General features: G+C 40.8%; 1 protein-coding gene across 14 annotated transcripts; it reads left to right on the top strand.

The window, feature by feature from the left end:
* Window positions 1-17,162: 17,162 nt before the first annotated feature.
* PTPRT (protein tyrosine phosphatase receptor type T) lies at window positions 17,163-486,402 on the top strand. 14 transcript variants are annotated; one of them, XM_068912396.1, is made up of 34 exons: window positions 17,166-17,354; window positions 144,836-144,961; window positions 193,897-194,168; window positions 198,729-198,810; window positions 202,932-203,047; window positions 205,404-205,578; window positions 255,280-255,573; window positions 331,225-331,521; window positions 334,364-334,473; window positions 367,902-368,103; window positions 371,594-371,696; window positions 391,720-391,993; window positions 401,036-401,072; window positions 415,637-415,772; window positions 422,780-422,809; window positions 430,162-430,209; window positions 432,452-432,600; window positions 439,030-439,107; window positions 439,306-439,341; window positions 448,389-448,576; window positions 454,470-454,557; window positions 462,861-462,937; window positions 463,895-463,931; window positions 465,069-465,166; window positions 467,000-467,116; window positions 468,507-468,661; window positions 471,397-471,532; window positions 472,570-472,719; window positions 475,728-475,901; window positions 479,598-479,729; window positions 482,236-482,361; window positions 483,781-483,944; window positions 484,552-484,687; window positions 485,387-486,397. In XM_068912396.1, exons 1-34 carry the CDS (start codon window positions 17,285-17,287, stop codon window positions 485,438-485,440), a joined length of 4,467 nt encoding a protein of 1,488 aa, XP_068768497.1. In that variant the 5' UTR covers window positions 17,166-17,284; the 3' UTR covers window positions 485,441-486,397. The 14 variants fall into 14 exon arrangements, with proteins under 14 accessions (XP_068768500.1, XP_068768502.1, XP_068768507.1 ...); XM_068912395.1 differs by having other exon boundaries at window positions 465,069-465,190; window positions 485,387-486,291; XM_068912399.1 differs by lacking the exon at window positions 439,030-439,107 and having other exon boundaries at window positions 17,163-17,354.
* The last annotated feature ends 90,314 nt before the right edge of the window (window positions 486,403-576,716 follow it).

Consider the following 576,716-nt stretch of genomic DNA (forward strand, 5'->3'; position numbering starts at 1 on the left):
TGTGCAAGATGAAAATGTATATACATAACAGCGCTGGTCTCTTGCAGAGCACAGGAGGTAAAGAATATTAAAAAAAAATGAGTGATGGGTATGAAGATAGTTGAAGGCAGAGGATACGCTATATTACTCAGACCTCCACAGATGGCAGAAGAGAATAAGATGTATTTATAATTTTACCTGTGCCTTGTTCTTCTTTTCACACTTGCGATTTCCACACCTACTTCTTTCCTGCAGGTTCATTTTGTATTCTAAAGTTTCTCCCTAGCACGAATTGTTTCATCTGCAGGGCTTCTGCCCGTGCTTGCGACTGTCAGTGCTTTCATAGACTCTGGCTTCAAGCCAAGTCTCAGCCCTTGCAATTCACGAGTGATGCTCCACTACTTTCTGAGCCTAAGAGGGGAGGGTTGTCCCTTTTTTGGTAAACAATGTCTAAAAGTAAGTAAAATATTTCTGCTATTCCCATCAATCTAAAAATGGTTCTCTTTCAGTCATAGCCTGTAATGTAGATTATTAAACTCAATAACCTGCATTCAACTAAAATTATCCAAAAAGCGCAGTCCAGGCCTGAAGTGAACTTCTATAGATAATCCATCCTATTTGCTGGAGGTATGTTTCAAGAAACCTTTGGACATTGTTTTTTGTCTTTATTACGTTAAGAAGCTCTTCAGCAGATGTTATTTTATCCTTAAGGACATACCTGTCATCAAGTCCCTTTTAACCTTTTTGGTAAAATAAAATTGAGCGCGCTCTCATTATCACAGTAAGACTTTCTCCTCCATCCTTCACACAATTCTAACTTTTTCCGTACCATCTCATTCTAATCAGATGTTGAAAAACTGGAGGACATCGGTTTTGTTTTCACCATTCCAGTAACACACTCTGCTCTGCCATGTGCACTGGTGAAAGCAGCTTCTGACTTCTACTTGCTGTTCCTTTGTTTCATATATCCTAACAAGACTTAAAGCTCTAAACTTGCACAGAGAATTAATGTTTTCTTACTGCTTAGTATGACCCGTAAATCCCTTGTGCCTGCTCCCATACTATCTAGAAAGCACGTTAGTACTTGTATAACACTTAGCACCAAGCTGTATTAAAATATTTTTTGTTGGAGTGGATATTTATGTGTCAAAAAGACTTCTGGACTGCTTTACGTGACAGGCTTGGCTTCCTCATTGTCACTTACCATTTCTCCAAGTGTTAGTCTTCCATGTGTTTAGCTCTAGCCCAGATTATTGATTAAACCTGATGCTGTTTGATATGCTTGTTGTCTATTGCTGGAGAACTCCACTGTAAACATACCTATTTGATTACAGTGCCTGAAGGACAACTGTGGCTGGGGAGCAACTGGCTTCCCATTGCTTACTCTAATTATTATGCTTTCCTCATCTTACGGTATCAGTTTTGTAGTAGCTACAACATGTATCATAAAATCAAACACCTTAAAACATTAAATCGCATCTATCAAGGTCAACTTTATAAATGAGAATTGACCCCGATTTCTCTAAGTTTCTGTCCTGTAACTTGCTCTCAGTCAAATACTCAGGTCCGTTTTCCCTTTATTTTGCCTGCGACACTGATGCAGAGCTAATCAGTTAAGCAGAGTCATTTCATTTATCCTTTCTTGGATATTGGTCTAATACTATGTTTTCAAAGTTGTCTTAAAATTAGTACTCGGGGTCAAACATGATCCAGGAGAACTATTTGAGGAGTTTGTGGTGCAAGTTACTGTAGTGTTTTGTTATCCTTTGAGTTGTTCCTTGATTATGTTAAATATTGAAGTATTAAATACCTCATCTTTCTCAAGTGATATAAATATTTCCTACTGTTCCTTTCTAAACTAAACCAGAAATGTTTACTAAACTTTTCTCTATTATGTGAAAGGGATAAAATTTAACAATGGGCCTATGCCAATGATAGAATCTTGTTATAATTTAGAACAGCAACTCATAGCCCTTTTGCCATGGATTTACCAGCTATTCTTCGTTTTACAATTTCTAACATATATTGACCTCCCTCTTCCTTTCTTCTTAAAAAAAAAAAAAAAAAAAAAAGCAAACAGTTATAAATGAACTTCTGTTCGTGCCTCTCTCTCTCAAGTTTGGTCTTTTTTGGTTGTTATTGAGGCAGGATGGGTTTCTAGTCTCAAGTTCCCTATTTCTTGATGGGAGGGATGTTGGTCCCATGTCACCATGTCAGAGAGAATGATAATGAAACTACTCAGCTGGGAAGGTAAGAAGAAAATTGTTGAGTGTAGCTGGAACGCTGTATACAATGGACCTATGGTGTGTCATAAGCCAAGTGTTATCTAGGTATTAAATTCAAATAGCGGATACTGCTCTAAATATTACTTTAGAGCAAGTAAACTTTTTAGAAACCCTAATATCACCTAAGGGGATTCATTTCAACTTCTGTTGGGATTTAGTAGAAACATAATACCACACAGTTGACTGTTTTTTAAACTCCCAGCCTAATTTCAAAATTGTAACAATCCACTCTTGCAAATTGTTGCTTTTTGGTGTTAACAGTCAATTGTATACCATTTAACCAAATGGAGTGCAAAGCCTGCCTACATTTTATTAGGGCAAGTTGGGGCTGGATCACACTCTAGGCTTGATGTTTATGCACTTCCCAGTTGCAGGGTCTCTGGGGTTAAGGAGGGGGAGTGGGGAGGGGTGGAGGCAAGGGATGCTGGATGTTGTGGAGGACCAAAGTTGTGCCCCCTTGTGCTCATTCAGAGCACTTCATGCATGTTTACATTCAGAAGGGATGCAGCCAGTTAGCTGAGTGAACTGAATTTTGTGAACTTTGGTTTGTGCTATGGATGTGCCCTCAAGTTCAGAGGAAGCCTGGTCTGTTTATCTGGAGAGGGACATAAACCCCAAGACTTCTGCCTTCTATGAACTGTTTTGCAACTACTGCTGCACAACGTGGAATGAGAAAGTTGATCTTTTGGCCTTAAAGTTAGACAAGCCAAATGATTCCCCTGTCATGCAAGGAAGGGAAAGTCTGAATGTCACTACCTAGTATTCTAGTTAATCATAGCCTTCTGGGAAGGCTTTGAGATTGTGTAATGAGGGGCGCAATACTAAGTGAAAGCATTGGACCAGAGAACTAGCAGGCTTTTTATCTGGGATTTTTTTTCCCCCTCTTCCCAGTGGCAGCTCTGTTAAGAGGACTAAAAAGAAGGAATCCCTTTCTGCTGGCCAAGGCAGTGAAGTATAGGTGAAGCATTTCCTCACTGGAAGCCATTTGTATGTGTATTACAATTAGTTAGCAAAACGTTCCCATCTGAGAGTTCTCTGATTATATGGATTTCGGATGTTGTGCTTTTACAGTTTCACTTGTCGAGGTATTGCTTTTACTGCAGACTTAACAAGTTTATTTTTGGCTCCAGCAGAAAGCAATTACTGCAGCTACCAAAATACTGAGTACTGAACTAGAATATTCAGCTTCAGAATTTCTGGCCCCTTTTTTTTTTTTTCCCCCCCCTCCCCTCGGCATAGCAGGACTTGATGGTGTTATACCACGCTGAACTTGACTTGAGGTGTTTGATTTAAAAACAAAATAATAAGAATAAAAAGAAGTTTTTGAGGCCTAACGCATGATTTTATTTTAAAGCTTAGTTTCACTACAACTAGGTCTCGTTTTCACTTCCTGGGTGTGAGAGTTAGTGGTGGGCCTACTCCTTTTAGATCAAAGGCGAAGTGAACTCTAAACTGGGAATGCCATTTTCTATTTAGGTGTCCAGGTTGTATTCGGTCTCGTATTCCCTGAAATCAATGGCAATGCTCCTATTAGCTTCCTGGGCACGCAGCCCTTGGTGGTTTCAACTGCAGAGTAGCCTACGGCTACTTACAGGAATAGAAATAGTGACAAACACTAGATGAATTCTGAAATCTTTCTGCAAACTTTAACTTGTAGCAGCATTCATGAAGAGTTCTTACCTCTGCTTAGCTCCTTTGTGTGACTATCGTTTCATGAGAAGTATTCATGAGATTTTTATTGTTTCATGAGATATTTAAAATAGGTATGCTTATTTCAGCAAGCCTGCCTGAAAGAAACAGCTGTTTTGAAGAAATTCTTGCAAATTTTTGGCATCCTGGGTTGTTACACAGTCTGATTCTGTCAACTGCTGGTGCGGCTGCACTGGATGATCTGTGTGGGTGGGAGCCAGCCAGCCACCAAGAGACAAACTCCGAGCATCAAACGCTTGCAACAAGCTGCTCTCAGAAAGTTGTGGGACTATTACCGACACTCATTGTCTTATGAAATTAGCCAAACATGTGGACAGTCCATCTGCTTGTGGCTGGTTTATTCAGAAATAATTAAAACACTACTATGTGTTTTCTGTTTACTGAAAGTTTGGCTTTGGAAAGGAAATAATTGTGATTGTTTGCCATGTTTTCAATCCTTGTTTTTATCTGACCACTGTGGGCCAAAAGGGTACTGGTAACACTGTAATAATTGCAGTTTTTAAATCCCAGTTGTGCTATACACCTCCTTGGTGTACTGGGAGAACTTGACCTCTGTCTGCTTTCCATCTGTAAAATGGAGATAACGGTACTACTCTACTCGGCAGGCTTATTATGAGAGTAGGTGTAGGAATGTATATAAAAGGATGTTAGCTGAAAAAGAAGCTTAAAAAAAGTGTAGGTAAGCCTATATGTCATGAACACAACTAAGGGAGAATTTGCATGCTTTGTTTAAGAGGGGGAGTATGATAGCCGTACAGTCTGGTAGCAGGAGGTCTGAAGAAGAGATTAGCTGCTTTTACGGAGAACTCTATAAATTCTCTTTTTTTATTAAGTGGGTAAGGCTGATGCTTTTGGGTGCAGATATCCTTGCCACGTTCCCAGCGGGGGACTGATTCTTCACATATCTCTCTGAGTGCACAGCCACTTAGTAACTTTGTAGGCTAAAATCTTTTCTCCCATCAAAAGCTTAGAGGTTTTACTCTTTAAAGGCTCTGCATAAGTGAGCTGCAAATATCACTAGTAGCTCTGATTGAAGTCACATTCCTGCTGCTAATTACACAGGCTTTTTGCTAAAGGTAGTAAATAGAAATCATTCATGTGCCCTTAGAGGCCTCCAAATCATTCAGTATTCACGGTAAATATATCGGGGAGCTTCATAAGAGAATCATTTTAAAACAAAGCCCGGTCAGCTGTTTAATAATTTACTGATAGTGATAGCAAGGAGAATATCTAATAACTAGCAAGATTGGCTTTTAAATAGAAAATAAATTAGTGTTCGAGGAGGGTTTTTTTCGAAGTATCATCATTACTATTAGAGAAACGTTTGGTTATTGTGTCAGTTCTTGATTGCTTTACAAGCACTTACAAAGGCAAAGACACTTTATTTCATTATTCAGGTAGCTGCAAAGCTAAATTCATTTGTTATGCTTATCTGAACTAGGCAGCTGAAGTTCAGCCTCAAAATATAACAGCCTTTGGACCTGTAACAGTTGTTTCTGTTCATCTAAACAGCTTTAAATGGGCTCTGTTGAGGGGTGGTGTGGTCAAAGCAGGAAGCGAAGTTAAACTAGGGATCAGCAAAGGAGAGGGCAGGTGGCGTTTTTAGGCTTCCAGCAGTTCCCCTGTCTCTAGCACCTTAGTGGCATGAAGAGAGAAGCTATTTCTTTGTTTTCAAAACTAATAAAGTAACAGAAGATGGACTGGAGAGTAAATCGGGGACAATTTTTTTTTTTAAACCTCTTAAGATTATGGGTACTGCTATGTGATCCTAGGTTCCTTTGTCTTCTGCTAACGACTGGTATGGTCCACACAGGACATAAGCGTTCAGTGCTGCAGCACTGAGAGCAAAATGTGGCCTTAATGAGCACTGATGAACGCTTGGTACGCCTTCTAAAGGGGTTAAGTGGGTTATTTTGGTTTTTTGAGGGGCCAAAGGCTGGGATGAGGGGGAAGAAATGCTTCTTACTTTTGCTTTTTAAGTACTTGCTAAAGGTTCATGGCTACCTGTGGTGCTATAGTAAAATCCTAATAAAAATATTTTATAACATTATGTCCGCTTACAAATATCTGTACCGATTCTATCTCAAGAGCTTCAAGCGATCCATTAAAAATGGGGTCTCTAGGGTTCTGCAAGTCTTTTAGATGGTGCTTTTTGCAAGTGTCGATGCTGCTTTTGAATGAGTACCTAATGGATGTGATCCTGTAGTTATTCCATGGCATCCTTACAGAATCGATGTTTAGCATGCTGTACGGAAGGAAAGGTTTAGTTCTCCTGAGAAGATTCAAGGTGTCTTCCTCGCATGTGTTCAAATCCCCTATGTACAAGAATCTCATAAGAATAAGTGAACAATTTATGATTAATGTGAGCTAATACATGTCGTCGTAAACTCAATATCACTGTACTAGGTTTAGAATAATTTATCCTTTTTACTAAGTTCTAGACCTTTCTTTACTCTTCCTAGACAACTTTTCACGTCTACTCCTTTACTTGCATGCTGTTTCCAGGTAATCGAGGTAGTGACAAAGACACTTGCCTTTACACCTGCTAAATGGAAAAACCTGCTGAAGGCTTGCATGCTTGAGGATGCTAAAGGTTTGCTGCTACTCTACTCTGTTCGGGCAAACCTTGGCTTTATAATTTTGGCTAGTTGTAACTATGAAAAGCATTCTTCGTTGGCCTCTATTTTGTACCTCTATTGCTGATTAACTCAAATGGCCTTTACCGGTATTCTGTTTTTAACTGAACTGGGCAGTTGAACGACTGCTTAACTGGGAATTTGTGAAATGCACCATCTGTAATCCTAACTTTCATATGAGGTTTTTGGAATTTGCTTATTTCGTGGGGACAGAGTGAAATAGTGAAAGAACCAGCTGTAATTTGTCATACTGTTTTTTTGATGTATGAGAGACAGGGAAATGATTTGCAGATACACTAGCTACAGTTAAAACTATCATAATTGCTAATTCTTTCTTTCTAGCATTAAAAATCGGGGGAAGATTAGAAGAAAAAAATCCCACTGAAATAGAATTTGCATCAAGATAACTGAAAATATACATGTACAATGAAGATTAATAATTCTTTTAACAATCAAGTTATGAACAGGTTTGCTACTGGGAGTTTGGTATGATGTGATAAGCCAAATATTCTTGTGGTTATGCTTCATGTTTCTGCTTGAGCTTCTCTGGCTTCTTAATAAGCTTTGGCTGCAAAAGCATATAATAATATACTTACTAATCAATTACTTGGCTTGTAAGGAGGAGCTGTTTGATTAGCTTTATTGGCGCAGCACAGTGTGATTTAGTGTTCGTGTTAGCAATCCTAAGTAAAAGGGGAAACTGGAGAAAGTGTTAGTTCTGCTACCCTATTATCTTCTGCCACGTCTTGTAGAGTAATTATTAATCATGTTTATTATGGTTGTTTCTGATGGTCCCATCATACTAGGCATTGTGTACACAGAGTTTCTGTGCTCGGGATGCTTCTCTTTCAAGGGAAGGTACGTGACAAGGTGTAACATACACATCAAGATCAAAATTATCCCATTCAGGTGCTCTTGTTTTCACCAGCTCTCAAGTTATCATAGGGCATCAAGGCTCTCAATTGAGTTGCTTCAGTTGGGACAAGCCCAGCAAGAGTGAACTGTATGATGGCAGGAATGATCATGTTGGATCTATTGTTTAATTTTTATGGATTTGCATGAGATTTAAAAAAAAAAAAAAAAGGAAGACAGGGCAGGGGCAAGTGTATTGCAACAGCGTAGGAGAGCAAAGGTTGAGAGAAGTTAAGGTAGAGAAACTGAGGGAGGAAGTGACAGCTGACCAGCCAGTTAGCACAGGGCTGGAAAAAATCTGATTGAAATTCTAGAAGGTCTTTCAAGTATTCAGAGTTTTTCATAGTTCCCATTCCTCTTTCCTGAGGTACCTCTCAGCTGGCTCTTTTCTCTTTGCACAATTGGGTACTTATGGTCTCTAACACCTGAGTAGCTGAGCATGGTAAATTTTCACATATTTATAATCAGAATGTACTTTGGTACAGGGATCCTATTTTTAGATGAGAAGCTGGAGCACAAAGCCTAGGTTGACTGAAATGCCTAACTTCTAAACTGCTGAGTTGGCCTTCTCGGTGCCTCCCTTTCAAGCCTCTCTGACACCACAAAGTGGGAGATGTGTGCCTTGAGTTGTGCTGTAGAACAAAATTTAATAAAACTTGTACTTAATCAAATTTGTATTTGCCGTGACTGTGATTTCTAATCTTTATGTTCAAGAAATCCTGCTGGGGTTTGGTTGTTTTAGTTTGAGGGCAATGCAGCTCTTTGGGAGGGTCTGGCTGTTGGGTCAGGGTCCTAAGGTTAGGTCTCGGCTAGACTAAGCCTTTGGGAGCCCTCATTTCGGAGGGTTTATGGTTATGCAATTTCTGTTTGAGATTCTTGGCATAATAAGTGAGATCTAAGAAAGACCAGATCTACAAGCTCTGACTTTGGCCATGAGCAAAATGCATTGGGTTTCCATCTGCCATATCCGAGGTGCCACTGGCGGGCAGACCAGAGAGTGTTGCTCCTGTATGAGAAACGCTGTGAAGGAATGGCTTAGCTAATGGAGAGGAAAAACAAATTCTAGAAGGAGTCTTATCTGTATTTATATCTTCATCTAAATATACATAACCACACTCTCTTATCAGAGGACTTCCTCCACATCCTGAATTGCTTGTAAATGGGCATGGGCTGTTTTAGAGAAAGCCATGATGATAGTGATTTGAAACTAGAGGAGGACAGAAAATAACTGCTGTTAGAGGAGGACAGAAAATAACTGTTGTATACACAGCAGCTCACAGTACAATAAAGTTGAGTAATTTAATTACTGCCCATAACTCTTGTCGTTATACCAGCTGATAATCAAGCCACATGCTTCAGGGCATAAACTGATCACTTGAGGGGCTTCCAGAAGTCTCTTCCCCTGTGTATGTCATGGCAAATCACCTATCATACATGGTGGTGATACATCACCTGTCTCTCCCTCTTCCCCTCTCCCCCCTGCAAAAGTGGCAAAGGGCAAATACTCAATTAGGTGGGAAAAAAAAATGGTGTTTGATCCAGAGATAATGGAGTCACTCTTGCTCTATCATTTACCTCTGTTACAACAGTAGCTAAGCTCTGCCATTGCATATAGGGGTAAAAAAGCTCTCAAAAGAGAAGTTGCATGTGAACTTCTTTTTCTGTATGATCCCTTTTCTTTCCTTTTTTTTTTTTATTTACACAACCCCAAAGTACCTTGATCACAAATGCTTAGAAATCTTCATTAACAGAGGGCTCTCATTAGCAGACTGCTCCAGAAACTGAGCTGGAGTCCTTTGTAACTAGAATGTAACCGTTTGGCTTCCCTTCCTTATGTCTGACAAATTCAGTGTAGATTTCCATGGATAGGTATCTTCAGAAATACACAGCAGTTTGATGTCACTTTTGGATGTTTCTCTGATGTCTCCTACCTCCATCACAGAATCGGTGAGCTGTCTGAAGGCAGATAGCAACAAGCTTGCATCCCTTACCTGGAAGAGCTGTCCCTGTTTTTTGAGGTTAATGGAAAGGTAACCGATTCCCAGTTTATTGACAGCATCTCCTGGAAAATTATGTAGAACCTTGCAGAATTATGTAGCCACCTGCAGTTAATGCACATAAATGCTTGAAAAGTTCCCATTTCATAGCGTTCGTGCAGGAAAATGTTATATCAAGTGTGACTCGCACAGAGGTTTTTAGTGCGATCAGTGACCCCTGTTAAGGATGAAAGCTTGGGAGTAGCCATATACATCTGAGGAGCACATCACAATATAAAACAGCAATTAAAACCAAGTAGAACGTGGACTGTACCTGTTAAGTGTTTTGGAAGCAGCTCAGAATAATGGAATTATTAGAAAAATACTTTTCCCTTATTTTCGTGTCTCTTTTCTTTACTTTGGAAATAAGTTCTCGTTAGTTTGAGCTTACCATAACGAGAAGTAGTACATTTATAGAGTTGGTCAGTTCACTGTTTCGGTCTTGATTTTTGGTTACTCCCCAGGCTGATTCTGCTACGGCAGAATGAGGTAGGGTCTCCAGCTTTATGCAACTTCAAAAATATTGGACGCATTCCAGCTACTGGATCCGTTCCTAGTCACAATGCAGCAAGCGCTGTAAGCCTGGCACAACACATTGGTCGAAGGATGGCACGTGGGGCTGTCAGAGCAGTGTTCAGGCATCCTACAAGTCTGCTAGTGCTTTGCAGGGGATCGTTTTTTTGCATTTTTTCCCTTAAAATGAACACCCCAAGGCCACGAAGAATCTAAAAACTCAGTGTTTTATCATAACCCAGAGCAAAGTAACAAGCTTCATAGAGTAGTGAAAACTGACCTGGGAAACACTGAACAAAGCTAACAGGTTGGGGTGAGCAAATCTCTCCTGCCCTGAGCAACCTTTCAGGGTGAGTCTTGTGTCTCAGCTTTGCTCTTGGCAAACACTACAGTGGCTTTCTGCACCTATTGCAGCACCTGTCCTGGGCCCTCAGGGAAAGCCCCTTTCTCCTTATTCCTGCTAAGGCCTGGCCATGTTTCTGCTCCCTGCTCTTCTGCAGCACCCAACTCTGCTGCTGTTGCAAGCTTCTTTTTGGCTGGGTGCAACTTCTCTGTCCCTGTCTTCCCAGCCTGTATGAAAGGAGCTGTCTCCAGTGACCATGCTCAGGCGTTTTCCCAAAGGAACGTCTCCTCTCTTAGCAGAGGGTTTCATCCGACCCAGACTGCAGCGGGCGCACAAGGCAACCAGGTGCTGCCTTCTCTGCTGCTCAGGCTTTTAAAAGAAGCATAACGTAGACAGGCAAAACAGATAGTGGGTGGCACTGTCTTCCCAATTTCATTAATTTTTATCTGTAAGTTGTTGAGCTACAACCCTGAAAATGGATCGCATTTTATTTGCAAAGACGCTTATCAGAGTACACCTGTGCTTTAACTCTGACTCCTCCTCGTTATGTGGGAACACCAAGAGGTTAAGATCCAAATCGGCTGCTAATGGAGAGGGACCATTGGATTGCTCAGCATTTTGAGACTTCCTCGGGCTGTTGCTGGCTTGCTGTACCTTTCTGTTTGTTTGTGTCTACCTCCAGTGTTAATATATTGCTTGTCGGTGATACGGCATTGTCAAAATAAACTGCCCGATGCAGGCTTTCCTGGCGCCTCCCGCAAAGTGTCATTGTGTTAGTATAAAGGCGAACTTGTATTTCTGAATAATTGATAGTTGGTAGTTAATTTTTTCCCTTCAGAAAGGAAGGCACTTATTAATGAGGGTGATGCATAAGAGATCAATGCCGATGTCTGACATCGATTAATGTTTTCGTCTTGTAACCGGATTAAAAAAGACAGCTGGTATCTGTATTTATGGACATAGTTATCTGCAGATGCGCTGATAACTTGGTGGGAGTGAAAACCAGACAAGGTACCGCTCAAAGGGTGCAGGCAGCTGGGCAGAGGTCTTCTCTCTGGTGATATTCACTGAGCTTACTATGAACTTTTTAGTATTTAAGATGCCATGCAGCTGTGTTGGTGGGGGCTTTTGCAGGGGGATGGAGGGGAGCATATGTACGTACACATATACACGTGTAAAAACAGGTGAGCCCATACGAGGAATTGGAGATAAAGTTTTGTTTTCAATAATAGAAACTGAAATCAGGAAAACGGATGGATGTTGTAAGCGATATCAGGAGAACAGCAGAAGGTGTCAAGCTCCCCCTTCTCACCCTCGACCCCCACAACAAAAACTTAACAGATCACGTCCTAGACAAAATTTGCAGTGCACAATGCAAGGAAGTGGAAACAGGGCTTCTGTGCCCTTAGCTGTAGGGGAGAAAAAAGTCGTCTCCTGCACTGGATCAGACTGATCTGATTGTGTATCCATATTTCTGAAAGAAAGATGAAATCTTTTTATACAGTGATCAGGCATGCAACACTATAAACGTGGGACAAAGTTCCTTCTGTGCTTTTAGAAATTTGCCTATATGCAGAAATTTGAGTTCCGAGTGTATTTTGGTGTTCTCGTACCCTGCCGAAGAAGCATGTAGAACGGCAAAAAGACATTTTCTTATCCTAAAAAGAAACACGTGGGCCACGGTGTATCCCCCTTTTTTAGGGAGAAGAAGCAGGTTGTGTGTTGGCTGGGCAGCCATAGACCAGCCGGCGCCTATGTGCTGGCTTACAGCTGGAGGTAGGAGACTGCAAGGGGCATGATGACTGCGAGGGGCCTCCTCTATGTTTATATTCTAACTTGAGAGCGGGCTTGGCTATTCAGAGATTTTTTTTTTATTTGAAATATTTCAAAAACATGAGTATTAATTCAAATCCATGCACTGATTTTTTTTTTTTTTTGGATGGTTTTCTTGAAGTTAAATACAGTTAGTGTCATAGCATGACAGTCCCTTCAGTTGTTCGGCACTTTGTTTTCCGGGGGCTAACTAAATCATTTCTGGGTGAATAAAACTAGGGATTAAATCTGCTTCTCTTCTTATCTGACATGCTGAGGGAACAGTTCTGTGGAGTCAAGAAGCCTCAAGCGACAGGCTCAGGAGAACTTCAGAACTTATGTTAATGTTTCCACTTGAGACCTTGCTTGAGACATTAGTAATAGCAAAATAAGCTATGATAACGTACCCTAGGATGGCATCAGACTTAACATTCATCTTTTGCGACTTTTATAAAATAATGATGTGTAGCATGTACTAGCCTAGACCAAAAAAAAAAATTTAGCAAGACCATACATGCGTGTATGCACACGCACGCACTTACCTTATAGCGTTGCGTGGTTTTTGATGGTTAGGGTCAGAATTTTTGGAACACGACCGGTCCACGTTTTGCTTGGTGGTTTATCATTGAACCAAAATCATGGCCCCGTTTAAATTTCAGGGGCTCCCTTAGCTGTAAACAAGTTATACTGATGATACATTTGTGTATTTTGAAATGATACATTCCTGGAGCATAGTATCTTGTTGCTGCTGCTCTTCATTTCCAGTTATGCAACTTTTTATTGTTGGATTTCATCCCAACACTATACATCCAGTCCTCAAAGGTGTTGTCCTCTTAAAGACTATTTCAATCCTCTTCTGCATTGACAGTTTCTATTGACTTTGTGTCATCAGTGTATTTCATTAGAACACAGAACTGGCAGTATTAATGTAAAAATTAATCTTTAACAAGACTGTAAAAGACTCCACTGCTAACCTCGCAAACCTGTGACCTCAGCTTGCAGCCCTACCTATTATTGCCTTTCTCTTCCAGGACAGTTTTGGCTGCTGCTGTTTTCTATACTAATACTTATTGTTCTATGTGTTGTTTTAAGGATGTTTTACTAAAATCTTGATGGATGTGATCTGATCGCACTACTTTTATTAGCAAACTTTACTGTTTAAAAAAAAAAAAAGCAAGGGATCTTCTAATCTCCACTTTAAAAAATCCGTATTACATTTTACCCTATTTTCTGTTTCACTCTACATCTTTAAATATTCCTTCATAGCTTTTCTTCCACCAAAGGTCTTGTACGCTGTTGAAGACAAGTAAGTCCAGAGCTGCTCGTACCACTCTTCCCCTTGTTCAGTATGGATGCTGTGCTTGTTATTCTGCAATTAGATATTAGTCATTCAGTGTTGTTATTAACAAAAAAAAACAACTGAAACATTCACTCTGGGATTTTCTGTGATTATACCTGCATAATCTTAGAGTTTACGCTATCCTCACCACAGTCATCCCACATCTTCTACTGTTCTTTGTTTTCCTCTCAGGAGAAAGTGGTTTTGTGTTCTGGCTATCCTTTATAAGGCTTAGTTTAGTCTGATGCAGTTTAGTCTACTGTATGGATGGCCTCATACTTTTGGATGTCTAAAGCATACTTGTCTCTTATGATCCATCCTTCTGGATTCTTGTTAGACTGCTTATTTCTAACCTCTTTTTGTTTATCTCTTTAGAGGTAAAGGTCCTCTCTTCCAACCTGATTCACTTTACTTAGGATACAGATTTTTCACACCTTTCACTGGCAGAAGCATTAAGCTTCTCTTCTATCCCCTCTCTAAGCTCCTTGGTCCAGATGACCTCAGTAAGTCACTTAATTTATCAGCTTTTGTCATTCTGAGCACAAGTTACAGATGTACTTTTGCTTTCCCTGTTATTTAGCTTGAATGAAAACAACTGGTGGTCACTTGATTTGGGGCTGTTTTTAGAACTTGCTGTTCCGTAATGTTTTCTTCATTTCTTACCTGCACCACCTCTGTGGCTCAAGTCCCTCTGTTTTGTTGTCCAAGCACGTTGCATTGCTAACAAACCTGGCAGAACTTTCTTACTGCGCCTAATGCACTAGCTGCATCCTTTCTACTACTCAGCAGACTGCTTGGATAGGGACGTTTTCTGTCTCCTTGCTGTTCTGCTTTTCTGCTCACGGCTTTCCCTTTACCTGTAATTGTATCCTTATTTACACAATTGTCCTTTTACTCTGCTGAAGCTAGTTTTAAGTCATAATTTTTGAAGTTGTTCTAACACCTAAAGTAAGGGCCGTATTTCACTGGTTGGAGGTTTTCTGGAGGATTTTGGGGTGGGAGATTTGGTTTTACACAAAAAGGCAGACCTCCTCTGACACTTGGCTCTGGTTTTGGATGCTGAATACTCCTGGAACTCAAATGTCTGTTGGCTTTTAAATAATGGTAATTACTTTTAAAAAACCCATTTTCAGGATGCTATACTAATTATTGATTGAGAAGTTGTTCATATAGCTTGAGAGGTGCATTGGGGGGAGAATTTGGAAAAGGACACTATTTAGGGACAGCTTCAATTAATATAGGCATTGTACTGTATTCTGTATATGCAGGCTACTGTGAAAAAGATCCTATCTGTGTTTTTGCTGCTATCTGTTTCTCAGTTTAATTTGTGCGTAAAGATCTGGTCACAGCATGGAAATCTCATCCCTGTGAGCAAAGTGTGCATGCGAATCCCTCACGTGTGGAACTGCTAGAGCTGCCCTGGTATATAGCTACACCTGGGGGAAGAGGAGTTAGTCCTCACCCTTTTGCAGGCAGGATAAACAAAGCATTTTGCAGAGTGGGCTCTTCCTTTGAAAGAGGAAATTCATCCCTCTGAAAGTTTTTTGCCGGGTTTCCAAAAGGGAGATTATACTGATGGAAGTAGTGTTTTGCAATTAAGCAAGAACTTGAAAATGTGGAATACGGGTCCCGCCCCTTGCTTTGCTCTGGGCTTCCTGGGTTATCTGAGCAGGGGGCCACCAGTTGCCACCTTTTCTTCCAGGCAGCCTAATTCTCCGGGAAAGTGGGTATCAGCAGCACATGGGGAAGTTCTCTTCACTGGTCGAAGCTTGGCTGGCAGGTAAGCACGCTCCCTTGACCTGACAAGGGTTGGGATGTTGAATTTTATTTCCATGAGGTCTTCAAAATGTTGAACTGGAGACTTGGGGGCTTAAAACATGAGCCTCCTTACCCAAGTAACTCCACAGCTGGCTTGAGTCTCCTCTACCCCACTGAGCGTGAGCCCGTTAGAGGGGCTGCAGCATACATGCTTTACCAGACCACTGTGTTTGCACGCAAATACCCTCGATTTCCAGCTATTTGTCCTCTCCCTAATGTCCTCAAGCGGCACTCTCAGGGCACAGGCACGTTCTCCCTTTGTGCCTTGCAGCGGCCCCGGAGCACCCTGCTTCCCTTCCCTGCCAAAGGCGTCCTCAATAGAGGCAGAAATTTCTCTGTCTGTCAGGATGGGCTGGAAGGCCTCCAAAGCCCTCAGTAAAATCCTCCTTCGTGCTTAGTGTGTGACTTCCAGTCTTTTGAACTCCACATTCTGTATTATTGTGTTAAATGCAAAGTAGCAGTTGTAAACGTGATTTTGTGTTAATGACAGAGAACCTCTTGCTCTGATTTCAGACAGGGCCAAAAAAAAAAAAAAAAAGGCAAAGGAGGACACAACTGCTCTTTCTGGTGAAGAACCTGTGTGGTTGGTCCAAAGTCGACTGGCTCCGTTTTGAATCTGGTGAAATGACACATCTTCCTCCCAAAAAGTGGCTTGCAAGTGGAGGAGACTGGGGTAGGAGGAGGTTACTACTGGTGCAACACTACCCCCTACGGGCTGTGCTCGCACTGGCACATCCCCTTGCCTTCTGCGGGTGTAATCCTCTAAAAGAGCTCGGTAAGAATAAGGAGAAAATAGGTTCAGCGTGGGAGAAGAGGGAGAATTAAAAAGAGCCAGAGGAAGCATGAAAAGGGGGAGGAGAGGAGATTAAGTTACACGAACAGCCAGTATTAAATTAATGAGAAAACAATGTTAAACCTGAAGTACTGTTAGTAGAAGCATACCTAGGTACCACTCGATTTTTTTTTTTTTTTGGAAAGTTAACTTACTGTCAAAATAATATCCTGTTGTGTTGATGATTACACAGGCGCTTCGTTCTGGGCGAGATGGTCATCGTTTGCCTTTTCCTGGGCAAATCTAAGCTCAGATGGCTGCTCGATATCGATGTGTCTGCTCGTTTTGTACTTCTACTTATGCAAGGAATGTTTATTTTGTGAAGAAGCGGCCTATGGAAAGCAATTTTGAGAAATTCGTTCAAGATTGTGCCTTTGCCTGTGTATAAAGCCTGCGAGTGCAGCAGTATATGCTGTGGTTGGGTTCTTAGCACTTATTCGCTTCACTTTGGGGAGAGTTAATGAAGAAAATTACTATTTTCAGCTGAAAATGCCTGAGCTGCTCCTAACAGCCCCTCTAATAATGGACCCCCCTGAAACCTGCAGTTCCTCACACGTCTAGCTCTAGCAGAGGGTCGCTTCTTCCCTTCCCATCTCCGTGCTGCTCCTAGCCACGATCCCAGCTCTTTGGTGAATGCGATATCCTGCATTTACTCTCCATCCCCGCTGGAACCAGGGCATGAGCAGGAAGGCTAGATTTGCTGGCGCGATGCTGGAGCGCTAGGAGATTTTTTGTGCGTGCGCAGCTGGGCTCGAAGAGGGATTTAAAAAAAAAAAAAACAACCCTGAGAAAGGCTCTTAATTCGGGGCGGGGGGTGGGAATCCTCTGTCTCTGCCTGCCCTGCCGCGGCGGGGGCTGGCGCTGGCGCTGGAGCGGGCGCGGCCGGCGCTGGCTGGCGGGAGCCTCCCGCCCCTGCCTCCCGCCGCTCCCCCTCGCCTCCTGGCAGCGCTTCGGCGGCTCCGCCGAGCAGCACCGCGGCTCCGGCTCCCGGGGCCGCCGATGCGGCGGGGAGCTGCGGGGAGGCAGCGGCTCCGCGGCAGCGGCCAGGGCAGGTGAACTCCGCGGGAGGATGCCCGGCGTCGCCGCGATCGTCTTGCTCTGGCAGCTGTTGCCGAAAGCGGACGGTCAGGGCTTCGCAGGTGAGTGCGCCCTATCCGCCGCCGGCGTCCCCGACAGGCTGCCCGGCTCCGGGCTGCCCGCTCCCGCAGCCCCCTGCCCGCTCCCGGAGCCCCCTCCCTGCCTCCGGACTCCCGGAGCCCCCTGGCCGGCTCTGGGCTGCCCGTTCCCGGCCGCCCCCTGCCCGCTCCCGGAGCCCCCTGGCCGGCTCTGGGCTGCCCGCACCCCGCTGCCGGCTGGGGCTCCCCAGGGAGGTTCTCCCCCCACCCTCCGCCAGCGCCGGGCGAGCCCCGGGACACTCAGCTTTTTGGCAGGCTGGACTCTTCTCTGCCCTCTTCCTTCCTCCAGCCTTCCCCGCTCTCCTCGGCCTTGTACGGAGCTTTTAAAATTTATTTATTTATTTTTTGTTTCTTTACTGAAAGACCTGGAGCGGGCAGGGATGAGAGATCTCTCGGAAGCCCGGTGGTTGGCAAGGGAAAGAGCAGTCTTATTAAAAGTCCTTTTCAAAAGCGACGCCTGCGTGTTATCGCACTCCCGGCAATACCTCGGTGCTAGCAGTGCGTTTGGAAAGGTTTTGGCCGTGTTTGCTCAGCTCCGCGGGAGATCGTATTGTGTAAGAGCAGTATCAGTATTTCGGACTGAGGAGGCCAGCTCCTTGAAAAGTTGTGTACGGTGGAGGATGACAGCGTCGGGCTCGCTCGTGGATTCAACACACTTGAGTCCTTTTTATAGCGAGCAGTTGCTCCGAGCCCAAGGCAGGAGTTAGCATCTGAAGGACCGGCCGCTTCAGGAGGAGTCGCTGCCTTCCTCCTCGAGTCGGGCAAGGGCTTTTGGAGCTGTTTTTAGAAGTTCAGCGGCAGTTTTTTCTCCCGTTCCTCTCGCATCCCATGGCTCGAGTAACTTTCTCTGGGGGGGCTTAGACACTTGGACCGAGTCCTGTCCAGTTGTCGGTATCTCTGTCGCTCCGAGGTCAGGGAATATTTTGTCCCGTGGTATGTGCATGTTAATAGCAGCCCTCTATTTTTTCCCCTTCTGCAAGTTCTTTTAGGCATAGTTGGAGTTTCTTCAAGATGATAGGTGCCTAGAGAGCTAGTATGCTTCTCTTGTGCCATTTTTTTAGGTAAATCAAAAGTACATGTGGTTTTGTTTTCTCTCAGATCTTTTAACGTGGAATTAATTTTCTCCCTCTACAGTTTTTCTTTAAAAAAAAAAAAAAAAGGGAGGGGGCACAATTCTACCTTCCTTCTCTCCTGACTTCGTGTCTCTCTGGCCTTCTAATGTTTTTTTTAACAAAAAATGTTTCTCATCTGCATACTTAAGATGAATAAACAAAATTTTACTGCGCAGCATTGCTTTCGTAGGGGTGAATCTCAGTTCTTGAGACTTGTGCTTCATACGCAAGCCTCCAGCATGCCTAAGCTTAGTTTATCTTGCACGCTGGCAGATTTTTCCTTGTTAAGACTGAGAGCTCAGATGACTTTTATCTCGCTTCTTTAAAGAAATATTGCGCAGTGCTGAGCAGGCAGGCAGAGTATTATGTATACCTTTTAAATAATATCTTCAATGCAGTATGGCTTAAAAGATAATTTAACGTGCGAAGGGCCAGAAAGGCACAAGAGACCGCACTCAGCACTGTGAAGTAGATATTGAGATCAAGTCAAGGCTGTTCGACAAAACCGTGGCATCTTGTTTACATTGCTAGGCAACTGCACATATTCACAGTTTTATTAGAAACACAGGGAAATCTAACCCAGTTAAGCAGCTTCTTCACTGAGTAAGCAATATGCGGAGCTATTTTTTGTTTCTCTCTTTTGCGAATGTGTTTCATGTTCTGTACAGTTGTCATGCCCATCGAGATTAGATCCTTGGCTTTTGATGAATCATCTAGCCAGATACTTAAGGGGGGGGGGGTGGGAAAGCTGTGCAAGATTGCAAACTTCAAGGGGCAGAAAGCAGTTGTATTTGAGGAAAATAGTAACATAAAATGAGCTAAACCCACCTAAACTGGCAAATGGCTAAGTCCTGTTTTCAGAAAGCTATGAAATATTTGGTGTTCATTGCCCGTTCAATGGGAATAGCAATCGGGAGGTTTCTCGGTCATTAATATGATCCGCTTTTAGTGCGTTCTTTGCCGTTCAAAACAAGAGCAGCTTATTTTGATAAATGTTTTCTGAGCTGCTTCCATGAATGACCTTATGGTATAAGGTTCCTCCTCTTGGATTTTAAATTTGGAGTCAAGTGTAATGGTCAGTATCCAGTTCACGCAGCTGATGCCTTTACGGTAAAAAGAAAAGTTGTTCAGACACACTTCACCCCTGACGTTTCTGTGAAGTTTGGGGGAGATTTCGGGTAAGGCCATCAGTGCATTTTCACATCTTCCATCAGGTGGTGCTGTCTCCACAACTATTAGGATGCAAATCTCCCTTCTCTCTCTTTGACTGAATTATTTTCTCAAAGCCTAATGTGTTTATTCAGCAGCCTTTTGTTAAACGTCCTGAAAAACCGTTGTGCGAGAAGTTGGCTGGGTTTTTGGCTTCGATTTGTTTTGTTACATGACAATCGGGGCAAAAAGTAGGAAAGGCACAAGCCAGGGCAAAGCAAAATTCCTACCTGGCTTGCGTAGTTTCTTCTTTGTGTTGTTCACTATATGTGAAATTAGAAATACTACAAAACCATAAATGAGTGCCAACGGTTTCTTACTGAAACATCCAATTTGCATTGAGGGAGGGGGTTTTCTTACACAATTTGTGTTGCTCCAACTCTTTTCCCTAGCAATTATTTTTAGTTACATGCCGTCTCCGGATTTATTTACGAATGGAGATTTGCTTTTGAGGGTCTAAACTTTCTGTTAGCTTTAGGCTCAGCTACCAATTAAATTCCTCTACTTTCCCATACGATAGACAAAAGTAACATCAGGTAATTCTAGGAACTGCTGATTCTTTCCAGGATTTCAGAAATTAAGGAAACTTGCCTCAGGGGGAAATATTTTCCCTGTGTGTGTGTGATTTCCCCCTTCCCACCCCACCCCGAATGTGCTGAATATTCTTGCAGTTGCTGGGCTCTTTGCTACAATCCTTTTTTATCGACACATAGTAGAGGACAGAGATTAAAGTCCTCTGCAGCTGTGCAAAAACATTTAGGAGAGAGTAGGACAGTGGCTTTACACTGGGGCTGCTCACCTGAACATACCGACCAGATTAGTTTGATGCCTTTTTTTACCCGCCTCTGATGGCAATGTTGATCACGTATAACTTTTCCGCCCGCCACTGGTTCACTCTGGTAGAGCTCCTGAACATTTGGACGTACAGCTGTTGGCTTTCAAACACTGATGCTATGTCGTAAAGCTGAGGCAACTGATGGTTTATCACACGTGGGTTGTAGGAGAAGAGGGAAGATTAAAGGGGAACAAGTGAGCAAACGGAAAGAAATTTGGTGGTGAGGGGGAATTAATTCATTTACTAGGAGTTCATTTACTTGCGGATTTTGCTGTCAGTAAATTGGCAATGAAAAATGGATCTTTCCGAGTAAGCTCCTCAGCGTGGCCATCGTTAACGGTGCAGCCATTTAACTCAATAATCACTTTTTGCTCCCTCTGGGGAACCGTTAGCAGTACAGTTCGACTTTATTTTCTTTCCTGGCTGCTTTGATTTGTTTTCTAACAAATGAACAATTAATATTAAAAAGACATTGTTGTGAAAGTGTCCATTTCAATAGCTGCAGCGAAAGGTCACTGCGTGTATAAAGGTATTTCTGAAACTCCAAGTTGTCGTCCTCTTTTACAAATGCAGAGCCCTCTCTATTATTGTTGTTATTTTTTCACGTCTATGCTTATGAAAGCCTCTCGGCACTGCTTTGCTTGCTTAATTGTACTTTTTTAGAGTCTACATTACGCTCTATGGGCAGGCCCACTTGCTGCAGCTTTCAATAATATTATGGGAACGATTTGGGACATTTACTATAGAATATTACAGTGTTTTCTTTTTTTAAAGAAGGCACCACAATCTGTTACTATGGAAACCTGTACAGTGCTAAAGATGTAGGTCTGAGGCTTTGTGAACCTCTTTTAAAAATATATATATATATAAAAATATGTATGTATGTATATGGACATGGGTTGTTTCTTACAGGAACAATTATTTTTGTATATAAGAATCTAGTTAAACGGAGAGAAGAAAAATCGATCTGTTCAGTGTTGCACTGACAATCCTTCTGAATAACATTCAGCACAGAAGGATCAGTGTGTCTGATTCTCTGGATGCGCGTGTGGGTTTTTCTGTTTGTTGTTTTTTTTAAGCTCGTTATTTATCATAATAGTTGTTTTAGGATTCTGGTAATTTTGATGATAATTTTATAAATGAGGGAAACCAATACGTAGTGGCAGGCATTGTTCTTTGCTTCAATGGGAAGTGCTCAGCATGAAATGGAGAGGTGTGCAACAACAGCACCCAAGCTTAAACATTTTGGCAATGAGCAAATTTATTTGAGTTTGATTTAACATGACACACCTTAAAAAAAAAAAAAAAAGATGGGGGTGGGAGCAAAGAGATGTCTTAAATCCAACCATCAAATGTGACTGAAGTGCGCTATGGGTCTGCTCTCTTGTGTGAGCAGTAAGAGCAATAACGCTTACCTCTTTGTACCATAGAAATACTGAAGCCTAATTAACCTTCATAAAAACTCTTACGATGTTTGGGTGAAGAGGAGCGGGAGTATCTGTGTATGTATCTTTATATAAAACATATGGCTTTCGGAGAGACACATTTCTTACTTTTTTTTTATGAAAACTGCCTCAGTCTGTTTCTAAAGTGTCTCATAATGCATAGATAAAATGCATAACGAAGCTTCAAGACTGTGCATGTAGGTATATTCACAGACAAGGCTTTACTTGCAGAGAATTTGAAGAACAGCATCATATAGAGGTCACTTGCTGTTTTAAAATGACCGAAGTTGTAGTCCAGATTTCCTACTGCAATATAAGTATCCTGACGTACGTCCCCTGCTGCCCCAGGACCTGAGGGCTCCGTTCCCATAAAGAACAGCTCCTAGACGGACGTTTCTTGGCTTTGCGTTGTCATTCTTGAGAAGAATACGGTGTGCTGAACATTTCACAGAGCAGTGTTACTTGGCTCATTTAAGCTGGTGTATTTGGCCAAGAGTGCTTTTTTTAGTTTAGGGCTTTTTTTCCCTAGTCAAGCTCACATTTCCTTGTTTTCTAATTCTTCTTCTGATGGTGTGCTCCCCGTTTCTGCTGGCTAGAGCTACTTGGGTATAACTTCCTTTTGCTGCTACTTGCTTCCCTGGGGAAGTCCTTATCCATCCCTTTACTGAACCTCTACCTTTACAGCCCTATGTCGCTTGCATCAGTCTCTTTAATGCTGCTCACCTTCGATGCCCTGCTCTTTCCCAAGCAAACCCAAGAACACAGAGAAAAGGACTCCCATACACACCCTAAAGCCGACACCAGTGAATGGCATGGAGGCCACCAGGAAGGACTTTTTACAACCTGACCCTATCTTTCTATTTACTCATTACATAACGAGCACTAGAAGTGGTTGCGTATTACTGCAAACTCTAAAGATCGTATGTCTTCACGGTAGGAGAGACAATCACTGTCTTAATCAGGCTATATGTCATTTAATCAGGCCCACTTGTTTTTTAACACCTGATAAATACACCCCATCTATCATATCACGGTTCAGAAACGTCAGATGCTTTGCAAGCTGGATGTCAGCGATGTGCACAGCCTAGAAGAGAAATTGTGAGAAGTCGGTTAAAGAAATTAAGTACTTTGGAGGAAAGAAATATTTTAAGTGTTGTTTGTCACAGGTAATTAATGATGACATAATTCTGGAAAGTGTGACTATACCTGCCTGAGAACAAGGCCCAGGAAATAGGGCAGCAGGAAACCTCAGGAAGAGCAAGCTTACTTGGTGCTTGGTCTCCTCTGCCTTTTGTGTTTTCTTTTAACTGGTACTTGTAAATCAGTCCAAAGCCAGCCTCTTGATTTCTGCTTTCCTCTCTATCTCTCTGGGCCTACAGGCTTGGGAATTCAAGTGAACTCAGTGACTTCTGCTGCAGTTTGAAGCGGCGCAGCATATGAGGTTAAAGAACGATAGTGTTTCTCATGAATTTTAGGAGGACGGAGCCCGGCTCTTGATGTTTTGAGTTCATCTCACAACAAGGCTGTGGGGTTTGACGGCTGATGATGTTGTGTGGGCACAGATCAGTGCTGCAGGCTGAGCAGCTCACAGTTATGCAAACATCTTTATTCAGCTAGGCCATCGCCTTCATACTGGAAGCACTCGAAGTATCTCGTGTCTCATAATTTCTTCTGTTGTTAGCGCAAGTGTCTTCGGACTCAACGGAACAGAGGAAACATGGGACTTACCATGGTCTCTTCTCATGTACACCCTCGTCATGATCTCGGCTGCATTCCCAGAGAGTGATTGTGTGTTAAACCTCTGGGAAGCAGCTCTTGGCTGCGAGTTGATGATTCTGTGCTTGTGAAGTTGCACATTAGGCAAAGGAGGACTATTTAGCTATTTGCTCTCTGTAAGGTTGCAAAGAACAACGTTATCAAGAGCATTATGACTTAATGCAGGGCTTATCCATTTTTTGTTTTTTTGTGTTGGGGATCAATCATTCTATTACTGAATTTGAAGAAAATATTACTACTGATTTGAACAGGAGGAGGCCTTTGTGCTAAACTATTCCTGGAATTTTATGCTTTTGATGACTTTGATACTGCTGAATTTGTCACTCTCACTGAAATGACCTATATCTTTGTGCACGTGCGTCTTCATTCCCTTAGTATCAACTCAAAGGTCACTTCCTCAGTAAAGCAGGGAGAAGCTTCACAAATAGAAAGGCCTAGATAGGCAAATACAGCGATTGTGTGCCGAGTGCTTTCATGTTCTTTTTGCTCCTTTTTAAGGAGAAGGCACTGAGTTGAGAATGGAATCAGTCGCATACCGTTTTGTTTATTGAGGCAATAATAAAGACAGACTGATGGCAGAAGTGTCTCCTGGAGAAAGTATGTGTGGCTGTGAGCACCTAATGGAAGTAGGAAGAAAGGGTATTAAAGGAACTTCACTGCTATTGGATTGGTCTCCCTTTTCCTTTAGCAACACACCTGTTGGAATCCCAGCAGTATTTGCTGTGTAAGCAGAGGAGTACCTTTGTCAGCAAGGTGAAGTTACTGTCCTTGATGGTTCATTTGTCCCGGACCGAGATTTCCTATTAATGGGCAATGTTTGGTCTGTGCTAACAGATCAAAACTTATTTTGCATTTCTGTATGTGAATTAAGTGTCCTAATAGAGATAGTTGTTGATGAAACTTGAGGGGGGGAATAAAGTCAGGCATTTCCACCACAATTAGGGTTTTGCTTGTTTGTCTGTTTATGGGAGGTTGGAGGTGTATCGCTGAAAGGCACTTTAAAAAAAATGCATGTTAAGGTAGTAGGTTGTGTATGTATAACTCCACACTTGACTTTGCTGGGGTGGTGTCAAGAATTTTTACTTTGTTCCATCTCTCTCCATTCCTAAGAACTGAAAAGCACCGATATAAACCTTCATGGGTTATTCCTACTGTTTTCTTGATAGGCGGTTGTGAACTTGTAACGATATCAAGTCATCTCCTCTAGCGAGCATCATCTTTAAGAGAAACTCCCTTCTTTTTCTCCCTGTTTGTTTATTATTTATGAAACCTTGTGTGGTTACTTTATTGTTTAATAACTTGGAATATCCAAAAAGTCAACTGTGCTAAATGCTTCAGAGACACAAAAGACTCACTTTGGCACTCTGAAGAACATTTACATCTATTTACAAAGGGAATGACATAGCAGCAGAGCAGTAAGGGTGCTGGCTGACAGGACAACGTCATATTTGGGAGTGGAAGGAGTGGTCATGAAGAAGGTGATGGGAAGCAGTATGATGAGACTAAGGCACTGGGAAAAGGAAGGGAGGAAGCATGAAAAGAAACCTGAAAGGTTAGATGAGCCTGACAGCATAAAACGCTGAGAACGCAGACATAAGATAAAACTTGCAAGTTGGTTCCTGTTCTGAGGCTCGCTGATGGGTGTCGCTGCCATTGCCTCTGTTTCTTCCCTTTCTGCGAGTTAGTTGACACCCCAGATTATTGCTAGATAGCTTGCTACTGTCAGTTTTGGTTCACAGGTCAAAGCATGGGCTACAGCACCTGGCTTTTATTGTCTGTCTTCAATTGCACTGTTTTATTTTCTTAACTGGTTAAGCATATCTTTTTGCAAACCAGGCTGAGACAAATACTCTCAAGTTACTAATAACCAATTCCAGGTATGCTTAGAAAAGTATGTGAACCTATTGGTTAAATTTACTAATCTTAAACTATTTTAAAAGTCTAAAACGTGACAGAATCGACTTTCCCTCACTGTTACTGTTGTTCAGCTGATATTTCGGGGATCTTTCGGTGAATGCTCCTGTGTTTATGCTACAGTTGCGTGCTGTTTTTTTCAGTAGTGAAAAAGAATAAACATGTGAATGGCAAAGACTTTGATATATTTGCCCTCTGAAATACACTATTATCCAATTACGATTTGTCCCCAAGTAGGTCACTGTGATAGCAGCTCTGTCTGAGTACCTGCGCGCATCGTTCTGCTCTGTTCGGAGGTCAGCGCCAGGCAGCCCAGATGCGACTGCACAGCTTTGTGCTGCAGCCAAATGAAATTAAATGTCGCAAAGGTATTATATCCATCAGCGAGCTAAAGCCAACTGCTCTTCTTTCCTTCTCCCTCCGTCTCTTTCAAAAGAATTTTTTTGAAGTTAAACATTGGTTCGAGGAAGACCTTTTTGTTTCGTTGTTGGCTCTGACTAAATAGGGCATAATCTTCTGATAAATTAGCATTTCGGATCAGTGACTTCCAGCTGTCTGGACTCATGTGTTCTGGCTGTTCAGTGCTGACACTGACTCACTCCCTTCAGGGGGAGAGGAGCTCGTGGAGACACCCTAGAGCGCTCTGCTTGGCTCCAGCCTGCAAGAGAAAGGACGGTAGGCAGCGATGGTTGCTTTTGCTTGCCAGAGATCCAGACTTTTTAATGTTACCCCTGCAAACACACACGTGCATATAGCTGCTGTCAGGGATGCTGCTGTGACTATTTGGGTGCTGCTTAGTTTAATTGGACCCAATATTTAGTTTCTGTTGAAGATAAGCTTTCATTAAATTAGGGCCAGTTGAAAAGTTTCCACAAATCAGATCTGAAAATCGATTCACAAGAAAACAGTCATTCTTAAACAAGCAGTTCTTCTGCAGTTCTTGAAACCCAAACGTTCCCGTGTGAACTAAAAAAAAAAATCCATATAATCTAGTACAAAGTAAGACTTCCTACAAGACTTATTCAAACCTATTACGTGTACTTTTTAAAGGAATTTCTTCTGCTGCAAAAACAGTGGTCGAAGCAATCTTCCAGCTTCCTGCAAAATACTTTGCAAATTGCAAAAAAGAATTTCCACTTTATTTGACTTTCCTTAAGATAACTTACAAAAAAAAAGATTCTCCTTTACAGAAAGATATTAGGTTAGTGAAGCAGATTACCTTACTTTAGATTAGATGCCCCAACTCCTGCCTAACACTTATACAAAACATGGTGTATTTTGGGGATCCTGGGGTGCTAAGTGCTGTAAAAAGATACCAGACTGGAAGGAAGTGCAACACTAGAAGATAACCGAACCTGAGCAAGACTGAATTTTGTTTTCGTTAATCTGAGGCACTAAAATAGCATAAAGAAAGCTTTTTGTTTTGTGGCATCTAAGGATCCATATGATATGATTCTTCCTTGTGTATTTAATTAATAACATGGCAAAATCCCTGTGTTAAAGGGATTTATTTTTCATTCGCTTGTTTTTGAACAGGCTCCCCTGCACCCCAGGCTCTCCAGCCCCTGCACACATCTCTCAGCCTGTTCATAGAGTTCCCATTCTCTCCCTCAGTTCACATTTTATAAACTCTTGTTAGTTTTCTACCGGGTTTCTTTGTTAGCAATAGTCTCCTAGATACACACCGAATATATTTTTATGTGCAAAAAAAAAAAAAAAAAAGAGGGGAGGAGATATGGTATATGGATTAACAGATATGACCACGTGGTAGAAATAATCAGAGAAGTGGAAAGCTCGGAAATAAACAACCGTGCTGTCCCTCTTGGCACAGGATAACCCTGGAGACTGCCAAAGCCAGAGCCCGCAAAAATAAGAAAGTATAATTAATTGTCCTTAAGTGAACCTACCAAACAAAAGCAACCCTTTTAAAGTAATGTCTTGACTTTACATTTTTTTTCATTGTACTGCATTTCTGTGTACTGAAATTTTTAATGTTCTGTAATGTGCTTATTTACATTTCTGTGCCTGTTTAGTCTTAAGAATTAGCATGCTGAGTATAGATGCATTGAAGTCTGTTTTAGTTTTGTACTTTGATGTTTTTTAAGTAAAGATAACAAAATTAATTCTCGGACGTTTTCAGAAAGAGCATTTAGGAACAAAGTTTTGGTGGTGTTTAAAGGTCTCTCAGCATCTTCTGTAAATCATCCCTCTGGCTCTTTTTTAAAGGCTTCCTCTTTTTCCTTCCAAAGGTTCCTATGATTGTGTTGATGTAAAGTCCATAGTTCTTACAGCAAGGTAACAAAAAACTACTATCTCCCAATTCTCCCCTCCCAGGTCTGTGTTGATGAGCCTCTATTGCAAACCACATACTGAATAAATAAGAAAAAAAAAAGTTTTATTGAGGAAAAGTACTACATTTCCTTGTGTCATTTGGTTCATTCCCAGTGGTTACTGTCTTCATGGTGACTTGGGAGAGGTTTGGAGCCTGGAACATGCAGAAAGCAACAGAAGCATCAATACGTGATACAAATTTGGAGTATACCCTGCTGGCCAAGGGTAATTTCACTTGAAAATTTCCATGAAGGAAGGATACAAAATGTGCACCTGGGTTATATGGTATATGACACTTCACCCATAACCCACCTTCTCTTAGTATAGGAGATGGCAGAAGGATTACTTGTTAGGATCAGATATTAGATATAGCCTTCACTGAAGTTTAGGGAAAAATTAATACTGTATTTGCAAGTTATTCTTAGTGATGGAAAACGTTAAAGAATTGCAAAGAGGGGAGAAACACTGTCAAGGCAACAGAGGTGAGACTCACGGGCAGAAGTTCAGTCCCCACTTGGTGGAAGTTTGCAGTTTTGCACTGTCGCAACATAAGTGTGGAGTAAACGGATGAAAAATTATTTATGGTGGATGGGAGAAATTCAGGAATGATTGAAACTGAGATTTTCAGAGGACTGACGGTCAACAGCTTATTAACATAAAGAGAAGCAAGTAAGCTTTTTTTAAACTACACACACAGGAGGTGAAATAATAATGTCTTTAGTATATGTCTGGGTTGTTTTACTTTGTTTCATTTTTCCCTGTGCCTACAAAACTGCCCTCAGCCCTGAGCACCTTCTAACTCTTTTGAGAGTGAGAAATTAAAGTCTCAAGAGTACCTAAAAGCAGCCAGCGGTTTCTTCACTTACAAGCGAAGATTTTTAAGACCTAAATATACGTAGCTTCTGGAGCTATAACTGCGAATTGAGGTGGAGAGAACCCTTCAGAGGAAAGGAGGAGGAAGAGAGGAGAGTTATTTACTCTGCACCCATGATAGAGTGCGATTTAAAGAAGAGAATAATTTGCTTTGAGCACTAGGAAAATCTTTCTGCAGATCTATGAAGCTGTGGAATTGTCTCCCAAAGGATATGGTGAAAACCCTGTTGCCTGAGTCGTTTACATGGAGCCAGGACTAAATAATCAGCTGCTTTCTGGAGAGAACCCTTCTTTGCACCCTGAAAGAGAAGGGGGGGAAAACATCCCAAAAATAAAAAAAACACAACAACAAAAAAACCAAAACAAATTGAATAATCCACTATGTTTTTCTTTTTCCTCTAAGTTTCTAACTTATTAATAAAGAGTGAAAGGAGGAGGAGGAGGTATAGCAAGAAAAAAGAGCATGTCGTATTTAGCATACATTAATGTGTGTTGCCAGCACTTCCACTTATTGCGTCTCAGCTGTTTTTAATTTACCTGGTACAATATGTGCAGTGGAAAGTGTTTCTGTTGACAACGCAGGGCTTTGGATCAGGACCACAGGCGGTTCACTCTTGCTGCGCGTATGCTGCGTTTGCTTGCACGCTCTCAGACAGGGCTAAGAGCCTGACTGCAGTTCCCAAACTGAGCATTTGAAAGATATGAATTGCCAAAATGCAGAGCGCTTGCACAGCCTTCATGCTGTCCCTTCAGCAGCTGAAACTGTGTGATTTGTGGAAGACGTTAAAAGGTGTACAAGGTGCAAGTTTGGGGGAGAGAGCAGGAATGTTTCCATGGTTGAGCACGTGATGCCTTTTTTCTGCATCAAACTTCCTAAAGACTTTGACTTGTTTAAATGAAGCTGGTGGTGGTGGTGGTCATTAGCTGTTACCCCAGCGCCGGCTGATCTGTGGCCCTGAATTTAACATGGGAAAAGTGCTAAGTAGTCAGAGCTGCAGGTGAACTCAGTGGAGCTCTGTCCCTCAGGTGTGAAGGTGATGGGGATTCCTGAGGACCCTGCAAAATCCTGAGCCATTCAAGGGGGGAACGTCCAGTTCGGGGGCATCTTACCTTAATCTCTTTCCTTGTTCACAGTCTCTAAGACAGGGAATAGTTCGACACAGCGCTGCGAGACAGTGTGGTGAGTGCGTGCACTGGTGAATGTTTGGGAAGGAATAGAAATTCTACAGCTACCGAGAAATCCAAGAGGAAATTAATAATTCTCTCTGTGGAGATCAGTTTGCATAGTGTGCAGTAAATAATGCATGGGGCCACAGAGCTAACAATGAGAATAAAACAAAATGTTGAATAGCTGCTCATTCAGTAAGTACCATCCGTCTTTTGCACAGAATGACAAAAAGGTCCCGTGGCAGAAAAGAATATGTGATCGTGTAATTAAAAAAAAAAAGTTATATCCATAAGAGAGTTAATAAAAGGTTTTGTGGATGACCTTCTGCTGGGGCAATTAATACCTTTGGGAAAGCTTGATTTTATTATTATTAATAATTTATTCTTTGTTGTTAATTTTACTTGGAGATAGGGCAAGCCATCACCAGCGAGAGCTTGGATGATAGTTTGGGGCTTCTCTTTCGGATTGCACAGAGGCACTGGCAGGGGCATTGTCTGCTGTTTCACAATCATGAGCTAGTCTGCGTAATTGCCCCCTGCTTCAGGCTCTGACTTTCTTTTTTTGCATGATATCCCCACAGAATCTATAAAGTGGGCAAGCAAGGAGAAGTTTGGATGCTTGGGCAGGGTGAGCTGTGCAAACGGCTGTGCAGCCCTCCACAGTCGCCTCAGGGAGGATCGTATTGCGGCTCAGACTTGACCTGCAAGCAGACAGTTGGACTGTAATGAATTGGGATATGGGGTTTTAGGACTGTTTATTATTTAGAATTGTGTTTGCTGCACGATGCCTCGTGGTGTGATCATCTTATGTTTCTTGTTTGTATCAAAATCAGCATCGTATTTGCAATTAAGGTCATCCAGTGCTTTGTTGGCTTTAACTGAAACAGTAGAAAGCTGGGTGGGGAAACCAGTTCTATTGCAGTTAAACCGAGTAATCGATTATTCTAATTCCATTAAAGAAAAAAGGCAGCAAGAAAATAGGTTGTGTTATTTATCAGTCAATTTTCAGCAGCTCATGTCCTTTGAAAATTAACTTCAAATCTATTCCTTTTTGTTGTTGTTCTGAGTATTTAAATTATTTCAATGTTCAGAAGGACAAATAATGAGTTTCTTCAAAAATTTCTCATTTTTCTTCATACCCTTAGGCTTCCAATTAATTTTCCTCATTCTGCTCTTTTATTTTCTCTTAGAAGCTATATACAGTGGCAGTCGTTCCTCCTGTGGCCAGTGTGTTTCATGTAATGCCCACCAGTGCCATTACGTTATGTTCTAGGAAATTATTGTGCCACAGCAGCAAGTGTATGTGGCTCATAACATATGCCTAATAAATATGCAGATCAGTTGCTGTTCTAAGGCCATAAAGGTGTATGGATTTATATAGAAATCCTCTTTAAAATCCCCTCTTCACTACAACAGCCTTCTGCTAAGAAGGGAAAAAAGGCAAGAAAAAAAGTAATTAAAACGATTTTGCTAAGTTTTTTTTTTTTTCCCCGGGAGAGAGGGTTTTTTTGTCTTTTTATTTTTAAAGATTCCTTTACCCTAAAAACTAAATGTCATGTTGGATAGATGCAAGACTTCTAAGAATACTAAGACTTCTAAGACTGCTTAAGAATATCTTCTTGTTCCCAGTCCACTGTGACCGACTCAGGCCTGCCAGCTAGCGCTGCATGTTAAAGCACCTTTAGCTAGGAATGCCCACCATGGTGGTGTGGAAGACATTTATGATAGGTCAACGAGAGCCTGGGGGGAAGTATGGTGGGATTAATACACTCACTTTTTATTGCTTGTAGATCTAGATTCAACTGTCATCTGATTCACGAAGGAAATAAAGGCTGTGATTTTCAGGATGTTTGCATCAGAATATTGACTTTGCGAATGGCATCTCTTTCTGAACAATTAACAATTGGGGAATTCAGGACAAAGCAGGAGCCTGGAAACTTAAAATGGCTGTTTATTGATAATCTATATCCATAGGATACGGAGTAATGCAATAACACAAAGTAACGTAAGCAGGAATCACGTACTCAGGCTGGTATTTATATAGGACTTGACCTTGACTCCTTCTCCTCCCTTCCTTCCATTTCAATGTATTAAAAGGAAAAAGAAAGTAAATACAGATGGATAATTATTTGGTGTATTGAATACTGTTCCTCAGGATGCCTATCTTTTTAGATAATCACTTTGATTCCAAAGAGATTAAGGAGGAAGAAAATGTTTACATTGCCATTTTATAGCAAGGCAAATCAAGTACGAGAACGTTATCTGTAATATATGTAAGATTACACAAGGGAAATGATTTAAAGAAAATATATTCGAGGATGAAAATGAATCAAGGGCTTCCCCTCCCCCAGTCTTTTATGATACTTCACTGTTAATTAATCTTTTAGAAGTAAGTATATTACAACCCTCTGTGCTCCTAATATTCTGGGAAAATCAGAGAGTTGTGACTCAGCACTTGCGTTCTGTATTCTTACAGGCGCAAACGCAACCTTGCCCCTTTTAGCTAGCTTTAGGTTTCCTTGATGACAAAGCAGCCTACTGAATGTTGTATTTAAATTATGCAGACAGTGAGAAGCGTGCTCCCTTCGTGTTACTTTTTATACCTGCAGGAATTTCTGCATTGTGAGAGATCTCCCTTCAGGTAGGGAGGGAATAGATGGACATTTTGTATTGCTTAGATCAGGGATTTGGGAGTTGAAGGCACAGGTCTTCTCTTCCAGGCTTTGTCCCTGTCGTGTTTTATTACCTTGGGCAAGTTAATTTTTCCATATCTCAATTAAGCCTATTGTAAATATCATATATGTTTCTTCTCTATATCGCAGGGGCCTGGGAAAGCTAAATTAGCATTTGTCAAATACTTTGAGATCTTTTGATGAGAGGCAATATACGAGTGCAGCATGTTTTCAGATTGGTTCCCTCTGCATCCGCCAATATTATCAAATGGTAAATTCTCTAGATGGTGTGATAAGGTCTTGAGAGACATCCCTGAGCATGCAGGGAATGAAATCAGTAGAGCTACTCTTTCTACCTGCAGCAAGTTTTTCTTATGACCCCAAAGTGGTGCACAGTGCTTCGATGTGGAAAGGGATAGCTCTACTAATCAGTATGCCTGTTGAAGCAGGGACGAGAAACAGTGTGTTCTGGTGGTCCCATCACTGTTTGTAAAGGCTGTCAGAGCTGGTGCACGGAAGCGAGCGTGCTTCTGGAATTTGTTTTAGAGTGTGCCAGCTTTGTATCTTAGGCCCCTTTGTCTTGTTGCTTTTCATAGCTAAAGTAGAGGAGGTTAGGGTTAGGGATGAAATTGTGTTCTCATTGCAGAGCCTTGTTTGCAAGATAGGTGAGATCTGAGGGTGTTGGGAGGAGGACATTGTAGCAATCTTTGGGGAGCTCGTTTGAGTTAGGAACTGCACGCAACTGCTTTAACTGAAGAAAAGTAAGAGATGCACTGGAGGAAGTGAAGTTCTTACTCTCCCAGAAATGAATTTTTGTACTTCCTATAAACATGTTAGGCAAAAGCAATTCCTTGAAGTGGGACCCTGAGCTGAGTGCGTGCACATATATGCATGTGGTCCTTTTCTCCTTGCAGCTGGTCATATTCTTGTTATAAAGAGCCTCAGGGTGGCTTGCGTACTAGGCTAGTGCCTGAATGAGCAGTGGAGTAAAGAGTTATGCTGCGTTTGGAAGGTTAATGCATGGGAATGTCTCTGTCATAAATGGATTCTGGAACTTGCCTTGTTGGAGGGTGCTTTGTGGCCGGTGACAGATGCCTCGAGGCAGGGCAGACATTGATTTCCATGGGGTTGACAAGTATTTTAAGAAAGACAGTGTGATAGTAAATATACAAATACTGGGAAGTGAAAGAGGTTTGTTTTTCATCTGAGAGGTTGTTAAAAATTGATTTTGAGGTGAGACCATTTTTTTTATTTGTGACTGATTTATGTCTATGTGGCAGTAGAGAAAAAGGTTAATGCATTTCTTCCGGGCGTTGGGGGCACTTATAATGGACCGAGGTCATTCTTTTCTATTTTGTCATAAAATAACAGAAGTTTATGTGAATTGTAAAGCACAATGTTACTCGGGTATTTTCTTATTTTTAATTCCTTGGTAAATGAAGTGTTTAATCTGACTTCTGAACCTCTTTTCTCCCCAAATTACTGAGAAGTAGCTCCTCTTATCTTCATCACCTAAGTATTATGTGGAACGGTGAAGTTGTGTCTGGTTAAAAGTGGCTTAAAGTGGTACTTTCCACTTTCTTGATCCATAATTGTTCAAATATACATAGAGATCTGGGCAAGTTTTAGATTCTGATATCAATGCTCTTTAATGTAATCACAGAATTGTTGAATTTGGAAGGGACCTCTGGGCATGCGCCAGTCCAACCCCTCTGCTCAAAGCAGAGCCAGCTGGATCAAGCTGCTCAGGATTGTGTCCAGTTGGGCTTTGAATATCTCTAAGGATGGAGACTCCTTGTTGTGTCTGCGCATTCTGTCCCAGGGTGTGACCACTTCCACAGAAGAAAAGGATGTATGGTTGGTTGGTTTTTTGTTTGCTTGCTTTTGTTTTTATGTTTTTAATGGAATTTCTTGTGTTTCAATTTGTGCCCGCTTTGTCTCGTCATTTCACTGGATGCTACTGAGAAAAGTCTGGCTCTGTCTTCTTTATTCCCTCCCATTGGGTAATTATAGTCAGTGATAAGATCTGTCCAGAGCTGCCTCTTCTCAAGGCGAAACCATTTCAGTCCTCTCCACCTCTCCTCATATGTCAGATGCTCCAGTCCCTTAATCATCTTTGCAGCCCTTTCTTGGACTCACACCAGCATGTGCATGTCTTGTTTCGTTATGCTGATGTCTGTGTGTGCATAGACATGAACAGTCTAACTTCTTGTGCGGATCAGTTAATGCAATACTTCTCGGATCTACGTAGGAGGGGGGTGGGGGGGTGTACATATATATATATATGTATGTATGTATGTATATGCATGTGTGTATACATACATCTATGTATGGTCTTTTTCTTTTTCCCCTTTTTTTTTTTTTTTCTTCTTGAACTGTATTTGGAGGCACTGACACGCAGGGCAGGATTTCCCAGGTGGTCCTCGTCTGGTTAAATTTCAATTTGTGTATTTCATCAAATATTTGGCTTTGCTGAATGAGTTGGCATATTATGTTAGCTCATCCTGATATATTGTCTCAGTACTGTCCATTTGGTACAGAAAGGTAATAATCGGTGTGTCAGGGGTTATTATATAGTCATCTGAGGAAAAGCACACCAATTCTTTTTTTTTTTTTTGAGAGAATATACAAGAAGGGAGAAGCGTTTGTTGGTGAAATACTAGCATTTCTAGAATGTTCTCTTTCGGAGACTGAGGCAGATATTTTAAGAGAGTTTGAACAATTTGACTCTTTTGGAAACCGGACAATTTTCTGACACTTGAACCTCCTGGAAATCTGGAGGTAGCCCTGCTGTCCAGGTGGCTTGGCTTCATAGAATCAAGTTTGTTTTCTGACTTGCAGAACTCGAGCACACTCCAAAGTCAATAGTTTCTTCTCTGTTGTGTGTTATTTTGAATGACTTGGGGCTGTTTGTGGTTTAACTTCTTTACTAAACTCTTTATTGGGAGTGCTGCTACAAGGTAGTGTAGTTTATTTGAAACCCCAAGAAAGACTGTAGGAAAATCCTTCCTGTGCCAGTATTGTGTTTTTTTTTTTTTTTTGCATTTGTTCATGTCCTAGAAATAGTGTAACAGTCTCTGTAGGAAAAGAGAGAGCGCTTTTTCATTGTGAAATTTAGACTTGTCTATAGAAAACTCTTTGTGGAAGTAGACTCCTCTTCGATTCTGTATACGGGCCATCTGTCCAATTTCATCTCAGCTTTAGCTGGCCTCTGGATATTCATTTTTATATGTTCGTGTGTGGCTCCTGTTATAGAATTGATCGTACTGCTGCTCTGCATGCTTGGACCAATCTTATTAGATTTAGATTTGAAAAATGATGATTTTTTGATTACCTGCTTGCAATAGTCTGCATCAAAAATATTTAGTAGCATTTTAAATCTGGGCATTACATGGAGTAAGCTAAAGCTTTTGAGGGCAGGACAAGCACCTGTGTCTGCTCTGAGCTCCTGCTATTTTAAGGAAAGGTGTAGGTCTTTATATAGGTTTATACACATAACACAAGATGAGTAGTCTCTTTCTCTCCTGCCAAAATCTGAAAGAACTCCCAGATTATGATCAATCTTGATTGGATTTGATTGATTGTCAAGGCTGTACAGGCTCTTGGCTATGGAGAGGCTTTGGTTAGTATCCAAGTGCTCATAAGGCCAAAGCAATCATCACACCAGAGCCAGCCTCAACAGTGTCTTTAAAATCTTCACTGTGTCAGTGGACAGGAGTCTTCTCAGGCAATGGATATACTCCAGTCATAATGTCCCTCCCATCTTCTGCTCAAAGCTGGAACGCTCCACATCTTTTCCCCCAAACTTGAGAACTTTGTACCATTCTGTTTGGTCAGAACACATCTGCTGCACTGGTAGGAGAAGTGATCTTACCTAGTATAACAAGTATCTATAAATATATACATAGATTGTTCCTTCCATGGGGCCCATTATGCATCTGTCTTGGGGAGGAGGTAACCCTTTAATACAGGACTACAGGGATGGGTAGCAGACCTCCTGCCTCAAAATTCACTTGCTTTTACAGCACTGATCTTTTGCCGACTCACACAACTGAGCCTGCTGGCACTTGGAGCTGACTGAAAGGTGGATAGCCTGCTCAGTACCGTCTTGAAAACAAGGGAACAGACCATGCTGAGAGGCAAGTTATTGAGCTCAGCAGAGCACTAGCATAGCTGTAGCACTTCGTTTGATGCATGAACGGAGTAAACTCTCTTTGGTTTGGGTCACAGACCAAGTGAGTTTCCTTCTGTATGACAAAAATCAGAGCTATCTATGTACTGTTATTCTTGCATTAAATTACTGGTAATATTGACCATTATTCTAGATTAGGAGCAGCAAAAGAGAAGGGCAATAGCAAAGAAATACAAGTTTTAAAGTACAAAATAACTTGAGAAGCTCAGGAGGAGGAAGGGATGAAAAGAAAAAGATAGAAAAAGCTGAGAGAGGTGCTGAGCTGAGGTCCTATGCATTGTGAGGAGTCGCATGCCTCTTCATCAGAGCATCCCAGGCCATGCTCTGCTTTGTGCGCTTTATTGAAGGACCTGTTACCAGCTACACTGGTGTAAGAAATGGTGGAGGGACTTGGGCTCTTGTGAGTTAGTTTGCTTGGTGACTTACTTTTGCAAAGATGATTTAAGAGTTCCTCCTGCAAAGATTTATGCTGCAAGAAGCATTTGTATAGCCTTGAAAGACAACTCCTTTCTGCAGTGGAAGACTAGGCGGACCAGTGCTGAGGCAGTGTCTCCTCTGAATGAGTTTTGAAAGCTGTCCTGGTTTTATACCTTCTGTTTTGAGTGTTGTGTTTGGGTGGGAGGTAGATGCCAGTCTCACTGATAAATGGCCTGAGTCTGAATTACTTTGTATGGCCTGAGTCTGAATTACTTTGTATGGCCTGAGTCTGAATTACTTTGTATGGCCTGAGTCTGAATTACTTTGTATGGCCTGAGTCTGAATTACTTTGTAAAGCCACTTCAGAGAATCCTTAGATCTGATGGCTGGTAAGAGGAAGGAGGCAGAAGGGAAATTGGGAGGTTGTTTTAAAAAAAAAAAAAGAGAGAGAGAGGGAGGAATGGGAATGGGGGGGGAAACAGAATGTGAGGGCTGTATAGGACTGGATAACTGTGAATGGGTAATTTATGATCCTGCTATTTCCTCTGATTCTGGGCATGCTGAGTTATTATTTGGAAATAAAATAATAATTATTTAGAACAAGCCAAGTTCCCCTAGCCTGGGCTCTTGGAGCATGTGCTCCAGCCCCGACCATCCTGATGGCCCTCCGCTGGATTCACCTCCCACAGAAGGCATTCCCTCCCTTGGCAGAAGCTGTGGTCTCCATCCTAGTTAAGACTCAAAAGACGCTCTTAGCCGACCCTATCAGATGGATCCTCTCTCTTACTTGTAGCCCTTGTTCCTCAGAGGGTCCTGTGGCCATCAAAGCCAAAGCTCTGCCTGTGGCATCAGCCATGCAGCCAGGCATTAAATACAACCTCAACTGCTATTTCTGCCCAGTAGGATGCTGAAATCTCATTATGACTGTATTCTTGAAAGCTAAATGCCAAGGAAGACTTGTGATAGCGGGCAGTTACTAAAGGCTGTAGTTTGTTGTCTTGTAAGTCGGAGTACCGGAGTTCCAGTTGCAAAACTCCTTTTTAAGATATCTTTTTGTCTTTTTAATGAGGAGTCCAGAGATGCATTGCCTTGTTTAATGTCTCTATTATTATAATTTCCTATCACCGAATTTAATCGAGTCTATATCAGAAACTAACTGTTAAATAAGTGCATCCTTTGTTTTTTTATCTACTCTAAAGGGTCTTAAATCCACAGCTGTTCAGGGACTCTTGGACAGAACCATATTCCCTTAGATATGTGGTTATGTTCACAATTTGATTGATAAACTGGAGATTTTTTTTGGAGGGAATAGGAAGATAGTGAAAAAATCCAACAGTTTTCACTATATTCTTGGAGCATTGCTTAATTTTTCTGTTTGAAGTTTTCAGTGTTGTATCATATGAAGTAGAAAACAAAACCGAGTTTGGTTTATCGATAAGAAAAGCCAACATCAAATAAATACTTGCTGAAGAGCTTTCTTTAGCAGAGAATGTGAAATCTTTTTTTTTTCTTTCCAGTTCAAAACAAAATGTTACTTTGCTTTGAGCAACTAAAATCTATTGTTTTTTTTGACTGGGAGGTATTAAAGCAAGGAAGTTCACATCAGTTTCTAAACTGATTTATTTATGTTAGCATCCCTTTGCCTTGCGCATATAGCTGACTACTTTTTTCAGCAGCCTCCTCCAAATCTCTTTTAAAATGTCTGTGTTTAAATGTCGAAACGCACAGACTGTTGCTTGTCAGCATTACAAGCGGGTGTCTGTTTGCATAGGCACAATTATTTCCAGATTTGATAGTAAGATATGTGCTTTTGTGAGGCCTCCACCAGTTTTGGGAATCTGATGAAAACTATACGAAAGTAACTCAGTTTTGTCATGTTTCTCTGCTCCACAATCCCCCGTGTATCTTCTACTCTTGTGAAAAATACTAAGTTGTAAATTCTGTCACAAATCAGAGGTTGAGTCAAACGATGTTCTTTGAGTTGAAGGATATTAATCCGCACCAAAACTCTCCACACAAATTGGTGATCCTTGCTGAGAAAACAAAGCTGGGAATAACTCTACTGCCTCCAAGCCAAGTGCAACTATTTTCTCTCTTAATTCCTCAAATAAACTATTTGAACAGTTTTTTTCATTTGCAAGTTGTAAAACTTAAGATAATGTAGCTGCTTGTGATTCAAACAGTATGTATTTCTTTTCTTCCCCCCCCCCCCCCCCCCCCCCATCCAGGATATTCTATATCTCTGTTATTTTGGAGCTACACATAAGCACACACTCTTGAACGTTTGCAAATGTATACGTTTGTGCATATGGTCCAATGCAGATCTGATATTTGCTTTTTCTGGAGTAAAGAGAAGGGGATAGAGGCTTCTAGGTAGGTCTTCAGGGAGATTTTTTAATTCTAATGAAGTTGGAAAGTTCATTGAAGAGCCCACGAGCAAGCTCAATGATTCTATTTTGAATTCCTTTTAACTATTGAAGGTGAACTACAGTGCTAAAGAAGAGGCTGGTGAAAGATTGTGATTTTAAATATATGGGCCAAAGTGTCTTTTCAGGTATGATAATTGATTGTAAAGGGAGAAAGATGCTTAAGAGGCTTAGGGGAGAGTTGGTGGGTTAATTTTTAGATTGAAAACCTTTGTTTCTGGTCTATCTCACTTTCACTGACGCTTGCGGATCAAATGTAACCAGCAACATTTTGGATATGGAGCCATAGAGAGGAGACATGAAGGCATTCTTTGGATTTATTTAAAGGTCTGTGTATTCATGACTGAACAGCTGTGTTCAAGGGTCTGATTCAAAGCCCTTCGAAGTCTGTGGAAGAGCTCCAAGTCCACTTGAATGGTTGTGGGTCAGCTCCAACGCTACTTGCAGCTTTGTCAAAACAGAGGAATTCTGGCAATTTTTAAGCTATTTTTCTTCTTGTGATCTTCTGTTGTGAGCCTGATATCTCTGTTTGCAGACCTTAGGATTATTATCCAACAGTTCAGCTGATAGACCGAGCACTTCTAGGAGGTGAAGGTTCTTAGCTCAAGTCCCAGCAGGGACCGAGGCCTTACGCTGTTCTGATTGCGAGTCCTCACGTTCTGTCAATATTTAGTTCTTACCTTTTTCATCTGTTGGAATATTGCCCTTCTCAGAAAAGCAAACATTTGCTCTTCCCTCGTTTCAATATTGGGCTGTGAGAGAAAGGTTGTGATTACCGCTTCCTAGTAAGCGCCTAAAATATATCTAACTATGCTTTTGGATTCACTCTATTCCAATACTATGTTCTAAATGCCAACTTCTTTTTCTGCTTGGATTGCTGAAAAGAATATAGATGTGTGCAACTACTCTGTAATATATGCAAATAGATGCCCTGACTAACTATGAGTTTGGGAGTAGCTTGACCTGGTATTAAAAGGTTCAATCATACGTGTAAAATGATGCATGTGCTTACACTTTTGCTGAGTGTAAAACTTACCTAGCATTACAGCATCAAGTTTGGACTAATGCCCAAAAATCAAAATGGTCAATACTTATTGCCAGCTACTGTGTCAAAGAACCAGTTATCCTACCCTATTTCTACCTCTCTGTGCATATGTCAATAAATAATTACTCAGCCATGATCCTAATCAACCCTCTCTCAGATTAAATGGAGGAGTCCTGAAAGCTTCTAAACTGTAAATGCTTTTACTAATTTGCATTTATTTTGATCTGTTAAAATACTTATTGAGGGCTTAAGGTGTTTGACTGTACTTAAAATATACTATAGAATATCACGCATGGGCAGATCAAAATTGGCACAGAAATATCCATGCGCCACGCAAACTGTAATAATGCTAGGAACGTGGCTCAGTAGTGAATAGTGAGATGCAAGTAACTAACTGGGTTTCTCTGTTCTCTTTTGGAACTGTGCAACTGCGAAAGTTGTACACAGTGACTTTGGAGCTGCTCTGGTTAGATTTATAATAAGCTGTTCTGCATGCAAATTATCCATCTTCAAGACAAAGCCAAGGTTAAAAGAGTTACTTTATAATCAATGAATATATAGTTGGTAGTAGACAGATCTGTTGAGGAGTGGTTTTTCAGGATTGCGGGGGTGTTTTTAATGGTTGGCTGTGAAGCCAGCATGTTCCCTGCATAGCTTGTAGATTCCCCAGCCCACAAACATGCTGTGCTTGAAAATAACAATCACCTCACACTTTGATCCATATCAGAACTACAACTGGCAGCATTAAATTAATTCTTGGGTCCTGGAAAGGAGAGCAGCTGTGGCCACATGACTTCAAAATGTAGGGGGTACTTGTTTCTCCATACATCTGCCCTGTACCACAGGACAAAGGCAGTTGTAGAGAAAACTGTGGTGGTGATAACATAGTTTCTCTAGGGTCTCCTTGCATTGTTATTGGTTTCACCATTGCTTTAAATCCCATGTTGCGAGGCCGAGTATTGTGAGCTTCAACTTTCTGACATCATCTTTTTCTTTGAACTTTCAAGAGCAGACATCCTTTTATTTAGGAGTTAACGTGCGGATGCTGGAGGAATGTTAAATGTAAATGTATGACTGCAGATGGCATCCTCAGATTTTTAAGCCTGTGAATTCAAGCTGCTGCTGAGATGGTTTTGAATTGTCTCCCAAAAAGGAGAAGCTGCTGCTGTATAAATTGGACCTTGTAACAAAAGATTGCCCTTTGTTTTAGGGGAACAGATTGCTCTTTTTGGAAATGACAGCATTTCACACTGAAAAAAGAACAAGCTCTCACAGTTAGACAGGTGCAAGGTGCCTAGACTGTGACCGAGTTTTTGTCCTACTGCTTTGCCTACCTGATTTCAGCCATGTCCAATTTTATTCCTAATCACTCATTTTATCTGTAATGATTCTGCACTTCCAAGAATTTTCCGTACGCAATTTTCTATCAAACAAAAAAAATTATGTACTTTATTATTGACTCTCTCTGAAAATTTCAATCTAAATAGTAATGTTTTATTGGTTTGCACTTGGTTTTTCAGTTGGATGTGGCGTTCTTTTCAGTCCTTGCTCTAAGTTGTCGCTGTGTAGCTTTAGCAACCCCCCAGTTTCTGGCACGTCTGCATTTTAGTACAGCATAAATTAGTTATAACATTATCTCTTTTTGTAAACCCTTTGTTGAGGAGAACATAAATATTAAATATAAAACTATGATGTCTGGATTTGATCACATCTTGAATCTAGTAAATTACTTTGTGCTCTACCAAAACCTCAGCTGTTAATGTTTATTTTGGTGATAAATTTCCCCAGCGTTTATATAAATGCTTTCATATAAATCAATTATTTAAGGTTATTTAGTACAACATTTGGAAAAGAGAAAAAATATATAAATGCAAGTTTTATACTTCAGGAGACTTTAGCTAATACCATTGGATCTGTGCTGTGTTGTGAGAGAGATCACTTGCTCCAATACAGAGTTGTGCTTAGACTTAGATCTCAATTTTACGGTAGTTTGGCTGTTATAAGGATCAGCTGGCTTGACTTAAGAGGAAGCGAGCTCAGGGCATAAATCCAGGATCTGGACTGTGATGGATATCTGCGTTAATGGGGATATGGGTCTTAGTTCTATCTTAGTTCTATTTGATTCAGTGGTCCAGTATTAACACCAAAATGTTCCACCTCCTTGAAGAGTGCTGTTCTTTTTGCTCACCAGCCTCAGAGATTATTCTTGATAAGAAGGGGACTATTGCTGGCCACTACTGGTTGGTCGCTTGCAAAGGAAATGAAGTTGTTGCTGAGCTTTCTTGCCTTCTCGTTTGAAGGCGTAGTGGGGATGTTTCATAATACGGATTTTGCAGACTGTCTGGGGCAATGCCTTGCTGTGCCCCTATGTTTAGCTTGCCATATTATCTGTGGTGATGAATGAAAAGCAGCAATTGTTACTTGTTTTGCTTAGGCTTTCAGAGCAACAGTGTGATGAGTCCTCCCAGACTGTGGTTGTGCTACATATCTTTTGCATGTGGCAGAAAATCTTAAGTTTTATACAAAGAAAGTAACTTTTTTGATAGGATTTTTTTTCCCAAAAATCCTATTTGTGCTGCTTCCTCTCAGTGTCCCTTTTTAGGACTTCCCTATTGCTCATTTTTCTTGAATGTGGCCTTTTTTTCATCCACAAACCCTGTCTGTAGTAGAATCTGAGAACTTTAGAGGGTTATTTGAGCATTTCCATATTTAGCTTTAAATGAGCTGTAAGACGTTTTGATTTTATGTATTATGCATGAATGTGTGTGATCTAGAGCTTCTCAGCTGCATTAAACTATGTGGCAAAGGTACTGTTTAAGTATTGTGCCCATACACAGTCAATCCAGTGCACTTGTGATTACTTTAGACTTACTGCTCGTGTACCCCACATCGCAGGTCACGAGACACCTGCCTGCTCTTTTACGAAGCTGTGTAACATCAGCTTCCATAAAATTTGCACTACTGCAGGGAATTAGTGACAATTTTGGAACTGACCACAAACGCACCTAGCATCATTGTGCAGTTAAGGCACAGTTAAATTCAATCAAGGGAAAAAAAGAATATATTTCTGTTATATGCTCTTGTAAAGAGAATTGTTTTCTGTGTCTGAAGTCTGAAAACGGGTATAAAAGTTTGGCTTCATCACAGTGCGCAGTTCTTTCCCCTCTTGTAGAGGGGATGTATAAGAGCACAGATGTCATGTGACATACGTTAATTCCTGAATATACCAAGAACCACTGAGAACCCTTTTAGTTACTGTGGTAAAGTGACACAGCAGTATAAGGTTGTGTGTGTCTTTTTTTTTTTTTTTTTTTTTTTTTTTTTTAAGAGAGAGAGAGAGAGAAATCCTTTCTAGTCCCAAAGAATAGTTTAGTTGTTCAGAAGGCGCTGTTTTCATATTAAGATTGTCTTTGGTTAAACAAGATGTGCAGATAGCTCTTAGAGCTCTGTGTCCGTGATTCATGAGAGCATGAAGCATATCCATATATAGTCCTTCAGATCCTGAATTTTGCAAACCAACGGCCACGTTTGAGATAGAGTTGATAAGCAGCTCTATGAGCTTGGGGAAGTCTTGCGAGCTGCAGTAAATTAGACCAATCTAAACAGGCAGAGGTTACACTAGCAATGATTCATCTGTGTGTAAGAAGGTATGTGTCCAGAGGGTGATGCACAAAGTATTCAAGAGGTTTGGCTCTTACTACTTTGGTGGCAAGTTAATAGCATCTGTCTGTATGTTAAACAAAGAAAATTGCATGATCTGAACATTGTTTGTGCCGAGGGAAACTCGATGATGCTGTAGGTACTATGATAAATAGAAAAAAAGATATGAATGGATCAATAATTTCAGTTCTTCTGATCCAGGCAGAGGCACAGCATTGATTTGTAAAATAAGAATATGGATGCAGCTGTTAAAATACGCTCTGTGTAAACATATTATCTAATAAAGTAATGTGAAATGCCCTCGGCCTCAATCAAAAGCAAATAGTAAATCATCAAACAGTAGCCTACATCCCTGCCGAAGCAGGAGGCTGTGAAGCATGCAAACGAACGCTGGAGCCATGCAAAATGAGCCCTCTCTGAGGGAGAAAAAAGAAACCCAGAGATGTCTTTCATCAATCAGAAAGATGAACAGTCCGTGCTCTGTGCTGTGGTGTTGTCCTGCATGATGCCATCTAAGAATCGGATGTGAGAGGGGATCACAGGGAAGCAAAAAGCAACGTCTGATTTGTTTTCTAACTGTGGACATCTCAAGAACTTTAGTAATCAAATTCAGAGAACTTTTGAAAACTACTCCAATATCTAAAGTTTGGAAAACTCAGCTTGCTCTCCTGATGTTTCCAATGCATCCTTCTTTCTTATCAAGAGACACACACAGGCAGAAGAGCTGTTTTCACAGCTTCAGGTTAGCCACTGAAGCGTATGACAGTACTTGAGATAACTCCAGAAGAAGCCAGAGAACCCAGTACTATTGTAGTCCTCCTTCAATTTGAGACGAGAAGAAGCTGATGGAGGAAAGAGAATTTAACTGAAATTCATTGATGTGCCAAAAATATTTTCTTAAGTTCTTAGCTTGATTCAGCTTGTAGCCTAGGTGCTATGTCCTTTGCTAGCCTCAGCTCCTTAAACAGCTAACTGTTATGCGGGAGGTAGTTGCGTTCTGATTCCCTTCTTAGTAGCGCGTAAAGTGGGAAATCTAGCAAAATTGCAGGCATTTGGACCTTACCTATTTCTGCAAATGTAGCACACCTGGGATCTGGATGGAAACAATTCTAATTGAATGTTGTTAGTGTAAGAAAGTTGTATTATTAAAAACAAAAAAAATCCTATCTCCTGTAGCATTTCTTCAGTGCGCTTTCTTCACATTCTGAACTTCTGGTACTTCAGTCACTGTTATGTTCCCAAGACAGCCTATCAGTCTCAGCATGCCACAGGTTATGCTATTTCAGGTCTGGGCATTTATTAAGCTAAACTGAAAGTGTGGGGGTGTGGTACGGGTTAACATCTACAAAGGTTAGTTAGGAACTGCTTTTACAGACTTCCTGCTGTGTATACGTGATCGAAATGGGGTATCTGGGACCTACATGATACAGCATACCCACAGAATTGCTCAGAATTAGATCCTGATTTATGGGTTTTCTGACAGTTTTCATTTCAGGTAGACAACAGCAGTTAATTATTAGGAATTGTATTAATTTATCGTGATCGTGATGTGCACTGTTAAGATTTTGTCTCCCTTTCATTTGAAGGGGTTGCTGGAAGTGGTACTCTTGTCTTCCTAAATGCTCCTTTGCATTTTCAATTGAGTATTTTCTTCGCTTTCTTTAGAGAAAATGTATAATATTAGTGAGAACTAAAAGCTACAAGTTTCTAATCTGAAACATCTTTGGTACAGCAGTGGACAGAATGACTATTCTTTAAAGGACAGACTTCTGGAACTCCTTTATTCTCCATGAGAAAAGATGGGAGGTGAATCTAAGCAGGTAGTGACTGTTAGCATGTGCATTACACAGATGTATGTTCTGTATGTTTGTTTAAAAAAAAAAATTAAAAAACAAACTTTTAATACCTCCAGATGGTCAAATCATCTGACCATAAAATCCTTCTTGCCCACCTACATGAGACTGATCCATATTTAGTTTTACATTTACATATAAGATGAGCATTGTTGTTATGATTATTGCTTAGGCCATCTTGGGCCACTGTATAGATTTGCATGCCTAGACTGGTGAAACTTTGTCATGTTTTGCAAAGGTGGTAAGTGGCCAACTTCTGCAATCTTTACAAAGAAAAAAAAAATCTGTGTGAAGTCAAAGTGGAACTTATTGGAACAGAGATTGTACCTGAGAATTTGGACCCCTCTGCGCTCATTTTAATATGACGGGAAAAATATACCAGAATAGCCAGTGCTCCAAAAAACACTTCTGAATAAGCAGTTTGCAGTTAGATGACCTTGCCTTGTATCTAAATGATTAAGTTATCAGAGATGACATTGTAGAGAGATAAAGTGTAATAAAAATGTTATTGAATTAAAAAGCAAGCAAGATCCAGCCCATGCGATTCTATAAGTATCTTATTATGAAAGGCTCAGAGATGTTTCTCTTAGCAAATTTAAAATAATCATTAGAATCCTTCAGCAGATTGCTCTTAATTGGATTGAGAATTAAACAGCTTTGTATGAGTGCAAAGTTAATTAATAGCTCATTACTTTTTTAATAAGGCAAATTCATTTGGAAACGAAAGAGATGCCACGGAGTTTACCATGGATTTGATACGAGATTGGGAATTTTATTCATTATTTTTGTGGGAGAAAGCATTTATAATTAAGTCACAAAAGCTGGTCAGTGTCAGGGGAAGTGGGAAGGAGTAGAATTGAAGATTTCCAAATCTTCAAAGGGCACAAGCCCCTGAGATCCCTCGGTGTGCCTTGTGCTGTTATGGAGTAGCTCACACTCCCTCCTTAATTCCCCATTACTTCCAGAGAGCTCAATGCTCTAGAAGCATAAGGCACTGCAGAGTAATAATGTGAGACTAAAAGGCTTGGGAATGATGTAGGTTAAACACTTGAAATACAGGATACTTTTTCAGAATTACCTACTGCATATTGAAACAAATTCTTTCCTCCTTTCCTTGGCAGGTATTTTACCTTTCCTGACCTTTTGAACACAACTAGCTCATTCTCTCCATTGCTTTCTTCTTTCTCATCTACGTCTTCTGTCTGCTTCCATCTGCAGAGGCACGCTTGCCTTTATGACTCTTCCTAGTCCATTAAACTGCCTATATATGTATGTATCTCTCAGACCTAGAATCTGCCATATTAGCTTCATACCAGCGGATGGTTTGGGGAGGAGGAGCTGCACCTCAATTCTCATTTTGTCTCTGATCGCTTTTTTTTTTTTTTTTTTTTTTAAGGCCTTGTAAGTTATACGAAGAAAATGTAATGTGCTCATGATCCTGAAGGAGGTTTGGAGAACGGCCAGTCTGGCACTTGTTACTGAATTTTGGAAATTTGAGAGGCTATCTTTACCATGCAGTGGATCTTGAAATTGGTGCAGGAGCCAGTTCTTGACATGTTATTGTGCACTGTGCTCTTAGGACAGGCTGGTTAATTGAGCAAGATGTCAAATTATGCCAAGTGAAATTACTTGTGAGACTCTAAACTATTTTTGTCAACACTGTTACCTTTACTGATATATATTTTCTTTCACGTTCTACTTTTTCTTCTCTGGTTGTAATTAGCAAAGCCAGTTTTTAGTCATTGAAATATTATTCACACTTTATATCATTCATTAAACCTGCTCATTTTTAAAATCCATCTTTGTTCCCTTTTTTGCCTCATGAGATCAGGATGCAATCACCATCTGCTTTTCTCAGCTCCTCCCCCCCCCCCCCCCCTTTTTTTTCCTTCTATAAAATACAACCAACATAAAACTTAGCCAAGTGAAAACTCTATTACAATGGTTATAAACGAACCTCTATTGCTTCTTGATACCTTGGAGAGGAAGGAAATCCCCCTGTGTTGTCTTGCTGCAGCTGGCCCTCCTGGCTCGTGCTGAACAGGTTGAAAGCGCACAGCAAGACCAGGCGGTTAGTTAACAAGTTGTTTTTACAAGTAATAACTGAACATGAACGAAGATTGTGAGCAGTCTCGGATGAGCTGATCCTTATGATCTTTGAGTACTTTATATTTTGGATTCAAAGCTAACAGGAATGGGAGAAGACTTCCTAATCGTTTTTCTTGATGGCCCACATAAAGATTAGCAGTAGGATTTGTTTCTGAGAAGACTAGCTCATTACTTTTATAACTTCTTGACCTATGGCTTTTAGGAAGAGTTAGGAGACTTGAGATGTGAATTAAAAAAAAAAAAAAAGGTGATGGTGCCAAAACTGAAAACTGGGAGGCCTAACCTAATATCCTTAAGTGATGTTACAACTGCAGATAAGAGGCCAGCGTTAGTATTAGGTATTTTTAGAGTAAGAAAAAGGAAAGGAACTTAAATATTGAGAAGCAGTTTGGTTCCTGAATGAAATCAAGCTTCACTAAAATCCCTATGTTAACCAGTGTATCAGTTGAGGAGTTCCATAAACTAATATCTGACCACAGTCTTTTGACTAAACTTTGTAATACTAGAGACTCATTGTACTATGGATATGCCTCATAGATGGATCCATCTGTGAACTGACCTCAAGGTCTCCACTGATTAGTCATTTGTACTTTGACATCTCTGATCCTTAAAAAGCTTTCAGAGAGAACACTTAAAATTTAGCACCTCCCCCAATCTATTTATTACTTACTTTTTGGGATGCATATAGAGACCACTGGATTAGAATTGCAGCTGAGGATTTCCAATACCGTTATCAGAAACAAACAAAATACCCAAGCCCCATAAGACTCCTTTAGAAATAATAAGGTCAGAACAAATGCTGGAAATAAGGAGCTGATCAGCTATTTCTAAGCTGCTCAATGGATCAATATAATGGGATCAGTATAATGGCAACAGGACTGGGGGTTTTGGTGTTCGTATTGGGATTCCATCAGCCTTTGCTCAATCATAGTTTAACTCTCCATGGGAAATGTCACATTACAGCCAGTAGAGCTGTGCTAAATCTTGACATGATAATCTGCAGGACTGTAATTGCCATCTAATGCAGTTCCTTTTTTTTTTTTTTTTTTTTTTTAAACCCATTAACAAGTTGTTTTACTCCAGTAGTAGAGAGAAATGATAGTTCAAAGATCTGAGATGCACCTTCAGGTATGATTGTCCAATTAGAGCAGGAACAAGCCGAGGGGTTGCATCTTGGGATACAAAAGGCGCATGCATCCGTGATTAGTGCTTTAGGCAATGGCAGTGCAAGCACCGAGAAGCTGGTTAATGCAGTTCTTATTGCTTAAGAAAAGATGCTAACGGAGTATCAGGATCATTTACAGGCTCTGTGAGACATCACAACCGGGCTTCTGCTGAACAATTTTTTTTTTTTTTGGCAAGGTCTTTTAAAATAAGCTGGAGACCAACCAGTCGTCTTGATTCAGAGGTTTTATTCCAAGTTTCAGTAAAGGAGTGGATTAAAATAAAAATGCTTGCATTTTTGTGATACTGCAAACAAAATCACTGAATGTTTTAATGTATGGAAGCAGTGGCCTTAAAGAACCAGGAAATTTGCCCAAGATAAGAAAATTATTTTTAAGTGAAAATCCATGACAGCTGTTGAATTCTGAAGCTATTTCTTATCACTTTTTACTTCTGACGAGGGTTAAAGATAGCAGTCTTTGTCTTAACCACTATGTCCTTAGAGAATGTATTGTGAACAAAAGGGCCAGAAGGGTGAATATTTTCTCTCCCTCTCTGTCTTCCTCCATAGTGATGAGTGGATCCTATATGTGATTTGGCTTAGGTATCATAGACCTTCCCAGATTTTGGCTGTTTTGCACTGATGTAGTTTAGAGGAGAACTCTGTTACTATAACTGCTCTTTGGGCCACCTCCAGTGCATGCTGCATCCTGGCTGCTTTTCAGGGTGCCTCTATCAGTGGGCTGGAAGTGGGGTTTGGAAAGCAGAAAGCTGCAGATTTCATCTGTTTGCGGCTTCTTAGGATGTTACTTCTGCTGCTGCTCTGGGGAGGTGATCTTCTGTCAAAAATCAGCAGCATGGTAGCAGGTCTCAGTGTTTTCCCTAATAACGTGGTAGATTCCAGTTCCTTACTGAACTGATGTTTTCCAGGCTTGACTTGCAAACTGCAGACGCCACGTGCAGCTCCTTAGCTGTTCTCTTGTTGCCATCAGGCGGTTGCAGCCTGCTGGTTAATCTGTCCATGTGCTTGCTGAAGGGCTCTTTTCAGCTCAGCAGGGCAGGAGGTATTTAGGTAGGATCAGCTGTGGAATGATCACCTTTAACCAAGTCAGGTGTGTGAAGGGGGGGTGCTTGTTGGGGGGAATAGTATTTCTGCCTACTTCCCCCTGTTGTCCTCCTGGTAAATTAGCCCCTAGTTTGGAGGGAAGGAGGCTAGGGGGCTGACTAAAAGTAGCTAGCTGTGAAAAGAGCTCGGAAGGGAGGGATTAAATGCCATTTCCCAGGTGTGGGGTTGCAAGAACATCCTGGGATATGAGGGAGAGCACTGAGGCAGTCAGTGAGCTGCCAGTGGGACCTGTCCAGTGTGTGTGAGACGCTGGGAGAAAGTGGGCCCTGGGGCAGCCTCAGTTTGGGGAGATATTGCTGGTGTCAACAGCAGGTTTCCGGTTAAAAAAAAAAAAAAAAAAAAATTGTGTGCCTCTGGATCTTGAAGAGAGAAGTTTGAGAACTTCTGCTTTGAATATATTGACAGGAATAGAGGAAAAGTGAGAGCTCTCTTGCTTGCAGGCTCATGCATGCGGTGCTCGCCATGTTGCTGAGCTCACCCCTGCTCCTCCAGGTTGCTTTCTGCACACCTGCATGTGACCTGTGCTTGGTTTCATTCTCCTCACTGAGACCTGTGATAGAAGACAGTAGAGGTAGCAGGCTGGCTTTTGCTTGGATAAGAGTTAATTGTGTGTGATCATCAGGAGCAGTGAAAGTTAGACATACAGGTGTGAAACAGTCTGCTCCTGTGAATTGTCTTTGGCGGAACAGTCTGTGATTAAAATCTGGGTTGCCATCCAAATCAATCTCTCAGTCTAGGGTCAAAAAGAGCCTTTCCTTGATGACACGTTTAAAGAACTGGAGAACACCCACATAAATAAAACATGTTGTTTTCAATCTTAGGTGTAGAGCATCCAGTAGTTGCTCTAGGAACAGGATTTCTGTTTGTTTGAAGATTTATGAGTGTTTTTTTATTTTCATTTTCCTGTGGTTTGTGACTATTGAAAAATGTTAAGGTGACAATAAATTGGATTTACCTTTTTCACTCCTCAGCTTCTTGATTGAAACTTCTACTAATTTTAGTAGAGACTTCATCTGTGCATGCTCTCTGGAGAACTTGAATTGCAAGTGTTATTGTAAACTAAAATATTGATTATCCTACAAGCAAGTAAATGGAAAGTGAAATATCTAGCATTTCTAACAAGGTTATAGAAGAAACAGGCAGAGTCTTTTTTTTTCTTTTAAGCTGCTGTTATTTTTGTAACATTTTTAATATACGTGGAAACTGAGTTGTGCATGTAAAATGCATTTTGCATTGGTGTGCCGATTGCAATACTGCTTTTATTTACTTTTGTTGTGGAAAATCAAATTCTCTTCAAATGTTTTTCAAGAGAAATTGATAACAAATTTGTGATATGTTTCTCTGTGCCCAAAGCAAATGTCTTTTAAGGTGATGAATAGCTGGAAAGATGAAATTTTCACCTTCTGCAGACTGTTTTCCACCACTTACCTCTAGATGCATATAAATCTTACAGTATATTTTCCCTTCCAGTATTGCTCTGAGATGTCTCAGGTTTTTATCTGGTATCTTCATTATGTTTTAGTAATGTTCGAGAGCCTCTGCGTTTTATATCAGTGAACATAGCCAGAAGATGGGCTTGGTCACTGGTTTTCTTAGGCATTAGTGCTGTCTGCTCTGTATTTCTGTTTTCTTTTTTCACAAAATGCCAGATTTCATTCATCTTAAGACATCTGAATCTATATAATGAAATAATAAGGCCTATAAAGCCCTTTTTGCACATCCACACACCTCAGATTTCTGCTAATATTGTAACGTATGTGGTCCATCCTAAGGTGATACGCTGGTTGCAAGTCTGTGTCTTTAGTTATTATCTCTAGGGAGATACAGATGGCATTGGATGGCAGTTTAACTTGGCTGTAGTTTTGGTTACTTTGTATCAGTGATTGATGTTTTGAGTGCATTTCACTTCCTACAACACATTTTTACTTTTTTTTTTTTTAAAGCAACAGCTTAAATAAGATAAAGAATTCTAAGTAGTGACGGATAATGATAACAAATGAAAGTGGCATTCAATGTGAATTAGAAAACAGAGGTTCAAAAGCATAAATGACTTTTCTGTGTTATACCGGCCTCATAGCCAAAGTGAAGTCGAATCTGTAGAGGTGATAAATGTTTGAAAATTGTCTCATAGCTCTTTCTGTGGAGTCTGCTGAGACTTCTATATATTTGATTGTGTAGGCAGATAGATCACAGAGGAGTACCTATTATTAGCTGCAGTGATCTTTTTTTTTTTTTTTTTTTTTTTTTTAAGCCGCTGATGGTATTGCTAGTAAAGGTACGGTTTGTCCAAATCTCTTCTAGCTGCCTTCTTCCCATTATTGTTGTGCAAGCAACCACAAATACTGCACAGTGTCCAGATATGACAGGCTGCTTCCGACACTCGCTGTAAATCCCATCATACATACTGTTTCCAGGCTCAAGCCACAAGGCGAAATGTAGGGCAAGGCAGAGGAACGGCATAGAGTCAGGAAGTTAAATGAATACTTCCTGAGATCTCTTTTAGGTTTCTGTAAAACCCCCTTCTAAAGGGGTCAAATAACGCGACTGTTGCTTTCAAAGAGAATGATGCTGTGGAGGAAGAGAAACATTTTGCCTCATGTAAATACTTAAGTTTGAATAGGCACTAGCTTAAGCATTCTAAAAACAATTTATCTAATTGTTTATAAGGCATAATTTTGTTTATTTCAAGTGTGATTTTTTTTGTGGTTGTATCTTTTATTTACCTCAAAATATCACAAATTTTCTTAGTATTTAAAGAAAGCGTTGGGTTTTTGTCGGAGTCGGGTAATGCTGTGCTTGCTTGGTCAAGAGGCTTAGTTTATTTCTCTTACCTATTCATTAGCTAAGCCTATTTTTAAATATGGGGCTTTAAAGAAGAAGATATAGCACTGGTCTCACACCTGTAACTTTGGACTGCAAACTCTGGCTAGGCCAAATGCTAAAATCAATGTGACCTTCCTAGCTGTGTTCCTGCACAGCTGATGTGCCTGAAGCCTGAGCTGCAGAGCTGCTCTTATTTCTGAAGAGGAAGATGGGGTGAGTGTAACTAGTTTAATGCTCCTTAGACACTTCTGCACTCGCAAGTCCATCACTGGGCTGCCCTCAGATGGCAACAACTTTCAGCAACTGCTTGGCTGTGCTGGATGTCTGCTTTTAGTCTTGGAGGTGAAAGGCTCTGTATGTTCTTGCTAATATTCTGACACTAGTCGTGAGAATGCTCTTTTTGTTTTGAAAAATCTGTATGTCAAAGACTTGTGCTTGTAGGTGAATGCGTGTATGTTTTTTTAAATTTTCTTCATGCTTTTAAATCAAGTAACAGTGGGTTTGAAGGAGGAGGGGTTGGTGTATTTCAGAGAGGTATGGAGGCACAGACGGAAGGCAGGTCCTTTAAAGCTATATCCAGAGCCAAGTGACAATAGAATCCAGATAAAGAATTAGATTAAAATTACCCTGTTTCTTGAGTTCACGTCTCCTGTGCCTCAGGATTTTAGGTGGTGTGTGGTCCTTGTGATGTGGCTTTTGGAGGACTGGAAAGGTGTTGAGGTCCCGAGTTGGCTGGCCCTGCGAACTAAAGTCTGTACAAAGACAGTGTCTTTTCTGATGCTTGTAATTGCCACTGGCATATGTGGTCTCCAGCAGGTACGGAGACAGATTCTGGGGAGAATTCTAGGTGGAAACGAACTTTATTTGCGTGCTTTCAGAGTCATCCCTCAGTGCTGCACTGTGTCTGCTCAGCTGTTCAGCTGAGCCCTGCTTCTGTTCAGTTTTGGAATGTAAACCATGCAGTAAAAGGAAACAGCTGTGATATGTAGATACTTCATATGGAACAGCTGTTGGGGTTTTTTTTTATTATTTTGCTGGACTGGGTGGCATTGGTGATTAATGGATTAGAGACATACTGCACTGAAATGGAGATGGTTCAAATGGTTTTAAGTTTTGCACCCTTACAGATTAGGAAGTCGGGAGAGATGGGTGCTCCTGTTTGTAAGCATGTCAGGGGAAATACCCGGCTTTTACGTGATAGCTTACAAGGAACGTGCACAACTAAGCAGTTACTTCCGAAAAATAAGGGTCTGCACTGGAAATAAAAGCACAAAGCAAATGATGTTGCCCAAACCATGTAGGGTTACCAGTCCTTTCCTGTTTTAATGCATTACCCCAAAATGTTTGCTATCTTCTTTAAGAAGCCTTTCTGCCTTTCAGTTGCACAGTCTTTTGCCTCTGTGTGTGTGTGGTGGGAACGGGGGGAGGATTTTTCGGTTCGGTTTGGTGTTCGTGTTTTTAGATGCATTTAGCTGTTCAAAGCTGAGAATAAAACAGATGCTGATTTATCCCATCTGGAAGGGGAGCTGCCTGCCTCCTCCTTCTCCCACATTGAACTCCCTGCAGTGCTGTCTCTGCCTGACTGAACATGTCCATTCATACCTATTTAGCACTACTGACAAGATAGCTAACCTGCGTTTGATGGATTTTTGGCACTCCCCCCACTACAGCATCTTATTTCTTCTCTATTGAAGCCTTTGACGATTTAAAGAGTTGATCTACCTCTTCTGTCCATGTGGAGCAACTTTATTGCAATTCAGAGCAGGCACAGCTGATGCTGTCTGCATTTTTATAAATGAGAACTATGGTGCCAAATGTCACAAATAAGTCAGTTGATATAAGGCATGGGAGGCTGCCATGGGTAGTATTGGATGGCAGCATCTTACAGAAACACTATTTGTTCAATAATAGCAGGTTTGATCAGCTTATAGACTTTTTATAGCTTATAGATCAGCTTTTTTTTTTTTTTTTTTTTTAACAGGCTGTCTTGGAAATACTGCTGCTGGTATGAATCCTCTTGTGTTAGATTTGTAGCTATTCTGGGGAGGGACAGGAATCTTTTGCAGTGACTTTTCTGCCAGCTATGATCTTGCTGTGAACCCCCCCCCAAATGCCTCATGTGCTGAGTGCCAGTGATCACCAAGAGGAGGAGCTGCCCATGCCAGCAGCAGGTGTAGCAGAAGTGAGACCTGTGAGCTGAGCAGGACCTCCAGAAGGAAGGCCCTGCCTGCCTGGTGTGGGTGTTTTGGGGAGAATAGGTCAGAATAGATGGACTGGATCCCATGTCTCAGCTGCTCCGGGGGCAAGCTCACTCACTTTCACACCATAACCTTTTAATTATTCTCAGGAACAACCCAACGTTTCTGTGAGAAGAAACATCACTTTGGTTGCTACTGTGGACGATTCAGCAGGGGCCTTCTGCTGAATAGACATGTAATGCTCTCTCCAAAATGCCCTCTACTGCTTTTATTTGCTTTTGGTAAAAGGATCATAAACACATTTAATAGAAAATGTTGGCTGGTGACTGCAAAAAATTAAAAAAAAAAATCTAATTTAAGTATGCTACTTATGTTTCCCCTTCTATTTCAGTCTTCGAAAAAATGAAATTCATGAAGTTTATTGGCCTGTAGTTCTAAAGCATCAATAATATTTCACTTGGCAGGCAAAATCAAGGGTTGGTATATGTGTATGTTTGAGCGTGTGTGTGCATGGCGAATAGAAGGAAATGCAATCTCCAGGTTATCAAGCTGTTCTACAGTGTTCTTCTGAACTGCAGAAATGCTTTGGAATATTTATGCCTCTCCTGGGTCCTATTTCCACGAAAATTAAATGTATATTTTATAGGATAGGAAATATATTGTATTTCTTTCTGATAATAAACAAAACAAATATGACTTTTTTTTTTCTTACTGGATGCTTTTGGACTTCTTTCAGCTGTTGCATCTCTTAATTATGTTTTCCTCTTGATTTTTGACACTGCCACCCCTGCGACATTTCTTGAGTTCATTACCTTTGTTCTTTTCCAGTGCATCATGTGAGCTGGATACTCCTGCTCAAATTCCTCATCAGAGCAATTCCTCCAGCTGTGGAAGGGCATATAACTACCTAGGACCTTCCTACCAAGGAAACATATGATTTACGGGGTAGACATGGCAGAAAGCTGGTTTTATTCCTCCCTCCCCCCCCCCCCCCCCAAATAAATTGGTACAGCAAAATACAAAGAATCTGTAGTTCCCACAGACTTCACTGGAAAGCAAAGAACGTATTGCACTGCAACACCAAGCTCTTACGCATCTGTCATGTATTTTTGCCTCCTAGGCTCTTCTTCAGGCTGTGTAAATCTTGTCTCTGTGTGTGAAAGTTTTGTTTAGTGATACGAGGCTAAACTGTGGGCCAGAGTACTCTTCCCTTTTCTTCACACTCTTTGCCTAATCTTGGATGCTGAGGTACCTTGGAGCCATCATATGTTCCTGCAGAGGCCCTCTGTGTGTTCAGACACCTGCATATCTTAAAATCTGAGCTGTGGTTCTTGTGATTTATTTACAGGTATAAAATCAGAATAGAAGTTCTTTCATATCCAGGGATCCAGACAAATAAATAAAAAGACTTGATGTGCCCAGATGCTGTGGTCATGGGAGGGACTATATAATTAGCAAACTTACTGTTTGTAAGCACCTATACAGCAGATAGAACAGATACTCCCTATCCCAGGAAGTATCCAGTCATAGACGTGGTCCTGTAGGAGGATTAGGATTTGGAAATTTTGATGATGATATCTCTGACTTTTACCCATGTAAAAGACTTAAACCAGGCTATAAGGAGGAGGAGTGGTATGGAATAAGCCAGTCTAAATGTGTCGTCTTTAACCGCTGCAGGTCTTGTCAGGTATATGACCATAAGAAGCAACTTCACTGCTCTGGAAGTGACGGATGCATGAGTGCATGAAAGGAGTGCTCAGGAACAATGCTCTTCTCTTTTTTATTGTATTTGACATAAAATAGCCTTTTATGAATCTAGAAAGCATACAGAAATAAGTTTCTTGTTAGTTTAAACTCAAATCATCTTTACCTCCTATTTTCAAGACTCTTATCTGTCACTTGAAGGTATGGGGAGAGGGGAATTATTTTCTATTAGGCTACTGTTTGGTGGGTGCTGGGGGAGGAACTCTAGATCTGGGTTCGTGAATATGGTTGTGGCCGCCTACATTCTGCTATATACGTAGGGATGCCTGCCTTATTTTATAAAGCGAAAGTGAGAGAGCCCTGTCCTTTGCTTAAGAACAGAAAGCTACTGTCAATTAAATCGGGGAATATCGTATACTGGTCTGCTAGCTGTGCTGTGGAATAAGCTTTAAGAGTTCTTTCTGTACCCAGGAGCACGCTCACCTCATTGTGGATGGCTTTTCCAGTTGCCTCAGTATCCTTTCTTTCAAGGTATTGTTCTTTACAGATGCTGAGATTGAAATCGAAACAACAACACCAAAAAAAAAAAAACCTGGAGTGTTCCTTAGTGAAACACAAGAGCAGTTGAGCTTGGCCTGCTGGCCCTGAAGTCCATTTGTAATACCTAGGTATTACTGTGTTTGTTGTGGTAATGCTAGTGGGGAAATTGGGATGAGCCTCTGTAAGATGAGGTAAGCTGGCTTTAGGTAAACCTTGTATCAGGAAGTTTACCTGCTGTCTGATATAACATTAAACTACCACCAGGCCTTAAAGGACTATTCTGGGAACGGGGGGCCTCTACTTCTGTCTTAGTTCAGTTTTTCTATGAATATTGTTCAAATTCCTTTCTTCCTAAGAGACCCTAATTATTTTTAGAAATTGATCAATATGTTTGCACTTCTTTTGCCACGGAAGTGCTGCATCTACCCAGAGAGTGAAATATGGCTCTTCCTTTGTCGATGTAGAGCTACTCTGCTTTTGTGTTTGTCCCCACTGGTTTTGGGCTCAAAAACCAGCTTTGGATTGTGAACCTTTCTTCCGATGTCGAATGGTATTGTGCTAGCAATCCTAATTAGAAGTGCCATGATCCACAGTTAAGAGTTGAGCAGGTAAATAAGACAAACAAACGTGCAAGTGCCAATACAATTGAAACGGCAGAGGAATGTATCAGGGATAGTCTGCAAAGGTCAAAGCGGAAATCTGCAAGGGCATTAGGGAAAACTATCACTCTTAAAATTTGCAGTAGGGGTTTTCTCAATGACCACAGGCAGTCAGGACCTCTGCTGTGTCTTTCATCCATTTTTAATTCGTTGTTCCTTACTGATGATGTCTGCCTCTTGCAACCTTTTTTCTAACACGCTTCATCCCAGCAGCTGTAGTGGCTGAACTGACTCTTCTGTGTTCTCAGATGTCCCAGGGCTGCTCTTGCATAGATGATGTTCTTGTGCGGCCTCGTGAGCTGCATGGCCCCTGGCCCCTATTTAGTTGTCAGTATGGGTGAGGTGGATACAAGTTCTGGAATTAAGTCCTAATTAAGTTTCTGGACACGAACTGCTTCGCAAACTCCACTTAGAGGATTTGTCTAATTGACTGAAGAAATAGTTTGAAGTGGAAGAACGTTTCTTTCCATTAATGTTGAAATGAACTGCAAATTACAGAACTTTGAAGCCTCCATATTTCCTTAAGATAAAAGCTTTTTAAAATAGGGGAATTGAACTTTGTTTTAAATCAGAAACAGATGCGTTTATATGTGGTGGTGGGCAGGGGGCTTGTGTAATTTTCTGCATGAATAATCTGAAAGCTGCTGATGACTAGTGAAGATGGGCTTTAATATTTCCAAGTCTCAGACTTGGGAATATATAGGGATTTTTCTTTTTCTTTCTTTTTTTTTTTTTTTTCTCTTTTTCTTTTTATAGAATGGGGACTAATGGGAAGCAGGAAAAATTCCCTGGACTTAGCAAATGTCTAGGCATCTGAGCTGACTCTAGTGCAGATCTGTTCCCTTTTGCAGTTGTGGATATCCACTATGATAAAAATCTACTCTGCTGCCAAAGTTAGGGTGTTTGGGCACTGGTGAATCAAAAGGTACAGAGATACGTATTCCTTTTGGTATGGAATATCCTGATGCATAGCAGGCTACTGACCTCACCATGGACAGGAATGGGCAGGACTACCAGGTGAATATCTGTTTTCCCTGCTGACTCATTTCAGGAACATGCAAAATCTCTGAAAGTTATGTGAGCTGTGCAGTTAATTTATGGTCTAGACATTTGGTTAAATTACTGTGTGTCAGCTGAGCTATGGTAGCTGACTCATAGTAGATTCAAGATAAAGTGATGCCTCTCTCACAGTAGATAGTTAAGCTATGTCATATGAGCTCGTGTTTGTAGTAAGCTGAGAGTGTTCATATGCATGATTACTGTGTGCCAGCCAGGCAAGCCCACAGCCACTAGAAATAATGTGGATGATTCTTTCCTTTTGTCTTTTCCAAATCTTTCCCCTACTAATCTAGATTAATACAAAATCAGGAAAATGCCAGCGAATATTAGTACTAGCTCTTCTGCTTTTGGGGATACTGCTATGTCGACTTTGCAGTAACGATATAGACATGAGTAAAAGGCAGAGGTCTAAACCTTGCATGTTTTTACCTACTTTTTTTCTTTTATTTTCTTAGGATTCTGCCATTACACACAGCTGGCTACGTGTGCTGTATAGTGCATATATCCCATAATACAGTTAGCCATTATTAGGCAAGAACAGAAATATTTCACTCGATGGGTTGTCTTGTTAAAATTATGTGAATATATTATCCTACATATTTAACAATAATGGACCTTATGCTTTCACTACACTAGCTATAACAAAGAGGGGAAAAAAACTGGGGAGAGGCTTTGGATCAAGGGAACTGTATAAACATACATGCGCTTGCAATGTATAGGTTTATATAAAAAAGAAGGGGGTGAGTATATTGAGCAGGTAATTTGTTTTATAGAAGTATAATTTAAACTGGTCTTAAGCTGTACATACTCTTCTCTTACATTTCTTACATTCTGCACTGACAAGAACTGTGAGACAGTTTTATCATTAGGAAGTTGTCAGATGTTTCATCCCTGTGCAGAACTAAATCTTGTGTGCAGAGCTTTTTTTTTTTTGCTTTTTTTTTTTTTTTAACTCTTGAGGACTAGAATACCAAGGTTGATTACAACAGTTGAGCAGTAAGACCTTTAAACAGAAAATCAAGCAGAATATGCACGTTTGTGGCAGAGGAGGATGCTAGAGATGGCCTCTTGGATAAGAGAAACATCTTTCAAGAGCATCCACAGTCGTTAACTCATTTGATGACAGAGATCCAGGAATGTGCAGGTATATCTCTCACCCGCAGCTTGCAACATGCCATTCTTCGTTATTCCTCCTCTCAGCTAGGAGTGGAAAAGGTAATGGTGCTTCAGTTTAAGCAATTGGCACAAATGAACAATGGTAGGTGGGTGCCAGTCCTATCAACTTTGAATGATGCAAGAAGAGAAGCCATCAGAACAGGCTTACTTGTGCTTCATGACTGCACAGCGATGGAATGAATCTTGAAAAAGGCCACAAAAACTACTACTATTTTACCAGCTTCTGATGAGCCTTTCCTTTTTGATCTAGACTATATACAGAGCATTTTAGGTTTAAATACTATCCTCCTGTGAAGGATACTTAAGATCTGCTCTGTATCACTCTTAAATCTCCAAAGGATGCAATACATTAATATGATTCACTCCCTCCCCCGTTATCCCTTACAGTAAGTGTTTGTTCTAATAATATCTTTTTTATTGTTTTTCCTTCAGCTGTTCTGCAGTCATTATATTCCTGTGCAGAGCTATATATATAAGAAACACAGTCTTTACTTACAGCTAACGTGGATATCTTCAGGGGATATAAATATCATGGCCCTTTTCATGGAAAGGGTAACAGATGGCACCTAGCACACACATGCTTTGATTTTTACAAGCTGTTTTGACACTATCTCAGAAAAAAAGTTTAGCATGCAGCCATTCTCGCTATTCTCAGCAGCCAAAAGTCTTGAGTGATCTGACCTTCAGTGAACAATGTCAGCACGGTGAGCAAAGATGATGGGGAAATCTTTGCACGTGCCTGTGCTCTATGGAGAGAGGATGCCCTCAGAGTTTTGGTTCTCAGATGTAAAAAGCTGATGGATACTCACAACTACATCAGCTCGCCCATATCCTTAGAACAAAGATGAAAGACGCTTCCTAGGGAGAACAATGATGCAATATTTACTCAGAAGAGAGAGAGACGGATAAAAGGAGATGCTTTGTTCTTTTCCTACGCTGTATGATGCTGCTTCCTCTTGAAGAATGTTAAAGGAAACTAGTTGCTCAAAACAAGCCGAAAGAAAAAAAGGTAATAGGATTTGACTTCCATGAGGATTATCTAGCTCTATAGCATTGCATCTCCTTTTTAATTATAGAGAAATGATTCCTGGCTTGCATTAATTTAATATAGAGCTATACTATGTGAGCTTAATTTAAACTATCACTCATCTTTCACTTTGAATCTTTCAAGCTATTGCAGTTCTCCAACTTGGAGACTTAGCTTTTTGATAATAGTCTAAGTCTATATATCTAATACATTTTTTCTGGATTTTTTTTCCCAGTTGTGGCACAAAAATGAGCCCAGAACATGCGGTGGTCTGAGAGAAGGACGTTATTGGCTCTTATCTGGAGTGCATAAACTGCATGGGAGCATTGCAGGCAAACTTGTCAAACTGAATAGACCCCAGAATCATAAACTGGGACCCACAGACGGCATTCACTCAACTTTGGACATTGTAGCAGTGCATTACGAGTATCCTGTAATGCTTGTAGCTTTGCGTTCTGGACTTTCTATTAGAATTTCTATTAATGCTGCCTGCCCTTCCATCTGTGGTCAGGGATGGACGGCCAAATTTTCCCATCATATGAGCTGTGTATGGAAATCCTTGTAGGCCTGGCGTTTGTAAGATACTTGATCTGTATTTTAGAGTGATGAGGAAAGGAAAATCCAGGAGCCAGTAGAAGGCAGCTATGGCTCACATATGGAAACGTGCCTCAACACTCTGGGATGGGGCTGAAGTAGATGTGCAGCTGAGATCCACAGTGGTGTTGGACTCAGCCCTTGTCATTGTCAGAGACTCGGAATATCCATCAGCTATGTCAGATGCCATAGCTCTGGTACTGAGACCTTCACTTGAAGGCTTTTATGCAGTTCACGCAGCTCCAAAGCTTGGCCATCCAACTGCAAAATAACGTATAGGTGATGTCCTAGATAAAAATCAGTTTTCTTTCTGTATAACGTCCTCAGTTCATTCATCCATCAAGAAGAAACAGATATAATAACAGCTCTAAATGCCCTTAAGAGTCTTGTCCTAGTTCCTGTGCAGTCACACACATCTCATATTTTCCATTAAGGCCGTTAAGGAAAAGCCTAAATGATAAATCTGTGGAGATAACTGATGGGAAATGATATTGATTGTTCTTTTGGAGTGTTAACTTTTTATATGAAAGGCCTGTGTGTAAGTGGCTCATATTTGGGTGGTTTATTTATTTGTTTTAAATGCATGCTCTGTTATAGGGCCTTAGTGATGCTTGGAGTGATGACGGGTGGTGCGGGGAGTAGGTAGGAGCTTCTTTTAATTTAAATTCTATATTTCTGAGGAATAGCGGATGATTTCTCATTCCTGAGTGTGTTATTTCTATCTTATAAGTTATTTCAGTTTAAGGGCTTTTTCTAACTATATGGGGATAACTGTTAGCATTCCTTATTTCAGCCTTTTATGTCTATGGAAGGAATATTATGCTGATGAATGTCACACAGATGCAGATGTACTTGCACAGACAAAGCTGTGATATCTATCCATACAGCATAATTGTGATATATAGATTGCGCTGATACAGCTACAATTTTTCTCATATTGTTGTGTCTTTTGCTTAGCAGTGATAGCGGCAGGGTAGAGCCAAGGGAAGCTAGTCTCCCTGCGTGGAATTTAGCCTTTGTTTGCCATAGCCCTCAGTGTATGTAACTGTGGTGTGCAGGAGAACTGTAAATGCTGGTAATAGGGCTGTAATGCTAAACTTTTGTTTTACTTATTTGTCAATCACTGAAAACAGAGCATGTTATGCATTTAAAAAAACACCAGATCCCCCTAGCCAGGGTTTTCCAGCTATCACAAAGTCAGCTTACGTTGTCGTTTCCAGCCACTCTCAGGAGCAGTGGATATGTACCTGATGAAAACAAGCAGCTAAGAATCTGACCTCAAATCTGGCTTGCTTACAACAGCACTGATAAGTGAATTCAGGTGCAGCTACTGGGTTACTCTTACTGCCTCTTCTGAGTATCTGTCAGCTGGTTAGATAGGTGTTACCTTCCTCTAAATTCATGTTCAGCAGCCTTGAGCTACTTTAGATGTGACCACAAAATCAGTAGTAAATGATCCTTCACTATCTTTTTGAAACTGTCAATGTTAGCAGAAAATCCCTGAATAAGGGTTTTGTCAGCCCTTTATTGGATAGCTTTCTAAACTGTTCAAGAAAACATTGTCCTATTGCAGAGTTAGATAAAATTTATATAACTGTCTTGGGATATAAATACAAAGTCTACTTTCAGTTGAAAAAAAAAAATTACAAAGTTTCGATCTGTCATAGACTGCCAGAAAGAGAAGATTTTTCTTACTGGAACTGTTGAAAAGAGATTGAGTCATGCTTTTGTCTCCTTGAAATGTCACCTTTAAAGAAATGTTGTCATACAACACAGGATGATGTAATGTGCTGTATAGCCGCTATTATATTGAAAAGTCGGGTTTTTTTGTAATCTCAAATGTTCATCTGGAACAAACATGGTGAGACTGGAAGAAAAGCCATTACAGAGAAGAAATAGTCAAGGCTGTTCTGGGTAGGCTGAGGATGTTATCTCAGTTTCAGGCATGAAAATGTCTGAAGTGCTGACTTAGTATGGGAGAAGTCACAATATTTGGTATACAGTTTTTGAGTTTTTGTCCTTCAAACCTTTACTCATTTCACCAAGAGTTTTTGTGAAAGTGCAGACTGATGTTATTACACTCGGCATCCTGAACTCTAAGGTTTCTGAAAAAAGAAATTTTATTTTCAAGTGTACAACTTCTTTTTCTTTAATAAAGCAGGCTTTTGATACTGTCAGATCTTTACGGTAGGTACCATTATGTGCTTGCACAGTGAGTAGAGGGGAATATGACACTGTAGCCTTTTCTCAGCTACCGCAATATAAGTGGTAGTAATAAATAACACCCTCCCCCCTCCACTAGATTATTTCAAAGAAAAAAAAAAATCAGTCCAGTCTCATGATTTCTGATACACTTGACCTCTGTAGTAGCAGTTTAAGGGTGCTCATATCTCAAAGTATAAGAAAAAGCTGAAACTCAGAGATTAGTTTATTCCACTGTACATGAGCAGTCAGGATGAGTCCTCAGGATTTATGTTCACAGTAGGCCTAGGTTTCTAAGATGCTGTTCTCTCACCTCATAGAGAAGATATCGTAATTTGTTCTCTGTGCTGGAGTAACTCGTAGTTCTAGGTGCAGTGGCGCAGATAGCTGAGGGAGGTGGGAGGGAATGCAACATGAAACCGTAGATATCCATAACATATATGTTTGTGTGCATGTGTGTCTCTCAGTCTTTGTTCATTTACAAAAAAAAAAACCCGTTTGTGTAAAGACAGAATAAGTTTCTGGGTAACTCATCAGTGAATGCTGAACACTAAAAAATGGAAATAGAAAGATGCAACTATCTTCAAATCTAGCACTTTGAACCCAGGAAATTTAAGTGAAAGTTTCCCTTGAAAGAGAGTCCAGACATGATGGTACTATGGTTTTAAGTGCTACACTGTAATATTTAGTCTGCAATTGTTTTTTCTCAATGGCAAGTCTTGCATCAGTATAAAGTGGGATGCGAGTGAGAATGAGAGACCTAGTGTTTCTTTACTGCGATGCCTGGACAGTCGCACTGTGTTTGCAGCTTCTGTCAGTGAATGCCTAGATTGTTGCAGAGGAATGCTGGCAGTCTGCAGCTCCTGGTGGGAGGGTGGCACCGGAAGCTCTCCTGGCTTTCTTATAGCGGTGAGAAAATCCTGGTGAACTACATTCAGTTCCATGCGCACAGCTGTAGGTTAATAGAAGTGCTTCATCCTCTGCCCCAGAGTTTCCAAGAGTGAAGCTTCCACGTGCTATCATTCCCTTTTAAGTGTATGTACCCACTCTGATTAGATGTAGCTTTTTATATTAACAAGTTTTAATTGTACATTGTATTCTCTTATGGCCATTTGGCAGGAACTCACTTCCTTTTCTCTTGCTTTAGAACATCGTAACCTTGCTTTTCATATATATCTAATATGAAAAAAATCTTTCTTTTATTTGAAACTGTAAACATAAAGTAATTATAGTTTTTCCCCCCCCCAATGGATTTGTGATGTTATATTACTTGTATTCTGTTTAAGATGTGAGTTAATTATTAAAAAAAAAAATTCAAAAACTAAAACTTGCCCCCACCCCTAAAAGCTTTTTTAAAAATGGCTCTATCTAGAGCAAGTACAGTGGTACTGCCTTTCCCATGCAGTATACATAGCCACATATCTACATGATCTGTGTAACTGCAAAATAGATGAGTTACTCAAAGGGGATTTTCTGCTTCAGAAACACAGGCTTACCTTGTGTGCTAACAAAGAGCGTGACTCTGGTGATTGCTAGTCATTTGAATTTTATTTGGCTTCTTTGCTTAACTGTAGTCACTGAAAGTGTCATACAGTGTTAAAAATCATATGCTAATTGATACTTCTGTGTCTGCAAAGGAGTAGAAGTTTTATCTCCCTTTGTAGCAGCAGAAGTGTTTCAGTTCATTTCTGTGGAAAAATATGGAAAAGAAGAAAAGGGAAATACATGTATAGTATGCTGAGGAGGGACAGAGAAAAGGCAGGAAGCTCTGAAAGCAAAGAAAGATTGCAGGGAGAGCAGAAAGCAAAATCAAAAAGATATCCTCCGAAAACTCGGAAGTTAGCAGAGGAATATGCAATTATGCTTTTACAGATCTATTGTGTTTCTTGATGGACTGAAGTTCGAGAATTACTGAGAAAGGAAGATGTAGGTGATATTTTCAGCTGACTTGTGCAGTCAATCGTTTCTTTTACATCCAGCCAGGTTTTGGAGCCTTAAGAGAGCTGTGCAAAAGGAATTCATAGCTGAGCCTTGAGCCTATGGATGGTTAATTTCATATCCTTTTAAACTTGAACTTTAAAATTGAAACAGACCATAATAATTCTGCGATTGGGCTCTGCAGAGTTTATAGCCAAAGTAACTTAATGACGTAGTCTTTCTCTGCTTCCCTACCACTGCCCTCATTCTCAGAACATTACAGCTGCCTGTTTTGATTTTATTTCAAAATCAAAGACATCCATATCAGAAGACAGTATGAAGTCTCTGTAATAAACAACCACTAATGGACAGCATAAAGTCACTTTCTTTAGTAAGAAAAGTCAAGGTCTGTAGCAACCTTGTGATAAAAGCAAATCTAGCATCAGCTATTCAATTTAGCATCAGCCAGCAAATCAGAAATGGGTAACAAAAAGGTGACTACCTCGGCCAAAGAACGTGGAAGCAAAAGAATAAATTGCAAACATTATGAGTTGTCATGTTTGCAAGAATGTGACGACCTTCATTTCCCCTGTGGACTGCTTATGGTAGAGCAGCATGGTTTTGTCCTTAGTTTACTGTGGGAAGTGATGCTTTCCAAAAATAACCGCAGAGCTGTGGCAGGAGTCATTTCTGGTAGACGACCAAGATGGAGGAGGAAAAATAAATGAAAGAAGGTTTCTTTCTTTTTTTTTTTTTTTTTCTTTTTTTACAGAGTTACCCAACAGAGAGCATTATTGGGTGCTGGTTTTTTTCAGATAGGTTAACATAGCTCATGGGTGAAATATTGGTTTGAGTGGAAGTAAATACTTCTGAACGCCTTCCTGTCTTAGGGGGATTCATAAAGAGATTTCTGCACTCTAACCAGGTTGTTAACGTTCAGTGCGTCCTGACCCATCAAAGGGCTTTGTGTGTCTCAGCGTATCTTGTTGGAAAGCAAAGCCAGCCTGAGGAAAGCTCAACGGGGAAGCTCTTCAAAAAAGGTGAATGCAACCCTTTGGTCAGTCTGTCGCAAAGGACACGAGAAGAGAAGAGCTGAAGAACAGAAACTAGGACTTGCGTTTCCACCCTGGCTCCCTCCCCAGAGGTGCTGTCACAAGAGGATAAGCCTGGAATACTAATGATCTCTCCTTAATTTTTCATTTTTTATTTTTTTAATAATTGGGTTATCTACCATTTATCAGTGAGGAAACGGGGGTTGCAGCCGCCTGTGCGGCGGGGGGCCGCACCCAGCCGGGACCGGCCGCAGCCGGTTCGGCCGGCTCCGAGGCCACGCGTCATCGCACGCCCAAGCGTCGACCAATGGGCGGAGGCCACCTGGCGCTGCCGCTCAGGCCTATTGAAGAGCGAGCTGGGGCGAGGCCGCCACAGGCCGCGGGGGGAGGCGTGAGGCTGGCGGAGGCGTCCGCCGCCCGGCGGGGCACGGCTAGAGGGGCCGTGAGGGAGCCGCGAGAAGCGGGAGGGAAGCGGATAGGAAGGAAGGAGCGGCAGAAGGCAGGCGTTAGGCACTGACGCCGACCTCCTGCGCCGCAGGAGCTGGGAGAGGCCGGGCGTGAGGCGGGGAGAGGAGGGAAGCAGCGCCTGGCAGGCGCCATGCTGGGGCTGAGGTGGGGCGAGGGAGATGTTTCCCAAAGTGTTTGTTTCATTGGTTGTTTTGGTTTTCCTCAATACCTGAGCCGGTAATTAAAAGTTCACTTTAACTAGTAGTAAATGAAATCAAGTAAAATTCCCCAAGCCCAGGCTGTTTTGCCTGCTACAGCTAGACAAGCTTAAAAGCTTTTTAGAGCATGACTTTGTTTAAGAACCTGGAATTTTCTTCCAATTTTTGTTTCCATGTTTAAGACCTGAATTGACTTTTTTTTTTTTTTTGAATGCTTTATGTTATAGAGCTCAAGAAGCAGCAATTGCTGGACATTAAGGCTGCAGGACACGTTAGATCAGGGAAGGGCTGTATGTACTGTCTTTCTTTGAAGTCTATCCTCTATCATTGTTTCCTGCCAGCAGTATCACGCTGTATATTTAAATAAAAAAGAAGTGGGGGAGGAAGGAGACAGTGACACCAGCTCCCTATAAGCAAGTAAAATAACTGATGAGCTTCCAAAGTTTTTGAAAATATGGCTAAGCTTTTGGATTAGTCATAAGTCTGTTTTCTGTCCTCATCTAGGAAGGCAAGAGACTGGATCACAGCATGGAATCAGTAACTTGCAAGAGCAGCAGAACTTTGAAACCTGGATTTAAAGGGTTTTCACATGGGTAGATTGTTTGCTATTTAATAGTGTTAGTGTTTACGATCACTCCTGAGCAGGAGATGGGGAAAAGCAATTTGGTCCCTTCTGTTATTTAAGGGCCTGTTTTCACATATTTTTATAAAACTTAAATATCTTTGTTGACAAACTAGGATGAAATCATCCAACAATTTCAGAGACTGCTGGAGAAGGGAGGATTGACAGACAAGCATACAATCAGCATTGTTGCACAGGTCTGATTCATCAGAATCCAGGCGAAAATTATATCAGCCCAAAGTGATAGCTAAGACTTGCTTCTCAGGAAGACTTTGATTTTTAAGTGAGCGCAAGAGCGAAGTAACACTTCGATCGCTACTTCTCATAGAATGTGAGATGTGTATGCATTTTAAATGACACCTTGTTAACACATATTCTAGTGTTTTATACTCTTTTACACCCACAGATTTATGCATATACTCCTTTCAAAATTCATTCTTCGGGCAGGCTTGTTGCTCTATCTTGCTTTATTAGTGTTATAAGATTTCCTAGTTAAATTGGAAGAGATAGTTTAGCACTTTCTGTTTGAGAACTGGAAAGAGATACCCAAGTATAGCTTGGCTGCTGTGTCTGTTTCACTAAAGCACATAAGCAGAAATACCCATTAAACAGGGGAGCCCATCTGATATGGAGAAGATGGCAGTGTGTGTTACAAAAGCAACTTGATAATGTAGAAAGGCTGGTCTTTTGTTGTCACTGTGTTGGTTTGGAGAATGCCTATTGTGGATCTTTTCCCACATTATTTTTCAGTATCTCACTTTATAAGAAGTTTTTTAGTGAGGAGGGAGTGGACAAAGAGTTATAACATTTGGTTTTATTGAAACAGCTTCTTGAACAATGCTGCAACAGGTTGTGCTCCTGGGGTAGGTTTTTTCTGCAGATGTAAGACAGTGGCACACAACTTTCTGACGACAAATGTTTAGCTTATGATGACTTTGGAGCAGGGAATTGGGAGGATATCTAAGAATAAATTTATGTTCTTTCAGGATAGAAAAAAGGAGGCTGTAGTCCTTACATATTGGAGTTTTTTGTGAATGGCATTTCTAGGACTGATGAACAGAAGTGTATTCAGTTGTCTTTCCAAGCTGTAAGGAAGTCGTGTGTGCCATGCAGAAAAAGGGCAGGAGGATAGACTAAAAGACTTTAAAGAGCTTTCATATTTTTAATGCCAAATACATTTATTATGTTTATTACCTTTGTTTGTCAAATGGTAACCACTGTAAAAGTTCTTTTAACAAGCATTTACAGCACAGCACTGAGTTCTTCAGAGCTTCAATGTCTTGTGCAGCACCTATAACAAAGAGACTCAGTAAATTACAGTGAAAGGAGTATATGCTATCAAGATGGATACAATCATGATTATTTAAACAGGTAATAACTTTGGCTAAGTGTAATGCTAACTTTTTTTAAGGCTACTCTAGAGAATATTCTGTAAAGTAACTTGCCACTTCTATAAAATAAAAAGATGATGGTCAGTTAGTTTGTTTCTGCTTCGTACTCAGATTTGCAATACTGCTGAAGACTGTTTTTGCCTTAAATAACCTTGTGGGTTTTCTTGTCCTCATTTATTCTATATTTCCAATTAAGCTGCATGTTGTCAAAAAAGAAAGTTACATTTCTTCCTTTCTTCCTGAAAAAGAAATGCCTTTTTGAGTTGAACAAGATCCCCAGTGGAAAGCTCATGCAGCCTTTACTAAGACAAAATTGCAACCATTTTTGTGGGAAGATCCAGAATCTACTCCAGAGTAAGAAATATGAGACTGGGCCCGAAGGAGCCAGTCACAGGTGACAATAAAGACTTAATTTGAATATTTTAGTGTTATTTCATTGGTCTGGAAATCCATGTGCAGAACATTTTAAAAATGAGGAAGAGAAAGAAAATGGATTATTTGAGCTTGATTTAACCTTTGGGAATAGTTTCACTGAAGAAAGTGCAGCTGCATCAATGGAGCCTAGTATCAAGTGGAGTTGTTGTTAGCTTATTCTCATAATCTAGGTTTCCCTTTCTTAGGAGATCATGAAGAAGCAATGGTCTTGCACTGTAAGGACAAACAAAAGGGTCAGCCTTATGCCCTGGGCCTGTGCTAGCCCTTCGGTATGATGCTACTGTGCATTATTTCATGATCACAGCTCATTCCTTTTTGCTCAATCTGCCAATTGCATTGCAACTCTGGGAGCTCAGGAATCACCAGAACTCTTGAAATGGCTTTGTTGCTGATTCATTTTCACCTGCTTCATCTGTCAAGGAACTAATTGTTAGTCTATGTGGTGGAGGAGGACCTTGTGTGGGTCAGGGTTGGAATGCCTCAGAGGTGGGGAGGGGAAAGGATAAAAGACAAAAACTAAATTTAGAGTTATGCAAGATCTGATCAGAAACACATTGCTATTTTCTGCTGGAAGGATATAGTATGCTTAAATTAATTAGAATTTTAGTACTAGGTTGTGATACATTAATATTCTCCTCCTAGTGCAGAGCTGCTTTGTTTCCCAGGGCATGGGGTATTTCCTGGACTGAAGCTGTAGCTGTTTATAAATATCCATGAATGGGAAAGCCAGTAAGTCATCTCTTGTAAGGAAGTAGAAAAATGGCTCTTTTTGGGGCAACTTCTGAGTTGGGGTTTTGCTGCCTGAGATAGGGGAAGGTGAGATTGAATCGTACTATGTGAATAAGAAGGGGAAAATCTACTCCTTGTATTAATGACTATTGCACAGAATACCTTCTCATTAGTACTTTTTTGTCTGTCTTGATCTCTCTGTAGCTAGGGCACGATGATGTACTGGTCTCACTGTTACTGCCTGTAAACAGACGTACTTGGTACTATGTGGAGCTAGGCCTATGTGGAGCACAGGAGAGAGCTCTTCTTCTGAGTTAACTGAAATAGCCAGTGATTATGTGTGCCTCATCACTTGAGTATCCAGTTTCTGTGACTTTTGAGGCTCTTGCCTCTAACTAGAAGTTTTTGGGAATGTCGGGTCACTGGAAAGCAGGGGTTGTTGTTTGAGGATGTTACTCAACGGTTAGCAGGCGCTTTTCAAAAGCGTGGTTCAAAGAGATATAACAAGGAGAATGCGTTTCCACAGTCATGTGACTTTCTTTTTGTGTTACTTTTTGAATGCCTTCAAGAGTGTGACAGTGAATATCTTTTTAAATATAGGTAGCATGTACCTTGTGAGTTATATAATACTATGAAACATCTATATTCAGAGGAAAAACTAATTACTGCACACAATACTTACTAGGGCACTTTCGTGATAATTACAGTATCACTGAAGAGTAAATATATCAGTCTTCAGCTGACAATATAATTAATAACACCTATTGAATGGTTTGAGTGCTCTACTTAGTTATTGTTAAAAGAATGTTTCTTTCTTTCTTTCTTTCTTTCTTTTTTCTTTCTCCTGGTGGTGCTGAGCAGCCGTAGCTCCTCGCTGCTGCAACTGGAAGTCTCCTCCATGCCCCTGGAAATTGGGCCAGTGGAGACTACATTTCCTGTATTTTCCCTTGATTGATGAGCTGTTAAATTCAGGGAGTTGGGATTAAAGCAAAGTCTTCCCCCCCCAACTCCCTGCTCAGTCTGAGAGACAGAAAGACAGAGAAACACAGAACACAAATTTCTAACACCCTACATGCTTTTTCTAGATCTGTGAAACTCTGAAGCTCTGGTAGTACTAATTAATACTATTAAGATTATATTTTTAACATTAGGTCTAAAATAATAGTCAATGGTACTGGAAAGTATATTAATAAAAGTATTTGTAGTAATTAAGGAAGAAATGGAGAGTATGTGGGGAGTTCAGACTGGTAGGTTGGAAAGAAATGGAAACTTTAGGCTAAGGGGCTTCTGGCTGTTTGGCATTGATCATCTCCATTGTCACCATTCCTGATTATGGATGAACACATGGCTTGAAGAGCTGTGTGAACATCCCCTGTCTCTTACTCCTTGTGACAGGGGACTACATATACACAGTTGTAGCTGTCTTTGCCTCATTAGCATTTACAAAAAGGCAAATGAACAATGGATTGACTTGTAAGTGTTAAGTAAGAATAGAATAGATTTAATCTTCTTTGTTTACTCAAAAGAATTAGTCATGGATCATTTGCAGTGTGTTTGCTGCTGTGTAAAGACCTGAAGATTGATTCCCACCATTTCTTTGCAGGAAGCATCTCACATAGTTGTATGGTCAAAAATTATCCTCCTGCTGTGGAGAGACGTTGTACTCGGAACTGTCTGGCCTGTAAAATAACAGATGTATCGGCTGAGACGTGTAAGGATGAATGAAATTTTGGTTTTGTGCAAAGCTGACTTAACACTGGTTTCTTTTGTTTCTATTCTTCCCTACTGTTCATGTAATTGGGTGCTCGTTTATCACTAAAGATAAAAATCGAAGAGCTTTTTGGCTGACCGTTTTAAGATTGGCCATCTTGCCAGTCTGTTCTGTTTGTTTTCTAGTAGATGGTTGTAACTGCTTTGCTTATTCTAAGGCTGATCAGCTTGAACGAGTTGTGGCACTTTGCAAATAGGCGTTCAGAAGACACATCTTTTATCTCGTGCAGTTTCCCTTCAGTAAAGGCCAAAGCGTTCATTCCTGCAGCACCATGATCATCACTACCCATTAGGAACATTGCTGTATCTGATGATTGTTCATGTCACCTACCTAGAACGGGCTGCATGATGAATGAGGTGGCATTGTGTGCTAGAATGAAAAAAATCCTCAAGAAAACGGACAGCAGAAATACGTTATTTAGACTGGGCTGATCTCCTCCTTGATACCATGCTGTAGATCTGAATAGCTTAACTTAAGACCATGTAATCTAACCTAAGGAATAAGAGTTTCATATTTCCTTTACATTTTCCTGGGAAGAAATTCTTATAACGGGAGGGTTACGTGGGTTGAGGAGGGGGAATATGATGCTTTAATTTGAATTGAGATGGTTAATAACAAGTAAATTCAGAGACGGTTGTGGTTGCTGCATTTTACTCATCATATTTGCAGTGGGTTCAGGTGTTGCAGCATAACTGATAATGTTGCATGTAAGACTGCATTGTTTGTCAGCAGATGTTTCCTTCTCTCTAGTTCAGAACAAGAGCATTACCATTGAGGGGGAGGGGACAGGGGTGAGAAGGGAGGAGGCTGATGTGACATGAAATGGAAAAAGGTGTAATTTTGCCTTTGGATCTCACACCTTTTTGAAGGAGGGAACACTGATTTGCAGGCTAGTTAAAGACTGGAGATGCTATGTGGCCTTTTCTCATTCCCACACTATAGCACTGTGCTTAGATTAATTTTGAAAACTTCAGTGACTCTGCAGTATCTTATTTTAGTTCTGGAAGCTTTCTTTGTGTTTAAATGAATTTGATCTTCCCTCTTGTTATGACAGAAAGTGAAGAAAAGCAGATCAGCTAGAGGTGACACAGATATTTATCCTTGCTGAATTTTCAAACCAGGTTTCTCTGTTTTGGTATTGCTGATGAATCCACAAACACCGATAAGATGTTTTCACTGGCTGCTTCGGAACAGACAATTTTTGAAGGAAAGGGAGAAAAAAAGGCAGTGGGAGGGAGGCAGGGGAAGCTTAATGGAGTGGTGCTTGTGGCCCATCAACCAATACGTGGCCTTAAAGGAACATTAGGAGAGAGAGAAGTTGCAATGAACGGCAAATCTTTAACTAAAGAACTGTTTTGGAGTTATTAATCCTAATTACTTTATGGTAGAAAGTGCAGTATCTCCAAAGTCAATTTCCCAAAGGAAATCTTAAGCTTAGACTCTTAAAAACTTTCCCCCAAACATATTGTTTCGTAGTGTGTTCAGCCCAACTGTCAATATTTTTGTAATGTTTGAACTGTCTTTCCTTTCCTTTTGAGTTGAAAAAAAAACCTGAGACTTTATTTTGCTGTGAAGTCATTGCCATCTAGGGCTTGTGAAGCTGCTGAGTGCTTGGCTTGGAAAAGGCTTAAGCTTCATCTCCTCTAATAACGTTCAAGGCTTGTGATATATCCTGGGCATGCTATAACGCTGTGTCCATAGAAGAGATGGTTTTGCCAATCTGTAAGGACAGGTGAGCTGTGTTGCAGTAGAAACATGTTAGAAGCTGACTTGCAGTTTTGAGAGTTTAAACAAATGAAACCAAGTATTTTCTTTTAGGCATTACCAAAATGTGGTGTTTTCATTTAAAGTAATATCAAAAGTTTGACAATTTCTGTTTTAGAGGTTAAAAGAAATTCAAATTTTTGCTCTGATATAGGATGAAAAGGAATATTTTGAGTTTCTCCTGGCCCAGAAATCTTGAATTTCATTCAACTTTTGTTATAACCTGGCAAAAACTCCAGTCTTTGATCCTTCTGTTCATTATGGAGAAATATTAACTAGAGAAGAGAATGCTCTTGGTTTATCCAAATGAGAAATGCCTCATTTAATTACTTACTTGGGACAATCTAAATGCTTTCCAGTAGAGACCTGTTTCCTCTTTGAAAATCTAGTGAGACCGGAAAAATTCAGATTACTTTAGTCTTTCACTGGTAGCCTAAGCAAGTATCCACGTCTAGCAGATAGAATACCAGATGGAGAGGGTATGGGTTGTATTTTCAGTTTGTCCTTTGTCGTACAGCTTTTGGGCAAATCCTTTCTACTTTCCTCATTTGCAAAGTGACAATAACAGTACTTAACTCATTGGAACGGTGATGTATTAATCTTTGTTCAGAGATTTGCTTCTATCATAGAAATAGAAAAGACAGTTGTGCACTTCCTTTATGGTGGTGTTTAGAAAGTATTCAACATTGTCTTGATTTTATTCATCCATGTAATGTAGTAGCAATACTCCTGTCAACTTCATCAGAACTGGAATGGACCTGTGCTTGTTTTTCTCTTGATTTTCTCTAGATATATGAGAAAAACTGGTATTTATCAAGTAAAAAGTGGAAATCCTTCAAAATTTCTAATAATTTTACACAATACTAGATTAAAAAAACCACGTTTTTTTGGTAGATTTAGGCAGTAAGTAACAGTAATGTCAGTGTGGGTCAGGAAGACTGCTTTTGGGGCATGTTAGCAGCTGATTTAGTATGCATTGACTGACAGCAATGTTGTGTATCCTGCAGTTATTACAAGGTAAATAAGAAAGCTGATCCAGACAGAACTTCCTCAAAGTCCCTGAGCTAATAACAGTAGTCTGGCAACCTCTGTCAGATATGTACTTGATGAGCTCAGCAGAGAGATAGATATAACTGTAGATACATATAGCTAATGTTGGAACACTCTCTGTTTTACCCTGCCAACATCTTGTGATACACCCATTTAAAAAATGGCTTATTAAAATTTGGGATGAGGCCTTTACTGTGAATGTTGGAAAAAAAAAAAAAGCCAATTAGCCGTGTCTCTCTGAAATGACTGATACGGATCATAAAGGATGTAAATTAAAAGTATGTTGCTATTATTCCTGCAACTGCATCTGCTTTATGTGCAGTATCACTTGGAGTGGGATAGACAGACTTTTGCCTTTTAAATTCAAAGTTGCAGTTTTGATTCTAGGCTCGGTTGGTAACCTCTGAAAGTCATTGTCATCTGACAGCTCTCTAGTGGCCTATGTGGAAATTATTTATTGACTCATATTTTGATTTTAAAAAAAGTGCACCTGTTCAGTGCTATGCTATTCTGTCTTGTATTCTGTTCAGAGTTGACCTGCGATTTTTACCTCTCTTTATATAGATTCCCTGTTTTTTAGAATATGTGTTCCAGCTTACTTTTCTTGTATCCCTGTTACTACAGATGGATAGATATGTCAAGAGGCAGACACATTATGCTGTTTTAACCTCTTGGAAGTATATGTCTAGGGTTGCCTTATGTCCCTGATATGCATCAGGTTAAAGTTTATTATAGCTCTGGCCAGGGAGTTTCAGATGACTTCTGTTGTTGCTGTTTTCCATCTGAGGAAGGCGTTTCTGCTTGTGTATGGAAAGCTAATGTAGACAAGCGGCCATGTTGTAACAGCTAGCAGAAATCAGTCATAGTGGACCATAGCCTGGATGAGCCGTCTAGCCTGTATGTTTAGCTCAGTTGTGGTTTGAAGTTGAAATATATTGACAATGCACCACAGGAAGTTTCTTACTGCAATTTTCAGTTTGTAACTTACTTAATGAATTCCTTGTGAGAAGACTAGGCCAGTCACTGCTGTTCAGAGCTCACAGAAGTTGCTGTAAACTCTCCTCCTGAAGAGAAGAGCATGATACAATGTTGGACTGCCTTGAGAGCACCGTAATGTGCTGAATTCTCCACTGTGCTCTGTCGCTAGCTGCTGTAATGAAATCAAAGCTTTAGCTATAGTGGAGTGCCTGCTCTATACTCTAGGTACAGTTCTGAGAATTTCCCTTTTAAAAGCCAATGTGGCTGGGCTTTATAAAATCCATAAACTTGTGTGAAATGTCTAGAAGCTTTAGAGATGTGAGGAGGCAGCAGTGAGCTAAATTTCCAGTCATTAGACCTCAGCTTTCCTGAGAGAAAGTCTCCCTAAACAAAAGTTGTTTGATAAAGATGTCCATGGCTCTGATGTTCCCACTGCTGCTTTCAGCCTCATTAATGCATAAAATTCGCTGTTGATTTGGGAAGATGGCACTGAAAATGGAGCTAAAGGAAGAATAAAAGTTGGGTGGATAATATTGAATGCTTCCATACAGATACTTGATGGGAAGATAAGGAATTGGGCATCGAAAGGGATGGGGTGATGATAGGTAGGGAGGAGCTTGGGGTTATGGTGAAGGGGGAGTAGCTATTCATATGTGGAGTCCCCTACATCTTAAAGGCATTTTGAGTCCTTCATTTCCTCTGCTGAATTTGAGACTTAAATGGGAGGAGCTGATTCCTGGAGGGTGTGAGGTCTTTTTCCCTATCTCCCCATGCATTTTTGAATCACAGAGTTGTTGAGGTTGGAAGGCACCTTTAGAGACTGTCTAGTCTAACCACTCTCCTCAAGCAACTACAGCAGGTTGCTCAGGGGTTTGTGCAGTTTTAAATACCTCCAAAGATGAAAATTCTGCAGTCTCTTTGGGAGACCTGTTCCAGTGTATAACTGCATTTACAATAAACCTTTTTTTTCTTATATTTAAACAAGTTCCTGTATTTCAGCTTGTGCTCATTGCCTCTTGCCCTTTCGCTGGGCATCACTGAACTAAGTATGGCTCTGTCTTTTTATTCCCTCCTTCTCAGGTATTTATACACATGGACAAGCCTTCTCTGCCTGAGGCTAAAGAGTTACAGCTCTGTTAAATCTCCCAGTTTTTGGGTACAGGAAGGATCTAAAGAGTGAATGACATACAGTTCCTAGAATGAATTGGTGTATGTGGCCCATGAGAGGAGGAAGAGCACACTGTCCAGGGTGTTTGAGATTAAGAAGACTTAAGCCTGGAATAAGAGTTATATAGGCCATGGAAAGCTGAAGCAAGGAACTCCACTGATACGTGGGAAGGTGGGAGGTGCTGTCCTGTACAGTGAACATTTAGGTCAAGCTTCATGATGAAAATGTACGTCCTCCACTGAGCTGCTACCTGTGATATGCTTTCATTAGCACAGAGCTGTAGATGCCAAGGGGCAAAATGCTGTGTACAAAAGGTGACAGGAAGATCTTGAAAGGCTGGAAGTAGTTTTGTGTATTGTGTGGGAGGTTGGGAAGGAACCAAAAGGCAAGCCATTTTTCCTCCATGACTGTACACTTACTATGGCAAATTTAGAATGTATGGGCCCCATGTGAAGTGTGGACTGCATCTATGACCTTTCAGATGTGATAGACGTCTATTTACCAAATGTTTCAAGCAGAGTTATTAATGCTACTCCTTGCTAACAAAATATGCAGGAACAGGGATCACTGCTGTAACTACAAACCAGAGTGAAAACTGGAAAGAGCTAAGTGACCCTGATTCTTGCAGTAAATGTTTATCTCCCTATTGGAAGAGTGACCAGAAATGTCATTAACATAGAATTAAGGCTCTTCTGTGTTGCTGGAGGTCTTTCAGAATGGGATTTCACTGCCTTTACCTTGGGAGAATGGGAACTGAAAAGTTAAGGTATTTCAAACAGCGGCTTGTGAAGATAAAGACATGCAGAGATACCTGCATGCTAATGGAAGTCAGACTACTACTCCTGTATTCCAGTTCATCTGTATTGCTTGTACCTCGCATACTTGTGCCTTTTTTCTTTTCATGGTTTATAGTCTCTCAAAACTGATTGCAAAATCATTGTCACAGTGTCTCTTCTGACTTCATTGCAAAGGCAGAAATGGAGCTGTTGCACCTGTCACAGGTGCAACATTGAAACTGCTTCTTGGAATAGTCCCTTTAGTGGAACTTTGTGGTGTCTTTATCCCCGTTTGCTTTTCTGTCTAAATCAGGATTTTAACTTAACTGTTGTGAAATTCATAAACTCTCAAGTTTCTTCTTGTTATTGGCTAATTCTTGATCTCTTTGCCTTACTGTTGACATGGGGCTGAAATGAGACTCTCATAGCTCCATAGTGTGTGTATGCTTTTTCCTTTGGTCTAGATTGACCAAACCTCTAATATATGCAGGACCCTTGATCATTTTAAAGCATAATGCATGCCCTGCTCCAATGGTTTGTTCACCAGTCAGTACAATCACCTAATGCATTTAATGCTGCTGTGTTCTTGCAGCTTGTTTCTGGTTATTATTGCCTTATTCCTTAAATCTTTATTTTCTGTCTTGCAGAAGTGCTACATGAACTATGATTTTTTTTTTTCTGGTCAAGTTAGTGGTCAATACAGGAATTGGCATGCCAGCAAACTAAATGTTCGTGTCAGAGAATCACTGTCATGTTTGCTAGATGAAAATATTGAGCCAATTATTTTTAGCGTGAATCAAAGGCTGTTTAAATACTGTAATCACTGTGGTCATAATACTGAAACTCTACTTTAGAAGACAGGAGTGAGACCACTTCCCCCACCCCCCCCAAACGAGCTATTTTCTTTCTGCTTCCCTTCCCTCCTCCCCCTCAATATTATCTGAAGTTTTTGTGAGAATTCATATAAAAATATTGAAATTATATTTTAATCCAAATTTAAGCTCTATCTCTTTGAAAGCACTATGTAAATAAGCTTGAGTATTTTAGACCTGTAACATTACTAGGAGATTTGACTGTATTATCTTGATAACCTTCATAAGCTGTAACTAATGACAGCACAGATGCTCAAAGTGTTTGCACAGTCTTTGTAGGGGGTGGGGAGACAAAATCCAACCAATCTAAAAGAACAAAATTACAGAATCCCAACCTCTAAGTCGCACTATGTAGGTTATTTAAAGAGGAATTGCTAATAATGGAACTGCTTGAAACATTAGGAAGGGAGGGAAAAAAAGAATCTTCAAAAAATCCAATCTTTATTTTTTATTATAAGGAGCACAATAACTTTCTTACATTTCACAGCATATATGAAGTATCTTTGAGAAAGGGATATTCACACTTTCTGTAACTAGAAAGATGGCCAGGATTGCCCTGTGTGAATAACAACGGCAGAGTCATTGCTATCTGCCAGATGTGACCAAACAGCTGGACCTTCTACTCTGCTGCTTTCAGTCTCCCACAGATGTTTTTTTCCCCCTTTACCCTTTCATGGTAGTGTATTTTTGGCTTTTTTAGTGGTGGGTGCTAATCTGTTGCCTCTTAATTTGCCTTTTTTTTTTTTTTCCCCCCGTCTTGGCATTTAGCAGCAGTAGTATAGGTACTAGGAAAGCAATGGGTCTCTGCCAACTTTGATATAGTAGAAGACTGCAGCCATTTTTACGAAGAAAAAGCTTAGAGAATGCCTAAACAGTTTCAGAATAATATGATAACTCCCTCTAAAATCATTTTGAATGTTATTGAAATCCAAAGAGTAGCAATTCAGTTTCTACTGCGTGAAAACATTCATATTTGATACCTGTACAAAAGAAACATTGAAACAGCCCCTTTTGTCTCAGTGCATTCTCCTCTTCATATTTTTCCAGGTATCATTGTAATTATACATTAACCCATGTGCTTCTGGAGCTAGGAACAGCAAAGTCAGCAGTTTCTAACTTTGGTAAAACAGGATTAAAGCTAGAAACACTGCATTTGCCACAGTGGTTTATAGCTGTTGCCCATCGTTTTTCGTTTTTTATTTCTAGCCATGTCCAGTATTTGTTTTTTTAGAGAAAGATAATGCTCCTTCTAACCAATAAGGATGTAATGCTTTGGTAAAATAACAGCTCCTTAACCCTGTTTGATCTGCTTCCTCCAAGAGCAAATCTGAACATTATTCTGTACTTTCCTCTGTATGTACTATGAAAAAAAATTGCCAGAGTAGAATAGTTATAAATGTCAAAAGTGTTAAATGCAACCAGTTATTTCAGCTGATGGATCCGCTTATCCTCTAGGAAGGTATAGCTAGCTCTTTGATATCTAATGAAAGTACTTGCCACTCTCAGTAGTTTTCATCTTCAAAGCACTGTATAAACACTTACTTCATTCATTTACCATCCCTAGTGGTTTTTGTATTAAATTATGTACAAACTTGCACTTACAGGACTAAAAGGCCTTTCGCAGAATTGATGGAAAGTTAAGCTTGCTTTACTTGGCATGGTACTTATGCCAGTGTAGATTTGTCGCTTGCAGGTAATTTACAGGTCCATCTTCCCTGCTGCCTCCTTCCCTCTCCCCCTGCCCCGGGCATTATTTCCAGCCTCTCCTTTTATGCTTGATCATTGTGTAACGCTAAACCTATTCTCACATCAAATAGATGGGATATTCTGGAAAAGGAAGCTTCCTGGCCTGTAAATTGCCAACCAAACCAAGCAGAAGCCGGACCTCAGTCTTCAGAATTTCGCTGCAGATCTCATCTCCAACTTCAGTGTTTTAGGTGACCGCTATCTTTAGTTAGACAATACCAAGGTTTCTGGCTTACGACATGCATATTTGTCATCATGTTGAAGCAATCTAGTGAAAAGCCTTAGGAGTCTGTGACTTAATTCCGGTGGTTCCCTAGTGTAGAGCATATACTTTTTCAGAGGATCTTAGAAGTGAGTGCAAGTCCAGACATTTGTAAAAATGGAGAGGTTTGATTCAGTGAAATCACTGAGGGCTACAGCCTGCCATTAGTGAATTAGGAAGAGCTGAGCCAGGCATCTCCTAATGCTCTCTGCCCCAGCATCAGTGTAGTAAACCACTGTGGTGAATAAGGCTTGCCTCCTTATATTAGTAAGTTAGAGATGAGATGTGTAGTGATTTGTGTCTACAGTTAATGCAGTTAATCATTACATTTAGGGTAGTACCTTCTAGATCTGGCAGAGATGGTGCTGATCAACACTGAGCACAACACTGAACACAACGTAGTTACTTCTCTCTTATGTTTGCCAGCTTCTCTGTTTAAAGTCAACTTTGTTAGCTTTTTCCTAACGCTGAATCTGATCTACCCACAAAATGTTTTTATTGCGCTTCCTAGATTTATTGTTGTCTGCCTTCTCTGAGAGTAACATACAGCTATTGCCCTAAACCAAAGGACATAGGGTTTTGGTTATAGCAGGCTTAAGTCTGGCATGCGCCATACTATGCTAGTACTTAAACACAAGAGTAAGGCTCACTCAGTTAGCAGGAACCCTTGGGGAATGTGTGTGTGTGTTCGTTTGTTTATATTACTGCTGTGTTAATCATCATAGACTGAAATGGTGGTTTCATCCTTTTCGCTAGTGCTGTTGCTCTGTTAGAGTTACTGCCCCTGTGCTGGCAAATGGGAGGATGTTCGTTTCTACCCACTAGCATACTGTGTAGAAAAATATTGAGTGTTGTGGTGTTACCGAATAAATTACAAAGCTGAATAAAGCAGACAAATAAGCTCAGCGTGTTGCAAGTGTAACCGCTTAATTTCAGCCAGTTGTGGAGATTGTAAATAGTAACTCTATTTACATAGAGTCATACCACTGACCAACTTCCAAAGAGTTTATTTTATCTTAAACTAACCGAAGATGCTGAGAATGCTGTTTATCCTCCAACACGTAGAATGTCTTTTTGTGCAGTGTTATCTGCTGTATTTTATAGCTAATGATTTTTGAGGGCTTTTCTCTGCCATAGCTTCTGGTAAATAGATATCTAGAGACACATTAGAGATGGGATTCTATCAAATGAGGTCGTTGGTGGCTAGCAACATTTCAGCCTAGATTTCAGCATAAGCTGACTGTCCAAGAAAGCACCCAGGGTCCTGAATGAGTGCTGAAACCTGTATCATTGCTTCCTCACTACTGTCAGTGCTCAAAGGTAGCATGGTCTGCCAGCTGCCTTGCAAATTCAGCTCCTAATAACACAGATGTACTTTAAATCAACGAAAGAGGGCCAAAGTAGGCGACTTTGAGCTCATGCCTAACAGACGTGCTGCATGATAACGTATACTTTTGCTTTATGGCATTTGACTATCGGTTCGTGTTTCTGTCCTCCTGAAGGTGTTTGGTTTCGTGTATCTGGTAACAAATGCCTTTTAGTGTCTGTTTCCTTGCTACACACTACATATTTTGAATTAGTCATAGGTTTGTTAATAAAAGTTTGACAGAAATTATGTTATTAATCTTTCTTTTGTAAATATCACTGTAAAAGAAGCAAACTTCATGCTCACACGTCCGTTCATTATTATGGTAATTAATTTCAATTTATAACTAATTATGCTCTTCTATATCTAACCTGCCCCTTATTAGCAGTAGCAAATGGGAATCAGCGAGTGTATGAATTGCAGATGCTGGTTTGCATATTGACAGACAAGCTACCTGGCAGCAGCCGCTTTGTAAGGAGGGAGTAGATCTCACAATGAACTGCTGCTATGAGATTGTCACGTTTCCTGCTTCCACAAAATATGATGGCTATGTTGAGCTTTGAATTGCTTTGATATGTGGGGAGGAAGGTGAGAAGTGGGAATGTCTCACAATAATTAAAAGTAACAATATTTAGCAGAGTGAACAGGAATATAAACTGATCCCATGGAGTGAAGAGATGGGAGCAGGAAATACAATAATGCTATGCACAGATGCTCTTTGATCTTGGCTATAATTCAGAGCAGCACAGTCCTGCTGCAGGTGGCATTAGATAAGAGGACGTATTCCCTGGATAGATTTTCCTGGCGCTACGAAGCAATTAGCTTTTGCTTGTTTGTAAAGTGAATATAACCAGGTGTTCTCTCCCTACCCCCTTCCGAAAAAAGTGTGTTTGAGAGAGTCCCATTTCCCGAATGGATTAATTATGGTTTTGTCTCCCTCCTGGATCAATTATAGAATTACTTGTTCCTGGATTTGCTGAGGGGTTTTTTGTTCCTTTTCTCTCCTTTCTTACTGAAAGGTGTACTTGAACTGAAATATCTCTTAATTGAGTGTAAAGCAAAAAGTTCATAAGCTCTGTAACATTAAAATGAGACCCAGATATTAGGATGGTTTTAGTATAAGGGCCAGAAAATTCCTTCTAGGCATACATTGGCATTTTGAAGGTGGGGGAGAAGTGGGGTGAGACGCAAGAGAGACCTTAGGGAAGGAGAGCTGCTCTTCAGAGAGCAGGGACACTGCACATGCTGCTTCAGTGATATACTATTATTTTCCAGCCCATCTCTGTTGCAGCGTAGGAATCTGGGTGCCTGATTTCCTGGCTTATCCTTACCTGTGCTGTATGAGCCTCATAAGAAGTAATCAATGCATGAGGAACTGCAGCTGGGCCAACATTGTAGTGACAGGAATGGAAAGCTGCTTTGTCTTTTGCTTTATAGACTGGGAGGCACAGGCATGACAGTGCTCTTAAAGGTATACCTGTAGCCCTACAAACACAGACTAAAAACCTTACTTTAGTAGGCATTTTCTTGCTTCTGGTCTGCAGATTACTGACACTGAGCCTTGGAGGTAGGTGAGACCTGCCAGTCAGAGGGAGGAGCAGTGTGTTGCTGTCAGGAGATCAGCTTTTATAGCTGGAGGCAAGTAGAATAGCTCTTTCCTGCTGCAGCTATAAAATGCACATTTTAAATAAACCTCCTTTCTCCTGTGAAGAAACGCACAGATAAAAAGATGAGATGGCTCAAGTTGCTTTCTCATCCAGTCATATTTGTGACTTTTTCCTCTCAAAAGAAGATCCAAAGATAGGTTCTGTAGTGTTCCCTGCGGAGTTCTTGAGATCGCGTTTTGAGCCACTGCTTACCCAAGTTCTTACCTCCAGGAATTAGTCTAACAAATCAGCTTTCTCGAGATCCTCAGACATTTTCTGTCTTACACTATAATTGCGCGTGACTGTTTCTCATTAGACAGCAATATTTACCTCTAGGGAACGGGACTTTTCAGCCTAGGATGAATTAAATGAAAACTTTGGCAAATGCTGTTGTCAGGACTGAAATAAATGAGCTGTCTTTGAGCACATGTAACTTCCAACAGCTGGGTATTATGTCACTGGAAGCTGTATGCTATCTGAGGATCTGTTAGAAGCTTTGACAAAACTCTTATCCTTAAATCCCACCCTTTTCCCAAGGAAGAGGAATACAGAGTTCAAGAGCAACGTTGGAGTGTGTTATATGGAGCGCGTTTGCTTTGCACTAGACAGTAGTAGGCAAGGAACCCTGTACATACCAATGCTGCCAGCTTGTCAGATACTATCAGTTGTGTTTTAGGATATATGCTACAGTGATTCTCACTTGGATCCAAATTATTAGCTCATTTATGCGTGAATGCAAGAGGTAAATTCCAGTTTTAATCCTGAAGGACATAGTTCTCTGCTACCTTCAGCTCTGTGGGGGAGGGATGGGAATTCCCCCTTGTCTAGGATTTTGGGGGAAAGAAAAAATATCTTGCTTTGCTCACTGCATGGTGAATTATTTTATTTTATTTTTTATTGCCTTCATAAAACTGTGCTCTAGATCCTAGTTTCTTACCTCTGGGGTCCAAGCACAACAAGTTAATGAATGATTTGAACCCTGGTAACCACTGATCTCTATAAGCTGAGTAAGGGAGGCTGCACCTATCTGTGTTCCTGTAATTCGTGCAGATGAGATAGTAATGGGGAAAGGTGAATAAAGAGAAAGGAGGAAAAGTTGAGTTTGTAGAAGCTAACTGGCTTGGTTTTTCAGAAAAGGGTTTCTGTAATTTTTGACTTTATGTACAAGAATAGGACTTCTAATACAGCTCCTTGTTGTACTTTGCTGCTTGTGACAGTGAGGCAGAATAGTAGTAGCTTCGGGAGAAAAGAGGGTATTTTTCTTCAGATGAGGTGGTAATATGAAGCGTCTGTAGCTCTTAAGAATTTTTTTTGATGGTTTAGTGGTTGTGTTTTCTTTTGTTGGTGGTAGAAGCCTTTCCTTAGGGTTGCTATTTTTCGTCAGAGCAGAAGTAAAAGCAGGTGATGCTATGCTTAGGTCCTTGCTCCTTCAGAATGAATTTGCTTCTACTAGGCTTTGAGCGTATTTGTAAGGAGAAATAGAATAATCTTGGAGTTGCCTGGTGACTGGCTTTAATTTTTTTTGCTGAAACTCTGGACCTGTCCACATGGATCGGTGAAGGATCCGGGTTCCCGTGCTTCACACCTAAGTACTTCCTGCTCCTCTGGCACTTGAACACTTCTGGAAATTTCTAGTGTTAGCATCTTCTGCATTCACTGGTCTGGCAAACAGAATTCAGTGCATTCTTAGAATACAGTAACTTTCTTCAGATATTACCCCAATTCTCATCTTATTCTCTACTGTTCGCTTTTCACTTATCAAACAGTATTTAGATTTTGCCTCATGGACTGAAGATTTCTAAACATAAAATACAGCAGATGGATATTTTACTAGGATGTCAAGTTATTTGGTCTGTGTAGTAGGGAAAGCACCAATGGTCCATGGAAGTAAGTCAGGTGCAAGAATGATTTAGAGCAAAACCGGGTTTCTTGTCCTGCTCCAAGATGTACTGATCAGGTACGCAGCTGCTCAGTGAGGACCCTGAACAGCAAAGCAGCCAGGCTACTGTTGATGGTCTTCCACAGTGTACTCTAGCAGCATATACCACTTTTTTCCAGTGGTCCTCTGAATGGAAGCTTATATGTGGTGCGGAGAACCTCAAATCAATTAGAGTAATTTAGTCTTGGCATAGTTATGAACTAAATCCATTTGGAGATTAGATCTTTTGTCTGTTTAAAAAAAAAAATACTGAAGCTAATGGACCTATGTCAGTTTAGAACAGCTGAGAGAAGGGAGTCCCGTCTTTGAAGAACATGCTAGCTGCTCAAAGAACTGAGCTCATACTTTGCAATGTCTTGTCAAATTTCTGTGAATAGACAGGGTACCACATGCTTCTGATCTATGGAACATGAAGAGTGAGATTCATTTCACTTACTTTTAGATGTGTCTGTTGTAGACAGCTGCATTTGGGTTGAGTTCCTCTCAGCTCTCTTTAGAGCCAGGGGAGGTTGGTAGGTCATAGGTGGTTCTCAGGTATGATTCATCTCACCTAGATACATACATGAGGATGAGATGACATCCAGGATAAAAGTACCAGTCTTTCTTCACACACAGCATAGGTGACTTGTTCCGATATAGGTATCTACATTATAAACATTTAAGTTTTAGATGAATTCCACCTGAAATGCTTTCTATTCCTCCCTGAAGTTGGTAGGATTTCAAAGCATTCAATTTGATGCAAGGGATGTTCAGCATTCACAAAACTGAGTTTCAAATGCCTATGTGAGATGTGAAAGTCCTTTCATGTTTGTCCTAAACTTCTATGGGCAGCAAATGCATTGTGTTCACATATCAGGTGGAAAAGTAATTGATATGAGAGAAGATAAACTATAAGAGCAAGAACAAAAAAAAAATCTTTTGGTCTCTACAAGAAAATGTGGAGATTTAAAGTGAACTACTGTCCAGTGACAACTGAGCATAGCACAACTTAAATGTTGCATATGTCCAGATACCCAGATATTTTCGAAGATCTTACTTTGTTATACTTATTTTAATTCTTTTCTAGGACAAGATAGCTCATTCTTTTCCTCGTGTCTCAGATGGACAGCATCTGGTTTAAATACAAATTAGTCCGAAAACAATCCTCCTCTTCTATTTTTTTTTAAGCTTGGATTTAGCTTTTAGGCTCATTAATATTCACAAACACTGCTCAGTTAAGCTTACTTTGATTTCTGTGTGCTTTGTTAACAGGGATTATAGTGGTGTTTGTATTTGCATACCAGACTTTTAGATTTGTGTAAATTTTGGTTATTACTGTGGAAAAAAGAAATAAAGTTACCTCACTCTGTCCAGTACTTTCTCTAGCTCTTGTACTTCTTAATAGCTTTCTGAGAGTGTTTCTTTCCATATTTATTAGGTGGATTTTTCATCTCTCTTTGAAAGATGTTTGTGAGTCTTTGAACCCCAAAAGACAAGGCGGACTTTATTGTCCCAGGTATGCCTTTGGCACACATTATCAACAAGGGAATATACCCCCTGAATTTTGGAAAGTGAAGGCAGCCTTGAAAGAGTCTCAGAGTTGTTGAATTTTTCATCAATCTGTGACAGTTGTAGGTGTTCATTACCAACCGCAGTTACACTGGCCAAACGAGCTGGAAAGCACTGCAGTACTTTCTAATGATGTTCCAGAGCCAAAGGTCTGCTCCCAGCAAAATGCCTGTATTTGCAGCTAATGGCTGGCTGGCTGCAGAGGCTGTTAAGCATTACAGAAGGATAATCCATACCTTTGTTTTTCTGTTTAATTCTAAATTTGTTTAGTGTTCTGGAAACTACAGTCTGCTATCTATCCTGAGAGAACATATATGCCTCCGTGAACTCCACCGTGCTGGCACTGTGCCTAACTCCGGTAACGCGCTGCAGATCTGCCCTACTGAAGAAGCCAGGATGAGAGCTCCTCAGTCTATGCATACGGTTGTTAGCTGGCGCCCAGTCAGCAGAGCACTTGATTTCTAGAACTCAATTTGATGCTACAAGCTCATTTTAGGTAGACTGCAGAGTAACCGTTGCTGCTGTTGAGTTCACGTTGTTGGGACAGCCTTTTGAAAGGTGAGAAAATTTAATTGCGTGTTTCTTTTTTTTTTTCCTGAGTCACAGCTTAAAGGTAAAAAAAATTTTTTTTTTCCTTTGCTGTTTGTTTGTTTAAGCATGTTTCAGAAGTTTTCCAAGTCAGATTCTGGTATGTAATTTCAGTGCTGTTTTAATGTCTAGCTTTTAGGTTTGTTTCATTTCCATAAGCCAAACCTTCCCTTTTGCCGGGTGCCTTTGGCACCTTGATGCTTTGCTGTTGGTGGGAGGGGCAATTAAAAATGGTGGTGGTTTCCAAGGAACTAGATGGCAGATAACAGTTTGCAACCGAGGCAGAGGCTTTAATTTCCTTGTCTGCCCAGTATTTGGTATGCCTTTCCAGGCTGCTAGATAATGACAGTCGAACTGACTGGGGAAAACTCCAGTTTTCCCATGAAGAAACAGTTTTCCCCTGAAATTGGGTCTTTTGAGAGTGTTGGAGATCAGTGAGATGGAAGGCATGTTATGCTGAGGGTATGGAGTAATGAGCAGGTATGATCTTTGAGGCATAAACTTGCATTTCTAAATCGTCTTACAGGGTTCTTAGACTGTGTTCTTTCTTGCGTCGTAAAGCGGTTTGTTATTTGCTTCCCACTGTCCTATCGACTTGACTTACATAAGTGGCTCATCATGGCATTCATAGTAACTTGCAACCTCTTGTAAAAAAGAACTTTTTAGAACATTCTGCTGTGCCTGTTTGGCAGTGGTTTGCCCATAGAGACCTCCACCTGATGTGTTAATGGCATGGAAAACTTTCTTGGCCCTGGAGGACCTCAGGTTCTGGTTTTTGTCATGTATCTGCCACCATATGCCACTAGGTATGCGACTAACACTAATGCAAGCTTCTTAGAGAGCTACAGAGGAAAACAAGTTCCTGGCCAGAAGCTGTGTTAGTGCACCAAGGCAAAGCTCAAGTTGAGCGATTGTGCTCTGCTTTTCAGCTGGGCTTTTTAGCTTTGGCTTGGTGCAGGTAATTTTGGCAAGCGTGGAACATGGCAGGCGAGAGGGAGACAAACAGGTTAAGTGGCTGTACCATTGACTGAGTGACCAGGGTCCAGTCTGGTGCCCAGGAATGCCTTAGATGAACAGCATGACAGTTCGATGTGTGTAGTTCAGAAGAACTCTGTGAGGAGAGCAGGGGTTTGCTGAGGCGTACTCTCTCTGAAAGCTTTTGATGATTTTCTCAACCCTAGAGCTCTATGCAAGAGCTTGGAGTGAGTATTTCCTTTTCTCTCCTCCTTTTCTCCCTCCCTAAAAACCCTAGAACAACAAACCACAAGTCAAATAAGAGCTTGTACGTTTAGAAACTTTTCATGCAAAGAGATGGCTTTCTTTTCACTGAATGCTTTGAATGCATGCGTGTTGCGCGTTCCTTTTGGCATCTTTGACAGCCTGTCCCCTGTACTCTGTAATTTCATGCATCCCTGTAATTTATCACTCGCACAGTTTTGGCTTATGAGGCAGATATGTGCATCAGAACCTATAAATCAGATAAAATATTATTATGCTTACCTAGTAAGAAGTACCTGTATTTATCTGATGTTATGTTTTCAAAAAGTAGTTCCGGACTTTCTAGAAAAATAAGCACCAAGGTAATTCTCTGGCAGTCAAGCAGCACTTCCTTTTGCATTTGGACCTGACTGGAAATAATTCCAATAATTCAATAGGTATTTCAGACCAGCAGTCTGCCTAGTCCAGTTTTCTTCTACTGAGAATGATTATTGTGGGGTGCATCACACAAGCGTGTGAGAAATGCAGGAGAAAAGTTGTTATAACTCCTAGTGGTGTTTTCTTTACCTCCACTGCAGCTAGAATTTTCTGTGTATTCTAAAGTGCAGGGGGTGAATTTGTCTTTGAACTTCAATAAATAAATAATCTCTGCTGAAATTACAGATTTTCCATTGTCCATGTCAGCATTTAATCCTTTTATTGAATCAGTAGCAGGATGCCGTCTTTGTTCTGATGTATTCCAACTTAATAAACCACGGAAAGTGATGGGGAAGGAATGATAATAGTTTCTGTATCTTTTGGCATTAGGGAATGCTTCATCTGAAGTGTCATTTAACCACCAATCTGGCTTGCCTCAAAAGAGATGAGAAACTTGAAGGTAGCCTTTGATTGTGACTTTAAACAATAGTCTGAGAGAGAGCGAGCAAATAATTCCTTTGTTTATTACATATATGTGCCAGTAAGAACTTAAGTTGCATGGTGGTTCCATATGTGGTTTTGAGTATCTTTCTGTGTTCATGAAAGGTGTATACATAAGTTTTTCTTGCTTCTGTCTATTCAACTGCTTTATAGAGTCAGTTTATAATGAATGTCACTCTAGAGAGTGTTGTAAGTTTGTGCAATAGCCATATAAATGAAGATTGTAGGCTCAGGAAGTGTACTTTGAAAACAGTGTTATCATGTTATCAGCTGTTCTCTCTGATAAACTTCTTCATGAGGATTTACTTTCCTACTCTTAATTTTTTTTATTCCGTAAAATAATTGTCAGTTTTCTCACTGGAATTACAGTTGTACCGTGACATTCCCTCCCCCTCCCCCTTCCCCATGCTGATCCACAGACGCGGACCACTGCGTCTCTGCAGAGCCTCGTTGCATGTGTTTGTGCCACACAGATTTCGCACAGAGTGGATTTTGGGTTTGGGGTTTGCGTATTAAGCAAAATAAACACAGATGCACCAAGTGGTTCTTTTTTTTTTAGTTCAAACCATCAGGACTTGGCGACAGTATTGCTCTAAGAATCATAGTTGGCTTTGTTTTTCATGTTAGAAGGTCTGGCTTCCTGATACCGATTCATTTGGAATTTTGTGTTTTGGTTTTATTTGGATACGCTCCAACAGAGCAGTCTTTAAAAATCAATGATGAAAGATGCAAAACACTTGATCCTGATCATGAACGTGCATGCTTTGTGTAAAGTCTTGGTGATTTTAGAGCAGAGCAATTTAGACACTTAAATGAAGTTTAAAGTTAAATGTAATACTTAAAATACTTAAATCAGTATTATATGAACGATTTAGGATTAAAATAGAGTGAAGAATGTCCATGTGTCATAATTTACAGAATCTTTAGCTCCAAGATAAAGCAAAACTGCCAGAAAAAGAATACCAAAGTGTTGAGACTTAGTCTTAAGGATTAGGAAAATAGGAAGACTTGGCAGATTTCCACAATTTGCTTTGCAGTAAGTGTTGCCTTGAAGACTATTTAGGCTGCCTAAAAACACCCCTCAGATGTGCTTCCTTCTCTTTCGCCATGTGTCTGTAAAAACTGTTAATATATCTTTGCTCAGTAGAGATTAATCATTAAATAATTGACACAGTAATTATAGTTATCATTTTGCTAGGACCTTCTAACCTGATTTCATTGTGTCGTGTGTAAGGGATTTAAAGATTATGTTGTGGTATTTCAGGGTAAAAGAAACGTGTGGTAGTGTGTAGTCCCAGTACTAAGGGATTAAATATTTGAAAATTTGCCACGACAAATAATTTCTTTCTGTTTTAGGTGTGTAAGTTGTGTCATAGCTTCAAGGCACTATTTGCAGCTATAAACTCTGAGCATGTGAATAACTGAACCTGAGGGTTAAGGTGTGTTTGTGCTTCTCTGTGAAGCTTGATGCAACATTGAGGCCTGAGAATTCCACTCTTCAATAATGACATATTCATTTACTATGGCGAAAGGAAAGAAGGAATATTAAAAAAAAAAAAAAAAAAAAGGGACTAATGATACTGTAAGAGTCTGAATAATATTAAGTTGCATAGATGTGTAAACCGTAAAGCTTAGCCCTGTTAAAGATGAGATTGTTTGTTTCCATGCTGAAAGCATGCTGAAATAAAGCGCTGTTTGCTTTTGAGACAACATTAAGTCCCTTTATACCCTTTCTCATTTTAAAAGAGATAAAAACTGCTAAGCAACAGAATATTTTAACTGTATGCTAGCAGGATTTTTTTGATTATGTAGGGAGGTAATTGCAACACCACTTTTTTTTTTTTTGAAAGAACCAACACTAAAGCATGCTTCCAAAGCAAAATAATCTTCCTCCCTCCACCCCCCACGCTTTAATAAATGGTTTCAAAGCATTTGTTGAAATCAACCTGTAATAGTTCTCTCTGTTCAAACCCTGTCATTCATGCTTTTTATATTTTTAACAATTTATAGTTAGTTAATTTTTGTATTTTTAAATTTTACGCCCCTGTGAAAAGGGGTCGGTGTTCCCAGATATTCTTATAAGCACATTCTAGCTCTGCTTATGTGAGTTAGTGTTAAGGAAGCTGGAAAAGCTGGCTAGGTTAGAAATACAAACCTTCAAGGCTGGGTGAATTGGAAATGAGAGTCTTATCTGGAGGGTGGTGAAATCAGGAGCTGTGGGGATTGAAATGGTTAATTTCTTTTTACCTTTTAGCTGAGTAAAGTTGTTATAGTTCAGACTTGAACTGCTGTATAGAAGACTGAACCGATTAACTAGTTTATTGAATCCTTTTTGCTTTCATGCTTAAGCCATAGCAGCCACTATTTTTTGAAACAAAGGGATGGTTCAAACTCAAGCTATGGTTTATCACACCATGGTAAACCATACCACACAATGCTTGTTAAGAACAGTAGTGGTATGTCATCTAAAATAAGACTATTTTTTACATCCTGTGTTTCAGTAGGCTTGAAATCTCAAGCTCTTACCTTAAAAATTGTCTCTCAGTCTACAAGCTCAAAATGTATCTTGTTTCAGAACAAGTGGGCGTCCTTCTTTGGCCTATTGAAGCCCATTACCATCTTAAGGAAAACCTTTTAAAGTGTGTTATGGAACATGTTATTTCAAACCTCTGAGCCCTAGTGTTTCTACGGAATATCAGTCTAGCCTCTAAGCGTACGCGGTTACTTTTTCACTTGTCTGTTTTCGAAAAAAACAGATATTTTCAGCCTTAACGCATTTGTACCTTTCCCTTCCCCACTCCTTTCTTGGCCTTGGAAACACACGTTCTTTGAGCTAGTGAGATTTTACTGCTAGTACCCGCATAGGGATCCACTCTGAAGTAGAAAATAACAACGGAGAGGGAATCTTTCACGAGAATGAAAGGTTTTCCTGAATGTTTATCTTTCTTAATTTACTGCATTGTCTTGATAGTGTATTCACCTTCCCAACCCGACCTTTCCAAAGTACGCTTAACTGCGTTCTGCTCGTAGACCAGCCTCAGAGAGAGTCCTGCAGTAATACTCAACTTCCCCTCAGCCCCTTAACCCCCTGTTGATTCTTTTGGCAACTTTGAACATATTCTTGAGGTTAAGTGCCCTTTTCTACAGGTTTCACCCTTCATTCAAGGATGTATCTCCTCTTACCCCATCTGTTTGCATTATTGTTGCTGCTACTTCAGTGATACAATGGAAGAAGCAGAAACAGCAGCACAGTAGAAGCAAAATTAATGGGTATAGGGTGTTCTTTGTTTAGTCTTGCTCTAGAGATAAACCTCAGCAGGTTAACGTTTGAAGAATATTAGCATATTGTCCATATTAATCCCTGCAGTGGTAATAATTATTCTCAATATTCAGGTTATTGTGTTTCTATCAGTGTCTTCATTAGAATCAGTTTTTTAAGCCTGATTATTAGCTCATGATTATGCAACTCAAAGGTATTTTTTCTTCCCCTTATTCTCCTTTTCCAAAGAATTATTAGACTGTCTCTAGCTCTTTTCCTCTACTGCTTGCCTATTAACTCTGACTGAGCTTCTGTCTTGAATTTTAAAGCTCTTTATCTAAAAAAAATAGACTTCAGTAAATATCTTACTGTATGTGACTTCCTAAACGTAGAGTGGGCACCTTGTTTTTTATTGAAACAGTCTTTCCCAGGATGTTCAGCTTCTCTATTATTTTCAGCAAGACAGTGAATTTATTACTTTTATCCAGTCTGTTGTTTTTAAACCAGGAGGGTTTTTTGTATGGTTAAGGGCAGAATCGCACAAGGACTTTACTCAGCAGATTCTTCTGGTCCTGTTAAGGCATGGAAAGCTCAGAAGTTTGAGGAAATTGCTAGAATAGCCACTGAAACTCAGATTCACAAGGATTAGGGACAGGAGGGACCATCTAGTGCCACCTCTTCTGTGTTCAGGCTACTCCTTTTCACTTACTACCTTTCTTACAGATCCAAGAAACAAATTGTAATCATGACCTTTAAAGCTTAACTATGCTTTGGCAAACACATGTCTTTCAGATAGGTTTCTATCCTTTAAAGCATCAAGATAGGGAGACTACATCCCTTTCCTTTGCATTTTGTCATAGTGGTTAATTGCCCTTATTATTAAAAATGTACACCTTATTTCTAATTTGAAACTGTCTGAAATTCCATAGAACAGCAGCTGCGAATTTGACAGAGCAGTGTTTCATGATCCTTCCCTGAAGTGATCTAATAGTATTCAACATCTGTGAACTGCTGAGATTGCCAAGGTTTTACAAGCCTGCAGTGAGAGGGTTTGCAAATAAAGGACATCCCATTTTTGTACCATTTTCATACATGGTATTCAATTTTTTTTTTTTCTGATCAGTTAACGTCTTGGTGCCCAGGTAAATAAATAGTAGTTGCTGCAGAATATTAGTATTAATGTGCATTTATTGTGTTCTTCATCTTTTATCCCCATTTGCATTCTGACTCAACATTCTCTGTACTGTCCTAGGGGAAAAAAAATATCTTGGACAGAAATAGTAACTAGATTGTTGCAAGCACTTGTTGATCCTAGAACAGTAAAAATTAAAGCATACTTTAGTTTGTGCTGGAACCTCAATCGGGTAAAAATCGCTAGATCTTTTGTTACTCTGAACAAATTTTTTTGTTTCAAGTATGCGTGTGCTGCCTTAGGTTACTTCTCATAAGAGGATTTTGGTTGTACTCAAAGAGCTTGTTATTCTCTAAGGAACATTTTTATTTGGAGGCAGAGTAGAGGATTTGTGCCTGAAGGTTACATATTCTCTCATCTTGGGGTTGTGAGACGCCCCAAAGTGCCTCTGAGGCAAGGCTGTGTGAAGTAGCAGAGCTTCTAGAGGGAAGCATTTTAGTAGTAATGGGATTGTTATCAAAGATGGGAACAGTGTCAGAAATTGTGAGGGGGCGAAATCCATGTCCTAGAGGACTTCTGTCAGTTATGCAACTGCTTGGGAAAAAATGGGGAAGAGTGAAGAAGGAAGTAAGGGGAAACAAGTCAGGTGCCTGGTGTAAAGGCAGAACTGAGCAGGGTGTTTGCAATACTTCGCTGTCTAATACTATGTGTAAACCACTGTGGTGCTTAGTGCTACTTTACTGAAATGTTAAATACCAAGCTATTTTTTGGTGACAGCGCTGATTGTTTTAGAACAATCGGAAAATAAGAAGGGATAATGTTACACTGCAAGCTTATTAGGGCAAGCGCTATACTCTCTCTTGGCTCATTTAAAGACTGTTTGAGGTACTGCAGGCACTTGAGTCTATTTTAACAAGTGCAGTAATTTCCTGGGAAATGAAAATAAGAAAAAGGAAACTTCCTGGTGCCAGAATTTTACTGCTCCGGGAGTACAGTATTTTTACTCCTCTTACAGTTTCTACTTTGAAATTTCTTTTTTCTTTAAGGAAACCTGACTTGAACCTGTGCTATACCGCTTGTTCAGAGTTTTTTAATTTCTGAGCTAAAGTTAGTAGGGTTTGCTAAGTTACCGTGCACAAAGCTGACCCGTGGTGGTTGTCTGAGAGACAGTTTTTGAGAGAATTCTTGAGAGAAATTTTGCATTCTTGAACCCTCCTTTGATGCAGGCTGTGTTAAATCCTATCTGCCGTGGATAGGAGTGCATACAGAGTTGGTCACTCCAGTGCAGTTGATGGGTGCTAAGTTGTCAAGTCATTCTGATCTGAGTATATATCCAAGCTACTTGTCTTCTTGGGAGTTCCCTCTTCTAGTGGGAGAAGAAGAAAACGACCTGGTGACAGGTAGACGTTAGCCTGGGGTCTGAGTATCTGCATTCAGTTCTTTGATGTACCACAGGGTTTTGTGCAAATTGGATAAGGCTTTCAAAGGTACTAAAAACTCAAGAAATGAACAGGAGATTACTGGGAGTTTCAGAAAGGTGTTCAGCAACTAGTTGCCACTGGTTTCGGTAGGAGTTGTGTGTCTGCTGCTTGAAACCTTGCCATTTAATTTCTTACAGCTTTAGGTACATTACTGCCTCTAAAAATGTGTCCTGCGATCTTTGTGCCACAGTTTCCTCTCATGCAATAGGGATAGCAACACTTCTTTATTTCATAATAATAAAAAGTTCTTGTCCTTTGTTTGGAAGTTGAATTTCATATGAAAAACTAAAGGTGTGTCTGCCCTCATCCTGCCTGCGAACCAGCACCCTCCAAGCTATAAAACATGGAGTAGAGGGCATTTCAGAGAAACTCTGCTGATGCAGAGAATATCTAGAGGGAGGGAATGCTCGAATTTATTTCAACTTATTCTGCATCACTGAAATCTCACTGTGCTCGCCAGTGGCTTCACAAGGGATAGGATTAGAGGAATAGTGATTAAGATTATCCTTTCCCTTTAATACTTGTATTATGTTGATAGTGAAAAAGTCAGTATGATTATCTGTATACTGTGAGATTGATTTCTTGTCCTACTAAGATGATGGAGTAGGATTTTGATTTCTATGTAAATACTGTAATGGTCAGACAAACTCAGTATTGGTTTAGAGCTGTGAGGATCTTCATGTAGGCATATGTGTGAGATGAAATCTGTCTGTATTTTGTGTTTATATGATAGATCTGCCTTTGGCCTTCAACAGAAGTATTTCGGTCCATCTCAGTTCTTGATCTTCTGTAGTACTTTCAGAAAGTGAAGTAGTTCATTTTAGATTTGGAAGTGCTATTTTATGGGATACCCGCCCATAATGCATGTAGCCTGAAATCATGTTATATTAAAGTTATCTCTCTCTTTATTTGAAGTTCTATTTTCTCTGGTTTTATTTCTCTGTCAGTCAGACCAACATCCTTCATCTATTTGTCAAGCCAGCATTCTTCATCTATTTGTCAATGGGAGACAGAAAAAAGAATTGTTTGTGTAGCTGGCAGTGACTTGATTGGCACACAAAATACGAATAAACAGGAGCAAATAGGTTTTTTTTCTTTTTGTTTTTTCAAGTCCTAAGCTTTCCTCTCTGGTCTTAAGTAATTCTCAAAATGATGCAGTTTCCTCTTGTAAAGAATACATGCACCATATTTATTAGTCAGCTGCTATGAAAAGCTGTTCCCTAGTGAAATCGTTTAGGACCCGTTGCTACTCCAGGTGTCTGTCTTCCTTATCATCGTAGTTATAGAGACACAGTTGATTTCTTTGACGTCACCTGCATACAAGCTAGAAAAACCTTCTATGGAAAGGAAAAGATGAATGGAAACCGCTACTTAAATTTTACTCCCGTTTATAAGAAATGCTAAGAAAGTATCTTTGGTTTTGGTTGTAGAATGTTATAATTGCTCTTTTTCCTTCAGTTAAAGCTGAAATACCACACGGATCGGCTATGGAGCAGATAGTGGAAACTGGGATAACGCTGTAACATAAGTGGTGAATGGAATAGCGCACAATGGAAATGTTAGCTGGGGTTAAGATTTTCAAAAATATGCTCAGCATTGCCCTAATTCAGCTTCCTTTAGGGTCAGTGGTGAAAGTCTACCTGGTCGCATTTACAACAAAAGCAAGCTAACGAAGAACACTTTGCCAATTCCATGCTGTAAAGGTTGGCCAGTTTAAAATTGCAGCCCTCTTTTTAAAATCTGTCATCTCTAAAGAGCTTGCATTCAACTAGCTCTAGAGTCGCTTGATCTTTAAATTTTAATTTAACGTTTTAATTTCTGGATTTAAATTGGCAAGCAGAATGTAGATTTGCCCTGCTTTTCTCTCTGATTATTTTTCCAGGTAAAATTTGATTCACAATGGAAGATATATCAGTATGCAGTAAAGGTTAACACAGGATAGATTCTTACAGATGAGTGAGGTTTTTTTTTTTTTTTTTTTTGAAGTAGGACTGTATTATAGATAATTTATTTAAGCAGATTTACAGATTAATATATATTTTTTCTGATTCTTGGTTTTCTCTATGTTTTATCAGAGAATGAGTGATGTGAGTTATTTTCATTTGATTGTTACTTTTGATTTGTGCTTATATGTATTTAAACAGAAACTGAAATGCAAATTGTGGGTAAGAGAATGGTCCTTCGGAATAATTAACTGCATCAAAGAGTCTTAAATATACTGACTGTAGAAGAAAATAAGTTGCTAAATGTTTTGCATTTAAAATCGATTTATTAAGCAAAGTATTAATATGAAATTAAACTAGGTAAGTATTAAATTAGATGAGTATTTAATAGGAGCCACATAGATGCCTTTAGTTACTTCTCTTGGACGTGATTTAAAAGGAATGGGGAGGTTGCTTTTTTGGTTTTGCAGTTTGAATAGGGGCAAAAAGCCAAGGAGGAATCCAGAAGCAAACAGGCAGGAGATTCGAGGTTCCTCAGCTAGGGCCAGTCCTCTGAATGGGTAAGTATCTTTATGCTGAACTGAGGAGCTTGTCATGTTCTAAGTCCAAGAGTTATTTTTCTTTCAAAAGCTTTCTTGAATTGGTAATTTTTTCCTAGCAAACCATAAAACCTTCCTAGTCTCCTTCAGAACGTTCTTTAGGATGAATCCACACTTCAAATTACTTACTTAATTCCCACATTTTCACTTTTACTGCCCTCCCGATTGTCACAAAACTGCTTTATCCTAGTGAAATGTGAATATGGAAAACTTTTTTTTTAATAATGCTCTGTATAAGCACAAGATAATTGTGTTTATCTATTTCATGCAAAACCATTTGTATCACCACATTAAGTCTGAGAAGTCAAGCATTTAGAAAATGCAGTATTAAAGCTGCACAGCAGATCTAAATCTCATTTTTAGTGCCACTTCAGAAGTTGGCTCCTGCCATCTGTCCCTTTATCTTATATATTTTTTCCCCCCCCGTGATTTTGGTCAGCCTAACTTCAATAGGTGTTTTTGGTTTCTGCTATTGGAAATCTGTTTCTGCTGCTTTGCCTTTTCCCACATTGCAGAGTAATTTCATAGTGGAGAAAGCAATGATCTCTACAACTAGTTGCTGTCAATCAAGTGGAAACCAACTGAAGGAAGAGTGCCGATTTTCACAGCTAAGGGAGGTCCGTATCTATGAAGCTTCCTGCGTGGTCAGGGTAAAAACTGACAACTTTAGCTTTGGTAGCGCTAGCAAAGAAGTTTCTTTTATTTCAGTGCCTGGAAGGTTGAAAAGTGCCTCTTCACCCTATGTTGTTGATCAGCCTGTTTTTAAGCACTGAGAAATGGGTCTTACTAGCACTTTTCTTTCCAAATATATATTTCTTTCTTAGTTGAAGTTACAGCATTTCCTTCAGTTTGGATAGGTGTGCCGCTTTATTAGACTTTCAAGTAAAATAGAATTCATGTGCTGGTGAATTCAGCTATTGATCAGCAACGAATTTATTTATTTTTTTAAGCACAAGCAGACTTGATGACTGCTACCATCTCATAAATTTTAAGTGAGGCTGCTGAAGTGGATTATTGTACGCTTTGCAATGCTGCATAGAATGCAAGTGTCTAGTTAGATTGGACCCAGTAGACAAATCTGACAGCAATTTCATTAAGTTGGTCTGTATACCGATTAAAAAATAATTTGTAAAGGCAGACAACCACAGTTCTCAGGAACCGCTGTTGATTTGCAAATACAGGTGCCTTCAGGTTTGGAGACGAATGGCTGGCACAGGTGTAGCTGTGTGTCAAAGTGCAGGGAAGTCTTGCCCTATACTTGGCAAGTATGTAGTTAACAACTCAGACTTGCTGCTCTTCCAGAAATCAGTCATAAGGCTTTTTAGTCAGCTCTTTGGTAATTTTCCTAGTCCTTAATAAATGACACAGCTGTCATCTAATGCCAGGATTACGAATATGGACAAGCATCCATCTGTAACAGGTGGTGAAAGTTGTTTTCCCCCTGCCCCCTATTGTGGCAATTCATAGAAGTAAACCTTGCTAGGTGCAGTACAAACAGGGAGCACAGAGGGTCCGTGCCCCACGGTGTTCGCAGTGAATTGGGACTGCATTAGCTTAGAGTGTGAGAGGGCAGAGGCTGTAAGGTAAGGTTATTCTTATCATCAAACATTTGAATGGCAAACCCTATTCTGTGATGAATTACCTTCAGCAAATTATGCTGGGTGATGCTGTGCAAGAATTCTCTAAAAACAGTAATATTGCTATGGACTTGGGAAGACTATGTGTTTTTTGATTTTTTTTTTTTTTTTTCTTTCCTGGGATTGTTTTGTAAAGATGTCCTTTTAACTGCAGGTGCTTGCTTCTTTAGGTTTACTTTCCAGTTTAAGGTTATAATGAAAATTTCAATGCTGCTTGTCCTCCTTGAATGTGTCAGTGCTTGCTGCGTGGGACATAATTTTCACTCGTTGCAAACTTGTCCCTTCCTCCTTAATGTATAGTAAAGCTTCAAATCGTTGCAGTAGCAGGAGGACAGAAAACCAATACAAAAGGAATCTTTATATATCCGGTATCAAAAGATCTCTTCACTGGGGAGGACAGTCTGTTTGTACTGTTATGCACTGTTGTGTTTTTCATAACAGTGACTGTGTGAGTGTAATGTTAGTTCACTGGGTGGGTTTCTTGTTGACCTGTTGTCTAAAGAGAGGTACGCTGTCAGCTGCATCTGCTGTGGTATCGGTGAGAGATGACTAAAATGGCTTGGACAGAAAATTCTGTCCTGTCTACACGCTGTCCTGTTCAGGTCATCCTGATATCCATTCTTTAACCAGTTTGTTTGGTTTTTTTTTCGTAATGAAGTTTGGGGTGCCTAGCCTAACAAGTATATTTGTTTATCAAGAAAAGAACGAGTAACAATGCAACTTTTTTTGTTGTGTTTATTAAGTGTGCTTTCTGTGTTCCTCTGAAAGTTTTTAGATATACTGGCCAATTTAAAGCATTTTAAATTAATTTTAAATTCAGTCAATATGAAAAAGTAGCGTAAATCTTGGAAATAACTGTCAGCACAATTGCTCTGCATTAGTTTCTGGGTGAAGAGAGACTGAAATTTGTGGTCAGCTCCTACAGTGCAATGTTAGGCAGCTTTGTATTCTTTGAGAGCAGCTCCCTGGACAGGCAGTACACGCAGAGCTCCAGCCTGGCCGCTGTGCTGCTGTCTTTGCCTCGCACAGATGTCTCTGGGAACAGGACAAGAGTTGGAGTTATTCCAGTCCTTGGGAGCAGGATGGGCAGCAAAGAATACAAATCCAGTGAAAAGCAGATTTCGTGGGAGCCTCTGCCTGCAGCTTGGTTGACACTACCTTTGCACACCTTTCGCTCCAAAAGCAGTAATGCTTCAAGATTCACAGTACTACAAAAACATCTCTGACAAAGGTGTTTCAGGAACATAGCAGAACTTCTTCTCATGAAATGACCAGCCAAACTCTAAACCCAGCACTATGAAAGAATGACAGCTGCTGAACCAGTGACCAGTTGTGCTGCAGAGCTACGCTTGGTTGTGTTTGCCCAGATCACATCAGCTGAGACTGTAGCTTTTTGCATCCTGTGCTGTCTCAAGGAAAAAGGTGTTAAAGATTGTGAGGAATTGATTCTGTGTTTTTTGGGACTATAGGCAGTAGAGAGATAGAGCGGATAATGCTGCTGGTGTGTTGTTTTAGAAGGAAAAGAGCTTTCCTTCTGTTTATAATGGGCATAGGAGGATTGCTGCTGACAGCATACATTGGAGCCAAATCCTGTCCTGAGATGCATTACAGATGCAGTGCAGATGTAGAGTCACTTAATAAATGAAGACATCTGGATTTGTACTGCTGAAGCAAAACAGAATGTTGTCTTTTGGGTATACTTTCTGTGTATTGAACACATAGCGGCTTAAACATTTTAAGTACTGAAATGTTACGATTTTTTTCCAAGGCAGTCATTTAGTATAAACTAACCAAAAGTGTGGAAGGTGGGAAGTGCTTTTTCATTTGCTTCCAAGGGAGAGAATCCTCTTCCCACCCCCCACCCCCAATGGCCCATGACTGGATTACTGGATTACACAACTGTGAGAAAAGACTTTCTCTAATCGGACTGCATTTTTGTTAATCATACTCTTTGAGTCAAAGGTCTAGGGAGTAAGAGCTCTCTCTGTTGCTGTAGACTGAAATACTGCCTCACGTTTTAGTTTGATCTGATGCATTTAGTTCTCTTTCCATCACGTTTCCTGTTTTCAGAGGTATACAGATAAGTAGAGCAGAGTTTGCATAGTGTTCTTTGTTCTGCTGCTGTTTGATTTATTGGAATCCATAATCATAAATTCTGTACTAAAAATAATGATAAATGTTGACACAGCCTTTTCCTTTTAATTTCCTGCATTTTCCCAGCAATTTCAGCATTAAACCAGTGCCGTGCTAGGCTTGACTTGAATTTTCCACTTGATGTTTTCTAGATTCTGCAAAGCCATGATTTTCCCCCTTTGTATTCTCTACATACCCCACTTTCCAAAGACCCTTTCCTTTATTAGACCTCACTGTGATCTGCCTCCTTGGTTAGGGTGACTGTTTGCCTTCCTGAGGCATAATCAAGATTGCAGTGAGATTCAACTACCAGGAGGTGCTGTTGTTTTCCTAGTGCAGAATCAAGGTGGCTATTTGTACAAGTTTTTAAAGCAGTTTAATCAGAAGTATCATCCTGCACTAAGTAAGTCTTCCTCCATTTAATTGCATGGCTCATTTCTTTGCTATTGGAGAATTGTCCTATTTGTTAGTGCATGCTTTCTAGGTCTGCTCTGTGATATAACTCTCTTGGCCATGTCAGAGTAATTCAGAAGTGTGGTGGCCAGCATGACAGTGCTTCAGCAATAGCAGCACATCTGGCAACTTTTCAGAACTTTAATTCTGTGTGGCGTTCCTCGCGTATTCATGCAGTATTAGGCTGCGAGTCTATTCTTCCTGTGCTCTGTGTGTCTCCTTTCAATTCTCTGGTGTCCTTGCTTTCAAATGGTGTACTGTCTCATTGAGTAGCTCCAATCATTTTAAATGGTTCCATATCAGGATGCTAAGAACAAACTTTTATATTCACTAGAATACTTCATTAAAAATGGTTTGATTAGGCACATCTTGTGTCGTGCGTCCTACCTCATTATCTCAAAGATCAGACATGATAACCCATTGTTTCTTATGTGTCTCAGGCTTACAATAGATTCTCTGCTATTTTCCAAAGTCCAGGTATCCTCCTGGTGATGTGTTGTATGTTTGCTCTGACAGCTAAATCTATTTCTTCCATTTTTATTAAGGAAGTCAGGGATAGTCTTCCCATTCTTTGGTTTTTCTCTACCTTTCTTCCTTTATCTTCTAGATATATGTATCTTTAAAAGTGAAAGGCCAATATAACATGAACTGGTTAACCTGTCATTTCTGTCCTGTTTTGTCATCTGCAACAAGGGTCTTTCACATTAGGAAGCGTAGGAGCTCAGTGCTTTGAGGAAAAACAAAATACCCTTGCATCTTGTAAACTTTCCATGGTGCTGAGATGTCTGGTGGCTTTAAACTGGGTTTTATACATCCAGTATCCTAACTTTGAGCTACTGCTAATCTAGACATATGAAAGACTGATTCGTGGACGATGTTGTCACTTTAGCTTTCTATGACTAGTTATTCTGTGAACGGTGTAAACTTACTGTAGACTCTTTTCAGTAGCTACTGGACCATATTCAGGTGAATACTTATTGACTTCAATAACTTTATAAGGTTCTTTTTCCTTTTTTCCCCTCTTCACCCAGCAAAAATACTGACTGACTTTTTCATTCTATTTTGCCTAAAGCAGAAAAATCTATTAAATGATTCAGTTTGGAAATAGAAGCTTGAACAATAATGTAACCATTTAGAATTGCTTTGATTATCCATATTGCCTTTTTGCAGTTTTGGATAAAACTAAAAAAAAAGAAATTCTAATTCCCATTTATAATGGGAATTTTAATTATTTCTATGTCTTTGGGGCAGTGCTGAATTGGAGATTTTCCTGCTGCGTCACATTAGGGGGGTTGGAGGGGTTGTTCTAAGGGGATGCCTTTCCCCCACATCCTCCTCCTACATTTTTACTCCTAAATAATTTAGATGATCATTCTTTTTTAAATAAGCTTTCCTAGAATTAGGTATTTGTTCTACTTCTGAATACCTTACAAAAATATGTACAAGCAAAGGTGACATTTCCACACTAAATTGCAGCTAACTCTTTCTTGAGTATGGCACTCAAATGACAGAGTGAGGGAGGAAAAGTTAATTTATGAACTTGGCAACAAAGTTTGGAACAGCATTCAAAGTTTAAACATGCAAAATTTGATGATCAAGGGTAAATGTGTTTGGAGCTTGATGCTGTCCACCACTTTTTTGCAAAAGTAGATTTGCAGTTACCTCATGTATGTCTTGTTGGGTAGCGGGTTGCTTGACTCTCATTTTAGTGCGTAGATGATGCCAAAGCTGAAAATGAACTCATGGATATTCTTGAATGCTTTATATCCAAAAGCAGGCTGAAAGGCATGATTAATGTCTGTGCTTTTTCTTCTAAAGTAAAATTTCTGTTATCCTTTTGAAAGACTCAGTATTAATTTGAACTAATCAAGATGAAACTTCTAGCTACAGGAAACTCTAAGACATTTCATGTCTTGTTTGCAGGCGCCAATGCCTTTGCATCCATGTTAACTGGAGATGCTAGCTGTTAAGGCTGGAAAAGGCTGCAGTCACTATGTGGATGCTTTTATATTTGTTGAAGCGTGGCATCAGCTAAAATGAGAGAAATTTTTGCCATATGAATGAAGCTGGCTGCTGTATGGTATATGTAGTCTCTGAAGTCCAGAACTTGGACTGCTTTTTTTTTTTTTTTTTTCCTCCCCTCTTGTGTTTCTCAGCCCGTGTTGGCATGTCTGCAGGTAAATCTGGCTCGGTTAGTTTGTTTGCCTTGTTGGTTATGTTTGAAACCTCACGTGAGTTTGAAACATGATTGTGTTTGAAATGCTTTAGGTTACAGGCCTGAGTCTTTGGGAGTATTAGCGAGAACTACTCTTTTGAAAGCACAGCTTTTCAGAAATGATCCATGTGGTCAAAGATGTGTAGGATTTCTCTGTCTGCTGACATGGGGTTGGGAATCAGGTAACAGGCTTGCAGAGGAATAATAATTTTTCTCCAAGTATTCAGCTGACATTCTGGAGACTGATACTACTTAAAATTTAGAAATCTTAAGCGGCAGTCAGAGCATCTATGACAAAATAATACTGTTCGTGAGGCAGTGAGGAAAAGGAAAGTGTATTCCGTATGGCATTGAATCTGTGTGGAGTGAAAGGAACTGCAGGGCAGTTCTACCACGCTTTTTTGTTGAGCGGATAAGAATCTCTGACAAAGAGAGGGCGGATGTGGAGAAACATTAATGAATAAAATGTCATCTGTGAAAGTTATCATTGTCTTCCTTCTCTCTGTATCAAAGAGCACACGGGAGTGTGTTGGATGGATAGCAACCCTCTTGTTAAGTGAAATAGGGAATGGAGGGTTTGTCCTGGCCTTTTGGATACGTGCTAGAGACAAAAAAGGTTGTGTTATTACCACTAACCAGAGAAGGGCTTGTTATTTTTTTTTTTGCTTTTTGCCCCCGCAAGATTGCACACATCTGTGACTCATATAGGTTAATTCTTTTACCTTTTGCTTTGGGCTTATTATCTTTGGCCTGCATGGGCCTTTTCTTCCATCCTTCTATTCTAAATTACTTATATTAAAAATTCTGTGAATTTGAGAACTCAGAGGAGGCTTTATTTCATAGATATATCCATCCTGTTTATAGTTTGTATTACTCTTATGGTTCTTTCCCTCACTGGAGTCATGGGCATTAGATATAGGCATAAACTAAAGCAATAGGCTATCCTCTCCATCCTGAGCGGATGGGGACCGTTCTTGGTGGATTCTTCAGTGCTGAATTTTAATTAACTTGAGCAATGGGACTTCTAAACTGTTTTTTAAATGGTTTCATGTGAAATATACCTTATTCTCCTTCTTTAACTCTCCAGCTCTTTCATGATACTAGAATAAAAACAAAACGCTATTCTGCACAGAAAACTATCTCCCCAAGGAGATGACGAGAGAACAAAGCTTGACTGACAGATGTTAGTCACAATAGTTAATGCTCTGTTGGCCACAACAGTGATGTGGGCTGGGTAAGAACCCACATACAAGGAAACTGCTGATGCTCCTCTTTGCGTATAGGGATGAGTATCATTGTAATATAATTGATGTCAGTGGAATGCTCCTTGATTTACAGCAGTATAACTGAGTAGAAAAAAATCATGCCCTTGACCACTTTTCAAGTCTGGCAAGCTGAAAACTTTTCTTCTCACTACTGATTGCAGTTGCAGCATTAAAGTAGAATCATGAAGCTTTATTACCCCGTCCTTCTTACTTGCCCCTGCCTTGGGGGTTTCTAGGGACCTGAGAGGGTCCCTTTCATCTGCTAATTGAGGTAAAGAGGGATTCTTTTTCTGCTGACTTCTCTGTTTTTTCTGGCTTAAAAGCTTCTCCTTCAGGCAAAAGTCTGTGCAATGCTCCATTAACACCAAGTGGCAGGGTTTTTATCCCCCTTCACTTGGGAGAAATCACAGAAAAACGGAAATTAGCTTCTGTAAAAATCTGGAAGCGGATGATGACTTTTCATTTTTCATCTAAACATATTATGTATGTTTGAAATTCAGAAGGGAAGTTGATATTTCTTCTTTAAGTTACAGAGCATTTAGTGTAGGAGAAAATATTTGAGAGGACTAAGTTAAACTAATCCTTTAATTTTAGTTGATGTATCACCAGGTCCTCTTAAGTGCCTTTAGAAATCTTCCCTATAATCTTTGGGATTTACATACCTTGCAAAGAATGCATAATGCACTCAATAGTCTCTTCTGGATAAATTATTTTCTTCTGAAATCTTTGCTATTCTGTGAAAGGCTGCTGTACTCAGATGTGCGTGTTTGCTGATAGTGTATAAATACCCTCAAATGTAGAACAACTCAAACTGTGAGATTCGGCTAGTGGGGTGGTTTTTTTTTTTTTTTTTTTTTTGACTATAAGAAAAGTTTGTAAGGACAAATTCACAATATTGAAATGGAACTCGGGCTTTCTTCTCCTTCCTCCCTCCCCCCCTTTTTTTTCTTGATTGAACTGATAATTCAAGGAAACAGCAGAGACTAGGATCTGTTCTCCAAGGTGATGATTAAAATGATGCCAATTTTACTGTGTTTTTTTTTTTAAGGGTGAAAACATTACTGCAACACTCCATAAAATGTCCTGCTATAATTTATAGTAGTTTTTCAGTGGGTAGCTTGAGCCAGCTCCAACCTCAAGACTCACCTGTCTCACCTGAAGGTAGTACAATCCTGTTCAGTCAATGTCGGGAAAGATTTAACCATATACAACCGGATAGTATAAATGTACCTAAATCTGTGTTTAGGAATTGATGCTAGATAATTTATTGGCTAAAATCTGTATGTTTTTCTAGAGATAAGCATCTAGCCCATCTTGCACCTACCTAATGTCTGTGTTTCTGTAACCCTGGACCATCAGCAGTTAGAAAAGAAAATAATTTCTCCTTTCCCGCATGCTGTGTCTTCCAAAGCAAACCCTCCTGCTCTGTTCAGGCAAATGTTTGGTCAAGGATAAGCCTTGCAGTGTGCTATCAGTGCAACAGCGCTTAAGGAGAGTGAATTTTGGACCTTGAGACCTTCCCCAGGGAGTATGTTGCCTTGTGCCCTCGCGTACACATCTGTTTCTCCACGATGCTGTGTCTCAGGGCATTAGTAGAGAAGTCAAGCAATTTTAGCTATCCCTGGGAGATATATGTAGTTTTCCTTTTAGTAGACAAAAATGCTTTGTTTCTTTCCTGAAAACCTTGGGGTATTGCAGACTTTCATTTACAGAAATTAGTTTCTTTACTCAAATTAGTTTAAATCTATGAATTTTGGAGAACTTAAGACAACCATAGCTATTCGTATATAAATAGAGTGACAGTACTGAGTTGAAAGAGGCTGTGTTCAGGACCAGAGAGCAGGTTTTCTGTAGAGTTGTGTGGGGCTGGTCTTTTTCAGACGGAATAATTTAGCAGCACATAACGCATTCATATTCAAAGTGCCTTACAGCTTTCCAAGTTGATCCTTGCCAACCCCCTTTGCAATACTTGAGGAAAGTGAGAACAAGTCTTCCAATGTTATAGGTAGGGAATACGAGTTGCAAAGTGATTTATTTAAAGCCATAAGGAGCATCTGCACCAGAGATGGGATTAGAATCTGACAATTCCTTGGTCTTTGCTTGGACTTCATGAAACCAAGTTCTAGCAGAACAGAGGCTCTGCATCCTGATCTGAAGTTTGTTGCAAATACTATTGTTGATGTCAGTGAATTTTTGGATCAGATGATACAACACATTGTATACATTACTTGTTTTATTTTATGGGTTTTTTTATTTCTATTTCTGAAGATGCATGAGTTATTTACATCTCTCTATAAAGGAATTTTAATATCTAAGGTGGTCTTGGATGTTACTTCAGATCTGACTAGTCATATTAAGAAACAACTTGATTTTGCATTGCTAATTTTGAAAGCTATCTGTGCATTTTCTAGCTATTTTAAATGTCTTAAACGTACCAACCCTATTTATAAAGGAGAAAAATACGTAAGAGAAAAAGTTTGCATGCCAAGCCTGGTGAAGTAGTAATGAAAAAATATATGTAGTTACAACGAGGGTCCCAGTTTCTCATTTTTGTGAAATAGCCTTGGTTTGGAAATGTAAATTGGTGACCTTTTCTAATTTATAACCTTTTACTGTTTAATTAAAAATAAAACAATAAATAAGGAGTGTATAATGTGAATGCTCCGATGTTCTTTGCTATTGTAGTGGCATGAGTTTCGCTGTAACATCAAAGGAGAGATGCCGTATTATTGCAAATGAAAAGGCTGGGGTGTTCTGCAAGTATGAGGAATTCTGGCTAACCACAGAGCTCTGCAGCAGCAGAGACTGCCTTTTGGCTCTGCAAGAAGGGTACCTCTCTGAGGATACTACCTCTATTCTTCCTCTAATACTCTGAGGGGCTTTTTTTTTTTTTTTTTTTGGAGTTCTAGTTTTCAGGAAATTCTCCCTTGATCTTTTGCAACTGGAAAGTATTGGTTAGTCCTTCTCTGTCTTGAGGTGTTCCTGTTAAAGCTACTAAAATTGTCTGTTAGCTCTTTACATTAACTTTGTGAAGCAGTTTCATCAAGGAGGTGAACTCACCATAAAAAATAGGGGTCTGCTGTACATCAATAGGATGCTTTCTCATTTTTCTCCTAAGTGTCTAACAATATCTTTGGAAGATACACGTAGCAATGGGAGACTATCCCTGTGATGAGCACATGTCATTTAAGGCTCTAGTGGTCATGACATCCTTTTCTATTCTCTGGTTACAGTGAAGCAAACTAAACATAAGTAGACACAATAAGAAAAGCAGCCATTGGGACAGGTCACTGAATGAGGTGAGGGTCTGAGAGCGTGCCAGGGAGATGTGTACAAATCAGACCTTGGTCATTCAGTGTTTTTGGCTTCTTTACTGTTAGGTAAAATTAGGGAATAAGCCAGGATGGATATTTTTAATGGGTATTATTGTGTTGGTAGTTGTGTGTGTGTGCTCCCCCCCCCCCCGCCCCCAAGTCTCCTGAATAATTAAAAATCTTCATTTTGGGGTTTTTTCCTTTACTTTTCTCAGGGGAGGTGGAATCTTGTGCATGATACTGGCTTCTGGTTGCTATTGTCTCTTGGCTCTGCATGCAGCCTGTTCTGATCTCACAAGTCTGATTAGGTTGATTTTTCCGTGTAAAGTCCTTCATGATAACACTAATATCTTCATTATCAAGCTGAAGATTTCTAGTTGTCTACCTCAGATTGATATACTTGTATTCATTTGTTCTGCTGTTTGTCTTGCTTGGATCCCATTCTCAGGGTGGGGAGGGGGGTGGAGGGAAGCTTTTTCCTAATATCTGCTTGTCCTACAAGTCGTTTTATGAACCAGTAACTAAGTACCCTCTTCTGCCACGTTCAGTTCTCTTCAGCATTACAGCCTTCCTTCACACCAGCTTCCCTGCTTTTACATCCTCTTGCTTCTCTTGTTTACCAACATCCTCTCTAATTTAGCTCTCTTTTTCAAACCAATTTCTTTTCTGCTTTTTTCCCCCACTGTGCAGTTCCATTGATTAACTAATCCAGAATAAAAATACAGATCAGTGACACTTTTTTTTTTGTTTTGTGTATCTCGCTTACTGTGTGCAACAATCCTTCAGGTGGAGTGCCGCATCTGTGCAATATTTAGTTCTTTGTTAGGTGCTATTCATGGCTCTTGTAAAGTAGGAATAAAGGGACATCCAAGAAATATGAAAGGTAGTGCATTTAAAACTGATAAAAAGAGCACACATTTTACTTGTGCCTTTCTCTGTCTTAAGGCATTTCAGGAAAATAATTTGGAAAGACTTGGAAAAAGATGAGACATTTTACTTGAAAATCCACAGTTAAATTGTGCGGGATGAAGTTCTAGAAAAGATAAAGGCTCCTGCTTTAGGACATCAGCCAAGCTTTCATTGCCTGGGGTTAGGAACTAACTTCTTCCCTGTGAGCCTTGTTACTGCATAAAGATCTTTTGCTGGGTTATACCTTTCTCTGTAGCGAGCTCCTGCTGGAGATTGAGTATTGGACAAGCTGTTCCATTGTTTTAATCTAATATGCTACTCTTACTTTAGTTTACCTAAGTACACTAATTAATTGCTCATAAAGTTGTTCAGGCTTTTCATTAATAGGGAACATGAGTGATTTATAACCTGTGGGAATAATATATCAGATGAACTGTGGAGTTTGGTCTAGCCTCTTTCTGAAAGACTCTCTGTGTGGTTATGCCACTTGCATAGTAAAGAGCTGCTCTGTAGCCATTGATATGCAAGGAGTACTACCCAAAGGGAATTTTTAAAAATAATTATGATGTTTTATCCTTTTCTTCCCCTCTTTCTTCAGTTCTTCTCCTACATGTAGATTCTGATAGAGACATATGCTGCACGCGTCCTCCTTCCCCCCTTCTCAGTGCACTTAGCTTCATTGTTACTGTAGCAAAGGGAGGTTGTTGCTATGAAAAATAAAGTTACTAGATCACAGCGCTCATAAATTTCTTCCTGCTGGTTTCATCTGATATTTAAGGTGGGAGTAGATGACACAAAGCCTTGTGTTGGTTTTACACATGTGGGGGAAACCTAAACAATCAATCCTTCTGTGCTGACAATTGTGTGTGTGTGTATATATATGTATATGTGTATTTTATATATATATATATTTTTTTTCATTTGCTTTACTATGGTATTCCTGTTTCTATGGAAACCAGGGATTTTTGCAGGCTGGCAAAAACTGTTCCAAAGCAAGTACAGGGAAACAGGTGTTAGCCATAGCTCTTAGTTTTGCCTGGGATTCTCTCACTATGGGGTTTTCAGAGAAGGATTTGGCTCAGTTTCCTGAGACAGCCCCTCACATGAGCGAGGCCCCGCTGCTGCGTGAGCTGTGGTCAGTGTGGCAGTGCCGTGTGGCCCGTGAGTGCCAAAGGCTGTTCGAGAGTTATCTGGTAAGGATGTAGGCTGAAAACTGGAACAAGCTAATTAAAACTTCAGGTTCAGAGTATTAAGTAAGGATATAGAAGGGTTCGAGAAGGAACGCTCCATCTTTTGTGCACATAGTTTTGTGCTGTTGGTTATGATATTTTAGGAAGTGACTATTTCTCTTTCATGTTAGTTGAGTCGCTAGGGATGCAAACTCAGTTGCCAATCATCCCGTTACTTTACGTCCTCCAGATTGTTTCATTGGCCCATGCTGTGTCTAATAAGCTGCAGTAATACCCAGCACACACTAACTTCATCTTTGGCTGCTAAGGAGTGTTAAAACTAGTTAGGCCTCATAATTTAAATCCATGTTTTGCTACTGGAATAAACAAAGAGTCCATGTGAGTAAAGTGAGAACAATGCTATTCTACTTTTTTATGTCCTCTGTTACGGAGAGAAAAGAACTGCAAGTTTTTTGTAATAGCAGCTAGTGAGACGTATTGCTGATGATCTCACCAAGGGAAGAGGGGAAGTTTGCCCTGAGCGCGACTTCATCTGCATGTGCAGTGGGTATAACAGTCCTCCCGGCAGAGCTGCACTGACAGCACTGAGATGTGTTGTCAGGTTGTTGTTCTCTTTTGCATCTCCCCTGGTGGTCTTAGCATCGCATCCGTGTCTTGACAGTTGCTTTTACTGGGAGATTGGGCAAAAGGGAACGATTCTTAGCCTCTAAAGTCTGGCCTGTGAACTTGTATCACAAAATGAACTTGTGGTTTCATTAGATTATGCTCACTGGCTGTGTATTAGTATATTGCCCTTATGCCCTTATTGTATATTGCCCTTATGAGGGTAAGGGAGAAGAGGGTTATCTTGTTAAGTTTTTCCCCTTATTTCATTGGCAGCAGTGAACAAAACATAGAATAGAGTCACTAAAGAAGTTATTTTAAAAATAAGATGACAGGCCCTATTTTCTTATTGAGAAAATAAGGTAGAATGAAACAACTAAGAGATTAAAATGAACTGTTTTTCTCCCTGCAGTACATTCAGTAATATAAAGATATAAATTGTAGTATATGAACTGGTGTTTGTAACATCATTCAGGAAGAGGTGGCTGCTTGACGGTGGCACAGACTCGCCTCCTCCTATATGTCATCTAATCTGGTGTGGTTTTGTAAGTGACTGGCAAAATCAAGAAGTCCCCATTCTTAGCTAAGCACTCAGATTTTTAATGTATACCTAAGTCTCTTCAAGGTTGGACTAGGAGTGTCATTGAATATCAGACTTCCAAGCTGTGTCAGGATTGAAAATGCTCTGAACAACCATAATTGGTGAATTTAAACATGTCTGTTTCTGCTCCCAGGTAGATTATGAAGGTACAGAGCCCAACACAGAAAAAATAATTGGAGCTTTAAGGTGCTTGGTAGCATCTTCAGATACGAGTATTCTGCTCTGTTCAGATCTAATTCACAAAAGGACTGTAATTTTAGAGGTCTCAGACTACCCACATGTAAATGTGCTTCCACTGACAAGCATGTATAACTTTTTTCTTAATTCAGTCCCTCTTACATCTCATGGAATGGTTGCTGTTTTGAATAGTTAGTATGTTCTGCAGGTTGCAGTCAGAAAAGTATCTGTCTGCAAATAATCCCTTTAACTTAGTGCATCTATCTATTCACCAAATGCTGTCAAAGCAATATTTATTTCTGCTAGACCTGAAGGGTGCCTTTGGGTGAAGTGGCAGAGGGGAAAACATGGTGCTGGGAATTCAATTCTCTCGAGTAGTGATGATTTGATTATAAACCTTCTGTATGTTCTCACTCTGCCCATGCCATTGTGACAAGGATAAGTACTGATGGGCTGGACATGTTACTTGTCTGAAACAAGCTTTCAGCTAAGTCCCCATGCCGATTGAACAAATTGGGACAGCCTTCTATTTCTTTGTAGTGAGTAGAAAAGAGATGGGTTCAGGTATAGCGCCAGCTACTTACCCTTTTCTTCCAGTCACAAACACAAAGTATGTTCTTTTGCTCCCTGTTCCCCTGCAGAGATTAAGGACCCCAAGAAGTAACTCAGTCTGTATGCTCAGAGTTGCAGGGAGGATTCGGTGCTCTTTTTTGCAGACAAAATCTTGAACTAATTGTGTAATCACTTGTATGATTTAGCTGTCTGTACAGGGAAGTGCTAGGGGTGTTATTTATTAGCATTTATAAACCACTTCCAAAGGTTCAGAAAATTAAAGCTGGAAAGTCAGCTGGTTATTTGGTCTGTCTGCCTCCCAACAGAGGATTAATTGTATTTAGGTTTCACAAGACCAGGCTGTTCTTAAGAAAAAAGAAAATGTCCAATGCTGGAGACTGCAACCTTCCCAGACAAACTGTTCCCATTGCTTAGCTATCATTACTCTTAACTGGGGATTTGTAAACATCTCCTTCCCTTCCACTGGGGTCCCACTATCAGTTATGACAGTGGAAGTTCCCAACTTTGTGCTAGGCTGAATTTTATCTTACTATCTGATGTTGCATTAGTAATTTCTGATTTATTGTTAGGGAACTACTGTATTTAGAATAAATCAGGCTTCTCCGAAATGAACAAATTTCGGAAATGGGGTTTAGAAGTCTCTCTTACGAGGCAGCGTCAAAAGCCCTGCTAGAGTCTAGATATCTAAATTCTGTTCCTCTTTTATCCTTTATCCACAAAGCCTGCTACATAGCTGTAGAAAGAAATTAGATTGATTCTTGACAAATCTGTGTTGGCTGTTACTTGCTTCCTTATCTTCTAAGTGCCTGTAAGTGGTTTGTCTACCAATATGTTCATCACTTTGAGGGGGAATGTAAGTTAAGCCAACTGGCCTATAATTAGTTGGCGCTTTCTTTTTTTAAGATAGGTACTATTTGTGCATCTTCTAGGATCTCATCCATCCTCTAAGTTCTTCAAAGAAAACCTTTAGTAAAACTACTAGTTCTAAGAATTGCATCAGGCCCAGCCAAACTGTAAGCATCTGGTGTCTGTAGATATGCTCAACTCTTTCCCCCCCACCTCCTTTTCCATAGTACAGTGTTTTCTTACTTGCTTCCTTGGTGTTACCTCTTTATCACAGTGCAATGTTTTCTTAATAGCTTGCTTATCCTGTGTTTAATTAGTTTTGTGCACTGGCCTTTCTGATGCTGGTCTTCATATGCTCCTGCTGTATTTTTAAACTCACTCAGGCAAATAGTTTTTTTTTTTTTTTTTTTAAAGAGTTCTTCTTGCACACACGGTCACTAAAGTACTTGTGATTCAGTTTTTTACCAACTGCTATCCATTCTCTGTACTGTGATAGTTGTCTTTAAAAAACTGCAAGCTTTCCAGAGCTGTTGCTACCTTCTGGCAGTTTCACATGGTACGTTACCTACCAATCATCTGAACTGCTTCATGTGCGTCTTTAAAAAACAAAAAAAACAAAAAAAAACAAAAAACCAACAACAGAAAAACCCCACTGTTTTTGATGTTCTCATCCCTGTTTTCCCACAAACTGCAAACTCTATCACTTCATGGTTGCTATCATTCAAGTTGTCCTTGGTTCTCATATTCTCAACCACTTCCACTTCGTTTGGTTGAGTTAAGTCTAAAGATCTTCCTCCTAGTTGCCTTCTCCTTTTGTACCTATATATATGTGTATGTGTGTAAATATATACATATTTTTTAAGCAGTTAGTGACCCCCTATGTTACTTTCCTAACAGACCGATGTTCTTGGCACTGCTGCAGTTATCCAAGTGTCGATCGTGATTCTGTCACGTGGGTTAACAATATTTTTGCAAGTTTGATCTCAGTCAAAATTGAAGAAACTGCAAAAGACTAAGGACAGCGTGTATGTACAAGAAATACAGTCAGAAGAGCTGTGGCAGGCACTGTTTAATCAGGTTTGCCCTCTCCTCCCCTTCTTACCACCGCAGTGGAAATGGTGGGTATTTTCTCCCAAGCTGCAAAGCCTCTGAATGAAGGCAGATACTATCGAGTGCTGAACTTTGGGAAAACCTTCCTCCTGCAATTAAAATCCAACCCCCATTTACCTTGCAAAGAGCATATATCTGAGAAACAAACCTCAAACAGCACAAGCAGGGAGGAGGTTATATGGTATGTCACACTCACGTACAATTTGAAAATAAGAAGGCAGTTTAGCTCCGAGCAGCAACAAGCGAGGCTCAAATGACGGATCAACTTTGCTTGCTATTATCTGGGGCTGGATTTCTGAAAGAGAAGAGAGAGCCTCAACCCAATAGGAATACGAGAGGGAAAATACCGGGGGCCAGTAAATATCTTGCCTTTTCTAGCACTAACACAGGTTTCATTAATAAATATTTCTCTTCTACAGTTTAATTGTTCCAACTGCAGATTAATTTTTTTGGATTCCTTCCAAAAGGATCTTGTTCTTCTGTCTCTGGTGTTCTCCACCTCCTCTCACAGGGGAGAGAGCACCTTATTAGATTTCATGTATCAACCTAGGAACATGGTTTTGGCTGCCACTTTGCAGAACCATTGTGCGAGGGGAGAGGGGGAGATAAATATGAAAACAGTGATATTACAACTTTGAAATGAAGAGAAGAAATGGGAACATGTTACCCTTTTCTAATTAGTGCAGCATCACTTATCTTTCACGTTTCCAGGGGCATACTGTAGCCAGCTAGCTATAGAGAGTATTCAGGGCTTTGAGTTAGGTTAAAGATGAACTTCTTGTTCTCAAGAGCGCAACGTTAGCATGATCACGCAGAAGGGATGGCTGCAGAAAATTTAGCGTTAAATGAAGAATACCTAAAATCTTCTGAATTCACCTCTGTTTTCACCTTTTCTTTCGCACAGTAGTCCTTGCATGCTCTTTGATCCTCTGGTAGCAGAGAAGTCAACCCATTGCTGCTTGTTAGAGAAGTGACATGTTACTGGAATTACAGGAACTCCATTTCAGTTCTTGACTGTCTGAGAAATAATGAACAGTGAGTCGGGGGAAAAGCTGACTAATAAGAGACCTTAAGCAGTGTGGGCAGGTTTTTTAAGCTATGTTATGTACCTTTAATCTTTCTGAAGATTATAGGGTGCCAGGATTTTTTAGAAATTGGCTGGATTGTAAAAACAGAGTGTGGAGATCAGCTGCGAAATGACTACTTTTATCATAACCTCTCAAAGAGCCCTCTCTTTATGCTATTGGGAGATAAGCGTAGGTTGTACCTGGGAAATTATAATAAATGCTAATTGAGTTTAAGAATTACTTTAAAAACTGCTGCTTTTTCTATTTCTGGAGGGGGAAAAAAGGAGGGGGAAGAGAGTAGATTTGTGGCTCCTTTGAATGGCAATTGAACTAATTGACAAAACATTATTAGTCTATGTGTTTAAAAAAAAAAAAAGCTTTGTAATAGATCCCTCTAGTTTACATAAAGCTGCTTTGTTTGGAAACGGCTATGACTGCATGAAAACTTGCTTCACCCGTCTTCATGGTTGAAAAAACAAATAACTCAAGAATGAGGGAAAGATGTCGCCATTCTTTGTCGCTTTCAGCTACTTTCATAATACCGGCTGAGGCGCGTGCTCCCACTGCCTGCAGCAGATAGCAAAAAGCAAACGTGTATCCTGCTGTCACCCAATGTGCACCTGTAGTCTTGGTTACATAGTGAGTGACACTGCTCTGGCATTGGGTTGAGAAGTGATAAGCCTGCAAGTTTGCATCTCTCTAATGGTGGAATTGCACAGTTTTCCTGCTTTTTAATCTGGGCTGCGGGGAACAACTGTGAATATTCTGGCAGCCCAGTTAAGGTTTGATGCCTTTCTCTCCTTTGTATGCAGGATATGTAGACAGCCTTTTAAAAACGGCACTGGAAAGAATAAAAGGTTGACTTACATAGCAGAGGTGATCAAGGATCGAAAAAGTGGCCTGTACACAAATCTACCTGCCTAAAAGTTTACTAGGCAGCAGCCTAGCTGAACTGAGCTGCTTTGTCTCAGCCAGATGTCTTGAACCAGACTTGCCAATGGTGCCCCTTTGCTGCCAGAGAAGCGTTCACTGTTCCTTTCATCTTAAATTCTTGACTGTAAAAACAAATCTTTACTTTGCCAGAACTGTGGTAGATTTACCCTTCCTAATCAGCAACTGAGTCCGTTGTGACTTTGTGGCCCTTTAAGTATTTCATTGGAGGTGTCGTCTTTTCACTTTCTTTTGCTTCCTTTATATTCTAATTAATTGTGATTAAAAAGGAGATACTAGGTGCCACAATGGGGCATTCAAAACGTAGATAATATTAAGTTATTGGAGAATTGGCCTTCATCCTCCATGCTTTCTGATTCTAGAGGGGCATCAGCACCAGGAACTCTCTGCAACATCTTCCCCTTCGATTCTGTGGCTGCCACAGAAGCTGGTTCTGTGTCTGTGCTCTCCTGTCCTGGCCAGAGGAAGGGAAACTGGCTACTGAAGCCTACTTTTTGATGCAAGGAGCAGTACCTAAAATACGTAATGTTCCCTGTGGGCATTTGCAGCTGTCGGGTTAAAAGCAGTGTTTTTCCTTGTGACAATTCTACTCAAAGCATGTGTGTTAAGAACAGCCACTCCTGCTTCCATCCCTGCCTCTTGTCACATGCTGTCCTAAGAGCTCAGCGAGGCTCAAGTTATAGGGGTAAGCAAGAGGCTGAGAAGCAGCATGTGGCTATGTGTTTCCCCACAGGTGAAATGAGCTTTTTTTCCAGCCACGACAGTAGTAAAGGAGAGCATTGCCTCTTGAGCTGCTTGAGAATTCGATGGTTTATATGGACTTATACTGGGACTGGTAACTTTTACTCTAAGCTGCCCTTAACTGACACCTTTATTGCAAACATTGTGTAACTGCCGCTAACCCCTCTGCAGGTCTTGCTTTCCAGTAGCTGTATTGCCTACTAAGATCAGAGTTGGTGCCTGGCTTTGACCTACTTCTGGAACTTGTGGGTATAAATCCTTCCCATAGTATTTATCTCCCCGGAGCAGACTTCAAGTAGAACATCATTACACATAAAACAGCTACTGGAGAAGGGAGAAAATACTGAATAGCAGATATTAATGCATGGTGCAAAGTGCTGTGTGCCACAGATGTTCAGATATTGCGTGTGGCTGGGAGGGACTGAACTTTGCACTTCTAGGCACAGTGGCAGCACAAGTTGGATGAAGGTAGATTAGTTTGTAAAGAATAATACATTCAAACCTACATAGGTAGAGTGGTGACTAAGAAGCAAAAGCTGATGGTATTAGCAAAGGTTAAGGACTCCTGCAAGCTGGGGAAGCTTGTTTGGAGTTTCAAAAGGCCACAGTGTTTTTATGACCTGGGGGAACAAAGAAAGAACCTCTGAATCCAACATCATTAACCAACAGACCAGCTCAGAAGAAGACTAAAACTCCTGGTCACTTCTGAGGAAGAAAGAACTTTAAAACTGTAAGAGGGCTTAAAGCTGCTCCTTTCGAATTTGTGTTAGGTAGAAGTGGGAAGGATATCTGAAATCTTGTGCTAGTAAGAATCACCGTCATTGATCTGTATACAGTGATGTTGTTTGGATATGGTCTTCTTTCTACAGTTACACCTAGTGATCATTAGCAATGTCAATAACTTATTATTTAAGTAGTATCAAAAGTTTTTGCACTTTTGAAACCATGAAGAGCTTAACTATTAAGCGCTATATGTTGCAACTTGCAAGTTCTTTGGTGCACGCAGGTTAGCCCTGCATGATCTTTTCCGTGTTTCTTCTGATAGTTGAAATGTGTTAAGAACTCCCCAAAAATGACAGGAGGAAGTTTCAGTCTTATAGCATGATGAAACAGTTACGTTTTAACTGTTCTCCCAGTGCAAACTGCCATGAAAAACTTAAGTTGTTCGTCAGGTATAGTAAACACTTCCTCTTGATTCATTAGGTTAGAGAGGTTCCTTTTATTGAATTTTTATGTTATTGCAATGGAAATCCTGATCAGACATTTCTGTGACAGGAAAACTACTCATTACACGAAGGAAAGTGTGTGTATATATAAAGAGAGAGGGTATTTTCTTTCAGATCTTGAGGAGAAGATTTCTGTGGTTTGCAGGGGATCTGAAGACAGGGCAGCCTAGTGGAGAAGCAGTTAGGGAGATCTAGTGTTCCAAAACCCTCTCTCTCTGGTCACTTAAAATACTTTCCTATTTTCTTTCCTCCCTATTCATGTGAAGATCATAGAGGCGCGTTCTTCAGGGGCAGTTTTGCTATGAAATTCTAGGAGGATGCATATGCTGTTATTCACAGGACAGTAGAAAAAATGTTTACTATAAACCACAAAAATGGAGCAGAAATGTAGTGCACTCTCAGGATTATAAGCTCTCCAATGGAATTGTTTGCCACAACAGAAAATTTGACATCTGTGCAAATATCTGAATTACAGGATGCAAAGTGCAATTCACACTTGAAAATTCCACACATTTCAAATCTTGAGACAGTGAGAACAATGTCTATATTTTGCGCTTATAGCAAGCATATGGGCAGTCCAGGTAAGTCCACACTAGGACAGGCAGAGAAACTAGGCACTTACGTGATGCGATCTACTTCTGAACAAGTGGAAATAGGTTCTTCCTTACCTCGATGGGTAGTAGCAGGTGATCTATACTCAGAGCCGCTGCTGAAACTTGGCTGATAGTAATATTTTAGCCTGAGATGAGGATAAAATTGATTTTTAGCCTGCGATTCCTGGACTTTGCTTCCATACATAAGTCACCTTTGCTGCAGTTTCCCTGTCCCTTTTTCTTGATACTTTTTGAAACCATATACCAGTTGCAGCCAAATCTCAAATAAGAGTTAATCTTGGGTAAAATTTTGAACAGGGGGCTCTAGATAGGGAAGAGAAAAATTATCTGAAATTTGGCTTTTACCTGTTCTGTTTCACCAAGCTCAGATTAGCTAGCCTGTATTCTGAGGGGGCAGGGAGATACTGTAATTGAGTCACAAAACCAGGCAGATAAAGGTAATATAATAATGTGCAGATGAGGAAGACAACACTGTAGAATGCTTATTTCTGCTGTGTATCAAATCATGTTTTTGGTTGTTAATTTCTGTCGTTGACCTGCTTTAAAAATGCTATGCATTCATTAGGATGCTTTGCTTCAGATTGCTTTATTACTTCTAACAGCCCTTTCGCTTAACTCTTTGAGAAGCCATCTCCTGGTTCAACAGCTACAGGTGCGTGGTTCTGTTTCACGTTTACACATGAAGAAGTGGAAGGTATTTGCTCTGTTTTGGCTTGCAGTTTTACATGGCAAACACTTCCTTGCCAACAAAAGGCTAAGTCTAGCTTTGAAACCATTTTTGTGTTTCCTTTCAAATTAGCTCTATGTAAGTGCTAAGTTGCTCCACAGTAAAAATGTTTGACTTTGTGGAGAGGGTTTGAGCAGATACTTATCCTCAGGAGGACTTTTACACAAGGGCTCCAAAAGGAGTTCATTTTGGTTAGAACACTTCAGGTTGAAATTGCTGGTTGTGAGTGTGTGGAGCTGATAATTTATAACTGAAGGGCTTTTGAAACCTTCCCAAAGGTGACGACCTGGGAAGAGCCTGTCTCTGGCTTCCTGATGAAGCGATGCTTATCTTGAGGTTGCAGTCCTCATTTAAGGTCCTGATCCAGGACTCATCAAAGCTAAGCTTTGGCTGAAGCTTCCATGGCTGCTGTTTCTCTGAAGTCCAGTTGGCTCACCTGAGTATCTGGCCTGGAGAGGGAAGAAAGGGGCAGGGCGGAAGACTGGCAGCTTCTACAACCTGCTTTAGATTGTGCTGTGCTATTCAGTTGCAGTCTTCAACCTGCTGAAGTCAGCGCTAGTGCGGTTAATACCAATTTTTGCACTAGCTTCGTTGAACTGAGGATTAAATGGTAGAAATGGGGAATACTGCTGCAAAAGGATGAGAATTTTTTGCTTCTTCTGGTGAGAGGGGAACAGGTTTTATCTATTTTTGGGAGGATATTTTTTCTTTTGTATCTCTTTCTGTTAGAATGGAGGACAGCTAATACTGCTCTGTTTCTGAGTTACGGCTAAAGAGGTCTCCTCATTCTTTCTGTGTAAGGCTCTGCTATCATTATCTATTTAAATATTCTCTTCTCCCTCCACGCCCCCCAAGTAAAATGCCGTCCAGGGAGTTCTCACTGTACCATGGTCTCGTTAGCCTTTCACCTATGCGTTCTTTGAGTGTGCGTGATTGAAGAGACGTTTAAATGAGTAGAGAAGAGCTCTAGCTTGACAGCCATATGCTTTGGAACGAATCTAGTTGATTAATTTTGCCTTTTTTCTGGAGTTGTCTGCAGATAGATCACAATACTCAGTATTTTTACTTCAAAATATATTTATCTGTTTAGCTAGAAATTGTTGCTGTACATGTATTTCAAAGTTTGTGCTTATTTGCTATCCTAGATTTGTATGCAGTTCATTATTTTCATATTATTTCCCACCTGAATGAAAACCAGCTTAGGCGGTATTGTGGATTCAATTTTTATTGTAAGCATATGTGCATCTGGAAATATATTTTCAGGGAATATTTGTACATTAGAGTTTAACATTTTCTTTTTGTGAAGAATGTGTGCCAGAAATGACTGTATTTAACAGTTCTACACCTGGTATCAGTGCAATTAGAAGCAATATTGCTTCCCAGTTTCAGAAGGAGTCTTTGCTGTTTGCTAACTTGTTGCCATGGTGGCACTAGTTTTGTTTTTGTAAATTTAAACCTTGCCTTCTTAGTCGTTAAGGCCCTGCAAGTACAATATCAGCTGTTTAGAGAGAGTGCAGATTGCTTGAATTCTCATTGTTTAAAGAGGCAAATCTGGAGATGTTGTAAATAGAATTGACAGATACACATTGAAATGGGTTACCAGAAAATTGCTGTAGCCATGCTCAGAGTCAGGAGTTCTCAGCTATTGGCTCCAAGTTGCATTCTTTCTGATGAACTTTTTAGCTTTCTTCAAACAAATAAGGGTAGCAAAAGAAGGTCCTCTCAGAGCAGATAGCTGGCTGCAAGCTCCTCTCCTATTCTGGGAAAGTAATAGGTATTACAGAAGGTGTTTTCTCCATCCCTGCTGTCCTCCTCATTTGAGGAGCTGGACCGTTTGCCTGAGAAAGGGAATCTATTTCATGGAACTAAATATTCTTCTGAAAGTGATGGGGCAAGTGAGAAATATTTGGGAGGAACTGGACCGTGTTGGAATCACAGTAGAGTTAAGTGAATCTGTACACGTGTCTGCCTAAGCCCTCTGGTGACACTTTTAGGCAATTGAATTTTTAACCATAGATGAAGAATGGAGGAGGGTGGATTTGTGTAAATACCTAAAATGAAGAGTGCTAATTTCAGCTTCATCTTAGATGCAGTACCAGCTTTTGCTCCGTGCTGCTGCCTGGTAAGTCTGGAAAGGAAGGTTACTTCGGGTTCTCTTTTTCAAGCACTGCAGGAAGTATAGGTTTCTCCTTCAAGCTACCTACTGGCTGTGCCTCAGGGTCTGTTCAGGTCTCCAAAACCTGAAGATGAGATTTGGTTTGCTGTTTGCAAAACAGGCTAGGAAAAACAGTTGATGATTTCTATGTGTGGTTGTTGTACTGAATGTATAGAAAGCCTGACGTTTTTACTGAGACCTCCTGTCCTATGGAAGGTATTTAAACGGTGTAGTTCGTGTGAAAAAGAAATTAATTTCCCTCAGTCGATTGAAGTTTCTTCTTTTCTTCAGTTTGCGTACATGCAGAATGTTACACAGGGAATAAGAGAGAAATCTGAAGCAACAATTTAAGATTTCCTGAGCTGCTAGGAGTACTTGGCACTTCCAGTAAGTGGCACTTTCTGAAATTGTCAGAGCACTTTTCTAATACTAAGGCTTGCAGCACCTGTTTTATGGATGAGAAAGGAAGGCACAGAAATCTCAAATGACACAAGCATGAGAAAATTCTCTCTTTCCAGGAATTAAGCCTAGCTAATAGGAAATACATGTGGTTTGCCTTGAGATTTAAGAGAAACTTTAGCTCTCTCATGTGAGTATTTATTATATTTTCATTGTTGCTTTCATTTAACTCGTGCGCACCCTCAACATCCGAACCAGCCCTCCCCGTCTCGTGGTATGAGCCTGTGCTTTCCTCATGTTTGTTTTTCATTTACTTGCAGCTGCAGGAGATGAGAATGACAATTTTCTGAATATTGACAAAATCTGCAAGCCTTTCAGGGTAGGGAAACAATACGTTTTGTGACTCTTGAGTTTGGCAAGGCTTCACTGGCTTTAAGCTTTCATGACAGTCACTAAGAATTAGGATTTATATCCACACTTCAATATGTAGCACTTGTAGGGTCACATTTGTAAGTAAAGGATTATTGACAAAAATTCGATATATAAATACTCGGAGCATTCCACAGTATTTATTTACTGTTCGCTGGTTGTTTCCCTGTTGCATCCTTGGTGCTTCATGTGTAAAAATAGGATCTATCTCTTGTCTTTTGCTGGTAATCCTAGTAAATGGAAAAGGAATTCAACCTAGAAAAGGTTAAAATTACAACAGTGTATGCCACCTGTGTGCTAACAGGCTTTTAGTGCCTGCAGAGGCAGTGTGTACTGGGGGGGGGGGGCAGCCTCCCCACCTTGGGCTTTTTCTGTCTGTTTGCAGTCTACCAAGGGTGTCTGCTGCTTGCTAGTCCCTCAGAGGGACACACCGTACAGATACTGTAGCCTGTTCCTTAACCACTGGGAGAGCGGAGAAATTTGTCTGCAGAGTGCATGCTGTACCGCTTTGCTCCGAGAGACGATGACACCTCCTTGTAATGTGTTAACATAGGCTATTTACCTGTGAAGCAGGATTAACATGTACTAAAAGCTCAAGTGATTTGACCAGGACCTTATGAGCCAGAATAAGTAGGCTTGCTGTTTTAAGAGATGGCACATAGCATCGTATTTCAAAATGATGATGCTTTGATTTGTGGAAAGCGTTAGAAAAACAGAGAATTTCTCACTTTCCATATTATTTGGGGAATTTTTCTGTTAGGCCTGGGAGACATTGGCTGTAGCAGTCATCTTCTGTGATGTAAAGCAGAATCATACTTTTCTTCACCTCTGGGGGAGACTGCTGCTGTTGAGTTTGAAAGACAGTTAGTATAAAGTCACTCGTTTTCCTCTAGAATGATCAAATCCTCCTCTGATAAATTCTTAGACTACAAGATCAAGTCATTACTTGAACGCACTATGCATGAGGATACTTCTTGTTAAGCAACAGCTTCCTGTATTCCTGCACCCTGTGAAGGTGGAAGAAATCCTGGCTTACCTAATCGCAGCTGAGATGACGGGAGAGATCTGTCTTCCTGATGGCCGCAGCTTTTGGCTGCGTGCAGTGGCAGGGAAGAGTGCACCAGGTGGGAATGGCTGTTATTATTTCCCCACATAGCTTTCTTTTCCAGATGACGCTACAAGCTGCAGGTGGTGGTGGCATGCAGTAAGCTCCTCTGGAAACTGCAACAAACCAAATGAATGTTTTACTGTCATGCTGTTTCTTTTCCTCCCAGTACCACATGATGGTCTGTCTCCAGAGTGCTTCTTGCTAACACCAGCTGCTGGTTGAAATTTTTATCAGGCCTTTGGTAATTAAAACTTAGGAATCTTTGGATATTTAAGATCTGTAAAAATGAAGTGCCAGATGTTTAGTTGTAGGGTGGGTTAGGGAGAAAAGCGCATAGCAATTGTAAGGGAGCTAATGTTGCATATGGAGCAGAGGATGGCTCCATCTGAGACAGCAATATGAAGCATCTTTAGGAAATTCATATTTCTGTATGTTGTGGTCTCATATAGCTCTAAATCTCTCTATAGTCAGCCAGTCCTTAAACGCACAGAAAAGAAGTCTTTATAGAGTAACTGTGTTCCTAGCAGCTGCTTTGCACTTAAGTCTGCTGAGTAGGGTCAGTGTAAGCTGTTGTGAACAGATGCACATGCAAAAACTTTTTAAGTCTATTCAGATTTTTGAATTAAAATAAAAAATTGCATCTACACGAAAGAATATCGTTGCTGCAACTGTATGTCACAATCCCTGAGGTGACAAAATGCCAAGAGATTGCACAACACTTGCAGAACAACAAATTCAAATTGAGGGCAGCACTTTTGGGTTGTTTGATGGAGTGGGCAATGATGTCTAATATCTTACTCTCCCAGAAAGACGTTCATATTTCCTAACGTTTTTTTTTAAAAGGAATTTTTCAAGGGTATTAAGTAACATTAATCTTATTTCACAAACAGAAGAAGGTAGGGACTTGCAGGAACCCTTGTGCAATGCCGCAGTAAATCCTGGGTTCAGGACCAACATCCTAGCCACTCTACTGTGTGACAGTCATCGGAAGCGGGAATTGTTTTCTTACACAGTTATGAAAAGATCACATGATGGGATTTTTTTATATTTTATTTTTAAAGGATTTGTATCATCTTTTGGCTGGATCAGGATTTTGCTGGTTTGAATGGAAATAAAAGGGAAGAATTTGCACAAAAAAGAGCAAAAAGTTAGCTTTTAGGTCCATGCATGATGCTATATGAGCTGGAATGAAACAGCAGAGTAGGTGGAAAGGAAGTTAATGCTGGTCAGAGCTCTGGGATGCTGTGATATGAGCGTGTAGGGAAGGAGGAAGCTCACACCCTAGTGTATATCTAGCTCTTTAATACCAGTCTTCCTTTTCACAGACCTGGCAGTTTTATCAAGTTGACTCCCTTCTTTCCCCACTCATAGTTGTAATATTTCCACTTGTATTGGAGAAAAATGCAGTTAAACCTTTGCTTTTATTAGGGCATTTGCACAGTGAGAACATCTGTTCGTTTATAGCAGTGACAAAGCCACTGGCTTCAAACTTACTTCAATCTAATTTTTCTCCATTCCTACTTTTATAGTTGACTTCTAAACTGAACCTTCAGCTCTGTAAATTAAATTTATGTTTGCGATTTTCTAGCCTAGCAAAGTCAGTTAAAAGAGGGAGGAAAAAAATAACGCACAGACCTGTTGCTATCAACTCATGACATTAATTCTGTGCAGTGTCTGAAAGAACATAGAAGAAGGTGGAAAGTGCTGCGGAAGGTGAAACCTAATGCTGATGCTGCTGGAGACAGGTGAAAGCAGGGGAGATTCTAGGTAGTGGTCAGTTTGGTATAGCAGGGAGGAAAAAGAGAGACATTACAGTTATTTCAGAAGTAGAAAATCCTTTCACCAATATTAATTCTAATAATATAGAACTCATAATAATAATTAGGAGTTCTAGAAAGTCATATTAAAGTTATTCTTTTTCAGAAAGTACACCATCAGAGTAAAATGCTAGGGACCAGTTCTGCTACCTTTCCATAGTGCTCTGAGTAGTCATCTGAGGAGGTCTTCCTCATCTTCCTTGATTATTCCTTGTCTCTCTGTGCAGTGGGTCCAGCTCCTAATTTCCCTGGGCATTTTATTCATTTCTTTCACTAACTTCCTAGCTCTATGTACCAGGAAGAGTGAGGTTTATGAACAAGTGCAATTTAAAAGTCTTATCAGTATTTAGCAATTTTTCAGAGTTAAGCGAAAAGCTTTAGCACTGTGTTCATTGCAGCATCCTTCTGAACGTCGGATAATTCTATGAACGGGCATAAAAAGTAACACTTTGAGAGCCTTTTTTTTTTTTTTTAAACGTAATTTAAACTGACAAGAAGTATTTACCAAAAACGTTGACTTTGCCGGAAATACTACTTTTCACTTTTTGGCTATTTTTCCCTTTAGGCTTCTTTTCTAAGATAGAATTTGAAGGGGAAATGATTCTGCCGCTGCTGAAGTGGGTAGCCTTGTTAAATGATAGTTCTTCTCCTCAATTTTAATGTAGTTACCCGAGGATGTGTTTGAATTGTCTGTATGTGTCCGTCTCAGGGTTTTATGCTATGAAAGTGTCTCCAACATCATGCACCTTTTCAAGAATTTTTGAACTAAATTGTAAGTGAAAGCTTTATGATCATGAGTGCTAAAAGTTTGCTCGCTCATAAAAGCAAACGCGACATTAGGGTATGCATATGAATACGCTCTGTTGTTTCAGAAAATAAACTGCCACATTTTGCAGTTGTACATCAGTGTCTATTAAGTGTGAGCCAAAAGCTGTATATTCTACAAAGCCGAAGGCTTCTCACCTGCCTTGCTGCTAAGCTGTAGAACAACAGGAGCATCAAGCAAAGTTGTTTGGTACAATAGTTGCCAGAGTGCTTTAGACGAGTTTGAAAAAACCTAGAAATGTGCAAGCGAACCCCCTACAGATGAAAATCTGTGCTTTCTTCTATAGTGTAAATATCATGAGAAAAAGTAGATGAATGGTACACAATCATAGCATTTAATTTATTTGAACAGTATTTTGTACCTCAAAAAAAAAAAAAAAAAAAGGAAAGAAACAATAACCTTTTCTTCAAAAGCAGCATTTATCTTGAAAATGCCTAGTTTCTGTTGTATGGTGAACATTTTGGACCTCAAGGGATAGCGTATCCATTACTGTCTAGTTTTCCAGGAGAGGCAGTACCGAAAGTAGAACATTGCTCTTGTAACCTGTTCTCTGAATAGGTAGATAGACGTGGATGGTGATATTATGAAGTGTGGCAGTTGAGCTTTTTCCAAGCCTTTTGCATTCTTCAGACAGAGCGAGTGTGTGTTACTTGAGTGAGAACAATTTCATGACTGTTTTGAAGAGAAATTAAAATACTTAATGACTTAAATTAGGTAAAATCTGTGTAGATCTAGTGGCAAAAGAAGAGATACAAGTCTTAAGACTTGAAGTTTTCCGAACAAATTTTTTTTTTTTTTTTGAAATCTAGAGCTGTCAGTCAGTGTACAGTGTGCCTCCTTGTGCCATAAGATGGCCAAAGCAGAAGTAATTAAAGCAAACGCTTGGGGCCTGGCATTTAAGAAACCATGGCAAATACCTGCTAGATTGGCTTGCTGGTGGGAGGTCAAAGATGAGGTTGGGTGTACGTCGACAGCTTTTTACTTGTCTAGGAAGTAGTAGGTACTAATTTGTTGGGTCAGCACTCTAAAAGCACTGGTTACAAGATGGTGGTCACAGGATGGTGTTAGTTAAAGCAGTGTTGCAGCGATTCTGAAACCTTCTGTTGTAAAACTTCTTTAAAGAGTATCCTGTGTAAAGATATTAGGAAAATTTGGAAAGATCATGAAGACCAGTCTTGTACCAAATGGTCATAAGATTAGCTCTTTGAAGGATAAATTCAGTTAGCCAGAAGGGAGACAGCCAAAACTGCACAAATACTACAGGCAGTTCCTGGGAGATCTAGGTGGAAACGGTTCAGTCCCAAAAGTCTAGCAGAAAACATGTAACCTAAAAGGGAGGCCAGAGATAACATCAAATGATTTGAACACTATTTTTGGCTGATGTAGCTTCTAAACCATGTTTTATACGCCAACAGCAGGATGGTCTGTATTCCTTCACCTTTCCTCTTACAAGCGTGCCCTTCTTACTAGGGCCTCCTGTAGTGGCCTTCTGGTCAGCCTATAGAAAACCTATAAGCAGGTAAATCAATGCCAGACTAGCAACAAATCTTAGACTAGTATTTAGATTCCTAGCATTAATCCTAAACTCTCAGGTTCCCAGGGCATTGCCAATATAAAGTTCTCATGCATCTAGGGTATCCATTACTGATTCTCCGTGTGGACTTTATCGTGCACGATATATTGCAGATTCCAAAGAAATGAAAGGTTTTAGCACAATAACATGAATTCGTTCAGCTCTTGGCCATCGTGTAGGTCTCCTGGGAGCTATGATAGTACAAGTACATGTAGAGTTGCATATTCAGCCCAGTATAGTTTTTATCTCTGGCAAAATGAAAAAGGGTAAATATCCATTTTGAGAGCAGATTTTGGAAAAAAACTGTGATTGGTATCTTGGTCAAAAAGATTTAAGAATTGTGGAAAGTACTTTATACTCACCCAAAAATGCTGCTGATGAAAGACAGCAATTTTAACAATTCAAAACATAAAAAAAAAATAAAATTATTTATCGTCATCTTATGTGTTTTACATGCCTGTGTTCTGGAGTGTTTCAGGCAGATCATATTCTTTTCTGTGTGACTTCTAAAGAAGCATGATCTAATACAAAAACATTAATAATAATAGAAAGGGTAAAGAATGGGTAGTTCAGTAATCTATTTTATGTATCTTTGGGCAACCTTTTTAACATATCACACATCTGACAGTGGTTAGTATATGTAAGAGTTTAAGAGTTCATGAAGGCCACAAAGCTCATTAGAATCAGGTGAAGTCTTTTTGGTCTAGAAAAATCACACGCTAATAGGCAGAATTAAGTGACCTTTGCAAGAGCCTAGAAATATGCTAAGCTAACTGAAAAAAATGATGCAGTGTGCCAAACAAACTCCCCTGTCAGACATGCTTATTTTCCTGTATGCAAGTCTCTCTTTTGTTGAGAAAATTATAAATTTGTGAATTATGGTAGATAATCCCCCCCCCCCCCCCTTTCCACTGGAGTCTAACAAACGGTTATGAATGTAGAGTGACAGCTCTACCTCTCAAATGTAAATGCAGTGTGCACCGAAATATATGGGAAACATTAATATCTTGCTTTTTCTTTTAATTGATACATCACTGATGAAGTAATAGTAAGTATTTGAAGGTTTACTTATACTAGTATAGCCAAACAATATGCAGCATTTAAGTAATAAGGAAGAAAAGACTGCATTTCTAGACTGAAAGCTTAAGTTCCGTAGGATGTTTCCCTGATGATAAGTCGCTCTCCTCAGTCTTCCTGTTTCAAGAATTTAAGCATAACCAGTTTAGTTAACTTGTGTGGAACTATAATCGAGGTTTCGGAGGGAAGGGTAGTCCAGGGTTAGAAAGGACAATGATAGTGCAGCTTTTGGGGGATTTAGTAACAGCCTTAAATAGGAGTTCAGTTGTTTTGCTGTGCTTTTTCCAGGTCTCTTAAAGCATATTTTAAAGATCATATAGTACCAGGCACCAAAACAAGATGTGTATTTAATGTTTTCAGCTTGGGGCTTGCCTGCTTCCCAGCCAAGCAGGCAATATCTGTCATGCCGAGCCTTCTCGTCCTCTGTCTGCGGGAGGAGTGACCTGTTGTCCACCTTGCACAGAAAACAGATCACAGTAACTAATGTTTGTGTACCTGGCTTTTCACGCTGTAAAGGTAGCACAATAGATGCTACCAGTCCAGATTAGTAATGCAGATGACGAGTAAACTTCCTGAACTTTACACTTAGCATAAATTTAAGGTACCAGAAGCATCAAAGAGGATACGATCATTTTCTTAGATTCACATGTATATATGTAAATATATATATACATATGCAGAAAAATATTATGTATACTTGGATATAAACAAAAATACAAAAAAGTGTATGTGTGTATATACATGTATGTGTATATGTATATATACACACACATAGTCTTTACAGTCTTTTTTTTTTTTAAGCCAGGGTAAGAATCAGCGATATTCATAAACATAAAGCATATCAACAATATTGTGAAATCCTTCCAAGACTCAGCGAGAGGAAAAAGTAAGCTTGCACTAACTCATAAGTACTCTCACTAGTAAGTATAATTTCTAAATCATCTGATGTTTTGTGTAAAAATAGTAACTTCAAATTTGAGAAAAATCAGATGGAAACTTGCTAAAGGAAGAGTTTTAAAGTCAATATGCTCAATCATGTCTTTCTTATCACTTTCCTGTCCCCATTGCGATTACTCCTGCTAACCTGAGAATGCCCTGCCAAGATGATCCCTGAGGACGTAGGGATCTTGTGTTGAGCGCTCTGAAGCATGCCTGGCTATTTTTTTCCTCATTCAGTGTAGATGATGCTAATCAGATAACATAGCTGGATTATCTGTTGATAAATGTTGTAATTTTTATTTGTGGCATGCAGCTTGAACAATAGCATCTTCTCTTAGTCCTTCATGACTTGCTGTCATCTTCGGTACGGTGTTCCCGGTGGCTGCTGTCAGCTCCAAGGAAGGAGAAGGTCATTTTGTAATAGCTCCTATTTTCATTTTCTTGTTTTCAGAGTTGAGCATAATCAAATTCCATGTTCTTGGTAACTCTCCATTAAAGTGTTGTGGCAATTAGCTCTATATACATGAGACGTCTCACCACAAAGGTTGAACTGGGCCTAAATGATTTTGAGAGGAGTGGGATCACTGAAGTGTAACAGTGTTTCAGAAGTTAGTGGTGTGACTAAAAGTCAGGTCAAGTACGTATAGTGAGTCGGCATTCACACTTGCCCTGCATTTAAGTGTGCCCTGCACACTTGCCCGGCACTTGCCCTGCAGATGATTTGTGGAGGCATAACATCTCCTTTTCTTAGAAAAACTAGAGTGGAAAGGGGAAAGATTTCAATAAAACAAAACCTGACCTATATAACTGGTATAAACTTAACATTCAAAGCCAAGTCCTCTCACCTTGATTCTTTCTGTTCTTTATGCTAATAATTTCATAACTGCGAGTTAAATACTGCTTTTCCTGAGTCCACATTAATTGTACTCATAGTTCTGGGAAATTATATTGGTTTTTATCACAGATGAGTGTTTTCGGATGCAGTTAAATTACATCCTTATTCCAGCTGGGACATCCTCCTCAGATTTTTATTCATTATCTAATCTTAAAATAATCTACAATTGCTACAATATAGTCATGTATACCACGTTTGTTTCCCTGTGAGACAGTGCCTTAGAAGAAAAGTGCTGGAGGCTGACAGCCTAGCGAGAAGTCTGTCTTGCCCCGAAGTGGTGAATGTCATTTAAAGCACTTACGCTTCCTGGATAGAGCCCAACAAGCGCTGTCGCTTATATGGGAAAGCTGTATACCATGGTCCCTTTCTGGTCACATGAGTGTCAATTCTGCACATGTGGCGAATCCGATCTCTATACACATAGTACTGCTGTCCCGCGCTTGTTTGGCCTTGTGCTTGGGCAAAAATACCTTCTGTGTTTCTAGCTATCCCTGGGAAAGTAGTAGCCAGAAGCTGTCGGAGCAGCTGAGCTGTGGAAGTCATTGTCGCAAGAGGTTACAGATTTGTGTAGATTCGTGAAAAGGGTGGACAGCTTCCGAGCAAAGAGCAGTCAGTCCATCAGAGGCACAGAGATGCCACCTTTGGTATCAGGATGAGGATTGTTTGAAAGTAGGAAGGTATTTCAGGAAAGATGCACTGTATGCTTGTTCTGCTCTTGGATCTTTTTTAGGCTGTATGTGCTACAGTAGCCTGCCCTTTGGTCCGGCATGCTTCAGTCATTCCTATACTGTTAAGCTGGGTGCGTGAAGTGTCTCCACAGTCCCCGATATGTGCTGGTTAGCTGGTCAGGAGGGAGAACCTAGGGGAGAAAATGAGGGCTGACGTGTGGATAATAAATGGAGGGATGCCCGATTAGTTTGTATTATTCATGTTATTGGTATCCTTTATGCAGTGTGCTGAAGCTTGTACCTGAAAGTTAAAAGTTTTAGGTCTCCTCAGTTTTAGAGAAGGACAATAGGGCAAATACTACATGATAGTAATGCTTTCTTGGTCTTCCTTACATTTTTGGCTGCAACGCCAACACGCAGTTGTTAACTGAAGTATCGATGTAGTTGGCAGTATGGTTATAATTGGATAAGTATATTTAATCCTAATTCAGTTGATCAGAAACTGAATCTAATTTCTGAATTAATACGATCACGATCTTCTGAAGTATCAAGTATTTAATGAATCAGATTCCTGCCTAGACATTTTAAAATTACAATGACCTGTGTAAAATTGTTATTAAAGAACGCTGAGTTTGTTAGAAATTTTATACTTGGCTTTAACTGAATATAAAATTTCTAATGCCTTTTCATGACCGAAAGAAGAACACTTTAAAAAAATAAAAATAAAAAAAAGGTCTGTACCTGAAGATCTGCACCTTCACCTGTGGGCACTGGTCATGCATTACCAATGACAGCATTTTAACGCTGAAGTTTCCTGTACCATTAAATAGCCTGTACAGCTACACTCATAAATGTATTTATAGGTGCAGAAATCAAGTGGAGATGCATCTTATAGGGCTTTATGAGGATGGGGGTAAAGCCGGATCATGCGCCAGGTCTACTCAACACAGAATGTGCCATTCAGCTTCTTACTGTTGAGAGAAATCTTTTAAGCAAAGGCAGTTATATTTTAAATTGCTATTAAGAGCTTATTCCCATAAGTGAATTTCTAGCAAATGAGCTTTTTGTGCATTTGAATTGCACCTATGAGCCCAGGCTATTTCAATATTAGGAGTAACGATATAAAGTTTGTTGATGGAACTTCCAGAGAGTGTTTTATTTTACAGTATTATATCAAAGATGTTACAGTAGCCTCCCAGGCTGCTGTTAGGGCAGTTTAATATTGGCATGTTGTCAATTAAAAATAGTTTCAGACTTTTTTTAAAATCAGGCTTTTAGAATTGGGTTCTTTACTGGGCTGTTCACAGCTGCATCAGGTCTGTTTGTCACAGGATCTGCCTGTGCGAGGTTGGGATGAAAAGCTCAGAGTACCTGGTTTGTGTGTCTCAGCTAATCGAAGATCAAATTATGACTGCTGCTATGGGTTTATATGGCAGACAAGGGTTTCTTATTACAACTTCATCATTCAGTGTCCTGTAAAGTGATTGTATTTAATTTTTTTTTTTTATTCCTTCATATTCTGCCCTTCAAATCTTAGAAGTAAGAAACTCCCCAGCAAAATTCAAACTTGGTGCTATTTTAAAGGAGTAAGAACCAATAAATTCAGGACATCTTTCTTAAGTAATATTTCTGATTTGAACTATAGTATTGTAAGTTTCAATCTCAAACTGGAGATTTGTCCCAGAGATAGGAAGAAGGCCTTGAGTGAGGGAATTAGATGAGGAATTTTTGTGCTATATGTTTGCTACCAATCAAGTACTGTGTAATGTGGAGCGTACAGTCTCAATCTGTTTCGAAATGAAGTGCATAATAACCATAAAAGGTTGAAAATTAGTTCATTCTACAGTTTGGAATTACTTTCTGTAAAATCAAGAACCTGAGCAGACGACGTGGAATAGTTCGCAACCTGTTAATTGCAGATAATCATTTGACCACATCAGCGGATGGAGGCAAGCTACCTTGCGCTGGCTAAGTGGGACTGTCTCAGCGCAGCGTGGCTGATAATCACATTTAGATTACCCACGATTTGTCGCTGGTTGCAGCTGGCTGAGGATGCTCTAAAAGAACACGATGAGCGGAGAGATGGAGTTGAGGAAGCTGTTTCTTTTCAACCGCGTTTACTTGTAAAGACTGAGTAGTGTAACGGAGGTGGGGGAATGGGAAGAAAAGAGAATAGCAGAAACACTTTTGCTTTGTTCTCAACTTTATCGTGCTTTGGGAGACTGACCCTTGACAATTTTATTATTAACTACCAGACAAGACCTCTTTTTTAAATGAAATCTGAGCTCTGTCTTTAGAGATAACTGCATTTGTGTTAATGTTATCCTAACTTTTCTCTCCTCTTAGCCTGCTATTACTCTTTAATTTAGAGTTTAGAACACAGCAGTTTGGGCTCTCCTAAAGGTAGGCTGTAGGTCACATTTTACGTGGAAACTTCATAGCTACAAGTAGACACTTCTGCATGTATGCTTGCATACTGTAGAAGGAAAGTCAGTGAAACCAGAAAAGATATTCTGTGTATTTTCAAGAACTCCTATGTGCTGTTAGGCAGGGATCTATTTATTCTTAGCACGTATTTACTGTATGTTTCATTCTTCAGGCAAAGAATTTACACAGAAGGGTCTGGAGGCTAAAAGTAAGCAAATTTTCCCATCGTTTCCATGTTTACAATATGCTGTAGAAGAGAGCTAGGCTTCTAGTGCTCTCTGTTTGCCCCACTTCTACTCTGATTCTGCAAAGCGTCCTGGACATTACAATGCAAATGGTACATGTAGGAATATCAAGGGAGAAAATGCATATGGAAAATGCAGAACCCCCCCCCCACACACACACACACACCTTTGCAAGGTCTTCTCAGAGCGTAGCCTTTGTCCTGCTGCCTGCAGTCTTGACCCCAGGGTATCTGAAAACAAAACAGCTCATTTACTACTGTCATTTCAGGGATTTGACACAGTAAGTGCCAGAAACAAGTAAGAGCATATTTTGTGAACCTCAGTCTGAGAAATGTACGCGCTTTGAGCCATTATGCTTGTTAGACCTCAATGAAAGTTATTTATACAGCCACCCGCTGGAAATAGCTTCCAGTAACCACATTATTAAATTTTACAAGATACGCCAATTGCAACACTCATTGCAAGTTATTATCATTGTATTAGCCAATTAGAGTTTATTTGCTAATATTCAGTAATGGATATGTCTACTGTTTGAATATCAGAAATATATATAGAAAGATATACAGTTGAGCTGGTACATATTAAGTATGTTCCGTGAAATAGCAGGGATCAGTCTTTGGAGAGCTGCACAGTGCTGGAGTCTTAATTACCTGTGTTCTTCAGAACCAATTTAAACACAAATTGAGTATTACTCACCAAGAATCAACTTGCCACATTAAAGTGGGGATTCTTCATTTCATCTTACTATGAATACAGGAGGAGCCTGTTTCAGGGTTGGAAAGCTATCCAGCTATTTAATGACAAAGATTTGATTAGCTGAAAGTGTTAAAAAAGCAAATGGAATGTTAGTTTAAGAATATTCTATGTTTTCTAAAACCTGTGTTAATTTTACAAGTTCCATTACATTGGCATAGGCAAGTAAGAAAATTCGTCACATAAAGGAAATCTCAATGTGTTTCAGCAGCCTGAAACTGAGTTTGATACGGAAAGTCAGTGTTCTTTGAAAAGGTTTGGGGTATAAACTGGCTTGGTTCTGTAACTGGGAAAAAAATCCAGTGAGATGATGGATTTGTATAGATACTTACATTTTAACAGAGCAATAAAATGCTGATGCTGAGCTATTGAAGCAGTCGCAGCTAAGCACTCAGAAGTGAGAAGATATTCTTGGTATTAGATAAAGGATGTGTTCTGGCAAGTGGAGTTAGATGAGTCACCCTTGATTTGGACATATAAATTTAAATAAATGGCACTTAGAGTTAGTTGTACTCCTAGGATACTTCAAAGTGATTTCGCTGATCCTTGATGGATTATGAGGTGCGGAATTAGTAATGAACGTATGAGCCGGTCTAGGACTCAAATTGAGACATGTTTAGGGAAGCTTTTGCAAAGAGAAACCTAAAATAATGAATTTAGGAATTAAAACTTAGTTTAACCTGACAAATTGAGGAAATACAGCTTTAATACTTTCCCACTATGTAACAGGAGTCTAGATATGATGCCTGTTCTGCAGCAAAGTAGTTCCATGGAAATAGGAGAATAACTGATAAACTTTGGGAGACTCTGTTCCATATTTGGGACCAATAGTGTCTTCAGAGAAGTGCTGGAAGAAAACCCTGCTAGTACTGGGAAGTCAAAGTAGATGTTTTGTAGGCTGTGCTAGATTCTATTCAGCCTGTTCCTTTTGTAGTGTTAAACTAAGCAAAACGTGTTATTAGTGAGGTTCATCATGAAAGAACCTAGATGGCCCCTTCTGCAATCCCAGCAAAATTTTGAATAGAGCAAGATTCCTGTGTAAGGAACGGTTGTATCCATGCGCATGTGTGTGTGTTTTGTGTCTGCATATATGTATGTGGAAACTACGATTGTAAGCTACACAGTTTGTGTGGAAACGGATGTGTAATATGAAACCTGAAAAGGTAGCAATTTCATTGAAATATAAATTTGAAAAAGGCTTCCAAAAAATGTATAGCCTTAGTACAATAGTCTTCCTTAATAGGTTGATAGCACTTGAAAGCATCATGATGCAAAATAGCCAATATCTAGTCTACTTTAGGGTCATTACGGTTTGCAGTTAAAATGAAGGTTTTCTGAGCTGCGCTCAGTTTTTTCAAGGATTAAAAAAGGAGAGGGGAAAAAGAAAAACAACCTAGCAGAGAGATATCTAATCCATATCTGTTTCTAGGCCAGATATTTGTTAGCAATATCACAGTATCTCAGAGAGCTAGCACCCTTCAGACTAAGTAAAACCTTACATCTAAATCTAATAATACTGTGTTTAAAAGTAGCATGGAAAGAAAAGCACATGGAACCATCCCGTGGCAGATACGCTATCCCTGGATGTGAGTTGAGTACTAATATTTCCGGCAGAGAATCAACAAAAGTCATTGTACTTGCAGCAGAACCCAAATCTCATAGAGGGATGTGTTTGAGGCAGAGTAATCATTGATGCTGACCTCTAAACCCCCAAAATGGGGATACCTTGAGAGAAGCACTTCTGTGAGCACCAGAAGTAGTAAGCCTGCTTTTTAGTGGATTCGTGCTTTATGGTTGAGTGACTTAGCTGAATTTATGCTAGGTCTGAATTCAACTCTTAGAGAATTCACGTAAGAAAAAGATGTTACGAACGCTTAAGTTAGAGTTTATACCTTATTATATGCTAGGGAATCTATTCCTCGGTTTCTCCCCAGTGTAGATCCTCTGGTGACTAATGAGGCACAAAACCTGATCAAAGATTTTTCTGCAGCTTGAGTAGTTGTAACATCTTCCTCTTCCTTGTGGAGTCTGAGTATTAATATGCAGTGAACACTCATGGTGCGCTTTGTCTCAATAATGATCTTGCTTTTCTTTTTGCAGACACTTTTCCCCTGGGAAATACAGGAAGGTAAAATAAATAAAATGCTGACGTGTTGACTGAAGTTGGTCAGTTATAATAGCAGCCTGATAACACAATGATGGCAGAAGTGAAAAATGAAATGCCCAATTACAGTTGGTCTTTCTGAAACTTCCCAGCCTGTACTATGCAGATAGCCTAGGCTGTGCAAAACATATTGCTTCTAAGGAGTTACACTTAAAACTAATGACATCCTAAGTGACAAGTACCCTCTTCCACTCCCTTCATACTTGTCCGTCTCTTCAGCATGATGTGTGAGAGCTGAGTTTGTTGGACAGTAGTAATTAGAAATAGATTTGGTCTGTGGAATTTGGATTTACTTTCTGGTTAAACTTAGCATTGTGGGATGCTTGTATATATGTTCCTGATGTCAGTTAATATTTCTGGAAGGAGCAGAAACCCCACTGTCTTTTAAAAATATTTATGCTGTCTTAAAGCTTGTGCTAAGTATCTTCATTTATGTTTGTATTCTCTCCCTTCCACCCCCATAACAATATATGATAAGGTTTCTAATGCTATGTGGGGTATAGAGTCTGAAAAATGAGTTAGAAATGAATTTCTCTACAATAAATACTTCCCACAGTGGAAGTTGTTATCCTAATGAACCAAATGCATCTCTTGCAGCTCTTTAAACATGAGCGTCTTTATAAAAGACAAGAATGAATGATCAGAAACGGTGATGTTCTAGTTTCTGGAGTTTTTATAGTTCACAAGCGCAACCTCTTTATTATAGCATTTGTTTCTTCTTCCCCTCTCTTCATATTTTGTGAGGCTAAAAAAGTCTAAGCTAAAGGACTAAATCTGAGCTCTTTTGAGAGAATTTCAAAAATGATATTCCAGGAAAAAAAATGTTGCAATTATACATGCTTTTATAATTTCCACTTAAAAAAAAAAAAAAAGTGTGTGTTTGTTGGGGGGGAACTAAGTACTTGCAGGCCTTTCTTCTGCAAGAAGCAGCAGTGGGAGGAATGAGATTGTTGCGGTTCTCACTCTCTTCCCCTTCTCCCTCACCTTGGGGATGCTGTAAACGTTTGGCCAAATTATGTCTGATGCTGTGTTGTTTTCTGTGTGTACTAAAAAACACAGGATAAGGAATGAGCTTTCTCACAACAGTATGTTTCTTTATCCCTTTTTAGAAGTATTGTTTTTATGTAGCGAGTCTGTGAGAGTTTGACATTGGATGACTTTATAAAACATTCTACTAATTGGATTTGTTAAAATAAATAAATCAAACGCTAATTGGAACGTGCCCTGCCATTATTTTTGCTTACTGAATTAGATATAATGGCGTGAAGTCCTTTTTATCATATTTGTGCGCTTATTTAAACACCCCCCCGGCACGCACTTCTGCAAATTCAATTACATATTCAAAGGAGGCATTCAATTTATGCAAGGCTGGTTTACATTTAATCTGGGGGCAAGACTCAGTAACTGATGATAGGTCTGCTCAAGATTAATTAGCATCACTCAGATGAGCGGTGGCATTGTTATGAGCCTGCAGTGTAAAACAAGGGATGTTTTATCCTTCCTGTGTGAGCCGTTATTTGCTTCAGGATGACCTTTTTCAGGCAGGGAAGGATTTCTTTCTTGTTTGGGTTTCATTTTGTGAAAAGGAAGGGTCAACACCGCATGCATTATCTGACACTATCAAAGTCCTCATCATTTTCTTTTATTTTGCCCCAGTTAGCAACTCCGGTTTCCACTATTAGTTTTTAGCTGATTGATAGATTCCAAGATTCCCTTCTGCTTCCAAAGATCCTCACCCTTGTTAACAACTAATGAAGACATAGAATCCCCTATTGGTTATTGTGTGAACGTTTTTGTTTTCCTCAAAGCTACTTTGTGAAACTGTAGCTAAATTGTAACATGCAAACCTGGTATCTCAATTCATCGTGCAGTATCTTATCTTTCCCTCTCAATTTGTGGATTATTTTTTTCTGTTTGCTAATGAATAGCCCTGTCCTGCTGCTGAGCAGTTACGTTTCAGTGATGGATGATTATGCGTTAAGAGGGACCTTAACCTTTTTTTCTCTTTACTCCAGCGTATTTAGATGTAGCTCACATTAGGTATCCATATAGATGACGTGTTGTCTTAAGAGATTCCGAGTAATAAGCTTGCACTGACGGTGAAAAGAATACGTTTGCTGGTTTTAGCCTGCCTTCCCGTTTTGGACTTACTATTCCTACTTGAGTGGACACTAAAATCTATTAATGCCTTTGCAGATTAATCTGAAATTCGTTAGTGGAGACAAACTGAATTTCCAAGGATCTTGTTGCTAGATAATTGCATAGCAGACAAAGTGGATCGCACGATGTCACCATGTTAGCACTAAGCGTACCTGTGCAAGGGAAATCGGATTGCTCTTAATTGCACATCATATGTACCTTTATCCTATGTTTCCTTATTGGCTTACTTATGAGCTTACTTTTCTGAACATCTACTTGAAGAAAAGAGCACTTTCGTTTACTGGGACAATGAAATTCCACAGAAAAGGCAGTATGGTATATTTTTTTCCTCAAATTCTTCCCCCTCATACTCCTAGGTTATCTTCCTTAAATCCAGGCTGGAGCTTTCAGTTTGGTCCTATTCAGAGAGGTCCATCTGAGAAGCCTTTATCAGAGCTGATCCCTGTGTGTTTCCCGGCCATGCATGCTGCCGGCCCTGGCAAGTCGCCGAGTTGCAGAGCAGAACAAACTGACCTGTTTTGTTGGAGGCAGTGCGATGGCAGAACTGTCACGGAGACGTGATCCGATTGCGGCAGTGTTGTGATGGTGCAAATGAGCATCGCTTAGCCTACTGGATTTTTATTTCAGGAAATAGCATGGGAAATAAGATCTAACTTGACTCGGAGGCTGGATTTCCAGATAGGAAGAGACATTTGCATTTTTGAAAAGCACAACGGATGGTGAATTCCTGAGCTGAAGTTGGCATGGGATTTTCAAGACAGTGTTTCTGAATGTGGTTCAGTGACCTGCGATTGTAGCTAAAATGTCATGTCTGTCTCTTTCTGCGAAAAAAAAGCTAGGACCTCAGACCACTTGCAGTATATTTGGTTTGTGGATTTGAACAAAGAACACTGTTAAACAAAGTTGGCCAAAATTCTGCAATATTCCTGGTGATGTGATTCATTCCTTGTGCTTTATGAAGTTTTTTCTCCCGTTACATAATATAGTGTATGCTGTATTAGACAATGCTCACAGAAGGATTGCAAGCTTTTCAGCACACAAGGAGTATAGCTTGCATTGGAAGTCTTTACTTTTAATTCTGCTCTCCTTTGACCCACATGGTAGCAAGATGTGGACAGAGGCTTTCTTCTTGTTAAGAGCCAAGATCTAACCTTTCCTTGCTTTCTGTGCAGCCTGTATGCTTGCCTAAACCCTTAAATTTGACCCAACCTTTTTCTCCCTATCCTCATTTCTTGCAAATTCACCTCTCCAAATTCAAATTTTGTTACTTCTGGTAAATTAATCCTTCTGGTTTATTACCTTGTCACTCTGCATTTGCGGGTTCTTCCACTAACTTTTCTTTTTAGAAATGTGGACATCTTGCTGCTACTTTCAAGGCTCTTCACACCTTACCTTTCTGCAAGGTCAATCTTGACTTTCAGACAAGGCACTTTCAAGCTTCCTTAGATAACTTTGTAACAGAAGTTTAACGAGTAGAGCAAATATAAAGGAAAATTATCAAAATTTGTAGATGTAATGAAGCTTCAGAAATGCGTGGAGGTAGCTCTGCTGAGATGAAGATGGCCAAGGTTGTAAGGATCATAAAATCTGCTGTATTCGGATTTATAAAATGTATACAATATATCAAAACTCTATATCAAAACTGAATTGCTATTAATATTTTAGGACAAGCTTCAACTTAAACTTCTCTTCAGTAAAACAGTATTTTTGGGTGTCAGGTACTTTATCCTACAAATCCCTCTAGTAAATACTTGATTAAGTTTAAGAAATAAGTTACTTGCTTTAAGTTTTTTAGAACTTACTGGAAAACTAATTGCAGTTAGAGTACGCATGAAGTCCTTTAATAGAATAAGAATTTAATTAATTATTTGAATTGTTATTTATTAAGGGTTCCATAGGAACTGAGACAAGTTTGGGCTTTCTTGGGGGCTAGAGAATAATAAAATATAAGTGAACACTGAAGAAGGCCTAAATGTCCCCTGTGTTGGGTGACCCTTATTGCAAAAGAGCCACACGTCACTTGTGTTCCAGCTGTTTATTGTGGATGTTCAGACAGTGCAGCCTGTGGGAAGGAGTAAAGAGTCAGGGACATCTCTGTGCATCTAGTTCTCCGATTAGTGTCAAGAGCAATTGGCAGTTTGGCTGGCAAAACAAGTTAATGTAGCCTTGAGCACTACTGAGTCCTTTCAACTCCAGAAGTGTTAGATGTGTCCAGCTGGCTTTGGAGGACTAATATCTATGCAGAAAAGTTATCCTTGCTTCTCCGAGAGAGAAAACCACAGCAGTGCAGAGAGAACGTTGGCATGCTTAAGGTCTGGGCTCAAGGACCCCAGGCTGCCTTTTCTCATGCATTCAGTACTCGAATGGGTTTGGCAGCCCACGTTGGGTGGAGGTGAAGAGGAATGTGCCCGAGGCAACGTCATGAGTACTTGCATAGGACTGATTATTCTACCAGAGGCTAATCCCAACCAACTTGATTTTTATGTGTGAGACAAAGTTTTTAACCTCTGTGCTGTAGTACAAAATTTCATTCCATTGTTCGTGGGTTTCTCTTGATTAACAAATGTTCAGGCAGCTGCAGGTTATTTATGATATTTAACCACTTCCAAGTATGGCAGGAATTGCAGTAGGAAAGATCACTTAGTCAACAGCTTGGGATGCGTGGATTTGCCTTCCCCTTGTTGTTCTCTCATTATAAACGAAAGGTTTCCACTCCAAAGTACTGTAGACCGTAAGGACAAGTTATTGCCACATGAAGCTTCATGTTATTATGTGTGAAAGATGACTGAGAGGAATATAACCCAAGCTTGTGTAATTCAAGGTTTAAAAGTGAAATGTAGTGAAGATTTTGCTGCAAGAACAATGAAACTGTGCTTGTGTGTTTACCACATGGGTTACTTCTTCCTCCTTTTTCGAATATCTGGCTTGAAGTTTTCTGTACTTAAGAACCAGTTACTGAGACCCAAACTGAAATATTTATTCACATGCTCATCATGCCTAACTATGCCTTAAAATTTTAAGGCAATAGACTGAATTAAGCCAACTGATCTAGGGAACAGTAGCATGGAGGGAAGAGAACAAAGGCTTCTAAAGGATTCAAATGGCAAAAGATTCCAAAAAAAAAAATTTTCTGGATAGCTTTCAGGCAATTTCTCCCTGCTGCCTGAAACCTAATATGCTGGAAAATCATTTTATTATCATTATTTCCCCCCTCCCCCCTTTGGAAACTTGAATACAAAATACTGATGTAAATGAACTAACATAATGAGACAGAAATAATTAATAGAAGAATGTATTCATTTTTCTTGTCTTTAGGTGGTTGTTCATTTGATGAGCACTACAGTAACTGTGGATATAGTGTGGCTTTGGGGACCAATGGATTTACTTGGGAGCAGATCAATACCTGGGAAAAGCCAACAATGGATCCTGCTGTTCCAACGGGTAAGTAGGATGCCTCAACAACAGGGCAGAATTTTTAATATGTCACTATTTGTGAGAATCAACTATTAGCTCGTATGAGACAGGGTTTTATTCAGGGCTACGAAACTGAATTTTGTATTCTAAATAACGTGACAACAGAGTTCATAAATGTGAGATTGCTTTTTACAGTATCTATCGCTTGATGTCATTGAGAAATCATTTTATCCCTTGTTCCTATTTTATTTCCACATTCAAGAGAGAGAAGATGATTATTTTAGGTAAAACACGCTAAGGTTTGGCCAGCCTTTGCATGTTTCAGAACTAGGGTCACAGAGCTCTCTTTTTCTGGGGAGACAAGTGCTCAGGAGGTCAGAAAAAGTAAAGCTTTGAGACCTCTGGGAACACTGGACCCTGCAGTTAGCACTGAGCTCTTAATTGATTTGCTTTAAGTCCTAATTCTGAGAAAGATAAGAAAACTTCAAAAGAATTAACTTAGTAACCAATGTCTTAGTATGCTGGGATTTCAGATCCTGGAGTTTTCATATGTAAGAAAAATATTTCCAACAGAGGGAGTTACCAGAATATCTAAGTTGCTAACATGCTAACATTTATTGAGAACATCCATATAATAATCTTCCACAAGATACTTGAAATATTCTCTGGAGAGCTTCTGGTAATGATTGCTTCTGGAAGTTTTGTTTCTCATTGGAAATTAATATTATGCTGTGATATGTTTGGGAATAAATTCTCTGTCCTTACTAATATGCTGTGGAATGCTCTGTTCACATTGAAAAATAACTTGTTTTTTAGAAAGTACACCGTGATTTTCTGAAAATCACAGTTTACCTGCCATCTTTGCCACCTAAAATAAGACAGCAAGCCCTGTTAAAGTGATTTATATAATTGGAAACAGAACTGACCAGTCAGTTAAGATTTTGATTTCAGTTCTAAGAAAGATGGATTTATTTCCAGTTAGTGCATGCCACTCTGATGAGCATGAGCTAAGTCACAGAATCAACATGTATAATGCTCAAGAGGTATTTCTACACCTGTAATTCCTGGGATAAGAGATGTGAAATTGCTAAGTGCCTGTTAAGGACACCATGTATATGTGATAGAGCAGCAACTCCCTGTTGTAGCCATTGGTTGAGAGCCCAGTCTTCACTCCTGTATATTAAAACTGTTAATAGAAAGCTAGCATGCAAGGTACCAGGCTTCACTGTAGTTTCTCCATCAGCAATGGTCAGTTAAGCTTTGTTATTACAGCTTAGATTGGAAACTGTTCAGAGCAGGACCTTTCAAAGTGTGTAACACCTTGCATCACTTGATCTGGCCCTGCTGTCTTAAAGCAAGCTAATTGTGAAAGTTAATAACTACTGTTTTCTGGTCTCAGCTTTATTCATTCCAGATGTGTTGCCTTCTTAATGAGGGCATTTTTGTCCCAGCAGTTCCTTAGCATCCTGCCACCTTTATCGCTTTCACTAGTACACCTTGCTAGGGAGACAAGATAGATCATTTAAGTTAACTTGTCTCAGAATGATCTGAAGGAACAAGAACACGCACGGCTTTGGGGCAAACTGGAAGGCAAGAAATAAATGAAAGGGCTTGTATGGCTTAGACTGGAGGAGTTCAATGTCAACTCTAAATGTTAGTGTAAGCTTCTCTTCAGACACCTGGGGACAATATGAGAGTGTCTTACTGTCCTAAGCTCACTGGAACCATGGAAAAATAACAGAACAGTCTAGCTAGAATGGCATAGTGAAAAACAAATAAACAAACAAGACTGCTCCATTCTGTCGTATCCTGTAGCACTAATAATTAAATACATAGTGGTCACAGAGCAGTTGTGAATTTAATAAAATTGGACATACAATAAGAAATGTAGAAAGTTTTATTGTGTACTTAGAAAGATGCAACAGGTGAAGCTGCCAACCACTTGGAATATGCTGATAAAGAAATACTACCTAAGGAGACTTTAAGGAGTTTGAAGGGAAATGACTCAGTTCCTCATGTTAGCAAGACTATTCATGTAGAGCAAAAGGCAGAATGGTAGATAGAAAGGGGAGGGAAGACTGACCACAGCCAATGTGTACAGATAGCTCCAGTAGCAAGCATATGCTCTCAAAGACTATCTACGTTACACTAAACTTGAAGTAAATTATCGTGTTCAATTAGACTGCCTCAAGCTAGAAGATATGCTAGAGCTATTATTGAGAATCTGTATTGCTGAATAGAATCTTAATGCATTTTATTTGTATTGGTTACTCACTGCAAATCCGTTTGGAAGGATAAAGGATGTTTACTTAAAACTCATCTGGTGGTAAAGCCAGCTGAATAAACTGATGAACAGCACATTCCACCCCTACAAGCAGGGACATCTTTAAAACTAGAGCACAAGACCAACAAGTGATTGACTTTCTATTCCATTTAATTTCTCCATAGCAGCTGAAAGCAGCAGGATGTACATCCACTGAGCTGCAGGGGGTAAGAGGTGGTAGCAAAGAGGTGCTGGTAGACTAACCATCTTCTGGTGGCCAGCCTTAGCCAGGAAAGCTCCTTAGCATTGACGAGAGCAGTGACGAGAGTGGCAGACTCCACAGGGTTTTGAGGAGGTGAGCAGTAATGCAAATATTCTTTGTCAGAATGGTATTTTGGATGGTACATGTCTTTTCTAGCAGGGAATAGAATAAATTACTATGTTGTGGAATCCTGAGTGTAGAAATGGTTCAAAAACAAAACAAAAAAAAGAAGAGTGAGTGGGCATTAGATTGGTTCAATGATACTAAATAAATCTGCAGCGCAACCTGCTGGGAGATGTTGGCAAAAAGCATGGCCTCCCCCACCCTAGTCAGCCTACATTAACATTTCTGTCAGAGCTATTTTCTTCTGTAAATGTGTCGGCTTTCATAAGCACCAGCAGGCCCCTTTGAATTCAACCAAGCCACAGAATTCTGTCCTCCTGAATACTAATGATAATATCTAGCACTTCTTACAGTACTTTTCATCTTTAGATCTCAAAGTGCTCTTCAAAGGAAGTTAGTACCATGAATGAGAGCCTGAGTCTATGGTGCTGTGTAATTGTCTACTGACACGCTGCTGCAAAGGTCTCTGCCCAGGGTCAACTTTCTGTTCTTGATTTTTTTTGAATGAAAATGCCCCAAACAGAGCAATAAAAATGCTCCATTAGCAATGTAAAAGTTTGTAGGTAATTTGTTTTACACAAGATTACTAGCAGATAAACTGTTTTCCATGAATTCTATGATTTATTCCTCAGGGCTGGAAACAATGTTAATTGGGGAATTAATAACTAAAATGTTTGTTCTGAATAAAAACTTCAAAAATCAGAAGGAGATGAAGGGTGAGTAACCAATCTCCTGACTTTGAGACTCTCATTTCATCTCTTTCAAAATAGGAGGAGAGATTATAACAAAACATTCTTTAATAGATGAGTGTTTACCTAAGCCTGAAAATGAGTGTTCTCCAACGTCTAGGCTACCTGTTCCAGTAACTATTTGAGTTACAAAGTTTCTCAGCCTCCATTTTCCCTCTTAAGACTTGATCTCATTATTTTTTGCTCCATCTTTGACCAGGAAGAATAATCAATTGCTACCCTCTTTATAATTTCTTGTATATAGCTGTAGACAGTTAAGTCTTAATTTCTCAGGACTGAACATGACCCAGTCCTTTATCCTTTCTTGAATCACAGTGCCTCATTTCCTTCCCTCTAGCCCATGCCTTCAGTTGTTGCTTTTTCTTGTCATCGTTGGGTATTTGCCCAAAACTGTACTACCAAACATGGATTCAAAATTGCATGACAGCGTTGGCAGGGCAGAAGACTATAATTCTATTGTAGAAATTCAAGCTAAAGCAAACAGGACTTCTCCTGCTCCTCTTACCTTTACAACATGCAGCTTTCATTCCCTTTTTCTGAAAATATTCAGTCTTTATATGCCAGTATTAGATGATATGAGATGGACGTGGTCCTTTAGCTTGTGTGGGATCGCAGAAGATGTTTTACTGGTAGCAAAGTACAAAGGGCCTGAGCATTTCTTTATTTTTAGAGGCAAATACTTGGTTAATGCAACAAGCAAATGTTTTCTTAAGCATTTAGGAAAACCAGCCAGTCAGAACTGGCAGCTTTTTTTTTTTTTTTTTTCCTTTTCCTTCTTCTTTCCTTCCTTCTTCATGTTGCAGCAGTCCAAGAACTGTGGACCTTTCTGCCCTTACAGCAGTTGTACATATTAATATTAAACATTTGCATGTTCAAAGCATTTTACCCGCATTTGCTAATTAACTCCAATAGAGACCTAACCAGGGCTGACTAAATTGGAGTAATTACTTTAATGGTATTAAATATGATCCTGCTCTGAATATCAAGCTATCATGCCACATGTCTCTCTGCAGTAGCGTTCCTCAGTGTTAGATTTATTGTTAACTTCACAGAAAATGTCACTAATAAATAGTTTTATGAGTTGTGTGTGTTTATTTCTATGACCTTTTTCGGTAGTGGACAACTAATATTACACCACTGGCTCTGAAGTCCACTGGCGTGCGTAATGGGTTTATGCTTCCTCTCGTTACAACTGAGCTGAAGGATGTGAACTGTTTTATGTTGCTTCAGAAGACTGTGGTACGTTAGTACCAAATGGATATTAACTGCACTATTACTGTGCTTGAAGCCCTAATGGCAGTTGCAACCTGAGTTCATCCTTCAAAGAAACAGTCAGCGTTTGCTCTGTAGTCTTGGTTATGTGAACTTGGAGAAGGGATCTGTGCTCAATCCTGCTAACGATTGACATTTTGAGATAGTAGTTGGCAAGGTTAAGGCTCAAATGGATTCCAAGTTACTTCCATATCCATACTGCATGGTCTAGTGAAATGAACACAGCTCAAGAGTTGATGAGTGTGTGTAGCTCCTCACTTCAGTGCACTGCAGCACCTCACTGAGAATTTATGGCAGAATTTTTCTTCTCTGTTGTAGCAGAGGTGAGGTCTGGGGACTCTTTCCTTATCTAACTGTTTATCTAACTTATCTATGTTTTTTGGTTCTAGTGGCTGGAGGGCTCTCTGAGCTTCTTGCTGAAAGGAAGAACAGAAGGGTTATCATCGTTAGTGTTGCTTCGTGAACTACCTATTTAGCAGGCAAATGTCATAGGCGTGATGTATGTATGAGTAGCAGATGGCTAAATTCTGCTTGGACTCCACTGAACTGAGTGAAGTTTTATGTTAGTCTAATGGACCAAATGCTTTCCAGAGTCACCTTCCTCTCTGTGGATAGTGACAACATGGAGTTAGTGTGAATGAATGATTACGAAACAGCTGCTCTTGAAGAGAGTGAGTGATAGCCTTCCATCTATGCCCACATTCAACAAGGGCAGGATTCTTTAACTTCATTCAGGAGATTACTGATGTGAAATTAATGTTAGCTTTTACAAAGAACAGCAAACTTCTGTGCACAGGTCAAATATTTGTCATCTTTTTTCCTTCAGGCTGGAATAAATGCCAACAGCAGTTAGAGGCAACATTTATGAATTTGAAAGACAGTGCCATAAAATTAACATTTTATTGTGTCTGAGTGTATTAATTCTTACTTACAAGAAAATACACAAACTTGTTAAAGGAATAAATTAAAACCCGACTGATGAATCATGATCCAATTTTGTCTGAGAGGGAGAAAGAAATTTGGTTCAGCTGCCTCTATTGTTTTTTTCTTAAAAAGAAAAAATATATGTTTTTTTCAGGAGAAATTAGTAAGGATGTGGCAAATATGTTTCTCCTCACTCTTTCACTTCCATAGAGGTAAATAGATTAGTCTGCAGTTAGATAGTGAGCTAATAGTCATTTCTGAGCTTTCAAGTTCTAAGCGGAATGGGATGTCTGGATGCTTCCCAGTGCACTTTGATTTTGGTCTTTACTGTGCAGCTTCATGCTGTATTTGGGTGTTGATTTTTATAGTTGCAATTGTAAATAATTTTTTCCTCTTTTCTAAATTTTATCTCTGATTTACATTAACTTGAGTTTTGGGGGCTTGATCTCTTTCTTTCCCTGTTTTATTTTAGTGGAGGCACATAGGAGTGTTTCAACAGTTGAGAAACTGAAATGTTTTGGCCTATTTACAAATGTAGATTTGGGAGAGATATGTCTTTGCGAGCAACTAGAAAAGACTTTTCCCGCACTGCGTGGCCTTTAATTGTTCTCTCTTATTCTATCCAGTAAGATCCCCCAAAGCCATTATGATAACAGCTGCCAGAAATCCAGCATTTGGATTTAGTTGTCTCACAGAAGAGAGAATTGTCTTTTTTTTTTTTTCTCTATCTCATATCAGATCTGGGCTTTCTGTAACTAAATCATCACGGCATTAGAATACAATCAGCTTCCTCGCACCGGAAGAATCCAGTAATGAAAGCCACAAACAGTTGTTACCTTTTTGCACGGAACTGCTTTCAGAAAGGTAACTTAATGGGGTTAGTCTTAAGGACTATTCATATCGAACATTTGCTTATGGTCTCATGTTCCTGTGTTCTAACACTGAGTAGTACATTTGCTGTGCGATTAGGCCTATTGATTTTAAATAAACTGTATAAATAGTGATGTGCTATTTGACATAAGTGCATGTGAAATAAGAAACCAGTAAGAAACATTAAAAGCTAGGCAGAAGTTAGCCATCTCTTCTGTGATGTAAGATGCAAGATAATGACTGTTAATGAAGTGCATTTAGCCCCGTAGAGGCTTTCTGCTGAAGGGAAATTACATCTTATTTTTTAACATTTTGTCATTCACATTGTGAACGTAAAATATAATTTCTTATCATGCACCAAGGAGGGGGGTCGGCAGAAGCATGTTTCCGTGTAGATTTAGACGGTACTTCGGTACTGAAATCAAACTTGCCGAGGATGCTTAGCCTTTTCTGAACGAGCATGGTATAAAAAAATGTTATAAAAGGAGTCTGAAAGGATGACTTCTAGAAAGACCTCTAATGACTCCGAAGGGATTGGTGTTGGCAGGGAATGCATGTAGTTACTGCACCTCGACGAGTTAAATGGTACGTTTGAACTGTTGTCAGTCTATTTCTGATGCTTTTCTGTGAAAGCTGTCAGAAACGGAGCTGTTTGTGACTGTCAGGACCTTTCCATTACCGCCATTAGTGAGGGCCATAACACTTCCGAAGCACTGCTGTAATGTCAGCCGGCGTTGCGCTGGGAGAACGGACAAGAAAGCTATCGACATAAATGCTCTTCTGTGACGTCGGTGCTGAAGCATGTGAATTTTTCTCAGCACCTGTTGGCTCAAATGGGAACTGAGGACTCTCAGTATCTTAGGACATGTTCTACTTTTTTCCTAATCTGTTAGTTTGAACTCTGTTAGGGCCTGTTATCCAAATGCCAAAGATATTAAAACTTGTTCTTGTTTGAGAGCCGCGTTACGGTGTTATGCAGTCACGCTACTGGAAAAACATTTCTCCTTAAAAACTTCAAAAGCTTCAAGAGTTGGGGGATAGAAGAAAGAGGTTTCTGTTCACATAAGGAACTTGATTCAAGTATCTTCCAAGTAGATTTTTTTTTTTTAAATCATTGCACTAGTTTAAATTCTACTAAAGTAAATAGTGTTGCATTGAAATAAGACAAGCTTTGAGACTAAGATCTTCTGTTTTAACTGCTTATTTTTGTGGAAATTTTCTATAATAAGGGGACAATTTATAGTATAATACTCCTTCACTAATACTAGAGAGTTCACAACAGGAAAAGCAGCATGTTGAAGGAAGAGCAGCAGTAAACAAGATGCATAGGTAGAACAAGAGACTGAGTGTGAGCTGTCTTCCTGGTGAAGAATACTCGTGGAGCTCAAAGGAACAAAGGGAAAGTGGTGACTAAGGTAGGAACAGGTGTTTTAGGGGAAGGGAGAGGTAGACTGACACTGAAGAAATTGATAGGAGTAGGGAACACTGCGGGTCTAGTCAGAGCTGAGACGTTTCTCACAACCCTTCAAGTCTGAATTTTAACTCTACAAATTTTTGAATTTTATAATTTTATTTTTTAAACTGTAAGCTTCTCCATTGGATTCTCCTCTCCCCCCTTCCCTGGAAGGTTGATTAGCAAGCTAGAGATGGAAAACCTAACTGAAAGGAAGGCTAAAAGAGAAATGACCTAAGCAATCTGCATGGGGCAAGATGACGGTTATGAATCAGTAAAGACACATTGAAAGATAATGATTTACAAAAGGAAACACTGAGGAAACAGTAGGCAAAATTAGTCCTCAGAAGTGGTCCAAGAAAGTGAGTGAAGAGAGTCCTCAATAGGTGCTCAAAGCTGAGGCTGACAGAATGCAATAAAGGCAAAAAGTATCATGAAGGTTGCTGCTCAGTCCCTTATGTGATTAGAGCCTTGCCAACTGTGTTGGTATGAATTTTCAGCTTTTCTCAGGTGCTTAACATTGAGTCAGTGCTATGCACTATTTACCCAATACTAATTCTTTATCGTAGTGAAAACAGTTATTCAGTATTCAGTGAAAAAACTGGAAGTCTTTCCATCTTCAAAATAAATGGATGGGGATTCATAACAGGCTGTGGACACAGTCTAGATTTTCAATTACTTCAGTATTTAATTAAAAGGATGCAGGTTGTCTGGATGGAATAGTATGAACAATCTCCGTTCATTGGTTCCACTGAGAATTGTGACTACTTAGAATCCCTGGGAAAAAGCAGGTCATTTCTTATGCTTAGGTAATATTAGCATTTACTATTCCCAGTATCGGATACTTAGTGCATGTGTAATTTGGCACATGAAAAATACTTGCTTTCAATAGGTATATTTTCTGAAAGTTATTTATATATGTACAGAAGAGAAGCTGATAGCAACAATACTCAGATAGTCTCATGGGGGAAATAATGTATGCATCTCCCGCATTAGGCAATCCAACCTCCTCCGTATCATCCACCTCTTTTAGTAGGCAGTGGAAGCTGTTGCGGTTGTATTCCTTTAGGACAGAAGTTGTAATATGACAAATTATCACTTGTTTTCAGCATTGACTAGAAAAATAAATGCAATTATGTTTATGAACGTTGAAAATTAAGAAAGATAAAGCAATTGAATGTGTTGGAGAATCTTTTCAGCTGAAAAGCTGTATTCAGTGAATTCTCCTCAGCTCTTTCTCACTGTCATGTTTCATGGTGTGAATTCTGAATGGAATGAACAGCTGCAGTAAAATCGCACCAGTGAAGCTGCAGGGAATTCACAGGGAACTGAGACATTTCAGGGTCTAACACAAGCCCTATTGGACCCTCATTTACCTTGAGAAATGGTTGATTTTTTTATTAGCATAATCTCTATAAATACAGTTCACACAACCCAGAGGTGTCTGGCCCTTGTTTGTAGTACTTATGCTTGGTACAGCGGGGTAGGACTTGTACAAACAGAACAAAGACCATCTCTGTCACCAGAGGGTTTACATTTCTAGTCATGGGAACAGGCTATTCGTCTGGTCTTCCACTTTGAATTTGCTTACAGTGTGAGCCTGAGGGTAACAAAAGGAACGACAGTGTTAATCTGCGGGATATCACAAGGAAAGCTGGATAGGAAACCTTCAACCTGTAACTCCGACATCGAAGAGCCTCCTTGGTCCATCTAATTCTTCTAAAACAAAAATACCGTTGGCACTAAAGATCTGACCAAATCCCTTTGATCTTTGAAAACACCACCTATTGCTTTGTTATGAATGTTGTCAGAGTCAGGCAGTATTCTTAACTAATTTTATCCTATTTTCCCTTTGTGCCTCTCTTGTGGGCACAGCAGCAGAAGATGTGGGCAGAAAGAAGCTAAAGAACAAACCTAGAGTCAACATAAGCAGTGTGCCCTCTTCAGGATCTTGAAAAAGCAGATCCATTTCTTTCAGTTTATGAACTTTAAGATGCTTTAGAACAAATATTTTATGCACTGAAAGTTTATGCAGTGCCTGTATTTTTTAATTTGCTTTTATACCACATTTATCGCCATAACACCCAAGTTACTAGCACCTTGAGCAGTGTGGTTAACATTTTCACGAGATAATTGTAGATGACACCTCTTCATAAGCTACTCTGTCCCATAAACTCACTTATCTTTTTGCTGTTCAGATTCTTTGAAACCAAAAACTTTTCAAACTTTCCTTTTTGATCCATCCCTCAGTGTGTATGAGAATTCCTTTGTTGTTTTTTCCAACACCATCTTTATCTTTTAATTTGCCCTAGTTGCGCTAGTGAAGATCCAAGTGTGAAGAATCCTGACAATAAAACCCAGCTCACCTTTTCCCTCACTCCTGGCCAAACCAGGGTATAGTCAGGTTGTTTTAAAAAGTGCTGTAAAAGAGACGTCATTGTGCATTCTTGTAGCTTGTTTTACTATTCTGTCTGTCCACAGCAGACAAATGTCTTTCCTTCTTTCAGTTTGATAGGTTTACGTTGTTTAGCAGTTCAGTTATGGGAATATTCAAGGAAGGAATCATAACCAGAAAAAGTGTTTAGCGTAGTTCTCATTAGCTGTTCATCTAGAACAGATTGCCTAGGATGATCTTCTGGAGTGTGTCTAATTGCTGCAGCATGGTAGTTTAATGGGGACACATTTTTATAAGCTTGTTTAAGTGCATCTGTGCCAACTGACCTCGCAGCTTGGTGTGCAGTGATTCAGCTCTAGAAACTAGAGTTTAAATATAGGATCTCATTTGTATGGCCCCTTTTGAACTTCACTCACTGTTATATACTTGTTTGATTTTTATATGGCACCTGGCATCACTGTGGTACTCAAGCTCTTCACCCTCTCTCCCATTCACCACTCTCAGATATTTGTTGTTCTTCAATCTGACTTTCGAGCCTGGACAGTCTTTTCCTCTCCGTTTTTGCCCTTCTGATTTCTTTCCAGGTTTTTCTTATTTAACTTTCCTGTTCCTTATCTTATTTTGTTTAGGAACTAAGTTTTCCTCTTTTCCTCAGATATATTTTTTCCTATCAGCAAACCAAGAGGCTATCAAAACTCGGCAGCTTGTGCTGGAAACCACACCATTCTTGTACTTCTTTTCTGAAGACCTTGTGTCCATTTCTCCCTTGTTTACTCTCGAGACTTGCTGTTGCTCACAGCCTCAAGTCCAATTGGATGTAGATCTGTAAAGCTGTTTTTTCCTTCAGATTGGTACAAAAGCAGGATATGCACACTCTGTTGCAACTCTTAAACTGGTACAGAAAGCATCTCTCCACCTTTTACCCTTTAAGTGAGAAAGAAGATTTCAAAAGCTAATTTGCTTGTTTTCATAGCTTGATCTTAATTCTACAAGGGAGAGATGATGAGCTAAAGTAATTTAATTTTGCTCTTTGAGAAGAAGGGAGATCACTTGGCCAGCTGCTGCTCTGAGCAAACAAGGAGCACGCAGGCTACAAGATTAGCTTTGAATTTCATCAAGTCTCTTGGCAGTATATGCTAATGAGCACGGTTGGGAGATTTCTGAAACTTTTGGCTCTCATTGTGTTAATTAGTGCGCTGCTCTAAACTGGCAAAGCAGGCTGAGCTATAACTTGCTATAAAATAAGTAAGCGCTGTTAAACGCAGGGCTTCCTCTGTCCCTGATGCTTTTGGGCAGGATGGACTGTAGGGATAGGTATTTGGCCTGATTTGTGAAATCACAGGACTTTTGTCTACTTAATTCATTTAAAAAACTTTTAGCATATTTTAGCACTTCAATCTCTTCTCTTCAAGCTCTTCATTTATTAGAAGAAGAAAAAGTATGTGCTTCAATTCTACATTTAACAGGAAGTCTTTTTCTCCCCAAACGTATGAACTTCTAACACATAAGGTAAGAAGCCTCTCAAAGCTTTGAGTGGTCATACCATGTTTCTCTCTATAGTTAATTTGGTTCTTGAGGAGGTATGTCACAACCTAAATTAGTGCCTTGGAACTCTTATACTAACCTTCCTCCAAAGTGGATTCACTGTGCTCTTAAAGTAGGAGTTCTCAGGCGGAGTGAGATTGTCAATCCTTGCTCTCAAGACACAATTTCGTATCAGATGTTTTTAAACAGCTTGCCACCTTTTGCTGTAGGCAGTGCCTTAGAACCTCCAAACCTTCAATTTCTAGAGTTTTTCATCTCTACTTCCATCCCTACTCTGCAGCCCCAACATGAGAGCTGGCTTGTCATGAAATCTAGAGATCTTACAAGAAAATAACGTGTGCAGTGTTGGCCGAGGCATTTTTTAGCCATGTATAATTAAAAAAAAAAAAAAAAAAGGTACATATTTGAAAAATTTGGGAGCTTTTTAGTGCTTTAATGCTTTCTCATTCTTTTCTGAGATTTTCAGGTTAAGCTAGCATCCTTGGAATAAGCAGTCTGCCCTATCTTTTTGCTTGATCATATTCCATGTGGTAGTGGTACAGACTGTGTGTCAGATATGCCTGTCTTCTGAAAAATAAAACCAACCAGGACTTCAGTTACAGCAATGCCGTTCTCCTGTATTCTTAGATCCATAGCAAGAGTTTATGACCATTCCAAGAGAAGAGTCAGTTGTTACAGTGCGTGGGAGATTTCACTGCAGTCCTGTACTGCAGCCTGAGTAGGGCACGGGGTGAGAATCAATCATGCATGATATAACACAGAGTGGACGGCACAGTGTACTGATTAAAGCTGCTTACTCTGATTGTGATTTATGACTGTATCAAACTGAGAACTTCAGTTTATCTCCCTGCATTCTAGACTCTCCTCTGTCTTCATATCCATTTTTGTAAATACTCAGTCTATTAGAGGAAAAAGCTCAACTTTTCTTTCTTTCATCTTTAAGACATTATTTTATCGTAGATACAAGTACGAACGGTCTAAATTACATAACTGCCTTCCTCATCATCTATTGTAAGATCCTGGGAAGCATGGGTCCAGACTACAGCTTCACATCTAACCTGGCCTATTGCTAAACCAGATGTATCGCAGGCCTGCAATTTAGGTTTTAGGTTACATTGCCCCTCTCAGACATCTCCATAAGCAAGGACATCAAAATGTTTAGCTGAAATCTTGGTACTGGTACAATGACAGATCTGCAGTGCTCAGAAATCATCTCGTTTGGATCCAAACACTAATCCATGAGAACTTTTCCAACATAGGTTGGAAAACACTGAGAATAGTTTCAGCTTTCATGTTCTGTCGGCTGCCTCTTCAGCTTTCCGTTTCCTGTTGCAAGGGAGATTTAAGAAACAGATGAATTGTCAACATCGTCCCTCTGAAACATAGATCCATAGCGTTCATAGTAAAGAGAAAGTATTGCATCAAATCATCCTAAGGACTCCATCTAATCTTCATCTTTATGGAGGAAAACAACCCACTAATGTTTCTGAATGCTTCACATGAAATTCTGTGTGTCTTCAAATTAAAATCGATCTAATGATTCTCCCCCGCTACTTTAAGTAAAGGAATGTGGCCAGCACTAGGTTTTCTTAGTCACTGCAGAGCTCTATACTCAATTTTTATTTCTTTATTTTAGCTCTTCAGATATCAAGTCCTCTCGCCTGCTTTTCCAGAATACTTTTTATTGTTCCAAAAGCAGTGGCAATAAGTAATATCTCACTTGATGATAAATATCTATAAAACCTTCTTCAGCTAAGCTCAGAAATGAAATCTGAGAAGGATGCTTCAGGGTCATAAACATACAACGTAATAGCCCATGCAGAATTCAGCCAGCTATGGCAAATTATTTCCACAGCCATGAAAGCTATGCTGTCTTTATGCATGTACTCCCATACATCTGCTTGAACTAGAGAAAGGGATGAAAACCTATCAGCCTCAGAGCCTATTCAATACTTTACTTAATAGGTGTTCTTAGGACATTGATTAAGCCTTTTCGTTCAGTTTATCTACATGTACTCCTGGAAATTCATTGACTGCATAGATGTCTTACTGCTTGAGTTAAGAAAATTTGCTCTTTCCTTTTGCACCTCCATTCACTGTGAAACTTTGGCCACAGCTGAGCCTTCTTGTGCAACTATGATAGAAAAGTAATTTTACAGTAGAATGATTAGTGTTGTAGAGTTTATACCCGAATGTGCAGTTAACTTTTTTTTCTGTCATTATCTCATGCTTCCGCCTGAGATCCAAACACAAATGTACGTTTTTTGGCACTATTTACATTACCACAAATAATAATGTTTCTACAGACTGATTATGTTTTCAAAAATAAATGCATGATCACCCTGGCCTTCAGGTTGTTGTCTCTAATTGAAAGTTTACTACAAAATCTCTGTTATCCAGGACAGTGTAAGTATTTCTGTTGTAATTAATTGCTTTTATCCTAAATTGCTAAGGCAATACACCACAATTGTTGTGGCCACAGTTGCACTGATATGAAAGTGTAATCAAGAAATCCCTCTACACCTATAATAACCTATGCAATCACTTCATGCCTATAAAACTGCTGCCGCACTGAGAGGGTGCAAGTGTTTAGGTACAGAGGTGATAGAATATGTAATTTTATGTAGACGTGTTTAGTGATTAGTTCAGCTCTCTAAGGGACAGAATTTGGCTAATTTTTGGTCAGCTGGACGTGCAGGGCTAACAGTGAATGAGTTTGGTACAGAAGCAAAGAAAATGATTCCAGCTTTAATAAGCCCACAATAAACTAACTTTTTCTTAATCATTTAAACTGCAACTTTACTTCAGCATACTTAGCAATTCAAAGTACTTAGCTTTAAAAATCCTTAAATGAACATTAAAAATTTTTTTTTCGGGATGCTGATGTAACTGCAGTACCAGTCAGTCAATATTACAGTAATCTTACTGAATTTCTGCCAGGAATGTAAATGAGAAGCCATTCTGTTTTAAAAGCTTCAGCTCATATAATTAATTGCATTCATTTTTGAGGTGATATCTTGCTTGTTTGTGGAAAAGTGTAACAGGGAATGGAAAAAAAGAGATTGGAAATTTCATCGGTGATCACAAATGAGACAGTGATTTACTAATTGCCTTTTGCTGTTTCCTGACAGTTTGCATCTCTTACGAGCGGAGCAATCTACCTCAAGTCACTGAAAATATTTGCAGGTGGAAAAATTAGGATAAATATCCTACAAGTAATTGTTTAGTTGTAAATTTGTCCTTTTCTTTCATGGGGACTTAGATTCGTCTCCTGTATTTTGTAGTAAGCACAGCCATTCATGTAGCACAGCCTTGTATTAGAATATGTACTTGAGACTTTATATGAGACTCCCGTAAAACAGAACGTAGTTGAGAGAAAACCTGTGTTGTTGGGTGTGGTGGAATGGAGCCACATCAGCCTCTCTGCTCTTCAGGTTTCAGCTCCTGGAAACACTAAAAAGCAGCGACTAACATCGAACAAAGGGACTCCAGGCTGCTACAGATTCTGCATCTATTCCCCTATTGCTCCCTTACCCAAATGCAGCCCCCCCACAAATTAAATGACCTAACTCTTGCATTCAACCGCTTGATCTTTAGTAGGGCAGCAGCTCACTTAGTAGGATGACTCCTGATTCCTTTATTTCTTTGCTGGCATGGGATTTCGTTGTGCAGTCGGCTCTCCTGGAGACAATATATGATCTGTTCACAGATGTATAGGCTAAGACTGCATAGAAGCATATATTTCATTTGAAAGGAAGGATCCTAGAGCGATAAGGGAAACACTCCTTTTATGAACTTGTATACAGTTTCTCCCTGACACACACTTTTCAGCCCAAGTCTGAACCTGGCTCAAGCTTTACAAGACAAACCTTAAAAAGAAAAAGCTGCTTCAGCATCAGAGAACCATGAGAACATATGTGATAGGACGTTCAGGGACCTTTTTTGAGCTACTTAAACACTGATGCAGAATACATTTGTATTTTTGAGTTATACTTATTATTCTTATATTTAAATGTTATGCATTCCATATCTACAGGATTGCCCAAAATGTGGTTTGGTATGTGCTGCCTACCACCTACGCAGCTTAACGAACAAAGGTTTGTTTTTAGTCCCTGCATCTTCGTTACAGAAGGTGTTCCTTCACACACAAGCTTTGTCTATCTCATGTGATTCAGGATCTGGGAATCCCCCAATTCTACATCAAGACAAGATGGGGCACCCTCAGCAATGTCTACTTCTGGAGGAAAGAAACTGAAAGGAAGCCATGACATCTTCAGCAAATTGTCTGTTGGTGAAGCAGAACTGGGAAATCCTTGACTAGAGGAGCAGAACTGCCAGGCACACGCAAAAGCTTACTGGCAGCATAGCTCCTGAGACCAAATACTTAATAACAATACTTTTAATTATCTGCCCCCTTATTCTGCAGAAGAAATTTAGAAAGTTTCTCAGATGGAAAAATAACAAAAAGCTACAACAAAACACCTTCATCCAGGACTCAGAGTTGCATCGCTTAGACTCTTAACTAGTGTCTTCAGTGTTGAGTGAGAATGAGAAGAGGTTGTGTGGAAAAGCAGTTTTTCCAACTTTTTTCCTTTTTGATCAGTTATACTGAAAGCAAATTCATGTAAACTAAACACAAGCAACTTTTGAGGGTTTTGGCATGGCAAGAGGGCTTTTTAATGCTTCAGCCTTACTAATTAAAAGGGATAAACTTACCTACTAAAAATGTGGGTTGTTTTTCTTATAGGTGCTCAGTTTTCAATGAAGGCAATTAAGTTTGCTACTGGAATGTAGGAGGTCAGAAATTCACTTCTGGATGTTAAGGGACTAGATTAGATTTTATTAATTAAAAGTTAATTTATTGGGAGACATTTAAAGCAGTTCAATTGTGGGTATAGGAAACGACTTTGTAATTGTTTCGCTGTGTATCCCCCATGTCAAAAATTGTCGAGTAAGTTATTAAAAAAAAAAAAAAAAAAAAGAGAGAGGTTGAGAGAAAAAGCCTGCTGACCCTGACTGATACTGGCAGTGAGATGTTCTATAGAGGTTGTTTAGCTATAGTTAAATTGCTCTAATTTCTAGCAGGTAAGCGTTATTATCACACTGTGGTTTTTAAGTGGTCAGAGAAGGAAGCGGGTGAACAGAATGAGAAGTTTCTTGCCCTGGCCATGACTTTTGTGGTTTAGCAGAGTCTTTTATTCTTTAAGACTATTATTTCAACATCTCTCACTGGTTTATAAGAGACTGTTAAAGATGTAGACTGTGAAGAAATGCCAATTAGTTTTATGACTGACTTTAATATCAGATCTTTTCCGTATTATCAGTTCATTGCTCCCCGTCACAATCTTTTAATAGGCAAAAGGATTTTTTGGTTTGAGAGGTGATTTTTCTCTTACAAATGAAGCAAAGCTTACTCTGGAAGCAAAAGGGTAGTGTTTCGGTTTTTAACCTGGTGCTAGTTGCAAAGCACCCTAACTACCCTCTAGTGTTCAATAAATGCTGGACGAGGTGATCCTTTTCCTGAAGACTTTGAAGCATTTATAGTGCTACTCACCAGCTAAGCTTAAGGTCATAAAAACCAGTTATAAAAGTCTGACTTCAAATATAGCAATTTGTTGCAGCTATTTCTTTTTGGTAAAGTCCACCTCCAACTTTATAAGATTGTTACAAATGCCTTTGATCAATAGGAGAAATTCTGAGACCTCAGTATTTTCACGTGTTTCAGAGTGTTTTTCTTACCTTTTTCTGCAGTAGGCTTGTTGCAAAGACTATTTGGAAATTCTTTTATTTTACAAAGCTATTACTGACTTTCATAGGTTGTAAGCCTGGAGCATCAGTTTATGGTTTTCAAGGCATAAATGAGTATTAAAGAAGAAGAAAATAGTATATGTGAAAAGAATCTAGTCTACTATACGTGCAAGTGAAATCACTGCCTGTGTAACGATTGGCCTTCGTCCCAGAGCCCTGGATGTCTTGAGCTGGGAGAGGAGGATATTCAGTTCCGTGGCTGCAACCATGTCGTGTGAGCAGGAGCTGCCACAGAGCTGTAGTCCCTGTTATCTTCCTTCTCCGCACTCTGCTATAGCCTCACTCCAGCGTGTGGCTAACTTGTTAAATTAATCTGTAGGATGAGATTTGTTTGATTCTGTAGAAATGCATATTGAATGAGGATCAAATCATGGAGGCAAAGGATCAGACAAATCTCTGGTGTGTATGGGTTCCTGCAGGCTTTTCCAGATTTCACTCACAAATGGAAAAGGTGTTAGCTTTGTGACCCAAGCAAACCACAGCTTTGGATTCACAAGCTGAGGGAGTCAGAGAGGTGGAGACCCTGCTGATGCCAGCACTAACCCATTTCCGGGGTGCTTAAAAAACATGATAGGAACCTCTAAGAAACATCAGTAGATAAGCAGAAAGTGTCAGAAGCTGAACAGAAAATAAAAGGTTGGACAGTGCATGAAAAAAGATCACAAACTGTATTTGCTGGTTTGCTGAGGCTTAAATCATTTTCCTGTGGCCAATTCCATTTAGGAATAAGTAAATATTTTGTACTGCAGGACTGGTTGTTTTTCTAGTAGAAACACGTTCACAATTTTCTTTCCTGAAATACATATATTTAACTAAAATCAATACAAATCATCAAACAAGCCTAGAAATAACCAGGTGTTAAATGAAGCTGCCCTAGATAACTGTAACCTGTGTGTCGGGTTTCTGTGACTTTGAAATTATCCTGCAATACTTTGCAATCTGCACAATAAAAACATCACTGAGCAATGTTACGTGGCAGCTGACTTAAACAGCAGGTCCACCTAACAACCAAGTGATGTGGTCAAATGTGATTAGTTCTGTGAGAAAGCCTAAGTCTTTTAAGGAACAGCTTTTGCTAAACAGAAAAAAGTCTTTATGTGCAGTGTGTGGATGCTTTTGTGCATGGAGCAGAGAAGGGGTCAGTACCTGGAAGGACGCTGTGGGCAGTGGTTGGATGCTGGCACGTGGACCGAAGCTGGTCTGCCAGCGGTACTTACTAGGCTGCAGCCCTGAAATCCAGCTTCTCAGAGAAGTCAGGCTGTGCCATGGCTCAGCTAAAGGTAGGTCTTAAGGGAAACATCCTCTGTTATGAATTTGCTTTATTGGCCCTTGGTTCCTTTGCTCTTCTTCTTGAGGGAAAATAGAAGCAAGAAGGAATAAAGTGGAATTAGTACTCCTGGTTCTTGCAAATCCTTCTCCCCTCCATTACAAGCTTGTGCGTTACCCCTGTCACATTAAGTGGTGACGTTTGTTTACGAAATCTAGAACCACTTAGGACACCTACTGAACTCTAAATTCAGCACTTGTGTTTTTAATCTAAACAGTTGCTACAAGCATTTAAAGCCCCTGAGCATAGTTGAGTTAATTGTTGTGACTGTCACCCAGTTGTTTTTCTTTCCAGCCCAAATGAGATGTCTCCCCTGAAAATAACAGGAGACTTAGATGCAGGAGGCACAGCTTTCAAATGTTAAACCAGATGGCAATTATCCTGAATTAGTCTCTCATTTGCAATACTCCTATTTTTTGGAGGTCGTTTTTTTGTTTTTTAAAGCACTCATGATTACTGTTGTTTGGTGTTTTAAGGAGTTATTTGCTTTTAACTGGTTGCAAAAGTCACGTACTGTTACTTCTCCATTGGAAAGGCAATAGAATCCTTACCAGGGACGGCATTTGTGTGATGTGAGATTGGGTGGCATAGATATACAGGAGGGACCGGGTTTGTTTCTAATCTGTATGGATCATTAGCCATCCAGTACCTAACAGGAGAATACACGACCTGCTTTCCCATTCAAACAATCTACAGTATTTCTGTCCAAATGCCCCATTTGTTGTATACCATTCCTGTTGGTTTTGGAGCTTTTATTTATTTTTTTAATTGCTTTTAGAGCTGTGACATAGAATACAAGTCAGAAGATGGGAGACCTTCCGCTAGCTTGTTTAATTTATTTAGACTGAAGATGGACTGTGGAGCCTGTAGGCTCTGAAAGTATCTGTCAGAAGGCTTTGATCTCTCTCTCCTTCAGACAGGAGGTACTATTACTCCTAGTAATTTTGAAGACTTAAAACAATCTTACTTTCTTTTTATAGTGTTTTAGAACGAGTCTCTTTCTGAGCAATCAGAGTAATAATATGGATTTTTGAAATGTGAATACCGATTTATGAAATATAAAAATCTGAGGTACTCTTGTGTATTTTCTCCGCAACAAAGGAAGTCAGCTCAACTGGACCAGGAAAGCCTGGAAGAAAGTTGCTGCCTCCACAGTATCGTTCTCCCTTTGCTAGTTGCTCTGTGATCACGCTGGAGTTTGGACTGCAAAGCGAAAAATAAGTGATGAGGATAGTTTCATCCCAACACCTTTAGCACTATTTCCCCCGTTTATGAAACTCATACAGACATTTCCATGTACATTCCTGTTTTACAAGCTCATTTACTTTACTTTTCGTGTCTTGGCACACAACCCCTTAGGAGGTGTTTGGAGTGTAGCGTGATATTGGATGATCTTGATTAGAATCAGTTGGAGGAAACGGGAGTTCCGTTGCACAGATCCAGGCTTGCCGTTTAGATTAGTCTGTACTTTTATGTCTTCTTAAGAAAAGCTTCTGCTATTTCTATATTGATTCCTATAGGTAGACATACTGAGTCTCTTTTTCTGTACAAGGAAACAAGCCCTGAAAATACTGGGCCACATGTCTGGCGAGGGAACACTTACAGTGAGCTTTGGGTTTTATTATTGAAGAAGATGAGCAATGCTCAGCTTCCTTTCAGTTTCTTGCTAAAAGAGAAAAAAATTTATTTGCTAACAAGCAAAGAAAAAAATGTAGCGCTTGAAATAGGAAAACAGTTTGCGTAGTTCACCTGTTCTTGTTCCTTTTGAGGACTAGCAAAATGCTCGTTGGCTAAAGTAACTCGAAGATCAAGCCATAATTTTTGTAGCAACCACTCCAGAGAGAGCTTATTAGCTCTAGGATATGTGTGATCAATCAGGGGTATCAAATATATTTCCTCTTTATCTAGCAAAGTCCACCCAATTTAGCAAAACTTCATACATTTGAAGAAGAAATCTTGCATGAAGGACCTCTTTTCTACCTTCCACCCTTAATTATTTCTCTAAAAGATAAATTCAGAGTTTTCTTCTACTCACTGTGAGGAAGAGGAGGAAAGAAATGGGACTAAGTAAATCCAGCTGATCTATCTATCCCATCTCATCTATCAGGATTTACTTTTTTTGAAAACCTGTGTTCCAGTGCTGAATATGCTTAGTTTTGTTTAATACTTTGGTGCAGTTAGAATTTTTTTCCATCAACTTAAGAATCTCTTAATAGAAATTTGAAGAAATTCTTTCAGGAAGTGCTCAAAAGATTCAGGTACTTAAATCCCTTAATTGTCACAATGATAACTCCTGGGACTGGTCTGTAGAACTTTTTATTGGGATACGAGTGAGAGAAATCTATAGAAAGAGCCTGAAAATACAAACCTAAGGTTTTATAAAAATTATGGTTATGATCAAAGGAAAGAAAAAAAAGAGAAGATCAGAAACTGTCCCAGCTATGAGGTGAAGGCAGTAAATGATTTGAGAGTTCTAGACGCATGTAAGGTAACAAAGTTGTAAAAGCTGAAAAGCAAGGGAATATAAGTAATTTTACAGTGGAAAAAAACAACAGTAATAGAAAAAGGGCTATAGAGGATAAAGCTGATTCCTTTAATGCATTGCTTAGCAGCATTAAAAGCACAGCAAAAAGCAAACAAATTCTGGAATGAATAAGCAGAACTAGTGAAAATTGTAGCTGTATCTACAGGGCTGCTGGGGTCACTGTATTCCGTTGAGCTCACCCTATTACAGAAAGGCTGTTAGAGGGGGGATGAGGGTATAGCAAAGGTCAAACGGGGAATGATCAGGGGTTCTGAGGATCTGAATGCATTAAGGGAGGCTGGAAAAATATAATAGCCTTTAGAAAATAGAGGAGAAGAAAGCAGTTAACAGGGGGCCTCATTGAAGTATAAACATGTTCTGCTGGAAATAAAATGGACAGATGCTACAGGAACATCTGAGCTGGTGATACATTTAACAACGAGGCATTACTAACCAAAAGAGACAGAGGGCTGTGCACGTTAACCAGAATTCAGTAGTATAAAGAGAAATACATCAAATGGAGAGTTTCAAGAAGACCGTAAAGGTAAATACTCCAAGTACTTTTAAAACGTTAGCTAAGCACTAACTTTCAGAGTGTGGGGAAGAAGAGGAAAGCGACATTCACCAACCGCCCCATCAAATATTCCCAGACTTTCTTCATAGTGTAATTTTAAGAAGAAGCTGAGTATGTGATCTAAACTCTTTGATTGAGGTTTCCGTGGCCACTGAGACTGTTAATGAGCATCCAGGCTGAAGACAGGAGAAAGACTCTCAAGTTACACTAAAGAATGACCATTGCTTCAACCTTGCTATTAGACTGGACCTTCCACCCAAAGTTTGTAGCAGTTTTAGAGGTGTAGCTTTTTGTACGTTTTGTTAGTAGAAGCTGTTCTGCAAACAGTTATCTTACTTAAAAAAAGTGCTTCTGCAAATGTAGCTCTAGTAGATGCTACAGATACTGTTTGAACCTTACTCAAAATCTACAGTACTGAGCACTGGGCTTTTATAAGAACAGTATAAACTCCTTCCAAAAGGCCATAGAAGGATTCATTCTCTAGTAGAGCAAAAGTTTCTAGAGAACCATGTTCCTTTCAAGTTAAAATGAACGAGATCAAAACTGAAATGCTATTGCTAGAAGTCAGTTTATGGCTATTCTACTCATCTGTTTCAGCTCTTTGGTGATTATGGGCTCACTGACTTGTCACAGTGCTCCAGTATGTGCTTTAGTGCTGTTGTTTTCCTCAGCCTTCCCAAGCCGCAGAATGTAATCTAGTTTGTTGCTTATGTGTCTGTATTAGGGAAGTACGATGTGTAATGCTGTACTAGTGACTAAATAGTACACAGTAGGGCCAAAGGAAAAGGACCTAAACTATGCTTCTCTATACTCTTCTACACGTTTACTGATTTCAGTATGCATGGTGTCATGTATGCTTCTGTTCTTACCTTCTGTTCTGTGCTTTTTAATTAATTAATTGATTTAGTCATACAGTAAGCATCCATTTAGACTGCAGTCATAATCAAAACCACATGTTCTGTTCATTCTGTTTATCCTTAAATATGCTGCATGGCCAGGCTGTGTATTCTCACTGAACAATGATACCAGAGTCTTTCATGGATTTTTGCTGCTAGTTAGACTAAGAGTCTGCTCATTAGCATGTCTAGATGCTTATTGGTTACCTGTCAAAATTTTCAACACTTCACTTGTACAGATCATGTTTTCCAGGCTGTGATGACATTGCTTTGTCCTGAAGCAATGATATTTGTTTTGGTCAGTAAGAATCAACACACATATCCTGATAAATAGTAGATAGAGCCAAGTCATAGATATAGATTCTTGCATTAGAAAAACTTTCTTTTACAAAATTTTATTTTTATACAAGTACTCTCTATGACCTTGTTCTTTTTTGGACACTAACAATGGGAATATTCCTTCTTTCAGCTGGCTGTCCTTCCTCCCCCATAGTCTATTTTATCTAGTCCCTTTGAAACGAATCAAGTGGCAAGTATTCCATCATTTCTCCTAGGTGACTCTCTCACAGATTGAATTGACCTTGCTCTGAGAAAACATTCTGTGATATCCAGAGTAATGTTTCTTTGTTTGCTTGTATCTCTTTGGAGGATTGATCCACTGTAGGAAGAAATTTTAAATTTCCTCTTTCAGGGGAATTTTTTGTAATAATATTGACAAATATGAAGGATGGATAGCATTATCTAGAGCTGTGCGGTTATCATAAAGTACTTCCACAATCAGTAGCTGTACTGATGCACCTTAGCCCTGACCTGAAGGACGCTCTGCTGTTCACCAGCACAATAACAACGATACAACGTACCTCTCTTCTGAAAGAGATGTTGGCTCGCTGTGCTCCTGCCTACAGTGAAATGAAAGTGCATGCTTTTTCCAAGTATTTTTATTTTTAAAAAGTTTCTCAGTTTGATAGTATCTTTCAGTGGATTTTCATTTCTCCTCCAAAAGTGTATCCTGTGTATTTTTGTGAGGAATAATTTGCAGATTGGTTAACAGTGGTCGGTTTCCTCTTCCCATAGAAGTGTTGTTACCAAAGGTGAAGTTGCTCTTTGAGAAACTCTCAGGCAACAGTGGTCTACTGACTTTGGGCTTTTGATGAGACCCAGGGTGAAAGAATGCATCTTCAGAGTAATTTTTAGGGGAAAAATGGATTGTTCCCTGCCGCAGGGCAGTTTTATCACAAAATTTGTTGATTCTCCATGCCATTTGAGGTCTAATACTGAGGATGAGGTCTGAACTCTCCCCCTCAAGCAAGGGACTGTGCTTGGGGAAATGCTGAAGATGCTTTAGAGGGCCCAGGAATATGATCCTTGCAAATATCAAAGGCAGCATTGTATCCCTTTCTGCTTCACTAGCAGGCCAGATTCTCACATGAGGTTTTCAGTGTATTTCTGTTGGCTTCTTGGAGCCTGGCCAGTTTGCACCAGTTGAGGATTTAATCTTTCTTGAAGGGCATGCCTCTTATCAGCTGCAGTTGTTTTCTCAAGAAAAGAACAGTCATTCTTCCTATTCTGCAACCTGCCTTCCCATTCATGTTGCGTTTCAAAGGTCATGATATCTTAGCACATTCTGAATGTCGCAAAGGATTTGAATAACTACTTCTTCAACACATGGTACATATCATCACTGAACTCTGCTACAACTACTGATAGCTGAAAGCAAACTATATGAAGGAGTGTAGGCAGAAAGTAAGATGGACAAAGTTAAGAATGTGAAATTAGTGAAAAAGCAGGATCAATTAATAAATCCATTTCAAATATTTGGATGAAATAACTTGCTTGCCCAGGAGAAATTACTAGCTTGTGTTCAGTCCATGTCCCACATCTTACATCTTCTGCCTGTTTGTAATGTAGCGTTTTCTGAATTTAATAACTGTGCATGCTTGAGGTAATCTGAATAATGATACTTGTAATCTAAAAGTAATTGTTTTTCTTAGTTAACAGCTAGAAGACAAGGCAAGATAAATTTGCTTGTGGTCAGAGAAGGGCTGTAGAAAACCAGAGAGGGAAAGAACATTTCCTTTCATATCCCCGGGAAACCCTGTCTAAACAAATTATTTACCAAGAGCACATAGATCGAGAGAGTTACTTACTCTTACTAAGTGGTGTTTTGTGGAATTTGTTTCTTTTCATTGTGGTTATTCCTAGCAGTTGAAACAGTCTATTATGCGTGAGTGTACTTTGACTATATGTAAATATATAGGCAATTTCTGCAGAGGACAAATGGAGTAACTAGGAACATACAGGGACTTCTGAACTTCTGTGTAGGCTGTCCTGAATCCTGACTCTTTTACTGGGATTTGGTGGCTCTTCAAGCATGGGAATGTCTTGTGCACCTTTCCTGACCTGTCCTGCTGGAATTGGGGTGCAGAAACCCACCATGGCACACTTAAGGATGGACTTGTACTGCCTGGGTCTGTCTCTCTGCAGCTAGCTGAATGCTTTTTCCTAGTTGGCAAGGAGATTGTTTGGAAAACTTGCCTGTATTGCAAAAAATGAAGAAATACCTCAATTGTCTTGGAATGGCACTGAAACTGCTTGTGGAAGTAAATGAGTAACCTGTAAGAGGGCAGTTCTTTTTCACTTGCAACCTATTCTGCATATCTAGTTGAGAAACTAATACTTTCATTTACTGTGCCACCTGGTTGGTCTCTTGGACTGCATGTGTTCAGTGGAAAAATACTGCATTGTTTGAGGCTTTGCGATCCCATTGAGTACGTTCTGGTGCATCAGCTCACGTAGCAAAGATAACAGTAGGGAGGTAGTGTACTCAGTTTTTATATTCCAGTGAAAATGCTTTTCTTTAACTTGTGATTTTCTATCACTGCAGTCTGAGCAGTGTTCACTTACTCAGTTTTGCACAAGAGGGGGAAATGCAGCGTATGGTTTCTCTTGATCACCTCAGTCATTGACTTCAGCCCGTTGAAGCAGACGGTCAGTGGCTGAATTCCATTTGCAGCAGCAGGAATTAAGACTCTTTAGAGGGTTACAATTTATCACATGCAAATATAACATATCTTGCTTCACTCAAACTGGACTTTCGTAGATTTAATTTAACTATGTTGCCATTGGGAATTTTTTGCTGCTGTTTGGTCTCACTTTATTGGGAATGTGGACTGTAGTTGTTAAAACAGCAAAATTAAAGCTGAATGAAAAAACTGAAGAACAAAATGTTGCATGAGGCGGATATCCCTATATGTTTTTCAGGAATAGGACCTCAGTTGCCAGAGGTGTTGTGTGTGACTTTATAGCTGAAGCTGAAGTCTGTAAACCATGTACAAAGCTGAGAAAAGACATGGTTTAATACAAGATTTAAAGATGTAGACAAGCACAGAGCTGTTTGTCTTGTCCCTAAGCATAAAGACGACCCGTGGTGTTTTAGAAGAAACCACCTTGGATGAATGACATACATAATTATAGTATACTAATCTTTTTCTTGTTCCTCAGCTGTGTTCTCTGCTGAGGTACAGGCTACATCAGTCCTTAAGATTTAAAAAATTATATTTAGAAGCATGTTACAATTTCAATAAATTTTTAAATTATATGTTTGAAAACAGTATCTGCAATACTTGCCAGTGCTTGTTTTCAAACAGCTACCATGGAAAAATTATGTGTGCATGTCCATACTTTATTGTTACTTTGTGAGTTTCAGTGCTGAGAACATAAAAGCTTTTCATGTCACTGAGATGGTGGTGGTGGAGGTACTTGCAGTGTCACCACGCTGTTGTCCAAATCCCCAAGGCTGGGAGGACGTAGCTACTTGTGATTGTCCCCATTGGATGTGTTAGAAATCCAAATACCTGTTTTGATGACTTGCAAATGTGCTGGTATCTAAGCTTAAGTCCAAGCTGTTATTTGTCATTGCAATGATATTGTGTATTAAGAAGGGTTTTTTTTTTTTTTTTTTTTTTTTTGCCCCCTCCCTTAGTTCTTCCAGCAGTGGTGTCAGTGGACATCTTCATATCCAATAAGCAGTAAGAATATGTTTGCTTAGGGAGGGAAGGCAAAGGCCTTAGCACTTAGGACACTTGTGCACCTTTGAATGATGACATGTGTCACATTGGTGCAAAAGGATCAAAACAGAATGAGAAGGTAAAAGAGCAACTGAGCTCAGCAGTATGCTGAGCAGTGTGCTCCTTAAAATAATCTTGACATCAGACACTAAAAAGAGTTGTTGTCAGTATTTCAGACCCAAAATTCCTTGAAATGCATTTACTTCTATGGCGAATGAGAATGTATCTTCCAAATATGAAAGACTAAAAAGCAAAATAAAGCATTAATGTGAGTAATATATCCTTTAATTAAAATTCTTCAGAGGTATAGCTGTTTACATAGTATATTGGGAATGTGGTTGCTGTATCTTTGTTCCCCGTGCATCAGTGGTTATATACTTTTTCCAGACTGGTGCTCTCACTAAGATATATCTGACATAAAGATATATCTGGAAATAAAGTTCTTTTCTCAAATACTGCTCCAGCTCCCAAATCTGCAGTACAGTCAAACTCTGCTTGCATGCTGTGTCTGGCATGCAGGGGTTACAGCCAGTGTACCCTGGGTTGATGATTCTCATATGTTTCTAGGGATGTTCATCTTATTTTTTTGATCATGGCCAAATTAAAGGTAAATTGGAAGTAAGAGAAACATTGGGAAAATATTCATGATGGGAGAGGGTTTGTTTTTTCCTGGGGATGGGAAGTCTATAAATTTGGAGGAATGTCTGTTCTTGAAAATTCCAGTGCCTACCTGAAAACATCTGTGTGATATTTGCTATTTGTTGCAGAAGTAGTTGTTCCTTTCTGATAAAAGGGTCAGTGATCCATGAACAGAAACAATAATTTGTCACTTAAAGACACCTATCATGATGAAGTGAAATGAAGGGCAAATAAGCCATTGATCAAAAAAAATCCTACATATAGGATTCAGACTATTACCAACCCCAAAGAATGCAGAGCTGTCAAACTAGGTTGGTGAATAATTCATAAATAAAAAAGGTCCATGTTACTAGGTGAAGCACTTGTATACAATAGGCTCTGCCCAGCCCCTTCTCACTTTAGCGACTCATAAGCTTATATGGTTGTCTTTTACTTCAAAACAGCCTTTTTTTTTTGTTTTGTTTTGTTTAACTGCATAGCCACATCAAGAATTCAACTGGCATCCATACCCCTCTGCCAAAATTTTGTAAGGAATGGAAATATGATCTGTGATCTTCTGTTCAACAGATGGCCTAACAGGGGAAGAAAGGAATCTCATTGTGCCAGGAGAGCCATTTACATTGGTTTCCCAAGATCTTGCCACCATATGTGCAGCAAAAGAGGAATGCAAAGCATTTGCTATCATATTCATTACAAGGGTCGGCAGAGCAATATAGCATGGAAAGCCAATCTGGCATGGAGAGCTGGTGTGAAGGGCTGGACTTCTAATGCATGAACATTTTTCTGTGGAAGCTTGTTGTCTTTGAGAGATACTTCAGATCAGGGAAGTGCAAGAGTTCCAGTGCCTTATTCATTTGCCAAACATGGGATCACCCTTGCTGAGATTAAATCTTGCAGTGCCTTATAGTTTCCTGTTTGCTTATTTTTACTAAGCAGAAGACTCTGGCCTTGCAGGGCAAGGAAGGCAGCTGGCATCAGAAGGAGGGAACCAGCTGAACTGCTCAGATGGTTGAATCATTTCTGATGTGTTATCACCTGCTTTTTCATTAATGTATTAGAGTTTATTAAAAAGACTTGATTCTTTGAAGCGATTGACACCATTTGTTCCAATCTTATGCCTAGGTCCTTACCTAGCCTGCGTTTTAGCAGGTAAAGTCCTAAGTCTGACCCTTGGTTTTGAAACCCTCTACGTTCTCTGGTAGCATGTCGGCACTGTGGGGAAAGCTTGTTCTTGGATTTTTAATGAGTATGAATGAGTTGCAATTCCTCTTTGAACTGGGTAAACAGTACTGATAAAACATGACAGTACTGAGGGAACTGAGAATTTAGAGTATAGAGACCACTGTGTGTCCGCTAATTTCTGAAGGAATATCTGGGATGCTTTTTCAGCAAGCACAGTTTAGCATGGTCAAACAGGTGATGTAATTAATACTAGGGGTTACTATGAATGAAGATTCAAGGGAGGCATAAAGGCATTCTGGAGCTTTTTTTCTATTTCATTATTCAACGTATGATATGAGAGTATGTGTATTTACCTTCTGTATTACTGGATGCTGCAAATAACACCTAGTTGCCTTGTGAGGCAAAGGCACAAATAAACTCCAAAACAAGGCACAAGACCTGGTATGTTGAGACTGAACTATATCAGCCTTGAAATGCCTTATTTTGAATGTAAATAACAGGACTTGGCTGTTGCTATCCCTAATGACTTATTCATCAAATGGAAGAAAATCTATATGGGCAAAAGCAGATAAACCTGCGTTCTTTCACAAACATATGCATCAGCACATACTTTAGCAAGCACTATAAAAATATGCACCCTTTCCTAAGACTGTCATAAAGGATTAAACTATGTGGCAGGGAGCAGTTCTGACTTTTGAACAATAGCCATGTGTCTTTCCATTAATTAGGAGACAGTGGTGTTCTGTCTCATCTGCTTTTAGTCAGGGAAACTGCATTGATTGGACGCTTCAAGATGGAAGGACAAGTTGTTTTTCTCACAAACTTTTTATATGTGTTTACTTTCTGTCTTGGGACATTTACTGGAGGATAAAGAAAAAAGGCAGGGGGCAAATCCCCAATTAAGAGAGGTATCAGGGCAATGAAACATCAACAAAATGTCTGTAAGTGAATTGTGGAGAAAAGGACATTCTGAATTTTATGGGGTTGGAGGTGGCCTTCAGACCTTTAGCTCATTTAAAACTTGTCTTAGCAACAAATTTTCTGGCAGTGAGTCTTCAAGAAGTAGCAAATCTGCTGTGATTTTCAGTAGCTGAATAGAATTTATTTTTCTTGTGATTTTTTTTTCCCTCCATAATAAGCCTGAAAGCTCTTAAATTTCAAGGTTTATAACTAATTACCGAACCTTAGAAGAGTTTCTGTGTAAGATGTTCTTCTCTAACCGTTGGTGCAAGATTTCTTATATTTTCCTTTTTTTGAGACTATTACAGGTTAGCCGATTTTAAAGAGAAACTAGTGGACTAATTAGTTGCTTATCCAATGCGGTATGTCAATTCCAATGTTTTTTATTGGAACTCAAACCTACAGTCACACACTGGTGAAACCTGAACTACTAGAACTAATTGCAAGTTGACCTTAATATTCACTCAGTCTTAAAAATTGTTCCTAATTATTTACATATATTAGGAAAGCATTGAGTTTTAAAGAGTTGGCAGGAGGTTTGTGTGAAGAGGCACCAATGCGATTTATTTCATTGCTTCTCTCCTGGTCCTCAACTGATAGGAGGCAGAAACGGAGAAGGTTTTTTGCTTGAGGCTAGAAACAAACTGTGGTTTCTTCTGTGGCCGCCTTGGCTATTTTGTCAGTCAAAGGGCTCAGTGAGGTGTTAGTTACCTGCCCAGCAGCTCCGATAGTCACTCAGCCCTGTCCGGGCCCTGCCTGTCCTCCTTTGGATACTCCTGTGTCCTAGTGTGTATCATGCACAGCTGCACCATGCTGAGAAGGGAAAACTTGGATTAGAGGGTTAGCTGTAAGCTGTAGTTCCTTTCTTGATAACCTTAGTTTCGTGTTGGATATGAAGGTAAAATCAGCTCCCTATAATACATTGCTTCAGAAATCTGAGAACTGTGTAATATGCTTTCAGAGTTTGTTTGCATAATTTATGTGATATATAATCTTTGTCAGTGTTCTCCCAGTGTCTTTAATTTTTTTGACCTCTTAGGTCTACTATTCTTTATGCTTCAGTGACCTCCATTGCTAGATGTGCGACCGTGCTTCTGCTAAATTTTTAGAAAGTCTTTATATCCCTGTTATGCCTCTGGCTTGACTGAGGAATATCTTAGATAGCAAAGTACTAAAAACGGCATCTTCAAGAGGTTACTGAGTAATTAAAAATGCAAACTTACTTCAGAGTTGTAAATATGCAGCTTTAGCAAGGCTGTATTTTGTAAACACACACTATAAAAAAGTTTGAGACTTTCGCTGGTACGATTGTGTGGTTGAATACGTGTAATCCTAATATGCAGCAGCTGTACACACTTGCGAATGCAGAAATGAACAACTAACAGGTGCTTTGAAAATTGGTTTAAAGGTGTCTGAAGATTGCGGGGAACATAGATTATGTATTTAGAAAGAATTAGTGTTTTGGTTGCATTGGCATTATTAAAGTTTTTGGTCAGTGTCCTCAGTTTTGAATACTATCACAGCATTGATCAAAAGACTCAGACATCTGTGTTGGGGCTAATGCCTCCAACAACGTGACAGTTTAGCTGTTTCTGACTTTTATTTTACATTTATGAAAAAGAAACCCCAAATATTTCGCAGCTTGGTCGTATCTGGAACGTTGCATACTTCTGGGTATTTGATTTCCAGCATCAGTGGGGATCAAGTAGATTTACTCCCTAGTTTTCAAGCTAGCAGGTGGTTAAACGATCTTTTACACAGATGCATAATAGATTGGAAAGAATAAGTATGCTAATAACCCGGAGAATTCCAGGAAGGTTAAGGATATACACCCTTCAGTGGAAACAAGACTTTCAGAAAGCTGTTTGATAGGCAAACTGTTGCATGCTGAGGCTAAGGCGTCCTGTCACCAGGAAGAAATTACACTCTGCTTTTCCTCCAAATCGTTCCCCTTGATAGAGGCTGCATGAATACAAAACAGAAACTGATCTAAATGGGGGAAATGATCTTACTTCTTGTTTATCTTTTTAAGCACTGTCATGAATACCCTGACTAAAGAAAATCTCAAATTGTTTAAAATCAAACAGCTCTAATACAGGATCCGATATTTTAGGTCCTCAGGATGGGAGCCACAAAGATTTTAGGGGGAAGGGTTACACTTAATCTGTGGTGTCAACAGCACTGTAAAATCAAAATGTCATAAAGATATCTATGTTGAAAATGGAAACCTCGGGCATGTTACCAGCTTTTAGTGAAATACGCTCAGCCTTTGCCATGCCAGGGTGCAATGTGATAGTACGTCATCAGAGCACAAGCTGCAAGTGGTATATGTTCAAAATGGAAAGATGTGTTTTAAATGGACTGCCTGTTGGTTTGGAAATTGGATTCTTCCTTACAGTGTAAGAAGGCAAACTTGCAAAGCAAGCTGTTGAATGGGAGGGCTGCTCAAATTCCCTTCCTCTGGTGACTCACATCATGGTGCTCCACATACCAAAAGTAGTAGAGAAGACTAAATAAATGGAAAAGAGCATTGTTTCCTAACTACAGTTTTTGCATTTATTTCACAATCGGCAGTGGTCCGTCTCAGGGAAATTTTTTCGCTAACCACTGAAAATGGTATGTTTGTAGAACCATTCAGAGCAGAGCATCAACAGGGGCTATGTTTTAAGCTATTAACATTTTTACTGTGCTGCTAGACAAAGTATTTGTTTGAAAGTAGTAAACCCTTACAATTACAATTATGCCTTACAATCCACTGTCAGGAAGGGAATAGCTATGCGTGCAGAACGTCACTGGGCTCTTCATATTTTGTTTCAGTACCTGCTCTTCTCTGAAGTATCGTAGGCCACTGATGCAAATGAGATGCCAAACTAGAAGGATTAGTGACAAAAACAGTATTTAGGTTCTGCATTCCAGTGTATCTCAGTGCTTCATCAAAGCAGTGTAAACGTCATGGTGACTTTTTTTTTCCCCCTTGAGAAATGTTGATAGCTTGAGAAATACTCCAGCAGTCCAAACATATGATACAATGGTTCTTGACAAGTTGATTATCCTGGTAATACATCTGAAAACTTTAATCACTATGAACATGCACTCTCATTTAAGGTAAAAACCAGTGGGTTTGAAGAGGTATCAAAATGATAGAGTATCCCTTGTGAATGACCAACTCATGAGCAAACTGTGCAGGTTATCCCCATCAAGTGTCAATAAAAGCTCCAAAGTAACAGTATCGTTGCATATTTCTCACAAATGATAAGATTATTTCATTCATTGTTTTTCAGAGGTGTAAATTTCCTAATATGTTCTTGGTATTAATCTTCTCCTGTGGATGCAGAGCCGTTTTAGTACCTGTGGACACAGTGCTGACGCTGCCCTAGCCTACGTGGAGGTTCACTGGGAGTGGTCAGTCAAAAAGAAAGTGGCCCTAGAAGGAGGGAAGTCATATAAGATCCATCAGATGTTTTTACTTTTAACGTTGCTACAAGTTTGTTTGTATAACTGCTTTTTCTTTTGACCATGTTGCTAGCTAGCTTTAATAAAGTTAAAGATAAGATTTTTTTTAATAGACCCATTTTACATCATACACAACTGCTGGAGGAAGCAATCTTGCTTGCTAAACATATGGAGATGTTTTCTTGTTTCTCCTGTGATTTCCTCTCTAAGGGTCTGTGGATATATGTAGTCTGCACTCAAGTTTTCCTTCTGAGTTGCTTTTTTTATGCAGAGATGGTTTAGGTTAAAGTAACCTGATGATTCTTGTGCTGTCTTCTGTGAAGAGCAGAAAATACTTTTAAACAGTTATTTGACAAACGCTTTAAAGATTTGTGGGATTTGTCTGCAGTTTTCTGGGTAGTTTTCTTACATGGAGACATTTGAAAGCTTTAATCACTTTAGGGAAGCATCAGCAGACCTGTCTGTACGACATATGCACAGACGCACGTTTTTCAGGAAACTATGTTGAATTACTTTCTTACAAGCTGGGCATCTGTTTAATGCTTAGCTTGATATTCTGAAGACGACAGAAGGAATAAGAGAGTTGGTGACACCAACCAGCATTTCTAATAGCAGTAAAAGTACAATATGAATGTCTTTCTTGCAGCATCTGATGTTGGTAAAGCTAATATACATCGGGAATTACTCCATTAATGTCAATAGATTAAAAACCTTTTTATATCCAGAGCTGGACCCAGGAAACCTTGAGGGAGGAAAAAAAAAATTAAATTCTCTCTACTCCTCCTTCAACTGCTCACTGGAATTCATGAGTGAAAAATTAAATAAAACCCATTGCAGTTTGCCAGAAACTCAACTGGCCATTTAAACTGTGTTTTTAAAATGAATAGGGTGTAGATGCTAGAGTGAGAATCTCAGCCACAAAATCTAGGTCAGAACAACGATGACTCTTGAAGCTGTCTACAACACAAATAGCTCTTGCTCAAATAACAGAATTTGATATATTTAACCAGGAGGAATTGAAATATGAATCCTGGACTAGATCTCTGTAATAGAGATTAATGGGAAAGCTGAAAGCTTAATTGCAGCCACATGCTTGGAAGGTTAGTCTGTTTGCTTGAATTTTATGAAAATTTTAGCTAGCTCAATGTAAATCCTACATAAATTGCCCATTTTTTCGCAGTGCTATGAAGAGCAATTATTTTTCAAAGATGGATAATCCTACTGAGAAAATGCATGTTAATAATTTGGCACTGATCCTGATCATGCTGTGTTCAGGAGAGAGGTTCATTTTTCTACTTTATTTACAACAGGATCAGAACCTGAGAAATCAACTTGAGCATAATTCTAGCTCACTCTACTCGAGATATTTACAACCTGTTTCAACTGCAAACTCTTGGAATAGTAAGGGGGAGCCTTGCCTTTGGAAAAATCTGTTTGTTCCCTTGTTGAATCTATGCTGATACTGAAAACATCACTCATGTTCTGAAAACATGACGGAAGTTCAGTTTACCTCTTGGCCATCTTAAATGCTGTGCTCTAATGGCGTAACACTCCAATCAAGTCTCAGTTCTTTAAGTTGTTCCCAGATGTCTCTCTTAGAATTTTAATGTTTATTCCCATTTAAACAGGGAACATCGCCCAGTATTCATTGTCTAGTAACAATTCGAATGTGTAATCCCCCCAAAACATTTCATACCTGCTTAAATTACAACAATTTTAATAGTAGAAAAAAGTGAATTAAAAGTATGTCAGATCTCCCTTCTACTGAAGTTCATGCTTATCTTGCCACCGGTTGCAGTTGAAGAATCAAGAACGAATGATAGACTACACAGGAAACTACAGTATAATTTGTACTTCAGGCCAAGAGGTGTATTGCACCTTATATATTGGTGCAAGTTCAATGGTTCAACCATTGGTGTGTTGCAGAATCTTTTAAAATAGTTATTCTGTTATGTTTGACAACGTCATTGAAGACTCAATTTACTGACTGGGGGAGACTGCAGGGCAAGTAAGAGTGCACTTTGAAGATAAAAATTGCATTCTACTTACAAAAAAAAGCAAAAAAGCAAAAAAAAAAGAATAATTTGGTACTGTAATATAGACAATTGAAACTGGGATGAAGAGATACTTTCAGAATAAGCTAAGATGAGCTATGAGGTTTATTTAAATCTCCTAGTTGCAGGAACTGAGAACTGATGAGTCAGCTAGAGTACCAGTAACTAGCTGCTGCTTCACTTGGGGAAAACGTGCACTTTAGACGATTTAAATGACTACTTCACACTGGTCTTAATTCTAGAAATTATCATGTCTTTCTATGTCACCTCTATGTCTTTCATGTCACCGTTCTGCAAGGGTGTTAAATGAAGGTGCTGGTGCTGTTAGGCAAATGACCAGTCATGGCTTTGGTTAGAGACAACAAGTCCTTATGATAGTTTGAGGAAATTTTTAAGTGACGCCATTGATTCGCTAATGTTTTTTCACATCTCTTTAATTGGCTACTGAAAAGAGCACTGAGGGTTTTTTCTCTGAAGGAAAGAAAAAGGGATGATCCTAGAAAGCGCAAGATAATGAATATTCTTTGGAGAGGTACAAAATGGTTGAAACAATAAGCAGATGAATCTACCTAGATGAATCCAGTATAAAACACTAATCAGAGCATTTGCAAAGGAAAACTGTAACTTTCTAATATACTGAAAGTACTTCTATGTTAGTATAATAATGGATAAAAACTGGATTTACCAGGGATTTCAAAGCTTCCAAAGTACCTCCTGAGAGTTTATTAAATAAAGTAATCCTCATGGAGGAGCAAAATTCTGTTTAGGATTTGAAGGCTGGCTGAGAGGGAAAATAGTCAGAAGGTTAACAACTGACGGCCCAAATTTCTTTCCTAATAAGTATTAAACTGCATCCTGTAAGAGGACAAGAACAATTAAACAACTAACGTGGCACCAACTGAAAAATTTGCTGAGAGCTATGAGAAACTTGAGACAAACTAGCAGCTGGTGTACTTGCAGTAGTTTAGGGCCTCTGACTTATGTTTCGCTCATGGTTTCCGGTGAACGTTATGAATTCTATGAATTTTGCAAACTAAAATCTGTTTTTGTAAGCTCACTCTGTACTGTCTATCATTTTTAATTCCATCCATTTAACCAAAGTGCCCAGAAACTGCGTGCAGTGCTTATCACATGGTTGTTAAATACTATATTTTATTTAAGTGATCCTCCTAGTTAGGTCAATGTGTTTGTGACTACATAAGCCAGTAATTTTGGGAGGCAGCTGCTAGTTATGTTACCTAGTGGGGAAAAAGGTGAGTTTAGATTGGACCAAGGAAGTCCCCAGGTGGAATATGGAAAGTCTTTTGGAAGTTTCGATCTAAGAAGTGGTATCAGGTCAATCTGTCATTGCCTGTGAAACTCAGAATGTGTGTCCTAGTAAGCAGGAAAAACTCAACTAAAAGATGTGTTAGGAATATTCAGTAGGTTGTGTTAATTTTTTATCAAAATTTAGCATATATATATATATATATATAATGCTATCAATTGCTAAATGAACTGCAGTTTGGGGGTGTTTTTGTGGTGGGTGGGGATCTGTATGTATCTTTGAACAACTTGGTGAAAAATATTTGCTCAAGAGTGCAATTAGGCTCAAAAGCCCCACTGGCCTCTTTAGATATTGATAATTCTGTTGTTACTGAGCATCAAAAAGTCTAAGAATCTAGTCATGATAAAATTTTTCTAAATTTTAGTGCACTAAGTGTACTGAGTATATTTACTTGATTAAAATGCAAGACTGTATCCAGTGGCTTGAAGGCGACATCTTCTAAGCTGGCCAAAGAAAATGCTTTGTTATTGAATACAACTGTCCAGTTATTTGAGTAAAAATATTTGACAGGTTTGAATAACTATCAAGTATTTACCAAGATAATAAGTAGACCTTTGTGTAATGATGAATCCACATTACTAATCCTCAATTACAACTGCATGATTTGTGAAGTTTTTTTTTTTTTATTAAGCACAAATACAATTAATATGAGTTAATCACCAAATTCTTCATGTTACGGAGAAATTTCTTTTGTTTCAGTTAAACTAGTTAGTCATCAAGACTTTTTGCCTTTGTTTGAACGCTAATACTAGCCACTGTTGGCAACAGAGCTGCTTCAAATGAGCAGTTCCTGTTTGGCTTGAAAACCATGCAGTCAGAAATAGAAATGACCATCCTAATAGGACAATACCCCTGAAAAAGAAGATGCTGACATTGACTCCCATGTTAGTGTAATTATAAACAGGAGCCTTCATTGCTGATTTAGAAGAAAAATATTGGTCTAATTTTAGTTCTCATGCTAATAGGCCAAAGATAAATGTCACAACTGTTGAAGAAGTGGGTAGGAATGACTGAAGCTCCTCTCTTCTACGCCAATACGCCTCCACAGTGGCCTGCACTGGCCTCTGTTTTTGCAGTTTTGAGCTGCTCTTTTTGAGAAATTCCTTGCTGTGCCATACGGTGTGGTGGCTTATGAAATGGTGGTCTTAATTATTTTCTGAATTCACTGTGCCAAATACTTGGCTATACAGCAGTAAACCCAAAATAGCAACACTAACTTCGGGAACAACTAATGCTTTCTGTTAAAACTGAGCTCAATAAAGTTGAAAACCTGATTTCAAAACAGCATATTCTGAGTTTAGAGTTTTAGTGCTTATTTTTTAAATGTGCAAATAGGTGACCACACAGTTATGTAAAAACAAACCATTTAAGAAACAGTTATTCTTCAGACATCATTTGCTATAGTTGCCTTTTGGCCTTAAGTTTAATATGCATTTTCTGTCACAAATACAGTTAATAATCCACCACAATTTCCTAGAAGATACTGCAGGTAGAAGATAGATATGGAAGTTTTACATGAGTTACAGGGGCTGCAAACGTAGGCTAGTGACGTAGCTGCATGCCAACTAATAAAACACCTTTTCCAGCTGTCATGTAAAACCTGTAATACTGTGGAAGTTTATCATTAAAAATTATTCAGCCATTTATTGTGAATGATTAAGCAAGCAAAGAGTCCGATATATTGAAAATAAGTCTGTACTTGAACTGCTTGGAGTCCAATATACTTTCTAGTAGAGTGAAAATTTCCCCAGACTGCTTCTGGCAGATGAGCTGTTGACGTTAAGGGTGATTCTAGACTGTCTTCTTGAAAGTCCAGAGTAGTTCAACCTTTAGGTCCAACTAGCTCTGCAATTTAGATTTTATGTAAGTTTTAAACACAAGAGCAAGAGCATAAGCTGTATTTCCTAAGCTTAGCAAGAACAGGAGGCTAGGAATACACAACTTTCTCAGCTGATGATCTAATGTGGTATTTGAGACACAAACTCTGCAGACTGTGATCAGTATCTGAGATCTTTGAGCTATACTAGGGTAGCCAGGTGGTTACAGTAAAACTCGGTGGTCTTAGACTATCCAAACTGAGAAACAAAGTTTGAACTTCATTCTGAACCTTGGGCCATCCAACCACACTCCTCTCACAAAAGAAGCTGCACCCAACAGGTATGAGGTAGCAACCTTGAAAGAGGACAGCGAGGAGAAGTGGAGATTGTAACCTGTATACTTCACTTTTTCAGCTGTGTATGGAGGAGAGAAGGTAGGCAAAAGTGAAAATTCATGATCAGAATTGGAACAGATCAACACAAAATAAAAGTAGAGAACAAAAAGTACTGTGGAAAAGGACCATTGTTAAGCCTTAGTTGAACAACCGTTGTGTCTGGATGATACAGAATAGATAGACTTTGAAGATAATCACGTGTTATTCGTCGTTTCATGTCTGTTGACCATTACCCATATATCAGACATTCATGGGAAACACGGTTTTTAAAACCGAAAAGAAAGTTTAATTCTAATTTTGTGCAAGTCGTGTACGTTTAAGCATATCACAACATGTTTCAGTTGAGTGATTTGATATCAAAAGATCCCAGACCTTTGACATCTGTAATGTCTTGCTGCCTCCTTCTTCCTAGTAGAGTTGATGTTGCTGTAGATGTAGTTAAATGATGCAGTTCTTTAATTGCTTGTAATCACCAGCTTAAATCATGTTTTCCTTGAACCTGTATCTATACGGTTGGAGAGGTTTTTTATTTTTAGCCATGGTATTTTAACAAGATATGGAATTCAATTTTTAAAATAAGTACCGTATTTGGAAACAAATCTATGGGACACACATAATAGCATTTACTTTGTCAGAAAAGTCTTTACTAGCCACTACTTCTGAACTTATTTCTTCTTAGCAATTCCTTGTGAGAGAAATTCTTCAGCATCTATTCGTGTATTATGGTCATTACACAAGTAGTTGTATGTCTTGAACTAAAAAATTTGGTCCGTTTTTTTTTAGATGGTGCATGCAAAGGCTACTTATGGAAATATTGCCGTTTCTCCGAGAGAAAAAAGACATGTGGCAGCAGTTTCATGCCATAGGTTAAACCAGACGAGGCGATAACTCCGCGTTATTCTACTGAATTGAGGGCATTCAGGTGGTACCTATAAAAGTTAGTAGGTTGTGGAACTATGTTTGCAAGAGACTTTGAAAGGAGGCTTGCTAGTGCTCCTGCATCTCATTTCTGTTGGCCCTTTCTTCCAAGGCTCAGCTATAATAAAGCTCTGGCATGCTAAGAACAAGATTTGTGATGCCTTTAAACAAAGATGCTGTGTTGAATTATGACCATTCCCTCTAGTTGGTTTATTTGCTAGTTTAATAACCTAAACTTTAATAAAGCCTACTGTTTACCAAAGCATTAAGATAATGCTTGGTAGGATAGATAGTTGTCAGGCTACTGGAATTGAAAAGCGACAGAAGCTATTCACAATTTTCAGAGTTTAGTGTATGTTTTCACCCAGCTTAAAAGATTAGCACTACCAAGTGATTTATACTATATGTATAAATATAGAATAAGGACAGTCTCAAGGTATACCACAGCAGTGACCTTTGCAGCATTGAGTGCTGGCAGTGAATCCATTAAAAAGTTTTTCACTGCTGAAATTTACAGAATTGTATTTGACTCTACAGCACAATACCATTTTTTGTTTCTCAGCACACATACTCTTATGGCTGTGGCGGTCGCTGTTTTATTAAAGAAACGTTTATGATACGTGTGAAGAAAATTCTATAAATACCTGTGGATCCTAGAGATAAGCATGAGATATGCAGAGTAGTGGCCGGATAGCTATCTTGGAAGCAATGGCTGTCTTGTGAGATTTGATGAATAAGATTTCCACTTTGCAAATCAAAACCGGACTTTGATGAAGGAGAGGAGAAGGTGATTTGACCACTGTTGCTGTTCCAGCAAATACCGATCTCAAATGTTCTTCGACTGGTTTCCAAGGAGAGAAGGGTGGTGCTCTGCAGGACCTTAGTCATGCCCTTTTAGGGATGTAGGTGGAAAGCAAGGCTGCATGTTAACCTTGCCCCACTGAAGTGAGAAGTTTTGTCGTGAGTCTTAACGATGATCTTTGTCATCCCTACCATAATCCAGAACTGTTATATGTGGATGCGCTCGGCAATCTTTTGAACCATGGCCTAGAACAAGCCTTTTAGGTGTCAGAAGTGTAGTAAAGCCTTACTGCTGTGTTCACTGTCTATATAGATGTTAATTAATCTTTAGATGCTGATTCTCCACACTGAACCTAACAGTAGTTTGGGTACAGGTACCCGTATTGAAATATTAGAATTAGTGGTATATTCGAAATCACTCTGGGCTGTAGCTAGGGCTGGAAACCAGCTATGGAGAGAAGGCTCTGGTTTTTTCTGCCTAGTCATTGGTGTAAGATTGCAATCACTTCCTTGCCGGTTGGCTTTCAGCACCAGGATTTCTGCCTCAGTGACCATGCTTATACTAGAAACTGAGATGAGGAGAAGTTCCTCCTGCATTTAAAAATTTCCTCTTGCCTCTGCTGTAGTACTTGAGTACTAGTGCTCTCTGAAGTGCTTGTTCTCGTTATTATTTTTCTAAGAGTTCTACCTTCATATTTGAGTTTAATTTTCTTTGGACTGATGGAAAATAGCCCTGTTTATCGCTGAGAAAACTAGGAAGTCAGAATATGAATCCTATGCATGAGCTTTATATTGCAGATATACCAGTACCTCTCTATTCGATTGTTCTAGGTAAATGCCGTTGAGTAATGTGAACAAGAGCTATACCTACACGTCACATTATAAGAAGAAAAATGCTTTTAACAATAAAACAGATGACTAGTTTCACTTCATGATTTAAATGCTTTTTATTAAGGTTAAAAAAATCATCCCTTTAACATGTAAGTTCCCTTCCCTAGTATGATGGAAAAAAAAAAAGTATTACAGAAGTAAGAAAAATGAGCAAAAACACTTTGGGTAGATTGCTGTATGTATCACTGGTGCAGAATGTCTTATAACCTGGAATGGACCACAAGCTTCTGGACTTTGAATCCTTTCTTTTATGAGACGATCTTTCTGTCAGTAAGAGAGCCGGGGTTTTGAAAATTCGGCCATACCACTGCTTCAGGGCCTCTTGCAGAAACCCATCATCTGCCTTACAGCCCTTTGGCTACTGTAGGCCCTTTTCGGCTTTTGCAGTCACTTGATCTTTTCCCATCTGGGTTTGATAGTTGAAGAGTGTTTGCTGACTTGCATCTGCCAGCATGTAAAGAGTCAGGATGCTAAAACTTTCAAACGTTTATTTTTTCCTTTGGGGTCCAATAGAAGTACTTCTTTCTTCTGTCAAGTGTAGTTCAGTGATTCCCATTTTGGAGGTCTAAACCCTCTGCCTTAGTTGTTACTTACTTCAGGAGTGAATAAAGAGAAGCTAGGGCCACTGCTAGGTTATTGGCATCTTTTAATGTCTGTGCGTCACCATTTGTCACCCCTTGAAAGACATTTGTAAAAGGAGTATAGTTTGGTAATACCTGTGATTTCCTGGTAACAGCGTTTTGGATGCCACTGAAAATGCCTTTCGTCATTTATGGCTCAATCAGTGGCATCAATGAAAAAAACTACAGTTCGCAATTATGAAACTGTGGGAAACCTGGTTTCCCTGTTTCTGAATATTGTGCCTTGTAATTGCTTGGTTTTATTATAAAACGAGAGCTGCAAACATCCCTCTTCCCAAGGACAATGTGGAAGGTACAAACCAGAACCACATTTGCTACACACCTAATATCCCAGGAGAGGTTGGTAAGGTATTTATGCCACAATCCTCACCTTCTTTAAATAATTACAGCAAATATTTGCAGTCACTGAAGTCATACGGGGTAAGTCCTGTTCCCAGAGAAGATTTTTTTACAAAGAAAACATAATTCTTTTCATGGCATAGATTTTCAGAAGAAAAACTCTTTACAAATAAAAAAGATAGTATCTTTAAAAAATGTCTTATTATCTGACAGTCTCCCAAGTGAATGAATTGTCATCATGGAATTTTACTGAATTCAACTTGCAGTTCATATTCATATTTATCTGTGGATCAAGCTCTTTTTATTTCACTGGTAGATTAATTCTATATTGCCCGTATTTGAGAAATAAAACTCACGGGCCTGATTTTGTACAAATATTTGAAAAAGGGATAGCAACTGTGAGACATGCCTTGTTTAATTTTAAGTTTGTGCAAGCAAACTGCTCTCTGGGATATAAAAATGTGAAGCAGGTGGGCAATTATAACTTTTCATAAAGTAAGAATACAAATTAGGTGGCGGCAGCTTAAGCAAGAGCATGGAGATACCTTTTTTTTCTTTTTTCCCAAAGCGATGCGTAATTAAATTGTAGAACCTGTTGACACACAGTATTATTCAAAACCAAAAGATAAAGTAACTCAAAAAAAATCTAGAAGGAAAGAAGGAAGAAGCCGTTTGTGGCTGTTCAATGGAAGGGGTAGCTGCAGCCTTTCACTTTTCAAAATCAAAAAAGCACAGTCAGCCATGAGGTCAGACCAGGTTGCTCTGGGCTTTATCCAGTCGGGTCTTGAAAGGACAGAGACTGCACAAACTTTCTGGGCAATCTGTTCCAATGTTTAACTGTCCTCGCGGCTTTACCTTATATCCAGATTTAGCCTCTCGTTTCGATTTACGCCCTTGGTCTCTAGTCATCCAGCCACAGGCTGCTGTAACGCACATGCTGCTGGCTCGGTCTTCATAATCTCCTCGTAGGCACTGGGGGGCTGCAGTTACGCCCCCCACGGCCTTCCCTTCCTCAGCTGAACAAGCCCTGGTCCCTCAGCCCCCTCACACAGCAAGTGCTCCAGCCTCAAACGCTGAGAAAACAAGCGTTAACTCCTAGTCTTTGCTTCTCACCTGGTGATCTTTTGAGCACCTTGTCTCTTCTACAGCAGCTTGAAGCCTTTAAAGAAAAGCCCTCTCAGATGTCTTTTGGAAATCTTTTATATTGTCTTTGGAAGTCAAATCTAATAACCGAACTTGTTTTACTTGCATTCTTTCTACTTTGTCAAATGAACCCAACAGATTTGTGAGGTATCGTTTCCTTTCGTAAGAGAGTTTTGACTCTTTCCCAGTATTTCACCATGAGTTAGGATTAGGGTCAGTACCAGTCCTTGTATAATGACCTGGAAGTCAGAAGGAGCAGCACAAAGTCCTTTATTTCAGGACGCTTTTACAGAAGGAGAGCTCAAAAAAAATACACACCTACCCTAGTGATTTAAGCAAGCTCACACCTTCTCTAGTAAGCTTCCCAAACACAACTTTTTTATATGTCTTTTAACAAGGCATACAATTATAATATCCTCAGTAAATATTAATGCCATAGAAGCTTAATGCCATAGATAATGTAAAGTTTCTGCACTAAGTATGAAAGATGATGTTTAAGGATAATATAAGAAAAGAGGCCATCTACCTCAACACATCGTTTCCAGCAGTGACAGAGTGACTATTTTCAAAAGAACAAAAGGAGCAGGACACTTTGGAGTGGAATATACCACTTTGGCTGCTGACAGTCGTTCTCGGGATTTTTGATTTTGATTTTTCGAGTTTTGGAAGTCGCATTTTACAGTCAAGCATTTAAACAGAATTCTTTTCAAGTTTACATTCAGTTTTTAATGGTTGCTATAATTTCACATTTAAACAGCACGGTTCTTCAAAGCCAGCAGTGAAACAGCATCAACTGAGGTCTGTCTGGTGATCACGAGGGGTTCTCAGTGGCTCATTTCTTCAGCTGTCATTTGTTAGAACACACTCATGCAATCTTAATGAACAATGTGCAAAGCCATTAAAAACTCAATTACGGCTTTCTTTTTACTGCAGACGTGAGAAAATGCAATCATAAAGTGCTGATGTGTAAACACAATAGCCACCATCTGCTACAGAGTAGCATTTCAGCTCCAAAAAGAGGATATATGTTGCAGATGCATCAATAATAGAAGGCTTATCAAGGCATCATTATGCACCAAGCAGGGGAAAAATTGAAATTTATGGCCAGCTAGAGAGCACTTCATGGTTTAATTCCCCAATTTTCAGTGGTATGTTTAATAACTAGGAGAGAGTGCCATTTTATGTTCCCTGTCGTTTGAACGGATTTTTAAAAATGAATTTATTTACCATCTTCCCTTCCTTCTTGTTTCTAACTGATCTGAACATAACAGGCTTATTTTTGGTTCTTCAGGAAGCTGGCAAAACCAGCAGGATATTAATTAATCTAACCTGTTGATCCAAGAGCACTAAATTAAATTGACCTGGTATTCATTCTGCTTTAACAAGCATATACTTCTGTGTCCAATAAATCTGAAGTCCAGATTTTGCACAACACAGTTAAATTTTCTCCCCCAAGCTCTTTTTTTAGTTCAATGTCTATTTTATGACATTTGAACTTTCACGATGAAGGTAAACAAAACAACAAGGCTAATGATTTTTATTATTATCATTTTTCAAAATCAAATATGTGGTGGTCTAAATAAAAGAGTTTGTTCAAGATAACCTTTTGTTTTGTTCAGATTCCTGCCTGGAGACATTTAAGAGGCTTTCAGTCATGCATTGATCAATAATTTTCGTTTGTAACATGTTCATTCATTCGCTAGTTCTTTATATGGGAGCGGAAAATGTGACAAGTTGTTTGTTGGTGCCAAACCAAATTTTATTTACACATATAGGCCTATAAATTGAGAGTAGGTCTCATCAGCTTCAATTTTGCATTCAATCTAAAGAAGGCTGTCAAAATGTGAATCGCAACACACCAGTTTTTATTAAAGCTAATAAGGAAAAAATACTGAGGTCCTTAAAAGGCTTTTTTGCATTTAATTTTTTCTGGTGAGAACAAGGTTTATGATGTCAGACCTACCACTAAGTGCTGTATCCTGCCCAGACGAGCTTCGCTGTGTATGGGCATTTATAAGAGGACAGCGAAGCCCGTTTGGTGGGTCTTGCTTGTTGATCTCGGAGCATGCAGGGCAGCCTTTTGATGATCCAAGTGCATGAGGGAAGGGATATTCAACTGAGTTCACGCTGGGAAGAGAAAAATGAAAAACTTGTCCAACTGGGTCTATTTTGGAAGCCTGTGTGTAGTGTACAGGGTATAATTTATTAGCAACAACTACATTTTGTAGACAGATATATTCTTGTATCCTTTATCAACTATAAACCTGTACATTTATACCCACTGCTAATGCTGGCTATGTCTTGATGGGCCTGGGAAGACGTTTTTTGGGGAAGCTGCCATATGAAGCCTCTGTGAAAGTAAGGAATATGGTACAGGGCTAGATGATAAACTGATTTAACCAAGGTGTGAGTGCCTTTCTCCACTGGATATGGCACTGTAAGTGGTAATTTCTCAAGTTTTCCTCTGTTGCATAAAATAATACGTCTTACCAGGGTTTAACTGCAGACAGTTAAGTTGTTTTCTCCTGTATCTCTGGGCTTACTATGTTAAAAAAAATCATAAATTTTAAAAAACGATGTATAATCTGAATACGGCAATTAACAAGTTTGTAAGGTTATTCTTTCAGTAAAATAAGACTGTAATGTAATTATTTTGTGAAGTGATGTTTGATGCACAGGTATTTTGTGTGCTCCTGTTGTGTCAGTCACTAGAAGCCAGCTCCTTACTCTTTCTAGATGCTCAGCAGTTGCACAAAAGGCCATTGTCATACCACGAATAGCTTATGATTCATTTTTTTGTGGGTGGCAAAAAATAAGAGTGTAATTATTGCTTTGAACTTTATATAAAGCTGATATTTTTCTCCCAGAAGAAAACTCATTATTTTTATACATGAATCTGTGAAAGTGAAATACTTCCTAACTTTTTCTATCGAGTGTATCACTGAAACACTTGTCTATCCCATTGCAGTTCAAGACCCTATTGTGTTAGACACAGTACAGCTTTGGAGTAACTCTTTAGGGTAAGAGTCCTTTTATAGTCTAAATATAAAAGAGAGATGAAGGACACCCAGAAGCAACGTGACTTGCCCCTGATCCAGTCAACAATGGAGCAGAAACCAATTTTCTTGTGTTTCTACCCACCGTTGCGGTCACTCGGTCAAAAGCCTGTGGATGCACAAAAGCTCTGTTTTTCTTTACTGAGTAATTTAATTGGCTGTGTCTTTGTCCTTGAGCCTGCGATCTGGCAAATGTGCAAGTTATCTTCATCCTATGTTGTATTATTTCTCTAAATGTCATTAAAATGCTGCAGGCAGTGCATTTCGTAGCAATTACTATGCTCACCCATAGGAAAAATCTACTGCTATTACTTAGCATTTATATAGTGCCTTTCCTCCTAGATCTTTAGTAGGAGTGTAGTATCATTTTTGCTTCATTTATGAAGGAAAACAAGGCAAACTACACGTACTGTCAAAGATCATGGAAACGTGTGTCATCTTTAGTCTTAGAAAACAGGCCATCCAGCCTGCTGCCGTAGCCACCGGGCCATGCTGCCTCTTCCAGCCTGTTGGTGGTTGTGCTTTCTGATGATAAGTTATCCTAGGCCGTAGAAACCGAATCTAAATCTCAGTTTCTCAAATTTTAGTTTATTTGGGTGGGTTTTTTTTAAAAAAAAAAGTGTGCATAGAGTACTCTGTTAAAGCTTCTCTCATTTAATTGAAGAAGGGGATTTATGGTTGACTGGGAGCAGAATTAGATCAACAGGCAGTATTTAACTAAATCCTCCCTTTTGGACTTTGATTATTAGAGAGAAATTGGAAAGTTTGGATTCCACTGTTAAGTTTCTCAAAGTGCTTGCTGTTTCTTGATTTGGGGCCATTTTGATTTTCAGCATACCAAGATGAAAGATAGAATTGCCCGAGAGCATCTTGCCTGTAGCTTTTCGTCTTGCTTAGTAAAGCTTGTTCTGCAGCTGTGCTTGCATTGGGCTTGAATTTTCCGAGGTCTCTAGAGTATTTGACTTTTTATGAGAGATTGACTTCCTTCTGCATCCATGCTTCCCAATCCTTTACGAAATGCATATATATCGTATAAACACGGGAAAAAATAGATTTGTATCTGTTGGTACAAATTGAGAATATATGGCTTTTCACTGCACAGAACTGATCAAAAGTTTGATCTGGCTCATCTGAGAGTCTGCTTCGCTACTGCAACATGGAATAGGGAACGTCCATAGGTTAGAAGTGGGGTAAGGCTTTTCAAACTCAGTCTTCTGTGAACTGCAAGAGGGCAGCAGAGAAATACGTTGGTAGCGTGACTTGGCGGCAGCAGCATCAGAACTGACAAATGTCAGGAAGGCTGCATTTGTTTAAAAATTATCATGCCTGGCTACTGACACACAGCTTCCCTTCCCCCACCCCCAACCCTCAGTATTTCCTTCAGCTTTTTCTGTGGGTGTCTGCACACACATAAAGCAGATTCTTTAAACAGAATTGAATCAAATAGCTCTCATAATGTTTTTCCTTATTGCTAACATTTGTCACCTTGATGTATCTGCGAAGAGATGAGTCGAGACACAATGTGCTGCAAAATAACTGCCTGATGAATCCAAACATGAGTTCAACATCCAGTGCTGTGGTTAATACGATGCAAGCTTCAGGGTTAACAAACTCATGAATTGCTTCAATATGTACTTCCCTACCTCAGTTCAGCCTGTCCTTCCCTCCCAGAACTGTAATTGTCTTTATTGCATCGTTTCACGTTGAGATGTTGCTAACAAGTCTCATTCATCTGGCCTCTGCAAATTGAGATTTTGTTAATGCATTGCACCCTTCAGAAGCTTGTGGAGCCAAGATGCAGGGTTAGCAAACGTAGATTGGCATGAGGTAGGTAAGTGCCATGTAGACTCTCACCGGCTGAGGGTTTGGTCTGTTGTTGTAGTCTTCCATTTTGAATGTGCCATTGGGAAAGGAGGTACGTGGTTATGCGCTAGGGGAGCTGTGCTGCTGCTTTAACTGTGGATGTGCTTTTGTTTAGAGTGACTGTTTTATTATAAGGTTATAAAATTAATACAAGCAAAGCAGATTTTTTTTAATTTGATTTTTAAATTACCTAATTATGGCAGCAGTAGTTGGCCTTGAATCTGTTTGTATCTCTACCCTGTAATTTTAATATCCTTTCTTTTTGTTACCTAACCACTAACATAAAATAGCTAGTTTGAGTTCTCCAGACGAATGTTTTGTTTTCTGGCTTTTGAAGAATCGCTTATGTTTCTGACAGAAGTGTTCTTGTTGAAAGAGGCAAACAAAAACCCCTTTTTCTTCTCTTTCCATTTTCCCTTCACTGTCTATAGGCTCCTTCATGATGGTAAACAGCTCTGGACGGGCATCTGGGCAGAAAGCTCATTTGCTTTTGCCTACATTGAAGGAAAATGACACACATTGCATCGACTTCCACTATTACTTATCCAGCAGAGACCGTTCCAGTCCTGGCTCTCTGAATGTCTATGTGAAGGTGAACGGTGGACCACAGGGCAATCCCATATGGAATGTGTCAGGGATTGTTACGGAAGGATGGGTGAAGGCGGAACTTGCCATCAGTACGTTCTGGCCACATTTTTATCAGGTATGAATTTGAAATATTTTTTGCTCTTATCCCTTTGAAAGTTTGCTGAGGTATGAGGTTAGGCTATGGTTAGCAATAGGTATTCTGCAAGTTTAATTCTGATTCCTCCCTCCTTTTTTATGTCAGAGTGAGTTTACATATAAAGTTTACATATAAAGTTTTATAAGAAGAGGTGATTTAGACATCTTTACATGTTTCTTCCTTCTTCACCCTTTTTCTTGGGAACTTATTAGGTCACAGAGTGAAGGACTGCCAGAGTCAAATTACTGGAAAGTTAACACCCATTTATGTCTTGAAGTTGGCACATAAGCAGATTTGTACTGGCACTTTCCATGACACTTTGTAAATGTAAATTTACAAATGACTATGTAGATATTTAACTGGCCTCTCTGCGTAAGCTTTTCTGACCTATTTTTGGACCTTGGTTGATTCCGTGCGAGTGAATGCTTCACATTTGCTCATTCGGCTTTGCATCTGTGCTCCTGCTGCCCATGTAAGGGGCAGAGATACATAAGATACTAACATAAGCTTGTACCATGTTAACAAAATGAGCAGAGTTTTCACCCGATCCTTCTTTTATCTTCCTTCACTTTTTCTTTAATTAATTTTTTTTTAAAGCCTTGCTTGTATTATAGTTTTACTTGTTCTGTTAGGAGATTTTTTTCCCATAAGTTGTTAAAGCAAGTCATTTCCATGGTTTCCAGAGTTTTGCCTTTGCCCAAGTGTAGGAATTAGTCAGATGGGCCCTGTATTGGAAGTCTATTACCTCTGCCAAGATTAATGATCTCTGTAACTTGGGTGTCTTTGCCTGGAGGAAGGATGAATGGAAGTTATGTGAAACTTCAGTTCTGGTGGTGGCAACTTCCGTGATCATGTGCACATGATTCTGTGTTCGTCTTGAGAAAGACCAAGGATACTTGTTTCGTTCTGTGAACTCTTGATTCCTTGAGTAGATACACACACTGACACTCTTTCTTTGATTATAGGGGCTTGAACAAATATATCATGAAAGACTGTTCAAGTACCTAGAATGTGGCTGATAAAAAGTTGTCTATGACAGTACTAAACTTTACAATACCTGTGACCTGGCTTATAATGCAGACTGCAGATGTCGCGGCTGTATCTATACATGTTTGTGTTGTAAGGTGTAACTGTACCGTCATGAAATGGTAAATGAACTTCAGCTGTTAAAGGTCCCTAAAATTTATTTGATTAGGGGTACGATGTCAAAGTGTGTAGCATGTGTGTGACCTCTGACTGACCACACTCACTCAAGAGCCTTCTCATTGGACCTTGCTGCCTGTTGGCAGTACCTGATTGTTTAAAGCTGTGGAGAGATTTGGCATAGTCCAATACAGCTTTTGTATCTGCTACGAGCAGCTAACCCCCAAGTGTTATTTAGAAGGTTGATACAGACAATATCTTTAGTGATGTTTAGGGTTAGCGCAGCTGCCTGAGCCCAAAGGTGTGTGGCGTAACATGAAAGCATGTTACGTATTTGAAAAGCAGTAGATAACACTGGAAAAATAGCCTTTCTCCTAAATAATGAAACCTGTGTCAGGGAAAACATGGAGAATTCTCTTAATGCACCAAACCTGTGCTGTCGCGAGTCACAGCGTGCATCGAAAGTCTGTCGTGAGAAATCTGAAACCGGCTGAGGCTTTGGGAAGTGCTCTGAGCTTTCGAGATGTGACTAGTGCAACGCTAGCCACACAGCCCAATGCCAGAGGTCATGCTTTTAGGCCTGGCACTCCCGCGCAAAGACCGTATGAGTCAAAGAGATCCAAAAGCTCTCTGCTGAGATAAAAACGTGGTGGAGATTTACAACGCCTGTCCTCCAGTTAGTCGTATTTGGATTCCCAACCTGCCTATGTTTTCAGTGTAGCAAACAAAGCCATAATAGTACTTGGAGAAAGTTAGTATGTGTGATTCTGAATTATTGCTTGCCTTGAGGATGAACTTAGTCCCAGAAAGCACCAAGGGCAGCGTTAGTCTGCGGGAAGAGGCCTTTTCATGAGTAGCGAGTAACTTTATTGATCTGTGCCTGAAGAAAACTTGCACCACAACAGATGAGCCGGGCTACTTTGCTAACGCGGATGTTGTTGGTGTACAGCAGCTGAAATGTGAGGTTGTTTATTGGTAAGGAAACATGAAATGGCTTGGTTTTTGCAGTTCCCAGGGGCATTTAAAAATGCTTTTTAAGAGTAAAGCTTTGCATTTTGTCAGCTATATTTTGTTCTGAGAAGTTACTTAAATGTAAAGCACAGTTAAAAGCCTGTATCTCAACCATTATATTACATATCCCACTGAGATTAAAAGGACACTAGAGACATTCAGTGTCAAGTTTGCAGCAGCAGGCCTTGTATATGCCTGGGTTTCTGCCTCTTCCTCTTCGCTGGGTCCCGATTCTCTGTCTCTGGGAAAGCCTTTGTGCTCCCATGCTACTGGCTTTGATAGGGCTGAGATGCTGTACAATATAAAACAGGCTAATTGTGTGGAAGTTTGAACTGGGAAGTAAGGAGAAGATCTGAGTGTAGAGCAGGACAGATGAAAAAAACCACTGTTAAAACAATATTGTATGAATTGAGAGGAATCCTCCACTCTTTTCAGTGGATTCTGCACCGATGTGAAGATTAAATGCATGGGCTTTCTATCACCTGATGCAGTGACTCCAGTGGCTTGGGTTGCATTGCACCCTATTAAAGGCTCTGTACAGGTCAGTAATTAACAGAGGACCATTCTCTATTTAGTGGCGCCTGCTTTTGCCACCTGCTCATAGCTGATGCCAATGTCTCAGAGAGCTTTTTATTCCAAGGGCTGAGACTCCGAGGAAGTCGGCTTGAGGGAAATTGAAGATGGAGTCTAGCATGGCTTAGAACTTCTCATAAACGCTAAAATAAATTTTAGTAACTGTGAAGTTACTATTAGTAATCTTGTGTTTGAAGGAAGCTGCAGTAGTTCCTTAGGTGACCTTCCCAGGAGGTACAATTTGTATCATAAATGACATCTCATCTTACAGAATTAATCATCATTTCCATATTATGGATATACACTGTACTATTTGTCTATACCATCCCTAGAAAACCTAGGAAGGAATTTTCATCACTCAAAGCACTTGTTGATTTTTTTGGATCGTTATTTTCTCTTCTAGAGATTTACTTCCTTCTTCTACACTTTGGACAGTCCATGTTTTGTCCACCCTCCTCTGGTGTAGAATTCTTTCTTCATTTTGTTAGCAGCTGAGCTTTTCTGAGTTTATGTTTATATTCTGCCTGCTTTTATCATACCTTTTTTCTTAAGGACTCTGAGGAGATCTCACATTTGGGTGTGTATAGAATTGAGGGAAGAGATCTCAGGAAGTCATGGGAGCATGTGCAGAAACTAAGGTTCTGGAAGCTCAAATGCAAAGCAAAACCAAAAAATTTATGCTGATGAAGTACACACTGCTCTTACTTTAATAGCCTGGACTTTCAGTGATCGGCATTTGGACCATTGGATATTTTACTATATTTAATCTTCTGATGGAGGAGACGAAAAAGAGGCTAAGCAGTGACAGACAGGGACTATCAACTTCTATTTAGACTGGTTATTAACAGTGTTAAAAGCTGGCTTTAAGTAGTTAACAGACTTCGTGTACACCATATTTAATATTACTTTCTCCTGCATTTTAGCTTATTTGGCAGTAGTTATTTTAGTTTTAGTAATCTCTTTATTAGTCTTTTAGCTTTTTTCTGAACTCTTTTCAAGTAGTCTATATATTTTTAGTAACGAGATGCTCCAAATTAGGACAGGTTTCCAGCTTCATTCTCAGAGTCATAGGAAAAAGTTACGTTTTTGTTTGCCTGTAATAGAATATCTGTGTATTCAGCCCCAAACTAGTGGAACTTTTTCATTGTCCGGATACATAAATAAAATAGGCCTAATTAGTGTAGGGTTAATGTAGATAAATATTATGTATAGGCTTTTTAAGATAATTCATTCTTCAACCAGAGAAAGGCAGAAAAACTACTTTATTGTAACATTTTGGGAAGAGTCTTATTTCAGTGCAGCAGCTGGAATCCAGGGTCATCTGTTGCTCAAAATTTGCTCTCTGGAACCGCGATGGCATGCATGCCAAGTCAAGGTTTCCTCCAAAAGAATCCACGCAGCATTATTGATTCAGTAAGATAATTTTATTTAATGAACAGCTTTCTCCAACTTTTGGAATTGTGCTAAGAACAAGATGTCAAATGAGTAACCACGAACTGTTCTTGCACTGATGCTTAAATTGAATCCATTTGTTTGTATCCATGGGATATTTTTTGCTCCTCCAAATGAAAGAAGCGCATAGCTTTCTAATCCTAATAAACGTTACTGTAACTTTTTGTTTCCTGTATGAAATAGACTTTCAGTCTTTAATATGCACATACGTACTGAATTGTGTCTGTATCCCTTCATCATTGATGATGAAATGCCTTGAATGGTTCGGAAACTGCAGTGAGAGTGGTGTGTGGTGACTGGCCAAAAGGCCAGGGCAGCTGTTCTTTTTTTAAGAAAACCTTTTCTTGTTTTGTATTTCAGGTGATATTTGAATCTGTCTCCTTGAAAGGACATCCAGGGTACATCGCTGTGGATGAAGTCAGAGTTCTTGCCCATCCATGCAGTAAGCATTCTTTGTTTCTTCTTCTTCTTCTTCTTCTTCTTTTTTTTTAAAAAAAAATATGTTAATGTGTAATATATCATGCTTCACAGTCTAGGTGAGTGATTTACCCAGTTCAGTCAACTCTAAAATGTCTTCTCGAGTCCCTCTGAGAGAGTCAGCCTTGCATAATTACATAACTTTGCAAGTTGTGCAAAAGGCAACACAGATCTGGATCCGGAGCTAGTGCCGGAATGTCTGTGGAAGTCTCTCTTCCTCTGTTGCTAAGAGAACATAAAACTCCGATTATTTTGTTACTTCTGAGTCATATCCTTGAAGAAAAAGATCTGAAAAGCTTCTGACGATATCCTATGCAGTTAACTTAAAAAAAAAAAAAACAAAACAGTATTTCCTTTGTTAAGGGATGTATGCAAAAGGTATCTCTTGAAACAAAAGTTAAACCCGCTCAGCACCTATGTGCATATTTAAAAAGTCTCATGCAGACAATACATTTGCACAGGAGTGGAGACTAAGGCAGGTTCATCATGCTGTTCAAAATTGTTAGTACTATGTTTTTTTCTATCTTAGTCACAATACGTTCAGTCTAGATTTTTATACTTAAAAAAGCCCTAAATCTCAACTTTTGGCTCTGAGTTGCTGCGGTTTTGTGTGTCCACAGTTTAGTTTGATGACTTTTGTATGTGTGTTTTATATGTAGTGTACAGTCTCTTCTGAAGATTTTAAGAGCCTTCATGTTCTTTAATGAGTTTAGACATGCTTTGTGCTTTTCTTCTTCAAATATCTTAATGTCCTTATGAGCAATCTGTAATGAGTCCATGCCTTTTAATGCTTAAGTTATTAGATATTTGATATCCAAATGTAATTTTGGATGATACCTGTTTGTATTCATCATTTGAGGCTGCAAATCCAGCAAGCCTGGTGTCATTTGGAAAGACAGTACAAAACCCTTCCAGTTCCAGAGTTTTACAGCCTGTCTCACTAGTTCGTGGTTTCAGTAAGGTAGTGGCAGCTGCTGTGCGCAAGCGAATCACATGCGTCAAATCTGTGGGATAGTCTAGTTATAGATCAGCTGATTTTCTTGCAAGACAGAATTTCAAAGAATAGCTGCCATTCAGTGTGATAGACATGGTTCTGCTCAAGCTTAACAGGACACTTCTGATAACTGCAATATGGATAATTGCTGTTTAACTAAATTATATTTATCACGCACTCATTTCTTAGGCCTTTGGGCGCATTTACTTCATTAAGAAAAACTTACAATCAGTGTTAACCAGCTGCTGCTGATAACTGGCAGCATCCAAATAAATCCCACGCATGGTGTGCTCGGATTTCACAGCGTGTCAGGCGCTGACTGATCTTTTTACTGGTGGAGAGGCCAATAAAGCCAAGCAAAGCCTGGACAAGAAAGTTCAATGATTTAAAAAGGAGAAAGGATGCAGTGTTAGACCCCTGCTTACTGAAGTACTTAAACTGCTGTTTAAGTCCATTTCTCCAAGTATGCGCAGGTCTCTCTGCAAAATGAGGTATGATCTTAATGTTAATTTAGTGAATAAGAGTGCTATTTTTGAACTGAAGTCTCTATGAAAATACATAAAATTCGTGTGCGTAGAGACAAGGGTGTTGTCAGCGTGTTCATTCAGTGATAAACTCATACGTTCAGTACCTGATCATTCAGTTGTGCTGTTGCAGTTCACTGAGAATTGCTGTGCAGCTTTGAGAATAGAGACAGGGAGTTTCAGTGTCAACTGAACTGCCTTTTATCCTTTTGTACAGAGTCCATGTGCATTGCTTATAAAGATCAGCTGAAGCACTTCATATCCCTGCTAATTTTAGAAAGAAGTGTCCATTCTTCCTAGTCAGGTCATTTCTTAAATTTTTTAGCTGCCTTTTTCCTGGTGGAGTTGCTGGTAGAGTTAATAGAAGTTTCACAACTGTGTTGTTATTAATGGACAAATCCACCAGAAGACTCCTATCAGCCTTCAAAAAACCATTAATGTTACTGGTGGAGTTATTTTCCTTATATTTTAGTTGAGCTGGTGCTTAGATTTCAAGACTCAAAACTAAAATGATGTGAACTGTAACTGCTCCACTGTGGGTCAGTTTGCCACTTGCAGCAGACAGTATTCCCTACAAGTAAGCTCTTATAAGCTTGAAATAAGTTAGAAGTAAGCTTGAATATGCGGTGGTCCCCCCGTAAGTTCTTGACAGTCTTTTAAATGCTTCTCCCTGCTGATTCCTGGTGTTGCATTCGTCATTAGGCAGTAACAGCCACCCGAGGTAAAAGCCAGCAGTGTTCTCTCAGCTTGTACAGGTTTTGCCCCTCATACTGTTTTACAATGATTATGACTCAAACCACAGGAACCATGAAGCTCCTGGCGACGCTGGAGATGACTGAAAGTACTGTTTTTGTTTGTTTGTTTTCCGCTCATTTCTGTTTCACTTTCCTAGACCATGGTGTAGGAGACAAGCCTAAATATCAGCAAAATGCCCCTAATGACACCGCGATGGAGAAAAATAAACAACAATAGTGTAGCTTTTTCCCCACCACTGTGAGGAATGGTAATAGTAGTTTTGCATTGTGCTCAAGCCTTTTACAGTGGCTAAGTCTGTGTGATCACCTGCAAGCACCGGACAGCTTAGCTCTGCCCGTGCCCTGGACGCGGAGCAGACCTGAGCACCAGGAGACGGCGGCTGCTGTTGCTGTGCTCGCCCTGGCCACATAGCTTTGGGTTTGGAGCTGGCTTGTGTTGTCTGCTCTGCTTAGATCACAGGCAGAAATTACTCAAATATTAGCCTGAACATACCACGTAGTATGTTCTCTCTCTCTCACCCAAAGGTAGTTTTCTTGTAAACTTTGGCGTAATTATTGCTCCCCAGGAAGTGTGATAGTGTGGGATCACTCCATTTCTGCAGTCCTAGCTTGCAGGAGTTGCTGGCAAGCGCGTTGTCTGGTGAACGCAGTGCAGCATCTCCGTACAAACTTTTGGCCTGAATTCTTCGTCATATGTCTGAAAAATGTACTTGCCCATGTACAGGCATAGAAGTAGCAGCTAATGAGCTATATATCAAGCTATATAACAATCCTTGTGCACACATAGACACAGATGCCCACGTCCTTTTGAAGCTATTTCCAGTGGAGAAATATGGGTTGATACGTACTTGGAAATTATGGTGCCTGATATGAATATGGTGCCTATTGGTGCCTGATTGCAATAATGCATAATCCTTTCTTATAGAAGGTGAACATGAATTTGAAAAAGTTTGACCTTTGGAGTCTCACAAGACTTCTGTGCACCCTAGCTAAAAGTATTTAAATGGTGCATAAACTTTGTTCCAAAGCCCAGCACAGAACTGATTTCATTTGCAAGGGTCAAATTCACTGCTGTAAAATTCTTTTTATTTTCCTCTAAAACTACTTACAGAGGTGAATGAGTCCACAGTTTAGTTGAAAAAAAGTGCTCTGATCTTGTTCCTGTGTGAACAGATGAATATTTAATATAAGGGATGTATTTTAATATCAGTGATCTAATATTTAATTAGTACTGAATTTAAATCAGTGACACACTGATATCGGTGGTTAATAAACTGATACAGTGATATGCTAATATTGGTGATATTAATATTTAATATTAGTGGTTTGATATCAAAGTGATATAATTGTTCTAAAGCCCTAGGATTTATTTGACAGTCAAGAAAATAAGGAAAAAAAAAGAACTGGATGAGAACTGGTTTGGGGTTAGTCACACTTGACAAACTCAAAAGTATTTGATTTTTTTGACCTTTTTAGAAACACAGTTTTCTAAAGCAAATAAATTACTCAATTACTCTTTATAGCAAGCAGTAAGAAATTGTGCTGATGACTGTGATCTTGCATTGTGATCTGATAGTAAGCGTGAGTTTTCAGATGTGCCAGAGCTTTATACCATCCCTTAGGCCATTCTCTGTAAGATCGTTTGCTCCACTCCGCACTGAATCATTAAAGCTGAAGGACAGCTTTATTTTGCTAAATCACTTTGTCAAGGCTAGGCTTGGCATTGCCCTAATAATTTGCTGAGTGTGTATGTCTGTAGCATAGCTGAGTACTGCCTTGCTCTACCTTGGCAACACTTTGCATTTTCTGTTAGGGAAAGCACCTCATTTCCTCCGGCTGCAGAACGTGGAGGTTAACGTGGGGCAGAACGCAACCTTCCAGTGCATTGCTGGGGGCAAGTGGTCGCAGCACGACAAGCTCTGGCTCCAGGTAAAGTGATGGTATTTTTTTCAAGTAAAAATAAGTAGATGGGGAAGGACTGGGTGGTGGGACAAAGTCCTTTCAGTCAAGATCCTTTTTGACTTGTTTTAAGCTGATGAGAGTTCAGGGTGACAAAATATGATACAGAAGATGAAAAAATGGCCAATGACAGTAAAACTGTGGTTTCAGTCGAATGCCCACATGCCTATAAATACCCAGCAGTAAAACAGAAAAGAAAGAACAAATGGACTATTTTCTCCCTTCTGCTTAATATGCAACCACCTTTTTTCTTGCCCTCCCAAAATGTCACTGACTCTGAATTGTGGACAATGCGTTAAGGTGGAAAGATGCGCTAACAGGAAGGGCCTAGGATAACTACCTGGATGGTGCAGAAAGGGCAAAGCCAGTTTGTACCCACAGTGTTTCTTCCTCCCAGTTTTCCTTGCTTGGGTTAATACTAGACCATTTCTTTTAATCACTCACTGAAAGACTTCAAGATAAGAGAAGCAAAATCTTCCACCTCTTTTTGTCTGCCTTCTCGGTTGGATTTGAAAGATTCACTCGTGCTATTCATGTGGGTATGGTAACAACTTTTAATAATTGATTTTCCATTCTAGAGTCAGAAATGGAAAATTTAACAAACTTAAAAGGTGAAGTGCTTGCTTCCCAGTGAAGGGCAAAGTGATTTCTTCAGCCCTTTGAAATGCTCAGAAATGTGGAAACCTGACATTACCGCTTTCTACACATAAAGCTCTTAAAGGAGCTTTTAAAATAGTAGAACTCTTCCTTCTTCTAAACTTCTGTGCCGTTAGACTCCTGACATCCCGAACAAGTTGAGAAGACTCTGTTACTCTATGTACTATTCATGTAATCAGGGCCAACACAGAGCTTCAGAAAGTTTAAGGAAATCAACAATTTTTATTTGCAGGTCAGACTAATGCGACTGAGGCCCTGATTTGGCAAGCATGTGCCTAGAGCTCTTCAAATACAGTAGAATTGAAATCTATATATTTTCCTGAATTAATGCCCTAAGGACAAAATTCAGTTTCTTTACTGTGGCATCTATAAAAAGACATATTTGCAACATCTTCTGAGGTGGAGAAGAGTTACCCTTGCAATAATTGCTATGGTATTTATTCAAATAACTAATAGATTTTCTCATTTTTAAATTTATTTTAGACATGTTGATAAACTTTAGAAATAATTTCAAACTGAGTCTAAATATTTGGGGATGAATGAGTTTATCTAATAGCAAAGATGAAAATTAGTACCGGGAAAAATATTGGAGTTGGTGAGAAATGCAGTTGGCATTATGTGAAATGACTTGACACTTGCTTTACCTGTACTGTTATCATAGCTGTTAGCCTAGCAATTCAATTTTGATCTGACATTTCTTAACCTATATTGTACTTTTAGCATTCACTGAGATGCATTTTGCTATATTCTTTAGCTTTTTTGAGTTCTTTCTACGAAATCCTTCCACAATTACAACTAGATGTATATAAAACACTTGTGACCTGAAGCAATGTGAACCTTTTTCCATGAGAAGCAGGGGTTTGGGAGAAAATCATTATGGTTGCTAGTGGAAACTTGTTTTCTATTCTTTAAAATTGAAGCATTTAATGAAAATAGCCTTGGAAATACCACAAGCAAATTGATTACTGGAAATTGGCAAAACAATATTTTGTTTTGCTTTGAAACTCCTAATAAACTAGACCAACTGAGCAAGTTCAGGTGTTTGTGCTGTGTAGAACATCGGTTTCTGGCTAGATCTTCATCTGTCTGATTTCCAGTTATGAAAATGTAGTCTGGCATTGGTTTAGAGAGGCTTTTTGAGCAATATTGGACACGGAAACATGTTTGTGTGTCCAATTAATTTATTTAAGTTGGTCCTGAAACAGAATTTTACACCTGCAAGTGCCAGGTGTACAAAATCTGTTTGTTTGCGTTTTTCCAGGTGTGCAAAATCTATTTATCCGTGGTGTTTTCATATGCTAGCTAAGCTTCTAAATCTATCCTGTATGAATACGTAGTTGGAACTGTCACTGTCCAGCCCTTTCAGTACGTTGAACACATCAGACATGCAAACACTTTTCAAAAATTGAACAGACAGGAAAACCTAAATAACCCTAAATATATATCCAAAAATATTTAAGCCCATTAGGTCATACAGTCCATACATGCCAATTTTGTAGGGATATGGCTAGCAGTCTTTTTTGAGAATTCGTACTTACATGAAGTCTAACCTAGCAATGTGAACATGAAGATCTAAACAGTGTTAAGAAGCATAACGAAGACTGAATTATCCATGAATGAACAATCTGTATGTCCTCATAACTTGCGTTATTTTTGTATGCCTTTACAGCAGTGGAATGGAAGGGACACAGCATTAATGGTGACTAGAGTGGTCAACCATAGACGTTTTTCTGCTACTGTCAGCGTAGCTGACACTTCCCAACGCAGTATCAGCAAGTACCGATGCGTCATTCGTTCCGATGGTGGATCTGGAGTTTCGAATTATGCAGAATTAATAGTGAAAGGTAGGTTGTATTAAAGCAACGAGTTTATCTGATGAGTATTTCTTCCCAGATAGCAGCTATGTGTAAAAATTACCGTCCTATTGGACCTTCCTCTTTTATTCAGATTAAATTTAAAGAAGGAAAAAAGGGTTCTAAGTGTCATGAATTTCAATCATTTTTCTTAAAGCAGATATCTGAATCGTGGAAACAAGCTCTGTCTGGATACAGCCCTGTTTGTAAGCTCTTGTAATGATGCGTGGTATTTATGGATCCTTTTAATGTGGATAGCTGAACAATATGGCTGTCAGTTAGCTTCATCTGCCTTCCTTTAGTGTTTTACCAGACATAAATCATCCTGTGATGGAGTACTGTATGTCAGAAGAGTCTGCTCAAGGCTACTGGGGGTAAATGATGAGACTGATTCTTCTCATGTCCTGAAGTAAACAGCAGAGATATTGGTAGTCCTTGAAGGAAGCTTGAGTTTTGGCCTCTGTTACTTACTACGATTTAAGAGATGGCGCTGTGCCTGACACGTGCCATATGGTGCTTGTTGAAGGATGTAGAACTGGAATGGGTAAATTAGAAAGAGAGCACCCATGAGGCATGGAGTAAAGTGCCATTTAGTGTGCTGCCTTTGTTAAACTCGCCTTCAGCTACACCACAGGGATGCTTGTCCCCTCTTAGGAGGGGAGTTCAGAAGGTGGCTAAGTCAATCTTGAGCCTGCTCCATCCTGAGTCTCATCTTACACAGACATGGGTGGAAGGAATTTGAAGTATAGGGATGCTCATAGAATATGATTTTATTGATCTCAGTATTTTACTTTTCTTTGAAAGAGAAAGGCTGCTGTAGAAACAAGATCACTTTGGTGCACTGCAGTACTTCCTACCAAATTCCTATGGCATTTGGCAGTCAACCTGCAGACGCCCTTACAAGGTCTCAAATGTTGAGGGTTGTGTGTATTCAGACTGCACTGTTCCAGTGAGATGCCAAGAGCTCTTAACTTCCACTGAGGGATCTTGCATCTGTCTTATTCACATGTGGAGGAATTAATTCATGATTGAAATGGGGCTGAATTGCCAGTAGTGGCATATCTAGTATTGCATTATAACTAAACAGAAGGAAGGCAACCTTCCAGAGGAACAGATAGCAGAATGTGCAAAGTAGGGTATGAGCCTGACGTTTTATTGTGTAACAATTTGAGAAAGAAAAAAGTAGAAGAATAAGTTGCAAACAGGAGAGGTTGGTCTTCCAACAGGAAAAACATTGATAAATTCATTGCTGGATTATTTAGGCAGACGTCCACCTAGATGAAATTATGGGAGAGTAATATCGAAGGAACGTTCCTTTTCTCCTTGTTCCTATTTGGTAAGCAGGTAAGGTTAAGTGGTTCATTTGAGGTTAGTTTGATGCAGCAGTGTGTCACACTGGGATTGCATGGATCAGTGCTTCCAAAAAAGTCTAACTAATTTTAGGGTGGATAATAACAAATTTGTAATGCGTGCACACAGGTTGAAATGAAAGCAAACTGGAATTGTTTAATTCTGAAGAGATGTTTATTGAATTGCAATAATGTACTTGGGTATACATTAAAATAGTCTGTAATTGGAGTTTTGCTCAATTGACAGTCCTGTCCCTAAACCCACTAAATCTAACCTAATGCTCTGCCTCTCGTGTTCCTTTTGTCAGTCAGTTAAACATAAAACTGTAAGGGATTGCTTCAACAAAGGTCAAGGTTTAAGAGTCTCTGTGTGTCTTTTTCCTGTAAAGAGCTCAGTTTGCTTCCCTAGGAATAAGATTTTTTTTTTTTAATGGTATTGAGATAGGAAAGAGAAACTTGCGTTTCTTGACGTTGCATGATTGTGATTTGATAAATACAGAAAGGGAGACTTTGCTTTGAAGCACACATACTACTCCTACCCTTTGCATTGGAGCAGTAGATAATCTATTTTACAGAACAATTTGATCAGTGAAATTAAAACAAAACAACCCTCCCTCCCACAGGTCCTACCCTTACTCATCTATGTAGACGTTAGTGTTGAACTAAATTTAAAAAGGAGATTATTGCAAAGTAATTACTGGAAATCTTGCATAAAAGACCAGAACATTATTAGTTTCAAATTATTACATATTACATATTTAGAAGCAGGCAATACATTCAGAGTACTGAAACAAAGCTTTCCTGTAGAGCCATTCACTGTTTATGCTAATACCTTTCTGTCTTCTGACTCGGTTCATACAAGCCTCGTAGAATTGACAGTACATTTATTCTTCTTTTTGCACAGTAGAAACATAATAGTCAAGCAAGAGAAACCCATCATTTCCATCGGTGTACCTTACCATCCTATGCTGCCCCAGTGGAAATAGCTCTTCTCTAATTCTTATCTCACTGTTGCACATATAGTAATTTAGTACAATTTTGTCCAGGGCAGTTTTCAAAAGACCCAGAGATTCTACATCTTTCTACACTGATCGCATACAAATGAAATACTTCTTGTCTGTAATTTTCTTTTAAGTTAACTGCATGGCCATTGCTCGTATTCTGAACTAAAAGTGGATTTTGCCTGTGTAAAGATTATTTAAAAGACTGTGAAACTGGATGGAATCTGGGCATTTACAATCAATATTAATGATATAATTCAAATGTCCTTCCAGGAAACCTGTCACGTCAAGTGGTTCTGAATAACATTTCAAACTCTGTGTATGTGTGTGTGTGTGTGTGTGTGTGTGTGTGTGTGTGTGGACACACATCTCCTAGAGGTTTGTTTGGCAATTGTTTTTCTTCTGATCCCTTTCAGACATTCTGGGTGCCTAAATCAATTACTTAACCGGTGATAAAAATCAGTTGAGAGCTGATAAAAACCTATAACTTATTTTTCATGAACTATTTTTCTTCTCTGGCTTTTACTCTCCAGAAAGTCCCTGCAAATTATTTTAGTGCTATTGGATACAAATTCTTTCAAGGCGTACGTGGCGTTCTCCCACCTGTGCGCTGTTACAGGAGAGCTACCTACCGCCTAGGATACATTCTGTTTCTCTTCAGTTTTCTTTGTTGCATTTCAAAGCATTTGGTTAGTCAACACGGATGAAAAACAGTCTGTCTCTTAACTGAGTGGCTTTCTGTCATCGTTGTGATATTTGGGACACCTTGGCTTTTTATCTGTCAGTCTTTTCTCGAAGTTTTTAGACATGAGAAGCTGATGCCTTGAGTGACACCAGAGGCAGAGGTGGCTCCTTTTCTGGAGTTTTGCTTGCTATTTTTTCTCTCATCCTTTTCAGGGATGATGCTTTTCGCTCTAATTGCATCGCCTGTTTATTAACGCCCCAGGTGCACAGGGGAGGTCCGCTCTAGTGATCTGAGTCATTTCCTTATAGCACGCACTGGAATTGAGAGAGAGAGGAAAAAAAGCCAAAAAAAAACCCCACAACCAAAACTGTCCGCTCATCAGAGCCAAGATATTCTCATGTGAAAAGAATGCTAAATAAGAAGATATTTTTTTAAAAAAAAGTACTGTGAAGAAGCTCCTGTTTTAAATATACTGTGCAAATTCAGGATTCTCATTTAAGAAGGCAGACTTAACAAGAAAACCTTTACAGGCTGTTGTGACTCTGTCAGGGTTTGTAATAGGAGCTATGTGCAAACAGTTTCAATTATTATTAAACAGCCGGAAGACCTGTTAGGAGAAAGAGCATCCTGGATCTTTAAAAAAAAAAGTCAAAAATGAAAAGATCTGCGTTCTATGACTGAGCCTTTGACTTGGGCTGGAGGTGGCCCTAGAAACATCCTTTCTGGCCCTCCATAGGTTTCCATGAGTAACACGAGTGGAATTATAGGTATGAAAGAATATAATACGGAGTTATACACGTACCCAAGAGCAGAGCTTCTGTCAGTGTGGGGCAAGTGAGCGTCGCAAAGAGGAAAATAAAATTGCATGCAACATACCTGCTTAAAATGTCCACAAACTCCTAGGTCTTTCATTGCATCTAAAGCATTTATTAAGAGAGGTGGTGGATATCAAAAGGATTCTTCCACGTGTTTTTAACTTCATGCTTGGGGAATAGATGGTTCTGAATCCCAGGATATTCATGCCAAAAATACTTATTAAAAGTAACAATATCCTTGTCATCATGCGGTAATAAAACTACCCTTGCTAAGGTGGTACTCAAGTCCTCATATTTCAGTCACAGCATTGGTAGTGGTGAATTGGAAAGTACCAACGTATTGCAACACTCTTCTTGTGCCCATGAGCATAGCTGGAGGACCAAATCCAGTCCCTTGCTTGGAGCTGTTCAGGAGATGAGCACAGCTGTGGTCAGTAATACATGCATTTTAGATTTTAATGTTAAAAGTATATTTTCTAGCATGCATAATGGAGTTCGGTTAAGTAGCTGAAATGCATGAAAATTCCTGTCTGAGTCACTCAGATTGCAAAGTTGCTGGGTAGATTTGAATTTTCCTGCTTGACTAAAGCAAGTTAATCAAGATCCTTGAAGTTATCACCTTGTGAACAGGAAAAAGTCTCTTTTGCTGATTCTACCAGCAGTATCAGTGAAGCTGTGATAATAAGGGTTTCCCTTAGGCTGACTGCTATCTCTCTCTCTATTTTACCGCTTGACAGAAGTAGGCAGTCTGCAGAATTTGCATGTACAGTGCCATGAGAAGTGTAGATTTGATAAGGTCTGTAATGATGTTGCTCTTTTGACCTCCGCACCAACACACTACAGTGTGTGTGCGCGTGCATGAGAACCATTTATAAAGGTTATGCTGGCTTTGAAATTACTGAACACATGCGAACAGCTCTTGGATTGTGTAGTGCCTGGAAAGCCACTTACATTCCTTTATTTCTTTGTAGTTACACTGACATAGGAAATGTAATATTCCTTTCCTTGGTGTTCGAATCTGGCGAGCAATTACTCAAACTCCTCATTGCTCTATTCTAACTGTCTAGTTCAACAATTGTCGTCTAATAGCGGTTGGTTTAGCTCGGTTTTAATCGTTAAGCGGGTAAGTGGTGAGAAAAGGGGGAGGCAAGAGATTTCAAATGCTCACTCCCCTTCAGCAAGTGCTTTATCTTTGCTTTCTCTTATTTCAGTCCAGCTAATACCTTTTTGTGTAGTGGATAGGGCAGCTAAGAGGAGAAAGTCACTGTTTTGTAGAAACTGGCTGTTAGGAAAAATGATAAGTGTTCTTTCAAGAAGAAACATTTCCTCCTTCTTCCATTTAACCCCAAAATAGAACTGGGAAATGAATCCCTTTCCTTGCGATCTGATTGACGCACCCTTTATACACAGGAGCTGATTTTCAAAACTGCACAGTGCCAAATAGACTTGCAGTCAAGCTTAGATGTGTGCGTTCATTGTTTCTCACATTTGCATTAGTCATGGAGGTATAAATTAGAAGCATTGTGTTCAGAAAGAATACAAGACTTCAGCTGGGATTCAAGGAAAATTCATAAACCCAAGGCTTTTGATAATTCAATTTTTTTCGTCTTCAACTTTTCATACTACTTTCTTCACTAGCCCTTTTGTTTCTACACCAAACCAGTAGGGACTGTTGTCTAAAGTCATCCTTCTTGTAGCCAACAGTGAAATTAATATGATTTTCTTTTCACACCACTGGGTTCAGTTTCAGGAATTCGTTGAAAGACCAATGGTGTGCATATTAAAAATTCTGAGGCAAATGCAAGTCAAAATTTTTGTTTTTATTTGGATTCAAATTTCAGTGGAGAGTGATAGAGAGGTAGGCATGGGATGAAGTTTCTTGAGCTTATTTTTAATGTATTATTTACTAAATGTGACTGTTACTGCTGATGTATAAAGCTCTTGATGAAATGCAAGGGATAAATCTAATAATAAAGGAGGAATTGTCTAGTTTGAAGAAAAGACAGATTGCATTTCCCGTGTAATCTCAATGCCATCAGTCAAGAAAATTGAGAGGTTTGTAGGAAAAGATTTTGGGAGAAAAGAGAGAAGTGTTTTTAAAATATACTGATATGCCCAAAAACAAAGATGAAGCAGAAAAAGCTCAATTAAGTATCCTTCAGTTCTCCAAGAATGAAAGAGCGTTATGGCCAGTTGTGTTTTTTCTGCCTTATTTGTGGGATTGTCTCCAGCCCCACCACGCGGGCGGTGGCTCCTGCTGTGGCGTTGGGGACAGCTCGTGGCACCGGAGGTTATGCAGTCTGAGAGCCGGCAGGGAGCGTTCCCGGCGGGTCTGAGATAGGCACAGCTCTCACCGCTGAGTAGCATCTCTCAGCATTATTTTTCTCCTCTCTCTCTCAAGACTCTAACAAGTAGTTTTTCCTTACGTGAAGATGTGGTTAACTTGGTAAAAGGCTTGACTGAGTATAACTGAAAGATTCCCTGTGGGCAGAAGGGAGCTTTCTCACTGCTTTAAAGTAAAGTAACATTGTGTTTGGGTGAAAGCAGCAGTTAGGAACTGCCTTTCATATTTTATCTGTGTCGTGTTTCCTTTGCTCCCCATTCAAAAGGAACAGAAAGAATCTCTGAAGCAGAAAAATACTGGAAGCAAAAGCATCATGGGGGTGAAAGACCTTCTCTTCTCTCTAGATCCCTTCTGCTTTTGCTTGACTTTTGATGAATCAGTGTTGTAGGGGAGACCTCTGAAGAAAAGAGAATAAGCCTTGTTCTCTCATCTGCAGTTCTGAGAAGTGTCTTCCCCCATTAGACAGTACAAAGAGGAAAAGGGGACATCAAACAAACTTTAAATAAATGAGCTGTCTTGTCATGCTTTAGCAGACACCTTTTTGCTTGATATCAGGGTGTCATCGATCCTAACTTATTATGAATGTATTTTGTAAAATTTTGATTTGCAGATAGATGATGTGATCCAACAATTAGTGGAAATGAAATGTTTTTTGTTGGTGAGTTTTCCAGTAAACAATATTTATTTATTAACTTTAAATTTTAGGGAGAGCTCCTAACAAACTATGCAGGTGGCCAAAGTAGAGATGCAGGCAAAAACAACTGTTCGTTTCAGCCTGCCTAGGATTCTGCTCAGGTTTGCCCCAAAGATGGACAAGGTGATAGCACATATTTCATGCTGCCTTACATCTTGCAGAAAGATACCAGTAATGTGACTTTCCAGTATATTGCCTTTAAAGTGTAAAGAGTATTAACTCGGGCTGTTGAGTTTTCAGTGCTGGAGGCTCCCATTTGCTGTAATTTCCATTTTTCAGTCTGCAGGGTCTTGCAGTTCTTATTTATTTTTAAAGGGAAGGTTGGAATAGCAGTTACTTTGCCAATATTACTTCTCCTCCCATTAGCTTTCTAGGGTACTTGCCAAGCGTAGTCAGAGGAGAGAATTATCACTTTATATCACTTTTTCTCTAGCCTGTGCTGCTGTTTCTAGTAGGTGGGCTCCTGCTAAATGATGCCTATGCTTTCCGTGCCGTGGTCAGAGCTCTCAGCCTTCACAGTATCTGGTTAAACTTACCTGGAAGATCAAAAGCGACTGCGCAGGATTTAGTTCAGGACTGTTGGTTCTCAGGCAAGAGCATCAAATGCTGGGACATGTTCCAAATACCAGTCATTTTGCTAACTAGGAACTTACTTGAAGCAGATGACTTGGCAGCTCAGACCACCGGATATGTGCCATTGTAAGATGCGTCTGACAGCTTTGCATTGTTGTGTCTTTTCAATGTCTTTTTTTTTTTTTCATATGATGAGTTGATGGCTTCTGATGCTAGTGTGACATTATGGTGCAAAATCACACTTTTTTAATGCTTATGCCTTAGCTAAAAGACTTGGTGTGAAAATTAAGTTACCTACATTGTTAACTCTTTATTTAGCTCGTCTCCTACTTCTGCCTGTTTAATTATAAGGACAGTATTAATAGGCTTACAGAACTTCTGAGAAATGCAGACTAGAACCGTTCTTGAATCATCTGCTCCATGGTTATAATCCTTTTAAATGCTTACAATTCAAGAGAAGACCCTTAAGTTATCATCTATTGTCAGACTGCATATTGGTGAACAGTCTGCTATGATTTAGGCTAATTTTGACACTTGCGAGATATATTTGGTGGGTAATTCATAGGTATGAGCTGTTATCTCAGCAGGAAGGAGATCCTTTTCACATCAAAATATTACTTCTGCTGCTGAGGAAAAACTAGTGCTACAACCTACAAAAATAGTGCTTCAGTTAATAGTGAAGTATGGTCAAGGATGCATCAGATTCTCTTGAGGTGTGCAAGGATGATCACTGATCCGAGAGCCTTGCATAAGGATAAACCGTGTGAACAGAGAGTATGTTTACAATGCAGTGAGCCCTATAGATCCCATCTGCGCAGCAAAAAAACAAATGAATTTCCAATGAAATCACTAGACTGTTCCATGAATATAATGCTTCCGACTGACATGATTATTGGAGCTTTTAAGAATTTTGCAGTACTAGGCCCCCGGCATGAAGTGTAGTTGCTGATCTATTTCTGACACACAGGAGTTACTGCAGCTAGTAGGCTTTTTCCGACTCCTTAGTTTTTTTGAACTGAGGAGTTCAAAATCAACTGTGAAAGGTGGATGGTTTCGTATCCCAGACTAGTTCCTCTGCTATCTTTGACCTGACCTTGGTGTTAGTTTCCTTTGTAGCATGGTGAGACGCTGCTTAGTGAACAGTTCATTTTTTGGGGGATGAATGAAGTGTTTATGCAACTCTTTTAATTAAAAAAATACACATTGCAAATCAAAATACAGAACACTTAAATGCAATATATCGGTTCCTGTGCTAAAGAGCATTCCTTAAAAGTTTTTGTATAGCCTTTTCTCCTTTGTGCATCTTGAACCACCTTTGATTGTGCTGAAGCTGAAGCCATCTTAATCCCTCTTCACATGCATGTTCTGCCTTCCTAGTGACTTCCAGGTCTGTCATCAGTGAGCCTAAATATGCAGTACAAACCCTTCTATCTCCTTTACTTTTGGCATCCTAGCACAAAAGTTGCTATCGACCTGCTGTATGAGCACTTTTAAAACTGCTCTACTGTGTGTGTGGAGGTGATCATTTACAAGTTGAAGGGGTAATTCTGAGGGAAAGCAGAAGCTTGCAAGTTTGGGAGGAAGGAATGATGGAGCCTGTAAACACTAACAGGTAGCTGAGTTCATGACTAAGGAGATTAGCATTAAGGCAGCTCCAGAATCCTATTAGCTTCCAGGCTAGGAGGTGACAAAAGTCTTTTGAAGCTTATTAGCTGTACTGAACGGAGGCCGTTCAGCAAACTTGTGTTAGGTATTCAGGTAAATGGGGTTTTTAAAATTTGCATAGCATTTACCTCTGAATGATGGAGCTGAAATGCTTTGCTTTGCTTAACTCCAGGGGGAAGCTGGGTTCTGCAGCGCTGGTATTGTTTGCATTTGTCCCATCTGAGTAGAAAGATTAAAGAACAAGTTTCTACATTAGGAAAAGAAGGATTGATTGGAAGTTAGTTGCCCACTCAACTGTGAGATTATCTGAGACAAGAAAATATTCAAATTTGCAGTCTAAATTGAGATTTTGCAGCCCTGCTTCTCCACCGTTGTGCAGTTGAAGCATCTTCTATTCTTCTGAGCAAGTAATTTCCCAGCACCTGTTGCAGCTCTCAGGTGATAAAATCTAGTTTCCACAGAACCACTGCCACAAAATCTGCTGTGCCATTTCTTAGTTTCCACCTGTTCTGTTAATCGTTCTGCCACATTAAATACCACCAGTTGCTCCCCTCTCTTGGCAGTGCTGGGACCCCAGTTTAGCTTACATCCTTAATGTTACCTTGCCTTGCTGGGACTCTTAGATCTACAGGAGGCTATAGATCTAAGAGCAAAAAAAATGGCTAGGCAGCAGTTGAACAGTGTGATTACTGCAGGCCCAATCACTACTGTAATCATTAGCCTGTGGATTTGAGGAGAAGCAGAATATGAAGTTTCCTAGCTCTCTACAGTCACTATAGCCTTCTGAGCAGTTACAGCATGATACCTTCAAAGCGGCCTTGGAAAATCCTGACTTCTTCATAGACCTCTCCTGGTCTTGCTCGGTTTCTCTGACTTACCTTTTATTATAAATAATTTCACTTGCATCATTGTGTATTGACTGTCATTTGCAGCCCAGTGCTATGCTGTACAAACACGTAAAATCCCCTGTCTCGGGTTATTGCAATCACCTTTCTCTTTTTTACCGAGGCCCCTCCCTAATGTCTCTTGCTTGTCTCTCTTTCTCAGCAGGAAACTTCCATCAGTGCATATCTGTATGTGAGGAAGATGCAAACAGCTGCAAGACTTAAGCTATCTGTCTTTGGATCCTATAACTCAGTCTTTGTATGTATTTTACTGTCCTATTTATTAGCCTGCAGCTAATACTGAATTACACGACAGACTACAACTTACAAATTGTTTGTTCCTCAGCAAGATACAGACTTAAATTAAAATGGAAAAGGTTTGGATTGCTTATTTCCTTAATTTTCTCTTCTTACGGCAAATTCAAAAAAAAAAGCTCTATCTTGCTGCTGCTGCTTCCGAGTTTTGGTTTGACTCTTGTGAACAGCGCGGACGATATATTGCATTCTAAAGGCTAGCATAGTATTAGTTAGTCTTCTAACCCAGGTTGCCTACTACAAAGTGATTTGTCAGAATTTTCCATGATTGTGCGGCTGAAACTCTTAAGTATAAGCTTTTCTGTCCTTGCTCTCCTATTGTTCTCGTCCACCTTCCTTCTGCTTAACTCTACCTCTGTCACATAGTCTTGCTTTACTTGAAGAGTTCTGCAGATCATTTCCTTTTGTTTGCTGTGTGTCAGGAATATGGTACTTCGTGGATGAGGAGGAATTCTGGTACATTGGTTTCGTTACATAGCAGCGAGGGCATTCAGAATGTGCAGCGGTCACTTGGCTTGTGCAGTGCTGTATGATTACTGTTGTAGTTACCAACCCAAAGGCTCTTGAAAATGGAAATCTCGTTGCAGGCAAAAATGTTGTAGATGTTTCTAGATAGCTAATTATGAACAGTCCTAAACCAGTAAAATATTTGATTTCTTTTTTAAGATTTAAAATTGGAAATGTTCACGTAGTGCTAGCTTTAAATATGCATGCAGAGCTCTGAGAGCACCAGTCTTGATTTTGTATATGACCTCTGACAACCGAGTGCCATATTCATTCTCTACTCCCTACTAATAAAGGCCGAGACATACATTAAGAGCTGTATGGATCAGATGACAAGTGTTCAAGGCACACAAGGCTTAACTTCGCTATTTATAATTGAATTGCACACTGATAGTAATTGGAAAAAACACATTCTGTGTCTGCAGGATGTAACCTTTTTACCATATGTATGGTCCTCTCCAAAGCTCTGCCAGTGGGATATTATTTAGCATTAGTTAACACTACATTTAGCCGAGGTGTCCAAGGAAACTTACTCTGTTGTAGAATAATCCTCAAAATTGCCATCACTTCTTTTTCTGTCTCCTCCCTGGAATCACAATACTGAAACAGTCTTTGCATTTGGATTGTTGTCATTTTCTGGGCAAAAAGAAAACTTCAAAGCTCTTCATTAAAACTGTAGTAGTTTTAATAGGAACTAGACTCTTCCATCTTCCAAGAATTACTTTCAGATTAGAGGATCAGAATTGTCTGCGTGACTCAGCCTCATATAGCAGCTCTATACTTGTAACAGCTTTATGCTCATATATAGCAGCTCTATACTCATAGGGAAATTTGTTTATTGATTCTCATATAACGAGTCTCACTTACAGATATAGTGTCAGACTGAAAAATGGTTTAATCTAATTTGACCTTCTTCAATATGCAAGCCATAGAATTTACTAGTCATTCTTGCTCATGTGCATAACATATGAATAAAGTAGAATAGTTTTAAAGGCTGATTGATTTAAAGTTTTTAAGTGATGCAGAATCCTTAACAACCTTAGATAAGTGCTTTGAATACTGAATTATTTTCACTGTTTATCTGTACCTTATTTCAAGTCAAATGTCTCTAGCTTCTACATCTAGCCATCAGATCCCAAGTCCTTCTGCTAACTTTAATAAATCTTCAAGTATCGAGTATTTTGTCCTCGTACAAGTGTAGGAACTCATATTGATCATGATCTTGGCTTTGATTATCTCATTTAAGTGCCTTAAGTTTCTCTGCAAGATCTCTTGTTATGTTGAAGCATTGCTTTCAGTTCTAGGGAAAGCACCTCAAACTGGACTTGCACATGTATCCGTGGAACGTTTGCTTTTGTTTCCACAATGAGTAGATTTGCTTAACGTATCCTCTGTCTTGTTATGAAATGGGAAACTTCTAAGTGCAAGGAGATAAATTTTCCAGTTTTGATGCAAGCCCTCTCCAGTAGTGACAAAGAAAAGAACAATAAATATGTACTGTATGCTAAAGAAGAAGCACTTTTTCACACAGAACTTTTCAGAGCATTTCATGTAGCAGGAGACTGTCTCTGCCTGTGTGATAAGTTTTGGGACTCAATATGGTATCAGAACGAATGTACTAAAATTTAGTGAAAGACCTATAAGGAAGTGTAGTGAATGCCTCAAGGAATGGCTTTAAGGAGATGACTTCTACTAAAGTTGTTGGGTTTAAGTTCAGATAGGTAACTTAAAAATTATTTATCTTCAGACAACCTTCTGGTATCTGTCACAAAGAAAATGAGTATCTTGATCCCCTCCAAAAAGGCATCTCTATATCACAAGAAAGCCTTCATAATTGGGGGACACAGGTATTTTTTGCGCGAACTTCTACAAAGCTCTAACAGTGGCTATGTACAATGAAGGCTGAACTCTTTCCATATTACCACAGCTATGTTCCCTGGCATGTCAAATATGAGATATTTTGAGGCATGGATGGATCTTGCGCACGTCCTGTCTCTAGCCTTTGGATCAATGCAGATGTGTCCCTGGAACCGTGTGCTGTTTTATCAATGTTGAACTGGCTACCAAAAATGTGGGCAAAAGAATAAATGAAGTGGTACTGCTTGTGGCCATCTTACTCTCCGATAGCTATGAACTCTTTCACTATCATTTTTGTTTCCCAGCTCCATAGCATATGTGGTGGAGATGGGTACCTCATCTAGGAGATTAAGTCTCTGGAGAGTTAGGATGCCAGCAGAGTGCTTCTCTCTGCACTTGTGCACTTTAAGGCTTATAGGAATAAAGCACAGAAAGTATTTTATGAACATTGGCAACCGCTCTGTCATCAGCAACAGGGTGAACTGGTAGTCAGACTGGCCTTAATGGAAAGCGATGAAATGCTTTATGCTTCTGGAATAAATCAGACTAAAATCTTATTTGGTGCTGGCTCTCCCATCCTTTTCCTTTATGCAGGAGTTTTGTGTGGTAGTTTCAATCTTTCCCACCTTCTTGCAGACTCTGGAATGCTATTTGTGAAAATACCAAGAGCTATCACCCGTCATTGCGGCTATCATAGTGAACAGCACACCATGAAGCATACTGGAATTTCTAGCATTTATTACTGCCTCAAAATGCATTTTGTGAGAAAAGAGAAAAAAATTGATCTGTCAGTGTAATACTTTGGAGTCTCTCTTTGGAGTAGTCTAAATCAAGAAGCACGTTGCAGGGCTGAACTTTAAACTGAAAATAAGCATGTGTCCAGCTCAGGTGAAAGATGGAAAGTGCGTTGTGATCTGCAGTGTATTCTGAAACACAGTGTGTAATAAAAAACAAAAATGACAAGATAAGTATGGAGGGGAAAAGAAAGATTTGCCTGTTTTTCAGATGACTTGAACAGGCTAGCAGACGCTTCTGGTGTGCCTAAGTCTTTACATCCATGGGGCTAGCTTAGCCGGGGGAGTGGGGGTAATACTGTTATTGCGCTTAGTGATATGATTGGGGGAGGGGACCTTGTAAGATTTTTGGTACATAAATCCTACAGCTTGTTTCAGCCATCATTTAGGGATACTCTGGCTGGGAAGGGAGCGGAATGGTTCCCAGCCAAAGCGTAATACCATCCTAGATAGCACAGACATCGTAAGAAGGTACTACTGCTTTGACTGAACAATCAGACTAGTGGTTCACCTTACCAAAAGCAATACGAGGTGGATGACTGGGACACAAACGTGCAAGGAAGGTCATGATTAAGGTTAACAGTAAGCTTCAAGGGCTTCTGTTGTTAATTTCTTAGATTAACACTGAGCTGTAAGACAGAATCTAACTTTGGGTCGTTCTTGAACAATTCTCTTGAGTTCAGATGAACACGTAAAACACTTGTCTACTGTAGCAGTTAATGGCTAAATTTTTGGCATCTAAAGTTTACCGGTGTATAGCAGAGGCTGTGTTTTTAGCAATTAAGTTTTATTTTAACTCCTCAGGTCTGTCGGTTGTTACTTAAATGTCTTTTTCTTTCAAATTTGACTTGAAATTTTCAGACAATGAGACCTAAAAACTGGCCTTACATATTAAATGCTGTTTTCTTTGGCTTATGGTGCTACTTTCTGTTCGTTGAGATAGAATGCCTGCAGCTGTCATGTCTAGAAGATAGTCAAATGGAGCAAAACCAGGGGGAAAGCACTGAACAGATGTATTTACTTGAAAAATATGACTTAGCGCTCACTATCCAAGCTGGCTTACCCACTGAGTGGCTTGAATTTTCTATGGAAACAGCATATGAATTGGCATATGCATAACTTCTAATGACTGTGACCTCTGAAATAAAGGCATGCAAAACACTCCACAATATTTTTATATGATTTCCTTATATGATTTACTTAGCTCTCTGAAGCCTAAGCAGCCTTAGCACCATCTTAACCCTGTGACAACTGAACTTTCTTTAGGAGCCTGTGTCTGTAGCTCCTGGGCCTTCAGAGGTGGGGTTTGCTCCTGAGTTTTGGCGGAGAAAGGAGCGCTCTTGAAAAAATTCCTCCTATTAAAGTCCTTCTGGACTGGATCTCCACTTTGAAAGCACTGCAGCAATAAGGCAAAGCACTGATGGATTTCTCTTAAGATACCAGCAGGACAAAAAAATTTAGTTTAGAGGCAAATACTTCAGCAGTGGATTAGGTACTTCACTTGGGTAAAAGCTTCTGCGACAGTGCTGCCAGGAACTAGAGGGAAATGAATCCTCCCTCTCAAAGCATGATCTGAAGGTCATATGAGAGCATGAAGAAATATCCTTCTGAAGTTTACTATTGTACAGTTGGTGAGATATTCTAAATAGATCAAAAAGAAGAAAATTACTTCAATTGGGTTGCATACGCTAAATTAGCAACCTCCAATATTTACAGCGTTCACTGGGGTATGCTGTACTATCTGTTTAAAAAAAAATTTCCATCCTATGTAAATCCATTGTGCATTTTCATATGCACACGTTACCTCTCTTCCTCATTAGCTGCTCCCTAGAGCAGCAGCTCGAGTGACAGGCCATAATGTTATCCACTCATTGACATGTCTATCCACATCAAAATGTTTTGCTGCAGGTAAGGTGATAATTTTCCTTACATCAATCAAAATTTTGTCAGTAGGTTCAGACGAATGGCCCTCCGGTTTCTGCAAGGCATATTTATCTTGTTTTCAATGTGAACAAACAAAAATATGGTAGGTAATTCTGGTAGAACTGAGTGGAGAAAATAACTGATAATTGGCAAGTATTTCATTTGGGTTGCTAAGGTTGCTCCAAAATAGTAGAGGTTCATTTACAGTTACAGCAGTGCCGTTCCTTGTATGGGGACCACACTGTTGACATCCATTGCTTCAAATGTGTTTCTGTAAAAAGCAAAATAGGAAAGCCCATTTATTTCAAAACAATGAGACTGTTGTACACAAAATGCTACTCTTTTCTTTGTGTTCCTCCACTACATCAGAATTTCTTGGTCATTGCTAAGCTCAAAGAATTTAGTGCCAAATATTTAGTGGTTACAGTCTCTAACGTGTTCTTTCTCTTGCTGTTTTGTGTCTCTTGAACAAACTAATGTCCCAGGCAGTCGTAGCATAAATTGCAAGTAAAAAGTTTGACTTGTTACTGGGTATGTGATGCACTGTGTGCATATCCATGGGGAGGAATGAGGGAACTGTGATTGAACTATGATTTGGAGGTGCTTTGCAGCAAAATGTATTTGAGTAACAAAAAATCAAAACAAAACCCTAGACAATATATTTGTAGAAAGTATGAAGGCGTTTAAGTTGTAGCATAACTGTTGATACCTTTATGTGTTCTTGACCCATCCACTGTTGCTGACTAACATCAAGATTTGCTCAGCTTAGAAGCACGGTTTAGAAGCATTTTTTTGGAGGGGGAAGCCATCTACGCCTGCCAAGTCTGGACTGTCTGGCATATAGATTTTCCAGTAGAGCTACAGATCTCAAGGAGGAGAATACCTAATTTTCTCCTCCCGTCCCCCTTTTTTTTTCTCCCATTGTATTACCTACCGGCTATTTGAAAAAGGCATGTGATATCCAGATGTATTTCTTTAAAATGTACTTTTTTTTCTTGGTACTTAGTGTTCTGTCTTGTTCGTGTGGCAGCTCCGATTATAGGTTTGGATGTCCCCAGTAGTATATGCACCACATTTGAAGGACCTCCTGTACTTTCATTAAAGGAGAAGTTCATTCTACATTCACAGTAGTGCACCAGACTCCTGTATGGGTATTTGCTAGACCTTTGTAAATAGATGGAGAGAGGAGACAAGCTTTCAGCAAACTTTCTTAGAGGCAGTAATTCGGGTGGTGGTCATAATTCTCAGAGGCTTTCAGGCAGAAATGTGGTGGTTGTTGACTGTAGCTGGAAATCATTCTGACCTGAATTAAGCCGGCCAGATCTCCTTTTTAGGAGCTTCAGAGTCATGTGCTTTTCACAAGTGACTGTACAAGCAACTGAGGCACTTGCTCTTGGAGGCCATTTCATTTGCCCTCTCAAATCTGTAGTCAGGACAGATGTACTAGATGTGTAACGTGTATATTATTTCTAAAGTGACTGTATGCCGCAGCAAGCTTGGAGTAGTCTCTAGTTAGGGCAGTAGATACTGTCACCCAGGAGTGCAAGCATATGTATGCATCTTGCTATGCATGGTATCACATATATGAAAGTAAGCACTTATTTTACTGCAAGTCTAAGCGTTTATTTGTTAATGTTCATGAAAAACTGAAGCCGGGGGACTTTAAGATGATGTCTAACCAAATGACTATGCATGAGGCCCTGGGGCTAATGGCATAAAATGTGGTAGTGCGTTAGGATCGCTTACCTGAAATAACACCTCAAACAATTTATATGTTAAATGAGTTGTCACATATCTTGCTAGGTTCTGCAGCCTGCTTTTCATTAGATGCTTTATTATATTGCTATTTGGAACCATCTCTTTAAAAAAAAAAAAAAGACACTTGGTAAAACCCTGCTGGGTTCAATTTTCAGGAAAATTAACAAATGCAAACTTAATTAGAGTAATAAAATTGAGAAGGATGGGGTGTGGTTAATATTGCATGAAATATTCATCCAAGAAGGAAAGGAAACAAAATGTTCTAGGTCTATGTATTTCTATCCTCAAGTCCTAGCAAGTGTGCTATTTGAATCTATGCAGCTTGCTCTTTGATCCTAGAGGTTAATCTAGCGTAGCAGGTATGCACATCTAGTTTTTGTTTGAGTACACTGATTTGGAGCTGCCCCTTCTTAATGAGCAACATCCAGTGCCAGTGAGAAGTGTCACTTTTACTGAGCAGTTATCTAGGAGTTCATCTCAAACTTCCATCTTTTTTCATTTGCTTGTATCCAGTTCATTCTTACTCACAGTTGTTTTCGAGCGAGACCTTGATGGACCTCAGAGGATTTGACTGAGTGTTCTTAAGTTGTCCCAGTTGAAAGTGGACAACTTCCACCATCTATAGGCGAGCTGGCAGTTCCTAGCTCTGTCCTGGGCTATACGTGCACATAAATCCGTCCTTTCTTGACGTGTTCTTCCTCTGCATGCCCTTCAGAGCTCATATTCCTAACCTGAGCTTTCCATGTTTCCTATCTCTCTCCTCTCAAACCATATACTCTCTTACCCATTCCTTCCTGCCTCACTCTGTTCTGGTCCTGTTCCTACCTCCTGTCCGGGAAAATAGCTCTCTAATGGGCATTCTGTAGTAAATGGGTGAGATTTGGAGCTAGGAGTTACCAGTGCCCTTAGGAAGGAATGATGACCGTTCACATATTTGTGTAGTCACGCTATGAACTGTTTCGGGGAAAAGTAACCTGCTCTCCTGCCCCCAACCACAGCTCGTGTCAGAATAAGCCATTATTTTTTTTCAGATACTTTAATCAGTTCCACGACAGAGTTTGCATAAAAGAGAGGCAAGGCGGAGGTGCGGCGTGGGAGGGCTGACAGGAAAGATTTCCTAAGTTAATATTACTGCTAGTTGAAGCCCGTACAGTTGGACTGAAAGAATATTTGGACCCTCTGATCTCTCCCAGCGAAAGGCAAGCAGACCATTAGCGCAGTGCCCGAGATATCTGTGTTGGCATCAGTTATGCCAATTATCATTCTATTTTCCAATTGAAAATGAGATTACTAATTTAATTAGTCAACAAAAGCTTTTCTTGTTGTTTAAAGACAGCCTTAGGGAGTGCTGGTTTTACACAGGTTAAATTTAGTTCATTTTTAACAAGGTCAGCTTGAATCTTATAACAAGGTTTGTTTTGGTGCAAGACGCTTCAGTGCTGGATGGTTTAAAAAAAAAAATTCTTGAAAACATAGCTTTTTTGTATGGATTTTCGAGAGGAAAATATTGTGGTAAGTACCAGTGCCATCTGTTTCATATGGGAAATTTTGGGCTGCAAATGTCCTTACAAAAGCTGAAAAGCCCATCCAGACTTTTTTAGTAGTTAAAAATGAAGTAATTTGTAGATTTTTTGTTTAATTTTTCATTGATTTGATTGCATGGAACCAGATGTTGTTTTTTTCCCTCAAAGTCGGCACCAAATCAGCATGTATGTGCATGTGATGCGTGCATTGAGGAAATACAGGGCTAACAGATTTTGAGAGCATGGTCTAGAGCCTTGAAGATGCACAGTATCCGATACTTTTCTTAATCCTTACGTATGGAAATAGCTGCAAACCTGCTGCACAGCCTACCAGTGAATGAGCTTATTTAGCCAAACAGATTTTCTATGTATAATGCAGTTTTTTGCATCTGTCCACTCCCTTCCCTAGTGTATACACTGTGGAAGTAAAACAACTTTGATTGCAGACTTTTTCTTTTTGCGGTAATGTTCGTCACTATTATGTGCCACAGGAATGGTAGTGCAGGCGGTGTGTGGACTAGAATAAGTGAAATTCTGCATTGGTTGGAAATTGTAGATATAATCATGAATGCTTTTATGTATCTGGAAGCAGTGTGTTCCTCTAAAAGCCTGCTAATTTTATTTTAAATAGGGAACATAAATATCTGAGTCATTCTCTCATACGGCTGCTGTACCTCTATAGAAAATGTTCTCTCTTCAGTATTCAAGGCATCTAACAATACTTATTCATATGCTTCTTGTCTTTATAATAACTAAATAAGAATTTCTGAATAAGCATCATTAAACAAATTAGTGCAGAGCATAAACATCTATTGTATTGTCCCTGATGAAGAAAGACCTTGTATATCCTCTCTCTGATTCAGCCCTTTCTTTTATTGATAAATGTCTTCTGAGGAGTCTGTGCTAGCAGGTCTGCTTCACGTCTCGTATCTTCTGCGCTAAACTGTTAAGACATGCTGCACTTCCTTGTAAAAGGATTCCAGTTCTTATTCTGTGGGGTGGACTGAATAAGCATCACTGTATTTCTAAATACCTTTCAGGAGTTGTGTCTCATTGAACTTTAAATATCCCGTGTCTGCTCCAAGACTACAGTTTCCACTGGTGCTGCTAGGTTGGAACCTAAATTTTCCCAGTTGGAGTCTACTAGGAGCGGTCTTCAGTGACCGTGCACTGACTTTGGTTCATATTCATGGTGCATCTCCAGACATGGTTCCTCTGAGCAGCATCTGCTGGTGCTCTGGAGGCCTTGTAGAAGGTGTTCGGCTTTGTGTTCCCTCTGCGATTCATCTGCTTTGGCTTCTTGACCTCACTCCTGCATTTGTTTCTTGTCACCAGCTGGCTCCTGAAGTTTGTTACTCTCACTCTGAGTCTATTCCCCCTTGCTAACATGAAGAACTTGTTTGTGGATGGGCCCACGTTCCCCATGGCTTTACAGTAGATGAGACCTATTAAATAGTTACTGAATAAATGAGGTCTTTCAGCTGGACTATGGTAAGGATGATTTTGTTTATTCCTTGACCTTGATTTCTGGGGACAGGAGAGCAGACAGCACTTACTGTCACCGCTGAAGCCTGCGGCTGTTATTCTAAGTCTAGTTGCTAATTTGGGTTTGTACCTTGGCTCCACTTTCTCAGCTTCCATCTACTAAACTCTGGTAAGACCCTAGTGCTGCCCTTTGGGCACAGCTGCCCGTGGTCTGGTCCCTGTGGTTGTGCTAAGTGTCTGGTAGGAGTCGCTGGTAATGCAGTCATTAATTCATATCTGGCATCTGAGACTGTAAAATAAATACAGAAAGCCATCTTCTTCTACTAATGCTATATATATTGATATTTAATGTGTATGAAGCAATGAAGTTTCATGTCCTATCTTACTGTTAGGTAATTTTACGTAAGCATTGTTAGACATGTTTCTGAGCCTATTAATAAGGAAAGCACTGGAGTGGAGAAGAGTTTTCCTCAATTATCCCAGTGGCAGGGCAATTAGTGCATCTCCACTGGCCACTGACTTTGAATCATGCATGCTTTTATTCACAGCCTGTCACTATTAGTCTCTAATCTATCTAGTTCACAGGCAAATAAAATATGCCATCTTTCACGATTGCATTATGGAATGGAAATAAAAGAAAAGAAGGTTTAGTAAAAAAGTAATGCCTAAACAGTAGCTTGATTCTTCAGAGAGAAAATAAAATACCTACTGACAGCTCTTACCTTAATGATTTTCTTGCTTCTGTCAAAACATCAGATGCCCCATCATTTCCATTAGCATTTGCAAGGCTCTTTAAAGAGATGCATAGGAAAGCAGAATATTTTGAGGCATGCTTTCTTTAGTTGGAATCCCTTTCCATACTCACTGTTTTACTTGAAAAGGATCCTTTTCCATCTATCCCCTCTCAGAACAGCCATGAGTTTGATTAGAGAAGGGCTTGGGAGCAAGAGGAAATGAAGGGTAGAGATCGGAGATGTAAAATTTACCGGAGTCATGAGTTTTTCTCCTGTAATATAATTAGCCTATATAAACTGGTACAGAATATCACTATGATGATGAAAAAAGAGTTATATATAACCTGGACAAGTTGGCAATGGGGAGCTGAGATACGATACCAACTGCAGCCACTCAGATGTCTTTGTGTGGATTTACAAGATACTGAAAGCTCTCCTCTGGAGAGGTGTAAGGTAGGGTGAAGGAGGTATGAATGCCCGTTTTGAGATAAATATATCTTTTCAGCATTTAGTCCTAAACTCCTCCTGAGCAGTTCTGCCACTCTTTACAAGTGAGTAGGGTGTATATAACCCCTTCTAGTATCTACAGCTGCCAGTATGTCTTGTCTCCCCTGAGAGACATAGACCAGAGCTTTTCTTTGCGCATCGCAGCGTAGCCATCAGTATGTGGCTCTTGGCCATGGTACTTGTGTTGGAAAGCTACCCTGAGGCTGAGCTGCCACCCTCACCCTAGGATGAGCTTCTTGTCCTCAAATAAGGCAAAATCTAAATCCACCTGGATTAACATGGGAGATGGGAGAGGGGGGGTGCATAACTGGGGTTGGGACACTGAGTGCGTGTTTACCTGGCCTGTCAGTGGAAGAGGAGGAAGCTCATTCCTGTTTGGGGGAAGAACCCCTCGGAAAGCTGCTGCTTGGGGAGTTTTGGATCCTAAAGTAATTCAACCTCATGGAGGCAGTCAGTGAATTCAGTAGTCTTTGAATTTCATCGTTGCCTCTCGTGACCTTAGCAATTGTCACCGCTTCTCTTACAAGATGGTAAGTAACGACGTGCCTGAGAATCTTCTGTTCAGAGATAAGGCAGGCTTTGGCTGCTGCACTGCCAGAGGAGTCTGGAAATATGAAGAGTGCCATGCCTTGAAAATTCAATTCAAAGTCTAAGAGAACTTGCACAGGACTATAAAAACAGAAGGAGCAAGCGTAATGGGCATAAATTGCAGGGTTTTAGTACCTGGGGGCTGCAGGGGTACCCTGTGTGGGAGGAGGCCAGGAGCTGCCCCAGGTCAGTGCCGTGGCTCCAGCCAGCTCCGAGACTGGAGTGGAAACCCCGGGGGACAGAGAAAAAAAGTTATGAGCCCAGAGCGGCATAAAGAAGCTGTTAGGCACAACCCCAGCTGCTGCCACCCATCAGCTCACTGAAGGAATTGGGAGGGACTGAGTGTACATGCAGCAAAAGCAAGGGAAGAAGAGGTGAGGAAGCACAATATCGGATTTGACACACGGCTGATCTGTTATAGCTGGATGCTTACTACACCACATGCCTAGTACAGGGAGAAAGAATGGCAGACTCAAACACAGAGTATAGTAAGCAGTAACGTGTTTCACTTTGTATACTCTTCATCAGTAGCAAACCCCCTAGGATACCAATCGTGTTTGTCCGTGTCCACTTGCAAGGCAGAGAGAGGGTGAAAATACAGAGAAATAGGCATCATGGAGCCTCAGCAACAAAACTGAGAAAGTGATTCCTTGTCCAATTACCCTTTATCCACCTGGCTGATGTTTGCAATCACTGTCAGGCTGTGTTATGCTGACTGGTGGGGAGATATGGGCAGGATAAGGAGGACTCTGTTGTAGATGTGCTGCAGTCTCTCCCTTGCAACCTACGCTTGACAATAAGGTAGGATTGCTTCGCCCAAAGTTGAATCAGCTTATTTGTTCTTGCTTGCGGTTTCTTTACATGCTTCCTCAAGTATTCTGGTATTTATTTTATTTCCTCCTGCCCTTCGCTATTGTTGTGACGGAATTCAGGAACTGGAAACACTTAAAATAGATGCGTCATCAAAAGCAGACATGGTTTTAGCTGACGCAGAAAGGGAACTCTGATTCTGATTTTGGCTCTTGTCAAAACTAGTGCTACTTCCCGCAGGTAGGTTTTTTTTTTTTTTTTTCTTCTTTTTAATTGTCGCTGTCTTAGGACTTTCCCAAATCTATTCTGCACAATTCTGGGCTGTACTGCCCCAGAAAGTTAAAAGGCTTTCAGTGTTCATATTCGTTGGAAGGACTGAGCTCTTACTGGACAAATGATCTGCTTCTCTCCACTTAACACAAGCTTTCTTTACTGTAGGGTCTGTACAGGGATGTGGAGATCGTAAGGTTTGTGTCATCTTCACTGGTGAAACAGAATGTGATGTAAGACTCTGGCTCCCTGAAAGTTTTCACTTAAGCAAAATAATGCTTTATGAAAGGTATTTGTTACCTTGAACTGTCCTACTTTCTTTGTGTATCTTACTTTCCTGACCAGTTTGAGCAGAATTCAAATGCAGTCAGTGCTACATTCGTTCTAAGGCGGCTTTTAAAGCAGTAGCAGGTTATGGGAAATTATTTTGTTCCTTCCTCACCTCTGCTCTTGAGAACAGGTTTAGATTGCCTCATCACAACTGCTGTTGTTTTTCCTTGGAGCACTCCCTTAGGAGCTTTGTTTTCCATTTTGTACCTCCACAGTGTAGAAGTTACCATTATTTTTTTTTCTGTGTTTTTAACAAGAAAAATTAGCAGTGTTGGTATTTTAGAAAGTATAGGCTTGTAAAATGCACTTGTGAGGCAACTGCAGCTGTCTAAAATGTAAATCCTTTTAACACACCCTTCCTTCTCATTATCATCATGGAATAATTTTCGTCAGCTGCCCCTTTACTGCAAATCTGCAAGACTTTGAAACCGATCTTAAAGGTTAAAAGTTTGGATCCCTCAGGCCAGTGCTTGTGAAAATATTTATGTAGTAAATGGTGTCATGATTGTAGCTACAAACATGGAATCTGCCATACTGTTCAACACTAAAAATGAACTGTTGCCACCATATCAAATAGATGCTACCTCTGCCCCTCACTGTTTTATCTGTTTGGTATCTACCTTATTATTCAGGGAAATAAGCCAAGCAGTCCTTGCTTTCTGTAGATAGCACAGCATATAAGGGACACCATGCTCTGGTAAACAACCTACTGAACAAGCTGACCCTAAAACTGCGTATTGCAGACGTAAATCCTGGCGTGTTCCTATCAGTCTCTAATGGAACATGTTGAAGGAAAAGAAAAAGCCACGTTCTTTAGCTGTGATGGGCCTGTGTAGCTCTTTATCTATGCGCTCAAGGTTCATGTACCAGGTCGTCTTTGTTTGGTAACTGGAAGTGTCTTGTATGATGAACATCTGCATTATACAGTCATTGTGTAGCTGGTTGTGCGATGAGAAATGCATAAACTTCAGTCGTGCTATGTATGCTGCTAGCTGTGAAGTTAGTGGGCAGATGGAGGGAGCAGGGAATCTGCAAGTCTTTTAGGAAGAAGATAGCTGGCAGTAGGATAGTTCATATGGCCCCAAGACTGATTCCCTGTCTGTTTTGAGAATCTTGTAGAAAATAAGGGAACGATGTGATTCATACAGGTTAGATGGATTACTTGGTAAGACTGGATCCACTTAATTGACTGTAAATTGGACATTCTGACTTGCGTTAGTCAGAAACTGTAAAGATCAGCTAACTTGGAATGGCAGAATACAGATCTTACTGGCCTTATCTTTTAGGCCACAGCACCTTACAAGATTTAGCATTGACAGAGTGGGTTTATTTGTGTGTTACAATCTAATCCACCAATGATGGTGGAAAAAGAAGGGACTGTAAGTGTTGCATATTCTGATTGCAATTCTTAACTATTCCTGAAGTGGCTTGTCATTTAAGCAATCATATATGATCCATGATCACGTTTTCCACTGCATTTTCCCACAAATGAAGCACTACTAGTGTATCCTCTAAGTCCCATAATACAGATAATCTTGGGACAGGGGTAATGCCAAGGTATTTTTTTTCCCCAGTATAAACCATACTGCAGGTTTTTTGTCTTCTTTGCACCAAATTATACTTCTGCCTTGTCTAGCTAAGACTGTATTCAACTGTTGTGTTTGTACATCCTTCATCTAGAGTCTTAGTTTTTTTATTTTATTTTGTTTCTTAATAGATGGGACTTTTAAAGTTTACCTTACAATTGTCTCTGCATAGGAGACTTGTGATGTCTATTTAAATGCTAGTTTGAGTCATTGCATTTACCTTCTGTTTTACACTGGTCTATCTTTAATCTACTGAATAACTTGTAGCAACATTCTGAAAGATGTTTTTTAGCAAAGAATATAAAGATTCCAGGATTGTCAATTGATTCCTCGTTGTATGCAGCTACTAAGCCTTTTTTAATGTTTACAGGCCATATAATGATGCTTTCAATTTATTTCACAATTGTCTGAGAGATGCAAATGCCATTATTATCCACATAAAATACTCTCAATGAAAAATCTTGGGTATAAACACAACTGAGTTTAGTGTCTGGGCACTTTTAACTGAACGACAAGGAATGAGCAACTCCCTGTAAGCTGACACATTGGGGCGTCTTTCCTTCTCCCTTAATTCTAATGAAGTCATAAGAAAGACGGGCTGCCCAGAGACCACTAAGCTGATAGTGCTGCTGCTGTTCTACCTTAGCTCATTTTCAGGAGCTTATTGTCCTGAGAAAGTATTAAGTTGTATACATGTTCATCACTGGGTCTTTGATGTCTGGTTAATATGACTCATTTGGATAATGTTGATGCACAAGCTTAGCATCATAAGTCTGCAGTGTGACTTCTAAGGAGAGGAACAGGATTCAAATCAGTGATAAATTAATCTAGCCAAGTAATTAATTGTATCCAACGAAATTTTTAAACCACAGCTTTCATGTGGCTTGATTCCTTTCATGTGGTTGCTGTAGGTTTCTTGAAGGATTTTACTGATAGAAGAGCCAGAAGCAGCTGCTGCTAAGTGTTTGAAGGAGGCGTTGAACTTAACGAATCAAAGAAATGAAGGGGTTTGTAACATACCCTTCAAGTAAAATGCACTTAAAAGATGCTTGAAAAAACCATGTGGGTCAAGTTACCTAATTGTGAATATTAACTTGGGGATTGTGTTCTGGCTAAATAATACTGGCACCGCTTTCAATACCGTATGCTGGTGGACTTGGGTAAAATGCCATGGGAACACTACATGTGTGGTTTTCTTCGTGGCCTGTTACATTGTCTGCTGTCTGTACACAATTAAGGCTTAGTGAAAGCCGTTGTGTACCATACATTGATAAGATAAAGTGTGCACCACAGACCAGTTTTATTTCCTCTATAGTTGTTTGTTCGCTTGCCTTGAATAACGTAAAGAAATAGAGGGTATGTTTTTGTTTTTTGTTTTTATCTTATGTTTTAAAGAAGCTTGGAGACGGTGATTTTTTTAAGTTCTTCTTACAAAGTTTTAGGTGGGTGTCCTGATCTTTAAAAGACAAAATCTTGCTTATGCCTGCAGTAGAAATGGGCTTAAACACAGAAGTATAAATTATAGCAGTAATTATGATAAATGCATACACAAAGCTGTCATGAAAATTCTGGCTTTCTGATAAAGAAAATCTTTAGTATATGAAAACACAAAATTGATAGTGCAATCAAATAGACACAGCTGAGTTGAACTCTTTGTGCCTTCACTAGCTACAGTATTCCTCCCTAGTCCTGAGCTGTAATGTACTGCTTGCTGTGTATATCTCCCTGCTATTTTGTGTTGTATATGTCACTCTGTGGTCCACGTGTGCATTGCAGAAACCTAACATCCAATTCCAGCAGTTGTATGTTGTCGATGGCAATAATTGCACAAGCAGCTTTTTCTCCAGTTAAAATAGTCTGAAAACTAATCTCCATTATTGCTCCTGGTGCACCAAGGTTGTGCTTCTGCTTTCTTAGAGCCAAGGGAATGCTAATGCAAAGAGAAGGTCTGGACAGTAAGATTCATGTTTTTGCTAGCATATAGTAGAAGACAGGTTTGTGTCGGCAAGTCTGCTGGCTTGGATCTGCTTTCAGACCACTAACTGAGTGATGATAGTGAGCAAATCTAATTATGTTTGAATCTTTGTATTATGGTCTCTGAGTGTCTGCAGCTGCTATCAAGTTGATGATAGAAGTCAGTTATGTGAGTATCCCATGCTGCTGTAATATTTCACATGTAAACCACTTAAGACATTTCTACAGGGGAAAGGCAGCAAATGCTACATGAATACAATGAACACGCTCCACATATTGAGATCTCAGGTCTCCAGTTCACAGCCATCCTCAAAGTCCTTGAAATCACAGACTCTTATAGAATCACAGGATGACCGAGGTTGGAAGAGACCTCTGGAGATGACTGAGTCTACCTCTCTGCTCAAAACAGAGAGACGGTAGAGACAGTTGCTCAAGACCTTGAGTTTTGAATGTCTGCAGTGATGGAGATTCCACAACCTATGTGGACAGCTGGTTCCAGTGTTTGACTATGTTTATAGTAAAAAGATTTTTTTTTTTTGTATTTAAATAGTATTTCCTGTATTTCAGTCTCTGCTCATTGCCTCTTGGTCTGTCAGTGGGCACCATTGAGAAGAGTCTGGCTACTCCCTCCTATCAGGTATTTAATAGGCATTGATAAGTGGCTTCCTGAGACTTTTCAAGGCTAAACCATCCCATCCCTCTCAGCCTTTCCTTATGTGTTAGATGCTCCAGTCCCTCAGTCATCTTCATGGCCCTTCAAGGGACTTGATCCAGTATGTCCATGTCTTTCTGGTGCTGGGGAGCCCAGAATTGGACACAGCACTCCAGATATGGTCTCACAAGTGCTGAGTGGATGGGAAGGATCACCTCCTCCCACCTACTGACAAAACTCTTCCTAATGCAGCCCAGAAAACCTGTGGGCACCTTTGCCGCAAGGGCATGTTGCTGGCTCATGGGCAACTTGCCCACCAGGACCCCTCAAATCCTTTTCTGCAAAGGTGCTTCCAGCTAGTTTGTCCCCAGCCTGTACTGGTGCATGGATTATTCCTTCGTAGGTGCAGGTCAGGTTTACTGTCTTTGTCCTCAGGATTGCTGAGAGTGGCCTCACAGTGACATCAGTTCTCTCCCGCAGCACTTACGGGTACATCCCATCAAGTCCCCTGTGCTTGTGTCCAGTTTGTTTAAATGTTCCCTGACCTGATCCTTTTCCACTGAGGGTAAGTATTCCTTATTCCACGCTTCCCCACTGCTCTCAGGATCCTGGCATTCCTGAAGGCAAGTCTTACCAGGCAAAGACTGTGGCGAAGACATTAGTACCTTACTCTAGCCTTCTCCATGTGTTTTGTTGTAAGGCCCCTTAGCAGGCCCGAGTTTTCCATAGTCTTCCTTTTGCTGATCATATACCTGTAGAAGCCCTTCCTATTGTTCTTCACGTTCCTTTCCAGATTTAACCCCAGGCACGCTGTGGCTTTTGTAACACCCCCCCTGCATGCTCACACCGTGCCTCTATATTCCTCCTTGGTCACCTGTCCCTGCTTCCACCTCTTCCATGCTTCCTTTTTATGTCTGAGTTTTGTCAGGAGGTCCTTGTGCCCCATGCAGGCCTCCTGCCACCGTTGCTTGATTCCTGTTCACCATTCTTGAGCTTGGAGGAGGTGATCCTTGAAAATCAACCAGCTTTCCTGGACCCCTCATCTCTCCAGGGTGCTGGGATTTTTCCAAGTAGATCCTTGAACAGGCCAAAATCTGCTCTGCCGAAGTCCAGGGTTGTGATCCTGGTTAATGCCTTGTTCCCTCCACTCAGGACCCTGAATTCCGCCGTCTCATGCTCACTGTAAACAAGGCTGCCCCGACCTTCACAGCCCTGACCAGTTCTTCTTTGTTTGTAAGTATGAGGTCCACCAGAACAGCTCACCGTATCACTTCCTTGATCACCTGTGTCAAGAAGTTGCCATCGATACACTCCAAAAACCTCCTGGATTGCTTGCACCCTGCTGCATTGCCCGTCCAGCAGATACCAGGGCGATTAAAGTCCCCCATCAGGACTAGGGCTTGAGAACGTGAGACTTTTTCCAATTGTCTGAAAAAGGCCTCATCCACTGGTTCTTCCTGATAAAGCTATCTATAGCAGATGCCCACCACAGCAGTGCCCACGTTGGTCTGTCTTGTGATCCCGACCCATAAGCTCTCAGCTGGCACATCATCCATCCTAAGGCAGAGCTCTGTGCATTCCCGCTATTTCCTCACATACCCAGCAATTCCCCCTCCTCACTGCCCTGGTCTGTCTGTCCTAAAGAGCCTGTGTCCACCCATTACAGAATCACAGAATCGTTCAGGTTGGAAGGGACCTCTGGAGATCATCTAGTCCAACCTCCCTGCTCAAGCAGGGTCACCTAGAGCATATTTCCCAGGATCACATCCAGACGGGTTTTGAATATCTCCAGGGAAGGAGACTCCACTACCTCTCTGGGCAACCTGTTCCAATGCTCAGTCACCCTCACAGTGAAGAAGTTTTTTCTCAGGTTCAGGTGGAACTTCCTGTGGTTCAGTTTCTGCCATTGCAGCACTCCAAGACTGCTTTACCACCTAGACTACTGGAGACTGTCCAGTTCCTCCTACAGCTCTGATAAACACATTGTGCTGAATTTTCCAGCAGAAGATATGCTGCTTTCTATTGCAGGGGTGGCAGAAGGCAACGTGTGCCTAATCCTTCAGTTGCTCTAGTGCATACGCGAATATTAGGCTTCACTAGTCGTTTCAGCAAATGAGAGAGAAGAGGCAGCAGTGACTTTATTCCTGCTCTCTCCTGTTGTGGTAATCTCTCATGAAGAAAGCACCTTAAACTATTGCTGTTATATCTAACAACTGTCTGTGAAAGCCATCTTGGTTTTGAAATCCTCCTTTGCTATGGAATGGTGCCTCCTTGCAGCTTCCTATGTGTTCTTGTAAAACATTGGGTAAAGTTCCATTAGAAGCGCACCTTTATTTAGAAGATGGTATCAAATGTTAATACCATGATTTCCACAGGATAACAAGATGGTCCGAATAGTAAGCAATGGGCTGTAAGGACTGGAAATCAAAATTGATGCTACAGGCAGTTAGGAGTTGTAAGTTAAAATTGCAGGGGATTGTGTAGTGGATTGGCAGCTAACACAGTACTTGAAATTCCTTTGGCGTTTACATGCACGGTAAATTCCAAATGAGCTCCTAAGAACCCAATAAAAAGAAAGAAAGTGTGCATGTGTGTGGACTACTTGTTTCTCCTTGTAACTTACATCCTCATAGTTCTGCAATATAATTTGCCTTTGTATCATTGGGAGTCTTTTAATGTATATAAAGAAGTGATTTACATCCTTAGATAAAGTGTAGGAATTTCAGACAAGATATCAGAATAAGTGGACCATTGTTATCACAGCTGAAGCTTCTGCATCCCGTGTGAATTCGCCTCAATTTTACTGTTCGCACTTCAGGGCAGCTAGCTTTTATTCAGTGAATATTGGTGTATCCCAAGAAAATACAGCCACGTATTTTATTAACAATGAAGTGAGCACCTGCCAATTGCATGACAGATCACGTTCGAACTGGCGGTTTATGACAGATGTGTGTGTAATTCACATTCACTGTATTCCATATTTTACTCAAACAACTTTCAATAACAGTTACACAAATAAATTAAAGTGCAGCTGTCAAAGAGATCACCAGCGGGAGTTGAAGACATAGACATAATATATTAAAGAGCTGATGCCTCCTGGAAAACTTTGAAATCTGTTTTGCTAGATGAAAGCAGCAGATTTGTTTCTACTGTTTATTTTTCTTCTCTCAGTTTTAATAATCAAGAACACTTGTAATTCCAGAGGGTTTTGTTACAGTTTTGGGACTAGTTCTGCACTTCATTAGTCTCAGTGTGCCCTTTTCTGGTTATTTCATCACTTTAACTCCCCTCGAAATGCAATCCTGTAATGCTTTGCTTAGCCCATGTAATACCTGTACATGAACCGTCGTTGCTCCAAAGGGCCAGGTGGGTTTGACAGCTGGAATTCTTTCCTTTTATGGAAGTATTGCACACTTTTTAAAATCGGGGTTTCAAATGATCTTAAAAATATCCACAGACAACTCTATCCGAACCCCCACGGCTTGATCGTGGTGCCCAGAGAGGCCCCTGTCAGTTTGTCCAGCTCCCTAGCAAGTCCTTTCATATCCTGTCATGTTGGAGCCAGCTGGCCTTGCTTGCTCAGGCTGGAAGCTGCTGGCTCTGTTCCTTCCGGGATTTGTTAGGGAGTTGAGCCGGGCCCCTTGGAGGCAGCGGTTCCCCACCACCTTGCAACAACTGTGTTTGCTGAGTAACATCTTTTCTTGACATACTCTTTCATCATCTCCTATTTCCCAATACCGCAGGATTTAATCAAATATTCACATTGAGGTGAAAAGTGCTGGCAGCCAGGCAGTGGTTTCTTTTCCCTGTCCCCCATTTTTCTCTCCTGGTCATCGCCGAGTTTTTGATAGCCATCAGTGAGCAGAATTAGGATGCCTGAAATTTGTCTGTACTCTGGTCCATAGAGCTATCATCGTTTAAACATCTCTAGAAAGCGTTAAATATTTCTCTCTAGCAAATAGAGTTTTTCTTTTCCCTCCAGCCTGAGTATAGCCACCTGTTCAATAGACTAAATTCATCAAGTCATTTTTAATCATGTTCATTGGACTGTGGAGCTGTGCCAGGGTCCTACTAGGCAACAAATGGGTTCAGAGCAGGCACAGTGCAGATTCTGCTAGAAAGTAGTTCCCTCTGGTGCTGGTTCTTATCAGCTGCCTTGTGAAGGATAAGAAATCATCAACGTTTCAAATTACTTGGGGAGAGAGGAGCAGAACTGTGGTGAATTTACTTCACAGTGGTAACTCCATTTATTCTGGATTTGTACCAGCATAAACCAAAGAAGAATTAGGAACAGAGCCAGATAATCTCTGTGTTTCTTAAATAATTAACGAAATCTACAAGGAGCTAAGTGGATGAATGGTTAATAAATAAGAGTGACATGATCAAATGCTATTCATTAAAGCCAAGTATTATATCATAATCTGCATATGCCTGTTCTCAATTTGAGAGATGTTCCACTATTTTTAAGGATCCCTTGAAATGGGGAGCTCTGGATGAGTGAAACAAAAAGAATTTGGTTTAAATAGCCCTACAAAGCGGTAGATTTCCCTGGTGCAAGTTTTGTGGGTAAAATTTGACCTGTAGTATTTTTCTCCAAATCTTCTAAAGGGTGTGATTATCTGTAACAATTCACTTCTAGTGATTTTTACTTGCACTTCAAGAAGGGAATGTAAATTTACAAGTTTGAGAAATAAATGATTTTCTGTGGCCCTGAAGAAAGATCTCATCAGACATTAACTGGAGTTAATTCGGAGAGTGCAGAGTTCTGCTTGTGAAGGTGGAAAATAAATAGAAATAAAATTCAGGGACTGAATACTTGACTGTGTATAATCAGGTCAGATCCTTTTAGAGAATCATGCAAGTCTTCTAGCTGTTTTGTGTTGCCATTCTCCCCTATAGCTTCTGTGCTTCAAGGAAACATTGCACCACTGTTTTATGTTGAGAAGTATTTGAAATCTGGCTGTTTCAGCAGGTATGTGACAGGTATTACTGACGGTACGAAAGGTGAATTTTGACCCCATGCCTGATAATTATGTAGCAGTAGAATCACTCAACTTTTTTTGTGCAGATGTACATGACTATAAAAATGACAGACTATACAGTGACTTCTCTGCTTTCAAATTGCCATTGATCTACATCAGCAGGAGCTCCACAAGTACAAAATAAAAGAAAAACAAACCCTTATGTGCATAACTTCAGTTTACACATGTAGGAAATGCAGTAATCAACATACCTCCTTTGATGTTTTGTTTCAGTGTGAAGGGGACAGCTTTAAGGATCAAAAGTTAAATTTTCAAACTCTGGTGTTTCTTTACTGAACTTGTTTATCCATCAGTGCTATAAATCACAGCATAATGAACTCAAACGTACTGCCTCTTCTATTGAATTAAGTGACAGAATCCTCATACAAAGTGATGATCATCCCTTATAGAGGAGAAAAATAATTTTGCAAGTTTTAATTTGAAACTTTAATGTAGGAAGAAAACTTTTGGTGCTTAATAGTCTTGTGGTCATTCTGCATTCCAGTTACTGAGTCTTCAGCTTTACAGGAGGATACGTTGCTCAGGCTGCGGCTGATTGTCCTGTTATGTTAATTGACAGCTCTCAATTTTATTGTTATGACTATGAAGTGCTTGATAACAGGCTGATAATGCATTAAAGCTACTCCTGTCTTGCTGGCGAGGATTGTCACTGTCTCATTGTGTGTGCTGACCTACAAGCTGTTTGGTGTAGAGGCTGTACAGTGCTTACCACTATGACGTTAGAGACATTATGGTAATACACAGATATTTGCAGGTGTGTGCATATATAAACATATATAACGCACTTCTCGACTAGCAGTAAACTCAAATCCCACTCTGCAGTAGTGTGGTGCTTAATCTGAGTTTATGTTTTAGGTTAAGACAGTATCGTCCATTTTAACCAGAAGGAATGGATGAATTGCTGTTTCTTGACGATTCTTAGCCTGTTTGATACAGATGCTTAAGGAATGCTGGTGTTAGAAATAGGTGGCTTGTAGGTCAAACTAGTGTGCGTTGTCCTGCAAGGACAACCTATGAATATGACCTGAATCGTTTGTATTGCTCTGCATACTGCTAAAAACAAGAAAAAAAAAAAGCCAAAACAGGATGGGAAATCTTTGTCCTTAGCCTTTGCAGCATACACTGGCTCTAGGTAGCTGTTTAGAAATCTCTCAGCTGATTAAATCAGTAAAGATAAATTGAATCTGAACCTATTCAGGAAAGCTCAGGCCCAATTTGCCTTGGTAGGAAGAGTAATAATAAACTCCGTGCAGAAATTTTGGGGCAGAAAAGTGTGCTTCACTGCTAATCACCTCCTTAGTCATATATGCAAATGATGCCTTAATATCCGCAGATTCCCTTTTTGGGAAAAATTTGGAGCAAAGTAAATAGTCTTCCTGTTAGCTACTCTGTAAAACCTTATAGCCTATCATTTCTACCAGTGGTGGAACCAGATGCTTTTGTAGTAGCGTTTTCCTCTGAAGGAAAACGGTTTCAGATCGTGCTGGGAATGCAGGAAATTTGGTACAAGGGAACGTGACATAACTTCTTCTCCAGATAAATAGGTTTCTGTTGCATAAAAGATCCTGTCTATTCAGGACCCAGGTTGTCTTAACACTGACTTAATACTGGTATTCAGATGCAAGACCCATATTTAACACTTACTTGTCCCAAAGGCAATGCCAGGGCTCTCCCAAAGCCTAGGTGGGCTCCTGGATTTGCCTGACTGAGATCTTGTTTGTAATTAAGTGCCTCAGGGACAACATAGCAGGGAACATGGAAAATGTACTTACCAAGGGATTTCTTAACTAACCACATGTTCTTGGGAATTCTGGCAAATGACAGACATATTAAAAAAATAGTAAAACAATAAAATCACATTCTGAGATCTTGGCTCTCCTGTCATCTTTAAGATCTAGAGGAAATAGTCTGTCTGCCTTTCCTTAGGCTGGTTATTAGGGTTGTTGGGGTGGTCTGGCCTCTTGGTTAGAGAATTGCTCACCGCGCTTGGATGATCTTCTGTTTGTGCTGCAGCTCAGACAGTTACCAGCTCTCCCTTCCCATCTCCAGTAATCTTTCTGCTATTGGCCACTCACTCAAGTGGTAGCTCTAAGAACAGATGGGTAGAAACGTCATTCGTTGTTCGCCACTGTAGGGTGCCGTCTTAGATCCCCAATCTTTTTTTCTTTAGCAGCTACAAAATAGATTCTTTCATACACGAAAGAAGTTTTGAAATATCTCCTTTACAGTGTTTTGTGGGGAAGGTTGTGATTCATGGTGAGATTCTTGAAATAAAATGGGGCTTATCAAATATGCAGCCTCTAACTTCAACAAGTGGATCCTCTCAACTGTGTGCACGTATAGTGCACCGTTAAAACTGTATGCTGTATGGATTTAGTGAACATGGGTTCCCATGTCTCAAACCAAGCCAGGCTTCAAGAGAGTCACTTCTTTTTTGTAGGACTGTGATTAATGTAAGTTGGAAAAAAAAAAAAAAAAGGAAGAATGGAATACAGAAAACAAAGTGGTTTTAGCTGACATTGTTTCTGAAGTACTAAGGGTTTTGGAGCCATCTAGGTAATGTCAGATATTTTTGAACTGTAATATTTTAGTAGAGGTAATATCACAGTCTGTAGCCCTGTTCAACTTATACTAAGGTAAAATGGCATAGGCAAAGAAGGTATTTTTTAAAATAGTTCTCCTGCTGTTGGAGCCTGTTTGGGGTTATTAGGTTGACTCTTGTGTATTCTTTGTTACATTTAGAAGGAGAAAGCTTGTCTCTGTTCTTTGTCTCGGGAAAAAAAAGTAATTTGAGTTTGCAATTACCCCTGTAAACTTTGCGTTTGGGGAGTATCTTGATGTCTCTGTGCAGTAGGGAGCCTTATTTCTTTTTTGCACATTTTACACTAGACGGAGAGATTGGCATAGGACTTAAGGGGGGAAAAGATCCCTTTATCTTCTGGAAATTGCTATGGAGCTTCAAGTCGCTCTTCCTAATGTATGTCTTGCTAGACAGCATGATTCGTCTTGCCACCAGAAGCAACGATCCTTGCCATACTATTATTTTTATAAAATATCAGATCACTCGTATAGCTGTATAGATAGTATAACCTTAGTGGCAGCAGAATAGTTATTGGCAGCTACTTGCCTGTTTTTCAGACTTTGTTTCATATTTGCCATGAGTAAAAGTGGAAGTGTAATTAATCTTAGTGGTGAAACTCTTGTAAGAAGAGTGCTGTGCCACCTTCAGTGCAAACCATAAAACAGCTAATGAAGATGTTATTTGTATAAATATTTTGGAATATGTAGAAGGAATGTTAAATGCCACTGATCTCCAGCTATTCTGCAGTTTCTTTAGGCTTCCTAGGGTTCACATGCCTGCTTACTTCCAACGAGAAAAGTAGAGAGAGAAATGTTAAGAGTGGAATGAAGCATAGGTGAGATAACGGCAATCTTGTGCTAACCACGTTCCTCACAGTCTATCGAAGTATAAATGCCATTTCAGTCGGTTCTTTCAGACGTGCAGAGCGACTGCCTGAAGTGAGCACTCAGCATAGCTCCTATCAGAATAAGTCAGTCCTGACTCATCTAAGTTTCCTATGAATACCGCGATCTCAACCGTGTTCTTGCCCAGATTAATATCAGGAATGCATGCATGCAGGTGTCCGTCCACCTGGAGACTTGGCTGGCTGGCTAGGTTGTTCGAGGCAACCTGAAGTGGTTCAGGTGTGTTAGTTTAAAAGGTCTTCCGGGGCTGTTGGGGACGTGCCTGCAACACGTCACTTGTGGAGCTTCCTGGTGGCAGCGCCTGCTCTGCAGTACTGCAGTGTGAGCTCTGAGGACACTCTATCAGATTTTACTTTTCTCCTACTGGTAAAAGGTGATTAGCATGTACCATAGATCTGTCACAGGAAAATAAATGCTTAGATGAGAACATTTTATTTTATGGATGGAAAGAGCCTAAATATGTATGTCATCTCTGGCATACTCTTCTTTGTTGGGAGTCATGAAGTCCATTGGCTAGAACATGGAACTGCATTCATTCTCTGGCCCAGTCACCATCTTTCCGTCATTATTTCCACAATTATAAAAGAGCATTTGAATATTTGCATCAGCAAGTATGAGGAGTAGCTGTGAGTACAGAGTTCCTTGAAATACACTGCGTTGCACCCCCTTGTCTCCTTGCTTGAAGTGTCCCACCTCTGGGGTGTGTAACGTGTGAGTGAGAAGACAGGTTGGCATCAGCCCTGAAAGAGCAGAATGGACACTGGTGAGTCAGAAGTCTCTCCACAGTTGTGGTCTCCGCTTTAAACTCTAGTTTGGCTTATGCTTCAGTTCTCCTTGCTGCTTTGCAGCTCTTTCACGCATGGTGGTGGGCAGGAAGGGTAAAGGGTAGCAGTTGTTTAATTCCCCACTTTGCCTTAAATGAAATGAAAAATCCTGCCTCAGGCTTTTCCTGCAAACCTAGCAGGTTACTATGGATTAAACTACTTAATCAATCCAGACAAGCCATTCCATGCTGCTCATCGTAGTCAATGCATCCAGTCACTTGCCATTTCAGCAGCTTTGAGACTAACGATCCTTCATTCTGCAGACAGAGATGTACCAGAAAGCAAAAGTTGCTAAATAGCCTCTGTAGACGAAGCTGTAAAAACTCGTCACCTTCATCCTTTCCCACCATCATACGCTGGTAGCATAGCAACTGATGAAGCTGCTTGAACTTGAGTTGACCTAAAATTACATGTTTCACGGTTTATGTGTTTACTTCTACCTTTCTACTTTTTTTGGTGCTTGCTGAGTTTACATTCCCACTCCCTGTGGGAGATTAGCAGCTTGTTCATGTAGAAAGCTGGAATAGATTTAATAACACGTGATATACGAACTGACATAGTCCATGGAGTTAGAAACATGAAACAAAGCTGAAGCTGGCCCTGACTAGTGACGGGTGCAGAGGATCTCCTTTTTGATAGGATGTGAATACAGTTTTCAGCATCTTATTACAGACTTGGTACAGCCATAAGAAAGGGCAGGCTCCCATAGATGGATGTTGCAAATTGTAGCATAACATTTACAGAAAGTAATGAAGAGAAAGTAATGTAGAGTGTAAATATGCAGAGATTATAATAACCTCTGGGGTTCTTACGTGGGGGAAAGGCCGCAGACGCAGAGGGACTGGTTCAGAGCCAACCAGCAGCAAAAAGCTTGCGTGACTCTTGACGCCTGCAGAGCTGCAGCCGTTTCTGGTGGAGAAATCGGTATGTTTTCACAAGGTTTCTAGGATGTTCTACTCTGTTTATGTCCTTTGTCAAAGAGCTGATGCTCACTTCTGCTGCTTTGTGATATTTTCATAATTACCACGTTCTGATACTTGTGTCTCGTGTTAAACGTTAGCATCTCGTGTTAAACGTTAGCTTGACTTTCTTCTTAGATCATTTGAAGACTAACATGAAATTTTAGCGTGCATATCTCCGATGCATTCATCATCAAGGGCAAGACCCAAGAAATGAGGGAAATGGGCGAAAAAATAACTAGTTATGTGAGAGAGAATATATCACGGATGAGTCTAGAGAACAGGATTTGGTTCAAGAACCCAGGGCTTGCTCAACAAGGAGCAGTTAGATGCTGGTTAGAGAAAGTCATGGTCCTTTTTTTATTGTTGTTTTGGTCAAATTTAACCTGAGCTTTTTTGGTGTGTATGTGATCCCGCTTGAACAGATGGGGCTGAAATGCTCCTACCTTGGAGCAGCCTTAATAAGGGAAGGAAATTCCTTCTTTGACAAGAATTTTAGCCATTGAATTATTAAATCAGCGGGCATCACTGTCACCGGTGCATGTTCTGGCTGCATTTTTAAAAGGAAAGAGCGAGTTGTACTCATCTTCTCCAGAGAAAAGCATAATCATTAACCTTAATAGGATGGTTTTGCACAGCTTACTGACTTTGTGGCTTCCACCTCTATTGACTGACTATTCTGATACCTCAGTGTTTCATGCTGAAGGCCAGACACTGAGAATTGAGTGTCAAGAGGTGGAGTGCATCTCGCCTAAATTTGAATATAGTCAAAGAAAGGGATGGTTTCAGGACACAGTTCATTTTAGCTGTCTTAAATATGCACCTTAAGATGAATTGTACAGTTCTCTGAAATTGCCATCTCTCTCCGTTGACTATAAAGGGGACCTGAGACTTGAATATATGGGAGCTGCAGATTGAAATTCAGGATAGTTGTAACTCATGAATACCTAAATTCATAGTGCACAAAACTCTTATTTTGTTGGGCCCCATACATTTCATGAAAGATCTCTGAAAATGGAATGATATACCGTAACAATGTCATTCCATAAGCCACAGGGATTCTTGTTCATGGTGTCATTTAGTAGCTATTTTGCAGCTGAAAGTGTCAAAAAATTGCATGCACTTTAGAAATGAAAGCCAACTGTTCATTTTCCCCAACCCTGGGGCTCGTTGCTCTTAGAGACTACCTGGGAACTGCCTGTGCATTGTATAGGGTAGCACTTCTATCCACGTGAAGGAAGGTTGTCTTTCAGCACTCCCAGTGTGCGAGTTTTACAAACGTGTTTTGCTCCAGTACTGGAAATTCCTGCATATCAATATTGAGCCATTAGGGAGCCTTGGGAGAGTCTACAATTGTCATCTTTTTTTCCCCTCTTTTACAGTACAAATGATGACTCAAAGAGAAGCATTCAGTTCTAATCTGTGTGCGTTCTTGTAATAAGCTTTACAATTAGAGCACAGAGTCTTCCATCTAATTCACTTAATTTACGCTGGGAAATGAGATACTGTTCAACTAATCCGATGCTATTTTCTTCTTTATTAAAGAATGAAAGCATCCTCTGAGGCTCTGGTGGGATTCAGGCTAAAGCTTCTGAGAGACAAATAGTATGAAAGGCTAATGAAATAGAATAGCACAGTAATTCCCGCCTGATATCTGGTGCCCCTCTCCTTTAACCTATAACACAATTACAAGAAGAGCTGGTAGGAGGTAATTGGCCTGTACCAACTCTTTCTGGTCTCAGGGTGGGTTTGTAAATTTTTGTTTAATGAGATAACATGAATATAGGTGAACTTTCTTCTTCCACGGTTTGCTCCACGTGTCGTGCACGGAGGGCTTTCAGGAATGAGTTACGAGGTTTTTCCTGTAAAAATTATTGGTTTTTTTCTCTTAAACCCACACTGCCGGTTGTTTAATTTAGAACGTACTCCTCAGTGGGTTTGAAATATGTGTTTCCACCACTTCTTAACGGGAAAATACATATAGAAGATGTATTCTTCATCTACATCAGGCTGCAGCAAGTTCTCCCTTAGTACCTGTGTAGGTATTTGATGTGCAACTGCACCATTGTGAGGTGTAAAGGGGGTGTTCTGTAGTCTTTGAATTTGGGGGTCTTTGGGAACGCTAGAAAACTAACATCTTGTCAAATAACGGGTCTCTTGCTCTGTTGGCTTTCTTTGACGTTGATCACCATCCCCCGAGATCTGCTTTGCTCTTGTTTTTTGTTGTTCTCGTGCTGGTTCTCTAACCACTTTGCTCCATTCTTCCTTATCTTTTTCTTACCATTTTTATTTTGTCCCCTGCTGCTTGTACATAGGACGCTGGCCTTTCTTTACCTTTTCTCTTATTCTCTAGGTGATTTCCCGTGTTTGTGTCATTTCTGCTATCTCCTCTGTCTTTTCCTGCTCAGACCACTTGTCTGTCAAGGTCTTGCTGTGAACTTGAGATCCTGTCAACACAATCACTTGAACTTCCCATTTTCCCACTGTAAATGTAAGCAATCCACAAGCCATTCACAGATTAAACTAGGCATTGGCAGTCATGGGGCTTTTTTTCTTTTGCTAAAGATTATGGCTCAGCCTTGCCACGTTCATATTGCTGAAACATTTATTTAGATCCTTAATCCCCTGTTCTGACTTGAGAGCTGTTTGCATTGAGCATTTGCCTGTGATCAGGCATAGGGTGCTATGCCTGATCATAGGATGACTCAGGTTGGAAGGGAGCTCAGGAGGTCAGTCATCCCGCCTTCTGCTCAAAACAATGTCAAGGTTGGGTTGCACCACTCCTGAAAAGATCCTTTTCCTGGCCAGTCATTCAGCTTCTTGGGAAGTGCTCCTTCTCCTTTGAAACATCACAGTTTCTTCTGTTCCACACAACTGCAGGCATTTGCCAGCTCAGCCTGTGTTATATAGACCTACATCTTAATGCTGCTCCCTTCCAGTGATACTAGTGCTTATGACTGAATCATTTAAAACTACAATTTTCTTTTGGATAGACATTCCTACTTCTTAAGGCACTAGTTTAAAGATAATATGCATAGGCAACTTTTTGTTTTAAGTTAGGCGAGGGCTGATTAAATCATGAAACATGGCAAGTCCCTTGTAGACAGAAGCATCAACTGTGAAAAGTGAGAAGAAAAAAGCAAATGATCTGCTGTGGCATACAAGTATTCTGTATCATAGTTATTAGTGTTACTTATCTTGTATTAGTAAATTCTGTGTTGAGAAGGAGGATTGGATGGAGAGTACTGACACTAACTTTATTAATCCATAGAACAACATAGTACAAACCTCCCTTATTGTTCCCATGTCGCAGATCTTTAGCCTAATACCGACCTATCAAGGGATGAAAGGGTAAACTGCTGTTTTGTCTTGTAGTCTTTCGTCGTTAAGCACATAAACATCCTCTGTCCAATTATTCATGAGGATTCATGTGGTATGGATCCCAAAAGGGGCAGGAGGAGCCCTGCATATCCACAGGCAGGCCTCACACATAGTAGGGGAGTGCTAATGGAGGAGGAGAAGCTAGACTTTGCTCTGTAAGGGTGATGTTAGCCTGGTGGGACTGGCCAGTTCCACAGAGGATGCAAAACGAGCTTCTTGAAATAATAGCTTTTGCACCTGTAAAATGCATAAACCTGTAAAACCATTGCATGTTGTTCTCCAGACTGTAGAAAGCCCAGGTCTTCCCCTTTGCTCACTTTCCTAGATTTTGGCTTTCATTAAATCTTCAAAACAGTTGGTTTCAGAATTGGTTCTGGGCACTTTCCCTTGGGAGCAGTGAGATTATTTCCTGTGTGTTCCCTGGCTAGTGGAATTCACCCATCCAGGTGAGTTAATGATGCACTTCATTAACACAACTGGCCCTCTCTTCCAGCACAGTTGACATGTACCACTTCTCTCAGTCTATTACTTTACTCTGAGACAGGTTTGAATGTCTCTGAGATAAAAAAAAAAAAAAACCAAAAAAAACCAAAACCACCTCTCGGTACAGCCATGAAGTACTCTCATGCTAACTATTGCAAAATCCTTGTGCCATTTCTTTGTGCAATAAATGGAACACAGAAGTTCAGACAATCACCAAAAAACAAAATTCAACTGCTGTATCTGTAACAGATAGCATAGAATGTGCTAATACCTAAAACCAATATAAATACGATGATTAAAAGCTCAGGCTGCTTACTGCTGAGGTATAAAGCTAGGGAAGGGTAACTTACATGAATACTATTCAGACAGTGGTGTGAATCTCTAACATCCAGGAATAATTATAAAAAAGGTATACATCTTCTGAAAAGGTATACATCTTCTGAAAAGATGGCAAATTCTGCTTAAAGGATGGAGATGCAAAAAATCAGAACATAGGCACTTTAGCATGATTCCATTTTTTCTTGAGAAAGCTGCTTCTGCCTTCTTAAACACAAATTTAAGTAGCTATGTTCTCAGCAGCTCTGAAATTGTAACAGTCTATGGCTATTGTGAAGGAAACTCTACAAATGCACCTTTCTCTCTATTGTTTGTAAAAACCCTCTGAGAAGCTTGAAATTTCATCTCCTTGCCTTCCAGTCCCATTCTTATCCGTTTGGTAAGCAAAATTTCCACAGCCACACAGTTAGGATGCTGTGAGAAAAGCTTACAATTTCCATTAGCAAGGGAATAATCACTATCAGGTTTGAAAACACATATCCTACTTGTGAGGCAAATGCCGTTTATAGCAGTCCTTCCCGCAACCCCCAAAGAATAAATATTATCTGTGTTCCGATCTTATTTTTGGAGCCTGTGCTGCATAGTGTATGCGTGCGAGGAAACAAACTAGGACTGTCTATGTATGTGTTGCAACTGTCTTCCTGCTGTTTTGGACTTTTAGCTAAGTATGGTGTATGCACAGCAAATATTTTGGAAGGACTTCAGGCTCATCTTGATGCTTGTGAAAGTCATATTAAAAATTAGACTTGTTGACATGATTACAAAGTGCTTAATAACAAAATAAGGGTAAACTTAGCACTGCAGGAAAAGAATCATTGAACTTTGTCATCTGCTAGTGTTTTGTAGCATCTGTGGTTCTTGTTATCTAACACCGTCCATAGACAAATACAAAGGCAAGTGAGAGTTTACGATCTCTTTGGCTGTACATTTTACCAGCTGGACTTATTATCAGCAAATTTTTGAAAGCTTCAAAGTTTTATTCACAGAAAATCCATCACTTAAGGGTTTTATCCAGTTGTTTCAAGATTAAATTTTCTTTAATGTCTTTTTCTTATGGATTATTTCACAGAAGACAGTGAAACCAGTTGCTGGGGATTTTTCTTTCATGTTTCAATCTTCACAGTCACATCTGAAGGATAAGAAGTTATACGAAATTGGAACCAAAAACATTTCAGATATCTGAATTTCTAACCTCAGTTACTCTAGTTATTTATTTTTTTGAAGTGTCAAGTGCGTTCTTTATGCAGCAGGTAGTTGACCTGTGGAATTCCTTCCCACGTGATGACACAGACGTTAAAAGGTTACTTTAGGAAGTGCAGGAATCCTTAAGCTGGAAATAATTAGCATGTTCCGTAGAAATGTTCTGTAACTGCCCTGTTCTTGCACTCTTCCCTAGATGTAGACTTATGGTTGCTACTTGAGAGATGATAGTGGGCTTGATGGACCTTTGCTCTCACCAGGTTCAGCTGCTGTTATTTTCTTACATACTCTATTTCTATGAGACAATTCATCCTATCTTAATAAAAAAGTGCAAGATGAAAAAATACACTATATCCAATAGATACACTAACTGACTGTAAAAGACTCGACTAGTTTCCCTTTGATTTTTTTCTTGGAAGGGTAGTCTGTTCTTTCCCTCTTTAGAAAGCAGTAAAAATTGATATCAGTTCTTTAATCTTGAATCGCAGAATGGTTGAGGTTGGAAGGGACATTTAGAAATCATCTCGTCCAGCCCCCTGCTCAAACAGGGTCACCTAGAGCACGTTCCCCGAGATGATGTCCAGACTGCTTTTGAACATCGCCAAGAATGGAGACTTTACAACCTCTCTGGGCAACCTGTTCTGAATCTTGAAGAATTGCTGGAAGTTGCCTGTAAAAGCAGTTCTTTCTTCTGCCCTGCTATGCTTTTGTAAAATTTCAAAACAAATAAACAAAAAAACCCACATATAGCAATTTAACAGATAAAATTTTTCACCATATTATGCAAGTCAGGGACATGGGTAGAAAAGACTGTGTATCCAAGACTCCTGTCTTGGATATTCACTGACTCTGAAGCAGTTTCTTTGATAGTTCATTTCTGACCTCCCAGACTGTCCTGGAATATTTCTAGAGGTGCTTGGGAATGACCTTGTTCTTCTTCTGACAAGCTGTGTTGGTGGGACTCCAGTCTCCTTTCACAAAGGATTGATATAGCAGCCTCTCAGCTGTGCTCCTTTCCAGCTTCATAATCAGGAATTTTTCTTAGTTTGGAGTTCATGCGTTTAAATCTCTCATAGTAATATTTTTAAGAAGGCATTTGGGAAGAGTTTGTTCAGGAATTTGTACTAGGTGAAATATTTGCCTCCCTTGTCTTTTTAAGGTCATATTGACTAGAACCTGAAGTATATATTTCTTCATATCTCATATTTAGAAGTAAAACTAAATGCAAACATGAGAGGAGTTAGATTTTTTTAACACTAGAAAGTGTAGGATATGTCTGCTCCGCATACAGGGATAAGGTAGAAGTATTTGAGATAGCACTAAATAAGACAGCTCTAGTACTACTAGTAGTCTGGCGTGAAGTTTCAGTTTATCTACTTCATGTTGCATAGTTCAGCCATACCCTTTAGTCTCAGTTAGTGTTTGCACTGACGTTGCAGCATCTGCTGCAATAACACAAAACACACATATGAGAAAATTAAATAAACCCTCCAATTTGTGCCTAAAAAAGGGAGGGATGTAATTTCCATAATTTTATAAAACGGATCACTGTATCACACTGAGATGGAAAAATGAAAAGCAAGGACTGAAATTACCATTAGTATCATTGTATCAAAACTTGAAACTTTAGCCAAGATCAGGATCTTGCTGTGAGAGTCATTGTGCTTATCCGTACTAGGTCAATGCAAGAATATTTCCATTCCACAGATAAGACTATGTTTTGTTTTCCAAATTTGTGGCTGACTTGGAACTTCAAGATCAGCTATGAATCATAGGTTGTCTACCCAAAAACTAATCATAAGTAGAAAGAAATCATCACTAAGGCATTAATGTAAGTATTGCGTGAATCTGAATGGTTGCTGGGTGTTTTATTCAAGCATTTGATACTCTTCTCTCCTTGCTCTCCTTCTATATTAGTTCCTTAGCCCTTTTCATTTTCCAGTGAAACTGATCGTTTTGGTGGATACTTAGAAGTTCACCATCTAGAAAGGTGGTACAGTTTCGAGCTACTTATATATATGAACAATATTCATCTTGAAAATATATAAACTTTTCAGACTAACACAAATTCAAGAATAGAGACAAAATTAATGCAAGTGTCATTAACTGAAACATTTAAATACCTCTTTATTTATTCCAGTGGATGTTACTTCTAAGAGGAGCATCTCCTTACAGAACCTAAGCAAAGGGTCTCTGTGTTTAATTCTTGATAGTGAAATTTAAACCTTTAACTTTCTACTTAAATTAGGACTGAACATGTTTCTTGCAACTGTATTTTCAAGCGTTTTTCACCATGCCTGCTTCTTCATTATATCCTGTTGCCCAAAGGGAAATCAGCCTTACTTCTACAACTTCAGCTTCTGAGTAATCACGATCTGTTAAGTATTCAGCAGTCTTGTCTTGCTCTTTCAGATAGGAGTTTTAAATGTGAGCAGGTGAGTTGGATAAAAGTTGACAAAAAGAATTCATAAAAAACAGTACTCGGGAAAATAATCTTAACGTACCCCGGATGCATTTCCAGGATGAAACTCTTTGCTGAATGAGGAATATTTGTCACACAGCTGGGAGGGAAACTTCCTGCATGCCATTCACTTGGATGGTGGTCAATCTAATACATTTCCTAGTTGCTTAGACATCTAAGATCTACTAATACCTTTCACAGAATTTCTCAATACCTCCTACAGAGATGATTGCTCTTGCTTTCTCTGTTGTAGCCAAAATCTGTGTGACATTTTGAATTTTCTCAGGAGCTCTCTGATTCCATGCAGGAGTTCCAAACAGCTGTGAGGCCACCACCGAGGACCGACAGACCAGCTGCCCCCTGTCATGCTTCTAATGGGCTCGTTGATTTTTCTCCAGCATACCATTTTCTTGCTAATAGTGCATCATCTTTATAGGGAAAAAAAGCGATATAGGGAACATGACACAAATGAATAATTCATCTTCCATAATGTCTCTTCCTTCTTGATAGTTTCCAACTATCAGAGTTTAGCAGACTTCTATTGTCTTTCTGTTTTTTGGCCATTTCCTTGCTGGTATTTTACCACAGAATTACAAATCTCTGGAAAACTAAATGTATAAAATAACCTCTGTTCTCACATCCATTTCACTCATGCTGTGTCCAGGGTTTGGTCCCTGAGCACTCTGTCCCTCTTTTTGGAGCCCAGTCTTCTTCCACGCTGTGACAGTTGTCCCGTTGCTTAGAAAATCACACGCAGAAGTACTCCAGTAAGAGAGCAGAAGCATTCGGAAGCAGTTTTCCAAGAGTAAAAAATGTATCTTCCACAGCAATCAAAGTATTTCGTCTTTCCTTGTCCTTCATGATGGTTTTGTGTTCTCATGTTCTTTGCACTACTGAACTGTTAGTGTCCAGTTAAAGCTCTAACACTGTTCTGCCTTCACAGCTGTATTTCCTCTGCAAGTGGGAGATGACCATACCTTGAATTCTCTTCCTGACTGCCTAGCTGGACTTGCTTTGCACAAATAATAAAACCTACTTATGTTCAATAACCCTTTTTTGATCTTATACTGTATAGGTCCTTCTAGTCTACTAGTTTCTCTTCTGTGACTGGAGGAAGAGGGGGAGTCGCTGAAAGGCAGCAATCAGCTAGATAAAACTTGCAATATAAAATACTCTCTGGGTTAAATGGGGCTTAAAATATGGGTGATTGCAATTACATATGTACAACCCCAAGCTGTCACCGTGTTTATTTAATCAAGATCACTTAGAGATTTTAATCAAAATAGCGAGCTCATAACATCAGGCTGGTCATCTGTAACTGACAAGTCTGTTTAGTTACAGAGGCCAAAAAATGGTCCCTATATACGTGCTGATTTTGCTAAATAATGAGTAGCTGTTTAAATCACTTGCAACAATTTGGCACAGAGTGATATTAAAGACTTGCTCCTTCTCCAGTTTTTGCTAATAAAAAGGAGCCCACTATTTGCAGGATTGAGGAGGCACTTATTTTCTCTTATTATACTTAGAAGGACAGAAATACACAGGAAAGAAAAATAAAGGGGAAACTACTATCACTTTTGATAAAAATTGACTTAAATATGGCCTAAAATAAAGAAGTCAACAATGTCGGTTGTTCTCTTAATCTAAATCCGTTTGGCATTTTTAGCCTCTAAACTTGCTGAAAAGTTACTCAGAAGACAAGACTACTGTGTATATTTGGTGAGACAAACTGCTTTATTAATTTAGCTCAGTCCCATAAATCTCTTCTAACTTGCAACCAAATCCCAAAGTAATCTGGATCACATTGCTATCGAAGTATCTAAAACCCAAGAGCATGAGGCTTAGTATTTCATTTGTCTCATATGTTCAGCTATGATGTGACTTATAAGATGTCATTTTCTGCACTAGGAATAAAAATCACTTAAGTCTGTCTTCTAATTGTCTTGCAAGTAATAAATTGTTTGTGATGTATAATGATCAGGTTTTAATGAAAGTGTATCTACCTGCGTTTCTTGAAAACAGCTTTCTTAGAAAAATAGGCGTAGTAAGTCAAAACATAATGAGCCTGACATTTCGTATCAGGAAAAAAAAAATTGCCTAGAGCTAAGGGAGCAGTGCAAAATAAAAGTAGAAACAAAATTTCCTGCAAAACTATAGGTCATGACATGGGTTTTGCTCATGTCAGATATCTGGCTTTCTTTGCATGGTCAACAGTATGCAACTACTGTAACCAAACTCTGTGAGATAGCATGGCTCAGAGTGCAATCAGTTAGCCAGAGAAAATAGTACTAACTAATGGTTCAGTTGATCATTTTGTCTAATAATGGTTTCCTCATGTCATTTCCCTTTGTGGAGCAAATATTAACCTGCAAGATGACTACTGGGTGGAAAGTCCCTGTTCCTCCCATCCCGTGGTGCTCAGGCTCATTTTCTTCACGTTTCTGTGTGTCCTGGTTTCTTCCAGCTTTCTGGGTTCTTTGAGGAATCACCTAGGGGTGTGGGATAATTCCAGTATAACTCTAAAATTTATATCATGTTGTAACATTTACAATGTTTATAGGATTCTTCTTCTGCAAGATATATGTCCTTTCTTGTCTTAATATCGCAAGAGAGTAGAATTTGTGTGCTCTCTGGGCAGAGGGTGAACCAAATTAAAGTGTGACACAGGGAAAGCTAGATGAGATTAAAGAAATTGCTCATAATCTTGCATGGTTCAGTTCAGGTTTTCAAAACCGCAAAGCATACTACAGTAATGTGGCTTCCAATATGCAAATATTAGTTATACACTGACTTGAAAAACAAAGCAAAGAGACAAAAAGAACCCAGAAAACCCAAAATCAGGCAGGCCGCCAGACCCCTGTAGACTTTTTGTAGATATCCTCCAAGGGTGTGGCCGAGACGTCTTTTATTGACTTACTTTTCTTTTTATCACAGAAGTAATATTCAGTGATCTGGCTCCTGCCTCCTGATCATGTGTCTCTGACTTCTTCCAGGCAGTTTACAAGTCTCACGCAGACTTTGCTGCTGTTACCTTTGCTTGTGAAGTGAAGCAAACTTGCAGTTGAACCTGCCTTGATATGTTGATTCAGCCATGTCTTCAAGTTTTTCCTTAGTTGTGAGCTACCAAGAGTCCAAGTTAGAATTGGTTTGAGCAGCCTCCTGTCTCTGATAGCACTGGTCATGTGAAGATCCCTAGTGTTCAGATTTACCAGTATCTTTTCAGACACATAGCCAGTGGTTTGATTTAAAAATATATCCTGTCTTTAACCTGTATTTTGCTTGGTAAAAATTGCAAAATGAGCAAGTGATTTCAGTTTCCCATGCTCTGCTAATTGTGTCGTGTTAAGTATCACACTTCTTTTGGCTGGAGCGCACCACCATGATTGATGACCATGATGCTCTTCCCCATTGGGTCACATGGCCAGGGAATGGCTGTTGTGCTGCAGCCTTTCTGTACCTGGAACGTGCTAAGTGCACTCGATCCTTATTTGCAAATTCTTTCTTCTCTTACCCCCCAACATTATATTGACTGTTGTTCCTATTCTTAGGAAAGGAAATAAGCGTTAACGTTCTGACCTTTTAAATGTGACTGCTGTGTCTTATTTTAGATAGAGGTTGCTCTGTGGGTACTGTATTTTGCAGTATGTGTTTCTGAATTGGTATACTGCTTTTTCTCCCTCTACCCGCAGTGTGAGGGCGTTGAATTTTTAGCACAAATATAAGAAGCCAAATTCTTTTCAGTAATGGATTAAGCTGTTATGCAAGGTTTGGTAAATAACAGTGGAAACTGTGTCTCTGTAACAGAAGATTTTGGTACAGCCTTGTTACTGGTACATAACAGAAATGTGATCCTTTTGACAAAATTGGCTCAGGCCTCTCATGATTTCTTTTTGTCTACAGAACCCCCAACACCTATTGCCCCTCCTGAGCTGCTGGCTGTTGGAGCCACCTACCTGTGGATCAAACCCAATGCCAACTCCATCATCGGAGATGGGCCCATCATCCTGAAGGAGGTGGAATATCGGACAACCACTGGGAATTGGGCAGAAACGCACATTGTAGACTCCCCTAATTACAAACTGTGGCATTTGGATCCTGATGTGGAGTATGAGATCCGAGTTTTGCTCACTCGCCCCGGAGAAGGAGGCACAGGGCCCCCCGGACCTCCGCTCACAACAAGAACAAAATGTGCAGGTAGGATTTCTCCTGCTTACTTAATCCATTACTTAATCCATTAAGCAACAGTACTCTACCCCTCCTTATTGTACATGTGTTTCTATAGAGATCTGAATTTGCAGTAATAATTGTAAATTGTCCTAGGGTGTTTTACTTGTCTACCCGCCCCCCTGGCAACTGTTTGAGGCTGTTGTTTTTATGTACGTAGTATATTTGCTCATCAGACTTTTGTCTACAGTATATTACTGCTTTCTGTTGAAATGGGCAAGCCAGTGGAAATTTCTCTGCTAATTCTCCGGTAGGCAAATTGATCCTAAGTCTATCTACTGTCAAATTTTTGCCCTAGAAGAGCATAACAGGATATATATTGTTCTTAGGTAATCATTAAGCATTCTCTATTTAAAAAAAGGACAGTGCTGTTAAGTGTGGTGAAGTAGTAAGCGGGAAATCATTAAGATACAATTTTGTATCCATTTGGTTCTGATTCTTCTCATTTCTGACACTGCAATATCTCCCCTTTGTCTTTTATATTGGAACAGATCAATTCTGATCAAGGGACAGGACAAGTCTATCTTTCTAAACCACGTTTACTTTCCTTTACTAAAGGATCGTGTTCTGTCATTTTTCACATATATTGTCTATTCATGCTGTTTTCATACAATAATCTTTAGACGTTAAGGCAAATCAAGCTCTTTGCATTGCAAGAGAATGAACTAAGCAGTTTACTGCCTAGTATTTTCTTCCACTGAACAACCGTCTTCTCAAGGTTTGCACTTTTGTAATTTTTGCAAGATCCTTTGTGGTTTGAACAAAGGACAGAGACTGAAAGATTGCTCTCTCCCTTCTACAGCCTTCATTTCTTCCCCACAAATAAGGGGTTTACAGAGAGTAGATTTAAGTAGCGGGGAACTTATACAAAAGCATTCTCATTCCGAGCACTCTTCCTGAACAAACAGCAAGTCTGAAGTGTGAAAGTGGCTTAGAATGCACCAAAAACAGCCCAACGCCTTCCCAGGATGGGATTTAGTGCTACATTAGTGTTCTTCACATGCTGGCATAGCATGGGAACCCCACCAGCACCGTCTTCCCCTGCCAAGAGGGGAAGCCTATCAAGTAAAGAGTGCTCTGAGCAGTGGAAGAAATGTCGTTATTGCCTTACCTTTTTGGTGCAGGTTATAAAGCAGTGAATATCCGGTGTCTTTTTAAGAAGAATTGGTTAAAAAAAGAAATTACTCACGAGGATCTGGCATATAAGTGTTTACTGTGTTCAGCTCTTTCCTATTGGTACAGACAGATGTTTGGAGGCTTTCCTGCAGACAGCCTGAGAGCATGCAATGACAGTTCTGTCCTGACCTATTTGGGAAATTGGCCCATGCTCCTCCACTCATCTTTTGGCTGTCTCCCTGTCCACTGAGCACTAGAATTTTGGTCTCTAACCTTCAGTAGAAATAACTGCATGAGAGACTCGGGACTAAGGGCACCACATCAAGAAAGAAGAGATTTGAGTTTGGGCCCAGTACTACTCTTGCAAAACAGTATTCCTTTTTGCTCGAAAATGAATGCTCACAACCTCACGAGGTCGTGAAATTGCATCAAAAGATGCACGGTTTTGCAGACTCTTGATAGAACAGCAGGGTTGCACATTTTATATTGATTTTAGAAGGGCAGAATATAATATCCTACATCCTGTCAATTGCCTGTAGTTACAGCTGCAGTCATTGCCTTGGAAAGTAGCAGCTTCTTTACGTTGTAATGGAAATTCATTTGTGTTTGGATATGGCTTGGCCTGTCACTATATATTTGCATGTGCCAAGTTGATAGGCTGAGATATGGTCCGTTGTTCATGCATCGTGCATTTGCAAGCACGCTTTTGGCAGCAGCCAAACTTGTCCATCTTACCTGTAAAGGTCTATAAAGCCTGCTCTATAGTCTTTAGTTGAATTCAGAGGTAAAAGAGAGGATGTTGGCTCTGTGCTTAATAATGTCTTGTAGTGCATCCCAAATTGCTGAGTTGTCTTGCTCAGACTGGGTATTGACTGACACAATGAAGGATCATGTAGATAATCTGGCCAATTTGGCCAAGCAGTGCCATTCACTGCTCTCCATCCTAATTTACTAATGAAAATTTAACTGGGGGAGGTCATTCTATTAACGTTAATTGTCATTCAGAGCTTGTCGAGATTGATGGCGACAGCATTTGTGCTTTGTTTAGGGCATTGGGTGGAAGAAACTGTAGTGATCTTGATCTAAATGCGGTCTCAAAGGAAGGAAGAGGCTTACCCAATCTCTAAAGGTGTACGACTTCGTCAAGACGCCACACAAAATGATAGACAAGAAAATGTAAATCGTTATTCCAATTTTCATGTGTGGTGGTAGAACTCTTTCAAAACATTCTATTTCTAGGATAATTACATGCACCTTTCACAGTAAAGATTTTCAGAAATGTGGTGAGTTAACACAGCAACAGTACTTCCTTCATTTTCCTTAGAGTAATTAATAAATCATGTCAATTTAAATTAATTTTTTTTAAAATAGTTTCTGGTGAGGGATGCTGCTTTTTTTGAAGTGCATTTTTTGGTTCTTTTTCTTGTTTTTTTTAGTAAAGAGGGAAATCTCAAACTCCTACACGTTTGTGTGCAGTCAGTAGATGCTGAAGTAGTCTCATTTTGCAGTGCTGATAAGACTCAGAGCCCACTAATACAGATGGCAAAACTGAATGCTGAAGTGGTGATGAAGAGCATCGCCTATACTGGAAAAGAAGTATTTGCTTAGTTGTTTCATTTACAAGAAATTGGTGCAACCATAAACAGAAGGTGTCTGCCACTTTCTGACAATGAGAAGTCGATGTCTCATTTACTAAATAATCTCCTCTGTGCGTTTTCTCCTAGACATTATATCCTTTTGTGGCCTGGAGTCTGAATAACTCATGGGCTTAGACTTCAATTTAGGCAGATCTCATTAATAGAGTTCTTATTTTCAGCTCTGAATTAGGACAGGATTTGAGAGGGATCGTGCTTCTCTTCTGCATCACTTCAAACTATAGGACCTCATTTATGGAGTTGTGGTTGTCTGCTGAGTTTCTTTACTGCAGGCCTTGCATGAATGCACCGACGTGAACAGAGTAGCTCAGTGTGAGTTTGGAAAGACATTACATCAGGATGCAACTGTTGCCGAGATCATTCATGATGTTCAGATTTTTTTGAGCGGAGTGAAGGCAAGGGGTTTTCATGGACTTTAAAGTTTTTGGTTAAATAAAGCCCATAAAAACTAATTTTGAAATGTCTTGCTCTAAATGGCCATAAAGAAATTTTATTAAGCTGGATGATACCTTTAATCTAAATTTTTATAAACACTATGTACCTGTGCATCGCTAACCCACTGGGAACGCTTTGCACTTTTTACAGGGCAGCATTAAAGTCTTCACTTATATTTCATCTTTAGAAATGATACTGAATATTAAGCCCCAGCTTGCCTCCTTGTTAAGAAAAGCGACCTGACAGAAAACATGGCAAAACCTGCCTTTGCAAAGGAGTGATAGCTCTGTGTGTGTGTGTGTGTGTGTGTTTTTTTCCCTCCTTTCTTCATAAAAGTGATAGAAGGTGACTTGGGGCAGGAAAAGATGAAATGACCTCAAGGACTGAAGTAGTAACCTGTCAGTCGGGGTGAAGAGTTGCTCAACAGGGAATGGGGAGAAGAGAGAACGACTGTCTGAGGTTAAGACCACAGACAGGTTTGAGGGCGGTTAAGGGAAGATATAAAATACTAGGTTTTGCCCCCAAAATAATAGGCTGAGGGAGATGACAGGATCAGAGTAATGTGTTTGAACAAGGTTCCTAACAGCGTTTTGTCCAGCATCGTCTTCTGGGTGTGGGGTTTTCAGCTGGCCTCAGTCGTTAAACAGCCCTTTAATATCCTTGTTTTGTGAGCTTCATTCAAAAGATTATTCTTTGGGAAGCTGTTATTTGGGAAGGCTGGGCTTTGCTCTTCTTCTCTGTGCGTCTTTCCTCTTCCCCTGCATGTGTGGTGTACCCCCGCCGCCCCTTCCTTCAGTTGCTGCAGAATGGGAGAATAGGAGAAGAGTCTCTTTGTTCCACTGGCGGATGGAAAGAGAAGAGATGACCTTGCAAATGAGGCCATTACTGTGGAAAAATTGCCTCATTTGAAAAGTGTTTACGTTCCAGCGGAAGAACCTGCATGAAAAGCAGGGCCAAAGAGTAACATTTAAATGAATAATAATAACGGGGCAGAGATAAAATTTTATTTAAAAATCATATTTAGACCTGGTTAAAATAATAGCTGAAAAAGCTATCATGAGCAATAGTCTCTTAGCCTCTTCAGGCTCTGGCAGCAGGAGAGAGAAAGGGTTTAGCGACCCAGAGGCTTAGATGGAGGAAACTGGTCTGTTACAATGATCCAGTTTATGGAAGGTAGAAGTTTTGTCCTGATACACAAAATTTCACATCGATCATTTTCCGGCTGCCTTTGGAGCTGTGCGGCTAGAGAGGGGGTTGTTGAGCAGGAGGATGTGATCAAGCTCCTGGAGAAAGATCAATACTCAATTTTTGTTCTTAGTCTAGGGAAATAAAAGTTAGTCTTGAACAATGTGATTGAAATACTTCCCTTAAAAATAGTCTGGATAAAGCACCTGAGATAAATGCAAAGAATCTGTGCTTTCAGAGTTTGATTAGACCTTGTGAAATAGTTGGAAAGGCTTTTCCTTTTAGGTAATAGTTAAAAGGTACTCTCTTGCCACAAAACCTTGCTGAATTTATAAATAATAAGCAACTTTTGCCAATTTAGGGAGGTTTGAGACTAAACCTTTGCTGATTGGGGGGGTCTGAGACTACATGTTCATACTTTATGGAAACGTGTTTCTGTCTTGGTTGCTCCATTAAAAACGTTAGAAAACCGAGTAGAATGAAACCATGAAGGTGGTGGTTTGCTGTGTAAATGCACAAACTGAACAACCCAAAGGCTGTTTTGCTGTAATCTGAGTTCGTATGAGTTGCTATACAATAGGTTCAAAAATACTTCTCATTGATTTAGTTTTAAGGTGATAGCTCATCTTAAATGGCAAGTGTTCACATGCTGGTGTTGAAAAATAAGATTCAGCGTTGCTATACTGATACCCTCCTTTTTCAGGCTTACAAAAACTCTAGAAACAAACAAACTGGAAAAAAAAAGCTTCCTAAAACCCTTTAAATTTTCATCAAAGCACGCAGAAGTGGCATTTTAAGTGATTTGAGAGAGTCTGTACAGCTGAGCTGTCGGTATATTAGAATCACAGATTTATTTCACCTTGGAAATACTCTAAATCTTCCCCTGAAACATAATTTCATAATTAATATTAATAGGGAAATCCGTGTAACTCTTAAATCCACCATCTTGCATACCTTCAAATGTACACAACGGGGAACATAGGTGCTTATTAGCAGAATACATACTTTGTAATGAAAAACTTACCTGGGTTTCTTGTTTTCTCTTTTTATTATTAACATTTCTCTTTATAAATGTTGTGAGGGGCTTGCTTGCTTTTCTTAGCTAAAATAAAACTAGTCCTTGCAGTGCCTGTTCCGTCTGTGTTAGTTTTTGCCCTTTTTGGTAAACTCCCTGAAACAATGCTTTGCGTAAGGCCGGGAAACGGGGTTCTTCTTCTCTCAATGGCATCAATCCCAAGAGACACGGAGCGCGGCAGGGGAGCTGTTGAGGCTGGTGCGATCCGGTGTCGCGGTCTGATGTGTGGATCCCGCAAAGCCTTTGGGACTCGTAGCCATTTTAGTAACGTCGCCCATTACCTTTACCATTTTGCTGATGATTGAATCTCCGCTTTCATTGCACCTCCATAGCCTTTGGCATGCCAGCTAGAGAGGTAAGACTTCTGAGTTAGAAAAACATGATATTCCTTCTTTTTGATCCTTGATCCTCAATTTGTGCCTAGAAATACAGACTGGCAGCTATGTTGAAAGATAGGGGCTTCATCTGTATCATATCCCTAGGGGCTTAAGACCCTTTACATATAAGATGATAATTTTCCCTCTCTCTTTGATTAGATAGATAGCAAATGTGTCTTGATTTCCCCATCATCTGTGCAACCTCTGCGCTCCTCTATCTTTTGAGGAGTAGAAAGGCACCTACTTTTAGGTAACAGCTTAAAGAAAAGGTGGAGTATTTCTTACATGCATTTTCTGGCTCAGAGCATACAGAATTGGCACGCTTTTCTTGTCTCTCTGTGTCAGCTTTTCACTTCTGTCAGCCCATAATGTACCTTCAGACCTCCCGGGACAATACAGGCACAGCTTCAACTTCAGCTGCAGTGTTCTGTGGGAAGCAACGTATTTGTCTGGGTTCTCTTCAAGTTGTGGAGATGCAGTTGGTTGCCATGTATAGGGCTATGCTGGGAGAAAGCTGTCTCTTTCAGGATCTATCAATAGCAAATTAGATATATTGGCTATAGAAATTTCATCCAAATGGAAAGATACCTTTAAAAGAACAGAGGATAGATTATTTTTAACTGTGAATAAAAGGTAATGGAAAAGGATCAAAGAAAGAAGCAGCTACTTTGTCTGGGATATAATAACGGTAATGACCTATATGAAACAGAAGGAATTTGGGAGCAGAAAGGGAGCTAATTAAATGGGGAAGCTGGAGGCAAGGCTTTTTGATGCACTCTGGGTGACTGACTGAATATAGGACTCGTGAGAGGCGGCAGAATCACTGGACGTGACGAGATGCCGAGGTTGAGTCGAGAGCTCAGTACAGCCAACGTGCAGGCACTAAATCCAGCGGGTTGAAGGCACTAGCGTGCAGAGGAAAGGCTGAGATTTACTACCAAAGTGCACTGGTCTGCCATAAATCTGGTATTTGTTTCCAGCAGTGGCCGATGCCTGACAGTTCCTGAGCCTAGCAAAGCATGCCCCGCATTGCCTCAAATCAGCTGAGTAGCGAAGTGCATATGCCAAGGAAATTTTTTTTAATCCTGACCCCAGCAGGAGATCGGCTTTTGTCCTCAAGCATGAGGGCTGATTACCATTATCTTAGTCTGCATAAATACAGTTATTAATGTAACGGCAGTCATAATAGCGCTTCGGTCTGTTTTGTTTTTTTTTTTTTTTCCAGAGGGATTTTGCTTATGATGGATTTAAATTCTAGGGAAGTATTTATATGTTTGTGTGTGTGTGTGTGTATATATATACATTTTTTATCTGTAAAGGCAGTTTGTTATCCACACACGTTTTTTATTTATATTTATCGGTATGTAGTCCAGCTATTCATTTCCACATCAAACTCTGTGTGGTGGTGGTGTTTAATTTAATGGCTTTCTGTAATCCAGTTTGACTATAGCACTGTTTTCTGAGTGGGCAAACTGGTCAGTAAGAGGAGAGCTTTCATAACGGCCGTAGGCTTTCACGCTGAGAAGATGAATCGTTGCTAATAACGGGACCTTGTGACTTCTTCTGAGAGCAGTGAACCCACCTAGAGCCTACCTTCATGCCAGCTGAATAGACCACTGTCTAGCTGTCCTGTATGATTTTTCTTGGCCTCTGAACTCAGTCTTCAGGTTGCAGTGCAAAGAATCTTGCATAGTGCTAATCCGAAGAGGCCAAAAAAAAAAAAAGAAAAGAAAAGAAAAAAGACAAATTGGTTGCTATAAGGAGGTACTAGTCTGTTCTTCATGCTATATTTACCCACAGTTGATTAGAGTTAGATTTCAGGAATGGGGGGAAACCATGTACATATGTGACAATACTTAAGCTCTGGAGTAGGTTGCCTAGAGAAGATCGGAAGTGCTTGTCATCGGACATTTTTAGGAGACTTTACACCTCTCAGGAATGGTTTAGATATAGCTGATCCATCTTCTGGATAGCAAGGCGGACAAAATGTCCTTCCAACTCTGCCCTCACCACATATGCACTATTTGCTAGAATATAAGTATATGCATTGTCTGGTAAAGGCTGCAGGAGGGTAATGGCCGAGAAGACCCCCTTCCGTTGCATTGCATTTCTCTCCGGAACTTAAAAGTTTCTCAGTAATGCCTTTAAAAAAACCGCACAGTCTATTTTGTTAAACTCAAAGAAATCCCTGAGCACCAGTTGACTTAGCGGCATTGCAGATTTGAAGCAGCTAAGAATCGGGTGCATGAGTAGCACTTTTCAAAGTGATAATGGTTTTGAATGGACTATTAACTGAATGCAAAATGCAGTTTTTCCAGGTTGCATTGCCACTTGAAATATACTTAGCACGCTTGCAGGCAGGTCAGGGAGCCAGGGACTGGAAAGGCAGACCCACCTCAGTAGTTTCAGGTCTTCTGTGCTAGAGCCTGGGTAAAAGTGGTGCACAGAGAACTTAGAATTACATTAAATTCAGTGTTAACAAACACCCCAGTTAATGAGCTGAGTCCTTGTCTTTGTGCATAATACAGCAGATATTGTTTGAATTTTTTTGTTTGCATGCAGATAACCACGTGTGTGACTCCTCTTTTTCAGCTCACTTAGAGAAACTTTGAAGGGGAGAGGGGAACAAAACAAGCAGATATTTGACATGTTAATAGCAGCTTTTCTCTTTGCTTAGGCACCGTTTTAAGAATCTCAATTTGAGGGTCTCTCCAGCGTGGTCCTAAAAGTTTAATTTCATAAGGCTCTATCCCTAACTGGCGTAAAGCTGCCTTTGCTGTACTGAAGTCAGCGTTTTACACCAGCTGAAACTCTGCCCCGCAATTAGCAGCGATGGGCCAGGCACCTTTTTTGCAAATGTCACTCAGTCCCCTGCTAAAAGCAATTTATTTAAATTGCATGGTCTTTTTTAGCCTTCAGTTAAGTGGCATCTTTCATAAAATTTCATCCCTCATTACCATATTATTACTGCTTCTGTTAGTGTTTTTTTTTTTTTTTCCGAGGGTGCGACGAGATGATAGTTTCCAGATGTCGCTTTATACTAGTGTGAAAAGCCCGGTTAGTGGGAGGGAACCGGGCAGGATAATGCCATGTGTGCGTTCTCGCCGCACACGTGTTAAGCATTGAACTTCGCTGAGGAGCAACCAAAGGGAGGTTTCTGTTTTCTTGCTGTGTGTAATATATAGCATAGCTCATTCGGGGAGTGAAAAGACAGACCCAATCTTGCAAAGTGTTTGCGCTCAGGGTTTTGCCTAGTCAGGAGCCTATCTTTGTCCTGGGACAAACACGGCTCCCTGCTTCCTGCTGATGTTCCTCTTTTCGCTTTTCCCAAGACAACTGAAATGTAAATGCCTTTCATTTCCAAATGCCTTTTTAATGTACCCAACTCTGCGCTAAGAAGCACTCAAATAATAAGAGGCATTTAGAATTTACGTGCTCAAAGTGCCCAATTTTAAGCATTTCAAAGAATAAAGTGCACTTTAATCAGCTTTCTTGGAAGCTCTACTGTGTAATAGAAGTAGCAAGGCAGGGGCTGAATGGAGAAGGACACTACGTTTTTCATCCCGTGTTATGTTTTTAACCCTGAGAAGTTTGTAAGACGTTTAGGAACGGTTTCTTTCCTAACATGTTCAGTCATTTTACATTTTGTCATGAATATTTTACTCTATTCTTTTCTCCCAGTGGTCCCTGAAATATTGAAGTGAACAGGACTTCTTGTTTAACGCTTGCCTACTTACCCGTGTCGCCAGGGGTGTTGTGCAGCGCAGAGGACACGGTACTGAGGTCCTAAATGCTGTCGCAGCCCCAGCAGATGGAGCAGGGCAGTACAAAAACGCATCTTGGCGTGCCGGGGGGCGGTGTGCGCGTGCGGAGGTGCAACGCAGTCTTCAGCACCTTTAGCAGCTCGGCTCACTTTTTGCAGTCCTACTCTCAGCCGTTTAGACACGAGGAGTCACCGTGGTTTTAAACGCGTTGTGTTTCTAAGTGAGTTTATGCTGCTCTGAGCGTGCTGTAAGGAGCCTGCTGCTCCCGCAGGGCAGCGTTCCCGGAGCTGGGCACAGGGAGAGGAGGTGCTTGTTTGTCTTCACGGGGCTTCTCTAAAACATCCTCTATCTCAGCGTAGAGATCCCTGGCTAATGATACTTCAGGCTTCATTATAGAGGGAGGAAGTTTTGTTATCCTTCTACCCTTTTCATGTTTCACCTGCACTGATCTTTATGCAAAGGTATGTTACTTGCTAAAACAGCTTGCATGGTTTGATTTGGTTTTCATACTGGCTGAGCTTGAAAATGCTTTTTTTTTAACCACCTATTTTATTCATGGAGGTCACTATGACCTGTTGGGTTATAGCATCTGAACGTGACAAAACCAAGAGTGAACCAGATCTCTGAGTCCCCCTTGGGGAGGATCTCCGTGGACCTCACTTCACGTCTCACTTGCAGCGAACCAGAGCCCCCTGAGCCCTTGGACTCTGGAGTGGGACCCAAACAACTGCCACAGTCATTTGACTGGGCTGGGGATACAAACTTAGTCACCATCTTAATTCTTTGCTATTGACTGCAAAGAGAGAAAAGGAAATGCTCCCAACCCCTTTACATTGATTTTTGCTATTTCATTTCATAATCTTAAAGTGGAAATTTGAATTCAGGGCTTTTTTCGTGAAGAAAACTCTACTAACAACATGTGTGCTTTTCTTTAAACACTAAAATGAAAGGGCAGCATCGCCCTCTCTTCTGGCCTTCCTAAAAATACAAAGCAGTGGAAGTGTGGAATATTTCATGACTTTAGAAAGAGAGGTATTCAAGCTGACCGTAGCTAAGATCATATCAAAGTACTCGGTCATTGCTACAGCCTGAGCATCAAAAGCAAACTGACTCGTGTTCTTAAAATGTGTTTCATTCTCAAGCCACTAATCCCCCGTTTAGCTGCCAGTAATCCTTCAAATGTCAAGACTAACATGTTAGCGCAGAGACCAGTGGAAAAGGGTGTATAGAGAGACCACAACTCACATGATAGCAAAATCTGCAAGCCTAAACGTCACCATTTCCTCCTTTCAGAGATTTTGCAGCATCTAAAGAAGAAAGAAAAAGCAGCAGGAAGGAAGTAGAATTTGTAAATATACCCAAACCTCCAGAAGTTTATTTTTCCAGTCAATGAAGGGTGATAAAATACTCTGTGAGACTGAAAGATTAGATTATGTATTAGAGAAGTTGACTGAAGACCTTAAAGTGATAGAATTTTTCAACCTGGAATCCTTAAAATACATTTATTTTACTAATGTTTTTAATCAGAAGATAAATTGTTGACATTAAGTTGCCTTTTTTAACAGAGGAATTTAGGATGTCAAGCTCAAGAGAAGGAATATAATACCTAAGGCGATCTTATGTAAGAGCTACAGTATGTATGGGAATGAAATTATACCTATTAATAACCATTTCATTCCAACTGGTTTTGTTTTCCTCAGATGGATTATTTGTTAGCCTGGTATAGAAGTAATTCTTTCCATCTGCTGTTTTATAGGTCACTTTACTATAGCGTTTGTTTTTACATTCATAACACATTCCTCTGCAAAAAGATGCACATGATTCTTTTTTCTGGGCAGAATCCCATTGCTACTAGCAAAACGGTGCCTGGAAGCAAGTCTGGAGTTGTGTTTTTTTTTTTTTTCCCTTTCATATAGAATTAAAACGGTGGTATGCCAGTTCAGACAAGGCAGATACCCTTGCTGCTGTAAGAGGACCCAAAAGCCATCAGGTTACAATCTAATACACATGATGGATTAAAATCCTGATGTAATATCTACTCCAATTGTGGTGTTGCATGTTTCTTTCTATAATTTGCTTTGTGGTGACTGAGAGGTTTTGGGTAATAACCATCAAGTTTCCTGTGCTCAAGAGATTCCCTCAACATGCATATTATGACCTTTATTCTTCTAAATCGCTCCCCAAATGCACTCAGTTTCAGTTGTGACCCCCCTCCCACCACCACCAGGTCAAAGCTCTTTGTTCTAATTTCTCTTCTACCCTTCTAAGGAAATCAGGAGCCAGAGCACTGAGATGAACTTTGCAGTATCTGCCATAAAACACATAAGTGGAAATTTGTTCTGTATCTAGTGTTTATGGTTCTCATTTGTGTTGCGAAGCTGTTTTCAATAGGCGTTGGCTCCAGTTGGCGTTGTGCATGTGGACTCCAGATACCTCGCTTCTGCCAGCCTGCTCTCCCTGTCTAGAAAAGGCTCAGACAGGCAATTTATAGCTTTCTCCTGATCCAGCTGGCACAGCAGAGCAAGTGTTTACTTATTTTCTTGCGGAAGCAAATAGCTCGCTGTGCGAGAGCTGGAATCGCATTCTGCGCAAGCGAGGTGCCTCGTATAGCGCCGGTATGTTATGCTGCAAGTTGGTCAGGAATTTGGAGTGCCTCTTCCAAGCCTGTTAACGTTGGCGGTGGTGGAGCCTGGCCCCAGGCTCCCGGCACTTCCAGGGTGATCACACTGGGTTCCCAGTTCTCAGTGACTGTCCATCCTTATTTGTCTCTGAGTACGTCTCAAAGTTAAAGGTAGTCTTGCCTGTAAGAGTAAGAACGCTAAGAGCTGAGAAGCGATCTCCAAATCTGATCATGGTGGCCTGTGCTGTAAGTGATATGACCTTGTTAAATTACTCTTTAGGCTAAAGCAACGTCCTTGTGCGCGGAAGGTGTGATCCGTAGCTTGTTATTCCTGCCTTTTCCTGCCTTTTCAAGGGACAGCAGTGTCCCTTGGCAGCAAAACACTGAGATAAAAGTAAGAAAAAGTAAGTGCTGTTGATAAAGGGGATGGCAGGGTGTTGCCTGTGACACAGATGCCTTAAGCGAAGGTAATGCTGTCAAAAATGCAACGTAAGAACCCATGAAAGGAATGGGGGGATGTTTTTACCCTACTGCAAAATATTCCAAAAAAATTTTCTTGATAACATACTATTTGCTGGGATGTGTATTTCCCATTCTGAGTTGCTCTAGTGCTGTTAAATGTCTTTGTATGGGAAAAGGGATTTTTTTTTTCTGATTAGAACAATTTGCTATAGAATACCTGCTTGATGAAAGTTAAGGTGGTGAAGTGCACTTCTCCTAACAAGAATAACTAAAAAGGCAGGAACTTTCACTCGTATGTCAGTTCTTAAGCCACAGTATCGTTGTTCTCGGATTCCTTGACTGGCTCCTCTTGTTTGCAACATCCAGCTATAAAATGTTCACCCTGTATCTTATCTACTGAGCTTGTTGGGGTAGAGTGCCTGCCACTACGGGTCTGTATGGTGCCTAGCACGTCAAATCCTTTTTTATCCTTATCAGAGGGTACAAGCTCATCTTCCATTTTTCATGAATAAATACGCCAAGTCTTTTATTGCTAGCTAAGTGTTCATCACCCAAAGCTGTATTGCAGCATTTGTTTCATTTAGAAGCTGATTCTGGAATATATTTAACACCAGCAACAAGATACTGTATTTTTTGCTACTGTCTAGTGCAAGAAAGAGGAAGTCGAAGGAACTGTAAAAACTCAGAACATACCTAAATCTCAATTTTAGACAATAAAGATGGTAGTGTAATGCTGTTAATATAAAATCGATCTGCATATGTTCTGGAAAGTGTAGGCTTTGTCTAGCAAAATAACTGTGAGTGCTCTTTGACCTGGTATTTGTGCTGCCATGCTGGGCATTTGTGTATGTGCAAGAGTTGGGAAGTCACACTCAAAAGTCCTTTGCATAAGACCATCACTGGCTGAGGGTGATGGGAATGCGACAGATCTTCATTTATATGTCATACAGAGTCCTTAAACATAGGCTTTGTAAACAGAAGTAGCAATTCAAAAATATTTTAAGGAATGACTAGTGAGGTTTACTTCTTTCAAGTGTGCTTCCCTCATTCATAGTATGAAAAGGGACATTGCATATCATTCTACATTTCTTTGCCCATAATTGCTGCAGTGTGTCTGTGATTAGCTAATTTCCGATCTGGGCAATGCTAGTCTCTACAGAAGTGCTTATGAAACCGTATTTAAATTAATGAAATAGAAGGGATTATAAGGCGCTATGTTCTTCATTGTATAGAAATGTTACCAATTTTCCTTGTAAGGAGTATTGGGAAGAATAATGTTAGGGCAACAGGATGCCACAACCCAGCAGGGAGGAGGCACACTAGGTTCCTGCCCTTGTGTCCCAGAGGTGGAATCATATACTAGTTTTCTAAACTGAAGAAACAACCTGGCTTCTTCCCTTGATATTGGGAAGCAAGGCCTCGCAACCATGGTGCAAGAACTACTGCACGGAAGTAGGACCATGGCCTTGTCTCTCCTGGGACCTTACCGTAATGCTGCCCTCCCCCTTGTGATTTTGAGGGTGCTAAGCTGGGGGAGCTCTGGGTTTGTAGTTTACGCTTTCAGCATAAATGATCCATTAGTCAAAACAGATACGACAGGGTTTCTAAACAAAATCACATGTGATAGCTATTGTAAACAGTATGAAGAATTAGACACCCATATACATTCTTTGTGTCTCCATCTCTTCTTCATTCTTCAACAGGTTTTGCATGTGACCCTGAAATCTGCAGCCAATTCAGCTCTCCCTCCAAATTGTGTTTTATCTCCTTTTTCAGCTCTGAAATCAGTGTCCACGTTTCCTCCTACATGACTGACAAATCTTTCTTTTATAACCTCCAGTCGCTGTTAAACAACTTGTCCACGCTCAGTCGTATATTTATTTCACTGTTGAGCCTGTCCTGCTTGCCCTCCCAGTTGGCACACTCAGTTTTATCGGTTTGACAGTTTTCGGTTGGTTGCTTCGACGGACCTTTGCAGTTGTCTGTGAATCCTAACAGTCCTTCTCTTAACCCAGACATGTCTACCTAGAGGTGCACATTTGTCTGCTGACCACATATTTCCCATTGCAAGTAAACAACTCTAGGAAGAGAATAGCTTTGTAGGTTAGGAAAAAAAGCAGGACAAGATCAAACTGATGCCTGAGTTACAGACTTCATGATCATCATGCAGAAATCTCCTTTGTTCGCCACAGAAGGACAAAAAATGCCACATTGTGCAAAACACTCGCACAGGAATCATGAATTAGCATTGCATCAGGTAGCGTACTTGAACGCGTTGAAAGAGGAGAGGAATGCTTTTAAATCTAAATACCTTTAAGAGTTTATGAAACAAATCCTACCTTAGGTTGTCCCCTGGGTTAAAGACCTGGGTGCTGGCGGTATATTACCTTAGTTATTTTCTTTAAATATGCCTTCCTCAAAGGAGAGCCCGCCTGCAATAGCAAACGGTGGCCTGCAGCCCTCCAGCTGTTACTGTGGACGGCGTGAGATGCCATGAGCACCCCTCTCCACACCGCTGCAGCTTGCCGAGTTGTTTATTCAGAGCACAGAACTAACAACGTGGTCAGGCTCTGGGCAGCAAAGCTGAGTAATTTCCAGATTGTGTTGACAGGTCGATCCTTAAAACCCCTTTCTGCTTTGCTTTTGAGATATTTGTGACAGTTACAGTACTGTCGGTCCAAGGAGCTCAAAACTCCTGAGTCACAAACTGGCTGTCTCTTTCCCTCCCCCCTGCATTACCTCGCTAAATTTGGTCTAGTTTTTGTTTATTTTTAAACCTTCCTTTTGCTTATCCTTTCCCGAGCATGTGCCAGTCGCACACCTGAACGTTCAATCTCCATGCAAAAATGCAGGCATTGGCCTCCCCTGCTTGCAGGCTGCTGCCTCTATTTCTGGTCAGAGGCGACCTGAGGAGAAGACGCTGTCACTCCGCTACAGTGAAAACCTTTCCAGAGTGGCAAAAATGGCAACTTTGCCTATGATAGCCTAGAGGATGTGTGACAGAGAAAAACCAAAGTTTGTTTCAGTTGTGTGGTGGCTGCATGTCTAGTTAGGTGAACGGGGAGACTAGGCAGGGGACAGGTTGATAAAACTGATTTCCCTGAGACGTTGCCTGTTTGTCCTCTCCTCATGTCCAGACAGTCCCAAGGGAGTCAACGGGTAGTAGGAAGGGCGGCTGGAGTTTTGCACCCTGGCTTAGAGCATCGCAGGAGGTGCCGTTCCCCAACCTCAGAAGTCTCCTGAAAAAGCAGGATTCTTTCAACTTTTACATTTACTCCTTTTGCTGTACCTGCAGGGCGATGGCAGAAGGTCCTTTGCCTGCTCCAGATCTGTTTCCAGGGAGCACCAGGGCTGCCTGCTGCTGCCTCAGAAACGCAGTTTCTTGCGAAGGTATCCACCAATTTACATAGCTTGCAATAATTTTAGCATTACTTGCACTAAAATATTACCTTGGACTATGTTGAGAGCCTTGTGGAGAATGTTGTCTATTTGAAGGGGAGAGTGGGAGCCTCAGGAATTGTGCCAGTCAGGGTGATCCGAAAAGCTTTACATTTCCTGCGTTGCTGAGACAACATATGGGTGTCAAGATGTACCACACTAGAGAGACGTTTATAAGGGCAGATTTGACATGAAGTTTGAGAACCACAGAGCTTCTTGGCAGCCTTCACGTTGCGTTGTACCAGCCTTTTTTGTATAAAGCTATTATGGTATTAACGTGCAGTGCTCAACTTCAGGGGAGGAACGGTGGATGTCGTGAATGCTGTTGAGTTCACTGTGGATACGGCAAGGCTGGGTTGAGTGCTGTTCAGCTTTCACATTATCATCTGTCACTTCTGTTTCCTTTATTTTTTTCAAATTTTATTATCTCTTTTTCTTCTAGTGAAAAGAAGTATTTGAATTTCAGAGCTGAGCAGGTGCTTCATTCTCAGGGGAATAAGAGCTCAGCTTCTCCTCCCTCAAAGCGTGGTCTCAGATCTCTGTTTCCTTTAAGTGCTGCGCCAGCTTTCAGCTCTTGAGTGCCTGCTTGCTTTGACTGGTGTGTTAGGTGGGTAGGGAGTCCTGCTGCTGTCAAATCCTGCTTACTGTCCTAGGAGGCTGAGGCATCACTGAACAAGGCTTTTCATCCTGCAGGTCGTGTTGTCTGGGAGACCTTTGGGTTATACTTAAACATCATCTAACTTGCGTGCTCTGGTATACAAAACGTTTTCAAATGCTAGTTCAACCATTATAACATTCCTTAGATATGATTGAATAACACTAGGACAAATTGCTTAAAAATCTGAACTTTAAAAAATTGCCTATGTGTAGGGAGGGGGAAGTAACCTCTGAATAAAACGTATGACAATTAAACGTCTAAGCAATGTCACTTGCTTGGTAGCAGCTGTGGGGAAGATCTCATTATTTGATACCATGTAATATATTCTTTATGATAACAGAAGTTGGAGACATTTTGTTTTCCAGTATATCCCATAGAGAAACTGATGCCTAGCCTGCGTGTGTGCATACGTATGTAAGCGCTCAATAGGAGCTGCAATCTTGGTGTTTGTGCTGTGGGAACCTGATCTTTGTCTGAGGCTCATAAAAGCTGAAACAATACTAATAAATATGGAAAGAGGCATAAAATGCAGTAAGAGCATCAGTATGTCTTCATGTCATAACTTGGCAACTCGGTGAATGTACTTTGCCCTTTTGCTTTCTGCATGTGCGTACCTACACAACCAGGCACACATCCACCCCTGCAAAAAAAGGAGATGATCCAACCACCAGGTATTACGATTCGCTTTAAGCAGTGACATTTCTCCCTCTGACTTCCTTTGATAATCAGTTTTATTCATTACATTACTGTACTTATTTATATAGTAAGACTGCAGTCTAAAATTGAAGAATAAGTCTAAGATTTTTATTGTTTTCATTATAGCCAAGGCTGAGGGAATAGATAAAAGAGAAAAAACCTCCTAACCGTTGCCTAATTCTGGGCATTGCCTGTTTTGTCCGGTGTTATTCCTAACTGCCTTGGCACCCTCATCAGGTTCTGAGTTACACCCAGATATGCTCCTGTTCCCCTTCAATCTGTAGTTTATTCCTTGGTTTCTTTATTGGGGTGGTTCTGCTTGTGAGGGTATTTGGCGACCAAGTGAAATGAAGAGCCAGGAGACTGATATTATATATATTGATGTGAATTGTTGATGGAGTAATTAAAATGGAGTAGCTGCAATGAAAATTTTCTGTTGTAGAAATGCTAAGCTTTAAGTGTGATGGGGAAATACAGAAACTTTCCGTTTAGCCTTCTGGGTGAATCCATGCTAAAGAGCTATTTTCTTTATGATAACATCTTTAAGTATCAATAACATGCGCATGTTGGTTGTAGGTTACAGTACTTCATTTTAATTGAACTCCCTTAGAAATAGTTAAAGAGCTGAGGGGAAAGGGCATTGCAGCAGTAAATATTATGGCACATTTCGAAACGGAAAAGGCAAGAGCGTGTTGACGTCAACGTTTGCTGTAACTAAAACTCTGCGCTCTGGAAGACGTTTGTCACTGCTTTTGACTGCAGAGTTCAGAGTATCACAGCTCAGTTTGGTAAATCTTCCTTTGGGGATTAGTTTGTCACTGAAACACCCTGGTGAGGCAGGTGCAACCAGCCTCACCTGCATTAACCAGCCTTTGCTGGGGCACACTGGTGTGCACGAGATCCGAGCGTGGCCCCTTGGCCGCAAACAGAAGGTATCTGGCTGGACGCAGGCACAAGACCAGGATGCGAGCAGTGAGCCCTGCGCACCTGGGGGCTCGGCAGCCCATACCCGCCTTTCGGTGAATAATCGAACTTTCTTCCAGAATGACTCGTTGAAGTGCAGAGCACCTTGGCAGACACTTGGGGGCAGAGGAATATTTCTGCCCACCCTACGTAGCTGTTTCTTCTCAAGGAGATAAAGCACAGTTGCAGTTAGGGCAGGTAAAAGGAAAGATAATCGTACATACTAAGATAACTTTTCCAGTCCTTCAGCCTTAGGCTCTAGTAGAGGTTTGAATTGTATTTGCCTTTATTTGTCTACTTACTTACTTATCTATTTTTGGCATATAGCCTATTCAGTGAGTCTTTAGTTCTTTGAATTGGCCTTTCTTGAAATCGGAGACCTTTCTCTTGCTTTCTGGATGTAGCTCCCTTCAGGGTCACCAGGTTGTAACCTTCTCACTCTCAAAACCGATCCCTGACTCTAAAGCCCAATTAGAAAACTGAGCAGCCTCCTTCTTATCCCTGCATGCTGGAGGTAAAAGGTTTCAGCAATATTAAGTAACCTGCAGTAGGTTCAAAACAATCTGTGGCAAATGTGGATTTAAAAGTGTGGATTTAAATCTGACTCCCGGCCCAAGCAGTAACTGTTCCCATTTAAAATGCAGTACAGGTTTCATCCGGATTCGTGGTTAGTGGGCCTGCCATGCTAAGATGAAATGAGGCTTCGTCTCACATAGTAGGTGGCAGTTTGAAGCATTAACGGCTATGGAAGAGGAAGATTTGAAAGGCAATTTCCCTTCTCAATTTTCTTTTAGGTCATTAAAATTCATCATCAGTTCTTGAAACACCCAAATTTCTGTTCCGCTTAGATATCTGAATTGGCGATCTTACCATTGTTCACTGCACTGAATATCCCTTAAATTTAGAGCAAACTGTTTGACACCATTTTACGAATTGTCCATGATTCTACAGATTTATCTTTAGAAGTTTAATTTTTTTCCCTACCAATCGAAGCTTATCTTACTATGAACTCAGTTTAAAACTACTTAAACCTGAATCCACTTCTTTGCTTTTTACTTATTCCTATTTGGCAGTGTTAAGTCACTTTCTTCTTACTTATCTTCTTTCAAGTTGGACATATTCTGATTCCTTAATCCTTTGATTGAATAAGTTGCTTTATGGCATTAATCACTCTATCATCAGTAAAATGAATGAAGTGAGGGACCTGGAGTATTCTGTTTACTTATCCATGCCTTAAAAGCATCTATTTGGGAAGCGGAGAGACTCTAAGTTTGTCTTAGAAGCACAGAGGAGCATTAAAAATAACTTAATAACTGTGCCACCTTATTTGACTTTAAAATAGCTCTTATTTTTTAATTCATAAAAGTCCCTGGCAGGAGTTGTCAGGCTCTGGATGTCAGAGGGGAGAGGTATTTGTGTGGGAGTGTGAAGGCTTTGAGAACACGCGGGACTTCCAGTGCATCTTTCCTTCAGGAAGCTTGTGGGAGGAATAGCCTTTTGTCATACTTGTGTCGCATTTTATTTTGGCTTAAGACCTGATGAGAAGGAAGAAATCTGGCCATCAGGAGCAGCCTGTCTCCTCTTGCCTCTTTTTTCATTCCTCTGATCTCCCGTGTCTGCTGTTCTGTGCAGTGGAGAAAAGGCAAAGCTCTAGCTAATGCAAGCAAAAACATCTGGGGGGCTTTTCTAGTGCGGCCTGCCCTGCTTGTGCCACAGAATTTTAACTAATGCAGTGTTACAGTCTGGTCTTGTATCCTTAATATCAGCTCTGAGCCACACTTGTTTGTTACTAGTTGCATTTAATTCTGCAACTGGTGCAGGTATGGACATCCTGCAACGCGTTAGTTCATCTGGGAGCTGTGTGTGGTTTGTCTGTCTAATAACCCCAATAAATGATCATTTCAAAATGTTGAGGTTAATCACTGCACTCTTTTAGATGTGCTACAGTAACACATTGCTAAGAAGTGAAATATGGGTATACGCAGTACTTATTTATATCTTAGCTATGACACTTCTCAGTCATGGAGGAGACTGCTGGCAACTCTACAACGTCTGTCAAACACAGAAGAAAGTAGTGTGCATGAGGAGGATCATCTTGTTCTCTGAACCTATTTTGTGTTTAAAGACAGACCCTAAAAGAGAAGGTTAAATGAATGGTGAGAACCTCTCCTTTTTTTTTTTTTCCTTTATTTTTCTCTTCAGTTGTGCCTATAATTGTATGCCGCTCATTAAGTAGCCAAAGGCCTTTTGAAAACTCTTCTCATTTGAGAAAGATGCCAGACAGAGCTGCTTGTGATATAATTACAGAAAATGAATGTTGATGCATGTTTTGACTCTGCTGCAGAAGTAATTCTGTCTTCTCTAGTTGAAGTAATTACATTTGTTTCTAAATAGAGGAAAAGAAATGGTAATTGTCAAAAAATGCATAGATCTGACTTCTGCATTTATGTAGTGGCAGATAGACGGGAAGCAGAAACTAATTATTATATTAGTGTAGTCATTATTGTGTGTTATTCATTCAAGTGAAACACCATTATTAAACACACTGAGTCGTGAAAGATCCGTGGGATTTACAGTGTTGTTTGCATGACAGTTACTTTCTTTAGCACTGTGGAGTCTAAACATGTTTACAGTATGCCTGGTTAATGCTGGATTTGGTACAGATCTGGGCAGAAGTTCCCTAGCCATGTATTACTCTTTTTTTTTTTCCTTATGGGAAAGTCTTCTGTCATTGTAAACTAGACTCCTCACGCAGGCAAGGAAGTGGACTGCCGCGTATACCGCTTGCAGATCAGACGGCAACACTGCGAGTTGTTATCCCCTGTGAACACCACCGGGCAGCACGGGCTTGAAAGTCCCCATCAGTCCATTTACCTTTCTCTGCCCAGCTTTGCCAAAAGGAAGAGGAGGAAAACGGTTGGTCACCTGAGGCTTAATTTAGCTGAGTTTTTGTTGCAATATCCCATGCTGTGGGAGCTTATTGCTACGAGTGAAGACAGGGTTAAGTTATTGGGAGGGGGATTTGAAAACACCACGTGGGAAAGCCTGGGTTGTAACTTAACTGCTCAAACTTGCTGATGTTGGCAGGAGCATGGGCCTTGCAGAAAGCACTTGTGTTCTTACTCCTCGAGATATGCTGAAATTCCTTGTCTTTATAGAAAGATAAATGAATGTACTGGGGGCTTGCCAGCAGCCCTGGCAGTAGAAACCCTTGCCGGAGAATACTGCTCTTTCTAGATGAAAACAGTAAAACTGTGTCTGTCAAAATGCAATTGCTAAAGAAATCATGTTATTGTGCATGTCGTAGGTAGCACTATGGGAGATCTATATGTCCCTGCAATAACCGGCTGGAACAGGCAATTACCTGTAAATAAATGATGGCCACATGCAGGAGTAATTTTTCCCATGCTAGCTCTCCTAAATGTCATTATGCCTCTGCCAACCGCAGTGGTTAGCCAGGCCTTGATGAGTTCAGAGCTGCTGATGGTTTAGCGTGCTGGACACTGAATTCAGGCTTTGCTGTAGCGCTTATCTTCTTGATTTTACCTTCATCTTTCATAGTCTGGAGTTGCAGGCCGCAAGTCTGGTCTTCTGACCCTGTGATTCTGGTGACTGTGGCTGCTAAGCCGTGACGGGGCTGGAGGGTGTCAAAACAAGTCCACATAGCGGTCTACGTTCCCCCGTTGCCTATTAACGATACTCTTTTCTCTGTCGTTACCTAGGACTCATCCCTGACAGACCTTAAAGCACAGGCTGTGTTTAATAACTGTTAGCTAATACACAGGCAGTTTAGAGAAAGGAGGTGGAGAAATCCTCTTAACGCTCCAAAAAATAATCTCACCGTTTTCTGTGTCATTCGTTTTCCTTTTGCAAAGTCTCCCTGCCCTCCTTTGAATAACAAAAGCCTTTCCCGAAGCATAGGCCAGCAAGGCCAAGTTTTTGCTTAAAGGAAAAATGGGTGTGTGGTGATAAAGCCAGGCCTTTGCAAGACCAGATCTGACCATGGTCCCCAGAGCAGCGGCTGCAAATATTTGCGCTTGCACCTTCCTCAGCGGTGCATGCAGTTTGTATGGATGAGCTGGTCCCGTGAGTCTGCCTTTGCGTCATGCAGTTGTGTGGACAAACCTGGGGGGGGGGGGGGGGTTGTTTAGGCACCTGCTCTGGGTATAGAGGTGCAGCAGCCCTAGCTTTGTGTGTACAGGAAGATATAGGTCTGTGCATTTGATGAGCTTCAATTTCAGCTTGATCCTAAGTTTTACAAATTTTGCTAGTTCCTTCTGGAGGAACCTGCCCACCAGAGTCATTTTATAAAGGAAAAGTGTTTGTTTTGCTTGACCTACTGGTGCTCTTGTCATGTAAAAGATGAGATGGTTAGTCAAAAATAATTCTCTCTCATTTAATTCTTCCACTAACTCATCTACTGTTCCTGATGTTAGATACGCTCTCCCCCTTTTTTTTTTTTTTCTGAAAAATTATGCCACAATCTTAACTGGAAATCTAGATTGAACTTTTTAGAATAGAACAATTCCTTTGGTTAAATTTTGCTCTGATGTACTGAACTGTTATCGGTACATATCTGAGAGCAGAACGAGGCATCTCAAAGACAGATTGTGTGCTCTTGTGAATTGTTAATGATAGTATTTTAGTTGTTTAGTATATTGTTAAGTATAGAAGTTAAAATGAAAGAAATATAGTGGAATGTTGCTCTAAATGAGACACCTGATTTCTGTTCAATTATAGTTGACTTTATAGTTTTCTGGAGAGGCTTCTTAATCAGTCTGTCTTCCTAATGCTTTTATTCTGCTAGCAAGAATTGCATTTCCAGGATCTGACAGCACATTTGACAGTTAACAGGCGTGCATCAGTGAATGGACATATGTCAGTAATGGGTCTGACCTAGCACCTTTCTCGTTTCTGAGATCTGATGATTGGGAAAATTCTGCATCACCCAGCTGGTTACAGATCATGGAAAACATGTCCGCGTAAAATAACTTAGCATGGCTCCAGGATTAATGAGCTAGCTTTGTTTTTCGGCACATTTTCCAAAGAGCACAGCATTCAGTTGCCAACTGCTCTTTGCATGGTGAACTGAGCAGTGAAGTCGGCAACGAACTTCTCTCCTCCAGACTACTAGGAAGACACACACGAGCTTTTAGACAAAAATTAAACTCTCTCTCTTCATTTCAGTAGCCTTTACCGTCTTCTGTTTACAAGGAGACTTTTCTTTCTGTTCTGTGCCTTTTTTTTAAAGGAAGAACTGTAAAAAGTGATGCAAGAACCCCCTTCCCTCCCCCCCCCCCCACTCTCTGAGAAAGCAGAAGGTCACAGAGTCTTGGTTAAGCATCAAATTCTGATGAGTTAACCAAACCATTGTGCAGACTGGCATACAAATCATCCCTTAGTGAGTCAGGAAATACTACCCAATTTCCAATTGTTTTCTTTCTTGCTTGTGCTGGGAAGCTTTGGAAGACACATGATGCTGTCAAGCCTGTCAAAATTTCATTTAGTCGATTTCAATTATTAAAAAAAAATAGAAATCCTATGTGAATAGGAAGAGGGAGAAACTGGCAAGTGATTGCTGAGCTCAAGGAATGAGGAAGGCATTGTGACCTTCCCCCTATCCAAGATCATAAGGAACCTAGGTTCAGCTTGCTTTTTTCTGGGGAGGGGAGCCACTTTTTTTTTCCTCTAACTTTCTGAGATTGTGGGGAAAAAAGTGTATTTAATATGTGCTACATTTTTGTGTTAGCGTAGTTTTAGTGAGGAGGAATTTCTTGCTGTGTAGGTAGCTCCAGTTCATAGTGATAACACTGAGCAGTTCATAGTGATAACTGGCAGGACTCATGTGATGTCTCTTTATGGGGTCTCCTGGAAGCCCGTGGATTACTTGGGCTTCTTGGAAATATTGTTCTCGTGCGGGGCTTTAACTGCCCAAACACTTGCTGGAAGGGCAGCATGGCAGGATACAAGCAATCCAAGAGGTTTTTGGAGTGCAGCAAGGATAACTTTTTAATGCAAATGCTGGCTGAGCTGACTGGAGGAGGTTCTCTGTTGAACCTGGTATTCATGAATAACAGAAAGGTTTGGGACTGTGAAGGCCAGTGGCAGCCTTTGCTGTTGTGACCATAAGATGATGAAATGTAAGGTCCTGAGGAAAGCGAGGTAAGTGGCAAAAAAGTGACCCTGGGCTGTGGAGCATGGACCTTGGTTAATGAGGAAACTTCTAGATGGGATATTGTGGGAGTCTGCCCTGAAGGGCCAAGGAGCCTAGGAGGTTTGGTACATCTTCTAGAACAACTTCCTCCAAGTGTAGGAGCAGTCCACTCTGTTGTGGAGGAAGTGAAGTGTAGCTGGTGTGGCCAAAGATCTGCTCATCTGAGCTCAAATACAAAAGGAAGCTTCCAGGATGTGAAAGCAAGGATGTACTTACCCAGGACGAACACAGAAAGATTGTCTTGGCATGCAGGGATCAAACCAAGACCCCTTGTAGCAATGAAGCATAAGTGCATGCTGGGCTGCATGAATAAGGGTGCAGCCAGCAGGCCAAGGGAAGTGGTTAATCCCTTCTGTTTGGCGCTTGTGAGACAGCATCTGGAGTATTGCGTCCAGTTTAGGGCTCCCCAGTAGAAGCAGGTTAGTAGCAACCTGGAGCGAGCTCAGCAGAGGGCCCCCAGAAGGATCACGGCACATGATGCGTGAGGAGAGGCGGCTGAGATGGGTTTGTTCAGCCTGAGGAGAAGCAGGTGGTGGTGAACAGACCCTGTTGCTGTCTGTGGCTCTCTGACGAGTTGATATAGAGAAGAGGGAGCTCATTGTTGGATATGTTCAGGGAGGGGACCAGAAGCCATGGATCTGCTCTAATTTCAAAGCTGAATGTAACTTTGAAGTTAGCCCTGTTTGAGGTGTGAATTTGGACCAGATGACCTGCAAAGGTCCCTTCCAACCTGAATTAATCTGTGAGCCGATGATGTTTTCTTTTTCCTTTGTCATAACCTTTACATGGGGTATTGCACAGATCACTTGCCTCTTCCTTTAGCAGGAACCTCTCATTTAATAAGCCCCTTCCTTGACAAACACTATATTGACTAGGAGTCTGAGTTCTCTCATCCTTGACTTTTAATGTTGCAGTGTATTGGGGATGAGAAGATGAGTGAGGAAGTTGCAGATTATATAAAAGGACCTGAGTATTTTGTGTCAGGGTTGAGGAAGACTGGGGAAGGAAACAGGTCCTCATGTTTATTTTCTTAAGGGATTGTCCTTTCTGCTCCACCCAGACCAAAGCCAGTCATTCTCCAGCCAGTGAAGAACTGTTGCAGAGATCTTCATGCAAATATCTTCCCTACGCTGTTGTTCTTCATAAACCTTTACTGTGTGTTTTTAAACTCGGAGGGAACAGTGTTTTATATTAACCCCATACACTCTATTAAGTGACCTTCACAAATTGCCTGAGCTACCGGAGGGATCACAGACTACGATGTAGTAACCCAAGTGCAGCTATATGAGGAGTGCAGTGATTTTACTGAATGGAGAGTTGCATGTACTGGACTTTAAAAGATTTCATTCAGGGGAAAAAAGAGATCTTCAAAGCTGGCATTTTTCAAGTAAATAATTCTCTAGCTTTGATATGCCTGTTTTATGCTGTCTTGTCAGTCTAGAGGGAAGATGTACCTTAAATCAAAGTGGACAACTAAGAATGAAAGTAAATAAAAGATTACAATAAAAGAAAGGAATCACTGTCATAAAAAATGCAAGACATGATTTTATATCCATTGCAGCAAGCATCCATAGGGGTGAATAGCTAACGCGCAGTCTGGACTGAGATGCTTTTGGTGAAATTTTATCATGTACTTAAAGCTCTGCAGGGTAATATGAAAATAATAATGGAAAAAAATCTCCATCCACAGTTGTTCCATCACCTTGCAGGATTTCATAATGTTAACATTGTGAAAGAAAAATCTCTAATGGGCTGATAATAGTTTTGCTGAGCAGGCAGGTACATAGCCTGCATAAGCACATGCACTAGGATTCATTAGCCTCATATTCTATAATGGAAATCAACCTGATTAATATTTAAGCAGAGCAGTAGGCCACTGACCTTGAGCAGTCTTATGGAGGCCATCATTACAGACCAGTCATGGAGGAGGCAATGTGTTTTATTAGAAATGAACCGCCTTTTTTTTTTTTTTTTTAAATAAACCTTTAAAAAATTGTATTCAAGCTCCTGGACATATTTATTCCAAACTAGTAATCACTATTGAAAACAGATTAAACCAGCTTGGAGTTTTGTCCTCTTTCTCCAAACACTTGGAAATTGCTGCTGGTTTGGGGATAGACAGGTGTTTCTAGTTTGAGCTCATTTCTAAGGCAAAATCAACTGTACGGCACAGCGGTGCACACATGTTGATGTAACCCGGAGGCAGAATCTGTCATGTTTTAGTGTAACAGCGTGACCCAGTGATCACCCTCAAAGTTTCCAATTTTTTGCTGCCTTCTGGGAATGGAGAGGGCCAAGGAGGTTTTCAGGATGTGTCTGTTCAAGTACATGGGACAAAAGTGGAGAAACGAATCTGCCCTTGTTTTAAGAGTATAAGATATATAACAAAGGTGGCGACGTGAGGTCCAGGAACAGGATAAACACAAGTCTATCTAAACCTGCTTTTGAAACCTTGCAGCGCAGGGAAAATGTTTCAGACTGTTTTACCTGTCCTGGGACTACTTCCATGTGCTGTCTCTCTCACTCATTGACTAGAAGAGGGGGCAGCAGGTGATGCCTTTCCATTTGTGCCTCTTTGTTCCTTTTGCTTCTGAGTTCTTCTGAAAATGGTTGTCCGTGCCAGACCATAACGCTGGTGCTTCCATGTGAGCTTTCACGCACGTTAAAGCCCTAATCCCTGTTTATGTTAAAGATTGGGTCCATGAGTGAGGGCTACGACTAGGAGGCTATTGTTGAATGACTGAAGGTTACAATACTGGCTTAGGACCTGAGACGCTCAACTTTCACTTGCTTCTTTGGCCCAGGACCTCTGCATGGCTTCGGGTAAGATAGTTGTGCTATAATTTCACAGTTATTTTAGACTGGCATAAGGCTACACCCCTGCTGAAAGAACTGTTATGGCAAAGGGGAAGCAGGGTGAGGAGGAAATGAGAGGTTAACTTTAATCCAGTCAGCTCTATGATCCAGGTTCCCAAGTAGATGAATGACTGATGGAAGGGGGATGGTTCAGGTAGGGCACTGAGATGCTGAGAGGTCTGGGAGGACCAGTTTGAAGTGGTTGTGAAAATACAGTGTTAACCTCTTTGCGTTACTTCATTTTCCTATCTGTAAAATGAGAATTGCAGCACGTCTATTTCTTTGATGAGAATGGCTATGCCAAGGTTTATTATGTTTTAGCTACTGCAGTACTGTGGCACTCGCTATGCTCTCTGCTTTGGTATGGTAGATAGCAACAAACTGTAATTGCAGCAACCCTGGTGTATTCAGCATTTCCGCAGTGTTCCTCCACAGGGTCCTCTTTTGGTGTTTGTCTCCTTCTTGATTTGTGTAATACTGTTGCACAAAAGATGTTGAGACAGGCATATATGCACAAAGATTTATTAGTGAGCTCTGCAGCTGATGGTGTACATCAACTCTAACAGTGCAAGTTAAAAGGTGAAAGTGAAAAAAACAAAAAAGAGGAAACGGAGAAGGGAAAATGGAGAACGGGAAGAGAAGTAACGGAGGTCCTCCCTGGGCTCCTCCCCAGTGAAGTCATACAATACTTTAACATTAGTAACTATGTAATTTTCATCAGGACCTACTCAAAGGCCGTGTTGATTGTGACCCCTTAAGATGCAATGTGTGCTGGCTGGGGCAGCTGGTGCATGTGACTGGTTATTAAAGCCAATGGAAAGCCCTTAGCATTACACACATTGAGACACTGAAAACACTGCATAACAATAGGCATGTCCCATGTGGACTTCCCTCACTGGGACTGGGAACGGACCCCTTGTAACTGTAGACTTGCCACAGCATCTGCCTTCCCCACCAGTAATTAGGTAGGAGAACACGGGCAGTGTGGAAAATCCCTTCTTCCAGGTAAACCTCTTTGTGACTTTGCAGATAAAATGAGATGTCACAGTTGGGAAGCAGGAGAGTGTGCAGTGCAAAGGGTAGGTTCGGCTGCCCCACCAACTTTGTCAATAGTTTAATCTCCTGTAGGCGAGGCTTGTGGGTGAGTCTGTATTGCTCCTAACGCACCTGGGCCCTGCAACAAGTGGACTCTGAAAAAGTAATAGTATCAATAGATCCCCCTCCCACTCATGTCTAGAAACCCTAGACTCTAGAATCCTCCTAGCGTGGAAAATTGTCAAAGATTTCCAGAGTATTATGAGCTGAATTGCAACAAAACTGTATTGCGCAGTCCAGTGAATGTTAAAATGGTTCATTTTGTATTTACAGTCAATGCCAAATGAATTAATAATGGTCTGCCACTTACAATAAATAATGCCCTATTTCCTCTGTATAACTGTGCAGATCCTGCAGAACATCATGGCTTTGACGGACTGTAGGCCCACCAGAACTGTTTCTCTAGAGATGTTTGCTGGGTTGGTAGAAATGCATGTGTGCTTTCAGGTATTGCCTCTCTGGGAGCATTTCCTGGAGCAGTTGTTTTATACTTCCTTTGTTTTTGCGGTCTATCCTACTCCATTTTAAAAATCTACAGTCAGGTGACCAAACTGCGTTTGTTAGAGACTCAGTTCTCCTGGAAAGAATAAAAGATTGCAATTTAATGAGTGAGTGAATATCAAATAGGGGCTAGATATCATGGGATGGTAAAGGAATGGATGGAGAGCGCTGCAAGAAGGGACTGTTCCATTAAGTTAGAAATACAAACAAATGCAATATACCCTATGTAAAAGTAGTATTTCTTATGACATATTACAGTTTCTGTGTCAATCTTTCAGTAAATCCGTACAAGTGGAGTCTTTGACTTGTACAGAACTGTAGAGCCGATGGAGCCTGTGCTTGAATTGGGTTTACATTGCCAGATCGCCCTGAAGTTTGAGTTGCAAATCATCAGCGATGGCAGTTATAAAATTCAAGGGCGTTGCATGCGTAATCTCAGGACACAATATGTGATGGATGATGCTCATTAACATGCTGTAAAGCAGTGGACTGAAACTACTCAATGTAAAATGTCTCAGGAGAAATAAACTTTGTCCATGTTGTACCTCACCAATCATACGCGGTGTGTTAAAGCAGCTGGGAGAAAGCTATTCTATGCTAATATGTTGTGCTAGAGGAACAGCCTGTTTGAGATATGCAGAGAGCAGCCAGCATTAGTTAAAGGTGCCTTCATCAAGAGAGAGTCACAAGCTCTGGTGTTGTCCTTTGAGAGCAATGATTCACTTGTAACACGGTCTGCTGCAAACTCTCAGTGGGAATCACCGTGGATAACTTGTCACTGAGATTGCCTCCAGTATTCTCCAGCACTTTAACCTGGATTTGCAATGCATAAAGGTTTATTTTGAGACAAGGGATAATTTTAGTGACAATTTAGATTTGTGCTGTGACCCAGTATTTTTAAAATATGTTGTTCTTGGCCTTTAACTGGCTTAAACCAAAATACATGCAGTCCCACAGCGTGCTGTGTACAGTGATAGACTGAGAACTGTGTAGGTTGGGAAGTATTTGTAAATGTTAATTTTAGAAATAACATGTAGTAGAGAAGACAAACAAGGAAACAGAAGTTGAAGCAGCTGTAATAGTCAAATGCTCTTATAGTGAATTGACAAGTTTAAATGTCAAGGCCAAAACAGTAATTAATTCCTAATGCTTAATTATTGTTTTTTATCCAAATTTGCTCTCCATGTTGCAAAGCCAAAAATATAATCGAAATTACCTACTACTGCGATGTGGCCACCTCTAAGAGAAGACATAGTGAGCATGTTGCTTGAGGAACATTATGTTGCGACAAACAATTTCAGCTAAAATATGGTGGGAACATCTCTTAGCTCTCTGTTTTAATTCACACGAAGAAAACATCTTGGTATATCTCACATAACTGTCTTTTTTATCAGCCAGAATGGGTAGAGAGTTGCCTCCAAATGCTAGACGCTGCACTAGGGATGAATTTTTGTGGTTAGATACATTTACAAAGGCATACGAATGTTTCCCGGCCCTGGGCTTTATGGTGTGTGCTTTGAGGGAGAGAGTTTGTCAGTAAACAACGGAGCGTATTCCAGGAGAGCAGGAAAAGCAATTATCTTCCCTGGCACCCTCGGTTGGAAAAATGGCAAGATTGTGGGGCAGGGAGCTAATTGCTCCATCTGTTGCTTTGGGCCTCTCAGCAGGAGGGGAGGCCTGTCTGCCACGTTGCCTGCTGCCCAACGCACCGGACGGGAAGGGAGCGATCCAGGCAGGCCGCGCGTCGGAAGCGGGCAAGAGCAGACTCTCAATGGAGACTTTAAGTGCAGTTTCACTCTTATTGCATTGGTTTTATTATAACTTTAACAATTTCCAGTGCATGGTTGCAGTAGCCAAATTTTTTTCTTGTTTTCAGTAAGAGCTTGTTGGGAACGGTTTTCTGGCTTTCAGTTCATTGTGAGCTTTCCGTATGTGCAAACTCTGCTCTCTGCCTAATATGCATTTTGGCATCTGCACAAGTTTCCATGGCCCAGTATCACAGCTACATTTGCAAAAAGGTATTACGTTTATATCAATTTATATTTATGGTTTATTTTACTTTCTGGTTAAAAAGCCCATCCTCTTTTCCATCTTGAAACTTGTCCTACTCTGTGTGTGTGTGTGTTTGTGTCCTTCGTGCTGAAATGCATTAACGTTGTTTTGTAATCACGCTTATGGACTGCTTTGGGATTCTTGAACAGTAATTTCAAAATATTTAGGACTTAAAGATCCAGATCAAGCTGTTCACTGGTGTACACTTTAGGCTGCTATGTTCATACTAACAACTTAAGCTGTAAAAAGTCCTTAATGCCCTACATTAAGGGAATCTCTAGATTGCTTGCAGCTTGAGACTGGAGCTTCAACTTTCTTCTAGTACGAACAACGGACCAGCACTCCAAACCAGGACTTCAGCAGCCTATGATATGCCATTAGGTAGGTTTAAAAAAAAAAAAAAAGACAAAATCCAAGCCCAGAGAGGGAGAATTTGGGTAATTTAGGGTTTGCATTAAAGTTAGTTAATAGCTTTTGTTGGTCAGCTTCTTCTATTGTTTGAAGTGCTGGTGAACATCAGGCTTGTAGACTGTGAGATCTCTAAAGTACTGACTGTGAAAGGTCTTAAAAAACCTCAGCTTTATACCATTTGAGCCATCTTCCTCAATAGCACCGCATTCCTGTTCCTTTCTGGAAGCTTGTTGGTTTAATATAGATTGTAAAACACACATTTCTGTATTTTAGAAATGGCTGCTGGCCAGATTGGTCAGTCATTTGCAGAGCAGACAGCGAAGGGAAGGGAAGGAAGTTGTTAATAGTAGATTATCATCTGCTGTCTGGATGGCCTTAACAGACGTGTCATGTGAACTGTGGTCACACATTTCGGGACATGTAGCCTGGTCACATTTGGTTAAAGATGTATATTTGTAGATAAGTCCACAAACTCTCAGTGAGGTGGCACTGGGGTTTCTGTCTCAAAACAAGAATGTCCTTCTCTTCTATGCCTGTATCCATGAACACTGGCAGTGCTGTTGTTAGGGCAGCTTGGTTAGGGAATGTGGTTAAAGGTGAGATCTCAGAAGCATTATGACCATTGTGAAGGCGTATGGGAGAGAGTTCTTTAGTCTGCCTTCCCCTTTTAAGTGAGGAAGATAAGCCCATCAAGGCAAGAACAGCGGTTATTTGTGATAGCTATTATAATTTTGAAATAACCAGAGATGGAAGAGCCCTGGAAGGGCTACACTGCTGCTGACAGCACAGTCTTGTTTTGTATAAGATGCCATACTCAAGTTTTGTGTCCGATCTGGTCTTAAATTACTGAAATGAGGGAGTTGTCACCAGATGCTTGTACAGATCAGCTTTTCAGTTGCCTTTTGCTTTTGATGCTTATGTTATGCATACCTCTGAAACTTGAGTCAGCTCTGCTGATTAGCTCATCAAATATATGAACTCTTCAGCACTGAACTCTGAGTGATCTTTGCTGACTTAGAGATTTAAATGATAAATCAAGACTGATTTTTTTTCTTTTGAGGAGGTAGAAATAAAACCCATAAGTTTAAAGAGCTCAGGAGGTTTCCTTGTAGTCTAAAATTCCATTTCTGATATTTTGCAGTATGCTCTTGTTCAAGTTTCTCTCTGAATAGCATCATTAGCCTTCCAGCCAAAGATACAACGATGCCCCTCCTACTCAGCACTCAGACTGCTGGACATATATAGAGAAAGCACAAAACCGAAGCTCTGCCTTGGAGCTGGGATCTTTCTACCTGCCTGGCCCGGGAGATGCAAGAGAACATTCCTGCCTTCCTGGCTAGTTAAGGGATAGAGAACCAGCTGCACCGGGAGCCACCACCGCACTTGTTCTTCATGGTTCTGCAACTTCTCAGCCCCTCTGTGGTGGTCATAGCAGCAATCCAGGGAGCAAAGGTTGCAGAGCTGTCAGAGGTAAGAAGCAGCTAAGGCACAAGGAACTATTATGGCTAGGTCCCATTTGTTAAATCCTCAATGGGGGCGAGGATCTGCTGCCTCTGGAAGAGGTTGAGAGAACTTGTCCTCAAGACTGAAGCAGTCTCAGGGCCACGTTCATTGCACAGGTTGTGAACTGGGCCATGGTTAAAAGGTTAATTTGACCTCATGATTTTCCTGAATTATTATATTTTATGCGGTTGAGAAAAAGTTGAGTTATATTTCTTATTTCTAAGATTATTTTTAGAAGTGCAATTTGTGTGAGTCTGCTTTTAGGTGGATACTGAAATTTTCAACTGAAACTGTTAAAAAACACAGTACATTCACTTTAGAATTGTGGGAGGTTTTCTCAGTTTGAAGTTAAAGGTGATTGAACTGGCTGCAGGAAAAAGAAACAGGTTTGCACATAAAACTTATTTATTAAACACAGGAGTGACCGTAATAAGCAATATTGATTTATTTTTGGAGATTCAAGAGTACAGAATGAGCACTTTTTATCTCCTTTAGCTTGTTTTGCAGGAAAGGATAATTGAGAAAAATTTTCCTCCTGTTCTCAATACCTAGTTACATAACTTAAAAACTACTCAACTAAGTGACATGGCTGCAACATCTTCTTAGCACCTGCAAAGGTGGCTACAGCTTATTTTATTTTAATATTTATTTTATTATTTATTTATTTATTAATAATATTAATTAATAAATATTAATTGATATTATTAAATTTATTTTAATTATTTATTTTATTTTAATATTTAAATCAATACCAATCAATTCCAACTACCTGGTGACTTCTTTCAGTTCAGGGGTTTGACTTCGTTTAGAATATGACAAATGTGTACTGCTTGAAATATTGAATGTTCCTGTAAGAAAATGTTTATATATTAAAAACAAACCAAAAATATGCAACAAAATTAAAATATTTAGAAGACTGAAGTTGGTAGATACTGAAAAAATAGTCCTCTCGCACATTTTCCCCTACACGAAATGAGTTCTGTGATCTCCATGCTGTTTTGGAAGTAACCTGTCTGTATAAAACATGGCTTATGGAGCAAATGAGGCAGAAATGTGCACAGATACCTGTACATTTGCATGCATTCACATGAACTTTCTTAGTTATATATTTCATATACATGAACATAAAGTATATGTTGTAAATGTGACCTGACTCTCTTTAGCTAACATTATGATTGGTTGGTGTTCCGCATTCTAAAATTTTGGACCTTTGCTCTAAAGACGTTTTGGAATATAGATGGTATATGCCACCATATAGATGTGGAAGATCTATATTCTACCATACAGATGCGGTAGAGTTCAGTTGGCTCAAAGAGGATTGTGAACCTACTGATGAGAAGAATTGCATAGAGGCAAAGGTTCTTATCCTGTCAGAAGCTTGGATAATGTAAAGATGTCGGTAATTTGGCGTTTAGCTATTTTGAAATTTGATTCATTTCTGTAGCTGTAGAAGTTCAGTTGTTGGAACTGTACTTATGTCATCTACATGTCAAGCTATAGGGAGGAACTCATTGACTTGGACAGCTTTCAGGAAAACAGGAGTGCACACAAATAGGCAGCTCTGGTGGTGAGCAGACAGGACGCTTGGCTCTCCTTCCCCGCCACTGCCATCTCCTGCAAGTTTTCGTGGGACGAGGACTCTTTCCCCTTGTTTTCTAGCACTTGCACACGTGTTCTGGGAATGGCGCTTGCCTGAGACTGAAAGGCAAATTGAGAGATGCCTAGAAGACTCCCCCACAATCAAGGCCATGTGTTTTTGCTGTGCATGGTAGTAGGTAAGACCTAAGGATCAGGTAGGAGGAGGCAGCAGGCTGCCCTGTGGCATGGCATGCAGATTACAGTCAGTGGGGGAGAAGGTGAAATGGCATCTTCAGTTGGATTTGGATTAGTATCCTGTAACCCCATTGCCAGGTGGTGCCCTGCATACAGCCAGCTACTTTGACTTTTATGTAAGGCAGGCCTTTGGGACCCATATGCATATAGCTTGAACCAGGCCATACTTGCTTCTCTGAGATCATCACAGGGATATGGAGAAGAATAAAAAGATCCTTTTAATGGATATGTTTTAACTGTTTTGTCATAACCAGACATAGATCCTCTCTTTTTCTGTTTCCAAAAAGAAAACCCTGAATGACCCAGGACGAGTGACCCGGGACCCATGGTTACTCCTGAAAGATCAGGGTGAGATTTAAACGGGAAACGAATCTGGTGCTGGATGATATGTAGATAGATGGAAGCAATTTTAACGTGGCACAGCGATGGAGCCATCAGTAGTGGGAATGCACAGGAAAGCAATGCTAGGAAGCAGCACAGTACTTTTTTCCCTGTTCAGCCTGTAAACCTTTAGGCTACTTCCTATTAGGGACATGCAATGAAACTTTCTCGGCTATTTCCAGAATTCATTTTGTGGCAGTGACCACAGCAATATAGTAAAAGTATTGGCTGCATTTTACAGAGGCTTCTGGAAGCCTGAGATACTTGAAAAATACGTTGGCAAAGTGCTTGAAAATACTTAGGGTGTACCCTCAGGCCACTGCTTTAATGCTGGGGATGCTTGCTGCTTTCCTGTGTTGTTAATCTTTGCTTTTCCTGTGTGCTTGGTTCCATGCCAGTCCTGCGGTGCAGAAAATCAAAGAGCCATTGGTGGCAAAGGTGATGGAAAAGTGAATCATGTTGACAAGGAACTAGGTGGTGGCTACCCTGTCTCTGTCCCTGAAGAACATTATTAGAATAGAATTTAGTGTTAACATTTTCCTAACTTGTGAGTGTGGCTGTAGTTGAATGTGTTTGATGAAGGCGCCCAACTGCATTGCACTGTCTTTTTCTTTTCAAATACTCTGCTGGAGTCAGCAGTCATTTAATTGCCCTTGCAGGTCAGTATAAGCAGCTGATTTTCTTTCCTTTCCATCCGTAGAAGCCCGTGGAGTTGGAAGCAAGGCTTTCCTTTCCCTCGAGCATGTTGCATATTAAATTGTGCAACCAGTTGGGGTCTGGTTCTGTGTCTCAGCGTGTCTTTCTCCTAGCAGTCACATGTCAGACTATACTCAGATGAACGGAGCACATCAGTCCTTTTCAAAGGAATTATTGTTAGGTGGGAAAAGGATTCAGCGCAAGTTCGTTGTATAACAGTTTGAGACGTAACTTGTCCTCAAAATATGCACCTTGTTGTTGTTGTTGTTGTTGTTGTTGTAGGGTACCCACATTGTACGTAGAAGCACGGTGCTTAATGTATTTCAATGTTTGGAAACCAAGTGACGTAAAACTTGCAGGTTTTTTAAGTGCTGTAATTTGGTCCGTTCAAATAACCACTTGGTTTACTTTGGCCACAATAGTATTTGTTTAAAGCTGTTATTCATCGTGATAGCTAGCCCCTTGTAATCAGAGTACCCTTAAAGTACAAAACATAAGATGACAAATACCATTTCGTAGTGGAACCAAAAAGGATAGAGTTGAATATGTTGCAAATGAAAATAACTGAAATGTTTCTGAACACTCACTAAAATAACTAGCATGCAAAGTTCAGTGTCTCTTGTTAAGTTGGCAATGTTTATCGGGTGGGAAGCAGTGTCTAAAATTAGGTGCCGGATGGATAAAGGCTATTCTGAAATGAATCAGTTGTTTCACATGTTTTTCTAGTGTGTAAAGAAATGGGAGCTTAACACCAGGGTGGTTTCCTATTTGTAAATTAGAGCAAATAGGCCAGGAATTAGGTGACCTTGGCTAATTCAATGCAGGTTGTCCTAGTTCAAAGTTTAAGCGTGGTAAAGATATTGCGGTCCATGTTATCTATACAAGTTGAGCGAACCTTTATGTACTGCACTTGAAGAATTTATCAGGGATGAAACTGAAGAGGTCCTACAGGAATTACTTTAAAAAACAGTAGCAATTAGTAGCTATGTCTCCTCTAAAAGATTGTTAAGGTCACCCTTTCAATTCTATAGAGGGAGTAAAATTAAGGATTGAGTTCTATACAACGATGTGAAAACACATATAGAATGTAATAGAAAATTTAAATATTTTGTAAGGTACTTTCTCATAAGGGTTCTCTAAAGATTCCTAGTCTGCCTGGACCTTTAATTAATGCTAAATTCAATTTGAAAGTGAATAAAAGGAGTAACATTTTTTTCTGCAAAGAGAAAATCACAATAGGTCACAGTCCTGGAAACATGCGCAGTTTGGAAGTACAACAGAAATGTGTCAGCAGTAGAAAGCGATAGGCAAGAAGGTCCCCTGAATGGCATTTGCATGCCAGGAAAGAACTATCCTCCGAGTACTCCTGTGTTTCATGGGGGGAGCAAAGACATCGAGAATATGAAATGTAAAACGAAGGAAGAGCAGTCTCACAGATTACTAGTATGAAATAAGGAATTTCTTTTATTTTTTTCCTTTGGTGTTTTTTATTCAGTTGCCGAACAACAACTAGTATTCCACCTGACGGTACCCGGCAGACCCTAGGATAGAGAATAATTCAAAGCACCAGAAACCGAGAGACTGCCGAGTAAAACAAATTGTAAAAGCACCATTATTCTTTGTAGAGAAGAATATCGATTGGTTATCTGAGGGCTTCTGGTCACAAACCTGCCTTGCTCCTGTTTCCTTCAATGAGGTTTCATTTTGCCTTTAATTGTGTGAAACCCAGAAATTGTGTTGTAAACAACATGCAAGTTCACAATCTGTACTATTGTGGAGTCATCCTTTTTCATTTTCAGTCATCCTTACTACGCACATGTAGTTCTCTCAAATATTTACCAACATGTAGTTTAGGTTTCTTTAGCTGTTTAGTGGAAATGATCAAAATCTTTCTACTAGTTTGGAAGATTTAGTCATTCCAGGGCATTTGCTATTTAGTACCAAAAGCATTCTTCAGAGGGTCAGATGTCTTCAGTTCTGCTTACTATAGATGCAATTAATACGCGAGGGTCTTCACAATTTCAGTATTTAAGAAATTTCAATAGCATATGCGAGCTGATAGGGTGTTATAAAGGGGGCATGGATATATAAAAGGAAAAAATGCGAGAGAGAAAATAAGACAATTATAAGAAAGTGCGTACTTGCAGAAGTACCCCTTATCTCTACATGCCATTGCAGCATGCGCTTATGGGGAGGTTTGATTTGCTGTTTTGTTTGTACATCATCATGAGCATGGCAGATGAGATGTACTTTGGTTCAAGATTTCTCCGAGATAACTTTGATCTCTTTGTAAAAGCTAATTTTTAAAGATTATGTATGTTGCAATAGGACAAAGATGAGCTCTTGTAAGGGCTCTCAGATGCCTTTATAGCATTGGCAATGTCTTACTAACATCTCACAGGCACCTTGCATCACACTGGTTACAGAAATCATTTCTTCAGCCACGCTATCCTTCTCCTGTATTAGAGATGAGATGGCTGTAGCTCCTGCAGAACTACTTGCCTTGGGATGTAAGCCATAGCACTCACTGGCTGGCATTTCAAGTGGAGCTAGTAGCATCGTTGCAAATAATTAGGTGAATTTGAGATTTAAAATAATTTCTGAGCAAAATACACTTCATTTAACATTTGGACCAGTAGTATGAAATGGAATATGGCAAAAAAATCTTCTTACTGTTAGGGCCAAGAGTGTAGCTGTAAACATTTTACACAATCATGGCCAACTACTGGTAAATATTCAGTCTGCCCATTTTGACTAATTAAGAGATGTCAGAGCTTTCCACTGCCGCAGTGCTTTCAAACACAATCTATCAGGGTAGCAAATATTCCCTATTGACTGATAGTGTTTTATGTTTTTACCTTTATGCTGTACCGTAGCAGACAACATTAGATGCCTATCTGCTCAAGCAGAAATCTAATTGGGCTTCCTACTCTAGCATCTAGCTCTAACAATGTTAGAACAGATGGGCTAAAACTTCATTATTACCCTATCTATATTTATTTAAAAGTAAACAAAAAAAAACAAGTGGGCAGAATCTCTCTAGTTTATAGCTGTAGCCTTTGGCAAGAGCACTGTGTACTTCTATAAATTCTATTTGATATTGTTGGATCTTTTATGTGACAGCAATATTGAAATGAAAGAGCATTACAGCAGAGAATCCGAGCATGAGCAACATGACAGCCCAGTGGGGTTCGGCTATGGAAAAGTGGCCACAAGTTTGCAAGCAAAGTATTCTCTTTGTTTTCCTCTCTCCTTCCTGGAAGGCTGAGGAAAATAAATGCGAGCGCTGCATGTATGCAAGCAGGTAGCTTGGACTTTCGTACAACCGTCATTGTTCTTTTTTTCTTCTTGCAAGAGGAAAATTTGGCTGGGGAGGATGTTTTCAGATGCCTTTGAAGATGTAAAAACAGCAAATGGAACTTGCAATGGTGTAAAATCAAAGGATTTCCTGGAGTATATCAGCTTGCCCATAAATTGAAATGCTGCGACTGCTGTACGTTTCCTCTACGCTGGATCCCTTATTATTGATTTTGATGCCACGTGAACATAAAAGGACTGTGCAGTACTTAACTGTTTTCCTGCAGAATTCAACATCTCTATCCCACAATGTAGTTCTGCCAGACTGTGCCAAATTTTCTTCCTTAAATCCCCCATTTTGTTAAGTTTGGGGATTCAACCAGCCCTTTATTCTCAAAACTGAAAGGAAACCAGTCTGCATTGTCCCAGAACTGGCGATGGATGTTGCTAGCAACCTCTGACTTTCATAGCAGATTGGCTAGTTGTGTTAATATTACTAGTAATCCTGAGATATTTCATTAAAATTCTAGTTTATGTGTCGCTATGTTTATATAGAGAGTATATTTTGCCTAATATATGATTAGATAATTAAATATTTATAGATAAATGCATCATTAGTAGTATTTATTAGGTAGGTCATTCTTCTGGGCTCCTAGGTTTGTTAACATGCAGGAGGGGATCTGTGCATGTGTTTGCTGAGCGGGGAAGGAGAGGAAGAATATCTCTCCGTGGATTGAAAGCAGAGGTCACAGGCGATACAGATGGCCAATAGCACGAAATCACTGTTAGCTCCTGCATGCCCTGAAAGCTTACTCCTGTGTCAGAGCAGTGTAGACTTCCTATTAATGCTAATAGGACATGCACAATTCATTCTTTTTGTATTATTTTGAATATCTTCCCCTTTCTTGCTTTTCAGACTGGAACAAGAAATTGAGCTCTGTAATGACCTTAATGTTGGTCGCTGTCAGAGACTCTCAAACATTGAATCCTGTGGTTTTGGGGACAGTAATATTGCAGTGCCAATTCTTTCTCATCAAAATACAGAGAGTGAGTTTGTGGTGTTGAACTGGAGGTGTTAATAGAGCAGGCATTTCTTCATGGAAGAGTGAAATATTATTTTGGCAAGAGTTTTCAGGTAGTGATTATCCTTGGATGTGTTCTGCCAAGTACTGGAAGAGGGGTTTTTTGTTCTTTTTTTTTTTTTCCTTTTTTTAACAAAGGCAACTTTTGTGAGTTAAAGATATTTTAGATAATAGCCATTTACTGCTATCATGACTGTTTTATTTTGGTGAAATTCTATTCAGTAAGAACCGAGAACTAATAACAAATACAAAGAGCATAAGAACTAATTTATTGGTTAAACTGTGTTTCTGAACGTTTTAAACCTGAGAGAGGCATTCTGATCTGTTAGTGAACAGGGGAAGAGTCAAAATAGAGCAGCCAAGGGAAATTATTTTCCAAGTATTCACTGAGTTGTAGTCATACTGTCAGTTCATGTCTGGAAGAGATTTTCATTACCAGAGGAACAGTACCTTGAAAAACACCTTAATAAATTCTAAACTCGTGAATTTTTGATAGAGGGTCTGCTTTCTTGGTAAAGACCATCAATTGCTCTCCTTTTCAGCCAGGGCTTGTGGGAGCTATGAGCTGCCTGCCATAGGAATGCTGATGTTATGCGAATGGTGCTATGCGATGAGGGTGAGGCACCGACAGCAGGAATTACAGCCATAGTCGCTGCGATATTGGAGATGCAAGAGGGAATTTGATCAGAACTTCTCCCTGGAAAAGTCAGGCTCTCCAGTACTGGTAACTACCAGTGTAAGCAAACAGATTTTCCTTTTTGAGTGTAGCACTGTTCTGTCTGCTACTGAACAATCGTAACTAGTTAGCGTTTGTGCGTGCGTTGAGAATTTTGGGGTCAGGAGGAGAGAACAAAATATTTCTCGGGGAGATTTTTTGTTTTGGAGCCATGACTAGCAGATCTGGGGACGTTCTGGGTTTGATTTGTCCATCTAGGGCTGCGGCTTTGCTGCACATCCAACGTGTGGTCGTCATCCTGGACCACACGGAGTGCTCTGGGCATCGATGCCTCCTGGCAAGCTTGCCCTCCGGGGCTGGGAAGCCTTCTGCTGCAGCCTGGCCATGCACTTAGGAGATTCTCACCATGAGCAAGACTTTCTAAAGGAACCCTGGTTGCATGAGCCTCAGGTGTTTTCTGTTGAAACTTTTATTTCTTTGGATAACGTTCAAATTGCTTTAGTCTCTGTGCCTATTGCTCAAGTTTCTCTGCCTGCAGCAGCACAGAGGCGATGTCAAGGGGAAGTTGTTGATGTTAAACTGATAAAAGAGTGAAAAGAAGGAGAGGAACAGCTTTGACAACTTGACAGTAAAATACCATTTTAATAGCAGTATCCTGTAAAGCTGTGCTACTGGCTCTAGGGTAGTGTCCCTCCCAGCTTGGCCTACAGAGGCAATGAGTGGTATGATCCGCTCGTTTTATTCTGTAAATGAGAAAACGCTGCTCAATCTGTTTAACACCTCTCATTTACCGTTAATGGAGTTAGGAAGGTGTGATGGAAGGCATAGTTTGTTTCCTTTCGGCTCTTGCAGTCACCCAGACCTGGCCCATTACTGTGATTCCATTTGCCTGGCATTCATGTGAACGCTAAAAGGCTGTTAGATGCTTGATCTAGTTACATTTCTCATGGCTTGGACTGGAAACCTTATTTCCTTTCCCCTAACTCACCTGAGAAGCTTTTCTTTTGTCCTCTGAAGGTTTTTTTATTGCTTTCAAAGGCTGAAAAGTAATATCCTTGACCATGAGGTCAGAAGTATGTGGGAGTATTTACAAGTGATTGGTTTGGGAGAAAGAGAAAAGATTGCTTGAGATTGGTTCCTTCTGCCAGGCTAGATTAGCTGGAAGTGACTTTCCAAATGAGCTGGTGCATGTGAAGCATTGCTTTATTCCCTCCACTGTCCAGTGTTGCACTTGTTCTATTTTACAGGTTTTTCAGTACCTTTCTATGAATTAGTGAAAAATGTTCTGGTATTGACTGATGCCCATATAAGCAGATTCTTCGTTAGATGAATGAACAAAGAAGCTACTTGCTGATTTGAAGTATTTCTGTTACGCAGAGGTCAAGGTAGAGCACCAAACTAAGAAATTCTGTCTACAAAGGGTTATGGCTAAAATTCTATAGTGATGGAGAACATCCTTATTACTTCCATACCGGGATTTCAGTTATCCTACTAAGGTGGAGAAGAAAAGGGGAGGAGGAATTTCCTGCCATCAGACTTGACATAGCATTCAGAGTTTGGTTTAGTTAGTTTGCTTTCTATGGCTCTAACCCTCTATGTGCACGTCCTTTTTGTTAGTTCTTTCGTGGTCTAATTTTTATCTGTCCTCCTAGACCTGTTTGATACAGGTTTTGCTAAAACTGGAGACGAAGGACAATGAGGCGGCTTCTGCTTCTGAGGGTCAAGGTGCTGTGCACTTGTCTTCTCATGTTTCGTATTGGCCCTAGAAGAACTGTAGGTGTAAAACAAATCTGAGGAACTTCTCTGTTTGACATTATGAAAGATATGATTTTTAGGGTTGTTTCACTATTTCTGCAAGACAAAAGTGCAACTTTGAAAGTACCATAACTATTCAGACTATATCTTGAGAAGCATTATTATTCATAGTAGGTTATTGCATTACTGAATTGGTGTTGTATTTCAGACGTTTCTTCACTCCTTGTGGGATAGGAAGCTAATGCAATTATCCAAGTATGTAAATAGAGTTGGTACAAATCACCTCTTTCAGTACCGTGGCTTGCTAGAAAAAAATGCATATGATGTTATATTTTGGTGCAGGAAATCCAAGTTGGAAGTGAGAGATCTTAAAAAAGAGAGCCTTGGGCCAGGGTGGTAGGCTTGCACACAACATAGAACTAAAATTTGTCCTGGTACCTCGCAGGAGCACGTAGTGAAGGATACAGAATGTTCAGTAAGTTAACATGATGTGTCATGTGTTTTTAATGATGATTTCTCCAAAGTGCTTTTGTCCTACAGCAAATGGTACGTTGCTTTGTCACTTTGTATTTTATACTCTGATACTTTGCTTTGCTGAGTGGTCGCTGGGATGCTAAATCAAAGTCAACTCTAATAGGGCTAGTGGCAGTGAAGTGGAAGGAGCTTCCAGCTCTGCTTTTAAGAGGGAAGGATGTGAATACGCACCAGAGGCAAATAGGGCCAGGAAGTGAACACGAGAACACATGAATGCCTAAGTTGTGGCTGGCTTTGAAACTGTGACAATGATTACATTTTGAAGATGATGTTTTCATTGTAAATGGCCTGACAGATTTGTATGATTCTAAAAGGTTGGTGGTGGTGTTTAATTTAAGATGCTGGTACAGCTTGAAGGCCAGGAATCAAATCTTAGGTAGCATACAGTGCTAAGGAGAGTTTTTCTAATAACGCACATGCATGAACTCTTAATTGCAATTCTAATCTAACTGTACAGGCGTTTGGAGTCTCTGAGTTTTATGGTTAATAAAACTTCTCTGCAGCTTCACATGTAAGAGCCTATTCTGCTTTTTTGTGCCTATATGGATGGTAAAAGCTGGCGTCAGATGACATGAATGTTACGCTATGTCTAAATTCCAGACTCATATTTTGCACCTCATGTTGTGCAATGTTTGAGGACGATGAGTTCATTAAAACAAACTAAAAGCTTTTACTTCCTGTTGCTCATGAAGGAGTCAGCAGCCTCTGTGCAGGAGAGAACTCTGCTGCTGCTGCAATTAGGAGAAGAAGAGTAGGCCCAGTAGCAACTTATATTTATTTATTATTTTTAAATGTTTGTGCATTTTCTCCCTGCCTGGAGGAGTCTACTTACTTATCACCTCTTTTTATTCTTCTTTTCATCTCTGAATGGCCAGGAAGGTGCTTAACTGTATTATCTACATAAAAATGAAGTGCCTGGGCCTATTAGTACTCACAGTAATGCTAAATCTAATTCCAGTACTTCTTGGGGAAAAGACATGGCTCATTCAAGCACTGTTTCAAAGAATGCCCGCTAGATCATAAACAGTGGATCACACATCCTAAAGCGATACCAGGGTTATACGTATAATTATTGAAAGATCAAACTTGCTGTCCAGCATGGCAAAGTAAAGCCTCTGAGCTGTTCAAATAAGGCTTTTTTGTTTGTTTGCACTGCCTGCAGTGCCTTGAATGAAAATCTTTATAAAAAAAAAAATTGTTTCCCAAGATTATATTTTTCACAGGTTTTTTTTTTTTAAACAAGTGTGTATTGTGTGTGTCCAGAAGAGAGGGGTAGAGCTAGGAAGGAGACTGGTGTTGTAAGTGTTTTACTTGGCAAACTTTCACTTGTTCCTGTTTCAATGCAACAATACTCTCTCTTCTTCTAAGCTGTGAGTCCCAACCTGTGTCATAAGCACAAAAGGCAAAATGTATTTTATTTGCCATTCAGGAGATGCTGTAGTTAAACCTCATGTCCCAGAGATCTTGAGCTTAGGACTGAATCGCTGGAAGGTCTGTGCTGCTAAATCTTGGAGCTAGGAATGATATATAAAAGTGTCGAGAGGTCCCAGAATTTCATTCACAGGGGCATGTTGAAGAGCTTTTGCTTATCAACAAAGCTATTTCAAGACACATATCCTTTCAAAGGAATGCAAAAACGGCCATTTTAGATAATTTAAAAAAATTAAACTGTGTGCAAGTTCAGTAGTTTATGTGCTGTGCCCTTCACACAGCCTGTGTCATCTGCTTTGGCCATTAGGTTGCAGTGTAGGACGTTCAGAAGTCCCTGAGATACTTGTATTTTAGGCAAAGACGATACGGTTGGGTCTAGGGACTGTTTCTGACTTCTGAGGGAAGTTCAGTAAGCTGTTTAGTGTAACATGGGTCGCTGTCCTCTTGCTGGTAGTTGCATGTTTAATGAATACAAAGGAGAGTACTATGGGTTGCTGTCCTCTTGCTGGTAGTTGCATGTTTAATGAATACAAAGGAGAGTACTAATTTTCTTTCAGACGCAACTGTGACAGCTCTTGATACAATCCCTGTAGCAAAAAAAAACAAACAAACAAACCCACAAACAGAAACTGCAAAAGTACAGATGTCACACTACAGTACCTGATTTGGGATGAAAGTTACTGCCTCCAAAGTAACAGCCTCATTTGCAGTACTGTAATTCAGCTTTATCAGAAGCTTTGAAGAGTACATGGCTTTTTCCTCCTTGATAAGAAGTGTGGGTTTGAACTCGCTAAGGGAAGAGCAAAGTGCGTTTACTGGGTTCCTCTGTGCTGCAGGCAGTTCAGTTCCATCTCAGTTTGGGAGCTTGAAGGTAGATGGGGAAGGTTGTCCTGATTATCCCTTCTTGCCACCTCCAGCTGGCTGCTTGATAGCTAGATGTGATGCAAGGAAATGGGTGAAAATATGTAGTCAGGAACCGGAGAAAAAGATTGGAGGAGTGACTTCCAGTCATCCTAGGGAGGCCTGTCAGATGGCAATGGCATCAGATTAAGCCTAACCTGGAGCTGCCCCATTGCAATTTGCTCAGGCTATTGGAGAAGTGGTAACTTAGACAAGCGGAAAACCCTGTTTTCTTGTAGTAGTTGAAAAGGGTGTGAAAAGAGAGGAAGGGACAGCACAGAATAACTGCCCTAATGTTAGGGATAGACCAATAGCTTCCTTCACTGGTGAGGTAAACGCACCATGATTTATGTCCTCTTCACTTAAAGTGTTCTTGCTTGGTGTCCTACAGCATATGAAAATATGGCTTGCAGTTGGTTTCCCTCGTACAGTACTACAGGCTATTGGTTTTCTTCCTTCCAATTTTGTCGACTTACAGTATTCTTGAGCAATAAAACGTTTGTCTGTTGCTGTACATTACAAAGAATTCTCTGCTCCTTTTTGACTAAATATATCTGAAATCTTGAAAATTTGCTAAAATGCATCATTAGCGTTTTAGCAGCCACGGCCTATGAGGGCTGAAGCTCTACTTTCTCCTTGCTTTCCTGATGGTCTAGAAAAAGGAGGACAGCTCCTCACTCAGTGTTGCAGGACTTGCTCTTGTCTCTGGTTAAACATGTTAGTGAGACACTCACTAAATAATGCACATCATATTTCTGTGCTGTGTTACCTGGGCAGATGTGTCCCTGGAATATGTTACTCATATCTTAAAATCTAAAATGATAAAACTGAACTCTCAGGAGCATGAGCTAGTATTTAGGAAGGAAGAAAATAATCACACAGTGAAAAGCCCAAAAAGTAAAGTACTCAACAGCCAGTGGCTGCATTTCTGGCAGTGCATGTTTTGCTGTGGACTTCTTAACAGCAAAGGTCTTTGTCCTCTTCCAGCAGTCTTCCTCTCTCCTGCCTATTGACGTGACTTCTTCCATAATATTTTAAGGAGATCCTAAGGAGATGATAGTGCTGCTCAGTGTTAGTTTGGTCTCATAATGTGAAAATGCTCGTTCTGTGAAAAAACTAGGCTGCCAGTGTTTTTAGAACAACACAAAATTACTAAAAATTGAATAAGTAATCCCCCAAAGCTTTCCGTATATCACTTTTACTGTCAGCTGTTGCTTCTAGGCAAACTTTAGACTCCACAATTGTTGTTTCAGAGGTAAATAGCCTGTGGAAATCTTGTGGTATGTGTATCTGTTGAATCGCTAAGTTTTGTGTAAGTTGGAAGAGGAACGCTTGACTCCGTGACCTTTTTTTCCAATTAAAAAAGTTTAGCCTGCCGCCCTAGGAGCGGGATTGTATGAACAACTACAAGGTATTTATATGCTAACCTTGATTTTTCTGTCCTCAGGCAAGTGTTGTTTTTCTCTGTGGCATGAAGCTGTTGAGCAGAGTTCCTCTTACCTTTGCTATCCCCTTTCTGGAATAAGGCATTAATAAAGCTTCAGCTGAAGAAGCAAACCTAGTTTTGGACTCTGCAAAGTTAGACATGGAAAGCGACAGAAGGAGTCCAAAAGAAAGCAATGAGAGTAGTCAGAGGTCTGGAAGGGAAGATTTAATCAATTAAGACAGTTTAGTCTGGAGGAGAGCCAACAAAAAACATAATATTATTCAGGAACATAAAAGGAAATGAGAGAGTAATCTCTTTTCCATGTCTGTAGTGGATAGGACGAGAAGTAATGGTCTTAAATAGCAGCAAGAAAGATTCAGCTTAGGCTTTAGGAAACTTTAGAGACCTCTAGGCAGTGTGGTTAAGGTACGGATGAACACTGTAGAGTGCTTACCACAGCTGGTATAGCCTTTTAGGAAAGCCTAAGCTTTCCTAAAGGACTTCTTAACACTAAGGCTAGTGAAGCACCCGACTGGGTTGTGTGAGGAGATTCTAGAGACGTCACATCAGTGAAGAAGGAGAATTTAGCCCACCTCTGTAAGGAATGATGTGGATAGAGATGATTATGGTGTGGGGCTGAGGAAGGGAGTATAAAACATTGCAAGGTTCTTTCCTGTCTTATTTTTCTATATATCTCCTCACATGATGCCTTACAGAGGCAACTGATGCCTGCTGATTAATGAAATGATAGTACTTTTGCATAACAGGTACTTTATAGATGCTGATGAATGCTAGGTGGGAAAGGCTTTGGAGGGCAACTCTCCACCCATTTGGAGGTGGTACACAGACCCACAACTCCCCGTGTCACAATAACATTTGGATCCTTAAAGTGCTTGTAATTTGGAAGCCACTGGATAAATTACTTCCAGTATAACCAAGATGAGTGCCCTAGGACAGTCAGGTTCGAGGAAAGGATTCATTTTTTGCACCCTAAAAACTTCAGATTCAGTCCATGGGACTGGGAGAGGTTGTGATAACTGTGCTTCAAGTATGAGTTGACCCCAAAGCAAGCTAGTTAAGGGACTTGCAGTTTGATCAACAGCAATATATGAAAGCAATGCTTGATATATGTTTTCTTCTTCAAGATTGATGTGGCAAAGTTAGCAACTACACTGCAAAGTAGAATTTAATACCATGCAATAATGAAGTAACAAAAAAAAGATTGATGATATTATTTAGCTAAGTAAACTTTTTTGGTAGTAATGCTTAGAAATATGTGTGTTTATGATTCAATGCCTAATTTCAGTATGAGCATCTCACCTTGATAGGTAAGCAATGAAGACACATCAGGCAATGCCTTTCTGGATGATTATAATCTGCCTTGGGTGGTATGATAAGGAGTGAAGGCAAAGATTAAGTGGCTTAAACCACCTGAGAAATTCATTTAATGCCTAGAAATTTGGTGCCTGGAGTTTTTTATTGCTGAGAACGAGGTTCATACATAAAAACAAGGAAACTAGATCCGGTTAATGGGACTTCTAGGCAGCATGGTTAAGGTGTGGGTGAATGCCATAGAGTGCTCACCATAGCGGCTATAGCCAGTGCTATGCAAGGATCGTTCCCAGCTCTATATTCCGTTTACTGTACCAGTTTGGAAGGATAGTCTAATGCTTTTCCTAAGGGTCCAAAAGATGGCTATGGACCAGAGCTGAGCAGCATTCATTGGTATGGTACTGAAACCCCGCACTAAGACTGGTTTTTCTCCCCTCCATCTTGCTCCTGTTGATTCTCCCTTCTGATACTTTTGTGAGCTTCAGAAAGCGGAAGATTACCTATATATTCCACCTCAGAATATGCCGCTTCTATATAATAAGAAAATGCACGTGAATGCATATGCATCTTGCTTGCAATTTCTGCCTCTAACTCTTTCTGTATTGTAAGTCAATAGATAGCCACTATGACTCCTCTGAGCTCCATACACATAATAGCACACTAACCTTGACTGTATTCTTGAGGTGCTGTTTGGGGGTAAACTTTAAGCAATAAAACATGCTATCGTTGGTGTTAAGCAAAGAAGAATGCTGAAGGTTTAATGGGTTTGTGAGTGTATGCATTTGTGCCGTGAAACAGCCTACAACAGATTCTTCTCTCTTGCATCCAGCTTTCCACCAGAGCACTAATGTTAATGGACTTACTCTGAATTTACAGGCATGTAGGAAATCTGAAATTTCAAGTTGTTGTAGTATATTCTGGCAAACTATAATAATTTTTTTTGTTGTTGTTTGGTTCAAGGTTGATATTCTCAGTTTCCCTCTGTTCCCCTCCCCATCCTCAGGACAAATATGTTACAGTTTTGATTTCTGATTATTCCAGTGTGCATTCCTTATCCAGCACAGATACCCATGTACAATTTTACGTCAGTGGTGACTTGATGAGAGCTATACAGGTGATCATTTTACCTGTCATCAAAGATGTGATGCCTGTCTGTTTATTTTTGGTTGGATGAAACATAATTGCTCTTCTGGTTGACACTGATAAATGGTGTTGACTGGAGTGCATTCCTCTGATTGCTTCAATGAATGACGTGTACCATGTGCTAATTTTTGACGGTTAAACAAACATCTCCTTGGAGAAGGCAGATGATTAACCTCTAGCAATGAAATTGTAATTAGAAACTAGGAAAACGGAAGAAAACGAGAGTCTGATGCCTCTTGGTGTTTAGCAAGGATGAAATTTCACAAAGTTCTTATGTAAGATCAGCAGGAAACAAGCAGCAGTCAACTCCTGCCTTGGGACAGGCCACGTGCTGACCTTCGGTGATAAAGTAGGATGAACAAAAAATAGAGAAAAAATGAAATCAGTATATTATGTACAATACCACAGGAACTTTTGACTTAATTTTATTTGGAACCCAGTGTTTCAATGAACTTTTTTTTTTCTTTGATGCAAAACTGGTGTATCTCAGCACAGAAGTAATTGCTGCTTCAAAATTACTCACATTTGAGTTGTACTGAATGTCTTTAGTTACATTTTGACCGAAAATTCATTTGAATAGGGAGCTTTGGAAGGGTTTGGGGGGAAAGTGATTGAAAGGGAGAGATTAGAATTTCTCCCTCGTTTCTACTAAAATATCTCTCAAGCTCTGTTTGTTTCCTCCTAGAGAGTTTGAAGCATCTTGCCCTTTCTATTGTGGCCCTGCAAATGTTCTGTCTAGCTGTTGTCTCTCTGTATTTGTTTTCTGAATGAATATTCTCATGGTTTATCTGTAATATTTTTCTATGCTTACTCTTATTCCTAAAATAATGCCTAAATTTATGCACTAAAGTTCTTCTTTGAACGTGTTTCCAGAGTATTTTGTGAGACTTGGTTCGAAATGAGGGCAAAAAGAGGTCCATGTACACAAAAATATGCATTTCCCAACATGAATGCTACCTGCTAGTTCAAAAATCTTCCTCACACACACGCCTCCCATGTGCAAGAATTTCCTGAAAGACAGCATAAACGCTGCTTGATAAGGTTTGACTCTTCCGTTGCTCATTTAACATCACTTAAATTGTTTTCTGACTTTTCTTAAGCTAGAAGATTTCATTTGTTGCATTCGTTTCACTTTGCGGGCAGAGCACTTAGGGAATGCTGCAAATCCTGACATAGCTAAATTGCTGGTAATCAGCAGGAGTGTATTTTTTGCCAGTTGATTTTTTTTTCTTGTCTTTTCTTGTGCAGCTTGCATTTAGAATGGTTTTTCACATTCACTCACATGACATTTCAGATGTGACTTGTGCACCCACCGCGCTCGTGCGTTAGCAGACATGTCTAATGCTCTGGTTCAAAGCATGAAGAAAGGTGGAGGGGAGGGGCTAGGTTCTTCAGCATGTTATTATAATCAGTAGCTGTCTTCAAGATACTGAAAAACTGGAAGGATTTAAAATAAGAGCACTCAAAACGCTTAGGGAAGTGGGAAGAGATACTACACACTGTGAAGAGCTAATTAGGCGTACATATTGCATCCTGATTGAACAGAAGGAATAAAAAATAATTTAGGCATTTATAAACACTTGGGGGAAGAAGAGTTTAGGGTGAGATCAACAACACGTCTATGAAAAATTGAATGGAAATTAAGAAAGAAAAAAATAGATGAATTCTATTAAACCTCCATCTTTGGGAATTCCTTAGAATCAGTAGTCTCTTTGCCTGGGGCATTTAAAGTTAGCATGGAAATTGCAAAGCCAGACCATTTCCTATGGTATGCTTTACAGAGACAGAGATGATTATCTTAATGATCTGTGTCCTAAGACGTTTCCAAGTTATACTTCTTTGTTCATGTAAAGCTTATGTTCTGGAAAAGAGGAATGTTTGTATTTTTATATGTCACCTTATCTGATCTTTGCTGATGTCAAAGACCCAATACCAATGTGAGTATTTTGTGTTGGCAAGTTAGAAGGATATCCTGTCAAACCTTGTTCTATTGAAAATGGTGATCATGGTATTGAACCCTTTATATAGAAACATAGTGGATATGGCATATAATTTGAGCAACGTATGACAGTACATGGCTTTGCTCGTTATGTAGGAGTGCCCCACACTTGAAGTTGTTCAGTTTACAGCAGTTTTTAACATGAAAAGATTTTGGGTAACACGTAGACAAAAAAAAAAATCTGAGGAAAAATTATATTTAAAAGTATATAAGCTGTAACATGCGGTTTGAGGATTTCTGATCATGGTATGTGATTGATCTCATTAGTACCTTTGCCAAGAATTTCCATCTTTAATCTTATCCTCCCTGGTACTATCTACACTATTGATCGCACAATGAAGGCCAATCGCAGGCCAGCAGCTACTAATTCACAAATGCCATTTCAGGCTCCAGAACTCTTGAAACTGATTTGGATGCATTAGACATCGATCAAATCTGGAGGGCCTGTAGTTTGATTCCAGCAGAGAAATAGCTAAGGCATCGTCCGGGGACTGCGGGAATGGAGATGTGTCAGAGCGTCAGTTAACCCTTCCTTACATTACCGTTTGCATGTACAGTTAAATTTTAAGGCTGCTTTGATGAATAAATAGTTTTGAGAGTCTTCTTTCCTAACACGGCGACTTTTATTCTCTTTGGACATATTTCTAACGTGATGATCTCAGTACTGCCTGCATAGTGTACATCTGGGCTGCAGTTTTCTATTCCCTTGAGGGAGAAGTGAGGACTGTAAGACCTATTTCTTTTTTCAGTTACTCAATGTATTCAAGCACACGCCTCATTTATATTGTTTAGTCTGTAGCATAATGTACATACAAGTTCCTATAATTTGGATGCAAAATAACTTGTGAAAGTAGATGGAAATAAATGTGTTCAGTTTGTATTCAAATGCAAACGGAAAACTATTCAAGACAAATACCGTACTACAAATTGCATACTAGCAAACCAATGCATTCCTGTTTGCTAAGGGAGATTTCAGATTTCAGTGCTTTTGTAATATTGCCTGCCATAGCAGGGCAATTACACTGCAACTAACAACCCACCCTTGAGTTCCCGTTCTGGGAGCCTAAGCATGTAATTGAAAAAGCCACAAGTACATTGAAGAGCCACCTGTTTCCTCTTAGGATTATGTAAGGATGTAAATATCTCACTTCAGAAAATCTTAAGAACACATGCAAGTATTTGCTGATTCATGAACAATTTATCTCCAAGGTTACCTATCCACAGAAGAAAAAAAAAAAGTGTGACACTTGTACTAAAACACAATCCAAAACATTTTGTTAGAGGTGTGGAAACCTCAGAAACTTGACAGTGGCTCTTGCTTCGGTGCTTATCCTATGCTCCATCTCCAGCACGGGCGTTTATTTCCTGAGGTTTTACCACCTTGCTCTTCCCTATTGCATACGAAAAGCTATAAGGACTGAAGACAGCTATGGGTACGTCCAAATGTGAGCAGCAGTCGGTGGTGGCTGCTGGTGCTGAGGACAACCACTTGCCTTTCTCCTTGAACAGGCCAAAGCAAAATGGCAAAGTGTATTTTCCATGTCTGGAGGGATAATCTGAAAAAAGCAGCTATTTTGAAAGGAGCTTGAAGACTATTTTAATGTATCAAGTCCGGCCTAAGAGGGCGAACTTGCATTTCTGACAAATGGGATGAATGACCATTTTGCTTCCCAATAATATTTTTGGGAAGTGCTTTTGCAAAAACTTCCCATTCTTCTGTAAGCGTTTGACTATAAAGACACAAACATCTATGGTTATTAAGTGACAAAAGCCTCACCTGCCGTGGGCAAAAGGTCTGCGTGTGAAGGTCAATGCTTCCTATTAAAAATGATGAAAAACAACCAAAGCCAAACTTTGCTAAAAGTTCAAAGGCAACAAAAAGCCATATGGAAACGTTAAACTGAAAGACTACCAGTATATTAATAAAATGGACATTTTGGCCTGTTGGATGTCTCTTCAGAATTGAGTGTCGAAGATGGGTGTTGGCGGGGAGTAGCCAGAGAGGCTGCAGAGCCGGCCGGGTGGCAGGGCAGGCATGGGCAGCGCCTGCGCCCCGCAGCGCGCCATCCCGTGGCACCCGACCGAGCCCAGCTGAGTGGAGCCAGCAGTGGTCGTCGGGGTCCGCCGACATGCACGATTGCCAGCGAGTCCACAGTGGTGAGGCAGGCCCGAGGCCAAGCTAGAAAGTCAAGTCGGGTCCAGGCTGGTGAGGTGTGTGGCCAGCACTGGCAGAGCGACTGCGTAGGCCAAGCTGCAGAAGAAGGGAGAAGGCTACAACTGGAATTTGGCATCCCCACCAAGGAAGAGGTTCTCCCTCTGGGAGACTTGTCTCAGCCCTTTCTCAGACCAGCTGTTGGCTTTTCTGAGGTTACAGCGGCACCAGCTCTGGGCCAGCCTTGGCCAACAGGCACCGAACCTCCGACAGGGCCCTCACAGGAGCGAAGCAGCACCTCTGCTTTCCGTGCAGGATTTCGTTCATAAAAATAACTCTTCTAGGGCTGAGGCAAAACACAGAGCAACTCACAGCACCAGTGACTTTAATGCTTACGTGCCTTGCCCACATAGAGGGCTTCAGCCGCCTTTCATCAGCGTGACATACTCATCAAAGAAAACCCCTTTTATTCCTGTTTGACGAGTATCGCAGTTTCAGACTAGGAAGTTTTGAGATAAAAGCGGATTGTCACTAATGAACGAGGGCTATTTCCCTCTGACGCTGGTTAGCTAAACGAGGATCTCTGAGAGCACTGATGCTCAAGTGACAGACTTCAAGTGTGGGCCAAACTTGTGCTGTGACTTGTGCTCCTGAATACGGCTTTTGGGGCAGCTCTTCTGCAGTGGCTTCTTCTCCATAGGGGCCCCATCCTTCCCGCTGTGACAACATAGTCTCCCTTTTCACTAACATTCACAAACAAACCCCAGAGCCTGTGTTGTTACAGCAAGGTTTGCTCCAGGAGGCCAGATCCTCAGCTCATCTGTGGTTCAGGGCACAGGAAGGAGAGCAAATCCCTCCAGATAACCAGGGTACGTTCCTGTTGCGTCTGACTGAGCCGCAGGATTTTCCCAGCCCTGACTGACCTTTTCTAACAACTTCACGCGAAGCGTAAACACCATCAAGTTACAGCAGTCTGGGTGTTGGGGTAAGTTGGAAGCTTCCAAGCGTGAAGTAGAATGGCTGTCTCCAATGTCATGGTTTGGGATTCCTTCATCTATAGTGTATCGGTGGACCAAGCTTTTTTTCCTCCCTAACGTCAAGATATTTTCCCTACTGCATATAGGTAGAAATTACAACGTGAGGCTGTTTGGATGTTCCCTTTTTGCATGTCATGTTCATGCAGGGCTACTGATGAATAATAGACTTGATATTTAGTGTTTTCCAGAGTTCTATTTAAAAATTATAGTTAAAAAAAAAAGGAAAAGGTTTTTTACCTTGCCTCCTATCGCAAGAATGAAGTTTGTTTTTTCAGAGGATCAGTCTTTGACCATGCAACCTACATCTTTGTCTCCCTATGTACAACTAATTCACTGCTTTCTTTTTCATTTCCTTTGAAGCATTAGGCATAAAGCACATTAAAAAGGCAGTTATGGACGTTTCGTTAAATAGCTTAGATCTTGCATATCTTCATTCAAAGCACAGACATCGAAATTCATAGTCCCTCTCACCACAGTGTCAGTGTATTGTAGGCAAAAATACATAGGCCTATTTTTTTCAGAGTATAATTACAATCTCATCTGAAATACAACTGTTATCCTCCCAGGAAAACTGTGTCATGTTAATGTATTGAATGGTGAGGTGTTCGTCACCATTGTTTTCTGTCTGAACTCTGTAGATTTGTATGCCTATGTAATGCTTGCTCACAGAAGAAAATCCATACCAGTCTTGGGTCAGGCCTTAATTGCTGAGCAATCTGATCTGCTTCATGATCATCTGCTATTTATTATTGACGTGTTTAGCTGTGGAGTTACATTGATTAGCGTGACAGGCGCCCAGAAGTCTGCCATTTTCAAACTTACTGCTCTTTATCCTTCCCAGCTTCTGAGCTGGCGACAAATACCCCCTTACTCCCGCAAAGTCGAAGGAGGGCAACGTTGCAGCGTGTCGTTGTTTCCGAGCACGAGCAGGCGGATGCAAGCGCCACTTCTTGAATTCCCACCCTTCCTGATTAGCAGACCAGGATTAACTGACAGGGCTGGCTTTTTATCACAATGAAGTGTAAGATTGGAAATGCCAAAAATGTATTCTTATGTAAAGGCTGGTATTTCAGATGATGAGCTAAGTAAGACTGATTTATGGTTATTTCTACCTGGGTATTAATTTCTGCTTATAATAGAAGCACCAGACGTGTTCTGTCCACTGCTACTGAATGCGGCTTTATTTCGCGTGGCAAAGCCATCTCCTAGGAAGTTGGATTTGTCACATCTTGGATAGGAGGATTATCTTCGCAAGAATATTAACCCTTTGGCTGAGAACTTCTGGTTGTTTTTACTTCTCATACGTTAGTTATCTCCTGGCTGTTTGACTCTGCGTTTACAATATACCATGCATGTTCTCACTGTCGTACAGGGTAGACCTGCCTGGCAGTGTCTGTTGTTTTGTGGAGACAAGCCGAAGCTAAACTGAAGCCACGTGGTGGTACAATAGCCCAGAAGAGGATGGGATCCAGCAGGAGTTAACAGCCCAGTGTTTAATGAGTTTCTCCGGTAGATTTTGCAGCATATATGGGGTTTCAGTGGCTAAAATTAATGATACTCAATCTATTCATTTTAAAACTTCATTAGATACATTTATATGAGCGAGTGTGAAAGCATACTTAATAGGTGACAAGCATATTCCTTGGTCCTCTTATTCCTGGAGATCCAAAAGTCCTTTCTGTAGGAAGGAACAGAAAGACTCGATCTTTCTTAGTATGCTGTCGGATTAGGGTAGACCTTGAGTAAGGCTTTGCAGTGACAGTGCAGTATATATTATGTGAGAGGCAATTCTTCCTTGCTTTAAAGTTTTCCCAGATTATCACTAGAAAAAAAATCACTAGTGTCAGTGCTTCCTTTTCACACCACTTTGCTTTAGATATGCATTGGTTAAGCAATAACATTAACTGAAATATTCTGTGCAGGACATATAAAAGGGAATTTCACACGTAGCAGCGGTATTTCTCGTATCTCATTTGGCACGATGACCTCTTCTGCTTACGGTGTTACAGATCTATTTTTTGGCGCTTGGATGTTACTAGCTTAATTTGGGCTGAGGCCTAGAGGGCCTGAAGCCCCAGCTATTGATAGCTTGAAGGGATTTAGCTAGACCCTGCAAAGTGAAAAGGTTATTGCTTTCCTGTCTGTCCTTGTGCTGACACCTTGGGAGCTCTGGCTGGATGCATTGCCTCTGTAACGAGGCAGTTTGCGAGTGGATATGTTATTCAAATTGACTCTGATGAATTTATTCCCATCAACTGCAAGTCTTGCTGCAGTAATAAATTTGACGAAAATTGAAAACTCAAAACTTGAAGGACTGTTATGAATTGGTGTAGAAATTTCCTTGTAATACCAAGTGCATAATAACATTTAACTTTTCTTTCGATGTACTTTCATAGCAGTTGCTATGGAAGTGTATAAAGAGATTAGTGCTGTTTGGGTAATCTATAACTTAAAACTGTTCTGAGGAATTTTTAGTCTCGTTCATTAACCTTTATGTGAGCAGTTGTCAAATGTACGCTGCGGAAATCATCTTTACCACCAGCAGGTGATGTACTTTTTAGTACAAAGTATAGCATGAGTATAAGAAGCATTCAGAAAGATATTCAACACAACTGAAATGGTGGTTCACTGATTTTTTTTTTTTTTAGACATATCAGTTTCGAGCTTGAGTTCAGTTACAAAACGTAATGCTTCTATAAACGGTATTATAGTCCTTCTTCATCTTAATATATATTTTCTTAAACTGATAATCCCTTGATAGTGTGTGAGAAAGCACACTTTTTTCAGGTAGTTGCTGCCTGGTGCAGTTATTTAAAAGAAACTCAGCCTTAGCCTCATCTGTGTCGTTGTATGGCAATAGTTCTCTTCTGAGCAACGTGTACTAACCTTAGCTCCCATTTAAATGACTCCCTCTGGTCAAACGGTTTCCTCATTGATGAATGTGGGGCTTAGCAGCCTCCGTGTTTCACTTTTGAGTTTGGCAGTGAAACCCAGTGGATTTGACCTAGCATTATCACAAATCACTGCAAACAAAAAACATAGCGTTCTGATGCGAAACAAAGGGGACCAAAAAGTGCCTTGGAAAGCCTGAGTTGTCTCTGATGGATCTGCTATGAATTATTTTAATGTATTTTCTCAGTTTTTGTTAATGTTTTCAGTGTAACTCTCATAACTAGAAAGGACCTTTTAGAACGTCAAGTCTCATTCCCTCATATTGCTTCCATTCATGACATAAAACCTTCCCCCCCCCCCCCCCCCAAATCTACTAAGGTCTGTTTTAAAACCCGATAGATTTTGTAGCTCCACTTTAATCAGAAGGGTGTTCCAAAATTTTGAGTGAACTAAAGCTAATTAGTGTCTTGAAGTGTGCTAAAAAGCATCCCAGGATATCAATAATATCACTTAATTACCACCACTATTGAAGAGCTTCTGGAATTTCACTTACCCTAATAAACTGGCTTTTATTGACCTGTTTCTGATTGTCTTGCAGCAAATGGAAGTGTCTCTGTGGCTTTGCAAAATTCCACTGCATGTAAGAGCCACCAGCTGATGCCTATGTAGATACTTGGCTGTGATTCTCAAATTCACCCCCAGTTCCACATATGCTCCCTGTCTGGGTAATCTGGGTTTAGTGATTTTAAAGTGGTTGATCTCTTCTGAACTGAAATCTTATTTGCAACCAATGTTGCACCCATTTCCACAACTTTTAGCTCTTTTTGCTCTGTGCTGTTTACTGCCCTGCATATTTATAGACTCAAATACTCTCTCAGCCTTCATTTTTGTTGAGCAAGCCAAGCTCTTTCAATCCTCCTTGAACAAAACAGGACCATGTTCTCATGATCATTTTGGGAAGCCTCCTTCCTACTCTTTCAGGGCTGAATTAATCCATTTCATGACCGTAGTCACTCAGGTTTATACAGAACTCCAGACAAAGTTTCAAAATGTGCTGTATAACAATATTTCAACTTCCCATGTAGTTTACTCCTGTTTAGTTTTTGTATTGTGTCCTAGCAAATTTCTTCTAAATACTCATTTGTGTTGGTCAGTTCAGAATTTTGAGTAACGTTTAGCTGTGTGAGTAATGATATTTTTGTTAAAACTGTGGCTCCACATCAGAAATTGTAACTATTTTAAACCAAAAGGAGGATGAGAGCACTTCTTTATGTGGTTTATACAGAGTGGTGAAAGGAGAGCGGATCATGCAGTGGATTGTACTGACACCTTTCTCTTGGCATTTGGAAACAGCCTATTTTTTATATTGTTTTGGTTATTCCTGGACCCTTCATTTTTCAGAGAAAATATGAAAATACAGGTAGATGACTCTTTCGCTGTCCTTCAGCTGTCTCCCCTGTCACTGAGGATTAGGTCAGCAGATTAGTTTGTTGTCTTTGTGCTTAGACAAGATACTTCACCAGCAGTGGTTGGTCGGGGTTGATGAGCTCTCGGGGTAGCCCAAATTTGAGAGAGGCCTGTGGGAAAAAAAATAAGTGGCCCTTCACTATGATTGAACCTATATACTGTCCTCCTTTTACACAGAAGGTACCACTGTGACTCCCTGGCTACGGCGGAAAAAAAAATCTTTCTTTCACCTGAATGGAATTGCTGGAAGGTAAAGCAAGCAGAAGACAATAACACAAATGCCATACTGGAGTTGAAGGGCAGGATGGTTCATGGTGGGTTATTGGAGATATCCTGCTGAGTTCATTCACTTGTGTATCTGAAAGCCATGAATGCTGTAGGGCAGGACTTGCAAACTATTCACACAAGCGCTAGTCGTCTTTTGAATGTGTTAAATATAGTTTATTGGGATAACGCAACGTTAGCCAGGATGATCGTCTTTGCAACCTCGGCATTTAGGAGAGAATCTCCCATGTGGTCAGTGTGAGTCACGTGGGCCCGTAAGGCTACTTCAGGGCAGCATTTCTTACTGAAGAAACTTGGGTTTGCCTATTTGCCAAGTGAATGCAGGCACGTATTTGAAAACTTAGTGGAGAACGAGCACAGCATCAAAGCCACCGATGCAAACGATGCCTGTAGACAAACTGCAGCTGGCAAGCGCTGTGCTTGCTTGTACCTAACGTATACCTAGCTGGCAAGCTGGCTTTCAGGCAGCTGGTGCTGCACACGCATGCCTGGAGGCTTCCCAGGCACTATTCATGGTACAAATCAAACATTAAAATCCCAAGCCTTGTTCTACTATAAAAACTACAAGAATACTCTGCAGCTCATCGTCGCATGAGGCAGATATGTGTTGCTTCTTATTTCTCCAAAAAGCCTATTTAGTTGCTTAAGTTACAATGTAAAGTTGTTTTACATTTTACTGTTTTCTGCTACTTTCTCTTCATACAATTTCCAGGTAAAATAATTCTCTTTGGCTGATTGAGTCGAGGAATTTGGCTGTCACATTCGAAGCATGACATTTGAAAACGCATACTAATAGGCTTTAAATGTGTCTCTGCAAGTTTTCAAGTGATTTTTTTTAACGTTGAGGTGAAGCACTAATATCTCTTTGAGTAAAAACTGTTGCCCCTAGAACCAGTATTTTAAAGTTCAGTAACTTTCATTTCTACATACCCTTTGCGATTGCACCTCTAAGAGAAAAACAATGATGTGCTTTATGGTCCAGCCTTGTCCGAAATAGCTTTTGCAAAGACCTGATTTTACAACAGCCTGCAAAAGGTAAAAATAGTGCCAGAGCAGGTGAATAGCTCAAATGCTGTAAAAATTGAACTGCAGTGGTTTGGAAATCCTCCAGAGTCCCATTTAATTTTGGGCTTAAAGTGGCTTCTTGGTCTAGTCCATAGCTAAACCTCATCTTGCTGTGAATTCGGAGAGCAGCATTGCTCGTGTTTCTGTAGGCAAGCCTATAGTCTACCCTAAGAGACCACAGCTGGGAGCTTTAAAGAGCCTTACTGAGCTGTTTGTTTAATAAAATGGGTAGCTCTTCTTAGACATGAGGAAACAGATATTTGTCAAACATGCAAACTGGGAAACGCTAGTATTTCTTTAGAGTTGCCATATTACTGCACCTCCACCTTTAACGATACTTGCGTTCACGCTGTTAGTGGATATGTGGCTGCTGCTGTTCTGATAAGATCTAAAATGAAGGGTTGTGAACATCATTTGCAAGCTGAACTGAAGTCCGAATGCCCATGCCATATAAAACACCGTTTTCCTAATGAACTCTTCATTATAAAATCATCCTTTTGGAGTTTTAACTTTGGAGAGTGTTGCTTTTCCTAGTTAAGGAGCTGAAGCCAGTTTCAGTTGCTAACTGCAGAGCAAAGCTCACTTGGTACAAAAGGGAAGGAGACCCCCTCGGTTTCATGTTAGGTGTGCTTCACAGGTGAGATGGCGAGATCCTGACTGCAGGTGCTGCCTTGATCACGGTGCGTGCATCCGAAAGAGGCTGAAGCGATTCCGCGTCCCACAACAAAAACAGAAGGTTCGCAATTGAAAAAAAAAAAAAAAGATGTATTTTTGTTTTGCAGGCAAGCAGAGCATGAAAATCTTCTAGTAAAGAATAAATGCAGACCAGCAAAATGACATTTTCATGGTCTCTTGACCACTGCCATACTTTAAGCTCTTTGATGGTGCTCCAAGTTAGCAGTGGAAATTATATGCTGTGTTTGTATTTGTAAGTGGTGATAAATTGCTAATCACATCAATGATTAGCAAGCAAGCTCACCTGATGAAAGGAGATGTCATCAAATGGCTTCTGCAGGCTGTCATTCGCTCAAGCACAAATATGTGCTTTACAGGAAAGATGCTAGCTTCAGCTAGAATAATTAGAGAAAATGTAGATGAGAGCTGTATGTCTGATGGAGTTACCCTCTACTGTTGCTCTCAGAGGGCTCTCTTGAAAATCCGATCTGTAATGGATATTATGGAGATTTGAAAGAAAAATTGAAACATGCAACTTTTTTTTATCTGCTTTTGATGTTCCGTTCGGCTTCTTTCATCTCAGAGGATAAAAGCAATTGAACAATAATCCCAAAGAGAGTCAAATATACAAATCAATAAACTGCTCCCACAGGAGAGAATTTTATTTTGATGAGTATACTGGTACCTACCACTTCCCCAAGCTGTTAGGTTTTCATTAGGTGGCCTTGTACTATTTAATGCAGCCAGTGCTGGCTGGATTGGAGAAAGTAGACAGTGAATAAGGCAGCTATGCTCTCTGAATATCACAAAACAAGAAGAGCTCTTTACCTCTCTTGATTGGCATCCTAAATTTTAATTGGGTTCTGAGAGCTAGTCACTGTCTTTCTGTTTTTATGTTCTGTTGAGAATGTGTGATATAATGAAAGCAAAGGGCTAGCACTGCCATTAGAGGTAGTGACAACGGAGGCAGGTGCTAGGCAGGCTTCCTCAGCTGAGGGTTTGTCTAGCTTGACAGTGACGTGCAGAGGAATTGGGTACCCTTGTAGCCCTTCTCGCTGCAATATTTTCTAATGAGCTTAGGTCTTACGTTATTTTCTGTTTGTTATTCTTGATTTTTTTTTATGTGCATAATTTCATGTGTGTGCTCTGATCAATACTGTGACATTCCCTCAGGCCTTTTCTCTGCACATTAAAAAAAAGGCAATCCATGCTCCAGATGCTTAGAGTCTAAGTACAGTGACAAATAGTGTTGCTTCCTGAAGCACAACTTCGATGAGGGTTGACTACATGGGAAGTCTGCCTCTTAACCTGCTTTTAGCCCCATGCCATAACCCCAAGAATAAGATGCAAACAGAAAACACCAGGAGGGGTTGGAGGTGGAGCTGGTGCTTCTGTCTGCAGGAGTGAACTGAAGCTTCCTAAGTAAGGATCTTCTCTTTGTGGCCTGTCAAACTTTATTTGGCCAAAAATGTTAAATATGAATAACCCCCAGAATGCTTTGGAAATCTTCAACCATTTCCAGGAAGGAGGCTAGGGGAACTAGGGGAAGTTCTGCTCCTGTTTATTCCATTTGATTGATTTTTATTTTTATTATTATTTATTTATGTTTTTATTAAGCTTAAACCTGCATCTTTTGGAGGCTCAAAATCTTTTAGGTTTACCTTTCTATCTAGCATATGATTTTTTTCGTGAAAATGCACTGCCTGCCACAGACTGCCAATGTCTGCCTGCTTGATTCAATGAGATGATTTTTGTAAAATTACAGTCTGTGTGTATTTCGGTAGCAAGTTCACAGATGGTAATACCCAAGTTCTCCAAAGACTTCAGTTCCTCTAAGTTGTTCCTGACCTGTCCGAGGTTGGATCCAGGATTAGAAGGATCCTTAGTCCTTTAGCCCAGTGCGTCTGGAGGGGAAATCTGCTGAGTTTGAACGCAGAGCTGATCAGAGATGTGTCAGTAGAGGGGAGGTGAGGAAGTGGGTTCAGAGAAGAGCAAGGACTAGAGCGTTGGAAAATAGGTAATGGTTTGCCTAAAATGGTTGCTTAGGACAGCTGGGGATGGGGAAGTGGAGGGAGCAATTGGAGATGGAGACTGGGATGTTGTTTGAGGATGAAGGAGGAACATCAGAGCAAGGATTGCAACTGAGACCCCACTGACTGTCAGGGATCAGGAGCCTGTCTGATGGGGAGCTGCAGTCCCTGAAAGAGGGTGGATTTGGATGGGCTGGCAAATCAGACTGGAATAAGAAGTCTTAGGAGCAGATGAAGTTCAGGAAATTGAGAATGGAATGAGGATTGGAGTGGACAAAAGACTGGGCTGAGACATGCAGAAGGAACTGTAATAGTGGAGGGCATATGGAGCAAGGAGTGAAGGAGTGGAAGAACCAGCTGGTTGGTAGAGCATATTCTCAACCGTAAACAACATTTAAGTCTCGTGCTTCTTCTGCTGACAACAAATATCTTTGCCCACTGGCACAGTGTACGTGTCAGTGCTGAAGACATAAATGATTACAATCTACTGCTATCTGCTACTCAGTCCACTGAATTGGCCAGCTGTTTTAACTCTTGCATGCAATTTACAGAGGGATAAAGATCTATTTTCTGTTCTTGTGTGAGGAAGCTCTGCTGTGGGGAGAAACATTACTTCATTATAGTAGTCCATGGGCAATAGGTACAAAGATGCTTGGGCACTGTAATGATCAGGCCTGAACATATATTTTGTAGGTGCCATTTTACCTTTAGAGGGAGGCTTAGGCTGCTGTAATACACAGCACACCGAAGGGGTTGGTTGGACTCTTTCTGAGTCCCCTAATACCGTAGATGCTTAAAACTCCCTGAAGGACCTTAGGTGATCGCAATGCATAGGCACAAATAAGTCAAAATTCACATCGCACACACAACCCTAATTCTAACTTATCGCAACATTTAACTGCTTCACTTTTGTAACTGTAATGCTTTTGGGTGATAGGTTTCATAGAGGGTTTTTGGAAATTAAGAAGGAAGAGAAAGTGTCCCTGTAAGTCTTGAGAGAGTGGATGCCAGAGTTGTACAGACTGGCGTTTCCACTCTTGTGCTTCTTGAGATAAATTATAACCATCTAGAGAGCAAATGCTAATGCATCTTCGGTAGGAATATTGCAATTTTAATAGCAATGCACTAGATAATTTTTTCTCTGCCCTTCTCTATTGCCCTCTGCTCCAAACAGAAGGAAATCATTAGCAGCTAGAGGACAACCAGCTATCAAACTGACTCTCAGCACTTGTTCTAGGTAGAAATGTTAGAGGGAAAAAAAAGTAGGAACATAGTATTTTCTTTATATTAATTCAATGGTATATTAAGTGAACGAAGACAGTGTCTCGCCATAAATGCTGTTGCATCTTGCAGACCCGTGATGCCAAGCTGTGGTAGCGCTCAGTTGACTCTTTCAGTAACACGTTATCGTATCATTCCTTAAAAACTTGTAACCAACCTCAACGCGCTTTCAGCAAATGGATTTAGATTTCTAGTAAGACTCTATATCCTTCCCCTTTTTCCCATTTCAAAACAAACTCTTTCAGGGCACCGTAGTGCATTTGTGAGAAAATGGTCTTGTTGAGAAATTGAAAGGCAGGATCTGGATCAGTTCCCTGCACGAGCTTTGCAATATCCCTGAAAAGTGTCATGATCTGTATTTGGCGCCCAGAGCATTGCTTAAGCTAGCGAGGGGAAAACTAATCTCTTGCGCTTTCATTGGCAGCCCTGTCTCATAGACTGATCCTAATGGGGTGGAAATGAGCTCAGCTGCCTAATTCTGTTAAAAACATAGGCTTTTTTTTGCGCATGAATGCTCATCTACTTCCTTCTAGCCTTATTGTTAAAGTCATGGCAGCAAGGAATCAAGCCATCCTTTTTTTTGCCGAAAACAAAACACACTACTTTTTTTTCCCCCGCTTCATTTTTTTTTTATATGCAGCAAGAAATTGCCAGTGCAAGAGGCTTTATTCACCCAGAAAAACTTCCTAAGGTACACAGAGATCTTGATGTGGACAAATGAGCCTTACCCTAACCTTTAGGGCATGACTAAGTCGCTCATTAGCACTGTAATTTTAAGTAACGCTGTAAACGTCAATTCACCTTCCATGTTTCCGAACCCAAACACGAAGGCACTGCACCCTCAGCACATAGTAGGGCTCCTTGCGTGCTAGCTTTGCTTCAGCTTTGCTTCAGAAAGGCTCATGGCCTTTCCAAGGGCTTCTCCTAGCAGGTGTGTAGCTGGAGCGAAGCACATGCTGCCTCTGTTCTGTGCCAGTTGTTGGTCGCAGTAACCTACAGCCTTTTGTTCTCTATGAAGCTAATTTCCTAGCTAGAGAAAGACCTTCTAGTCCTCATTAAAACCAGAGCTCAGGTTTTTCATTCCAAGATAAATAAGTGTATCTATATAGGACTCTGTATGAAAGCTTAACAACTGAGCACCAACAGGTTTTGCATTGCTATCAGGCTTTCACGCATCCTTCCTCTTTTTCTCTCCTGAAGATTGCATAAAGTTTCCTTGTGGCAGACTCTAGTTTCATGCTCCAAGCAAGCTATAAATAGTCTGATTACCGTTGCTCTGTGTAGAATTGGAGTGTGGAGGGGGTGTGCATATGTGTGCATATGCATGCGTGTGCATACATTTGGGAGTGCATGCAAAGCTGTCCCTTTGCTACACCTTCAACTGTGTTAATACAGTTGTAAAACTATAGCTGGCTGCTAATCACTTACTTTCCTGTGCAAATGAGCTGAGTGGTGCTTCAATGGATGTGCCCAGGCCAAGACATGCAAATAGGGGTTAAGGAACAGGAAGATGCAGCTTTCTGTTATCAGATAGCATAGGGCAAGAGAAAACAATAATTTGATTGGTACCAATTCTTTGGTAAGCAATGCTATTTCTTGTTTCATTTTTTAAACTACAAAACCAAAAGTTCCTCAAAGTTTATGAAAATCCCCTGAGAGATTTTCCGGCATGAAATCAGCTGTGCCTTGAGCCTAGTAGAGAGTTCAGCAAGCTGTTAGCCTTCTGGTGGGAGCTGTATCCGATGAGCATGGCCAGACTGTTGCAGATTCATGCCTCTTGCTTTGCAGAACATTATGCAGTGAATAAACCCTGCGTATGTCTGATAATAGAAACCTGTAGTAGTGCAGTGGTGTCATGTGACAGGAGAAAGATTACAGGTATTAGGAGCAATTTAGGATCATTTAGAATTGAGTCATTTTCTGAGCAGGCAATTAATCTAGTTGCATTTAAAAAAAAAGAAGGCTGTCGAGTTTAAAAAGATAAGCTTGGGCTAAAAGAAACACTTGGAATTAAATGAGACTTAAAAATATATATTTTGGGGGTGTTACCGAGGCTGCTGTAATCCTGACACTACGGCCTGTGCCTTCAGGTTACACAAACAGTGCCAGCTGTGTTAGGAGCTACATTCTTCTAATAGACTCGAGAGTGTTGCTAAAGAGCTAATTTATCTGTATTTTCTTGTACATAATGTCTATGTTGAAATTCTTTAAGGTTATTTCCTTAGTGGCACGCTGATTAGATGTAAATGGTCACTGCTTGAAGAAGTGCTGGTCCTGTGCTTGCACTTCTAGCCCTTTCTTCTCCGATCAGCCCAGCACTCCTTCCTCTTTCATGAAAGGTCTATTCATTTGGTTTTTTTCCGCTTTTCTTTTCCTTTAAAGACCTACCGGTCCTATCCTTGACCCTGAGAAAGGGTAGTGATCGTTCCCTGTGCCACGCAACAGCCATAGTGCCTTTGAAAGCAGATGAGATGTTGGCGGAGCAAGTCTCAAAGGCAAAAATTGGAAGATTCCTGTTCGAAAACGCATAATGAGTGGCTTTGGCAGACGTGTGACCTTGGCGCTTACCTGGAGAAGTTGCATATTGATGTTGCTGTCTGGTGACAAGTGCAAGTGATTTGACACAGCTGATTTAAGTGCTCAGAGCCAGCTGGACAGCAAGCGAGGACATTCGTATTGTCTGTAACTTTGTGCGGGATACCAGGCACCTATGGACGGGATAGGTTTTGCGTCTGCCCTGCTTGTCTAACCTTATTTATATGGCTGTGACATATTCTGCTTTGCCTCAAATAATTATCCAATCTTAGCATTTCTAGCAATTGAAAACACTTTTTTTCCCCTTGGGCCAATATGGCACGCTGTAGAGAGAAAATCCCTTTTGAAGCTACCAGATGCAGGGAAATAGCTAGTCCTTAGTGCATTCAGGTTTCTCATATAGGACCAACGGTACCTGGTGCAAAAGAGAACTGCTGCTACTTCTGAATCCTGAGAAAAATAGACCAGCCTCAAGTTGTTTGGGACAATTAAAGCATTTTGGTAGCGCTCAGAAAGCCAATGCTTCATCAACTGATAGCTCCTTCTAATAGATCTACTAGTAGACTGGAAAAGTATCTTTTACATTTTTTAAATTTGTTTTAACAGGACAGATTTCCAAAATAACCCAAAGAATTTTTTTCTTGCAGACTATATAGACATAAAGAGAAAGTGGAAGTATAAGTGAGAGAGAGCCTACTACCTACAAGAGCAGCGCTTTTCTCTCTAGTGTTGTTCAGAATAATTCAACAGACCCATGACTGTGTAGAGGAAGCTTCAGTTAAACGTTTGCACAGCTTCTCTTTTGTTTACCTTATTTATTCTTTATGGAGATGATTCTTTTTTTTTTTTTTTTGGGGGGGGGGGGGGGGACAGAAACTAGTTTATGTATTATTCTAATCACTTCCACTTATTCCACTTGAAGAAAACAGCAGTAGCATGTCCAGGAAAAGATGATACAAATAAATGTACATGCATATTAATGAAATAAATAGTTAAAATAGTTTATTTGTACCTCATAAATTTAACAAATCTGAGTAAAAAAAAGTTTCACTTTTTGTTTGCTTTTAAAACCTGAGACATCGACCTGCTTTATAGTCCCACTTTCATTAGCATATTTAATTATGCTTTTGTATTTATTCATCAAAAAGCTCAGTGAAGTACGTTTTGTTCTCAGCCATGGAATACGACCATTACACGAATCCATGATGGATGTTTTTAATAAAACCAGTCATTACCCTTTATTGTTGTCTTAAATTATTATTTTTAAGTTTGTTAGGGAACCAATAGTTTTAGCTATAAGAGGAAGAAAGGTTTCTTTTTAGCATTTAATAATATAATGGGGGGGGGGAACATTTAAACAGATGCTAATAAACAAACCTTTTTGAAAAAGCAGTGCTTCATTATTTTGTTTACAAGGGAAGATTTGGCAGTTAGAGGGAAGGGGGTTCAGCAGCCCGCGCTGCTGGGTTGTGCCCCCGCCGCCCCCCCCCAGGCTCAGCTCCCTGTGCAACGGTGGCATGTGCCAGTGTGGGAACTTGTAAGGAACAGGGATTTTGGGGGGAATTTTGTAGCGGGGGAATTTTGTAACGAATGGAAAGCTTCGTTGAAGTTTTTAAACACTGGATAGATGTGGACCCAGTTTAAGGCAATTTGGATTGATTTATGGGTTTTATCGCGTAATAAGGTTTGAGTAAGAGAGTGGAGGATGTGTCCTGGGTTTCTTTCAATGCAGAATTCAAAGTGATATTTGCAATGAAAACAAAACCAGATCAATCAAAACCTGGAGAAAATACGCTGTGAGAGCTGAAGTGAAATGATCATGTCAACCCTCTGGAGAGCTCAGTCCCTAGCTTATCTAAGGACCTACTCCACTACGTGACTTATTTCATCTTTCTTTTATAATAGATTCAGCTATGTGCCAAGGCGACTCTTCATTTGTCAGTGAATGCCACAAAATGGCCTATTTTAGTTCATCAGCTGTAATGACACTGGTTTCTAGGTGTATGACTTGGGCTTCAGTTGATTGTAGGTATCTCAGCAAACAGGCTGTTTGTTCTGCGGTGATTTTATTGCATTAGGCCCGTTCTTCTCTCCTGCTCTTTTCTCTGTGCGAGTCTTTTCTCAGCTGATGCTTCTCTATATAATTACCTGCCTGCAGCTTTGTCTGTGCTCTGCCTTTAGCCTAGCCATGCCCAAGCTGGTTAAAACACATAATTTAGATCCAAATGTTAGGGAAAGGTTTTTTATGCAGAAAAGGGTAAGGCCAAGAGACTTTCCGTTATTGAGAGACTAGCGAGCTCTGTTTAATCAGTGTTTTTATCTGTCATGTCTAAAAAGGCATTTGTGCTGCATTCATGCTAGGAAGGCTTTGAAATATGATGGGCAGCATCTGTAGGAGTTGTGGTGCTCCACCAAGAGAGACTGTCAGCAGAAGAGAGGCTGCACTCCCAGGAGAGGCAGAGTCGGCTGCTGCTCTTCAATGTCCATGCCAGTAAGGAGGGAGCTAAAGAGAAAAAAATCATCTGGCAGTGTTTCTTTGGGGAGAATGCACTGCAGAGCTGGTTGTTTTACCCTGAATTGTATGTTTAAGGCATGCCACTGCAATGCTTTGGCCTTGTTTGTCTTGCTGTGTTTTTTTTGGTAATAGCATTGCTTCCCTAGGCTTTCTCTATCCTAAGCAAGTTTAAGGTGAAGAGGTGGACGCAGAGAGGGAAGGTGACATAGAGATGGCTTCAGCTCCAGTCTGATCCCTGGATTCAAATAATTGTCAGACCAATTACTTCACCTTTTGGTTTTCCACGTGCAGAACACGAGCAGGGTCTTTGTAAAACATGTAGGAATCTACAAAGGAAACCTCCTCTCACTGCTGATTCACCTTCATTAAGGATTTTGTCATTGTCACATGAAGATTAGCCACTATCTCAATTTATTGTGGGAGTGGAATATTCTGTGAAGTTTTCAAATCTAGCAAGTGCCGTTCTGTGATGTGACCAAATCAGTATTTTGTAAGAGGAAATGAATTAAAGTATTTTCTGGGCTATGGAGAGAGTTTGTACCCAGCTGGTAGCTGGGAGAGCACAATTTTTGGTCTTACTGTCAACTAGCAATGTGTGCAGGCGTTTCCTTGCCTTTAAGACAGGTCTCTGAATGGGCACCCAACCCTAGAGTTTTCGAATTTGTTTGGACTGCTCGGTCCCTGTCTGCCTTCAAAACGGATAAAGTGAACAGCACTCCTTGAACTCTTAGATTGCTCTGAAAGTCTTTTGGTGTCCTAACACTTGTATTCTGTAGGACCTCTCCAGCAGGAACACATACCAAGAAGGGAAAACTGCACGTATCATTAGATACACTGATAAAAATTGATGACTCTAAAACTGCAGGCTTTCATCGGCTTTTCAGGTGAATTCCAGGAAGTGCAACCACTAGCATTAAACTGCGCGGCTCAGTCTTCATACAGGATGAGAAATAAATGGACTAATTTTTAAGTAGTTAATTTTCTGTCTCTTTAGTAGTTACTAGTTGCAGAAATATCTCTGCCACATTGAAAATGTCTCTGTAAGAACAGAATTTTTAGCAACTATCTATGTTGGATTTACCATCAAGAGTGAGCAGGACAGATATATTCTAATTTGCTCAGGCAGCAATAGTGCACAGAGTGGCATAATTTTCATGTTGTCTGAAAAGGTTAAAGTTACGTACAATCTGGGAAAGATTCGTGAAGAGATCAAGCTCTTTCTGATGAACAGACTGCATTAACATTTACCTCTGGAGACTCTGATTCCCTTGCAGGTAGAAAAGAGTTACCTCAAAGGAAGATAGTGCAGGTCTGTGAGAGGACCCTGTGTATGTGCCTGAAATCTGCAATATCAACCTCTGCTTGCAAGTAAAATTCATTTCTGGAGGTTTAATAGAGACCTATCCTGAAAAGGGCTGCACAGCCATAATAGCCTTACAAATAATGGGAAAACATGTCCTCTTTCTTTCCCAGCTGGAGAAAATGAGAAGGTATTTCTTGCTAAGCATTCTGTATTATTTGATACAGTCTGCCTAGGAAAAAGGGATGTGAACCTTGCTGGAGCGCCCTGGTATTCGTTGGCCAGCTTTGGCCTATAAGCTCGGATGTGTACGTGTTGAGGGAAGACGGGAATCAGACTTGCACACATTTTCATTCTTTTTCTTTATCAGAAAGCATCAGCTTAGGACTCGTGGAGAGCTACTGCACCTGTCATGCTCATTTTGCTTCCCTTTAGGCATTTTCAGTCTCTGTAACCTAGTGCTGGGAGACAGGATTTAATCAGTGGACACCCCCACTGTTAATAAACTCTGCCTCGTGGTCTCCATCAGGTCAGGAGACATGGGCAACGGGGCCTCTGAGCAGTATGGACATCTTCTGCTCAATACCCTGTCTTTACTGACAGCAACAATTTCTTGCAATTAGGCTCCTGCAGCAGGTAGTTAACCTGAAGGGCAACGGCTGATTGTCTCTATTTAACTTTTCTGCTTGACTTTAGCTTGGTATTCAAACCCCAGTGCTTTGCCATTACTTCCTTCCCTCTCTGTTCCTCCCAGGATGGAGGGTTATAAAGCAGAGACAACTGTTGTTAATAATCTAAATCAACCTTTGCCTTTCTGTGTCTCACCTTGAGCAGGAAGACTACAGTGAACAAAATGAAATCTGTAACACTCAATAAGGAAAGAACAAAATCAGCCACAAAAGTGAACTTTCTGTAAAATGGTGATAGCTGGGAGATGCGAGCGCTGAACATTGCAGGTCACTGAGTCAAAAGCGTCTGCTTACATGGACCTGAGGACTGAGACCAAAGCTGAAGACCTGTGGGTCGCTTTGTTTCCGTTCTGGCCGCTTGTCCATTTCAACTATTTCGGACAGATGCCTAGCTTGCAGAGTGTTTGCGGCAGCCTGCCAAAGTAATGATAGATATTGAAGCGCTGGTGGGAGATATTATATTATTGAATCCTTGATTATGATGTGAACTTTAAGAATTTATCTAAGAGTTCAAGCAGGCTGAAATAAAAATACAGCATTTGCACAGTGAAATCCCAGAGACTGTGGTTTTGTTTTAATGGGTTTACGACTTTGTTGCAGTAGGTCAGTGATGGTGGTTTCATTGTTGCTGCGTGTTAAGAATTTCCTTCCCCCCCCGGCCAAGGTCCCAGGACACTTGCAGCATGCATAAATTGAAATGTCCATGGATGTCTTAAAATGTGTGATCCCTAAGCATTAAAACTGAGTCAGTTTGTCTTGCTTTGATAGGGTGTTTTTGTACAGCTGTCTTTCAGATATACATTAGCAGCTTTTGTTATGTAGCCAAATGTAAGGTTAATAATTTCCAGGATTCTCATTGCTTTGTTTGGAAGCTCTAATCCCAAGAGCACAGAAATTGAGCAGTTTGGCCAGTCTGCAAATATTTACCATTAGTAGAGGCTTACAGATCAATTATAAACCTTTTTTAGTTTTCTTGTTTGTTTGGGGGAAAATAAGTCATTAGCACGTTATTAAAAATAAGCAGTGTTATACAGTAGGGTCCCAGAGGCAGGTATTAACATCTCCTGAGGCTAAGAATGAAACAGAAGGATGTATATTTAGAAAGCTAAACTGCATAGGGAATTAAATGTACAAGATGGTAGGACCACTGTGCTTTGAAAACAACAGTACAAAATCTCATCTTTGAGAATGAGTAAAAATGGCTCATGCTGCAGAGGAAATCAGAGTGGAAAACATTTTCAAAATTATATGGTCTCAATTTTCAGCAAAAGGAGATTGAAACTGTGAGAAGGGAGCAAGAGGGAATATAAAACTCCCCAGGTCCTGCCTCAATTTGTTGATTTAGTGACGGTCTGATTTCTTCTTTTCTGAAGCTAAAGTTCAAATAGTTTTTAATTATGTATTTATTTATTCCCCCTTCACTCGAGAAACTAGAAGGCCATGTGCTGTCAAATCAAGTTCTTTCCCCTGTCTGCCCTGTTCTTGGAGACTCTTCAGGCTACGGGCATATCTGAAACCCGCTTCCCATTGTTGCTTTCACTGTAAACTACAGCATCACAATTTCTTTTTTCGGGACTGAAAAATCTCACATTTTAAGACTACCAGCCTGAGAACAGATAGTTCTTGGGGAATGTTCTGTGTTTGGTGATACAAACTTATAGCGTAGCGGGGTCTCTATTTTAACTTCTCACTTTGTGACTCAAACCCATCTGCAGTTAATAGGTTACTTTAGTGAGAAGACTCAACAGTTGAAAAACCAAAGGCAGGCCTCAGGTGATATCTTAGAGCATTCACAGTAAAATTTTGATTTATAATTAGAAGCTGGTTTGGAGATATGACACAAGCCAGCTTCTGAGACTTCTGGTTGTGGATAAGAAGGGGAAGGGTAGCGTGGGCAACAAGAAGAGGCAGAAAGCTAAAAAATACGAGTAATGTTACCTAGACTTCCTTGTCCAGGTTTTGGACATGTGTCTTGGTGAGGTTGATGCTGAATCAGGATCTTTCCATGCCCACCAATGGAGTTAGCCCATCTGACATCAATAAACTAAACACCCTCTACTTACCCATTCTTCCATAACACGACTGACTTAAAATAACGGCAATTAAAAAAACCACCATAATGTTAACATGGCGGTTGATTGCCATCTTCAGCTGCAGAGTTGTCTTAGCATGGATGTTTGTGCCGTCTCACAGCCGTGTTCCCATTTGAGGTTTGGAGATGATTACTTGACGTAGCGGAGAGCATGCTGAAGGACAAGCCTTCTGCATCTTTTTTTTTTCTCCTTAGTTTTCTCTCTTTTCAGTGTGTCTTGGAAGGAGGCTTGCGCTTACCTTTGCTGTTTTGGAGGCCGAACATTTTCACAGAACTGTTCTTTTCTTCACCTAAATTATCTACGTGAGTCATCTGGAGAAACGTTCTTTCAATGGTTTTACAGGAAATGAATGATTATCATCAATACTAAGTAAATATATGTGTCCATATATTCTGTAATTTTTGAATTTATGACTTTTTTAACACAGACAGCCCTAAAATATCTCACTGAAGAGATGTTTACTGGATGTTAGGGGAAAGACACACGGCTTATTTGGAATCCTAGATCAGTCACTAGCTTTAATATCCCATTTGAAAGTGTGTTCACGTGTGGGTAGCAATACAAATATTTACAGTGGTGTTCATCTCATAGCTGTTTTCCCACTGTCAGTTATAAAAGGTTTTTGGAAGTAGTATGAAATATGCTGATTATTATAGTGTTTTTTCCTGCTGATGCATTAGGTGAAGTCAGTTTGGATGATATGTGCTTTACTTTCAAGAATTACTAGAAGGCTTTTTCCCTGCATTAATTCACTTTCAAAAATGCATAGCTAGTATTTGGGAGTCTTTGTACTTTTTTTTTTTTTTTTTTGTTTCTATTAAAGCGTTCTGTTCTTTTCATAGGTTGAAATTGTGAGAAAATATAAGAAGTCGTGAAGTACTTTAAATCGTGCTTTGAATCAAGAAATTCTGTGTGAAATTACATGTTTTCTAATCATATTGCTTAGATATATATTGAACAAAAAAGCAAACTGCACAAGTTGAAGAAATGCCAGATAAACTGTGGTGCATGTAGTATTGCTACCATGTGGCATATCTCAAACCCTTACTGATTTTGCTCCCTCATCCCTCATGCTTTATATCAGCATGTCTAGCCGGATATGCATTCATATTTTATGTAAAGGGCAGAGTCTGTAGTTAGAGCATTTGAGTTATGCTGTTAAAAATAAATTAAGGAACAGCAACTGAAAACAATTCCTACACATGAATTTTCAAACTTCACCTCAGTCAGATACTGTAGAAAGAATAAAGAGTGATCAAACTTTCAGGGGGTCAAGACCCCCTAAATCACATTGATATGATGTGATGTAAAACTTTCATTGGCACATGGCTGAGATGACCCAGAAAACTTGCTTAAGGAATGGTATGATCTGCTTATATGCCCCATTGCCAAAACAGCCAAGAATGCCTCCCCAAAAGTTTAAAAATTGAGGGGACAGAAGTGCTGAGACAGCAGAAAGATTACAGTGATGCTCTTCATTCTTATATTCTTATTCTTTGGTTTCTAAGCAGAACGAGTTTAGGGTTGACAGGAGACTCTAGGAGTTCTGAAGCTGAGAGTTAAAAGTTGAGAGACTTTTGTTCTTTCCTCTGAAAGTGATTTCCCATATAATTGAATCACTTAGGGCTGGACTCACCAAGGTATTTAGGCCCTTTAGGTAGTGCATCACAATTTTTTTTTTTTTTTAGTAAGAAGGAAGAAAGTGTGACTTCTGTGCTACTTTCATGATAGGAGTCTTGCTCCTATCATTGGATTCCAGGACCTTGCACAGGAACCAGGAATGTGGCCTCTGAGCAGGACCCTATGAAAGGGCATTTGCAATGAAAATTCAGGATACATTTGTGGATGTGACATGAATGTCCTCGTATCTCCAGTCCTCTCTCTCAAAGTTGAATAATATCACTGAATTCCTTTACATCGATGAGAACATTTAAGATCCTAAGGCACTCAGATACTTCACTAATATGGGAGGAGGCATATTAATGGACAACTGACTTCTTTTAAGCTGTTTTCTTTTTTTTTTTTCCATCTGCTTGCTTCACAGATCCAGTCCACGGACCACAGAATGTCGAAGTTGTTGATATCCGCTCCCGGCAGCTGACCTTGCAATGGGAGCCCTTCGGTTACGCGGTGACCCGCTGCCACAGCTACAATCTCACAGTCCAGTACCAGTACATGTTTAACCAGCAAAAATTTGAAGCCGAGGAACTCATCCAAACTTCTTCCCACTACACCTTGCGAGGCCTTCGGCCCTTCATGACCATCAGGCTGAGGTTAGCCCTCTCCAACCCCGAGGGCAAAATGGAGAGTGAGGAGCTGGTTGTGCAGACTGAGGAGGATGGTAAGTTGTATTGTTTGGCTTATTTTTTGCGGGAAGACTGTCACGTCTCGAGTTGCAAATCACAATGTGACCCCTCCTCCCACAGGATTTATAAATGGCTTCATTGGACAGGATCTGGATTATGCAAGTAAAAGTTGTAGGTGTAAATATCTTCCATTTCACAGCAGTGCTCTCGAAAGGGCAGGGCTCCCTGAAGTCCTAGGAACGGCCAAACGCCGGGCAGGGTAGTCACAGAACAGCAGTAGGTTTAATTCTATAGGAGTCGTGTTCTAAGCTACCAAACACCCTAGCTACTCTACCAAGGAGCGGTTTCCTGTCTCATATGGGCAAATATATGTCTGGCATTTGGTGATTTTCTTTTTCCCTCACGTTACTACCCCAAAGGGCTGTATAATGTCTTCCTTTTCAGCATGTATCTCTTCTTGATGCTGGGCTTCTGGACATAACATTTTATGTATGCCTAGAATGCTAAATTGTGCTGACTCTTCCATTCATGATACAGAAGAGCAGTTTTCAGGAAGTACTGATGAAAAGCTCTAAGGTGTTATTATCCTATCTTAGTTAGCTCAGACCAGGGACTCTCATAGACTGCAAGCTCCTGCTCAATCTAAAGTGTTGAAAAGGAAGCACTCTTCCTCTGCCAGAGCTGTTAGGAGTTGCTGCCCAGAGTTTTGCTCAGCTGGAAGTGGCTCTACCATTCCAGTATATCATAAAGGGGATGTGAGACAGCAAATCTTTCAGAAAAATGAGCAAGGTTTCTCATCAGACGGGCTTGGAAGCGCTTTTAGTTATCTTTCACAGCATTAAAATTTGCTTGGGGAGGCGGATTTTTAGCTGGCCTTGTAGCCATAATGAAATATAAATCTTACAGTGTTACTCTACTAAGGAAATCAACCTTTCATATTGATAAAGGTGTGCTGGCCAATAGCATCTTTATGCCAAGGTGCAGTCTGGCTGTTTAGGTAGATGGAATTTTATTGTTGTGTAGGTGAAGAAGGGCACATTAAATTCCCTACTGACTGTAACTATCCTTTAGCATTGCAACCAGAATGTGAGATAATTCTGTTCTGAAACCCTCTCCATTCACTTTATCTGATAGCAGGTTGGTAAATGCACAAGCTGACTTGGGAGCAAAATGCAAATACCCGGTGCTGCAGGCTTACAAATTAGGGGAGAGCACATGGCCCTTAAAGGAGGGCATCGTTCCTGTCCTGGTTGCCACTTCGGGTAATGCCTTGAGGTGTTACATGTATATGCCATGTCTAAAGTTTCCAGGTGGAGGACATGAGCTAAGATGGTAGTCATGGCAAGCATTGGCAAAGGAAGGTGAAAGAAGAGCTGGAATTACTCAATTAAACTAATTTCTGAAGGAGGCTATGCTGTTTAGATTTTTACAGATTCCCACAGGTGACTTTTTGTTAAAAATATAAATCCTGCTTCCTTGTGGGTGTACCATTGCTCTAAGTGTGTGGGAGCAGTGTTTGGTGGCTGAGGGAGGGTAGTAGGTTTGTTAAAGCCATGAAGTTGTTGACTGTTTCGTGGAGGGAGCACAGCTCTGTCAGAAATGCCTCTGTGTTGTTCCACAGGAGTTTTGAGAACAGGGAAGGGATTAAAGCAAGATTTGCTGTAACTTCACCCGTCATTCCTGTGGCTACTGTAGGCATTTCTGTAATTGCAGGGTCCTAATGGAATGGCCTGGCCTAGCTACCACATGCTACATAAGGGACCTCTGCCTTGGCCTCCAGCAGTTTAGCCAAACACTCAAAGAGAGAATTTAGGAGTCAACGCAGGTATGTTTTTTTGGTGACTGAGCCATAACTTGTCCCAATGATTGGCCAGATCCGTAACTGGAACTTCCTGGGCTGCCCGTACCCAGTGCAGTGAATGTGAAGGAGTCTAGCTCAGGGTAGCGTACAGAAGATGAGGCGTTTAATGATGAGAAGGTCATGTGGAAGCTGGGAGTAAAATTAAATAGTGTGCAGTGCTACCATTCCCTTCCATCACAGAGACAAACCTAGGTTATGTTCCCAGTTCTCTGACTGACCAGACTTTTGGAAAAACAGTACAGACCAGTCTGGATGTAGCATTGCCAAATGAGTGCTACTGGAGGTCTAGCGCCTTTGCTATCCAGACATACTCTGAGGTTTTCCAGTGGTATAACAACCTGTGGAAGCAGGACTGGTATCTTCATGTATTGGTACTTTCCTTTGAGAAGTGCGAATAATACTGCTTAAATCACCTTCTATTCATGAATCTTTATCTGCACAATGTTAATTACTATTATTTTCACTCGTGTAAATAGCTATACTTGAGACTATGTTAAATTGGGCTCATTGAAGTTTTTGCTTGAAAGGTACGTTTTTGGCACTTTAGTATCTAAATAGAAGGGAAAATTAGAAAAAATGCATATAGCAATGGAATATTGATATTTGGAAGTAATAAGATCAATGCATAACTTGGCATAAAATTAAGCAATTATTGTGTGATGTTATATGGGATCAGGAACCATAAATATATGTGTTTATGTGAGGAAAGCACTTCCTGGTGATTGACTAGATAAACTCTTCTAAAGTCACCTTCTGTAGTCTTTGATTCCATGTTAGGTACTCCGTGATCTACTGCTGCTATACTGTGCTGGAATAAGGACCTATTGACAATAACATCATTTCTTCATGGATTATGATTTTATTTATGGCCTAGTAGCTGGATTAGGGTTTTCTTATTTGAACCGAAGGTTGAGAATAGGCAAATGGTAGCACCTTGATGGTTTTGAGGGTCTTCTTCCCCTCAACTTTGAACATGCAGTCTGGTGGACTCTAACATGGGTTTTTTATTTCTGTAGTTCCTGGACCCATTCCCTTGGAATCCATCCAGGGAGGACCTTTCGAAGAGAAGATCTATGTTCAGTGGAAGCCTCCAAATGAGACGAATGGCATCATTACACTCTATGAGGTAAGAAGAACAGATTGTTGTCAATGAATACGTGCCACAGGGCCTTTTTCGTATGTATTTAAGCCAATCTCTGAGAGATTTCAGCAGGTGCTAAAAGAAGTCTGATTAAAATAGATGAGAATCTTCAAGATAGTCTGATGCTGTCACTGAAAATGCTTTAAAGTTAAAAAAAAAAAAATTTAATCTATTTTTATGGTAAAATGAGGGTCATACATTCCTCCACATCTCAGGTGTTTAAATGCTGCCCTTTTTTCTTCTGTGACATTTGCAAGATGTTTTCCTTTCCTTTCTGTTGCTCAAGGGGTACTTCTGTTAGTGTTTTATACTATCTTAGAATACTGCAGCTAACCGCTGTCTGGCTTCCTAGTAGTCATAACACTTTCGAGCCACTCTCGACAGAATACAGCCATTAGATGTTATCTTATACTTGTTGCTCTGAATACATATGTTCTTCTTTAACCTTTCAATAGTATCTATTTCTATCAGCACCCCCCCTTGCCCTCTCCCCAAACAAAACATGCAGCTGGTCATAGGATGGCCATGAGCCATCTTATACAGGATGAAAAAAACCAAACATGATTCTAGGGTGCATCAAAGGAGATATTCTGGCTGAGATATGGAGCATTAATGTTGTTGTATGTGGTTCTGGGGAGATTGCATCCGGCATGTCACTTATGCCCACGTGTGAGAAAAAAGAATTTTAAAGAAAGGACTGCTTGGGGGACGATGGGAAATGAGAAAAAGTCCAACAAAAGAAGATAAAGACACATTTATTAAACAGAATGTGGAGAGTGGTGCCAACAGTCTGAACTGGTGCTGACTGAGCATGCTTCACGTAATAAGTTCAGTGTCTACCACAGTATGCTTAAAAAAAAATATTGCTTTTATGGTGATATAAAAATCTTTGCTGTGGCCTTATGCAGAATGGTGTAATGTGGAGGGGCAAGAACCACTTGCCTGTTTTCTCTTCAGTGCTAAGAGAATGCACAAACTTATTTTGGAAGAGGCATAAGTATGAGAAGTAAACCCTGACACTGCCAACAAGACTCTGGGCATGCTTTCCTCCTCCTGATCAGCTTCTTCTCAGTTTTGGAACAGCAAGTCATAGTCTAATATGTCGCTCCTAGGTCTGCTCGGTCACACTGGGTTACGCTGAGTGTGTATAACACAGTGATTGTCCAGTGGAACAAATCAGCTACGTTTAACATCGGTCAACTCCTTGCACTACAGCACAAGCAAGAGATGACAGTTTTCTCCTGGGCTTAAATGTAACTGTACTTCTAGGTGCTCTATCCAGCTGGCTTGCAGAAAGGTACATTGAGTTTGATATAGTAAATCTAAATAAATAAAAGTTCTTTGTGCTGATTTGCTGTCATTTCAGCTAGGAAAGGTCTTTGCCTAAGTAAGCAGTCATGTTTTGTTGGTCACTGCTCAGACGTTTGTTAAAATCTGTGTAGATTGCATATCATCTGTCCAGTATACTGGAAGTAGAGTTAACCCTCCAATTCCGTGTTGTTTGTAGGTGTACCACAGGCTATCCTGTGTATATGTGTAAGGAATTATATAATAAAGCTATCTATATTTTTTAAGGGACTGGTTTGAATAGAATCAGTTGCCAAGTCAGTATTATTCTGACAGCACCGGTGACCTGTAATAGGACACGTTTAGAAATATTCTGAGTCAAATGATGCAAAAATATCTCCTTTTAATGTTTAAAGAGGCAGTTTCCAGCCAAAATATTGCCTTGGGCTCAGCTCATTGAAAGGACTTCAGCAATCTTAGTAGCTTTTCTGGCTGAGTAGCTGTGTAGAGATACTTTAATGCCTGCAGGGTAGTGATGCATCATGGCAGTGCCTTTGCCCCTCAAGTTGCATCATTGGTCGAGTCTCAGTGGAGGCGCACACAATATTCCATTCCCGATAGTGATTCTACACATATATGACAGCTGAGGCCAAAGAGAAGTCAAGGTGAATTCCAGCTCTTCTTCCTTTTCCTCCTCCCCCTCATATCCAGAAAGATGAAAATCCAAGTGTTAAAAACATCAGGAGAACTGAAATGCCTGAAGGTTGACACGAATAGAAGCACTTCCCTCTCCTCTGCCTTTTTGCACGGGGATATTCACAAAGAACAGTCCTGCATTCTGAGACAAGTGTACAGACATGCCTGGAGTTCATCAGTTGGAGATAAAGGTATAGATGACCAGTTATGCACGGCTTGGAGAGATGGCCAGAGCACTCTCAAAGAAGTTGTCAGGATGTTCAAGTCCCTACCACAAGTGATGGTATGAGTGCCTGTTCCAGATAACAGGAGATCCTGGTTTTGATACTTCTCAGTAAATAAAACATGGGTCTTTGCACAGAAACATTTCAGCCTGCTACCTGCAACTGAAGTGTGAACTTCCTGGAAGTACTGAGAAACTTTCTGTATTGCCCAGGAAATGGATAGATACTTAATACCTGCAAATTTGTGCTAGTATTATTTTAAGGTGTCATGCCATGTGTATAGGACCAAAGTAATTCCTCAGCAGTAATGACCTCCAAAGCATTATTGTAGACAGAGTTCAGCCATTATTCAGTATTGTCATGACCTTGTACTCTTTTAACAGAGTTCAGCTGGTCTATTGGTTAAAGAAGAAGAAAAACCTAGTGGTTAGTGGGTGATAAGTTTTCAGTTCTTTCAGATATCAGTGGTCTGCAGTACTGATACGGGTAGGGGTAGAAGGCTTTCACAACAACAACAAAAAGGTCAAAGCTGCAGCCCTAAACTATGAACCTGCGTAGCACTATTTAATGCAGTACCTGTAGGGAGTACTGTTTCTGAAAACAACACCTGCAGTGCCAATCTATCAGCAATAAAAGCTGGGAGACTCAGCGATGTGCTGGGAAATTTGCAGCTATCTAGAAACTTCACAACTGCTTTGTTGCCTTTAGGGAGAAAAACGCCCAAGCACCTACCAAAATTTAAGGAAAAATCCTTTTCAAAGTACAGATCAAGAAACATCATTTTATGAATTTGGGTTAGTGATGTCAAGATCTGCATTACACCACAAAGTAACTGGCTAGATTTACATACAAGTATCCTGCAGTTAATAGTTTCTCAAACTCCCTTAGGCACAAACCCTCCTAAGAAAGCCTGCACCTTTGCTCAGCTACGTGATACTTCTTACCATCACCGTCCAGCTTTATTGTAGCTTTCTAGGTTCAAAGTACATAAGTGCTTACACGAGACAGGTAGATCAAGCTGTATTCAAAACCACAGCTAAACAGCGATGATGGATTTTCTCCATACGTTGGTTTGGTTAGACTGCCCTGTATAGGTATTTTTGCATGTGACGTTCATGAAAGAGGCCTTATTATAGCTGTCTCTTAGCTAGCTGTGAGTGGCAGAATCTAATAATACTGGAACAAATCCTGTCTCCCGTTCTCTCTCCTGGCAGACCAAAAGCACTGCAGCTTGTTACTGCTTTTTACCCATCGTGTAAAAGCTGCTACGCTTTAAAATCCCTAACAATGACATGATGCTTAGTGTGCTTATACCATGTGGGAGTTCAGCTGCAAAGCCTGTGTGTACAAAGGTAGGCAACTATTTCTTTTCACCCGAAGTGTGTGTAAAGTCAATCCAGCATCAAACAGTAGAAAGATCTATGCTGTTATTGGATTGAAGGAACGTGCAATCTAATTCAAGGTCGCCAATCAGCTTTTGCAATTAAGTTGTCCTGCTTTTAGATCAGATGAGGTTGTCTCAGACGTTTATTTCCTAATCCAGATTGAAGTGCTCCATATACACATATGGATCAAGGTATTTTGTGCAAACTTGTACTTAATTTTGAAAATGTAAATAATTGTGTATATCTGCATTTTGCTGTCCATTTTCGGCAGCTGAGTACTGGTGTACTCAGTGTTGTTGGTTTTCGCCCTTGTAAACATGTTCGTTGGTAGGTAATCACTTTTTCAGAATTGTCAATTTTTACAGTGTTTCCCCTTAAAGGGAAAGAAAGAAGAAAAAAATGCAGCAGTCCTGTCTAACATATTTGTCATGTTACTTGAAGGAAAGGCATTGTTACAACACATTACAATCCTGAAGGCATTTAAAGAGTGACTACAGTATATTCAGCTCCTTGGCTAGAAAAATAGCTTTCAGATTGGTGAAGTCCCTTTCAATGAGCCATGCCTAAAGGCAATGTTTAAACAGCAGACTGTCTTTTTAAACATTGCAAGGTGTATTCTTGTAATCACTGATGTTCTCATCTTTACGATTATTAAGTCCCATGTGGGGTTGTACATGGATCTTGAGAAAAATAAGAACTCATTTGCAGCTTTTAACCAGCTAGTTTTCTCAGTTACCATTTCTGAAATGCTGCAAATCTCTGTTTAGATGCCAAGAATAGTAATATAAGGGACTTTCACACATAATTTCAACTCCTTAATGGGATGCTTGGAGCCTAGTTCCCTTAATCCCAGTGGATTTGAGTTTAACTTGCACTTCCGAGGTTACAGATCCTCTTAGTTGCCATGTGAAATTGCAGTCTGCCCTTCATCATCACTCCAGTTGCCAGTACTCCATTTCTCCTCCATCGCTTCACTCAGTTTTTCTCTGCAGGAGAGGTCGTTATGTGGAAACGGTCTCTTAGAGGGTCATGTATAAGGTCAACTTTTGTGGGATGCACTGTCTGCATTTACAATAGAGAGGAAACAAATTTCTTCTAGCTTTGACCTTTGAAAATGCATACTTACAACACAAAGCGTGACTGTCTGGTATGATACCTATCCACTGCAGGGTTATGCATGTGTTTCTATTCATAGCCTTTTTTTAAGGTTTTCATGAAACCTGAAATTTTTAGGATAAAATTTTCCCTGCTGAAAGGTGCAGGAAACAAGATTTTCCTGGAAAAGCTGAGAGGGGTGGGAGCTGAACTTGGCTTAGCCATTTATTTGTTTATTCAAGGGCTTGTTCTTGGTTAAGAGCAGTGAAAAACGGCTCCCACAAGGAGGAAAGCAACAACCACAAAATCTTGCGACCAGTTTATATAAAGCTCTACAGTCGAAATAGTAGAAAGATGACAATTCTCGGAAATTGCCTTCAGTGAGAAGTGGCTTTGAATGTTCCCATGAAAATCAATCATGTTCCAGCTTCTCAGTTACATTTGGTGGATGCACGGTACTCCTGGGACGAAGCTTTCTCACTAAGCTCATTGAGCGTGCACTGAAGGAAGTCCATGCTACGCACAGCTGGCTGCTGCATTTAGCTGAACATTAATAGAACATTAAGGAGACACTGTTAAGTGCTCAAAACCCAGGAAATGATCAATTTAACACTGTATGTATATAGCCATAGCTCTGTCACTCTTCTGTAAGGACATAGGACAATGCAATATTCCTACGTTTGGATATTATTGCTCTGTTCTACACTACAACGCTAATGTGTTTTTCCTTTGACACTGGATTTATATAGTATCTTGTACTGCAGTATATTGTTTGTCCAGAGTCCATGAAAGTCAATTACCTGAAGAATAAGATTGTTGCACTGCATCTGTACTGTGTTGAATCAGAATCCTTTAATAACCTAAACTAGCAACAAAACTGTGCAGCCACGTATAATCTGTTACAGTTTGAAGCTCTGTCAGCTCTGGTTGACTGCTTCATCCTCTCCATTGCACATAAGGAAAGCTGTGCATGTACATGCGGCTAAATTGGTTAGCCACTGCCACTGTTGTGGACCCGACCCCCTCCTAATCAGGATTCAGGCCAGATTTGGAGAAGGAATGGTGCTGATGGCACTGATGTATTATCTTTTCTTGGCAATCAATAAGGCCAATAAATCTATGCGTTTCTGGCTTTCTTAGCCGGTTTAGATGCCATATCAGCTGCAGACTCTGTTGGCCTCTCTCTGGAACAAGGCAGAGGTTAATGAGACAGCTTTCTGGGTGCAGCTGGAAAGGTGCACTAAGCCACAAGAAATACCTGTTCTTCCACTCAGTGTTCTTCAGCAGAATCCCATGGAAAGCTCTCTTTTCACATTAACCTAGTAACGTAGCTTAAAAGCTCCCCATCAATCCTAGGATTTTCATACCTACATAAGTGGCCCCTTTGTCAGGTACAGGGCACTTAGGGTAACTTCTCTGTCGCGTCCCAGATGGTTTAAAACCAACGCTCTGAAACACAGATATGTAGCCATAAACATAGCTCTTGTGTTCCTATAAACTGAGCGCCGACCCAGTGGGACCTACTCTGTTAAAGGCAGAATGATTTACTTCTGGTTTTTATTCCGTTAGACCTGTGTTAAGAAAAGCTCTTAAGCACATCTTTAATCTTAAGTACTTGTTTCTTCTCGAGCGCTGTCCTGAATAAGAGTGGACTTTGAGGGAGCTAGGCTTGTGCCTAAGTCCCATTAACTGCAGTGGTATCAACACATCCTTAAAATTAAGCAAATGTTTAAATGGTTTCCTAATTAGTAATGCTTTTCTGAATAGGCACCTAAAGAGCTTTTGAACAAACTTCCTCAAATTACACAGAATTCTTAATCACGCTTTACTGCTCTACTCGCTTGCTCTTACTTGAAGACATCCTTAACTTGGAAGCATTTGTTAATGATTCTCTTTTAAATTCTGTGGCTTCCAGTAACATCGTGATCAGAAATGAGAGGCTATTTTGAGAAACTTACTCAAATAACTTTTTATTTTTTAACGTATAACAGCTTCCAGGTAAATAGCATACTCCTATTATATATAATATGAATCAATTGTTCAAAAAAATTGCTTGATCAAGCTTTCTACAAATAAAAACATAATCCAGTCCCCTGAGCACAACAGTTTCGTTGATTACCTTTTTATTGTTCTTTGGATGCCAAAAGGCTTACAGCAATGTAAATCCAATGCAAATGAGAGGAGATATTTGGCTAAAATGAAACCTATTTTTTAAAAAAAGGAGGGACCTGAATTATTTTAATGTGTATGTTAGGCGGTTTCTAAACAAAACTTAAATGATAAGAACTGAAAAATCACTTGTTCTTTTTATATAATAGGTTCAAATAAAAAAATCCTTTTGTAGGTTTGTGTGCATCTTCTTCTCTTTCTGCCTTCCAGTACTTTCTTTTCTATTCTAGAAAAAATACAGTTTTGGTCAATACTCATTCTTTTTTCAAATATGCTGTTTCTCTTTATTGCTCATCCAGGAAAGCAGTTGATCCTTAATCCTATTTTTTCTGTCTAATCTTCTCAAGCGCCAGTCTACCTGTGCGGTTATGGTAATACAGATACAGCTCTTCAGCAATATCTTGCTTTCTCAAATAAATTAGTTAACTAACTTGAAAGCAAGCTACAGATACAGGGCTGTACTTCCTTTCTAGATACTTATTTCCCTTTCATCTGGAGTATTACTTAACTTAGCAAGTAGATAGCGTTGAAAAACCCAGAAGTGGTAGCTTTACCCTGTGAATGAGTGTGACTGAGGAACTGTGTGAAGGAGGAAAAGACAGTTGATGTGCTCCTCCAGAGGGAGGAGATGACAGCATTATGGTTCCTTATGAAACCTGAATTGTGTTGCTGCCCTTGTGTGTGTGTTTTAGATCCCATCTCTAAGTATGATCGTACCATCCAGCGGGCAGTCTTGGGCTTAGTTTCTTGTGTCCCAGTTTCCCCCAGTCTGCTGAGTCGTTTCCCTCCCCCTTTCTCTTCCCTTTTTATCACTATATATTCCTAATTTCTGCTCTCCCTGCCATGCAGGTGGGATCGCTGACAGCGAGGGTGAGACGCATTTCAGAAGGACTCTGGCAGATGCTGGATGTTGGCAAGGGGAGAATGACTATTGGGGTGCCTTCCTTCTCTTTTTGTTTCTGGTTCAACTGTTTTTGCGTGAAATTTTCAGAAGCTGCTTAGGGTGAGGCAGATAATGACTTGGAAGATAACCCCAAATGGATGGTTTAAGATTTAAGCGACTAAAAATGTGGTCTTAAAATTATCAGCTAATTACAGCAATAGCTAGGGCTGATACTAGATCTCAAAATGTGAGAAAACATTGTATGCATACATGGGTCTCAGTTCTGTTACTTTATGGCAGGTAGCAGACAGAACAGATCTAAATGGAGGTGGTTAGCACTCCATTGTGTTGCTTTGGGTTTCTGTTTGTTGCCCACAGCTTTCACTGTGACAAGTGTAACATGGCGAACCAGCTATGAGAATTTATTAAGCAGAGCTTTCAGCATCAAGAGCTAACTGAGGAATGAGCACGGAGATTGAATAACCCCCTCAATGCTGCGGTCCTATCAAAGCAATTTCTATAGTTGTCATTTTGTGCTATTAAACTGAACAATGAGGCTCTCCAATAAAATCATATGAAATAACAGCTCGTTAAAAGCTCTCCTTAATATATAGCATGCTAATTAATGTCAGTGGGGTGCAAGCTTGAATGGCAGAATAGACTATAATGTTTAAAAAGTAGGTAAAATAAAAGAAGATATTTTATCATTAATGACCTTTTAGTAAACCTAATGAAATCCTTAATGGCCTGAATACATTACTGAGGCGCTCCCAATTGCTTTGTTACCTATGCCATTCTTCCCCCCTCTCTCACAGACATTAAATTTGGTTTTATTTATAGAAAACAAAAAAACAATGAAGTCCCAGGGAGACATGAACAGGAAGAGGGAATCTGAGCAAGAAAGAGAACAAATGCAACTTCTCAGGCCTGGTATCGCCATTCCTGGCCGAGAGAAAGGCTGGATGTAGGGCCATGTTATATCCTGTCTATGTGTGTGTTGACTGTGTTTGTAAGGTTTAATTGGCTCTGTGTTTATTGCGTGAGTCACAGTAAACATACTAGGGAGCAAATGGGCCTCTTTTGTTCACAGGGTCTTACTGGTTAACTTCCGTATTCATTCCTAGAGCAGTGCTGTGGCTTTTTATACGGTTACTAACCATGCTGTGCTTGTGCCCTATTGCAGTTAAAGGATTTTATTCTTCGGGGCTTTTAGTCTGTTATCTGTTTCCAGCCTTAAATATAACTTGCAAAAATGCTATTTAACTCTCGCTTAACCTTCTCCCTAAAGAAATAGTATAAGAATGCAAGAACAAAAGGTGCTTGCTTCCTCTCATTTCCTGGATGAAATTTATTGGGGTAAAGGGGAAGGACATCGGTAGCAATAAATGTCTGGCTTACACTGAATTTTTAGAGAGCAAATCCCCTCAATCTCCTGGTCAGAAAATATATTCTTCCATTCTGAAGTCCAGCACTGGAGGAAGGTTGTTCACTAACCTACTCTTTCCTGTTCATTAGAAGATAACTTTTTCCGAATTACTCCTTTTGTGTAACCATTGGTGCAATTAACTTTAGTCTTGTACCCCAAAATGTCTGAAACTTCCTGATAAGATTGAAACTAATGTCCATCCCAGCTGCAGTCCGAATTCACCTGCAAAAGTAATTGTTCCTAAGAAGCACAGGCAGTCAGCAAGTCTTAGAAGAAAGAGCCCATGGTTTGCTGTGTAATCATGTTTCAATCAGCTTTATCGAATCGTGAAATTGATTGTCCCCCTGACGTTCCCAACACTTCGGAGCAGATCTTGTACTAGGCTAGTTAATTCTGTATTTGGCTCCAAGAACACAAAATAAAGAGAGCTTTCTGCTTCCCCCTCATTCTTACAAAGGAGAGGTGGGAGGGAGCACAAATCACCTTGAAATCACAATTGGAGAGCATATCAGCATCAGTCAGCTCTGTTTCGTTTTCCTAATCATCCAGTGAAGGTCGTGGTGATTTAGGAGAAAGATGCCCAGCTTATTGGCTGCATGTAAGGGAGCTTGGATGAATGACAAAAAACAGTGGAGAGGGTGACCAGGTAATCGAAGAGCTTACAGGAATCAGAATTCTAAGTCTGACAGAAAGGAGAGTTAACTGGATCTCTCATTAATATAAGGTCCTCTTTGACGTTGGAGTCAAATTCTCTGTTCTTCTGGAGCTGCAAAAAAGGAGTGCTGTGAAGGTAAAGTCTTGAGGTAAAGAGGAAATTCCTCTTTAGATACCTCCAAAGAAGGTCTGGTCTTGTCTTCATAGAATGTAACTCTTTTTTCCATCTCCCTCGTTTGGGGAGTACTTTGATCTGATGAACTGAAATGAAAAGCCATTCAAAACAAGTAAGTCTAAAATTAAAGAACCCACCAATAAAAAAGTTATAGGAGTTCTTTGTTAACCTGCCTGTTGTCTCTGGAAGATTTAACATCTCCAGCAGTTCTGTATTTTGTGCTCAGGTGTTCCCGTTCTGGGTCACAGTTTTGTCTGAAATGCTTCTTGTACTAGAAGAGGTCTGTTAGTCCCTGAGTATTCATGGACTAATTCTGAAGTTTAAAAAAAGGAGTTGAGAAAAGCCACCTGTTTCTGTCATCCTTAAAATCTTTCTACAAGGCCAGCATCTCTAATGGAAACTAATGGAAGGATGCGAACTAGAAAAGATAGAAAACTGCTGAGAAAGGTTCTTCTGTCCAGAATTTTGTCATCTTTTAGAATCAATGCTCTTTATCTAAGGTTCGCTTTGACTTCTTTTCCAGAGTCAGAAATGTGGTCCCCGAAACCACTGGGCAAGCTCAGACCTTCTCTTCTCCATAAGTTCCTGCAGAGAAGTGCTCGAAAGCCTGGAGGATGGTCTGCTCCAGCCTGTACTATCAGCGAGAGCAGGATTAATAGATTGTATGCTGCTGTGGGTGTCCCACAATGCATATGCCACCCAGACTTCTCCCTGTAGTTAGAGTATAGGCAGCAGAACAGTGTAATGCAGTGGATTTTTGTTTTGCTTTGTTTTATTTTGCACGGACTACAGTGGGGTTGTCGCTTCAAAATGATTGTTAGGTTACTTAGTGGAGGTGTGGAATATGAACACAACTCATAAATGCAGAACTCCATTGTTTTACCTTCTAGGGTGTTGTTCCTTTAGTGCTTGAGAGTATTCCTTTCTGCACTGAGTTCAAAAGCGTTTTCTAAGCTATATAATTTTCTCTGTCTTTGTGTCAGTGTAAAACTCGTAGTAAATTTGAAGGAAAACACAATAATGTGTATACAGCATTATTAAACTGTATTTTCTTATTTAGGTTAGAGCTAAGAATTGGAAGTTATCCAAGTAACACAGGTTATTCAGACAAAAGTTGACGTCCTTACCTAGCTAGCATCCTTATTAAGGATGAACCTTGCGATCCTCTCCATGCTGTTGTTGAGCAAACAGCGCTGCGTAGTAGATATAAGTCAGTCCTTTTCCTGGATACTGTAATCTTTCTCTCTCCTTGTGACTTCTATAATGTCTTGCGCTACTCCACTTTACAAAAGCATTCTCTCTTCTTTCCAAGCTTCTGTATACAATAGACCACCTTTCCAGCTGAATTAAATTGTGGTTACTGCTTTAGGAGGAGTGCCAGCAAGAGACAAGTCTGTTGCTCCACTGACACTGGCGTTCTAACAGCCTTGGCTGGGCAGCACTAATGAGACATAGCCCCGGGCTATTAATTGCATTGACTTGGGAAGGCTGGGAATTCCTTCTGCTTTGCCTGAGGCAAAGGTCTGCCGTGCTGTGGGCTGAGTTTCTTAGGCTCTCAGTTCCCTCTGTCATGGTAATCGAGCACCAAGAAAGCTGCTTATGAGTTTTGAGGGAGTCCCTTGTTAGCTGCTACTAGTTTTAACTTGTGTAATCTCAGCAGCAGCAGCAGAACCACAGAACCAGGAAAAGTGCAGCCATTTATAGGTGCTTTATTGAGAGATTCAAATACAGACAGGGGGACTTTGTGGATCTTCACAACAGTCTTGCTGGACCATGTGAAATTCCCTACAGCTACAGTGGTTTGCTAAGAGTTGTCATATGAAGAAATGGTGCTGATGAGCTGCAGTTCTGCCTGCTGAATGGAGATCTCGGGGTTTGCTGTTGTTACTCTGAGCTCCTTGGTGGCAAAAGGAAAAAAAAAGATGTCAAAGTGTTTGACATTTCTCGTAGGGGAAGCATGGTACCAGTGCCCCTTTTTTCAAGCAAAAGCTGAGGTAAAGAGGAAGCCCTAGTGACATTTTTGTGCCTGGGAAGAATGAAGACATGCAGTTTATCCACCGATTTTTCATGTCATTACATTTCTGTTTTAGCGGCTTTGCTCCTGAAGGGATCCATGCATGTCTCAGCGACAAGATTATTTGTTGGGATTTAACACAGTGCTGTCTAAACAGAGTACCTGCGAACATGCTCCATAACGATATGTTGGGGGCACACGCTGCTTGGGGAAGCCATGCCTGTGATTAATCAGTTCATAACGAGATAAGACCAACAGTGATTCCTCTAGTGTGGCAGACAATTTTGAAACACGCTGAAGCTGAACTTGCGTCTGTACTTGTTCACGGTTCCACATAGGATTTTCAGGGTTGTCTCAAATTGGATTAGCATAGAAATAAAATATTTTGCCAGTTGTTGCTATGTACAGTGGCTCTTTTAAGACTGACAATGCATGTTTTTTGGAGAAAACTTCCTTGGTTATAGCAACAATTGTATTTATGATTTAGACGACGACAGCCATGTTTTTACAGTCTTACCAAATAGGCTATGTGTAGGTGAGTAAAGAGAATGTGTTTTGTATTTGCCGATCTGCATTACTTGGGCTATTTGTAAGTTGAGTCCCCAGTAAGACTGGCTGAAATGCGATCTGGTCAAGAGATTCGCAGCGTTTTCACAAGTCTGTTGGAAGTCTTGTCTGAATTTGCATGCTATGTCAGTTTAGAAGAGAAAAGCAACAGAAAGTCTCAACCAATAAAATGTTCCTGGTATACTATATTGATCTCATTAGGAGACCTGATAGCCGAATACCTTTACAGCAAAGCGTTGCAGTGTTGTCCGAGAGTGCTCAAGTGTTTGCATCGTGTGCAATGCAGGTCTCTTTCCCCATCCCTAAATAAGCAGAGTGAGATAAAATAACTGCAAAAGCAATTAACAGCTTTGAAATAATTTTCATGCTCCGCATAAGCTGTCGGGAGAGCAAGGTAGAAATTCAGAAAATAAAGACGTAGGGTTTTTTTATTTAGTTACCTTTAGAAAATTTGGGAGATCTAGCCAATAGTGTTGCTGGGGCTTCATAATAAAGTAGGAACATAATTAAGTGTATAGGATGATCCCTTTCCCCAGTATCCACGTCTCACTGAAGGGATGCAGCAGTTCAGCAGTGTACTGCGTGATATGTTTGGCACAGCTTTCAACAACATGTCACCCTCTAAATTTACTGCTTTCAAATATTTCTGCTTATAAACTTTACTGATTATAAACATTGCCAGGAGCTACACGCATTGCAGTCTGGTACAATCCATTCAGTCTCGGCTGCCCCTCGGAGAGCTATCATTTTGTTAAAGAAGGTAACAGATGAGGTGAGAGCCGTTCTCCGAGGTGGCACTTGTTTTTTCTACTACTTGCCATTGCAAGCAGACATGTCCCTGGATTTAAATGTAGAAGAAGATATGTTGCCTTCTGTTCAAAAGCGTTTCCTTCTCACACTAAAGTCCCTGGAGTGAACTATGCTTCCGTGGATGGGACTGTTGTTAGGCATTACTGCGATCGTCTGCTATTAAATGGAGTTTAACATCACTGCCAAGAATCTGCTACATGAAGAAAGCAATGTCATGCGTCTGAGGAAAGGACGAGATGCAACCGCCTAAGAGGTGACAGGTCCCTGCCTTGCATTAAAAAAATTGGAAAATCTGTCGTTGGATAGATCCAGACATGCAGCCCAACAACCTGAATCTCTTTGTAGATGTGTATATGTGAAATTCTAAGAAAATCAGACTTGAATAGGACTTTTAGAGGGATTTTTGAGGTCACCATCATTCAGAGCAGATACAGTGTAAGAACAGACTTGGCTATGCTGTTTTTTGGTGCATCTACTTTCAAGTTATGACTAAGTGAAGGGGAAACAGGCAAGGTAGAGCAGTACAAAAAAGCTGGTCAAAATATTTTCTGTGAATGTGTAGAAAGGAAGCATAATGGTTTTTGTGGGATTACTGAGGGCTTGGATTCAGGCCTCAGCTTCACTGCAGGTTTACTTGTGACTTCAGTTACTCTGTTTCATTTCTAACATGAGGATATTAACGCTTTTCTGCATCACATTGCTTTGAGGACAAAATACAAAAGGTGTTCATGAATTATGATGATAGGCCCATAGACTTACCTAACAGCAGTAGATTTGAAGTTTGATCATTAATTTGGCTTGGCTCTTCTCTGAACGCAAACTGGTTGTTCTTTCCTTATTTCCTGGAAATTCCTCATTTTGCTTTCCAGCTGTGGTCCCTGGCCAGTACCATTCCTTGGAAACATTACCACTTCTTTAGCGTCTCTTGAGCATTACAGACACTGCAGAGGAGTATCTTGTCTTGGCATCCAAGTGTTTCTAGTGGCTGTGATCTCATGTCACTGATTTTCGTCAATATTATAGACAAAACAAAGATGACTGTGTTGAGAGCGAGAAAAGGGGGAACAGAAGGCCCACGCACCTGACAGGATCTGAAGCTGAGCAGCTCCTCGTTGCTGTACGAGTGGAAGGAGTGCTCTCTCTGTGTATGAATCTTCTGAGCAGCAGGTCATGTAGACATCTGAGACCAAAAAATAATGATTTAATGTCAGCATGTAGTTTGTGCTCTTGTACTCGCATTACTTCTCTTTCCACTTACAAGAGTACTCCTTGTACCATACTTCTAACACAATAAACATATCTATAATAGGAATGCTTAGCTATACCCTAATTGCAGGAATTCTGTTTCTTATTTTGGGACGTATCCTGAGGTTACGATGACATGCTGAACGAATGCAAAGTGGTACTTTGGTAAAGAGTTTCCAAAGAGTAGTTCTGGCTTGCCTTACATCTGTTAATGTTGTGAGTGTTTTGGGGTCAATGTGATTCCCAGAGGAATACTTTTTCACATTGCATCTAAATGTGTCCAGTGCTGCTCTGAGGCACGATGTGGCTGGCACTGTCTTGCTGGTGTCACTCGAATAGTCTTGAATGGCTGGACCTGCAGAACGCAAGTTTTGAACAGCAGGTCTCTATACATCTACTAGTGACAGTGTGGTGTGACTTGGCCCGCATGGACATCATCTGGGAATGTAGATGCAGTCATGAAAAATGACTGTGTAACATAATAGTTCTGCAGGGAGCTGGCCTGTCTTCTTCATGGGAGTTTTAGCTACCTGCTGTTGTGGCAAGGAGTAAAAACTTAATGTTGTTAGCCTTGCAGAACCAGTGCTCTACTTCAAAGCGTCCTTCCTGTGCTGCTGTGGCTCATTGTTACGTACCAGTCAATTAAAAGCAATAGGCTTCGAACAGCAACTCACAGGTCAGATTTGGCCTGCAGAGCAATTATTAATGAGATAGGAGAAGAAATGGACCCAGATTGGCACTTACAGTGAAAAATGAATTTGTAAGGCTGGCAGCTGGAGAGAATGGGTCTTCTGTACAAAGACCAGCTGATGCCGATAGTCTAACTCCACTAACCTCTGCAGCTTAAATAAGGTGCTCCTGTTCACAGCAGCTGAGAATTTGTTTTGGTATTTTGTCAGCCTGAATGTATTTTTTTTTATTAAAGTCAAGCCATTAAGTATGGAAGTCTGCAGTGCATTTTTAATTTTTTAAAATTGCTTTAAATAGAATCATAATTGGATCGGCAGGAGGCAATTTTTTCGAATTTATTGCATCGTGAAAACTAATAGTAACTTGATGCAATAATCAAAGTACTTAGGTCTGTTTCAAGTTATGCTAGTTTTCTCCAAAAATGGCCCATAAAAAATTATATTATTTTTAGAGCTTTAATTAACTAAATATGTAAATTTAAATAAATTTGAGTGTTGGAGACTTTCAGAGGAGGAGAAGAGATGATATAAATGTTTATTCCAGTTCTTTCTTACTTGAAGAGTAATTATTTCCTTTGATGCCCCTTTCTTCTTCTCATTTGATCTGTGGATTTTCTCTCTGCTAAGAGAACCTTAAGTTTTTATTCCCGACACTTTCCCCCGTCATCCAGCTTTATTAAACTGCCAATTTGTTTTAACATTTCAGTTACTCATTAACTTTTTACATTTTCTCTAGCTGTATTAATCCTTGCTTTTTACAAACTGGTAAAGTAAATTATCCCTTTGCCACCTACACTGTCCCTGTGATAATTTGCCTTTGCAAGCCGCTTCTCAGCACTTCATGCAATTTTTTTCCTTCACTGTAAGGTTTACACTGGAACCTGCTTTTTACTATTGTTTTCCTCAGATGACTCTCCCCAAAAGTCAGATTATCATAAAACTGTCCTACATTTCTGTTTACGTGCTTCTCTGGTATTAAACTTTGTGTATGCAAATGACAAATTCAGACTTTTAAGCCTGTTCAAATGAGCCCCTCTCTGGCTCCCTGAGAGTAATTGATTCTATCAAATCCTTGAGTGTTTCCAAATGGAAACTGCCATAAGCCCCTTATGAAAATTTAGCTTATTGAGATCAATAACTTGCATGCCTGCCCAGCATACTGCACAAATACTCTGTTCACAGGGGTGAAACTTCAGATAAATGTGTCTGTGGTCTGACAGCAGTAATGACAGCAAGGTGACATGTGGTGAAGGTAGGTAAGTGTGCTGTACCTTTGTTTTAGTATTTTCCGCCCACTGTGTTCATACCAGATTTTCGGGAAAAGATAAACGCTCAGTAGTGAAGTGCTCCAGAGTAAATGGGTTGTCAATTCAAGCACGAGGGGAAGTGCTCAAATGTAGCGTATCCACCAGAGATGATGATGGGAGGAGCTCCAGGGAATCTTGCTCCTTGGCACGGACGAGAGGAGGAAGAGGAGAGAAGCCCTGTTCTCGATCCCCCGTGTGATGCCCACCTGGTGCTACTGGCCCACCGGTGGCACCCTGGGGTTTGTGTGGTGTTCCTGCAGCTCTAGCTGTGGGCAAGCTGGCTCTGAAAAGGAGCATTTAGGTTACAAAATTTTGGTAGGCTAATGTGCTGAGGAGCATAGGAGTGCCCCGGAGAGTCTCCAAGACTGCTGCAATCTCTCTAGTGTTACAGTTTGTCTAGGTTTGTCATTGAAGATCTAGATATAAGTCTGGAAGACTTGAGCTTCCGCATGAAGATAGGCTTCTCTTGACAAGTGCTTTTTCTATGAAAAATATCAATGCTTCTGGGACTGAGATCTTTACTCAAATGTCCTCTGTGGTAACCTGGACTCACTGAGAATAGTTCAGATTTGCTCTCTATTTCCCAGGGCTAAGAATTGTGCAACAAAGATACCTCAAACTTACTTTAAGGGCAAGGGCAGCTGATGAGAAGAAACTTGGTTCTCAATGAAGCCCTAGGACAATTAGGTTTTGTTGCTCAGGAGGGCCACAAAAGAAGATCAGAATGACCTTCTTCTTCAGGCTGCTCCTAAAGAGATTAAAAGACAGGAGAAGCTTCTTTTGAGGGACATAAGAATTGATTTATCTGAGAACAAACTCTTGTGATTGATTTGTTTTATCTGGCTGGTCAGTCATAAAATAAAGAAATTGCGGCAGAGCAGTCACGCTGGCTGATTCACTTAGCCGACTGAGTTACACCAAGCAGTCTACATGTGTATGTATATGCGTAAACTATTTCAAAACATACTTAGACTGCTGTGTCTTTAGGCAACATCTTTCATGCAAATCATGGCTTTTTTTCAATAAATTACCCTTAATTTGAATCAATAAAAAATCTGCCTTTCCATTACTGTGTGATGACTCTCTCCAGTTCCCCAGTGAATTCATAAATCTGTTTCACTTTCAAGCCTCCAAATTATTTTAATAAGAAACAAGGAGAAGCAGTATAAACTAAGTTTTCTGCATGACTTTTCAGGACCAGGTGTTGTCACTCCAATTTGCCACATTTTAATGCTAACCTACTCACAGCTTAATGCCTAGGCTGAGCAATGTTCAAGTTCACATTCTCATTACTACTATTCAGCGTCTTAATGCTTTTTGGTAAAAGGCAGTAATATTGCATTAAGTTACAGTGCAGCTGCTAATGCTATTTAAATGGCATCTTGTAACAAGCTCAAGATGTCAGTGTAGGAGCCTTTTCCTTCTCTGAAATGGTCATGATGATCTTTTTTCAGGGTAAATTTAGGCAGCACCCACTTGATGGTGGTTTAGGTATGGCTAAACAAAGTGATTCTTAAGGAAAACTGGAGAGCTGTTACTGAGTTTTCTGTTTAGAGCTACTGCTGTTTTTCAACTGATAACACTAGATCTGGAGACTTCAGAAGGATTCTGTGAAATCTAGACATCAGGCTAAATAAAACCAGGACAAAATACTGTCTTTGCATTCTTAACTTTGATATGTCCAATAACAAATGATTCTTTTTACTTTGTTTGAGACTGAACCAATACAGGCTTTGAGATGGAAGCCATGAATCACTTGAGGCTATCAGAAAATTTAGGCCTACACTAACCAAGGGCTAAGAGTTTGTATTGAAGATACAGTAGCTCAAATTTGACCATGAATAGGAGTAGCTTTACTGCTGCTGTTATTAGAAGCCTTTTTTTGTGAGTCCCACAGGGATGTGTACGTACTCTGCAGCAATGTCTTTCAGCCCTTTTTGGTTTGGCAGAAACCCCCAGCCTGCTGCCTTCCCCTGCAAAATTCCCATGGAGGCACAGACCACTACGTTTAATTTAATTAGCCCGACTGCCTTATTTTTCTGATATACCTTTAAAATAACCTATATAGAGTCAAGCATGCAGAAATTAAAAAAAAATTGTTGGGATTTGGGAAGCGTATTTTGGATGAGCCCAGGGGTCGGCACTGGAGAGGCAGTGGTGGAGCTCTGTCCTATGAGGCTCTGGGGTTGAGTGTTCTCCACGTCCTGCCTGTGCTAGCAAAATACTGGATTTAAAGCCTCAGGAGTTCATCCTGCCTTGTCTTCCCTTTGCCCTGCTGTAACCATCTTGCAGTGTAGAGGGGACGGCTTAAGCACTAGAGTCATGTTTTGGAATACAGAGGAGAGTCCTAAAAGAAACGGTTTAAAGTGGGAGAAGATATTTTTTCCTTCACTGGAGAAAGTATCCACTGTGCTTCTTGATTTCTTGTCCTCCAGTCTTGCTTTGCAATTGAAACTTAGTGAAGTCCTCTTTAAAAATTTCCTAAACCTTTCAAGATTAGTTGGATTCTGTGATTCCCAGTGTGCAAAGCTTAAGCCTGCATCTGCAGCAATTAACCTTGTTTACCTCTTTGCTGTGAGAAGTTAAAACCAGTTGGCTGCCTCTGGTCACTTACCACGGTGTCGCTGCTCTGCCTCCATGCCACCCGCTCTCACCGCATGTCCAGACATCGACACAGGAGTGTCGCTGGCAACGTGGCTTTTGCCAGCACAGTGTGAGAGTGTCTCTGAGAAGACAATCTATTTTCTTCCATTTCTGCCCCCTAAAACAGCTCAACAGCTGGGGATACGAGACATAAGGAGATAACAGTGCTGAATTAGGAGAGCCTCAGTGGATCTTCCCACTGGTGCTAGCAGAGCCTGGAGAAGATGCTTTGTGGGGTGGAAGACTCGAACACGGTGGGTCAAGGAGTCAAGGTGCAATATTTGTAAAGGTTTTGCTGCTTACTCATAAAGCAGGGAGGGAGCTAGCCAGGCTCATCTGGCAGCTTCATGCTTGATTTTCCAGCTCATTAGCACAAGGGAAAGGAGAAACAGAATGAGATTATCTGAAAGGGGAATTAGTAGAATATAATGGTAATTAGTAAAATAAATGTATTTTAAACTTTGTCTTTTGTAACTCTTGTTGCTGTGATGCCTTTTAATGCAACCTAAAAGAATCCAAAGACACTTCAGCACGTCACAAGGAATTTGACTATAAAAAAGAGGGGTAGGATAAAGACTGATGGGAATATTGCCGCTCATGGGAAGACGGACAAAGGAAAGGAGACTAAGCCATTCTAATGTGCATTACCCAATGAGCACAACTTATGGCTGATGATAAGGGAAGAAGATGATATTCCTGCAGATAGCGTGAAAGGAAAGTCCAACAGGTGGTTAGAAAAGAAAGCATAAACGTATCTTTTCTCACTGTTCTTTCCTCTGGAATACAAGAGTTTGGAGTACAGCAATTATTACGGCAAGAATTTTGCAAAACATTTTAATTATTTTAAAAGTTCAAAGTGTTATCATATGGATTGAAAGTTGATTACAGGACCGTAAAAACAAAATTGAAGTTGAGACGTACCTAGAGATCAGAACAGTTAACGTTTTATTCATGTAGCGGCCACAATCTGCTAGGGAAATAATATAATACAGGTACAAAAAAACCTTGCAGTGTAAAATATACAGTGCTATACACAACAGTCATTTCTGTTCCAGTATTTTCCCAGATTGAGTTAAAATAATGAATGTAATGGGGAAAAAGCTCAAATGCTGGCTTTAGAGCTTCAGAGTTTGTCTTTATGCAAAGTGAATCAGCTGCCATTGCGAGTGCTCTGCACGAAGGCCTTCAGCGATGCTCATCTCAGGCTTGCCGCTTCAGATATGTATCCCTCCGTTTTGACCAAGCAGTGGTTTTTGAGGAAAGCAGGATTTCAGTGTGTGGGAAAACAAACTGCTTTTGTTTTCCCTCTGCTCAGGTTTCTCACTGGAGCCGTGCAAACAGTGGCTGTGACATGCTTTGAAACATATAACGGACCCTAGATTTCATAATCCAGAATAGATGAGCAAGATAACAGCGTGCAGAAGAGCCAAGATGGTACCTGGGTTGGGAAAGAGAATTTTGCAGGCCTTGTACAATGGTTTTGCTTTTGACTGTTTGGTGGGAATGAAGAGTGACAGGGAACTGAGAAGTTTCTGCCTAGTGAAAGCAGTTACAAATGGAGCATCACAGAGAGAGGTCCATCATGGTACAATGTTTGTCACACTCTTTTACTGAGGTGCTTTTTAGGACCCATAACCTATGAACAAGCCTATCTGGCCAGCTCTTTCCAGTGTGATGGCCACAGGGTGTGCAAGATTCTCCTGCTGATACTGCAGCTGTGTTAGGAGTCAGCATTAGGTAGGCATATGTATTGAATTGTCCTCCCTTCCCATGTTGTTGGAGCCTTGACTTGGAAATTTGCCATTTGCAGTTCCATCCTGCTTAACAACAGATTTTCATTATATTATTTTCTTGCCTTATTCCTCCTGTGACCGTAGTTTCTAAACATGTTCACCTTCTTCCTCCAACCCAGCGTAGGCTAAGAGATTGAAGCAGACAGTCTTCTCATCCTTCAGGTTTTGCAGCTGAGTTCTTAGTCATGAGGATTGCTTAGCTGGCACCAACTTTACTTGAATTTTGTATAGCTCTCTTGTCGAATATTTTCCTCCAAATGCTGGAATCCTGTGCTGGCTGTTTTTATGGTATAACTACATGTGTTTTCCAAAAATTGTTTGAAACCCAGTCTGTAGCAAAGTGGTGTTTTGTTAACTGCCTTCATGGTAGTTTGTTCTTCAGTGTGTGTAACAGAAGACGCTAACCAGGAGCCTAAGGGCCAGGAGAAAAAACAAAACAAAACAAAACAAAAAAACCTGTACAGGAGAGAGCTTAGGCTTTTCTAAAGAATACCACCAGGCAAAGAAGGCCCTTCTTTGATTTGTAGTATGAAATCACTGTATTCAGACATGACTGTCAAAGGAAAAATTGTTACTTCAGTCAACATAAGACCTTTGAACAGGTTTTCTGTGCTTATAAGGCTGCTGTGCGGTTTTTCCCTCTACAGAGAATATTTGGTTGTTAGGAGACATTTTTCAGCCAGTGGGTATCTCAGAGACCCCCCCTTTGTGTGGAAAATCACTTAAAAATATTGAAACATTGATTTTTCTAGTAGAAAATTTTAACTTGCTTTATACACCATATATTTGACAGCCTATGGCTTGTATGAAAAAGCAGTTTAGGTGAATAATCCAGAAAACTTATCGCAGCTAATATGATTGAAGAAGATCTCTTCTGCAGTGGCAGTAAAGTTTTATTCATGTGGTACCTCATGTACCTGCAAAATGTATCCCAGGTGTTTGCTCTAAAGCGGTTATGTTTTGAGGAATGAAAGATGTTGCTTTTCTGAGGTGCTGGAGCATTTCTAGCTCTCATCAGACGTTTGGCTCTCCCCGGGACATTGGAAAATCAGGTCCGCAAAATGTCCAAAAGGAAACCAGCAACAGTGATTTTATGCGCTAAGAGTCCTAAGCAGTCTCTGTGCCTTCTGAGTCTAAACACTGCCAAGGGTCTGAAGGCCTGGATGTTTCAGGTACAAAATTGGTTCTGTCTGATGAAATCTTCTGATTAGCATAGAAAGCAAAATCAAAGTGCAAAGCAACAGTACCAGTGCCGCCAGCTGCTGCCCTTGCCACCTCCCTTTCCCCAAATCCATGCCTGAATGATGGGCCGGGGTTCTTACATTTTAGGGCACTGTCGTGGCAAGATTGGGCTGGCAGCTTTATGCTTATTCATATTGAAGTGACAGGAACAGCTAAGTAATATTCATAACTTCAACCTCCTCTACCTTTGCGTAGCTGCTCAGGAAAACATGCTCTGTCTTGCTATAAATACTAATGTGCAGGACAGCATCTTAACCACTAAATCCCAAGCAAATATTTTGCGTATAAAAATTTATTTTACTTCACATTTGCTGGCAAAGCTGACCATTTTTTACTAGAATATTGTAGAAGTGACTGGCTTTTTTGCTAGCTGAAGCAGTGCAGTGGGATTTATTTGCTATTACTTGGAACATTAAAACAGGGATTTTTTAACTGGCTTCAGAAAGAAGTTCTTAACTTCTTATTTATGACAGGTGTGCATTTATGGGGGAGGTGGATTGTCTTCCCTTCTATTTCTTAAGGCTGAATTCTAGAAATTGACTTGCAGTTTTCAAAATCTTTGTAACTGGCCAGCCTGTATTTTAGGGAATTATGCTAGACAGGAAATGTGCAGGTATTAATTTAAAAAAAAAAGAGAAAAAAGAAAAATGGGTTTGGAAATTGCATGGCATATTTCTATCCTTTGCTTTCTCTGTAGAGCTTCTTTTCATCTTTCTGGTGAGGACAATCTATATCTGGGACAGCTTGATAGCATAACTTGAGAGACAGTTATATAAACTGCAATCCGAGTCATTGCTTGTAATAGGCAATGCCAAAAAATGATTATACCTTCCATTTTCAGGTGTTCTGCCATCCTGCCATGCTATGGCAAATTCAACTTCAAAAGTAGTAGTGTATGAAGAGCATGGAGAGGTACAGCAAGCAGATTATTTGATGATTAGCCAAGCACAACGGCTCTTCTGTGTTTTAGTCTTGGGTGTTTGGTGGTTGAAATGCCAGTGCTTCCAGTTCTGCTCCAAGTCTGGAAGCGGAAAGGTCCAGGCAACAAGGGAAGGACCAAAAAATCCTCATGTACAGATGAAACTTGAATTTCAGATGCCCATATGGAGAAGGCAACACGGCCCAAAGGTTGGGGTCCTGGATAGCGTCAGAACTAATTTGAAGTGAGTTCTGATTCTTCGTGCTGTGTGACTCCTCCTTTTAAGATCAATTTTGATTTTTTTGTGTGAGTTTTCACAGGCTGATCTATTTTTTTACCTAGGGATGCAGCTTTGGGCCCTATTTGCTTATCCTTTTCTTTTGAAATGAGCATGCGCGTACAGTGCCAAGACAGTGAAGGGAGCTAAATGTGTGAGTGGTATGCTGGGCTCAAAACCCTTGCTGAGCTGCTTTGAGTTGGTGTATCATATGTTCTCACTGTCAGCTGGGGCGCCGCTGCTGGTGTGTATTCAAAAGTATAACCAGACTCGTTACAATTTGTGTTCTTTATGAATATGAAGACCTTTGCAAAACGTGTCATGTACTGTGGGTTAGGGTTTAAGCCATGATCTGCCCAAACTACACTTATTTGTCTTTTGCTTTGCATTAGCTATGTTCTATCTGCTGAGGAGCTGATTGTCGTGTAAAGGCTGTTTGCAGGTGTTTGTAAGGTGACTATGCACCTTACATTTGTATGTCATTGGAATTAGCTGCTTTGACACCTGTTTGGCTTTTCTTCCCCCTGTGTGATAGCTGATTTCAGTGAAGTGACGAGGTGAAGGAGAAGTGCTTGTTTTAATTTGTTTTATGGAATGGATTCAGGTTTTACCAGTCATTACTGTCCCTTACCTGTGAACCAGGCGTGTTCCCCAGTGTTCCCGGATTGCGCAGGGCTTGCTCCCTGCCCGCGTCCTCGGTTTCTGCTGCAGTGTGCAGTGAGGATGACTGGGATGCAGCCAGGTTGCATGCCTAAAACCATGACCGGGGAAACGCTCCTGCTTTCCCCAGTCTGCTTCCAGAAAGATTTATCTCCCTGTAACATCTGTAGGTTTCTGCACAATTCATCTCTGATAATGTGTGCAGCAAAGAAGGGCCTCCTTGGGTTCTCCTCATCTTGTCTTTCGCACCCAGGCGCGACAGACTGGCGCTGTGACGTGGAGATGGAGGTGAGCTATTTGTGAGCTCTGGAAAAAAATGCAGTGCTGAGTCCCCCACCTTTGATGCTCTCGTTTTTGAACTTTAAATCAAATGGGTAGCCCACATCAAGGCCCTGCTTGTTTATGATCTGCAATCTGCTTGATATCGGCCTGGGAAATGCAAGTGGCAAGTGTTATCAGAAAGAGCCCTTGCAAGCACAAGTGGGGAGTGCGTTGGTTTTAGTGTGACTCGGAGCCTGAAGCAGAAGCTCTGTAGCGTGAAGAAGCAACTACTTACAATTACACAAAATAACAATATAAATTATGTTTCACTTTGATCTATAGCGTGCACTCATGTGTTTGTACGCTTTGGAAAGTGGAAGAGAACTTCAACTGTCTGCCGAAACTGCTGCTCCCTCTATTGCATTAGCTTCTTAAAGTGTCTGGCAGCTGCTTTACCATGGAAGCATGGCTCTGAGAATGACCCAAGAGACTGTCTAGAAGCAAAGAGCTGACTTTCATTCTTAATGAAATTAGTTGTTTCATTCTTAAATGCATTTTAGGCTGGGTTAAGGTGTTGGATTGTAAAGTTTGAGTTCTACTTTATTTATGGTGTAAGCAGTGGCGTGTCCTTATTTTCCTTACTGTGTTGCAGCCCCGGTCCTAGGAGCTGTCACTGAAGAAGAGGGGACAGTGAAACCTTCATAGTTTGACCTGTTAATGCTGCCACTAGGGAGAAGCCAGATCGTGCTCAGTGGTGGCATTTGCCATATAGATGTTGGCAGAAAGGCCTGGTCTGTGGAAGTGATACATCCAGTTTTGGGAGCATCTCTGTAAGCCTCTTCTTGTCAGGTCCAGCTTGAAAGCAGAAAGGGAAAGCTGTGCTTTAGGGGATGGCTACTTCTTGTGATTGTTTACCATGAAGTCTGAAGCTGCTTTTCCTATTAGATGTCTTATGAACACTACACAACCACCTGGGTTCAAAAAGAATCACACAGAAGCGTTTCAAGAGCTCAGTATTAACCGTATGAAAGTAATGCAGATGCAGTATGAACTGAGGAGAAGCCTTGCAAATCTTCTGGTCTTACTGAGGTCAGTGAAGTCTGAAATGAAGCAAGTGAGATGCTCAGTAAAACACCTCTTTACCTTTTACACCCTTTTGGCCCACTGAATTCAAAGAAAAATGTTTTCGAAATACGCTCTGAACTGAAGCTAGCATCCTTTCACCATAAAAAGGTCATTTGCACAGTTAAATTATATTACACATGACTTCTTAGCACCTGGCTTGGGGAGCGCTGCTTTCCTGAGGCAGTGGCTCAGGAAATGAAGGAAACGTTTTGATAGCTTCAAATTCAAGATATTTCTGTTAGACTCTAATGCATCAGTTTATTTGTGTTTATTTTAGGGAGAGATGGGAAAAATGAAGTTGACTTGTCGGCTTTATTAGAGCATGGAGTGCCATATGTAAAGCAAGATTAAAAACTAAATAACCTATTGTTTCCCAAGGAGTTTTCAATCATGAAGCTTTTCAGTTGGTTCCCCCTCTCGCCTATCTGTGATGCTGAGGCCTGCAAACGCATCCAGCTCTCTCTGCCGATCCCCAACGCCTCCATCTCTGCACTCTTTTGACCTGCATAATGATTTCTCGCCTTTCAAAAATCATGCTTTGGCTGTGACAAACTTCTTTCTCACCTGTTTGTCAAGTTTTGTGCTCACCCTGTTATGAGATGAAGTTGCAAGCGGTGTAGGAGAGCGCTGAGGAAAAGTCACTATTTTCCAGGTGTCTCTGAGCTAACCCACTGTCCCAGCTGGGTGGAAAAATCTGCCCTCTTCTCGTCTCCTGCTAGCTGCACAGTAGTGAAAGAGCTGAAACCTGCTACCATCATCAGAGACCTTTCTTTCCACTGCCCCTTCCACGGGGAAGCCACCCCACACCTCCCTGTGCCTCTGCATGTTGCATGAGATGGTCAGACGCAGTGAATAAAAAAGTCCTGATTCCGGATCTTACCTTACAAGATGGGAGTGATTTCCAAAAACAGCTGTAGCTCAGGAAAAGCTATATTTTCCTGCAGCTTAGTCATGTGAAATGCACTAGTCAGGTCATCCGTGCAAGGCTGTGAATATAGTGATTTTGGCATGTTCCTGGTCCTGGCTCCTCTGTTGGCTACAGCACGAGATGGTTTCAGTCTTGGGGCATTACTGACCGAAAAAAAAGAAAAAATACTGCTAGCTGTCAGTTCCAAAGTATCTCCAGAAGTTAAGGATTGTGTGTTGTATTAGGGAGAATGGAGAGTCTCAATGACCTGTTTTATAAAGACAGGGACATAAAACGTCAGTGGGCACACAGGGGATAATGTAATGGATTTATGGGTTTCAGATGCCTTCTCCAAACTGCTATGCAGGCTGTCACTAAAATGGAAAATAGATAGAGAGTTGCATAATGTACCTACAAAATAGTATTTGATTTAACAGCAGTACTTACCATTTGCATTCAAACAGGCTGCAATTGCTGGAATCAGAGGGGAGACTTTAAAGCCCTAATGTTTGATGGTGAATATGGTTGTGGAGAGCAAAATTCTGTTCACCACGGTTGATTAATTCTATATGACAAAAGATAGGAGATAAAGTGGTGTTTGTACTGGGATCAATTGTTGTGGAAAGAAACATGAACATTTTTTTTGCCTTAACTGGCAAGCTCTCAATCTGGAGACATTTGAGTTTGCTGCCCTCAGTTTTAAGGTTATGAGCGCATGAAATCCTGACAATTCAGTTATTCATCAGTGTGAAAGCTAGCAGGAATGCATCAAATGCATGGGATGACTAACTGAATTTATCAGGCATGATTTGAGCAGGTTATTTTTTCTTGTTAATTAATTAATTTATTTAAGAGGATTAAAGACAATCTAAAAAAAGCCATCCAGCATTTCCAAAGGGATTTTAGTGTGTAGTGTTACAGGGCAAGAAGGGCTGTTAAAATGAAATGATAAGATCTGAATTGCAGTTTGGTCTTGTATTAAGTTTAGGACGCCATGACCAAGCTCTAAAACATCCTTCAAAAGGAATGCTTAAGCATGAAGGATAATTCATCATATCTCTTGTGACCATCCATTTCACTGTTCAATTACCATTCTTAACACTACAAATGCTTTTCTCTATGGGATTTTTTTCATGTCCAACATCCAGCTACGTTTACTATTACTGATGTTTTTATAAAACCCAGGATAAGGACCGCCCAGCCTGCACGTATAAAGCTGGAATAAAATCCACCAGATTTGGTTATTGTCTTTATTTGCTAAGCGTGGTAGAACCATGGAGATAACCTGGGCACTGGACACAGCATAAGTATGAGGACGGAGGCCTAACCGCTAATGCGAATTCAGCTTCCCATGCCCCGATCTGTGCTCTGGTCTGGGCCTGGTGCTCGGGCGGAATAGACATAGTCACGATATGCCTGATGAGCCCACACAATAATACAGGCACATATAGCCATATCCTTTTGCATGTGTGAATACACTTGCCCATGCATGCATCTGCAAGCCGGGTGAAAATTCAGGGGGTTAAGATTTTTGTTTGCTTGCTTCTTGAAGAAACATTTGCAATGAAAATAGCCTTGTGCCTCTTAGTTCAGTTAATGCTTTCTGCTGTGGTCTTCCCCTTCCCAGTGGAATTTTTTTTGTCTTGTGCTGTATTAGAAGTTTTACAGTCACAAATGATGACTGCGAGTGCAGCGTTCACGCTTCCCCGGAGAATTGTGTTAAATTAGGCTCTGCGAAGGAGAGAAGATCTGCCTTTAATACTCTCAATATTACATCTTGATCTTGGCGGTTGTTAATGTAGTACTTGCTGGGTGATTACAAGGAGTTAATATTTTCAACTTTTAAAATGAGTAGAAAACAAAGGGGGAGGTGGAATAAAATGGTTTGGTTAATGAGGAGTGAGAGGGCACTGGAGTAGACAGGAAAATTTTCCAGGATGTCTGCTGAGATAGTAACAAGGAGTGAACTTGCTAACCGTCACATTTCTTACACTCATCTGTTCTCGTTTTATTCTTCATAATCTAACACAGCAGTTACATGTCACTGAACACTCGGAAATTAAATATACAATGTGCTTTTGGTGGTTTCCCAGAGCCTTGCACTTGTACAGCTGACCTGTTTTAAATTTTGTTCATGACAGATTTGGACTGATGTAGCCAAAATTGGGGAGCTAAACTGACCAGAGACTTGAATTGTCATCTCCCTCTGCCTCCTGAATAAATCATTCCTCTCCAGCTGGATGAGTGTTTAGATCAGAGTTTCATCCCTGCTGTTGTGGTGGGAAAAAGGCTATTATTTATCTTCCTCAATTCCTGTGCTGTCTGACTTTTGAATTTCTGGTTACTTCATGTTTACTGCTGTTGCTGCTTCAGTGTGATACCCTTTTCCTTAGCTCAATGAAAGACATCCCAAGGAGGCTTTAGATTTTGGCTAGTTTTAGCCCAGTTGGGTGTTTGTTATGATGAGAACATAGTGATATTGGCCATTAAAACTTCTTCCTAGACCATTAAGTTGCAGTGGAGCTGGTACGTAAACGCTAAGCTATATATGCAAACTCCAGACAGCCATCGCGGTCTACGGAGGTGAGACACAACTTTGTCACAGCAGTCTGCTGGGCAGGGAATGGTAGGTAATAGCTGGTTAAAAACATAGAGTCTCCGTTTTATGAGAAATTCCCTCATCTTCATATTTGCATTTATTCTAAATCAGAATCGAAACAAGTATTTTCAGTATTTTCAATCAAACTGGAATCCGTAAAAGACATTTTTGAATATTTTCTTGTTTGCTTTTTTGGTCTTAATTTTTTAAACATTTAATTTTATTTCCTTTTTTTCCCCCCAGAATATAAGAGTATTCTGTGACATGACTTGTCATTAAAATAGCATATGTTAAAATAATTTAGAACAGCTGCTATCTAGTGATTGAGTCATCTAATTTTCTAGATCAGAATCTCTTGTTTGTTTTGTGGTGAAACGATTTGTCCCTGGGAACAAGAAAAGAGGATAAATATTCAGCTTTTTTCCAACATCCTTCTTGTTCTAGGGAAGTAGCATCTTTCTTCTCCGGACGTGTTTCAGGGCATTTATTAATGACTTCAGAGTTGGTTGTTTGTTCTTGAAAATTTTTCCGCCGTCTGATTCCCTGCAATTTCTCTTGCTTCAGAACTTTTAACTTAAATTAAGGATAAAAAGGGCAACATCTTAGTGTCTCCATTTCATCTGTTTAAAATTTGGTAAATTTTGGGTTGATTCACAGGTGCTTTTTGTGCCATCCTTGCCAAAATATAGTAGCGCAGCTCCTGCTATGTCATTGCCGTGACAAACACTCCAGATCCAAGATGGAAATAAATACATGTTGTTTCCTTCCTTCCTGAGGGAAGGACCCAGAGAGGAGAAAGGGGTGGGAGAAGGTGGTCACTCCCTGTGGGAGCTTTCTGCATCGGGATGCTTTGCCCATAAACGAAATCAGTCTGCTGAGCTACACTGTAGGGCGTTGTACGTTCTTGCACAGTTCGACAAAATTTAAAAAAAAGTATATATATTTCTACATGAAAAGCAGTCCATAAAAGTGATGCACTACAGCATCTTCTCTTTCTATACGGAGAATCCTCTGAGACAGACACGTGCATGCACACACAGATGGATCTGGTGCAGCGTGTTTCGATATCCAGGAGAGCAAATGCCTCCACCTGTGAGGAGCGGAGACTGCTTGGGCTGTGAAATGCTGCAGGGATGGATGGAGGGGCGCAGATGTGCACTGGGACAGCCGGTGTGGCAGGGGACCAGCCTGGCAAGAACAGTTGGATCAGGGGGTGTTTGACTACACTGAGAGGCCCATATGGGAAAAGATGAGGCCAAGCTCTCCAAAGTTATCCACACTTTGCATAGATTAATATTTAGGAAACAGCAAATGTCTCGATTGGAAGGAAGATGATTGTTTTCCTCTGGGGTGGAAGAGAATGTGTCTCCTTTTCCAGACAGTGCTCCGTTTTCAAGGCTACTTCCTCTACTTCACCTGTAATTTTGCTGCTTAAGCATCAGCGCTTAGCAATTATAAAAATCCATAGCCTCCCTCGCCCGCAGCAGCGTTTGTGTGAAGAGTATAAAAACCCTCATTTTACAAATGGCAAAACGGAGGTTTGGAGAGCAGCAGCTCATCGTGGCTGCGATGGAAGTGGGCAGCAGAGCTGGGGGCGCAGGCGGCAGAGCTGGCCCTCCAGGCAGCATCCAGCGATGCCGTCCCCACCACGGCAGCTGTTCAGAGTTCTTCCTGTGGAAAGCGCACCAGGAGTTTTACACTGCTGTATTCCTGTTTTCTGTTTTTGTTGCATCCACTTATTGTGCCTGTACTAAAATTAAATGGTGTGTTTTAGGGACAAGGATTGTGTGCTCTAAGTGTTTGCACATCACCTGGTTTAACAGGGGTCATACCTATTTGGACAGAGCTGCTGCTGTAGTAACAGTAATCTGGCATTCTTGAGGATGTCTCACAATGTAGATATGCCATGAATCTCTCTTTACTATACTTTGTATCTCTCAAATTTTTTGAGGAAGTAATGAAGTCTAGTTTGAGTGAACAGTCTTTTTGAAAGTTGCCCCAAGCTTTAATCTCAGATCTCAGACATGCTCCCCAAGTACCTTTTGCCCCTTCCCTACTTCTAGCGAGTTTTGAATCCAGGTTATTTTAACACAACCTTGTGCTCCTCTTCTGTGCTATAGTGAGCAGCAAAACACAGATTGCTTTTGTAAATCCCAGTGTCTTTTCTTATTTGTCCTCTTGAAAACATTCCTAATTCTGATTGCCTTAAAGCCTTTTTTTTTTGTTAAATGAAGAAAAATAACTCATTTTATAGTAAATTTAGAACTGTTGAAGGTAGCTGAATTATTTTATTTATATGCAGATCAAGGACAAGTGCATATTCCACTTACGCTTACAGCCTTCTATATAATGTCTTTGAAAGTAAGTTCCACTGATTTCATGGAGGCCACTAACTGGCCTGGCCTAGCAGTAGGAAGTTCCGTTCCCGTCTTACTCCTTAACTCCTAATCTGCTCATCCCCCCTGGAGCTTTAGATAATTGGGATTTTTCTAGTATTTGATTTGCAAATAGCGCATAGGGATTGTATGAATTAATTCCCACCTAACATTAGATAAACATGTTTTTCTTTCTGGAATTTGATATGGCGTTGACTGAGCCATGTCTCCAAATTTAAGATCTGTGATCATCGTTCAAATTCCAGTGGTGTTTTCACATAGGTTCCCTCGCTGCCTCCAAGCACCTTGATGCAATAAGAGTAGTCATGGTATTGTCCTCTGTCGTGCTGCGTTGCATGTTCCTCACCTTACCTAAGGAAAAGGAGTAAGTGTAAAGCTTTCTCTTGCCTGTTTTAAATTGTTTGCTTTAATGACCGTGCTGCTTCTGATTCTTGCCTAGGTTTCTGGGAAGTAGTAAAAATTAAAAAATAGGTTGTAATTCCTGGAAAAAAAATTAGGGAGGGGTTCAGTGAAACACCAGTAAGCTGGTTAAATCTAACTCCTTTAAGCGTTCTACTGTTCTTATTTTTTGCTGCTCTGTGGGTCTGGATGTGATTCACTGCCCTTCTCGGTTACTTTGTTCCGTCTTGGCTGTCAGCGCTGTCTATATTGTTCTGCGATGTCCAAATAATAGCGTTCGTATGCCCACACCCTTCCCTGTCCATTTGATGTCCGTAGAATCAGCCTCTGTCTCTGGTCTATCCTGTTATTAAGCCACCTCTTTTTAAACATTGTACATTTATTTTTTTTCTCCAAATGCAACGTTCTCCTCCTTTCGTAAAACAAGAGACTTAAATTTTTTTCAAAGACTCTTTCAGCAAAGCCGGGAGTCAGATTCTTGTGGAGTCCTTCATAAAAAATTGAAGTCTTGCTATATTAACATACATTGATTTATTCATGGTGTTTCATTACAAATAAGCAAAGATCCCATAATATCAGGAAAGGTTAGGAGAGCAGTGGAGCACGCTATATTATATTGACAGCTCAGTTGAAATTGAGCTACCTTTGGATTGAATTTGGAACGTAGGGAAGGAATTGGCTGGTAAATAAGTCATGAGTTTTACTTCCAAGTGTCTGTATATCACCGGGTTTGCCGCCAGTAAGCGTAATGGAACCCGAGCCAAATTTCAAAGGTCTGCTTTCAGCCCGGGCTTCTCTCTAGGTGCGTTAGCTCCAGCCATGTATGTATTCATGAATAGCTCTCCAGGTCTGTAACCCTGCTGACTTATTCTCTCAAGTGAAAACTAGGCACAGCATTACAAGTAAACCTGCCAAGCCAGGCTAAGAAGCCAGATGAGGGAGGAAATTACAGTAGAAACGGTCTCAGAAACTCAGGAAGAGAAGGTCTTTTGTCTAAAGACTTGATGGTATTTATTTCCTCTAATCATATCATTTCATTTCAACATTTCATTTCAGTGTATTCTCATTCAGGCAGAAAAAGAATCTGAAACCCCTGGAAATCAGTAAGAGGCTCCCATTGTTTTCAGTGGGCTTTGGAGAAGACCATTTGCCAGAAAAAAAAAATCCTCGATGGAAAACGTGTCCTTGTATTGCACCAAAAGTTTTCATATGCTATGGGAAATTCTCATGAAATTTCTGCAGCTCATACTGTGCATTCTAGTTTGGCTGCAGAAGTTCTGAGAGAGGTAACAAAAAGGCATTCTTTGCACCTTGTGTTGTAAATCAGCACACGCTGAGGTTTTAGCGGAGAGAAGAAAGTAGTTTCTTACTAAGTAAAGGCTTGGAAAAATTGTCATATTTGCTTGCCAGCATCCAAATGCAGATCTGTTCACTGGAGATACTGAAATAATATCTGTCCTTTAATTTTCAGTCTTTACTCTGAAGCAGTGGTGCAGTAGGGGAGCAGAGAAAGGGCAGGTGCAGAAGGCCCCCTATCACCTTACTGTCCTTGTTCTTCATTTGCAGATTACATACAAGGCCGTTGGGTCTCTGGATCCCAGTGCTGACCTGTCCAGCCAAAGAGGGAAAGTCTTCAAGCTAAGGAATGAAACACATCACCTCTTTGTAGGATTATATCCAGGGACTACGTATTCATTCACCATCAAAGCGAGCACAGTCAAGGGCTTTGGGCCACCCATCACCACACGGATTGCAACTAAGATTTCAGGTACTGCTTTGGAGAAGAAGGAACCTGCTAGGACTTTGTTCTTTAGATCCACAGCTAACAGACAGATAAAACAGTACAAAAGTGTTTAACTTAGTGTCTCCTATGCACTCTTCATAGGCCAGTTTTTTAAAGGGGCCACGATCCAGTGTCTGTGTTCATTTAGATTGCAAATGTAGTTGTTAGAGTTGACTTGTTGATACCGTAGGAGCATTTTAATGAGAACCTCCACTAGTTCTGCAGATGAATTTTCCCTATAATAGATTCTTGATATCATGTGCTTAGTCTGGTAGTCTCCTTCAACAATGTGTCTTTTATCTTCAAAATGCACCCAACATGGAAGTAATGAAAGAATTGAATTAACATTAGAAGGAGATTTTAAAAAAAGGAAAAAAAAAATTGTGGATTTCCTTCTGAGTAAGGACAGAGGAGGGAGTAGAGGTAGGCAGACAGGTATGTGAAAGACGCTAAAATCAGTCACTGTTGCAGGGCGAAGGCTCCCGGGTCCTTGGGGAAAAAAGGAGGGAACTTGTGGTGGCTAGACAAAAAAAAAAGATGGATAGGAGGATGGTGGAGAAAATATGGGACAGACATATGTAGATTTTAATTTTAAGATTTAATTGGTAGCACTAAAATGGCTTCTCTACCAGAGTTTAAAACTGCCTTTTTTTGGAGTATCGTCACCTGTTTTCTCAGCAAAGGCAAAACAAACATTCATTTTAGAAGCTTGATATACTGATTCCTTGGGACACTTGTAATGCTTGAAATTATGGCTGGTGGCATGGAAGAGAGCGTACAGCATTGCTTATTCTCCATTACTCTATCTCAAAACTAGTTAATAAAAATAAGTTGTTAGCTGCAAGTGGCAGTGTAAATTTTTAGGAAGCAAAATATATCCATTCCCTCCACTAACCATCAGCAAGGTTTGAACCCTTGGCATTTAGCGCAAAAGCCCATGTCCCAGCACTTTGCATAGTAAAGCCGTTCGCCGTCAGTAGCAGCTCCACGGACTACTATGGTTCATGCAGCCCTGCACTGACAGGAAGTCATGGCATACACTCTGTTCACTTCTGTCCAGAACAGAAAAGCAGAGTAGCACAGTAGAGGTAGTACTTTTTCCCCCGATTCAGTTTCTTTTCATCTTATTATACAGTGAGTGCTCAAATCATGTTAGGAGCCTGCGTGATTGTTAACTGTACGCACACTGAGCTCTGCTTGTCTATTCTTTTCTGCCTTCCAAACATCTGGCTCGCAGTAGGCAGGCACAGACTCCACGTGGGCACTAGGATAGTCTCTGACGTTAGATTAGCCCGTTGCGTGGTCAGTTCTATATGTGTAATTTGAAAATTACTGTTAAACTTGCTCTGAGATGCAGTTCCAAAGGAAGCAGGGGGAAAAATGATTTTTGCATTGGCTTATCTTTTCACTTACTGGAATGTCCCTATAAGGCTTTCTGACAATGTATATTTTTAAAAGGAAAAGGCATCTATGTTGTAGGAACGTGTGAGTGTATGGATTTGTATAGGTGCACGTTTGTTTATTTCTTAATCATGATTAAATGGCAGAATTCCTAAGGACTCTTAGAAGAGCAACATTAAATCAATGAGCAGTGCTTGTCTTTTTAGAGATGTCGCTGCTTACTGTCGTTTTGTTGAGGTACTATGTGAATGTTCCCTGTGGAGTATATAGGAAAGCTACTCTATCTGGTTACAGTCTTTTGACTAATGCAGACAGCAATCACTGCGTTATACTCCATACTGTTAGCCCTGCTAAGACCTATGTTTCTTCTGCTAACTTCTTAACTATAGGTGTTCAGAAAGCAAGACTGTAAATTCACTGTGTCTGGTGCAGTGTTTTACACAAAAGATTAAAGACTAAACAGGTCATGCGCACAGCCAGAAAGAGACATCTGAGGCTGTTCATATCTCAGAAGTAATTTTGTCTCACGAGTGCGATGCTCCAGCTAGGCTTGTAGAAGCTGCTTCAAAGCACAATTGTGGCGTCAAGAAAGCGAGTTTCTAGCACGTTTCTGGTGGCCAAGCTGGAGCCTATTGGGGCACTAGATTGAGCTGTAGAAACATCCCCTCTGGCTGGAGCAGGTGCTGAACAATTTTTATTTTGGCATCTCTAGAAAGTGCTGTGATATCTGGTAGAGAATACTGCTGGGGAGGAAGTATTGTGATACCTAGTGTAGAAGACAGCTTCGTGACATGCGTCTTCTTTAAATGACTGGCACTGCTTTCCCTTGATGCAGAGCACCTTTTTCACGGAAATCCTTGTAAAGACCTTAGCATTCATCCTGAACTCACTGCTAACATATTGATGGGGAAGTCGGTAGCTGAGCTGATAATAGCAACCACCGTTCTTGACAGTTTTGGGGCTTTTGGATAAGATTCCTGATTGTAAACAGGATTACAGTAGAAATCGCTATGAGAGGATTAAGTGTGGAACCCCTGCAATGCAGTTTGCCCTTGCGAGTTGCAGCTGAACTGAGGGGACACTACACTCTTCATTTAAATTCTTCTATTTGCTTTATCCTTGAAGATATTTCAACAAAACTTGGATCTTTGGGATAAATCTGATGCCCGTACTTCTTTGTGATCTCATCGTTTCGTCCACAGTTAAAGATATGTCCAAAACAGATGTCTGCTACTGGGGAGGGAGGAAGTAACTTATTAAGCAAAATATTTATGTCTAAGGAAATATATCTTACTTTCATGAAATGACCCTAGTACAAAATAACAAAGCAGAACTAGTCTTGGAAGTTAGACTTGTTAGGCTAAGTGTGACTATTATGCAGTTTTCCATGTTGCCTTAGGGAAGATGCTCAGTGAAGTGATGGGCACCATGGGTGGTTACTGCTCAGTTACAGCCATTGGAAGCCTTGCAGCTGCCTAATGCTTTTAGTGTTCAAAATCACTAAAGCTCCGGGGATTTGCACTGCAGATTTGAGCACTGAAATAACCTGCCTAATTTGTGCTCCTCTCTTTTCATGCTTTCCTATTTCATAACACACCTTCCAGCTGATCAAGGAGACACACAGCTTAAGCCTATGTATTAAAAGCTACACCTGTGGGAGGTCTAATCCAGGAACAAGACCAGAGAACAGGAGCCAGGTTTTCTGTGTTCTCTTCTTAGCTCTGCCACTGATTCGCTGGTCCTAAGTGGTATTCTTTAAACATCGGTGCAGTCGTCTTTCTTGTAAAATTGAAGGAATGATCCTATCTCAAAGGATTACTTAAAAAATTCAAGACAGGATTTGCAAAGCCAGCTTGAAGATTTGGGTGTCTGATTCCTGTTTAATTTTAATGGAAACAGGCCTACAAATTTTTAAATGGTTTTGACAATTTTGGTCTTAACACTTGCAAAGTATTTTGACATTTCATTTAAGCAGTGTTAAATGGTCCCCAAGAAATGTTAATATTATGTTGTCATCACTACCAAAAGCAGTAAGTGGTAAATACCTGACGCACCACTTTTTGTTCTGCCGTAGCACCATCGATGCCTGAATACGACACAGACTCCCCCTTAAATGAGACCGACACCACCATCACAGTCCTGCTGAAGCCTGCTCAGTCCCGGGGAGCGCCTGTCAGGTTTGGTCTTTCTTCTCAGTTTTCTCTCTTTTTTTTCCCCAGGTTTCACTCAGACCTCCCTCATTCTCATCTGCTAATGCGCTTGCTGAAAACGTATGCTGACTAAAAGGCCAACTCTGCTGTTGGTTCTGCCTTTCACAGTCTGCATTTATAAGTGCCTCAATCTGCTTGCCTCCTGCTGTTAACCTCTGGGAGGGATTGCTGATAGCATTGCATGGGGTTATTACCCTTTCAGCGTCACTTCAGATGCCTATGCGATACTGGTGCTTCAATGTGTGGAAGTGTATGTACGCCAACATTGCAAGTCTAGTATTGCCATGCAAAGGTGAAGGAGGCTTCAGGTTTCTGTCCTCTGCCGTCTCTTCCATAATGGATGAGGCCTTTCTTTGTAACCAAAGCAGGAATGCCCAAACTATCTTGGGTAACAGAGTGCTGGAACAGGTTGCCCAGAGAAGTCGTGGAATCTCCATCCTTGGAGATGTTCAAAAGCCATCTCGACAGGGTCCTGGGCAATGTGCTCTGGGTAAATCTGCTTGAGCAGGGCGGTTGGACTAGATGATCTCTAGAGGTCCCTTTCAACCTCAACCGTTCTGCGATTCTGTGATCCTGACAGTTTTGCAGATGCGTTTGTTCAGGTTGTGGATCCAAAGGGACTCCTCACACCTTGCGTTACAGTCTAGCTGTTACTCTCGTACTGGCTGCAGGATGAAGCAGGAGCTGATGCAGGGGAGAGGAGCTCTGGGTTAGACCGAACTCTACAGTCAGTCTCAGAGTGAGGCTTTGTCGGCTGCTCTGGGCAAGCAGTCTCCAGAGTAGCAGATTTAGGGACAGGAAACTGCATGCCTACCCTTGGAGTAAAATGATGACCACATAGAAAATACTTCTAGCTCTCTCTGAGCTGGGTCCGTTCTTACTAGTGAGATGTCCACTACTGGAACAGGACACTCGATAACAGATCTCTCCCTGACTGTGGAAATACGACTTGCAGAGACCTGTACTTCATTGCTGTCTTTTGTCTACGTGAATTTGTACGCAGTGAAAGATGTCGGCACAGAAGAATAAACTTCCTGAGTGAGCCAGCGTTGACAGCTGCCTTTATCTGTCCGCAGGAGAAATTCCAGTTAGTCATTCATTCTGCCGGTCTCTTTGGCTGAGTGTAGAAATTAGTATTGCTTATGATAAAAGCCGCTGGAGTTTACCTAGGAAGATCTAGGCTGCTTTGCAGAAGTATCCGGCAATAATTAGCTTCCTGTAGTCTCTTCAGACTTTTAGCTTGAGTTTTCACAAGACACTCTTGAAATATTTTCTGCGGGTGATATTTTAAAAACACTTAGCCCTTTCTTTCAAAAGTGATTTGGGTCTATGCATCCCATTGACGCTTAAGTGTTTTTTGAAAGATATGCCGCTAAGTATTTGGGAGCAGACTGGTCACATGTAAACCTACTTGGCTGTAATGAAATATGCTATATCGATTAGTGGTCGGGCCTAAACCACAGCTTTCCCCCAAACTGCTTTGATATCTTCAAGCAGAAAATCTGTTCTTTAAGACTTAGCACCATCCCTTTTCTAGTTTGTTCTGCTTTAAAGTTTTACTTTAATCTCTGGTACTCCATATGAACAAATATAGGAGCTTATTTTCTAAGTCCTGTAGGGATGTTGTTCTGCTGGAAAAGAGCAGTAAAATCACACACTTCTGTTTTATTTCTTTATTTAGGGGAACATTCTTGTATCTTGTTTTACCACCTGCTGTCTGAAGAGTATAGCTATTTTGTCTCTTTATTGAAAAGTCTTGCAATTTTTCTCAAAGTCAATTTACTACACTTTAACCACATTCAGTGAATAATGTCTTTTCCAGCAAATAAGTTAATTATAAAAGAAAATCTGTAAGCATTTTTATGAATTTTCCGTCTGGTTTCTTTAATTGCTTTGTGGTCTATTATATACACATTAGCGGAGACGGCGATATTTAATTCCACATCCAAGTGATCAGGTTACTTCTGTAATGAGCCCGTTTCATTGACTTACAGATGAGTATATGAAAAACAGAATTGAAGTTGGGGGCAGAGGGGTGTCTTAGGAAGATTTTTGGCTTTGTGTTAACTACAACGGCTTGGCAATGTGTGCACACCTCTCCCTTTAGTCTGTTCTTCGTCTAAACTTGGCAAATCCAATTGTGTCAACTGTAGGTCAAATTTTCCCTTAGCTCTTTCACAGTCTGTCAGTCTCTTACGCACGCTCTCTGATTTGTCTAAGTCCTCCTGAAATACAATATCCAAACCCAGGTAGTGGTTTTGCATATGCAAGCTGAGATCCAATATATCCTCTGTGTTGCTGCCTGGTTAGTTGTTCTACCTTATATCTGTGTGTGTTTTATTTCTCCTTCGCAAGTACAGTAGTTTGCATTCATCCCAACCAAATATCATCAAATTGATTTTCAAAATTACTTTGAATTCTGATACTGACTGAAAGGACCTACAGCCCCTCTTAGCCTGATGCCATCCTCTGTTCAGATATCCAAGGCGTTTAGGGAAAATATAGAAGCAGATTCGAGACAAAACGCGTGTGAGAAATCTCTATGGTCAGCAGCGAGGCCATTTTGAAGTAGCTGGCAGAGATCTGGCATGCAGGATTCTCGTGGGATGTCTGTTCACCTGCACTGCCAGACAGACATCACCTTGCTTTCTAGATCCGCTTTCTTTTGCACACTGACCTTTCAGATCCCAGCCTGCCTAAGATGCTTCTAAAAAGGTACTTGAAAGTAGCCTGGAATAGATTTTCTTACAGCCTCCTGGAAAACGTCTGACGTTGAGAGCTTTTGCTATGCAGGAATAGGTGGGCCACTCATCTGAGCAGCCTCGCAAGTCCCCAGGCTGCCGGTTTCTTCTCTGCAGTGTCACAGAATTTTACTGTACTTCCAAACTGCAGGGATGAGAAGCACAGTAATTGTTCTTAATATTTCCTCTTATAGGCTAGTGGTGGTGAGTTGGAGTACGTGTGGGCGTGTAACTGTAAACTTGCAGCCATACATAAGACAGCTGCGTGACGTTGTCTTGTGTTATTTCGTTCTGCTGTAGTTTAAGCAGAATACAGATGGTGTGTAGCCTGCAAGATCATTTTTAGAGTAGCATTGTACAATATTTCAAATAAGATTCATTGCATTTGCATGCGTCTCAAGTGTGGGTACACCAAATCCGCAGTCACTTTCAACATGAAGACGTTTTTGATGTTTCCTGGTGCTCATCCTAAGTAACTTAAATGAATTTGTTTATAAAATAATGATCACGAACTTGGCATTTTTAACAATCTGTAGACAGCAGTGAAGAAGGCACTTTGATAAGAATTAATAGGAATAATATAAACTTAGATATTCTTTTGTCTATTTTATCCCATTGCCAAAAGAAAGGCGAAGCATCAACAAGCATAAATGTTCTCCTCTGTGGCCCGGGCATTTCAATCTCACCTTTATTTTTCATGCTACAGCCCCTGGAGCTTGACTTCACGTTGCCCTTTAAAAATAACTTATAGCTGTTTTTATATCAATCTAAAGCCCCTGAATGGTGTTATGATTGATTTGTTGGAAGACATTCATCTATAGTGGCTTCAGAAGAGGAAAGAAGAACGCAAGACTTCCCAATCTTCTTTCTTCAACTCTTTCCTGAAAAAATTCCAGGGTGATTTTTGAGGACTGTTCTACCTTTGAATCTGTTATTGTCAGGATGGTTGAGTCAGTAATTCATAGAGTATTCACATATGACATCTCTAGACCTCTATTTGAGAATTTATATCTCATTCACTACTTGGAAATATGGCTATGAGGAATTTTACCTACATGACATGTCCACTGAGCAGTTTGTTATGTGTACGATATTTGAAAGTCCAACGGGTTTATTAACATGTGGTTGGTTGTGCCGATCTATCTATACCACTAGAGTGTAGAAGAAAATCGGAAATCAAATTTCCAATGCGTGCATTAGCTTTGAGAATTTCAGCATTTAAATAAGTGTTTGCTTTGAATTTGATTACCCTGTAGGTGTGTTGCTCTGGATATTGGAGCTACTTTATTCTAGATACTGCGGGAGAGGTTAGAGAAGAGACTGTAATTGTATCTTGGTTCATATAGACTGTGGAGGAATATTGTGCTGTACCGGATCAGAGAGCTGACCTGAGGACTTCTTTGTCAGAAAAAGAGAGATTTAATCTTCCTATCTTCTCACAGTTCTCTTTTTTGTAAATAAATGTTCTTGTTTGACTCTACCAGCCTGCAAGTACAGGATGGTCTTCAGGTGCCTGACCTCTGTACTATGTTAAAGAATGTTATTTTTAGAACACAGGCATATGAACTTTGCACATGGCCTCATGCACACATATATACCATGTAAGGAATAGATCTAAGTGGTCCTGGAGAAAGATATTCAGTCATTTACATTGTATGTGTGCAGTGGATGGATATGTGTAGTCACTTCGGTGATGAGAAAGGATGGGGTATTGTATTAATATATGTCTTGAAATACTGCGTTTTGCTTAAGAAATCTAAACAGGAGAAGGTGATTTTAAATATTTTGAATTTTCCAAATACTAATATTAGGAAGCACTGAGCAAAAGTAAAGCAAATATTTTTGTATCAAGATCAGACAGTAGGAGAAATTAGTTCATATGGACTGTACTGACCGTTTCTTGGTCTCCCAAAGATCAAATAATTGAAATATTTTCTATTTACATGATGCTAAACAGACCAAAAGAAAATAAAGTTGTGGCGTTATTTAACAGAACAGCTAGAAAGAAGAACAGTATTTTTTTCTACTTTTATACTCAAGTCTTTAGCTAGTCTCCAAGCAAACAATCCAGTATGATGTATCTGTGTACTTATATTCCTATATATAGTAACAAATGAAGATATCCTATAATGTAGGGATAGTTCTGTGATGAGTGGTATTGCTTTCATTTTATGTTGGAGAACTGAGGGTCTGAGTAGATGAAACTTGCCTACTATCTCAATCTGCAGCAAAGTGGAAAATTTGAATCTCCAGAGTGGTCAGCTAGAACTTTAGTCTCCAGATAATTCTTCTTCTTGTGATTCTAGCCGCTGAATCTGTTCGTACCAGGCTTACCTTTCTCGAATCCTGCTCACTGACATCTTTATTTTGATCTTGTTTGTAGTGTACAGTACTCTCCGTTTTTATGCAGCAGTGGTTTGCAAGTCTGATGGACTTGATGCTGTGGTGGAGGAGGAATGGCATCAACAGACAAGAAGCTGTCAACTTGCAAACTTGGCTCAGGTTTCTTGTTGGTTTTAAAGATCGTGGCTTTGGTGTAAAGCATCTAGTAGCTACACAGGTAGCAACACTGTGCAGCATGGTGCTTTGGAAGTTCTTGGTGGGATTTTATTACCATTGCATGAGTTTGTCTCAGGTCTTTATGTTATTAATTAATACATTAATGTCAGGAAAGGGTGGCAACTGCTTGTTCTTAAACCTGCCACACAGCATACCTCGTACTTTAAAATAAAGACCGGAGTCCAAGACCAGTGAAACAATGAAAAATGTTCTCATATTGAAAGCTGCGAGAAGAATAAAAAAATGATTGTGCCCTTGGTAATTTGGAAAGTTCAGTTGCATTGGTAGGCGTGTTATAAATATCTAGAAATACAAAATCCTGGCTAGCTTTTTCTAAACTCATAAGCAAATATGTATATTATGTGACTTGGTTCATTGATTAGAGGGAAACAGTCATCATTTTAGATCTATTAATTTTGTAGTATCTAATAAGGAGTAAGGTTATCAGTGTAGGCTTCTGATATTATATATCTAATTATCTGTATTAATTAACAACTCCCATAATGTACCCAAAGGATATTGTTCTGGATTCATTTGAACTGGGTTTCTCGTGCAAGGCATTCTGCCTTTAATTTAGGCAAGAATTTGAAGGCACATGAGCAGGAGTTACTTTGCACTGGAAAATAAAGTAGGTTTGCTTTTTCTTTACCAGTATGTGAATTTAAGAGAGAGAAAGACCTTGAGTGAAAGGTGTTCATTACACCAGAAAGGAATCAAATAGGGTTGCCCAGGAACCCTTTGGAGACTTTGCTGAGTGACCTCATCAATGTGTCCTAGCCCTGGTGAGCTGAGCAGAGCCCTGCGAGCCCGAGCACGCACCTCTGGTGCAGTGAGTGTCGTTGAGTGGTGGGTTTAGATCACACACGATGACTTCTGTGGTCAGCGATACTTGGAGTTAGTCTGGATCTTAGATGCGCTTCGCCTACTGTATCAGGAAAGAGGCATTGTGGAGAGACAGGGACACGTCATGGTACAATATGACAGCTGTAAGTACCCGGAAGGAATACCTAGTCTTTTATTTAGCATCAAAATTATTGAATGGATGTTTCTAGGGTTTTTTAGGTGTTGGCCCTAAAAAGTCAGATCAACTCTCTGATCTGGTACAGTAAATGTACTTTCTTACTGGATCAGCATACTATTTGTGTGAGCATACTATCCCTTAAAATGTCACAGCCATCAGAAACATACCCGCTGCCTGGGTTTGGATGACCTGCTGCGTCTTACTAACTGTTCCAGAGCGCTTTGGTGGTAGCTAAAAATGGGAGAGGAAAGCCATAAAATCTACATATGTTTTAGTTATAATATTTAACAATCAAATGACACATGGAGACAATTCTTTTGTGACAAGCAGCATTTTATTAGCTGTGCGGTGAAGCTCTTGCTAACATTTTTAGTGTGTTTTATGAAAGCTTGAGGATATTGAGAGCAGGGGGGAGCGAGTCTTTTATGTTGATCATATGAACTGTCAGATTAAATTCCAGCAATCAAAAGGTTAATGCAATCTGAACTTTAAGCTGAGAATCACAAATTGATGGCTGTTTTTTCACGTGAAGCTGTCAGCTGGTAAGACAAGGAGGGAACAGGAGAAAATAGCCAGGGTTGCCAGTTTGAGAGCTTTGCTTCACAGCTTCCAAAGCCCATATGCCCCTTCCTTGTTATCCTGGAATAAAAGGATAATAGCAAGCTATGTAGGTCATATTAAAAATTAGAAACTCTAAATGTCTTGAGACTTACTGCCAAGCATCCTTTTTGCCTGCGGTAGCCTTTGGATCATACACTTAGATGGAGTGAACTGGGCCCAGTCATGGCTACCCATGGTCTGAGCTGCTCACAGGAAGGGGCTTGGCTCTGAAGGGTCATGGACCACAGAGGAAGTTTTACCATACTGAAGCATTCTCCTTTAAGTACTTAAAATTAGAGAGGGATGAGTGTGGGCACTAGTCCCTGGCTAATGTCCCCAGCTGGGACGCAGTGCAAAAGCCTTTTCCATTTTCCAGCGAGCAGCCTCTACCAGGAGTGGGACTGATGAGCTCAGAGGGCAAGTGGCTCTTTTCTCTTGCACGTGCCAAGCAGTGTTTACACTAGCAGGTGCCCCTCAATGGGTATGTAATAACACAGAAATGCAATAAAAGGGAAGATGAGTAAGCCACGCTTTGCTGTTGCAGACTAAGGCATTTCAGGATTTAATTATACTACAGGTATATAAATTCCGGAAACATGTTAATGCTCCCGTGATTAAAATTATAGAGGGCCTAATTGAAAAAGCATAAACTGAATTGAAGAATTCCTAATTATAGTTTGCTTTGAGGTGTTAATTTCCTCCATAATGAATGCATAATTTCTTGGAGCTAGAAGAGGGGGCCGCTGCAGCAGCGCGTGGGCTGCAGATGGAACGAAGGGATTATCATAAATGGAGCCAGACAATTCCGAAGAGGAAACCTCTGCAGCCATGCTGCTATTTTGCCTCTCTATAATTTCAGTTCTCCTTGCGCAGCGCTTTTCCAAAGCGAAAGGCAGAGCTAGGAGATGGTGAGGGATGTGCTTACGGTGCATAAAGAAGGGGAAATAGGACGAGTTTAATTAAAAGTAGTCATGATGCGAAAGTGGAAGGAGAGGAGAGCGGCAGAGAAAGGAGTATTTCTACTGGAAAGGTCAAACAGCAGAGCAGAAAGACGAGAAGGCAATTCTGCCTTCCCTCGGTGCCCACCTTGGCAGACTCGTTAGTAACTCCGGGAGCTGAGGTTGATGTAGGTTGGGTTTTTTCTTCCCAAAGGGTGTACTCTGTACCTCATGTTTTCTCTTGCATCAGAAGCATGCTTAGCCTTGAAGGGAGTTGGCAAAGCACAAGATTACTGGATACAGCCTCCTGATGTACAACCTCCTGATCTGCCCCACTCCCAGCATGGTGGGAGTAAGAGCTGTTTAAGAGCAATGACAGAGCAGGTGAGATTGGATGCAGAGAAGGTGCTTCTTCCTTCTCCCCTTTCTCCAACCTCAATTTACCTGTGTTCCTAGGCAGGAGATGTTGTAGGGAAAGAGCTGTTTACCCACTTGAGACCTCTCCGTGGTGTCAGAAGCATGATCACTTTGCACTTTTGGAAAAGCGCAAGGTGCCCAGAACAGCAGGAAAGAATCTGGCTGATATTGCTGCAGCCTCAGGTGCTCAAAATCTGTATTCTCAAGAGAGCTCATGTTTTCCATCGTACACTGATGATATAACTGTGAGTAGAGTGTTATCTGACCATATTGGCCTTATCCAGGAATGAAGGTTCTCCTGGGGTTAGAAACAGAGCAAGTTACCTGTATTTAAGTCTTGTGCTTTTCTTAGCCTTTTTATTTGAGGGGGGAAAAAAAAGTATTTTTCTAGTGTTCTCTTCTAAAAAAGACAACAGATTCTTGTGTATGGGCTTTCCTTCCACAATCAAGTAGCTATGGTTCTGCGAAGTGAAGAGAAAACTTTTGAAAGCAAACTTAGATTATTTCTGCATGCACATTGGCCTGTGTAATGGAAGCCAGCGGAAATATCTACATTTATTCTGACTGAGAATATATCCTAGTATACTCATGCCTTTGTCCAAGACACCACCTTTTGAAGGGCATGGCCAAACTCATTGCATAGCCCCATTAGGAGTGCCCTGCTCTCTCCTGACCCGGCAGGTTGCTGAAGAACTGCTTTAGCTCTTCTTGTCCTTGAAACTTTCCTTTGGTCTTAAAACAAACCAATGATCACTGAGGATGACAAGAAGACCTCAGTCAGTGATGCCTGTTTAATGCTAAGTGACATTAACACAAAAGGGTTTTTTTTTTTTTTCTTTTTGTAGATCAAACAGATGGCAGGTGGTTCAGGAGGGAAAAAACACCTCCAAAGCCACTAACATTAGCTCCTGTTGCTGTGAAAGCCGTATCTGTCTGCACTCATTATCTTTAATCTGCCAGCACAAAATAACATTGAACTGGAGAGATAGGAACTGGGCCTATTCCACTGGGGAACAGCAGCTATTATATCTAATCTGTGTTGCAAGCCAGGTCAGGCTTATGGAGATGGCTGAGATAATGGAGCGTAGAGCTTTGAAATGCCCCCTGGTTCTTTTTTTTTTCTTTTTTCATTTCCAAGAAGATTAAACAGAGAGAATTTAAGACATTTAAAGGAATGATGCATATACAATGGGGGTAAATAGGAGCCGCGGTAGTATTTGGATGGTCAGAAGGTGCAAAGAAGGCAATACAGGCTGGGAGTACAGATAACATCTTCTATTAGACCGAATGACAGACTTGGAAGAAATGGGCTTTTAGGTACACAGGTCCCTCTTCCGGTCAGTAAATACTGTCTCCCAATTCAGCTGATTTTTTGTCAGCTTCTTACATTTGCTGGATGTTGCCACATTTCTGTCTGCAGACACTACTGCAATTATTAGATTTTCTCAGAACTATGTGGAGCTAGTTGCATTTCTAGATTTCTCTAAATACCTTTCCTTCCTTGAGCCTTGATTATTAGTCACTGTAACAAGTAATAGCAAGTTAAACATGAGGGGGTTAGGAGGATTGCTTTGAGCATGTGTGTGTATATATATAATATATATGTGTGTGTGTATACATATGCACGAGTATGCACACACACATGCACATAGCTGTTTATTTATACTATCGCTCTTTCAAAAGAGGCAGAAAATACCATGCAGGGAAGAGGAGGGTTATTTGTGCAGTTTCTCTACATGTGCCGCTTGCACCGGGCTAGGCACAAGCTTTCCTAGATGCCATTCGCTCTAGATGGCGTCAGCTTGTCTGAGCCAGCCTGATGACTGGAAGGCAGCTTGGAGCTTGCAAAACAGAAGAAATTTTTATATCAAAGTTTATGTTTTAGCTGCAGCTTTGGGGCTTTTTTTTTTTAACCTTTTTTTTAAATGTATTTGATCCAAATCCAACCTATAAAGCACAGAATATGTAACATTCCTTAAGACTTCAGCAGCCCAGCTTCCTCCGATAGCAACGCTTCACAGGACAGATCTGAGATCCATTTCTAGGTGTAGAGGGTGCAAAGCAGCTACCTTCAGCCTGTACACCTCACTTACACCGTGTTGTTAATGGTGTTTTGGGGAGATTAACAAGCAGCTCTGACTTTTGTCTGGTACGGTTTTAAGAAAGAGACCAACCCTTAGCTGCTTTTAACCTGAAATTTAGAAAGTTCTCCCTAAAGCAGCCACTTCTAGTATTTTCTCCAGTTTATCAGGGTGCTGCTTTCATGGTGGTGAATGAGCAGATTGCAAGCATGCTATTCCAGACGGCGCTGGAAAGGATGTGTTGCCTGCTGGGGATATCGTCCAATAGGAATACTGGACAAAAATATGGGATTTGTTTCCATACAGCTGATGCTGTGTGATACTGGGCAAATCACTCCTTGTAGTTTCTGCGTGCAGCTGTGTATACATCTGTGATCGAGGTAATTATGAACTGTTCCTTGTAGGTCTCCCAGAATGTGATAGAAGTCTGAGGCTGTGTAGGTTGGTGTTTAAGGCAAAGTTTCACTTCTCTTAAAAAAAAAAAACCACACACGAAAAAGAACAAAATTAACCCCTTTCTAATAGATTTTCCATTTTTTAGTCAATTGTGGGAATTTTGTAAGATGCTGCACTGTGACTGCAAGGAACTTTCAGACAAAGTGTTCTGGCCAAAGATAGCATTAGACTTAGTAATGTTGGCAGGATGCTTTTCTGGTTCAAATTAAAAAAAACTGTTTTTCCTTTTTTTTTTTTTTTTAAAACTTGACACAACGCACAATTCCTTGGGACACCACCAGCTGTCCCCACAGGCAGCTAATGGCATTTTGTGATAGCGACTGGGGGCAGTATCCTGTTTCTCTACAGGGAGCGGTCTCCGTGTGGTTGGGTAGCACTGCTGGTGATGTCCTGTTTCTTTCTGAAGAAAAGCTGAAGGGGAGATGGAAGGATTTTGTGGGAGATGGCCAGGATAGGATCAGTCTTTAGACTTCCTTACTTTTTCTAGTGCCCATTTCAATCACCATGGAAATTTAGCAAAGCTTGAAATTTTAGAGATGCCCATAAGAAAACTGTGGTTCAGAATAGTATTGTCCAAATGTGAAATCACTACCCTTTATTTCATGGTTTTCAGGGTATGGTTTTCATGCCTTGGTAGGCCAGTGAATCTAGACTACTGAATTGGAATATGGAAGAAAATTTGAAGGGACTCCCTTATCATCCTTCTTGATTAAATGGATTACAATAGTATTAGCATTTCATAGCAATGACGGTAATAACTATCTCTTCTTTCTATGCCATTTTTCCAAACTTGGCTGAATTTGGATATTTTCTTGTTATTATTCAACCTCGGTGAATATAGTAGAAGAGTTGTTTAATTTAAAAGAATGTTAACAGAACCCACAAAAATGAATGAGCTCCTTCAAAATGAGGGAGATGGCATGAATAACTTTGTAAAATGAGGGACCATTTCTTTGAGCAGCATCACTGTTATGAGCTTTATTTTTGTAAATGTCTTGCAGAAGGGAAGAAGCCGATTTCTTCTGATGATGTCATTGATGACAGTGCTGTCCAGTAGTCATAATGGGCTGGTTTTTGAATCTTTGAAACAGCCAAGCATATTCTCGTAGATAACATCGCAGAACCTCTCTCTTTTTTTCTATATTTTCTGCATAAAAATGTTTACTGAGGGCTATCCTTAATTCCAGCATATTACATTCTGCGGGGAGCTGTTCCAAAGCCTTATAGGGGTTATACTAATCTTTAATAGAGTTTAAATGGACTTAAAATCAGTCCCTAAATAGAGAGAAAATCACAGAGCAGCGTATTGGGTCCCTGCATGTACATCCTAGGTGGCTGTGAAACTCAGTTCATTATGCTTTGTAGATTAGTTTCAGAACTTCTGATCAAAGGTGCTGTGGAGAGTAATAAGGGTGAGAGTTTAGGACGTATGAAATAGCTCACTCACTTGGCAGGAATATATTGCACCTGTTTGAACCCAGAAACCTTTATGAACCTAGAAACCATCGGTGGAGTCACTTCTGAATGCTTGAACATTCAATTACTGGGTTGCAGGAGGAGCCTTGTGAGGAAGTGTTCCCCGTTCTCTCCACAGTGAAGAGGTATAGGAGCCGCAGTGGGGACTCCGAGTCTCCGTGTTAGGCTTTATGACTGTTGTGCATGTAGTTCTTGTAAATTTTAATAGAAAAACACTTATGTATTGAGAGTTTATGTATTTATAAATCATTGTTATAGGTTTTTGTTTTTACCATCCTAGAGCATTTATTACAAAATCCCTTCGATGCAAGTTTGTAGGAGGCACACTGTTAGAGGGATCTCATTTTACTATTTAATTCCACATTTGTTTAAAGTAAGATCTATAGAGTACCAACAGATTTTTACAGATTATTTTTTGCTTCCATCCCTATTATATTTCGTCAGATTTTCTAGTCGAAGGAAACATGTGCCTGGACACTGAAGTGTTACTGGCTCACGGAAAACCTCCAGTGCCTGGATCCCATGGTGTCCTCAGCATCCTTGTTTTTTGTCTGGAACTGCTATGAGGTTTCCTTCTTGTGGGTGGTATTACTTTGGTTTTTTATTGCCTATGTGGCAAAGTCAGGTGTTCAGTTAGATGTCTTTGAGAGACAGAAAGTAAAGCTGTTGATGTTACTCTTCTGTCTCAGTCTGCGTCACTGAAATTGGCTTGGCCATAAAATAAGCATATGCACGTTCAGCAGCTAATTTAATTCTAAATTTGAGAATGGGACAACACGTCAAACTTTCTCCCATTCCAGTATCCTAGAAGATGGTCCTATGTTGTCAGAAAATGGTCCTATGTTGTAGGCCATGAACCTACATGGATATATCCACATATATTTAAATTGGTTCAGCCAAATTTAATGGGGTCACAAGTTAAATGGAAGGAGCAGGGGGAAAAAAAAGCTAGTGTAAGTATCCAAAGCATGGATTCTTTGACTTAGCTGTCATCTCGAAAAATAGGCACTAAAAGAAAAGTTTGACTGCTTGGAATCGGGTAACAGGTGTTGCGGTAACATCCAGGGAGACTGATCTGCAGGGGTATTTCCAGTGAGCAGGCCTGGCGTCTAGTGGGTGAAGATGTATCTGATTTTTGCCATTTGTTACAGCAGGGAGTCAGCATTCAGTGTCTGGAGTTTCTTCGTGCTGCTTGTTGAAGATGTGAGCGAGTATTCTCAGACTACTCCTGTACTCTTAAGAGCATGCATCTCAAATGCTTTTGCACCCTGAATAAGAGGAAGGAAGCTGCGCTGATTGTTTACCCTTCTAATTAACATGCCTTTGACCCTCTACGTAGGCACTTGATGCCTGTTATTTATCTCTGTGCAGCGTTAACTGGCTTGGTTAGACAGTGTTTGATTTTGGGTTTTGCGCTTTTGGATAGTGTTTTCAGAAGTGTTGCACCTGTGAATGCCACAGAATAGATGCAACAAGGGCGATACAGTGCCCCGCTCCATGTTGGCTGCTACTTTCCCCATGCTTTCAGGCTGAAAGGGCACAGCTATAAGGGCAGAGGAGCCCTGCATCTGCTTCATTGCCCTTCTCCTTCATCTTTGAATTAAGATAACGGTTAACAAGGAAACTGCTACCCTTTAATACCAACTTATTTCCTGAAGCTTGACAAACAGTTATCCGGAAGGTAATGTGGCACGTTTGAACCAGAAATGTGATGTTCCTGTTCTCTAAGGGTGGACTGCAAAACTTGTTTGCAATAGGCTATTCAAATCATGCACTGCAAGATCAGCCTCTACTAATTGCTGCTTATTTTTCTTCCCCAAGGGGAAAATATTATTGGAAATAATAAACATCTGATAATATACTGATGTATAAAATATTAAAATTCAATGGAAATCTGTTAAATCTTAAACAGATACAATAACATTCAAGAAATTCTAGATACCAAAATGGGTCAAGTGGGAGTACTAAACTACTCCTGAAGTAGTACTGAAGGATTGTTTCTTTTAAGCTTTAGTAAGTCAGGTAAGGAAATCAGTGTAGGGCCAGGAAGAAATTATATTCCTTTTCACACCCTATCATTATCAGCGATATAGTGCAGCTTTCACCTTGCTAGGAATTACCATGTCAGGATGCCTGCACAGGCTGACCAGATGTGGGATGCACTATGGGCAGCTCTGACACAGCTTTCCCTCTCCACGTTCATGCCCATCCTATACGCAAAACTTGAATCTGGCCTAAATATGTGGCTGGATTTCTGGACGGTAGATGTCTCAGCTCGTCCTCCCATTGTGCCACAGGCAGCATGGAACAAAATCAAGAGCAGGGAAGGAGAAGTCAGACGGAGCCCAGGGATCTCTCAGTAGTAGGGACGCAGGGCTGTGATTTGAAATGTTGATCATCCACGCTTCCGCTTCCACACTGCAAACAGAACTCATAATTTAAAAGATTACCTTGTAGATGATGATAAGAGCACATTTTCTTCCTCTGCAGACAACATTTATACTGTGGTGGCCATTTCAGCTGGTGCTTTTGTCTGTGATTTAGAACGGACCTGTCAAAAACTTTAAATAGCTTCTATTAAAGCAATGTGGTTTTATCTATAGGAAACCTGTGAAATTTATCAAGGAGGCCAATTTTGTCTGCCTTTAATGCGACCATGCAGCTGCACAGCAGGGCAGTGGGCTCCCCAGCCTTCTAGGAAGTTGGGCGTTTCATCAGGAGCCCCCCGTGCGAATCCCTAGAGAGCTCTGTCTGGAGAGTGCAGCTTAGCGATCTTGGGCAAGCCGGCCTTCCTCATCGCTCCTGTGAGCAATGCGGTGCCGCTTGTTTGCGGGGAGGTGGCTCGGAGCAGTTCGGCGCTAGGGAGGCAGGCCCCCTGCTTCTGCTCCCCTTGCAGCATGCCCGCGGGTGCATTTGATTGCAGTGGTTGTAAATGAGGCTGCCTATTAAAATTGAAACTGAAGCCGTAAGTCTGCTGTGTCTTCTTTCGGTTTATTGGTACTGAAGTTGCTGTACAGTATCAGTAGCTTTAACGTGCAGCTTTTGTTGTCTCTCATAATATAAGTTCAATGCATGACATTGAAACTTTCTTTTATCCAGCTGGGCGATTTCAGCTGATGTATTGATTCCTGCTATGCAAGCAGTGTTGGCTGGAAGCAGTAGCTTTGAAGCTGGGAGGAGGAGATCCCCGGGACTTTTTTGCTACTGCCTACCTGGTAGCCAGAATGAAAGATAATAAAATACTTGGAACATCACCTCTATATTTCCTCCTGCCCCCCTTTTTTCCTTTCCTCTAGCACTTCTTTTTGGAAACATACTCCACTTCACACTGCTTTGTACTATGAAATTGTGAGTTGTAACAAGTTTTGAATGGTTGACCCTGCTCAACACTGAAATGTTCAGCGGAAATGTGTCTGCCGCTGAAGGGCTTTCTCAGGCTAATCGGCCTGATCACATTCACTGGGTTGATTTTGAGTTAGTGCCCAGCCACAGGCTTTAGGGGTCGTGATGCATCAAGAAAAGTTTTCTTCTGACAAAGCTGAATTGCGTTTACTCTTGAGAACCGTTGTAGTAATCCAGATATTCTGGCCAGACTTCACGGTGGGTAATTGTATGCTTGCTGCCCAAAAATCCCACAAGAATTTCGTTTTGCTGTAGGATCATTGCCTTTCTATCTATCTCAAGAAAGAGGCACACATTTATGAGAGTCTTAATGCTGGCAATAGCAGATGTGGAAGCACTTGCCATGCCTAGCAGTACTTAATAGTTTAAAGTGGAGAAGCTGATACCTGAAAATGACCTAACGGCAGTTTAAGAGCATCCTGCTCCCCGGTAAAAAGAAAACATGAGGAAAAAATATAACCTAAAAAATAAATATAGTGCAGGAAAAAAAAAAAAAGGAAAGTGATACTGTGAGAGTTTGGTACTAGCAAGGGGTGAACTGCAAATGCTGCACTTCTGAGGGGATGAGGCAAACTGGCATCTGGATCAACCTATCAGAGGGCAGGATGCAGAACAATCATTTGGCAAGAATACAGTTATACAGTTTCCCGAGTGATAAGCTGCAATCTAGAATAGTCTTCAGGAGCAGCCACTCTCTTAGCCCCTTGACTGCTACCTTTGAGTGGCCGCTTGATCACTACCAAATAACTGAGACTCTACGAAAGAAGTGAGGTGAGGAGTGAAGGTCACTGAGTCAAGCAGGTAAAGCAGAGATGCATGTGCTGGAGCCGTCGCTGTGAGCTAGGGCAGTACCAGGCATAAAGGAAAAAAGGCAAAGGGAGGCGAGCAGCCACTCATTCTGCGTTTCAGCAAAGAGTACGTTCTTTAGAAAAAGGGAACAATGACAGCAGTGCTAGCTCAGGTGTTTGTTTCACAGGAAAAAGAGATAGTATTTGAACAGGAGATTAAGGGAGTTTTAACTTGAACACAAATGGAGCATCTATTACATTTCAGCTGAATGCTCATGAACGTGCCATTGTGCTTCCAGAAGCACCTCAAGTTATTCCAAAAGAATAGACATCAAAAGTAACGAGTAAAATTTCCTGATGTTAAAACAGTGAGTTATCCCCATGAAAAGAAGAGTATGAGTTAAAAGCTAAGTAGGAAAGCTGAAATGTGAAAGAATACAAATGAAAGAGTATCTGCTATTACAACTGTGATTGCATATGTATCAAAGCTCTTGCTCATGGTAAAAAAGGGTGCATATATGGGAGGAGCAGGTGATCAAAACAGTCCAGGAAGACTCTGAGAATGTCTTCAAAGATAAATAACTTTTCTGAATCTGGAAAGAGTTCATTTATCTGGCAATTTATGTATATAGGTTATTGCTTACAAGCGCGATACTGAAGAAATGAGGTCGTCCTATGGGGACAAGGCGATGGGAAGCAGGAACCCTTGACTTCTCTGTAGGCTAGAAGGAGTTATATGTATACAAAAGAGGAAATATTTTCTACTGTCAACAAAAGGAGGCATTTGTGAGGGTATAAAACTGAAACCACGCATTTTTTTGGTTAGAAGGTATGTGGCCGATGCCATTAGAAATGTTAGCGACAAGTCTTGCACGTTGGTTGGAAAGGCTGCCGTTGCTTGTCCAAGTGGTTGCTGGGTTGTTGCTGTTCAGAACTTGCACTTTCTTTGGAATTCATTGTAAATTTTGATTAGTTTTTTAGGGCATAGAGTATACTATTTATGCTGTAGTGGGCATTTTAATCAGACTAAAATAGGAGAGGAACATGACCAGGCCATTGGCAGGTTTGGAAAGAGCAGGCACTGATTCCATGTCCTTGAGCCTTTATCTAGGAAAAAAGGGTCCATGAACTTTGTCCCCTCTCCTGAAGAAGGCTTCCTGTGAGTGGTGAGCTGTGTAATTTAGGTGAGCAAACCTGCAGTAGAGAATGAATTTGTGCAAGTAGATATAGGATGCAAATCTCGAGACATTTGAGGAACTACCTGGAGGATCTGAAGGGCCTCCAGTTTTGAGATACTATCAAGGAAACTCCATCATCCAAGCTGTCTAAAAGGGGTAGTAATATATTTCTTATAGAGCACTGTGGTGAAAATGAGGGATCAGTTCAATCTGCAGTAACAAAACTGAATGTTGGTATACTCAAATACAGAAGGTGGCTTTCATTTTTTTTGTCCACAGGTAGGTCTAGCCTGCCGTTTGGTGGTAAGAGGATCACGTATCACCTTTATGTTCTGCCAAGTGTTCTCACAAATGCCCTTCCTGCACAAGCACACCAAAAACCAGCTTCTCACTTAAAACCTTGTGATTTGCAGATGAATGCTGACCCGCAAGAAGTTTTGTGGTTGCAGATATTCTTTTCCTCGTTTGATAAATTTGTAGGACAGGAAACTCCAAACCGAAATGCATGTTAGTTTTGGTTTTAACAAAATAAATAAAATCCGTATTCTATTTTGAGCAATGTTTAGTATTATTACCAGAGTGAAGGATCGGAATAAGAATCTGTGGATGGTCTCAGTAAACAGTGGCCAGAGAAGCAAGTTGTAAGTTTCTCTTGCTAGGCTGGGAGGAGTGTTCGTGTTAGATGGGATTTTACTTATAGCTCAATAGTATAATACTGAAAACGGAAACTTGTTAATCTTTATAGAAATCAAAAAAATAAATATCAGAGAAGGTTTAAAATATTTTATTAAAACTGCGAGTCAGCTGAAGGGCTGAGGAAGGTTTCCAAATATGTTAACGGGACGTCATTGAAGTCCACAGTCCCTACATCTGGTGAGTGCATCTTGCTGCATTAACAAATGCTGGTAGCATGCCGCCTAAGGACAATTTCAGTGCTAAGCAATTCACAAACTGATCACATTTGTAAAGATTATTTGCTTTCATGTCCGGCAGTGGGAGTCTCCCTTGCTGATAGTTTGCCAAATGATTCACTGACCACTTCCTTGTTAACAGTGAGTACACCAGATACCCACAGAAGTAAAATAATAGTTAATCCAAAAACATGAGCTAAGGTTTGGATTTTTTTATACTGCTGCTTATTTAAGCTGCCACGGCTTTGCTTCCCCCAGAAGCACTGATGAGCCATTGCAATGCTAGAAATTTTTCTAATCAGTCTTTCTGCAACAATGAGCCAATGCAGGCGGGGAGAATGATATGCTGCTGGCGGTTTGCTGTCTTTTAATCCATCTCCCCTGTCTAACTAAACCAAAGACCAGCCTCGCACAGGCAGGTGAGGGCCGTGTATGTGAATACCCTGTCAAAAAGGGAAATGACTGCAGTGGCATCTTTCTTTGTCAGATGAGTAAGTAGTGTTACACAGACAGTATATCTGCCTCAGCTGTAGCAGCCCTGAACTTAAATGCTTTGTTAACTGCCTGAGAAACATAGCAAAGTGCATGTGGATGCCTCGCATCCTTCTTGAACCTGAAAAAGTAAGCTAGAAATATCAAGAATTGCTATTAGGTATCACAGAAGCCCAAAATTTAGCAGGGTTGTGAAATGATTAACATTTCATAGAGCTGGAAAGAATGTGAGGATTTGTTTACTGAAACAAAAGTGAATTGGAAGAGCTATAAAGGCAGCTACTCCATGTATAAATCAAACTTCTAGTGTTGGAGGTTAGGAGGAGATTTACCATCAAGGATTAGTATATTAATGAGAACTCTTTATCCCAGGATATGACCCAAAAAGTAATGCAAGGAAGTGCCAGAAAAGGTTACATTCCTAGAACTTGTGAGATCTTTTTTTGTTTATTGAAACTAGTTCTTACACCCTGAAACTGTTTCGAAAGGGATCTAACACCGTAGCCACTTGTTGATGTCTTTTTCTACTGCAATCGCTGTTTGGCCTGAACAAAGAGTTCGTAATTTGGTGGCTGAAAAAGAAAGCAATTGCTTTCCAATATTCAGTAAATTAAAAAGTCATTATGGGTTGGATATTTTATTTGGTACCTCCTTTTACTAAATTGTGGCATCTTTGAAATCTATTTGGACTTTCACAAAGATGCATCTTGACTAACTGAAGCAAAGCAGCAGAGCAAGCAATCAGCATCTTGCTTACGTAATACCACTGAGTTGTCACTGCTACTGCAGTGCTCCAGGAACGGTATTTGCTGTGATGCCCTAGAAGTGTTTTTTATCACTTTGCCTTTTGCTTTTGCTGTTGGAAAGTTTTTGGTGTTTAAGGCTCTTGAGGTTCTAACCTTATGTTCCTCTCTCTTTTCTCCCTCCTAGTGTCTATCAGCTAGTTGTCAAGGAAGAGAAGCCGCAGAAAGCACGGAGAGCTGCAGACATCATTGAGTGCTTCTCCGTGCCAGTGAGCTACAAGAATGCTTCCAGTCTGGACTCACCCCACTACTTTGCAGCCGAGCTGAAGCCCATCAACCTGCCTGTCACGCAACCATTCACAGTGGGTGACAACAAAACCTACAATGGCTACTGGAACGCTCCCCTTTCGCCCTTGAAAAGCTACAGCATATACTTCCAGGCTCTTAGCAAAGCGAATGGAGTAAGTGCAGAGCAAATTAAGCTGGATCTGTACATATGACCACCTCTGTCTGTCTTTCCCACCTTTCTCTTTCCTTCTCCATCAGATGCCAGTTTATGTCCTCCTTGTTATTACCCTCTTGCAGAAATTTGGTGAAAATTAAACATGCCACTACTTGTCCTTCACTCAAATCTCTGCCTAATACTCAGGGGGACCAGAAACCCATGGGGGACCAGATGATGTAAGGGCACATGTTGGGTAATTGGCAAGTGGTTTACAAAGTGGATTGCTTAGAATTTGCTTCTTTATTCTGGTCTTTTTCCTTGCAGTTACATTGACATCAAAGTAGGAACTGTTGTCCTTTTAAAATGCAGAGGTGCTACATCGTGGCATTCATCAGGGCTTGTCATTTTGGAGCAGACATTATGAGATGAGAACTGCCCAGAAGCTATGAAGTTGGATTACCCTCTAGCTTGCGTTTGGTCACATCATAATTTAGCCGTTATGGTTGGGATTTTCAGCTTGAGCAAAGTGTAAGTTAGACTAGAGAGGAAACAATATGCATGCCTTTCTTGCTCCTTTTGGATATCCTGGCCTATATTTTCATAAATACTTTTTGTGTTACCAAGTTTAACGTGGAGAATACACAGGAAACTTAGTCACCTCTGTTCTCAGACTGAAATGACATATGTGTCAATCCCCGACAGATCCAGTCACAGGACAAGTGAGGAGCTCTTCCCTCTTCCATTTTTTCCATTGCAGCCTAAAATTGCTTGTGATACTCTCTTTTAACTTGCCCGTTGCCGATCCGTGAACAGGCGATATCCAGCCTGAACAGTGATTCACCTTATTCCCTTCCTTAGCTTTTTATCTTTACCTTCTTACTCCCCGAATTGTTTTTCATTATCATGTAACGTGATATGATTTGGCACTCAGGCCCCATGAAAAATCTTGCAGCATTAACGTGCAGTCAATAAGTTGGGTAGTTGTATGTGTGTTCTTAGTACATTTGCCAGCGCTTTCATGAATCCAGCTTTTGCTTGGATAAGTTCTCCAAGACATCACCTCTGAAAGAGCAAAATCAGAAAAATCAGTCAAAGGTGAAAGGCATCACAGGTTTGGTCTCCACTTGGAATAGAGTCTTTTACACCCAAAAGACAGCCATACATCACAGTGGACTGCGTGTTGTTTAACAGGCTAGCAATGCCAATGAATGACCACAACGTATCTTACTGGCTTAGTGCCTCCGTTCATCAGCGTTCTCCTGCAGAGTATCTGCTGTGTGGCTGACGAGCACAAATGCCCTCAATATTGTGCTGTTTTTCACCTTGATTTCCTTGCTAGTCAATATAGACTTCTTCCAGCGCTACTCAATTAATTCAATTTTCGATTTGCCTTTATAGAGGAAATTGTGAAATGTATGTATACGTCTCTCTGTGTCTAGTTAGTTCCCCCATGTGTGCTAGTTAATTGCTACTGAATGGATCCCCAGGGGAGGAAAAACTTTATTTGCTCAAGTACAATATAATGTGCTGTAAATGAGTAGTATAAATGGAATTGTAGGCTCCACTTGGCATTCAGGATTAAGGCAGTATTAATGTGCAGTTCCTGCTTTTACTGGACCCCTGTAGTTGGCAAGTTGCATCACACTGTATACAAGGTCAGAGGGACTCAGAAAGGTCTGACCTCGGTTGTTTTAATAGGAACATAAGACTGAAAAGGACCACTTGAGACACTAAAATTAGACACCTGCACTCAGATGTTATACATATTACATCCAGAAGGTCAACCGAACACTTATTCCCCATGTTCCGGAAGCAAAACTTGCTTTGCAAATTCTTACAAGAAAGTTTAAGACCAATTAGTAAAAGCCGAGAAGGCAGCTAGAGGTGTATTGTGGGAGAGGTCCAGGTCGTTGCCAACATCCCGAGTCCCTGCAGTAGCAGAGAACTTGTATAAGTTCCCAAATGACCACTGGATATAGACTATGCTCCGTTTGCTACAGATACAAGCAAATCTAGCAGTCCCTGCCAGTCTGACCTGGAAAAACTGTGATTTTGCGTCAACTGGACTATTCTGTAATTTTCAATTACAAGCAGAAATATAGAATTTTTTTGCTTACAGAATCTGAACTTTCAAGCATAAATAATCAAAAAAAAGCCTGTGTGCAACAATATGCAGCTTGTGAATACGGGTATAAGAAATACCTTGCCAGACAAAACAAATTCTTATTTGAGCAAGCAGCTGCCTCTTGTATTAATAATTTGTGTAGGTGCAGTATATGCTTATGTATCCTTAAAGTGCAGTTTAGCTAATAGATACAGGAAAAAATATAAAGAAAATATGGCAGGATGCCATCTGCTGGGTGCAGGTCCGATAGTGGAATTTGGCTCTACAGCCGAATAACTGTGATACTTTCTGTTTCGTGATGAAATCCTTAACTCTCACATTTCAAACGTTAGAGTCTGATTTTCATGCAGTCTTTTACAGCTGTAAATAATGAGTTTTGTTTTGTTCCCAGAATTGGTTACAGGTATAATTTGTGTTTAGAGCTCTGAGTAGACACTTGGCTCTACCAACTGAGCAGTGTTGACTGTGCTCTTCATAGAGCCTGCAAATGCACGGCTGCAATGTGGCATTTCTGATAATGCGCATCTGCAAAAATTCTGAAACACTACCATTTAGCAGGATTAAAGTACAGCCTTCTGTTCCCTTGCACATTAAAACCTTTTTAATAGAATATTACCACTCGTATTTTAACTAGGATATTCTGCAGTTACATTAATCACTGGCAGTTTTGGAATGAGGAAACTTCTTTCCACGCCTGGAACCTGCAATGAGAAACCTTCGTGCAGTGAACCATAACACATCTTCCTTTGGAAATGTAGGACTCCAGGGGGGAAGTTTAATTTGGAGAAACACTCTGTCTTTGATCAAAAAGCTTGATTAAGAGGAGGTGGTTGTGGTTTAGGGTTTTCTGCATTGTTTCCGCGTCTCTATACGTGGAGGGCTGTGCTCATTTGGCGTTCTTGTCTGCTCTGTAACCATTAGCCGTGATTGTTGCACTGAAAGGAACATAATTAACAGCTGGGTACAGAACAAGTGTGACAAATTGCTGCAAAATCAGATCGTGAGCTTCCCTGCCTTCTCGTGTGCAACGCTGTAGTTGTTGTTTGCGAGTTTCAATAAGATAGCTGTCGCTCGCTGAATTCTGTTCTCTGGACCGTCGCATGAAATTTGGTCGACGTGGTGTTGCTTCCAGACGCAAGTCTAAATAGCACATGTGTGCAACAGAATATTTTTTGGCTCTGTCCTACAAAATGCTTCCAAATTATGTGCGTTTAGCTCCTAGGGACTGTCAAAAGCCAGATGCTGAACTGAAATGTGTCAGTTTGAGGTAAGAGAGGAAATAAAATTAAAAAAAAAAAAAAAACAGGAGAAAACAGAAGCTCCAGGTTTTGTGTGGGTGAGAAGCACAATTAGTTACTGTTTATGTGTTAGAAGGAAATGATACAAGAAGTGACACAAAAAGAAGAATAGACAACTAGCTTCTCTAGGTGCCCTGGCAAAATCTCCGCCACGTGCCCCCGCAACCGCCATTCGGGTAGTTTACCTGGGATTTGCTGTTTCTCCCAGTGCCACCGGCAACGGTGGCTGTCTGCCACCACGGGAAGTTTCCCCTGCCTGAAAAACCCTCCTGTGCTCAGCCCCTTCACAGCACTCATCCTTGCAACACTTCTCCTTGTGAAAGGTGAGGCCAGTGCGAGGTGGCAGTGTCACGGTACTCCTCACCCACTCCTACCGTTGTCCTGGCTTAATAATCAAAGTTAAATGTTGCAGGTTTTATTGCTCACGAGTTCTTTCTCTGGGTCATCGTGGGTGACAGTCTCTGGTTAGTGATCCAGCAAACACATTCAACTGGGGAAAATTCTTTAGTTGCTGTGAAACCTGCCTGCATTTTAAATAGCGCAGAAACTAGAGCTTCCTAGAAATCCTTCCTGCAGCTATTGAATTTTACACCTCTGGGTTAAAAAGAAATCTGTAGCAGTGCAGTTGCAATCAATAATTCTTGGCCGTTTTTCCTCTAAATGGGAAACGAAGCAGGAGCCTTCATAGCACAGCTGGAGATGATGTGGAAGGCACTGCCAGCTGTTTGTGCAGCCTGGTGGTCCAACAGGTGAATGATGTTTTCAGGCCAGGAGTGTGGAAGTAGCACCACAGTAATCAATGAGAATATTATTTTTGAAGGAATGATAGACTCTCCAGAGTTTCTCATTGATTTTTTTTTCTCTCTCTGATGAGTTGTACTACATGCACAATTGTGCAGTTCATTATTATCAGGGGACTTCAGGTTGGATTTCTAGATGTTGACAGGTCTAAGCACAATACAGAACATCCTTCTAGGAGATTTTGGGTGTATGGTTAGAGCTGCCAGCACTTAAGGTGAGATTCATCCCTGTGGCAGATGGCCCACAGAAAGCTGGTGGGGTGCTTAAATTCAGTACGAGCCCCATTCTGAGAACTTGAGTAGTACCTAGGTACCTACATGGCTTCTGCAAACAGAGCTTTGAGGAGCTCTATATTCATTGCGTTTCCAGGTGTACAGTTTTGTTCAGTGTTTTGTTCTAACCCACACGCTGGAGCTTCTGGGGCAAAAATACAGCAGTTGTGGAAACACTATGCTCTTTGTAACCCCTTGTTTTCACATCTGCCTGGGCCTCCTTGCCAGAATGTGTGGGCCCAAGTGTTTTCTTGATGGTTCTATTATTCATTTAAATAAAATCTTCTCGTTTAACTTTAGGTTGGGAGGTTGGGAGATATGGATAATAAATGATTAACTATATATCATGTAAGTTCTTATTTTAGATAACAAAATAAAAATCCGCAACACTAAAACAGATACCAAAAGTAGCTGATATTGGAAAGGCAATATAAGGGTTTGGCTTAGGCCTCTTGGAGAATTAACAGTTTTCTTAAACTGGCAATAGAAATTACAGGGGAGTCCACAGACCCTGCAAAGCCACGCATATGATTAAATTTAAACACAGCGAACAGTTACCTTCAACGAGATCGCAAAGACAGACGTCACTTAGAGCTCCCCCAAATTTGGGCAAAATTTGTTAGGAATTGAAAAAATAATTCTGTAGGGTACTCAGCTAATAGGGCCGTGGTTTGTTTCTTGCAGGAGGCAGGTTCCCTACAAGCGTGTTCAGCATAGCTCTGGGACACAGGGTGCTAAAGCTGAAGTTTGAAACCGAGTAGGAGATTGGTAATTACTTGTCCGTATCATCCGTGCACCAGCCAACGTGAAAATTGGGTGCTCTTGCTTTGAGCTCCTTGGTGAAACTGCCCGTTGCGGGACAGCCTTAAGCAATTAGTGCAGGGGCAGCGGTTCTCGCACTGACGCTGCCATACTCTCGTGACAGCGAATGCTCTGCTTAACTTAATGCAAAAGCATAATGATGGTAAAGGAAGGGAAAATTGTGGATGTGAAAACAGATGGATGAAAGAGCCTGCTTCTTTTATTGTTCATAGTCTGTAAGCAGCAAGCTGTCATTTAAAAAAAAAGCATTCGCCCTTTTAGGTTGTGAAGATGCAGCTGTCGCATAAACATATGTCCTGCTGCCCTCATAACCCCTTTCTGCAGAAAATTATTTCCGTCCAAACGCTACAGAGATGGAGGCAGAACTTGTCATCATCCAGTGCGCTTCACTGAAATGTGCTTTTGGGAACCTAAATGAATAGTAGACAGGATCAGCTCCCTGTCTTTGGAAAGAAGCAAACCATATTCAGAGAATGCTAAAACGTCAGAGTCAAAATTATAGAAAATTCAGAGGTCTGCCCTCCAGGAGAAGCCTATCAGGGTACGCCGTAACTGTGGTGTAAGCATAGGGGAGCCAGGTCCAGAAACTAACCTCCCAGAAGCATGTGCATGTGGAAGGGGAAGGTTGGATCAAGAGCTGTAGCATGTGTCATGCAGATGGAAACCTCAATGTTTTCCTGCTCCTGGGGGTTTTTGTTAAAATATACCTACATCATTCTACTGATACCTGAATATAAAATGCCTACGGTACCATAACCTGGCAGTGCTGCACCACGAAAGTAGCAGTGGTACAGGGATCTTAATGTGAGTAATTCCTGTGACTTTAGCCATAATACAAAACTGATATCTTATCCTAAGTATGTAAGATCTTGGGTCATCATTAAGATTGTTGTGGATATAAGGCCTCTTAAGTCTTCTGTGGCCTCTTAAAGTGGCAGTTAGACCACTTGAAAGAACATACAGGGACAAGCAGGAGACTGAAATCTGGGGATAGTATTTTTGTTTTTCTAAAACTTTTTTTTAATCCCTTTATTTCCTGATTTTTCTTGTAATTGCCTTAAGCCACCTGAATGGATAATTGAGAATTAACTGTATTAATTATTCCTGTTTTACTACTGCCTAAACAGAAGCATCCTATTTTACTGTGAACAAGTAAACACTCTACCTGAATCAAGACTAATATTTTTCAGAAAACAAGTGTGGTTATGAGAAAATTGTTTTACTGTTTTGAGGAAAAAAATCTATATTTATTTATTCTGTGTATTGGCAGAAAAGTTCAGGCAAACTCAAAATTTTCAATATCAGTCAAAACAAAAATGTAGTAAATATGAGGAAACCCCGTTTTTTATGAGACATCAAAGAGATAAGCACTGGGTTGATCAATGAGATGATCCGTGGAAATCAAAGGAATAATCAGCACTAATGAGGAATATGGTCTGAGCTCTGTCCTTTAGGCTGTAGCATCCCTAGTAGCTATACATCTGGTGTTGCAACATCAAGTTGCTTTCAAGTTTTTCTTTTAAGAAGATGCAATCTGAACTGAAGTTCTGAAGTCCAGATGACTTGATCCTCCAGTGATTGACTGCTCTTCCTTTTGGCAGTACCAGATCACTGTCTTCTACTAAGGACAATTGTCTGTGCTAAATACAGCAATTAGTGATGTAAATGCAAACAGAGCACACTGTATCCTGTCTTCTCAAATTACCCTGTGGGAGGGTAATGTGCAGGAATTTGTACATGCTCAAATGAGATCAGTTACAGCTTCATTAACAAGATTTCATTTTTTGTTTTCTCACCTTTTCTTTTCTCAAAATTGACTAGTTTCTCTAGCTTTCTGTTGCACTTTTAAGCTAGTACGAAGCAATAGCTAAAAAAAAAAAAAATCCATGATTTTTTTTTCCAAAAGTGCCCAGCTACTTTTGGACTGCAGAAATGCTATCTTGATGTTCAAAGTTTATTTTTCATCACTGATTTTCCAGGTCACCTTTGCTTAATTTATAAACTATGTCAGGATTGCTTATTATTTTTAAGAGTATTTCCATCGTTATATGCTGAGGCTGGGCTCTGAAAATAAAGCCATGTTCTTCCTGCCTCATATATCATCACTGGTAATAGGATTTTGGATTTCCAGACTAGCTGGCAATTGGAGCTGATTTTGCGTGAGGCAGAAGGAAAAGCAGAGCTCTATCAGCTCAGCTTTATTGCCTTGACGGTGCTGACAGTTGTAGAAGTTGTGTGGAAAGGTCATTTTTGCGGGGAGAGAGGGGTCAGTGCACAATGAGATATGGCTCTGTTTTACTGGGGTAAACAGTACTTTGGTCGCACGCTGAGGACGGTGTGCTTGGGAAGGGCTCTCTGTGATGGACATGATGTGTCCAGTGAGCCAGGAGCTCCTTAAGCGAGTTTCAAAGCAAGGCGAGAGGGAGAGATTGTCCTTCTGAATACTCTTTTCTTTCCAGAATACGTATGGAGTTGCTTTTACCAGATAGCACAGCTGATTTGTACTTTGAAGGGCGTGTGGAGAGGCATCGTAGGGGTTCGCTGTTGTACATCCCAAAACACGGATTGCATGGATCCTGCCATTGCCCTTTCCTGCATGCAACTGTGTGCGAGGAAGAAGGCGCGATGCAGCCATGCATTTCTGCTGGGGCCAAGGACAGTCTGCCCCAGGTGGAACAGATTTTCTCCAAGAGCAAATTCAGCCTTTTTACGTGTTTGTATTATTACTGGAGGGTGGAATGAGCTGTTCAGCAGTGCATCTGCCAGGCTGTTGTTTCCAGAGCACATGCTGCATCCATATTAATGTAGCATTGTTACATACAGTAATTTATGCAGTATTCATTACACCTGAGACATGTACAAGAGCGTGTAAAGACATAAAGTGCTAAGAAACCCCTGCAGCAGATTACTGACTGACAAAGTCACTTTTCTAACTGAAGCAACACATTAGGATTTGGATGGCAATCATGTAGTGCGCGGAAGTAATCCATGCCAATAACGACTGCAGAATGAGGACTTTGGGATCCCAGAAAGGATGTGTTTTCAATGGAGATGGCCCGAGAAGACTGCTGAATTTGAGGTTTTTTAGTTAAGCCAAATACAACATTGTTGTTGCCATCCAAATTACTGTTTATGCAGATCTGCAGACTCTGAGGTGGATTGAACAAAGGTGTTGGGTTTTTTCCCAGTTCGGTGATGAAAAAGCTGCAGTGGTTTGGGTTGCATTTGAATAGCGTGTTTGGCAGGGCTAGCCATACGACATGCTGCTTTGCTTCACATACATTTCATGTAGCTGAAGTATTCAAATGACTACTTAGGTGTCTCTGTGCCGTGTGTTTAAATAAATACCCAGTTTGCCAAATCTGTAGTAATGGTGCACGAAAATTAGATGTACAATTGCATGTACTTTTGACCCAAGGCTTCTCTGCATATTACGGATCAGGTCATTTAACCGGTAGTTTCTTTTAGTTAATCAGCCCGTTATGTGGGATCCATCACTCACACATCTAGTGTGGAAAAAAATAGTGTCACTCTAACTTCCCAGCAGTTAGCGAAGCAGCTGTGTGCAGGTCCATTAGTATGGAGTGTTTTATGGCACTGAAAGTGTTGGTGGTATTTTCAGAAATGAAGCGTAAGAAAAATGCTAATTTGTTTTAGTGCTTGTTTTTAAGGAAAGTATCTTTATTGCAGATGGGCAAATTACATGCCTTGATGTTTTCCTATCCTTTCATATTTTTCAGGAAACAAAAATCAACTGTGTCCGGCTGGCAACCAAAGGTATGTGGGTCTCCTTTTCCTGTAAAGCACGAGGCCAGTAGTGTAAAAGCTGCAGTGGTGACACAACTTAATTACAGCTACTATTCAAAGGACGAGCCTTTTTTTTATTATTATTATGTATATATTTTTAAAAATGAGCAGAAGATTGCAAAGGCAGAACAGCAATTTCCAGAACTCCTTTGCTGTTTATGTGGACTCTGTTAGTTGTTAAGACAGGGTATCCTTCTCTCTGTGGTTCCTCCTTTCCCTTATTCTGTCTTCAGCTTTCCTGTCCTGATGCCTGTCCTTGCTGTTGGCAGAAATGTGACTGAAAAAGCTTCCAGTTAACTTCATTCTCTCTGCCACTGTATGAAGTGGATAAGTAAGAGATCTCTCATAAGCCTGACTTTCAATAGATTTTGAAAAATCCTAACTTTGAACGTAGCAGGGCACAATTTTTCTGTCACACCATTTTTGTGGTATAATTCAACAGACTAGTTGAATTATAAGATAAATAAGAAAAACAAAATTTCTCATTTTCATTGGAGGAAGTTCAGGACAGACCAAGCATTATCGCTGAGCAAACCTGATATAAATGATTTGGCAGTATGTTGTTAAGATGCAGTGCTGTGATCCCTGAGTCGGCTTCACAAAGTGTAGCTCTTGAGGGACCAGGGATAACAACGTCTAGGTTACTTTTTGGATTTTAGAGTTGCTTTTAACAACTCTCCGAAGGACTTCAGCATCACCCCAGGGACTGCTTTGCCAGCAAAGGTGTCAGTAAAGCAATTTACTTGTGACACAAACAGAGGACTAGCTGCAGAAAGACTTCCTCGACACATATCTAGTCTCAAAATGAGCTGTAAGAAAATGATAGGTAATTGCCGTAGGCTATGTTACAGGTAGCTTTTCTTTTTCAAAACTCAGGGCTGCATCTTGTGTTTTTGCTGCTTTATTGTAATGTGGGATATCTCCATTACTGCCTGTGGAGTCTTCCCAGAGCTGAAAAAAGTTGGCAGGAACCCATGACCCTCTTTCTTTAAGAGGCACTGTCCCCTTCTTTTCTATTCTTTCACTCCTTTCTCTCTTGTAACAGTAACAGAAGCTAATTGCTTCCTGATATTTTCTCCTGATCGCTTCTGCGCTTGTAGAGGAGTTGTGAGGCATCAAAGAAGCCCCAACCAGCTGTTGTCCAGTAGCAGAAGAGGTCTTTTCCCCTGCCATGAGGTATCCCCAGATGTGTTACACAGTGCCATGCGTTGGGATGGCGTTGCATGGACTCACAGCCTGTGTCGTTCTAATTGCTGCTCAGACCTGATACTAGGAACTGCTGGTGCTGTAAGCAATTGTGTCACCACTGAAAGCCAAGGAGGACGAGCCGTTTCTGCCCTCTTTCCTTTCTGTCTGTGGCTCTGGTGGTCCTCATATCCTCCTGTTGCTTTCCTCCTTAAAAAATCCTCATAAAATCTTCATTTAATCCATCTCTCCAGGTTACAAACATTCTGTTTGTCTCAATCTCCTCTCCTTCCCCTTCAATTTTTCCAACCTGTGAGTGACATGACCATTTTAGATACCTTATTTTGGCTTTCTGGTGGTAGAAAGAGAAAGAGTAGGGTTGGATAGAACAAGTCTGGGTGAAATGAGCCTCCCAAGGGTTTCCCAGGTTGTGACTGGAGGTCTTTTCATGAGATCAGAGAAACTGGATTCATACATTTTTGGAAATCTATACTTTCTTCCATTTCAGTGGTTCCTGTTTTCGGAGTCGGTGGAAGAATGCCGTCATGCTAACAGAAAAGATATTTGTTCTATGACTATTGTTCAGATTAAAAAAAAAAAAGAAGAACGAAAAAAAAGAAACACTTGTAGCCTGAAAAATCCTGTTCTTATATGATCTTTTGATTTGCACAGTGTGATTTGGGTAATTCAGAAAAGATTCACATAAGTGTTTAATCCTTAGTTGGCCTCTGCTCGCTAATTTAATTGTCATTTACCTGCTCGGTCACAAAGAAAAGTCAACAAGCTACCCTCATTCTGTCATTTCTGAATGTTGGCTCTTTTAAAAAGGTGATCTCTTAGTAATTTTAATCTAATAAGAGGAACGAAAGAGATTGGTGGAACATAAAGATGCCTAGAGCCACTGCTTTTTGATAATCTTACTCTAGCTTTTTTCTCGGTTAACATAAATGGAAAAGGGCAAGAGATTATGGTAGTACTAGTATTTACTCTTACTGTCTCAGTGGATGTAACTTTTAATTTGTAGGCAGAAGTCTTGTTTTTTTAATGCATGGAGTCTGGAAATTCCTGTGAAATGCATTATTTTCTGTAGGTGATGCTTTTTTTTTTTTTTTTTTTCCTTTCTTTTCCTTGCCCTGCGATTTGCAGTTTAGCATTTTTCAATGCCTGACCATTAGCAAGGATACTGGAATATGCACATCTGTGACTAATTTTATGCCAGTTTTGGCTCTTCAAAGGTACCGTATTGGCTGCAGCACACAAGTAAGGTAGCATCACAAGTGAATCTGTAGTCTTAATAGCGTAACGTTATCTTCCGTTACTGGCGCTTGCGAGGAGTCTTGTGAAGTAAGGGCAGCTGAGCAATAGCTAAATAAGTTGGTTCTGTGCTTTGGAGCTTTTTCTTAGTTTAAGAATCCTATATGTCATAAGGCTGAACTCTCTCCTTGCATTGATTGCCTGTGAGTAGGAGGACGGAGCCACCCTACATCCAAGCCCCTGACAAGGGGGTTCGTATCTGCCTTATCTCTACTGAGTAGCAATAGACAGAGGCACTCGGGAAACTGTAATTACATTGTGTCTGATCAAAGAAGGATGGTTGGGGTGTTCTAGCCAACCAACTGTATCTGTGCCCTGTTCTATGCACTCATTATATTGATCTTCTTTAATGGCATTGCCCTGTAGTTACCTTCATTTGCAACATTGTCTTTCTGAGGACAGAATGAGTGAATCTGTAATCTGCCTCGAACAAATTCATCAGAGCTGCTGGCAAAGGTGACTGTGGTGTCTTTGCTTGTAGCATCGGCAAGAGACAGAAAGAATAAACTTCTTGGGAGTCTAGCCTAGCCTCAGCATTGACAGTCCTAAAGCTCCATTTTGGGTTGGTACCAGAAAACGAGCATATTTTGTTTTGCAAACTGACACAAGAGAATAGAAGTGTGCTACTGGTGCCAGAGTAAAGGTTCGTTTCTGGCTATTGGCCTGATTTTTTCATTAGACGCTTGGCACACCCATAACTCCATTAACATTAGTGAAACGAGTTCTGATTTACACCGGTAAAACAGAGATTAGAATCAAGTTATGTTTAAGCAAGGCAAGTATTCTCTTGAAGTGCTGGATTAACAAGGGCAGTAAACATGAATGTGGGAGTAATTAAGCTATAAAATGTGTCAGGCAATGTGTTACTGGGGGATTATAACACATCTTGGGTGTTGCTGCAAGGCACCAGTTCAGAAGCCACGTAACTTTAATTACTTGTGAGGTTTGTGAAGCTCTTCCATCCTCACTGCTTCGGCAGGCTGCGAGGCAGTGCGCTTTGTATGCCCCATTGCCTCAAAAACAATAAAATTGATGTAGACAACTCTTCAAAAAATATTCTAGACCATTAAAGAGAATATTGAATGCTTCCCAGTTTTCCCTCCTCCCCCTTTGTGTCACTGAGATCTCAGTTTTAGCCTGACCTTGACTGGTCGGGTTGAGCCCTTTCCGTTTCAGCTCGGCTCCATCCAGGGCTGCTTGCCACCCTTCGTGGGGTGCGTTCTGCAGCGCGTTTTCCCTGCCTGCTGCGCCTGTTTGGAGGAACTCCATCCTCGTGGTCCCAGGAGAAGTCTCGCAAATCTTTGTGCGCTCGCTTAGATGTCAGGGTCGTTTTCAGCGTTCCAGAGCACTAGGTCATGACAGCATAGCACATCCTCCAAAGCGCAGTTGGTGGGTACCCAGCAGGGCAAGCACATCTGTGGAGCACATTTCCTTCCCTCCAGCATCTCACTGTAAGAGTTGACTGATGCCAAGGAAAAGGCTCAGGGCAGAGACTTGTCAGCTTTTGCTGTGGTAACATTTGACAACCCATCAGAAAGCTCTCTGCATTTGTCTGGTCTGTGTAGCCATTTCACATCTTATCAGCATGTCTTAAATCCACAAGCGTTATTAACCTCTTGTATCTATGTATGTATTTATTTTCAGAGTTGCTGGTTTCCGCTTGCTTACTACTTCCAGCCATAAACATATCTCCTCAGATGGACAGCTACTCTTTTTAAATTAGTGATGTCTTTCATAGTATCAGTCACTTGGATACCTATCATTAGCATAAAATATGCTTTAAAATAAGTTTTCAATTAAACCCCAGTTTACCAGCTCTCTGCCGTACAATTTTCATTTTGAGTAATTTATTTCTTAGTTTTGCCATTTGGCTTCCTGGATGGCATTTACTTTAATATGTCAAATTCTTTCTGAATTAACTGACTTGTTCTCCCTGTCTTAAAGTAACATATTTATATTGACACTTTGTTAGAGAAAATTGCAACCTCTTACCAAAAGAGAGCGATTACCTCTTGTATCCTTAGAGCGCATTAAATTAATTTCACAGTGCAATTGAAACCAAGGCAGAGGGCTCATTAATGGTTCCTTATCTCTTGATACTCATTTCTTCTTTCTTTTAAATGTTAGTCCTTGCAAATAAAAAAAAAAAATGAACTTTATTATTATGAGGTACATTTTTATTTTTTTTCCTTTCTGTTTTCTTGTGCATGCTGCCTGGGAACGGTGTTCCTTGTTCTTAACAGTAATAGGCAGGCAACAGGTGACCACCCGAAACCCGCCCAGCCTCTTGAGCACAGGTGATTATCAGTTCAGGAAAGGGAAGATTATTACAACTTCTAGAAGTCTGAGCTGCTTTATGACCTCTTGTTTCAGGTTTTGTCTTCATGGGAAAACAATTTTTGAATTATTCTAACTAGATTAAAAGGGGGATTTTCTCTTGCATGGCCCTTCTTTTGCATGGAGGTGAATGCATGCCTGAACAGAGGGTTGCCGGGGGGCCCAAACAACGCTTAAGTCTTCACAGGAGCGTTCAAGCGTGACTTAGGTGGCACAGAGATTCCCTACTGGCTCTCTGCAGGGGCTGAAAATCTCCCTGAGCATGCATGGAGATGATTTTTAATTTTTTATTTGTGCATTTAAGAAGCTGTTGCATTTTTCTAGGGCTAGGTTATTACACTTGCATTTGGACATGTGGGTCTTGCTGTAGGAGAAATGATGACAGGAATATGAAGACTTAATTCTGCAAGGCCTCTGTTCCCACACTCCTGCAGGCAGCAGAGGTGCCGCAGGATTAAAGCCTCAGCAGCGTGGTATTAAGCTCATTCACAGATCTCGAATGCAGAAGTTCAAACTGTTTTAAGTGTTTTGGAGATTTCCATCAGAACGTAACTGGAAGGTCTGTGTGTCTTAAGAGTATGTTGTATCATGTAAGACTGTGACCTGTACTGTCTTGGAGCTCCAGAAAATTTAAAAGTAGAAAAATAATCCTGCCAGCTTGTGGATATACCCTCTTCTGCATTAGCTCGATAGGCACAGGATTTGGACATGACAGTTACATGTAATGTAATAAGAAAGGAGGGGGAAAGGCGGGTTAGTTTCTCAGTTTTGGGATGGATTAAATTTTTGTGGGAACGTGCCTTTCCCAGGGCTGTGTGGTTGTTCCTATACAGGTATAACGTCCTCACATATCAATTATTTTAACTACACATAAAAGCAGCTTGATGAAACTAGGACCAAAAAAAAAGGAGGACAGGATTAGTGTGGAGTTCAAATGCCCTTAAAATTGACAGAAATGGTCCTGCATTTCTGTAGTGCATCAGCAACCAGGAGGAATGTTGTCACTGAGGAAGGTGGCCTGCCTGAAAGATGAGCACATAAGAAACTTGAGGCCTCAAAAGTAAACCTAGGTCCAAAAAGTGACCAAAGAAATAATAATAATAAAAAAAAAAAAAAACCCACAACACTCTTCAACAGAAGCAGTGCAAAAAATAATTGAAAATCAGGAACAAAACACCCTGTACTATTCACAGGATTTTGCTGCAGATGAAAGCTGTTCCTTTAATAGGTCCTGTTCCTTCAAATTCATTTAAGAAGGCTCCGTTGTCTTCTGAAATATATTCTGGAGATAATATATTTTTTAAACAGATCTTGTCCCACCTCAAATCCGTTTGTTACTGCGTTTTGTCTTTTGATACACTAGAATGTTATTCCTTTGACAGGTTTATTCTGTTTTGTGCTATTTATTTCAGAAGACTCCACTGCATTTTTTAAGTTGGATGCATGAAAATATGTTGTTTTTTTTTTTCCTTGAACAAGTCTCTGCCTTCCAAAAGTTATTTTTGAGCACAGGTTCACATATCACCATAATTAAATGTTAATAACAGGCACACTTATGTTGCTCCTACTGAAAAATATTCCCTGCTGGGAGGAGAAATCAAACTTCCTGGCATTTGAATGCCCATCTAACTAGCAAACATCTTCATTTTCATCACATTTAGTATCAAGACTTGCGTAGAGGGATTTAAAACGTCTATTCTGGGGGTTTCCTTAACCCAATGAGCTAATGAACCAACTTTGAGTTATTGAAGAACTTGGTGCAGAGTTGGATGAGGCTACAGGTAAACTGAGTTTGCTGACCTCAGCCCAGTATCTAGAGGACATCTGCCTTTTCCAGAGCTCTGCTGCAGTGACAGGCCCCAGTCTAGGGCTCCCCAGTTAGCATAATCAGAGGGCAAAGTGAGGCCAAGGTTTTAAGGTAAGATTTGGGATAGGTATTTTCAGTCTGCTGTTGCTAATCACTTCAAAGCAGCCACAGCTGGGATGCTCCAGGTTACTTAGAAAAGAAGGGATTTTAGATCAGGATAGAATTCAGTATCTTTGTGTGAGCCAAGCTCTGGGAATCAGAGTAGTCAGGGGTTTGCCCAGCGTGCTCTGGAGGTTGTTGTCCCCATCCAGCAGGAACTGCCTGGTGTGAAAGGATCCTTGGGTTGTGTTGTGGTCACAGCTGGTGGGCTGTAGAGGCACCCTTGTTTACAGCTGAATCAGTGGTCAGCCAAATGAGGAAAAAACAGCAGTAGCTGGGCATCAAAGCCAGAAGATAGTTACATTTTAGAAGACGGTAGAGATGCATGTTCCTAACCCTCACATTTTTCCATCGAGATACTGGATAGTCAACATTTCTTCACCGTTTCCCTATATGTGGAGGTACTTTATTAGGTGTATCAGCCATTGTTCCTCTGCTGTGAATCAGCTGAAAAGGTTTTCATGAACAGATTATCGTTGTCACTGTCCTTACATAGCACTTTCAAAGGCATGACAAACCCAAGGCTATTACTAATTCATTATACTTCTGTTTCCTTAAATAGATTTCTCAACCAGCCCGCGTTCAGAAACAGACAGGGTTATTATTAATGCATTAGGTTCTCAATTTCTTTCAGGAACTGGACATCTGAAAACCGTATAGTAGCATTAGAACGTGTGACAGGAGAGGTAGGTATGGGATAGACCATTTCTTAATAATGCTGTAGAGGAAAATAAGATTTCCTCTGAGACATGTGGGAAAATGCTACTTCAACTTGACAGAAAGTTTGCCACTGTTTTATGCAGAGCACAGTGTGTGTATACACAGACTCCCTAATGCATTGGCCATATGAGTCCATTTTTATGGGAGGATGGTGGGTGTCCTCCGCTGCATGCTAGTCTTTCAGCTCGAATGTGAAGTCTTACAGGACCCTGTATTCTTAGACCGTGATGGTACTTAGAGCAGCTTCGACCAGCCAGACAGGAAAGGCGGCTTCATTTCAGTTTTCGTTTTATATCTGCCTCTGGACTTTGCTGACTGGCTTTGTAATTTTGCAGCTGGTCTGGCTGTGGCTTTTTAATGATAACCCTGACAAAAACAAAGTAAGTACTTAATGAGAAGTGGCCTTGTGCAAACAATTATTTGTGCACTGTAATGTTTTTGCCTTTATCACTGAAAAGATTCACCTCCCTATTTCTATTTAACACCACACAAGAATTAAGTCACATCTGTAAATTTGGCCCTGTGATAACAGGAGTTTTACTTTTTCTCCACTTTTATAATTTAAAGCTTACCTCTAAATAGCTCTGCACAAGTGGAGAGTTTCAATGGAAATGTGCTATCAGCTTCCGAACCATCCCATCGCTTGTAGACGTCACAACAGCTGCTCTTTATCTGAGCTCCTCTTTCAAGAAAATGTAATAAGCTTTCTCATTCTTGGGGACCGTATATCTGCCTTTAGCACAAATTAAGTGCCTCTGTTCTAAAGAGAGGGGAAGAAGAACAGAAAGAGAGAAGAAAAGCCTTTGTATGGTGGTTTTGACTGGAATCTCCAGAATCAATTATTTTCTTAGAGCTATTTTTTAATTCTCATTCAGTTTAGTAACACTAATCTTGATTCCTTGCTGTGTGTTTACCCTCATCCTCCTACCAGTTCAACCTGGCTGCCTGATAATCCCTCGTATAAATTCTGGTCTTTCATTCTCGCCAAGGTTACTCTGTCTTGCTGCTTCTCTCCACTTAGAATATGTTTGAAAGCTTTTGACTGTCGTAATTGTTTCCATTCCTTTTAAGCTTTTTTGAAAAAAATGAGAATGTCTCATTGTAGTCTTAAGCCTGAAAGTAGAGGCCTTTGCTGTTTGCAGGCTTCAGCACCCAGAGACAGAAAATTGGTATAGTGATGTTACATGTAATGATAGTGTTAGCTATGTTTCTTTTTTGCAAGGGATTGCAACAGTCAAAGAAATGGCCAAAGTAGAAGCTGTCTTTCAGATTGGATCCACGGTCTCACTTTGTTCCCTGAAGATGTACAGAAATGCCCGCGTCGCATCTCTGGCGCTAGTGCTCTGGCACCTTGCGGCAGGGTGCAAACCAGCCCATCTCGCATAACCCTGAGTGTGGGCCTGCCAAAACAGAGGAGGGCCTTTGCTGCTTAATGTGCTAGCTAACAGCTCAAGATATAAAACGATGCCATTCCACCACTATCTTAATGTTATCGAGTTGCGCATACCTGTCTGTGTACCCTTGTGTTTGGGTCTCAGAGACAATGTTGTCAGAGGTGCAGATATAATCAAGATCTAAACATGCAAGGGAAAATATTTCTGCATTTAAAGATGCTATATTCATTTGTAGGCCGCTAGCATAGAAAACAGCATAAAAAAAAAAAAGAAAGAAAGAAAAGGAAACCATGTTTACAAGTGATTTGAGAATAATTCTCTTTTGAAAATAAGCCTCTAGGTCTATTAGAAAATTTTACCTTTTGCATGCTGCCTAGTTAGCATGTGCTGCAAAGAAATTACTCTGACTGAGTAGCTGATTTTAACTCATAATGAATTTTTAACCCATTATTTTTCATTAATTCTTCTGTGTTAAATACTGTTGTGAAGTCACTTTTCTGATTATTTTTTGTCTCAAGAGTGACTTTCTACCTGAGGGAGTGGTATTCTTAGGTGCTATAAATTTAAGATCAATCCTTGTTTTCACCAGACTTACTTTTCCCCTTTCTGGGTCTTCCTGTCACCCAGCTGTGGTTGAAACTCCCATCATTTGGTTGCTTCTGACTTTGATGCTCCATTATTCACTCTTGCGTGGCCCTTTCCCCCCATCCCAGGGGTCTGGCTCAGCAATTCCTATAGCCTTTTTGGTTTTTTTCTCCTCTCTTGTGGGATCCAGCACCTCTCTCTGCAATGCAGTAACACTGCTACTGGTTGTGGTACTGCTTCCACCACAGGACTAAGCATCTTTTTTTCTTTTTGCCTCCCCACTTGGAAATCTCACTTACTTGTCTTTTCCTCCTGCCTATGGAGGAGGAATATGCCTATGGCTCTTTTTATTTTTTTTCCCTGCCAGTTACATTTTTAATGCAATGTTGTAATTGCTGCTTTAAATAAGGAATGCTTCAAATTAGAGTTTGTATAACAGGCTTTATGGAAGAAACTCGTCTTATCAGCCTTGCTTAGCAACATGTGCTCAATAATCATCCATTCATGGATGTTCTTCAGTGTGTCACCTCCTCTGAGAAGGTAACTTCACACCTGGTGGCTTACGGTTTTCAGATAATGTGGCTGTCCATAAATTGCTGGGTGAAAGATTGCCATGGTGTTTTCTTTCACCTAGCTGCCATTTCTGTTTCTCCTTGACTTTTTCCTGTCTGTGTGAGGCTGTGTCACCTGATGCAATTACCGCAGGGTGTCAGTCAGGAGACATCGGTCCTTAGCTCTGCTGTTGAGTAGCTATAATGCCAAAGGCATAACCTTAATTCTGTCCAGTTCTGTAAAGCAGATAGGAGCATAATTTATTACTTACCTTGCATGAGCATTAAGAGAATTTAGTGAACATATGAATCACTCCGGATTTGTATAGCGCTACATATGAATTCTTGCTGTTAAGTGGATGGTCTTTCAGTTTCTTAATATTTTGAGAGAGGCATACTCTCCTCTTTAGTAGCAGCTGGTAAAACCTTGAGATTTGGTTGCTGGAATCACCTGCAAAACCATCTTCCAGCAGGTGAAGAAGCTGAACACATCAGCTCTTCTTCGTTGTAGACAGAAACACTTTCAGATGGCAGAAACCCCCTGAAAGATTTAACCCTGGAATACACGTGGCAGCCCTTCATAGTGAAATTCATTTGGGATTTCAAAATTCCTGTTCCTAAGAAGTGGATTACTAAATTTCAGCCACTGCTCTGACAGCTTTAACCATGATATAAAGCAAGGAGGAATTTAAAGGCTTGAAAGACCCAAGGAGCTGTAGAAAGGTAACCATCTGGCACAACAGAAAACCATTTTTCCGGTAGTTGCACCTTACTGAACTAGTCTGGTATTTAGGTATCTATGAATTACAGCCTCAGTAACAGGATAGCTGGATTAGACCTTGGGTACCTGTGAGTGCATTATTAAAACAGGCATTGCTTGATGATCAATTAACCTGACTTCCTGCAGGCTGATGAGGTTAACAACTTTGCAAAAGAACCCATTTCCCCTGCTTTGTGCTTTTTGCATCTCTGCCATGTGCTGAGAATTGTCTCTCTCATGACTGTGCTGCTGGCACCGTGCTCTGTCTAGGAGCAAGATGCCAGATCTCTGTGTTTGGGGATCTTGAAAGGGACTGAAAAAACAGAATGAGGTCTGTGGGAGAGGATTAAAATCTTCAAGTAGCTGTGAATGTAAAATAGGGCTGGGTGAATGCTGGTGCCTGTGAAAGTCAGATTCTGGTCAAGCTTTTGGGACTGCACAGTTTGTAGGCTGCACCGAACAAAGTACATAAATATATATCTCTGAAAGAAGTAGCTTGGTGTAGTGGATAATGTACAGACAGGGAAACAAGGGACCTGGGTTCTTGACTTCTTTGGCTGTGTCTTTTCTGTCACTTGCCTACCCTATTAAGAAAGTAAGCTTAGGGTAAAAGATTGTCCTACTTCATGCTAGTATAATGTAATGGGGTCCTGACCTTAATAGGGGCCTCTGGGTGCTCCTGAAATGCACACAGTAATAGCAATGCTGACCTGTCCTGTGTCCTATAATTCCAGCATCCAGGTTCAGGTATGAGAAACAATTTATCCCAAGAAATGTGGTAGAAATCACCATCAGAAACTAGGGTGATAGTTTATTTTCTTTCCCTTTTGATATCAGCAGTATAGAAACATTGCTTTTTAGAAAGGAAAGGTTGTCCCCTCAAGTACAGTAATGCAGAGCTTTCCGAGGCCATTTAAAGACATTTGTGTGAAATGGCCATCTGAGCAGTTTTTATGGGCTTCTTTGCTCGCAGATTTTTAGATTTTTATGCGCACATGTGAAGGAGAGAAACAAAACTTAATTCTGAAAAAGTGTTGAAGGCGAGGAGATACGTAGAAGTTGAGAGCAGCAGAAGTCATCTTCTGCAATGGCAGCAGTGGCTTGCAGACCTCCCACTACTAGAATAGAAATGCTCTTGGGTACGGACAGCTGGTGCAGTGCAGGTGGCAGAGCAACTAACCATGAGAGATTTAGGCATCTACCAGGAAAATAATCCCCCAGAATGGCAGGAAAGCAATGAGCTCCTTCAGAGGACTGTTTCACTGCAGAGCTTTAAGAATCCTGAGGCTCGGGAATTTACTGGCACTGTCATATTATCAATTCCTAGACACTATTAGCAGAGACAACTTACAAATGGTTGGACTAGTAGCCTAAAGGAATTGTTGGCCTTTGCCAAGATAGATAGAGTTATACAGGAGTTTCAAGTGAATCAGTCACCATAGTGTGTAGGTGTCAGGATGGATAATCAGCCTTTATTCTCTAAAACTGCAGTAGTTTACAATGGGAAGGAAAAAAAAAAATACACTAACCTCTCATTGCCTGTAGTGATAAGCAACAGCCTGGCAGAATCAAACCAATCTAATGAATTAGAGGATGGAGCTGACAGCATATTCTGGCTTTCTTAACATGGTTCACAGTACATGAGGACATGGTACAAAAATGGGGCGTCTGACTTTGCTGTTTGTTCTAGAAAACCGTTTGTCAACACCTGTCACTTATGATCATAGGAGTAACTGGGACTCAAGTGGAGGTTAACTGGGAGTACCTCTGAGTTTCAGGTCAAATAACTATAGTTTTAGCCATTTGCAAGATAAAATTTGCACCTTTATCACTTATGTTGTTGTGTGGCAATGTCAGGGTTACCTGTCTGGATGGGATATAGTTCATCTCTTGGAGAGCTTTGCTCCAAGATTGCCAGAGATGTTGCCAAACATAGATGGTAATATGCAGTTAGTACCGTATGGAGTCCCATTAATGCTTTTCAGAGATGTGCACACAAAAGTTTACCAGTGAGCTCTAATTGAATAGAAAAACACAACACATAGCAGATCAGTAGAGTGGTCAGGGACAGAAAGTTGAAAATCATGTGTGTTCTTCAAACAGCAAAGAAAACTTTTGCTTGGTTAAATACTGTGTTTTGCTGTAGTAAACTAGGTCAACAGTTCAGCTTTAGGGAAAACAAAATTGTATCTTTATAATTGGAAGCAGTTAGTTTTCTTGTCTTGCATTTATGTTTCGTGGTTTTATATTTACTCTTCAAGATACGATTGAGAGGAGAATTTCCTACTTTGTTCAGGATCAGCTCCTCATCCCCCTGCAGTCCATCAGCTCAGGCCCTGTTGAGAGTATATTAGTTCTGTATTCAGTTCCTCGATTTGATTATGGTAACCATTGGGAGTCATGTTTGCAGACAGAGACCTTCTGAAACATGCAGATTAACAAGTAGCAAATGGTCACAAGAATAACCTAGTGAGGCTTTCTGTTGTCTCACCAAAAACTTGATTCAGTTGCATCTCATGTCCCTAAGCGTCTGGCTTCATGAACAGAACTGATTCAGCTTTTCCTGGAAGTCAACAACACAGAGTGTTGAAGAGCAAAACATGACAGTTTTCTGATGACAGCTCTCTCTTTTCACCTTTAATTCCCTTTTCCTACCATGTTCAAACTGTAGAGGAAGATTTGGCTGAATTCAACAGTCAAGGTAAAGCCCAAGATAAGACTGTGATCTCACATAACATGAATTCTTGTAACTTCATCAAATTCAATAGCAATGTTCTTTCCAGGAGTTAAGTATACTAGGCCTATAACAAAAATAGGGTCATTTAGCCTTTAGAATAGCCATGACTCAGATCTTGTGAGGCTTTCTAAATCAAACTCCGTGCTTTAAGCTGTATCTGGAAAAAATTCTGTACAGCAGGTAGCAAAGTCAGCAGGCTCAAGGTATATAATAAGCACTGTATGAGTGGTCCTAGCAGCAGGGAAGAGGGTCACATTCTGCAGTTATTGCAGGAGTAACAGAACCTTGAAGTCAGATCACGACAAGTAAGTAAAAGAGAAAATGCTTTACAAATAATAAGTTTCTAAATATGTTTTATTTTTAGGTGTGTAAGGCTATCCTTTTTTTTTTTTAATAGAGATAGAAATCACGTTATCTTGCCTAGGCCAGAGAAGAACTCATGCATAGAATAGATGAGAAGGTGAAGAGGATGCTCTGTGGGTTAGATTAACACTTGTTACATGCATAATTGTGATTACATATTTGTAAAAGCCAAGACTCCAGTGTAGTGAGATATACCAATGCATCCTGATTCTAAAAGAAAAAAAATGATTCTGCAAAACTATTACAGGATATTTCACTGCAGACTTTTACATTCACTATTTCAATGAGTAAGGATTGCATCTCTGCTTAAACTGAAATGATAATTGTACCTGCTTCTAATAATCCTCCTGCTTCTGGGTATGCTGAATAAATACCCCATTGCAGTACAATATTGTAAAATATTACTGTCAGTTGCGTTACCCTGGGATTTGCACTTTACTTGGAAATATCTGCCATTATTAAAGGCAAAGGATTAGGTTAGACGGACAATTGGTCTATTGCAATTAGGTTGCAAGTATGTCATTAGGCTTTGAAATGAATATTAAAACTGGATCATTTCAGGTTTTTTCTACAAGTTCTTTTTTTTTTTTATCTCCTCCTTCCTCTCCTTCCATCTTTTAAGGAGCTTCCACCCAGAATTCCAATGCAGTGGAACCAGAAAAGCAAGTTGACAGCACAGTGAAAATGGCCGGAGTTATAGCTGGTCTTCTGATGTTTGTTATTATCCTCTTAGGAGCAATGCTTACCATCAAGAGAAGGTAAGTTTCTGCTTTGCTTCCTTCTTGGATCTCCTGGCTGGAGTGCTGTTATCTCAATAGGAAGAATAAATTTAGTCGAGATAAAATATTCCTTTTAGGTTGCAGGGGGCAGCTGTTAGTATTTATGCACATAACAGTACCACTAAGAAATCGTGGTCACAGAAGAGAAGCCTGTTTTGCCAGATACTGCATGAACAACACGGGAAGAGTTGTTACTCCTGAGAGTTAATGATTTAAGAGAAGGAACAGCAGGTGAAGGTGAACAGGGAGATACAAAGAGAAAACAAGGTAATGGAAGTCAGCATGTTAGCCCCTGCACTCATCACAGGTGTAGTCTAATAAAGACAAGATTTCTTTTTTAACGGCAGAGGGAAAACCAGATTTTGTCTTAAAATAATGTGATATATTTACAGTCATCTACAGAGAACTAACAAATAAAGCACAGGAGAAAACTCAAATGCCCACTGCAGGCTCATAGTGATGAGAGCTCACAGCCAACAGAGACAAGAATAGTATCTTCTGAAGTGATAGGTAGGGAGGGGGTGAGGCATCAAGATCCTTGAAAATGACGGTAAGTAGCTCGTATTCAAAGTTATAAGTTGAAGCTAGCATAGGAATACAGTAAAAGGTAGAGGGAGGGAAGATAATGTGGTCAAAGCTGTTCCATTCAGATTAGATGCGAGCAGGATACATGTGTATTTGTTCAAGGGAAGAAAAGAGTTGCGGTAACAGACAAGAAGATAGTGAGATTTGAAAACTGGACAGACTTGAGCACTGAAAAAAACAGAGAAGTAAGAAATTAGAGATGAGAACAGGAGAGTGAGTGAGATTACGGAAAAGCTTAAAGGAGCTGGAGAAGAAGATAGCGGAGGGGACAGAAGGTGAAGGAAGCACTGCTGAGGTTGTCCACTATGGGCCCAGGACTATAGCAGTAAAGCTGCTTGCAGCATCTGGGTTGCTGCTTGGATGCAGAGTAGTCACTAGGGACTAGAATAAAGGCTTGGAAATAGGGACTTCGAGGCACTGGATGAGAATTTGCCAGAAAAATTTCCTGGTATGAAGCAGGTCCTTTTATCCCACTGCAAAAAACAAAGCTGAGGAGTGAAAAATACTTCCAAGAAAGGTGGAGAGGTTTTATAAAGCAATCTCAGACCTTCACATAACAGTGCATGCGTGAGCATATGTGAAAAGGGGGCATAAAATGGAAATTGAGCTGCCTAGCAGTATGGAGTCTCTCTGTACTTTGCACATTTCTTCAGCTTGTTTATTTTTTACTTAAAATGTGTTGGTTGTATCTATATTTTTTATATTTATTATTTTGCATTCTAGCTCAAAGGAGTAACGCAGGTACCCTGTGTTCCCGTGAAATTGCCTAATGACTGGTTACAAAAGGCAGTAAAGAGAGCTGAAGAAAATTTCTTTTCAATTTTATTATTTTGTTCTTTAATCAAAAGCCTGTATTCATGTCTAGAACAGGGTCTTGTTCCCAAGTGAGCCTTGATGGCACATATTTTCACACAGCAATTTATTTGCAGCTAGTGTTCAGCGGGGATATTACATCTTGCTGAGGGTTAGAAGTCTTTCTGAGAATTATAGTTTATAGGGGGATGAAACTTTATAAAATCATGTATGGAAGTGAAATTTGAAATATACTTTAAATGCTATGGAGATAACATTCATTTTCTTCAAAGGAATTTTCTCAAATGTGGAGTTAAAAGTTTGAAACAGGAAGAACTTGGAAGTGGCCTAATTTGCCAGTGTACGTATACTCGTGAATGCTTCAGTGGCAATAAAGGGAGGCATTAAAAAAGGGAGGCATTAAAACACAGGAAGGTTGTTCCTCTCTGAAGGGTGTCTGCAATATCTTCTGATCAGGAAGGAAATCCCAAAGCCAAATCTTCATTGCAGTAGACCATGGATTCATTTTCAGGATTTTTGGAAACAAAGCTGGCCACCTAGCTGCAGGTACAGAACAGAATCTCAATGTTAATTTTTTTTTTTAAGCCTTTTTTTAAAAGCCAGTCCTGTGTACGCTACAGTATCTCCTTTAGCTGTTCACCGAAGGCCGTTTTTCTGTGTCATCAGATTTCACATAAAACTCATCTTCCCAAACTGTCTTTCACACCTTTAAAAATGTTAATGTGGCACTCTTACAGCTAGACGGAGTGATAGCAGCCAGTTTTTCCTTTCCTTTTTTTTCTTTTTTTTGTAAGTTTGAAAACAGTTAAGGAATTTCTCAGAAGTAGAACTGTGGGCAATTAATTTTCTCCAAACAGTCTGGAGATCTTTATTGTTCTGGTTCTGATGAATGCATCGATATGGAAATATCTTGATCCCATGATTGTCATTTCTGCTTAATCTTCTGTCTTCCACTGGAAACTGGAGAACCAGCAAAAAGCTAGGTCATCAATAAGTAAGAATCCTTCAAAGCAAAAATAGAAGTTCACAGCTTAGTTAGATTGAAAAGGTTTTTTTTTTTTTTTTTTTTTTTTAAATCGACTATACATGTTTGCTGTGTAATACAGCAAACCTTCATTAGGGGTAAGGAGGAAACCTAGAGACCATATTATATAGTTTAGTTAGCAGGTATGCAAAATAACTGGATTTTTCCAGTAGTTTTTTCTGATGCACTTTTAACTCGGATAAGTAAATGATGGGCAGATCTATCAAAATCTAGGTTTTTCAACATCTGATTTTCACGATGTTTCAGCTATATGAGAGGTGCAGCGTGAGTTAATATTTCATTCAAACCGACAAACCAAACAAACCCGGAATGGAAACACTTATGATGCAGGACGAGTTCTCGGGACTGGCATCTGGGGTCCTTTTGCAGTGTACAGTGGAGCTTGACATAAACGCTCCTGAGCTATTGCTGCCCTGAGCTGGTCCCTACTACATCGCGCGTGTTCCCCTGGGGACTCCTTCCAGCAGCAGCGGTGTTGAATGAATTGGGTTGTGATATCCCACGGAGAAAGCTTGACTACGTCTGGCTTTGGCATAGACTCTGCTAACCTGGACACCTTTCTTCAAGACTGCAGTGTGTAATTCTCTTTGCCTGTTTGCTGTCATTCACAGTTACCCACTAGAATAGGTACTGTTATAAGAAATAAACGTGCTTATCGACTTCAAAAGTCTTTTCCCATTTAGAAGCAAACAGTGCCCAAAGAGGCTGTGGAGACTGGCATTCTGCAGGTCTGCCCGGCGCACCTTGAGAGACCTGCTGACTGTGGCGTTTTGGGTTCCTCTTGAACAGACACCACAGCTCACGGCAAATCAAGCCTTGGAAGTACATATGGACAAATGTTCCCTGAAGATGAACTTAAGCTTGCCAGGCTCATTTCATTTGTAAACTAATGCGGACAGGGACCAGATTTTATAAAAGGAAAGGCTGCTTTGGACCATGGATTGATCTGAACTTCTGGAGGAGCGGGGCTGGAAGCTCACACTCGTCTGAGCGAACGGTTTAACAACAAAGTTGTTTGTCTTTTTCTCAAACAGAAATACTAGGAGCTTAACCTCGTGGTTCAAGTTTTGTATTAACCTTACTTTAAAACAAGATCCTCTTTTCAGTTCACCGAGGCATTAGCATGAGACAGCGTTACCTTGCAAGGCAACAATGTGGAAAAGTAATTTAATTAGACAAACTGGAGGCATTTCCTTCAAATGGACCTGGAAAATATCATAGTGACATTTGTTCATGGTCCAGGGCAGTATAGCTCATCAGTAATGGACACAACCCACTTGATTTTCCTGGATTAAGTACTTTGTTAGTCAGTGCAGAGAGCAAAGGAAGGAGAGAGAGTAGAAGAGGGGGGAAACACTAAGAGAAGAAGGAAACTGGTCTAAGATTAGGATTAGAGAGATCTTCAGAAGTTGCTTTTTGCTTTTGTGAGACATACCAAATAAGTATACTGTTTTGAATCTTACACATACAAGGCCTGGGTAAGAACTGGCTCATATTTCCATAGATTATATTCAAAATCTCTTGCAAATTTCTGGGGACTGCCAACTGTTTTGCAGGGTTCAGTCAGTTGTATGAGGTTAAATTAAGCCAGCTGGAATTTTTATGCAGTTGCAAAATTGAGTGTGATTTTTGTGTTGTGTTATCTAAAAAGTTTTAGTTGAACCCTGGAGGTCACCTGAAGCCTTCCAGCATGTTTGTGTTTGGGTATATGTGTACATCTACGTTAAAAAAAAATGTGTGTATGTGTACAATAAATTCCTGCTTTAAGTATGACTAAGTGTCATACGGTATTTAAAATCAAAGCAGTTAACACAATTTGTTTTCCCGGTTTTGGAGCCCCACTAGCTATATGAGTTACATATTTACAGCTCCAATATCAGCATCTGGATATGGACACACAAATAGCTGCGAAGTAATTTAGCCTGTTAATTTGCAGCGTGTGAGCTGGTGATCAGTGCCCACTTGGGTGCAATTTCCCACATAGCTCAAGGCAGCACAGCCTTCTTTCATTAGTAGTTCTGTACCTTGAAATACCTCATATTTATCGTATGAAGGCATTGCTAATGCTCTAAGGAGCTTGTTTGTTTGTCCTTAGTATTGGTTAGATATTTTTGTGTAATAGATAATAAATGACTGTTTAGAAAAAAACACGTTGAAACAAAGGAAAAAAAGGCATTTGTAAACGTTTTTTCTTGAGGAAATACCCTTCGACTTTGCCCCCGAAAAGGACTAGAGTCTGGTCAGTTCTGATCCCGTCTGGACAGTTTTAACTCCTCCGTGATTGTGACTCGCGTTTCCCTGGAGTGAGGAGTGTGACACTTCTCAGCCTGGTGTGCTTGAGAGGACAAAGCCTCTAGTGACCCCTTTAAGTATAGGACTGAATAAATAGGATCAGACAGCCTGTCACGGGTGTACAGTAAATAAGTCTTTTAAACTGCTGTTGGTAGCAAAAAGGGAGATTTGGGGCTATGTAGGGTCTCGGATTAGTTCCATTTATGAAAAGTCAGCTCTTATTCTGGATTAGGATTTAGGTTGTTACCTAAAACTAATTAAGTAAAACCCAACAGCCTCTTAAGCAGAACATACCCGAGCTATAGGATAGAATTACTAGAGAGGTATTTGGATATTCAGTGACCCCTATCGCTTTTGTGTCCTTATTGAAGAAGCACGTTCTCTCTGTTTGATGGGCAGGGTTTGCAGGTTGCCTGGTGGGGCAAGTCATGTTTTCTGTGTTCTGTAACTCTAACCAATTTTAACACTTAGTTTTCAAATACTGCTTAGTAAGCACACGTCTTAGGCAGTATATTTTGGGAGAATTGGAGCCAAAATGGCATGGCCGTTTCGTAAATATGATCCTCCATTTCTTTGCCTTCTTTTATTTTCCATCCTTAGGGAGTTCGTCTTTCCAAACTTTCCTCTGCTGCCCTGAGGGGTAGGCATTTTTTTAATGAGAAGTGAGTGTCTCGTGTGATCACATACGTGCGGTGGCTGAGACATGGGAAAAACAGAAAAATATTACAAGCTGTTCAGCAGAACGATTACAGTCGGCAGTGCTGTGTGAAACTATGCTGGCGTATCCAGGGGGCTTAATGAGATGTTTTCTGGGCGGGTTCAGCTGCATTGGTTCTCATTTTGCACATCCTGGTGATTTTGCCTTTGCTTAGAGGTTCAAAGGAACTCAGAATTTCATAGTGAAGCTCAGGGTCAGTCACTGCATTTCAATTGAGGTATTGCTGTCTCATGCAGAATTTCTGAGTTTCACAGGATCCCACCATTATGCTATAATACTTTGTGGTGTCACGCAAATAGCTTGGGGTAGATCAGGCAGACAGCCTGAATTTCAGGTTTATGGCTAGAGCCACAACCAGACAAAATGCACGTCGTCGCAGCATAGGCATGCTGTGCATTTGTAATCAGCTGTCTTCTCCCAGGAGAAATCTCTTCCTGGGGCAACAGATTAAATATATGAGGAAAGGGGGAAGGAGGTATTTCCGGCACGAGAAGGTAAGACAAGGCAACTGTGCAGATGGCGGTAAGCTCAGTATATCCATGCCAACGAGGGTGGTTGCGCACCCCAAGGGTGCACTGCGTCTGGTTTCCGTGTGTCCTCATGGAAGTTGTGTTCAGAGCAACCATTAAAGTGAACCCCTGTACCCAGCGCCTGCACTTTGTAAGTGCTTCCTGGTATTTGTAGTGTCTTCAGGGCGGATGCAATATCAAAGTTGTATAATAAGTTGACGTTTGTTTTGTTGGTTTTTTTTTCCTTGTCCCAAGACTGTCCCTCCCTTTTGTCGTGCTGTTAACCTTTAGTAACCTGTGTGACGTCTGTAATGCAACGGCCTTTTCAGAGAAGCTTTTTTCCGGTTCTGAAAGGGAAGAAGACATCCCCGCTTAGCTTGTAACGGCTTGCCATGATTCGTTTTGTAGTGCTGCTCTGTATCAAAAAGGTTCTGAAGCCTACTGTGGAAAACTGTAAAAGGAAATGTTTAGTTGCCATGCCACAGGAAGCTGATGCATAGCCAGAGATCAGCTCTAAATACGTAGTGTTGCTGGAATTGTTAAGAAACTATTTGCAGTTTAGAGTTTAATGAGGCTTGGTTTGTCGGTGCACAGTTTGTTCATTGTCTAAATATTCCAAAGTTGCAGCATTTTTCATTGTCACTTTCCTATTTGTTGTTATTTATATTAATAGCTTTTACATAGTGCTTTCCATTCCAAAAATGTGAAAGCACTTTACAAACAAAGGTAAGTCTCACTATCTGTTCTTTCGATGTGGGGCAATTGAGGCAGAAAAAGGGGAAGTGACTTATTCGTAGTGGTGCAACAAGTTCGTAGGAGAAGCGGCAACAGGACCCTATTTCCCATCTCCAGTTCAGTATCCGTTTCTTAAGCACATGCACCTGCTGGAAAAAAGTGTAGGACAAAAATAACTCAGTACAAATGGCAGCACAGGTACTTTACGAGTTCATATAAATCTAATCATGTATTTTTCCTTTTTTTCCTTTTGGACATTTTCTTCATCTGACTGGCTGTCAACGTTTAGAAGAAACGCATATTCCTACTCCTATTACTTGTAAGTACCTAGCTGGAGATGATGTTTCTTGAGCATGCTCACTGTTGTAATTTGTGCTTTCTTGTATGCTTTTCTTTTACCACTCTTTTTTTTAACCTTTTCATGTATCCTTGTCTTTCTAGCAGCTTGCATTTTGTTTTCTCACTTCACATCTGTTTTATTTTCCCTGTTTCACCATTGCATCTACAACTGTGCCTGCAAACAACCTGTGCAAATGGACGTAGATATGCCAGTTAACCTTTACAGTTCTTCACGTGCTAATGGACAAATGCAGAGTGTCCCAATTGCACCATTTTTCATTGTCCACCATATGTAGCCAGATTGCAGGGAAATTCACACCTAAAAGCTGTTGTCAGGAATTTCTCAGCCTCGACTATAAGCTTTTTTAAAAACATAAGGTTTCTGAATAGGCTTGTTCTTTTTGATAGCCAGCAACTAGGAGTCAACATTTTCTCAGCGAGTGATTCTGTTCCTAGAGCTGCATGATCTGGAGTCTCAGATTACACCCCTGATGTTCAGTTGCCTCAGATTTTCAGATGTAAATCACCTTTCCAGTCCTAATGACAGTGCTGCATAATTTGGGCAGTTGTTAAGGCATGTGAAAATGCTTTACATATAATACCTTCAGAGCCAGCTGTTACCTAACGATTGAGGGGCTGGAAAGAAATCAGGGCCAGGCTGTTTCTGCCGTGATCATAGTTGTCAGAGGATCAGGAGGAGAGGAGAACTGGAGCAATCGTGTGAAGAAGGAGTCCTGGAGAGTTGGGTTGGATGCCTTTGCTGCCATCAGACAGCGAGGAGGGATGAAGAAGGCAGCTGCTACTTTTGGGAGGAGCAGGTCCGTATCACATACCTAAGCCTTTCCCTCAAAAGCATCAACCTGCCTGACTTTCCAGGCCTCTGGCATAGACAAAGTTGTCCGAATGACCGTGTCTGTCCTACTGATCCTTGGAGTCTGTCAACCCTGGCAATCTCCTTTGCCTGTTCCCACATGTATCTGTGTCGGGACCTCATGGCTTTGTCCTGTGGCACGTCTGTAAGGTGTTCAGCCGGTCAGAGCAAGAAGCGCATTGACCTTCAGCCTTCTTTTCTATATGAGTTGGTTTAACTCTGAAGAATAGAGTGAAAGAGTTAAGTATTAGACTCCTTATGTACCTGTTGGAGTGATTTTACTTCTTGAGGTGAGAGATCAGAAAATAATTGAAAGAGGAGCCGCTTCCATTTGTTAACTGTGTAGAGACCCTAAATGGGCAGCGTTTGAAACCCGCGCTAATGAGGCATGACTCTGCTCAGTTACATAACAGTAAATGCAGAGTAACTCCCTTTTCTCTAGATGCCACACCAATTCTCCAAGAACAGAATTTGTCCGTTAAAATTCAGAATGATTTCAATAAAAGTTAAATTGGGGGACAGTTTTAGCATATAGGTGCTACTAGCTAGTTGCTTGTCATGCTAATGCCTTTCCTCTTCTGCATGTTTCTTTCAAATGTCTGCACTGCTACTCTGTTTTTGTTTCCTTGTGACCAGTGAGCGCTGTTGCCTATAAAATTCAGTCCCCAGTCTTCCATTACCATTTTGTCTTCTTCCTGCAGGCAGTGTGTGGTCAGACTGTTCCCTGCTTTATTATATTTTGAGTTCTATGTATTTATGAACCATGAATCAAATTCTGAGCCCTGTCTGACCCCTTTTTACAACTGAGCCACAGCGTTGCTTTAAGTAGGCAGCTGAGGATTACTCTGCTACAGAGAAAGTAAGGACATCATCAAGCCATCTCTTTGCTATCTTGCAGTGGCTTCGATGGATCACATATGTTAGAACTTTTTTTCAGGGATCAGGAGTGTGACTCAAGAAAAGTGAAGAAATAAGCCTCTGGAGATCACCCGAGCGTAAGGTTGCACGGAGTTTTGGCAGCTGCGGAAGCCAGTAGTGATGGGCTGTAAAGATTTAATAAGGTGGATGTTTATTAGGCAGTATGTCACAGTGGAGGGAAGTCAGAGGTGCCTCCAGGCAAGCTTAGATGTTCGTAACACCTGCTGAAGGACTGGATGGAGATAGGAGCTCCAGCTGCCAAAAATATATAATTGCATTTCCCCAACACAGCACTCGAAGCTTTCTGTGGCGAGATCATTAGTAGTTCTGTGCTCATGGCATTCCAGGTATCCCACCTCGCGTGAGCTCTACTAGCTGGGACATCACTACAGTAGAGGCAGTGCCTAAGTAGTCATCACACGATACTTCCAGTGGCATCAAGCTGTACGTATCAGCGTTTGATTTCTGATCAAAGTCTGGCCTGATCCCTGATCTGGCAAAACCAACGACTCATTTTTTCCTGAACAACAATCAGGGTATGAAGGACACTGGTGAAAGAAGAAAGCAGGAGGATCCGCTAAGGAGCATATGGTTAAGTTTTATTTAGTTTCACGTTCCACATGAAATGGGATTTTTTATTGTGATTGCAGATGAAAATCTTAAATTGCTAAGGATTGCTATCTTAGGCAAAGCTGATAGAAATTGCCAGAGCCTCTTATGAACAGAAAGAGGTTTGATTTAAGTTTATTTGAAGTGTCGTGAAAATAAGAGCAGCAATATGTATATAGAGAGATTTTTTTAATAGAATTGATTTCCATGCTATGACCTCATATGAATGTTTTAGTCCTGAAGCAAATTTGAATTGAATGAGTTATCAGTGTTGAAAAGCAGGTTCTCAAATAGATCTGCTGGCAGACCTTTAAATACAGCCATATGGACTACATTGCTTTATGTTTAGTTTCAATTTCTGGACTTCAAAGTTGTGCTTCTTGGAGTAATTCTCTTCTGCTTTCGGATAATTCTTCTTAACCCTTTTGCACCTGCTTTGTTGCCATTTTTTCTTGTTAGGGACCAAAATCTCTTGCATTCTGTTGCTCTCTAGGACTGTAAAATCTGATTCTGTAAGATGATAGAGTACCTGTAACTTCAGAGAAGCCAGTCAGAAATATTCATTCATTTCTGAGAGAAGCTCCTCTTCATGCTACTTTGTGCTTATTGAGTAAATAGCTATGGGATTTTTGCATGGCAGCACTTCATAAAAAGCTGCCTACAACGTATGGGAAGGGATATTACTGCGGCTGAAAGAGAAGGCTGTAAAGATCTTTAGCACAGATTAAGTGGAAATACAAACCCGGGAGCCCTCTTTTCCTGACTTGGTCAGCATGCAAGACTGGCATCATTCTGTGCACCTCAATATATATACCCATTGTTAAAAGTTAGTTGCAGGCACTTTGAGATCCTTGGAGAGAACTTGCTCTGCCAGTGCAGGGTATGTTAGTTAAATCCTCCTCGCTTTGTGATGGGAAGAGAAAGACGGAGAGTTATGAGCTGCAGTCCTGATGCACTGATTACATCACTGTCATCAGGATGATGCTGGAAACCGTTCAAAGGATTTGCTCTGTATTTATGCTTATAACAAATTTTACCTGAGATTTCTACAGAATTGCTAGTTCTTTCACGCTGCCCATTAGTTTAACACATTGTAAGATACAGTTCAAAGTTGTGCTGTTGAAATTATAGGCCATAACATTGCAGCGAATGTAGTATGGCCTGGCAATGCCTGAGTGTTTTTCTTGTTTTGCCTGGGTGAAACTGTAAAACATAGACAGCATTATATCTACTTTAAAGTAGGTTTTACATTTAATGACAGACACCTCATTTACAACATATTTTTAGTATTTTTCCTTGCAGGGCCCTTATCAATGTTATATTATTTCCTCACAAGGGTAAGGAATGGAAAAGTTGACATTGCTTTCTTTTCTGTGTTTTTTTCTTTCTTTCTTTCTGCTGATCATACATACTGTATTACAGAATGACATTTGATCAAGAGTGATATCAGACCAGAGGAAAAATCCTTCTGGCGGTAGATGGACTCATGTATGTGTTACAAGCACTTAGTTTAATGTTTAATGTTGTTTATGAGAAAAGGACTCTCAGTGACGGTTGCTTTCCGTTATCCCTGATCTGGCAAGAGTGCTGAGGGCCCCGTTGCAATGTATGAAGCTCCCACTGTAACTTCATACAAATTGTAACTGTTGCAGAAGTTTGAGCCAGGAGTTTCTCTTGGTGGGAGAGATTCTATCAAAGGCATTAGGCTAAATTTATACCTGCGTTTTTTTGAAATAACAGAATATATGTACTGAATTTATTTCTAACTTCTGCGGGGGCATTTGAAAAGAAATAAACCATTGATTTCATTTACAAGTGTAATTCTGCATAAACACATGCATGCATAAATATCTCCATATATTCCCGTGGAAGGTGGGATCTGCCTGTGCAGGTCAGCTTGTTAAATCAAACTTTTCAGAAGAAACTGATTTTTCATTAGCTGCTGAAGCACAGAATAATGAATCAGCAGTTACGCCAGTCTAATGAAGGCCAAAAAAAAAAAAAAAAAAAACAGATCCAGGCAGTATGTGAGCTTTTATTTAGAACATATCTTTGTGGTAACTGTTAGCCTAAATTTTGAAGAAGGATGTGCTTGGTGAATCTGTTTAAACAAATATATTCTTCTCCTATTTGACTCTTACGTGCACCTGACTTTCCCAGAGTTGGTACCGTTGTGGGTAAACGTCCTCCACAAATACAGGGATTAATTTGCCCAAGGAAGCATTTTCAAGTCCTATCACACACTCGCAGACCCTGTAAAAAACGTTCCTGCAATAACCCACACTGAGTTTGGCTTCACTGTGGCAGACACGAAAAAGGTACAGGCACAGCTATCTCGGCACTTACCGATAAGCAGAGGGTTTGCTCTATAACGGTGGGGAGAAGCAGTAACCTGCAGATGTGCTTAGGCCAGAGGATGTCCCTCAGCCCCACTGGTGTTAGATGAGGAGACACGAGGACTGCGGTTCCCAGCATGAGCGGGGCAGCGCAGGGTGCAGGAGCGGGGAGGAGGTCCCTGTTGCCACCGCCGTGCTGCCCCTTTCACCTGCTCCAGTCCTGTCATTCTGTGTTTGAAGGCCTCCAGTGATAGATTTCACAGCCTGCCTACACAGTCTGTGTGAGTGAAGGGCAGTCTTTACTGCATGAAGTTTTTCCAAAGTCTGAAGTGAGCGACCCTTCCTGTAGCTTAGCCCCCATCACTCTTTCCCCAGCCGCTGTGGACCGGGAGAGCACCTTCCCTGTGGTCGTGGTACCCTTTCAGGTATTTGAAGACTTTTCAGCTCTATTTGATCTTCCTACATCTAGATTAAAGCTCTGTTCTTCCTTTGGCCTTTCCTTGTAGATTTACCTGTGTTGTTGGTCTCCATTTGACTATCTCCCTTTGGTACGCATGCTATTTGAGGTGCAGTGTTGCAGAAGTGGGCACAGTACTACAGCAGAGGCTTTAGCAGTCCTGAATTAGAGCAAAAGGATTACTCTGCATCTTGCAGATCATGGTGCCACGTGTAGGGGCTACCTTTTATTACACCAACATGAAACTCTTCATGCAAGTGGAGCTTGTGATCTAGTATAGAGATAGCAGAGGAGAATCCTCCTTGGTAGAAGCACTATTTAACCAGTGCGCCCCGTTGTGCGTTTGCATGGCCTTCCTTGAATTTGTGAAGATTTCACAATAAATGGTGTACATCCTCCTGGCAGGATACTATGCACAAATATCTAGTAGGAATCGGATTTTGTAGCCTTCTTAAACTGCTTATTGGAAATCATAGCACTAAGCAATTTCTGTCTGTAGGAGGAAATTTCATGTTTAACTTACGTGATCTATACCTAATGTCTAAATTACCTGTGCATGCAAATCTACATTATAGTATATATAATCCGTCCTTGCGAGATATCTAAAATTAAATCTGTCAGCATACAAGAGCTCTTTTGGAGTGGCACTTAGAGATTTAACATTCATGCATGTAGAATTGATACAAAAAATCAGAAAAATGTTTGAAGCTGCTTTTAAAACATAATTCCTGAAGTTTATCCAAACCTCTACCAAACTGGAATCTGATCCTGCAAACACTTAAAAATAAAAATATTACTTGAACTTTCTGATTTATAGCTGTAGTAGCAAATGTCCTCTAGTTGATACAGTCCTTGACTGTTACGCTGGAAATCCTGCAATTTCTGTTAAATGTTTCAGCATTTTACATTTATTCTCTTTTAGGAAGAGAGGTTCCAAAAACAACTAAATCAAATCTCCATGATTTTTTCAAAATTCACACTTAGCTTAGGTTCTCTATTAATAGTTCTTGTCTTTGCTTTAGTTCAGTCAGCTTCAGCTCCCTGATCATACAGCTAGTTTCATTTTTTTATTCCACTTTGAGCACCTTTCTGTCTCATCGCTCCTGTGTGTACAGTGCCAATATGCATCTTCTCTTCACTTATGAACCTTCTTCATTGAATTGAAAAGGGCAACCCAGTAAACTCCATCCATGGATTGCTACCGTCTTTTTGGCGCATTTCCCTTACACTTAAATGTAAAACAGCCATTAATTTCACCTTATTGACATTTTGACGTTTCAGTCTCTTCATCGTGTGTTAATTGTAACCGCCACTGCTTCCAAGTGTCTGCCTGGTCCTGTATTTCTTCCCTTTTTTGACTGCATAATGCATGAGACAGAAAGTGTCTTCTCCATGCCCGGTGACAGCCTCTGCCGGGCGTGCGTTCCCGACAGCCGGCAGTCAGCCCGTGATTGACACTAATGCAGCGACTGCTGTTGCGGCAGTTGTGTTTGGGGGAAGCTGGTCAGTGAGGAGAGCGGGAGCCGTGTCCCTGATGCAGCTTGTCAGTGATGCATGGAGATCTCTTGAAGTGTCCTATTTTTGGAACCAGCCTTCTCAGATAAATGCTTTTCCAATTCCAAAGACATTTTGACGTGCTGGCAAATAAACCTCTACCTAGCTGTGGGTTTAAGCTATATCCTTAACATTCTAGAAAGTGCTAGACATTTGATTTTATAATCCTTTCTGTGAATTATAATGATGGCAAGGACCAAATAGGCTTAGTCCTGTGCTGCCACTCCATGCAGACGCGTAACTGTGGCAGAAAAGGCACATTTAGAAACCGTGAGCCCCTTGATGTGTCTGGCAAGCTTAGCTCGGAAATCCTCAAAAGAGAGCTGTCTTCCTCTAAATTTAGATGAAGAATTTTTATGTTCTTGGGTGTGAACGGGAGGAAGGTGGAAGTGGATAACGCACTGTTGAAGGAAAGTCATAGTGCTGGCAGATGCAGAGCAACTTTCCACATGGCTTCTTTGGGGTGCTTGAGCCTGACCCTCGCGAGCTTGGGCAGCCGGTGGCGAGAGGCGGCTGGGTTGTGTGTGCTACTGCTCTGATGCGAGTTAGATTGAGAACTTTAAACTCATGTCACCTTTTCTTTTTAGGCATTCAAGCCAATGTTTTAGGGGCCTCTCTGTCTTCTACAGGACCAGGTAGAACTGCTTTGCACAGGGCTTTTTTTTGTAAGCAGGCCTTTGGGGAGTAGTGGGCTTGGGTTTGGGGGGATTTTTTTCTGCCTAGAACATGCAGAACATGTTACTGCTCATTCACTGAAAGGGAAAATGAGTTTGTCAGTTCCAGTTCTTTGTAGCTTTTTGGCATTTCTGAAAAGGTACTGGGCATTGGAACTTGAAGGTAATTATTGCCACAAATAATTTAATCTGGTTTTACTAAGGAGGTCACTCTTTTTGACTCACTATTTTTAAACATCAGTAGTGGTAACCTGTAGTGGCTCACCCCAGCAGTCCGGAGTGCTTGTTATTAAGGATTTCTGCATTTTGGATTAGTGTTTCCCACTGAGAAATTTTAATTCCTGTTGCCAAAGAAGCCACATAGCCATGTATGATTAGCAAATATAAAGGATTAAAGTAAGTGCAGACCAGAGTTAATACACTCTAAGACTTTTGTTGTTACCTCAGGTACCACAGCACGCAAAGTAGTGGGCTCGCATGGCTGTATCCCATGGTTAATAAACCCAACTGTGCTAGCATTGCTGTCTGTTGAAAGGAAAGCTTTTAACATTGTTAGATGCCAGCTTTTTGCTTCATCATGCGAGTCCTGTTCCACCGTTTGCATCTTTATCTGCAGAAGTAGGTACATCATGGAGATTTTGTGAGGGCTGAATATGCAAACGGCACTCTGTAATTGTGCAGCCGATTTGAATAGCTGTGGGTTTGAATTCAAACCGCTAAAGGCTGAACCTTAACTGGTTGAGCAGATGAGATGGATGCATTTGTTCAGAAGTTTGCAGCAGACAGTGGAATTTCTCCATAAACCTGTGCTATCCTGGTCTGGATCATGCAGCTTGCCTTAAATAGTAGTTTCTCATAGGTACAGACACAGGTTTTGGTTCTCTTTGACCCTTCCTTGCAAACGAATGCAGCTGGCCCATCACAAAGGATTGGGGCTCAGCTGCGTGCTTGAACTTGCTTGTAAATGCCATTCAGGCATCTGCTGTGAGCAAATAAAGCTTGTTGAATGATGTTGCAAGGAATATCCTTTTAAGAATCTAATGAAGTTTAAAAGATGGGTAGTACTTACCATAAGAATGGCATTTTAGTGAAGAAAAACCTCTTTGCAAAATGATTTAGTTGTTAGGATTTTTTTTTTCTTTGAGTTACGGGGAAAAAAGAGAACTAAAGCTCCTACTTACAGTAATCTGTTTTTCTCCCTTTTATTTTGTTTTATTTTCTTATCTGTGGAAGCCATGTAAGCAAAGTTCTTTGCTGGTGCTAGGGATTTGTGTGATATTTTTTCAAGGTGTGGGTTGGAGAATGTCACACATTCATTTTTAAACAGTTTTGCTCCCTGATATGAATGAAGCACAGGGCAGTCAAATGTCAATGGAAGCTTAGCAGCTCACTTTCTCTGCTTTTCTCCATTTTCTTCTTATTAGCTGTGTTTGCAAAAGAGGAGCCTCTTATATTCTTGGCTTTGTTACTGTTTTCAGAGCTGGCAGCGTTTGCTGCTCTTGCCAATGTTTTTTGATGTCTCCTCAGAATAAGAAAAGACCCATTCTCCCAAAACAGGCGTATCTGGACATAGTCAATTTTGAAATGGCTTCAACCTTTAACTTGCCCTGCTCCTCCCTGACTGTAGTTCTTAATGCAGTTTGGGTGTCTGGGAAAACCTAGTGCAGGCTGCTGTCCTCATTCCTCTGGTGGGGGACAGGACAAAAGTCTTGCTCCAAGACTCCAGTTCCAGCATCAGGTTGCACACTGCACTGGAGCATTGAGCGGAAATCTCAGACGGAGTGTAAGTGTCCCCGTGGGACGGGTGCCGGCAACCCGTTTGCCTCCTAATGAGCAGCTCTAATCACTGTCCTCATCCAGTGCCCTCTGGGCATCCAAGAGTGGCTTCCAGAGATGTCCCCATGTTGCCCTCTCCGAGGACGTTGTAGCGCGCCTGCTGCTGGGGTGATGCAGGTTTGTGTGAGATACGTTGCTGGGAGGGACAGCTAAGTGCAGTGTCACAGGCTTCCACCACTATGTTCCTAGCACTCCACAACAATTAGATTGTAGAGCTGTGGGTTTTCCTCTCGTGCTATTTGCCACATGCCCTGCATGTCAGTTCAAGTGGGATAATTGTGATTTTTTTTTTTATATTTACTTTTTTGTTTTGTTGTTACCGAGGGAAACTGACCTTGCTTTCTCCCCTCTTCAAAATGCCCTAAAGGAAGCTAGCCAAGAAGCAGAAGGAGACTCAGACCAGCACGCAGAGGGAGATGGGTCCTGTGGCTACTTCAGACAAGACCTCTACTAAACTCAGTGCTGTTCACAATGAAGAAGCTTTTTCTTCCAGCTGCCAAGATGTTAATGGATTCAGTAAGTTTGACTTGCTTGCAATGGATATGTCCCCATTAAGGAGGTTCAGATTCTTAAAAGCACCAATTCTATAGGCACAGTATTGAAGACAGAATGATAGAGTTTGTTGCAGAAGCTCACTGCAACAGAAGCTCACTAGAAATCCATCTGCAAGTTCTCTGACGCTACCCCTATTTTAACTGCCAGATAGGTGCAGAGCATTCCTGCTGATTCTAAATGTACTGACAATAATTTATAAAGTCTATTTTAGTAATTATATCAGACAATCAGAAAGGCACACATTTATTTGTTCCTCAAAGTCAAATCCAGTCACTTAGCCGACTTCTAGGATGAAACAACATTTTCTATACGAAATTGTTATGAAAGAAAGCATGGTCTCATGGTTAGAGAACTGAAAAGGAAATAAGAAAGCACAGCGTTTCTTCTTCTGTGTCATCAGTTTATTCTTCACAGGTGTTCAGTAAAAGTAATCCTAGGTAATGTTTACAAACCCCTCAGACCTCTGTAGATGGAAGAGTATTGGAGGCAAAGCAGCACAAAGATATACTCTAGTCATGCTAGTCCCAGACTGAGAGCATGGTGGATTGCATGGTGAATTTGTAAACTTCTTCATATTAAATAAATTTCGACTTAGACATCATGGTAATGTCACTCCTTCTTTTGACACTTAGCCTGTTAGTATGAAGAGAGACTGGGTCTGAAATGCAAATACGTGCCAAAACTGTCTTGTCATTCTTAAACATCATAGCGAAGTGTTTTTCCCCTAAATGCTAATGAAGAAGTGCTTGTGATAGAATTTTTTTTTCTTTTTTTTTTTTTTTTTAATCATTGAAACCTTTGTTTGTAATCTCAGATGGAGCAGGACAGGCTGAGTGAGTTCCTCTTATACCTCTGTCTGTAGGGCACACCAAATTCCATCTGCATAGATTGCTGCTGTCACTCTGTGTAGCATACCTGTAAGATGGATAAATAGGTGTTTGGGACCTTCAAGGCTAGCAGTGAACACTTGTCTCTGATATTAAATTGACTTGAGTCAAGATGTAATTTTCGCAGATGCTGAGTAGCTGTATCTCCTAAAGAAGACAGCAAGAGTTGTCAGTGGTTCATATCTTTGAAAGAAAAGATAGCAGAAGACAGCATGGTAGCAGACATCCTAGAAACAGCAAAAAGTGGCTTGTATTGAAAGCATGGGGAATGGAAGTTTTTAAAAAGTCCTTCAGATTCTGGGTTTTTAAAATTTTCTTCCAACCAGAAGATAAAAGATCATAAGAGATCACAGAATCACAGAATCGTTGATGATGAGCCTATAATATGTCCTCATCTTATTTTTTGGTATTTTGAGGGACTAATTAAAACAGCTGAGTCATTTACTTGAAATGACAGCTATAGAAAATATGTTGCAACTAATTTTGCAAAAAGCATTCCGCCAGGTTTTTTCTCAGTTAGTTCTTTGCCTGTTTGACATCATTATAGATTTTGCCAATACCTCCCTCTATGACGCAGCCTGATGTAAATCACAGGCTATTTTCTTTTTTATATATATCCATGAGAAATAATTACCAGTAAGCCTTCATGGTTTCTCCACATTTTTTTTCTGCCAAGTCCGGGATGCTGAGGTGTTGGAGGTAAGTTCTGTTCTGTGCAACAGGGTGCACATGATGATACAGGAGTTTTATGGGCTTGGCACTGATGATACAGATGGGAAAAAAAAAGGGAAGAAGCCTTTCTTTTCAAAATATTACCTTAGTGGAATATAATACTTAAGGGTTTCTATAGGAGCGTGTTCTAACTTTTGAATAGCATAAGTAGGACTCCTTTGTCACCTTTCTGCTAACTAATATGATTTTACAGTGGTAAATCACCTCTCTCTCCTAAGAGACAGTCAAGTCCCTTCTTAAATTTTTCTATTTTGCCTCACAATAGAAAACAGTGGCTGCAAATACCGCATGGTAGTCATCCACTCCACCTTGAGCTCCGTTATGGGAGCCTGAGAGAGCTGGAGCTGTGATGTGGAAATACCCTTCCTTTCCCGAAGGAAGTCTGCCAAGAGATACTGAGTGCTTTCAATCCTATGATTGCTTTTATTAGGTCACAAAAGCAAAATGGAACAAAGGCAACTTGTCAAGTAGGAAAACTCATACCTATTCAATTAAATGAAAGACTTGCAAATATGTTCATCTCCTGATAATGGTGTCCTTGCAGGGCACGTGTCCTTTCCTCCGGTTTTTCCTTTCTGTCCTCCTGATTGTAATGCTTTTTGAGGCAGAACAAATTCCAAGAGTCCCTCTAGAGGCCTTTTCCTTCTTGTCACCTCTCCAGCTTGGCCACTGCTCTGCTCCTGCTGCAGGAAGACACGCGCTGTTCTTGGGTGGATGGGTCTGCCCTCCTGCTATAGACTCCCTGTTTATGGGGGAAGTCTACTACAAGGGAAGGAGCAATGATCCTCTCATGATAGAAGGCCCTGCCAGTACAGGGCATCACGAGGACACCAGACGGGAGCAGCTCCTTTCTGCTCCTCAGCCCCACCTTTTTGGAAAAAATGTAAAACTGGCTGCACTTATAAGTCAACTCTGAAAAAAGTAAGCAGTGTGGGAAGGGTAATTCTTTTGCCATTAAGACTTACCATCCTCTTGTCTCTGTGATGAGTAAAAATATTTATTTCTTCACCTGCTCCATCTCAGTGCTTTTTATTTTTTCAAAATAAACTGGTGCAAATGGTGTCATGTATAAAGTTGTGTTTTCTGAGTGAAATTGGGTCCTTTGTAGAGGGTCACTGCACTGCATCCGGAGCATGCAGTCCTGCTGGCCGTTTGCACAGGATTTTGAATTTTATCATTTGACAGAAGTGTTTGTTATCAAATGTAATTACGTTCCAGAAAGATCTGTCACCTCTGGGCTGGAACAGGGAGCTCAGATTTTGCTGAAAATTGCAACAGAAATGGGCATTTATCTTTCTTGGCCCAAAGCAAGGCTCCTTACCCCCTTTTCCTTCCCATATTAACAGTCCTTATTCAGGCAGAATTCATACTGATGCTTATCAGAGTTGTGACTGGAGAGGTTTTATGTCTCTGACACCATATGGCACGAGGAATAAATATTTGCGGAAAGATGAGTTATTCCAGCATTATTCCAGTTTGTCTCGTTTTATCTCCAGAGATTATGTGGAGATGAAGCAGGCTCATCATAGTCTATTTATTTTCTCAAATATTTTTCTGAGATTTTTTTTATAAAATAATGATATAAACCCAATAAAGGTAAATGATGATATCTGCAGGATTTGAGACTGCTCCTCAGTTTGCAAGAATGTTTGGAAAACACTATCATTTTCCTTAGTGTGGCGCAGTCACATATGGGTATTGACTCAGTGCAGGCTTATTATGAAACAAGGTGACAAATATGCGACAAGGTGGGCCTAAAATTGTCCACATGCATCTGTGCTTTGGCCAGAGGGGTGTGCAAGGGGTTGTTATTGCCCATAAATTTTGTTTAACTTGGCAGCCCCTTAATGTGACAGGAGAAACAGTAGTATATCATCTCCCCAGTGATGCACTAATGAGATGTGCTGCACGGAGGCACCACTATTCCAGCTTTGCAATGATAAAATGCCACAGATAGGGCTATAGATAATACAGGCCAGGCAGGACTTGTCCAAGGAGAATCCTACATCACCAGCAGAGCCATCTTGACATTGCTGTGGGTTTGCTGGCAGGAACTATTTGATTCTCAGGATTTGATCTCTCAGAAATATAGCCATTTTTGCTATGTGTTATGGCATACTTAACTTTTGTGACATCTTAGTTTGGGAGAAGACTTTTTTCCAGACTATTGAAGGAGTAAGGTTGATACAGATTAGGTGGGTAGCCTGAATGTTACAGGTAGAAGCCCAGTATGAAGGCAGTGTGGAGCAAGCTGTGAAGAGCCCGGGTGGGCATTAATGAGCACCACGGGCCAGTTACTGGGCTCTAACTAGCATGAAGTATGAGGTAAGAGGAAAATGTAGGTAAATGCCACTCAGGGTGGTAAGGATCATCTATAACCAAGAACCAGCTAAACTCCTACCTCTCCGTACCCTGCCTGCTTTTGTACTGAATGAAATACAGGACTCTTGCCATAATTTGCAACAATTACATTAAGATCTAATTCTTACTCATACGCCACAGATAATTTTCACTCTGAGTTAGGATACCTGCTCAATATGGCCCAAAGACTTGTAGGATCAGGACCATGAGATGTTTTATTTAGTGAAAAAAATCTAAACTATAGAAATAAAGCCAAACGTCATCAATGGTGTAGAAGGAAAAAAAAGTACAGTTTCTTTAAGTCAAAATATAACAGCACCTTTATTGGTTTTCGTGGCGGTTTGGGTTTTTAGGGGGAGGAGTGGGGAGGGGGGATTGTTTGTGTGTTTACAAAATCTTACAAAAATTAGGAGAGAATCGTTTTCAAGATAAGAGTAGGCCTCTACCATGCTGTATGACTAGAGGGACTTGAATGGCCTTACATGCCACTCCAGAGAGTGCAGAGCCAATTATTAAATGAAGCAAAGATCCCTTCCCAGGAACGAAGTTCAGTCAGCAAATGTTTCCTGCAACATGCACGTGCTTAGAAGAACCTCTAGTTAGGTGACTGCGCTATGAACACAACTGTCTGCTCATATGAGCTCCTACCTGGTGAATTTTGAAAACAAGCCCTTTAAAAGTCTTGGGAAACTTGCTTCCCTTCCACCTCTCTTGAAGAAATAATCTAGAATTCACGTACAGTTGACCTCCCTGCTTGCAAATATGGTCCATTTGCAAAACTTCAGTGAGTAATTTTTTTAGACAAACTCACTGAAGTAAGTGAGATTTCTATCTTAAGATGCCTAAGTAATTTATAATTTCTAATGAGGAGTTCCTGGAAAGGGGGTGTGGGGCAGTGAGTTCTTTTATAGTGGAGAATTCAGAAAATGCAGGTACTGCTCCAAGCTCTGACTCTTGACTGCTCTGTGTCCCCGGGCAAACAATTCGTTCTTCTTAGACCTTATCTTACACATCTGTAAAAGTGGCTAGGCTCCAAGTGTAGTAAGGGGAGGGTCTGATTTGGGCTGACGCACAACAGGAGAGAAAGGATAGGAGGTCCCAAATGAGAGACGCTTTATGGCTTCAATGCAGCTGGTGCAGAAGTCCAGCAGACTAGGCTATGAGACAGCTGATGATCTTAATGAGATTTCAAATGGTGTAAATATGGCAGGAGAATACAGCGTTAGAGTGAGTCTGTTTGCTAGATAGTTAGGAGGTAACTCTGCAGTCCTCATGAAACTCTCCAGGCTAGTGACTAGTTCACACCATGGAAGAACTTGAAATTTATAAGTGATGTTTACATTAGAGCTGCAAAAATTGCTACTGAAATTACTTTGTATACTGAGTTTTGTCTGCTTCTACTGGATTACGGAATAGCTATTCTTGTGTTATCTGTTGTCATTTTTCTGATGTGCTGAGATTTTGTATTAGCTTGTTTCCCGTCATTCTGAGGAGGAGACAATGAACATCTGTAACTCTTAAGAATGAACACAGAGGGACAACAAAAGAATACGATTTCAGAAACGACAGATTACCATAAAAATGGACATGTATGCTATTGTATATATGTACATATGTGTATGTGTGTATATATATACAATATTGCATATGTTGTATATAATGTATATATGCTATATATATAAACCAACTTCATAAATGTACTATCAAGAAAAGAATGTACCATACAGAGTTGATCCTTGCCTCCTTTGCATATGTATTTGATTAATATGAAACTATTTGTGGATTCTTGTCCAGAGAAAGCTGACGCTTTAAATAGGAGAGAGCAGGGACGCTTATTCTGCTTGAAGAACCCATCTCACGGGAAAGAATTGTAGGAATCACTATGGACAGTTTTTAGTGGAAGAACAATTCTCTTGTTGTCTTCGATCATGGTGTTAAGAAAAAAATATGCTACCCTATCTGTATATCTCTAATGAACTGCAAAATATGCATCTAAAACATTTGTGTGATACTAGCGTACCCTGTGTTTGAACAAGCTTACTTTACTGTTAATACTGCATTTGCTTCTTTGTAGTTTGTATTTTGGGGGTTGTTTTTAAGGCTCTTTCTCCCAGAGACCAAAGCATAAGTTTATTCCTTTGGTTAAAAAATGGATATATAGAATGTAGTCCTACACATTGATTTATAATAACTATAATACAGTGTTTGGGGTGTGGAGTGCTTATATTAAAGGAAATCCATCATGATGACATTGTAATAAATGTAATATGCATGTTGAGATGAAAAATATAATTCATTGTGATAAGTCTTATATATCCCATATTACTGTGTTCTTTGAGGAGCATTCTCCCTGTTCTTTCTCTCTCTTAATATATGTCTAAAGTCTTTTCCTTATGTCTTTCCTACCTAGCATCACCCTCTCCTTGTTCATTTTCTGTCCAAAGCAAAACCCTTCAGAGCAAATCTTTGTTGAATTCCTACTACTCAGGTACTAGTGCCAGACTTTTATTTCATTACTTAATTTTCTTTGCTTTTGTGCATTTCCCAATATGACATATAGACTGAATCTTCTGAGTGTTAGATACCGCTAACCTTGTTTTCATTTTTTGTAACTTTTTTCCTATTGATCTTCTGTTGATTTCCATTGGTCCGTGTCGTGTGGGTGAACGGAATTTCATCTCAAAAGTATCATCAGACACTGTTCCATCGACCACGCTGCTAGGTAAGAAGACAGGTATGGTGCCCCTCACTTCAATGGAGAGAAAACACACTTATTGCGCCTTGAAAATGGCTCGGAGAACACAGTTAACTGGCTGGGCTCTTAAAATCATTATTTATCCTGTGGTCCAGTACTGTATTAATTCAAAACCCTTTTGCAGATTTTTTTTATTCCAGCTTTATCATTATTTTTTTCTTTTTCCTTTTTTTTTTTTTTTTAGGGAAGAGTAGTTCATTGTTATTTCTTTTTGTGAATGGGATTTGACCTTCTAGGCCAAATTCCCATATGCCTTCTTGACTTTTACTTAGTTTTGACTCATGTCAGTCATTGTGCCTGTTGGTGGCTGAGTCATATGCGTGAATCTCAGCTCTGCGTGCCTCAGGGCTTGCAAATGGGAGTGAGGATTTGCATGTTTGAAGCAGGTGGGGAGTTTGCGTCTTTTGGACTCAGTTGCAAATAGAGAGTTTATATGGAGAAATCAGATGCTGAGTTTGAGCAAGTGACCTCACCTCATTTTGTGTATGCTGCGAATTAAATGCTAAATGCTCAAGCAATCAAGCGCAGATTTGAAAGGCTAATAAAAATGCTAGCTCTGAGAGATGCAGGTTGTTCTGTGGCTGCTGGTAACTTTAAAGGAAGATGCCAGCATTCATCACTTCTGAAAGTTAGCTTCTTTTATTCTGGTAGAGAAGTAAAGCATCCAGTCTGCAGCTCTTAGCTTTTGGAGTTTTAAAAATAAGGTGCTGCTATGGTGAGTTAACAGAGACAGCAAAATTAGTAGATAAAAGAAGTTATTCAGAAACTTAGCAGAGGTGTACCCTTGAAAGTGAGTAATAACAGCCTACAACTTGAGGCTCTCCCTCGAGGATGTGACGCTGCCTGTCTGTGGAATTTGCAGGCAGCAATTCCTCCGCGATGCATCAGGAGGATGATGGGTGGCTGATCAGGATCTAACCAGGGATGTTTATCAAACCTGTCATTTCGGATTATCTGCAGTGACTGTTCACTTCCAGACACAGTAATCTACCGTGCCTGCTTTAAACATTACTCGGCGCGTGTTGAAAGCCTATAGTTAGAGCAAGAAGAAATCATAACCGTTCACTCCAGTGCCTTGCCTTACGGACTAGCAGTCTGGGCAGAGGCACGCTTGAGGGGTCTGCCACGATACAGACATTTATCCAGCTATCTATCAAAATGCTGGCTGCAATTAATGAGCCCTTTTTCCAGAAGGTTTGCTCTTAGTTTCCCAGACATTTAGTATTGTCTAGAGAGAAGTCTAAAGGTAGATATCTGTTTTGGCTATAGTCCCTTTAGAAATAGGGCTCAGACCTACAACTTGCTGGAAGGTGTCAAACCCTTCTTAACCTGGTGCTCAGCACCTGTGAAAATCAGACCCTCATTTGCTGGAGCTCTTTTCACACCTATGTCCCAATGGTGAGAATAGCTGTGCTTTGAGTTTTGCTAGGGCAGCTAAATTGCAGTGCGAACTGCACGCTCGTTAATCTGAGGGTCAAGGAGTGATCTGGGAATTCAACTTAGGCCTGCCATAGCAGAAAGAAAAACTCCAAAAAGCTGATAAAGCTTTCAAAATAGCAAATTTTAGAAAAAAAAAACCCAGGAATTAGGAATTAAATCCGCACTGGTGGACAAGTTAAGCATGAGGCAGCAGTGTGCCCTTGTGGCCAAGAAGGCCAAAGGCATCCTGGGCTGCATTAGGCAGAGTGTTGCCAGCAGGTCGAGGGAGGTGATCCTGCCCCTCTCCTCAGCCCTGGGGAGGCCACATCTGGAGGACTGTGTCCAGTTCTGGGCTCCCCAGTACAAGAGAGACATGGCCCTCCTGGAGAGAGTCCAGCGGAGGGCGACAAAGACGATGAGGGGACTGGAGCAGCTCTCCTCCGAAGAAAGGCTGCGAGAGCTGGGCCTGTTCAGCCTGGAGAAGAGAAGACTGAGAGGCGATCCGATCAAGGTGTATAAGTATCTGAAGGGGGAGTGTCGAGAGGATGAGGCCAGCCTCTTCTCCGTGGTGCCCAGTGACAGGACAAGAGGCAACGGGCAGAAACTGAACCACAGGAAGTTCCATCTAAACCTGAGAAAAAACTTCTTCGCTGTGAGGGTGACTGAGCACTGGAACAGGTTGCCCAGAGAGGCAGTGGAGTCTCCTTCCCTGGAGATATTCAAAACCTACCTGAATGCGATCCTGGGAAATATGCCGTAGAGGACCCTGCTTGAGCAGGGGAGGTTGGACTAGATGATCTGCAGAGGTCCCTTCCAACCTCAGCCATTCTGTGATTTTGTGATTCTGTAAAGTAGTCTTGTACTCATGGATTCAACATTCTTTCAAACTGAACACCTGCTAACCACCGTCTCTGAGATGTTTAAGGATTAATATCCCTGTTTTACACATGGGAAGCCAAGCACAGAGCACTTTTAAGATAAGATTTACACAGATAGGTCATTTCCTCACTTCCACCTGAATTGAACAGCCAGAGGTGCTATGGAGCAGCCATTAGCTGTGAGCAAATTTCTGTCGTGTGACTTGGGCAAATGAAGGCCAGGAACTGACATTCTGGCTTGTCACACAGATTCACAAGACATTGGATCATGCTGTTTAATAAGCAAAATCTGCAAATAAGCTAAATAAGTTTATTGTTTGAAATTTATTAATAATCATTCCTGGGAAATAAAAAGAGACATTAAAAAGGGCTTCAGTCATCCCAGCACCATTATCCATCATTGAGCACTACCCGCGGTTTGACACTGTTCCCCTCTATCATACCTTCTGCTAATATATGTTCTGTATTTGCAATGGCACGTGACCCCCAAGGCTTGACTGTGGCATGATTTGTTGATAATAAGATATAGGGGATGGTTTTTTGCCTCTACCCCTCCTCTGCTTGATTAATATTTTTATGTGTAATGCATGTTTTCAGCTGTGTAATTTTGTTGACAATTCTGATTTTAAATGGTTTGCGCAAGTATGTTTGCTAGCGAAGCAAATAGTTAATACTAACAAATGAAGTAGATTTCCCTGTTTTTGGTATTTCAGTAAGGCCCATGTTGTACAAGTAATGTAAAGCCTGAATAGGAGGCAGTGCAGACTTTAGAGGTTGTTTAGAGAGAAAAACGTAGGTGGCCAGGAGCTCTCAAAGATGTTCAGCAAATGTCATCAGGGCAGGTTTTTCAGAGGAAGCAGTATGTCCTTCCCTTGCATCCATTAACATCTGCTGTCTGTCTGTAAGGGCATTTCCCCTTGTCATTTCACCTGCTCAGAAGGCTCCTGGCAGTGAAAGTCCCTGCCCTCTGGAGAGCCCAAGGGCTTGGTCACTGCAAGGTTCCTCGCACACAGCTCACTGTCATCAAGTTGCACACAAAACCTGGCTTGCTCTTGGGAATACATTGAAATTTGACCTGGATTTCTCTCTTCCATGGATAGGATGGGCTTTTGCCCATGCCTGACCAGTCTGTTGGGGGTTTATCCACAGCCGTATGACTGAAGAACCAAAAAGGGAGTAAAAAGCTGACACTGCTGTATCAGGGAACCTCACCATTACTGACTGTTTAATTTGAAAGATGAGTTATTTTTAAGCAATAGACATTTAAAAATCCATGGCTTGATCTCTTTGGTAGTATCCTTAGCCTGCCAGGCCATATCAGCATCTAAGGAGCTATGGGAGAGGTGTTTGCATCAGTTCAGTGTGCTAACATTGACCTACAGCAGAGCAAGCAGCTGAGGAGCGGGCTGAATGCGAGGGCTGTTACCTGAGCTGAACTTCCCTTAAAAAGCTCCTGAGAGGCTGCATAAGACCAGATAGCTTGGCAAAACTTTACCTTCCAGTCTTCAGTGGCTGCTGGTTTGTGTGCTGTTTTGAAATTGTCAGCAATTTTTAGCTAATGACGTCACTGACCTAGTGCTCTGTGTGGTAGGTAGATCTGACAACTCCTTTTCACCTTGGAGGCAAAGAGAGATTTGGCTTGGTGAGGTCCATGCATTTAATGAGCTGTAGTTATACATGTGCTGAGCAATCCCAAGGTTGCCCACATTGCCAAAGCATCTTCCTAACACCTTTAAGGGGGTTTCTTCTTTGCTATCTGATGAAAAAAATGTACATAATCAGAAGATTTTCGTAAGGTTGGAGTACACGTCTATAAGATGATTACCAAGTGACTCTATAAAATCTCTTAAAAAGCTACAGAAAATAAATTTCTCCAGCATTTTTTTTTTAATCATACACATGCATCTTCTTCCGAGTATTTGAAATGAAAGATGCGTCCTTCACTTTCTATTAAACTTGGTGTCAGAAGGCTTTTTGCTAGGAGATGTGCCTTGTGTAGCTAAATTGGTATTGTTAGACAAATAATGGTTTGACTCTGGTTTGCCATACCACTGTTTTGTACTGTATATACCATATTACCTTAGAGCTGGGTATTTATCATACAATAAAGCCTTGATGCACACATAAAAGCAAATTAATCTTACCAAGTACCACTGTATCCCTAGTGTAATGGGAAGAGATATTAGCCATGCTGTAGCCATCCTTGGAAGATGTCAAATAATTGACAACCCTTACTCTAGCAGAGAGAGATTGGATATGTGTGTAATTAAATCCATCACAAACACTACTCAAAATAAAATCTATTTTGTGCAAAGGATGTCCTATCATGTTACACACTTGCCAAGGCTAAGAGAATAAAAATATAAACAGAGATGATAGGCCTGTCACTGCAGTAACAGAACAGGGTTGTGGATATTGAAGCCAAAGTTTTGGAAGAAACTTCTCTGTGTATTCAAGCTCACGCATCAGTGCAGCATTGTTTTAGTTGTTTTGAGGCATAGATTAGGTTTGCTTGTTTTTTTCCCTGAAGACAACATCAAAATGTGTGTATGTGTGTAGATATCTGTGTCTTAGAGTAACAAAACTATGTTTATGAAACAAGATAATGTGTATGAGGGGCTCTAAAGTTTCAATCCCCAAAGCTGCTCTGGGTGAATGGGTCCCTTCCCAGCAGGCTTACGGGAACATTGCATAGCAGTCTGGCCATACACAGCAAATGCAGGCTTGCAAATCTAATTTCTCAGTTGTTTTTCATCATCTCCGTGACATCTATGGAGGAGTTTATCAGCTTTTCTGTGGAGGGAGATGCATGTATTTTACTTGTCTGGTTAGCAAGGAAAGTGTATAATAGAAGGTAGTGTAGCAGCAGGCAGGCAGTAATATCCCACCCTCAGGGTTACTCATCAAAGGGGGAAGGATGCCGTCTATCCATCCTCGGCTGGAGCCTTTTTCAGCACACACTGCTCTGCTGCGTTTCTCCTGGCAGAGCTGGACCTCACAGTTTGCTTCAGCAAATTTATCATTATTTCTGCAGCGAAGGAGAGGGCCACGGAAGGACAATTTCATAAGCAGGGAGAGCTTGTGAAAAATAAAAGTGTAGCCAATGTTTTTTTTTAATTTGATTTTCTGCACTTACACCCCCAAAACTGATGATAAGCTGAGATGCCTGAAGAGTTTCCCAATCAGGCTAGTTACACGGGAGCCAGTGACTGTTTTTTAATATGCCTTAAACAGAGCTTCAGGACATTCTGTGAACTAACAGGCTCATAATGATGTAAGTGCTGGCTTCTAGAAATCAAAAAATGTGCATTGGCAATGGCCATCTTGGTATGGGGAGTAAGAGTGTGACACCACCAAAAGCATTAACAAACAAGCCGACAAAATATTTTACTGTTTATTTACAGCTACTAATACTAGAGATGATCCTACTGTAAGCAGCATGTTTCCAGCAACATACAAAATATCTGTTTTATTTACAGCTGCACGAGAACTTTGGAAAATTGGAGATGGTTCTAGGAAGGAACGGGAGTTCTGAACAGTCTGCCCTAGTGAGACTTCAGAAGCTCTCCACTGATTTACTTTATCAAAGAGAAATGGAAGAATTGATTTGATCGGTACCTGCATGGGTAAAGATTTCAAATACTCAGAGGGCTCTTTAATCTAGCTGAGAGAAAGTAGAATACGATTCAGTGCTTAGAAGTTAAGCTAAACAGTCGACTTGCAATTAAGACGTGTTTAGACAGCAGGAATTTTGAGGTTGAGGTGGAATCACCATCATTTGAGGTCTTTAAATTTGGGGGTGTTTCTCAAAATTGTGTTCTGCCTTTGATATTGAGTGAAGTTTTGTGGTTTGTGTTCCTACAACAGAACAAGCCCATACGACTGAAATTAAGGCATGTGTATGAAGTATAATCCAAAAAATCTGATGCATGGTTTTGTATGTTTACTCGTTTGAGTGTTATTGTGAATTATTTCCAAAAATAGCTGTTTTCTTGACGGGTTATTCTCACTGGAAACTCCTGTAAGCACGGTTTCTTTAGAGATATTGTCAAAACTGTAGGCTCGTTTGTCCTACAGACTCATCCATATTTGCGAGAAAGTGGGGTTATGTTTGCGAGAAGGGGGATGGAGAAGAGGGGTTGTGAAAAGTGAGCTGTGACTCACCTTAAGTGCAACATTTAAACCAGAAGTCTGATTTTGCTCAGGCGCTGATATTTTCATTACCTTTCCAGTTATAACAGTGCCAGAAGAAGCAAAATGTGCATTATTGCTGCAAGGTGCAGGAAAAACAGAGCCAGTTTGTAAGCCCTCCAAAGACTCTTTTGGTTGATCGTCCTAGTGGGAGATCAGTTTGCTACTACCTCTCCTCCTACCCTACACGTTGAACTGTTCACGAAATTGCCCTAAACAGCCTGTCTCGAGCGATGGTGTAGTGCCTTGCTTGAGTGCCTCATTAACCGTGCTGAGGTTCATACTCATGTTGTGATTAGATGGAGATGGAACAGTATGTTTCTTGCCTCTGGTTTTATTAGCAGAACACACGAATGTGAGGCTCACCTCGTACATAGCAATTTGTCTTCATAAAAGCCGCTCTAGTTCTTCCTCGGCCTAGATAAAAAGCTTGTGGCAAGACTTGACAGCCATCCTGAGTGAGTGCAAATGCCAGACTTGGGTTTTCTTTTGGGTAGTGCACGGGGGCCAGTCGGGACACATTTGTCATAGAAATCCAGAGGAGCTGATTTTCTTGGTTTTGACTTTCCATGTATCCTAGAGTGGAGGATGACCTAGTTCATGTGATTTTTTTTTTTTTTTTCCTTCAAAGCAGAAACACTGAGCTGGGAAGCTAAGTGAAGGAACTAATTCTGCAAGGGGGAGAGGGGCGCTCTTCTGCCTTTCACCTCTCCCCTGTGAAACCAGTGAAAGATGAGAGCCAAATAGACCAGAATTAAAGGATCTGATGAAGAGAGAAATTAATAATTGCCTGTGAAGGAGCCGACTGATCTGAGCTATGTTTTACAAGTAGCCTGTGCTCTGTGTGTGCCCTTACTGTATTAGCGCTAGAACCGTACATTAGTTTTAAGACTCCCTCTCCAATAGGGATATCGTAATGTTTTTTAATTGGGGCTGATAAAAAATGTGGCATTACTTGTAGGTTCCTCAGAGAAGCCAGTTGTGAAATTGGGTTTGTATTAAACCTAATGATGGAAAATTAAGCATAGTACGTCTGTCGGAAATGGTCCGCGATAAAAATCTTCTCTTTTCCATTACAGGAGGCTAATAGGGAATAGGGGAGGCAAGATGCACTGGGAAAGCGAGTCCAACTAGGGGAATTAATAAGCCTTGAAATTCCCTCTGTTCAGAGTTCTCACACTGTCATTAGTTGGAGCATTAGGGATGATTATACAAACGCTGTGAACGTTACTCTTCCTTAAATTCCAAATTTATTCACATTTGGTACGCGAGAGTTGTTTTGCTAGAGCCGTAACTCTCTAAATCTTCGAGCGTCCCAGGGATGTGGGTGTGTTTATGAGAACCTGGGCTTCAAAAATTTATGTGTTCTTTATCCCTTCTGAAACGTAACTGTAGGGCTGCTGACATGCAATGGTGTTTAGAGTCCCGCCTTTTTCAGTAAGCTTTCCATAATAATTGACCCATCTGTGTGGAATCTTCAAATTTTTTGAACAATTAGAAGAAGATATCTTTTGTGTTTGCTAATATGCTGTTATTGGGTAAGATCAGAAAGAATTGATGCAGAATATTAAGGCCTGTACCTGCCAAGGAAGCTGTGCATCTTAGCTACCCGTAGTCATATGAAAAGACAACGGCTCTCTTGGCCAACTGTTTGAATCTGGGCAACTGTGGAAGATAAGAAACTAAATTTTGCCTTTAATCTAACTCTTTTCTTGTTAAAATAAATATTGTGACAGTCAATTGTTTGTTGATTTAAGTTCTTTTCTATTAGTCAATCCTCCAGGGATTTTTTTTTTTTTTTGTTATATATTTATAATTTTCCTGGGAATTTAGGAAGCTGCAATTTCCATCTATATAGTGATAGAGCTTTTTAAATCCATTTCTATGGAAAAGGAACTTTTACTGTTAAGTTTACGTATCTGAAATTGAAGGGTCTGCATGTAAGGAAACTGTATTTCTGTGCTATTTTATTATTGCTGATAATGCTACATCTTTGTAATTGATGTATAAATTTTAGGCCTAAACTTGCAACTCGGTTTTATTTGCTTAACGTGCTGTGTGCCTCGTTTGAAATGCTAATAATTTGTTCTCTGTTACCCCGGTCCCTCTTAGTTATTGCCCGTTGTACACCGCAAATCCTCTTGACTATCTTGCTTATCTGTCCGTACTTCTCAGTCATGTTCTTTACAGGTTTGTGGAGAAAGGTATGTAACTGGAGCAGAGTCCTTATGCAGAGCTCACACTTACAATATGTGCTATTTCACTATATATGCTATATCATCCTTGTGCCTGATGGGCTATTTGCTCTGTTGCCATTTCTTTTGGATTTGCCTCCTTGACGCAAAAAATACTTTGAATGTGACGTAGTCTTTCTAGGCAGCCGTAGGCACGTGTGTTTATTTCTTTACTTTCTTTTGCCTGTACCAGCCTATGGGGTGATGGAAAAAAACAAATAAAAGGAGCGAGAATGAGAGTGGAAATAACAGATAGGTGAAAGCTTGTTTTGCCTCCCTGTCTTTAAAACAGACAGTAGCCATGGAGAGATGACGCAGCCAACTCTGACTATCCAGACTCATCCGTACCGGAGCTGTGAGCCGGTGGAAATGTCCTACCCCCGGGGGCAGTTCCAGCCAGCCATCCGCGTGGCCGACCTGCTGCAGCACATCACCCAGATGAAGCGAGGCCAGGGCTATGGATTTAAAGAGGAGTATGAGGTGAGACGAACGCTCACTCACACCACTAAGGAGAGAAGCTGCGCTCACAACTAAGGCTAGATGCTTGGGAGGGGAGGATAACTAATTTTAAGAGCCTCTTTTCCTTAATTTATTTGCCTTCTTAGTCCTTCCTTCGTCTTGCTTCTGTTCATAAGGCCGGGATTTCATAGCAGTGGCAATCTCCGGTGACCTTCTGTTTCCTAGGTCCGAAGAAAAGGTGTTTTGTCTTGCGGTAGGAGACCAACATCATGTTCATCTGTTACCATGTGCCCTCTCTCCTGTGAAAGGCAGGTAGTAAATATTTAACAGGTGCTGAACTCACTGAAAGATTTGGAGTCCCCTAGTCCCACTCTTAGCTACAATAGTGCAAACGAGACTCAAGGAAGGCTTTTTTGCTTTAGCTTTCTTTCTGTTCTAGCCCCAAATACTCTGCAGCAATTCATCACCTTAAACCACAGCTTAATTGCCTGCACGCAGAATTGTAAAAACAAAGCCAGGAACCTTGCGGTAGCTTAAATGATGATGGAGTTGTCCCATATGTTCAAACCTCAAGCTCGGAACACGTTCGACTGACTTCCCCTTCCAACTCCAACGTGAAGAGAGGCAACAAGCTGCCAAAAAAGCAGAAAAAAGCCCCCAAAGCTGGAATTGTCAGGAACATAACTTGAAAGCAAAGACAATAAGAAACATGACATTGGGGAGGAGTTGAAAGAGAGTGTACATTTAGAGGGGGAGAGAACAGAAGAGGGAGATAGGATCAAATATTTGTGAGACTTAGCTCTAGCGAACAATAATTATCATGAGTGGAGTAAGCTTGTGGGAAGGCAGTAAATAATAATATGCATGGTAGCATTAAAACTATTTAAAAATAACATAACAGCCTTGAAAAATATGTAACCTAATGAAAACAGCTCACTTTTCAACCCTGCATCTAAAGAGTCCATGGGGTTTGTATCACTGGTGCTGTTTTATGCTGTTATTGAGAGACAATCTTTTCCTGGATTTCACCAGGGAGTATTTTTTGATCAGATGGCATCAAAAACTGCCATAACAAATGCTTCTAGTAACTGTATGTTAACAGGGTCTAGTCACTCATGCCGCACAATCAAGCATGCTAGTTACACTATCGACACAACGAGCTGTGTTTAATAATGAAAAAGGTATTAATTCTCATAGAAGATTTATTTAGCTCCCCTCCTTAGCCTCCACTTTCATGAACAGCACCCAAAACTGCATGCAGCTCACTTACAGATGCTGTAAGATCTAGTTCTTGATGTTCAAGAAGAAAACAGGTGCTGGCATATATGTAATTTTCTGGCACTGGCATTGGTAATTATCAAAATAACACATTAGCATGAAAAATGTCAATGCAACTTTTGGCTCTTTAAGTTCTGCCTTTTGCAGAAAGTGCTATCTACATATGTGTATAATGATGATGGCATTATATAGATTTGCATAATTCCTTTCTTTACAAGAAATAGTCTGGAGAATTCCACAAGCTCTCAAATCATACGCGATAGTCTACCCTTCAATCAGAGGTAATTATCTTAAATGGCAGTCATTTTAGATGGTGGAATTTGGCTTGCAGAACATGGGATGCAGGTAGCACTTCAGCTCCAATTTTCAACCACGAGTAGCAATACCACAAATTTAGGGAGGATGTTGAGGAATGTTAAAACTTGTGGAAGGTAGGAAAGGTAGTATTAAGTTGGTGAAAAGTGGTGCCTCAGACTGGAATTTGGAAGAAGAGAAAGCCTGTTTTGCAAAATGTTTGATAAGATCTTTAATAAGAAATGACTTAAAACTTTGCTTTATGTCTCTTTTAAAATGTATTTTCATAAACTAATATCAATGTGACCTCCAAATACATTTTTCTTTTAAGGAGCTGGTTTTCCCCTTACTTTGCAAATTGATAACATCAATTACAGCTTATTTGGTGACATGTTCCAAAATAATTTTACTTCCATGAAATATCCCTCTGAGCAGAATGCATCAGTCACACGTGGCAGTCTCTTATCTCTGTCCGTTTCCACCTCCACTTAGTTACTGAGGAATTGCATTTCATGTTTGTTTGAAGAATCTCTTCACCTCTGTAGCATTAGAGCCAAGGTAGCATTATTTCAGTAAGGGCGTCCAGAATATTTCCAGAGTTTGCAGCTCATACACAGCTCCTCACGGAGGTGAAAGCCAGGGTGTGACTGTGTGCCCAGTGTCGCTGTTTGTGTGAACCAATGATAACCCTGTATGTGTAGACGTGGGCATCCCTGGGGGCATTATTTTGGGTGTGCCTGCTGTACTCGGGCACTTAACTGCCGATTTTGTTTAGCAGTAAAACATGTGGTCAAGCAAGAGACGAACACATCACTGACACTGGAGGTAGATCGCACTATTTGGGATTAGGCCTAGGTGTAAACCTTTAAGCAGGACTTGTTCAAGTGTCACCTGTTCATTTTTGAGCGCATATCAGCTCTGATTTGTTGCGAGCTACTAGACTAGTCCTAGATTTACTGTGAGCACCGATTACCTGCTGCAGAGATAATAAGCTTAAGCCTCCAAACTCATTTTCGAATATGATTTAGGATGACATCAAAGTGCTTTCCTCTTGAGGCGTAGCTGAGATCGTTTAGTTATTTTGGATTTTGCAGCTCCTTCCTCAAGCATTTTAGTATTGACAATCTGCAGCGTGTTGAAGGGACGTCTGATTTTTAACCCTTCCCTTCTGAGTGGCTACGCATCCTCTGTCTGGTCCAGAGACTACATCCTGCAGTTCAGGCTCGAACACAAGGTTGCACAGTGTTGGGCAGTTGGGTCTTACTGCTGTCTGTGGACTATGTTGGCTTAAAGCTTTGTGTGCCCTTGCTGTGAACCAGAGTGGGGAGCTGAGCTGGCTGAAATACTTCTTTTCAGCTTCTTTTTTAGCCAAAGCAGTATTTTAGCACAGGCACGGGAGCGGTTGTGCCACCACTGTTGTGCAGGTGGCGGGTTGAGGAGGGTGAGGGCTGCGAGGCAGAGCCTGAGCAGAGCAGCAGCACTTGTAGTTGATATTGTTGCCAAAAGCTTTATGTAGTCAAACTGCAGGATTGGGGCAGATGAGTGCAAATGAAGGACTCAAGTCTTCTCATTTAAATGAAAAACAAACAGCAAACTCGCTAAATGCATCCATTGGAAATTTAAATTGGTTTGCGCTAAGCCGCGATTTAATGCGAGCGCTTTGGTTACTTTTGGGCCGCGCTGCTTAAAAGCTTGATTGAGGTGAAGCTGACTTCTTTGAGAGATCCTACCCTGTAATTTCAGATGAAAATTAGATCAATTTAGTCCAAAAGTGTCATTATAACATACGTTCCACAACTGGGAAGATAATATGAATTTTACAAAACTTCTCCAGAAGAATAAAAGTAAGAAAATGTTAAGAACTGAGCCCAGTCTTCTGAACACTGAAACTTTGCAGTTAAAAAAATTAAACGAAAAAGAGTACAGAGTATTAAGAATAGAAAGCCCAAAAGCATCAAATAAGGAGCAAGTAAAAGATACCTGGATGATCCATCTTGGTTTACCATTGCTGGCAATGCAGAGAGAAACAGAAATATTACCCCTTTTTGATAGCATAGGAATATTTATTGTACCAATCAAGACTCAAGGGACAAAGCTTTAGGTGTGATCCTCTTTTTCTGGACGCAGTTGATTTATAAATGATATTTTTGCCTTGGTTTTTCTGCTGCAGTTTCAGTTCTTAGCGCTGCATTTTTAGTGATCTCACTGAAGAACTGCTTGTGCCGTACCACCTGTGCACGTGCAGTTGTTCCAATTTGTTCATCTGCTGTGTATAAAGGTAGTGGAATAAGCTACCCTTTTGCAAAGGGAGCGTGTGTTCCTCGCCAACCAGAAATATACTGTCTCTCTTCCAAAAGACATGGATAGTTTTGTGCAAAGTAGAGATTTCGGTGTTTAATGAGATGAACAATCCCAGACTTTTGGTTAAATCTTTGGAAGCTATCAGGCAAATATCAAAACATCAATTTCAAGGGAGAATTTCATGCTTAAGTTGTGTGACAGGACAGATTTAGTGGCTATAGGATTTATTGGGCCTGAATGGATTTTCTTTGGCCAAGATAGCTTCCCCCATGTGTGGAAGTGATGAGAGAGGACTTCTTTTCTTTTCGGGTGGCTGTGATTAGATGTCTAATGACTTCTGCCTTTCCCTGGTCAATCTTCTGTAACTTGATATTAGTAGAATAAAAAATAAGACATCTTTTTCCTCAGTCTTTGAAGATGAAAATGAACCTACCTCACCTCTTTACTTTCATTCAGGGATTTTTTTTTTTGTTGTGTATAGGTTTGTATTTTTTTGTCCAGGAGATGAGAGGCTATTTGGAAACAGCTATCTGTAAGAGGAAATATATTTGTGATCAAAGCCCTCACCAATTATGGAGTTATTACTCTTTCTCCTGGGCTTTTGAATAGGAACTTGCTGTCCCTGGCTTTTGTCGGTGATGCTCAGGGCAGTGCTGCAGTGCCTGACGTTTTCTGGCCTCGACCCCCTTTGGGGAGATTCACCATGATCTGTTCTGCCGGGGCATTCCTCATAATAAGTTTAATTGTAATGTCAGCATTGTAGATACTAATAATTGTCTCTCTCTGCTATTGCTTTCAAGCACTGTAATAGAGCTGGATGGCTTGCGAAGATGCAGATAAATTCATTTTCCAGTAGTGCTGTGTCGAACTACCTGCTGCTAGCTAAGGAAGATCAGATTCTGCAATGATTGCGTTATAAAAACCCATTATCCCCTAGGGATTATAAATAATACAATTTGTGACGTTACTGTTGTTTTTAGCAAGATAGGATCACATTAGGGAGTACATCTTGGAGGAGGCAGATCTGCAGAGAAAATTCAGTGGAAGCTGTTCTTTTTCTCGCCTACGTTTGCAACGCAAATCAATGTTCAAGTTGGCTACAGCGAATGACAGCTGTCTTCTGATTGTGGCTTCCTGTTCCATACAACTGGGGCAGGATCCAGCAGCTCTGGTTGCTTTGGTCTACCTGTGCTGACATCCCCTGACGATCCTGAGAAAGGGAGGGGGATCATCCTGTTCATGGCCATGTTCCAAGGAAGACGAGACCATCGTCCAGCTGGATCCCAGGACAGCTGCCTTTTTCCTGGCTCTAGCATTAAAATCTTTCCTCAACATGTCTCAAGGGGAAAGTAGCTCATTTGGTTGAGTTCAGAATAGCTATAGGACTGCGCTGGACAAGTCCTGTTTGCTACCAGAGTTTACTTGCCTCATCCTTTCTCTGCCAATAGGACAGATTTTAGGAAAATGACCATTTATTATCATGATCTGCATATTTTACCCCTTTTGCCTCCTTTCCTTAGACATGATCTAAAACATTGCGGCTTTCTTTTTTTTTTTTCCTCAAAGAAAAACAGCCAGTGGTTTGTGTTGTGTGATTAATGAAGACTCCTTGTTGCCCCATTATTAATATAGAAATAGGTGAAGCCACTATATCTATTTTCAACTTAACTATCAAAGACTGAGCCCTGTGGGTTTTTCCCATATGGGTTTTCTCTGAGGTGTGTGTGTGTGAAATCTCCGCAGATCCAATTCTGCAGGGAAAACGCAGCTTGACCAGCCAGAACGAATTTCCCAGCTTCTTTTCAGTCAGAAGTTGCAGGAGGGAAATGATTCTTAGCCAGCAAAAGCCAAGAGATGCAAATGGTCGGCATCAAGCTCTGCTTTTTGCATTATTAGATGTGCCCTTTCCTCAAGAGCAGCTGTTGCTTGGGCGACTACTGAATTATGCAGTGCCTTTATTTTTGCCCTGCTCTGTCGTGTTAATCCACCTGAAGGCATTGGCCAGATTTTTATAAACACTCCGCTGTTGTTTATTTTGCAGGCACTACCTGAGGGGCAGACGGCATCCTGGGATACAGCCAAGGAAGACGAAAACCGCAATAAGAATAGATACGGAAACATCATCTCCTGTAGGTGTAAATTCACATTAAATTGAGCTTCCTGTATGAGTTTATAAGCAACTTGTGGAAACGGATGTGTTTGAGAACCTAAAAACTGGCATGCGGAGTCATGCATTCAGTAGTTCAATTACTTTGTTACAGGCTATGTTCCTCTCTATGTTTTTTTGTTTGTTTTACATTTTTAAATTGTTTTCCATTTGTTTTACGTGACTTTACAGTTATATATTTATGAGCCCCGTTAGTTTAGGTTTAATGTTTGCAATTTAAAGGCTAAATCCTTTTGTCACGTTTCCACAGATGCCTCTTATCTGAGTGTTATTACTACATAGCACAGAGCTTTCTGTGGCCTGAATGGGAGCAGGGCAGAGGGAGCTGATGATGTATCAGATTTTTAGATATGGCTCAGAGATCAGATTTTCTCTTTGCTCGAGGATCGGTAATCAGTATAGCATTTGCTGCTTGTCTGCAGAGAGCTGGTTGGTTTTGTGGGACAAGCTTTGTTGCTGCTTCAGAAACACAGTAAGGCTGTTGAAAATGCACTTAATGCTCCTGTTTTCCTTCTCTCAAAAAGAGGTTAGTGTTGTAGTTGCAGGAACATTAATACATTGTAGAATTGCAGAGCAGGGAAAGACTCCATAAAAACAATTAGGTCAATCTTATTCTCCAAGTCAGGACTAGCTCCACCACTGTCATTTTTATCAGATGTTTGTGAAGCTTTTTCCTAAAGATCTCCAAAGCTGAGCTTTCCACAACTCTTCAGGCAGCTTTATCCCAGTGTGTTGTTATTCCCCATGGTGACTGGGGCGGGGGGAAGTATCAGAAATCTTAAGGATTGCTGAGCAGCTTCAAATTAGGTAACTCAGGCCAGAGAACAATAGGAACGTAAAGGGATGCTGCTTAGTTAGGTTTACGGGACTGTATAGATCTGTGGGACACTATTCTAAATAAAAGCAAAACTAAGTCGCACAGACTGTTATATTTAGTACTGTATTTTCACCCCGAGTAAAAATGTATTCCCTGCAGAACAAACAGCCCTTACTAAAGGGGGGAGGGGACGAACAGAGTCGGTGCGGTAGCACTAGGAATATTGGTGCAAATTCGGTCACAAAGAAAGATGATCTTGCACATTTCTTAACTTTCCTCTCTGTTTCTTCTGTGATTTGAAAGAAGTGATTTTGTGTTTTGGGGGCATGGAATAGAGTAGATTGATTCAGAGACCTCATAGTAAAGGTGAATAATTCTGGAAACGGTCAGAAATTTAGCATCTGTGATGTGATCTCATTTCTTCTACTGGCTTTCTGCACTGGTTGTGAGCTGGTCGCTAGCACCAGCTCATTTCTTCATGCAAAAAGTTGAAGTAATAATACTGGAGTACCACTGTTAGTGTGAAAATACGTCCCGTAACTGTATTAAAGCCTGGCCTCTCTGTAAGCTTCCTTTGTGTTAGTGGCACAGAGAGGTGCCTCTAAACAGTGGTTCAGCCTACCTGTCTAGATGATTAGCTTAGATTAAGTTAGTCTAAGTGAGATGAATTGTCCAACTAACAACTGCATGCTGTTTTGAAGAAGGAAGTGCACCTTAGTATGATAGAAGGAAGAGCATAGGAAAGACTGTTTCTTTGCATGAGTTTGAAGAAGTTGGCGTAATTGTAAAAGTGGAGGTGAAAAGAGCCAAGACTGTGTACAATAGTTGTCATCTAATTTAGGTTGAAAGTGGTCACAAAAATTGAACTCCAAGTAAAACACATGAGAAGGAATTAAGGAAGCAAAATCAAGCAAGATAAAGAGGCTATGACCCAGAGGGAAGGTGTTCACAAAGATGAATTGTTGTCTAACACAGAGTGATGCTTGCCTTTTAGCAATAAATACAAATACAGTGGGAATACAGATAGGAGGTGATGTGCTTGAAAAAGGAAATGCAGAATGTAATCAAAGCTAAGAAAGGGGTGTCTGCACAATATAAAGCATGAGAATAGAAGCTGAAGTCTGAGGGCTGTTGAGAAAGATTTCAGAATGAGGTAGAGAGGGTGGAAAGGCATAGATAAGAAAAGCAAAGGTTATGAAATAGAGGAAGGATGCATAAGAGTTTAAGTTAAATAACAGGGTTGAATGGGTTTTATTCCCTTCAAATACATGTGAAATAAAGAGCTTGAGGAGGAGACAGTAGCTCTTCTAAAAGACAGCAAGGAGAATTTAGTAACGCGTAATAAAGTGTGATGAAGTGAAATGGAAGGAAATAATCTCTTCACTTTGATGAGCCTGGGGAGAAGGGAGACAGGATGCCTAAGTAAGGGGGGAAAACACTTATCAGACATTTTTTGAACCAGTGGGAAACTTGTCAGTGATACCATGGGCTAAGCTTTGAGCTCAACCCTACGTTCATGTGTCCTGCATGCGGAGCACACCTGACATGGAGCAAACACATGAAACATTGACATCTGGAGAAACATAGTATATGTGCAACTCTTGCACAATTTCCAGCTTCAGTGATGGAACCAGCATGAGCCATTTGATCCTAACAGAAAAGGAATTTGAATTCAGATATTAAAAAGTGTCTGTTAAGGCTAATGGATACTGGGCAGCCATGCTGAGAAAGTTATCTACCAGTGGCTGCAGTGGATGGACCCCGTTCAAGATTGGCAGCACGTACCAGAAGTTAATGGTGCCACAAACGATTCTAAATGCAATATCTTTTAATTTTTTACTCTGGATTTTCTGCTGCTGTAGAAAATGAATAGCTCCCATTAAAGTCTCTGGAAGGTTCCTATGCGCTGTGATAAGATCACGTATTTAGAAGGGAGAAAAGGGAGTTCACTACTTACTGTGGTTTCTCTCCTCATCCCCTTAGCTCTGCGGCCGACGGGCTAAATTGGGCAACTTGCCTCAGTAAAGGCAAGGTCCAGAATAGAGGATATTTAGCAATGCTGCAAGTAGAAAACAGGAAACTGGCTCCCTCTGGGTAGATCGTGAAAACAAATAGTGCTCAGTGGGTACAAACTGTGCAAAACTCTGAGCAGAGGCGAGAAGGTGGAAAGCCATTATACCTTTAGCTTACTGCTTTGTTACTCTGGAGAGAAACCAGAGTCTGCACTGATTACTCTTACCATTTCTTTGATAAAAGGCTGCTAATGGCAATTAACCTTATTTATTTAAGTGCAGTTGCCGTTCCATCACGCCTGGAACAAGAACTCACAAATCCCTTTGGGGGAATGAATTGAAGTCAGGTTTTGATCTAACTTTCGTAACTACTTCAGAGAATTGTGTTGAGATCTGGGTTTGTAAGCTCTTGCAATAAGTAGCATTGCTCAGTGAATCACAGCAGATTAGATCTTGTCTTTATGCCCTCTTGGGTAACAGTACGCTAACAGGACTGTTTTATTCAGCTCATTGCTTTCCTACTGCTGTATTAACACTATGCCTCTCTATGAAAACCTAGGTCTTGCTGCCAACACCAACATCTGCCGTTCCTGCATTTGCAAACCCAAACTGCAGATGAGGCTTAGCTGTTCATAGAGAGGAGATGCAGGAGAGCTCTAAGCTCCTCCATGTTGCAAACCCAAGTTTTTCAGGGTCCCCTTCACTCTTTTTAGAGACAAGGGAAAACTGAGGAGTGGATTGGTAAATGTATGACCACAGAGATTCACTGTTGATAGTGGTAAGATGATTTTTATCTGCTGATGGTAATTGCACAGATTTCACCATGCTTGAGGGAACCAGACTCTTCTGGTATTGCCAGTATTTCTTGTTATATCGGCAGGACCAGTGGGCTGTGCTCCTGGGCTTTAGGTATAAAAATTGTAAACACAATACAGTTGTGGAGATGCAAGATTTTTCTTTGAAGACGAGTTTAGAGGATCAGGTTGTGTAGTGGATCCATTCGTGTACTGAAGCTAAATTAAATTTGGTTTAGGACCCAGACTTTGAGGCCTTCAAAGTGCCTCAGCAAATATTTGCTAGGGGAAGGATATTGAGCTTGTGAGCTTAGGTGACCTCATGACACAGAAAACATCCACAAGTTACTTGGGATCTTTGGTGTTCAGTCCCATCACATTTTCTCCCCATCTTCTCCAAATTTAAAGCCATTACATGTAAGCATAAAAACTCTCAGCTAAGAGCTGAGGAAATAAGACATCAGACTTTGTTTTGCTTTGACTTACAGGAGAGCACCTGCCTTTCCCTTTCTATTCTCCTTTTGGTGAACATAATATTCCAGGAGGAGCTCAGCTCAGCTCAGCTCTCACAAGGGTTGCCAGTACTGGTGCTCCATCAGAGACAATTCTCCCATCTGTGGTGGAGCCCTACCGTCTTCCCAGCTAGGCCATGATTTTAAAGTCATGTAATGGTTCGTTAAAAGCTACTGAGTTGTTGACAAAGGACAATAGAGAAACTTGCTTCATTTTCTTCATGCTCAGACTAACATGTGCTTTCACTTAGAAGATTGCGAATTATTCTCAGAATTTTGTGCTGGAAGAGACAGACATTGGAGAGATTACCAGAGCTCTTGGCTGAAACACAGGTGGAGTGCACTCTCTTGTCCACAGACAAGGATAATGTGTAAAAACAACAAAAAAAGATGGCAGTGTGGGATATAGAAAAAAATCTTAGGACATCTTCCAGGCGTTCTGATTTCATGGTTTCTTGTGTAGTGCCTTGACCCTATCTCTACGTCTATATTGCATCATCCCAGGATGGTGGGATTTATCACATCTAGTTGTTACCTGCTTCTCAAGGTACAGTCAGGAATCAGTGAGGACAGAGAGGGGAGGAGAGTGTGCCTGGGGACGGCACCTCATCCTTTCCCACCACAACTGCCTTGATATCTGCCCTTTCAGATATCTGTTTTTCTCCACTGACTGTGCAGGGAACCTTGACAGCCAGTTTAGACTAGCTGCATAATATTTAGATGGCTAAAGTTGTGGGAGCTGAATCCAGTGCTGGTGTCAAAATGAGATGTGGCAAAATTACACTGAAATTCAAAATGATCACTAATGGGAATTCTGACAGAAATTTGAAACAATAACATTTTTTGGGCTAAAATGGGAGCACGATGCTTTTCAGTGAGATTCTTGTCATTTTTGAAGCCTGTATTAAGACCAGTTTTCAGTCAAAGTGCTCTTCCTTTCCATAAAAATTTAGTTTTGCTAACTTGCATATGGACTATAATAAATAGAGAGAAATAAAATAATATAAAAGTTTGTTTTCCATTTTTCTGCAATCCTAACTTGCATATAGACTATAGAAAATAAGGAGAAATAAAATAATATAGAAGTTTATTTTCCACTTTTCTACAGTCCTGAGTATTAGAGACGTGAATTTTTTGTTCTATTTCCCTGCATATTTTCAAGCAGTTTTTCATCATCCATCTGTAATTCATGGTGACTTTGTGATGTCTAATAAATTTTTCAGATGAGTTGGACTACATTTTCAGTTCAGTGTGCCAGATATGTAGTCTTTTGGGGTTACTGGGTCCTCTGGAAAGTCTGCAGAATCAGACTAACCATTGGGGGAAGATGTAATGAAGATATTTACTGTTCTTTAAAAAGCCCTTTGAAATCTAAAGATGAAAAAAATCCATTCAAGGCTATTAATATTACTATTCTTAGCATAATAAGATGCATTGTTTTTCCTCTTCTCCATCTAAAAAAAGGAATTCAAATAAATTTCCAAGTTTTCAGGGAAAAGTGATTTACATTAGAGGTTATTTCAAGAACTTTTATCTAGCCTATACTCCTAAACATATGAACGAGGTTGAAGGCTCCATTAAGTCATTGTTAATACTCGGTGTGCTGACTATACATACAGAGGGTTTCTGCTGCACTGTTTACACTTACAAGTGAAATAAATCTCCCGTAGGAAGTAATTTTATTTTTGTAAAATGTGCTGTGAAATATTATACGTTCTGTCCTCCTGAAGCAAAGTTCAGATGAAAGTATATTCCACTTGGTCCCAAAATATAATTGGACCTAAGCCTAAATATCTCTTTTCTATTAAATGTCATTCATTTCTAATGGTTGTGTCTTCATCATTTACTGTCCTTCACAGATAGAATAACCATATGTGGCTTAAAGGGAAAAAGCTGTTTTTATAGCTACAGAGCATCTTTTCTTTTTCCCTACTTGCCTTGGATATATAGACCTCCTCTTAAGTGCATAGACTTCTTCTACAGTCTCCTTCTCAAGTCTTTCACAGCAAATTCCTTTGAGGAAGCATTCACTCTGTCTCACTTAAGTGTCTAGCTTAAGAGCGGTTCGAAGAGGTGACATTTAACCTATGATTTGGGTATCTGTTAAGTGAAGAGACATAGGTTCTTCCTTGAGGGCTAGTCAACGCACCTGAGCTGCACACCACCTGTAGACAGTGTCTTTGTGCCACTTTAGAGTTGACTTGAGTCCACTTGAGACTCTTCTCACCTGTCATAAGGCCTTTTTTGGTGTCATCACTTTCCAGTTACGTGATTGCAATACGTTAGAGTTCCCTAACCTTCTCATGTGGTGGCATCACAAGAAGAATTAGTAAATGTTCCCTCTCCCAACCATCAGCTTTAGGGTTTTTTTTTTTCTTTTTTCTTTTGTTCTATGTGATTCTTAACTAGCTTGGTTTCCTGCTTTGAATTGCAAGTGTGAAATTGTCTGCAGGAGGTTTTGTGTATTTTATATACGTCCAGTTTAATCAGCTCTTTGTCTGTCTTTGAGAACTGCTCTAAGTATAAATTCTTTTGTTCTCTGTCTAACCACCTGACTTACTGAAATTCCTAGTACGATTGCCTTGGGCGCAGGTAATCATCTAGAGCTGGGAACAGGATTGGCACTTTGAGAAATATACCTGCTCTCAATGCATTTACAAAAGTTGTATTTATGAATACAAATATAATGGAGCCTATGATGGATTCACCTGTGTAATCATTTCTGAATGCAAATATGACGTTTGATAAAGACAACAATGTGGTTGTAATTTTTGGTGTGAAAACCTCACCCAAAGAATGAACAGAATATGAGAATCATTGTTTTACATGAGCAAATGAGTATTTAATACATTCAAATCTTGGCTTTCAGAACTGTGAGCACATCAGTCTTCACAATTATTATCTGATTCTACATTTATTTAAGTCATTATGAAACCCCTTTTTAACTTATTTACAGCAGAATCAGACCTCACATTCTCATGTTTCATTGCTATGATTCTTTTTAATTGAGTGCAAATTGTGCTGAGGTCCATATTTTACAAAGTGCTTCTAAACATTAATGTTTTACTGACTGGGAGCAGCAGCCTGCATCACTAGTATAGAGAAAGTAAAATCAATGAAATCTGTGTTACAGCTCTTAAAAAATCCTTTCAAAAGGAAGCTAGTGTGCCTAGCAGTGGGCTCTGGAAACTGGCAGTCTTTGCCAAGCAATTGGTCCTTAGAGAATAGCTGTGCAATTAATTGCATACCAGTGCTGGAATTGCCTGACCAAATGAGATCGCCAGAAGAGCTAGCCAAGCATCGTCTTTGACCAAAACTGGCACTAGCCGTACCAGAGATGGACCCCTTGGTGGAAAATTATGCCCTAATCTGCCCCCTGGGGTGGTTTCTTTCTACATCTGAACTGCAGAGCATGCTGCCAGATGAAATGACTGATATCTGTTATTTTATTGCCTTATCTAGAGCAACTTTGTATGTTCTCAAAAATGTGAACAGCCCTAACTTTTTTTTTTTTTTAATATATCTTTTACATCTCTGTGCCGTTTTACTGCAGTCAGTTCTGTGCTTTGTATAAACGATCATTCCTTCGATTTGCTTTGGTACTTCCTTTCATTTTTCTGGGTTACCTCATTTGATGTTTGCAGGATTTTATTTGCCATTTTATCCTATTTAATCTCTCATACATCTTCATGACCTACTTATTTTTAGCCTGATCTTGACTGTTGTAGCTCTTGCCTCAGTTTCCGTAGCTCTGAGCAAGCCAGGGAGGCTGTTATTTCCAGGTGTGAAGATGGCTTTTTGGCTTTTGTGGTGGAGATACTTCCCTACTGAGCTCTGTCCTGAGACCCTCCAAACTAAGCAATATTTATAGTCTATGTAAAAGCTCTTACAATAGATTTCAGTGACAGTAGTGTATAATGAACATTGAGTATGAACGAGCAGTAACCTAAGGGTCTAAACATGACATCTTAAATCCAAAAGGAAGGGCAGGTAGAATAGGAATAGCTCTGATGTATTCTCATCTTATTTTAAGTTCTCGATTAACTGCTTGCAAGAATCAGCAGATGAAATAAAGCACCTACAAACTCCTTTTTAGCACTACTGTTAGTATTTTTCTTTCCTTCTTTCAGATGATCACTCAAGGGTGAGATTGCAGCTGCTGGATGGGGACCCTCACTCTGACTACATAAATGCCAACTACATAGACGTAAGGCTTGTGGACACTACCTATATGACAAAGGCTCCTGCTGACAAGTCCGCTTGTGGATTTGGGGCATCTTAGATAGGGACTGACTGTTGATTTGATATGAATGACAGATGAACACTATACAAACCTTGTGCTGTGACAGAGAGAGCAGGTTCTTGGTCTCCAGTTTATTCTTTCTGACCGATCTAGATACATGGAGATTTCCTGTGCTTGACGGATCTGCAAACACAAGTGAAATGTGGGATAAGTGCACAACAGATGTGGAAATCAGTATCAGCCCATCACAATGACGTTAACAGATATCTGAGACTTACTGACTGCATACGAAGGTGCAGTGCAGTAAGCTTGTAAACGGATTGGTATATACTTTTTTCACATGTTACAAAATAGCATTAAAAAAGCTTTCCAGATACATGTGGAGTGGTCAAATGAGCATGCATTATTTTGTACACATCTCCTAATGTGTACAAAATGCGTAATTTTGTACACATCTCCTAATGTGTTTAACAACATTTAGAAGAGCTTCTTTAATGAAAGAAACTAATGAATACACTTAATAAAACTGCATAGTGTTGACATTCATCATTTTCAAACAGTGGCAAATGCACACCTGATACGTTTTTCAAACCAGTAGGTGCAGCTTTTTGCATGTTTGTTTTCAGAGTTGCCAACAGGTTAGTTATAGGACTTTGAGGAAATAGAGAAAACTGCCTCATTCCTGTTTTCTCTTTGGTAGAATAAAATCCTCCAATTTTATGTTGTTGTTGTTGTTTTTTTTTAAATATTCAGCCGAAGCAAGGTACCATCGCTTGTAATCCCAAAGGGTAACACAGGTGCTTATCTTCACCTGTTCATTTGCTGGTTTTAGTACATTGTTAAGTGTGCAACAGTTGTTGGAAAGTATAACATGCATACTTGTGATCTCACAAACCTTCACGTATTTTCATTTTTTTCCAGGGATACCACCGGCCTCGTCATTACATTGCAACTCAAGGCAAGTTCATTCTTGCATATGTAAATATTTATTAAAACCACTGCTGTTTTGAATTGATGTGAGACCTGTTCATAGGGTGACATCTTCTCTTCTGGGGACCGCCTGAAAACTTAAGGGTGGTATAAGTATACAAAACGGAAGGACGTAGGATGTTTGGAGAGATTTAAAGCACTTGAACATAAAACCTCAGCTACAGGCACCCAAACAGCCTAGAGAGTTAGAGGTAGCTGTGCAATTTATGATGTGTCCTTTGTGCATCCATGTAGATGTCTAATGACCGTGGTGCTAGTTACACTAGGATGACATTTTCCTCCATCACTAGGCAAAGTCATGCCATGACCCCTTCCCCTACCATTATTTGTCCTCACCTCGATACATTCCTTCCCTGCAGATGTGACTTTCACATAAATGACCCAGTGCTTAGATTCTGCTTCATGACTTGCTCTCTGTCTTGTCTCTGTCGAAGGAGAAAAGTAACATATTAGAATAAAACTGCAGATACACGGGTAGAGGGAATGCAGCTGGACAAAGAACGAGGAGGATGCAACACGGGCAGAATGGGAAAAGGGATCTGTGGGAGGATTTTGTCTATGATGTAGAAGAGAGGAGGGACTAGAGAGAAGCACTAGTCTAATAAACCTCCTGGGAGTACTAACTGTTTGGCTGCTGGAGCCTGAAATTTTCTCTCTGGGGGAACTGTAGAAAGGGGCTCCTTTCTACACGTTTCCTCTGCCAGAATTAGTAAATATTAAAGTGTAAAGTGGAGGAATTTTAGTCCTGCTTCAAGTACACATCTCAGCACAGCTGTAATTACAGTGTCACTAGGGTGCATCCATGTCTCATTCTTTGTACATGATTATCTTTTGGAGCTGTCTCCACTATTTATGATACAGCCAGCATCTCTGTTTCCACCACACAACAACCTTAAAATCCCCAAGCCAGGAAGGATGAGGTGTCTAATTTCTTAAAGAGCTCCAATGCCGTTGCCTATCTGTAACCCTGAAGCATAGAGGGATACTCTGAAGGGAGGAGTGGGACTTTACGGGAACCCAGCAATGGATCGCGAACAACTGAAACAGATTACTGGCATTCAATACGCTTTCTCAACATGTCCTTTTGTCTTTTCTCCTGCCCCAGGGCCAATGCAAGAGACAGTGAAGGATTTCTGGAGAATGATTTGGCAAGAGAACTCTGCAAGTGTTGTCATGGTCACCAACTTAGTGGAAGTCGGCAGGGTAAGGATGCCGTTTTCCCAACAGGTAAAGCCAAACCAGTGCTGGGCATGTTCCAGGCATGCTCAGGGAGGGAAATGCCTCTTGTTTGTTGTAGTTTGAGGAGTGAGGGAATAAATTATACCACTCGGGGTTCTTCTGTAAAATGCTAGATTTTGTAATACTTAGATGCTTCCTTTCCAGACTAATAAGGCTCTTGTTCCTGCTGTAAGTCTTGACTTCAGTAGAATTATACAAATTTATGCTAGCTGAGGAGCTGTTTCCTTTTTCACTACATAGAGAAAAATGTACTTCTGTAATAATTATTCTTTACCTGTATGGTTTTAATACTTCTCTACCCACAAAATTCCGGAGGGGCAAGGACGTGTGACTTGTGTTGAACCTGATCAAAAGAGCCCTTTACATGACACTTCAAAGCCTAGAGCTTCTGAAAAGTTCAGAGTATCACTATTCCGGGGTAGAATGAGACCATGTACAGCTGGAACCTGGGGCCACCTGCCAATGTTGGCCACCCCAGCACGCACAGGTTCACTTTCTGTGATTCAACTGAAACAGAAACTCCTGTGGCAGCACAGGGCAATTGCCAAAGCCCAGGATGGGAGTGAATGTGAACAATGCAAGAGGCATAGGCTGACCACCACTGACTTTAGGGAATAAGAAAAAAATGCTTCCCCCAGCATATTGTCCTCACTTCTAGTAGTCTTCAGGTTAGGAACGTTCTCAGCCGGAGACTGGAGCACTTTGAAATTCTGTCATGAAGTTTGACACCTCCCATTCCTTTGGTACTAGGACAGATTTAGGTGATGGATTACTCACAGCCATTAGTAATTCAGCAGTTTCATATATGCTTTCCTTCAGATCTCATGGTTGAATGCCAGCTGGTCCTGTTGATTTGTTGTTATTTATTCCGTGTATTTTAACGTCTACTGACACTTCAGTTTGAGATCAGTTCCTCTCTGTGAAAAGAATTTATGTTAATTGTTATTTTTATATTCATTAAAACCTTTCTGACTATGACTGAGACTGAAATATGTAACCTGCCTTTCAGTAGCAAATTGACTTAGCTTTTAGGTGCTGTTCCAGTCTTTTGTACTACAGCAGTTAATAACTTGATAGTCCTTGTAAGCCTAAATAGCCCTTCTAGAGCTTCACAGCCCTGACTTGAATTTCTACTATTAGTTTTGCACATGACTTCTAGAAGTAGCTAAGCTTGGGATGTATTTACATGGTCATGAGGCTTCTTTCTTGAGCCTCAGCTCAGGCGTGTCACGCCTGGTAAAATGTCAAATTTGTGTCCACGTCTGATGAGAAAAGCTTAAAGTCAAACAAATGTAATGTATCAACAAGCATCACACAATTGCTGTGAACTGAAATTCTGTAGCTAAACAGAGAGTTCAGAATTACAGAATTATTAGAAAAGTATTGATTTTAAGTCAGAAGGATGGTGATAGTGACTGCCAGGTAGTCTGTAAACTTGATATATGGATATTATATTCTATAAACCTTTTATATATATATATATATATATGTACACACACACACACACACACATATATATATATGTATGGCAATTTAAGGAAGATAGGGTCAAAGAAGAAAAGCTAAATGAATCCTTTGCATTGATATTCACTACCGAGGAAACTGAAAATATATCCTGTAGTTTCTCTCTGTGGTAGAGAACTTTAGAGCTCACTTATACACTGGATTTTTACATGGTCTGAACACCAGGGGAAAATCCAATTTGTGTTGAGCTTGAGCTTGAAAGTGGAGTAAAGTGTAGGTCAGTGCTGACTCAACTTGAGCTATTTCCTTTCAATATTTTCTTTGTATCCCCAGGTAAAGTGTGTTCGGTACTGGCCAGATGACACAGAAGTGTATGGAGATATTAAAGTCACATTAATTGAGACAGAACCATTGGCAGAGTATGTTATACGCACGTTTACTGTACAAAAGGTAAAGAAATCTCTAGTCAGCTGAAATCCTGATACAATACTTCATTTGTCGCCTGAAATGTGGACTCTGGGAAAGATACGCAGAATCCTTTTGGAGATGGAAGCTGTTAATATTTGCATAGGTTTCACTCCAAAAACCTACACTTTTGATGTAGCTTCCAGTTTTGGACAAATGATTTTGTATGAATATCTAGATGTGGGCACAAAGGTAGAATCCGCAGTGCATAAAGTTTAAGTGCATCCAAAAGCCTACGGGTAGCTGACAACATGCCATGAATAATAACTGTGCTCTTTCACAGTGGCAAATTACAGATGACAAAAGGTACCCATTAAACCGGATGCGAGGTAGGGTCCCTTTCTGATGGGGAAAAATTATAATAAAGGCTTGACTATAAGGTTTATCCCCAAATCTGTGGGATTTGGAAGATTTTTGTTATATTTTATTAGAAATTGAAAGTCTAAATGACAGGGTATTCCAGGTCTGTCCAAATCAAAGTGCAAACATTCAGTAAGTTGTTTTAAAGCTTTTCAGAAATCCTCACTGAGTGAACCTCAGTTTAGCCACACTGGGAATATTGTTCCAGTTTTCTAATATACCAGCTCTGTATTTTGTTAAACCACTGAGGAACTTGGTAAGAAATGCCAACATCAAAAGCTGACAGGTCAGAGGACTTGACATTAGACTCCTTCTGACACTGGATTCCATATACATTTTCTGTGTAGGAAAATGCTGTAGCTAACTGAACACCTCTTTGTTACCCTTTATGTGGCATATACACATGGTGTAGCAATAACCTGGTCTCACCAGAAAGGCCAAGAGATGGGTCTGGGTACCAGTTTTGGCCCATTTCATCACTAGCTGTAATCTCAAGCTAAGATTTTTTGACAATAGGTAGCAGAAAATCTGCTGTTGCACAAGACACACCTACTCTGCAGATTTTAATTCCCCAGTCTGTTGCTTCAACACCTTTCAATTAGCATTAATAGTCACTGTATCGAAAAGGATTTGAGCGAGTGACTTGATAGTGGTTCTGGAAATATCACCAAAGGAGACTGTGAGTAAGCGCAGCCCTGGTATGCTGGGACTAAAGTCACCTTCTAAAGTTCCTACTCAGCTGGTATTGAACTCTAGGACAAGTTCGACTAGGGAGCTGGTGTTCACCTTCCAAGTCCTCAGCTTTATGTTTCCCACTTCATTTGTAATTGGAGATGCTGTCTCTTGCTCTTTTACCTTGAAGTCTCTCAGAGTGAAAAGCAGTATATGACACGTTCCTGTGCATAATTAGATCTAAATGCATATTCGGCCCTCAACACGAGAGAAGGGAGCAAGGATCAGAGTAGGCTGATTGCAACCTGACAGAGTTAAAACAGTGGCTGTGTTGTCTCCTCAGAAAGGCTACCATGAGATCCGAGAGATTCGGCAGTTCCACTTTACCAGCTGGCCAGACCACGGCGTTCCCTGCTATGCTACAGGTCTCTTGGGCTTCGTTCGACAAGTGAAGTTTCTCAATCCCCCCGAAGCGGGACCTATTGTTGTGCACTGCAGGTACGTGAGCAGTTTGTTTTAGCTTTCGCTCCATTAGCTCTTTTCCTTTCTTTTCTAATCTTGCAATGACCAACTACATCTTGTTTGTTTAAGGGTATATTTTATCTCACAAGGAAACAGAGTGGAACCAGGTTCTCTGTTCCAAGCTCTGGAGCTTAGCTGGCATGAACTGGAGATGATACAAGTAGGTTGGAGAGGGCTGTTTGAATGTAGAAAATTTTCTGGTGGCCTATACACTCTTTGATGCTCATAGCAGGGCTAGGAAAAATGGTGAATCGCTGGGACAGCCATCTGGGTCATTATTTGTAGTAAACCTCCCATGGCAAAACGGACAATGGCTACAAAAAAAGCGGGGCTGCCAACAGGGGACTTTGAAGCAACTTTGCCTTTCTGTGCCCATGAGCACTGCACTTTTGCTTTGCACCAGGATCGACAGTCTCATCTGAAATGTAGCTCTAGGGGTAGATGCCATCCATTGTGCGTCTTAGCTTCTTCCAAGCCCAGGGTCTAGAAGGGGAATTTCAGCCTGAAAATCTGCTCAGTGCCTCCCAGCTTGTAAATGAAAGGAGAATGATGGAGGAAAACTGCTTTTTTTACAACTGTGAAAATTGAGTCTGTGGAATTGCACCCTTGCTAATGCAGACTACTGCTATTACTGTTGTGGGCTCTTCTGCACTGCCTTTTCCCAGCTGAACTTAAAACCCTACTGTGCAAGGCACTATATAAATATGTAGGAGAGTGCCCCTGACATGAAGAACTACCAATCTGAAATGCAATCAGACATGCTAATGATGGTATGAGAGCAGAGACACGTGCACAAACTGGTGTCAGAGCCAGGAAGGGAGCGCAGGTCTCTGGATTTGAACTGTCCTAATAATTATCAGGTTTTTGCATCAATTTGCAGCATAAGAAAAGTTTGGGAGAGGACTTATGCTGAATTGAATCAGTAGATTATATGATCTGTTTTGAGGAGGATACAGTGTGCATCAGAAGGAGGTGATGGACCTCAGAAAGAATTTACTCCACTAGTGAGCGTTGGAGGTGAATAAACATCTTTCCCTCAGCTTCACAGTGAAAACAATTGCTTTTGTAACCCACCCGTGAAGTATATGCTTATTATTTTACGACCTCAAATGCCAAGAAAGACATTGCTGCCAAAGCAAAGTTTGAGTTTGTAGCAGCTGCTTCTGCAGTGCTGTGACCACAGCTAAGTGCGTTGGTCCTGCAGAGGAGATGGGGATGGAGCACGAGCCTGGAAAGCAGAGTTGGCTGTCCCAAAATCTCACCCCGGATCAACGCACTGCCAGTTACCTTGTAGTGCCAGGCTGTGGGATCAGGAGAAGAGAGAGAATACATCCCAAAACCACTTTAAAAAGGAAAATCTAGTAAATCTTATCTTTTTTTTTACAGTCTATTTTTTCAGCAAGCAGTGAAACAGCTTTATAATAAAATTCAGCTAAGCCGCAGGAGCTGGCTGAACAGAATTCTTCCACAGCTTAGGCCTTGAATTTGCTTTCTTGGAGCTGTGACATGGGTCTGGCCTTGGAAGGATTCCTCGTCACCCAGAAAGCAAGGAGAAATTTTTCATCCTTCACATTTTAATGAATAAATGCCACTTCCTCTCTGTTATTTATCTGCTTTCAACTTTTAATGACTTGCTTTAAGTAGTAATTACCAAATTCTCCCTACCAATGCCTTGCTGGGTAATGCTATGGTTCGATATTTATAAAGTGCCAGGGTCCTCTAAATATAGAAATGTTATAACTATTTGTTAAAATTCTGAAAAGCTGAGAGACAAAGGGAGAGGAAATGCCACTTATTCATTAAAATTCTGCAAATGAAAAATATCTTCTCTCTATTCAGCAGTTGATTAATCTGGTCCATTAATTTATGGTCATTCATATCTCCTTGCTTTCGGCTCTGCTGGAGTTTCATGCAACCGAAGTTTCCCTGCTTTTAGCTGAGTTTTCCTTCTTCCTTCTTCCTCCAGAGTAGTGTGAAGACTACCCTCTCTGTCCTCCCCACCTAAACAGCTCAGCTGATTTCCCAGGAGGGAAGGGGGACACGATGACAACACAGTGGAACACACTGACAGCAGAGTAGGAGACGGCCCAGTTCTCTCAAGCAGCAGGGGGTTCTGAAATGAATTTTTCTAGTAGTCTTGAGCTCCCTTCTCTACAATTTTACAACCTGCCCCTTGAAATTACTCTTTCCTGGACCCAGGAGCTCTCTGCTGAAAAGAGGAAAAGAGATGTTTGAGGTGGAGGACTGAGCATCTTTCATCATGCCCGGCTGGGTAAATGTGTGTGCTTTCTAAAAAGCCCATGAGGAAAAAAAAAGAAAAACCTTTGAAAAACTTTTTTCTGGAATTGTATCTATTTGCAACCTGGAGGCTGCTCTCCGGTACCTTCGAGATGACCGATGTGCAGCTGAACAGGCCTGTAAAATCAAGATGAATATTTTCTTCAGATAATTTTTCTGTTAATGTTCAAGAAAACATTTTTTTTTCTCCCTGCTGCCTAGGTCCTTTCCTCTTTGAAGAAATATTTCAGCTCGTTCTCTTAAATCCTAAGCTGATTTAGCCACACACAAAAATCAACCCATTAGAGAGAGGAGCAGTTTCCAAAAGAAGACAGCTGTGTCTGCGCTACAGTTATTTTCTCCTCCTCAAGGCCCTGCCTCTCCACGGTCCATTGATCATGCAGGCCCTCATTATTATTTTTTTCTTTTTTTAGTGCTGGGGCCGGGAGAACAGGGTGCTTTATTGCCATTGACATCATGCTTGACATGGCAGAGAACGAAGGCGTGGTAGATATATTTAACTGTGTGCGAGAGCTGCGCTCCCAAAGGGTCAATTTGGTACAGACAGAGGTAGGTGCCAGCAGATCTCTTCTTACAATGTACTGCTTTCCTGTCAGCTTCTCGGCTCTCCAGGAGCCCAGCAATTCATTAAGTCAAGGCTTGCTTCCACTGTGACGTGATTATACAGAACTGTCTGTGATTAACCATGGCCAGATGTACCCTGAATCGCGTTCACGGGCATCTCCTAAATGCCTCCAAGACAGCAGGGCAAATCTTGACTTTCAGGTTTTGGCATTGCTGTTTAATTCTGTATTCACGTTACAAAAAAATCTCAGTCGAGAATCCTCTCCTGTCTCCTTCATAGGTATAGTGCAGACTAAGATAGTACCATTTGATATCAGTGGTAAGCTTAAGAAATGAGTGAAACGTCCTTGATTTAAGCTTTGAGGTTCAGATTAAGCAAGCTGCTCCGTCACATACGTTTCATAGCTGCACAGACTTCTGGGGAGCTGTTCTCGTACTACAGAAGTTTTACGTATGTGCTTTAATAGCTTCCTTTCCTGGGGGTCAAGGCAATAGCCTGGAACAGAGCAGGACTTTTAACTCGGCTGGGCTTCATATCTCATACGTCGTTCCAGGAAAGAACTTCACACAGAATTCCAGGAGTCTCCAAAAGTCAGTTTGAAAAGATAGACAGAGCAGACCTGTTAGTACAGTTGTTACTGTGGCTAGTGTTATAATATGCACTAGCCATAGTCCATTCCCGGCAACGCAGGAAGCGTTGACTCGCGCTTGTGAACACAAAAGCTTCACACGCTGATTTCCTCCCGAGCTCATCCCCATTTTGCCCCAGCATCCAGAGACTGGTGACTTCACATCATGCTTTTAAATTTGAAAGGAATACAAGGCTTCATGTTCAATGATGGATGAAATATGCTCTGAAAGCTGTCACATAGCACACTGTGTAATTTGCACATGAAACAGAGCCAGATATGCATATCAGGCATAAAGGAAAAAAGGCAGCCTAGGTTACCTAACCTGCCTGTGGTATTTCATGATCTGTGTTGAAAATATAAGTTTAATGTCTTGTCCCCTCCACTGTCCAGGAGCAGTATGTGTTTGTCCATGATGCCATTTTGGAGGCCTGTCTCTGTGGCAACACGGCCATTCCAGTTTGTGAGTTCAGATCCATATATTACAACATCAGCAGACTAGATCCACAGACTAATTCCAGCCAGATAAAAGATGAATTTCAGGTAATTTCTTACATCTGTCTCGGTCATTGCCGTTGGTATATTAAATGTGTGCTTAACTAATTTCTTCTTCTTCTTCTTCTTTGACAATTTCCAACAGAACAGAGAAGGGGGACACTGAGCCAGGGTCTGACTTCAGGTGATTTTTATTGTGTTACTGCTGGATCAGGTTGAGGTTCATGTTTAAGCGCAGACTTTTCAGCCTTTGGCAGAGAAAAATTCCCCCATCTCTTCAACAGAGCAAGGGTATTCATTTTCACAGATAACATTGGACTTTCTCATTTCAACAAATATGTTGTTGTTCATTTACTTCTGTAATATATGCAGAAGCATTTTTGCCTCAAGGACCCTTATTAACTGCCTCTTGGCTTCTATGCTCTTCCCGAGTCCTGACTAGTCATTCAACTTGCTAATGTCCTTTCACACACGAGAAAGCAAGCTGTGAGCATTACTTTTTCCAGTACTAATTTTCAACAAACTGAAACCCTTAGTTCACTATGTACTTTTTCACAAATACCTGGTGGCCAGAAGTGAAGTGACATAGAGTAAAACTCACAACTAGTGGAGTAGTGCGGTTTGCCGGGGGCAAGTGATGAAACAGGGACTGCTCCGTCTTTTGCTGACACCGTTCCTCATCCCATCCTAAAAAACCGAGGCTTAGCACACAGTGGCCGTGAGCCCCTGTGCAGCTGTACCTCTTGCACAGGAAAGGACTCACCCTCCAGAACAGTGAACTGAACTTTCCACTCTTATTCCTGAGGCATTTGTAAATCCCTTCAGGATTTTCAACTAGCTCCAGTTTATATGTGGAAAAATATAATATTGTGACAAATCTGGGGCAAGGTGAATTGGAATGGAAGGAGAAGGAGAGCCCTGCTATTTATTAAGGCTGTTCTTGGTCAAGGGTTAAAAGGTGGGTATCCCTCTAACTGTAGATGTCCCTCATCCCTCAGCAAAGTTTCTTCTCCAGAGGTGTAATGACTTCTGGAAGCCTCAGTGTGGGTCAGATCGCTCTGCTGCTCCCTAGCTTTTCCTCTCTCTCTATACAAAGGGATGTATATATATATATTCTTTTAATTTGAAACTGTACAGCAAAACATCAGGGTTGGTATAGTGAGAAAGAAATTGTGGATCCAAACTAATGGTAATTCAAGTAAAAAAATCTGATTTTATCAAGTGATATCAGATCTGTGAAAGTGTTTCTGGTTCTGGACGCCTAGCATGAAGGAACTAAAGTCTAACTTTGTCAAATGCTATTATGCTATTGAAAAAAAAAAAAAGACTCCACTGGCTGTGCCTATTTTGTCATGGTATGAGACAATATTTGTCACTTGTGTGCTTGTTTTTTTGAGCTGCCAGGGGCTGGCAGCTCCTGTGGGAAGGAAAAGCTCCTCGGTAGTTTGCATAAGAAGTTCGTTCTCTGTCTAGTTGTAGATTGCTATTTTTACAGGATTTTAGCTTAGAGCGTTCTTCAGCCCTAAATACCTGGATTCAATGCGGAGCACGTTATCTCTTGCTACAATTTTTATGAACCAGTTGATCTAACTATAGGTCTGTTAGTAATCTGTATTATGTTGGTCCCGCTGGTCTGTAGCTAAGACTAGGTGGTTTCCTCATGTACACATTGCCCGAACGTACAGCAACTGTGGTTAGGAGAGCTTTTAGAATCTGATTAAGCACAAAAACAAGGGAGAGAGAGGAAGGACATAAAGTAGAGGGGTAAATCACCAGCACGTCACCTGCCTACTCATTTGCACTGTCAGAGGTTTGTGATTTCACATTCCCTCTTCCAGACGCTGCCTGCTTTCCGTTTCTGGACAAAAGGACTTCTACATGCAGCCTACATAATACAGAGCAGCAATATTATTTCAATTCTCCACTTTATGCATTCTTGCATATCAGATTGTTTGACCGTACTCATTTTTTCATTCATAATTTCTCTGTGGCAGAAGTCAAGCTCTATGCAAGCATCTTTAGACCCTACATTTTTTTTGTGTTCATCTGATGGTTGCAAAGGAATTCACTCTATTAATGCATGGGATTGATTCAGAAAAGGACAAATGACAAGTAAAAGTAGAATAACATCAGATCACCCCGATCTGTTAAGAGACAGCGTTAAGATGCATTCACTATGATTTGCTGTTCCTGACCCCTGCTAAGCTCCCTGGACCAGTTTATCAGGAGGCCTCCACAATGGTTAACCCAGAAGAAAACTAGATTTAAAGAAACACATTCCATCAGGCTGTGGGAAAGACTTAGAAAAGGATAAAAGACTGACAGCCAGACGCCAGAGATGTGGTATGACTAGGTAAGGGAAGCATCCTATGCGTCTCTCCAAAAGTAAAGCAGCAATCTAAATAATATAGGCAACAGCTTAACTGTCTCCTATTAAAAAAAAAGACAAGTTTATTATTTTTTTTATATCTATTGTTAAGATAAATCAACTGGAAACCACCAAAGAGTTTGAACCCAGCCTTGCCTTCTGGGTAGATCAGGTCAATACTGACCATACTTCTGCACAGGATCCCACCAAAGAGGGAGAAGGGTGTGTGCTTCCACCCTAGAGATGGTATAAACACAAGGAAGTCAGTGTCTGGTTCAAAGCTGCAATTAGTATCTGTGACAGCTATTTCCTGTCTCTAGGAAGGAGCAGAAACATGTTATCTAACTGCTGTGGGGTTTTGGAGCTGGGATTTGTTAAAACTTCTGTAGATGATATCCCTAAGGGGAAAAAAGGAGCTCTTAGAAGGTGTTTAGTGCCCTCAATTTTAGTAAGACTTGTGGTGTTTGGAAGAGCACTGCAGGAGGACATGCAAAACTTCATATATTGTAACAGCAACAAGCTCCTTAGTGCTTATTCTTTTTCCTATTTTCTGGGATCCCAAAGATCTACTATTCTAAATAGCTTTAAAATAAGCTTGCTATGTAGAGGGCATCCTTTTTGGCAGTAAATTCCTAGATATTCAGCCTGTATCTGACTGTCTTTCCCTTCTTCCCTCCCCGTTCCACAGACTCTCAATATCGTGACGCCACGTGTTCGACCAGAAGACTGTAGCATTGGGCTTCTGCCAAGGAACCATGACAAGAACCGCTGCATGGATGTGTTGCCCTTGGACCGGTGCCTACCGTTCCTCATCTCTGTGGATGGTGAATCAAGTAACTACATCAATGCTGCACTCATGGATGTAAGCAGCACTGTAGAGTCCACACTGGTCCTAGTTTGCATTGAGTCCGTTCATTCTCAGGGTTTTGTTTTTGTTTTTGTTTTTTTTCTGGGAGAAATGAATCCAAAACAAAAGGCATTTTTTTCCTGCCATTTCTAGGGCTGGCATCTCAAAACCAGAGAAAAGCCATATGAATTTTGTCTCCTTCACAGAAATCTAGAAATGGGTCATGTAGACTATGGTTTATCACAACACCTTGTAGTTTTGCTTCACATTGATGGAAAATTTTTGCCTAAGATGACCATCAGCATGCAGTCTAGTGTTACATCTTAGAAGGGCAGATGGACAAAGAAGTGGTGGGACAACTCTTCCCGTGCACTAATTGATATGTAAGTTGGAAGAGAAATGTTCACCAGGAGGAACTGCCAGGGCAGCTTTTTGAAAAGAATAGTTTGCAGTGTGGCGCGGGTGATTTATTTGAGCCTATGCAGTTAAGACTATGGGAGTGCAGGGATCGGATGTGCAAAACACTTTAAGGCTGTGCAAAACACTTTAAGGCTGAAGGATATGAGTTAAGCTGATGTGAATCTGTGTGAAGACATTTTCGCTTGTTTTGTTTATAGGCTGGAATCTAGCAGTGCAGGTCATTGGTGTATGGTGAATTATGTCGATGGTTTCTTTTTACTCTGATGTCTAACTGCCTTTGGACACAGCCACAGTGGCTATAAAAGCCACTAATTATTATAGTTGGAGTAGGTGTAAATATGATGTAGGGTGAAGTGTCATCGTTTTTTCTGAGCAATGTTGAATAGGATCAGTCTTTTTTGTTCGGTCCTTCATTCCTCGGGGAACAGTGATACTCCTGTATTTAAGAGGTTAAGTCAAATGTTCATGGAATGGCTTTTGGATTTTTTTCAAAAAGGCTGTGATGCTTTCATTGCAAATGTACCTGAGGAACCTTTTTTTTCAATGTGTTTTGTGCTTTGGCAAATCTGCCAAAGCACAATCATTTCTTCTCTGATTTCTCAGAGCTTGTGAACGTGTTTGCACATTTTAGCCTGCATTACCTCAAAGCACTTTGCTGATACTTGTGCCTTCCCTACAAAATTCCTGCCAATTAATATTTTTTATGTAAAGAGATGTTTCACCTGTCACTGGAGTTCAGCCACCTAGGATGTTCTCTGACACTCCTTTATCCTTTCATAGAGGAATCAGTAGCTCTTGACATAGTCATGTAACAGCCTAAATCCCGAATCTTCCTAGTCTGTTCCTGCTGGGGACAGACCTTGCAATTCTTTCCGTTTTCCAGTCGCTTAATATCTGCAGTTTTGTACTGAGCGTGGACTCTGCAAGAGACCGTCCGTCCCGTCTAGGCTTGAACTAGCGTTTGTTCTTCCCTCATGTGAAGATTGGCATGTGCCAGGGAACACTTGGCCTCACAGACCCACAGTGCTGATGATTGTTTTATTTACTACTCCCTTACAGGTTTCTCATGTTCATCTTTTTTTTTTTTTTTTAACTTCTTTCCCAATTCTTACTTGAGTTGCAGGTTGCCTTGCATTTTGCATGAAGGTTGTGATGGAAGAAGTGGGGCTCTGGAGGAGAGAGGGTCTCTCAGAGGATGAGGCACTTCTTCTGGGATACCAGTTTGAACTATGCTGAAGACTGTCTCAGTCTGTTGATTGCAGAGCCCAAAGAAACTGGCCTCCTGTGCCTTGAGTTAGCTTTTGGGAATACCCATGCCAGTCAGTTCCCAGGAATACCAGTTAGGGAGTACCAGTACCTACCACTACCCAGTCCAGGCACTCAGCTCCATCCTTTTGTGGTTCATTTGAAGCAGTTTTTTAATAAGGATGAATGTCACTCAATTGAAAGAAGAAAAGTATTTGCCTACACGCTATCTGGTTTTGAGCAAAACCTTCTCTGAGAGCAGGGCCAAAGGGGCCTCTGTGTTGTCCACAGAGGACAGAAATTCTACCCAGGAGATTGCAGGACTCCTGACCTTTTCTCTTCATGGCCTCCGTTCCTCACAAGTTAACAGACCCTAGTGTCTTTGCTGTGACAACCATTCAGTGTCACATTTGCATCAGCAAAACACCTTGTTAAGAAGAAAGGTAAAGTGCTGTCCCTCTCCTTCCCCTAAAGCAACTGAACATGATTCTTAAGCAGAGGGACTGTACCCACATGTCTAATTCATGCCATAGAAGTGCTAATAGGTTTGTATTTAATGCACGTCTTGGAGAAAGATGGAAGTCTTTTCTTTCCAAGATCTTACCAACACTCTCTTAATGACTAATTAACATCTCAGTGTGTCAGCTTCCTTCCCTTTAAAACAGGACAGTGAGATTGGCTCCTCACTTATAGCAAAGGAACAGCTGGGAGGTATTTCTTTTGTGGCAAACCCCACAAACAAATAATACCTTCAACCAACTGCTTAGCCAGTTATGCAGTCCGCTGTATCAGTGCATAATGAAATAAATTAGCAGAAACATTGCCATGTGCTTAACTCGAGTGTTTGGTTTTGGAGGGGAGGACGAAGGAGATAAGTTTCTCCGTTTTATGTACCACTCTGTTGCGTCTCCTGGTCTGTACAGCATAGCTTTAAATCCATATTGGTGCTGCGAAGTTTGAAATAAAAAGTAGGAAGAAAGAGGAGAATCCATTGCAGACTGGTGGTTTCCCAACAGTTTTCCTTTTCCATCTCTTTACTTCATTTCCCATCACCCTCCTCACACACGTGCACTCAGAAGCATGTTGCAGCCACCCTGCAGACTTCTTAGAGAGGTGCAGAATGTGCGCGGCACGCTCTCCCATCCCCAGCGTAGTCCGCTTGGCACTTCCACCACCAACTGACTCAGGGAGGAGAAATTGCAAGCCCTAACAACTGTCATCTTAATACTTTGGGTATTTCGTTCTTTATGTATTGTAAAATCAAAATCTTAATTTGTCTTTTACTGAGCATTATTGTTCCTTTTGATGCAAGTCTGCTTCGCAGATGTACAGCACAGAAGGCTGTGCAGGTTACAGGCTCACCTAAGCATGCCTGCTGCAGCAGGAAGGCAGTAACGCTTTGAGCCGGTCCCCATTCCTCCGTGATCTCAGCGTGCCTTGTGGACACGCACAAACACGGCCTCACAGAGGCTGAGAGCACCATTCCCCTCCCTTTGCGACCCAGCAGGCCAAGGCCAGAGGGCTTTCTCGAGGTGGAGGAATAGCACCAGCTGTTAAATGCCAGTCTGCCAGAGTCTGACTACTGCCCCATGTGCTCTTACAGGATGTCTGTAAATCCAGATGAGCCATTTCTGTGGCACTGTGCCACCAGGGAGCAATAGCAGACGGGGGGCTAATCCCTTCTGTAGAGTCCACAGCAGCAGAAAGGGTAACATTTTGCTTCCAGCTATTTTCTTGCTAATTATTAATAGTAGTAGTAGTAGTAATAGTAGCATTAGAATTATTTGCTGAATCTCAAAATATAAATAATTGATTTAGGTAATCTCTGCTCTTGCAACACTCCTTTAATGAAATGTCTTCATTGGGAGCAAAAGAATCCCATTATGAGACATTCATTCATTGCACAGCGATAACAAGGAGAAGGATATGTGATTTCTATAATCTGGTTAAATGGCTCAGATTGCCTAGCTATAGCCTCCTGGGTATAATATTCGTTTGAATAAAAGTTGATTGAATTTTTTTTAACTAATCTTATTCTTTTGTTAGAGCCACAAGCAACCTGCTGCCTTTATTGTAACCCAACACCCTCTGCCCAACACCATAGCAGACTTCTGGAGGCTGGTGTTTGATTATAACTGCTCATCTGTTGTGATGCTGAATGAGATGGATGCAGCACAGGTAAGGATTTTTTATCATTTCTGGCATGTAGCTTTCTTTTCAATTCCAAAGGATTTTGAGGGGAATCTCTGCTGCCATTTATTTGTTTTAAAAAAAAAAGTTACAAAAGGGAAATTGGAAAGGAGTAAGTAATGTTTTAGGGTACAATGAAGGATAAAGGCCGGATCCACAAAGATATTTAGGTGCTTGGTTCCTACTAAAGGCAGCTCATTCTCATTGCAGTTCACAGGAATTAAATATCTAAGTACATGGTGGTGCAGGCTCACAACTTCCTCCCAAACCCACTTTCTTCTCTTTCTTATTTTCCTTTTGCTTTGGTTCAGAAAAATGTAATTCCCTTCCCAGAACCTCAGTGTCTTCATGTTTGCCCGTCACTTTCCGGTATCCCAACTAGAACTGCAACAGTGTGGTCAACAAGCCTGTTCGCATGGCATTCCAGAAGAATGGAAGCAAGAGAGATGCTGAAGTCATATTAAAGGAGCTTAAGAGCCTTTTTCCTGAGATTCCCAATGAAATTCTATAGGGTAGAGAAGTGTAGTTAGTTTGTGTAGTTTCTGGAGAAGCACATGTCGCTATGTATTTCTTTTCTTTCCAGAATCAAGCGTAAGTTAGTTTCTTTCCAAACACAGCCTTATTTCAGAAGTAGGTCTTGCTGGGTGAGAAGTAGTTTCTGCTCCTTCTGTACGAGAATTTCCAGCCACCTTGCCGATGAGTGGCAGAAGATAACAGCTTTCAAAAAAGGGTAATCATGCAATTTGTATAAAGAGTGCATTTGGCATTGCTAATTCATCCATTATAGCACTTCTTAAACAAGAGAAGAAGAACTCTCAAGCACTTGGTACTTTATGTGCCTTAGGTTTTCATCTCTTTGCTGCCTTCAGAATCTTACCACACTTGAAGACAGCAAGATTATTGGTCCCTTTTTTTGATGGTAATGGAGAAACTAATCGCATTTTCATTGAGGGGATCTTGCTTCAGGGAGAGAGCTGTGGGATTTTGTTTCGATGTGCAGCTGGAGCGCTGTGTTCTAGCCTTTCTGCTGCAGGCTCTCCTGGCAGCCAGCACCCGAGTCCTGATGCTCCATACAAGGAACCCAGGGCCCTGCGCGTTTCGTACCATCGATCAGATTTTCCCAGCCTGCTTCTGAGTCTTGGCATTGAATCCAGCCACAGATGCCATCTTTTCCTTTTCTCTGATGCTTTGAAGAAACACTTTCTCACACTTTATTCTCGAAAAACAGGAAATTATCAGCCTCAGAACAGTATTGTTCTTGCTGACTGTCTCTATGCACAAGACTTTACTTGCCTTATTTTTTGTCCTGGCAATTTCAGGGTTTTTTTGCTGACTGTCTCTATGCACAAGACTTTACTTGCCTTGTTTTTTGTCCTGGCAATTTCAGGTTTTAGGAGGTAATTTGTAGGCATATAAAAGGAGATTTGGCAATGCATAAAGTCAGTTTGACATCTAGCTGTTTAGCATTGCCTATACCACAACCATTACCAAATTGTCAGTCTGCAGTTGCGAGCATATTGGTGTGTGTGAATGGGGTGTTTTACTCATGTAGCTCCAAATGGCTGGCTTGAAAACGCAAATACAAGAGAAGATGTGGCTGAAATGAAAAGAAGTGTTAAAATAAATAGATAAGTAACCTGTAATCCAGTGTGCAGCGGAAAAGTGCAAATAAAACCATTTAGAGTTCAGAAAATGTAACAGATCATTTTAAGCGTGATGTAAAAGAATGCGTTTGGGTAGATGGCCATTCACAGACCTGCTTTATGAAAAGCAGTTTTGTAATGTTAGGGCAGGGTTTAATCTTTCTCTTCTCTTTGCAATGCACTTGGAGGTGGTTTCCTAAGGCATCTGCCCAGCTTAAATCTTCTTACCTATTGGACAAACGCTTTGAGAGGAGACCAGTAGGCTACTTGACGGTCTGAATGAAGAGTAAAGACAGCCTTCCAAGGAGGACTTGCTTATGTGGTCTTGGCTTACTTTTTAATCTTGTATAAGATTATAAGATTGTGTGAATATCCCACGCAAATTTACCCCCAATGTGATCAAAGGAACAATGGGAATGCAGATTTAATGCAGTGGCATGCACACATTTGACGTCATTACTGATAGTGATTGAACTTGAATAGCTTGAGATCAAGTTCAAATGAGCATCTGGGGGTTTCAAAACTTCTCAAAAATTGCACTTGAAAATAGGAAGAAAAAAGCACAAAGAAATACAATCTCAGCAGAAACTGCTAATGAGATCTCATACAAAATATATTTTTTTGCAACCATCTATCTCCAGATGGATTTCAAATACTTAGATTGAAATCTGTGTCGTTAGGATTTTTTTATACTTTCAATTCAGTAGCATTAGCATGAGCAAAGATTGTGCATTTAAAAAAATCCGGGTTACAGATTTGAAGTGGATATAAATTTGAATGGAAAGAGACTTATCATAAGGTTCCTTGTTAATAGTTAATGCGCATTCTGTTTCTTATGGTGTTTTCACTAGCTCTGCATGCAGTACTGGCCAGAGAAGACTTCCTGCTGTTATGGCCCAATTCAAGTGGAGTTTGTTTCAGCAGATATTGATGAAGATATCATCAATCGGATATTCCGGATCTGCAACATGGCCAGGGTAAGATCAGTGAAATACAAGATCCCTCATTTATTCTGTTAAATATATTTTGGCTTGAGGAAGAGCTAGAGCTAAGAGTTGTGCTTTAGAGATGCTGAATGTCGCGCTTAGGAACAGTATTCCAGTGCAAAATTTAATAGCTATTTCCTTTAATTAACATTTAGTTGCATCAGTCTACATCAGTAAAATGCTCTTGGCTGAAGCAGCAAGTGGATGATATAAGCTGGAAGTCTGTATTTAAATGGAATGCATTTTCTGTGTGTATTTGAAAACAATTAATCACCTAGTAGCCAACATAAAACCATCAATACTGTAGGAAATAAACTAGGATAATGTCAACTGCTTTCCATCTGTCTACCACCATGCAGGGTATTTACAGTAGCTTTGTCTCTGAAGACAGATGCAGTGTTTACTGGCTAGACTGGGATTCCCGGTTGCCACTGTTTCCCCATAAATAACAACTGCCATTTCTGTAAGCAGCTTCCTGTCTGATTCCCTCAGCCCTAGGGTAGCTGAAATGGTACTAACAAATTTTATCTGCACACTGGACCCAAGCAATGCAACTTAAGGGCTGCAGTGGACAGGAGTTCAGTAGAGGATTTTTCACTCAGTAATTATTTCCCAGATTAATTATACCTCTTTTTTTTTCTTTTTCTTTTTTTTTTTTTTTTTAATCAGAAACAGAAACAGGCTCCAGAAATTACATTTCCATCCTATTTAACGCATTGGCCTGATTGTGTGGTACAGCCTATGCAGCAATTCAGTTATACCGTTACAGAATGTACCCTGTGGTCCATTTACATGAGCAGATAAATCAGATACATATTCACCTTGCCAATATCCCAAGGCAACTGCCTCTGAACCAGGGACAGCGCTGACATTAGGTAGCTAATAAGACTAAGCCTCTATGACTCCCACACTGAAAATTAGCTAGTAAATGCATAGCTTGCAGGGTGATTGCTGTAAATTCATGGCGCTCTGCACCTATCTGTGTTCAACAACAACAGCTTTACTAAAATCTTTATGAAGATCCTTTCCTTCTATGGTCCCCAGAGATATTGTGAGGGTCATCTTTGCCTTTAGTTCGTATGGAATGGCTAACCTCCAGGGCAGGCTACCAGAAAGACATATCTGATCTGTTCTCACAGTTTGATGAGACTTGATTCTTTATTGGAGACAGGGATCTTGAGTACTTAGCTTTTGCCCAGCTCTGTAGCATCTGAGGTCACCGTTGTCTCCAGGCTTTTGCAAAGTCCTCGTTCCCCACTATGTTAAGCATCCACAATAAAGGTTGCTAACATTGATAATATCAAATTCGGAGGGGACAGTGCTGCGTAACCAGTACACCCTGCTTTACCCTTTCTCTCTATGCTTTTTGACCCATTTCGTTTATCATCTTGAAAATGCTATTTGTTTTAGCCCCAGGATGGATACCGTATCGTTCAGCACCTGCAGTACATTGGCTGGCCAGCATACAGGGACACCCCTCCTTCCAAACGCTCCCTCCTGAAGGTGGTCAGAAGGCTGGAGAAGTGGCAGGAACAGTATGATGGGAGGGACGGACGCACTGTTGTCCACTGCCTGTAAGTCGGACTGGAAAATCTTGCGACCTTGTGAGTGCTGTCTGACGAGCACTGGTTATAGATCTGGTGGACTGCCAGGCTTCTACTGGGGAAAATGAAGTTAAATTACATTTGCAATACAATTCAAGTCGAATATTGTGCTACAGCATAGCATCCTGGCCCACAGACTTACTGAGTATAATGAAGAGTAGCCAAAAAGGCTCTGATGCTGTGTGTCATGTAAATAGGGATTTAGACAGGCCTCATGATTGCAGCCCAGACTCAGCAAAAGCAGCAATGCCAAGCAGCCAGCTCTGGTCATGGTAGGGCTTCTCCTCTCATGCGGCCAGCTCCCTCTCAACGGGAGCAGCACTGCGGTCCCGGGGCTTCTCCGGTCTGCTGCCGCCGAGGCTCAGCTTAGCCCTTCCACTCCCATCCCGTGCTGCCATCTCTGATGTTGCCAGTACAGATCTGCACTTTCACAAGCTGCTAAACTGCTTTACTCAGCCTGGTAAATACAGAGACGCCTATGAGCAACGTGCTGTATGCACTGACGTGTGAGAAAGGCTTTTCCCATTACTTAGGCCTTGCCTAGCTTTACCTATTGCCTCTTTCCTTCTGCACCTAGGAATGGCGGGGGACGCAGTGGCACCTTCTGTGCCATCTGCAGCGTGTGCGAAATGATCCAACAGCAAAATATCATCGATGTGTTCCACATAGTGAAAACACTGCGGAATAACAAATCCAACATGGTGGAGTCGCTGGTAAGCTCGGCTCCTGCACCTTACCTACCGAGCATACACAGGGGGACTTTAGCATAGTGAAAGAACTTCCTGGCTTAGCTGTGTGAATCAAAACCAATCTTCATTTAACACCATCAGAATCGAAACCAATCCCATTGTTAGCACGTACAATGAATCGACGGGTCCTCCTGCTTCTCTCCTTGAGACGAGGGGGAGCAGCGCACATCCAGCTGCCTCCGGGAGGTTAAACCTGCCAGTTGTGTCCCCCCTGGCTGCGGGGAGGGATGGGAGTCATCCTTGTGCACGTGCACGGTGCCCAGAGCCAAGTGCTCTGACATGCCTTGAAACCGGGAAGGGAGAGCAGCCCAAACCCAGGGCCTTGCTCCCTGTATCTGAAGAGATTAAGCTGTCCTGAATTAAAGCATCTCAATTGATCAAACGGAGTTCTTTCCTCAGAAGCAGTGCATGCGATGAGGGCCTGAAGGAAGTAATGAATAGCCTGTGTCATGCCTGCCTCTTTGGGTATTTCTCCCTTCCATTGACTATAACATCTCTTAGCAACGTGCAGTCGGTGTCCCACAGAAGTACAAGTAATGTTTGCCTGCTCCTGCCAAATGGTATAAATAAGGGAGAGGGGGGCTGTTCTCATCCACTGGTTGAATGAGGCTCGGGAGAGTTCACCTGTGTCCTGCTGCCACTGATTTCTGCTCTCTCTTTCAGGAACAGTATAAATTTGTATACGAGGTTGCACTGGAATACTTGAGTTCCTTTTAGCCTAGCGGAGGGAGGGGAGTCTCCCAAAAGCCAGACCCCCCGTCTCTGACAGACGCTCTCTTCCCCTCTCCCACACTCGAAGGCAGTAACAAGTGTGGGAAGGAAAAACTCTCCTTCCCGGAGCCAGAGCCTGCGACTGCACAGACCTCAGTGCCGCTGGGAGGACGAGACGATGCCTGTGTTTGCTGCTGCCTGCTTTCTACTGGAGCATCTACCGCTTCTCAAATAACCTACTGTACAAATTAGCAAAACGGGAGACAGCCTGGAAGACTGGACTTTCTAATCCCCGCTGACTTCTCCTCTCCTCTTTTGGATTGTATTTTTGCTCTCCTCACTACAGAGTGGAGAAAGAATGAAACCCCGAGGAAATTCTGTCTTTTAAATGTCTCCTTTTTAATTTGTGGTTTTGCTCTCAAATCGCGGTCTTTAATTTTTGAACTTCATGCAGCAGTCATTTGGGAAAAATGAGATATAGCCATAGGGGATATATGAAACTTTTTGTTACAATGTGTCTGCTTTCTCTGTTTGGGGGTATTTTTTGGTTTTTGTTTTGTTTTATTTTTTTCCAAATGTAAAGGCCAACACCAAAAACAAAAACAAAATGCTGGAATTCTCTTCCCGTATCCGATTCCTTTTAACATGAAAATAGGCAGTGGAAATGAGAAGCTGTTCATGTATGCACTGCCTCAGCTTCTGCACAAATGTTTCCTCCCAGTTTCTGCTAGACTCTCAAGGCTGCGCACAAGCTGGTTGCTTCTCTCTGATCCGTGTTCGTTTCACTGCTGATGAAGCAATATCATTAAAGAGTTCCACAGCCACTTAAACCTTAAAATTAAATATTGGCATTAAGCAAATTGCATTTGTCTTGCAACTCTGGTAACTTTGTTACCATGTTTTTCAAGAGATTACTGGGGTGCAGTGTGTCTTTAAAAAACAGGGTATAAAACTTATTGGTCATATATTATGTATTATTATTTTTTATTTATTATTTGTATGGCTGTAGAACTTAGGAGCCCTAGTCATGACTCGATCGAAGTGAACTAGGCACTGTGCAAACAAAGAGCAAAAAAGCTTCCTGTTCACAGAGCTTAAAACCTGAAGGTAATCTTAAAGTTATGTTTGATCAAGATTTCCTCACTGTTTCCAAACTATTGTACTGTCAGATGTAGTTGAGCAACTTATCCAGATTTCCAGACCCTGCAAACTTCAAAGTGGTAACCCATCCAAGCTCTAGGAAAGGCAATGTACCTACACGGAAATCTATAGTGACATGCATTAAAAAATGCATTAGACCAGCACAACGACTTTCCATCTTAAGCAAAACAGCTTTTGTTTTGTTCTGCAGAAATGCCCGTGCAACTCCATTTCTTTAAAACAAACGGCAGATGTGTTTTGCCACGGTTCTGGATCTTACTCTGACTTCTTTGCAGCTAAGAAATTGCTTTTCTAAAAGAGTATACGTAAGTAGTTAATCATTAAGGTCTGTGGGGTAATCCCAGAGAAAAAAGAAAATTTAAATGAACAAGACCTTGCAGTACTCATTATTTCAGTTTAGCCATTTATTTATCTAGACGGAATATGAGGTTGTTCTCTATGTAAATTAGATCCTGGGAGATGTACGTTTCTTCAGACATAGACTTTCTGAAAGCTAGATTGAAGGTGAGAGTTTAAGAAAACTCTACTTTCTGACCACCCTGTAGCTTTCCACTTTCAGGTAAATACTCAGAGACTGTGCTGGGAGCTCTGTCATGTCAATGTCTGGCATTGAAAATGCCAGAAGTTCAAAAAACAGTAATAATTCCATACGTAAATCCAGAAGACTGCTCTGATCCGTTGTCATTCTCTTTTTAATAGTCTTACCTTTGCCTTGACAGTGAAGGAGGAAAATTACTAAATCTGATAAAAACAACTCTTGACTTAAACGTACCTGTACCTAACTGAAAAGTTTTCATTTCTGCCAGGAGCTGCAAAAATCTAAGAAAAGATGTCAAGTATTTGCAAACAGAAAAGGAAAATAAAAGGCAAAGCAACACTGTGACATAAAAATGAAAAGGAAGGCAAAATAGTAGTGTTTTGGTTAGAGGTGGCTTGCTGCAACAGTGTAGGTCCAAAGTCGGGTGCCATTTGCAGAGAAGAGGGGAGTGAGCACCTCCTTGGTGCTCCATCCTGCTCAGTCCTTGGGCAGGATTTTTCAACGACTGCCTAGGTAGAAAGAAGCTACAAGTCAGCAAGGTATTCCTGAGTCATTCAGTCCAGAAAGCCAGAGGGAATCAGCCTGTTTTCCAAATCCCTAACGCCTGTCTAAAGAAAAGGTACTGTGTGCTTGGACGCGGTTGTCATGGCCAGGCTGTCTCTTCTTTGAGTTATTCCTGGGGGATTTGCTTTTCAATTATATTCTCAGCTTTTTTATAAAACGAGTCGTCCGAGGTGTCGTTCGGTGTTGCATACCCAGATATGACCAGTGTTAGTGGGATGTTATGAAAATACTGATTAGTATTTAGCTTTCTGTGAATTTTACATGGAAGCTAACAATCCAGTAGTAAAAAGAGGTTCCTCTCTTGAATTATTGAAAGACTAAAACAGGGAGGTATAATAGGAAGGATAAAAGGAAAGTAGAGGTAGAAGAAATGACAATATGACTGAAATGTGAGGTGTAGGAGGTAGTTCCAGGCTTAAGAGTAGCATAAAAGAAAGTGAATTAAAAAACTAGAAGAGAATTCATCGAGCAAATGTGCGTGGAGAGAGGCAAGTGTCAGAAGGACAGAGCACACAGCGCCACAGTGGAGTTGTTTAAGGCTTTGAGGTAGGTTTCAGTGTATTTTCAGGGTGTGAAAATTGCTACTAAAGGGTCAGGCCCATGTATCAGCTGACCCGCAGCAACTTGTCACGGGCATGCTTTTAGCCCTCTGCAAATGCAAAGCTGTGTTAGCATAAACTTCAGTGAAAGATGGTTAAGCTAAGTTTTACCTTGTGTTTGTAAGGAATGAGTAATGCAGGTGTCTGTTAGCCCAGCCCGGCTGATGGACACAACTTCCTACATGGTAACTCAGTTGTGTGTCTTGGCCTTTCTTCTAATTTTCTGCCTACAGTCAATGTGGGAAGATGCTCAGCAAACTCCGCCGGTTCAGTTGTCTGTAGACCCAAGCAGTTGTGTTGTCATGGAGTTGGTGGAGTTGGCTGCTTCTGGGGGAAGGAGCTTGCTGTGTGTTGGCTGAGAGATCTTTACTCTGTTCGTCACCGCACAGTGTGTGTATGCTCTGCATGAAGTAATGATGAAGGGAATTGAGTGGAAAAAGAAAAGAACAACCTCACTTTAAATAACCTTACCACCATGAGGTTATTTAAACCACAGAGAATAACATATAGCACAAAAAGTAATGTGTTTGAAGCAAGATTATGGGTGTTGGGATTTGTTTTCATTGGGAAAGAGAGACATGAGTTGAGATAAAGGAGACTTGTCTCGCTCCTGAAAGGATTAATAGTGAGGAGTGGAGTTGGTAGAAAAGATAGAAAAGACTGAACTTAAAATGGGAAAATACGATATTGACAATATCTTTTTGATCATAATGAAGACAGATTTATTCCTGTTCAGGCATCTCCAGGGTCAATGGACCATTGTTTATTAATAGCACAGTATTGGTCTAAATTATAATCTAAAATTCAGGGAGCTAGGAATAATTGAAGAAAGGTGGCAGGGAGCTGTCTCATGCACAGGGTAACTAACATCTCAAATTGTTAAGGAATGTAACTGAAGGAAAGAATTCCAGAAATATCTAGAGTGATTGCTGGAGAAGACCCTGACTTGTCTGAAGGTGAGAAATAGAGACGAAAACCCCTAAAAAGTACAGTAGCCTTGACAATCGTTTCAATTTTTTTTTAATTTTAGTTAAGAGCTCCTCAGGAGCTGTATCATATGCTAGCACCTTCCCCCCACCCTCAGAATGATCTGTAAGGAGAAGGTGTCTGACCTCTCCTGTATATGAACCTGAGCTCATGCTTTCCCTCAACACGTGCCTGCATATTGTCTGGGAGAGCCCTGGGTGACAAAGCACAAAATACAGACAAGCTGACAGTTACACAGTATAGATTATTGCATGCCAGGTTTTGTTTATTAATATAGAAAAGAAACTTTGCAAGGGAGCGCAGTGTATATATGAAAGCAGCTGAATCAAGCAGCTGAATCAAGACCTTTGGTAGCAAGCAGGCAAATGGAGGTTTGGTTATTCTGGTCATGTCTGCAGCTTGACATTAATGGTGTTCTTTGACCTGGAAAGTCTCTGGACTCTGTTAGTAGGAGGCCCTTGGGTTCATGATTGAAATTCTTTAGCAAAGTTGCATGAAACTTCATGTTTGCCTTTGCCATGCTTAGCTTCAGCCAATTTTATTAGTGCACTGTTAGGTCCCTCTTACTTTATTCACATTTTAGCCATTTATGTTAGCTAGAGTTGTCCACCTTGGTCTACATGCAACTGGCATTTATCAGTGAAAGACTTCTACATGCCTAGAAGAGCTGGAGCCTTCGTGGCCTTTCAGCCCTGAACCAAGCCGCTGTTGCTGGATCCCATTGCTCCTGGTCAGCACCCTGCCTGTACACATTTGAAGAGGATGTCCAGGTAATTCCCAAAAGTAGCCAGAGATTTTAAGAAATGCCTGTGACCTCTACTTAGTCTGGGAGGAGATCACAATGTATAACTTCTGACTAGTGAAGCACATGTTTGTGTGTCAGGAGTTTCCAAGCTTTTATTTTGGAACTGTAAACTTCCTATAAAAAATGCCTAGTGACAATGTAGACCCAAAATAGCAGATTTAAGCTTGCAGACAGTAGATTATTTTTTCTATTTACTTTTCGCAGGCCCTTTAGAAGTAGTTTGTGGGATTTCCCCTAAGAATCCACAGATCATGGATTGTTGGTCACTGCTCTTGATGTCCTCCTGTAGAGGCAGGCAAAGGAGACAGGCTCCTCCAGAAAGTTATTCAGAAGACAGCTAATCTAATTGACATGTGGAAGAGAAGGAAAGGAGAAGAAGTCTCCTTTGGGAGAAAAGCAAACAGCAGAGGAGAAGGCAGATTAAATGGAGTCCCGAAACAGGTAGGAAACTTGCACCTTGTTCTGTCTCATTCTTGAACAGAGCCACTTATATATCTCTTATTTTTCTGAGTTCATGCCAAGATCATAAAAACAGGTAATACCACATTCCACCCTGTGGAGCTCTCTGGAGACCAAGCAGTCAGTGTAACATAGGGAATAAATCCTGAGGGGCAAAGAGAAAAGATTTGCTTGAGAGAGGAATCTTCAAATACAAGGTGCCATTACCAGTCGCACTTGCAGAATTCGTAACAAGTCATCACAGAGCAATGCACAGTCCTAATGTATTCCTGTACAACCAATATAAGTGAAATGTTGCCCTCACAAAACACCATTGTCCCATAATGAATTTAAATAATATAGTGTATTACATTGTGGCACAGTTAACTTTGGTATATCTGGCCACTGCAAGGAGCATCTCAAGAACTTTATGTGAGCCAGCTATATTTCCATTTGAGGTTCATTCAATTGTCTTGAGTTTACAAACTTATGTGAATTCTAGTTCATTAGAAACGTAAATGGAGCCATGTGACAAAAGTTGTTCAGTGTGACCGCTACCTGTGGGTCCAAAATTCGATGCATTTCTTAGAAGACTGTGAAAAAGCAGAACAAATTACTGCATCTTCCCTGCACAGACCTTTCAGGAGTAGAAACTGGGGGAGCCAGCTAATCAAATTTGGCATACAGAAGTGGGTATAAGAACTCCATTAATCCTCCTGTGTTCATGTTTATTTAGATTTAAAACTTCTATAGCCATGCAGAAGTGGTACACATTTTTAAAAACGCCAAGTGCCCTTCCCTATTTCCAGAAATGCCTACAGCTCTTCCTTCAACAAGCTCCAGCAAATAACATAGCAAGCAAAGCCCACCTTCCACAGTTTTGGGGAGGGCCACTAGGAGAATCTAGCGTGTTATCTGTTAATTAACTTGGAAAAGGTATCAGTTGTCTTACTCCTAATATATTTAATTGAGTAATGCGCAATTTTGCTATAATAGTCAAGATGAATCATAATTTTTCATACGTCAGGTACATCAGGACCCAAATCCTGGTGGCAATGAATTTGAGGGAGGAAAAAAAAAAAAAAAATTCCTGACTTCCAGTGGCCTCTAGTCTGTAATCTTTATTTGCTGCATTAAAAGAATTGAAAAGCCTCCCTTGTACACAATAAACTATACATGGCATATCCTCCAGTTTCCTATCAGACTGGCGTAATTGTGAAATACTAGTAGCTTTTTCAGTTTGTAAAAGCCACAGGGATGTAAATTAATCTTTCCATCCCTGTGGATGGTTTGAGATCCCTGTCCCAAACCATCAAACAGGTTTTTTTGGTCCCTTTTCTCTGTTTTCAACCTGAGCCTTAAGAAACAAAACAATGCAGCAAGCTGAATGACAGATGCTGGTCTTCCCATAGTGTTTAATGGTGGGGCGGAGAGCGGGGAAGAGAATGAAACGAGACAAAAACAAACTAAAATGTTTTTCTTCCAAGCCGATTCAGCGTGAGCTGTTTTTGAGCAGTGTAGACATGGGCTAGTCGACACCAGTTTGTCTGGAGCCAGGATTTGCTTGTTGCCAGGTGAGGTTACAGCATAGCTATACCCTTTGGGAGGAGTCCTGATCTCTTGCATGTAGGTTTCCAACAATGTAGAATTTACTTCAGTGGAGTTACTTGTTGCAGAGTGGCAGTATTTCAATGGTGTTGGTTTTTATTGGGAGATCTGATGTCCCAGAACAGTAACGTATTGGGGGGAATTTGTGACATACCTTAGGAGCATTGCGCTATGGAGGCATTCTTGTGTGAGTACATCATCTGTCAGTGGAGACCTCTGGGGATCATATTTATGTGAAGTTAGGGAAGGGAGTACATTTGCAGAGAAGTAAGTGGGAGTGTGGCCAGCACTTTACAAACTGTCATGAATTTAGCTACTCTAAAAGACTCTCCAGGACAAATGATGATCAGTTGTTTGGATTGCTAAAAGTCTCACCAGACTTCCTGTGCTAGACTTCATGTACCTGGACCAGAACTGATATTATCCCATCATCATCCCTGCAGCCATTTCTTACTTCTCCAGCACTGTACTTCTATGCCAAAAGTTTCAGCCATATCCTTTACATGTTTAACTCATACGGACTAACCATGTTAACAAAATTCACTCCCATATTGATTTATCTCCTTCACCTCCTTTCCCCCCCGCACCGATTCCGCTGAAATTAAAACGTACTAGCATCACTTGCTGCCAGCCTTGTTCCTCTGTCACACGGCAATGCTGTGGCTGCCTCTGGATCAGCAGTATCCTGTTTCTGCTCCCTGAATGCAACTGTTCGGCCAACAGGGAGGAGTGCTGCATGAGAGCTAATCTCTTTGCTGTTGCAATTTTCCCCCCCTCCCTCTTTGGCCCTTATGGGTTACTCGTGAAACTCACTTGTACAGTTTGGATGTTTGATAGATAAAGCACGTATGAAAAAAAAAGGAAAAAAAAATATAAATACAGAAATCTCAACACTGTGCAGTCAGTGTCTTTTCTTTCTAGCTTAAAAGAAGGAAGGTAAATAATGTCAAGTCAATGAATATCAGATATATTTTTTGACTGTACATTACAGTGAAGTGTAATCTTTTTTTTACAACTGCGAGTTCATCTTATTTATTCTTGTAAATGTTCCCAGACAATGTTTGTAATATGGGCTGTGTTGCAAATCCATAAAATAAATCTGTGATCTGAGATTAATGTTTTACTAAGAGACTCTTGTACTTGTGCCTTTTCTTTGCACTTGGAGGGGATAATTTATTGCAAGTAATACCATCAGAAATGGAGGAGTGATAGCATGGAAGAACCAACACCAGCCTCTTGTCACATCGATGGGCAGATGGCTTTACATCATGGTTATAATTCAGAAATAGCTCAACAGCAGCAAAGAGAATTCACTGGACAGTTCAATCCAGCTGAAACTTTTGAGTCTGTCCTCTTAGATAACCTAGATATATGTGAGCTAAGTATTTTTAAAAATTATGGTCTTAACAGCATGGGTTAGAGCCAAGAACGTTTTTGCAAAGCTCTCTTGCGAATAGATTTTACTGCATTATTTCCTTACTTACTCAAGTGCTGAATAGATATTTCTAATATGATAGTGAGATTTTTTCCAGTGTTTTCTATAGACACACACACACACACGCCAAGCTTGAATTTAGGATTTGGGTGTCAGTAGTCAATAGTTTCACACTTTTACCAGCAAGCTGCCATCTTCTGGCCTTCCAGCCTTGTCTGTCAGCACGTATACGTGATGGCACCTTGCCATCTGATTGAGTTAGTACCAAGTTGTAGACGAGAAAGTAGACAGGATTCACATAGTCGGAAGGCCACTTTTTCCCAGCGTACAAGCACAAGAGTACGCTGAGATTCACAGCTTAGAGTGCCAAAGCAGGAGCATCATGTCTTGCTACGCTCTAGCTTCAGTAATACAACCCCAATGATAGCAGCTAATATCTTTTGCATTCATAATTAGCCTTACTAAAAAAAAAAAAAAGGCATCTGAACAAGAACGATATCACTCCTGTTTTTCTTTGAGTGTGGTAAAGTTACCCTGGAAGCATATTTTCTCCTTCCTTTGTGTATGTCTTCAATAGTTTTCTTTTGAAAATACTTCCTTGGATTAATTATTGATTGATGTGAACAAAACTCTGCAACTGTACTAGATATGTTTGGCTCAAATGGTGCTGTTCCTTCGTTAGCCTGATGATGCAGCAAATTCTTGCATCTTAATTGTGGTTGACCATTCAGCTATTACAGCAATTTAGTCAAAGGGTTCATTATAACAAGGTTAGACTGCATAAAACTCCCTGCAACTGCACAGAGTTATTGGTAAACGAAGGAGTCAGTTAGAAGGAAGAAGTTGCTACCAAAGAAACTTCCTCACCACAGTGTTAGTTTGAGAGGAAACTTTGCCAGAACAGTCCTAACTGCTTAACAGAGACAGTTACGTATTCATAATGCTTAATTACACTTTGCCTTGCCATAGGATGCTTCATCCAGGTTTGCAAAATGTTTTGCTTACACCTGATATTAAAAAAGACTGGCACTTGTATTAAGAAAAGTTTGCATTTATGGAAGGTAGACAGCAGAGAGAACTCTGCAAGATTCCAGGCAGTCTTACAGTGATATACGCTGAAGTGCCAGATTTTAGAAACAAATACTAATTCACATTTCTGTCATCTTGTTGTCTACCCTGCATTGCTCACCCAAAGATATCAGTGGGTTGAAGGTGGTAGTGGACCACAGGTACAGAAGTCTGAAACCCCAGGGGTTCAAAGTGCTTTGCCTCGTCTTCCTCAGTATTGCTATTACTGACACAGGCTGAGAGGTGTGGATCCAGTAGAGATTTTTATCAACATCAATCACTGTCTTAAAGCATCAGCTGCTACTTTTCTATCCATCCCCATGATAACGAGTATTTTCCTACTGATACTATTTAAAGTTCGGTCAAGTTTGACAGGTTCTCTTCACCTAAACTGAAGCTCTCAGTTTCACAAATTAAACTTTCAAATTGCATATATCATACCAAGCCAAATATGTAGCTGTTGTTTAATAGCAGATGTTAAAAATGGGGTGTATCTCAGTCAGGCATGGCCATCTACATGTTAGCTGTCCAACTCTAGAGAGCGAACATAGATGATCCGCTTGATGATGAGAAAAAGGCCTCTGCAGAGGGTGAGTTCGTCATGGATAAAGCCATGGTAAGATGACTGGACTAGATGGTCCTCTGAATGTGCCCGTTTTGCTCCATTGATTATGGAGCAATTGGTCACCTTGGTGACCATTGATTATGGAGCAATTGGTCACCTTGGTGACCAATATCGACTCAGACAACCAATTCTGAGATGTCTGAAATTAGATGGGATTATTCACCCCGTTAGTAGATATCTGCCAAGATAAAAAGAGAAAGGGAGAAGGAAAAGACAGGCAAGCAGAATTAATACTGCTTGCTTATTCTGGGACATTCTTCCTCTGAACAATGTAGTTTGACCATTTCAGGTGCTTTTTCTCTTTTGTTAAATTTCTACATTTGAATAGTGAAGTAAACTAATTTTTAAAAAATTGTATTCTGTGTTAATTTTACTTCTGAGGTACAACTTTAATTTTACAGGAACTAAACCAAACAAGAAGACTTGTGCTCTTTCTTGGAATGATTGTGTGTGACCTTTCCCTATGTATTTGGGAAGACATAACATTTGTACTAGGAGGCTGTTTATAAGTGACTTTTAAAAGTTTATCTATAAAGTGTTAATATATGGTGTGAATCAATAGTTGTAGACCACTTATACTACAGGTCAGTAGGGTTACTTAAAAGTCTGTAACATTTACTGATGTGTTTATAAACACCTATAATATACTCTTTCTATCAGAAGCAATATCATATTTATTACTCCTTTATTAATACCTTGTAAATGATAGACTGTTAGGATGAAGTGTAACCTGGTAAATTTTTCAGTAAAACAGTGAGGTAGATTTTCTCTGAATGTATAAATGGTTCCCTCTAAATTGTCTGTGAGAAAAGCCTGGCTTGCGTAGACAGTTCACTCAAATATGTGCAGCCTTACTCTTGGAGATGAGTAAGGCCAGGAGTTTCTTGCAATAATCTCAGTATGCTCACATCTAGGATGAATGTGAGCCTTGATCCACGTAGGCTCAAGAAGCTGAAGATCTTGTGCTAAATATCCATTTCTTTCAAATTTCTGAAGATGTTTCTGGGTGTATCGCTTCACTTAAGCTTCATGACTGAGTGCACTGAGAAGGAAAGAGAGGTTAGCAGTTATTGCATCAGCTTATTACTTAGGAAACATTTAGCTCTTTGCTCCACCATGGACTTTCCATCTGCTATTAGGAAAGTTATTTTGTGTTCCTCCAGCTGCATGAAGCAAGATATGGACAGCTGTAGGAGACCAGACCAGAGATCCCACCAGCCATATAGCCTGTCTCTGATAATGGCAAACAGTGGATTCTGAGGAAAAATACAAACGACAGTAAGTTTTTAATGACCTTCTCTGATATAATGACCGATTGCAGGAGGTCACAAATGAAAGGTGGTATCTTGCTGGATCTTTCTTCCCTGTATTGTGCTGAGTTGTGTTTGAACCCACACAGGCTTTCTCCATTGATAGGATCCATGCAGGGATTCTGACCCAACAGCAGAGCGTGCCAAGAGTATGTGCAGCAAGAATTGCCCCTGAGGGTTTGAACCTGTCCCATCAGTGAAGCAGGGAAATGGTTGGCCATGCAACTCTGCCTGCACGTGTTTGGGTGCAGGTATCTTCTGCTGCCTCCTCCTTGTGAAAGCTGAGCACAAATGTACTTCTAAAACATGAGTTACCGGAAGGCTTTGTTCGCAGTGTTTATACAATCCAGAGAGCTGACAATGAAAGAACAGGTTGTCTAGGATAATGCTGGTGACGTGCAAAGAACCAAAATTATTGTTTATTCTGGTGCCATAGGAACTGCACAGCAGTGAAAAACAGGCTTTAGCGAACGAGGTAACGCGTAACCCCAGTTCCCTTAGTGCCGATGTGCTCCCGTTGCAATAGGGTCAGGACTGAGATGTGAATCTGTGGCTAGGCACAAGCTCAGAGCTGGGAAATGAGAAGCAAGTGCGTTTGGGGAAGAGAGGGGAGAAACAACCAAACACTGCCTTTCCCACCGTATCACAGGCTGCTTCTGCACTCCTCAACTTTCAGTGCTTTTCGGGATTACAACACATTTCATACCATCTTTCTTTTTATCACTTTCAAGGCCTGTCCAAGGGCCTCCTATCTACTCTTCCCAGATATTTGCCAGCAGCGGGGTCTCCTGGAGCCTGTCCCCCTACAGTCTGGGAATCATCCCTCTGCCCTTACTCAGATTCCCCAAGCGTTGCCGCCTCACTGCACCCTTTCTGGAAGACTAGCTGCAAAAATATTCAGCAAGTAGTGAACAAATAATTTATCAAGTCCAAGCTCAGTGTTAGATGTAAACATGCCAGTAGTTCTCACTGACAAACTCCTACTGCTACTGTTGCTCCCATGAATCAGATTTGCAAGTTTGGAAACTAATTTTGCAAATTGCAGCTCAGAAATTATAAGACCGGGCTAAAAAGACCCTCGAACACAGTGGAAATTTAAAGCAGTTACTGGCTTACTAGAAGAGAATAGATCTCTGTCAGTACCCGACACTGTAACAGCTTTTGGTCTGAAGCATGTTGAATAAATCGTATGCATTAGTTGAATTTTGTATACATTAGTCTGTGGAAAACAGTGCTATTTTTTTCAATGCTACTTTTTTTTTTTTTTTTTTTACTATTGCTTTTCAGATAATTGTCCCACTGTGGACGCTGCACAGAACTGGTTAAGTAGTAGTGAGTTTTTGAAAGCAGAAGACCACAAGGAGATCAGAGAGGAACATTTATTTCTGGGAATCTAGTCTTATTTTTAGGGAGATAACTCCATCATTTCAGGATGCTATTACTTGCGGTTTGCTTCCCTTTCTTGCTCTCTGACAATCTTTTGAAAAAGGGTAGGCTCAGAAATTATCAGTGTCAAAGTGAGCTCTGAGGGATCGATAAGGACTTACTACTGTACCTTTTGAACCTGACGGACAGCCTCAAAAAAAAAAAAATTGCAGAAGGATTTAACTGTTTTTATAAATGAAGTCACATGTCATGGAGAGATCAAAATGAAATGTTTTCACAAAATCACAGAATAGTTGGGATTGGAAGCAACTTCTGCAGATCGTCTGTTCCAGCCCCACTGCTCAAGCAGGTTCAGCGAGATCAGGTTGCCCAGGACAGTGTCCAGTCAGATTTTGACTGTCTCCAAGGAAGGACACTCCACAGACTCTCTGGGCAGCCAGTTCCATGTTTTGCTAACATGTTCCATCCAACATGAAATGACCAAGTATTGAAATAATTTTCTGTAGCTTTTTTCTTACCCTATGTCTCCAGGTCTACCAGTCTTCATTGGAGAGTAATTTTCTTTGGTTATCACTTCCTTGTGCAAAGTTGGCCCAAGCAGGCCCACCTGGCTCAGTGGCTGGGTAAGGTAACTTCACTGGACAACAAGCTCCAGCAGCTTGGGACTCTGGAAAGAGAGACTCAAGTTAATTTGGATTAAATACCATTTTGATCTTACTGGCATTTTTCACCTTCACTTTTGGGAGAAATTCAAGGTAACTTTTTTCTCAGAAGTTTAACTTGTGTAACTGCTGTATATTATGTCAGGACACATATATGTAAATAGCTTATATGCAGCTTTGTGTGCAGTTATCTAGCAAGCTTGGGGCTGTATCTATTAACTGGGGAAGGTGTTAGCTTGCGGGAATGTGTACTGGAATGATACCTGCCGGAAGAGATGTATGGTGGTGGTGTTCATCAGAAGGTCCACGTTATCATCAAAAGGTCAACATTTTGATGTCCTGGGAATTTTGTCTCAAATCTTTCTAAACTTTACTGCTTCTCTTGACATCCCTCAACATGACAGTGCTGTTTCCTTTGGTAAGCTCTGTGAAGACTTGGCTAATCAGACTGACAATCATTTAGTTTTTCTTACAATCTCAGTCTTCACTTCAGTCAGGGAGTTTATATAGACCTAAAACCCTTTCCTAGTTCTTCTCTATCCAGTGCCCACCACCCTGAGCACTTCCCTTGAATTGAGTCAAGTTAGGACTTCACCTTAATTTATATCATTCCTTTTGAGGAATCCTAGCACACTAGGATAGGGCTGTGTTTGTTCATCAGCATGGTAGGAACTGTGTGCTAACGAGCAGAGGAGGCTACTAGGTGGTAAATAGAGAATTTAAATTTCTGAAAGCTCTTTTAAACCTGTTCAAATCTCTGTGCAGTGCAGATAAGGCCAAGCTGTTGTATGAGCTGACGTAGTAGTAGGAACAAACTCCTGGCATATGCACGGCGGTTACAGCATTAGAATTGTAAAGCCCTTTTTTTCTTTCTTTCTTTTTTTTTTTAATTAAGGTAGAAGGAAGTTTGAAAGGATGATTTGTGTTGTGTATTTCCAGTTACAAACACAAAAAGTCAAGGGGGTTTGGAAGGGAGGTGAGGTATCAAAGCAAACACTGACAGCCTGATCTTATCAACCTGGTTACCTCAAATGTCATCATCACTGCTTTCCCTCAAACACTTTTTAGTCTCAGGATATTACAGATTTTTGTCCTTTAAGTTAACAAAAACAAAAACCCTCTTCCCTGATGCAGTCCTTCCTTCCATGAAATACTGACCTAAAATCTGGGCCTGAACTGACCCTTACCGTTATCTTGGAGATAAAAATGTACAATAATCTTCAAGCCAGTGGATTTGTGTTTCTGGTGAGAGACGTATTTGTTTGCTAAGAATGGGCAACAGCAGGCAACGTGGGGTTGTGCCACACTTTGGCACCCTTGCGTTTAGAGGCTTTGGGTTTTTGGCCCCACAACCAACTGAGAATCTAACAGACTTAAAAACTTTGGAAATGTCTTCCGTCCAAAGTATTCCATCCATGAGAGTATTTTAAAGGTGTAACTTTTTCATGTCTAAAACGTTGTGCAGCATACACCAAGCAAATATCACCAAGTCATATATGTATGCTCAGCAAAACACCTCCTAGCAAACTTGCAGTCTCTTCCTCTCAATTTTCTTTCTTCCCTGCTCACTCCAAGACAGGCTAATAGCAAAGATCTGAGTTATATTTAAAGCACTGCCTTTAAAATTTGAGTGCTATGTTATAGCCTTGGTTTCCGTAATGCTGCAGGAAAGGTTTGTAGTTTCTGATTGTAAAAGTGCTGCATTAACTTGAAACTCAGGTAGAGCCATGATTCTTGAGAAATTTGAGTGAGAATTTCCTGTTAAGATGATTGAAAGAATTATGCTAAAATACTGTATGTAAGAGCCTGGCAGGCTCTGAGTTTGAGAGCCAGCAAAGCGCTGCAGCTGCAAAGGTAGAGCATCCCTTTGGGCAGCCGTTTGAAAGAGGCACCATATAGGGGCATATGTATTTATTTATCTATGGATTCTTTAAAGCATGATTATAAAACTTGTAATTAGGCAGAAGGCACCAATCCAATGGCTACTGTGGAGTGCCAGAGTATCTCAGTCCACACAGCTCAGCAACCTGCCCTGTGTGCATGTTTGGTGCTCCTACAGCCCTTGTCACTGACTGCTGTATATGTGCTATCCAGCCCCTTAATATGCAGAAACTCTTGGTTGTAGGGATGGATCGCTTACCTCTCGTCCTGGGGAGAAGTCCTGGAGCTAAATAATGGAAAGAGGAAGATGCCGACAGCTTCTTGTGTCCCACGGTTCAGAAATCAAAACAGATGTTAAAAATGAAATAATGAGCATTATTAACTACAACAAAACTACTTGCTCCAGGCAAGATTTTGCAAACTTAACTTTTCCTGTCTTTCAGCTCAATATATAGATTAAACTGTGAGCAAAGTGGAAAATGTCATAATTTTATTTTTGCAGATTTTGAACAATAGTATTTTATAAAGGCAACAGTTTCGCTTTGTCCACAAGGAATGAAGATTTTGGCTTCCTCCTCGAGATGCGATTGCCAAGAGCTGTCCAACTACTGTCTCACCCTCATGATCCCCACAGCATATATGCCTAAGAAATATAATCCTTCTACTATTATCTGCCTGCTTTCTTTTTGGAATACACTTGCAATTGTCAACATGAAAAACAATTGGAGATGGGAACATTTGTTGGCTTTAAAACTTGCTGCATGACAGCTCAGCCTGACTTCTAGCACAAATGATCAGGGGAAGAGCTGATTCTGCCAGAGAATATGAGGTCCCACGTCTGCACTTAGGGGACTCTGCCGAGCCTTTTGTGGGAATGACTTTTATCCTGGTATTAGCTTACTCTGCTTTGTATGAAATACTAGACTTTGGACAAACTTGTTTTTCTTTTGTCACCCATCATTCTAGCTCTCTCCTTAATACAAAAGGGCTCTTGGGAAGCACATCCCATTGTGCTGTTGCTTTGAATAGTCTCTGGATCCAGATTATAATGATGGGAACTGCAGTGTTACATGGACTCGGTGGGTAAGTAAGAATCACTCTTCAGTGCAATTCTTTGCTTTAAAGGACTGGAAAGTTTCTGAAATGCCTGCTTTCAGAGTCGTATCTGCCTTTTAAAATGTTGGCGTTTGGTATGGTTGCTGTGTGTGCATTGGAAGGGAAAAATACTGGTTAAAAATCAATTTCAAAAATCAAACTAAGGTTTCTTCCTTTCTCTCGACTGAATACCCAGGCTGTTTTCTTTCTATTAATTCTCCTTTGAGTCTATAGCTACCTATTACCTTGGACTACAATGCCTTCAATGGAGTTTTATAAACCTTTGCCCTTGTCACTATAAAAAGCTTCCATGTTTTTGCCAGATCTCCCTCAGAAAGATTACTTTTGCTTTGAAGATGCCAGTAAAGGAAATTGCTTTCACAAGGAAGGAGCGAGGAAGACAACCCTAGACCCTTCATTTGGATTTCTTCCAATCCTAGATTTATTGGAACTCCAGAGCAATCCTAAACCTATTATAAAACCCACTGTGGTCTGAACAACAGGGTCCCTCTGTGCAGCGCTTAGGCATGGTTTAGAGCCCCCTGCACCTTCATCAGCTTCTGAGCAAAAGCTATGAGGAAAAAAAAAAAAGCAAGCGGCCAAGCTATGAACTGTTTGGCAGAGGGCTGCAGTTGGCAGCGGGGTGGTGACAAGCCATCCCTCCGCATGGCACGGCCTCCTTGTCAGCTGCTTGCAGAGATGAAAAGTCCCAGATGGCAAGTAGCAAACCTGGAGCTCGTCTCTGGGCACAGGTGGCCTCGTGCCATTCTCTGCTGTCTCCAAAGGGAGTTTTGTTTGTTTCCCTATTTATCCACTTTTTTTTTTTTTTACTTTTTTTTTCACAAATCATTTTTGTGTCATCTTAAGAGTGGAACATTTCTCCAAACCCCCTGGAGAGTGCCTATCACAGCATAAACCCAAAAAGATGAGGCAGAGAAAGGGCTATGTTAGATACGCAGAAACAACACAAGGAATCTGAATTAATTGGAAAATGAGCAAACTTTGAAAGTTAGCAGGAATTCTATTATTAGCTGGGCCAAACTGAAGAGTTTTCACTCCTACTTTTGGCCTAGACTTCCTAGATGGAGCGCGGAGTGCTTGACTGACCACTGGAGGGAGGTCCAAGGACAAGCAAGAACTGACACATAAGGCAGCAGGGCTGCTCCAAGTTGCATGTTCCTACTTCTCCTCTTGCTGCTATTTTTATTTTTGTTAAGCTTTTTCAGCCCTTCAGCTAGCAAGTTCCCTGCATCAAAGTTTAGGTACATATTCGCTCTTTAGTGAATATAAGGGACTCTAATGCATGTTGGCACCCACATCCCCCGCCTCAGGCCAGGAGCAGGAACGTGCAGGTCACTCTTTGCTGCCTGAACGCCAGTGCTGGCAGTCAGGACCTCTCCTCAAAAGCCGGCCAAGCTGTGGTTGGCCTGACGAGCCACCCAAGCACGGCTGCAGTAGCCTCCCTCAGCAGGTAAGGGAGGACTCAATGCCACAGGCATACAGACACGTTAACCAACCTCAGCCAGTGATAAGTGGCCTTGAAATTACTTTTATCTGCATGGAAGGGGCTCCAGCTCTTTTAGACCTTGTGTCCCATACCTGAATGCTGGTGTTTTGGATAACTGGGCCGGAGCTTTAATGCTCTGCTGTGGTGCAAGGCGCCAGCTCTCTGAATACCCAAGGAAGCTCAAACCTGAGCCCAGAGCAGCTCCATCTCCTGACCCTGCCATTCGAGGGTACGAGTCAAATCCAGGAAACCAAGCACAGCTAAACAAACTTGTCCATGAACTCCCACCTTCTTTGCCCAAATTATCTATATTTTTGAATTTGTACATTCTCTGAAAAATTCACTGCCAATTGCTGACAGAACAGCTCATCCTGCAGGTCATCACTAAGCATATGGAGGACAAGAAGGTGATCAGGAGTAGTCAGCACGGATTCACCAAAGGGAAATCATGCTTGACCAACATGATAACCTTCTAGGATGGAATGACTGGCTGGGTAGTTGGGGGCAGAGCAGCGGATGTTGTCTCCCTGGACTTCAGCAAGGCTTTTGACACTGTCTCCCATCACATGCTCCTAGGTAAGCTCAGGAAGTGTGGGCTACATGAGTGGACAGTGAGGTGGATTGAGAACTGGCTGGATGGCCAAGCTCAGAGGGTTGTGGTCGGTGGCACAGAGTCTCGTTGGAGACCTGTAGCTAGCGGTGTCCCCCAGGGGTCAGTCCTGGGTCCAGTCTTGTTCAGTGTATTCATCGCTGACCTGGATGAAGGGACAGAGTGCACCTTCAGCAAGTTTGCTGATGATACTAAACTGGGAGGAGTGGCTGACACACCAGAAGGCTGTGCTGCCATTCAGAGGGAGCTGGAGAGGCTGGGCGGAGAGGAACCTCCTGAAGTTCAACAAAGGCAAGTGCAGGGTCCTGCACCTAGGGAGGAATAAAAACCCAGCACCAGTACAGGCTGGAGGCTGACCTGCTGGAAAGCAGCTCTGCAGAGAAGGACCTGGGAGTGCTGGTGGACAACAAGTTAACCATGAGCCAGCAGTGTGCCCTTGTGGCCAAGAAGGCCAATGGTCTCCTGGGCTGCATTAGGCAGAGTGTTGCCAGCAGGTGGAGGGAGGTGATCCTGCCCCTCTCCTCAGCCCTGGTGAGGCCACATCTGGAGGACTGTGTCCACTTCTGGGCTCCCCAGTACAAGAGAGACATGGAGCTACTGGAGAGAGTCCAGCGGAGGGCGACAAAGACGATGAGGGGACTGGAGCAGCTCTCCTCTGAAGAAAGGCTGCGAGAGCTGGGCCTGTTCAGCCTGGAGAAGAGAAGACTGAGAGGTGATCCGATCAACGTGTATAAGTATCTGAAGGGGGAGTGTCGAGAGGATGAGGCCAGCATCTTCTCCGTGGTGCCCAGCGACAGGACAAGAGGCAACGGGCAGAAACTGAACCACAGGAAGTTCCATCTAAACCTGAGAAAAAACTTCTTCACTGTGAGGGTGACAGAGCATCGGCACAGGTTGCCCAGAGAGGCAGTGGAGTCTCCTTCCCTGGAGACATTCAAAACCTACCTGAATGCGATCCTGGGAAATATGCCGTAGAGGACCCTGCTTGAGCAGGGGAGGTTGGACTAGATGATCTGCAGAGGTCCCTTCCAACCTCAGCCATTCTGTGATTTTGTGATTCTGTAATTCTTTTCAGTCTGCTTAAACCTACAGAGAAAGAGAAGACCTCCTCAGAGCTGGGAAGGCAGCTAAGATAAGTTGTTCCTATGTACAGGGAAGAGGAGAAGCTTGGGCAGGCGCTTGGGGATAGCAGGAGGATTGTTTATTGGGGCGAAACAGACTGACACTAGCAAAAGATCCACGTGTCCCCAGTTTTGTAGCAGCGTGTGAAATAGCAGCCTCTTCTGCCCCTCTCCTGCCCTGAGGACTGAGACAAATGATGAGCAAAAGGACAAATAGTGTTTCTTCTTGCCAATGAATGCACCTCACTTTTTGATTTTTTTTATCTGCCTTTTATTTTGAAAATGTCTGAACATGTTGGAGCTCTTGATATTTTAAAATGTACTTATAGATACTTGACCACAGGAAAGATTTTTGTCAGGAATACTTCATAAAGGGGTAAGGGGATTGTTCATACTAGAACATGATCTACTTTCTGGGCAGGCTGAATACACGGTAAGATCTGAGGTTTGGATGCATACTAGCACATCCAGTGTCAAAACACAGGTGTAGCTCAATTGCTTATATGAATTATTCTGTAGAAATAGCCTGTTTCTCCCTGTCTCTCGTTTTCTCCCTGCTTATCCTAGGGCAGCTGCTGTTGGAGGAGTCTGCCTGGTGCAGACAGTCTAGCAGGATCGTGCTGGGAGCAGCACAAGCATCTTCCTCGTCCTGGGGCTTCAGCTCTGAGGAAGAGGCTGTTGGAAAACTTGGGTATGAAGCATCAGGCTGTAGTTCAAGGTAAGATGCTAGGAGCTTGCTGGGAGTGTGAGTTCCTCCAGTCTAAGTGACTTCTCCATCTGAGCTGATCTAATTTTACCAGGTGATCGAATATCCTCTGATGAATTCAGATAAAGCTGCGGTTATCTAAATAGTGCAAGGGATATGTTCTTTCCTTCCGTCTTTTCAGAGCAGATCACACAATAGTTCAGGTTGGAAGGGACCTCTGGAGATCTCTAGTCCAAGCTAAGTCGCCTGATTAAAGCAGCGCTAATTTCAAAGTTAGAGAAGGTTTCTCCAGGCCTTGTCCAATCAAGTTTTGAACATCTCCACAGATGGAGGTTTCACAGACTCTTTGGACACAAATTCCCACTATTGTGAATAATTTCTACTTAGGGCTAGTGAGAATTTCTCTTCCTGAAACTTATGACTGCCGCCTCTTGTCCTTTCTCTGTGCATCTCAGAAAATAATCTGTCTCCATCTTCTCAATAAACTCCCTTTAGATTCTCTATAACTTTTAAATAAATCTCTCTATAAATAAATTGTTTTCTTGGGGAGCTGACTCAGTGTTTTGGTGTTTGGTTCTTATTATTCTTATCTTGTCATCTTCAAAATATGTTCTTGTTACAAATTGTTATGTCAAAGCGGAATTAATGATTGGGCATGCAAATATACACACCCACTCAACTGCACAGATCTGTAATTACCTCCTCAGTGAAGTTCTGTGGAACTGCATGGCTCTGCCTTCAGGGAGCTCTTTCCAGAAGTGCACCTTTAGATGGTAAATTCATCAGAGCTTTTGTCTTTCTGGTCTGGCATATAGTCACCCTTTTTGGAGGGTGATTGAATCAAATCACTACTATTCAAGATTTCAGAACAAAACAGACATAACAGAGACCCAATTCTCTCCTGAAAACTTATTCTTCAAGGATAATGGTGATATCTTGGTTTTACTTGTAGATATCAAGATGCCTTTCTTCATAAGCATCAAAGCAGTAGTAATTTGACTTGTCTTCCCTGAGTGATGCTTTTGTCTCATACTTTTTTTTGGTTACATTTATCTTCAAGGCATTGATTTCATTCCTTTTTAAATTTTTTAAAGTTCTTTCTGCTCACACTTATTTTGAAGTGATTCTGAATGAACTATACAGGCTTTGTAATTATTTTAAGTAAACACTACTTCTACATGTAGTGCCAAAAAAAGGTAAAAACCCTAGGCTAAACTATTCTAAATATAACTTCCCCTGCACCCTCAGAAGATATTTCAAAATACTGGTTTGTTAATAGTTTCACTGAATATATTAATTACAGTAATTGACTGCTTCCTTGTTCTGTGAAAACAGTGTTTGGTGGCTATGGAATTCAGTGATATTTAAGAGTATATAATGTAAAAGGATTCTATGATTTGTCAAGGAACTTGTGCAAAGTCCCAGCTAAGAAGCCACAAGTCCTGAGGCAACAGAAAACTTAGTTACCGAAAAGTTAGGTCTTTGCAGTGCTTAACCTTCTGCTGTCCTCAGTCTCCATCTATAGTGCATGGACTGATGGGTGCCTTCAGAAAGAAATCCCTGCCTCCTGCCAGGCTGGGCCCACGCCACCCTGAGTCACTGTGCTCTCTGCACAGTGGAGGTGAGAGGAAACCCTAAACATTGTGTTTGGCCCCCTCTGGTGTACCCAGTGCTTTTGAGGGCACCACAAAGATGATTTTCGTGCATGACTTGGGAGACCACCCCCTAAAAGTAGACCTTTTTCTTAAAGATTTGATCAGGGCTAACTCCTTTGGAGACAGAGTGATGGTGCTAGCTGCTAACCTTCCTACATAGCTTGGAGCATTGGAAGCTGGGATGGGGTGCCCTCACTGGCAATGGTTGCTCAGGGTGGGCGCTGTGGTGGCTCGGGGCAATTCCACATGGACCTCTTCTCCAGCTCCTTGGCCCCAGATTGCCACTCTGCAGGCAGTGTATGGCATCTGTGGGCTCAGAGACAGCGGGCACGTACTGGTGTCTTACCGTAGATCTGATAGACTGATTTAATTTTCTCAGATTTCTGAGTGGAGGATTGAACCAGCAATTTAGTTTGCTAAATCCCTGGAAATTGCACACAGCTCTGTATGCTGCCAAATCAAGGCCTGGCAGAAGGGTTGCAAAGAGGAGAAGGCAGCGGTGTCTCTGCCTGCGCGGATTCGCTATGCAGCTGTTGAGCCTTCCAAACGGTAAAACTGCATTCATAGCATACAACCGATTGTGCGTTAACTCAGTCCGTGCGATCAGTGGAATAATTTATTTACATAAGTTTGGTTTCCAGGACTGTGTAGCAATGTGAATGTAACCAGATTAGATGGTCTAACGTGGGACTGGAGCGCTGGCTGCTTACACCCAGCGTGCTGTGGAGTGTCAAGATTATTAGCTTGGCTATCCTATGTCACTGGAAGTCCAAACCCTACCTCAGGGATTTGGAGCTCCAGTGACCTAGGGGCTGCACATGGGCTGAACAGCTGTAACAGAGCTTGAGAGTGGCCCAGGCCAGCTATGCAGCTATAGCAAAGATCCTCATTACATGCTATAGGAGAAATAAGAATTGTTGTGTGAGGGTACTGGCTGCACTGGAGAATGTCCCCAAGTCCTATTTTTCTCCTCCATTAGTTTGGTTTTTGTTCATCTCTTTTTTTTTTTTTTTTGCAATCATTCTAAATGTTTCATGGTTAGTTCTGTTCAAACAGAATTTTACACAGCACAACCAGATGACCACAAAATCCCATCATTTGCGATGTAATATTCATGGTGATAATAGCTACATCATGTAACTTGTGACAGTGATGGTCACAGATGACTAGCTGTCATCTTAGGAGAGACACAGAAATGTAACAGAGGCTGGGTTTTTATTCTGGTAAAAGCAATCAAAAATTTGTGTCGTGAATTCACAGCCATTGGAGTAATTTCGCAGAATTACCCTTGCAAAAATTAACCCATTCAAACCTAGAAATGAAGAATTTATAATAAAACACAACTTGACACCTCAAGACATGTACCTCGGTCTCAGAGTTTCTAAAATACCTGTGTCAGATTCTAAAGTGTAGGTAAGTGAAGTGCAAGAAGGGCCCAGATTATGGAATAAACTTTGAGAAAAAAATGGGCAAATCCAGAGTCCCACTAATTTGAGAAGTTGCTGCAGATCCTTTCTGTTATCCAGTGCTGTGGAAAAATGAAAAATTACTTTTACCGTCACAGAACACAAGCCCACCTGTACTTACCTGACATGGGTTTCTGCATAAGCCAAGCAAAGAACCAGAAACCCCACACAGGACTTAGTGTTTGCTAATCTACTTTCCATTTCATATGTTCTGATACCATGGTGATGGGCAACAGTAGAAAGCCCTAAAATAGAGTATAAGTGTTTTCAACAGCTTTCTCTTACTAAGTGCACTTCATGCTATCACGAGAAAGTCCTCTTGATTTTTTTTCCTCTTTCTCCCACTTCAGATAAATTGTCTAGTACCTAAAAGGTCATTTTGAAGAACTTTGCTTTTCTGTAATTTGCTGGGTTTTGTAAAAACACTGCATATAAGTGACAATCTCTTGACTGTCTATATTTAATATCTTACTTTTAGGCTCATAAAAGAGAGCCTTTAACCATTCTCTTAAAAGGGATGGGGCGAGGGAGAGAAAGGGAGGGAGAGAATGTTGTACTGCATTTCTTTTCTGTATTTTCCATATTCTTTGAAGAAGAAAGGAAAAAATATACCCCAGAAAATTAGAGTAATGATAATAAAGAAGGCAGTGAAAAGCCTTATCTTCTAAAAAATGTGTTTATTGTTTCTCTCTGCGAAGAGCGTTGTAAATGGAACCCAATGCGTTGTGTGTGAGGCTTTTCGACAGAACTGCGTTTGAATAGAAAGTGGCAAGTTTTACCAGATTACACTGATCTTCTAATAACTTTTTCCCCTCTTTCTCTTCTGGAACTAATCTTATATCTGACTCCAATAATTTTTGAGGTATTTGATATTCAGACATTACTTAATAGGGTTCCATTTATTAATACTTCTATCTACTCAAATCCGCCGCATGATCCCACTCATGACAAACTTGCAGCCGGAACTACTGCAGATAACTGAAAAGTGACATGCAGCACATGCAGTGCTGGCTCTCGACCTGCTCTGTATAATGGATTCTCTGTACAGAACAGGGTTTTTCAAAGGCTAAATTTAAAGTTAAAAATATCACTTTTTGTTAAAGAGGCATTGTGCGTGTACAGGACATGCTAAGCCTCTTACAGGAGCTTGAGTCCTGAAATTTTCTCTCTGCCTTGCAATTTTCCTCTCGTGCTCTAGATAATTTCCCTTCCTTTGGTGCTGCTGTGATGGTCAATGGCCCCCCTCTAACGCAGTATTTAGGTGCCTCCTGGCTGTAGTTTAAAAGTTGCTTTAACATCTCTGCATTAGAGTAGATTTTTCTCATAGTCCAGCAATTCTCAGTTCTTCGGCTCCTTAGGCTTCCATAGTAAAGAATTCCAGAGCTGTACCAAAACCAGAGATCTTAATGGGTTATACCCCATTTTCAGCATAAGGTATTTGGATCTTGTCTTTTTGCCTCATCCAGTGTTGCTGGTTCCTTCTTATTTTTCAAGTGCTACGTGGCACTAGGAAGCAGATGAGCATTTTTACACTGCTTGCCATGTGACATTTTGCGTATGTATAGGAGTGTTACAAGATTCAGACTGAGGGTGAGGCAGGCATTTAAAGCTGTGCTGGGAAGAGGAGTTGAAAAGACTCTGAGAAAGCAGGAAGATCATTTCTTTTGCTTGTGTTTAACATCTGACAAATCTCCTTGGTTTTCCAGCTCTCCCACAGAGGTCCAGGGAGGAGTTCAATGAGAGCTCTTAATTCCTACTCAAGATTATTCTCTTTCAGATCTTCCTGAAGCACCATATAAATTACTTCTAAGAAAGCATGGGATCACTTGACTTTTTTGACGTTCACAATGACTGCTCTGTCATCTACTCTTCATTATAATACCATCTTCAATGGTATGGTGCTTGTAGGATAATCTGCTGCTGCAGCACTCAGGGTAGGTCTCTACTTGCTTTTAGGCCTGTCAGTTTTGGCAGGCCTGGGGAATTCTCGGGGGAAATATTGGAGATTAGACTTTAATAGACTAATCTGCACTGCAATGAAACCTTTTCATTGATTTCCAGGGACTTTGCTTCAGGCCTTCAGAGCGATGCAGTTTGTGATTTGAGGAAGACGGAATCTGTATGAATTGCAATTTGCATTTTTCCCCCCATGTACCCATACGCATGCCGAGTCCCATAACCATGGCAACAAAGTGCCAGTTACGGATTTATGCATGCCAAACCAGGCAATGTTGGGATATATCAATAACCCATTTTTACAGAAAAGGAGGTGAGAAACAAAGAGATTAAATGATTTCCCCTGAGTAACACATGCAGGAAAAAGCACAGGCTGAAAGAGGCAGCTTGGCTGATGTAACAGCTCGCGGCTGCTGAAAGGTGTGATCCCTCGCTGTCCTTTCTCTGCTTCTGGCAATGCACCAGCAGCGTGGCCAAGCCCTCGACAAGCCGATGGAGGTTTTTGAGCTGGCAGAGCACTGTTGTTTTTCCTCAGTTAGTTTTACGCCATGTAGAGAGCTGCAGGACACAACCACCTTTTCCAGCAGCAGCAAGCAGGCAGAGTGGCTTGGCCCACCCAGCTGGACCTGACTGCCAGCATCAGGAGCTGGCGAAGGCCTTGTAAGCCAATGTCTTGACTTAGTCCTTGAATTATGGCATTGCCCTGCAGCGTAATTGCTGTTTATCACTAGCGGTGCGGAACCTCTCTCTGAGCTGCCATCAGCCGTTTGGTCGAGGCGGCGTCAAGAAGGAGCACCTGTAACTTCAAGGTGTCGATGCCTGCAGGCTCGCCGGCTCCTCCGAGCGCTGTGGCTCAGCCACGGTGGCAAGAGGAAAAGCAGCACAAGCTGCCTGAACAGCCCAACGCGCACGCCGCCCCCGCAGCTACTTTCCCGTTGTTCCCCAGGGGGTGAAACAGCTCGTCTTTCTGGCAGTGTATTTCATGAGATGGCATGTTTGTAATCGATTAATTCTGCTCTGGAAGCCCACCCATCATTCTTGGCACCATATGGCAACTAATCTGTCCTTAAGCAGTTAATTAGGCACCATTTGTATGCACACGTCGCCCTTTGCACGCTGCATCGGCTGCGGTTCCTGTAGGAAGCTGTTTGTTTGGCTCTGTCTCTCTCCTGCCTTTGTGTGGAAAAATGAGAAGTTTCTTACTCATTGTGTCGCGCGTGTGCTTTTTAAAGAACAAAAGTAATGAGGTGTGCACTGAGGTGCAATGCTGGGATAAAAGATAAAAGTCCCTAAAGCATTGGGCTTGGATTTAGCAGACCAGGGGGCCAGGTTTTTCACTCTACACATGATTGCAGGGTAGGAGTTAATTTGGCAGGAATGGCCTTTCCTGTGTACTGAGGTGGTGAAGGAGTGAGGTTCCTTGAGAGAAATGATTAGGCAAACGCGTTCAAGTACCTGCATCTTAAATGCAATTTAGTAGCGAGCGTCGTTAATTTCTAGGTCTAAAAGCATTTATTGTATTAAATCTTTAAAGATTTTAGTGCTTCGCCTTTAAAAAAAAACCACACACTGTGTATGTTTTGGTACCCGCATGTTTCTTATTTATTAGCTTACTGCTTGCAGAGCTTAGCCTGATCCAGTGTGAAGCCATCTTCTGGAGGAGGGGAGTGGGTATCATTGCAGACTGCAAGTGTCTGAAAAACTTAACAAAAAAAGAAAGAAAATAAAAAAAATAGATCCATCCCAGACAGGAGACAGACTACGTGACATAGAAATTACCACCTTTGATCTTTTACAGTTTTGCATCAGCCATTTCTGCAGTCCCGAAACCAGATCATTGCTCTATTATATCAGGTGTTCTCTAGACCATGCCACGGACATGGTCTTTACTTCATAGTGCTCATAATCTACATCAAAGTCCAGGGAAGTTTGAGACTGGAGTTATTCTTGCGCTTTTGTTATGACTGGAGAGGTACAGCAAGGTTAAATGATATGACGTAGGTCATTGGCTCCAGAGGTAAAAATTGCATCTGGGTTCTGGAGTCTGCTGTGCTATATGGCTGTGCCTGACATCTGAATGGGAATCTACCAGCTTCAGAGAAAGAGCTGCATAATGGGCAACCAAAAAACTGTTTGTTGGGAAATTTTTCTCCTAACTGAATGATAGAATCAGGGAGTGAAAAGGCATGAGAAGACATTTCTGTGTTGTTCATCAGTTACCGCAGCTATTTAGTGTCCTGAAACTGCGGTGGAGAATCCAGTGTCTGAATGGGTTTGAAGACACAGAAGAGGCAGGTTGTTCTTGCCTCCAACTTTGGTAAACTCCTTGTAAGTCTATGACAGCAGTTGTGTAGCGTTTCAAATGATTTCAGACTTTCCTCCAGTGTTCATTGTCTTCTGTTAAGTGTAATGTTCTTTTTCTTTTGGAGCAAGCATACATGAACGAGCTGCAAATAACACACCAGAAAAGTAACCTTGTGATATGACTGATTTGCTTAACCTGTCTTTGAATTATGTTTTCCCTCATCCCCAGCCTCATTAACCCGTCTAATTTTTGTTCCCTTCCCACTGTGATTGCTTTTTTGTGGCATGCAGTTGATAAAGTGCGTTCTTGCAGTTTAACATATCACACAATTCTGTATGAATTCTTCAGGACCCTTCTAAGAAAGCCCGACCTGTTGGCCTTAGCTTAGTGAGGAGCAATATTGCCAGAGGTGGGGAGGTTCAGGCAGAAACCATCAAAGATTTGGTGCTCAGGCAGGAACAAAACCCATCTGCCTGCTTCAGTTTCCGCTTGGCAGCGAGAGCAGGGGGAGTTGCAAGGGGGCCTTCCCTGACTGTCACTCCACTGCTGCTCAGAAGCCCCACCTGGGTTCGGGTCCTGTTGAAGTAGGTGCAGGACACATGTAGGGAGGCATTGCCCCCTTCCTCACAGTCTTTACAGGCTGGGCAGGCAAGACAGCTAAGGAGTAGGGAAAGATGAATTGACAGGAAAATCGGCCAAGGCCAATTACTTGGACGTTTCTAGGAGAGTGAGTTACAAATAATAGTGAGAGAAAGAACTGCAAGGTACAAACTCACATTACAAGGTTCCTTCATGTACTAAGGACAGATAAATGAGATAGAAAGCATTTTCTTACAGCCATCATTGGAAATCTCTCCTGGCTGCTGAAGGAGCAGCTGACTTTTTGCCTCAGTTAGAGGATGGACCGGGATTGCTGCCCCTCAGAGGTGCTGGGCACACAGGCATTACCCCACGGATGCCCACCTCAGGGGGCTTCCTGCTCTCTGTCACTTCGTGACATCTCAGAGCAAAGAGGTCTTCTGTGGGATGAACGGATGATGCTGACTGCCAGCAGTTAGCTGGTCCAGCTGACTTCCCCTTGGGAGTCTGAAGGGATGGGACCATTGTAATGTTGGCTATGGAGATAAAGCCCTAACATGTGGAAGGTGGCAAAAAGCTATGTGTTCAAGGAGTAGAAATTTCTTGAGGCCAAGGAGAACAGCACAAAATCAAAAAAACCTCTGTTCTGGTAGGCGACACTGTACAAAGGAGACCTGAGTGATGAAATAAGTCTTGTTTGCCACACTACTTCAGGGAGGAGGGAGGGAGTTAGAAGGGTTTTTGAAGTAAATCCTTTTTCTACCAAGAGGAAGAAGGTCACCAAGTGGAGGAAACAGTCAGATGAGATTAACATAATAACAGCTGTTTCTGTACAACAGTGACATGAAGGTGAAACGGAAAGACCAGAAGCTCACGAAGGAAGTGGAGTGTGAGTGTCAGTTAGGAAAAAAGGAAAAGTGAGAAAAGAGAAAGAGGAAAGAGGTGGCAGGTGGGAGGGACCTGAGAGGCTGCTACAACTTGAAAAAGACATTTGAAGTACTGCTAGATTAAATGAAGGAGGGCATCAAGGGGGAATATTTCACTCTGTCAGAAGTTCTGAAGGACTGCGCTAATAAAGCAAGGTCAGCAGCATGGTCAAGGAGGCCAAGATGAGCAAAGAGACCGCTTTACGGTTCTGACAGATACATGGCTCTCCTCCTGCCGTGGCCAAATGTGGGATAAAAACCTGAAATAAGAGGCATAAGATAAATAGTAATGCAGGAAGGCTTTAAATTAAAAGGGTCAATTTCTCTGGCATAAATAAAAGTTTCTTATAACCTCAGTTCTCTGTGATTCAGCATTTCTGACCATAAATAATTTAAAAAGTCCAAGAGATATTAGAGCCATGACTGCAAGAAACGAAGATAAATTTAAGAAAATCGGTCATTGACTAGGAAGAACGGAATAAGATGATGCAACAAATCTGTAGCTGAACAGGACTGTATAGTGACTAGCCTGTGCACAGGGCACAATTTAGAGCACATTGTTCCCAAAATTATGATTCCAGGCTTTCTGAGTTCAAAGAGTCTCTGTTCACTCTACTTCTGTTAAAACTAATATCCGTTTTATACCAGGCTCTAAAGAGACTGGACTTCCCCAGACTCAAATAGATCAGCTCTCCTGTGCTGAAGGCGATGACACTTACGTATGAACCAGTGAACTCGGCATGAGCAGGGATTGACCTCCACTGTGGTACCACTTAAGTTAACCAATTTTATCTCATTTGCACATATAATTTGCTGCCAAGGTGACATTATCAAGTGTTCGTGATGATAATGACATGCTGTTGTTTAGGGCAAGAGAAAAAGAATAAACACAGGCTGGAAATCTGAGCTGCAGATAAGGTTGTTTGAAGGGATAATAAAACAGAAAACAAAGATGGTTGCAGAGTAGGACTTGGCTCTCTGGTTGAGATGTCTGTAGCTCCTGTATCGATGTTATTCAATCTGCTAGTATAATTCCAATAACTGTTTTTAGAAACTTTGCTTGAGGTTTGAGGGACCTTAGGAGGGGTTGTCTTGTAGTTTTTGTTTAAGTTTTTAGTTCTATTTTTCCTTATTTGTTTTTATTCTTCAAGTCTAGCAAAGGGCCAACACAGCTCTCAGGGCAGTGATTGGCTCAGGATCGCATCAGACTGAGAATGTAATTATTTTTTAAATTCTTGTACAGTAAGATTTTTTTTTAATTTAATTTTGCAACTGTAAAGGCCCTCACTATTTTGCATAAATACTTCACACTACCAAGTTTCTTATCTTAGCACTTCTTATACAACCCATCATATCCTGGGAACTGATTTGGAAAGACTTTCAGAGGCCATCCTGTTCTCCTCTGCTTAGATGGCTCTAGGGAGTTGCAGTTTCAGACACCCAAGTGCAGTTGATGTGGCAGCATCTCCCATTAGCATATCGAACAGGAATCGTACTCAGATATATCCTAGCTTGATGCCTAAACCGTGAGCTATTACATAAGCAGTATGTTGACTTTAATTGAGAAGATGCACGACAATTCAACTTTTGTTCTGTAACACAGAGGAACAGATATGGCGTTAAAGACGATGGCAGAGATACGGTTAGGGACCAGTGAGAAAGGCTCTGAAGTGCTGGTTATGACTAAAACTCTTTGGGCTTACCTAAGTGAGGCAGGAACTACTTCAGCCATTTGAATTACACAACTTAATACATTACCAAGCCAAGCGCTGGTAACCAACCATATCCACGTTCCTAGCTAGTTGTTATTGCAAAGTAAAATATGTTAGCTTACTCTATATCTGTTTTTTTGGGGGGCCACATTTTCTTGTTGATAGTGTTGCAGAGATATATATTTTTAATAGGTTTCAGAAACCAAGCACATCTTTCAGCAGCCTCCAGGGTCTCAAATGACAGAAAGTTTCAGAGAAATTTATGCATGCTGCTCGTATTATCCCTGGGTTATCATGATTGGGAACGGCATGAGGTCAAGACAAACAAACAGGAAGCTGCAGCTCATAGGAACTGCCAGCCTCGAACCTCCCAGAGCTGTGTCTCAAGGTCAGAAATCACAGCTGCTCTCTCCCAACTTGCACTCACAATGCTGGTAAGTCCCAGGCGTTCCTTTGAGGCAAATCATCCCCTGGAAGAAGGGAAAGAGAGAAGACAAGGACTAGAAAGGATAAGATTGGCCTGCCATTTTTTTTTATCACTTTGAGCTATAAAAATGAATGGGAAAAAATGCCTGTTTTTTTAAATGCTGAAATAAGCCCCAATAATTTTATATTTCCCCCTCATTTTACAGCATTACCTGTGAGTACTTTTAATGAGTCTTTTTATGAAAATCTCCTTTGGTGTGGAGGAACGTTATTAAGCCTCCTACAAAGGGACTTTATGGTTTTAATTATAAACAGGTAATGGAGGCTATGTAAAAATTACCTTTTGACTTTGCAATAAAAACCCATTTTTCCCCAAGGTAAGAACTCCATAAAGCGAGAGTTATGCCGCAAGGCAATGGAGAAGTCAGCTCTGAGCTCAAAAGATGCCAGTACAACAGCAGCTTTCAAGGAGCCCTAGGGACCCATTGACCTTAGTCTGTGGTAACAGTCTGCCGTTTCCAGGCCAAAGAGAACTGCAGAGGGTAACGTAAAGCTCTCATGGGTGCTAGGTTGCCCAGACTATCCCACCATGTTGCAATAGGGTAGCCTCTGGGCTGCTTTAACTCTGGTTGTTAACAGTCTCCTTAACGACTCGCAGAAATACCCCAGCTGGAGACTGGTGCGTAGTGTAGGATATAGTGGCTCTGCTTATCTGCTTGGAGCCATGCTGTGGGCTGCCCTGGCTTGGAAAGATTTCCTTTTTTTCTGGTTAATCTTCCTCGAGTTACTTATACTGACTTCCTTGCTGGGCTTTATCCACACTGCAGCAATCACCTGTGCCCCAACCATAGGTAAGGCAGTACTGGAAAAGCTTTCGCTTTCAGCCTCTTCTTCCCTGCCTCTCGACCTACTGGCTGAACACCAAACTGTCTTCAGAGCACCATGCTACCTGTGAAACCCTTGTAAGAGCTGGTTGACTACTTGTAAAATGAGTCATTGCTCTGGTAACTTGCCCTTCATATACTCAACGTACTTGCCTTCCTTGTGACTTCTTTTTCTCTCCATCCTTGCCATAGCTTTGACCCTGTTGCACTCAGTGGTGCTCTGGAGAGCCTCTGGATTTGAAACACCATGAGAAAGGAGAATGAAGAAAAAGCTGCTGTAAAATATTATTAGGGAATGAGGTTTCTCCTCTTCAGACACAGTGCCCTGCCGGAGATGGGGAAGTGTATCCTCTTCCTGCATTATTTCTAGTGCGGTAATGGAGCATAAAATTTCTTCCACTCCAGTTGTTCTGCTGGTAGCAGAGGCCACCACAAAGGATGGGACTTTTCCATTAGCATTGATGCTGGGGAGGTCAGTCAATGTTTGAGTGGCAAGTACAGCCGAGACCTGTAGCCACAGCCTCCCCTCCATTCCTGACCTTGAATGGAAAATGCTGGCTCCACTCCTGAGGTGGAATGTTTGCTTTTTCTGATTTTTAGAGGGAGAATTTTCTTGGCAGTAAGAGCCTGAGCTGGCGTTCAGCTCTGAACTTGGCCGTGCCTGTGCTGCAGACCTCTGACTGGACCTTCGGTGAGTCGCATAATTTTACTTTACCTCTCCATTCGCTCGTCTTCCTTCCTTCTTCTCTTCCTTCCTGTCCGCAAGGTGGGCAATCCTGTGATGAATGGGTTGTCTTTTAGCATAAGGTCAAATAATGCAAAGGGACTTACTGTGACTTAATGAGTTAATAATGTCACTTGTCTGTCAGCAAGACCTGACTGAACACGCACTTAGCTTGCTCGTGCAAAGAAGTAAAGAAAGTTATTTTAAAATACTGTAAACAGAATCACTTCAGCCAAATGGCTACTGCACTTGACATAAGGGACCGAGGAGGACTGAAGACTCTGAAATAAAAGCATTTATAGAGAATATAAAACCTCTTTTTTCAGAGCATAAACCTGAAGTCCAAACGCACTCTTGGAGCGGAGTTCAGCGAGGACAGTTCACCAGGACGCTCTCTTGCAGCAAGTCATCTCCGGTGGCCAGTCAAGTAAGTCGTGTGCTCAGGGCAGCTGCGTGTGAGTGGTTGTTGTGGCAGCAACCAGCAATTCCCTGACGAACCCAGCAGGCTGCTAGAAACGGGCCACAAGAAGACCCTTACGGGGAGACCTGCGAGCGCTGCACAAGTGGTGGGTGTCAGCCCCAATGCCGGCGCGTGCAGCAGCATCACGAAGTCTCTGGCTCATCCCTGGCCTCCGGGTGTTACAGTGACGATAGCCCAGATCAGCCGTCTGCTCCAACTACTAGAATAGCTAGCTATTTGCTTAAGTTAATATGCAGTTGGTCAATATAAGTTTCAGTTGGCCTCTTTGAGCAGTGAGATTGAGAGAGAAAGAAATGAGTGAGGAGGGGAAAAGCAGCTGAACATTAGAGACTGTAATTTGTTGTCTTTTAGTTCTCCCTGTATCATTTATAAGGATATATAGTCTGTAATGGCTCATCTGTATTCCTCTAATTGTTAATGAGGTGTCTTTTCATGCCCTAAAGTTAATGTCATAAAAGTAAAGTGTATTTTCTACTGCAGGTCCATTTGAGCTCTTTATATAAATGTTGTAGTGCCCTTCCTAATGTATTTGCTATAAATCCTGACAGCATTATTTGTTTTGTTTTTCTATCTAAATGCAGTGTTGAGTGAAAACAGCCTCATTATCTCTCTATTTTTATAGAGAATTCACTGTCTTTGAAAGGTGCTGTAGTAACAGCCCTAGAGATAGAAATCCCTATATGTACAGAAGAGGAGAAGTTGAGTTTCCTGCTTCCTTGCTGTTGTACTTTAAGTGAGAAGTGATGCTTTGCTTGTCTGTCCGGGTCTCCTCCGGTTCAACATCTCTCCGGTTCAACAAGTGGCCTTACTTGCACCTTGGCTTTTCACTTGATATTAGCAATGCCAGATGAAAGATTTTATGAAATCTAAGGGGCCACAAATTTGCTTTTTCCAAACTTCCTGGCAAACTTTGCCATGAAAACTCTTATCTGACTTTGAGAGAGTTGACTTGTAGCAAACTGAACCGTGTACTATTATTGGCAACAATCATATTCATCATAGTATTATATAACAGTTAAATTGAGTCTGGATCCCCACTGTACTAGACTCCCTTTTAGATTTTTGGAGATCTTACTCCCACAGTGTTTCTCTGGCTGTCTCTAATACTTCCGTACCTTCCTGCATTTTGCTTTTAAAGTCTCCAGGAAGCTACAATCCCACCAGTCACTATCCATAACCTTACGGCAACTTCCAGGAAATTCTTCAGGTTACATTCTTCAGTGTGTGCACAAGCCAGCCTGAGTGGCTGTGACATGGATAGTGCTTCAGTCAACTGACATTTCACTACAACTGTCTTAAATGAGGTTGTACAGCTTGGTTTCAAGGAGGTTCAACTCACCTCATGGCAGTATTTTAAATTGTCCCAGGAAAGTAAAGTTGGTTACCCCAAATTTATTCCAAGATCTAGCCCAGAATTTAAGTGCCAAACTCAGTGTATACAATTTGATCACTCTAGAAATCAAGATAAATGTCCATTTGTATTTAGACCTTATCCAAGGATCAAGAAGTAATTCACAGCCTTAAGTAAGCTTCTTACAACTGCAGATAATAGGGTGCTTGGAAGGAGAAAGGACAGCACTGATTTATTAGTTGTATTGCTGCTTCAATGTCTGGTAGCCCTATACAGAGATCAGGAATTTTAGCTTATAGTAACTGTACAAAGAGAACAAAAAGATGTTCCTCTTCCAAAGATCTTGTATTCTGGTAAGAATATACGACACTGCAGATGGAGACAGACAAACAAAAGCAGAGGTATAGCACAGAGACATGAGGTTGGACGGGTCAGCAGTCCCAGCACTGCGGTGTTAGAAGACAATGAAGAAGGGAGCTGAGGAGGAAACAGCGGGTCTTTTCCAAGGGTGTGTAAGAAACCACGGCAGAGCAAGGAGATGCCAGCCTGTGCCATCTTCTAACTAGTGGATTCCTCTGCTCCTTCAGAGGGATATTGTTTGGGAGGAGGTGGCTTCAGTTGTGGCATGCTGATGAGTGCCACCTTTTTGGTGACTTCTTCACCAAAGATTGGTAATTAGATTTTTGGCATAAGCAACAAACACAAAACACATCACAGTCACGTTCAGAGCTGTAACCTTCTGCAGTACCTTTCCTTCCTTTTGAGAAGCCTCTTGTAGCATTGACTAGACTGTAAAGAAAGGCAGCAATGCACCCTTTTCCACTCCCTCTGTGTTCCCCCCATGTTGTTGCATGAGATAACAGAGCAGGGCATTTGGCTGAAAAAATCCATTGGGAAGTAGGTGGATGTGCAGTTGCTTTTCATATTTGGGAGTTCTTCATTAGAAGCTTTATTTCCTAGTGAGAAAAGGAATATACTACAAAAAATAGTTAGAATGGGAAGGTGGAAGTATGAAGAAAATGGAGTTTAAAGAGGGAGACTGTTTTAACTGTATCTTTCTTCCTTGCTGAAATCTGCCGTTTTCAAAGGCAGAAATAACTATCTTGGTCCTGCTGCATCTTCTTGGAATGATAAGGATTGCTTTAAGCCCCTGAGCCTCCGTAAGACCTTTCCAGAATTGCTTATGGTTGTCTGTTTAGATGGAATTGATAGCTAATCTCTTTCCTACACATACATACTCACATGCACCCACACCGACATGCACACACATATCCCCTCTTTCATCACCCTCTGTGTCTTCAGAGACCCTTCATAAGCACATTTTAGGTTGTCATTCAAAGTCCTTTGAAATCAAGCTGGTCATTCTTTTGGTTATAGCGGGCTTTGGCTGGGGGTCTTATCCTTATTTTAGAGCAGTCTTGTTTTTTTCTTAAGAGATTCCTCTGAAGATTCTCAGAGGAGGTTAAAGAAATGACATTTATAACTCAGACCTCTGCCTGGGAGGTATGATACTGTCATGTATCAGTGTTAGGCCCATATTACAGATGCTTACAGAGTTAGAAAGTGGTAAGTGATTTTTCTAAAAAGTCTTGTAACCAAGTCCAGTTCAACAAACCACTTAATATGTTTTAGTCTCGTTAATCTCACTGGGAAGATTTGTGCTGAAGACATTTGCTGAATCCCAGCCAAAACACAATCCTCCCAATTCCCACTTAACCATTAAAAAAAGCTGGATTTATTTTCTCTTCCAAATATTTACCAAAGATTTTGAAAGCTTACTACTAAGTTGTAGGTGTGCAAGATCTTGGGAATGTATGTCACAGAGGCATGTAGTTGGAATCCGATTTTAGATGAGCCTCTCTCTTACATGTAGTATATTAAAATCAATAGATGCACTATATGCTTTGTACTCCTACTTTTCTTCTCTAATTTTCAGTCATCTTTTCTGGTCTGCAAAAGCATTAGCCCTGCCGATCCTCTTTGCACAGCTACTTTGGTTCAAAGAAATGCAGATTGGATACTTGCTATACTTCAAAGGTAAGCAGGCAGGGGGGAAGGCACTTCACCTTCTTCCTGAGGAATTGTTTGTGCTATAGGAAAGTGCTTCAGAAGCTCTGAAAACATTTTGCACCAGGGAATATTTCTGTCACCAGAATAGACTTCCCCATTTTGATCTTGGCAATTAACCATCACAAAAGTTTTGTAAATGCACCATTTGAAAAAGGCAGCTTGCGAGGGAAAATTTTTCGATGATGGATGTTTTCCTTTGTCCTCCCCTCCAAGTCTTCCTGCTGACAGCGCTACAGCTCTTCCAGAGTCCCATCTTTACAGCATATGAGATCCCAGAGATCCTGCTAATATGCAAATCTATGCAGATCTTTTTCATTCAGAAATGTACTCTCTTTCCCTTTCTCTTTCTCATTGTAACTGAAGCTAACCACACACATAGAAATGAAGTAACATGCTTATCTGTTCAAACGTCTTATATCCAGGTAGATCCCAAAGAGAGATTTTACTTGTCAGAAGAAAAGAAGTCGAGTTCTCAGCTCTTTTCTTAATCCCATCCCTACTTTTCAAATCACCTGACATCTGCAGCTCAAAGTATCTTTCATAAAAATCGGTGTTTACGACTACGGGGCACCATTTTTAAAATACAGCAATTGTCAGGCACTGCTGAATGGTGCATCAGATGCTGAAGTTTTTCACTGCTTTGGAGGTAATTAGTTGCAGATATTAGCAAATAATGACTTTTTAAATTACAGCTACTGTAGTTCAAAATAGACAGATGGCTTTATTTATGAAAAGGGATTTTGGGACTGCACACAGAAGACTCTACAGAAAAACAATGTGTTATAAGAAACCTTATATCATAAACTGTGATTTTTAAAACAGTTCAAATTTCAACTCCCATTTCCTCATTGTCAGCCAAATCTAATGCAACTGCTTTTTTTAAACCCAGGAATATATGTGCCTTGATTTTCCATAACCAAATAATAACAAACAAATAAAAACAGAAACTCCAGCTTTTCCTCAGAGCTGGATATATTGCAGGATTCACCTCAGGCCTGATTCAAAACCCTTTGAACTTACTTCTGTTAATGCCAGTGCGCTCCTCTGTCTCATTATCACTTTCATTCAGTGCCCATCGTATCAAACTTTGGGGTCTGAAATTTAGTGATTAACCCTTTGCCTTGTTGTAAGGTTGTTGTTATGTGATATGTAAGGTAGCTGGAGCACAGCGCTCCTTTTCAGGGTGGCTGTGATGATGATTTGCATATCATGTGCCGGTGTTGTACTTAGGCATCACTTTAAAATGCATGTTTGTTCCCTAGCCTAGATGGTCCAGTGGTCCTGTGATTGCAGTTGCTGCTTTCCAGTAGGACTTGGCGCAGTGGTAGATAACAGCCCCTCTCTATGTGTGGCTGGGAGGAGAGGAGGAGGAAAGTCATTCTTGTCCAGAAGAAGCTGGCTAAAGACGTGCCCTGCAGGACAGATCAGAAGATATTACAGAATGATGTAGACAGTGACAACAATTTTTTCGTTCTGCAAGTCCAGAGCTGCCCCAAGCTGGACAGAATCCAAGGGGAACGGGATCCCATGGAGTCCACTAGAGACTTTGCCATGAAAACTGTTTCTATGTAGAGAGATAGGAGATGAACACGGTGATGGGCACTAGTATATAACTTGAGCTTGATTTCAAATGAAGAGCAAATCTTAACCCAGAAGAGTATATACCTGTTAAAGTTCCAAGGGAAAGAACTCCTCTTAGAGGAAGATATTCCTCTTCTGCTGCTATTTTCTTTTCCAGTTTTAAGAGCAGCTCTAACAATCTCTTTACTGTCAGCACAGAATATGTCTCCTCTGCTATGCTGTTATCTGAACAGAATACAAGATGGAAGCTATTTCCAGAAAGCAGAGCAAATATTAAGACATGCAGAAGCGCAGGGCACAGGATAAAAATTTCACAGCAGTTGCCTGGCTCTCCTGAACAGGGTGTGGCTGCCCAAATATTCAAGAACAGTCCAGACAGTTCCAAACAAGGAGACAAATTCTGAACCTTAGTTATATGAAGTGAGTCATTTCTATGTTTTGGAACATTCATATGTCAGTGTTACTGCTACATTTGTTTGGTTTGGTGCCTACTTGTCCTGAAAAGTTGGACAGCGTGCAAGATCTTGTCCACGCATCAGTCTCTCTGGCGCTCAGGCTGCTCTTTGTGGCAATTCGAATGACAAAGATCGTGTGTGTAAATTGTCTTTCATTCCCTGGTGTCCTGCAATCTTTAAATAAAGCATAATTTAGTTGTTAAATATAAGCTCTTACTGCTTTAACATTGAGACCAGTATGACTCCTGGCACTAAATGTAAGTTAGGGATAAAGGCATAACAAGGAAGTGCAGGAGAATAGTGTGACACAGTTTTATTTCCAGCAAAACTGGGGGGAGGGATGCGGGAAGGAATCTATTTATTTTAGGATTATGAAATTGTAGTGCTTTTTGTTTTGTTTAGTTTTTTTAAAACATCAGAAGAGGATAAATGAAGATAAGTGGCTGACTCAGGCATTCTGAAGTTTGTGCTGAAGCTTTCTGTTGTAGCCTGTCATTACTCTGTGGACTTGTGAAGCAAGAAAATATGGAAGTATTAAGTGAAGATGCCATTGAAACAAACTGTTCAGTTATAAGGGCTGAAAAAAAACAGCTTGTTTTTATTGGCCCTTACACATTTTTATTTTGCTGCTCACTTCTCGTTATACATGGCATAGCTCTCCAGAGAGAGAAAACAGACATATGGAGAGCCTACCGACCTGTGCCTGGTTACTTAGATTTTTTATGTGCATTACTATGCTACGTGGATTTATTATACACTAATAAATAAGATAATATCTTATGTTCATATAGCACCTTTCTATTCCCAGACATTCCAAAGCACTTTGAAAACAGCAGGACTTAATTGTCTTCTCACTTTGCTTTTATGCACCCTTGACATCAGGGGGATTACTCTTGATTTACACTAAAAATATATAAGAATTGACTATCTTCCCTCTGGAGCACAGCTAAGAGGAGCCATAGCAATTATGAAAGATCACTTTGAAACATGATAAGCCTTTATGACAGAGAATGAAAATGAACTTTTTTGGCTTAACAGACAACAGACTGCTTAGAAAAGCAGAATGCCACCAGCCACAACCAGAATTTGGTTAGGAGTGCATAGGTCAGAAACATTTTGTTCAAAGCACCTCTTAGAGTCTCAAGTGGCCGACCTTGGGTTAACATTTCACAGGAAAGAGGGCACTTTCATAACAGTGCTGGAATATCAGTTTGGTGCTTCTAGTTGTTCACAGCCAACTTGTATTCCTGAAGTTTTCACAGAAATCCTCCCTACCCTGTGGTGAGGGTAGACTTGGTGTGCATATAGTTCATTTCTAGCAAAAGTTAAGTCCCTGTAAAAGTCTTTTTTGAACAATATTCTAATTATTCCTTGATTTGTGAAGGATGTATGATCTGAAATGTATAATCGTGAGACTGGTGTCCTGTAAAGAGTACGGTACACTGAGATCAGTGTCCCCAGTTGGACTCTGCTGGTGAGTGAACATTTTTGATCAAAACATAAAAAAATAAAAAAAAAGCAAAAAGCAGATTTTCATGTTCTCAAAAGCTGATGCTTTAAAAGTCCATGCTGAACTATTCAGTCCATGCGGAATTATTCATTAGAGAAGAAATCAGACTGTTCTGATGATTTAAAATGCTTTACTGTTTTGAATTTTTCTTTAGAGTAATTTTTTTTTTCATTTGATATCTATAATGACACATTGGAAATAGCATTCAACCAAAACAGGAAAAAAAAAGTTCTAATTGCACCTTCCTATCTTTTTTAGGCTTTCAGGCCACTTAAATACTTTTTCACTTTGATTAGAAACATTTCTACTTTTTAATTTCTGGTGAACTAAAAAATCCACAATTGCTTCTCTCTAATGCTGAAATATTATTTATGTTATTCTGGGATGATGTTTGACTGCTAGAGCCAGGAGGAGCTAATTTCTTTGTCTTTCCACCAACTCAGCTTTGGCCGAGGCACAAAAAGAACGGAGAATTGGTTTTAGCCAAGGGCTCTGTGAACAAAGCCCACTGCTTCTGTGCTTTACAGCTGGGGCTCTGCCTTTTGCATCCTGGATGCTTACGTCTGGGATGAGAAAAGAGTGAGAATGAGATGGAAGTTCCAAGGTCTACAGTAGGTTTCTGAATGGTTTTTCCCATTGCCTCAGTGCAGCTGTGTGGCTTTTTGGGTTTTGTTTTTCTTTCCTGAACATGGAAACACAGGCAGTGCGACAGCGATAATTAAAAATGGATAGAGCTGTGTTCCTGTGGGATGGCCTTGCATTTCCCACCTTGTGCAGTTTGGGGTTTGCGTGATATTTGTCCCTGCGAGTTGCATTCAATCATAAGGTTGGTTTAGTACGGTTGCAAGCTCAAGAGAAGCTATTATTCTGCTATTAATAAATGACATGGATGCTTTCACAGGGCTGCCAGGGTTGGATGTGCTGTCTCCCCTGCAGAGGGCTGGTAGCAATTACTGGATACGCAAACCTGTTCAGCAGGGCTACACTGACCGCAGCGAAGGACACTTGTGTCCCTTGTGTCCTAAGGCAGTGTCTGTGTTTTGGGCAGTGCCAGTGTGTTGCCCCATATCAGAAGATGACCTGAGGCCAGCCACTCTCAGGTGCAAGGTGGGTAAGATTCACACAGGTTACTGGGAGGTACTAGAAATGAAAATTCAAATTGCAGACACAAAAGAGGAATTAGGCTGAGAAAACTACAGCTGCATGGAGTGGAGAGGGGAGGAAAGGGATGAGGATTCATGAGCATGTGGCACCTTCCCTTGGATGGCAGTAAACAAAGTACATGTCCCATCCCATGAAAAGTCATTGGCTTTGTCCAAGATGATACGGGAGGAGGCATCTTAGGTTTCATGAACACATGCACTCAAGCACCTATGACCCCTGCTTTTGTTGCAAGGCCACAGGACTTGAAGCAATTCTATCCAGGTAGCTCTGAGTCCAGTGGAGGAACAGAAAGGATTTGAAAGCAGGGATTACATCTTCTCAGAGGAAATTACTGCAGACCACATGGCAGATGAGAGCAACTGGGCGAGGGCAAAGTACATTGACTGTTTTAAAAATATCCTGGTTTGTTCTAAAGGCTGAAGTAGTGCTTTAGAGAGAAATAAAACAAGGATGAAAAATAAACCAGGTTAGTTGTGCACGCAAGCAGTTGCCTTCCCAAGGGAACCTCCTAGGCCAGCTCATGTGCAAGGTGCTCCTCGTCACTCACTGCTACCTGGGCCGCTACTGCGATAAAAGCGCGCTTTAAGCATCCAGCTTAAAATGGCTGGATGGGAAACTCAGGAGCTCCTGGCTGGGTAACTGACTGAATTCTGTCAGTCCTCATGGAAGAAGTTTCACCTGGGACCTCGTAGGGTCTTGGCCTAAATCCATGGCTTCCTGCTTGCTGTTTATAGATTTCCAGGGAGAAGACCTTATTCTGGGCTTTAGGGGTGCTTCTCGCTAGGGGTGCTTTAGGGGTCGTTTGAATAGCCATTTGAGCTATCCAAATGACTCAGAAACTTGAAAAGTGATGATTCTTCACAAAGAAAGGGATGCTCATCTCAACTGTATAATTCTTGAACCAGTGGAGCTGCGCATTTTATGCCACATGTGTGCACAGTATTCAGAGGTGAGTTCTTATAAATGGTTGGGAACCAAACAGCATATAATAGCATCCTTGAAAACAAATTCACTGTAGAGATATTAAATACAAGCTTAACTTGCTCTCAGAAGGCATTTAGATGAGAAATCCAGCTATGTTTGTTCCAAGGTACAATAAAGAGGTTGATCTCATTCTGTGCTGAATGTCAGTGTTAAAAGAAATGGTTAGAAATAAATAGGTTAAAATGCTGTTTTTCCTGAATGTATCTGTTTTCAGTGGATTTCAAATCAAACTGGCTTGCTCCAGAGAACTCCGCCTCCCACGTATGCCCCACAGCCGGGGAAGGTAAATGTAGTATACTCTTACCCAGAGCTCTTACTTTCTCATTTTTGTCACAGGAAAGAAATCTGCCTGCCAGAGCGTCCGTGACAGCCACCTCCAAACCTCAGATCAGCCTTGCTCGGCCATCTTCTTCAAGCTGGTTCTCTGATGTTGCCAGAGCAGGACAATGTGCGGGTAGATGTGCCTCTCTCTCTTCCGACTAACTGCTGCAGGAGCCTAGGTGACTTGTGCAAGCTGTTTAAGTGGCTAACGTTATGTTCAGTGAATCTGGACTCTGGGGAGCTTTTCATGGCTTTCCTGGGCTTTTGGTCAGCCTCTCAGAGAATAAGTATAACATCCTGGAATGACACTTTCACAATTGCTTTTTGCTGACAAAAACAACCATCTGCATTTTGTGCATAAAGAAAAAACGTTTCCCTGTTCTCCCTACAATGCCGAGCTGAAATCCTGTCTTTTAACACTTGTGAAGTTACAGAACATTGCCTCCGGATCCGAACGTGTCAGCTCAGTCTGTTTCTAGGTGCGAGGTCACACTGTAGAGAGACATCCAGAAATGCCCTTGAGCATTGCTCTAAAAAGAAGGAGATTTTTACCTTTTCTTCTAAGTTAGCGATATGTTGGCATCCTGCAATAACACCAGCAGACAGAGTTACAGTGATGTTTCCAATTACCTTCTTATATGGCCTTTATCACTATAGCCTTTGAACAGCTCATAAACTTCTTAGCTATCCTTGGGATACTTCTGCACAGGGGGACTTTGATGCAGTGAGCCTGAGTGACTCGCCTCAAATTATATGAGGATTCTGAGAGAGCTGGAGATTAGTCTCAAGTGCTGTTGGAGTTCCCGAACCATTGAACCCCCCTCCTGTAGCATTTTGGGACAAGGCTATAGAACATGGCATGTTTCCTAGTAAAAGTTAGGAAGACTTTGCAGTACTTCGCCCTATCTTCCTTGCAGAGTGCTCCCCTTGGAGGTTCTTTGGCTGGAAGTCAAAGCTAAGATTTTCGGAACTGACTAAATAGTTTTGATACCTTTCAATTTACAAAAAGAAAGATCCAAGAAGCAGCAAACCTAAAGCTTTCTCTCTCTCTAAAAGGACAGAACACTATCTTTTCCACAAGTTTCTGTTCATCGTCCTTGCTAAAAACATTGCCAAAAAAACAGTCAAGAGCTCCTATGTTGCTAGTTCCCTCTGTCTTGCACCCCGGTTGTACAGGGCGGGAATGGAACATCTCCTGTTTACTGTTTGAGCCTATAGAGTATTAAACAAATTTTTTTGAGCAAGTGCATTTGTATTACAGGAAAGATCATGCCTCTCCTAAAATAATATTATAAGCATAATTAAAAGAACTCCCGGAAGAAGAGATTGAGTGGTTTTGGGGGAAAAAAATCAGCCTTATGTTAACCATAATATGAAAGAGCAGGACAGAGACTTCTAAATGCTTCATTTTGTCTGGTCCCTGTAGTATTCTGTATTTAGAAAAAGATTCTGTAAAACATTGCCCCTCCATGTGAATATCTCACAACTATGCTTTAAATAGTTGAACGTTTAATAGAAAATTGAAGGAAGGATCAATCTATCTCATGAAGACATGGTTAGGATCATATTTTCGCATTGCCCTAGGGAGACCCCAGCATCTGTCTGTGCCTGCTTGCTGCTTGCAGCAACTCGTTATAGCCACTAGACAGTGCTTATTATATTGGGCAAGAAGACAGCCTTCAGCTATTTCCTCTCCGTTCCCACCATCAGCTTCAGACACTCACTTGTTCATGTATCCAGATAGCTCATAGAGAGCTCACAAAGAGCTCCAGAGGATGTTCTTGTGTATCTCAGGTGATGCAGGCCGTATGCCCAGCCTTCGTTATACTGCTGCCCACTTGCTTTGGGCAAGTGTGTGCTAACCTGAAATGTTTTTAGAAAAACTTTTTTTTGGTTTTTCGTAAACCAGAACTGAAACTGAAAGCAAAAATGCATGCTGCGGTAGGGTTTTTTTTTGTCTGTGGCCTGAGATTTCATATTAGTTTCATATAAACAATCACATTTTTACCCTATCAGTTGGATAAGAGATGAAAGCTGCTTTTTTTCCTGGGAAACATCTATGACTTAAACTTAAGATCAGCAAATCCCTCACAGAAAAGAACTTTGCTCAGTCCCTATTCACACACGTGAAAGTGGTATAATGTCTCTGCTGATGTATTTGTGCATGCAAGACTTTGCTAATGTGCTTTGTTTTATAGGCTTTCTCATATCATAGTATAATCATATTTTTATTTTATTTTTTTTCCCTCCACAGTCCCTAGCATGCACAGTTCCTGCTGGGCCTTCACATATTAATCTTCGATAAAGTTTCCTTGCATCTTGCACAAGCAGAGAGCATCATGATATTGGTTGTGCTCCAACTTTCTACCTTTGTCTTTTCTCTTTTCTATTCCCTGTCCCACAGTGTTTACCTGTGGATATGCATGTCTTCGTCCTAGCCGTTGCTCATGTTGCAGCATTGCAGGGTGACAGACCTTGGAGAGTGCATGATGGCGTTATTTAATGTAGCACATGCTGGAGGCTCTTCTTCTCTCACTTTTTTGTCCTTTCTGCATTTGGCCTGAGAGACACAGAGCAGCAAAGAACGGGGCTATGTCACCTTCTTGCTGTAGGGACACTGGCTGCACAATGAGATGACAGCAGATCTTTCCACTCGAGAGCAAAACAGTTTAAGTGACTGTAGTCAGTCTCAGAGACGATCTTAAACTGGACTCCCATTAGGCTAAGAAAGGCGTCATGCAAGCCTAGAAATTTGTGGCTAGAAGATCCAGCCTTAAATTCCTAGGGTGCTGTGCAGAGAATAACCTTGATTGTGATGTTTTGCATTTTTTTGCATGTCCCAAACTCCCTATTTGTTTAAATTTGTGTGTCTGGAGCTTAGATAAAGAGCGACGTATTTTTAGAGGGTACTGAAAGGAATTACAGCTTCACTGGGGTGCTAAAGATAGCATTTAGATTTAGGGATGAAAAAGCTAGATTTAATTGTGTCTTTTTGCAAAAACTCAAAGAATGGTAATAGCTAAGAGTTTGGCCTTGCCACCCCTTTTATTTTTGTGGTTGTTATTCTTTTCAAAGACTTTGATAGTTACACATGAATATGAATTCCTAAAACAGGTAATAGCTATTGGCAGTTTTCATTCTGGATATCCTAGGGATGGAGGAGGAATATATAAAGGCAACAATAAAGGCCCTAACTTTGTCAACCTTGTTCGAAAGCTGGGCTCACAAAATGGTTTAATGGAAGGATTTGGATGCTGGGCAACTTTTTCCTGACACTTTTAGGTGCGCTAACTCAGAGAGGGATAATCAAATTTAAGTGACTCCGCTTAATTCACTGGAAACCATATGATCCACCACTGCGACAGCTCTTCTAAATGGCCTGCTCCATTTTCACAAGCAGTTTGGGACCCCTGGTGTACAGACTAGCACAGAGCCCAGGCAGCAAAAGCCAGCAAGACAATTTCCCAAAGCTGCTGGAATTTTTATGATTGCTGTATTTTAAACTACTTGCAAACATACTGTTAATCTGCTCCCAAATACACCTATGTTTTAGGATCAAGATAAGTGCATTTGAATGCAAATGTGGGTAATGCAATGCAAATTACTTTAATGAAAACGAGGCTGCCTCTTTAAAAGCATTGGCATTCTCAAAAGAATACAGGCTAATATAACTTCCTGGAATACACAGCATCATGAGTTTCCTTTCAGAACTAGACACTCACCAAGGAGGGCACATATACAGTACCTAAAAAAGAGGAGAATACAATGAACAGGGAATAAGGCTGAGATGAAAGGAAAGAGGGGGAGAGAGCACAGTGAGAGGGAAAGAGGATGTTACAATAATCAACAGAAGATGAAGCTTGCATCTGGTCGCAAAAGAAGAAGAAACTATGTTAGTGCAAACAGTCTAGAGACAACAATAGGTATACGTTAAAAGAAGTGAGGGGGAAATGTGGTTTTTAAGCTGGAAATGATTTGGTATGAAAATTCTGAGGCCAGTCCTGTCCCAGATCTGATCCTAAATTGAGTGCAGTGAAGGGGATTTCCCTTCAGCGTTCAAAGACGGAAGGATCTGTCCCCAGGCCTCCGTATGAGGGACCGTGACTGCATCCAGAACTAGAGCTGAACCTTCAGCTTAGGTTCCTCTTCTTAAACTGGAGGCTGCTGCCAGGCCTGAAAAGGTAAACGTGAAGAAAAAGAATGAACCAACTGTCCCCTGAAAATCCAGAATAAATCCACTTGACAGGAAGTGAATGGGGGGTCTTCGTAGGAAAGGCAGAAGAGACTTGCTATCATCACCAGTATGCAATTACATTCTTGAAGGGCCTGCGGAACAGATGACGTTACTGGGTCACGAAAGCCCGTGAGGTTTGCTCCTCGTCAGTTTCTGAAGTATATAATAAAGATGTAAGCCCTTTTTTGTTTCCGTTAAGACTGGCTGACACTGGGGAGGCCGTGTAGAACAGGGTGGCATGTAGAGAGAACCTGGAAACATTTAAAATGCCCACAGCCCCTTATTCATGGGGCTGCTTGGAGATGTGCCTGTCCCCGCAAAACAGGGGCCCTTCAGCAAGGCAATGGTGGTGGGAACTTCCTGGGCTGCTCAAATCAATGAGCCACTACCATGAACACTTTGAGCGACACAGCCTGGGATCAGCTGTGTGATTCTCCATGGTAAATGCTGGGTATCAGGCTGTCTGCCTCTGTGCAGTATAGAGCTCCTGTGCCCCAGGTCTCTGGAGGGAGCTTAGTTAATATGTTGAGACTTGCATAAGATATCATGGTTCTGCTCATCATGTCTACAGTTCAGAAGCACACAGTATTGCCTTAGCCCCCAAGTCTTGTCCCACTGCATCTCAAACACAGTGTTGAGGAGGAATAGGAGTGTAAAGGAAGAAGCAGTCTTATTTTCTCTAAGATCCTCAATAGAGCTCTCATCCCCATTCTAGTGAAGCACCTAAGCTCCTGAGTCATCCCGCTGACTTCAGTGAAAGGGATGCAAAATTTTTCTTTTAAGTTTTCAAATCAGGTGATCAATCAAACAAACAAACAAAGAAGTGTATGTTGTGGGGGAGGTGGTATCTAGGGGAGGAAAAAGGGAGGCGCACTCCAGTCTCTGCTCCAGATGTTTTCCTCCTCCTGCTAGGAAGAATTTCTATTCCTCCTAAGGGCTGCAAGTTACTCTTCTGTGGTACAGGTAACAAAAATGAATGGCAGCTGTTCTCAACAGCTCTCTGTACAACTCCTGGAGAATGTAATGCCAGAGCAGACCTGGAGAAAGAAGCTTGCTCACTTCTATATTGTATCAACTGTGACATTTTGACTTATTGATACTTGGGTTGCATCTCTTTGAGTGAAAGGGCCTGTCTTTGCCAGCTGGGACAGAGACATAGAGGCAAAGGCAGTTGCAAGAAGTGCGGCGTCATTGTGTGGAGTGACATTTTGCTTTATAGCTACATGGAGTTGTGCTGCAGCAAACAAAAGGTTGGGTTGCAGCAGGGTTGACTCAGGAAAATAGTGCACATGACTAAAACTGCAAATAGGTGCCCTTTTGCCCTTCCGAAGTCAAGGTGGGAAGAAGCTGGGATCTCTTTTCAGTCTGCCACAATGTGGACATTAATTATCCAGTCACTATAATGCTGTGCAAGCAGCATTAGAGGAGATAACATTTTATCCAGTGTCTGTTCTGGTCAAGTATCAGGGTGGTGAGCATGGTAAGAATTGAGATTGTGATAGGTTTGCTCCCTCCTCTTTTGCCTTCCTTTGCAGCTTGACAGAGGAGGTCTCTGGGTGTCAGCTGGGGAGGCTGATGGACACCCTGCCCACCAAGAGCTCCCTGTGATGGTAGTGCCCTTGGTCTCTTGTTCTACCTCTTTGAGGTCCAGCACAAGTTCTTGAGGCTTTTGGCTTTTCATACTACAAGCAACAGGCTAAGATACAGCACTGAGGTTGGGGTGTAATAGCAAAGAAGATGCTCAGTGGACTGAACTTTAATGATTGATTACATGATTGCCAATGATTGCTAGGGATGGACTTGAAGGCTCAGGTTGCAATCTTCTGGCCTGTGTTCACTGATTACTATTTCCCCCACCAATCAGTTTTCTGATTCATGTCTTCAGTGTGATTCAGTGTTGTTCCACATAAACAGGTATAAAATAGCCTGATGAAGAACAATCCTACGGCTCCTACACTTCATGAGGTTTGTGCACACAGTAACCCATGTTCTCAAATGATTCGTGTGGACAAAAATCAAGTAATTTTTCTCCTTCTCTGTCTCAGTGTGCACATGTGTAACTGAGGGCTATGAGGCGCACTGCATTTCTCCATAATAGGCTGATAGATCCCCAGCAGAGAAGCTCTGTCACCTTGAGGGAAGTATAACTGTCATTATATGGTTTCTTCTCTACTAAACGGTCTTTGAGCTCAGGCTGGTATAAAGCAAATTTTTATGAGTCTGGTACCAGATCACCATTCAAAGCTAGATGGTCTCCTGGACTGGTGCACTGCAAGCTGAGCAGAGGACATTGCTGGGTCTTGGTGCTTAAAGATTAGTGCTAGTATCAGCAGGCTTTTATGTTTTCCCTCAGCTTCCATGGTGATGTATTTCAAGGATTTTTTGCTTTGTAAGTCTGCAAAAGGCATACGTATAGAAGTAACAGAAATGTGTGTTCCTGTCCTTTGCATCTGACCAGGAGAAGGAGGGTGTGGGATTGAAAGTGGAGAGCACTTACTCCCTTCAGGTAGAAGAACAGCTGATTTTCCTTCTTCTCTTTGCCCTTTGCACTTTGTCCACATGGATGGTGGGACAAGACAGGGCAGTAGGTTGTTATAGCTAGCAGCCTGCAGGATTACTCTCAGGATAAGTAGCAGTAAGCAAAAGGACCAGATTAGATCGTGGCTGACAAATAAAGAGCTGTTGCAATATCCAAGTCGACACGTGTAGATAGATTGGCTGAACACTGCTCTGGGCACTTCAGTGATGATTTGCTTAAAGAAGTCTCAGCAATCGATGTTTGAAGAAACCGCAGTGAACTACCACCGCCAAAGACCAGAGCCATCCCATAACTGCTGAACCAGCTCTGCACAGGGACCTTGCTGGGTTTCTTTTACTCCAGACTAGACTGATTCTGCTCCCTCAGGTTGAACGGAGACAAATCAAGCTCTTCTGCCTTTGGTGGAGGCTTGTTGCAGTCTTGGTCCTTGTGTTTTCTGTGCCAGGTTAGTGGCAAATCACTTTTGGAGGATTACACTGACTTAACAAATGCAATCACATTTCCTTCAGCTACGAGGCTACAACTCAGTTACTGAGAGCAACTTCTCTAGCTTAGGGTGGAGACATATTTTACTGGCGCTGGGGGTCACAGACTTAGTCCCTGCCATCATTCCTCCTAGACTTCTTAAGCAAGCCAAGGATGCACTTTAACAACTGTCAGCCTGTACAGCATTGAGACTCATGCAGACAGATGCTCTGGCCTAGGGTCCTAGACTCTGTGCTTCACTCTGCTTGGTATCTCGCATACTAGGAACAGTGAGTGAGTGCCCCAGCACTGTCCTTCAAACGCCAGTGCCAGGGAACAGATGCTCTGTCTGCTCTAAAACGTTAAGCCCACCTTCAGGCCTCTCAGTTAGCTCAGGGAGTAATGACATTTCATTCAATGTGGGGTTTTTTTTTTCCCCTAAAGGTGAGCACGTAGAGGAAGTTCGTGACAACTGCAAGAACAGAGCTGGCTATCCAGCCGCCAGGATATGCTGCCTCTTCCAACACTAGCTTACCGATAAACTGATTGGTAAAGGGAGACTGCACCCAGCTTGTTCTCTTTTCAAGTGAGTTGTCTTAAAATGCTGACTACTGGGCAGTAAAACTGCACAGATTTCTGCTCATTTCTACCAGGCCCTTTACTGCCAAGAGGACACAGCTGAAAGAATTGCGAGTCTGGAGCGTGGTGCTGATGGTAATGTGGACTAGTAAGTGCAGCAGGTTAGCATTGACGGGAACAAGAGCTCCAGCTCTCCTTTTCACTCTTACCAAGAGCGTGTGTGCCACTGGCATGGCCTGTACGGTGCCTGGGCTGTGCAGATTGAAAGCTGAGCTCTCAAGTTGTTTAAGTGAATCAGGTCATGCAGGCTCAGTAGTCCTGGAGTGGGATAATCTAGGCTGACTTCCGTTTTCTACTTGGTTGATTTTCCACGTAAGTAAGTCCCTTACCCAGGTTTGAGACAGATGATTCTCTGTATAAACCTTATTCTGAACTAGATTCCCCATCCATGCTGAGATGCTGATTTCTGGGTCTGACCTTCCCTGGTTTCCGGATGTCCTGAAGACATTAAAAACAACGTGGGGAAAGCAGGAGGAGGAATGATACTCTATCCCATTTTGTTTTTCTTGTTGATGTCAATTAAACAATTTATGGCTTATTTCTCTGTTCTGTAATTATCCCCTGGGATTTATATCAGATAGTTCAAGAAACCAATACACCTCCAGAACTTTCTGGCTGCTCAGAGAGTTATTGCTGTAGGTTCTGATTGTCTAGGAAAAAAACAACTCCATTGCTTGTTTTACTTTACTGAAGTAGAGGAGGAGGGTATGCACTGTAATTTTGTTCTCTTTCAGGAGAGTACATAACACATGGCCCTGGACGTGCCAGGTACAGTGATCCTCTAGAACAAATTTAATCACAGATCTCAGGCAGTATTAATTAACCCCCGTGCACGTGACACAGTGAGAGCTCCCTGTGCTAACCTGCAGAGCTAGACTGTGAAGCAGACCAGTTTTCATCAACAATGAGTGAAGGCCACGCCGTGGGTTGTGAGGAAATACTCACTAATGATGGGCTGATTCTATCGTATTTTTATTTTATGTGCATTTCGATAACAAAAATGAGATCTTTTGTTTTTATATTTATGTTTTAAAGCCTGTAATCAACTGGCGTTTTAAGAGGAGATGTAGCTGGATGATTTTTTTTAAAACTAAGGGGTGGGGAAGGGATTTGTTTGCCTTTTAACAAAAAAGTGGGAGAAATATTGACATAATTTAGGTAACATTCACTGTAAACAAGTTGCTGGTTTTTTCTTATCATAATTTACACCATTCCTCTGCAGAGCGCAGCTTGTGTGTTTCTCCTCATCTGAGACAAAGCCAATCGTTCTGACTTGCGGGGTTCCGTGCACGTATTTCTACCATGTTTACCCTGAACTTTGGATTTGATGAAACCCCACATCAAGTCAAACTCAACTGAAATCACCAGGGGTTTAACACAAGATAACAAATTGACTTGTTTTATTCATGTGTAGCTTTGCTTCGCACAGCTCACTCTGCGTTTGTGAACAGCTTTGTTCCCAGCACATTGATTTGGGATTCTGGGTTAGCTTGAGGTCGTGCAGGTCTCCCGTTGGAGAAGCCTGCACATGCCAGAAAAACATGCACTGGGAGTGGGGAGCTTCTCCCTACAAAAGCAAACCCGTGATTCTGCCTCCAGCCGTCCCACCTGTGAATGGCTGGATGATCGTTAATGGAAATGATAAGATCATCAGTCGAAGCAGGCCATCCAGGCATAAAAGCAACTCACATTGCTCCTTTAGATGATCCTGGACACTTGTGCTTGCCCAGTGGGACACTTAGGCCTTAGCACTTTGGACTTGATCTAGTCTGGCTGTGTTAATTCTCCCCAACCCTTAAACGCAGACAGCTATGTTGGTCCCAAGGTGGGACTGGTGCATATACTTGTTACTGTTGGTGCTGGATAAGGTTGTTAGGAGCATCCGTGGAAGGGGTAGTAGAACAAATTGCCTTGCTCCTGTCTTCAGATACAATGTACGCCTGCTCGGAAGAGCAAGTTCTTGTGTCAAAGGCAGCTTTATATGCATCACTGTGCATATAAAACCTCCTCTGCTTGCCAGCAGTCATAAATTATAATGCATCTCATTTCTCATGGTGCTTTTCAATGACTTGGGCATGAAAAGCACAGTATAAAACCAAATTAGTTCTTTTTCTAAATGGTGGCTTTCTATAGGGATTAAACTCTAAATAGGTCCTTGCCAGGGGTTGTCTACCCAGGCTAATTTCAAGCTGTCATGAGTCCCTTAGGGTTGCACTGAGTATTCCCCATGATGAGCACCACTATTTGCTTTTCTCTTTCTCAGTTATTCTTCCTCTTCTTCTGTATCAGTCTCATGTTTTCCTCTCCTTACCTCTCTTTGTTGTTATGTTCTCCCATGTTTTGGAAAACCGTTGTCTCAAAGGGCACAGAGAAGCATAGATGGCTGGAAAGGAAAGCGTTTTACCTTTGCCGGCGCTTGGAGAGGGTTATGGGGGAAGGCTCTGTTTGAGGGTTAAGGGAAGGCTCTGTTTGGAATTGAGGCTTTGCAAGCCTTGCAAACGCCAGTGGAGGGAATCCTTCCCACCATTTCTGCTGTCTGTGTTTATTGTTTGTTTCCATCAGATGAGTAGCTCTAACAGAAAGTTAGCAAACGGACTCGCTCTTTCTGCCTCCAGAAATCTAGCCCAGTGCTGCAAAAGTTATTCTTGCCACTAAAAATGTGAGAAATCAGACCAATTGTGGTTAAACTTTCCTGCTAATTATTGCAGAAGAAGATGCTCATATTTCTATGCTATTCTGGATAAGGCTGTATTCATAACTTCCTGTAACAAAAAGTACTGTTTTTTTGTTAAATATAACTGGTTGGCTTGAACGGTACCTGGGAGCAGCCGGGGAGAGAACAAACGTCATTTTTTTGATTTCCATGTAAAAATGAAAGGTTCAAATTAAAGCTCTGACATGTATTTGTTGAAGTCTTTGTAAACAGTGCTCCGCACTGCAATTCAAATTACAAACACCACATCTGTGAGAGCCTTCTATCATTGCTGTGGTATTTGTAATGTTAATGTCTGCTTCTGAAAGTGTTTTTGCTGAGGAGCATCAGGCATTTTTACATGTAGCTATTTCCCTAGAAGTGTCAACAAGATAAGAAGTACTTCTGGTATTTCATCTCTCTCTCTCTCTTCTAAATATACTTGTAAGTAACCATCAGCTGTTCTGGAAAAAATTCCTTAATACTTTTATCTAAACAAATGAGTAATATTCCAGCAGTTTTTGGGTTCACTGTTAAGCCCCTGTCTAACACCTTCTTTCATATGAGAAGCTGTGAGCCAAATTCAGGGGGGCCGAGAGCTTTGCACAACGAAACTGTGCAAAGTAAGTAGTACCAGAATGGCGATATCTCACAATCAAAAACAACAGGGAAGCTGGTACTCTGAAATGAACTGTTTGCTGAATAATAAATCTTTACTGGACTGTGATGTAAGTTCCTGCTTTTGAAAAAGTTTTGAAAAACTCTGATACAGAGCTAGGTGAAGGGAGACGTTGTTTCCTTCATATACTCAGTGGCAGAAAGTAGATAGATTCCCAAGCCCACAACACTCAGACTCAAAACGCACATTTGGTCGGTGAACAAAACTGTGCAAAAACACGTAAAATTTTTCAGACCTGTTGCAGCTGTCCTGTCAAAGTTTCTTTCTGGTATTGGGGGCCAAGACTCCCCAGTTGGGGTGGCAAGCGCTTGCAGAGGCAGGTAACTGGAAACAAGAAACACATCGCTGCGCAACCTCCTTCTGCTGTTCTGCTTCCAAGGGTCTATTAGCTGTGGAATTTTCCTCCAATGCTTTGATATTTGTCTTACTATATAAACAGAAATGCTGGGGTTTTGTTCTCGCTCCCTGTGTCTTTTAAACACATCGAGGGGCAGTGAATGAGCTGGAAGGGAGAATACCTGTCTGATGCTGCAATAGCTTGGAAACTGCTGGGAGAAGTTGATGCAGTAGTACTGTCTGCTCTTCATGCTTCAGAATGAGGATGTACTTACTGGACTTGAATCGTTTTTTATGGTTTATAGGCAGCCTGAAATTTGGCCTATTAACTTCATAGTTTCATACAATAGAGCTGGAGCTAACGATTGGTGAAGTTTGTGTATAGGGAGCAGAGCAAAGGTGTGAAAGGTATGCTTTTAAATAAAAAGGTGTAAAAAGTCAGAGCTGTGGAGGGTGGAGGTTAGACAGAAGGGGGAGGTCAGAGACACATTGTATGGCAGTCAGAGGAGCTGCGGCAGGAGCTGCAGAGATGCATACAGAGAGCGGGTATGGGTAAGGCTGCACCGTTCCATCGTGCTGGGAAGCAAACTTCCATCCCAATGTGCATCCAAGCGAGGTGTGCCTGCCTTTCATCCAGCTGCTGCTCCTCACTGAGGGCTGCCCTGGCCCCAGTGCCATCCTGCCCGCACCCCTGGGGTCGCCTGCTGCTCTCCCACCTTCCCCTCCCAGTTCTTGCTCAGCGTCACAGGGAGGTGTGTGGCTCTCAAGTTTCTAAAACAGTGGTAGCACTTCTCAAAATGTAGCAGACTGCTGGCATCTTAGGGAAGATAATACACGGGCTTTCTTCTCCATGCCTTTGGGTTAAGCCAGCGTTTGAGACAAGTGATCCTTCTTACCTCTGCATCCCGTGGGCTCTGTTGCTGCAGCTGATGTTTCTCCTGGCAGTAGCTGATCACTGAAATTGGAGCGAATCCTGCACGTGATCTCCTCTGCCCCATGGTGAGGTGGAGAAAGTGCAGCATCAGTAGGAAAAGCTATTCTATCCGGACTCATGGTCCCCTCTGGTCACGCTGCAGTAAAAGCTGTGGGGAGACCTACTAGTTGGCAAGACAAGACGGGTGTCATGTTAGCCTCTCCTGGAGGTGCTCCTGGTCTGCCTTCAACATCTGGTGGTGTCACAGCTGTGTATTTAAAGTGGTGGTTACAGTACCAGTTGGAAGCTGTAACAGTTACAATTTCCAGTGAAGTCACTGACCTTCCCAGTTAAAATGCAAATATTCTTTCTCTTCAGGGTTAAATCCTCAAATCTGTGCTTTAAGCTAACCTGAGTATCTCTGTATTTGCAGGATAAACCCAATAAGGAGTATTCTACCATCACTCCGTTCAGCAAGAAAATGTACTTGCGTGGGTTTGTGTGAGGCTAGTCCTCCTCAGGTCTCCTTGTTCTCGGGTAATTACAAGCTGCTTTTGAATCTTCCCAGATTCCCTGCTTCTGCCACCCACATTTTGCTTGGACAACAGGATTTCTCAGTCTCAGCCGTGCTCAGTTCCCAGTTCACGCATTGTCAAATGACTGCTCAAGAAGTAAAAAAAGCACAAAATCTCTGTAGCGTTTTAAATTATTTATTGTTAGCAGGTAACTGAAAATTAGACTACATGTAGGTAGGCAAGAGACAAGGAAAGTTAACACTTTACAGATTGATATAAAAGGCTGGAAATGTACAAAGGAGTGTAAACATTCAAAAAAGCATTGTAATCTCCAAATCCATTACTCTTTCTCCTCTTTTGATCTAGGGCACTCACCCAAAGCCTGCTGGTTGCTTCTGTCTCTTCCCACCGCTCTGCTCCTCCTCTCCCTCTCTCCCAACCACTCCTTAGCACTTATTTAAGTTAAAACTGTCAGGAAGGAGTGGGTATAAGTAAACACAAAGTAATTTTGTAAGAGCACAAATGATATTTTGCTGTTTCTTGTAAATCCCTTTGGACATGTCTTTAGGAGGTCTGCAGTGTGTGGGGGCTCTGCTGGAACCAGAAGATCTGAGCTGGTAATGCCACTGCTGTTAGAAAACGCCCGTCGCAGCGGACCTCCCTGGACTCTGCCCTGGATTGTGTATATGACCATATTTAACCTGATAAACCAAGCAGAGGCCCATAGCGGTTTGTCAGAACAGCAGAGCTGGGTAGCAACCTTGTGGCTAGACGCTTAAACAAAGCTGTCCCAGAAGGCGTGTGTGAGAACTGGTGGTACTGCCGCAGAGGTAAGTCAGTATGGAAACGGCAGCAGTGCAAAATATCTCTAATTGCTTCCCTCCTGAAACTGTGCGAGTTTCCAGCTTGCCTTGAATGCAGCTTTTGTTAACGAATGGCAGCCCAGGCTCTAGGCTGCAGAAAACTTAATTTTAACTGATCGTCCCCAGAGGTGCACCTGGAAGGTGTTCCTTTCCTACAGCTGAGGTCCAGCTAAGCCACTGTGCTAAAGAGATTTGCAGCCTTTCCTTTTGCTCTCAGTCCTTCACTTTAATAATTGTCCTGCATATTTATTAGGATCCCTCAGTGCTAGAGAGCCCTTTCGCTGGATAGCCCTTTCGCTGTGTTTGAATGGAGCCCAGTGCGTCCAATGTGCCGCCAAGCATGCGAGGTTTGCTGTGTCACCACCAGCTTGTCCAAACTGCTGTGGGGAATCTCAGGTGATTTTAAAAAAACACTGAAATATTTTTGAGTAACAAATAAATCTGAGAATTTGATGACCTGTTCATAGACAATTTATAGGTGGTGAAAGGTGAAACTAATAGATCTGTCTATAGTGAATGATCAGTTCTATGTCCCTTTCTTTCCTCCTGTCAGACTGTGATCTGCAGTCAACAAAACAATCAAAAAGTCCACAGAAGAGTGCCGGCTGCTGGGATTGACGTTGTCAAGGCTGAAATACCGATCTTTTCCTCCTGAGATATAACGAGCCCAGCTCCAGGATCCCACCAGACTGCAAATCCACAGGACTACAGATAGCTTCACCTCCTAACACCCTGTGAGAAGGTCAGGCAGCACCAGGATGTCCCACAGGGCTGGGCACGAGTGGGTGCTCACCTCCAGTTTTTCAGCTTCAGCTTTGGAGGGAGCATATGGCTAGCCAAACCTTGAAACATTAGATCAGTCCACCCCTTCAGCAAGCGAAGGAGGGATTTGCTCGCATAGACAAGTGAAGTATTAATACAATTTTCAAGAGCTAACCTCAGTGAATCACTCACACAGCTGCTTCTTACCCCCTCTGTAGGGCTGCAGCTGTGGCAAAGTTAATAGGGAGCATCCATCACTTCCATTACTGGACGGCAGTGCCGCGTAGATGCCTTGTGTTGTCTGCCTTTAATTATTTGTTAAGGTGGCCTGTGTATGTTCCTTTGCAGTGGAGGCTGAAGTGGAGAATGTAGGTCAAGTCTGTGGCCTGGCTGATTAGAACTGCCTGTCACACCTTCTGTACGGGGATCTTTCCAATGCAACTGCTGACTTGTAGCAAAAGAAATAGTCAGGAAAAAAATGTGCTGGTGCAGCCTGTGTATGTGAGGAAGCAGATCTGGAACAGACACTTTTTGGATGGTAGGGAAGACCAGAGTGTTTTTTTTTTCCCCTCCAAAATGCAGAAGGAATACAGAGTTGTCTTTTCTGACGTCAGGGTGCACTAAGGGAGGAAAGTACAGCGCTTCTCTAGGTATGCTTTGGTACTACCCTTTCAGCAGCCAAGCCTGCTCTCAGAATTTCAATTTAGGTATATTACTTATAATGCACATTATATTTTAAAAGGGCTGTATTTTGCCTGACGATGATTCTATATGCAGAAATCTCAGTTCTCTTCATCTGTCCTCTCCTCTGAGAGGACTACACATGGTTTACGCCACATGCACCTGAGACATGGAGAGGAACTGGGGGTTTATCAGGTTATCACATCTTACTTTATAGATTTCTCAGTAATTTGAGCGTACTGTAGTCCACCCAGAATAACCGTTGCTCTGCTTGTGTACTGTGCTAGCCATGAGGGAAATAGTTCATGCAAAGTCTATATACACACAGCAACATGTGAAAAGGCAAAAATTAATAATCAAAATAGCAGCCAAATAATGTTACTGTACATGGAAAAAAGTTATGAATAGCACACAGAGAACGGTTGCAGGAGCAGGACCCCTGGCCTAGACAGGGAGAGAAAGGATTTGGGTCCAGGGAAAAAAGTTAAGATCGAACTCAAGTTTTTGTGATAAGTCCATAAGTAGTCCCTGTTGTCATTGTCTTGCAATCTCTTCTGTGTTTACCCTTACAATGCTTGGTAAGGAGGACTGGACCTGCTCTAATACAAACGATGGATGTGCCTAGTCTGAAAAAAAGTGAGTGAGTGGCTTTAGATTTATCCTTGACACATCTTCTGGTGACTAAGAACGTTAGAGAGTGTTTGCACTTGTGCTCATGAACGTATGTGGCCACTTTCATGTCTGCTACTCAGCCAGGGGCCGAGTCTGCATCTCCACACTGGGCTATAAGAATTTATTTGGCATGTCCTAGAAAGCAATGAGCCTGGGGCGTACACGAGGACGTCCTTAGCAGCCCCTCTCCAAACCTGAGGTGCCCACTCTGGCAAATCGCTCCCTGATTTCTGCAGAGTCAGCATTTCACTGTTAGCTCCAAACCCTAGTATGCTGAAGACATCCTCAGAGATATAGATGCACAAACACACACACACACATACACACACACATATATGCACATGCATATATATATATACACATATCCATATACAGAGAGAGAGAGAGAAGAAATACTTTCTGACAGAAATATACCACTGATTGATAGATATTTTGTGAGGTGTTGTATACTCTTATCGCATGATTTATTAAAAACGTAATCCCTTATGTTGAAGGACTTTGCGAGCTCCTTCAGCTTTTATGGCTGGACTTCTAGTTACCATGTGGTCTATTTTAGTTGTCGCAAATTAGAGGGTCATGAGGTATGGAGAAAATTTGCTTGCAGAGTACATATCTAATCCACTGTCCTGATCATCCCAACTCACTGGCTACTTATATGCCACAAATTAAGAACCAACCTCAAAAGGACGTGAGCTGCTGAGGGATCATTAAAATTCCTTTTCAGTCCTGATCATTAAACAAACCATACGAGAGGCAGACTCTATACCTGGAGAAAGTGGTATGTTAATGGAGATGCACCCAGCGTAATTGCTGTCATCCATCACCCCTGCCCCACTGCTATTGACAAAGTGCAGCTAAATATTTAAATCAGCCATTTTTCTTCAGAAGCCAAAGGATTAGATGCAGCCAAATTTCTCAGTGTAGTCAGCAAACGATACAAATCCAGGAATTAAACAGGATTTGCTGGAGTGAATGAGAGCTGCTTCTGCATTATGCTTTATGAAAAAAATATTATTTGCTGCCAGGACTGTTGCTTGGGGCGAGAGGGGGTGGAGAGACGATTCTTTTTCTCATTCAAAGCAAGCAGAATAGAATTAGTTCCTTTTTACTTGACACTCCTGATTTACTTTGAGGGTGTAGCTGAAGGAAAATGTGGCTTTCCCAAGCCCCATTAGACACATACAGTGTTTTCCTTTAAAAACAATGCATTTCAAATGAAGATGTAGGGGTTATAAGGCTACATACAGTTACATCTACTTCACCTAAGACTAAGCTTCTTGGAAGGCTTGCCAGGTTACTTTTGGTAAAATAGAAGGGAAATGTTCACTGAAGTCATTTTTACTTGGATACGTGTCTGCATGCTGTACTTCTTTCACATTTGGTGATGGGTATATTGAATTTTGCTGGGAAACGTAAGAGGTTCTCATTGCACAACAGGCACTTACTGAGGCAGACAAACACAGGAAGAAATATTTGTTGGGGCTGGTAAGGAGTTTTTTGAACAAGAGATCTTTTTCTTTAGGCTATGCCAATTCATTAAAGGTGAATGAAGTCATTGGTATTGATTTTTTTTTTAATAATCCAAATATAAATTTCTAGGCTTTGGTTATTGTTTTTTTCTCAGCACAAAATCATGTTTGTTTTTAACCATAATTATGTTATGGTTAAAAAAGCCAAAACAACAGAGGAACAGAGTGCACGGAGCTAATTCAAACTAAGTTGAACTGAAATATTTGAATTGGCCCAAATCAAAAAAAAAAATTTCCCTTGCAATCTTGGATTTTCAAAACCTGTTTGAGTTTTGAAAGCTTATGCTCGTCCAAACAAGGGAGGGGCCTTGCTTTTCTAATGACTATGTGATGGTAGGAGGAGAAAGAGGAGATTTGCCTTTGTGGTGGTTGTAAAGTATTTGCATGTCTTAGCATTTTTTAGGTAGCGTCCTACGTCTGTTCATTTGACTGATCTGGAAGCAGAGTAAAAGTCCTGTCCATTCCCTTTAGCTAAGGTATGCTTCTCAAGACGAATTGCAATAAATGATTTGGCCAGAACAATTCCATTTAGGCTGTATTTGGAAAGGCCTTTTTCTCCCAGTGCTCTGTGGTTTTTTTTGTTTTTTTCTTTGTTTTTTTTTTGCATATTTGCAGTAATTTCTTAAAGAATCTGACCTCAGATAAGATCTGGAAAGAACTCTATTCAAGACTTAAAATATTACCTCCTCTCAGTGGTACATCTGTCCAAGGCTTGCATGTATGCGTCTTGTCAGATCAAATGTTACCTACTTTTTCCCCTTGAATCAATCAATGTCAGGAAACCAAAAATCAGACCCATCTCTAGGGAAAGACACCAACATTTGTAAATCAGGGAGAAAAAATGAAAATGGTAAGATAAATGTTTTTCAGCTGAGGCTTGCAAGGGACTATACAATGAATATTTTCCCCTAAATGATGAGATATAAAACTGTTCTACCTTTAATTGTAGAAAGCAGGTTTTGGTGGAAATAAAATAGATTATTCCTCATGACTTTATTGAAGTTCTACTAAAATACATAAAAATGCATGCGCCTCTAGCTTTACAGAGAGTTCTGTGCATTTAATATTTGTGAATTGATAGTGATACATAAATGTCAGCTTTGTTCAACATGTCTCCACTGTCTGACTATCCAAACAGTATTAATTAACTCCCAAAGTCCTGTTCCAGCATGCATTTGAACTCATTTTAAAACCTACACTAGAGCAGTTGCTAGACAAATGTGGCCTAGAAATATGATGCACATTTTTTAGTGAGAGTAATTAACCACTGAAATAAATTACCCAGCGGCAAGGTGGATTCTCCATCATTTGAAGTCCTTAGCTCGAGGCTAAATGTCTTTGTGAAAGACATGTCATAGCTCAAAGAGAAGTTGTAAGCTTGAGGATGTGCAGTCTGTAGGACACAATTGTGTATTTACAGCTTCGTTAAGCAGGGTCTGTAGGAGAGTTATTCGTGTTCTGCACTCTAGTTACAGGAATTACTGGTGAGACATAGCTACCCACATTGAAATTAGTTGGCCAAAGCCTGAGCTCCCTTTTTTTCTCTGCATTTCTTACCAGAGCTGAGCAGAACATTCAAATCTGTAATATGTCACCAAAACGGAAAACATTTCAGAAATATTTTAAGCACATTTTTTTCCTATTCTGTGAGCTCTAATTTTATCTTGAGGCAGCCGGGCGAACCTGAGTGGGGGTTAGCCTAGGAATTTGTGAATCAGGGAAAATAACTAAGTTCTTTGGATTTTACCTTCAGGAAGGAATAGGACTCCACCTAAAAATTGTGCTAAAAATGATGTTTTATAGTTCCTTATACAAACGTACCACCATTCTTTACGTCTTTGGTTACTTAATTGCACTACAAAATAGACAAAGAAGTGCTTACTGGGATAAATTTCTAGTAGACCACATTGTGATCTGAATTATACCTGTGCAATTCCATTGACTTCACTAGAGTTGTTTCTTATTTATGCTGGTATAGTTTACCCAAAATTGGGCCTATTAGCTTCATATTTTCGTGCAATACATCTGGAGCCAAAGTCGAGTGAAGCTAGGGCGTAGGGAACAGAGTAAAGTTATGCTTTACAGAAAACTCGAAAAAGTCAGAGTTGAGGACGCAGAGAGATTTAGAAAAGTTGGTCCAGATAGTACAAGATATAAGGAATTCTTTTGCCCGTGGTGGCAGGAATGCGGGACGGGAGGAGACAGTACAGCAAGGCTTGTTAAGAGTGGAAAGTCTCTGGAATTGGAGGTGGCTTCTGGCTTCTTTTGGGAAGCTGCGTTCCTCCTCACAGTGAGCAGTGGCAGAGGATTCCTCTTCCAACGATGTGTTACAGGGTTGATTTTTCTCAAAATAAGCCATTACTTATGTATCCTTACACAAGAACCAGATGCTTTTCCCCCTACTCCCCCAATTTATTCAAGATTCAGCACTGCTTAACATTTTGTGGAATTTTATGACCAAAGAAAGCCTGCTTCCTTCTCTACATCCCTGTTCAGCTTAGCACAGTCCGTTGAAGCTCTTACCAGAGCGAACTACATCTGAAAAAGAGGTTTCCCTCCTGCTGGTATGGGCAGCCATCTCCAGCAATATAGGAGAAGGTGGTAAACTGCGTTTCCCTGTGTTTGGTCCAAAATACAATCCCTTGAATAATGCCAGTGAACAGACATCCTTAAAAGCCTTCGGAAGTCTGGATACATCTATTAGAAGACTGATCAGAAATCTTCTGTTGGCATCATGGTTATAGCATGAGGACTGATGAGTGTAGCCCCTGCTTCAGAGGAGAGTTTCTCAAAAATCAGACATTAGAAAAGTGCTTTCTCTCTGAGTATGTATGATTTTTTTCATGTTATTCTGTAGCAAATGATTCTGACCACTGACCGATCCCAAACAAGAGCGCCCACTAGTCTGAGCTACCATAGCGATAGCTATCCTCTTATGTGCTGGTGCATTATGTCCTTCTGGACATTTGGAATGGCTCCTGCATGCATGTTACCTATCATAGATAGAATGGTACCCATCATGTGCAAAATTCATGGTTTAGGATCAAAAATTATGTGATTTTGTGAAAAAAAAATCAACCAGCCAACAAACCAAAGCTGAATGCACAAGGAGTGCAAGGTAGCTGATGGGTGCTCAAGTCCAATGAGGTATGAAGGGGGATCAGAAATTCCTTTTTGTGCAATAGCTGTTTGCAGATGCCAGGTGAAAAGGAAGGGAAGGAAGGGAACAGAAGCCAGATTGGCCGTAAAGAGAAGTACATGGTGCAGCCTTCAGATATTCAGCCTCCCATGGAGACTCCAGACTCGTCCTGAAACAAAACACTTGGAGTCAGGCAGCTCCGTATGATCCCCAACGCTGGTCACTGTCAGATAAACTTGTCTCAGCCTGGTTGAAGGCTGACGGATAATGTGATTAAACAATAAGCATTTTGTCACAGTAATGAATACTGGCATCCGTCTTCTGATACGATTAAATTAGTCTGGGGACAAATTCTTCATTTCTGACACTAGGTCAGCACACAGGTATGCGGTTTGTTTTTTATTTGGATAGTTAGTTAAGGAAGGTGCCACAAGCAGTAACGAGGTCACTCAGAATTAATTTCTCCCTTGGTAAATGGCAGAGACCGTCGAGCGTTTTTGTTTGCTCGGCTGCAAATGTTGGTGATTCCTTCCCTAGGAAAGTGGTGGCCACCTCCTTGCTCCGCAGCAGGTGTTCAGCTGCATGCGCACACAGAAATAAATAAGTTGTTCCCCTTTGCTCGACATTCTTCAGCTTCAGTCATTAATAATATTATGCAAAGCCCAGTATGACTTGCTGAACAGGATTAGGCCAGAAGGCATGCAGAAAGCTGTTAAAAGGCCAGATAATTATTGTCATTGACGAAAAGTCCCTTTCACGGCAGTTCAGATTTTTGCAGGTTAAAGGAGGCTTTGCAAATACACAATCAACCATTCACAATTAAGTTGGTTATTGATGATGCTCCATAAATGTTTAAAAACACTGAAGGAGAAGTAATAAATGGTTGATTTGTTTTCTTGACTGCAGCTGCTGCAGGCTTGTGCTGTTTGTGTATAATTCTTTATTCCACTTAAAACCAGTGGATATATCTTGTCTTACCTCCCCACCTTAAACTAGGCTAATGAGATATCTTCTGTATTTACTGCAGGCTAAAAGGAACTGACTGCAGTTCAGCACTGATAAAAAATCCAGCAAGCCTGCACAGAACTGCAGGTCTTTGCTTCTCGGGGATTTAAGGGATTACTGAGATTCCACCTGTGGAAACGTGGACGTGTTTCCCATCTCCCAGCATGTCACTATTACAAGCAGTGCTTTAGCCCAGAAGTTTGTACCATCTCCTGAAATCTGTCGTCAGGTTTTCCTGGCCGCTGTGCTTGGTTTGAGAATCTGGAGCGATAAACGGAAACTCTTTGCTCTTTCATCTGCAGAGTGCCTGGCATGCCTTTTCATTAACTAGGGCACACATATGTACACGCATCTCCCCAGATACTCTGTAAATTCAAAAATCATCTGGCCCTTTCAGTCAGTATAATCCAGGGCTTCCTTTCATCCATCGTTAAGATCTGCAGAGGCCATTTGCACTCAGAAACCGATCCAAGTCTCCAGAGTTTAAAGGCCAGCGCGTGAATGTCTGTTGCAAACTAGGGTTTTCTTTCCCTTTGGTAGCCACTGTAGTGATTCACAGGACACGGATTACAAATTTGGTCAGAGATTTGGACAGAGAAAAAGGTAACTGCGTGGTCAACAAGACATTATAACTTTGGTGCTGTGGAATCAGCAGGCAGCACTGCCACATAGCTTAAAAATAGCTATACTTGCTCCATGTCCTTTTTCACTTGCAGCAATAGTTTTTAGATTCTCTTAATCACTCTGTTTGCTTTCCTGTGGGTTGGTAGGGGCATCAGCTACCGTAACAAATAGTCCATCCAGTGAAATATATCTCCTCAGGAGGATAATGCTGGTCTTTTTTCTTAAAGAAAAAATCTATGGAAAAGCTTGCTAAAATCTTGGCAGTTACTGGATGCTTGATTGTTTGTATTGTTCTACAGAGAGCTTTCGCCTTCCACCAGTCCTCAGGGCGCTAAAGGCCCTGTAAACTAAAGCCCCTCCCTTATCATTAGAAAGGGAAGAAATCCAGTAAAACCCTCATGCTCTCTGCTTGCAGTTTCCATTCACATCCACGCAGGAAGCTGAACTCTTCATTGTATATTTAGTACCAGGAAAACTATGGCCCCCTGCGCTCCCAGGGCCTGGGATGGCAAGCTGGGGAGGCTTAGCCTGAGACACCTGCAATGGCTCCAGCTCCTGGCTCTCTGCACCTTTCCCAGGGTTGCTTGCTACCCCTCTGTGAATGGCTCAGCTATTTGGGGAGCAAATCACTGAAATGCCACCATCCATGATGAAATAGCTTCAAATCATTTCTGGTTTACCTAAATAGGCTGGCCTGTAAACTGTAGTGGGTGACCGTCTGCTACCTATGCACGCAGTGCAGTGCGGGGAGAGAGCCTGGAGAGCAGCCACAGAGGCAGCAGTCCACTCTCCTGTGGTTTAATGCTGCTGGATTTCAGCTGGGAAGGAAAATTGGTTGGAGGGGTCTACAGAACGGGAGATTCTATCTGGGAAGATGATGACGTGGAGATGGATTTAGGGGGCGTTGTGGATAATAGCCACAACTTGAGCTCTCAGTGTTTCAGCAAAAGGGCCATGTATAGCCTTGAATGTGCATGAAAAGAAAGGATCAAATGGAATTAAGGAAGTAACTTCATTTCTGTCCTCAGGACTGTGACGATTACTGCTGAAGAACTACTCCAGTTCTGATATTGCTTCTTCAGGAGAGATATGAAGATCTTAGAGAGACCTTAAAGGAAAGCTATGAAAATGATTCAGGGGATGGGAAACAAGTTATGACCTGAGGCACAGGGAACTCTATTCATGAGCTTTTTAGAAGATTGAGAGGAGACCTTACTGTTCATTTTAAGAACATGTACATGGAGAGGAGTCTTGAGAATCAAGGGTCTTTTGACCTTGCTAGACAGAGCCTAACACGAAGTCTGGAAAACGGGTGTGGATAAAGTCAACCTTGAAATAAGACAGCATTTCCTAGCAGCCAGATTGAGCAGAGCTGGCTGTGGGCTTGCAAGTGGATTGCATATGATGAGATTCGATATCTTAAAAAAAAAAAATCCAATTTTAGTGAGAACCTCTTTTCCTTGTCTGTTAGCATGCAGGGGGAGTTGGAATTGCTGGCGTACTCGCATTGCTCTGAACTGCAGCTTCTCAGCACCATCCCTGTTCTGCTACGCTGCTGGTTACACTTGCACATCCTTCCTCCCTGGGGCAAAGAGCAAAACTCGTGCCAGTGTACTGTCAAATGTATGAAGGGACCAGAAGATTTGAACTGTGCCTTCTTGGCTTTATTTCATGTTTTTTTAACTTTAATTGAGGTACAATCCTGGGCTTTTCAAACAAATTCAGTCCTCTCTCTATGTGGTAGCAGCAACCGGGCAAGAGAAACCAGGCAACTGTGTTACCCTTTGGAGCCATTTTTTTCCATCTACTTCAGTGGAGGCATGAATGGAGGCACCAGGCATGAATTTAATCCTTTTCCTAGAAGGAGCTTGGTAAATAGCACTGGCAGGTAGGAAATGACTTATCTGCAAGGGTCTCACTGCAAAGCACAAGCGTCGTGTACGGAACATCTGTGGAAGGGAAGCCGGGCAGGGAGACAAGGCAGCTCTTCGGTTCAGTTCTTCAGGTTTTTATTTTTCTTTTGTGCCACTTTTCTTGCCCAGCAGCTAAGGTCTAAACAGAGTGTCAATACCATCCCAATCAGTTACGCTGGGGACACATTTGACCCGTTTATTTCTAAGTGCTGGCACTCCCTTTTAGATATCTACTCCAATGTGTGCTATAAAAAAGCTTCGTTACAGCAAAAGGTATTTGATCCAATTGGCCTAGACCTGTGTGCCTGCAAAGAACATTTTGGGAGCTAATGGTGGATTTCAGAGGACTTGGCTGTACCAGTGATAATTGAAACAAACAGACCTCAGTGGCCTAAACTAATTCAGTGGAGCTATATTCCTTTTCCTTTTATATTATACGTTCAGTAGTTTAGTGCTCCCCTGTTCCCCACTGGCATTAAGAGACGCTTACAGCTGTTACTCGTCTCCCTAATAACAGCACTCTGTAGAGTTAATGTTGGGCTCTGAGGGCCTGAGGAAGCGATGTGGAGCTTTGAGCACGCCAGCCGGCAGACTTGCCATATGCACGGGGAATTTCACCCCTGTTCAGATGCAATTCAGCTGCAGCTCCCAAGGTGAAATCCCATTTAGGTCAGTACGTTTCTATTCTAACAATTAGAGTCATACGTCGAGCACTTTCTTTTATTTCTGTTGCACTGGTGTCTGTTGTGCGTAACCAGATATCTACTGCCTTCACCCCTGCCGTGGTGACCCTAATTGCAGAAGAAGAAAGGGAATTGAGATTTAAATGGGGAAAACTTTGGTTGAAACAAAAATAAGTAAATAAATAAATAAATAAAGTGCAAGAACTGTCAAAGACCTTCCATGCTGACTTTCTCTGCTGCTGTGCTCGGAGAACAACGAGCAGATTAAAGTATTAGACTTTCCTGTCTGATACACTCATATCAGTCTCAGATAACCTGATGGAGGACAGTGGATTTATTCTGATTTTATAGCCAACGTACCAGAAAGCGGAATTTGCTCTGGGCATTGTCGTTACTGCAACAATGCAGTAATGCATTGCATGTGCAACAATGGCCAAAGGAATGAGGAAGTACCTGTGGGAGATGAAGAACCAGTGAGTTATAATAAACTTTTATGACTGTTTCTATACAGCCTTGAATGGGGGGCTATGACACAGGGTGCTCTGTGATCTAGCTGCCTCCCATGCTCTCAGGTGCTTTGGGCTGGACCATGGTCCTTTGTTGCTGCCTCCCCGCTTGAGGTTATGCAGGTGGAGATACCTCAAAAAATTACCATTCAGAGTGGTATTGCTGAAGTGTTCTGCACAGATTTACAAGCCGGTTATCTTTTCAAGTTTTCCTTTGAAGGAACTAGAAACTTAATATATTCATTTCCTTGGGGTCCTTAATTGTTGTTTTGCTAACTGCTTTGTGATTTTAAGCAAAAGGAAGCTCAGGTCTGGATGCAATCACATAAATCCCTGTTATCCACAGTGAGTTGTGCCATTGACGAAGCTCTGGACATTGTGAAATATTCTACCGTAACCCCTAATTACCTATCAGTGCCTCAAATTTAGTTTAGAAGAGTTTTTTTTTTTTCTTAAAAAAAAAAGAACTTCTGTATTTGTTGGTTTATTTATAGGTGCCTCTCTTGCGCACTCCTAGCAGGTTGCGTTGGAGGAGTTGCATTAGGGGCTGGCTAAATTTGGGGCCAAAGGGGCTCTTCCTGGCTGTGCCCCATTACCCTGCATCAGGGACAATTCCCCCTTGCACCAGACCTTCCCTTGGCTTCATCTGACATCCCACAGAGGGCACAGGATACCCAGGGCCAGCAGCTGGGCCAGCACGAGGAGGAGGAAGGAAGCTTTGCCCAGGTAATGCCCCCCCACACCCTTGCATCGTCGGTGCTCTGTAATGAGCCATCAGGCTGGCCTGGCATTGCGGCCGGTGGGAGCCCTGGTTCTCTTGACGTGCTGGATGCCAGAGCACCTACACAGAGCTGGGGTAGGTGGTTTTGCAGAAGGCCACAGGCAAGGACATGCATCAGGCTTTAGCCCTTCATGGGCTTCCTCAGCAGGCTTCAGGGGCCTCCTGGATAGCATGCTGTACAGGAGCATTGAATGTGTCAGTACCATCTACATCTACCTGGGGCCAGTGCGGCATTCACAAACCTGAACCCGTTTATTTAGGTTTTAGCACCTTTTAAATGTGATGCAATATGCAGACACTGTGAGCACGGAAACTTGTCTCTGACCTTTTGAAACTGTAACTTCTGTCAGTCATGTCACCTACTAATTGCTGCTGCATTTCATGGCCCTCGGTGGAAGGAAAAGTGTTACAAAATTGCCCTTGCATAATAGAAATTATTTTAATTATAGTCAACATTCACTTCGTGTGAAACGCAGCAGATTAGCTTTCCAGCTGGCTTTTTAACTATGTCTATAAAGTGCACAAGCATATCTTGGCTGTGCGAAGGATGGGTGTGCTTGTGTGTGAGTCTGCTAAAACACCAGTTTGTGAGCTCTGTAGCTCACTTATGCGTTCCCCGATTTTGCACGCCTCAAGCAGGATCGTCCTCTCATAGAACAGAGAGACTTGCAGGTTTTGCAGAGGCAGTGAGGGAAGCCTGCTAAAACATAATCCAATATTTAGGTATGTTGCCTTCCTCAATATTTATTTTGCATTGAGGGGAAGGGTATTAATGTCAAATCTTTTTCAGCTGAGATGCTGCAGCCAGGTAATGAAATTTCCTGCAGGTTTGAGCTAAGTCTAGCTTCATACCACAGATACCTTTTCTTTGGATATAATTACTTCCCTCTCTAGCAAGGTTCATCAGGAAAGGTGCAGTTGCTGACCTAAAGTAGCTGCTAAAGCCCTACCTTGTAGTTCATTCCTATTAAGCAAAGCAGTTAAGTATGTTTCTTTACTGAAAGCCTAATACCTACTTCAGTCTTCCCTGAATAGGGATTGATTTAAAATTGTGCTTAAATACCTTGTGGAGCTGAGGTCTAGATAAAGAAATATGCAGCTGGGGTTTCTTTTCTTTTGCACTGATATAAATCAGGCATAAATGCACTGAAACCAGTGCTACATGTGGGAAAAGAATAAGGTCCCGGGCGTATTAGAAAATAACTGTGAATATTTCAATCGTCTTACTAACTAAGCCATATTTTTAGGAAACTAGGACTCTCAGCCATAGCTCTGCTTTAAAAATCAGCCCCTCAGCAGCCAAAACATGACCTGCTAGCTATTCCATTAACCCGTATCTCCTTTCCAAAAAGATGTATTTGAATGTTCATGCAATCAAGCTATCATGCTGGCTAAGCATCCCGCAGAGCTTTCTAATACACAATAATACAGCTATCACTTTGCGTCTAATGTTTCATAAAAATGCCATATATAGTGCTACCTTCTTGGTTTCCTATCTTCTTTAATGAAAGGTTGCAAGAGTTTCATTTCCAAATGGTTACTCTACCAATCATAAAAAAGAAGAAAAAAGCTAGGAAGCTATAGTAAAATGCTCTGTAATTGTGGTGCTGGGGAGGGAAGTGGGCTTCCTGTTCCCTGTAGCTCTCAGAAGCAGGAACATAATGAATGTGTTAGCAGCTACAGTAATCATTACGTCTCATTTGTGCAATTACATATTATATTGGTGTTTACGCTCAGCATTTCTACCTCTTAGATCTCCCGTGTACCGCTGTATGAGAGATGCCGGGGTTTGGAAAGTCACATGCTGAGCCGTTGACTTGGGTGACATTTTTCCCAAGAACTAATGTATGTAACGGAAATAGATGGACATGCAGAAATTGATACAAAAGCTTCTTGAGCAGCAGCCAGGTGTGAGGTTTGCATCTTCTGTTACCTAGCTGCTCATTAATGTGTCCCCACGTATTCAGAAGGAATTTCTCATGAGCAATCGCTTCTTTGTGCCGAGTTTCCTGCAGTTCTCAGGAACAAGCTGAACTCTGGTTTCTGAAAAATAGGCTTGTGGGAGACTCATTTTTTCTCCTCCAATCATTTCTGAACCCTGCCTGCCTTTTCATAGGCTTGGAAACACTACACGGTCATTTATACTCTAACTTTTTCTAGTCTTCAGTCTAGTCAGGTCTTCAGTACCTGACTTTGCCCACCTCCAGTAAATGAGCAGACATCTGAAGGGCTGCTCACCATTTCTGTGGGTTCATTGACATTTTGAAAATGTACTTCTTTTTATCATCTCTAAAATGACTTCACCTACAAATATCATACTTAAAATGATTTATTAGCCTTCCTAGAGGTTTCTGCCTCTTAATGCCTGCTGGGGAATTTTCCAGGAGATTTCAAAGATGTAAAAATTTTGCAATGGGATTCAGATATGCATATGTAGATACATGCATACACATACACATATGTATAAAACCACATTTAGCTAAAATTGCTTAATCCAGGCCTACAAAGAAAAGGAATAAGAAAAGAAGACAGGGGCAAGGAAATGTCAAGGAAAAGAATTTTAAGGTCTGCAGAGAGGAGTGATTTGGAAATAAATTTTGTTTATGTAGAACAGGAAACATTTTCACCTCTCTGTCGACACATTTTATTACACGGTCTGATTTTTCAGGCCCAAGTGTGACTAAAGCACTGATACTTTTGGGGCTGAATTTCTTATCCCAGGCTTCTAGGCAGCTGAATCAAGGCAGCACAGTGCTGTCCAGCAGTGGCCTTCGGCCTCCCAACAGGGAGTGCAAATTCTTTCTTGACACAGAGGAGCTCTCTCTCTCCACCAGTGGAGTATTGGTCCAAAATCCCATTTCGCCCAATGGAGAAGGGCAAATGCAGTTCACCTTGTGAGCCAAGGATGCAGCTGTTGAAAATTCGGGTGCATATCTGTCAATGTTGGAAGTTTAAAAAATAGCGACTCCCATATGCCTGTCCAGATTTTTCCCCAGTTTCCCAGATGGAAGTGCAGATGCTGTGCTGCATTTGCAGAGTTAGCCCATCATATCCAGAAAGATCTGTAGATACCTGAATATCGTTGAAAGTATCTGTGTGTGTGTTGTCATGAGACATGTTGGATTCGCCACATGTGCACCCTGCTCATTTGTCCAGAATGGACAGATTGGTCAAGAGCAACTGCTCTGACTGGGCTATCTGCTACCTGGAAAAGCCAGGCAAGTGGCTAGAAAAGCAGAACGGAAGACAAAGACGTGAAAAGAGTACTATGCCAGCAAAGGAAGAAGCGTGGCACATGAGCTGAAGAGCTGATTTCGGTGAGTTTCCATTATAATATCTACCTTCACCCTCAAAGAAAGGGCCAAATTTAACAACACTCCGTGATAACTTAGGCTGTTGGGGCTGACACAAAGAGCCAGAGTACGATGCTACATTTGTTCCCTTCCCATGGCTCTTCTAAAGTACAATAATAATTCTCTGCATCCCATCTCACTTCTCCAAACCCCACTAGCTGTCTTTAACCTTAATAGTATTTTGAAAGACTTGAAGCTGTCTGGCAGTCTCCCTCTTTAATCCTTTTGGAAATAATCAATGATGTGTTAATCACATTGGTGTTGTGTTTAAAAATAGTGGGATAAAACCTGAAAAGTGCTGAGCGCAAGCACCTGCTGTTCACCTAAAGCTTGTTTATGAGCAAAGTGAAAACAAAAAGGGTGGAGGACAGCACAGCTCATGGGGATGTCCAGATGCTTTACATTTGGATGAGAGAAGAAAATAACCCAAACACTGATTATTCTCTGGGTTGAGCTTCCTTTGCTACGGTGGAGGGTGGGGAGAGGAGAATGCTTGTCTCGGCTCGATCATGTCAGAGGATAAACACCCCTGGCTCATCCTTTCTTAGCCCTGTCTCTCCCTTTCTCCTACAGTCTCCGATCTGTGGGATTTATGCTACACATGATTGGGTATGAAATGGACAGGAAGTTGATTGCAGGATGCGTGGCATGGACTTGGGAAGTAAATTGATGAAGACGACATGTACATTGTCAAGTTGGCTGTTCTTAATTTATAGAAACCCTGAGAGCCATTATTCAGTTCCACCCTGTGCAGTTCACCCTGACAAATCATACTGTATTTATAGGAATAAAAAAGAAGAACTGATTGAAGATGAAGAAGCCACTAAAACACATACACGCACACAAGGCCATACAAAATACTCACTGTTTGAGGTCTGGCAGAGTCTCTCTTTGAAGAGAGCTCTTGTACCAAAAACTGGCCATTGCAGAGACCTGGAAAATGATTTTTTTTCTCTAATGTTTTTCATTCAGAAGTTCTCTTGAATATAAGTCACTCTCACCAGTCCCTCACCTGGGTGCAAAAGCAGAAGGGAAAAACCGCTCCACTTCGAATTTGCTAGAGCCATTAGAACAGATCACATCCTAAAATGATACCACCCTTGACCCCAGATAGTGCCTGCTCACAAATGGGTTAAAACCGTTGCTCTGACTCACAAGCTGATTTTAAAGTGTTAGGAGAATAGGCTCCTTGGCAGTTCCCCTTTAGCTGTCCTGGCCCCAAGAGGACGCACCAAGCAAAAGGGCTGCTGCGCTCTGTGGTGCACCGTGGTGTCCTGCAGCCTCCTTCTCTGCAGTCGGAGCGTCCTTAGCCCCTGAGGCAGCCAAAGGCTGCAAAGGCTCAATTGCCCTGAGCCTCGCTGCGGCAATGGCTCCAGTCAGAGGAGCCTCAAACACGTCCGCTGCCCTTGATGAGAAGGCACTGTCCGTGTTAGTTTTGGATGTCACTGTTAATGAGTATGATTATTCTCTGGCTCACATGTCTCTTCCCATTAATCGTGGTGTACAGCTGCCTGACACCCTGAACATGTTCTCTTTCTACTTTGCATCATGCAGCCTGCTGCATAAATGGCAATGCAAATGTTTCCTTGATAATTTTGTCACACCAAATCTAATCACATTTATTCAGTCTCATGCACACAGACACACTCAAAGATATTTACCCTAGGGCATTAAAGCCAAATTCTGCTCTCTCAGTTCAGCTCTGTTGCAGAGACCCAGCAGGCTGTGGTCCAGAGTGCTTGTGTATTGAAATGACCTGCTTTTATCAGTTTTGTGGGCTAGCTGAGCTTTGCAGTACAAAAGGAAGAAAGGGTGGTAGTGCTCTTGGAAAACCGTGTGGTCTGATTGTGCACAGGGAATTAATTCAGAGGACCAGCCTTAGCTATAGCCTTGCATAGATCACTTTGCTGCTGTGTGCCTTGATTTGGTAAACCTTCCCTATGAGCTTATTTACCAGAGGCTTAATTAATCTATTTGCCCTGTGCTTTTAGATGGGCTGTGCTCAAATAGTGTCAAGACAACAGTGAGAAGACTAGCCTCTTAGTTAAGGTGAGAAGACTAGCCTCTTAGTTAAAGGGCATCAGCAACCATTTCTCAAACTTGAGCCTCCTAATTCAAGTTCTAATTCATGGATTCCTTGAGCAAATGTGGCAGGACTTGGAAGACATCAGTTGTCGGGCTGAATGATGCTGTAGTTGGTGATGTGACTGCCTTTATCTAATTCCTTCCCTGTGCTTCACTTTTGAACAGAGAGATTCCCAAAGGCATCTCCTTTTTTGAAGCGCAGAGCTGTTTCAGACCTTTAGAGATGAAAGCCAATCTGAGCTGGGTTTTGAGAAGGAGCTATCAGGATTTGAGCTCAACTGCCAACATCTCCTCCTGACATCAAAGCCCATCTATTCTCATTTGCTATAGCCTCCATATTTCAAAGGGTGACTAATTCCCCTTTTCTGTCCTCTTGAGATAGGTAGTTTTGTTTCCACTCCTTTTGATGGCTTGATTCCGTATGTACTGCTAGAGAAACAGGTGAACCAGCCGGTTGTGCCTGGAGACCATTGGCAATGTCCAGCTTCATTCAGCCATTGTCCCCCACCTAGAAAGCTGTGAAGAGGAATCAGAAGAAATAAAATATCATTCGGAAAAGCAGAAAGAAGTGGTTTGGCGTCCTATGATACCGGGAACAAAATCTATCTCTTTTTATGCGGAGAAACAAAAGAAGAGAAAAAAAGCATTCCCCGCTAGGAAGTGATTTTTTTTAATATATATATCTATTTTTTTAACAGCAGATTTAAGATTGAAATTTCTCTGCAATGTGAGCCCAAGCTCCAGGACTCTTTGAAAGCCCAGCAGCTGGAGCTGATATGAGCAAGGGTTTGGATGAGGCTTCACTCTACACTGTGGTATTCAATCTAGCATGGCAGCAGCAATGCTAGAGATAAGCGCTGCCCTCCACTCCGCAGCCAGTGTACAAGCAAAAGAGAACATTAGCAGCTGTTCAGTGCCTTGCATTTTTATTTCCAAAGCATTTGATGTAAAAAATTAAACATTAGCAGCTGTTTGCAAGTGAATATGTAGCAATTCCTCATTTGGCATAATAGCCCTGAAGGACTAGTAAAACTTTTATCTGCTCCACTTGGTGACATTATCAGGCTGACGCAGAGCTGAACAAGGGCAAGAAAGGGAACATTATAATTAGGGGCTTATTGATTGCCTTAAAAAATTAAATAAAAGGTTTTATGCAGTGGAAGTATGGCCTTCGTTTTAGCCATTAGATGAGTCAGCCTAACATAGGGTTCGTGATTCTTGGGCCGGGAAGAGCCTTTGTGCTGCATTAAGGAAGGAAATGACATAGGGCTGCAGAAAAGAATATTTTAAGTATGAATCCCAGAATTTTGCCGGGCCACCTTGCGTTCCCCTCCTTTCCTTGCCAGCACACCTAAGGTTAGGTGACACCTTGGGATAGTGCATTTTGGACTGGAGGACTAGCAGTCTGTGCATTTAGGGCCGCACATAGTTTCTTGTGTGCCCAGTGTTTCAACAGGAAATGATTTTGGGCAACAGGAGAAGGTACAGGGGATGGCCACCCCTAGGTAAGGGTGGCTGGCTTTGGTGGCTGGGCAAGTGTAGCAGCAGCGTTTGATGCCTGCAGCAGTGTGAGGCTGCACAGCCATGAGGGACCTGGTACTACTGGCACTCTGGTACTACTGAGGGGAGTGCACTCTCTCTCTGCTCCCTCTTTTACCCAAGACATGAGTGACCGTGTGATCTGACCTGGCAGGGAAGACAGTTAAGTTGTGTATTTCCGCCTCAGTCTGCTTTGACAGCAGCTATCTGCAGCAAAACATTTAAAGTATCTTCATGAGCCTTCAGGGCCAAGAGTTTCCTGCAGGGGAAGAAGCTCTTTCATGCCTCTCAGAGCTACTGCTTGGCTCTTAGCTGGCCCCAAGTGACATCACTGTCTTAGTGACATGCTGGTCACGTTTTAATGGTTTTCCTTGTGTTCATGGGGACTAGTAACAGTCAAATCTTTCAAGCCTTTCTAGGTCTCCTACATCTCCTGAGTCTGCAAAATGTTATTTGCTGACTGTACATTGACAGCAGTCCCTGTGTAGCTGTCTTCCCCTGCTGCATAGAGGATTTCCCTCTCTCCCCTGAGAGTGGTGTCCGTTCGCTCGAAGCTTGCATTGTTAGTATGGCTTGCTTTTCTCTTGCTGGTGGATGCACTGAATGTAAACATGCCTACCACCGCATCTTTCTTCTTTCTATCATCTGCTCTATGTCTGTCCTTGGGAAATGCCATCTCTCTTCTCCTTTCCTTCCAGCCTTTGGATGGCGGAGTTCAGGCAACGATCTTGCTCTCACTCCCTAGGTGCAGCCCCAAGTTGCTGTGTTCATTGACTTGTCTGTATCTCTCTTACAATACCTCTGCCTCCCTGCAGGATTTCTTTTTTTGTGCTGGATGTGTGTGTTATCTATATAGTGAAGGCTCTTTTTTTCCTGACCAGGTTTCCTGACCAGGTTTCTGCTGGCAGATCTCCTGGGGAAGGTGGGGCTAAATGGCTTGTAGATTCCCCCATACCTTCCAGCAGGACCATCCTCGATGGCAGTAGGCCCTTTTCCAGGCAGCAACCTGCACCAATAATAACATGCTCATCTCCTTAACCCCAACAAAAACCCAACTGTAAGTTGCTCTCTTAACCCTTCCTCCTCCATCCATACTCCACTCGGCAGCAGTTATGACCATCTGGGTCTTTTGCTCTTGACTAGCCTCGTCTAAGGACCTGTGTAGCTTACTCAGTCTTGCGATGCCTGCTTTGCTGCCTGATCAGTCCCTATAGCCACACTGCACCATGAAGGAAAGAGAAGCCTTCAGTAGGCTCCATCCCCTGGCTTCATCCCAGTGTACCAATCCCGGCCACCAATATCCAGTGACTCTTGGGTGGTTTTATTAACAAGAGAAGTTCAGAATTATGATTAAATCCTAGAAATTTCCGGACAATGGGTACTGAGCGCAGAAGAATCAAAAAGGAGACAGGTCCTTTGCTGATCTCCTCTTTCTGGTCTGCAGTTGACTCAGAAATTCCTTTCTCTTTGTCTCTTTCTTTACTCGGTCAGGCAACAAGCATTTCAGTGATTTGCCCATTTCCTAGCTACTTTCTATGTTCTTTCACTGATACAGACCTGGATTAAATACAACCCTGACACCTTTGTTAGTGGTCTGAGGCCAGAGAAGTCTCATGGACCCTTAACTGAGCTGCCTCCTAGATGACGTGCAGATATGTCCTTGTAGGGTGGTTTTCTGTTCTCGGAGGGTGGCTTTCTCTTCTGGAGCTTCAAAGAGCCAATGTGCTTTAAAGTTTTATTTCTATTATACCTGAATTCCTCCTCATCCCTAGAGTATTTTAAGCACTGGCAGACCTGGTAATTCTCTATCAGATCTTAATATGTGTATAGTGACAGACATCCAACTGATGTAAATCAATATCCTCCAGTGAAGTCAAAATTAGGAGCCAGCCAACTATTGCATTTATTTTTATATAACTATTTTTTGGAGGCGAATCCTACATAATCCCCTCTGCAGCTCAGGAGCCCCTCCATTTCTCGCTTTCCTCCACTTTTCCTTGCCAGGGCAGAGGCAAGGAGGCAGCGAGAGTTCCCAGGACAGCGTTTGGAGGGCCCAGAAAAGCCAAGGAGTGGGCGCTCAGCGGCTCAGAGTGCTGGGGGCACACTCAAAGGTGGGCACAACAGTAATTTGAAAGCTATACTGGTTAAAGTAGGGATGGTGCACAACATAATTTACGCAGCTGCTTTGGGAGATCAAGACTGGAATGGTAACATAGGATGGTAAAACATGTCCCTTTACTGGTTATCCTTGTTAATCCCATTTCCTATTCTGTGCCTTCTTTGTATACCAATAGTATACAAATTTTTGCTGTTCATATCCCCATGGAGGTGCCAATATGTAACATACAGTTCTGGACTATCTGAAATCCTCTGAATTACGGAAGGTTCTCCAAGTTGTCTCGACAGACCTTTTAAGTGGGCTTTTACTTCTTGATCTCCTCAACTGGTGCAAAGTGTTGACAGAGCTCAGACGAGCACAAGCTGCACGGATCCCAGTTTTACCTGGCACTTCCACAGCTGGGCAATGAAATGAGAATGCAAAAGCCACATTTGAACCCGTGTGGGCTCCTGGGCCAGTCTAGCAGTCATTTTAGGGGAGCATGGGGTCAGATCAGGTCAGAGTCTGCCAGCAATGGAACGGGGAGTTAATGAAAATGAACATCAAAAGATCGCTGCATCAAAGTGTAATAATTGCCAGAACAGGAGAGATTTTAAATGTACGATAGTTCATTTATGAGATTAACAGTTATCAGAAGGAAAAAAAAAATCAGAATTAACAAGCTCATGTGCAGAAAATTGGAAAAAGGAACGGAAATGGCAACACGGCATTTTGCATCCTGTTCTCAAAAGTAGATTAACAATAAGTATCTGGGTAGAGACAAAGTCAGAGCTGAAACTGTAATATAGACATTAGCACTCCTTCTAAGCTAGCAAAAGGTCAAAGATTTGTACATATCTGATGCAAGGATCATACACTTGTTAACTATGCTATTATGAGGACATGATCCTGGCGTTAAAACTGGTATCATCCTAGTCCATCACAGCATTTCTACCGAGAGGAGCAGGTGGGAGCTGTTTCATGCTGGAGAAAGCGCACGCTCTTTGTGCAGGGTTACAGCATGGGAGGCAACGCAGAGCTGGAATACTTCGCCAAAGAGTAAATCCTCAGAGGGAAGATACAGATACCTAGTGAAACTAGGTGATACTTTCAATCCATTCATCAAAAAAATGCAGTTCTCATTTCAAGGCAGGTGAGGCATTGATGATAGCTTCCAAGTGCAGAAACTTAATCTAGATCCAGAACATCTTTAATTAATGTTCTGCAACTATTAAAGGCAAAAATCTGCAGGCTTATAGATTTGATGTTGGTTCTTAGATGATATCAGGCTTTTCTCTATAGGTTATTGGTTATTTCACTTGCCTTGGCCGTTCCATCAAGCAGTTGTGTGCAAAACTAATGGATGTAATGGAAGTGAAACTGTTGTGTGATTTTATTGGACTCAAATGTTTTTCCCTTTCAAGGTAAGGAGGCAAAAGTATATAGTAAGAGATACAGTCTTTACTTTACTACTGTTTGGGCTGCTCCACTGCCATATCAAGTGCTAAACTTTAACTTTTGTGACTGAAGGAATGGCAGTGAGCACATAATTGCCACGTTTACAAAAATAGAGGGGAAAAAAAAAGGAGGGGGAATGGGGAAATATTAAGTGATCTCATCCTCCCAAGCCTTAATGGAAATGAATCAAGGCTGCTAGATAGCTCAAGAAGGCAATTACAGAGAAATAATCTGCAGTGTTTAGTGAAGCGGTGATGTGGGGCGTGCTGAACATGATGGATCTGGCTGCTCTTTCTAGTTAATAATAATACACTTTAAAAAAAGGCGATGCTGCACATGTTTATGTTTTTGTGTCTCATCATGTAGTAGAGGAGCCAGCCAATTTTTTTTTCCCCCCTGCGCAGGGAATTGCCTTGAACCCAGTGATTAGAGTGGCTGTAGCAGTGCAGGTTCTCCCTTAAGGCAAAGCTTCAGTAAGGCAGTATTTGCTTTTGTGAAGATCTTGGCCCTCTTTCCAGCAGTCCAGCTGCTGGAAAATTGTGGCTTAGGGAGCCATTCTGCTCTTTGGGAGTTGGTATGTGCCTCAGTTGATGGCCATCTTTGGCTGAAATCCCTGGTATAGCCAGAGCTAGTTGTTACAATAAAAAGTGTCTGTGCTTGGAAAAACTTATTAATAGAATCAAGCAGGGAAAGACTTTTCCTCTTCTTAAATCATAGGTCCTCCTTTCTGCTGCAGGGCTCGACTGGCAGCTGAACAAGCTATAACAAAAAAGACTCCTAAAACTGTCTGGAACCTTTACTGAGGTTTGAAAAGTTAATTTAGGTCTCACTGCACCTTAGTCTGACTTGGAAGCAGCAGAAGTGGTCACCTGCAAGAACAGTTGCTAACGAAGGGTAAGGGTGTGCCTGGAAGGGCAGCGAGCGGGGCCCGTGCCAGCGGAGCAACTGCACTGCCGTGGTCCTGCGCTGGGGTCACTTTATCTCCGTCTGGCAACAGAGCAGTCCTGATGCCAACCTTGAAAGAGCATCATGGTGCAAGTGAGCCATAGCAAATATGGTAATTGGACCCAGTGTTTCTGCCTGTGCAGTTGTCCGTCTGTACAGGCAGGCTCCCTCTTTCCACTCTTCTATTTCCTTTTGCGGTAGGTCCTAAATCCAATCTGATGATTCCTTTGAACGCTACTCCTCGTCAAGCTACCGAGTGCAACTGCTACACGTCACTGATTTACTCTGTGTTTATTCTGTGGGCTCTGTCAAGCTGTTTCAGACTCCAAAATCCTCAGTCTGATTTCCAGGCCAAACGTATTAGGATAAGCCCAGGAAACAGCGATAAAGACAAACACCTTTAAATATTTATCTGAAATAAACTGAATGAAACTGCCAAACTCTTGAGATTCGCCTGTTGCTAATGATTTGCTAATAAGTCAGTCTGATGCAGGCAGACAAGAAAACACTTTTCCTAACATGAGGGCCTGTGCCTCTGTCTCATAGTGACAGAAGACTCTGTGAAAGAGTCTTCCTTCTGTTCGCTGGTAGATACCTGCAAATCAGCTGAGAAGGGAGAGAAGGAATCAAAAGACGATGCCATGACAACATTTCCAAGTGGTGAGCTGCAGAAGAGTGAACAGAATTCATGTTTTTATTATCCAGAAGATTTATTCGTGAATATCGTTTCATAAACTCTCCATCTCACTCCACTCGCTCACTTGAAGAACTCAAGTGAAAATTAGAGGGAAGAAACTTACACACAAAATAGGCTTCAATTCACTGTATACCCTTGGTGGGGAGGAAAAAAGCCAAGAGGGGAATTTTGAGACAGTTAATACTTTTGTTTTTGACATTTCAGAATAGAACTTTGCAAACTCTATGATTTAGAAGAGCTACTTGTTAAAAATTAGGCTTCATTTTAAATAAAAATAAATAAATAAATGAAATGACCTGACAGAAATTTCTGTTTAGTTTTATTTCATCAGATACAACCCAATTATAAAAGCATCCATTTTTAATTTTTTCATTTCTGCCTCGACAGCAAATTGTGAAGCCCATTGTCCACCCAGCTCTAATAGGAAATCAGAAGTTTGAAAGAAGAAGGTGGCACTTAATTGATTCTGTAGCAACTGTACTTGTTTCTTCTGCTTTGCAAGTATTAAGGTTAAAGGGATTCATCATTCATCTGGATATACTTCTGCAGAGATTTCTTTCACACTCAAAAGGAAGGGAAAAAGGCAGTTATGTTAAAGGAGTCCTGAGCCACTGATGAGGAAAGATATTCAAGGAGATAGGTGTGAAGCTGTGGAGCAGAGGGCTCGGAGCAGAAAATGAGACCTTGTCCATGTCCTAGATATAGGTATGGAAGAGGGGGAGGCAGTGCAGTAATGATACATCAGAAAGGAAGCAGAAAGCAAGGGAGGACCTAAGATGAAAAGGAAAAGCTGGCTGCACAATTAAGTGTGGTCAGAACAAACTACTCCAGCTCTGCGTTCAAACCAGCCAGAAAATCAGATATCCTAAAAATATTACTTTCTCTGTGGCCCCAGAGCACTGCATGTGACTGGGAAGGAAAACAGCTGCTAGGTAGTTCCCAGTACAATGGCAGTGCTCAGATAAAAGGCTGGTGAGTGATGCTGAAGCTGGTGTGACAGGGAAGGGGTGGGGGAAGGCTAGGTGAAAATAAAAATTGCATCAACTTGGATTCCCATCTCAGTTCCTTTAGATTTGCCTTTAAATCTCCAATTAGTCCCTTGATCCGCAGGTTCTGTCATCAACACCTGCTTTCCAAGTGCATTTGACATTCTGAAAAAAGAGCTGCCTGGTGTGAGGCCGAGGATACTAGCATTTCCCAGAGCCGGTTATACATTTTGCATTGTTTGTAGTCTGCATTTCTGAGTCATTACTCAGTGGTACAAGAGTGTGTGCCTGTGTGTGGAGGGGGGGAATAATTGTGCCATTAATGATTGCTATTTTGATTACAGGATGCAATTGTCACTGCAGTTGGAAGCCAATCAACGCGTTGTGAGTGGGAACCCGCTGCTACTTTCCAATGGTCCTTGATTAAAAAGGAAGCTCTTGGCTATCTTCAAGCAGCGGGAGAGGAAACAGCACGGATGAAGGTGAGGCAAGTGCCAGACTCTGACTCCCGATGGATCAGAGCTTGTTTTCACCCTAGTTTAGTCACACAGTCTGCTTTTTTCTCAACTCAGAGACCTTCTCCCGCCTCTGCTCCTGACCAGACAATGTCTAGAAGGGGCTCTTCTTTTCAGTGGGAAGGAACTGGGTGATCAGCTCTTTTTTTCTGGATCATTTTCCTTTAAATTAAGTATGCTATTTGCCTTCAGAATCCATCAATCAACACACCCTTATTCAATGCAGTTGCAGATAACCAAGTATGTAACTGGGATCCGAGGTAAAACGGGTGACGTTTTCCAGACACACTATTTTAATACAATAGCAGGGCATGTTAATAAGTGATGGGTGAAGGTGAAAATATCCAGTGAGCCTGCCCAGATTTTTGGATGTGTTACAACAGTGGAATCACTTTGAACTTGGAAATTCCCCAGAATCAGGTATGTCAGATCTTTTCCTGAGAAGGAAAATATATATATATGAAAAAAGCCTTTGTTCTGCTGTTTTTTTAAAAAAAACAGACAAGCAAAAAAGAGCACCAGACTCACCTGAACTTCAAGAATATTTTAGCATGGTAGGGCTATTTTATCTCATTTGAGTCACTTAACCAATAACTCACCTTAGTGTTAATTTGGGGACAAGAAAGGGTGGGAGAAAATTTGCACTGAAATTGCTACAAGTGTTCAAAATTAGCAACTGCACAGTCCTGTAAGCTGGAAATGAGGCACCTAAAATATCACCTCACCTTTGAACATTGTGAATACACATAATCGTCATTGCTTTCAGCACTATCTGTTGGTGAACAGCACTTCTGAAAATCAGAATGCTCTGGCAAGCATGCCTATTCATTTCTGTAGGTTCAATAACTTTGGTCTGTCTCAAGAAACAGGAGATGGAGAAGATAAAAAAGAAAGTCATGGGTTCATCCTTGGGTTCATCCTTCTTCACACCGCGTGCAATGGTGTAGTGTGAACTTTGCAGTCCCCAATGAACTCCAGTTAGGCTTGTGGGATGCAGACATGATAAAGTTAAAGCTTTAATTAGCTCTCTCCCCTGTAAAGTAGATGCATGGAGTAGTATTCTCTCTATTGTGAAAATCACTGATATGTTTAATGCGCATTTGTATGCCAACATTGATATCTTCTTTCTGATATTTCCTGGCAGAGAAGCCGGCTCTTGCGCCAACCCACAGCGAGGATTTGAATTATCTTGTGGGAAACCCATGGCTTTTGGGGGCTGGGATATTCCTGTCTGGTTTGAGGATGATCTGAGCTTCCGTTATGCCACGGTGACCTGAAAGTAGTGCTGTATTTAGACTTTAAATGTATATATTTTTGCTCGGGCACCGTTATTCATTAATATAGAATTGAATCTGCTGCAAAAAAGGGGCCATATCAGAACACAGCCTTGTGCCATGTTGCATTTGTTATGTGACATCCAGCATTGAGAAAAAAAATACGGGATGAAAATAAACTTGAACAGTCGCTCAGACAAACTGCAAACATTTGCGGCCCATGCTTTCAGAAAGGTTCATGTAGCAGCAAAGGGTACTGGAAACTCTATTACACTCCTTTCCCCTTAGAAACCCTGCTAATGCATCCATCTTTTTAGCTTGTTAAATTAGGGATAAGGCTAAAAGGTAAACACTCAGATACAATTGTCACAGCAGAAATAATAAAAAAAAATCCAACTTACAAGCTCTCTTGATATCAGAAATAATTATATGTCTCCAGTACTGGGTCTCGGGCTGTTTTTTATACCCTTTCATTACCCAACCAATGTGACAAGGCAACTAAGTGCTAAATAACTCTAAAAAGCAGATTCTTATGAGATGGAGCTGATAGCTAGCATGAAAGCAGATGATATCTTTCTTCATTAATAATGTACAAGTGATAACTATCAGAGGAGTGGTTTTCAGCAGATAACTCGTAGAAATATGTAGAAGCTTTGAAGAAATAGTCTGAGTTTGATCAGTTTAACTGTGCTGGAGGGGTGATGGAGAGGTGGGTATCATGTATCTGTGGACAGATTCAGCACAAGAACCAACCCAGGGTTAGAGAGCTGCAAAGAGCTCACGTCTTTGGGATACGGGCAGCTGCTTTAGCTCTCTAACTAGAGTTGAGAAGGAGAGCATAGCACTGCTCTCCGACAGTTATTTTCCACGGGTAATCTTTTTTGGGGACTAAACCCAAAAGAGGCGATGCTGCAGAAAGACACCCTTTAACTCAATGATATTTGAATGGGAGTAAGAGAAGGATGTTTTCTGGATGCCTTTCACAGACCAAAAATCCTTCCAAGAAGCTCCTAACCTTCTTACAGCAGCAGGAAAGGAAAAAGCTAGAACTGAGACAAGGCAGATATCAAGCTAATGATCCTGGTGAATAGTGTCTCTTTCATCCTGAATTTACTGCATAGACCCCCTTGTCTCTCTCTCTAAAGATAACCATCCCCAGTTTCCCACGCTAAGTTTGACTCTACCACAGTCTCCTTGTTTCAGCTAAGAACAACTGGTAAGCTAACAGCTCACAACAACAGTTCCATTAAGATGAGGAGAACATATTTTTCATATTTAGATAGGCAATCTTTTATTAACTTGGAGTTCTTGACCATTTTCTATACGATGTTATGTCGTATCATTACAAATAAATTCAGGCAAGGCTGGTATAATGCAAGGTATATTGAAGGTATAATGAAGGAATAATGACTGCAATACAAAGGTATAAACAGCTATTAAATCCAGAATTGTTTTAGTCCTCCTCCCTGCATTCAAAACTGGCTATCGTCCAACTCCCTTTCAGGCAGTCTGTTTGCCAGCAGGCAGATTCTGGTGATGGTTATAGTGAAAATGAAAGGAATTGCCATATAAGGTTGGATCAAAGGCCCACCTAACTCTCTATGCTGTTCCTGACATTAGCCAATAGTAGGTTAACTGGCAAGAAATCTATAAGAAAACAGGTAATTATAATTTGATCTTTCTCCCAGCTTCTGGAGTTAGCACTCTGTGGACTTGATGATGTATCTCAAGAGCTATGAGTAATAACAGCTTATCTCAATAAATCTTTTTTGAATCTGTTCGTGGTTTCAGCCTCTGAAATATCCTTTGACAATGAGCTCCTCAAAGTAATTCTTCATCTATTTTTAAATTTTATTCTTTATTTATTGTTATTTTAACCCTCCTTGTCAATCCCTCCACGTTCAACTTCTGTGCACAATTTATAATTTTGTAGGTGTATCTGTCTTTTCTCTTTCTTCATCCACCCCAGTTGAATAATCCTAGTCTATTTAACCTAGTCCAGAGTTCCATTCTCTACTGAGTTAATGGATATCCCACCCACTGAATTTCTTCTGCCATTTTTATCATGCGGTGTCATGGGAACCTTTGGCACTTCTTTGCAATGAACTTCAATTTTGGTTGTTGCAAATACCTTTGTATCATCAGCAACTTGTCACGTTCCTGTTTATCCCCATTTTGAGGTTACATAGAATTGTTGAATAAAAGAAGTTCTACCAGAGATCCTTTTCATATTTAGATAGGCAACCTTTTATTAAATTAGAGTTCTTACCATTTTCTATACGATGTTATGTCATATCATTACAAATAAATGCAGGCAAGACCTTGCTAGTAACCTCCCTTGATAGTGAAAATTATCCTTACTTTTATATTTCCTGTTTTACAACCAGCCATTAATGAGCAGCTCTCTTATCCCATGGTAGTTTCACTTCCTTAAGACCCTTAGTGAGGAAGTTTAATGAAAGCTTTTTAGAAATCCAGTTGCACTGTGTTGACCAGTCCTCCTTATTCACAAGCTCATTAACGCCTTCAGAGAGCTCCAGTAGATTTCTGATCACAATCTGACTCAGTAAAAGCTATGTTGACTCCTACTATTTATTCACATATCTATCAATTGTTTTCTCTGTTATGCAAATTTGTCTAGTGCAGAATTTTTCCTATTAGAAGAGAAAGAATGGGAAAGATTAGTCGTCATCCTTTAAATTTAAGGATGAATGATGTCTTTAGAAGAACATATGTTAATTTGATGCTCGCCTTCCTGCCTCTCCAGGCATAGGAAGGACCAAGCAGGATTCCGCTATAAGCAGAAATAAAGACCATAACGCAGTTACTTACACTGGCATCATGGACACAGGGTTTGGGGGGAAAGGGATGTGGAAGGGCAGGATGGCATCTTACAGTCAACTGACTTGGTTCTGCAGGCCTAGGCTGAAGAAAACACCGAGGTCCTTTGGGGGATTTTCTGTGTGGTGCTCTGGTGGACATGATGGTGGTAAAATCAAAGTTCTTCTGATGTGAAAATGCTCGTTTTCCATTTAACTTTACTGTAACGGCATATTTATTTCCTAGGTTTAGTTTGCCACCTGCAGACAAAGTGTAAAGAGAGAGCTGTAGCACATAGCCATATGTCATGGCTTTTTATAGGTGACATACGTTTTGCAGGAAGAGTGGCTACTGAACTTGAATTTTATTTTTAACTTTCTATCTGGAAAGCAAACCTAACAGTGAAAGCTATGGGCCTGAAGTTCCTTAACTGCTGTTGAAAGAATCTGTAATGACCTAATAGGACGGGAAGAAGCTTAAATTAGTATGAAAAATTTGATTTGATGATTACCTATATTTACTGCTACAGCCACAGAGACAGGGTGGCAAAGTACTTACTCCTATTACGTGAGAGAATGCATGCAAGCAAGATGTCTTTGGCAGACCATAGGCTTTCACCCAGAAGTAGTATCTCCTGCTACACCGATGTTGTGCAACCACTAATAACTCACAAGCTCAGAGTGATCATCTGGAGCAGATTCCTTTTAAGCTAAGTCCAGTTCTATTCCTACTGAAGTCAGTGACCGTTCTGTGTACTGGTTTTTTGTTGTTGATGCAGAAAATGGTCTTTCTCGGCCTTCAGAGATGACTTGGTATCCACACTACTAGATAGATATATTTTCAGAGCTCTGTTTTATTCAGCCTGGCTGGCTGACATACTGTCCTTAAAAATGAGGGCTATGCAGTTTTGTTAGTGGGAGGAATGCTGTCTCAGCACCTTCTGCTGCAGATCCTTCTGGAAAAAAGTTTATGTTTTGAGTGCTCTGAGCTCCCAAGAATGAGATGCTAATATTAGTGGCCAAAGTTCAACAACAGAAAAAACAAAGAGAAAAGTCACTTTAAAAGGAGAAACTATCTGGTAAGTAGTTTCGATATGAGCTGCCTTTATGCCAGGGACTTGTAGATACAAAACATAGTCATGTGTTGGAGCTTTAATTGTATGTTATTAGCAATTTTGCCATGTTCATGGATGTTTTCCTGTCACATTAAAGCATCAGGATGCCAGAAACCAGTTCACAACACAAGAAGCGCAAAATTCTCAAGATTCAGTTTTGATTATTTGTGACAAAAGAGGATTCACGTGGCCCTCAACCTCCATTTTGAATTTTAAGTTCAAATATGGTGGGAGCAAAACAGGAAAATAACAAATGCTACTTGCTTTACACTAAAACAAGGCAAAATAGTAAATTCCCTGTGCCTCAGAAGCATCCTGTAGCAATAAGCTCCACAGACAAGTTATGCATGAGCAGAACAAGTAGGATCTGAGTGGGTCATCCAGACTGAACAACCAAAAAGTATCTTTTCCCCTTTAGGAACAGGTACTCACATCGGCAGGACAAAACAGGAAGCTCGTGTCAATTCAACTAACCTGCAGCACCCAAGTACTCCATTACAACTCAGAAGACAATTCTGATGGCTGGGCTTGCCTTGCTTCAAAACAGAAGAATTGGTTCTGCCAAAGCCAAGAGAATATGTGGTAGGAACCAAAGAGTCTCTTGGGAACACCTTGGGAACATCCAGCATTTGTCAATAAACTGAGGGAGACACTTAATTTTTTGACTTTGGTATTAATCTTATATTACATTTAAACCCAGGAAGTAGTTACGCTTGAAGCACAACTATGAAATTATGGTGTGACTAAAGGTAATCGGAGTTTGTTGCTGACCTGAGCAGAGTCGATATTTCTCCCTCTCATGTGTGAACATGTTTTGTTTGCATAAAGAGTGAACTTGGACACCATTGTTGTGGGAAATCTTGTAAAAGAATAGAAAAAGAAAGAAACAAACTTGTTTATAGGCAATGTCAGGAAAAGAGATAACCTCTACAATAGTGCCTGGGTCTCCAGGGCTATGAATGTGACACTTTCCACCTGCACAAAATTTACTGGAAACATAAAATCCAAGAAGGAGAAATGAATCTTATGTGCTGATAGTCTGAGACAGAGATTCTGCCGGAGAATATATCCTGCCATGACTGTCTTCCTCCCAACACAGGAGAGCCTCTACTGTCCCCATTCAGAAAGATTCAAAGACTGGTTAATCAGAGTTCATCTTCACACCACTGAATTATCCTCTAGTCTCCCCATTTGGATGCAAGGAACTCGTTTCTTTTCTGAGGTGGAATGAATCCAGATTTACGTAGATGTGAAGAGCAAATCTGTAAGCAGGAATTATGATAAATGAATGCTCTGTCGGTGATATATTCTAGGACATGGCAGCTTATCTGAGCAATGGGTAGAAGAATGCAGTGGATGAGATTTGACTAGGACTGCCAGCCTCATTTCATCTCCTGTGTAGAAATTAACGATTTTTAGCCAGATTCAAATATTCAAAACTGCAGTGATTGATCACAAGGGGTGCTTTTGAATGTGTTATGGGTCTTTAATGGCTCTTCTTTAGACTTGTTTTCTAGTACACTGAGGATTTACTAAATTATTTTACTGGGTGGCAGTTTTTTGCATTTCCCTATGAGGCTTCTTGTGTTGACCATTGCCTGAGATAGGACACTAGGTGAAATGGTCATTGGGTCTTACTCATACTGGTAATTTTAATGCTTATCTGAAAGATTTTGAATAACAGTGTGAGAAAAAAAGGGTCATAACATTGACCTACCAGCTATCCTGTCCCAGGCTGACTTAACAGAGTTAGTGGAAGGAGCTTGAGCACAAATGTGTCTGCCCTGTGTCTCCCAGCAAAGAGCTGAAATACAGCTTTTCTTTAAAAATTTTTCTCTCTCTGTGTTTGAAGACAAAATGAAATGAAGAGCTGAAATAAGAAAGCAGAAGGTTACCAGAAAAGAAATCATACTTTAACAAAAAAAAAAAAAAAGAGAGAGAGAGAGAGAGAGAGAGAATGTTTCTGTTCTGGCAGATACCTGCACTGCTGTATGAATTTCTTTTCGCACTATACTTGCAAGCTCAAAGCCACAAGCAGTAGAAAAACTCCTTCTCCCTCATTTTCTCACTGCAATTTCGGCACTGCTTTCTTATTTCTGTTTATTGTTAGCAGCTTTGCACTGATAAGTAGTCCACTGACCCATTCCTAAGGCTGCACAATGAGATCCTTCTTCATCATTTTGGTACACTTATGTGATGGAGCCTTACCTGACACACCATATCTACTAAACTCTTTTGGCCACTTTGCCTGAACTCTGTAACCCCTTTTCAGTTGGGGGTTGCTTCTCACAGCCATGTATCTCTGTAGTGTTTTAAAATCCACCACTTGCTCAAAGAGTTAACCTTCCTCGAAGGGAATTTGCTCTTTATGTTTCCAAAAAAAAAAGAGAGGCTTCCATGCTCATCTCCCCCTGCGCTCCCAAATTAGCCTGCTCCAAAAAAAGTATAGTTTCCTCTTCTAAGAGATAACAAAGCATTTCTGAGTGGAGGTCATGTCAACACTGTGGTGGTATGGTTAGGACAGTACAACGGATTAACTTACACCAGCTCTTGAACAGAGACGACTCTCAGCAGCAAGCACTCCTAATCTTTCTTTCAGGAATCTCTGTCCAAACATGGGGATTTGGTTCTCAGGGAGCAACTTGGCCGTTCAAGTTTGCTGTACTTTGAGAGAATTCAATAGAAGGGACAGGCTTTTCCTGCAACAGCCTCACACCTGCCTTGAGGTATGAGAGAAGAAATAGGACTTCCTTTCAATCTACTTTTTTGAAGTGTTTTTCAACTCCTTTTATATTCACATTGACAGCGTCAGGTTAAACAGGAGCTAAGGAAAGATATAAGGCCATTGCAGTTCTTACTCAGTTAAAGCTACTGAAATTCCTATGGAAACTTAGTATTATTTTAGAAGTGAGCACTGCTGTAATGGATTAAATCAGTACTATTTTTTTCTGTTTTAAAGAAAACTGTAGAAGTAACACTAAGGCAGCTTTTCTTCAAATACAGCAAAACTGTAATCGTAAGGAAACCAGAACCCAGTGGAGATGGCAAACAGACACACTCAGAAGTGTATGAGGTGATTTTTAATGCTTATTAAACAACAGATATGTATTTTTGCTACTCGGAGGCTGCTGTGGTCAGACTGAATGGTCTCAAAGCCCCTGGCATTATCTATGACAGGGAATATCTATCTATATGTATGTGTATATACATATATATATATAGGTATGTATGTATATATGAATTTAAGAAAAACTCTATACAATTTCTAAGCATTTCTACAATGTATTGTAGAAAAAAATAAGATGGTTGGGAATATTTTTAACTGGAAAACTGGATATTTTTGATAGCCACTGTCTCCCATCATCCGCACCCCCTCATCCCCCCCGCCAGCGAAAGGTACAAACAGACTGTCAAGGCAAGAGATTCTTCTCATCTTCTCAGGACGTCATTTTCCATTTATTGTTCTCTCCAGTATTTGTAATGAGTATTGGATGTGTGTTTATTACATGTTTGTCTGACAATGCCAAAGGTTTTGACACTAGCCCTTAAGAAGGATGATGGCAACATTAAGG

The sequence above is a fragment of the Struthio camelus genome, chromosome 18 (genome assembly GCF_040807025.1).
Source record: "Struthio camelus isolate bStrCam1 chromosome 18, bStrCam1.hap1, whole genome shotgun sequence".
NCBI lineage: Eukaryota > Metazoa > Chordata > Aves > Struthioniformes > Struthionidae > Struthio > Struthio camelus.

Bases quoted from the DNA above. Each gene is read 5' to 3' on its own strand.
- PTPRT (XM_068912395.1), top strand. From the start codon at position 17,285: ATGCCCGGCGTCGCCGCGATCGTCTTGCTCTGGCAGCTGTTGCCGAAA. The intron at 334,474-367,901 runs GTAAGAAGAACA...CTTCATTTGCAG, and splicing joins GCATCATTACACTCTATGAG to ATTACATACAAGGCCGTTGG. The intron at 483,945-484,551 runs GTAAGTCGGACT...TTCTGCACCTAG, and splicing joins CGCACTGTTGTCCACTGCCT to GAATGGCGGGGGACGCAGTG.